At 47.6% G+C, this 576,716-nt stretch overlaps 1 protein-coding gene across 3 annotated transcripts; it reads right to left on the bottom strand.

Annotated features, from left to right (window-relative positions):
- Positions 1-102,286: 102,286 nt before the first annotated feature.
- GCNT4 (glucosaminyl (N-acetyl) transferase 4) lies at positions 102,287-509,165 on the bottom strand. Of its 3 annotated transcripts, XM_069627474.1 has the most exons (4): positions 508,997-509,165; positions 409,475-410,116; positions 213,171-213,309; positions 102,287-109,853 (listed from the first exon to the last, which is right to left on the bottom strand). In XM_069627474.1, the coding sequence occupies exon 4, from the start codon at positions 109,850-109,852 to the stop codon at positions 108,494-108,496; it is 1,359 nt and encodes a 452-aa protein (XP_069483575.1). In that variant the 5' UTR covers position 109,853; positions 213,171-213,309; positions 409,475-410,116; positions 508,997-509,165; the 3' UTR covers positions 102,287-108,493. The 3 variants fall into 3 exon arrangements, with proteins under 3 accessions (XP_069483575.1, XP_069483574.1, XP_069483576.1); XM_069627473.1 differs by lacking the exon at positions 409,475-410,116; XM_069627475.1 differs by lacking the exons at positions 213,171-213,309; positions 409,475-410,116.
- Between the last annotated feature and the right edge of the window lie 67,551 nt (positions 509,166-576,716).

Raw genomic sequence — 576,716 nt, 5'->3', positions numbered from 1 at the left:
AAGGTATCTGCCCAAAAATTTAAAAAACTGCTCTTTTCAGAGCCCACCTTAAAGGGGAAAAAGGGGAATAATACTTTAATGTACCGTCGTCATGCTCTGATCCTATACATGTCCGCGGACATGGCGGTAGTTTGCAGCGAGCGCATATCACCAATGGGAATTCCGGGGTGGAGACCTAGGGATTGGTCAATAAAGTTCAGTGGGTGTGTTCTGAACAGCGAGAGTTAGTAAGGCTGTCTTCTCCCTGACAGCAGACCACACAGCCATGGCTTTGTGTGCTCGCAAATAGATTATCTGGATTTTGGGAGATTTATGGATACATTGGTTGAAGGTGCATGCAGAAAGCTGCAGTTTATCTGCAGATCTCGGATTTCCTCATGTGGAAGTGCACTGGCATGGCGTGTGTGGCATGAGGTGGCTGGACTTGGTACCTCTCTGTGTTACTTTACTGACAGAGCGTCCTCCAGATATACTTATCATTCATTACAGAGGAAACAGTTTAGGCCATGTCTCTGGAATTTCTTTGCAATTTGCAATGAAGGAAGGACTTGCGAAGCTCATGGACATGTTTCCAAATTGTCAAATACTTTTTTCCCGTATTGCACAAAGATAAATATGGCTGCGTTCTTCTGCACAAATGGAGAAAGTGAGACGCAATGTGAATAAGGCTGTTTGTGCCTTTTTAAGAGATGTTGGCATGTCCTCATTTCACAATGAAAACATTTTGTTTCGCAGCTCTTTCATTTTCCGCAGAAATGGAGTCAATCTCACATATGCTGGCAATCAGATTTTTCTTCGCAATGTACGAAATGCATTGCGACCTCTTTTGGATTCACAATAACCTATGTGACAATCCGTTTTCTCCAATCCACAGTTTTTGACCCGCACAACACACCACCGAAAGGCTCTTTTCAGAGCCACCACTTACTCCCAGCGTACACTTTATTGTGTTTGCTCCCCTTGCACCCTCCTTTTTTTTCCCTATGACTGTCCGCAAACTTTTCCGCAACTTCGAGGGGGTCTACAATGGTCACTTCATAGTTCTATTGTTAAACTGAGAAAGGCAGCTCTGAAAAGAGCCTTGTGTAATTTTTGTTGTTTTCTCGTTTATTGGTTCTCAGCACACGACACACTAGGAGAGGAGGCCAAAGGAGGGTAAGGAAGGGACAGCAGCCACGGGGATAAGAAAGGGCAAGTGGAAAGAGAAAGATGTATGGTGAGCTTCACTTAGGTAAGGAGCAGATCTTCTGGTGCTCCGTGACCGTGGCCTCAAAAGCAGAGTACTACATCACAATACATACACACTATTATCACCTTTGAAAGGTAAGGGTCAACAGTATTGTGAATGGCTTGTGAGGCAGCTGGAGGGAGGCGCTCCCCCACAGGAGTGTCTCTTGTGGTGGGAGGATCAGACTCAGAGGATGCTGTGGAGGAACTCAAACGACTACGCTCTTCACATGGCACCACCTTGCGAATGTCCACAGTGTGGAACAAAGTGAGGTGTTGCTTCATGGTTGTCGTACCAAAGCTGTACGCACCAGGTCTCCCGCGACTCAGCACCACCTTGCACTGGTTACACCTCACCAGGTTTGCACATGCTTTTGGTACATTCCCATAAACGGAAAACAACCGCCACACCCACGACTCCCGGCGAGTGCTCCTAGTGCGGAGTTCCTCCACTTCATTCTCTTCCTCCTCTTCTTCCTCGCTCTCTACATCCTCACCCGTATATCTCTCTGCAGGCCCTTGGGCATGTGGTGGTGATGCCAGGTTTGGGGGTGGTGCAGAGGCTAATGAACCAACAGCAGCCATGGAAGCCATGCCGATTACTTTCTTTTTGGTCACTACAGCAGTAAAGGCAATACACCTCAATCTGCTATAGCTAGAAGGCCAATGAAGATGCGCTCGGGAGTGTGGCCATCTATAGGGGTGGAGGGGTGTGCCTCGTGACCGTCTTCATCCCTGCAAAGCGTTACGAAAATTTGACACAAGTCCACAGGTAAGCTATTGTCTGGGATATGTGAAATGATATTTCTAACTCTACAACATTTTGCCTTGTGTCTACATGTTCTTTTGTACTGCTGCGGAAGCACACAAACTGCGCAAATTAGTCCACATGCTCAGCGTGGCTGCGGTCACATGATGACGTCCTGAACACATCCGCGACAGAAATGGGAGTCCGCTGTACAGCAAATGCAGAGTAATAAACGTGCGCAAGCGTGCAAATGTCCTACGGACAGTGTTCGGGTTGTCAAACTAATTCGAGGTGCGACACAAGTGAGACGGACAGTTAGGGACAGGCGCGATGTTTGCTATACTTACGGTTGTACTGCGCATGTGCATACATGATATGCTCACTGTACGGACAGGTCGAGTGTCCTCAGGACAACTCCATTTTGTATGACTTAGAACTTGCCGGCCACAGCTCCTGTTCTACGGATGCCACCATTTTGGCTGCAGACGATACGGACATGTATACTGTCCTTAACACACTCCCATTTTGCTCATTTACAACCATCCCAGATAGCTGGTGTGTTCTACGAACATGTTTCAAGCGGCACAGCGAGGTATAATGTCCTTAGGATGCCCCTTTCTGTTTATGTGCGCACACTTTGAACAGATGTTGCGGCCAAACATCAACTCCATCTTACTTGACATTACTAAGGGTAGGTGTACTGCCTTTACAACACCCACATTCCATTCCTTGCGGATCGGTCAAACAGGCGCGCTGTTCGTGAACATTTTAAGTCTTTTTAAAAAAACAATTTTCCACAAAACTCTACAACTACAACTACTATACAAAAACATTCCAGACACACACACACACTTCAATCCAAAGAAATAGCGGGGGAAGCAGATACTGACACAAATATAGGGGAATTAGGATTCAACACGGGCTGGTTATGAGGAGAAGATTTCTGAGGGGAAGAAGGGATGGATATTTCGTCAAAACGTCTATTTTCTTCTTGAAGGTTTGGGGATGGTTCACTAGGGAATGGAGAAGCGGGGCAGGTACAGGTGGGACAACGGTAACATACTTTTCCTCTCACACAGTCCTCCACAAACTCCCTTAAACTTTTAAAATTGTCATTCAGTACATCCATTTTCTGCTCAATCCTTTTCATCCTGTCTTCTTCTGTCTCGTTTGTTGGCCTTTCTTCTTTTCTTTCCTGGTCTGTACAAAAAAATATACGTATATTAAATGCCTATAAAATACTGATCATTATTTTGCCTACGCAGAGCAGTGTGTACCATTATTGTTGCTGTCTTCAGACATTTCCCCAGGCGGAAAATTCTCCTCCAGCCACACCAAAGTACTAGCCATTTCTGTGTCAAAACAACAGAAAGAAATTATTATTTCTGCACCACATACTAAAATAATTACCTGGGTGTTAGCCTTAGCACGTAGATGGTGGGAGTTATGGTTGCTTAGCTTACCATAATTGGGGAATGTGCAGTGTTTTTTGGTTTCACTGTGAAGTATAACATCCCTTTAACAAAGTTTTTTTTACTGAATGTACATGTATATATGGCAGGAAACGAAAACAAAGGGGCTAACCATGTCATGTCGTCAGTGATGTCATCAATGACATTTGTGATGCCATCTTTCATGTTCTGGGTGTTAGTGTTAGCAGTGCACAGTGGTGATGGCAGGTATGGGGGCTTAGCCTACCATAACTGGCCAATTTCAGGGGTTTTTCGTTTTTAATTTGAACCATAATGGGGAGGTTGAACATTTTTTTTTTTTAGTGAAGTGCACAAGTTTTTGGTAGGGCAACTTAACCATAATGTCCCATCAACAAAGTTTTTTTGTAGTGAATATATATATATATAGGAGTGTATAGTATCTGGATGTTCCATTATACATTTTTAGCAAACTTGGATCCCGTGAATGAAAGGGCTGAAAGTGTGGCGCAGTTGAATAAAATAGCTGACGGTGAATGAAGATTCGAGAAGGATTGCCTGGGCCCAGTGTCAAGAGTCGGGGCCGCCAAGAGCCTGGTTATCTACTCAAGAAGATACAATAACGTGAGAAGCACGCTGAGCTCCCATTTGAGGTATAATGGAAAAACACTAGAAGTGCCAAGGTTTCTTCATTTAATCGTATTTAATACAGCAAAGGAGCTCAAAACGTGGTCTCTAGTCACATGGTCAGATGAAAATAGACTTTGGGGCGACCTACACCAAGACCAGAAGATAAGGGAAAGCCTTCACTCCCTTTTATTCTTAGGCACATTGAGCCTTCGCAAGGCCGATTTCAAATAAAGTAATTGAATGGCTGACCGCAGGATTGATGATGGATGCTGGGCTAATTGGGTGGGGAGGCATGACCAGGCCAACCCCCTAGTACCTGGGTACCAGCTTGCGTGCCGCTAGTGTGTGGAATATTCCAGAAGGGTACAAGCGTGCCAACCAATTCTAGAGGGCCACGTATTAAGGAGCCCTATAGTTTGAGAGGGCAATAGTATATTGTGTATTAGTCTAACACGGAAGATGACTTGCACTTGGGAGGGGCTTAGTTATCCACCTGATTTTAGAGACCCAATTACGACCCTTAAGCCTATCACATCCCCTAGTAGGTTTTCTTATTTTGCCACGTAGTAGGACGTCACGTATATGTTGAATTTTTATTATATAAATATGATTTTTATGAAATGTTTTTGAGAACTCGTTGAGCGAGCTGTGCAGAGTCCGTTGATGTCCGCTGTACTCCCTGTTTTAAGGACTTGTTATTAAAACAGTTCATATTTGCCAACTTTCTGAGTCAGTCTGATTATTGATGTATGAGTAAGAGTTGTATCCCCATCCATCTCAGATACTATTACCTCATCTTAAAGGACCATAATGGGTTCACTCATTTTACAACTATCCTACCTTGTCCATTTTAGACCCAATTATATACTCTTATATTCAATGGCTCAACTATGCCCCTCAGCCAGCTACTGTTCATGTTTCTAGAGTCTGTTGGCCATAAGCACCAGTTTTAATAGCTATCCTAGCATGTACATTGCATACCATTAATATTACTATTTCAAATATACTACCACCACTCCAACAATCTCAACACCCTCTGCTCTTGCTACCATTTATTATACATCCACCCTGCCTTCACTGCAAAGCTCTATGCCCTGTAATAAATCAGAAATAATTCACCCAAAAAACCTGGCCTGGAACTGTTCTCATGTGGCCAGTGAAAGGCAGACGCTTTCTGATCCTGACCCTGGGGTTGGTGTTCTATGGGAGGATCAAATAAGGGGGGAGCAGGTCAGGAAGAACGGGAAAACCCCTTGTATAATTTTCCAATAGACGCCAACCTTCGACAGGCCTATTCTAAAATAGAAGCGGTTAGAAAAGCACATTTTGACATAGAGGATGTCAAGTCCCATTATTCCCAAAGTACTAGTATCAAGAAGAGGACTGCAGAGGCATGAGACTGAAAGTTGCAGTCTATTAAGGATAGTGATCCACAGCGGAGGGAGACTGGGAGGCATAAAAGGTCCCCTCATTTGCAAGCCACAGAGAAGAGCAGAGCAAAAGGTGGAGTCATTTTGACACCTCCACGTGGCAGCAGAAGAAGGTAGATGCGAGTCGAGACGCCGGGACCACTGTGTTGTGTAAAATGGACGCCGGTCCTGAGAGTGCCTCTTATGCTCAAGACCGAAACTGCAGCAGTTGTGCAGCGGAAATCTCTGGGAGTGACAGCTCCCGCCCTGAGGAGCTCAGCTGCAGACGTCGCACAGCGGAAAGCGCATCATTTAACAGTTTTCCCCATTTTCAATCAAGCGCCAGTGGCAGGCGAGCACCGGAGAGCTGTGGGATCCAGGAGATCCCTGCTATTGACAGACACAGGCAGCAAGAAGCTGGAAGGAGACGTCACCAGGCTGTGCAGGAAAACAGAAGCAGAGGACCTGGAGGCAGGGAGGCGAACGAGCGCGCACCCCAGACCCAGTGAATTAACTGTTAGATTGTGACCCTAGTGCGCTCCGTAACCGCCCGCTGGTCAAGTCCAGGGGCCTTACCCTCAGAAATAATTTAAGTGGAGGAAAGTTGAATACCGAACTAATGTAAAGCAAGCTAATTATTCTGTTGCAAACCAAGCTGATTTAAAAAGGAGCAGAACTTATAATCAGACCAGAAGGGTTTTATAATAACATTGTGCGTAGTATTAAAAGTCAACAGCAAGACAGGGTAATAACTCGAAAAGAAAATACAAACAACTATTACCAAAGCCAAAAGAAAATTATACCAAGGTAATTTGGAAAGAACTAGTATTGCCCAAGCCAAAAGAAGGCAATTGAGATTGTTAGTGTTTGTAAAAACGATTTCCCATATGTAAAGGAAGTCATAAGAGGAAATGGCTTAAACCCACATTTCCAAAGCCAAAGAGGGGTGAATGTGAGAAAGAATCCTTGTCAGTATTTTGTTAATGACAAAGTATGGAAACAAGAGTGGCAGGAGGGCTGACCGTCTGACATAGGGTATTCAGAAGGAGTGGAGCATAACCTTTGTAGAGTGTGGCAATTACAAGTATGTAATAATAAAGAGCACCAATGTGGTGATTGTTTCCCCTGAAGACATTCTTAAACTTGATGTTATGGAACAAAAGACATTGCTAGCCTTTTTTTAGTTAACCCTTACCACAGACTTGCAGTTAGTAGTTTATTCTGGCCTGGCAGGAGAGTACACCAGGTCAGAGAGCTTTGTAGCATTTTGTTCTAATCTGCCAGGAGAGTACACCAGAGCAGAGAACATTGTAGTAGTAGGCCTGGCAGGTGAGTGGACCATGTGCAGGCCACTGAAGGCCATTGAAGTACTGTGATGTGGTTAACAACCTTGAAGAACCACTAAAGTGTGTTGTGGATTAATTCAGAATCATCCTGACAAATTAACTGCTGCAGAATTATTTAATTTGGTCATACAAGTGGTTCTGTGCAAAAACTAAGCTGACAGACATTTTGCTGAAGCTAATGAAGTACAGAAGCATTCTTTGTTGAAGAAAATACGTTGTTTCAAGATCCTTTTCGCAAGTGAAAAGAGGAAAGCATTGTTGAACACTTGTGAACAGTTGGTTGAATTCAAGTTGGAACAAAAATAGAACTGAAGTGGAACTTGTTATAAGACACGATTTCCTTATCCTTTTGGAACTATTGAACAAAATCCTGCTTGAAGCTGGGGAAAGGGAATTGACCAGATCATAAGGAGAAACAGTTATACTGATGTGAATGTATCTGTTATATTTGTTCCTTTTGAACTCTGACATATTCCCTTGTTGAGTTGGTGTTTGTACAAGTCTGAGGAACGTAAACGTTGGAGTGTTTCCTTTAATTAATGTTATGTAGTGAAATCCTAGTCAGGATAGAGATAGTGAGGCGTGTATCCAACCTTTTGAGTTAATAAAATGGCATCTTTTGAAAAACCTTCACAAAGTTGTCCGCCTCACATTTATGATCCCTAATAGCCCCCAAAGAAATGTGTTGAATGACGACACTACACTGTTGCATACCCAGTGAGGCAGTCCCAGAACCTGTTCCCCTTTACCTAAATCCCTCAGACAATCCCCATAGACAATGCAATTGAAATATACTGCACTTACACCTAACTATCTTTACCCTTATCTTCTCTAGGGATCCCAGCTATAAAATTCATAAGCTCCAACCCCTTGCCACCTCGCTCTCAACCAGCTCTTGCACCATTAGAGAGACAGTGCTCTATTATGTCCCTATAGGCACCTATTAGATATTGGGGTAATTCTCTTCCCTAGCTACATAGTAATATTACTTTTTTACATTGCACTTAACTGCATGCTCCCGTTTGAATGCTGTAATTGATGTAATCATTGCACACTTTTCTTGGTATTCAATTTATCAAGCTTGGAAGGATGAAGGGATGTGTGGGCCCTGCCTGAATCTGCACCCTGACCGCAGGTTGCACAACAATATTCAAGGCTAACATTTAACTTGCTGGGCTCTTTTATTCCACACTATGGCCACCTGACTCTACTGACCAGCCATGTCATTTATTGGTCACTTTGTGCAAGGCTTGTTTCAATAGTTCATGTGCATAATATGCAATCTGATTTCCGGGTTATGCTCCAGGTTACATCTATAAGACTCTAAACCTTGTTTGTGGCATGCATTCTTTTAAAGAATATCAAACAACCTATCCTTTTGCTTGCCTTGCTACTTAAATCTCAACACATAATTATGGTTGAAATTATGTGCCCTTATTCTCTTTGTTGCTCCCCTTAATCCGGACGATGCCAACGGAAATCGGTTCAACCCTAGAACAAGAGCCTGTACTGTGCCCCCTGGATTCCCTAACCCCCATAAAATCCTCACTGTACTCCTACCTGCCACCCAACCCTAGTCTCTCCCACTTTCTGATTCCTTCGACTCATTTACAGTTTTGTTTTTATCCATCATTTGTGCACTTCTCATCAGATACAAAAATAAAGAGAGCAATTTCCTTTGGAGAATAGCCTTCCACAATGTATTTCACTGACAATGTGGAGACCACTTCTCCACGTTCTACTTTATGGTGCAACTGTTTCCACTGTCAGCCCTATTTGTTGATCGCCCTCTGTTCTCCATTATCTACCCAATGCCCCTCTTCATCTCTTGTTTTCCCAAGTAGAGAACTCCTGTTGCCAAGACACTTGAAACACCATCCCCTAATCGACCACCCTATCAAACTGCATCCTTTGCCATACAGTCAATTGCTTCCTCTTCTCATTTCCATAGGCGTTATTCTTTGTCCCTATTTTTGGCACCCCCCTGGTCCGCAAATGCTTAGTTACATTGACCTGCTGTCATGCCATTTCTTTTTTTATATCCTCCTCCTCAACGTCTTTCAACCTCTATTTCTTCGTTCTGTCCTACAGTCTGTTGGTGGAAGAACTGTGCCCAGCACTCCCACACTTCCTTTCATTGAGCAAGGGCTGCTCCACTCTTCACTACTGATAATATCACAGCTCCTTTTAGCCCTTACTGATGTTTATAGGTGCTGGAAGCATTCCCGTCTCCTCCCACACTTCCTGGTGGACGACATCACTCCTTAAATGTTCCATGAGTTTTCATGGGCCATGGAAGGATGATGCCGTCCAACAGCAGGAAGTGTGGGTGGAGGCAGAGATGATTCCACCAACTAAAAAAGCATAAATACACCTGAACTCCTGAATATGTCAGTGGAGAAACCTTCCACACACCTTTCAGTGGGTGAAAGCTGCCAAAAGAGACAAATGAGGAACCAAGACTCAAAAACAAGAGCATGTCCTGTTGGATTCCCGGAACAAAAAAACAGATATAGGATTTTCTACTCTATGACCCAGTCACAAAGGTCAGAAGAAACTCACTTCTTCATAGCCACCACCTTTTGCCTGGATCCAAAGAGGTATCTCCTGCCCCATAAAAGTGCCCTGCTGATCGGCTACTCAGAAAAATTGCTTCTATTTGAAACTTTATTAGGTCCATCCAGTCCCCCTCTCCGCAGGAGGTGAGACGTCCTCTGCTTGCTTTACTGCAGAGGGTTTAACAGAAGACTTGGCCAAACAGTTAAGATGATCTTTTTTATATTAAGCCAGAACCAACACCAGATGTTTTAAACAAACATGGTTTGACACTTCTGTAGAACCCCAACCCTCAGTACTTTTCTTTTCCAATTCAATTGTCTTCCTTTGACTGGAAAGTAGTTGGTCACATTCACAGGTTTATGACCCATTCCTAGACACTTTGTTCTTGGCTTGCCTTGGGTCTTTGGTTTGGGCTAATGTGAGTTCTCTCGGGTAATGAAATTCACTTGCCCTCCTGGGCTACACGATTCATTGCTCCGCTTTAGCTCTTAGGTCCACCAGTCTTCTTTGGACATTGTATATCCTTTGGAGCAATGAGATGCACTTACCCTACTGGATGTAATCCACATGGAACTGATTCCTTGTTGGTCTGATCAGGTCCCTTGATTTGTGAGGCACGCCCATCCACGCTACTCAAGATGGTCATTCTCTGGGTTTTATGTTAGGTTGTGATTTCGGCTCCACTCATCCAATGGCAGTTCTAAATGCACATAAGACACCCACCTGTATTACATTCAGCGCACCTAACCCATTTGGTGTGTGTACCAATAGGCCTGGCTTTCTTTCTTTGCATTCTTCTCTTTCTGACTCGGTTCTCCCTTTCAGGGTACATCTCCACATTCTCACTAGACTTCATGCCCATTTGCCTAGCTGGGATTTCATCTCCATTACTTCTGATGTATACCATTATCTTCCTTTCTTCCCATTGACACTCTTAGCAGCCCTCTCCCCCATCTATAATCCCTTACCAACCCTCTTCCGCATCTAGACTATTCTTTATCTCCTTCCACATCCTGTGGGTGTTTTCTATTGTCCTGTTCTCATTCTGCTTCCTCTTTTTATTGCTCTCCTTATGCTAGCTAAAATCTTGTGTTGCTTCCCTTTGCTAGTCTTTTCCGGTTTCACTTCCCACTTTCAAGGGTGTGCTTCTACTCCCTGTCCTATTCCTCTAAAACTCTATTTTTCACTACTACTACATTTTCTCAACCCTACTCTGTGCCTCCTACTATCTGCACCATGTCCTAATACTCCTCTTTTCCTCCACCAATCTTTCCTTTTCACTCTTACAAAAATATTTTATTCATCATTGTTCCATGTTCACTTCGTTTTCCTTTCCTCTTTTTTACCTTCTCTTGCTACACCTCTTCCACTCTCTCAACACACTCCTCTTCCCCATACCCTCACTTTTCCCCCACCATTCTCCCCATATGCTGGCAGTCTGTCTCACCTGTCAGTTACTCCTCCATTCCCAGGTATTCACTCTTTAGGGGTTTACTACCCCCCTCACTGTGCCCCCGATTTCTTCCATCCAGCCTTTTCTCTGACCCCTTAAGCTTTTGCCTCTTCTCGCCACCTTTTTCTACCTAGCTACCCATCTCCCAGCTCATCCGCTTCTGGCTTCACTTCCCTCCTCTCTTTGTCTACCCATCTTGCTACCTTCCCAGCAGTCTGCCATCCTCCCCACACCACAACACCTTCTGCTTATTCCAGTTGTTGGGGCCTTTACAACATAATATCCACATCCAGAGGCTGGATTGAATAGCAGGTCTGCCTCCCTCCTCCCCACTGCTTGGAGGTCACTGGGTAACTCAACCTCCTTTCGGCTCACGGACCTCCAGACCCAACCCATAAAGAGATTTGCTGGCATTACAGAGTAAAGTGGTGGTAGTATGGCTGTTACCATGAACTCCTCCCAAGTCTTGCTCCATTTTTCCCAACCTTCTTGAGTTTGGACACTCTCTAGCCAACAACCCAGTAAGTGAAGTCCTGTGGTCGCATTTTACCACGGACAGTGTAGTTTACGTTTTTGTGTTTTTCTTGACCCACAGTGCCGTTCCACCATTGTTCCATCATACTCTTGAGTCGACATTTTGGGACAATCATGCCCCTGGGAGTCCAGTAGGGGCAGACAAGGCTAATTTGAGTCATTTTTATTTAATTTTTTTAAATGCTGCTCTAGCTTGAGAGCCGAGGAGCACTGTACAGAATATGGGTCATCAGGGTTTGGGCTGGCATCTTTTAACAGTGCTGTGAGTTGAGGTCTGTGCATCAGTATGTGCATCCATTGGGATTAGTCCATAGCCACGAGTTGTTTAAAAAGCTGTGTTTTGAGAGATTTGCGAAACTGGTGGGGGGAGTTCTGAGCAAATACCGGTTTCGATTTCCAGAAGGTGGGTGCATTACAAGTGAAGGATTGTTGACCGGTCCTCTCTTTGCAAACGAGTTGTGAGTCAAGCCGGTTGGTCGATTTGCTGCACAAAGAGCATGTGCCACCCGATATGTGGACCTTAGCCACCAGTTACACTGGTGTGCTACTCGTGACTGCTTTGTATATGATACATGCAGCTTTGAACAGTATCCTGGCCTGGAGAGGAAGCCAATGTAGGTTGTTTAGGACAGGGTGATTCAGTCAGATTTCGATGCACCCATAATAAGACATGCTACAGCATGGTGGGCTGCTTTTAGGGGGTCCAAGTGATCAGCTGTTAGCCACGTCAAGACTGCATTTGCCCCATGGATGTGCAAGACCGCAAGGGCCTGCACAACAGTCTGAAAGTTCAGCGGCAGGATGAACGGTTTGATTTTACAAAGGGTGGACATTTGGAGGCAGGCCATTTTGGCCTTCTTGGCTATGTTTTTCTGGAAGGACAAACTACTGTTAATGGCTGAATCCGAGAGTTGTGGATCAAACCCTTCTGGTTGAATATCCTTGACTCATTGTTAGACAAGTTGTGGTTTAGCGGGCGGGCCAATGAAGACAAATTTGGTCTTGGATAGGTTAAGTTTGAGGTAGGCAGATGACAAACAAGACTGCATGATGGCTAGGTAAGCGCAGAGACGACTAATATGTGTGCTTTTTACTCATGTACAACTGTGTATCATCCATGTATTGGTGGATGCCTGTATTGGGATATTTGAGCATGCAAAGGTTAAAAATGATTGATAAGAGAATGGAGCCTTGGGGGACCTTAAGGGGACTGGGAGTCCGTTAGAATGCAACAGGTTCATTAGGATGGCATGGTGTTTGGTAGGAGGCAAACCAATTCAGGACAATGCCAAACATTCCCATCTTGTCATCAAGGATGCTGTGGTGGTCGACAGTGTCGAATGCAACCAAGAAGTCAAGGAGGAAGGGTCACCCTTATCCATGATTTGGAGGGCGTCACCCACTACCTGGACGGTGGTTGCCTCAATACTACTCTTAGGGCGGACCCCTGACTGATAGTCATTAAGAGGTGAAGCTGTTTCATAATGGTTAATTGTGTAGCGACTTTTTGCAAGATTTTGCCAATAAACGGGAGATTAGTAACGGCCAGTAGTTGATGATGATGATATTTTCAGAGTAGGAAATAGGTTTGAAGGAGGCAATCATTTGTAGGAGAGCAGGAAGAGAGAATTTGGTACAGAATGGCAGTGTGCGTGCTGTCGTGCTGGGGGCGCTAACGCTGCAGGTGGTTGATTCTATGATCTCTCTGATTTTGTCTATTTTATTGACAAAAAGGTTGCTGATTCCATCAAATTTTTTTTTGGAGTGTTGCTGGTACCCCACGGCTGGTAAGGGTTTGGTACAATGCTTTACTACTTCAAAGAGGGCTTTGCTCCTGTTGGAGGCTACCGAGATGGTGGTGAAGTAGTATGCAGCTTTGGCCTCAGTAATCTGAATCTTACGGTTGGCAAGGAGAGATTTGTGATTGGTGATGTCCCCAGGGTTATAGTTTTTGCACAACTGTTTCTTTAGGGCTCTGATTAAGCATTTGTTGGATGCAAGCTTGGGTTTTTGGGGGGGCACGAGTGTTCACTAGTTTCATAGCAGAGTTGTTGAATAACTCTAGGAGGACTGAGGCATTCCCTGTGGTGGTGAAGTCTGCAAAGTTTCCTTCTAGCTCATTGACGGGGAAGGTTTGAATAAGTAGCACTGAGTGAGGGGTGCGTTTAGCCTGACCTTTGTGGCCCATAGTCAAGTGGGTGACCGATAGTGGGATGACGGTGGGGTCAGACCAGTCGATTGGGATAGGGTCTGCACAGGTGCTGAGGGGTGTTGATGTGAAGACTAAGTCTAGGGGGTTGCCTTTGTTGGTCATAGTGGAGAGCACACTTTGCTTAAGGTCCAGTGATCCGGTCAATGGGAAAATTGGAAGTGCCCTTGTCGAGTACCTAGTTCACCTTCATCAAGACCACCATTCACTAGCAGGCAATAAGGTCTCTCCCTACGTGGACCACAGTTTCCCCCTCCTGCAGCCCTGCAACTTCGTCATAACAAGAACCTGCCCATTAACACTTTTGGGTTAAAGAAAGCCTTTTAAATTTTGCAACCACTGTATTGGTATGCTCTTCCAAAGGTTCTTCCTACCTTTGTGTATTGCTAATAGATATGTATATGGTGACTAGGGGCAGGAGATGCCACCCACCCTGGCGGAGCTATATGAAGAATTGACTAGAGCTCGCCTAGACCTTTTTTGTAAAACAAACTGGGCCATGGAGAACAGTTACGGCCCAGTAACATGTCATAGGGTCTGCTCTAGGGCCAGACAGACACAGGCGCACAGGAGGAGCAGTTGTGGCTTTAGCCATAACCCAGGCGGGAAAGAAACCTGGGGGTTTCTCCATTCACTGTCTGGATTACATGTCCCCGAATTACTCGGTTGGCAGATATTTTAGGGCCTTCACGTAAACTGTGCCCAACTCATGCACATTGCTTTTGGTGAAGCATTGATTAACACTGGCGTCCAGGCTCCGGCAGGAATTTCCTCCAACAACAGTGCCAGCCTCCAACACACCAGCTTGACTGCAGCACACCAGTGTCACTTACAGAAATGCTATGCCACTCCATTTGACAGTACAGTAAAACTCTGCTTTTCTGCTGCACACGACCCACAACGGAGCACACAATCGCCCCACCACTGTCATTGGTACTTCATCTGATAGTCTGGCGGCCTCTGTAATATGCAATTACTGTACGTTGCATGTTTTCGAGTGCGCGAGCTGGAAGGTAACGTGACAATAGGTAGTACTTAGGCCTCTCGTTTACAGGTTAGGAGATAAATACCATGGTACCACAAGGGGATTTTCACCCTGAAAATCTGGCAATTTTTACCTCCACCAGATCAGTGGAAGTAAAAATTGCCTACTTAAAGTGCTTGCCTTCAATATAGGGAAGGCACTTTTGATGGGGACATGGGAAAGGGGTCATAAAGTGGCCATCTCCGCTGTCTACTCTCTCTCAGGGGTTCCCAGATCATGCATAAAAACGTCAGAATGGATCCTTTATGCATTAAAATAAACATCTACTATCCACGTCAACCATCAAATTCAAAGTGGAAAGGATACATTGATTGAGACTATGGCGTTAATCCCCCGCTCCAAGGGCTTGAACGGCCCGGCAGCCCAAGTTATCGGCCCGAGCGAAGCTAATGGCGGATAACGCGGCGGGCACCGGGGCGTTACCCCTGTTATAAGCTCTTGGAGCTGGGGATTAAGGCTATTAGTATCCTGGGTTGCCAAAGCGGTAACCCGGGGTGCTAAAAAAAGTATTTTCCCTTGTACAACTGGACGTGAGCAGCGTCCCATTGTAAGAATGAAAATGCTTTTTCCATGATGGCTGCCATGGAAAGGGAAGCAGGGCTCCATATGGAGCCTCTCTTCCCTTTCCATTCTGGCCTGATGGAAGGTGAGTGGGGGAAGGGAGGGGCAGAAAAACTACAAAACAAGGGAACTAGAGGGTGGAGGGAAGATGGCGGCGGGGGAGCCAGCCGTCAGGTGGCATGGAACGCAGGCTTTCACCAGAGATCCAAGCCCACGTTCCTAGCCAGCTGATTGGCTGGCTGCCCCCGCCAGGGTACTATTTGCTATTAGTATAGCATTGTTATGGTAGACGATATGAATGCAGAACTGTGATTTAGTGAGACTGAGTGTGAAGACAAAGGTTTTCTTGAGGGAATTTGTGTTATTCCTAAGGCAGATCAGCTCAATAAAAACTGAAATCTGGAGCAATGGCTTGTTTATTGCAGTAGAGCACATACATTGAGCATAACAGGATATTTATTTGGTCACCCAGAGCAGGATGTCAAGTTGATGTAATCTAACCTTGGACTGAGAAGGAAGCAGAGGACTTTGCATACCACTGAAGAGGAAGTTCGTTGGAAAAAGACACGGTGCTGGTAGCTGAAAAACAGGCTTTTGAGGCATGAACAAAACTTCATAAAACACAGGCTTTGACACCACTGAAGAGGAAGTTCGTTGGAAAAAGGTAAGGTGCTGAAACACACGCTCTGCAGGCATGGGCAACATTTTTCAGGAGACATGAGGGACACCTAACAGCTTGAAGCTGCGCTAGATATCGAGCCCTATGTATTTATGAAGCGAGAAGGAGGGCACATGCTATTGAGAGCAAAGCAATTACTATAAAAGGATGTATTGAAGAATTGAATATTGATCCTTCGAAAGACAGCTGGCACGCCCTGAGGATGACTTTTTAATCCGAAACACATCGGCAGTATTAGGAGTTGATGAGAGATACACTAACTTCTGTTGTCAAGTGGTTTTCTTTGGTTTATGAACATGCAGGCTTAATACCACTAGTGTGGTTAGGAAATCCTGGGGATAATGAAGTTCAGTGAATTGTAAAAAAATATTGCTTTAAAAAACATGATTGTTTTCTCTGTAAATATTGTGCAAAAAAACATTATATTTCTTTTCAAGTATGTAATGATACACACAATGGGCCTCCTTATAAGCATGCCGGTCCAGAAAGAGTACTGCCGGTAGCACCATACCGGCACCATTTTCTGGACCGGCACATCACGAGTCGTGATGGCAGAAACACTGTTACTGCAACCCAAAAGCCACGGCACTACCGCATCCGGTAGCACCGTGAACCTAAACAGTGGAATGTTCCGCCGGACGTGCCTGAAGCACAGGCACAGCGGTAATAAGGGCACATTCCGAGTACCGAGTACATGGAAACACTGACATAAAAATGGTGTCAGCACCGTGAAGACCATACCTGTAATACCGGCATCGCAGACCAGGCTTTAAACAGTGGCAGGTGTGCAGCAACAGGCCACAGGTGCCCAAAATCATCCCAGCTGCACACCATTGACAACTGGGAATGTAGTAAAGAACCACACCCACAACCAACCCCACTCCCAACACAACCATGCTGGCAGTTGTAGTAGCAGCAATTGGGCTGGGGGCCCTGTAAGGAAGGATACAAGAGGAAGCAGCAGAGAGGCAGAGGATGCAGTGGAAGCTCAAGAGGCGAATGAGGAACCATAGAGCCATGCAGAACATCAATAGACAACAGGTACCGCCCCGCAGGCAGCCACCAATACCCTATATCAGGGCAACGCCCTGGAACCTGACCCCAAGCCAAATACACAGCCTATACCGGCTTGACAGGGAGACCACAACCTTAATTGTCACCCTGATACATGACGACTTAGACAGCCTGATAAACATACGGACTGCAATCCCCCCACCTTGCTGAAGGTAGTGTCAGTACTGCATTTCCTGGCAAACGGCACCTACCAACATACCGTGAGTGAGCTGCACGGGCTGTCCCAACCCTGTTTTTCAAAGGTCCTGTTCTAGGACTGGAAGCACTCCAATACAATGGGGCAGACCACATTGTCCTACCCCGAACACCCCCAGGTGAATGACACCAAAGTCGCCTTCCATGCACTGGCATGCATGCCCAACGTCATAGGTGCGTTAGATTGCACCCATGTGGAGCTGTTGGCCAGACATGCCATTGAGGCAGTGTACCAGAAACTATACCACTCCCTAAATGTGCAGATGGTCTGTGATGCTGAACACCTCATCACCCATTGTTGTGCTTGTTTTCCGGGATCTACCCATGAATCAATGGTACTGAGGAACTCCACGTTGCCAGGGTACATGGCACTGTACACCAGAGAGTGCACCTGGCTGTTGGGTGAGTAGACTGACTAATGCGTGAGCTCTGTGTATTGGGGGGGGGGTACATTCGCACTCACCACAGTGAACCTGGCTGTTTGGTGACTAGACTGACCAATGCATGTGCTCTGTGTAGTGGGGGGACTTGCACAGGCACAGAGCATGCGTTTAATGCAACCTGCACAAGAAATGCTCATAGTTACCTTGCTTGCTGATCGACTGTGTGATGCTCCTATATCAAAGTCACTAAGATCTAATGGGGGAATAAGCTTTATTGGCCTCGTTTTAAAATAAAAAAAACTTTGGTGGAGCAAGCTTTGATGTGCACGCACCTGATCTCTGGAACAACCAACCACCAACCCCTCGTGCAATATGGAATGGTCTCAGTTTTATGAAGGCAATGAAAACCTTTTTTTAAACACTAATTATTGATTTGTTGCTGCATCTTCTTTGACCTGCTGGATTTGTGACTTCTTTCTCTCTTCCCTGACTATTCTCTTGCTCGTTTTTTGGCTGTTGTCCTTCATGCGAGAACTGGAGGCCTATGGGTGACCTGCGCATAATAAGAAATAAAATAATAATGATAATGCAGCGTTCTTTTTTATTAGGATTAATGGGTTTAGGTTAGGGAGAGTCCCATTGGTCACCAGTGCCAAACTACATCTTTATTCTGACGAATCTGGTCGCAAAGGTTTTGGGGTCATCCTGAGGGAGGAGTGGTGTGCCCAGCAGTGGCCCAGGCGACGCCACAAGAAAGGAAGGAAAGAAGAACAATATTATGGCATTATAACCGTTTCCCACTGTTGTAGCACTCATGCTCTGGCTTGGTAGGTTGTGCAACAGGAAGGTGTGTTTCTGGTCAGATAACAAGGCAGTGGTCCAAGCCATTAACTTGCGGTCTGTCTCTTGTCCAGTGGTTTTTGGTTTGCCGAGAAGAAGGGTTGAGATATGCCTAAATCAGAACACTGAATTCAGGCCACGCCATGTTCATGGGACTGCTAGTGTTGCAGCTGATGCTCTTGTTTTCAGTGGGACAGGTTTGAGAAGGGTTACCTCTAAGCACAGAGGACATGGCCTCTCTTCAGGACTGAGTGGTGGAAGCTGGTTGTGTGGACAAGACACTTTGTTAACAGGGAGAGCGTTTGCTCACAGCAATAGTAAAGTTTAAGTTACTTACCTGTAACTATTGTTCTCCTGCATGGGTCTGGCATGGATTCACATGCTCATGAATATTCCTCGTCGTCAGGCTGGGAATCCTCGGCAAAAGAAAAAACACTTTCACTTTAAAACTGTATTTCTTCTCTAGACTAATCACTGTCCTCTGGGTCATACTGCCCCCATCCAATTGCAGTGTTCTCCCTAAGCTCTGACCCTGGCAGCCATCTTCAGATTTGGTAACTATGTAAAGTGGCAGAATGACCAAGGAGAGACGCAGAGGGGCTGCAGGGAGGCTTCACATGTGAATCCATCCAGACCCATGATGGAGAACAATAGTTACAGGTGGCTTAAACCTTCTCCAGCATGTGGTATGGCATGGAGTCACATGCTCATGAATAATACAGAGCAGCACAACATTACACAACAATGGGAGGTGGCAAGGCTCAACAGAAGCAATTAACTCTTACCTCTGGACCAGACTCACCTCAAGCAAACAGGTTGTGTAGCACTGCTTGGCTGACTCTGGGCTCCTCCCTGGAATCCCTGTCAACGCAGTAGAACTTTGTGAACGTGTGTGCACACCTCCACATAGCAGCCCTGCAGATGTCCAGCAGGGGCACATCAGACAGGAACAGCATGGTCGCAGCTATCACTCTGGTGGAATGGGCTCCCAGACGGCCAGGCAGCAGTTGGTTCACCAACCAATGGCAGAGCATGATGCAGATGGAGAGCCATCTTGAAATGGAAGCCTTCGACAAGGCCTTTCCATGGTTCACAGGACCAAAGTTCACCAACAATTGTGAAGTTTTCCGAAAACTCTTTGTGCGCGTCACATAGAATTTCAGGGCACGAGCAATGTCCAGCGAGTGGAAGGCCCTCTCTGCCGGCGATGAAGGTTTCTGGAAAAAAACAGGCAACACCAAAGGCTTGTTGAGGTGGAATTCTGACGGAACCTTCGGCATGAAAGAGGGGTGCGTACACAATAGCACCTTTGATTAGTGGAAAGTCAGTTGGGGTTGCTTGCAGGATAGGGCCTGGATCTCACATACACACCTGGCAGAAGTGATGGCCACAAGGAAAGTCGTCTTCTACAAGGGAAATTTGAGTGGGGCCTGATGCAGATGCTCAAAGGGGCCCAAATGAGCCTTGTCAGAACCACGTTGAGGTCCCACGCCGGGGCAGGAGCCATCACCAGCGGGAAGGATCGGAAAAGGCCTTTGAGAAACTCCTTGACGAGTCTGTGGGAACAAAGCGAGGATCTCTCCGGGGTTCTGGTGTAGCGGGAGATGTTCACCACATGGACCTTGATGGATGCATGAGCCAGCCCAGCCTTTGCCAAGAACAGCAAGTATGGAAGGATCTGAGGAGCTGTGACCCTCAGAGGGGTAATCTTCTGCGACCGGCACCATGTAGCAAAATGCTTCCACTTATGGCCGTAGCAGTTGACAACCCCCTGGGCTTGGCGAGGACCTCCCTGCAGTCCGCTGGCAACTCAACCTACAAACTCAAAGGCTTCAGGAGCCAAACCTTCAGGTTCAGCGATCCTGGGTTGCGATTAAGGGAGGATTGAGCCTCCCTCTCTGGTGAGTAGATTCGAACCACCGGCAACTTGACTGGAGGCGCTGCTGACAGGCTAAGAAGGTCCGGATACCAAATCTGCCTCGGCCACGCCAGGGCGATGAGTATCATCTTGCATTGGCACTGTCTGAGTGTGTTGATGACTCGAAGTTGGAGAGGGAACGCGTACAAAAACAGTCCTTCCCACGGGAAGGAGAATGTGCCCCCCAAGCTCCTCGGTTGGGGGAACCTTCTGGCGAACTTCTAGCATTTGGATTTTGCCGTCATCACAAACAGATCAATCTGGGGTCTGCCCCATTCAACAAACAGGCGGTACACCTGATCCTGACGAAGCTTGCAGCAGAAGCAGAGTTCCCTGCTGAGAGAGTCTGCAATGGTGTTCTTGACTCCCACCAGGTGAAGAGGGATGAAGAACATCCCCTGTTCGATGGCCCAGTCCCACAAGTCCTGGGCCTCCTTGTAGAGCACTGGAGATTGAGTGTCGCCCCTGCTTCCTGATGTAGAACATGGTGGTGGTGTTGTCTGTGAAGATCCACACCACCTTGCCTTTCAGAGATGGTAGGAATAACTTGAGGGCCCAGAGCACTGCCCGTAGCTCCAGGATGTCGCAATACAGATCCTTCTCCTCTGGCAGCCACAGTCCTCTGGCATGCAGACGTCTGGTGTACGCTCCCCAACCTTCCAGGGAGGCATCCATGGTGACCATCTCCTGGTATGGGGTTTTTTGAAATCCTGTGCCTTGGGGGGTCCACTCCCATGTCGCCCACCAATCTATCATCCGTCAGAACTCTGTGTTGAGCGGTATCTTGTCAGTGAAACCTCCAGACACCTCTATCCAATGGGCATCCAGAAATTATTGTAGGGGTCGCATCGGCAACCTGCCGAGTCGGACGAGGTAGATGCAGGACAACATCATGCCCAGTAGTGACTTGATGGCCCGCACCTTTATGGCTGCAAGCCTCTCCTCCGAGGGCGACGCCAGGCACCGTGTTCAGTCTGGGGCAGAGGAACAGCACATTCTGCACCTGGCGTTAAGCAGGACTTCGGATAGTTGACAGACAATCCCAGATCTGTCAATAGTCGGCCAGCTCCTGCGAGCGGGCGTGTATCAGCCAGTCATCCAGGTACGGGTATAGGTGTATGCCCTGTAGATGGGCCGCCACGAGTGCCAGGCATTTTGTGAACACTCTTGGGGCCAACTTCAAGTCAAAATGGCCTTGAACTGATAGTGCTAGCCCTGTATTACGAAGCATAGAAATGTCTGATGTTTCTTGTGAATGCGGACATGGAAATAGGCATCCTCCAGGTCTAATGAGATCAAGAAATCCCCTTTCTCCAGTTAGCCGAGTACATGCTGCAACATGACCATCCTGACTTTTTGTGACTTGAAGCATTTGTTCAGAGGTCTTAAGTCCAGGTTGGGTCTCCGGCCCCCTGTCTTCTTTCTGACTAGAATGTATCTGGAATAGACTCCAGAGCCCCAGAGCCATTGGGGAGCTAGCTTGATCGCCCCTTTTCGTAGCATGGCTCGTAACGTGATGGCATGGTCTGATGCCACCTCTCCTTCCTGGAAGCGGGCGAGGGCTTCCATCTTCTTATCACCTGGGGGGAACTGCAGAATCGGTCCTAGCTTGTACCACAATTCCCTGTCGTACCTGGCTAGGATTGCTAGGGTGTTGGCCACCTTGATTGTGGATGCTGCCGTGTAAATCACTTAATTTCCCATGGCGTCCATCCTTTCCCCCTCGCTGTCTGGAGGGACTGACAGCGATGAAGATTGATTAGCTGACCGTTTACTTGCAGCAACCAACACCACCGAGTACAGTGATGGCTGCGACCTCAGGCACTTAGGTGCAGAGTCCAGCACCCTATACTTCTTCTCCAGCCTGTTCCGCTTGGCTGGAGCCATGCAAGGGTTCTTCATGAGGGCCAGGCCTTCTTCCCAAATATCGTCCAGAAAGGGTACCGCCATGATAGTCTTCCTTTTGGCCTCTCACCTTTGATACAAGAAGCCCTTCTTCTTGGTTTCCTCGGGTGCCAGTTGGAAGAGCACATATGCCCTGTCGATCAAGGAGTGGAATGATCCCACCTCACCCGGTGGGGAAACCCTATGAGGAGCTTCCAAATGTGGTGATTCATTGTCCGCAGGGACGGAGTCTTTGTCTTTATCCGTAGTCATGGCCGTATCTGTCCCCGCATCAGGGTCCATTAGGGGAGCTGGGGCCCGACGTGGTGGAGGAGGAGGTTGATATGGAGGAACCAGAGGACGCTTCCTCTTTTTCATCTGTGGTTGATTAAGGTCCTGGGGGTGCTGCAGGTACCGGTGCTGGGGACCTCCTCATCTGGATCAGCAACACCCAGGTGTGGAGGAGTTGATAGAATGTACAAGGAAATGTCCCTCAGCTGAGAAGGAAATCTAGGCCTGTCGCCAATGTGGAATATATGCATGGACTCTTGATCCTCGTCATCCGTGGACGAAACATCTATAGTCTGAGTGGCGATCTGGGAGGACTGTTTCGTGTCCTCCTCACCCCCCCCCTTTTTGTCACCGAGAGGACTAAACCAGGATCTGGGTTGGTGCCTCGCTGTGGGGGCAGGGGCACCTTCTGCACCATGGGAGCCACCCTTGTAGGTTCAGCGGCCACAGCTGCTGTGGCAGTGGTAGCCGTCGAGAGTCGCTAAGACTTTGACTGTGCCAGTTGAGCCTGCTTGGGATGCACAGCCATCTTCTCCACCGCCCCCCTTAACAGATCCCTCCCGTAGCTTTTCCGGGGTGGATGACTTCCTATTCGATGAGGATGATGGTAGGTTGGCTATGGAGGCAGAGGGTGATGTCGATCGCGCCCTGTGCAACTTGGGATCCTCATCAGCGGCGAACCCGGTGGACTCGGACTTGCCGATCTTGGCCTCATCTTGGACCCCCACGGATGGGACGCCTGCAAAAGACTTAGAAGACCGCTCTTCGGACCGGCTGGTACTGGACGAGCATGACCCTGCTCGGAGCACGGGTCAGAGGCCTTGTTGGAGTTAAGCCATGCAGTCAGCCTACTGTGGCTGTCTTTCATCGTCTTCTTAGAAAAACCTTGCCATATATAGCACTGTACCTCTTTGTGGTCCGGCTGTAGGCAAAAGAGGCATTTTATGTGCTTGTCTTCCACAAACAAATTATGTAGCCCGCATTTGGTGCAGGGCCTGAAGAGGAACCTTCCCTCTTTCTCCTCCGACATGGTCAGAGGGTGCGATGTAGGCCCTAGATGGCCTTCTAGAAACTTTGATGAATCTTGGGCCTTGAGGGATGCAGAACTTCACCGACAATGGGCCCCTGTTGCCGGTAGATGAGGAAAAGTGTGCACGGGCTCTTTGAACTTTTCTTGTTGAAAAACTTGTAAAAACGTACAAACTCGAGGACTCCCAAAACTGAAGCGTGCAGTTCAAATCTGAAGATGGCTGCCCGAGGCAGGGCTCAGGGAGATGACTGTCATTGAATGCAGGTGGTAGGACCCAGAGGACAGTGATTGGTTTAGAGGAGAAGAACAAGTTACTTTCTTACCTGGTAACGTTCTTTCGATGGGATGGTCCGACAACGTATTCCATATCTATGACAGGTAATGTCCACAGCTGTGCTGCTTCGGAAAAGCTTTGGCGTCTGCGTCCTGCATCGATGACATCGATGCACCATCCCCGAGGACCTCCTCCGACGGCCGACGTCACCCGATGTGATAAGTAGGACGCACAACGCCCATAGCCTCAGTTATAGTTTTTTCCCAGAACATGTGCCACCAGTTTTCTGCCAGTCAGACACACAAGGCCTTGCGGAACACAAGCTGCAATCGCAAAAGAAATTCTGCAGCGGGGAAGGCAGGGAGGGAGCGATATGGAATACGTTGTCGGACCATCCCATCGAAAGAACGTTACCAGGTAAGAAAGTAACTTGTTCTTCGAGGGGATTGGGTCCTCCGACGTATTCCATATCTATGACAGACTCCCAAAGCAGTACCAAGCAAGGAGGTGGGAAACAATTTAGAATACAAATTTAGCATGCCCAATCAAATTGCGGAATAGAGAACTGCCTTGTCAAAGGCCAGATCTTGCCCTCTGATGGAATCAAGGGAATAGTGACATACAAAAGTATGTACTGAAGCCCAGGTGGCTGCAACACAGATGTGACGAATAAGAACTCCCCTCTGCAGGGCAGTAGACGCAGCCACTGCTCTGGTAGAATGGGCCCGCAAACCAGCCGGAGGGTCCTTACCCACCAAGCGGTAACACTCAGAGACAGCTAAAATAATCCAACAAGACAAAGTCTGTTTCGTCACAGCTTGTCCCAAACGCTTTCCAGCATAAACAATGAAAAGTTGATCGTTCACTCTGACCCGGGACATGCGCGAGATATAAAAGCACAACGCTCTCCTAGGATGCAGCCTATGGAGGCTCTCCTCTTCCTTACCAGGATGTGGAGGAGGATAGAACACCGTAAGAACAACCTTCTGGCTCAAATGAAATTCCGAAACCACCTTCGGAAGAAAAGAAGGACGAACTCTAAGGACAACCCTGTCCTTATGAAACACAGTGAAGGGTGGCTTAACTGAAAGTGCCTGTAACTCACTCACTCTGCGAGCGGAAGTAACCGCAACCAAAAACACAGTTTTCAGAGTCAACAGCCTCAAAGGGCAAGAATGTAAAGGCTCAAACGGAGCACCCATAAGAAACTTAAGAACAAGGTTCAAATCCCAACCTGGCACCAAAAAAGTTGACAGAGGGAACACATTAGTGAGCCCTTTCAAAAACTGCGAAATTAAAGGAATCTTAAAATAGGAACATTCTTCAGTCGAGCGCTTAAATATGGACAGCGCCGCCAGGTAACCTTTAATGGTCCCCACTTGCAAGCCCCTGTGGGCCAAAGAAAGCAAAAAAGACAGAACCATGGGAATGTCACATTCAAAAGGATCCACATTCTGAACTCTGCACCAGTCGCAGAACTTTCTCCAACGGCACAGAGATTTTGTCGCCGGCCGCCTGGCCGAGAGCAACACCTCCATCACGTCTTTAGGGAGGTCCCAATCCTTAGACCTCAACCTTTCAGAAGCCAAGCGTGAAGATTGAGGGATCTGACCTCTGGATGGAGAACCTGACCCCCCCCTCCCGTGAGAGCAGATCGTCTCGGTAGGGAAGACGACGTGGAGGGCAGATGGCCAAGTCTAGAAGGTCCGGGTACCACGTCCTCCGGGCCCACGCCGGAGCAATGAGGTTCATCCAGGAACCGAACCTCTGTAACCTCTGCAACACTTGCGGGATGACGGGGACTGGAGGAAACGCATACAGCAGTGGGAATGACCACTCCACCACGAACGCGTCTCCTAAGGCCCCTTTTGGAGGAAATTCCCGCAAGCAAAACCTTTTGCACTTCCGGTTGACACTGGAGGCGAAGAGATCCACTTGAGGGGTCCCCCAAAGGGCGAAGATCTCCAGGAGAATCTCCTGAGCCAGCTCCCACTCATGAGAGATCATGCTCTGTCTGCTCAGAGCGTCCGCCGTCTCGTTGTCATCTCAGGCCAGATGAACTGCCGAGATCGAAACTTCCTGCTGGATGGCCCAGAACTCGAGCTGCATCGCCTCCCTGCACAGCGGAAGTGACCCTGCCCCCCCCCCTTTTTTTTGAGGTAGTGCATGACCACCGTGTTGTCTGTCAGAATCAGGACACTCTTCCCCCGCACAGTCGGCAGAAAAGCCTTCAGGGCTAGCCTGACGGCCCTCAGCTCCAACAGATTGATATGGAGCCTGGACACCAACGGAGACCAACGACCGCTGACTGTCAGCTCGTTGGCATGAGCTCCCCATCCCGTGAGGGATGCGTCCATCACGATCGTCACCTCCGGCCAGGGCAGCAAAAATGGGGCCCCCTTCATCAGATTGCCCTCGACGGCCCACCACAGAAGGTCCTGGGCTACCGAGGGCGGCACCTGAACAGGGTCCGACAGCCTGCCGGAGGACTGAGACCACTGGAGCTTGAGTGCCCACTGCGAAGATCTCATCCGCAGACGAGCCTCTGGCACCAGAAGAATGCAGGATGCCATGAGGCCGAGCAGTCTCAAGAACTCGGACGCTGGGAGAGTCTGGGCAAACTGAAACTTGTGCACCATCTGCTGAATGTGAATAGCCCTCATCTGAGGAGGAAAACACTGCCCCAGGGATGTGTCGAGCACTCCTCCGATGTACTGGAGCCGCTGCGTTGGTGTCAAATGGGACTTCTTTAAATTGAGGGAGAAGCCCAGCCTGTGAAGGGAGTGGCAGGTGACGGACAGATGATCCAGGACTTGCTCGGGAGAGCTCCCCCTGATCAACCAATCGTCCAGGTAGGGATAGACGTGAATCCCCCCCTTTCCTGAGATGCGCTGCCACCACCACCATGAGCTTGGTGAAAACCCTTGGGGCAGAAGTCAATCTGAAAGTGCGAGTCGCCAACTGCGAACCTCAGGTACTTCTTGTGCTTGGGATGGATCGGCACATGGAAGTAAGCATCCTTGAGGTCGAGAGACACCAACCAGTCCTGAAGTTGAAGGGCCTGGAGGACTTGAGAAAAAGTCACCATCTTGAACTTGTCCTTCCTGAGGAGTTTGTTCAAACCGTGCAAGTCCATGATGGGTCTCAATCCCCCGTCTTTCTTTGAAATCAAAAAATAAGGGGAATACCATCCCTTGTTCCTCTCCGCTACAGGCACCAGTTCTATTGTGCCTTTTTCCAGCAGGGCTTGAATTTCCTGCGCAAGGAGCAGATCCAGACTCTTCAAAGAGAGGTTCCCTGGTGGATTGTCGTGAGGCCTCTGCCGAAAAGGAAGACAGTAGCCGTGGGTTATGATCTCCAGAACCCACACATCCAAAGTAATCGCTTGCCACTCTACAAGATGCTGCGCCAGCCTTTCCCAACCGGCGAATCATGGGACCTGGCCTCATGACTGAGTGGTAGCGGCTGCGGCGTTGCCTGAGGGCAAAGAGGCAACTGCCCGAGCGGCCTTGGCACCTTGAGTACCTTTGTTTCCACCTCTGGCACTCTTACAATGGCCTCTGACTGCTAGCTCCTCTCGCTTTACTGAAGGACGAGTAATAGCGAAAGGAACCTCCCCTCCATTGCTGTCCCCTAGGACGAAAAGGCGGAGGTTGGTGAACTGCAGCGCCCAAGGACTTCGCTGCAGCTTTGGAGGTCTGCAACCTCTCAAGGCTCTTGTCAGCCTTGCTGCCAAAAAGGTGTTCACCGTCAAAGGGCATGTAGAGCAGCCGGGACTGCACATCAGGAGCGAACCCAGACTTCCTCAACCACGCAAACCTGCACATTACGGTGCTCGCCGCCATGGACCGGCTGACACAATCCGCCAAGTCCAAACCCAACTGAACGGCCTCACACGTGGCATCCTTGCCATCCTGAACCATAGCAAGGAAACCATCCCGTTCGTCCCCTTCGGGAATATGATCAGCCGCTAATGCAACACAGTTCCACAGAGTGTGTGTGAAACGAGACAAGGCACATATGGAGTTGGCCGCCTGAAGCGCCATACCCCCAGAAGAAAACACTTTCTTCGCCCAGCCGTCAAAACGTTTGTTGTCCCTATCCGGAGGGATGGTAGGATACGACGCCTGCTTTGCCGGGGCCGTAGCCGCATGCACCACCAAACTCTCCGGGGTGGGGCGCCTAGACAAGTAGCAGGGGTCGCTACTGGCTGGACGGTATTTCCGCGACAAAGACTTGCCAACTGCCGGGAGACTCTCCGGAGCAGTCCAAGCCGCCGCCACCCTTCCCTGCAAAGCCATATGAAAAGGCAAAACCGGGTCAGTGGGTGGACCGAGATCAAGGATGTCCGTGAGATCATCCTGAACGAACTCCCCTGGGGGAGCTGACCAACCCAAGTACTCGGTAACCCGAGACATAAGGCGCCGATATGACGAATCGGCATGAGTGCCAGGCTCCGGCCAACAAAACTCCACCTCCGGAGAGGTGTCCAGTCCACTGGCATCATGCAGTGACTGCCTCAGGTCATCAAACTGACTATGGCCCGAGATAAGGTCATCTGGAACCGTAACCGGAACCAGGCCGCCATCAGAGCCTTCATCACCCGCTGAAATGTACTCCAGGCGGGGAGAGGAAGACCTCTGCGGACCAAAGCAGTGCCGGACCTTAGCCATAGCCTTTTTAGGGGCAGACCCCGTGCCACGGGGCCCCTCCGACATCATCGCCTCGAAAGGCGTCGAGGGTGCCGAGCGAGTCGGCGCGGGCGTTAACAGAAGCGCGTCGACGCCGAGCGAATCAGCGTCGACGTCAGCTGCAACGCCTCCAGCATCTGCAGCGTCGACAGTCCTTGAAGCCGGAGCTCCGAGCATTCCTCTCGACAACCTGGGCGCCAACGGCATTGACGACCCCCTCGAAGACAGAACCTCGAGAGAAATCGTCGACGTCTTCTTCGAAGACGGCACAGGATCACACGGTCTCGAGCGTGTCGAGGACAGGGACCTGGAACGGGCATGGCGAGAACGGCTACCCTTGTCCGCGCGGGACCTCTGCCGCGAGCCGTGCCGACCACCCGAGCCCGAAGGCGTACGGGCGTTGTCTCTCGACCGGTGCCGACTGACCCCACTCGGAGGCGCAGATGGACTGGTGCCCTGCGATTCCAGAATCGCTAACATCTGCTTACCAAAGGAAGCCCATTCCTCCGGTGTCGCTTGCATGGAGGGATAAGCGACCCGCCGACGGGCGGAGTCCTCGGAAGAGGACGGGGAAGGCGACCTATGCTGGCGCTTCCTGGAATGCCTAGAAGAGGCAGAGGAGTGGTGAGACCGACTCCTGGAAGGAAACCCACCGGACTTCCGACGACGACGCGGAGAGTCACCCCTCGAGTCATTGGTCGAAAGCCCCGCAGACCTCGACTTCCGGGGCTTAGACACCCGGCCTACCGACAGTTTCTTCTTGCTTTCCCGCAAGGCCTTCGCAGTGAGCGACTGGCAGTCTACACAGTCGTCCGTATCGTGGGCCCCCCCGAGGCACCATAGGCAGGCGTCGTGCGAGTCCGTGACCGACATCTTGGACCCACAGTCCCCGCAGTTCTTGAAGCCCGGACGCGGGGTCGAAGATGAGAAAGATATCGCCACAAACAGGTCTTCACAACCAACCGAAAAGGTTCAACGAACCGAGATATAGAAAACAGCAACTCCAACGAGTCGAGGCGTACCGAGATTCACGAAGCGAACACGTTCGTGGAAAAAACGGAACTGAGGCTATGGGCTTCATGCGTCCTACTTATCACATCGGGTGACGCGGCCGTCGGAGGAGGTCCTCGGGGATGGCGCATCGACGTCATCGACGCAGACGCCAAAGATTTTCTGAAGCAGCACAGCTGTGGACATTACCTGTCATAGATATGGAATACGTCGGAGGACCCAATCCCCTCGAAATACAGTTTTAAAATGAAAGTGAAACTGTTTTTTCTTTTATCGAGTATTCCCAGCCTGACGACAGGGAAGATTCACGAGCATGTGAATCCATGCCAGAGCCCATGCTGGAAAAGGTCCACGTATCAGCAGAGCTACTGTACATTGAGGAGGGTGGCGGCTGAGAGGGGCTGAGGAGGGAGCTTGTTGGAGGAAAAGATACAGGAATGTGTGTAGTGGCCAAGGAGCGCAGGGAGAAGAAGAAGTTGGACAGCAGGTCACCTGGTGGCCATGACATTATACACCAAGCTGAGCACAAATGGGGACCCCCACCAGGCATTTCTTAATGTGGGTGGCGCTTGAGAGCTTGGCCAGGTTGAAAGGGCCAAGGAAGTACGATTGTCGTCCTGTAGATTTTGTAATTCTAACAAAATTCCTAATGTCGGAAGTATGCTACGATACATCTGAGGTGGAATTGTTTACGGTAGAGTTTTCCTTGGCCTTTTTCGGGGCACCGCGCTTCAGTGAGCTGGTGGCAAACAGTAGAATGGATGACACTGGGAGAGCACTTGGCGTGGGCGGCGTCTCTTTTAGCACTGAGGGTTTGGTTATCAAGGTGAAAACATCAAAAATTACTCAGCAAGGGAGAGGTAGATATATCATGCTGAAAATGTCGACAGACACTTAGTTGTCCCACCACGCTGCTTTCGCAGTCCTGGCCATCAAACTGGCCTGGGGGACATTTTGCTGGTATACAAAGAGGTTATCCTTGAACTGTTTTCCAATTTGTGAAGGACTTGCCACGGAAGCTGCAGAGAGCAGGTTCTCATGGGAAGGGATGGTTGTCACGATCCATTAAGATCGGGATAGCCAAAACGGCTTTTCAATCAGGGATGTCTGAGTAAGAAATATAAATAATAGGTAGATGGGTTCCGACAAAAATAAGCTTTATATATATATATTCACACAGGGACCCTGAAAAAAAGAGGGCCAGGGAGTAGGGTGCCATGCAATGGGCAGTGTGAGGTATCATGAGTAAGACTCAGACACAGGGGCATAGTGTTGATTGCAATAGACTTTTATTAAAACAAAAGGGTTGGAGGAAGGCCCATCTTTCCCTAACTCTAGGAGGAGTTTCCTGGCCTCAACAAAACTAACTACGGACTCCGTCAAGATGTCCAAAGTAAAAATCTTCCGTTCTTTGTCCAAAACCCTATACTGACCCTCACATGCTAAACCTCTCAAAGTGAAAAAGGGCTTAATGTTCCCTAGCTGCCACGTGCAGCTGTAGTTCACAAGTTAGACTTAAAGTTCCAAAAGGTTGTCAAAGAAATAAACAACCAAAGGTTCCAGCATCATTGGAAGCGGTTTCCCTTCCCCTAGGTTTCTTAGTTCTTTCACATTTCACAATCCCATAAGCGCCAAGAGGATGTTTGCCTCCTCTCAGCCTTTCCACCACTTTCAAATATATGGTAAGGATTTTGTACCAAGAGGTTGCCCTTTCTTCTCCTTACAATCTCTTCCTTCCAGGGGCCTTGTTTCCCTTCCTGGGGTTTCACACATTTACAAGTTTTCTTTACTTTCTCCTCTTGCTTGCTTTCAGCACAGTGGTTTACAAGTTTAACCCAAAAAGGTCAAGAAAGTATTTCTGTCCTCTTGGACTTTCAACTACTTTTAAATAATTGGAAATAGTTTGCCTTGTGGATAGAATACCTTCCTCTCTTGGTAGAAAGGGTTTCTCACTCTCCAAGTTCACAACAAAAGAAAAAGAGACCAAGAATGTGCTCCTTCCCTGCTTGGTCTTTTCAATCCTTCGCAAGACTTGCTTTCTTTCCTTGTTTGTATTCAACACAGTTCAGGGGCGAGTCTCCTGACTCAAACAAAAAGGAGCCTGGTGTACTCTGATGGCAGAACTTGGTTAAGACTGGACTACTTGTATTTTGCGTGGAGGTCCCAGACTCGCATTCAAATTGCCTGGCATACTCTCCTGTCAGGACTTTATCAGACTTCGTTATTTCCTATATTTAGGTGGGGGTGTGGGTCCCAGACTTGCATGCAAGGGCCTTGTATAATCTCCTGCCAGAACTTTGCCAATGTTCTAACACTCTCATATGTTCATTTTCTTTTCCATTTGAGTATTGGGCCTTTGCCTGCCTTTCATTCACAACTTCACGTGCTTGCCAGGTTCCCCCAGCTTCCCTGCTTGGGTTCTCCCAGGCTTTCCAATTACTTTCAATTGGTGTTCAGTGTACGCCTCGAAGTGCACAAGTGCACCAATCCCCCTAGGAGGGCTCACTGGTCTCTCCTGGCCGATTCAGCATTCTCCACGGTCTGCTTGTTGTCCAGCAGTAAGCTTCGTCTTCTAGCCAGTGTCGCGTAGGCTCCACACTCCTCAGACTGTTGCAGCCAGTAGAGCATCACTTGCTCCTTACTTCCTCGCAGCGAACCTCCAGTCTCAGAACCTCCTCTTCTGACACTGACACAATCTCAACTGCTCTGCAGTCTGCTAGACATCCCTCTGGTTTCCCAACCGTCCTTGGGTATGGTGTGTCTCCATCTTCCTGGCTTGTAGGGTGTTTTAATGCTCTCAGCATTGGTCAGCTGTTCGGAACAACTAGTCTGCACTGTGCATTTCTCGGCGGCCGTGATCTTCATTACTTAGTCCCTCTTCCTCATCCCAGTAGGCCCATAGGAACAGGTATGTGTTTGTCTACTTTTTTTAACAGGAAGTTCCATATTACAATGTCATACATGACTGGGAAGGCAATGACTGGTGACTATTATCCCTCAAAAGGAGGGATCCCTCAAAAGGGGGGGTTACGACAGGTCTTCTTCTAGTGAGCCATCTTCACCATACCAAGGTTGATCTCGCCACATGTGGTCCTCCCGCAGATGGCCACCTCCAGGATTGGAGTCAGGTAACCTCTGCCCTTCCCTGGCCACATGGGAGAAGACCGTCCACTGGGGTCTAGTGACGACTTTGCCAGATGTGTCACAGTAGCTGGTGGTAAGGGGTCAGCCATGATGAAGTCTTAAGATGGCAAGGGACCATCATGTAAAGCCTAACGAAAGGAAGGAGAAGCAGGGCTAAACTGAAAGGTTAATCACGTCACATTGTAATAATTAATTGTTTTATCACAGGTGTGCAGTCAAATAAAGTGGACTTGAGCAGCCTTTAACTGATTATCACTTGCTGCATGTGTAGACCTAAATTCCATGTTCCAGCATGCAGTGTTGTTTGCTCATTCTACCTCCCAAATGTATGTTTGAGAGAGAGAACAAGAGAGATTAATTGGGTGGGGGGATACCATGAAATGGCCATTGTCTGCAGAGGCCAGTGGGATAAGTGTAGGGAAGAGACCAAGCTACTTTGTTATGTTAGGCCTTAAAATTGCCCTGCGCATTCAACACAGGAGTGATGCCCTACAACAAAATTATGTTTCCAGGCTTCCATCTCCACGCTGAGGGAACCCACATGTAAGGTAACCCCTGCCAGGCTTTTATATCCATGAGGCATTTAAATTCAGCCGCTTCGAAAATGACAGCAGCAGATACAATCTGTGCCGCCATGTGCCTGCCCTCGCCGGCACTTGATTGGAGGTTTGTGCCTCAGAATTAGCGTATCAGGGGGAGCCAGCAGGCAATGTCAGCCCCCTGTAAAGGCCGACTTTTAAGGCCTCACAAACTACTTCCTGTCTGGCCCTATCTGGTAATGGCCGTAGGCATGCTGGCCAGCACTATTTCATTTGGCATCCTGCAACATGCATTACCCCACCAACATTCTGAACTTGCTCACACTTTGCTCTGAGACGCATTACCTGCAACATGACAATTACACTATGCCTGCTCTATTGCTCACGGTGGATGTATCCCCTGGCAACTCAGCGCAGCCTACCAGTCTGGATATGGGTAACAAAATGTATTTTTATAACTGCCTTAAAGTTATCATGACACCTCACTGTATTACGCCTATGATAAATGCATTGTACTGCTGGTCTAGCCTCTCCCACTACTGAGCGCAGCTACACCAGCACATGACAATATATTATCACTGCTCCCCTTTTAGCCATTCTTGCTCTTACCCACGTTTCCTTGCCCTATAACCTCACCAGCATGGCATGTACCACACTGGTACTATGTATCTCTCTCCCTACCTGGGAACTGTTATGCGTCCTCATAACTTATCACCTCACTTGTCTTATAACTATGTAATCTATGTCTCCTGTGAAGCCTTGTGTGGCAAACATAACCCAACTGTTATGACTTGTGCAGCCTCATGCTGCTAATGTAGCCTACCTTTTATGACCTGGCCCCTCCCACTCCATGGAGTAAGGACTGCCAGTCCGTGTACTCAAACCTATTCTGTCTTTGGTTTGTCTGCTCGTCTGAAGTAGCCCCCGCACCATGAGATGAGGCATTGCTAGTCTGTGTATCCACACCTATTTTGTCTTATGCTTATCTGGGGTTTTCCAGTCCATGAGCGCACGCCTTTTTTTATCTTAATTCGCCTGAAACCCACCTGATCTCACCTACAGCCTTGTGTGGTCTATGTAATCTTTCCTGTCTGTATCCTACCTGATTTTGTCTTCTGTATACCTGATGTAGCCCCCTGCACCATGATGTGTGGTTATGCCAGATTAAGTTTTTCAAGATCCACCTGCATTTTGTAACCCTTATGCGTGGTCTTGCACGTTGACCGAATGTCCCTTTACACTTACTGTAACTAGCGCCCTGATACCGGAGGGTTTGGTGTGCTGCTATAAATGCAAAAACAAATAAATCAAATGAATACAGTATGTAGAACATGATGAGCGGTATTTTCTTTTTCGCATGGGTAATGTTTTGAATAAAGATAACTAGTCCAGGTGTTAATGGATGTGGACGTTCACTTTTCCCCCCCCCCGATTACCTCCAGCAGATGAAAAGGTCTGGGTCATCCAGCATTTGTTTGCGACACAAGTGGAAAGGAGAACCCTTCGGTGGCATCGGAGTAGTGACGTTGGTTTCAGGAGAACAATGATGGTTTGGCTCCGTGTCTCTGGAATGCACCGGGCCACACTGCTGCCCACAGTTATTAGGCACCTGAGAACTAGTGTGGCGTCTGATGACTTCATTATTCACTTGGGTGGGAATTCTATATCATCACTGGGAAGGGGCTTGCTTTTGCGCCACATGCAGGAGAGCATAAGGAACTTGGCTGGAATGTTGGTCGAACTGAAACAGTTTTGTCCAAGGTAATACCAAGAGGGGAATGGCAAGTTGCCCAATTGTGGGGTATTGGGGTCAACAAGGGCCCTCCCCCAAAGCATGGCAGAGTTTCGGGGTGATCCTCGCTGAGGAGGAATCATGCCCCAGATGCTAACCACAAGCATTGCCAGCTGGGTGTGACGGGCACTTTAATCCTTAAGGACAGTTGGACTCCTCGACAACTGCACAGTGGCTTGGGGTTTGCTCCATACAGGGGTATGTGAATTAATAGTCTGTTCCTGGGAGTGAGGCTACAAGAGAAGGGTTTTGACCCAGAAGTACTTAACCAGAAGTGATGTGGGGTCACCCAGAAGGAATGTTAAACAGAAGTGAGGGTTCTCCGGTTGGAAGGCCATCTGGGGAATGTGCTTAGGACCAGGTTCTCTAAGGGCCTGGGAACTGCTAGGATTGCCCGTATATTGACTTGTTCATAAAGTGGCCTGTTTTTATTCCAAACCAACAAACACCTGTGTGTAAGTTAATTAACAAAGGGGAGGACCATAGCGGAGACAAGCCTCACTATGTTCCTGTTGTTGAAAACGATCCATGGTAGCTATACGAATATATGGAAGCTGTCTTTTTTTTTTTTTTAAACTCTTTATTTCACATTTTCAACAAATTACAATAAACAATAAACAACAGAATCAACATCCTAGGTCATTGAATTGCAAAATACATAGCTGTGGAAAACAAAATAAAATAGAAGTCCAAACCATAAATCTGTATTCCACCAGATGAAACTTAAGACTAATCTAAAACAGAACCAGATGCACCAAACAAATGACAAAAGACAAGTAGGTCCACTCAAAACAACCACATAGACAACACAAACCCCCTCCCCACATATTAATGTTAATAAACCAATGCACTCCACTCCAAAACCTAATCTAGCATCATCCATACAGGTCAACAAAGCTCCCCCACATTTCTTCATAAACAGTTTCCTTGCTTTGTTTGCAATACATTGTTTTCTCAAATCTGGATAAAATCCTAACATCTAAAATCCATTCCTCCACCATTGGCTTCTTCCGTGTCTTCCAGACCCACAACACCCATTTAGCCGCCACCAACAATATTTTGATTACCCCACACGAAATCACCCAACTCGCATCCCGTCCACCCATGTACAATAATAAGATGACCGCTAAGGGATTGTGTGGATAAACAATGTCCCAAATTTGATCAACCCTGTCAATAACCTTGTTCTTTCCCACAACACCAACACCGATCATCACCAACTAATCCCAATTTACACATATGTACTGGGGTCCAATATATTCTGCCCAATATCCTTTGATGTATATAGCGCAATTGAAAATCTACTTTGGCAGTCGTTGGCACTATCCAAATCTTTTCCCATTCTCTCGGCATAAGTTCTCTGCCCCACTCCTCTATCCATGACAACCTCAGCTTGTCCCACAAATCCAACCAATGCCCATCAGGTTGCATAAACTGCATAATGCTTTTTGGAGTCCAATTTCCAAAATATAAAAAATCTCCGGTTTCTTCAAAGATGGAGCGCCCAACATGTCTCTCCGTTCTGATAGTAAAGTTACCAAAATATTATACCTTCTTAATTCTCTGTTCCTCAACCCAAATTTCTCAACTAAACTTGCAAAAGGCACAACCCCTGCAGCACTCCACACATCACCATTAGTCAAAACACCCCTCTGAACCCAACTTTTCCAATTAAGCACCTTATTATTATTAAACTGTAGACCAGGATTATGCCAAAGGGAAGCCTCTACATAAAGATAAAGACCTTGTCCAGTTCCCACTATCCATGACGACTAAGCTTCTTTAGTGGCCAAAACCGACTTCAAACATTGCACCTTCTTAGGCAATTTCCCAAAAGAAAATAAACATTTAATATCATAAGGCAAAAACCGCTGTCTATCAATTTGTACCCACCACGGCACCTTGTTCGGGACTTCACCAGTGTAATCTGACACTTTCTTGAACAAAAAACCGCTACCAAAATGTTTTAACACCTGCTACCCAAAAACCCGATCTTTAACTTTCCGGACCATAATATACCTGGGAATCTTGGCCCTTTTCCCAAATCCCCACAAACAATCCTGAAATAGCCTGTCTATACGTGCAAACGCTCCCTTTGTAAAATGCACAGGCAGAGATTGAACAACATACAGAACCTTTGGTAGTAACATCATTTTGATAGCATTAACTTTACTCCAAAGAGTCAGATTGATACGTCCCCAAATCCTAATATCCCGTCTAAGCACCTCAATGATTTTATCCACATTATAATTACCAGCTTTCTAAAATCTTGAGTAATATAGATACCCAAATATTTCACACTTGAATATTCCCATTTACAATGCCACCCCAGCAGATTCTCACATCCATGCGAAGCCCTCACCGGAAACACCACCGTTTTATCCCAAGTGATCCGATACCCAGATATCTTACCCACTTCCTCAAAGACCTCCTTTAATACATAACCCACTACAACAAGATCATTCAAGATGACCACAACATCATCCGCATAAACCAGAGCTTTAATTTCCACATCTCCAACAGCAAACCCTCTGATACACCTCATCTGACGAATATAAGCTAACAAGGGCTCCAATACTAAATTAAATAACAGTGGCGACAAAGGGCAACCCTGGCGTGTGCCTCTAAACAACGGAAATGAGAGAACCCCTCATTCACCCACACCTTTGCCGATATGCCATTCTGAAGTGCTTGAATAGCTTCAATAAAGAGAGGACCAAAACCTAATTTCGACAGTGTATAATTCAGGAAGCCCCAATTCACCCTATCAAAGGCCTTCTCTGCGTCTAAAAAGATCAACAAAATATCCTTTATCTCTGAGTCTGCCAAACTCAAAATGTCCAACAGTGTTCGAATATTATCATATCCATATCTTCTCACCATGAATCCCGTCTGAGAGCGCTCCACTAACTCACCCATATATTTTTCGAGCCTCACTGTCAGTATTTTGGTAAAGATTTTGAGATCTACATTAAGCAAGGAGATAGTTAGAACTTTCGGGATCACTGTGATGATTGCCTCCTTCATAGAATCACACAACCTCCCTTCCTTCAAAAAACAGTTATATAATTCACATAAGACCGGTGACAACACTTCCACATATTTTTGATAAAATTCCACTGTCAAACCATCCATCCCCGGAGATTTACCTTTATTCATTCCCTCAATTACCAACAAAACCTCTAGAATGGTAATCGGGGCTTCCATACAACATCAACCTTCTTCAGAAAGTACAGGAAGGACAATTTTCCCAAAAAACTTATCAAAATCATCCATTTGCAGAGCAATGTCTTCCGTATACAAATTAGCATAAAATGAACGAAAACATTCACCAATTTTATCCTGTTTCCAGATGCATCAACAATTTTTTGAATATACACCCTCTCTGCATAACTCTTCCATCTATTTGCTAATAACTTCCCTGCCTTATCCCCTTGCTCCCAGTACTTTTGCTTCATGTAATACAAGCCCCTCACAACTTGTGAGTTCACCTCATTTTTCAGTAATTCCTTAACATCAAATATCCTAATATCCTAAGCCTAATATTCTCCTCTCTGGATAAAGCATATTTTCTTTTCAAATCTCCCAATTCTTTTTCAAGTTCTTCCAATCTGGCTTCACCCACCCTACACAGTCTCGCAGTCCAGTTCATCAGTTCCCCTCTAACCGAGGCCTTGAAAGCATCCCACACCACCATATTGTCTGCCGTTCCAACATTCACCTCAAAGAAATGTGGTATAAAACCCATTAATGCATCAGTAGCATCTTTATCATTTAACACACAAGATTTCAACCTCGATCTACTAGATCCCTACCTCTCAGCAGATAACCTCAGCTTAGCCATAACCATTTAGTGGTCTGAAATATGCCGCTCCTCCCATAGACACCTCTTATGAAAGTTGTCTTGAGGAGATGCTGGAGCTAAATAGACAACGGACCTGTTGAAGACATTGGGGTCATGACTATACAAAGTTTTAATTAAGATATTGTGTGCAATTTAATCGTTTTATTTTTATATGGCTTTAGTTCAAAATGTTTTTTAATAATAATGGAGAAACACTTATTTTTTATTAATTACTATTTTGCGAAAAAAGGGGGGACATAAAAATAATCAGTATTAATTTTGATGAGTAATGTTAATTTGAATTAATGTTTTCTTTATTATTCATTATTTTGATCAATGTTTTATTGAACTTGATGATTACTTCAAATCAATATTGATTTTAGGTTTTATTAATCTTTCATTGTGTTTTTAATCTTGGTTATTCATTTTCGTTGACATTTTTATTTTGTATTCATTTTATGATTAACAGTCATGTTTTTGGGACTGGAGTAAACAGTAAAACACATCACGAGGGAGGATACAATTTATTTTATTTTCCAGGCAGACATCCAATCAATCCAGATTTAATTTCCTGATAAGGGGCACCATTGAAATAAGCTGGAGCAAACAAGAAAGTATGAACCTCTGAGAAAGCCAGCTGTGCAGCGCCATCTGAGATCAACCGATCCAATTAAACCGAAGTAGCATACCGCAGCACTCACCATCTGGCATTCTGAGTACACCTTGTATTACAGGATCCAGTAATGAACAAAGTGCAGCAGATCCCAATTTGTCATCTGATTTGAATCTGGGAAAGAGTGGCAGTATTTACATGTGCTACAGTGCCTGGGAAAATCTTAGGTGTTGAGATGCAGTCTGAGGAGGAGAGGTAAGCATTGGAAAATATCAAAAAGGTCCAGCTGTGGTTATAGACAACGCAATTTCTTTAGATGATGGTGGAATTTGATTTTATAAAGTATTGGCTTCGAAGTGCTGTAGAAAGTTAAATAAACAGTAACACAATTATGACCAACAGATGCCAATCAACATGCACTGATAAAGAGAGGGCCAAGAGGCCACGCGAATGGTACAAGACCCCATAACATTAAAGTAAAAAACTAGGTTTTCAAAGAGCACAAAAGGGAAGCAAAAGCAGGTGCAGAAGATTGAGAGGCAAGGAATTCCATAATTAAGAAGAAAGAAGAGAAAAATGAATGGAAATTGGACTGGGCACAAGGAAGATGGGGTTTTGCCAGAAGAAAAAGAGGATGGGCAAAGTGAACAACTGGAGAATAGACAGAAACAAATGAAGAGATATGGAATGCAAGTCCATTAAAACGCTTAGGTAATACTTATAAACTTAAACTGGGAATAGGCAGGAAAGGAGAGTCAGTGAACAGCAACAAGAGATGGAGAGATATACGAATAAGGGGGACGGGGGTAAAGATAGACGATAAACAGACTTAAAAGGGGACAAGTACGTGCATAAAGCTGACCTGTGGTAGCAAGAAAGAAATTAAGAGATGGGTCAAAGATGACAGCTCGATTTAGAGCAGATGAAGAAACAGTATGATATGAATAAAAGAAGATCATGGCGGGAAGGATCAGTCTTGAAGAGACTCTCACCCCACCCCTGACCTCCAACTTCTGCGATGGTTTTCACTTCCTGGTTACCTGAAAGGCACTGAATAGGTTTCAAATACCGGTTTAGTTTGAAAGCTGTACACTGCGCCGCTTAAATTATTTCCCCATCTGAGTCCACACTTAATTTCTTGTATTTCGTATTTCCCGTTTTGTAAGTCTTTCTCCCTTTCAGCGAATACTATGTATTGACCCCACAACAAAACAAGCTTTGCAAAGGGCAACTGATCTAGCTTTCCAGCCGTAAACCTTGCCCTTCACATTTACAAAGCAAGACCCATTTGCTTTATCAATGCTCGTTTAAATTTGCCATGGTCCTGAGGTTTCCACTGTTTTCTTGCAGGGTCTGCGTCAATCAGGCTGCAACCTACTCTAGAATGACTATTGTCCCCAAAGTGGGAGGGGGCCTACAGCAGCAGGACAGAACAAGGGCATACAGCAGGGGTCAACAGACCAGCCCTCTGGCACAATGCCCTTTGTAAAGGAATATGACTGACAGTTACTTTGCACCTCACTCCACGGCAAGGCTGGCACTGCCAGTTCACTCGCTAACCTGCAGCTGCTGGCTGCCCTGGGATGCGGCGGGGGAGGGTAGGCTGCCTCAGTCCCTGCAGGCCCAGGAGAGTCAGGCACGTCGGCAACCTGAACTCACCGAGAGTTCAGCTGGAGAAGGCAGAGGCACTTGCTGAACTCTGCAACTATGTCCCTCTGTTGAGACGGGACTCAGTGAATGCACAGGCCACGCACGTGCAGGCGACGGCCAGCCCTGGCTCACGTTATGTTGTGCTTGATAGGCTGGCGCAACACCTGGCTAGTAGCGACACATGTGCGTGAACCTCACCCGGGCACTTGATTAATTGCATAGGCGCTGCCTGGGCCACTGCCATGCCACCCGCACACTATCTTGGACTGGGGCTCGCCTCAGAGACGGGCCGGTCCAGAGACGGACTACAGTGAGTGATATTACAGCATGATGTCACTCACTGTCAGTCTGTAATGCAAAGTGTGAGTCAATGATGTTTAGCTTTCAGTGAGTCCCTGAAAGATAAAAATCATTTACTGACACTTTGCACTACAGTGTGGTGGCGGCTGGCACTCTTTATTTGCGCCACCTGTGTGTGCCCACACCATCCGATCGCCCCTTGAGCCCCTCTTCCCTCTGCCGCTAGGCCAACATAATCAGTTTAATATTGCCAATGTACAAACCCACCCAACAATTCTGGGCACTAACAGACAAAGATTGCTCAAAACTCAAATTTTATTTGAAATAAATAACTCAATTCACACCAAGGAGGCCTCCAGCTTTCTACCAAGGAAATCACCACAATGTTAATAGATGCAAGAACAATTGGTCAGTAAAACGAATTTTACCTACTTACATGAATCTCACTACAGGTGCTCACACAATCAATTACTTCCATAACCAATTTTAGGTATATATTATGCTGTAAACGATAGTTGGAATTTTAAATGCAATCCTTCTATGGTTACTTCTATCTAAACAGCACAGTTTACTTCAATAAGAGCGTTGCCACCTTTTGGCCAGTTTGTATACATATTTAACCATTTTGAAATTCTTCAAAAACACTCGATTTTCCTCAGTATGAAGAATAGTATGGTGTCGGAGAAAAGCTGCTTGAACAACTGACATTTAGAAACATCTATTCATTCTACTTAACTCCTGTGTATAAGTATACGTGTGGGGTTGTAAATGTAGGCAAGTGCAAGCAGCATTTGGCTCCTACAGTTTTGGAGTAGGAAAATAAAACTCAGGGACTGTGCACTCTTCCTGAACACAGCTGGATGTAACTTTCAATCTATGTATGTGTGCAACTTTCAATCAACATCTGTGTGTAGTTTTCAATGTATTCCTATCCATTTGCCTTCACTGCTTGTTTAGGCTGGAGATGTAGCATTATCCAGTGAAATGTACAGTATTAAAGCACCCTTTCTTTGCCATATTGCAAATAGGTCTGCTGCCTGTGTGCTTCAAGATCAGGGATCGCAGGGGTTTAACAGTTGGCACGATTTTCTATATATAGAATTAATTCTCTTAATTTCTGTTTTCACAAACATATAATGTATGACTAGACTCACACATCATCACATATATTAGACAATAGTGTGTCATAACTACACTATGGTCTGTGTAATTCTATGTCAGCATAAGCCAAGGATTCTATTTACTAGTGCTTCATTTTACAAACGCACTTCTGCATTTAAGCTCCATCAAAATGTTGTCTGTTTTAACCTTCATCTCTCAATACAAAATGCATTGGCCTTTAAGTAAAGCACATCTTAATGTAAATGGGAGACCAAGGGAACCATATTTAACATTGCACCTGTATCTTTGTCAAATTAGTATGTATCCTGGACAGTCTATGGGCATAATTTGTAGTGGTCAGTAATCTACTTACATTTCAAATGTGGCTTCTCATTTCGTGGGAAATCAGCCTAGACCTGCTCATCTCTCTGAAAATGGCCCCTGAAACCCAATCTCCAGGTCTTAATTCCCCCCAGCCATCTCCAGTTCGTGTTATCCTGAAATATTCTTCAATATTAATCCTTTCTATTTTCTTACTCATCTCCCTCCCTGAGTGCCTCCTATAATCTTGAGACAGAGGTGTGGCTGCCACCAGTCCCATGAATGCAAAGGTCAGAGGGACTGTTTCTTTTCACGTTATGGAGAGATATTTTGTTTAATTACTATTTTTATTTTTTATTTTATTGTTTAAAGCGTAGACCTAGCTCGAGCGCAACAGAGTGCTCTAGAGGGTGCGGGTATCATAGTACTGCGAGCTGTGAACTTCGTGTCTATTGGAATTAGTCCTTGGTCAAGGGTTGATATAAATGCCACATTTTGAGAGCTTTGTGAAATTGATGAATTATGGGGGCATTCCGAGCCTATATCTGATTCGTGTTCCATAGGGTGCGTGCGTGAAAATAAAAAGATTGTTTGCTGATCCTCTCTTTGCGCATTAATTGCAGTTCAAGTCAGTTGGTCGTTTTGTTGTGCGAGAAGTGGGTGTCACTAGATATGTGGAGCCTAGCTGCCAGGTATACTGATGTGCTACTCTTGACTGCTTTGTAGATAATACATGCAGTCTTGATCAGTATACTTGACTGGAGAGCAAGCCAACGTAGTTCACTTAAGACGGGTGATTTGTTCAAATTTCAGCACACTTGTAATAAGACGTGCTACAGCATGGTGGACTGCTTTTAGGAGAGCCAAGTAAGTGGCTGGGAGCTCTGTCAGGAGGGCATTTCCCCCATCAAAGTATGAGATTGCAAGGGCCTGCACTGCGGTCCGTACTGCCTTCACTGCGGTCTGAAGGCCCTGCAGCAGGATGAAGGGTTTGATTTGGTTTAGGGTGGAGATTTGGAGCCAGGCTGTTTGAACCTAATTGGCTGTGTTGCAGATCAAATCATGGGCGCATATAATTGAGCCATTGTTAGAGAAGTTGTTTACTGTTGACACCGTGGAGGACGAATTTGGTCTTGGATGTGTCATGTTTTAGATAGGCTGTCGACATCCACGACTGAATGATGGCTAGACAATCACGGAAACAACGGATGTCATGTGGGCTTTTTTTGAGGAGTGTTCCCCCCGGGCCTCCATGGAAAGTTTAAAAAGGATTAGTGAGAGGATGGGGCCTTGGAGGACTCTACAGGAGATTAGGAGTCGGTTAGAATGCAACATGTTCAGCTGAACAGGCTGGTGTCTGCCCAAGAGGTAAGTGGTAACATAATCCAAGACAGTGCCAGAGTATTACTCCTGTCGGCGAGGGAGGAGAGGAGGATGTGGTGTTCAATGGTGTCCAATGCAGAGAAGCCCACAGTTCAAGAAGGGTGAGGTGGCATGAGTCACCCTTAACCATGATTTGGAGGCCATCATTCATCACCCTGATGGTGGATGTCTCAATGCTACACTTGGGACGAAACCCAAGGAAGTGTAGTCTATACACAGCCACTTGCAGGTATTAACCAATTACTTTTTCAAATATTTTGACAATAAATGGGAGGTTCATAATGGGCTGCTAGTTTACCATGTCAGAGGTGTATGAGACCGGTCTTGAGGGTTTCCGGGAATGCCCATTCTGGGGGGAGGCATTAATGATGCTGAGGTGGGCGTTGAGTGCCGTGCCCATCAATTATTTAATAATGGAGTCAGGGATGGTGTCAAGAGTAGGATGAAGGTTTGAGGGACGCATTTTATGAACATGTGCTAGTTTACAAAATCTGTATCAGCATTTTCTGTAGATCAGTGCACACAATCACATGTGTTTCCTGTCCCTAGGTGATTTATATTTCCAGAGATAATCAATTTTTATATTTATCTTCAGTTTTCCATTACACACACATCAAATTGTGTATATGTAACGCTCACCTGATTCCCACGGAGGCGCCGGTCTTGGCAGGATGGTGTCTGTGACTCGAAAAGTGAAGTGCAGGACTCGATTGGCTTCCGGGGCTGAGCCTCTTCGCACTGTGTGTCTAACTCGAAGAGTGAGATATCTGCAGGTGAAAGAATATGGGGTTAATGATCTGGGGTTGTCGGGTGTCTCTCTCCCTTTCCCTTCCTCGCTTTTCCGTGGAGCCCCAAGGTCAACGTGCTCACCTTAGATAGGTGAATGCTGGACTCTCCATCTGCGTCTGGTGCAGGGTGCCGTTGCCAGTTCCTTCACTGGGTGAAACGTAGGCCTCTTGACATCAGAGGATTGCTACCGTCGTTAACTGCACGAACGGTGAGTTTCCGGACACCTTTTAAGTCCTTACAGTCTTTAGGTGCGTGGGCACGTTAATGTGGAACTGGGCTCTGTATAATGCTTTTTCTATTTGTCTTGCAGGGCTCTTGAGTTAGAAGATGGCGTGAAGAAAGCCGAAGTTCGAGCCAGAGTCTTGGAATGAAGCGCTTGGAAATGCGTAAGTAGATGCCGGTTGCCTGCTTTTCAAAAGCTCTCTGTCTCTTTTCCCTTGCAGTTGTGAGTTCGGGTGTTGAAGAGACGCTGGAAACGCCGGAGTAATTGCAGGCGCCCTATTGTGGCGGACGCGATGGCGCGGAAGTAAAATACCTGTCTGATGTCTCTTCTTTTGTCTTTCAGGTGCAGGATTGCAGCGTTGAAGAAAACCGGAATTCGCGGAGTGCCGGTAAGTAATTCCACACAGGAATAACTATGCTTTTGTCTTCACAGGCGGAGGAGCAGCGTGAAGAGATGGTAGCTGCCGATGGATCAGGTGAGGAAAGCGCTGTGCGTGAAGGTTGCCGTGCTAACCTGTTGTTTCTCGTCTTTGCAGGTGCTACTGAAGGCTGGATACAGGAATGGTAAGCGTTTGTTCTTGCAGGTTCAGGATCGGAAAGAAGAAAACTGGAACAGACACGGTGAGCGTTCTGCTGCAGATGCAGAATAACGCGAAGCACGTTTCATCAATCGGGTGCGATTTAAATAGCCTTGGAGTGATCTGGCATCTTCCTCCACGGCCTCGCCTAGGTAAGAAAAGAGTTCCTGTTCCAGAAGAGTTCCAGTGTTGTATCCAGGGAGTGGAGCTTGCCCCACCCAGGTAAGAAAGTAGTCCCGGCTCACAGAGGATTCCTATGTGGCTGGTAAGTAAGCAGCATGGTCTGCTGCAGGTAAGTCCACCCAAGCATCTTCATACAAATTATGAGCCCGGCGCTTCCAGTGCCGGGACCAGTGACTTTGATGAGCCTGGTGCCACTGGCGCCAGGACAAGGTCCAAAAGGTCCCAGTGGGGACCGGCTGGTGCCTAGGATGAAGGTTAGGGGCCTGCTTCCAAGGACGTTGGGCTGGTCCTAGCTCCTTGGAAGCAGTGATCATGACAGCACCCCCCCTCAAGGCCCCTCCTAAGCGTGTCTTCTCCGGGCTTGTCGGGGTGATTCAGATGGAATTTCTTGACCAGACGAGGTGCGTGGACATGTTCTGAGGGTTCCCAAGACCTTTCCTGGGGGCCGTATCCTTTCCAATCAACCAGGTAATATAATTTAGATTTGGCGATTTTGGAGTCTAGGATGTTCTTTACTTCGAACTCAAGTTCTCCATCCACTAGAACAGGTTCTGGGAGTTCGGTCAATCGGGTTTCTGGTTGTACTGGTTTTAGTAAGGAGACATGGAATACTGGATGTATTTTCATATGCGAAGGCAATTCCAATTTGACAGCCACCGGATTAATTATGGCAGAGATGAGATAGGGTCCTAAGTATCTTGGGATGAAGGTGCGGGGTCCTTTTAGAGGCAGGTGCTTAGTGGATAACCAGACCTGATCTCCCACTGCGTAGTGAGGGGCCTCTTTACGGTGTTGATCCACTCCTTTCTTGTATAGAGCTTTAGCTCTTTGCAGATGGGCAGTAGCTTCTTTAAAAGTACGAGTGATCACCGAGTGCAAGTGATCCACAGCAGGTGTTTCGAATTCTTGGGAAGGATCCAGGTTAGAGGTCCTAGGATGGTTTCCGTATAATAGGAAGAAGGGAGTCTTCCCGGTTCCAGAATGGGTCGAATTGTTATAAGCGTATTCAGCGATCCAAAGGATATCCTTCCAAGGGTTTTCAGTTTGTTGGAGCATGCAACGTAAATATTGCTCCAGAGTTTGATTTGTCCTCTCGGTTTGTCCGTCAGTTTGGGGATGGTGACTGGTTGAAAGTCTCACATCAATTTGGGCTAAGCGACAGCAACTTCGCCAAAAGTGGGAGATGAATTGACTTCCCCTATCGGAGACCAAAACCGAGGGAAAACCGTGTAACCGAACGATGTTTTCTAAGAATTCTCGGGCTAATACTGAAGCTGAAGGTAGGCCCTTCAGGGGAATGAAGTGAGCCATCTTGGAGAATAGATCCACGACTACTAAAATGGTATTATACCCTGAGCATGGAGGTAAGTCCGTGATGAAATCCATGGACAGGGTATGCCATGGACAGGGAGGGATGTCCAGTGGGTGTAAGAGGCCGGCTGGTTTCTCCTTCTGACTTTTATTCTGAGCACACACACTGCAGGAGATTACAAAGTCTCTAATATCCTTCTTCCATGATGGCCACCAGAAATGTCTTTTGACCTTTTCCATGGTTTTGGTAATGCCAGGGTGACCCTCCATTAATGAGTCGTGATAACAGGAGATTACCTGTTTTTGTATTTTCTCACAGGGCAAGTACAATCGTCCTCGGAAATATGGTAGGTCTTGGTCCACTGAGAAATCCTTCCCCTTGAATTGCCAGTCCTGTAATTCTGCCGGAGTTAGGAGTGATTTGACTGTAGTCTCGATGTCTTCAAAGGATTGAGCGCTGACCAAGCCCAAAATCCTTTGTTCTGGGATTATGGGTATTGGTTCAGGATTGGTCAAGTGTTCATCTATTCCCATCCGGGAGAGGGCATCTGCTTTTCCGTTTTTACTGCCTGGTCGATAAGTAATTATAAAGTCAAACTCAGCCAAAAACAGAGCCCAGCGGAGCTGCCTGGAAGACTGAGCTTTGGCCGTCTTCAGATATTGTAAGTTGCGGTGATCTGTCATCACGGTGACTGTGTGTCTGGCTCCCAAAAGATAATGCCGCCAGGCTTTAAAGGCTGATCTGATAGCTAAAAGTTCCTTGTCTGTAATTGAATAGTTGATCTCGGGAGCCGAGAATTTGTGGGACCAAAAGGCTACAGGATGTAATTGGTGTGTGACCGGATCTCTTTGTGATAAAACTGCCCCCATAGCAAGACTAGAAGCATCTGTTTCTACGATGTAGGGGAGTTCTGGGCGAGGGTGTTTTAGAACAGGTGCAGAGATGAATTTAGCTTTTAAGTCCTGAAAAGCTTGTTCCGCCTCGGTAGACCACTCAAAACGTTTGTTTTTCTTTAATAGAGCGGTGATGGGCTGGACTATTCGAGAGAATTCAGGAATGAACCTGCGGTAAAAGTTAGCGAAGCCTAACATGGTTTGAACTCCTTTCACAGAGGTTGGTGAAGGCCACTTGATGATTGCATCGACTTTCTTTGAATCCATATGGACTCCGTTTGGTGACAATATGAATCCCAGGAACTCAACTTCAGTTACGTTGAAAACGCATTTTTCAAGCTTAGCAAAAAGGTTATGTTGACGTAATCTCTCGAGGACCTCTTTAACGTGTTTCTGATGTTCCTCTTCAGATGATGAATAGACGAGGATGTCATCAATGTAGACAACAACACACACATCTATGAGTTCTCTAAGGACATCATTCATAAAATACTGGAAGGCGGCAGGAGCGTTGCATAGTCCAAAGGGCATAACTTGATATTCAAACAGCCCATACTTGGTGCGGAAGGCCGTTTTCCATTCATCGCCCTCTTTTATTCGTACCAAGTGGTAGGCTCCTCTGAGATCCAACTTTGTATATATACATGCGTCTTTGACTTGGTCCAGGAGTTCAGGGATCAAAGGTAACGGGTATCTGTTTTTAACAGTGATTTGATTCAGGGCGCGGTAATCTATACAAGTCCTAAGGTCTCCTTCCTTTTTCGGAACGAAGAACAAAGCCGAGGAAGCTGGAGATTTTGAAGGACGGATAAATCCATTAGCTAGGTATTGGTCCAGATATTGTCTGAGGTGAAGATTCTCTGGCTCTGTGAGGGTCTAGATCCTACTGCAAGGAGGAGTTGTTCCGGGTATCAAATCTATTTGACAGTCGTAAGACCTATGAGGAGGCAGGGTGTTAGCTTGGTCCTTCCGAAAGACGTCTTGGAATTCCTGGTATTAGGGAGGTAGTTTGGGAACCTCAGAAGAGATTGCCGCCAGTGAAACATCAGGCCGAGGATAACAAGTGGAGATACATTCTGGAAACTGAACCGTCTTTGCTCGCCAATCGATCTGAGGATTGTGCTTCTCTAACTCTGAAACTGAGGGGCCTTGATCACCTCGAACACGATTTTCTCCCGGTGTCCCTTTTGGCTCACTAACGTCACTTCTTGGGTGGCGTGAGTTACTGGTCCGGAGGCTATCTCCGTGCCATCCACTGTAGTAATGACGTCTTTTACTGCCTTAGGGACAAGAGGTAGATTCATCCTTGATACCATTTCACGGTCCACATAATTACCGATTGCTCCGCTGTCGATGTAAGCTTCAATTGCATGCAAACGAACCGGACGTTCAGGGCTAATGAGGACCATAGGCACCACGAAATGCGAGGTCATGGAAAAGATTTTAACGCTCGGCAAGAGGACCTCTACACTTGTCGGGCTAAGTCATTTCCCTGCTCAGAATTTGTGGTACAGGTATCTGCGGCTCCTACAGCCTTCTTAGCTGGTTTCACTGGACAGTCTCGAAGAAAGTGCCCCGAGTTTCCGCAATAGAGGCATAATTGCAGCTGTCTTCTCCTTTCTCGCTCTTTTTGGGTTAAAGGTCCTTTCATGCCCCCTATTTGCATGGGTTCCACGGTGTCAGCTCCCCTAGTAGAGGTCTGCGGTTTAGAAAACACTCGGGTATCAAATTTGGAACGATCAGCCTTTCTGTTCTGTAATCTGTGGTCCAATTGAACAACTAAGTCAATATAGTCTGAGCATTCTTGTGGAGGATTCACAACTTGAGCTAACACATCCTTGAGCTCTCCACGCAGGCCTCTGTAGAAAAGTGTTATTCTTTTATCCTCAGGCCATTGAGTTTCCACTATAAGTCTGTTGAATGAGGCAATGTAAGTCAAGAGGTCTTGATTACCCTGTCGTAACGAAAGGAGTTCATTGTCCAAGGCCTGCCCTTGTGCATGTCTTGCGAACAGTTTCTCCATGCTGGACTGGAAGGCCTGGAAATCATGAAGAACCGGATCATCCTGAGTGACTAAAGGGATCGACCAATCTGCGGCACTGCCACTGAGATAAGAAAGCACAAAAGCCACCTTGGCCTGATCTGTTGGGAAGGCAGCTGGTTTACATAAGAAGTGTAGGCGGCACTGGTTAATGAACACTGCAAATCTCTTTGGGTCACCAGAAAAGCGTTCGGGCGGAGCCAAGGGCACATTACCGGGTAGATTGATTTGCACTGGATTTGAGGAGGATGCTGAAGGATAATTTCCTCCTGGAGCGGGCAAAGGTGTTTGTCCTGCCTGCGTTTGTAGCAATTGCCTAGCGAGGTCCTCTGTTCGCTCCTTGGATATTATCAGCTCTCTTCTTAGAGCGTTTGTTTCCCGACGAGCTGCATGTACTTCTGACCTTAGTTCCCCAAGCAACTGGGCCAATTGATCAGTATCCGAGGTTTCCATTGCGCCTGGGTAGGAGTTTTGCGGTGGGCTTCGCGTTCTGTAACGCTCACCTGATTCCCACGGAGGCGCCGGTCTTGGCAGGATGGTGTCTGTGACTCGAAAAGTGAAGTGCAGGACTCGATTGGCTTCCGGGGCTGAGCCTCTTCGCACTGTGTGTCTAACTCGAAGAGTGAGATATCTGCAGGTGAAAGAATATGGGGTTAATGATCTGGGGTTGTCGGGTGGCTCTCTGCCTTTCCCTTCCTCGCTTTTCCGTGGAGCCCCAAGGTCAACGTGCTCACCTTAGATAGGTGAATGCTGGACTCTCCATCTGCGTCTGGTGCAGGGTGCCGTTGCCAGTTCCTTCACTGGGTGAAACGTAGGCCTCTTGACATCAGAGGATTGCTACCGTCGTTAACTGCACGAACGGTGAGTTTCCGGACACCTTTTAAGTCCTTACAGTCTTTAGGTGCGTGGGCACGTTAATGTGGAACTGGGCTCTGTATAATGCCTTTTCTATTTGTCTTGCAGGGCTCTTGAGGTAGAAGATGGCGTGAAGAAAGCCGAAGTTCGAGCCAGAGTCTTGGAATGAAGCGCTTGGAAATGCGTAAGTAAATGCCGGTTGCCTGCTTTTCAAAAGCTCTCTGTCTCTTTTCCCTTGCAGTTGTGAGTTCGGGTGTTGAAGAGACGCTGGAAACGCCGGAGTAATTGCAGGCGCCCTATTGTGGCGGGCGCGATGGCGCGTAAGTAAAATACCTGTCTGATGTCTCTTCTTTTGTCTTTCAGGTGCAGGATTGCAGCGTTGAAGAAAACCGGAATTCGCGGAGTGCCGGTAAGTAATTCCACACAGGAATAACTATGCTTTTGTCTTCACAGGCGGAGGAGCAGCGTGAAGAGATGGTAGCTGCCGATGGATCAGGTGAGGAAAGCGCTGCGCGTGAAGGTTGCCGTGCTAACCTGTTGTTTCTTGTCTTTGCAGGTGCTACTGAAGGCTGGATACAGGAATGGTAAGCGTTTCTTCTTGCAGGTTCAGGATCGGAAAGAAGAAAACTGGAACAGACACGGTGAGCGTTCTGCTGCAGATGCAGAATAACGCGAAGCACGTTTCATCAATCGGGTGTGGTTTAAATAGCCTTGGAGTGATGAGGCGTCTTCCTCCACGGCCTCGCCTAGGTAAGAAAAGAGTTCCTGTTCCAGAAGAGTTCCAGTGTTGTATCCAGGGAGTGGAGCTTGCCCCACCCAGGTAAGAAAGTAGTCCCGGCTCACAGAGGATTCCTATGTGGCTGGTAAGTAAGCAGCATGGTCTGCTGCAGGTAAGTCCACCCAAGCATCTTCATACAAATTATGAGCCCGGTGCTTCCAGTGCCGGGACCAGTGACTTTGATGAGCCTGGTGCCACCGGCACCAGGACAAGGTCCAAAAGGTCCCAGTGGGGACCGGCTGGTGCCTAGGATGAAGGTTAGGGGCCTGCTTCCAAGGGCGTTGGGCTGGTCCTGGCTCCTTGGAAGCAGTGATCATGACAGCATGGGATGAAAGACATACAATCTACAATTGGTCCCACGTTGATCAGACCTTCCATTGTCGAGATATACATTTTCAAAATGATAGAAATTTGGGGGTATAATGTGCAACATGTATCTTTGCTATTCAATTTGTAAATGTAGAAATACTGACTTGCAGACAGTACTGGTAGTGCCTCACCTGTACATTCTCCTTCTTGATACGGATACATGTCAAGGCAAGGTTTCATTTACTTATGCACTGGGATCAGATGAGGTGTCACATGACCTCAGCTAATGGATTTTATGAAGGGCCTAGAGTTTGATATATGCGACAGGTCTCATTGAAGCTGTACTATAAGGCCAGCAGTGTCCACAATCTTAATGTGAAAAACTAGTTTCAGGATGATAAATCTCGCCATGTGTCTTGTGATGTTTCTGGCACTGTAAGAGGAGGTTAATTGTAGGTCAGCTCAATTCAACCCCAAGCTACAACCAGCAATATGTTTGGGCATGTTTCATTTCAAGTTAAATACTCCAGCGTTATTCAGAGTGAAGTGAAATGTATAGCGAAGTACAATGAAACTTCCAATAATACCTAATTTCTATAATACACTTCGCATTATTTTTGTTAAAAGGAAACATATTGCAAAATACACATATTGCAAATGATAGGTTATTGTAATACACAAGTGGATATTTCTTCTATGCTTGAGATACAGAAACAGAACACTGATGAAATCCTGCACTGTTTTGTTTGTGTTATGTCCTCCAAATAAATTTCTGCAGCTTATTGAATACTTTTTGATACGGCAAACATTCTTCCCCTGTACATAGTTCTGCCTTCCCTGTGCATTTTTCCACTGATCGGGCAATAGATTTAGATTTGTGTCGTAAAAGCATTAATTCAGGCTTTTTTCTATTTTTGAATGCAGACAGTTCCAGTTTGGTTTTCGTCATGTTCTTAGGATCGACAAGTCATTCGATTTAATTAAGTCCTTAGAAATTGTTGCAGTTTTTGAAAATGTACTTTTACTCTGATGAAAAATTTTCTCAGATGCACGCACGGTTTTTAGACCTCACATTTTACAGGGGCATGCCTTTCATCATGGCAGCAAAGCAAGAGGCAAAATCCGACAGGAGGCATAATATTGTGAATGGTGCTTCTCTCGCGCTTTCATATTTTTAAATGTATTTCCTTTATGAGATTCCAAAGAAACAAAAGTCAAATAATGTGGACTGTGGATGTGCAGATAACTTAACTATACCTCCCAGGGGGAATTCTCTGCATTTCCCAGTTCCAGAACCCATTGCCCTCTTCAACCTGTAAAATAAGCATGAGGTGGTGCAAATGTTGCCCCTCTTACCAGTCTTCTCCCAGTATCTTTGGGTCCCAGCTCCACCCACCACGCAATAGATCGGTGTGGTTTGACTCATCCAGTGAACCAGTTTTAACCCCTCCTTGTGTTATCGCTTGGCAGTTTGTTATCATTTGGCAACTGCCCCCAGACAATCGAGGCTGGTTGCTCTTCCTCAGGATCCACAATGCTTACCTCCTTTTCAGCTTGCACCCACCTACAGACAACCTTCAGCTATTGCTCAATTAATGAGCCCGTCTGGCATTTTTAGGAGATGACCATCCTCCTTTTTGCTATTCTGCATATCTTTGCGTTCCCTGCCCCAAGTAACAGCCCTAATAGACATATGCACCTTTTACATTCTAGAGAGCCATGCATAAATGCATTGGTTCTTGCTGTAATGTTACCCCACTAATCCTGGATCACTGGGTATCTAGGACAATTATGAGGAATAGCTGAGTTAATTATATGCAGCTTTGCCCGTGTCATAAACACCCTGTGGTGAAATGAACACGCTTAAATCTAACATTTCTTGATGCTTTATGTACCCAGGAGCAGGCCTGTGTTCATTCGCAGTCCTGAAATGGGGCCCTAAAATCATTCTGCCATTTTGCTTTCACCTTTAAAACTGAGGGGCTCCCCTTGTACTAGTTCCGTATACAATTTAGAGTTTATACCTCTTCCTGAGCCCGCAGATAAGTCATTCTTTCATACATATTTTTGTTGTTGTCAGTTTACTCTGGGAATACCATCTCTGCCACATTTCTTCAGACAAAAGTGACTAACGAAGTTCATCAGAAAGGGACGGACATGAGAAAAAGATTGGAGAATCATCAGCATAAAAATGGCAATTAAACCACAATGAGATAATAGATTAGAGAGAACTTGTGTATAACAGAACCTTATGATATGCCCAAGAGCAAACATAAATAAGAGGCGTCGCCGTGGCAAGAAACAGAAAACGAGTAGTAAGAGACCCCTGAGGAAAACCAGGAAAGACCTGAGCCAGATATACCAATAGATAGAGAAGAACAGAGAAAAGAATGATCCACCAAATTAAAAGTGTAAGATGAGCTGAGACGAATATGAAGGGAGGACGGTTTATAATGGTGATAAGAGGTGAGGAAATTTGTAACATTCAGAAGGAACAAGTTACTTACCTGTAACTGTTGTTCTCCAGCATGGGTCTGGCATGGATTCACATGCTCATGAATATTCCCCGTCGTCATGCCGGGAATCCTCGGTAAAGAAAAAAAACAGTATCAGTTTCGTTTCTGATCTGTCTTTCTTAGTAGTAACCAATCACTGATCTCTGGGTCATACTGCCCCAGCCAATGACTGCCCTCTACCCAAGCCCCTCCCCTGGCAGCCACCCTCAGATTTGGTAGCACGTAAAGTGGCAGTATGACCAAGTGAAGAGCCGCAGAGGGGAAGGAGAGAGGGTTCGCATGTGAATCCATGCCAGACCCATGCTGGAGAACAACAGTTACAGGTAAGTAACTTGTTCCTTCTCCAGCATGGGGTCTGGCATGGATTCACATGCTCATGAATATAAGAATACATAGCAGTATACACATGCACAACCACGGGAGGTGGCAACAGGCTCAACATTGAGCAATACAACAACTGAACATTAAGCATCTCTTACCCCCTCACCAGGCTCACCTTTAAGCGAACAGGTTGCACAGCACTGCTTGGCCGACCCTGGACTCCTCCCTGGAGTCCCGATCGACGCAGTAGAATCTCGTGAAGGTGTGCGTCGACCTCCACGTAGCAGCCCTGCAGATGTCCAGCAGGGGCACACCAGACAGGAACGCCGTGGTAGCAGCGATCGCTCTGGTCGAATGGGCTCTAGGACGGCCGGGCAGCGGTCGGTTTGCCAACTGGTGACAGTGCATGATGCAGCCGGAGAGCCATCTGGAAATGGAAGCCTTCGAGAGAGCCTACCCTTGATTCACAGGTCCAAAGTTCACAAACAGCTGTGACGTCTTCCGAAAACTCTTCGTGCGGTCCATGTAGAACTTCAGCGCTCTAGCCACATCCAGCGAGTGCAAAGTCCTCTCGGCCGGAGACGAAGGCGACGGGAAAAAAACTGGCAACACCAAGGGCTCGTTGAGGTGGAAGTCCGACGGCACCTTGGGCATAAAGGAGGGGTGCGTACTCAGCACCACCCTTGTGTCGTGAAAAGTCAAGTATGGAGGCTTGCAAGATAGGGCCTGGATCTCTCCCACTCGTAGTGCGCAGGTGATGGCCACAAGAAATGCTGTCTTCCATGACAGGAACTTCAACGGCCCCCATGAGCCTGGTCAGCACCACGTTGAGTTCCCACGCCGGGGCAGGGGCCTTCACCGGCAGGAACGATCGGAATAGTCCCTTCATAAATTCCTTCACCAGGCGATGAGACCACAAGGACGCCCGTCCTGTAGTTCTGGTGTATTGGGAAATGGCAGCCAGATGTATTTTGATGGAGGCGTGAGCCAGTCCAGCTTTGGCCAGCGACATTAGGTACGGCAATACTTGAGGGGCCATAATCCGCAGAGGGTTAATCTTCTGTGCACGGCACCAGACAGAGAACCTCTTCACACTTATGTCCATAACATTTGAGAGTTGAGGACGCCCTGGCTTTTGCAAGAACCTCTCTGCAGTCAGCCGGGAAATCGTATCCTCCCAACTCTAGTGCTGCAGGAGCCAAGCCTGCAAGTTCAGCGACACTGGGTCGTGATGGAGAATGGCGCCTCCTTCTCTGGAGAGAAGATCCGCGTATGTCGCCAGCTTGATAGGTGGGGACACTGACAAGTCCAGAAGGTCCGGGAACCAGATCTGTCTCGGCCACGCCGGTGCGACGAGGATCATCCTGCACCTGGACCTCTTGAGCTGGTTGATGAGACGGAGCAGCAACGGCAACGGGGGGGAACGCGTACAGGAACAGGTCATCCCAAGGGAACGAGAAAGCATCACCCATGCTCCTCGGCTGGGCGAACCTGCTGGCGAACCTCTGGCACTTGGAGTTCGTCGCCGTCGCGAACAGGTCTATCTGGGGTTTCCCCCATTGTTGAAAGAGCCGATCCACCTGGTCCTGGCGTAGTTCCCACTCGTGGCATGAGCGCAGCTCCCTGCTGAGTGAGTCGGCGATGGTGTTTTTTATTCCTGCCAGGTGGAAGGGAAGACGGCCCAGTGCCACAGATCCTGGGCCTCCTTGGATAGGGCTGGGGATCTGGTGCCTCCCTGCTTCCGGACGTAGAACATTGTGGTGCTGTTGTCGGTGAAGATCCTCACCACTTTGTCCTTGAGGGACGGAAGGAACGATTTGAGCGCCCAGAGCACGGCTTGTAGCTCCAGGATGTTGATGTGAAGAGACGGCTTGTAGCTCCAGGATGTTGATGTGAAGAGACCTCTCCTCCGGGAGCCAGAGGCCTCTTGCGTGGAGATCTCTGGTGTGGGCCCCCCATCCCTCCAGGGAGGCATCAGTCGTTACCGTCTCCTGATACGCTGGGGCCTGAAAGTCCATGCCTGTCATGATGCCCGCTCCCGGGGAGCCGGTTCAAGCCCTGCGTCCCCAAAAGTGGACATCCAGTCCCCAAGGAAGGACCCAGCAACCCCATATAGGGGCCCTTTGGACAGTGTCCTGGCGCCAGGCTCATTATGGAAGTGCTTGGGTGCACTTACCTGATGCAGACCATGCTGCAGGATCCCGGCCTCCTTGAGGCCTGAAAGGAACTACTTTACCTGTGGGACTAATTTACCATCCGGGCGTGGTCGGGGAAGGATACATACCTGATTGGAGGAAGGATACATACCTGGAACTTCTTCAAAGGCTATTTAAACCCCACCCGAACAGTCACACGTGCTTCGCGTTGTTCTGCATCTAGCAGCTGGACGCTCACCGTGTCTGCTCCTGCATCCTGACTTCTGCCACGCCTGCCAGCATCCTGGATCACCTGCAAAGGAAGAGAAGAAGAGAACAGAAGAAGGAAAAGTCCTTACCTGCTAAATCCGCATCCCGGAGACATCTCGCCGACAATCCTGAAAAGGAAGACTTTTATTTAAAAGCTCATCGCGTCGATCGCTGCAGCGCCGCATTCCACTCACCTTTACAGGGCACCTCCATGTTCAGCAGCGATCATCCGGATTCGCAGTCACGCCCCAGCGCCTAGGGAGAAAAAGACCAGAACAAAAGGTGAGAGAGAGAAGGGAATAAGGAAAGCTAAATCTCCATGTTAAGACTTACCTGTTGATTCATTCCCTCTTCATTTCGGGTCCGCGCCGCATCCTGGCATTTCCGGACCCCGGCCACTAAGGGGAAAAAGACACTAGCATTAGTACATTAATGCATGGACACAAGGGGAACCTCTTATCAAAAAACTTACCTGGAAGCCAAGCAAGTTTGGTTCTTACCAATCCAAAAATCCAGTGAAGTAACTGGATACCAACGCGCCCCTGCATCAGAAGCAGGATGGAGAGCTCGTCCTTCCAGACCCTAAGGTGAGACGCTACGAGGAATCACAGAAGGGTTTTGAGGAGGGTGAGAGGGGAAAGTGGGAGGCTGATTGCATTACCCCGCAGACAGTTAATCCCCTATTTTCGCCTACAGAAGGATACTTCTGCGAGCCAGCCAAACCAGATTTGGGGGCCCGGTCCAGTCTGTCTTCCGAACCCTGCGCATCACCTTAGAAGAGGTCACAGCAGCGCAAACCAGGCCAGCGCCTCCGTGGGAGTCAGGTGAGCGTTACAATGCCTGCCGAGAGGTGCGCACGGGCACCCCACCATAGAATCGCCTGACGGAACTCCTCGTCGAGCGGGATCCTGTCTTCGAAGCAGCCCGCCGCTTGAATCCAGCGGGTGTCGAGGAACTCTTGTAGCGGACGCATCCGAAGTCTGCAAAGGGGCACAAGGTAGATGCATGAGGACATCATCCCGAGGAGGGACTTGATGGACCTCACTCTGGCCACTTCCGTGGCTAACAGGCGCTGCACCCTGCCCAAAATGGCCTTCGTCCTTTCTTCCGACAGAGATGCCAATCGCCTCACTGTATCGAGCTTCGCTCCCAGAAACAGTGCCACCTGCGACGGGACCAGATGGGATTTGGGATAGTTGATGGCGAATCCCAGCTCCGAGAGCAGGCGGACGGTCCTCGCTGTGTGTTCAACGGCGAGTTCTCTTGACCTTACACGGATTAGCCAGTCGTCCAGGTAGGGGGTAGACGTGGATTCCTTGCAGGCGCAGCCGCGCCACCACCGATGCGAGGCACTTGGTGAACACCCGGGTGCCGACTTTAATCCGAACGGCAGGGCTCTGAATTGGTAGCAACGCCCCTGGACTACGAATCTGAGGAACCATCTGACATTTTAGAATGGGGATGTGGCAGTAAGCATCCTCCAGGTCCAGTGACGACAGGAAGTCCCCCTCCTCCAGCTGTCCCAGCACATGCTGGAGGGTGACCATCCTGAATTTCTGTGCCTTGATGTACTTGTTCAACCGACGGAGGTCCAGGATGGGATGCCAACCGCCTGTCTTCTTTCTGACGAGGAAGTATCTTGAGTATACTCCGGAGCCCCGGAGCCTCTTGGGGACGAGCTCGATGGTCCCCTTCCTGAGCATCACCCTTACCTCCAACAGCAGTTGAGGGACATGATTCTCCTTCCTGGCCACGGGAGGAATGCGAGAACACTTCTTTTGAAATTCCAGCGAGCGTCCGTGGGCCAGGGTGTCCAGCACCCAACGGTCGGTGGAGATGGACTCCCACACGCTGAAGAACTTCGTCAGCCGGCCTCCCACTGGGGTGCTTCGGTGGGGGCCCGACGCAACGGCCGGTTCAGTCCTGCTTGGAAGAGGCCTTGCCGCCTTGGCCTCCTTGCCGACGGCGGCAAGACCCTCCTTGCTTGCCGCGGCCCCTGTAGGCCTCCTGGGACGAGGAGCGGGCCGCCTGGCGGTAAGTAGAAGAGCCGCCGCTGGATCCTTTGGAGGCTCCCTGTCTGCCTCCAGAGCTCCGAAAGTGCCGCCGTTGCTGAAGGACTCCTAGGGCTCAGGCTGTTTCCATTTCTGTCTTGATGGCCTGGAGGGACTCATCCACCGTCTTTCCAAACAGGTTGTTGCCGTCAAACAGCATGTCCAAAACCCTGGTCTGGACGTCCTGGCGAAAGTCCGTCGTCTTGAGCCATCCTCGTCGTCGGAGGCAAACCCTGTTGCCCAGTTGGCGAAATACGGTATCGGCAATGTCCGTTGCCACCGTTATGGCGTGATCCGACGCCACCTCTCCTTCCTGCAGAATCTGTAGGGCCTCCGCCTTCTTGTCATCCGGTAGGAAGTCTAGCCGAGGAGCTATCTTGAACCAAAGCTCCCTGTTGTAACGGGCCACAATCGCTAAGGCATTGGCCGCCTTAATCGTCGTCGCCGCCGACGAGATGACTCGTCGTCCCATGGAGTCCAACTTCTTGCCCTCGCTGTCCGGCGGGGAAGTGGAAGTTGAAGCCTCCGCACCCGCTGCCGAGACGACAGAGTCCGGCGTGGGCTGGGCCCTGAGGCACAAGGGGGCGGCATCGGGGACCCGGTACTTCTTCTCATACCTGTCCCTCTTGGCGGGTGTCGTGGAAGGGTTCTTGAGGATAGCCAGCCCCTCGTCCAAGATGTCATCGAGCAACGGCACAGCGAGGACCGTCTTTCTCTTGGCCTCTCTTCGTTGGTAAAGAAACCCTTCCTTTTTCTGTTCCTCAGGGCAGAGCTGGAAGAGCTCGGATGCCCTGGTTATCACGGCGTGAAAAGAGCCAATTTCGTCGGGTGGAGAAGCCCGAGAGGGAGGGTGATGGCGAGATGTCCGTTGTGTCATCGCCGCCATCGTCGTCCATCCCCGTCGCTGTATCTGTCGCTGTATCCTCTCTAGGGGAATGAGGGGTCCACAGGCCTCGCGGGCACGAAGGGCGGAGCGGGGAGGCCTCTCCTCCGCTTGTTCGGAGGGCTTCCCGACGGGCCTGGTTCTGGATCCTCCGTCGGGGTCCGTGGTAACCTTGTCCTTATCTCAGTACATAAGGATTGGATCGCCAACAAAATGGCTACCGAGCTATCCTGGGGCTCGGGTAATGGCTGCGACGGACGGGATGGCTGCTCCACTGGGCCCTCGTCGTCGCTATCTTCGATCACATCAGCGGTAACCGTCCCCTGGGATCGAACCTTCTCGAACCTCTCGTTGAGGCCAATGAACCTCTCGTTGAGGCCTTTCACGGTTTCCACCGGATCCTCCTCGGAGGCTGAATCCGAGTCCATAATGGCCACCTGCCCCCCCTCTTTTTCCGCCGGGGTCTTCACGGGGGTCTTAACGATGGGCTGCAAAGAGGATTCCCTCCGTGGCGGCAGGGAAACTCTGGGCCCCGAAGCCGCCTCCACTGGCGTAGCCTCTGCCGGCTTCGCCAGGGCCGCTGCGACAACCTCGATAGAGGCCTTTGCCGGGTGGATCAAGGCCCTCACCACCTTGGGTGCGTCCTGGGCCTTCGCTTTGGGGGGAGGATCATCGCCTCGCTCCCCCTCGGCTCCCTTTGAGATCGACCGGGGCCTCTCCAGAAGCTTACCCGGGTTCTCGGACTTCCTCTTCCCCGAACCAGAGCGCTGGCTCGTGGTTGATCGTGCCAGGGAAGTCACGCCCTGCCTGGCAGCCGAGGAGCCCTCACAGGACTTAGAAGACCACTCAGACTTTTTCTTCGCCTTCTCACCTGCTGTGCCCTTCTCCAGCCAGGCGGCAAGGCGGGATCGACGATCTTGCTTGGTCCGTTCCGACAGGTTCTTGCAGAACGCACAGTCCTTCTCCACATGCGTCTTGTCCTCATGAAGGCAGTAGAGACATCTCGAATGCTCGTCCTCCTTGAAAACATTTTGCAATCCGCATCCTGGGCAGCTCCTGAACAGCTTGTATCCGGGCGTCGAGCTTCTCTTATCCTGGGCCATGTCCGTTGAGGTAGGCCACAGATCTTCTGGAATCCTCCAAGAAGCGTAACTCGACGAAAACTTCACCCTTGAGGGGCGTAGAAGAATTCCGAAACGGGTCCCCGTTATCGGGGTAGAAACGGTGGAGCCTGAGGCTCGATTAACCGAAAAAATGAGAAAAATCTCCTGAAAAAGCACGAAAACGCAGTAAAAGCTCGAGAGCTAAACACGAGGACTCCCAACACTTGAACGTGCTGTAAAAATCTGAGGATGGCTGCCAGGGGAGGGGCTTGGGTAGAGGGCAGTCATTGGCTGGGGCAGTATGACCCAGAGATCAGTGATTGGTTACTACTAAGAAAGACAGATCAGAAACTAAACTGATACTGATTTTTCCTTTACCGAGGATTCCCGGCCTGACAACGGGGAATATTCATGAGCATGTGAATCCACGCCAGACCCCATGCTGGAGAAGTGCAGTTTCAGTAGAGTAGGAAGGACAAAAACCTTATTGTAATAATGGTAAGAGGGACAAGACAAATTGTGGTGAAAGCGAAAAAAGACCACATTCAGACAATGATACGAGTGACCATATATGAACCTCTCCAGCACCTGCTAATAGGGAAATCCAAAAATGAATGATACATTCTAATGATGAGGATAATAAAGGTGCAGTTCTTAGCCCAGCACATGCGAGTGCAAATGAGACCACACAACAAAGAGCATCTTTGGTGCCCATCAATGCCATTGTTTGCCAAAGAAAAGGAAAGAAAAGCCACAAATAGGCAAATAGTATGAGTAGAACTGGAAGCACAGTGGAGCAATAGACAGGCGTGCAGTAACCCTGGGAGCCCGAGGTTCTTGTAGGCCCACTACTGACTCCCTCTGCCTCCCCCAACAAAATAGTCAGCTCTACCACTGATTTTGCCAATGTGAAAGAAGGCCACATCACCAGTCTGGGATTTTTCACTATTGATTAAAAAGAAAATAACCATATTGCAATATGCACACTCTGAACATCAAAGCAGCATTGCCACTGTTAGGAGCCAAATCAATTGAGTTAATAAATATTTAGCTGTTTTAGTTGCTAGTTATTCATTATTACTAATCATTGAAAGGGAGCAATGTCTCATCAGAAGGTATGTCAGTGCAACGGAATTAGGGCAAATAGAAGAACAAGTTACTTCTTACCTTGTAACGTTCTTTCGATGGGATGTTCCTCCGACGTATTCCTTATCTTAGATATCTCTTTCCAGCTTTGCTGGCCTCAGAAATGTTTTCTCTCTCTAGAGGGCACTGCGCGTCGACGTCCGCCGAGTCGATGTCCCTCGACAGCCGCCGTATCGTCGCCGACGTCATCCTGCCTATAAAGGCTGCGCGCAGCGTCCGTTGCTCAGTTCCGTTTTGTAGCCCACAATAATTCTTTCTGGACTAGACTAATCACCCTGAAGGAGCGTAAGCTGCAACAACAAGGGAAGTACTACTGCGGGGATGGATGGGAGGGTCGATAAGGAATACGTCGGAGGAACATCCCATCGAAAGAACGTTACAAGGTAAGAAGTAACTTGTTCTTCGAAGGGATTGTGTCCTCCGACGTATTCCTTATTTTAGATAGGCTCCCATAGCAGTATTCTGTTATTGGAGGTGGGAGTACTAACTTCATGCTTCCTCTTATTGATGAATAGAGTGCAATACTGCCCTTCCAAACCTAGTCTCTTGACTGGAGGAGGAATCCAAGTTGTAAAACCGTGTAAAGGTATGGACGGACGACCATGTGGCAGCCGCACATATGTCTCTAACCGGCACTCCTCTTGAGGGCCGATGAAGCTGCGATACCTCTGGTCGAATGAGCCCTAAGATTTTGAGGGGGCTCTTTTCCTGCCAGTTTATAACATTCCAAAATGGCTAAAATGATCCATCTGGAAATGGTCTGCTTAGTTATCGGTAACCCCAGCTTGTGACCTGCGTAGCCTACAAACAGCTGGTCTGCTTGTCTTATCCTAGCCAGTCTACTAATGTAAAAACTTAAAGCCCTTCTTGGGTCCAGCCTGTGTAACCTCTCTTCCTCTTTCCCCGGATGGGTAGGAGGATAGAAAGATGGAAGGGTAATTTCTGTGTGATATGAAATACAGAAACCACCTTTCGGAGGAAATTAGGCTTCACTTGCAGAACAACTTTGTCTTTGTGAAAGATTGTATGAGGGGGTTTACAAGAAAGAGCTTGTAACTCGCTCACCCTTCTAGCAGATGTAAGTGCTACTAATAAAACAGTCTTAAGGGTAAGAAATCTTAACGAACAAGAGTGGAGTGGTTCGAAAGGTGTGCCCATCAGGAAAGTTAGGACTAAATTTAAATCCCATAGGGGAACCTGGAATGGTCTTGGAGGATAAACGTTAGTTAACCCCTTTAGAAACTGTATTACCAAGGGTAACTTGAAATAGGATGGCAGTGCGCTTAAAGATGGATAGCGCTGCGAGATAGCCCTTGATGGTGCCAACTTGAAGGCCTGAATTCGCTAAATAAAGTAGGAAGGACAAAACCATTGGTGTACCACATGAAAAGGGATCGATATTCTTATCCCTACACCAGCTGCAAAATCTGTTCCAACGGCAGCGGTATAAAGATTTTGTTGCTGGCCTTCTTGCGGAAAGCAACACCTCCATAACATCATCAGGGAGGTCCCAATCCTTGTACCTCAGCCTTTCAGAAGCCAAGTGTGAAGGTTGAGGGTTTTGATGTCTGGATGGAGAACCTGACCTCCCTTCTGTGAGAGCAGATTCTCTCTGAGTGGAAGTCGAATTGGAGGGCAGATGGACAAGTCTAGAAGGTCCGGGTACCACGTTCTCCTGGCCCAATCCGGGGCAATTAGGATCATGGTTTTCCGGAATCTTCTCAACCTCCTGATCATTTGAGGAATGACAGGGACCGGTGGAAACACGTACAGGAGCGGAAACTCCCAGTCCACTATGAATGCGTCTCCTAGAGCTCCTCTCGGGGGAAATTCCCTTGAGCAGAACAGATCGTACTTCCTGTTGACACTGGTGGTGAACAGATCCACCTGAGGGGTTCCCCAAAGGGCGAAGATCTCTTGAAGGACTTCCTGAGCTAGTTCCCACTCGTGGGAGACTGTGCTCTGCCTGCTCAGAGCATTCGCTGTCAAGTTCTTCTCTCCGGCTAGGTGAACTGCCGATAGAGAGATTCCTTCTTGGATTGCCCAAAACCAGAGCTGCATCGCCTCTCTGCACAGAGGTAGTGATCCTATGCCTCCTCTTTTGTTGAGGTAATGCATGGCCACTGTGTTGTCCGCCATTATCAGGACATTCTTTCCTTGTACAGATGGCAGAAAAGCCTTCAGCGCAAGTCTGATGGCCCTCAGCTCTAACAGGTTGCTATGTAGTCTGGACTCCGATGGAGACCAACGGCCGCTGATGGTCAAGTCGTTGGCGTGGGCCTACCACCCCGTGAGTGAGACATCCGTGACTACTGTCATCTCTGGCTAGGGTTGCCAAAACTGCTCTCCTTTCAGAATGTTCTCCTGACAGGCCCACCACTGAAGGTCTCGAGCCACCCTGTCGGGAACCTGAAGAAGATCTGTCATTCTCCCTGAGAATTGTGACCACTGAGTTCTCAGTGCCCACTGGAGGGATCTCATTCTCAGGCGAGCCTCTGGCACTAGGATAATGCAGGATGCCATGAGGCCTAGCAACCTCAAAAAGTCGAAGGCTGGGAGACGTTGGGCATTTTGAAACTTGGCAACCATCTGTAGAATATCTTGAGCCCTCACCTCTGGTGGCGAGGCTTTTCCCAGGGAAGTGTCCAGGATCGCTCCGATGAACTGGAGTCTCTGCGATGGTATCATTTGTGACCTCTTTAAATTGAGGGAGAAGCCCAGTCTGTGAAGGGAGTGGCAAACATGATCTAGCTGGATCTGAGCTTGTTCCGAAGATACAGCTCTGATCAACCAACCGTCCAGGTAGGGGTAGACGTGAATCCCTTCCCTCCTTAGACTTGCAGCCACTACCGACATTAACTTGGTGAAGACCCTCGGGGCGGAGGTCAGCCCAAATGGCAGCACTCGAAATTGATAATGAGAGTTGCCAATTGCGAACCTCAGGTATTTCCTGTGTTTGAGATGGATTGGCACATGGAAATAAGCGTCCTGAAGGCCCAGAGATACCAACCAGTCCTGGAACGGAAGGGCCTGAAGGATCTGAGAAAGAGTTACCATCTTGAATTTGTCTTTCCTGAGGAATTTGTTCAATTCTCGCAAGTCCAAGATGGGTCTCCGTCCTCCGTCTTTCTTTGGAATGAGAAAGTAAGGGGAGTAACAGCCCTTGTTCCTCTCCGCTACAGGTACCGGTTCTATGGCACCTTTCTCTAGCAGGTCTAAACTTTCCTGCAAGAGGAGCGGATCTGGAGCTTTTTGAGAGCTGATCCCCTGTGGATGACTCTGAGGTATGCGTAGGAGAGGCAGGCAGTAACCTTGTGCAACTGACTCCAATGCCCAAGCATCTGACGTGATAGCCTGCCATTCCGCCAGATGTTGAGTTAACCTGCCTCCTACAGGTGTCTTGTGAGGGAAGTCCTCAGAGTGGTTTTGGGGCAGCTGATGCAGATGCCGATGGTAAAGAAGCACCTGCTGTTGCTGCGGCTTTTGAATATCTACCCCGTCCACCTCGGGTAGTTCTTCTTTGTCCCCTTTGAGCCGGTCGTCCTCTACCTCTTCCGAATGCGGAGTAGAAGCGAAAGGACTTGCCTCTCGCAGAGGTTCCTGTGGGACGAAAAGGTGTCTGATGGATTGCAGCGCCTAGGGATTTTGCTGCTGCCTTTGTTGTTTGCAGTTTTTCTAAACTGTCATCCGCCTTTTTCCCAAACAAAGAAGAGCCATCAAAAGGCATGTTCAAGAGCCTGGCTTGCACATCTGGGGCAAAACCAGACTTTCTCAACCAAGCAAATCACCTGGTTGTTGTATTTGCCGCCATTGCTCTGCTGATACTGTCAGCCGAATCAATGCCCGTCTGGAGAGATTCGCACATAGCGTCTTTACCGTCCTTTATGATATTTAGGAACGCCTCCCTTTCTTCTCCCTCCGGGATGCAGTCAGCCGCTGTAGAAGCACACTCCCAAAGTGTATGGCTAAATCTAGCAAGGGTGCAAGTAGCATTAATAGATTTTAACGCCATCCTACATGCCGAAAAGACTTTCTTAGCCATAGCATCATATTTTTTATCGTCCCTGTCCTGTGGGACGGTAGGGTAAGCAGTCTTGATGTCAGTAGAAGATGCTGCCTGTACCACCAGACTTTCTGGGGATGGGTGTTTGGACAAAAACTCCGGATCTGCAGAAGATACCCTGTATTTAGTAGACAGTTTTTTATTTACTGCCGGGACGACATCTGGGGTTTCCCAGTTCGTCATGATTTTCCTTTGAAGAGCTTTATGAAAAGGTACTACAGGATCCTCCTGTTGGAAAGCCTGTGAAGGTGTTGACCACCCCATAAATTCTGTGATCCTGGTCATTAAGGCTCTATAAGGTGTTTCAGCATGCTCCCCCGGGTCTGGCCTAGCGAACTCCACCTCTGGGGAAGTGTCTAAACCACTTGCCTCATGTAAGGAATCATGGAGTTCCTTCAATCTGCGTTCCTCTGAGGATAACTCCTCTTGAACTGGGGTTGCAGATCCCTGCAACTCAAATGTCTCTTCTTGGTCAGATAGTTCTCCCTCTTCCATAATTGAGGACATTGTTCTCAATTGGTCTGAACTCACAAAGGGTGTGAAACCCATCTCCAAGGCAGAGGGTGCCAAACTTGTAATCGGCCTCGAAAACGATGTCGTCGACGCCGACATCGAAGACTTCGAACGTGGCGTCGAAAACAAAGGCGGAGGCCTCGAGGTCCTCAATAGAATTGGAATTCTGCTTGAGGATGTCGACAATCTCGACGACATCGTCATCGAAGACCTGGGAATAGCCACTGGGTGCGCTGCAACCGTGACTTTCCTTGGCGTCGACGGCGGTGTTGAGGATGGCGTCGAGTCGACAGACCAGTGTGTCGAAGGTCCCTTCGACAACGGCGTCGAAGACACCGACCTCGGCGTCGACGGAACCTTCGAAGAAGGATTCGAGGTCTTTGCTTTTCTCGAGGGTTCGTGACGCGCTCGAGAAGCTTCCTTCGCCGGGTACTGCGACTCGCGGCGTTTTGGACCTTCGGCCCTTTCGACCAGAGCATCGCTCTCGGCAGTCTTCGAGGCCGCTTTCTCGAAGACGCTCATCATATTTTTTCATAATTCCTCCCATTCAGCCTGGGAACTATGTTTCGTGGGGCAAGGGATTCTCTTAAGTGAAACAGAGGAAGAGGAGGACGAAGAAGGGGATCTTCGGCGTCTCCTTTTCGAGTGCTTCGATCTCGATGAGTGATGGGACCCGCTTCGAGACCTGGAGCGCGAATGGTGACGAGGAGACGAATGTCTCGACTTCGTCGAGGAAGAAGAAGCTTTAGAAGTCTTACCTTTTTCCAGCTTCCCCCTACGCTCCTTCAGGGCCTTAGCTGTCATGGACATACAGTCCTCGCACTCCGAACAATGGTGTTCAGCTCCCAAACACCACAGACAGACTCTGTGAGGGTCAGTCAGCGACATCTTTTTTCCACAGTCTCAGCATTTTTTAAAGCCGGACCGAGGGGTCGTCGGTTCAGACGAGGAAGCCATCGAGTATGGATCGAATATCTCGAGGAAATAGGAATAATTCTCTACGAAACTGAGCAACGATATTCCGAGGCACTGAGTAAGCGCGGAAAAACGGAACTGAGCAACGGACGCTGCGCGCTGCCTTTATAGGCAGGATGACATCGACGTCGATACGGCGGCTGTCGAGGGACATCGACTCGGCAGACGTCGACGCGCAGCGCCCTCTAGAGAGAGAAAAAATTTCCGAGGCCAGCAAAGCTGGAAAGAGATATCTAAGATAAGGAATACGTCGGAGGACACAATCCCTTCGAAATAGGGAACTACGAACAGGAATAATAATGCAGTGCAAAAAGATCCCTGGCTGTTAGTTGGAACATTTTGTAGATTTAAAGTATAGAAGAACAAAAAATCCTACTAGTATTGTGACTGTAAGAACACACATGATCGCTTTACCCAAATACTACCAGTACCTGCCTCTGTAAGAATATAGATGTGATGGATTTGCCCAAACGTTGCTAGCATTTGGCCCAGTAAGGACACACCTATTATGGCTTTGCCCAAATATTACCCACATTTGCCCCCGTGAGGACACACCTTTAATGTCTTTACCCTAAAATACCATCTTGTGCTGCTTAGGGATACATCTGTGATAGCTATGTGCCAACGTGGCAGTATTTACCCATGTGAGATTATGCAATTTTCTCCAGCCGCCTCCACAACGAAACTAATAAATGCTGTTAAACCATGCTTAACAGCGAAAAACTGCCTCTCCTTAGCCAGAGCCAAATTGGACTATTGTAATGTCATATTTGCCAGCACATCACCCAAAAACCTGAACCGATCCAAGTCGTTCAAAATAATGTGCTCAGGGCCGCCCTCAGCATCCCTAAAAGAGAGCACATTACCAGCGCCAGACAAAAAGCACATTGGCTTCCAGTCAGAGAAAGGATACTCTTCAAGATTCTATCAACACACAAATGCCTCACGCTCACAGCCCCTCCCTGCCTTGCAGAATGAATTACCAGAGCTACCTCAACCAGACCCAATAAGTCTCTCCACGCCAACCAGCAAACAAAAAATTCCCACCTTTATAAGGGCCAAAGCCAGAGGGTCTTGCTTCACGTTCCTGGCCCCCAAGCACTGGAATGCCCTCCCTACGTCCCTGCACAACGAAACCTCCCATCTAGCCTTCCGCAAATTGCTGAAAACTGAACTCTTAAACTAGCACACCCACGACTCTTTTCGTCGACTCACTCTGCACCTAGGAATTACTTCTTGCCCCCTCCATCCCTTTGTCAGTAACTATACTCTACTAACTGTATCTTCACTGTACTGCTCACCTTTCAGGCAACGAGTTCAATGTAACCAGGAACCAAAAGTAGGTGACTTTGTCTTTCTCTTTTCACTGTGGAGCTCACCAGTCCTGCAACGGGTTCAATGTAACCAGGAACCACAAGCAGGTGATACGGTCTTTTGCTTCTCACTGTGCAACTAAGTAAGCCTTCTTGTAACAGCGCCACAATGCTGCAGGGCTGCTTTGTGTGCTTCATAAATTCAAATAAATAAATAAATAAAGCCGACGATAAGATGAAGACTTCCATTCACCCTGGTGACTATAACTATTTTTACCATGTACATACTTAATGTAATAGTGTGCAAACCCTAACTTGCACCCTATTTTCAATCAAGATTGTATTCATGGTTTACAAGGAGTGCTAACATGATAGCGATGAATACAACAAGCATATTACTGCAAATAACAAATATGAAGCATGTAGCCAAAGAAAGGAATGGATCGTGATGGGGAGACTAGGTGGGAAGGAGCAAAAATCAAATGCACGTCAACGTTGAAATTGTAGCAAACCTCTCTTATCCAAATAAAATAAATTAAGCCATGCCTCCATTAACATTAATGAAAAAATAACCTCTCTCCAGAGAAAATTCATAGGAAAAATACAGATTCATACGTTCAGACTCTATCGAATAAAACAAAATGATGTTGTCATTTCAATTGAGAAAATAATGAGTTGCAGGATATCGCATTCGGCAAATGTCCAATTCTAAGCAATAGCCGATACCAAAATCAAATAGGGAGGAATGGGCGAAAGGGGGTGGACGTATCCCAGCTACACGGGGGATCTTAATAATCCTGGGAACAGTAGGAAGGGGACATCTTTAAGGGGGTGTTCCTGTCAAATGTGATATTGATACATTAATGAGGGGAGCGCATTCCGTATACTAATGTATGCAAGAAGGCTGGACAGCGCATCTTTGCGATACTGTCCAGTCCCCCCATGAAATGTGCAGACCACCTTTGCAAATAAGGTGACCTAAACATTTCTAAAAGTAGCACAAATGAAATGAGCGCATTCTCCATGATCCTTTTATTTGCGATACTTTTTGATAATTTGCCCCATTATGTCTGCCTGCTAGCGTAATAGTGTACAAAGCACAGCTTTTTCCTTACATACCTCTAGGTGTATGTCTAGGGCACACAGCAACTGCTAAATCGTCTCCCCAGCCCTTACAGTCTCCTCATAAATGGGATCCCTCAGATCATAGGATTCACTGGTAGCTGTTACCATTGAGCCCAATTGCTAGGAGGTTTTTCACATCCGCAGGATGAAAGAGTTCAGATCACAACTTCACTGTTGCCACCCAAAAAGCTATGTGCTGTGGGATGCCATATGTATATATATATATGCGGCACATATTATGGCACTTAAGGGCTCTGTAGTCACTTGAAGATCAGTCATTAAGGGGAATTGGGGGATCATCAGGAAAAAAGTGAAAGCGGACCAACTGCTAGAACCTCTTCTGAAACGAACAGTGATTATGGTCAGGGAATATGACGATGGTGCAGGAGCTATTAGAACACACACGGTTCCGTGAGCATGGCATCAAGCCCCATATCCCCCGAACCACCTCTAGGTGGTACAGAGATGTAACATCTGCTTGTTGGCGGTCATTTAGCTTGATGAGTCAGGCACCCCTCTAGCCAGCTACCATTCACAATCAGTCTCTTCAACAAGCCAGCACCACGATTCCTTTCACCAAGCCTAAAAAGTACCAGAGAAACCATTCAATTTTTGCAATAAGACCCCGACCAAAATATTGTCAGTTCCATTCCTGCTTTATTCTTTTTTTTTTTTAACAAGATTTGTATTGCCATTTAGAATATAGGTACAAACGTCATGCAGTTAAATGCGGTCGAGATTAGGCATAAGTCCTGATATTCAGTTCGTGTTGTCTTACTACTGTTTCGGTAGAGGCCAAGGGGACACAGAGGGTGGGGGAGGGGAGTAGGAGTCCGCGCCTTGATTTAGAGGCCCCCCATCATTCCTGCTTTATTCTTTAGTGGCGACTGATGGAGTACAGGAATTTGTCAAAGCTATATACAAGATTCAAATTCTCAGCCACACATTTATCCACAGCTGTAGTGCCCTGCGCTACACTGAGCACTTTTAGTTTCAATTGGAAAAGCAGTTATGACGACTGTTAGGTCATGTATTTTAGCTGAACAGGGAAATACATTCATGAGATCTGAGCATTATTTACAATCTGTGAAGTCCTGTTACACATTAGTACTGTTAGAACACTTAAATAGAATAGAATAAATAGAATAGAAGCACTTAAATAGGTAGGCATGTATAGAAGCATTTTAGTAACATGACAGTTTAGCATTTAAATTGTATTATACAAGCGAAGGATTACGCAATCCTTTACTGAATTGCGAGAAGTCCCGGCTTCGAGACAGGTTATCAGTTATTTTGGTACACAGGGAGAATACTGTTGGGTCAGATTTTCATATCAATGTTAAATCTTCCTCACCTGTGTCAACCCAAGACCTTTTTGCCAGACTGTAGATTATTTTCCCTATACCTCAGTGAGTGGGAACCGTTTGCCACACTCACAGAGCATTTTACTCTTTTTATGGGTGTCATTTCTAAGACACCCATAGTCTATTTTTAATAGTGTCTTTTTAATGTTATCTTCTTTGACATATTTTGGCACATGCTGCCTATTGTTGCTGGGGGGCCCATAGGGCTCTCCCTTTTAATTTTCTCTGGCTAACCATGTGAGAACTACAGTTCCCAAGGATAGAAAGGATATTTTATCCTCTCTAAACTTTAAATTCAGACCAGCACACTCACCTTATGTGGGGCGGTGGGGAGATGCAATGTATCCCCTTTCTCATTTTAACTAACATTTCTGTTACAGGGATAAGCTTACATTTAATGGCTGGTCGCACTGAACCTTTTTACTAATTCGGTGGACCTTTACCGCAGGCTGTTTCCACAGCCCCGGAAAAGGCACCCATGGGTGCTCATTTTACCAAAATTGACCCGATCTTTTTTCGCCATTTCACTGTTCCTTGTCCTTTCCTGTTCCTTCCCCTGACCTCCCGGGTGGGAAAATCTGTTATGTCAATTTTATATGCGGGGGAGATCTTGGTCAAGCCCGCCCAGGCTCCAGAGTGTCTGTGAAGGCAGGAAGCGAAGGAGGAGTCCAAAACTAAGCAGCCCTTTGTCTTTCAGCCTGCCTGCGAGCATGCAGTTCAAACTGGGAGGCTAACTGTCCTGAAAGCACTCCCAACCCAGCCAAGTTTGCATGTTGCATGTCTGTTTGATTGGCTGGGTTCCTACATTAAAGTCTGATCCTGGAAGCTGAAGAGGTAGTCAACCACTGGAGCTGAAACCGAAGAGGAAGATAAAGGAACAGCTGTAACGATTTCCAGCGACGGGAGAGCGTGCTGGGTAACCGGATCCTGCCGTAACCCTTCCTTCCAATCGGCCTTGGGCTCCCGAAAAGGACAACCCTGACCCAGCACCTGGTGAAATCCACTAGACCCAAGACCACCTGTATTTTGAGCCACCCCACACCCTGCTGTGAGCTTTCAGGGATGCAATACCTCAATACCCTAGGCCCTTGAGCCATCATGAGGTGCATGGTTTTCTGAATTTTGAAACTTGCTGAAACTTTGTGGGCATCCTGCTGGACCTCTAGAGACGTGAATCAAGTCCATAAAGTCCCCTCATTAGAGTGCTGGACCTTACAAACAACGAGAATCCAATCAGCGATATTCAGTCTTCTGGCTCCTGAACAAGGTGCCAGAATCTACAGAGCCACATCCAGCTGCGAAGAAACTCTTGCCTGGAGCCTTTCCCATTAATCCCTGCTGCAGAAGCCCTTCCAGTGTCCTGTCTTCAGTCTTTATGACAAGGAATTAAGCGACTGGGCTTTTGGCTGCAGATCATGTAGTCTCCCCGGTTGCAACCTCTTCTTCTGTGCTGAGTAAACCATGTGAAGATCCTCTTGCCTAGAACCTGCCCAGTTATCCCTGCTGCAAAAGCCCTTCTAGTGTCCTGTCTTCTGTCATGATAAAGGAATGGAACGAATGGGTTTTTGGCTGCAGATTATGAAGTCTTTTTACTGCAACTCTTCTTCCGTGCTAAGGTAATGTGTTGGCTGGGGTATTTACTTACCTTACTTGATTTCTGTAAAGCTTTGGGGTGTTCTTGTGATTGGGAGTCCTCTCATCCAGTTCACCCAACCCCACTGCTGGAATCCTCCTAGGGTGTCTTCTCAGTAGTCCCTGGACCCTCACTCAACTAACTCTAAAGTGAAATACTTACTGGTTTGACCAGTCTTCCTTAGGAAGTCTGACTTTTGCTACTTCTGTGCATTCCTGAACTGTCTGCTGGATATAGTGCCCCCCTTCTGCCACTGAGCACACTCGTGCTCTAAGAATAAGGGAAATACTTTAAGGAGTGGGCCCGTTACCTAGAATAGAGACTAGTTTACTTACCTGTAAATGAATTGTTTGGTCACTAACTCTGAGGGTGCACAGTTACAAAAGTTCTTACTTACCTTGAATGTGTGTTGCACCATTCTGAAAAGTATATACTAGGTTATTTTACTCACCTATGAATTGGTTATGCCTCTTTCCCAAAAGTAATGGTATTGGCTTCACTAACTATTTCTTTCAGAGAATAGGTGTACAAGTTTCCCAATTGGGTCTTGCTTCCCCTGACTTAATGTTAGCCTGTCTAGAATAAGTCTGCCTTAGGTTATACATAACCTTAAGTTGCTGATAGCTCAGTTTAAAAGTATATAGGTTTTACTTACCGTGAGTAGCTGTGGGCCATCCTGAAATAAGTTAAAACGTTATTGCTTACCTTAGTCTGTGTCCCACTGACCTGAAAAACAACTATAGTATATTGCAACATTAGGTTTTCCCTGCCTAGAATAGCTGTGTGTCATTCTTAAAAGGTGTTCTTTAGGTGTAGCTGACCTTGGTCTGTCTGGTGCAATCTTAAATTAGTGTAAAGAGTACTTGCTTATCTTGCCACTCAGCTGAAAAGCAACTGTAATGAAATATTACCCCCCAAAAGATCTTACTCACCTAGTATAACTGTGTGTTATCATCAAAGTCGTTCGAGGTATATACTGTTCCTTGAATATGTGTTCCACTATTCAGAAAAGTATCCTGGTAACAGGGTTGGTTGATTTTGTCAGTCGCTTCTCCAAGCAATGAGTTGGTGGTAGATCTCTTTCTTCGGCTGGGGCCTCCCTCTGGAACAGCCTCCCTGCCTCTCTGAAAACTCAAGGAGGACCATCTCCAGTTCCGGAAGCACCTCAAGACGTTACTTTTTGCTTCTGCCTTCTATCTTCCTCTTCCCTGCTGATTTCCTGTCTGATGCTGCACTTGTCATCTGGCTACCCTCTGATTTCGAGCCCAGGTCTCTACCGGCCCAGTTTCACACCCGCACTGTCTCCCGGTAACCCTTGCACTTGGGTCTGTATCTGTAACCCTACAGTCCCCCTAACTGGACTTTTGGACACCTTCTGTCTGCACTGACCCTTGCACCTGCCACCTCCTGGCCGCACTTCTTGTTATTATTTTGATTTTCATGCTTTAGATCTCAACTGTCTGCTTTTTTGTCTCTTTTCAATGGTTACATGGGAAAAAAGATGTGGATGAAATTGCAATTTAAGAGATGTCACACTTGCAAGTTCCCAGGAAAGGAAATGGAGAAATGGCCTGTTCCACCACCCCCACACAGACCATTCCCGGTGGCACCACCATCGCATTGCATGGAAAGTGGAAATCGCTAGCCTCTTCAATGTCTCCCTCTGTCAGCAGCATAAGTTCATGTTTTTCTCTTTGTGTTCTAATGCAAGAGGTTTGCAGATGTCATCAAATACAAGAACCCAATTTACAAAACATGACAAAACTGCGGAGTCAAGACAGCAAACAAAACCACTGTCTATAACTAGATAGACAGCAGAGAAAACAGTTCAGCAGTAGCTTGAAGAAAATGTGCAGCTGACTACAAATGACAAGACTTGACTTTATAGGCAAAGCAAAATGGAGCAGTGGCCAACTCTCAGCAGACAGGCAATCAAATATCCCCTGTGGCCTGCGCCAGCATCAATTCAGGAAAATTGTCTGAGACAGAAGGACATGTCGGCCAGCCAAACATGTGGAAATCCCAACAACGCAGAAGACAAATCGGCACTTCTTTCCCCACACATATGCTGTTCCAAATGTTGCGGATTTACTTAACAGTCCTGATGGCTCTGCATCCGTCTGCACTGGGGAACGGCTAGTCAGGGAGAACAGACATTTACAGTAGGATTACTTAACCCACATGTGTGAGTTAATAATTCATTTGACAAAATTGGTAGCTATAAACATAGAACATGCACTTTTTAGGAAATGGTTGATTCGGCCATGGTAACTCATCACTTTGAAATCACTATAAACATCAGAGTACAGCAAAAGGCGGCTACCAACCAAATGTTGAGTATGCCTTCCGTGAGCAGGGCTTTTCAAGGACTCTCACATACTCTTCCTAAAGCTGTTGTGTACTGCATATTTGCCGTTATATTAATTTGTATATTTCATTTCTTTTTTCATGGTCACTGCACTTTAATGGATACTTCTTCAATTAATATACTCAGTGATTGAAGAAACAGAAAATGTAAAAAAAAATAACATCAGGGTAAATTTAAAAAGAAAAGGAAAACAACTGCCTTCCCTAACCTTTAAACAACAGTTTTATGTCACAACATAAACGGTTCTTTGGGATAAAATGGATGTAAAATCAGAAGCTTGACTATCAAGACATTCAACAACACAATTGAGGAAAGTAACAATGTGCTGCCTATCCCTAAGGAAGAACACCAAACCCTAATGGGGGTGCCTGTACCTAGATGGCGGATGGTGCAACGCCTCTCTAATAGGGATAAAGAAGAGACTGTGCCTATTTAGTACCAATTGTGTGGGTAAATCAAAAATTCATAAAACATCTTTTTGCATGACAGAACATTAAAATACAGTACACAACCAGTATATAGATTTGAACAACAAGACTTGTTATTAGATCTTGTGGCACTAGCTGTAAAGCTTGCATTGGAATAGTTGTGCCATGGGATTTCCAAAAGTCTTTTATTCACCCTTGGGCATCAATTGCATCACATGCTAATGGTTGTGTCTAAAAATTTCAATGCTTATGCCCAGGTTTATGGGACAACCTAAAAGGCTCACGTGATGTGAGTAATCTCTATTAGAACGTAGCCCTGTGGGTGTAGGGAATATCTAAAAGGTCATGGGGCACCCAAGACCAGGGTGGTCGACCGGTTTCGATGGTAGAATGGAGTTACACCATCTTCTCCAGGACCAATGCTTGAATTATGTAGTGCATTCGTCTTCCAGCATGTCTCATAATGAGGCAGCGTTAGCAGGCTGCTCCGTCCTGTGATTAGGGGCACTGGTCATGGTTGATGGGGATTGTCGTGAGCAGGTAGCAGATAGCTGCTGGATGGCAGACTACAGTTCAGGGTGAGTTGGGAGAGGCGCCGTCTAATGCGTCCGCCAGTTAGAAGGGTTGTGCACATGTGACAATGTTAAGGTAGTGCAAACAATTATTTTAATAACAAAAGAAAATATTAAAAGTTGTTACCTCACAGCAACACAAAAGTAAGAGCAAAAGGAGAAAAGCTATGCAGCCATAAACAAATAACCCTAAACAAAAATCAAAGAAAGCAAATTGTTTCAGCTTTGTCTCATAATGAGGCAGTGTTAGCAGGCTGCTGCCTCCCCTCTGATTAGGGGCACTGGTCATGGTTGATGGGGATTGTCGTGAGCAGGAAGCAGATAGCAGCTGGATCGCAGACTACAATTCGAATGGATCGTGTCCTCCAACATATTCCACATCTTTGACATGTAATGTCCACATCTGTGCTGCTTCAGAAATTTTTCGCCAGAGGGCGTCCTACGTCGATGGCATCGGGTCGATGTCCCTCGAAGGTATGCGTCAAGGGTGAAGTTATAAGTAGCATGCACCGCGCCCTTAGCCTCATTCCTGTTTTTTCCACAACCGTGTTTGCTTCGAGAACCCGGCGCGCCGCATGTTATCTACTTCGATAATGTCTTCTTCTTCTACCCCGTGGTCGGGCTTCAAAAAGTGCTAGGACTGTAAGTCCAAGATGTCCATCACGGACCTGCACCATATCTGTTTGTGGTGTCTGGGTGAGAAGCCACGACATTGTCGGCTGCTCGAAGTGCCAGTTGTTGACTGCCAGGGCCTTGCGAGAGTGTAAGGGTAAGTTGCAGGTAGGTTGGGTATCCGAACCCTGTAACTCCAAAAAGACTACTGGTCTTTCCACCGACAACTGGAGGGGTGACTCTCCCCGTTGGAGGGAGTCCAGGTGATCTCGGCCCCGGAGTGGTTCTCGCCACTCATCGTCCTCATCGAGGCACTCCCGGAAGCAGTGTCACTGGTCGCCTTCCCCGTCCTCGTCGGATGATAGCTCCACGAGGAAAGTGGTTTGCCCCACTAAATCCTCTACTCTGGAGGAGTGGGAGACATTCAGGGAGAAAATGCTGGAGATTTTTCAATCTCAGGGCACTGTTCCGTCCGCGACTTCGGTTGAAGCCGGCAGGGAACGGTCTCGGTCTGACGCTCGTGCACCTTCGGGTCTGGGAAGTTGGCGCGATGAACATCGGGAACAGTCGAGGTCCCGTTCGGACAAGGCTCCCGTAGATCACCAGAGGCGTACCAGATCCAGGTTGTGGTCTTCGTCCCAGACAAAACCGTCGAAGTCTGCAAAGGTGTTGAGGAAGGCGTTGACACCGTCAGCGCCGTGTCCATAGAGTGCGGCTGTTGTGGCCTTGCCCTTGGTCAGGCCTTCAGAGCCCTCAGCGCCCTTGTTGTCGTTGACGCCGAAGCCATCGGTGCCCCCGATGCCATCGGGGCCTACAGGTCTGAATTTGCCAGTGGAGGCCCTAGAGCTGGGGATCCTCAGAGAAAGGCTCTGTCTAAGACTGTGAGGTCTATTCTTGACTCCAGGTCTGCTCATGTACCTAGGAAGTTTTCTACAGAAGATAAATGAGGATGAGGAGAGGTCTGGTTTGGAGTTGGAGCCCTTTGATGCTCCTAGTGACACTTCTGAAGCTCTTGACATGGTCTTTTCTGAGGACAGTCAGATGGAGGATCTGTGCCAATCCTTACATGATGCCAGTGGCCTGGACACATCTCCTGAGATGGGAGTTTGGTAGGCCAGAGCCTGGGGCTCATGCTGAATCCTCCTATAGGAAGTTGATGTCAAGAGTTAGCTGGGGTGGCCTGGCCCTCTATTTGAATTCGATCAGGATGACCTGACGGACATTTTAGATCAGGGTCCGTCCACTGACCCAGTGTTGCCTTTTCACATGGCGTTACAGAAAAGGGTGACTGCTACTTGGAACACCCCGCAGTCTCTTCCGGCGATCAACAAGTCGGTGACTAAGAAATACCGCCCATCCAGTAACGGCCCCAGCTACCTATCCACACACCCCACTCCTGAGAGTTTGGTGGTTTAGGCGGCCATAGCCACCTCGAGGAAGGCAGCGTACCCTACCATCCCTCCAGATAGGGACGACAAGCGCTTTGATGGATGGGCATGCAAGGTATTTTCGGTTGGGAGTATGGCACTTAAATCGGCCAACTCCACCTGTGCCATAGCCAAATTTATGCACACTCTGTGGAATTGTCTCTCAGGCGGCTGAGCATATTCCCGAATGGGAAGAAAGGGATGGGTTCCTTGCTATTGTGCAGGATGGCAAGTATGCCATGTGTGAATCCCTTCAGTCTGGGTTGGACACGGCTGATAGTGTCAGCCGGTCTATGGCTGCGAGCACCGTGATACGCAGGTTTGCGTGGTTGCAGAAGTCTGGGTTTGCACCGGATGTGCAGGCCTGTCTTCTCAACATGCTCTTTGACAGTTCTCAACTGCTAGGTCTTTGGGCGCATCTGTGTGTCAACCTCCACCTTTTAGTCTTAGGGGACAGCAGTGGAGGGGTTCCTTTCGTTATTACTCCTCTTACTCCGCAAGAGGAGCGGCCATTGAAAGGGGCCACCGTAAAGGTCATCGTGGTGGACGGGGAAGAGGTGCCAAAGCCGCTCAAGCAGCTGCCTCTTTTCCTTCAGGCACTGCCGCAGCCGATCCGAAACGGCTATGAGGCCAGGTCTCATTGTTCGCCGGTTGGGGGCAGACAGTCTCAGCATCTCAAAGAGTGGTGAGCCATTACTTCAGATGCGTGGGTTCTGCAAAAAATAACCCACGGCTACTGCCTACCCTTCCTAAATCGGCCTCACGGCAATCCACCTGGCAAACTCTCTTTGAAGATTCTGGATCCGCTCCTTGTGCAGGAAATCTTGACCCTGCTGGCGTAAGGCGCTATAGAACTAGTGCCTGTGGTGGAGAGGAACAAGGGCTGGAATTCCCCACATTTTTTGATTCCCAAGAAAGACAGAGGACTAAGACCCATCGTGGACTTGCGTCGCTTGAACAAGTTCCTCAGGAAGGACAAGTTCAAGATGGTCACTCTTTCTCGGGTCCTTCAGGCCCTTCGACTTCAGGATTGTTTGGTGTCATTGGAACTACAGGATGCTTATTTTCATGTGCCGAACCATCCAAAGCACAGAAAATACCCGAGGTTTGCGGTTGGCAGTTCGCACTTTCAGTTTCGGGTCCTGCCATTCGGGTTGACCTCCGCCCGAGGGTCTTCACCAAGCTCATGGTGGTGGTGGCAGCATATCTGAGGAGAGGGGGGGCGGTTCACGTCTACCCCTACTTGGACTGGCTGATCTGAGCTCATTCTCCTGAACAGGCCTTGGATCATCTCGGCCTCACCTGCCACTCCTTTCACAAGCTGGGCTTCTCCCTAAATTTCAAGATGTCGCATATGACACATACAGCTCCAGTACATCAGGGCTGTGTTGAACACATCCTTGGGGAAGTGCTCGCCACCCAAGGTGAGGGCTCATCACATTGTCCAGATGGTCAACAAATTTCAACATGACCTGAGTTTCCCGGCTTTCGAATTCTTAAGGTTGTGCAGCCTCATGGCATCCTGCATTTTTCTGGTGCTAGAGGCCAGACTGAGGATGAGATCCCTTCAACGGGCTCTCAGGACGCAGTGGTCGCAATTCTCACGCAAAATGTCGGATATCCTTCAGATTCTGTGCACAGTCTCACAGGGTCTTCTGTGGTGGGCCAGTGAAGGGAATCTAATGAAGGGAGAGCCTTTTTGGCAACCATGGCCGGAGGTGACGGTAGTAACGGATGCTTCCCTCACAGGATGGGGTGCTCATGCCAATGAGCTGACCACAGCGGTCATTGGTCTCCGTCGGAGTCCAAACTCCACATACATCTTTTGGAGCTGTATGCCATCAGGCTGGCCCTGAAGGCTTTTCTGCCATTTGTGCGCGGGAAGAGGGTCCTGATCATCACAGACAACACAGTGGCCATGCATTACCTCAACAAATAGGGGGGTGTAGGATCACTCCCGCTGTGCAGGGAGGCGATGCAGCTCAGGTTCTGGGCAATACAGAAAGGAGTCTCACTCTCACTGGTTCATCTGGCCGGAGAGGAGAATGCGGCGGCGGATGCTCTGAGCAGGAAGAGCGCGCTCTCCCACGAGTGGGAGTTGGCTCAGGAAGTCCTTCCTGAGATTTTCGCCCTTTGGGGAACCCCTCAAGTAGATCTGTTTGCGACCGGTGCCAACCAGAAGTGCAAGAGATATTGCTCAAGGGAATTACATCCGAGAGGCGCTTTAGAGGGCGCGTTCTTCGTGGATTGGCCATTCCCACTTCTGTACGCGTTTCCACCGGTCCCTGTCATTCCTCAGGTTCTAAGGAGGTTGCGGAGGTTTGGGTCCCACATGGTCCTAATTGCTCCGGATTGGGCCAGGAGACCGTGGTATCTGGACCTTCTAGAAAGGTCCATCTGTCCTCCACACCATCTTCCCCCACAGAGAGGATCTGCTCTCACGCGAGGGGGGTTGGCGACGGGTGGGGGCGTGGGGGAATGGAGATTCAGGGTTTTCCATCCAGAGTTCAAAACTCTCAACCTTCACGCTTGGTTTCTGAAAGGTTGAGATGTAAGGATTGGGACCTCCCGGATGACGTGATGGAGGTGTTGCTTTCGGCCAGGCGTCCAACCACCAAATCCCTGTACTGTTGTTGTTGCCGTAAGTTTTGCGGCTGGTGGAGAGAACGCAATGTTGATCCTTTTCAGTGCTCCATTACGATGGTTCTTTCTTTCTTGCTTTCTTTGGCCCACAAAGGCCTTCAAGTGGGTACCATTAAGGGTGACCTGGCAGCGCTGTCTATTTTCCAGCGCTCGTCTGAAGAATGTTCTTATTTTAAAATTCCTTTTATTGCCCAGTTTCTAAAAGGGCTCATGAATGTGTTCCCGCCGTCCCCTTTTTCAGGTGCCGGTTTGGGATCTGAACTTAGTCTTGAAATTCTTGATGGGTCCGTTTGAGCCTTTGCACTCTTGTCCTTTGAGACTGTTGACCTTCAAGACGGTTTTGTTGATTGCAGTTACATCTGCTCGCAGAGTGAGCGAGTTGCAGGCACTGTCATCTAAGCCACCCTTTACTTTGTTCCACAAGGATAGGGTTGTACTGAGGGTACGTCCATCCTTCCTACCTAAGGTAGTGTCTGATTTTCATTTGAGCCAGAAGGTGGTACTTCCTGCTGTCTATCCTCCTCCTCATCCTGGTAAGGAAGAGGAGAGACTCCATAGGTTGGACCCTAGGAGAGCTTTGAGCTTTTATATTTCTAGGATGTCCAGGGTCAGAGTGGACGACCAACTTTTTGTGGGTTACACTGGACACCAATTGGGCAAGGCTGTTACCAAACAGACCTTGTCCAGGTGGATTATCCTCACCATTGCTGAATGTTACAGACTGGCTGGCAAGGACCCTCCGGAGGGTTTGCGAGCTCACTCCACCAGGGGCGTGGCTACATCCATAGCATGTGGTACAATTGATGCCCAAGGGTGAATACAAGACTTTTGGAAATCCCATGGCACAACTATTCCCATGCAAGCTTTACAGCTAGTGCCACAAGATCTAAGAACAAGTCTTGTTGTTCAAATCTCTATACTGGTTGTGTACTGTATTTTTCCGCTCTGTTGTGCAAAAAGATTTTTTATGAATTTTTGATTTACTCACACAAATGGTAGTAAATAGCGACAGTCTCTCCTTTATTTATCCCTACATCCATTTTCTCCCAAAGAACCGTTTATGTTGTGACATGAAACAGAAAATGTAACACCACAGAAATCGAACACCTGCCTTAAAAAGCTATAGAGGAAAATACTAAAATGCACCATTCCTACCACGTGGTGCTGGCTCCAGTGTCACACTGGACAAGCTGATCTAGTAAGCTGAACATCATGTGACAATGTTAAGGTAGTGCAAACAATTGTTTTAATAACAAAAGAAAATATTAAAAGTTGTTACCTCACAGCAACACAAAAGTGAGAGCAAAAGGAGAAAAGTAATGCAGCCATAAACAAATAACCCTAAACAAAAATCAAAGAAAGCAAATAGTTTCAGCTTTGTAGTTTATTGCAATTTACATTTCTAGGCATGAATGCTGTACAATCTTGGCCAAATTACTATAAGGCGTCGCCCTTTAGCTGGTCATGAAGTGGTCTGTATTTAGACCACAAAGTGTTGCTGGACAGGGCAGGTGCGACATGGGAAAGGGGCAACATCATTTGCATGCTGCCCTGGTGCAGTATCCAGTTATAGCGCAGGATCACATGACCAGTACAGCCTTTCCAGCGGTTGTTCGGGCAGCACAGATGCTGGAAGCGAAATTAAAGGGGAAACGTGTATGGATTGCATGTGGATCATTGAAATGTCATCGTGGGATTTTGTTGAGGCAAATGACCCGCCCTGCCACTTGCCTGCACTTGCCTGCCCTGCCTGCAGCAGGGAAGCAAGGCTCCTTACCTGCCCTGCCACTTGCCTGCCCTGCCTGCAGCAGGGAAGCAAGGCTCCTTACCTGCCCTGCCACTTGCCTGCCCTGCCTGCAGCAGGGAAGCAAGGCTCCTTACCTGCCATGTCACTTGCCTGCCCTGCCTGCAGCAGGGAAGCAAGGCTCCTTACCTGCCCTGCCACTTGCCTGCCCTGCCTGCAGCAGGGAAGCAAGGCTCCTTACCTGCCATGTCACTTGCCTGCCCTGCCTGCAGCAGGGAAGCAAGGCTAAGCACCGATGAAGTAAATACTTGTCCCAATTCTAAATTCTTGCAAGGAGTAGCCTGTTACCTGGACCAATGAGGCAGGGCAGGGGTGACATGGTAACCCTTTGGCCTTCACTGGCTGCCCAGACAGGCTACCCTGGGAGGGGGGAGGGGGGGTGCAGTTATAGAGCGGGCATGTGGTCCGCATATTCTATCCAGGTGTCTTGGGCAGCGTAGATTGGGTGGGAGCCGGGGGTAATGGGCATGAAGTGCCTGGGATCCAGGTGGTTTGGGGGATGTAAATGATGCAGTGTGCTTCAGGGAGTGGGGCTCCTTACTAAACGCGGTGCAAACGCTGGAGTATTTGTATTGCGGAGAGGAATGCGCGTCGGAAATGTAAATTACATTGCAACCCTCCTCTCCGGCATAACGGGCCCTAACAGGAATAAAATTAGTGAAAGTCTTATTTCCATTACGGCGGGGGACTAATGACCTACTTTGTAGGGTGCAATATTAAAGGCTATTATTTTCTGGTTGTAACTTGTAAGCCTTACTTGTATGAAACAAACTAAAAAAAGAACTGCAAAAACAGAGGTTTGTTAACTGTCCAAGGTTATGAATTTGTGTCTTCTATTTACCTCTGGCATACAACTTCAACAGTTAAACATTAAACAATGCTCCAAATCAGTTGTGTTCCATTGACCTTCCAGGTTTGCTCTCTGGGCAAGCGAAGCAATTCGTCTCCCCTTTCCCTTATTTTGCTTTGCCATATTTTCTTTACAAAAACAACCATTTGCCGACGCTGCATACAGCAGGAGGCTAGATGTTAGCTCTGGCCCCAGCATTTTCGCAAAAGGAGCCCGAGTGCTTGCACATGCACACGGTTAAGCTCCTTAGGGGGCGGAGGGAGTCCGAACAGTGCGCAGAGAACGATGCGTGAGTGCAAGCATAGGCAGTGAAGTCCTGGCAGACACATACAATGCCAGGCGCCAGGGCAAACACTGAGGCTGCCGTTGCGCTGTTGAGTACCATAGTGCTCCTGCTTTTAACTTAAACAGGAAAAGCTCAGCTAGCACAGTCTGCTGAAATCTCGCTAGTATGTGCGAATCAGATATGGGGTTCTGCTTATTACAGGAACTCCACGACAACATCACAAGAACAGGGCAGATGCAATGGAAACGGTGGACATAATGTTTACATGGTTTTCCCACGCTCCTGTCCTATTTGGAGTGAAGCCCTATGGAATAGGAAACGGTCGGTAATAGGGCGCAACTTAATATGTGGAGTTGCAGGACTTTGCCATCACAAACTTGGTACCGTTTACTGTGAAACTTCACGAAGTTGCGAAGTTTTTCGCTGGCATCATTAAATAGCTGCATATTGGGTTTTGCAGGTATGTCGGTAATTACCAATACGAGAGAAGGGTCTATTTTCTTAAATGCATGAACGCAAGTACCAGTGAAGACGATGGTGGGGTTCTCTTTGCTCAAGAGATTGGTAACCTCCCATATGAACTTCAGCCATGTACACCCCAGTCCTATGATATTGGGCCCTGTGTCTCCTTGGTTTATTAGGCCTCATGTTACCTCTTGGCTGAAGGCAACGATGGACATTAAACCCATGGCAGGAACAATGGATCACCACGCTCCATCATCTCCAGGGTTACATAGGTATTGATGTGAGCTCACGTCCAAAGGACCCTCTGCACTGTTCACAAGGCCTTCTGGGGTCTGGGACACAATACCTCCAACTCTCTCTTCAGAAAGATCTTCTTACTCGAGCTCTTCACTCCTCCTCCAACTCCCTCAGGGTCAGTCGCTTCTCCAAGCAGCGAGTTGGTGGCAGATCTCTTTCTTCGGCTGCCGCCTCCCTCTGGAACAACCTCTCTGCCTCTCTGAAACTTGAGTAGAACCATCTTTGATTCCGGAAGTACCACAAGACCTTCCTCTTTGCTTCCGTCTTCTCTCTTCCTCTCACCTGCTGATCTCCTGTCTGATACTGCACTGGTGACCTGGCTACCCTCTGAGTTCGGGCCCAGGTCCCTGCCCGCCCTGTTGCACAACCGCACTGCCTCCTGGCAACCCTTCCACTTGGGTCTGTATCTTCAACCCTACAGTCCCCTTACCTGCACTAATTTGACACCTGTGGTCTGCACTTTAACCCTTGCACTTGCTACCTGCTGGAGACCTTACTTGTTGTTGATCCCTTGTATGGCACTCTCCCATCCCCCACTTCCCCTGGCGCTTTTCCCCTCCCCTCTCCTCTGCACTGTGCGATCTCAATGTCAATAGGCCTAGTAAGATCTTTGTCCTCCGTATTTCCCATCCCTTGCCTTGTCGCGCCTTGAAACACTTGTGTATAGGTGCGTTATTAAATGTCATATCATATCCAACCAGCCTGAACTGGTACTAACAATCGTCTCTGTGATACCGGAAGCTGTCAGGAGGGCGGTGGACAGTAGTCCATCGACTAATGCGGAAGAACTTTTAGGGAAGTAATCACCTCCCCCACATAAATTACATACAACCCAATTGTATCACTATTGCGTCTCATTGGTCCATGAACAGTAACAGCAGGCACAAAAATGTATGAGTTATCCCATTGTTCTCGGGAAGGCCTAGGAGGTAGTTTTCCTCGAAAGTTCTAGGATCAGGTGACCATGAGAGTAGAAAGATACTGGGCGTGGAAGGCGTGGTAGGCCTGTAAAGGGGGTTTTGTTAGGGATGCTTCATTGTGTTCCTGGACTTGCAAGCCAATGAATAAATCACCTGTTTTCCATCTTCAGAGTAAATGAGTGAGACCAATTTCTTCTAGACTAATTATACTTATTATATTAATTTTTGATGATTTTTCTTTTACCACTTTTGTGGAAGGTATGGATGGTGGGAGTGGAGGAGGCTGGAGCCACAAACATTTCTATGTAATTTCAGCGTGTCTCCTTGTATGTTTTGTGACTACATCGTGCAAAGAGTAATAGTAGGTCAGCTGCTGGAACTTCTTAAGGAACACTCTTTATGATTGAGGAAGATGACGGTGGAGGTGAAGGAGTTCAATCAGTGAGCAGGCCATCAAGCCCCATGACTTTTGCGGTGGTCTCCTGGTGCACAGAGGTGTCACTCCAGCTAGTTAGTGGTCATCACACTCAGCCAGCAGACTTTCTTAATCACAGTCTCTTAAACAAGTCGGCATCAAAACTCCTTTAACCAGATCTACAAAGCAGCAAATAAAAAAATTCAATTTTCACAATCAGATAATCGACAAAAAGTTGTCCGTTTAACTCCTGCTCTACTCTTTGGTGGACACAGAAGGATGCCAGGAATTTGTCTATGCAGGATTTGATCTTTCGAGAACACCTCCAATCAGACGAGCACTGATGGAGTCCACCATGGCAATTAATATATGGACCACTGGACAGCAACCACTTACACGTGGCATCACTGCACATTGGCCATCTTTCAATGAGCTGCACACTGGCTACGCAACCACCATCTTTACCTCAAATGTCAGACCAAAAATAATTCTGAAGTAATTGCCATAAGTCGCAAAATTCATGCTCATTTCAGCCATTCTGTCAAGCCACAAAGGAGCATCCCACACTAAGCCTTATACAGATCTTTCCCACTCAATGAAATGTGAAACTTTATTTGCTTCATGAATTGAACTCATGGAACAGAAAACAATAAAACAGGAAGTATGCTATACAACGCAGGGGTGAAGCAACATCACACATGTCTTTAACTCCCAGGTGTTGAAATCTCATGAATTGGCTCATCCCTATTTGATTGCCTTTGGAATAGGCTACAAATAGCGCCAGCAGTCACACCATCATCAGTTATGTAATGCATCTGGGTTATGTGCTCAATAACAAGATCATGATGAGGGGACTGGAAATTAGAGAAGAGGGTGCTCACGTTTTTGATCTTGTCAATGACATACGCTAGTGAATATAGACAATTGCCAGCATCAGCACAGTTGTAGTTGACTAAAAGGCAGATTTAACTGTGCCTAAAATTGAAACCCAGGCTACAGATCTCAACTCTTTGATTTCTGTCTCTTATGGAAGATGATATGCAAAACTTTAAGCAGTCAATCCTGGACCGAACTGCAGCACACGAGGAAGAGATCTCAATTGCAGCTTCCCAGGAAACCTGCTGAATGACACCTCCACAGAGCATTGCTAGTGGCAACCCCACCATTAACACAACACACTTAGAGAAAATGACCTGCCTCTCTGATGTCTCGTCTATGACCAGGAGCACAGCAGCACACGTTCAATTCGGTCTTCTTGGCTTTGTAATACAGGCGCCTCCCAACTTCAATCAAAACCACAAAACCTAAAAGTGTATCCAAGCTTGGAGTCAAGAAACAACAGAGTAAAGGTCCATATCAAGGACAGCAGAAGAAATGGTGAAGCAGTATCTCAAAGAAAACATGCAGTGGACTATAGCCTGCAAGTGGCACAGTGAGTAGAGCTCGCTTTGACATCCGTGCAGAGCCTGTTAACGCAGGTTCGAATCCCGGCAGGGCCAAACTCAGCCTTTCATCCTTCCGAGGTCGATAAATGAGCACCACGCAGCGTGAGGGTTCGTAGCGCTATATAAATGCCAAATTATTATTATTATAGAGGACAAGCCTGCTCCCTTGGCAGAGCAAAACAGAGCAGTGGCCAACACTAAGCAGGCTGGCAATTAAAGATGTATATTGTGTACTGCCACCAGTGTCAATCAACACTAAACATATGTTTAGTACAGGCGGTGATTGTCAGAGACAGGACAAGTTGATCAGCCAAACATTTGAAAAATGTAATCATGCAGAAGATGAATGGGCGCTTCCTACCCCACATCTATAGGGTTGGAGATGAGCATTTGAAGCAGCACATCTGGGAGAGTTTCTGCTGCCGCTGACGCAGATGGCAAAGATGCAGTGGACGACCTCGCTGCTGGGACCTGCAGCATTCAGTACACGAGAAATCGGGATACAGATCGACATGGTGTGAACTTTTAAACACATACTAAACCCAGATCTGCACTTTATTTTCTCCCCAAAAATGAGGATGGTAACATGGCAGATTTACTTTTTAGGATATGGTTGTTTCGCCGACGAAAACACTTAGAGAATGACAACTTCGGAATGACTAAAAGACCACCTACATGAGGTTAAATGTAAGTCTTCCTTCACTAGGACTCGGAGGTAATCTTCGAACATTTAAAATATGCTTTACCTATGTTTTTAATGGACACTGCTCCTTTCTAATATTTCTTCAATGAAATAACTTGGTGAAATTGGGTGAGAGCAAACAATGTGACTGGCCAATTATCCACATTACCAGTCTAGCTATCGAAGAAGAGACCAACGCAGCATGCACAACTTTGACGCCCGCTGTGGTTTTGCCCTATGTTAACCTCCACTCACCTAGACTCTGACGCAGGTTAGGAGTCTTCAATGAGCCTCTGAACAGAACATGGCAAATGTTAAGAGGGAGATATTTGTTTTTTTATAACAGAAAAAAATAAAAGGGGTTACCTCTGGGCAGTAGAAAAGCAAAAGGATGAATGCACTAAATCATTGTCAGAGTTTCAAATGATTACAAGGAGTTGCCTAATGCCTGTTCGTGAAGAGGTCTGGATATGGGCCAGAGAGAGTCACAGGACAGGGAAGAGGCCAGCGTGCAGTTATTAGGCAGGCGCCAGGTTACATGATCGGTGCAGCCTCCAGGGAGGTGACTGGGCAGCACGGAAGCTGGGAACAAATGGAAGTGGGGGTCATGGATATAGAGTGCAAAGGAATCCAGGAAATGGCAGCCTGGGGATTTGCTGAGACAAAGGAGTACTAGGCTTGCACTGGCAGTGCTCGGCTAAAGGCAATACCATATGTTCACCTTGTAGGACGGCAATCCAGGATGGCGATTTATTCCTACGAATGGGCGAATTTTCTTTTTTCCCCCACCCAAGGGCAGAGCAGGTGAATTATGTACACATTTTACTTTTGCTTAATCTCTTGAAACCCTGCACTTTTCCAAAATGTTTATGAAGAAATTTAAAAGAAATGAGTAAGTATGTGATCATTTAATAAATTCATGATTTGCAAATCAGTGTGCTGAGAAAAAGAAAAAACGTTTGCTCCCCAACCCCTCTCCCGACTCCCCCGCTCGTTGATAGTATGATGGATAGGCAGATTCTCGGGCATTGGTGCCCATACATTCCCACCATCCATAAGTTACAAAATACTTGATGCTGCCCTGCAGCTTCTAAAAAATGTAAAGTAACTACGACACCAAAATAAGAGGAACATGGCTAGAGCGTTCAACCATCACAGAACAAGGCTTAGACTCCTTTTCCATGAAACAAAAAAAATGTCTAACTCACCCAATGCTTGATTCAAAGGCACTTACTGGTTGGAAGAGAAGCAGCTTGCCTACAGGTGGATCATAAATAAAGGCCAGTATATAAATCAGGACTCCCAGATGTGTGCCGACATTCAACTATGGGATGGTTAAGGCAGGACACGGATGAGCGGAGGGCAAATTGGAGACCTGCTCAGGCTGGTTGTTTGTGAGGTGGGAAGGAAGGGCAGCCAAACAGAAGCATTGGGGAAGAGCAATTAACTGAACATGTATAACCTACACATTGCCAAAAGCATGGCCTCTGGATGCAATAAGGCCCAGGTGGAAGATCACTGACTTTTTCTGAGGAAATGCAGGGCGTAAGGCATTGCAGAAGGTGCAGCGTTTTTAAAAGGTTTGCAGCCATTTTTAGAGGAAGTTCTGCAGCTAGACTACTGGCAAGCACAGGCCTCTGCTGCCAGCCTTTTTGTTTGTCAGGTGACTAGCTGGTTGGAATGAGCAAAATGGAGGGGTCTGCACAGGAAATATTTCTCGGAATTAGCCCCAAATAAGCAGGCACAGTACCGTAGAATGCTCAGTGTAGGATACGAAGTGGGAGATCAGAGGATATCCCTTACCTGTTTGGACCATACGTGTCAGACTTCCTACCATCAGCTCTGAAATAGCTAAAGGATAGGAAGGTGGATAGCCTCAATGCACATATTAGGCACACATGATGTGTGAGATCATGGACAGATGTAGGGAGAAGGGTCACGCATAAAGAAATACAATGTTATTGTTGTATAGCGCTCAAGTCCTGCGGATGCTTTAACAAATACAAGAGGCTGAGAAGCAAGGGATCAGGGAAAGAGCACCTCCAATTATCACACAAATGGGGGCAAGCACTTTGGATTAAAGGGCTATGTAAATTCAATAAAATACAAATACACATGCATACAAGCATCGCAGGCAAGTCGAGAAGGCAGCACAAAGACAAGGAAAGCAGAATCCAGACCTACTGGACCACTTAATTGCAACATGAGACAAAACTACTAACATATAGAAGGATCCTTTCTGACAGACATACTGTGTTCAGTTTCTGCTTGAGAGGAACTGTGGTGGTCGAAGAAGGCATCCACTGAAATTCTACAGGGCATTAGCATTTATGCATCTCTACCTGTAAACGGGAGAGGTATGCATGCAAAGCCACCCTGAGTTAAAGACAGCGAGTTCAAGCAGTGCCTCTGTTTTGGTGGGAATAAGAGAGTTGGTCATCAAGTATCGAATGGTGAACACAGGGGGGACACTGCAAAAGAGGTGGAGACAACATGAATGGTTAGCACAGAGTAGGGCACCTCCAAAGGCCAAGACCATTATTTTAACCGAGTTGAGTTTCAGGGAGTTGTTGTTCGCCCAGGAAGAGATATTGGCTATACAATCGTATAAACAGGTTGGCACGAGTGTCCACAGCACAGGTGGAGAAGGACAAGCCATGAGATTTAATGAGTGAAACAAGGGGTTCGCCATAGAGGTTGACAATAAAGGGAACAGGAAAGAGCCCTGGGTTCCTCCACATGTGAGGGGGGGAAGGAGGAAGTGAAGGGAGGGAAGCCAGCAAGAGACTGTTTTTCTGATGCCTGCAGAGAAGAAACCATTAACTAGAACTTATGATCAACCGTGTTAAAGGCCAGAGTGAGGTCTAAAACGACTAGGGCAATATGGGTCCCCCTTTTCAATGGCTGTGCCGAGATGGTCTACTGCTACAATGAGCATTTGCATGGTGCTCCAAAATGAGTGAAAGCATGCTTGAAGTGGGAGAAGGAGTTGGCACTCTTCAAGAACGAATTGAAGATGAACAAGTTACTTACCAAATGGTCACGTTCTTTCGACTGGATGTTCCTCCAGCGTATTCCACATCACCCTACCAGCCTGCCCCTCTGGAGAGTTTCCTATGCGATTGCAGCTTACGTTTCCGCAAGGCTATGTGCAGTCAAGCAGGCATGAGACTGGTGCCACACGTTCTGAGGGAAAAAAACTTAAAAACTGAGGCTACGGGCGCCGGTCGTCCTATTTATAACATCTGGTGATGTCGCCCTCGACTGAGGCTTTTGAGGGACATTGATCTGGCGTCATTGACGCAGGACGCCCTCTGCTGAAAAAGTTTCTGAAGTGCACAGCTGTGGACATTAGATGTCAAAGATGTGGAATACGTTGGAGGACAAAATCCATTCGAAACTTTGTTACACGATTCCCAGATCTTGGGAGGCGCAGACAAAAGAGTGATGGTGTGAAAGTTAGATGGTAAAGCGGGGTTGAGTGAAGGGCAAGCATTACAAGTTGAAGCAGATTTTGTCACAGAGCTGGGTAGGAAGGGAGCAGAGGGAGGTTGGAGCTAACCTCTGGTGCACTTGGTGGCAGGGCGTGGGGGAGATTCAGGAGGCGGAATAGTGGAAGGATAAAAATAATATGGGGGCTAGGCAGTACGTTGTTGATACTGTTGTAATGAGAGGTGTGCGAATAGTGGAGTAAAGCAAATGAGGGGAGGAAACATCTTTGAAACTTCCTTTTGTAGATTACAAGTAGAGTTTTCAATGCATTCAGAAAAGTAGGTGTTTCTGGGTTTGCGTATAGATGGTTTATAATGATTTAGCTGCATTTTGTAGGCGAGTTTAGTACTCTCAGTATGAAGCGCCTGCAACCTTCTGCAGCTTTGCTCTGTTTTTTCAATGACAAGGGCTGAGACAGACTTTTTGATTTCAGAACAAAGGCTTTAGGATTTCCTGGGAATGTGTGTGCCAAGCGCGGATGAGACCCAATTGTCAAAAAAGGTGAATGCAGAAGAGGGTGTTGAGATGTGAGCGACAGATTCTGAGGAGCAGGGATCAGAGTAAATGCTGCCAATAGTTCGTGTTTCTCCAGGGAGGGTTAATTTTTAAAGCTGCAGTATGGAATGCGGATTTGAAACTTTGGTAACGTTTTAAAAAGTAAGTTAGGCTGAAATAATAAACACATTTCAAAATTCACTTGCTCACACTTCGCGCCCTCTTTTGCTACTGTTGCAGACCTTTTTTCCACAGCCTCCTGTACCTGGTAACCCCGGCTAACATGCAGGACTGACCCAAGGCGCAATACATCCCAGCAATCACAGGCCTATTTTGGGGGTGCATATGCACACCAGTTGTCTCATCTTCATTTCCTAGACCACTTACTCCCATAGGCCTTTTCTACCTTGGAGAGGGCATGCGCTTCCATCCTGCTTAAGCATTGTGGCTATCCACTGTATCTTACCACTTAGTCTGTGAGTCAAGCAATCTTCACCTTACTAAACTCATAGGGACACTCAGCAAGAGAGAGGGAGAGCCAGGAAGATCTCTGGCTCTGGTGTGTTGTGTGCACACGTCGACCTCTGCTCAAGACAACATCATATACACGAAGCACGAATAAAAGGGTGTTACTACATACTTTGTTTCTGCCTAGTGTACTTTAGCCAGTAGTTAAGTTCGCAAATGAGGCTATGGCGTGTTTAATTTTCCACTCGATGTACTTTAGCTAGTAATACACTTAGATAATGGGATATGCTTCTAGGTTGTTGAGTGCAACTGTATTTTTGTGAACTACATCGCACACATACAGATGGGCAACGGTTGTTAGCAGCAATGAGATCTGTGCAGACAAAAGATGGGAAACTTCACAACTACGCTGTATTGTGAAACCATCAATTTCACAAAGGCACACCAGCAACAACAAAAGAAATGGAATGTATGGTAAATAGAACACACTAGAATTAGACTTCTAAAAAGTGTATTCAATGAAGCGCGTGAGTGAGAATGGCAGCTGCCAGATTTACATATTAAGGAATGGAACCACCAGAACCATACCCTAAAAAGAGGTCATTTATAGGGTAGGGGAGGGATCAAACCAGCTGTGTGCCAGGATCTTTTTAGCTCCTATTTGGACTTTAGAAAAACCTGGTTAAGTTGACAACTACCGTGGAGTATATTCTATGAAGTGATATTGTACAAGATTCCATTAACGTATATGACCTTATTCCTTTAATGTTGATTTGCGGAGGAGCGGGGTAAGGGTGGTGTTTGTTCTGTTATTTTGAAAAATCAATAAAAACATTTTTTTTAAATTTGATGACAGGTACAGTACAAGGAACTGCAATTGGTGTTATACAACTGTGTGACTTTAAGTCAGTCATAGGGCCTCATTACGACCCAGGCGGTAAGTTACCGCCTGGGTCGTACCTTTACCACCATGGCGTAAACTATGTTTACGCCATGGTGGTTGGCGGACTTACCGCCCCATTCCGAGGTTGGCGGGGCGGTAAGTCCCCAATCCCCATTTACCCTTCCCCATTCCCATTTTTGCCCCATAGGGCATAATGGGAGTGGGGAAGGCGTTAATTACGCCACCGTAAATTACGGTGGCGTAATTAACATCAAGGTCCCTTAGCGCCATGGATTTTAACAACTGCTAAAAGCAGGTGTTAAAACCTCCATGGCGCTAAGGGACCTCGGAATCAGGCGGTAAGGGTCGGCGCTGTTTACGCCGCCGTAAACCCCTTACCGCCCGAGTCGTAATGAGGCCCATAGTTTGCATCTCAGGTGACAGTCATGCTATGCAATAGGTCTTTGCTTCCATGAAGGAGCACCTGCTTACTGGGTGATGACATTCAGGAGCTGCTTTTATCAGCAGCTAATTACATTTTTACTATATTCCCTGCAATCACTTTATAGCTCTTTATTGTTTAACAGGTTACACATGCATGGGGATTTATTACCTCATTCATCCCATTTGTGTCCTTCATTAGATTTTTAAACATATTTGAAGTAAGGAACAAGTTACTTACCTGTAACTGTTGTTCTCCAGCATGGGTCTGGCATGGATTCACATGCTCATGAATATTCCCCGTCGTCAGGCTGGGAATCCTCGGTAAAGAAAAAATCAGTATCAGTTTTGTTTCTGATCTGTCTTTCTTAGTAGTAACCAATCACTGATCTCTGGGTCATACTGCCCCCAGCCAATGACTGCCCTCTCCCTAAGCCCCCGCCTCTGGCAGCCATCCTCAGATTTGGTAGCACGCCAAGTGGCACTATGACCAAGTGAAGAGCCGCAGAGGGGTAGGTGGGAGGGTTCGCATGTGAATCCATGCCAGACCCATGTTGGAGAGTGACAGTTACAGGTAAGTAACTTGTTCCTTCTCCAGCGTGGGGTCTGGCATGGATTCACATGCTCATGAATAAAAGAATACATAGCAGTATACACATGCACAACCACGGGAGGTGGCAACAGGCTCAACATCAAGCAATACAACAACTCAACATTAAGCATCCCTTACCTCCTCACCAGGCTCACCTTAAGCGAACAGGTTGCGCAGCACTGCTTGGCCGACCCTGGACTCCTCCCTGGAGTCCCGATCGACGCAGTAGAATCTTGTGAAGGTGTGCGTCGACCTCCACGTAGCAGCCCTGCAGATGTCCAGCAGGGGCACACCAAACAGGAACGCCGTAGTAGCAGCTATCGCTCTGCTGGAATGGGCTCTCGGACGGCCGGGCAGCGGTCGGTTTGCCAACCGGTGACAATGCATAATGCAGCCGGAGAGCCATCTGGAAATGGAAGTCTTCGAGAGAGCCTTCCCTTGATTCACAGACCCAAAGTTCACAAACAGTTGTGACGTCTTCCGAAAACTCTTCGTGCGGTCCACGTAGAACTTCAGCGCTTGTCATGATCTCTGCTTCCAAAAGGTCAGGGTTTTCCCAACTCCCTTGGAAGCAGATCCATAACCCAGGTTCCGAGTGCCAACCAGTCCCAATTGGGACCTTTTGGACCCAGTCCTGGCGCCAGTGGCACCAGGCTCATAAATATGCCCAGTCCCAGCGCTGGAAGCGCCGGGCTGATAATGCTTGGGTGGACTTACCTGCAGCATACCATGCTGCTTACTTGCCTGCCAGTTGAGCCTCTGATCCTCTTCTGTTTGGAACTACTTTTCCTGTTGGGTGGGGCAGGAGCCACTCCCTAGATTCAGAACACTGGAACTCTTCTGGAAAGCAGGAACTCTTTTCTTACCTAGGCGTGGCTGTGGAAGGAGACACCTAAGCACTACAGGAGGCTATTGAAACCACACCCGATGGATAAATCTTGCTTTGCGTTATTCTGCATCCTCTGCAGCAGAACGCTCATCGTGTCTTCTGCATCTGATCCTGGGCCTAAGGAAAAAGGCTTACCATCCTGAATCCAGTCTTCAGCAACACCTATAAAGACAAGAAAGAACAGGTTAGCATTACGGTCTTCAGTGACAGCTCTTCACTTACCTGGTCCATCGGCTGTCACCAACGCCTCGCGCTGCATTCCGGCATCTGAAAGACAAAGGCTTACCTACTCTTCGTGCGCTCCGGAGGTCTTCACACTGCATTCCGGCATCTGAAAGACAAAAGCTTACCAACTCTTCGCACGCTCCGGAGGCCTTCGGCGCTGCATCCCGCATCTGAAAGACAAAACAAGGTGCGTTTAAAGACATTGGGGAACTTTAATACTCACGTGCCATTACTCCTTTCCACATCTAACCCAGTGGGTATTCCGGCACCCTGCAGCCGCTCCGAACTTGTACCTGCAAAATAAAAAGATAGTTAGAGCGCATCGTGAAGCAGGCAACAAGCGCTTACTTACGTGCTTCCAGGCGCTTCTATTCATCACACGGGCTCCATCTTCAACTCACTTCAGCCCGTCATCCGCCATCGCCGGAACCCTGCAAAACAAGAAACATCATTACTAAAGACTTTAAAGACATTAGAATTACTCGAAACTTACCGTTCGTGCAGTAAACGACGGACAGCAGTCCTCTGAAGTCAAGAGGCCTGCTCCCCTTATCCAGTGAACAAACTGGTTACAGCACCCTGCCCCGAGGCAGATGGAGAGCACGGCGTTCACTTACCTAAGGTGAGAGCGTTAACCTTTGGGGTTCTACAGGAGAAGAGAAAGGGAAGAAGAGAGAGACATTCAATAACCCAGTTCCTTAATCCCATATTTTCTATCTGCAGACATCTTACCCTTCGAGTCAGACATACAGTGCACAGAGGTCCAGCCCAAAGAGCCAGCCGTGTGTTACACATCACCTTTGAAGATACGGTATACGCCCAGTCAAGACCGGCGCCTCTACGGGAATCAGGTGAGCGTTACAGCGCTCTAGCTACATCCAGCGAGTGCAAAGTCCTCTCGGCCGGCGTCGAAGGTGACGGAAAGAAAACTGGTAACACCAAGGGCTCGTTGAGGTGGAAGTCCGACGGCACCTTGGGCATGAATGAGGGGTGCGTCCTCAGCACCACCCTCGTGTCATGAAAAGTCAAGTATGGAGGCTTGCAAGATAGGGCCTAAATCTCTCCCACTCATCGTGCAGAGGTGATGGCCACGAGAAACGCTGTCTTCCATGACAGGAACTTCAAAGGCGTCGAATGCATAGGCTGGAATGGGGCCCCATGAGCCTGGTCAGCACCACATAAGTTCCCACGCCGGGGCAGGGGCCTTCACCGGTGGGAATGATCGGAATAGTCCCTTCATAAATTCCTTTACCAGGCGACGAGACCACAAGGACGCCCGTCCCATAGTCCTGGTATATCGTGAGATGGCAGCCAGATGTATTTTTATGGAGGCGTGAGCCAGTCCAGCCCTGGCCAACGACAGTAAGTACGGCAGCACTTGAGGGGCCGTAATCCGCATAGGGTTAATCTTCTGTGCACGGCACCAGACAGAGAACCTCTTCCATTTATGACCGTAACACTTGAGAGTTGAGGACGCCCTGGCCTTTACAAGAACCTCTCTGCAATCAGCCGGGATATCGTACCCTCCAAACTCTAGTGCTGCTTGAGCCAGGCCTACAAGTTCAGCGACTGTGGGTCGTGGTGTAGAATGGCGCCTCCTTCTCTGGAAAAAAGATCCGCGTCTGCCGGCAGCCTGACTGGCGGGGACGTTGACAAGTCCAGAAGGTCCAGGAACCAGATCTGCCTCGACCACACCGGTGCGACGAGGATCATCCTGCACCTGGACTTCTTGAGCTGGTTGATGAGGTGGAGCAACAACGGCAATGGAGGGAACGCGTATAGAAACCGGCCGTCCCAAGGGAACGAGAAGGCATCGCCCATGCTCCTCGGCTGGGGGAACCTGCTGGCAAACTCTGGCACTTGGAATTCGTCACTGTCGCAAACAGGTCGATCTGGGGTTTGCCCCATCGTTGGAAGAGTCGATCCACTTGATCCTGGCGCAGTTCCCATTCGTGGCACGAGCATAGCCCCCTGCTGAGTGGGTCGGCGATGGTGTTTTTTATTCCTGCCAGGTGGAAGGGAACCAGAAACATCCCCTGGGCGACGGCCCAGTGCCACAGATCCCGGACCTCCTTGGATAGGGCTGGGGATCTGGTGCCCCCCTGCTTCCGTATGTAAAACATCGTATTGGTGTTGTCGGTGAAGATCCTCACCACTTTGTCCTTGAGGGACGGGAGGAACGACTTGAGCGACCAGAACACTGCACGGAGCTCCAAGATGTTGATGTGAAGAGACCTCTCCTCCGGGAGCCAAAGGCCTCTTGCGTGGAGATCTCCGGTGTGGGCCCCCCAACCCTCCAGAGAGGCGTCCGTAGTCACCGTCTCCTGAAACGCCTGGGTTTGAAAGTCCGTGCCCATCGTGATGTGAACCCGGGTGCCCCACCATAGGATCGCCCGACGGAACTCCTCGTCGAGGGGGATCCTGTCCTCGAAGCAGCCCCCCGCCTGAAACCAGCAGGCGTCGAGGAACTCCTGTAGCGGACACATCCGAAGTCTGCAAAGGGGTACAAGGTAGATGCATGAGGACATCATCCCGAGAAGGGACTTGATGGACCTCACCCTGGCCACGTCCGTGGCTAACAGTCGCCGTACCTTGCCCAGGATGGTTTTGGTCCTCTCCTCTGAAGGGGAGGCCAATTGCTCTACTGTATCGAGCTTCGTCCCAAAAACAGTGCGACGGGACCAGGTGGGATTTGAGGTAGTTGATGGAGAACCCCAGCTCCGTGAGCAACCGGACAGTCCTCGCCGTATGATCGACGGCGAGTTCCCTTGACCTTGCCCGGATTAGCCAGTCATCCAGGTAGGGGTAGACGTGGATCCTCTGCAGGCGCACCCGCGCCGCCACTGGTGCCAGGCACTTGGTGAAAACCCTGGGTGCCGACTTTAATCCGAACGGTAGGGCTCTGAATTGGTAGTGGCGTCCTTGAACCATGAATCTGTGGAACTTACTGTGCCTTCTTAGAATGGGGATGTGGAAGTAAGCATCCTTCCGGTCCAGTGACGATAGGAAGTCGCCTTCCTCCAGCTGTCCTAGCACGTGCTGGAGTGTGACCATCCTGAATTTCTGCGCCTTGATGTACTTGTTTAAGCTGCGCAGGTCCAGGATGGGGCGCCAACCGCCTGTCTTCTTCCTGACGAGGAAGTACCTCGAGTACACTCTGGAGCCCCGTAGCCTTCTGGGGACAAGCTCGATGGCACCTTTCTTGAGCATCGCTCTTACCTCCAACAGCAGTTGAGGGACGTGATTTTCCTTCCTGGCCACGGGAGGAATGCGAGGGCACTCCAGCGAGTGCCCGCTGGCCAGGGTGTCCAACACCCAACAGTCGGTCGAGATGGACTTCCACACGCCGACGAACTTCGTCAGCCGGCCTCCGACCGGGGTGCTTCGGTGGGGGCCCGACAACACGGCCGGGTCAGCCTTGCTTGGAGGCGGCCTTGCCTCCTTGGCGACAACGGCGGGAACCCCCTTGTTTGCCGCGACCTCTGTAGGCCTCCTGGGAAGAGGAGCCACCGCTGGATCCTTTGGAGGCACCCTGTCTGCTTCCAGAGCTCCGAAAGGGCCGTCGCTGCTGAAGCACCCTAAGGGCCCAGGCCGTCTCCGAGTCGGTCTTGATGGCCTGTAGAGACTCATCCACTGCCTTACCAAAGAGGTTGTTGCTGTCGAACGTCATGTCCAACACTCTGGTCTGGACGTCCTGGCGAAAGTCTGTCGCCTTGAGCCATCCTCGTCGTCGGAGGCAAACTCCGTTGCCCAGTTGGCGAAATCCGGTATCGGCAATGTCCGTTGCCACCATAATGGCGTGATCCGAGGCCACCTCGCCCTCCTGCAGAATCTCTAGGGCCTCCGCCCTTTTGTCATCAGACAGGAAATCTAGCAGGGGAGCTATCTTGAACCAGAGCTCCCTGTCGTAGTGGGCCACGATCGCTAAGGCATTGGCTGCCTTAATCGTCGTCGCCGCCGACGAGATGACTCGTCGTCCCATAGAGTCCAACTTCTTACCCTCGCTGTCTGGCGGGGAGGTGGAAGTTGAAGCCGCCGTGTCCGCTGCCGCCTTTTTAGCCGCTGCCGAGACGACCGAGTCCGGCGTGGGCTGGGCCCTGAGGCACAAGGGGGCGGCATCGGGGACTCGGTACTTCTTCTCGTACCTGTCCCTCTTGGCGTGTGTCGTGGCAGGGTTCTTGAGGACAGCAAGCCCCTCGTCCCAGATGTCGTCGAGTAAAGGCACCGCGAGGACCGTCTTCCTCTTAGCCTCTCGTCGCTGGTACAGAAACCCCTCCTTTTTCTGTTCCTCAGGGCAGAGCTCGAAGAGCTCGGATGCCCTGGTTATCATGGCGTGGAAAGAGCCAACCTCGTCAGCTGGGGACGCCCGCAGGGGGGGTGACGACGGGATGTCCGCTGCGTCATCGCCGCCGTCGTCGTCCGTCCCTGTCGCCGTATCGGTCGCCGTATCCTCTCCCGGCGAGGGGGATGAGGGGTCCGCCGGTCTCGCAGGCACGAAGGGCGGAGCGGGGTGGACTCTCCTCCGCTTGTTCGGAGGGCTTCCCGATGGGCCTAGTTCTGTGTCCTCCGTCGGGGTGTGTGGTAATCTCGTCCTCATCTTGGTACATAAGGATTGGATTGCCAACAAAATGGCCGCCGAGCTATCCTGGGGCTCGGGCAATGGCTGCGACGGACGGGATGGCCGCCCCAGTGGGCCCTGTTCGTCGTCCTCATTGCTATCATCGATCACGTCAGCAGGGACCGTCCCCTGGGATCGAACCTTCTGGAACCTCTCGTTGAGGTGTATGAACCTCTCGTTGAGGCCTATGGACCTTTCGTTGAGGCCCCTCTCGGTCTCCACCAGTTCCTACTCAGAGGCTGATTCCGAGTCTGTAACGGCCACCGCCCCCCCTCTTTTTCAGCCGGGGGCTTCACGGGGGTCTTAGCGATGGGCTGGAAAGAGGATTCCCTCTGCGGCGGCAGGGATACTCTGGGCCCAGAGGCCGTTTCCATTGGCGTAGTCTCAGCCGGCTCCGCCAGGGTCGCAGAGACCACTTCGGTAGATGCCTTAGCCGGGTGGATCAAGGCCCTCACCACCTTAGGTGCGTCCTGGGCCTTCACCGTGGGGGGGAGGGTCAACGCCTCGCTCCCCCTTCGAGATCGACCAGGTCCGCTACAGCAGCCTACCCGGGTTCTCGGACTTCCTCTTCCCCGACCCAGAGCACTGGCTCGTGGTCGAACGTGCCGGGGAAGTAGCGCCCTGCTTGGCAACCGAAGAACCCGACCTTTCGGCGCTCCCGGAGCCTGCGGACTCGTGGTGCTTGGCCTTCTGTTGGGCCCCCGTCGCCGGGGCGCCCTCAAAGGACTTAGAAGCCTGCTCAGACTTCTTCTTCGCCTTCTCACTTGCTGTGCCCTTCTCCAGCCAGGTGGCGAGGCAGGAACGACGATCTTGTTTGGTCCGTTCCGAAAGGTTCTTGCAGAACGCACAGTCCTTCTCCACGTGCGTCTTGTCCCCATGGAGGCAGTAGAGACATCGCGAATGCTCATCCTCCTTGAAAACGTTATATAATCCACATCCAGGGCAGTTCCTGAACAGCTTGGATCCGGGCGTCGAGCTCCCTTTGTCCTGGGCCATGTCTTGAGGTAGGCTGCAGATCTTCCGGAATCCTCCAAGAAGTGTAAACTCGACGAAAACTTCACCCTTGAGAGGCGTAGAAGAATTCCAAAACCGATCCCCGTTATCGGAAGTAGAAAAGGTGGAGCTTGAGGATCGGTTAAACCGAAAAAATGAGAATTCTCCTGAAAAAACGTGAAAACGCAGTAAAAAACTCGAGAGCTAAACACGAGGACTCCCAACACTTGAGCGTGCGGTAAAAATCTGAGGATGGCTGCCAGAGGCGGGGCTTAGGGAGAGGGCAGTCATTGGCTGGGGGGAGTATGACCCAGAGATCAGTGGTTGGTTACTACTAAGAAAGACAGATCAGAAACGAAACTGATACTGATTTTTTCTTTACCGAGGATTCCCACCCTGACGACGAGGAATATTCATGAGCATGTGAATCCATGCCAGACCCCATGCTGGAGAAGAGGAGATGGGATTATTCCGATGGCCACAAAAGAAAGCACACATTTTATTTAATCAAACTCATTTATTATGTAAATCCCCACAATATTTTCTTACCAAAAACCATGAAAAAACGTTCCATGATGAATATGTAATTTTTGTTTGAAAACACACATTTTGGGATTTGAACTTAAATAAACAATTTGATAAATTACAATTCTTAGAAAACTTACATTAAAAAAATAAAACATACCCAAGAATAAAAATAAAATCCTATCTCTTCCATTCACCAAGGGTGAATAATGCATCAATTACCCCTATAAAACGTGATTTCTTCGAATTCGCAAAATAAACTAACAGGCAGTGAAACATTATACACGTGTCCTAGCAGTTGGGTTACCTTTTGCTGTCAGTGTTTCTGGTCCTACTTCATGTGACCAAAGATTGTGAATTAGCAAAATCCTACAGATTGTATGCAGATTTCACCCGGCCACTACCCCCTTTACTTATCGCTGAACTAAATTTCCTTTGAGACCAACTTTGGCACCGAAAATCATCCAAAACGTAAACGGGTGAAATTACGACAAAAAGTATGCCAATTTGACAAATGCACACTAGCAATATTTAGTAAATCTTAAAAATGATCCTATAACCCTTTCATCGCCATAGCGTTCCTTCGACTATATAATCTGAAAACATTTTTGAAAACATTTTTTTTTTGTAATTAAAACACATTTTGAAGTTTATACAAATGAAACTTGTTTGGTAGCCTCTTGGGCAAAAACAAATGAGATGTAAGTGCATACGTTTAGTAAAGAAGACATTTTAGAGAATGACTGACGGCACAGCCGTTAAATTCTTTTTCAGCATTATGCGGCATATAAAAACATTAGCTATTTGCAATGCCCTGAAAACTATATTTCCCCCTTCAAATTCTAGGACACAGGTTTTGACTACAAAGGCAAATATTTACCTTTAAGGCATTTTTGATTGGTCTCATTGGCGCATAAACATTTAATTAAACTAATGAGGTAGCAAATGTCCTATGACAAGTACACAATGGTACCTGTAAAACAAACAAAAACAAAGTGGGAAGTAATGCTACTGCAGGCAAGCCATGAGATGGGCAAGACTTGTTTGCACATAATCCCTTTATAATTCCAAATGTGATACTACTAATTTGTTAAAATGGACATCATGAAATGCAAGTAACACATCATAAAATTGTCTGTAACTTTTGTTCTATTTGAGTTTTTATCAAATTCATGTCGTTTTTATTTGACTCAAAAATATTGAGTCAGAATATGTGCAGAACTTTCCAAAGTGTATGAGGGGCCAACAAACATTACTTAAAGTACAACCACCAAAATCCCTGTTGTGCTTTTTATGGTCTAAAAGGTAAAAAAGCAGGTTTACAAAACGTGGGTAATTCCACGTCAGCGTAACAGCGCTGGCCGCGTCAGCTTTCAGTTTTAACTTTATTGAAACCAATTCACTTTCAAGCACTGTTCTCAAAACAAAGAAAAACCCCATCGACATCAAATCCTAAACAGCATAGAAAACGGGCTACCAGGGTGATGTAGTGTGGTTAATCTGATACATTAAGGGCAATGAGAAGGTCATTGTAGAATCCATGGGGAACACCACGGTAATGTTATAGATAAACCATGGTCAACATAGAGAAACCACAGACTCAGGGCTTGTCCCTACAATTTGCTAGGATTTAGGATAAACGGGTTAGTATTGCATCCGGGATCCGGCACAATATAAACAAACATTGAGTGACCCCAAAACTGTTGTTACACGTACCAACTTCTGTCTAACGTTGCATTATTTCTACTGAAAATCTGTGTGGGAGTTTTTTGCAAGTTACTTTTGCCAGTAATATCGTATGAGATACAGTGTGTTTTTGGCCTCTCGGTTCGATTTTTAGAACAATGTGCTTTCATTATTATTGTGTTTGTTATTACAAATCAATAAGAAAATATTGAAAACAAGAGAGAAACCACAGTAAATTGGGGTATACAAGTGATCATAAAAGCTGGAAGCCTATTTATATTCCCTCACAAGACCAGAATCAAGTTTTATTCTTCGTTTTCTTTAAAACATACATTGCGCAGCAAAGCAACAAAGTGTAACAAGAAATACATTTCAAAGAAAAACTGCAAACACTAATAGTTTCAAATAAATGTTCCAACTTCAATAGCAAGTGCAAACATAAAGTCATAGTCTATGGCTAAGGGAAATGTTAGTTGATCCTCCAATTTCTTTGCTTCTATTTATCAATTTATACACACCACTGATCATCATTTTGGTGCGGATTCTTTTTTCTAATTAAGGGCTTGGTTAGTAATACTGGCTTGAGCACTTATGTCCTTGTCATCTATAGCATAACACCTAGCATGCACCTGTGCACCCAACGTCCTTGCAAGCTCAAGTGCACGTCAACTGGTGCGAGCTCTCCATCTCATGTCATGCTATGACTCCATCACTCCCCTTCAGCATTTGTGGGTCTTTTAGGTGGTCCAGAAACTGAGCAGAGGAGTGATGATCTCGATGCACTTTCCTCAGCACACTTGTTGAACCACATCTATACGTAGGGCACTGCCAAGCTGATGCTAGGATTGTTCGAGCAAGGCACCTCCAGAGGCTGCACTAAAAGACTTTATCAGAGTCTTGTTGACATAAAGTGCAAGCAGGCATGCTGTTATTTTTCAAGACGGCTTCATTCTCAGGAACAGCACATGATGGTGACTAAGCTTGTTTCCTCTGTAGCTACAGATCATCCTAAAGTGGCCTGATAATCACTGCTGGGAGAAACGCCAAGCCTGGTTTTCATCTAACTTCAAGCTTATCCAATTTCTCAATTTAGGACTGGATTTGTCATGATTGAATAATATTAACAATGGGCCTCATGACGGGTCTGGCAGTAACCCTGCTGGTGCTACCGGGGGGTTGCCGCTCAACCTATAAACATTAACCGGCACCTGACTTCCCGGTGCCACCAGCTCATTACGAGTCTGACGGCCGGGAAGTCAGGCGCCAGTAAATTTGTTAATCCCCATTCCCATAGAGTCGATAGGATTCTATGGGAATAGGGACACGGAAGCACCGGTGCTCCCGTGATGCCTTTGCTTACCGTGACTGCTGTGCCCAGCTGGGACAGATCTGTCAGGCACCTCTGGGAGGCAAACACATAGTTTGCCGGTCTGGAAAAAAGGGTGCTGGCGAGCTTTCTGCACCGGAAAACTTGTCATGAAGTCCAATATGTGCTTCAATTCTCTTTGGGAGCTATCCTGGTCCATATGGTTAATGGGTTTGGCACTCATCTTCTCACTTAGTACCAAAGGTTTTAGGTCAGTTCAAGTCTGAGTTGACTCCACGGAAGGTTGGCAAACACATTCCAACCCTTGGGGAAACCTCTTCAGAGGGTTTGGGGAAGGGGGGGCAAAAGAACCCTATAAGGGGAACATGTTGGTCCTGATCAAACAAAATATTAGACCGCTGCAGTCTGCACACTAAAATAATGTACCTATTGCAATGTCCCAGGGACAGAGACATTTTCCAATTCATCTTTCCTAGTGGCCAAATCTTCTGTTAGATCTATTGGCCAGGACCCATCTTTTAATAGTGAATGGCTCACTTGTCCAGATGTCAGGGGTGATTTTGGAGCACGTTGGAGAGTACCAGGCCTTTCAGATGTCACTGTGGCACTCATTAAGAATTATTCTCAACAGTGCAGTTATACAACCTTCTGGGTGGTCTAAATGGCTGGTGTGTGCTTCTGGCTAATGACCCAGCTTCCATGTCTGTTGTGAATGCTGGCCCCTTTTTGGAGACCTTGTCTGCTCAGGAAAAAGAGTTGGACACCATTTCCTTTCCCAATGGGCTATTTCAACTGGTCATGAACTGAGAATGCACCTGTCTGAAATCATGTTCTTTTGAGTCGTCTGCTTAAAGTTGAAGGGTCCCAGTCAGACAAACTGTGCACAGGTTTTTGCTCGGCTGACCAGATAATGGGCATCTCCGTTTTAAATTCTTGTTTGGCAAATTAACTATGCTCATATGTTTGATCTCCTGCAAAATCATAATACACACGTCCAGTCTTGCCACAGAATGCATATTGCTGATGCAACACAGGAGTCTTTGTTATATTAAAGACAGAGACCAGCATTATGCCCTGTTAATCTTGTAAGTGTTATTATATTGACGATGTCATCTCTGGTGTTATTAGAGCACATAGCAGGATGGAAGTGCAGATTTATTTGCAGAGACTGAGGTGGGTGTCAGTTAAAACTTTACTTGTTCCGATTCCTCTCTTTTTCTTCTACGCATGGAGGCAAAGTCTTTATAAAGTGGTTCCAAAGGTTTGTTTGGTTTTAGCTGTTGTTTGAGAGGAGTCTTTGTTAGTGGTCTGGAGGATTTCTACATCTGGTTTGGAGTTCAATGTGCTGTGATGTGGTGATTCACATCAAAAGAAAGATGATAAACTGACAGGACAAGAGGTCTAAGACTATTGTCTCATGGACTGAACTACTGAAGCTAATACTAAGTATTTGAAACAAAGAAAGTGTCTCAGTTTTTTGGTGAAACTTAGTTACTACTGTGTTTTGTTCATTTTCTGCTGAAGATCGTGACTAGAGGAAGTAAAGCGCAATACTAGACTTTATCTTTAAAGATAATCAAGACTCCTATGTACTAAACATGTATGGAGAATGTGCATTCCCCATAATATTAGATGGCAGGTCCCAGTAAAGAGCAGGAGCCCCTGGAATTGTAAGATTATTTTTAAACCTCCAAAAGGGATGTAACAAGGTCTCTACTTTCAACCAATTTAAGAAAAAAAGATCTAATTTGCTTCATTGAAAGGAACAGAAATTGTATAATAAATATTATTCATAATGTAAAGTGAGGCTAATTTCCAACAACTATCTTGCTCTTAAACTGATCTACACTTTTTACAATTTACGACCCATTTAGTCAACATATCATATAAACATGGATTAAATAATATTTCTTCAAATTCACTGGAGCCAGGGCCACAACGTAAACCAGGAAATCTTGCTGTACTAGAGCTGACATTGGTTTTTGGTGATAAGATTTATGGAGCAAATTAAAGAAGGGCTTATTTGTGAGCTTTTTTTTTTTTTAAACCAACCATAATATTGATGGGTTTTCAGTAACAACAAAAGGAAATACAGCAAATTATCACTTTATGAAAATACATGTGAGGATAAACCTTTAGGCAACCCCACTGAGAAAGAGTCATTAGGTGCTTCCATAGTGATCGCAAAATATGTTTGGTCCATTCTCCAATATCGATGTAAGGTTAGTTTGAAGAATGAACAAGAAAATGTGTGAAATATGCCCTTGATATATTAAGGAGGAAGGCACATACCAAAACCTTCCCAAAGAAACCAACTACAAATTAGCCTTTAACTATAAAACCAGACAGATGAGACATTTTTTGCTTGTAACTAGTATTACTTGAAAATAAATTCTTTCTACAGGTGCAATTAGTAGTAGCACCACTAACAGCATTTGTATACCAAGAAACCCAACCTCAGAATGTTCTTCACAGTAAGCCAAAATGATATTTTCAGACCCTTCCAACCTCTTGCATTAAACACTTTGTGAAGCATGTGAAGGCAGGATGCACTGGCTCTTTCACAACAAAATAAGTGCACAATCATGTGCTGTGCTTCATTCTAAGAAGAGACGTTGACTCAACTTGGAGTAACATACAAAAGAGTAACCTATAAATCTGAAACGTAATTGTAGGCTAGGCGTGAGAGTAGGAAGTTATTTTAGTGTTACTCCCAAGGACTGAATCACAGGGGAATGAGTTTGCTTTTTAAGTAGGCATATACAATATCCATATTTTGGCACAGGAACACAAACAAAGCCGTTTTGCATACGAGTTCTACGCCCTGCATAAACAAATGTGTGAGCATGTGGGATCTCTATATTTAAGGATTTGTGTATTTTTTGTGCAAATGGGCGATAAGGTTATGCACTGTCACAGAGGCCATAATACCTTCTGCACAGTTGGCACATTTCTTAATTGAAACATTTCAATACAGAGCGAACCAAAAACCACATTAGTACCCTATTAAACGCCAAACATTGTACAATACAAATCCTTGATCACATGCAGACTATTTCTGCTTAATTATGAAAGAAACAATCAGTAATTTACAGTATCAAACGATCCTTTGGTCACTTCTTCAAAATTCTAATTAATTGTAAACTTCTATTGCGTCTGGATTTATTCACAGTGTAGGTGGGGTATTAATTATTTGTAAAAAAAAAGAATCTGAAGACAAATTACACCATTCCCTCTGTTGTTCTTCAAGTTTCTCCATCAAACATTTGATTAATATGGGATCAACCTTAGGATCAAACTTATTTGCAAACCAGTGTCCGTACTTCAAAAGCCATCTCAGTTCCCCAGCTCCGTAGATGCACACACTGCGAACGTGTTCCCCTGTACAAAGGGGATACAGATACTCTTCTAGGTAACTCCATTTAACCAGACGTGTTTTACTCTGAAGATCAGTGATATCAGCCTCAGACACTGGAAAGCCCCCAGGTACCCCTGGCATGCGGACAAGTGTTGCCCAAAAATGTTCATCTGGGGAAAAAGTGTCTTCAGACCAAACAAAAAAGTCTTTTACGACAGAACTTTTGAAAATATATTCAATGAATAGTCTACTTAAAATGAAATAGGCACTTCCGACAAACATCTCAATATTATGCGGTGGCGGATCTTTGGGAACACTCGTTTTTGAAGGCATCTGAATATAGTCGTAGCCTTCTGTCAATTCATGGTGGAAGGTATATCGCTCTTTTTTAACACTACTTGGTCTCACAGACTCCAACATGTTTGCACCTTCCAGTTTCTTCAACTCTGCAACAAGCTCAAAGTTTGACTTCAGGGGGAGATCTTGCCCACACAAGTTAATTACATATTTCCATGGAACAGAACTTGTCTTTAAGTCTGATAAACAATTCATATCTGCTTGGAGCCTGGAAATGTGTGCATAAGTCACGGTCTCAAGTTTAGATGCAATAAACACGTTAGGCAAGCAAAGTGCTAAGTTTTCCATGGCTTCTTTGAAAGTAGATGATGATTTTATGTCATAATGAATGCAATAAATATTTGATGAACTGTAGATTGTACGCAAGAGCCTTTCAACACTGATTGCATCTTTGTGAACAGCTAAAGAATAGGCCAAGGGAAAGTTTACTTCATTTAGTGACACAGGCTTTAGGTAGTGCTGTCTAACATTTCTATACACCTGGCAGTCACTTGTCAGAGCTAAAACGTCTTCATCCTCTAAATCAACTATCTTCTTTCTTCTTACTTCTAAACTTTTACCAATCTCAAATGGGTCTAATTCATAAATCTTTGAACAGTTGAGGCGACAGCTAGCAAGAGCATTGTAACTATTTTTAACTATGTCAGAGCAGCTCAGCTCAGGCTCGACTAAGTAGATTTCCCCTGAAGAGAAGAACACAGGGCTACTTTTTAGACACTGCAAAAGCAAGACCAGCCACACTGCGGACAGGACTAGGAAGATCTTGCGACGAATTGGGTGTTTTTGAAAAAAGCACTTCAGTTTCTTCATTCTGAAAAATAAAAGAGGAGAGTTATTTGTACTACACAAAATGCTTTCTGTAAATATAGCTACAAGAAATATGACCCTGAACTATATATTGCCAAAAATACTTTTTCTATTAAGTGCTAAGGATACAATCACAGTTGTCAATAACAATGGTGTCAATTTGAAAATATCGATGGCTACAAATACTGTAATAATTTAGGCTACAAATACTGTAATAATTTAACAAAAGTTTGATAAAGGCTTTTTGTGTCCTTTACCTTACAAGATATAAGTAACATGAGCTAAGGTGTGAACACATTCTTAAACTTTTTTCACTATTTAACTGAGCACTGTACAAACGTGGGTGAGGATGCTGGGTCGACCATGGAGGCCGGGTACCACCAACGATTCTGTGAAGTAGGGCTCCAAGAAGGTAGACAATGAATCCCCCCCCCCCCCAGATCATCACTAGCTTTAAGGGTATTATCTCAATAAGAAAACCTAGAGGATCCTTCGATAAGGCAAGACAGGACCAAACAGGGTGTGGAACCCCAGTGAGTAACAAGCAAAATTAGTGTGCAGGAGCCAAAACGCCAACCGAGGGTGACTATCTGGCAGTTGTACAACAAAAGCTAGATTGCTCAGTAAGGCAGAATCTGGAGGAAAGGAAAGGTTTAAGTTACTTACCTGTAACTAATGTTCTCCAGCATGGGTCTGGAATGGATTCACCTGCTCATGCATATTCCCCTTCATCACGCTGGGAATCCTCAGTAAAAGAATAAACTGTTTCAATTCACTTTAAAACTGTATTTCTCCTCTAAACCAATCACTTTCCTCTGTGTCATACTGCCCCCACCCACTGACAGTTCTCTCCCTAAACCCTGCCTCTGGCAGCCATCTTCAAATTTGGTAAGCACGTAAAGTGGCAGTATGACCAAGAAGAGCAGCAGAGGGGCCGGAGGGAGGGATTGAATGTGATTCCATGCCAGACCCATGCTGGAGAACAATAGTTACAGGTAAGCAACTTAAACCTTCTTCAGCATGGGGTCTGGCATCGATTCACATGCTCATATGTAACAAATACACAGCAGTACACATTACACAACAGCAGGAGGTGGCAAGGCTCAACAGAAGCAATTAACACTTACCCCAGACTCACCTCAAGCGAACAGGTTGTGCAGCACTGCCTGGCCGACTCTGGGCTCCTCCCTGGAATCCCTGTTGACGCAGTAGAACTTTGTGAAGTTATGCATGGACCTCCATATTGCAGCCCTACAGATGTTGAGCAAGGGCACACCAGAAAGGAAGGCCGTTGTCGCAGCGATCGCTCTAGTGAAGTGGGCGCTCGGACAGCCCGGTAGAGGCCGGTTAGCCGGCCTATTACAGTGCATGATGCAGCTGGAGAGCCATTTTGAGATGGAAGCCTTGGACAAAGCCTTCCCATGATTCACAGGTCCAAAGTTCATAAACAATTGAGAAGTTTTCCAAAAACATTTGGTGCATGCCACATAGAACATCAAGGCATGAGCAACATCCAGCAAATGCAAGGTCCTCTCTGCCAGTGACAAAGGGTTTGGGAAGAAAACAGGCAACACGAAAGGCTTGTTGTGGTGGAATTCCGACAAAACATTTGGCATGAAAGTGGGATGCATGTGCAGCACCACCCTCGATTCGTGGAAAGTCAGATACAGCAGCTTGCAGGTTAGGGCCTGGATCTTGTCTGGCTAGGAAGATGGCCTCAATGAATGCAGTCTTCCACAACAGAAACTGGAGTGGGGCTTGATGCATAGGTTCGAAAGGTGCCCCCATGAGTCTTGTCAGGACCACGTTGAGTTTCCATGCTGGGGCAGAGGACTTCACAGGTGGGAAAGATAGAAAAAGCCCCTTGAGAAACTCCTTGACGAGTCTGTGGGACCACAGTGAGGACCTTCCTGGGGTCTGGTGTAGCGTGAGATGGCCGCTAGTTGTACCTTGATGGATGCGTGAGCCAGCCCAGCTTTTTCCAAGGAAAGAAAGTATGGAAGAATCTGTGGGGCCATGACCCTCAGAGGGGTAATCTTCTGCACCCGGCACCACATAGCAAAACGCTTCCACTTATGACTGTAGCATTTTAGAGGCGAAGATGTCCTGGCTTTGGCGAGGCCCTCCCTGCAGTCCGCTGGCAGCTAAAAACCTCCAAACTCTAAGGCTGCAGGAGTCATGCCTTCAGGTTCAGGGATCCTAGGTTGTGATGAAGGATTAGCCTCTCTCTCTCTCTGGTGAGAAGATCCCGAAGTACCGGCAACTTGACAGAAGGCGACACTGACAGGTTGAGTAGGTCTGGATACCAAATCTGCCTCGGCCATGTCCGGGCGATGAGTATCATCCTTCATTGACACTGCGAGTGTGTTGATCACACATAGCAGGAGAGGAAATGGGGGAAAAGCATACAGAAACAGACCTTCCCACACAAAGGAGAACAAGTCCCCCATGCTCCTCTCTTGGTGGAATCTGCAGGCAAACTTCTGGCCTTTTGAGTTTGCCGCCGTGGCAAAAAGATCAATCAGAGGTCTGCCCCATTTGACAAACAGATGGTCCACCTGATCCTACTGAAGTTCCCACACATGGCAGGAGTGCAGCTCCCTGAGGGAGTTGGCGATGGTGTTCTTGACGCCTGCCAGGTGGAACGGGACGAGGATCATCCCCTATCCGATGGCCCAATGCCACAAGTCCCGAGCTTCCCTGCAGAGCGCTGGGGATCGAGTGCCCCCCTGCTTCCTGATGTACAACATGGTGGTGGTGTTGTCCGTGAAGATCCTCACCACCTTGCCTCTCAGAGACAGCAGGAAAGACTTGAGGGCCCAGAACACTGCCCGTAACTTCAGGATGTGGAGGTGCAGATCCTTCTCCTCCAGAAGTCACAGCACTCTGGTGTGTAGATGTCTGGTGTGAGCTCCCCAACCTTCCAAAGAGGCGTCCGTGGTCACCGTCTCCTGGTATGGCAGGGTTTGAAATCACGTCCCCCAACGATGTTGGAGCGTACCACCCACCACTCGCTCGCCTGCCGGAACTCCTCATTGAGGGGATCTTGTCAGCAAAATTCCTTGACACTTGTATCCAACGTGTACCCAAGAATTCCTGTAGGGGTTTCATCTGCAACCTGCAGAGACAGACAAGGTATATGCAACCGGGACCGTCTTCGCCAACGGCAGCCTGTGCGCTGTACCTTCCCTTCAATGGCTGATAGCCTCTCCTCCGACGGGGATGCCAGGCAAGCCACTGTGTTGAATATGGCACTGAGGAACAGTGCGTTCTGTGATGGCGTTAAGCAGGATTTTGTATAGTTTATGGAAAACCCCAGCTCTGTCAGTAGAAGGGCGGTCTCCGAGTGCTCCTCGGCTAGTTCCCGAGCGTGGGCTTGTATCAGCCAATCGTCCAGGTACAGGTATACGTGTACGCCCTGCAGACGCAGGAGGGCCGACACTGGGGCCAGGTATTTTGTGAACACCCTTGGGGCCGACTTTAAGTCAAAAGGTAGGGCCTTGAACTGGTAGTGTTGGCCTTGTACCACGAACCATAGGAACTTCTGATGTTTGCTGTGGATGGGGATATGGAAGTACGCATCCTCTAGGTCCAATAACGTCAAGAAATACCCTTCCTCCAGTTGGCCGAGCACATGTTGCAATGGGACCATCCTGAATTTTTGGGATTTCAAGTAGACGGCGTAGGCCCAGTATGGGTCTCCAACACCCCCATCTTCTTTCTGAACAGAAAGTATCTGGAATAGACTCGAGCCCCAGCGCCGTTGGGGAACGAGCTCTATCGGCCATTTCCGTAACATGGCTCGCACTTCTTCCAGGAGCTGAGGAATGTGCTGCTCCTGACAGGGAACCAGTGGAATACGAGGGTAACTGCGTTGGAACTCCAAGGTGTGTTCCTCGGCAAGAGCGTCCAGCACTCATCTGTCAGTAGTGATCTTCCACTCGCTGACAAACCTGGTCCACCATCCTCCCACCGGGGTGCAAGAGTGGGGGCCGATGTCTTGGCCTATTCAGACTTGCTTGTGCGCCAGCACCCTGCCCTGTGATTGATGCCGCCACTCGTTCCTGGGAGTAACCCCTTTAGGCTTCCTGCCTGGAGGATCGGGGAGGTTGCCTGTACGATGTAGAGTATCCCTTGGACGATTTTCCCCTTAAGGAGCAAAAAGACGAGCAATGCTACTGCAGAGTGTCAAGGGACCGTGCCGTCTGCGTGTCCGTTTTTATGGCTTGAAGGGATTCGTCGACTGTTAGGAAGACTTCTCATAAATGTGCCAATTCCTTCTACCTTAGAGCCCTCCAGCTCTTTTGCTAAACTTTGGGGCTTTTAACTTTTTAATTCTGTTTGTATTCTGTGTTTATTTATTTGCTTATGGAGTTTTAAACAACTCCATAGGCATCATCTTTTTTATTGGTGTCACGCAGCACCCTCAGTGCAGTGAAACAGGGAAGTCTTTTAGACTTCCAAAAGGTTTAAATACCTTCTCTGGGATAAACTACTGTTTCCCAGAGAATGCAAGGTTAAATTGACTACTAGTCTTTTTAAATTCCTAGACCCAGCACACATCTTCCTATAGAGTGCTGGAGGGGTTACCTATTATCCCCTGTGTCTAGAAACTCATGTAGCAGTCAAATGCTACCCTTTTCTATCGAAATGGCTGACGGCAGTGGTTTTACAACGAACTACCACGATTTTTCCCGACCACGAACACCGGTAGCTAAAAATCACGGGAGCCATGTTTTTCAAGATGCTGCCTTAAGCCCCTTTGTTTAAACAGGTCCCGGTCTTCTTTTTCCGCCATTTCTTTTTGGAAAGGTCCTTCTAGAGTTTGTCTCTACGTGCCAATCTAGGTTTGGTCCCTTTGTTTCTATGCCTTTGGCAGGCTTCAGGACTGAAGCCGCCTCTGGCATCTGAGTGTCTGGGTTGGGCAGGAAGTGAGGGAGGTGCCCAAAGCTCCCTGTGCTTGGTCTCCTTGGAGACCCAAATGCACTCTGGCGTGATTGGCCAGCTTACTGTCCGGCAAGGACAGCCACCCTGCTGGGTGAGTGGCAGCCAGGCTGGAATGAATGGGAGAAAACTGTTTAAAAGGCGAGTCTCTTGGACTGGAAAGCAGAGTCGACCACTGGAACGAAAGAACCGAAGAAGAGGTGGAAGAGGACGACTGCTGCAACTCCTGGACCGTTGGTTTGCCCGGTGAAGCCCTGCTGCAGGTCCAAAGTGCCAGGTTCACCTCGACAGAGAAGCCCCTTCAAGGACTACTTCTTCCTTTGAGTTGGTGGGACCAATCAACTCGTAAGGCACCTGGATACCATTCTCAGAGCTGGTTAGGATTAACCAGGGGGAAGGACACCAGATTGTGTGCTTCATGAACAACTACTCGAACTGAAGTGACTCCATTTTGTCAGCGTTTTCCGACAATCCCATGCAGTGCAAGAGTCCCCCGAAGTCCTCCCTTGTGTCCCCATGACTAAGGCTCAGAACAGTGAGATCTGCAGGAACTGCCAGGAACCAACGTCTTCAGCTGCATCTTTTGCTTCATACTAAGGTACTGTGCCAACCCTATTGAGAGAACGCTTCTTTTGCGGTGAATGTTCGTGGAACTTTCCCAACTTGCAGGCCTAATGATCCTGTGACCCAACATATGATTCATTTTTGTACAAACTACTTCTGAGAAATTTGGCAAAGACTTTACCGTTTACTTCAAGAACTACTCTTTCCTATCCAAGACATTAGTTCATTGACTTTGGCCTAGGCCTATTGAACTGAATCGAGTCCTCTAGTGAACTATAACTATTTGCACTGCCTAAGAAAGTATTTGTGATCTAGTCTGCTAACTTGTGCCTTTTTGCTCCCATTAAAACTGAAATGCCATTTTACTCCTATTTGAGGGGAGACTATTTTGTTCAGAAACTTATTGGTTTGCTATTGAAGTGTGTTTGTGTATAATATTAAGTTGCCTCCTTCTAGTGAATGTTTTCTAAATGATTGTGTAATAAATTAATAAGTGTTTTACCAAGAAACCTTCAGAGTGTCTACTTGAACTACTGTGATTGTAAGACCTCTGTGTTGTACTGCTCACATAGCCTCTTGAGATAAGCCTGGCTGCTCAGCTCGCTACCACAAAACTGATAGTACAGACTTATACCAAAGGTTGGTTTTGCTTACACCTGTAGTCCTAATTGTATGTGGTGGTCCCAGAGGGTACTGCATGCAATTCTGCCTAACATCGACCGCCTTCCCGAACAGATTTTTGCCATGGAAAGGCATGTCCAGCACCTAAAACTCCTGGCAAAAGTTAGTGGCCTTCAACCATCCCTGCCGACGAAAGCAAACTCAGTTTCCCATTTGTCGGAAGCCTGTGTCAGCGATGTCCACTGCCACCGTAATGGCATGGTCTAACTCCACCTCTCCTTCCTGGAAGAGGGCGAGAGCCTCAGTTTTCTTTTCGTCAGGGAGGAATTCCAGGATAAGGCCCAGCTTGTACCAAAGCTCCTGGTGATATCAGGGCAAGATAGACAGACCATTAGCCGCTTTGATTGTGGATGTTGCTGCGTAAAGGACTCTCTTTCCCATGGCATCAATCTTCCCCTTGCTGTCCAGGTGTACTCATTATGCGGAGGACGTGTTGGCTGAACGTTTTCTTGCAACAGTTGTGACCTCAAGCACTTGGGTGCTGAGTCCAGTACCCTGTAGTTCTTTTCCAACTAGTCCCGTTTGGTTGGAGCTGTACATGGGTTTTTAATGAGGGCTAGGCCTTCCTCCCAAATGTCATCCAAAAACAGAACAGCCATGATAGTCTTCCTCTTGGACTCCCATCACATTTATATAGGAAACCCTCCTTCTTGGTTTCCTTGGGTACCAGCTGGAACAGCTCAGAGGTGCTGGAGATCGAGTGGAATGATCCCACCTCATCTGGTGGAGAGCCTCTATGAGGGGCGTCCAGGTGAGACGATCCGTCGTCTGCCGGCACAAAGTCCGCATCTTCATCGGTTCCCGTGGCCGTCTCCGTACGTGTATCTGTGCACGCCGGTGGAGTCGGGACACGACGTGACGGAGGAGGCTGATGCGGCAGCGTCAGGTGATGCTTCCTCTTCTTACGTGGAGGCTGGTCAGGGGCCTGCGGTACAACAGGCGCTGGTTATGGAGGCAACCTTTGCTGAATCTCCATCACTAGGGTGTGGAGAGTTGACAGGATGCCCATGGATATGTCCCTCGTCTGTGGAGGGAATGATGGAGTGCTAGACGCTGCGCCGACATCATCCTTGTGGACTGTATGGACAGAGGCTTGGTCATCGTTGTCCGTGGAGGAGATGTTCTTTGGCTGAACGTAATCCTTGGAGGGCTGCTTTGGGGCCTCCTCTCCTCCAATTTTCCCTCCTGAGGGCCATCTACTTGGACATGAACCGGTGCCTTTCCCCCCTAGGGGTGCCTGCAGACTTCGCCGCTGCCTCGGCGGCCGTGTCGCGCCTGGTAGGCATGGATACATTCTGCGCTGTAGGGACCATTCTCATTGGGTCAGTACCCAAAGATGTTGACGAAGCGGTTGACGGCATCTTTGGCTGTGCCTAATGAGCCTGCTTCTCTTCCTACGGCCTTTGTTTCTCCGATTTTTCTCGTAACTTGGCCGGGGTGGATGTGGGATATATTGACCCACTGCGCTATGCTATGCGGCATCACCCTGCCAGTTGTGGGGAAAGAGACAGCAACAATAGTGGCAAAACCCTTGTGCATGCCAAAAACCTACAAAAACCGTGTGCCTCAGCACACAAAAAGAGGGATGCACGACCTGCCACCCATGGTTCATGTGCAGTGGAATAGAGCACATCCTGCAGAAATGTGCCAGTGGGCTCCATAACCAGCAAGCAGAGTGCAGAGAGAAAAGCAGCACTTTGCAAGTGAAACCCCAAAATGTGCCTACAATTGCCCTTTGCTTTGTTCCCAAAAAATCCAAAATGCCTAACACACAACACTTTTCAACATTCACAATCTTGCTAAAAGTCATGTATCTAATGAAGCATTGTAAACATACAAAGTCCCGATATGAAGAGCAAAACATTAATCAGAAAACTGGATTGTCTGAAAACTGACAGCCATGCCAAAATCTGGGTGCAGTACCCTGTGCCGCCTGAATGACCGCTGTCAGAGGAGAACTGAGGAAGCTTCAATTTGACCTAAAACTAAAAGTCTGCTGAATTAGCAAACCTACACAGGTTGCCAAAAAGGAATACATATTTTAGTTGTGTTGTTGATTCCACAGATTTTAAGGCCAAGAAAGAAATGTATTTGTATGTGATGCAACAAATGTGGGTTTTGCTAAGTTTAAAAAGTAATTGGCTTGGCTGAAGTTGCCAGGACTTGAAAAGCAGGTTTTTCTCCCAGAAAGAAGGCCTTACCTCAGCAGGAACTCACGGGGAGGTGTTAATTGCGGGGTTTGACCAGAATTTGGTCTACAAAGGGCAAAGGAACAATGACCATCATCCCACCCAGGATACTGAAGGTGTGAAAGGCCGTAAAACTGCTGCAGCACAGGAAACTCCTGGCTGACAGAAGCAAATTCCAAAGGAGGGGGCCACCACATGCTTCAACGAGTGACAAATGCTGACCATTTGGTGCTAACAGGATATGTAATGGACATTTTTAGAAGGTGTATAACTTATCAAAAGGGGTGCAAAATCAGAAAATGGCAGATAAATTAAACTAATTTTTAGCACTACCTTTGAAAACTTAGTACAACCGTGTAGCTTATTCTGAACAGGAATGGCAATAAATGTGGGTTTATGGGGTCTGTATTTCCGCCAGAACTGTGAAACTTTATACACTCATTCCCATGTTAAACTTGCACATTTGTGGAAAATAAATAAAAATTGAAAAGTGTGTTCATAGCGAAAAGGGCAAAATTCCGTAGAAAGGGGAAACAAGATCCCACAACTACGGGGTGTTGAGGAATAGCTGCTATGTAAAATATGCGATCTGTATATGTGATTTTTATAGAGGTTGCACATGTGTAAATATGTATTTTGTCAAAATTAGACTGTGTCCCAGTGGCTAGGGGTGGATTCTTAGCATCATAAAATTACACCATAAAGATGACACTCTGTTTCTCTCCTCCTATCAAGGCAGAGAGTAGATTCTGATCCAATCACCTTTCACAGGGGCAAGCTTAGCTAAGCCGACCCATACACCCATTTGTGATATCATTTTTAAGGCATAAATAGAGACAGCAGAGAGCAGAGAGGGACCCACTGATCAAGCCACCTTCTGATCCAGCTTCCTACATCCAGCTTTAAATATTCTTCCAGATCCAGATGCCAGATCTTTGCCAGCAATAGATACTATTGATTTCCAGCAAGGCCCCAATCCTCAAATTTATGCTCTCCACTCAGTAAAGCGCTGTGTGGTGTGAGAAGGCCTTTTGAACGAGTATCCAGACATTCTCTGGCTTGTCCCCACTAGGCTTGCCTGAGGAACTCGCCATCCAGCTAATCCAAATACCCACCGACTAGGAGCGCAGATCCTGTGCCAATCCAGCAACCGGCCTAGATGATCCAGTCCGGCGCCCGAATGCTGTCTTTATTAGACCAGACCCATCCATGACCAGAACAGACGGTCCTATTTAAAAACTTATCCAGTGAGTATAAATAGGAAGAACTGTGTCCAATAGCATATGTACTTTGCATAGTGTCACCCCTATCAGACCCATTCTATCTTTCATTCAGAACCAGTATTGTTAGTAGTATCTTTGCCTTGGATTATCCCTAGCTCCAACCCATCCTATCTTCCCTTCAGAACCAGTATTGTTAGAACTATCTTTGTCCTGACCCTTTGTTTTTCATCTGAAGAAGTCGGGTTTCCTTATCAGGTGGTCACCCTGATCCAGTGACTGTAATCCCTGTGTGGTATTCGCTTCTTCATAGTCATCCCCTAATGTAAGTAAACTCATTTGTCATTTTTAAAAACACATTTCTGTTTTTCGTTCTCGCGCCTATTTTCCAAAAACAACCTCCACTAAAAGCTCCATACCTCCCCCGGTTTTGGTGATAGAAACGAAATTTCAACTCCTACTTGTAGCTAACATCTGTGCTTGGTGCGATTCTCCCGTTATCGCGAATATCGCGCACTGAAAAGTTTTCCGCGAATTGCCATTATGAGAAATGTTTACGCGTGTAAAAAGTTTTTAACTGCTTTCGACTTGAACCTGAAGATTTCAATTGTTTTCTGTTGACCAAATCATTGCTTGTGCTTGTGAGCAACTATCCAAAGCGCCTCCCATACGAATTTGTAACAATTTAGACCATATTTGGTGTTTTTGCCCAGTCCATTCTAAAGACAATCTTCTGACAGCTGAAAGTCAATTCCGTTTTTCTCTTGTGTTGCTGGGGCAAAGTGGACTGATATTCTGTTTGATTTGTGCCATTCCGGAATACCTGCTCTCTCCTCCTATCTCTTTACATTGCCTATTGAAGGTTGAGGGGTGTTGCAGGGGGAACTGCTAACCACAGTGCCATCTGATCTGAACTGATCTGAACTGACACAAAAGTATTATTTTCTGTGCTGCATTTGTTTTGCTTATTACCTATTCCTAGTGTACTAAAGATATTATTCAGTGTTCCGACACCCCATTGGTGAGTGTTGTGTATCTATTAAAACATATTGTGATTACATTTTCAATACATAAATAAATATTTACCTTTGCACACCAGCCTGATTCCTGGTTCAGTGTGACCGGGGGGGGGTGCTGGGTTGGGATCCAGGAGAAGGGTGTGATATGAGTGGTATATCCTTCAGAATAATTAACTTTTAGACAAAAATAAATAAGGACGAGAGAATGGGCCCCCGATGAGAAGCCGATACCTTCTACTCGTCGAATTTTCCAACTAGTTGAACAACAATTGAGTGACAGAGGGTCTTGCAGGGCGCCTCTGCGTGATCTTAAGCCCTCAAATTTCATCGATCAAAATGGAGACAAGCCAGAATACAGCAGAGGTCCCCAAAGAAGCAAGTAGCCACCACAAGGATTAATTACTGACTTTTTTGAGGGTGCCAAGGCGCCTCCGACATTTGATCCTCCCTCTTTAAAGCTGGGGTCTTGGAACACCAGGGGCTTCAAACACCTGACTGTTGAGTCAGATGTCGACCTCACAAGTTTCGATGTGCTGTGTTTACAAGAAACTTGGCTGAGGGAGAAACCTATTTTGGACGGTTACCACCTGATCCACTCGCCGGCTCTTAAAGAAAATAAGGGCAGACCCAGATCAGGGCTTATTATCGCCATCAGATCGGGAAGTGCCCTTTACCTGAAAAAGGTACTCAAAACAACAGAGTTTATATTGGCAGTAATTATCACTTGGAACACTTCCCGTAATGGTGGTGACAAGGCCCCGCAGTTTGAGATACTACTGGTGAATACCTATTGGAACCCTAAACGGGTGACCTGTGACAACTATATCAATCGAATGGAGACGATCATTGATGATCATCTAACTTCGAGCACCGCCAATTACACCATCCTGGTGGGGGATTTGAACGTTGACTTAACTAAAGGATCAAACTCTCCGACGGGAAGAGCTCGGAGATGGACAAATCTAATAAAGGCAAGAGATATACATAATCTGCTACAAAGAGTAGCCCCTAATGCAGAGGTTATCCCAACTTGGGAGAGAAACAATCAAACCGCCATCATTGACTACATCCAGGTATCAAGGAGCTTTTTTAACAATAAAAGAATCCTTTGAAGTGACCAGGACTAAATATAGCGACCATAATATCGTGAGTTTTTCCTGGGCCTCACCAAGATCACAAAGACAAAGACAAAGAAGCCTGCTACACAGATGCAAACCTGGAAGTCAACCAAAGTGGCACACGGCTGAAGATGTCCGTATCCGCAATCGCCCAGTTGACACAGCTGTATAAGGAGGAGAAAAACGGGAATCTTACTGGGGCCAATATATCGACAGACTATGCCTCAGTTCTCTCGATATTCGCCTCTAATAAGGGAAAGAAGCAGCCAACTGCAACGCCATTTAATCACGTATTCAACCCACAACTAGTAGAACGCAGAAAATGGGTGAGAAAACTGAAGCGAGCAGCAGCTACTTCTGAATCTATACAGAAAAAAGAAGAAGCAATTTGGGTGGCGATTAATTATAAATCATGGTTAAGGACATCGAAATACCAGCGCGCTCAAGATGATGCTGAGCTCATGCTACGAACCATTTGTAGTAAGAACGCGCAAGACTTATGGTCCCTAATTAAGGGGGATTCGAAAGCCCTGAATCAAGCCCTTCAAAACTCAATAAGCGATTTAAGTTGGGTATCTCACTTTTCCGATCTCTATGGAGTCCCACCATCTAAAAACCTATTATCACCAGATCTGCGGACAAAAAAGATCGTTTGGGCTGTTCCAACTGATATCGAGACGATCGAAGGGAAAATCAATAAACTCAATGGCTCTAGAGCAGCCGGCCCTGATGGCATCACGAACTATGATCTGAAAAAAAATCTGAAAGCGTGGTCACTTTTCATCAAAGAGGTTTTTATGACGTGTGTTAAGCTCTCAGAGATTCCACTGTCATGGAAAAAGGCTTTAGTGGTGCCTATTTTCAAAAAGGGCTCAAAAGACATTCCCTCGAACTATCGCCCAATAGCGCTGCTAGACTCCATAGGCAAACTTTTTGGAGCCCTATAGTTAGACAATTTTCAATCCTGGATACCAACATCAGCCCTGTTTGATCCTCTGCAGGGAGGCTTTGTGAAAAACATTGGCACGACGGCAAACATATTGGCCTTGAGCACACTGAAAGCTAAGGTATCAGAGGGATGGCCTAAAATATACATGGCTTTTATTGATTTGGTCCAGGCCTTCGACCGCGTTGATTGAGGGCTATTATGGGAGAAACTACATCATCACGCTTGCCCCTTACAGATTCTGGATCCAATTAAAGCCCTGTACTCAGAAACCTCAATGTGTGTACGGTTAAATAATCAGGGTCGCCTTTCTTCCGAGATCAAGACCGAGAGAGGTGTCAAACAAGGTTGCCCACTGGCCCCGGCCTTGTACAACGCCTATATAGCGGATTACAAGGAACACGAGGAGAGAGTCCGTAGTTTCCCCCCCGACATTGGGAACAAGCAAAATATCACGCCTGCTATATGCAGATGACATCATCCTCATGGACCTCACACCTATAGGCCTGCAGAGACAGATTAACAATCTTAACGCCTATCTCAAAGAAAACCATCTTCAGATGAATTTCGATAAAACCAAAATAATGACGTTTGGAAAGTCGCCCCGTGATGCGGAGAAATTCGGCTGGGCAGTGGACAACAAACAGCTGGAAATTGTGACCAACTTCAAGTACCTTGGGATTATCTTAAATAAAAGCATAAAAGAAGTCCCAATGCAAGACAACATAATGACTAAAACTCGCCTACTCACAGCCCAGGCAAGAGCAGTAGCGACCAAATTCGGCCGTTTCACATTAGTGCCAGTCCTGACCTTCTACAGAGCGAAGGTAGTGCCTACCCTGACTTATGGAGTTGAAGCCTTACCTAATTTGCCATCGAACTTCTGGGAAAAAGTGGAGGGACTCTTTTGGAAAAAACTGCTCAATTTGCCACAGTCGCTTCCAATTGCATTAATAAGGAGAGAGCTGTCGCTTCAATCGTTGAGCTCCATTGTGGCTCGAAATGAAATCATGCTATACCGAAAAACGCTGCTACCCTCTCCGCCGCTGATACTAAAGGAAATATACCAGGAAATAATATCAGGGTCGTGCAAAATGCTGTCGGATTGGTCACTAAGAATGACAACTCTCCTAGTCTGGGCGAGTAGTTCCAGTGACAAACTCATTAACAATCCGGTAAAGGTGAAAGCGCGCATTATGGAAAAAGATTGGATTGACACATTGGAGAAGGCATCGACTTCGAAATTGATACCCGACCTGCCTTTGATCTGGCAGAAAGTCAATTTAACAAAACAGTACCTGTCGAAATGTCCTGACAAGACAGTACGAGATTCTTTCCTGAGAATTCGGCTGAACATTATTCACACTAAGGAAGTTCTTTCAAGAAGGAATAAGTCAGAAGATAAAGTGTGTAGATTCTGCGAAATTGGGGATGAGGTAGAAACTATCAAACATCTGCTAATGACTTGTCCGGCTGTGCTGGCTGCACGTACACTACATCTCGGTCCTCTTTTCAGAAATTTGCAGTTCTATGATGAAGAAGAATGGTGGTGTCGTTTAATCAGCGGAGAAAAGACGTCTTGGGTAATAGCAGTGGTGGGCTTTTTTCGTGATATTGGTCTAATAACTCAATAAGGAGTGGAAAGTAACTGTAAACCACGGCTTGAAATTTTCTCTCAACTGCTCTTGCGGGAGGTAAGGAGATCTTGTAAAAATTGTTTTAAACAATTAAATCAAGTAAACAAAAAAAAAAAAAATAAGGATTTTAGTTGTGCACTACATGCTGAGCTTTGACTTGGGTGTGTGCCGGACTGAAATCACTTACAGCTTGGGGGCTCGTCGGGATCCTGAATTAGACATACCACTTGTGACAGTGTAACACAGCGTGCTAAATGACGGGGTACATACACCTTGTTGGGTTACCATACTGTGCTACACTGTATAAGCACCTTTCAATAGAAATACTCAAAGGAGTTGGGCCTGTTTGCAAAAGTAAAATAACCCTGAGATAAGCCAGAAGGAAATTAATATTTCCGGAATGGCGACCCCAGTGGAAATCAATTTTGCAAGGGAACACCTACTGCACAAATTATTTGTCAGGGGTGAATGGCTGGAACAGGACGAACAGGTATGGCTGCAGGGAATAAAACAAGAAGTCACTGAAAGCAACCTTAACATCTGTCAGGACAAGGGCCCATTACATCAAGCACTCAGTGAGCTGTACATGACCTCTAAAATAAAAGAGGAGCAATGCAAAATTGCCAAAATAGCGGCCTACCTGTACCTCCACATAGCAAAGGCTCCAGAGTAGCCAAGAAGCAGAAACAGAGGCTTGGCAGTATGCCACAAACTGCAAGAAGAACTGACGCTCTTACTGCAAAAGAATGCAGAGCAAGATGCCCAGGTACTGAAACTGCAAAAAGAGTGTCAAGAAAGGTTGGCCTCTTTAAAACAGAGCCAACAAAAACTGGAGCAGCAGTTGAATTATAATAGAGTCTGTGCAGAACAGATAGTCACCCTACAAAACCGCCTAGAATCCTTAAGAGAGGAAAATAATACATTAATCATCAAAGATTTAGAATCCCAAGCAGAGTTTGATGAGGAGCGCCAGAAAGCTGGTGCATTCAAAAAACAAAAAGGGACAACCTGGCTGCACAGAGAGGCACTCAAACTCAGGAAAGGGACGCCTTAGGCCAGGAAGTCAGCCATTTAAAAACCAAGTTAGAAGAAAATCACCTGGCCCTTCAGTGACTTGGTGAACTCAAAATCGACTATTAAAAGCTGTTGGAGCACACCAGACAGGTGGAGGAGGCTCTGGCAAAGAATAATCAGGCCAATAAGGACCAAACTCAGGAGGTGAGTCTCCTGCAGCAAAAACTGGGCCAATACTCCCAATTCAGGCAGGAAGCAGAGAGAGACAATGAGGGTATTATGCGAGAAGGGATAGCTACCTTTCCCGTGATCAACCAAGGGTAGACCAGAGGACCCCGTACGAGCCAGAGCGGGTGTCCCAACTGGAGCGCCAGGTCCAGAACATGGCACAGGATCTGGGTCGCATGTTGAGGGTGCAGCAAAACCCTCCAATGAACATGGCGACTCAGAACTCCTCAAATCAAGGGTCTGGTGCTCCAGAACAATGACGGGGAAGAACCCCGACAACCCACCGGTTCCCAGGGAGGAGGCACAAGGGGAAGGGGTGTGTAGAGCCTTAGAGGAAGTGTCCTTCCCCCACTTGTGGAAAGCCCCTGGAAACCCAGGAACCGGAACCAAAATCTCCTGCCCCTGAAAATGTGCAACCCAGGGAACAGAGTGCAGGTAGGAGAAATAAAGAGACTAAACAGGCCCATTTTGTGGAGGAGGTGCAAATCTTCCAATTTGAAAGAGGGGGGTCTTCCGAGGATTCTGGGAAAAGGATCTTCTACTCCAGGGATGGGGGAACTCCTCCCAAAGAAAAATGGGTCCCAACAGATCCTGATCAGGACTGGGTGCATGTGGGGACCGAGTTAAAACTGCCCATCATCAAACCCCAGAATGACCAGCAAGAAAATCCCCTTGTTCAAACCAATTCTGGTGACTGCCTCCAAAAAGTGGGGGGAGGAGGGGGCAGCCCAGAATCAGAACCAGGCGAGCCCAAAACTTCCCCATATCCAATTGCCACCTTTTTCTTACAGGTTCCCAAGATCCCAAATAAAATCCTGCCCAAATCACCCATCTGTCAGAACCCAAAGCAAAGAAGTTAAACCACCAATTGGCCAAAAAAATGCATTATCTTTGCCCCCTTGAGGAAAAGGAGGGAATGTTTTATGCCCCGGTCCAAATACAGGGGCAATGTACAATTTTGGCACTGGTGGACACTGGATCCCAAGCCACCCTTCTGTCAAAAAGGGCCTTTGATCAGCTGAATTCGGGAAGGGGGAAAAATACCAAATCCCTCTCACCCCTCTTTCTGGACAACTTCAGAACTTCAATGGGAAGGAAATTCCTGTCGAGGGGACCGCAGATTTAGACATTAAAATTGGGCGACACAAGGTGAAGCACCCGGTCATAGTTGTGACTCCAGAGGGCACACTATGTTTACTAGGGAATGACATCCTGCGTAGATTGTCTCCCCTCATAGATTGTGTAAACAAGGTCCTCTGGACCCAGACTAACAGACCAATACAATTGAAACAGAGTGTCAACCATGTTGGTTTAAATGGTACATGCCACATGGTTGAACAAAAACCAGACCAAATTAAATTCCACTTCCAGAATAACCAAATCCCAGACGTGACAGTAATTGCAGTAGGACAACAAACTGGTGATGGGGAGTCCTCTCTATTTCTGAAAATCAACCTCCCTTCCAGTCTAAGGTGGCATTCCACACTGGAAGGGAATACTCTGAAATTCAATACAAATTCACAATCAGAAAATCCTACTCCTATAGTCCAAAATGATGAGAAATCAGCTCAAAGCTTGGCTGATATTCAGAAAATTGGAGAGCAGTTGTTCATCCCTATTCAGTTAAATGAAGGGAAGGACTCTGTTCTCGCCCGAGTGTGTGTGAACAAACGGTAAGAGCTTCATCAGCAAGGCCATGTTCCGCAAACTCCCAAAAGATCCAGCCATTCCCACATTTAGACAAATGGGAAATGAGCCTGGAAACACCCAATTCCAAACACCTCCTGCCTAGCAGGTGTATGCTCAAAATGTACATAGGTAACAAGAGCATAGTCCATAATTGTTGGGTCGTGCGAGAAGTCCCTGCTCCATTTTATTTAGGCTGTGACATTCTCAATCGCTTTGCCATTAGTTTGGACCTAATAAACTTCAAAGCCTGGTCCCGATTAGCGGGTAATCCCATGGACTTTGATGACCCAGTGAAAGCAATTCAGTCAGCTTAACTGCTGCCATATGCAGTTGAAATTCAGATTGGAGAGGAAGTCGCCCTCCCAGAACGGACCGGACAATTCTCACTGGAAGTAAAAATTAAAAGAGGACAGAAACTGAAAATTCCTGACGCCTATGTTCATCTTAATGCTCTTTTCCAACAGCAAGGGTTGGGGGTAAACCCAACACCACCAGTCAACATAGAACACAAGACCATTCCAATAAAGGTGGATAACATCGACCTAAAGAGTATCACTCTGGGCGCACGCACCATTATTGGAATAGCGGTTGATGACCAACATTTTTCCATAGATTTAGGTAACAAACTGTTAGGACCAATCTCCAAGAACTGTTTTGACAGTGATAGCGACGATGACAACACCAGACAGGATATTCACCCGGCATGGGGGGAATTTCCCGGTGTACTCTGCCTGCTCTTATGGTAAGGAAGTTGTGACCTGTGACTTCAGGAGGGATGAGGTGATCTTTCAAGTCCACAAGGACTGCCTTCCCCACCTAAAGCCATCATTCCAAATCAGTACTTTGACCAGGGACTTCTCCATCCAGCTGGAGGAGGCCGCTGAGATAGCCAAACCAGAAGTCTTTCCAGGCTTCAGGCAGATGGTTGAAGAGAGTCAACATAGCTGATGCCTGTGAGACTCTGGAGTAAAAGCAAAAATTGAAACACGTTTTCTTAGATTTTCAACATCTCTTTGCGGTGGACTCGTATGACTGTGGTCGCACCGACATCCACACAACAATTATTCCCATGGACCCTGGCATGACTCCAGTGTTTGTGAAGCAATATTGCTTGCCTCTCGCATCAATGGAGTCCCTTACTGAAATAATTAAGAACCTTGAGTCCCGTGGGATAATTCGTCCATTCCACAGCACCTTCAATAATCCGGTGCTGGGGATTTTGAAACCAAACGGCCAGTGGAGAGACTGTGCTGACCTAAGGGAGCTCAACAAACGGGTCCATACTTCCCGATGGCCTCTTCCCTACATTGACCAAGGGCTGGCACAGATACAGGGGTCAAAGGTATTCACTGCCATTGACCTGACCAATGGGTCCTGGACTGTACCTGTCATTAGGGAGGACCAATATAAGCTGGCCTTTACCTTCGGGGGGCAGCAGTACCTTGGACCCGGACTCCCTTCGAATACATCAACTCCGGCAATGAATTTAACATCTTTCTGCATAAGGCCATGCCCAACTAAGGTGAAAGGGGTAACCTGGCCTATGTAGATTATGTTCTAGTCAAAAGTTCCACTGCAGAGGAACACATAGCGGAGATCCGTTATGTTCTGACATGGTTGAGGGCTGCCGGAGCAAAATTCTCTTTTCAAAAGGCACAGTGGTGCAGGACCTGTGTCAATTTCTTGGGACATGAGATAACTCCTGAGGGTCTCTGTCCCCAGGAAAAGAAAGTAGAAGTACTCTAGAAAATAAAAGACCCCACAACTCTGCGGGAACTATGGAGCCTCCTTGGACTAACTAATTACAGCAGAAAGTTCATTGAGGATTACACAGAGATCACAAGACCCCCGATCCATCTGTTGAACGGGGGGTCAAGTAGGAGTGGGGTCCAGAACAAGCCGAGGCAGTAAGACAACTCAAAAGAAGCCTCTCACAAGCGCCTTGCCTAGCTTCTCACAAGCGCCTTGCCTAGCTTACCTTGTCAAAAACAAGGAGTTCTTCTTGGAGACAGGGTTCTCAAATACATGCTTGACTGCAGCATTATATCAAAAGCATGACAAGGTCAATAAAGTAATCTCCTATGCGATTAAGACTATCCTCTGTGGAGGAAAAATTCAACGATTGTGAGAAGGCACTCCTGGCAACGTGTGGGCATTTAAGAATTACCGCCCGTTTACCCAGGGGCAACACATCATAGTGGAGACCCCACACCAACCTTTGCAATATCTTCAAAGTGACAGAATCTGGGCCGGAAATGTGAGTAATTCCCGAATTACTTGAAGGATTCGGTCAATGCAAGGCTTTCCTGTGGAGGTCAGATATGGCCATAACAGGAAGAGTCCCCTCGCGCAAGGTCTGGCTGACTTGCATGATTGTGCCAGAGAAAACTGTCTCGAGGCCGAAAGTCTTAAAATCAAGGACAACATGGAGGCCTACCTTAATTCCCCACACAAAGTCTATGAAGAAGACCAGTGTGAGGGAATGCCCACTGTCTACGTGGATGGGTGTTTTCCGACCATGTTGACAACAACGGGGAAAAGGAACTTGTGGCCGGCGTAGGGAATGCATGGGTGAATGATGCCCCAGAACCCTTCGCTGGGTACAAAATCGGTCCCCGAAGTAGTCGTGGCAGAGCTGATGGCTGTGCATCAAACCATCCTCACTGCTGTCCAACACAAACTGCACGAACTGGTCATAATCACGGATTCAGATTATGTACGGAACGGGTTCGTGGAGCACCTGGTTAACTGGAAAACCAGAGGCATGGTATGTGCTAATAATAAACCTTTAAAACACAGAAAATTAATACAAAATATTGATGATCTGGTCACCTCAAATGGGATGACCATCTACTGGAAAAAGATTAAGGGTCATTCTAAAGTAGAGGACCAGACAAAACTGGAAATGACCTAGCTGAAAAGCTGGCCAAAACCGGAGCCATCCAAGGGGATCGACTTGAGATCGAGTCCCTGTTGGGGGAAATCCAGGTCACTGCTATCACTAGGTCCAAGACAAATGCTCACAATGAACTCTCAATTGCACAATGGAGTAAGGAGACCCCAGATGCTGATTTGATTACGGCTCAAAAAGGGGTCCAATAATTGGTAAGTTTTATCAACACATTGAGGACCCTGAGAACTTTCCCCTGACGGATACCGAATACATCGGAAAGAGGACCTCAGAGTGTTGATGAAATGTCCAAAAATGTTACAAATCCAAGACGGCTTGTTGGTGAGGAGATCCATAGCTGGCCATGACCAGTGGGTGGTCCCCATCTCATTCCGAAGCCTGATGCTAAATCACGCCCATGATGAGTCAACAGCCGGTCATCGGGGGTTTCATACGACATTAGAAATCTTGCGAGAGGTTCCATACTAGCCACACATGGGGCAGGACCTCGACCAATACTTGAATGGGTGTCTTGTGTGTTCACAATTTCAGCCAACATCACTCACACACCGTGCTCCCCTCCAAAAGAGGGGGATGACACTGCCTTGGTCAGATTTGAAAGTAGATTTTATCGGGCCCGTGATTCACTCCTGTAGGGGGAACAAGTACATGTGACCGTAACATGCTTGTTCACTAAATGGGTGGAATGTCTCCCGGCCCCAAATTGCAAGGCAGAAACAGCAGCTGTCCTGATGACCAATCACATCTTCTTCTCGTGTTTTGGATTGAGTCAGACCGAGGTAGCCACTTCACTAGCGAAGTGATGACAAAGATGTGGGAAATACTTGGGGTCAAAAGGAAACTACACATTGCCTACTGATGTCCTCTAGTGATGGGGTTGAGAGGTACAACAAAACTATTGTGATCATATTAAAAAAAAGTCTGTGGCAGATTCTGGGCCAAGTTGGGACATTCGATTACCCCTTGTCCTGATGGCCATCAGATCTACCCCTTCTTCTGCAACAAAAATGTCTCCATTTGAGCAGATGACTGGACGAAGGATGGTGCTACCTCTGCATCTGCTCTACCGAACCCAAGAACAGACCTTGATAAATGCCTCCACAACTCATGAGTATGTTGAGAATCTGAGAAAACACCTTCAACATGCTTTTGCGGACTCTAGAAAGATCTGCGAAAGTATGAAGACCCACTACGGTCTCAAGACAACTAAAAAAGAATGTCAAGTAGTAGACCAGGTCTACTTGTACAATTTCCAAAAGGAACCAAGCCAAACAGCGCAAATTCCTCCCAATTTGGCGGGGTCCTTTTGAAATTGTAGACAGAATCTCACCAGTCGCCTACAGAATCCGCATCTGCATCCCCTTCTGGGTAGTCCTTTGGATAATTCTTAGTCCAGATGCTAGAAGAAAAAACAGAGCATGGTTATTTCCCACTACTGTGTCCATGCGTCATTTGGGGATGTCAGCAGTGGGAAAGACACTTGCATGGGTTATAATTGGTACTATTCCCCCTCTGGGTTCCCGGTTGGTTCCTAAATTTGCCGCAAAGTATGCCTTTACCTAGGGGTGTGCTTAACCCCAACGTATGGTGGCCTGATGAAAGCCAATATCCCCACTCTCTTAAAGGACTCCAGGGAATCCCTACAAAGCTGGGCCTTCAAAGAGATATCATGGCTTGGGCGCATCAATGCAATTAAAATGTCCCTACTCCCGAGACTGTTGTATACATTTCACGCACTACCTATAATGATCCCGGAACGGGACCTTCTTGAGTTACAGAAGGAAATAGGTTGTTTCGTATGGCAGTGGAAAAAAACTTTAGACTCCTGCATAAGCTCCTCACGAGGGGGAAAAGACAGGGAGGTCTGGGACTCCCTTCAATCCCGCGATATTACTGAGCAGCCGAAGTAGCGGCAATGCTAGCCTGGACCGACCCAATAGAATCACCTAAATGGCATATCTAGCAATCTGCGTCCCATTTCCCTTTGAATTATCTGCCGTTCCTCCCAAGAACAGCACGTGACCGCCAAGGCCCTCTCTTGCCCACCACAGCAACAACGCTCTGATGTTGGGATAAGGCCTGCGCACAAAGAGGCTTCACATCAGGCCTTGGTCCACTATCTCCGGTTACACAGAACCCAGCCTTCACCCCAGGTCTAAACCCCAATTCCTACCGGCTCTGGTCAACCTTCCAACAATGCAAAGAAAAATTCAAGCTCCCAGAAACTGAGAGATTCAAATACATACAATTGCGCAACTGGATAACCAACCCGACTATAAGGTAGGCAGCCACTAGGCCACCCACAGGTATAGAGTTAACGGTATAGGAAGGTCAGCACTCTCACAAAATAGCCATCTGCTACCGTCTCTTGGAAAATGTCAGTTTGGAAGAGAAGCTTCCCTATATGTTAGCCTGGGAAAGAGAGTTGGGGGTGACGATTTCCCAGAAATCTTGGCAGAAGATATGGGATAGAGCCACAGGTCTCCACGCTGCACCACCGTAAGAGAAGGAGCACTAAAACTCTGTTTACGCTGGTACTTGTCCCCACATAGACTACACGCAATGAATTCAGATTACCCGGACACGTGCAGGCATGGTTGTAGGGAGAGGGGTGACCTGGGTCACCTGTGGTGGCACTGCCCCGTTATACAATCCTTTTGGCTAGAGATAAGATCCCAAATCTGGGAGCTTTCTGGCGCCTCACTCCCTATGGATCCACAAATCCTTTTGCTGGGTGATGCTCCTGATGATGGTTCCTACCCGATGTCGGGCCCCAGAGCGGACCTGATTTCCCAGTTACTTATGGCTGCTCGCCTCGCACGCGCCCGCTTTTGAAAAGATGTAGAGGGTCCTCATATAGCATACTGGTGGGTGAAAATATAGGAACTGCTGGGAACGAAAAACTTACAGCCGTGATCGAGGGGAAGGTGCCCACATTTTCGCGCATATGGGGGCCTTTCCTTGTATGTGGCCAAAAAGGAACACATGTTCTTCCAACCAAGAGTGATGAAATACCTTTTGAACCTGTGATATTGGATTTGTTGTATATGGCATAGATAGAATGTATACAAAGTGGTATCATGGTGTGTGTTGTTTTTGCCTTCCTTTCTCTTCTTTTCCTTCTCACTATTCTTTCCCTCTGTATTCTAAGTCTACACTGCTTGTTCCTAACCTGTTTGCATGAGAATGTTAGTGGTTTTATGAGGTACAGGTAAACAGTTATTTAGTTAAAAATGAAATTTCGATGCAATGACAACTGCTATTTGATGTTGCCTTATGTTTATCTTTCAATATGTGATGTATCTCATATAGATCAAAATTTCAATAAAAATAATATGTCAAAAAACAACAAACAAAAAAAAGCTAGTGCAAAGGAGGGGCAGCAGCATCATTAATCTCATTTTAGAATCAATTATATTTTTGGACATTCCAAAATAATAAAGTTAGACAGCTAATCTGAGATAGTAGCGATTTCTTTTTTGGATCAAACCCCAGTAACTATAAACATTGCCATCATAGTCATGGTAGCATAAGTAAAAATTAGCCTACCGTGAGGAAATGGCTCAATGGGCGCTTATAGAAACGTAGAGGCTGCTAAATAGCATACTCACTATTAAGTCGAAGACTGCCTTGCCTATGCCAAAACAGCAATTGGATGAGCAGGTAATACAGAAGATAAACTTTCGGCACATCGACTTAAAGAGCAATAACATGGAAGTGATAAAGTAGAGAGGGGGTAGATGTTGGGACCGGAAATGGAAGGTCACAATGCCAGTCCCCGGCCCCCAGCTTACCTACACCCATGACGGGTTCCTGTCACCGTGGGCCTTCCTTCATAGATATCGCCTACCTTGGCAGCTACGGGACACCGGTCGGCACTTCGGATTGTTCCTCGTTTCTGCATAGGTGGTGACGACCTACATGTGACCTATGTAAACCTCAAGGTCCTTTCCTCGAAAATCACATTCTAACGTAATTGTATAAAACACAAGGCAATTTACAAATGTGCCGTTGTCACAACAGTCGCATATCCTATGGACCTGAACTCAAGCATCAAGTGAATCAATTGCAGGTATTTAGAGATAGGTAATTATATCAGGACCTGGATCATTTTTGGAGTTCCTGGCTAGGAGCTCTTTCCCTTTAGGTAAGGATATTACACATATGTTGTTACAAACCTTGTATTCTCTGACTTACTAGTCTAGATCTTTCAACTTGGGTATCCTGTCTCTCCTGATTTCAACAGTTCTTTTTACCCGATGGTGTGTGTCATGTAGCACTCCTGCTTTGAATTGTATACCAATTGATGGGTCACATGTCTTTGGGTAGGTGTAGCACAGCCTCTAGATTTCCAAGGGATCCGAAATCAATGCTCCGTCTGTGTTAGGGAGAATTCTCATAAATGGTTAATTTCCCTTACCTACTGAGTCCCTCAGCAGCTTCGCTGGATTTCTAGGATTTTTTTTTTCACCTGGTAAGAGTGTGATTATTTTCTCACACTTTTACATGTCTTTTGCTATGTGTATTTCTACTTTTTGTGTGATCTTGGGCACTGGAGCCTCACCTACTCCAGGGCACCATATATTTCATGTGTGTTACACAGCACCTACAGTGCAGTGACAGAGGGTTGTCTTTTAGACTTCCCCCTGACTCCATTTTTCTGGGGCCGACTACTGACTAGTTGCCATTAACTTTATTTAGTCACTTTTACCACAGCCCCAGTACACCCCATCTTCCATGGAGTATTGGAAAGGGTTAATTCTTATCCCTTTTTGTCTGTGTCTCTTGGAGCATTGTTTCACTCCCTTTACAGTAAGACTTGGCTGGTGGCAGTGGTAACTACCCTAACTTTTCTACTGCTATTATCTTATATAAACGTGGTACTGTTTTAGGCTATTATATTAGCCTCAAACATAAACCCGCTTGACCATATATATTTTATTACGGTTCCGGCTGGGTTTATTCGCCATTTATTTTTGCAAATGTATTTCTCGTGTTTCACTCTGCGTGCCAAACCAGGTTTGGTCCCTTTGTTCATCGCTTTTTCGCAGGCTTCCACACAGAAGCCCTCCTTTAGGCGCCCGAGAGTCTGGGTAGGCAGGATGTGAGGGAGGGGTTTTAGGACCCCTACCATGGTTTCCCTTGGTAACCCAAGTCGCACTCCCGTCTGATTGGCTAAGGGGACTGGCCATGCCAGGCCAGCCACCCTGCTGTGTGATTGACAGACAGGCTGTATGAATTGGGGAAAACTGCATAAAAAGCAGGTCTCTGGGACTGGAAGAGCAGAGTCCCCACTGTAACGAAAGAACCAACGAGGATCTGGAAGAAGAGGACCCCTACGACTGAACTGCCCGGTGAAGCCCTGCTGCAGGTCCGAATCTCCAGAATCCGATGACAGAAGATCCTCCAGGAAACTTCTTCCCTTGAGCTGGTGGAACCAACCAGTTCACTCAAACTGCAAGCCAGGACCCCTCCTCTGGTCAAATTCACTGTACAGAGCTACAGTGGGCCGGATAGCCAGGAACGTCGGACCCTGCTTGGGTTTTAAGGAGCGCACCTTTTATTCGTTGTTTGGCTCTGCTGCTGGTTTCTTCCCTGGGTAGTGCAGGGTGCTCCAGTCTTCCTACTTCTGATCAGTCCGACAGTCGCTTCAGGAACCGTGAGCCTGCAGTAACTACCAGGAACATCTGCCTCAGCTACAGCTCCCTCTCCGTTTTAAGGTACTGTGCAAATCCGGTTGTGCCTTTCGTTCAGCTGCAGTGAAGTGTTTGAAATATTTCTCCAATCCGAGGGCTTGTCCTTCTCTTCTCTTTGAACTAACTTTTCTACCAACCAACCTCGTCCAGAAACTGTGCCACGAACTTTACCGCGAACTACCCTGAACTGTATTATCTTGAGCAAAAGACTTTTGAACCATTGGCTTTGGCCCTAAGCCTTTTCTATCTGATTTTATCATTGTAGTCTCTCTTGTTCGCTTGCCCCGAGTACTTACCTGTTGGTGTGGATTCATTTCTGTTAACTTTTGTCTTTCCCTCCCTTTTAAATTGCTGGAGTGCCATTTTGCTCCCACTTCATTTTGTGAGCTTAACTTGTCTGGAATTTAAGGGAAGTGCTGTGGTGTATTAAGAGAGTGATTTTTAAACTGCTTATAATAGTGTAATGTTATACAACTGAAGAGTGAAATAAATGTATATTCTTTTACTTGAAAACCTAGAGTCAGTGTTTGCCTGAATCATAGTAATTGCTGTCCTTTGTGTAACTATTGGATACTGCTCACTTACTCTTGAGAAAAGTCTGGCTGCTCTGCTACCACTCTAACTGTGTAGTACAGGCTTGTACCAAAGGTGAAATTGTACTGTCACTTGTAGTCTTAATTGTGTGTGGTGTTCCCAAAGGGTACTGCATATAATTATGCCTAACAGTCTGACATTCCTGTTAGATTGCAAGAACCTGATTTCCCTCCTGAATCATAGATTCTGTGAATTAGCGGGAGCAGTACTGAAGATGCAGGTAGAGATGACTACTTCTCGCCAGTAGAACTCTGTACTTTTCCAGTCTTATTCTGTATTAGAGACTTTGGTAGAACAGATGGCCCAAAAAAGCAGGGCCTGGGGTAACATGGTGGGTGCAACATCATCCCGTTCTGATGGTAAATCCATTATAGCCCCTGCCACTTTACCGACCTCTGCCATGGCTACTAATATTCCTTTGTCACCCATGCCCCTCAAATATAGAGGGGATCCTAGAGATTTTAGGTCCTTTATGACTCTATGTTGTATTCACTATATCAATAGACCACAATGATATGCGTCAGACCAGGCTAACGTGGCATTTATTCTGTTTTATTTGGAAAAAACAGCATTGGCATGGGTCACACCTTATGTAGACGATAATAGCCTTCTTTTAGGTGATTATGATCGCTTTTTCGAAGCATTTAGTAACATGTTTGATCGCCAATATACAGTCCAAACCACTAAAAATGAGTTGCTAGATCTGAGACAAGGAAACAAAGATCTTGTCTCCGATATATCTTTTTTCAAGAGTCTGGTTACACAGACGGGCTGGCCAAAAGATGCCCAAATCACCATATTTTGTAGAGGCCTAAGAGAAGGGAATAGTTTCTTACCTGTAACTCCATTTCTCCAGCATTGGCATCTTTCATGGATTCACATGCTTAGAATATTCCCCGTCGACAGACTGGGAACCCTCAGTAAGCTTATAAAGCCTTTTCCTGTAGGAAAACGTTCGACACTTTTGTGTCCTATCTACGTCATTTTGGGCCGCCCACGCACGCCCCACTAGGACGTAGTGGTATAAATGCCCCGCCCCCGCGGCTCCCTTCAGATTTCGACCCCTCCAAAGTGGAACGGGGTGAAACAAAAATTACAAGAGGATTGCATTTTGGGGAGGCCGGAGGGCGCATGTGAATCCATGAAAGATACCAATGCTGGAGAAATGGAGTTACAGGTAAGAAACTATTCCCTTCTCCAGCATTGGATCTTTCATGGATTCACATGCTTAGAATAGAATGCACAACAGTGAACTTGAAACAATGGAGGAGGTGTAAATGCAATCCAGCACCCACCCCATCCTGCAAAAGGCGAATCATAATCACATAAGATTCAAAACTAACAACATGCCACAGTACTGCACCGAGTAACATTTATATAAGCCAAAAAAGCATACATAAAACACACGCGTTTACCTCCATGCGTATATTCATACATATATCTATATAAATATATATTTTTATGCATATACAAATACATATCCAAACCAGCATAGACCCTTCTCGAATAGAAAGGGCTTACCTTATTGAAAAAGATGTTGCAAGACTGCTCGTCCCATTTGTATCTCGTCCGCATGCTGTCGTTCGAGGCAATAGTGGCGGGTGAATGTATGGGGCACTGACCATGCTGCCGCCCTGCAAATGTCTGTCAGTGGAACCCCCGCCCACAAAGCCGTCGACGAAGAAGTCGCCCTGGTCGAGTGAGCTCTCGGACGTCCTTGTAGCGGTTTTCCCGCTTTTGAGTGACAGAAGGCAATCGTCGACAAGACCCATCGGGCCAATCCTTATTTTGAAATTGCCTTCCCTTTTGCCGAAGGCCCATATGCAACGAAGAGTTGCTGCGTAGATCGAACTTGTTGAGTTCGATGAAGGTAAAATTTTAGAGCTCTCTTGACATCCAGGGTATGCAAGACCTTTTCCGCAGCTGAGGGAGTCGCGAAGAAGGTGGGCAGGACAATGGATGAATGTTTATGATAAGTCGTAGGAACTTTCGGGATGAAACGAGGACTTGTTGACAAGATCACTTTGTCTTTGAAAAATCTGAGATATGGAGGGTCTATGACCAATGCCTGTAACTCTGAGATCCGTCTAGCCGATGTTATGGCTATTAGAAAAGCCACTTTCCATGATAAAAACTTCATCGACGACGTGGCCATCGGCTCAAATGTTGGTTTCATTAACCCTGCAAGTACCATGTTAAGGCTCCATGTCGGTGGAAACCGTTTAAGCGGGGGAAACGTCCGGAATAAACCTCTCATGAAGTGTTTCACTAACCTGTCACTAAACAAGGGCGTTGATTTCCTCCCTCTTGTGAACCTAGAGATGGCCGCCAGGTGAACCTTTAGTGATGAAAAAGACAAACCACTCTTCGCCAAATGTAGTAGATACGGGAGAAGCTGTTCCGGAGTAACCCTCAGAGGTTCCACTCCTGCCTGTCCTTGGCACCACGTACAGAATCTCCTCCACTTACACCTGTAAGACTTGTTGGTGGACGGGGCCCGACAAGCCTGTAATATCTTCCGACACTCCGAGGGAATGTTCAAGGCACCAAATTCTGAAAAGTCAGGAGCCAAGCTGTGAGGTTGAGGCTGCTCGGGTTGTGGTGCCACACCGTTCCTTCGTCCCGGGACAAGAGGTTGGGCACCTTCGGGAACATTATCGGGCGATCCGCTGACAGATGAAGCAGGTCGGAAAACCATGGTTGCCTCGGCCAACACGGCGCTATCAAGATGACTCTGCACCTGTACCTGCGTATCCACTGCAGAGTTCTCCGTATCAGAGGGAATGGAGGGAAGGCGTAGAGGAACTTGCCCGTCCACAGGAAGGAAAATGCTTCTCCCACTGAATCTTCCTGTGGCCACCTGCTGGCGTACATCTCGCACTTCTTGTTCGCCTTCGTGGCGAAGAGATCCAGCTGAGGTCGCCCCCATTTTTCGAAGACCTTCGACAGTTGATCGGTGTCCATTTCCCACTCGTGAATCTGGTCCATATTTCTGCTGAGCGAGTCCGCCTGCTTGTTCCTCACTCCTGGCAGGTGATGAGCTACGATGGATATATCGTGTTTTAGAGCCCAGTGCCACACTTTCTGAGCCTCGATGGAGAGGGTTCTGGATCGCGTGCCGCCTTGCTTCCTTAAGTAAAACATTGCCGTGGTGTTGTCCGTCAGAACTCTCACTGTGGATCCCTTGATGTGAGGTAGGAACGCCCTCAGGGCCCAGCGGACCGCTCTCAATTCCAGAACGTTGATGTGCAGGAGAGAGTCCTTCTGAGACCAACGGCCTTGTGTCTGCAGGGTGCCCATGTGCCCTCGCCAGCCAGTTAGGGACGCGTCCGTCGCCACGGTGAATCGGAACTCCGGCTCCTGTAGGGGTACCCCTTTGGAAATATTTTGAACTCTCTTCCACCACCGAAGAGTTGATAGGAGCTTGTCGTCGTCGACGGTCAGCCTGTCTGACCAGAGGCCCTGAGCCTGCGTCCAACGGTCCGCCAAAAACTGTTGCACTGGCCTCATGAAAAGGCGGCAGTTGGGCAACAGAGGAATGCAGGACGCCATAGCTCCCAGGATTGATGTATATTTTCTCACCGACAGCCTGGAATTGATTTTCAACTGACTTGCCAATCGACTGAGCTGGTGATCCTTTCGAGGGATGGTCTGACTAACCCCAACTGGGTCTCGAACTGTGCACCCAGAAACACCAAGCTTTTGGACGGCGTGAGCGAGGATTTTTCGAAGTTTATCGCAAACCCCAATCGTTGCAAGAGGCTCATGGTGTCCTGTAGACTCCTGTGCGTCGACGCCGGGGAGGACCCCCTCACCAACCAGTCGTCGAGATACGGGTATACATGGTGGCCTTGCCTTCTCAGCCAGGCTGCCACCGGAGCCAGGCATTTCGTGAACGTTCTGGGGGAAGATTTCAGTCCAAAGGGAGGAACTGTGAACTGGTAATGAGTCCGTCCTACCACAAACCGTAGGTACTTCTTGTGTCGCCAACACATCGATATGTGGAAGTACGCGTCCTGCAGGTCCAGAGACGCCAGAAAATCCCCTTCTTGAAACTGACCTGATCAACTCCTGGAGCGTGAGCATCTTGAACTTTGCGTTTTTCAGCGACTTGTTCAGTTCGCGCAGGTCTAGGATGGGAGGCCACTTTCCATTTGGCTTTTTCACCACAAAGTATCGGGAATAAACCCCTTGACCCCTTTGTGACGACGGGACCAGTTATATAGCCCCTTTTTGTCGGATAAGTGCTACTTCCTGCAGCAACACGCTCAGATGGGATTGAGCTACACACGCCGGTGGAATATGCAGAGGGTTGCTCTTGAATTGCAGGGAATAACCGTATTTTACAGTGTCCAACACCCATTGATCTGTTGTTATTAGCTCCCATTCGTTGATGTAACATGATACTCTGCCCCCCAGAACGTTCCGATGCCCGTCATTGCTGGCCCTTACTCTGTTTATCCCTCGTCGATGACGAGTAACCTGCTCTCTTCTTGGGGGCTTGGTAGTCCCGGCGACGTTTAGCCGCTTGCGAAGCTCGCCTGTATCCCTGAGAGGAATATGCTGCCCTACTGAAGGGTCGGTCCCTCGATGCTGAAAATCGTGAATTCTCTGATGCTCCTCTGAAGGGACGAAAAGACCGGAAACACCGACCACTCTGGAGGGCCCCCAAGGAACGCGCCGTGTCCGAGTCCTCCTTCATGCCCTTCAGGGCTTCGTCGACCTTCTCGCCGAAGAGGAGGTCTCCTTCAAAAGGCATATCCAGTACCTTGTACTGCACCTCCGGTCGGAAGTTGGTGCATTTTAGCCATGCCTGTCGTCGGAGAACTACGCCGTTGTTCACCTGCTTAAACCCCGACTCCGCAAGGTCTACTGCAATGTTAATGTCGTGATTTGAAGCCTCCTCACCTTCCCTGACCAGCAACATAGCTGCTTTTTTTCGATGTTCATCCGGAAGGTGTTCGAGTATGGGCGCCAACCGATGCCACATCTCCCTGTCGTATCTAGCAACTATGGCGAGAGAATTGGCAGCCTTCACTGTGGTAGCACCTACCAACAGGACTTTTTTGCCGAACGCATCCTGGCGTCTAGCATCACTTTCCGGGGGGGTCGTACACTTGTGTTGAGCCCTTGCCTTTCTCGCCGCCGATACCACAGAGTCATGTGTTGGTTGTGAGGAAAGGCACTTGGGAGTAGAGTCCGGGGCTTTGAATTTTTTCTCTAGGCAACCTTCATCGCTGGCTCTGAGAAAAAGTGACGCATGGTCTGAAGACCTTCCTTCCACACATGATCCAGGATGGGCACTGAAAACACCGACCTCCTCCTTTTACCCATGTGGTCGAAAAGAAAAAAAACAGTCCTTTTCTTCTTCTTGGGCCAGGCCAAATTCCGTGCAAGCCCTGGCCATCATGTTGTGGAATGACCCGATATCGTCTGGGAGGGACGGCTGAGCCGGGCTCCTCAGGCTTTCCAATTCTGCATCGGACTCCCAGGTCGGATCCCTGGAAGGGGAAAGGGAGACCACCGACGACGCTCTGCTGCCTGTTTCCGAATCCAACAGTTCCCCTTCCTCGTGGCGTGGGGCCGGGAGATTTGCCTCCGGAGGCTCTGCCGCAGGGGTTGAAGGTGGAGGGCGGCGAGACGGGCCCGGGTCGTCGACGACCGACCTGGCCGGAGTTGTTCGTGGCAGTCTGTCATCCAGTGTCTTCAGCAGCGTTTGCAGCATGAACAAAACCTCCAATGAAAAACGATTGCGGATTGAGCAGGGGGGTAGAACCCGGAATGCTCCCGGGGAAAGGTGTGGTAATTTGTAACCCCAGGTCTGCAGGGGCAGCTATCCTTTCACCCTCGTCTCCCGAGGACACCGACAAGGCGTCCTGCTGTAGAAGAGTGTCCGGCAAAATTGGGTCGTAGACTTCTGGACGCCAGGCCTCTTGCGGGATATCCACCGACGAAGCAATAGTCGGCCCCGTCGTCGACATCGTCGTCGCCTGCAATCCAGGAACGGTTGATGCCAACTGCGTCAGCGGCAGAGAAGTAGTTGACGACTGCCCAACCGTCGACGATGGTGGTAGTCGCGCAGGCTTATGTGTTGCTCCCACCTTTTCTGAACTCGACCTGCGTTTCTCTGTCTCTCGACTCAAGGTCGATCTATGACGATCGCCCGAGGAGGATTTAGATTTATCTTTGTCTTTCCTCGCTGAAGATGAGGACGAAGAGGCATTCCTCGAAGAAGAGTCCCTGGAATGGCCTACCGATGATTCCTTGTCCACCGGTCGCGATTTCTTTACCGGGGGTTCCGATGACGATGAGCAGTGCGGGGCCCCTGAAGATTTTGACACCGAGGCCGCGCTGCGTGTGGAGCCCACTTCTGAAGGCGGGTATGCCCCCGCTCTGTCGTTCAACCATGCGACAAGTCTGCGACTCCGATCCTTAAGAGTCTTCTGGGAGAAGCCCTTACATATGTCGCACTTGTCAGCCGAGTGATGAGGGTGCAAACAGTAAATGCAGTCCATATGTCCGTCCCCCTCGTAGACCTTCTTTAGACCGCACGTAGTGCACGGGCGGAACAGTGCTTTCCCCGACATTAGGAGAGAAAAAACGGAACAGCACAACCTAACCAAGTAGAAAATACACAAGGTGTTCCCACTTTGGTGACGGTTGAAATCTGAAGGGAGCCGCGGGGGCGGGGCATTTATACCACTATGTCCTAGTGGGGCGTGCGTGCGTGGCCCAAAACGACGTAGATAGGACACAAAAGTGTCGAACGTTTTCCTACGGGAAAAGGCTTTATAAGCTTACCGAGGGTTCCCAGTCTGTCGACGGGGAATATTCTAAGCATGTGAATCCATGAAAGATCCAATGCTGGAGAAGATCTTAAACATGGCCTTTGTCAGGTAGCAGAACTCCCAATCACTCTGGCTGACTTTCTTTCTCTGGTGATCCAGATATGTCAAAGAGCCTCAGAGAGAAAGGGAGAGAAGAGAAGAACGGAATATAGGCAAACCCCTCCTAGATGGGAGACTAATAACCCTCTCTCTGAACCGGAACCCATGCAGTTGGGGAGCACTAGAGGTCTAGTTTCCCCCGATGAAAGAGAGGCACAGACGTTTTAACCTTTGTTTCTATTGTGACGACTCGAAACATTTGGTGTAAGACTATCCAGAAAGAATCCCTTCTCTACAGGAAAACTCCCAAACTAGTCCTCAGTAGGGAATCGGCGGATGCGTTCTATAAAACCCTATTCCCCCCACAAATTATGTCCGACGATGCCATCCCAATTCACTCATCTCTTTATACTGGTGGATCTGGAGTGTTGAGGCATATAAATGGGAAAATGTTTTGGCCCTCACAGACAGTGGCACAACTGGAAACTTTATAAATGTTGCCTTTGCCCATAAACAAGGAATCCCTTTAATGTCTAAAAAACAAAGTGAGCCTATACTATCTGTAGATGGATCCCCTCTCATATCCGGGCCCATTGCCATACATACTAAAACCATGACCATGACCTGTGCCTCTTATCAAAATGAATTAGTTTGATGCCATAGCGGCTCCCCATTTCCAGATTATTCATAATCCCTCTATTGATTGGAGAAATCAGAAACTCACCTTTCAAAGCTCTCCATGTTCTAGTTCCTGTTCTCAGCCCTCTTGTCTGTCCCAATCCCTCCCGGTCATAAATTAATTTTATACACCAGAGGCATTGGTCACGGTACAACAAATACCCTAAGAATATCATGGTTATCTCAATGTCTTTGATCCAAAGGAAGCCATTCCAAGATTCCGTATAGAAGGATGTATGCCTCATCAGAGAGCTAAAACCAAACCCTGAAGAACAATATAGACGACAATCTCCAAAAACAGTTCATAAGACATTCTACTTCCCCTGCCAGCGCAACCATCTTCTTTATTCACAAAAAAGACAATGATGGGTTTAGACCTTGTGTGGATTACCACCAATTAAACGCCATCACAATCAAAAACCCTTATCCTCTTCCCCTTATACAAGCACTTCTGGACCAGGTCAAGGACAGTCACATTTATACCAAACTCAATCTAAAAGGCACATATAATTTGGTACGCATAGCCGAGGACGTAGAATGGAAGACTGCCGTCCGCACCAGATTTGGGCATTTTGAATACGTAGTTATGCCCTTTGGGTTATGTAATGCACCTGCAGTTTTTCAATATTTTCTCAACAATGTTTTCCGTGACCTTTTGGACATATCGGTTGTGGTATATGTCTAGACACTGTTTTGTTCTTTTGGCCATCCTATGATATTCATATCTGTCATGTCAGGGAAGTGTTGCAAAGGTTACCAGACCATCACTTATATGTTAAACTGTCAAAATGTTGTTTTCATCAGACTAGGATTGCTTACTTGAGTTACTTCTTAACCCCTGAAGGCATCGAGATGGGCCCCAAAAAGATTTCCTCTGTTTTGGATTGACCTCCTCCTCGTTCAGTTAAAGAGTTACAGCGATTCTTGGGGTTTTCCAACTTTTACAGATGGTTTATTCAGAATTATTCCGAAATACTTCTACCTCTTACTCGACTACTGAAAAAATGTGTCCTGTACGATTGGAATACAGAATCAGAAAAAGCCTTTCGTACATTAAAGAACAGATTTACAACAGCCCCAGTACTCAAGTTACCTGACCCAACGTGCCCTACATCCTGGAAGCAGACACCTCTAATTTTGCTTTAGGGGCAGTACTTACACAGATTCTATTACCAAAGAAAATAATCCCATTTCCTATTTTTCTCATACCTTCGCTTCAGTGGAGAAAAACTACAGTAGATTTGAAAAAGAATTACTAGCCATTAAAGAATCTTACGTAACTTGGAGGCATCTTCTAGAAGGAGCCCGAAATACCATCACAGTCTTCACAGATCATCGGAATCTGTGCTTCCTCAAAACTGCGAGGACTATGAATCAACGGCAGAACCGTTGGATACATTTCTTTGCACGATTCAATTTTATAGTGACCTTTAAACCAGGCCATCTAAATAACAAAGCTGATGCCTTGTCTCTGGCATAGCGGACCGATGAAGAAGAAATGGAGGGTGTTACCTTTATTAGTACTGATAGGATTATAGGAGCATTACAGTCCTTCTTACTACCGTGTGAAGATACTCTCAAGTGCAGTTATAGTGCCTTAGAAATTCAACAATTCCTTCAGACAGACCACCGGAACACAGTAAAACAGAGTTTGCTGTTACACGACAACAAAATCACATTAACTACTCAAGAAAACCAAGACCTTATCATGGTCTCATGACCTACATGGAGCTGGGCATTTTGGAATGAGAAAAACCTTGGAAAAGTTACATCGCTTTGTTTGGTGGAAAACAATAAAAGAAGATTTGGCAGACTATGTCCAAGGATGTGTAATCTGTGCACGAGACAAACCCTCCCGCCAACGCCCTTCTGGGTTATTAAGATCCCTTCCCTTACCTATGGATCCTTGGCAGACTTGTTATCTTGATTTCATTAAGGATCTTCATCTTGACAATGGTCATACCACCATATCAACCATCATAGATTCGGGGGGTTGTGGCGAGCAGTGAGGACGTGAGCCCTTGAGAGCTCCTGTGGCCACCGGCAGATATCCTGAACTAACATCCTGATTATAAGGCAGAAGGTGGCGGAAATACACCTGCTCGGAAATGAGCATGCAGAGACTAGCTGGATGAAATATGAAGTGCTGAACCGGTCTCCAGACAGAGGAATCGGGGGAAAGAATTTAGTGCCGCCTCGGAGTGAATGATGCCTATCAAGATGGCTACCACCCAATAATCATTGCTGGGTGATCAGCTGTGACAGGAACCCAACCCGAGTCAGGATTATAACTGGAATGTGTACCCCGGCGCCCGGACTCACTCGCCTGCGCTGAGATTGCTCCCACTCTCCCCCTCCGCTTGGAACTTGGGCCACACGAATCGCACGCCACTTCCCTGATAAATGTGATCCGACCTGTCCGAGTTGCCGCGGGTGGCCGGTGACTCACTGCTGGTTGGCGGTGACCTGGGGAGAGCTGAAGGAACAAGTGGAGGAGGCTGTGAGGGACGAAGGCTGTGCGCGGCGTCAACTGAGCGGACTGAGGGAAAGAGACGTTGGTCCCGAGATCCCAAGCGTCAGTGAGTAGGACCGTCCAGTTCAGTTGGGGATATTTGCACGGAGAGAGGAGGCGCAGCTGACTGATGCCAGCACCGGATGAGAGCCCCATGACCACAGCTGTGTAAGAGGGGGGAAGACTACCATTGGTGCACGAGATACAGGTGAAAAGCTGACTGGGAAGCACTGTGAGGGAGGGGAAGTAGTGGGGTTCCTGCTGGTCCACTGGAGCCTGCAGTGTGCCCTCAGTGAGACTCACTATAACTCACAGAAGGATGTAGGGGAAGTAATGAAGGAACAGCAGAGGACATGACCAGAATGCCCAAGCCTCAAAGAATAGAATACACAGAACCTCACCCAGCATACCTATGCAACATGGATGCATACGTGATTAACACAGGAGCCAGCTGCCGGCACAGACCCGGATCAGAAACTTTCACGCAACATTACGGTCAGAACTGTATGCAATAAAAGCTGTGCCCTCCAATCGTTGGCACTATATTCTACCCTGCACCCGAGAAATACTCCAGAGATCCCCGGCAACACCCCTCTACATACCTAAACTCCATAAGTGAACAACACTTGCGGTGCTCCAGAGACCCCGGACTCCCCAATATCAATGGGAATTATCACTAGGCCTTGGGCTGCCCCTCGCTGAGACCGGACGCTCTGGAAGCACTACAAAAGTATTGGAACTCAGGGAGGGCCTATGTTTGAAGCCCCTGGTTGCCAGAGCTGTCTAACCCCTGGCCCTGCGACTTACAATATAAAAGCATACACCGACTCGGCGCTGTGGTGCTGCGAGTGGCGGATCCCCCTGGACCCTGCAGCACCGGATGGATCGGATTGCAAAACTGAACCAATACATCCTACGCAGGCATAACCTCCCCCTGATTGGGGCTCTCGGGTGGCCCAGATACACCTAATAAAGGCTTCTCGAATAGACATCGTTTAGGGCTGTACAAGCCAATGTGCCAAGCACACTCTCATACAAACAATATTGCCCAATAACATACTGAACCTTCTGCTGTGTTTTCGCCAAATCCTTGAATGCTGACATTCCGGTCCTGCTTAAGTGAACTGAGCAAAAGCTGCTCTTACAGACAGGCCCATCATTGTTAAAGATAAGCTCAAAAACCGTCCACCCAAAGCAAAATGGAGCAGTATGCAAAGCCTACAGCAACTGCGCCCGCTGGGCAAGCTACGCCAAGTGGAAATGGAGAAAACCATCTCCTTGAAAGATGCCAAGAACGCCATAGCCAATTCCTGCACTTCTATGGAAAAGAAAATGGACGGTATCAGTGAGGATGTGTCCCTTCTACGCCATGACCTCCAGAAACGGTCCTCTCGGACTGGGAAAGCGGAACGCTGCATATCGGAAGCCGGAGGATGACTCCACAACATGGAACAACAAATGTCAAGGGTGGTGGCGTGCCTGAAAACCATGGAAGAACGCGTGGAAGAAAGAGAGGATAGATCATGACGCAATCATTTTCGCATCCTGGGGCTACCAGAAAAGACGGAGGGACCAAACATGGTGCTATTTCTGGAACAATGGCTGACGGATATGTTAGCACCCAAAACCCTACCAAACTTCTTCTCCATTGAACGGGCTCACCGCATGCCAACCGAACAACCTACTCTGGGCGCGACGCCACATACAGTCATTGCTAAGCTGTTATATATACTATAGAGACCGCAACGCACTGCTCCAAATGGCTCGCTACAAAGCATCGATCAGATACAATGCGTCCCGAATTGCTTTCTTCCCGGACTACACTAGAGAGGAGCAACGCACGAGACAGTCCTTTGACCAACACTCCCTAAATGTTAAGTATGTTCTGCGCAATTGAAAATATACTATAAAGGCACCACAGTACATTTCACAGACCTGCGGGAGGCTTGGAAATGGGCGGAACAACACCTGGAAGGCGACTGGAGGCCGGATAGAAACAGCATGAATAATAGAGCTAGGGCTCCTCACAAACAGCCTCGACCGGACCAACTCCAGCAAGAACCGGACCACCCGCTCCCTATGGACAAGAATTGATGAAACAGAGCCACGAAGACTAGGATAATAATGTCACTGTCCGAGGATGTACCAACCGATGGGGAGAAATCTGTAAATTCGAAGATGAAGGTGCAGGTGAACTGCCGTGGTTTGAATAACTGCTGTGCGGTCCAGCGCACCCGTCCCCTAAGCTTGACCGGTTGCACCGCTAAGCTCACCTGTTTTGTTACGATAAGCAACACAGTTTGTAAATGTTCTTTTGGTCGCTGATAGCATACCGTTTCCACTATCAGCAAAGGTTTGGGCGACAGATGCTTCGGGTTGGGCCAGAGTATAGAAAGTGGGATGGGAGTTCAGTGGTTTTTGTTCATGTTTTCGAATTGACTTGTCTGACTCGACCGAATACTCACTTACCAGCACCACTGGGTACACATACAACACACTCTCCTCAAGTTGCTCGACAGTCAGATGCACACTCTGCGTATGGATTCGGAATGGCCAAGGATAGCGTTAAATCCTTAAAGCTCCTTACTTGGAATGCGAATGATTTGGGAATGGCGATCAAACGACATCTGGTCCCACAGCTATGATAGGATATGGTATTTATAATGCGCCTGTACACAAGTGTTTCAAGGCGCGACGAGGCAAGGGAGGGGGAACAAAGGGAGGACAAACAACGATCCAACTAGGCCAGGTGTCATTCAGATCGCACAAGTGCGTGGGAAGGGGGAAGGGACAGTGCAGCACATGGGAATACATAATAACAATACCTAAAAGTAACAGCCAGAAAGTGGCAAGTGCAAGGATAAGTGCAGACATCAGGTGTCAAGGGCTGGTAGGGGGACTGTAGGGATAGAGAAACAGTCCCCAAGTGCATGGGTTGCAAGGTGGTCAGTGCAGGTGTGTGAGACTGGCGGGAGGGGGGGGCCTGGGCCTGAGATCAGAGGGTGTCCAGGTAACCAGTGCAGTTCCGGTTACAGCCAGGAGGTCAGCAGGGGAGAGGAGGATAAAAAGCAGAAGCAAAGAGAAAGGTTTTGAGGTGCTTCCGGAACCAGAGATGGTTCTCCTCAAGTTTAAGGGAGACAGGGATGTTGTTCCAGAGGGAGGCCCCACCCGAAGAAACAACAGAGGGAGGCTCCGGCCTTAACAGACACTCCCCTGACATGGCTCTCCTCATTGAAACACACTTAGCCGGTACAACATGCAACCTTTTTTGGCGCTCGAAATATCGTACTGCAATACATGCAGGTTTCTCTAGGGGCTCCAGAGGGGTCATGATTCTGATTCACAAGAGGCTCTCTCGCAATATATGCCCCTCCCACACTTACCACAGAGCTGCTAGATGACATAATACCTATAATCACAGCCCATCAGTCAGACCTCTGGGTCCTCGGTGGGGATTTCAATGATGTCATGGATGTGACGTTAGACCCCAAGCATTTACGTGGCAGAAATCCCAGAACATTTACGAAACTGACTGCCTTTTCTTCGGCACTTGGCTTAAGTGATGCCTGGGGGGAACTGCACCCTCTGGAGCGCGGATACTCCTACCACTCTGGAGTCCATGCCTCCCTCTCGAGGCTGGGCTATTTGTTTCTCCCAACACCAGATGCATATAAAACGATTACAGCGAATCTGCCTCCCCGGGGAATATCTGACCAGTCGCTCCTGGTAATAGAACTGAAAACGAATAGACCTGCCCCTCCGTCGGGGCGATTAAATAACTAGTACCTCGGCTTTCCAGAGTTTCTTTACCATATCTGTGACACAACGACCACCTATATTGAAATCAATAATGGTATGGTAGATAGTCCAGGTATGATGTGGGAAGCATACAAAACAGTGCTCTGTGGCGAAATGCTCTCCTGGATATTGGCCAGTAGAAAAGCACACCAACAGAAAAAGGTGGAGGCGGAATAAGAGGTAGTGGAACGAGAAGCCGAACACATACTTGCAGCGTCAACCGAAACTAGGGGTGTACCGAATAGTGAAATTACTATTCGGCCGAATACCGAATAGTGAGCCGAATAGTTTTTTTTTTAATAACATTTTCCAGCACACGAGAAATACTGCTTCGCTAGACAGTAAAGAGCATGTGAATGCACGCATCATGGATGCACACATTCAGATGCCCTTTTCAACCCCATTTAAGCATTTGCACAAATAAGCGGGCATTTATACACATTTCAATTTGCATCCTAAATTCACAATGATGCGCACGTAAATGTGTAAAAACGGAAACGCATTCCCCTTCGTCTGTATGGACCATTTTTGTCGCTGTTGTGTATTATTTTTTTTTTTAAGTGTAAGAGCAGAGGTTTGAACTTATGCTGTCAAACTCAGGGGTGGACTGGGAACCAGGTCCTGGAAATAATGTTAAAAATGGCCCCATATTACACATTTTCAGCAAACCTAACCCTTTTCCTATGGGAAAATGCAGAAATAACACACAAAAGAGGCCCAGTGTGCCAAGGCCTACTGGGAAATCTTCAGAGTTCCCTCCAGGCCAGTCCGCCCCTGATGACACTGGCATTTGTATCCCATCTCTCAAACAGGGCTAGAAGTGCAACTAAGGGGTCTTCACTGTGAAATGCAAGCCGGTGTAGCAAGGAAAGCAAGCAGGTGTAGCAGCAAGGAAAGCATGCAGGTGTAGCAGCAAGGAAAGCAAGCAGGCGTAGTCAGTGGTGTCTTCTTGCACGCAATGATTCTGGCTTGGGCGACTGGGGTCTGTAATTGCACTGTTTTAATTTACTGGGAATAGCGTTTTACTGCAGTGCTTACTAGGCCTGAAGGGAGACCCAGTGCAGACTTGTGCTTGCTGACTGGCAACCCAATTACCCCCATGCACAACACCTGCAGCTGAGGCCCTCCACATTCACACTGCGGTCACGGGTGTAATGGGGAGGTACAATAACAAGCAAAGGCACAGGTGTTTTCTGCTTTGCTGACATTTTGGTTGTGTTCATCCTGCATGCAGTTCCAAATATTAAAAGGTTGTAATTGTTGGCTCGTGCTTGATGACTAAATAGACAGTTTCTTAGCTGCGCATTGTGTTTTGAGGCAGAGGAGGCCTTGTCTCCTTTTGGATACCTGTGCAAACGATAGCCCAGTGATGACACCCCAATTATGGTTTTGTTTTGTGGCCCTCCCACAAACGGACGATTTGACTCCAGTGCACATCGGAGCTGGATCAGTTTGGAAGGAGAGCGTTCCATTTCCCTAGTGCAGGAATGATGAACCGGCACCATGCCTTGTCATTTGAATGTGTTGAAAGACCTTGTGGTGCAGAGTGATCAATGCCTGCAGCAGCCGTGCCTGCGAAAGACGCTGAGACTGAGCAGATGCCCCCCATACTGAGCACACGCATATGTATACCTAGATCCCATGGCAAACAAGAAACATCTCCAGCCAGGGCCACGTGGCAGCCGCTTCAAAGGCACATTAAGTGAGACCGAACAAAAGAGGCAATGAAATGCAAACATGCGTCTATGCTGCAGCAAATCATTCTATTATGCAGATACAAGCCCCCAATCGACGATTTGAAGGTGGACACTTACCTGATGCCGCCTCGATGGCCGGCTTTCCTCGGGCATTATCTTCTGGTCGTCTTCTTCTGGTCTCGGTGCACAGTCCCAGTGCTTCAGGGAATTTTTCATTGTGCTGCTTGCAGCAGCCAGTAATCGTTTGGCTTACTGGCTACTGCTGCTTTTTCACTGTCCTACTTTCTAGGATTGGCTATTGTCTCTCACACAGAAAAGATTGCTAATCATAGAAAGAGGACTTTTTAACTTCGGCTTCGAGTAAGTATTCCAGGAACATTCGGCCGAAAGCCTAAAAACTAATTTTCAGCTGAAATTCGGCCGAATAGTTACTCGAAGCTGAAGTTTGGTACACCCCAACCCGGAACGCACCAATCCCTTCTAACAGCCAAAGAACGCCACCACTCTTCGCCTTAGATGACGCCAAACATGCACACATGGCAATGCATACACGAATGTATAAAACTGGGGAGAAAGCCGGTAAAATATTGGCCTGGCTGGAACGGAGAAACGAGCGACACCGCCATGTCAGGGAGATTAGAACTCGCAGCAAGAACTATTACAATCGGACGGCAAAATTGCTGAAGGCTTTGTTAACTATTACGCCGCGCTGTACAGGAGTCTGACTGCACCAATCAATCATACTATGCTGGACTGCATCGCTCTCCCCTGTCTGACTGAGGCACAAAGAATACAATTAGATAACGACATTACAGAATCCGAAATCGAAGCAGCCATTTCCCAATTGCACTCTGGCAAAAAAAAAAAAAAAAAAAACAGGTCCCAATGGCTTTCCCATTGAAACTGGGAAAAAACTGGGGGAGAACGAAGTGGCCACTCCTCTACTTAAAATGTTCCTTCACTGCAAATAACAGGTAACAGGGGACCCTTCCCCCTGACCTACGAAAAGACAATATAGTAGTTATTCCTAAGCAAGGGAAACCATCACAACTTTGCAGCTAATACAGACCAAATTCACCGATTAACAGTGAAACCAAAATCCTTGCGAAGGTACTCACAACCATACTGCAGACAGTGATCTCTTCGCTAATCCATCAGGATCAATGTGGCTTTATGCCACATAGATCAACGCGTATGAACATTCGCAGGTTGCACCCGATGCTAGAGAGGGCCCGGCTCTCCAAGAACCCCCTCGCATTACTAGCTATCGACTTCGAGAAGGCTTTTGATTCGGTGTCGTGGGAGGCCCTCTGGGAGATCATGCGATGAATGGGATTCAGGGAGACCTTTCTGGGTTGGGTTCGACTCCTGTACGAGTCTCTGGTGGTGGAGGTCAGGGTTAATGGATGGTCATCCAAGGCCTTCCAGTTGGGGAGAGGAACGTGACAAGGGTGGCCTCCATCCCCATTGCTATTTGGGATGGGTATTGAACCCTTTGCCATACTACTACGACACACAGACTCTTGGGCGGGATTCCGATGGCCCGAAGGTACAGAGGCCAAGGTCTCACTATAGGCCGATCTCTTGATATACTTAGGAGATCCAGCTCGCTCCTGCCCGCTGGTCACAAGAATACTAGAGCAATATGGGGCATTTAGTGGGTTACAAGTAAACTGGAGTAAATCTGTTTTTTTTACTGATTAAAGGAATGGCCCATGCACTTCCCCCACACTGTCCATGCTGCATAGAACAGGAACACTTCAGTTTTCTAGGGATCCAGATAACATCTGACTTTTTGGAATATGTGACCCATAACTTGCACCCAGTCAAGGAACGGCTCCTCACAGACACACATAACTGGACACTACTCCTGCTGACCCTGTTGGGCAGGGCTGCCCTTTTTAAAATGCTGCCACTACCATGCTTCTTATATGTCCTCCAGAATGCCCCTCTCTGAGTTCCTGATGTGGAGTTCCATAAAATAGAGGGTGTCCTTAGAGATAGCCTGTGGGAAGGGGACATCCCCGAATCGCACTGCAAACACTACAACGGTCCATCTGGGAGGGTGGGATCGGCGTAACACATTTCTAGTGATACTATTGGGCGAGCCAAATGATGGTTGTTAATGATATCCTGCATGGTGATCGGGAACTACCACACATCCAGGGCTACAGGATATGTCCCCACTCATGACTCTGTATCAAACCCCAAGCAGATTCCCCTTCCCTCAAACGATGGCAATTCACACAGCATTGATATGGCGAGAAGCCCATAAATGTATTGGCTAGGACAAAAAGTTGACTCCGGTGCAAACGCTGTGGAAGAATGGTAACCTGCCCGAAATAGACTGCTGGTGCGGCCTGAGTGGGTGTCGGCCGGGATTTTGACAATTGGTGACATATTCAAGGGAGGTAAACTATCCTCTTTTGAAGAGTTAAATTGTTTTTGTCTCCCTAACACTGAACACTATCATTACCTTCAGCTCGCCCATCCAATGCACACATGTCTCCCTACACTCTTGGATATGCCAGAATGTACACCACTGGAACAAAATATTCTCTTGGAGCACATACCTACTAAGGTCATTTCCACAGTGTATACTGTAATAAATGCCTTTGTAACACCAGAACTGCCCAACCTCAAAATGAAATGGGAAATGGATGTTGTGACCATAGAACAAGAGGATTGGATAATGGCACTAATGTATCCACGTGAGGTTGTGATTTCCTCGCAACTCTGTTTAATACAACTTAAAGGCTTGCATAGAGTATATTACCCCAGAGTTGCTTTGTATCGCTGGAATCGTGCCACTAGCCCCAATTGCCTTCGATGTCACCAGGGGAGGGTCCGTTCCTCCATATTTTACGGTGATGCCCCCAGATCCAACGATATTGGTGCCATTGCTGTAATAAATTAATTGAGGTGTTGGGGCATGAGGTGCCAATGGACCCCAAGATGATGTTGCTGGGAATCGGGGAGGAAGGGAATGCTACACATTACGAAAAGCTATTTCTCTCCACAACCATAGGATTGATTAAACGTAATATAGCTAAACTGTGGGGATCCTGCGAAATCCCCCTCTTTGCACAATGGCTAGCGGATGTAAATATGTGTAGGGCTACGGAGCAACGTATATACACGGCAGGAGGTTGCCCCGAAAAAGCAAAGAAGATATGGCACAAATGGGAGGAGGTGTGTTAGAAAAGGCTTTGACACATATACAGCAAACAGTGAGGTGGGAGGTGGTGATAACTGGAAGTGAGGAAACAGAATGTGGATTCGATGTTATCTAATGGTGAAGTGAATGTTTGTTGTATGTACTCATAAAATTAATGAAGTGTTATATTTAAAAAAAAAAATCAGATTCCTTTATCAAGAAGGCTCATTTAATTGCTGTAAAGAAGGTGCCTTCAGCGCCTGTCTTTTCACAGTATTTCATTCAGCACATTTTTCTTTTTCATGAACTCCCTCGAGTTCTGATCCCTGACAGAGGAACTCAATTCGTTTCTTCATTTTGGAAGAAGACATGTAAACGCCTAAACATCCGACACAGGTATTCGTCTGCTTACCATCCTTAAACGGATGGACAGAGTGAAAGGGCCAATCAAACCTTGGGCCAATACCTTCATTGTTATATTACAGACAAATAAGAGAAATTGACAAAATTGCAACCTCTAGCTGAGTATTCGTACAACGACTCTTACCACGTTTCTCTAAGTGATACTCGTTTTCATGCCTCATATGGTTTCCATTCTGTATCAATCCCTATGCAGTCTACCTTTGACCATAAAGTCCCTTCAGTAAAAGAACATGTCAGTTCTATCATGATAGGATTACAAACATGTAAAAAAGCATCTAGTGATGGCCCAAGAGAATTCCCGTCGTCATCTGACAAAAAGCGTAACCCTGCACTGTTATACAAACTTCATGATTTGGTATGGTTGTCCACAGAACACAAATCCCTGCTTGTACAAAAAGTTTAAACCAAGATATATCGGATCCTTTTCTATTTCACGTGTTATCAATTCTGCGGTTCTTGAATTAACACTGCCCTCACAGTACAAAATCCACCCTGTGTTCCATATTCTCTTCTCAAGCCTGCTCATGAATCCCAGAGATACCCCGTCCATTAACATTGGCTCTGCCTGCTGTAGGAACCCAGGAAGAATATGAGGTGCAGTACATCGTAGATTCATGCCTCAGGGGACGTTCCTTGCAGTATTTAGTACACTAGAAAGGCTATGGGGTGGAAGAACGCTCCTGGGTTCCTCATCGTCATGGCTCCTCGTCTCGGTAAGAAATTCCATTACTTGTTTCCTTTGAAACCTGGCCCGTATTCCTCTACCTCTATGACAGCAGGGAGGAGGATTGGGGGGGTATGCTGTTAGGACTGGAGACGGACGTGCACAATGCCAGTCCCTGGTCCCCAGCTTACCTACACCCACAACGGGTCCCTGCCACTGTGGGCAAGCTTCGAAGGCCTTCCTTCATAGATATTGCCTACCTTGGCAGCTGCAGGTTGCCGATCGGCACCTTTCATAGTTCCTTGTTTCCAAATAGGCGGTGACGACCCAGGTCACGTGACCTATATAAACCTCAAGGTCCTTTCCTCAAAAATCACATTCTAACATGATTGGATAAAATACAAGGCAATTTACAAAGGCGCCGTTCTTGCAACAGTCGCATATCCTATGGACCTGAACCCAAGCATCCAGTGAATCAACTATAGGTATTTAGAGCTAGGTAATTATATCAGGACCGGGATCATTCTTGGAGTTCCTGACTAGGAGCTCTTTCCCTTTAGGTAAGGATATTACAAATGTGTTGTTACAAACCTTGTATTCTCTCTAACTTACTATTGTAGATCTTTCAACTTGTGTGTCCCGTCTCCTCTGTACCTGAGGTTGTGTCTCACGTAGCACTCCTGCCTTGAGTTATAGGTCTCACTAATTGTTATACCAATTGGTGGGTCACATCTTTTGGATAGGGGTAGCACAGTATCTAGATTTCTGAGGGATCCGAAATCAACACTACGTCTGACATTCCTGACAGCAAGCTGGAAAGGACGAAGGAAGGGAGTTTGAAGATATTTTTGGGACACTACTCACCCAGCAAACAGGCTTCATCTTAACAGAGGAGTTAATTGATGGAGGCCACCATCCCTTGGTTATTGTACTAGAGCACAACTTTGGCTGCCCAGATTATTCGAGATGTTTTGTAAATGATGGAAAAGCTTCAGGTTAATCGAAGTACAGGCCTCAACTGTTTCACTATACTCTTCTAAAAGACATATGACCTCCATATATAGCCTGTAGTGGAACTTTTCAAACCTTCTTAAACTGAATTGCACATAACCAGTCCTATGGAGGAAATGCACAGCTCTCTACTACCGTACCCATGAAAAGTCAGGCCTACCACACAAATTAATCAAGATGCCAAAATATTGCCTGGAGGTGGTATTCCCATTCCTATTGGACTCAGTCGAGTGCATATTTGTCCTAAATAGGAATACAGTGGTTTATATCAATTTAATTATACATTTAAATGTGTGCTTCTAAAGCACTTCATGCCCGATTCCTCCTGCTTCTAAGCACTATGGCTAGAGTAGAAGTCAACAAAAGCTTCCCTGGGCCCATCATTCTCACCGAGGTCACTAAACAGGAGTCTTATGTGGCACAGGCCAGAAGATAAAAAGATGTATCGGCAATCTGCTGGTGTAATGGGGAGCACAAAAGAAGCTTGTTTTCAAACATCAATCTAGTTCGTGAATGATCCAGGCACCCTTCTTGTCCAACTTGTGGACACGTTAAAAGGTTTCAGGCCTTAAAATCAACATCATTTAATGTAAATACATATATATCAACACTTAACAATTTCCAATGCACACTGCTCTTTAAGATTTCCCAGACACCCAGTAGACACTCTCAATGCTTTCTGCAGAGCAAATTATTATAGATTATGAAATCAATCCAGCACTAATTTACGTAGATGTAAATGTCTTGATGTTTTCAGGATAGATCGAAAGAATAATGATCATCAAAATGATTGCCTCATTCAGTTTATAGTATTTCCAGGCACTACTGGTAATTCCCAAACAAGGGTTAGTACAACATTAGAGACTGATCTATGGGGAAAATGATTGGAGCAGGATGGCTGTGAGTGACAAAAAAGCTGAAGGAACCTGGAATATCATCTCACACCAAGCATACACGTTTTTACTATGTGTCCATGGTTTAGAAACAATACAAACTAGCATGCAAGTGGCACTACAGTCCTGACACATTGTATGATTTGTACTCCAAGTGATCAGATAGGTGTTGGAGGGGGTATTGACAGGAAATATGATTTATTTTATACTTGATAGAAATGCTCAGAAATTAGGGAGGTCGAGCTTCAAATGAGATAAGCAATACAAAAATATTGTTGTGCTGCTTTGATACATAATAGGAGATATCATGTTAGTATAAATAAGTATTTGTAGAACCATGGTTTCTCATTTGATATGTCAAGATATCTTCGCAAGTCGTTCTAGCACTTTAGTAGGACATATGGTTCCATAAGATGTGTCCACATTCTAAGGGTGACTGTTGAATTTGTACAGTTATGAAGCAGCTGGAGATTGCATGATGTGGGGTCTTACATTAAAGGAGTATTGAGTTAAAAAAAAAAGGTGAACAAATTAAGCAAATGTGGTCCAGATTCCTCTTTACAATTGTAACAGTTTGAAATCCAAGAACCCAAACTCACTACAGAAGTAAAAGTACACCCTTGGACAACTTCAACTACGGAATGGAGTGATCTCCAATTATCATTTTCTCTCCATAGATTTGATTGTGTGGGCGATTTAAATTCTACTTTAAAAGACTAACTGCGGATGCAAGATAATTTGGTTGTTTGGACGCCGTAATGCATTGGTGAGAAAGATGTGTTGACTGCATCTGCATTACAATTTCATACGCAATAAGAATGCGTTGATGGAAACTCGTGTGCAGTGACTCTTTCTTTGAGATAGCATTTAAGGGAGCACTTCTTGTTTTCACCTTCTCTAGTGAGGGTACATGTTGGAGCATTTGTAATTGGGGGTTTAAACCCTACGGAATCACACCAGGTACTGCAATGAGGATGAGAGTATGTTCTCTCTGACAATGACTAAGAAATCTTGCTTTAAGGAGTCCAATGCTCCAGATAGGATTTTGGCGTGAGAGTATTTTACTCTCAATGTTTAGAATTGGAGAGTAAATCCAATTTCAAGAGAGTAAAAATGAGTTTCCTCCTTAGCAAGAGAGTTCAATGTGCCTGACAACTATCCAATGTGTGCGTAAAATTAAAACAGTGTTCGAAAACATAAGTGACAAAGAACTTGTAGGTGCATACTACCCAGCTTCATCTTCATTATACGTGGACACCAAAACTCTGTTAAGAACTACTACAGATGGCAGCTAGTTAGATTGTAAATCAAGTCCCTCACTCTACCAGCATCAATTCTCTGCTCTTGGGCCTACTGTTGCTGCCTGGCACTAATTGCTTGATAGCCACCTCATGTTTTTGCTCCATCTCTCCTTCCTTTTGCCACTTGTTTTCCCCAGTGTCTAATTGTCTGATGCTCTGCCTCTCACCTTTAAGTTTTGCTCTGCCATATTTTGCAGTCTGTTGCTCCGTCACTCTTTCCCATCTCTGCATTCTATTATTGCTGTTTCCCTTCTACATTGTGCTGCATCGGTTGTGTACGGGAGGCATGGTATCACAAGTATGACACCAACACAATGGGTACAATTTGTAAAACCTTTATTGAAATGGTTGGGGTTGGAGAAACTCCTATTCTGCCCTATAACTAAGATGGGAGTAGTCTCGACCATCAAATAATAAATAACGCAGTCCAAGGGGAGTCTGTCAAATCAAAATGGCCTATGCTAACAAAACCTAATGCCTGCCCCATCTCTCTGGCCACATGAGAGCGACATCCCTGGGGAATAGAGGGTGAGACACCCTCTGGTTTCTCACATACCCTTCCCCTATGCGATGTAGCCGCATCTGTTTCACTGGGAAACCAGGAAATAAAATGGGTGTTCCCCTGTTCTTGACCTTTTCAGTGTTCCAGTGAAACAGTAGGGTTGCCGGTCTAAGGACTGTCACATGACTCGAGGGTTAGAGTCCTTTTGTAGGCTTATCCATACTAAAAACCAGGATTCCCGGACCCCCACATTTCTCTCCTGCTTGTGCATTATGTCATCTTGAGTGGAAATCGTTTAAAATAACCAGAGTCTGTTTTCACGTGCAAGAGTTCTCCCATTTTCCAAACCCTTGTACTCACTTCCCCTTCAATGAAATGCGTTGCTTAATTTGTACAATAAATATTTTTGAGCACACCTGGGACACTGCGGGGGGCAGTTCCCCACCACTACTGCCACCACCCATAGCTGCTCCCCACAGAGTAGACATATTTGGGGTTACACTACAGCTCACACCTGCTCATTGTAGTTGATGGATGCACAGACAATTACCACTTCATAATGAAAGTGAGTCTCAGACAATAAAAGCCAGGGCTCAAAAATAAGTGCCAGGGCTAAACACCCCCACAAATTAAGCAGTGGAAATAGGATACACGATTTTCAGTAAATGGCTGAACATTCCTGCTGGTCTTGTCAGTGTTTTCATGTATAAGAGCAGTACACACAATGCTTGCTAACAATGTGGGAACACACACGCTCCGGATCCTTCCAAGGCACAGCACTCCTGCACGGAACCATACGGGTAGCTCATTGCTGCACAGTAGAGACGCGAAGCCACCCATGCACTTCCAGCCATCCTCAAAGTGGCAGAGGGGCACTGTGAGACCTAGGTATTAATACTAATTAGATTTAATTACCAACAGGAACAGAACAATAGGCTGTGTTGAAAAAGCCTCAATAAGAAAGAGAAAACACATTTAAATGTGGAATACCAATTTCTGTTATGGCGTGCCCGGACCGAAGCCGCAGTGAAGTAGGTTCGTGGCTGGGCAGCTCTTGGGAGACACGGCACGAATGCTGAAGTGGGCAAGAGGTGTGTAACAGAGCCCAGGGAGCCTGTATGGCCCTGATATCATAAGCCTGAGTGCAACCAGATGCTAAGAAGTGGTTAGATGCTGAAGAGTTGCTGGGCCGGTCACTGTCTGACACAGTTGCTGGCTGTAGGGGCCCTGGATCAAAACACCGCTGTCCCTCCAAGCGTGGCACAAGATCAACCCAGCATATCTCTTCTAAGTGTGCTACACAGGCCAGCAGTTGCAGTGCAGTGCCTATGTTACAGTGCCCACGGTTAAGATGCAGTGTCCTTGTGGGGGTGCCGTAGAAGGGCACGACACAGTGAGCAGCGCACAGTGCGTGTGGATCTTGTGTGGTCCCATACTTGATCTGGACTCCTGGCTGCATCATGGCGAAGACTTCCAAGTCGGGGATGCAGAGTGACATATGCACAATGTTGCAGCCAGCCGATAAAAACAAACTCAGTGAGGTGGTGACGGCGTTCACAGCGCAGACCTGCTTCCGGCCCTGCTCACGCAGGTGTCCAACAAGACAGATTTATAGGAACTGTTGGCATAGATCCGAAAGTAAATTCATAAAAGTGCAGAGGAGCTCTCTCACAAGATCATGGCGTTTAAGAATATCGGAGACGTAGCAGAGAGTCTCAGAGGTGGATGATACACTGTGCAAGCAGTCATATGAGATGGGGGAATGCTCCAATAAAATAGAAGCTCTGGAGGCTTGTTGCCAAACATTGGAGGATAAACAAGAACATGTTGAAAATCGCCCCTTAGGAACAACCTCCAAATCCATGTTATCTCTTCAGCTGTACAGGATGATGAACTTCCGGACTTTGTGGTGGGCCTCTTCCAATCCATCATGGACCTTAGTGATGACTCGGCCATTGAATTGGATAGGACTCATGGGACGAGGGCCAAGACTTCCTTGCCCCTGGACAGGCCTCCAGATGTGTTGTCCCGGGTACACCTCTTTAAGCTGAAGGAACGCATAATGACTGCTGCTAGATAATCTCTGTCAATCACTTTCCGTAATATGTGTCTCTCCTTGTACCAGGACTTGGCAGGGCACATGTGTGTGTCAAAGGACTTATCTGGGAGCGCATATTCACTCTCATATCTCTGTATGCTCCAACCAAATGTGTGGCAGGATGTTTGCCTGGAGGGCTTTTTGGTCGCACGCGCTGGTCTTCGCAGAGTGTCACATTTTGATTGGGGGTGATATTAATTTAGTACCCAACCCTCTGTTGAACAAATTGTTGCCTGCTTCTAGACCAGACTTTAAATATGCAATATTCTTTGGGTCGCTAATACGGGAACTGGGGTTGGTGGAGGCATGGAGGCTGGAGATTTCTCCTTCCACTCACATGTTCATGGGGTCTTCTCCAGATTAGACCTAATGCTGATCCCTAGTGCGCCATACCCTACGTGCCCATGGAAGCTGTACGACTTAGTATTGAGAGACCCAGATATAGGAGAGGTGATAAATTACTTTCAGGAGAATAGAGATTCAGGCCCTCCCCGGGAACCATTTGGAATGCAATGAAGGCAGTGGTGCAGAAGGAATTAATTAGTAAAGCTGCAGCCTACACCAGAGAGCTGCAGCTGGTCTGGAAAGGCCTAGAGGTGGAAGTAAAGGCTGCCGAACAGGAGAAGTGCATTGCGCACAGCTTTGCGTAAACTGATAAGAGTGTGGAGCATCTATTTGTTCAGATTATGGGCATCTTTTTCACTCATGGCACACAGCCGATTTTGAACCATCATGGCTGGATTGTGCTGGCTACTTGATATGCAGATGTTGCCAGCAGCCCTTGTACCCTTGGCACTTGAAGTGCCAGAAAGCTACTGCATGGGCAGAATAGTATGAGAGTAAGGCCATGGCAGGGAGCCATCAAATTACTGCAGACAGCCAAGCAATAACAGCTTCCCATGGCAATTTCCAATGGTTAAGCTTCGGGAAGCACACTTATGGTTGCAGCTGGGGCTTGTGATCCACACGAGACAAGAGTGTCTACTGTAAAAGGGGTGATACTTGTGCCCACGGCAAACTCTTATCAGAATATGGTGGAGTGGTTTGCATTTGATGCTTCCCTAGACACAATTCTACATATCTAGTGCTCAGAAGGCGGGGCTGCAAAATAGGATGATTAATATGGAGTAAAGGCCACCTGAATCAGCCCGGCTCACCGAATTTAGAATAAAAGCATGTGGTGCAGAGGTTCTGTTCAGGGCCCAATGGAGTAACAGCAAATAATATAACTATACAACACAGTAACAAGAGGCTAACTGGATTACTTCCACTTTCCTAGCAACAGTAACACAAGGGTGGGAGATCAAAAGTCCCCATAATTGACATGCCAAGACACTGGAGGGAGTGGCACTCTACACTGGGCTCATCCCAGGGCAGAAGGCTCAATGTTAGCTTGGCATAGGGGATGGTCAGGGGAAAAAAAAACCTGAACAAACAAACTGGTGTTCCTCCCAATCCCAAAGCACTCACGGAAAACGGCAAGAGGGAAAATCCCACATGAAAGACGGGTACCACACCAGCAACAATTTCTAACTGCGTCATAGACAAGGCTGTAGATTCTCTGCCACTTACAAACAAGACCTGCAAATATGCATGGTAGACCATGAAGATTTAGGAAAGAAAATCAAAAGGAGGTACTGCATGCTACCTCTTAAAACAATGGTGGGGGAGCTTAAACATCAGCTGGTGCCTACGGCATCAAGAGTCGCAGCCAATGGTACAGTGATCCAGGAGCTACAGGAGGAACTTACTAAGTTGGTATCCCTCTTAAAAGAACATAAGGAAGCCAATGAGGTGGCTCTAAATCACATTGAGGAATCAGGAAATAAACACAGCCGGGAACACTTTTGCCTAATGTAGCTGGCTAAATGGACTGAGAATAGCAACATATTCGTGTACGTGCAACAGCTATTCCAATACCTGGATCCCAAAACATAAACCATAACAGGCGTATTTGTGAAGCGCACATTCACACCCTAGGGGGCATCTTGGCGCTAATAACAGATGTTTATTGTTACCCAACTTAATGGTACTAATTTGATCGACCTCAGAAGGATGAAGGGCTGAGTAGACCTGCCGGTATTCAAACCTGTGACCATGAGATCAAACACAGGTCCCTGAAGTGGATGCATTAGTCCACTGCACCACAGACCAGGCTATGCACTGGAACTGTGCAGGGCAGGGCACACAGGATAGGTGCCCTTAAGAATGACTCTGCAATGGGACCTAGAGACATCCTAATGAAATTCATCTCCTGCAGAATAAAAGAGTGCCTATTGGAAATGACCAGAGACACGAATGAGACCCCTTTCCTGACCCAAAGAATCCATGTATGTCAAGACTGTGAAGTGAATGTTATTCAATATAGTCACTGAAACATTGAGACCCGCAAGTAGTGTACTAATGGACCTTTTTGTGCGGCTTGGCTTTTACATGGAAAAATAAAAACAAAAGAGTGACCAACTTGGTTGAAGCATATGCTATCTTGAATATTTGGCATCTCGATGGAGGCCCTTCTTCAATGTGAAAGAAGAAAGACTCTAGAAAACTACGATGCCGAAGGACAAAGAGAAAGGGAACCTAAAATGGACATGAATAAAATGGGTTCCATGTGATTATTCTGCATTTTAAAGGCTGCACAACAAGAAAAACTAAGTTGTTCATAAGATTAAAATAAAAAGCATATAGATATAGACAGTAATAATAATTTAGGGGGCAGCCCTAATGCTGCCATTTAGTATCCAGGGTGGGAGCTACTGTTGAGGCCTTGTTTTAGTGGCGTTTGGCTCAGGGGATTTTACTGGGCTTCAGATAAGAAGCTTTCCGTCCCCTGGGCGGGCAGCATGCCAAAAGTACAGGTGGCTTGGGGGCTTGCTGTTAAGTGGTGTGGCAAGGCGGGGCGCGAGCTTGAAGCAACGCTGCTGCAGCAGGATGGTGGGGCAGGGAGCAATTATCAGCAGGACAACCAAGGCGGAGCTTGAAGGGGCGGTGGGGGAGGTCACGGGTGAGAAGGAGAATGTTGGGGGAGACTGCAGCAGAGAGCGGCAGCAGATGGGGCTCTGGCGGTAGTGGTGGCATGTACACCTGCTGCAGGTAGAGGAGAGGTTTGGGAGGCAGGGGGCAGGAGGAGCAGGAGGGAGATGCCCATGAGAGGGTCCAAAAGAGTAGGAGAGATAGGGGAGGGGTCAGGAAGGGGTCTTGGGGATAAAGACGTGGTGGAGGAAGTGGATTGTAGGAGGATGCAAAAATGTGTATGGCAGGTAGGGGGCGAGTAAGGGAGCGCCAGGGTGCTGAGAGGAGTGACAGGGCAGAGGGGTAAGGGAGGAAAATACCTGCAGAAGAGTGCAGGTGGGAGGATGAGAGTGTGGTCCCCTTCAAGTAGTGAGGAAAGGGAGAGGCGTGGAATGGCCTCCCTGGCTAGGAGGATTTCGGGCGGGGGCAAAGTACGGCCCCCGCTGTTCGAGTTGGGAGAGAGTTTAAGAACGGCCCCTCCACAGGAGTCACAAGCACAGATTAGAGGTTGTAGCACGGCCCCTAGCTCGGAAGACAGAAGGGTGGAGGTGAGGACCCCTCGCCTGAGAAGAGAGGACCATGAAGGGGTCTCCACGGCCCGCCGAGAAGATGCCGAAGGAGTGGCTGGGCGGACGCCTCAGGCTCACAAGAGGAGGATCTGCCCGGCCTGAGCATGTGCTCACAACAGCCATGGTATTACATGGGGGATGATGGAGGGGTGGAAGAATACGTGGGGCAGTGGGAGGATGAAGGGTACAGTGTTGTAGGGAGGAGGGATAGGGTCAGAAGGGGTTTAAGGTGGGAAGGGAAAGCCAGGAGCAAGGGGTTTGGGGGGCAAGAGGTCGGGGGGGAAACTGGCTGGCTGAGACTGTTGACATGTTTTGTCCCCGCAGCAGGAGCCCAGTAAGGAAGGATATGAGGAGCATTGGCGTGGAGGCCAGGCTGCAGATGGGCGATGGCAGGGCAGAAAGAGGTAAGCAGAAAGGGGAATGGTCAGCGGCATGGCATAGGGGGGACACGAGGTTGGGGCAAGAAGGGAAGGGGCAGGGGTGCAATGGGCGAGGAGAAGAGATTGGCTCGCAGGCTAATGGGGCCTTGGTTGTGGAGAAGGTTTCTTCTGTGGAGGTGCAGACAGACAGGGCGATTGAGCCCTTGACACCCAAGGTACAGGTTCCAAAAGAGAAGTATGCAGAGGGAAAGTGAAAGGAGAAGAAGTTGCCATACATGGGCATTAAAAAACCGTTGGGGGCACATTTGATGACATCAACAAAGGATAAGATATTGGCAGGGGAATTTGTGGACATGTTCAAGCTTCTACATAGGGAGGTGAGAGCCAAGGAGGGTTCTAAGGAGGAGGAGAGGGAGTTGGCCTTGCGTCCAAAGGTGCCGGTGACGATTGAGAATTGGACGTCGGCTTTTATTATCTATGCGAGTGTCTATTGTGAGAAATTCTCAGAGAGATGCGTGGCACTGTTGACGTACATGGATGTGATTAGAAAGGCACTCCTGAGTTTCGGGGGTTTTGCGTGAGTGCGTTATGACGAGGAATTCAGGGCGAGAACGGCAGAGGACAGCCAGGCAGTTTGGGGTAAGATAGACATGGATCTGTGACTACAGTGGATGGCGCTGACAAGGCCAGCTCCAACTTTACACACAACGCGTGGTTTGCCTGTGCCTTTCCGGCCCTTTCCTGGTCACCCTGCCCATGAGGGGGTGGGGGCAAGAGGCAGAGGTCAGCCCTCAGCGGCATGCTGGGCCTTTAACAAGGACGGCTGCACAAGGACGGTATGTAGGTTCAGACACGAATGTAGCAGGTGTGCAGGGAGGCACCCGATCACTCAATGTTTCCAGCAGGGGGTCAGGGACAGAGGGCGAGGAGCAGGTCGGGGGGTTGTGGGGAAAGGCTTTTACTCCAGTTAAGGTGGAGGTGCTGGAGAAGTGGCTTGAATTTTACCCGGACAGGGAGGGGGCCGAGATCTTGGGAGATGGTTTTCGTTATGGTTTTAGGTTGGGTTATCAGGGTCCAAGGACGCGTCATTGGGCAGAGAATTTGAAGTCAGCCAGGGAAAATGTCAAAGTGCTAAGGGAGAAATTGGGCAAGGAGATAGCAGCGGGTAGGGTGGTAGGGCCATTTGCTGATTTGTCAGGGGATTTAGTGGTATCCCCACTGGGGGTCGTGCCCAAGAAGGTTCCGGGAGGATTCAGGTTAATACACTATTTGTCATGGCCAGATGGCATGTCGGTAAATGATTTTATTGCCCCCGAGGAGCGTGGGGTTGCATACGCGAGTGTGGATCAGGCGGTGGGTTTGGCGAGGAAGGCGGGGCGCGGGCCTTCTTGGCCAAGTGTAACATTAAGGCAGCTTTCAGGTTGCTGCCGGTGCACCCAGATTATTTCTGGCTGTTCGGACTGCAATTCGAGGACCTCATTTACATAGACAAGGCCTTGACGATGGGTTGCGCAATTTCTTGTGCCTTGTTCGAGCGCTTTAGCTCTTTCGTGCAATGGGTCTTCACATATAGCTCGGGTTTCAAAGGGATACTGCCTTATTTGGAAGATTTTCTGTTCATCAGTGGGGCGGGCAAACAACAGAAGTGCAAAGAGATGCTAGGGGTCTTTCAGGCTCTTATGCACGAGTTGGGGGTGCCGTTGGCGGAAGCACGGAAGGTCCAGCAGTGATGTTAACCTTTTTAGGGATCAAATTGGACTCGATGGCCATGACCTCACGCTTGCTGCACGACAAGGTGAGAAGGCTGGTAGTTTTGCTTGAAAAGGTGGTAGGTGCCTGGAAAATGACATTACTGGAAATGCAGAGGCTAGTAGGGCATTTGAATTTCGTGTGCAAGGTAGTGGTCCCGGGGCGTACCTTTTGTAGGAACATGTTGCCGTTGGCGGAAGCACGGAAGGTCCAGCAGTGATGTTAACCTTTTTAGGGATCGAATTGGACTCGATGGCCATGACCTCACGCTTGCTGCACGACAAGGTGAGAAGGCTGGTAGTTTTGCTTGAAAAGGTGGTAGGTGCCTGGAAAATGACATTACTGGAAATGCAGAGGCTAGTAGGGCATTTGAATTTCACGTGCAAGGTAGTGGCCCCGGGGCATACCTTTTGTAGGAACATGTTGCGGTTGATGCAGGGAGCAAAGTGCCTACATCATCGGATAAGGGTGTCAGGGCGGTTCGGGAAGACTGTAGGATCTGGCTGCGTTTTCTGGAGGGTTTTAACAGGGTGTCATGGGAAGTGAAATTATTTTCAGATGCGGCAGGCGCGAGAGGTTTTGGTGTTTTCTGGGAGGGCAGATCGTGCGCGGAGAAGTGGCCGGCGGGATGGCAGAAGGAAGAAGCATAGCTTTCTGGAATTTTTTCCTTTACTACTGGCTATGGAATTGTGGGAAAAGCACCAGCTGCAGAGGAGAGCAGAGGGGGCAGCGGATTCCAGAGGAGATTGAGAGTTACCTCTAGTGGAGGGTTCGCTGGCCCCGACAGCGAGGGCGGCATACAGGAGGGCATGGGCGGAATTCACAGAGGGGGGGGGGGGGCGCAGAGCTGGTCGGGTTGGGAGGATCCTGAGAAACGGAGAAAGGGATGATGTGGTCAAATTTCTTTTAGGGTGCATGGATAAGGGTTGGTTGAAGGCAACAATGGCCGGTAAACTGACCGGTAAACTGACAGGCATTGCTTTTTATGGAAAGTGGTTCTGGGGTTTCAGCCAAGCGGGGGGGGAATGGCAAGCAGGATGTTAGAGGGCTGGGCGAGGGAGAATAGGAGGAAGGAGGATAGCAGGAGGCCAGTCTCTGCAGCGTTGCTGGTTAGATTATGCCGGGCTTTGGATGTGGTTTGCTGGTCAGCTTGCGATGGGGGTCATGTTTTCAGCATGTTTCACTTGGTTGTTTTTCTGGGCTTTTAGGGTGTCTGAACTGGTAGGGGGAAGAGGAGGGGCAGGTGGTTTGCAGTGGGAGGATATTTATTTCTTGGATTTGGGTATGGATATTAAGATCAGGTGGTCTAAGACATATCAAAAGGGAAAAGGCTGCTGGGTGCCATTGGGGTGGGGCAGTAAGGAGCTGTGCCCGGTTTGGACAGGTTTGGCCTGGAAGGATTTGTGTGGGGGGAAATTTAGGTGGGTTTTCAAGCATGAAGATGGGGCGGTAGTGTCGGTGGCCCAAGTGTTGGGTGTGTTGAGGAAGGCGTTGGTGGCAGTGGGGCAAAAAGCGGAGCAGTTTGGAACGCATTCATTCAGGATGGGGGCGCTGTGATTTCTGCATCTGCCTATACATGCAAACTCATCACAGCGTGTTGCCCTTTCCTCATCACAGCGAATTGCATTATCTTGGCCAGAACCTTAATGAAGGCTAAATTAGACTACTGCAATGCTCTCTACCTAGGGGCCAGTCAACGTAACCTCTGTAAAGTTCAGGTCACCCAAAATAATGCCGGCTGTAATACTGCCCAACTGAAATGGCATTAGCGCCAACCGGTCCGGCGCTATTAGCACTGGATCACGGGTTGGGCGTCAACTGTTAATCCCCATTGGGTTTATTGGCTATAGGGCCAGCCCTTAAATGCGGCGGTAATACAGTTACTGTCGCATTTAAGGGCTACCGCCCAACTCGTGATGAGGCCCATAGACTGAACCATGGAGGAGTCGACAGAGAATTTGGAAATTAGCCGTGGGGCACCTACAGGACAATGTTTTTTCTATCGAAACTAGAGAAAGTAAGTTCTGAATATTTGCTATTGTTAATTTCCCTTCCGGCCCTTGCACACTCACTGAATAGGATGCAATTGAGGACACAATTTGAGAATTCCTCATAAAAAGTATTTGCAGTATAGTACTGCACTATAACACGGCAGACTTAACTGCTCGTAGGTGCAGATAAAATCACAGGACAATCATAGGCAAGATTGACAATAAGCACAAATTAAAAAGTTGTGTTTTCAAAACTTTCCAGAAAGGTGTCATGGAAGTGATGCTTCTCAGTTGAGAGATCAGAGTTCCACAGACGTGGGCCACGGACCACAAACAGTCTGTCTCACCTTTTGTCTAACTGTGAGAAATGCAAACTGAAAGATGACATTGATTGGTGTATCAAAGGCCCCGTGCAGGTTGGTAAAGTTTATTCTCCTCTGGCAAATACGAGGGAGCAAGACCATGCAAACATTTAAAGAACAGACAAAGGATCTTAAAATGAATTCTTTGCTAACAGGGAGCTAATGAAGGGACTTCCTGAAAGGGAAGATAGAGGAAATTGTGGGCAGATCTAATATATGACAGATCGCCTCATTTTGGGCCAACAGAGCAAGTTGATTTTCTGGGATCCATGCCAAGAGTGCATTGGCGTAATCAAGTTTGGAATAAACAATGGCTCCTACAGGAGGATGATCAACTGAGATAAAAGCAAGGGCATGATGCAACAATCTTTGAAAAAAACAACTCGACAATTTCTCAAACAATTGACTTCACTAGCAAAAGAGTCAGGCATGTCAAAAAGACTAGGACCCTGCAGGTAGTGAGCAGGAATATTAAGTAAATATCGAGGTCCAAATAAGACCAACTCTATTCGAGGGATTAAGCTTGAGACAATTTTTCATCATCCAACCTCTGACTTCATTGAAGGAGGATGACACTTAGAAAGTCCTCAGGCGGGGGGGGGAGGGGGGGGGGCGCTGTTGCACGCAATGGTGCTGGCAGCCTAGGTGCCGAGTTCCGGACTGGGGCGCATCCTTTTTGTGAAAATAACCGGCTCACGATTGGAATTCTTTTCTTATTTTCCTACATCCCACGGACAGACCCCCATACCCTGCCAACCCACGGAGCCCGCGACCCTCAAACAGCGGAGATATTGCAGCATCAGTGGCGGGCGGATGAGCTCGCTGGCTCTCCCCGCACCGCAGCTCCAGGGGGCGCAGCCTCCCTGATTGCTGGGCACCGCGGCGGCCTGAGTGGAGGAGGGGTGACTTGGCCCTTGCTGCACGCCGGCAACCAGGCAGCCGACCCAGTGCTACGTGGGACTTCCGATCTTGTCTAAAGCGGACATCCCGACCCTGCGGTAGAGATGTTGGGACACTCGCTGAGCTCCGTATACATACAACTGGATCCTACACCCTTGCGGGAGGTCTGGCGAGCGGACACGGCGCTGTGCGGTTGAGCCGCTGAAGGAACGCCATCTCGCGTTGGGTCCCGCACTAGCCTCCTGCTCCTCGCCACCCCCCACTACCGGCAGCTGAGACCCACTGACTTGAAGACACGGTAGGGGACTGGGGGGGAGGGGAGAGGGGCTTGCTGAATTTTCTGGTACCTGCTGTGACAAACCCTTGCAGTGGGAGAGCTCATAACTGCTGCCTGATACACCAGACTGAGAGGCTATGGGCCTATGGAGAAATAATACCGGCAGCCATCACTAGCTCCCACGCACACCGCTAGAAGCAGCCCCACTACTCACCTTGCGGCCTCACCATTTGACAAGTGGAGGCTTTCCCCACCTGCCACACTTTTTTCACTGGCACCTGGACCGAAATTGCAGCCCACAGGAGTAACTGATGACATACTCTACTTTAAAGGACTTATCCGGCTCTCCTAGTGGTCGTACTAGGGAGGGCTTGAATATCCTGTTACACGCGGAGCGGAAAGATAATCTAAACAGTGCAAGCCACCTTCACCTGCCTCTTATTTCCAAAAACCCCTCCATTGACCCCATGACTAAGGGTGCAGGTACGGGGAAGAAACAGACCTCCCTGAACATGTTCACAAAGACCCCAGGTAAACCAACAGCTGAGGCACCGGCCGAGACATCGAGTGAGACCGCACGAACAATGGCCACATCGGCACAGATGACTCGCTGAAGATGCTGGAGTACATCCGGGAGGGATTCACCACGCTACACACCAAACTAGATGATATGAAATCGCACCATCTCATCCATAAAGGCACATATTGAGAAGACAAATGGTCGAGTGGCAGAGATCGAAACAAGGGTGGGGGCCACCGAAGATGAGGTGCTCTACGCGTCGCAGTCTTCTCACTCTCCACTCGGATGCTGGCGGTAGAAAAAAAGAACAATGACCTAGAATCTCATTGGAGACACAATCATCTGCGCATAGTCGGAGTACCCAAGGACAATATTAACAAACCCATGGAAGACTATGTGGAACGAATGCTACTGTCACTCTTAGACTCTCCGAAACTGTCCCCACAGTTCGCAGTGGAAAGAGCCCATCGTTCCTTAACTGCAAAACCTAAGCCTGGTGCACCTCCACGCCCCATTATAGCTAGAATCTTAAACTTTCGTGACCGAGATGCTCTCCTAAGAACGGAAGAATCAAAGGGGAGCTGCGACTGGGGGCAGCGAGGATCCATCTTTACCCTGATTTCTCTGTGGCGGTACAGCAGGAACGCAAAACCTTTGTGGCAGTGAAAAGAAGGCTCCGAGATCAAGGGGTTAAATATTCCATGCTATTTCCCGCCAAACTAAGAATTGAACACTCTAATCAGACTTTCTTTTTTACGATACCGGAAGAAGCCTCAAAATTCATAGATGAACATTTCCCTGACTGATTCTCCACAGCAGTGGTGATACCAATGTGGCCCGATCGCACCGCGCCGGGTCCTTGCCGGGTAACAGGTCTATCCACGCACGCACATACAGTTTGGACTATGTTCCACGGGATGACATTAACAGTTTCTTTTTGTTCCTTTTTTTCTGAGCTATTGATCCTCTGCTCACGCAACCTAGGCTAATTACATTGGTTAATTGCACAGTATTGAAAATCTTCTCATGCTCTCCCCAGTCCGGTGCACCATCGCCAGGCCAGCTTACAAGCCGCCAAGCGATGATGCCGAAGAGTTTGCTATTGTTATGGCTTAATTGGGTTATCATTCCTCTGTTTGGGGGAGGGATTTGGTTGGGGGGTGGAAGGGATTGGGCGTCATGTTAAAAAAGTCTTGACAACCACCAGAGATGCTCCACATGCCGCAGAATTATATCACAAGCACCTGGATGGGGCGACGTTCTCGCCCAAGCTGGGCTGGTGCTGGCGACCGCCACGCTGCAGACCTAAACTCAGTCAACACAATCAGTTTCTCAACTGAGGACTAAACTACACTAAAGGCAACAAGGCCAATATGTATCTGGTTTACAAGCTATGGTGGAAGAGAACAAGAAATCATTCAGAGAAATGCAAGGAATAGTGCAGGTATATTGCATTCAGATGAGAAGGCCAACTGAATATACTAGAAGGCTTCTTCTGAAAGCGTTATACTCGGGATATCCTAGATGATGGGCATCAAATTACCTTTCTGCACACAACTGGTCTCCCTTGTATCTCACAGTAATTTCATGCCACATTAGAACAGATGTTTTCTATGGAGGAGACCGAAGAGGCAATCAAAGGACACCCACTGAATTTAAGCTCTGGGTCCTGATAGATCATTTAAATCAGTTCTCATATAGCCACTCAAAACCCTCTTCAACTCTTCATTTCAGGCAAGATTTCTCACTCAATGGCAGAGTCTGTCCCCATCTTGATATTGAAGCCCTGTCAGGATGTGGCAAGTGCGAGTATATCATCTTGTATCCCTTATGAATAGCAATGCAATAATTTATTGCAAATATTCTTGGCTCCTCCTTGTCTGGGGGTTCTTCCTGGTCTCATTAACTCTGACCAGGCTGGATTTAACTTTAACCGGGTTAAGGGAACACATGAAAATATATCAAGGTCACTAATTGTGGGCTTGATGTGAGTAAAGTGCTTCATCAAGTCAACTGGGAATATCTCCACCTGGTGCTTATGGCTTGCATTTTCAGACAATTTCTTGAAATTAATATTCAGTCAATTTCCTCTCGCCCAGAACAAGATCAAAGAACAGAGGTACTGTTACTTCCAATTCAGCATTGAAGCAGTACTAGTCAGGGGTGTCCTATTACACTGCCAATATTTGCCCTTAGTATGAAATCAATGGCCCAGCAGTTGAGGCTTAAAGGGATCTCACTAGACTGGGAGCGGGCGGGTACACAAACTACCGAAAGCTGTGCTTAGATTTATAGGGTTGATAAGAAATCTGAGAATCTCCCACAGAATACCAATGAAACCTGGAGAACGGGATGCCAGATGTGCAAAGGTATTCTAGGGAGTCGCAAATGGCTCCCCTGGTAGACTGCTATGAATGTTCTAGAACAAGCCATTTCTTATCTAATCTGCAAACTGTCACAATGATCCTGTCGGTAGCATTTCGTTATTGCCAAATATGGACAGACAAAAGGATTGTTCACTGTTGTCTACTATAGCAGGTTTGTCTCATTGAGATAATTACAGTAATTGTGTAAAGATACTTGTACATAGGGAACTCATGACTGAAAAACTGGATAATTCAGAATTTTCACTAGATCTAGAAGAAAGTTCTTTCGATGAGTGTCATAAAGGCTTTTCTCAATGAGCTCGGCCAGCTGTACATGAACGGCGACCTACTGGACCTCAAGCAATGTAAAGCTGCCTTCCATGTAACCAAAAGAATGCAAGAGGCAATTGCTGTTCAGGCATGGGATACCTAACCCTGGTGTTAAACTAGCGGCTCACCACAAATTATCGCCCCTCGAACGCTTTCTAAAGTTGGGGTCATGAGAGTATCGAAACGCTATAGAATCTTACAGGTATAAACCCCTTGTGATAAATTACAGGAGCAAGGAGCTTTTAGAGGAGTCATGGCAGCGAATTAGGAGCAGGGCAAAACAAGGCATAACAAAGCCCTGTGAATAAAGAAAGCAGGATATAAAATTTGCACTCACCAGTAGCTGGTGATATTTAACTCTTGACAAGTAAGAAATGGTGTGCTGTGTGTATGTACAGAATTAAAGTGGCAAGTGCTTTTTTATGGCTGGCTAGTTACTTGCAACTTTAATTTTGGCCCCCTGAAAAAACAGCCTATAAATGATATAGTAGATGGTATTTAACACCTCAGAGATTAAGGAAAACGTTTGTGAAAAGTTCACCTCTGTCCAATGGTACTGGTCCAAAGTATTAATAGGGGTTAAAAAAAGATTACAGGTCTATCTCTTCCGATGGATCCTATGCTCATCCTTCTGGGGATGGGGACCAAGACACAGTGTATCCAATGTTCGGTCCACTGGCATACCTTTAAAGAACAAGTTACTTTCTTACCTGGTAACGTTCTTTCGATGGGATGGTCCGATGACGTATTCCATATCTATGACATGTAATCACCACAGCTGTGCTGCTTCGGAAACTTTTTTCGGCGTCTGCGTCCTGCGTCGATGACGTCGATGCGCCGTCGTCGAGGACCTCCTCCGACGTCCGACGTCATCCGATGTGATAAGTAGGACGCACGACGCCCGTAGCCTCAGTTGTAGTTTTTTCCCCCAGAACGTGTGACACTAGCCAACTGCCAGTCAGACACAAAGCCTTGCGGAACGTAAGCTGCAATAGCAAAGAAATTCTGCAGCGGGGAAGGCAGGGCGGGAGCGATATGGAATACGTCGGACCATCCCATCGAAAGAACGTTACCAGGTAAGAAAGTAACTTGTTCTTCGAGGGGATTGGGTCCTCCGACGTATTCCATTTCTATGACAGACTCCCAAAGCAGTACCAGAGCAAGGAGGAGGGAAAGAATTTAGAATCAAAATTTAGAATAGCCAATCAAATAGCAGAGCAAAGGACCGCCTTGCCAAAGGCCAGATCCTGTGCTCGGATGGAATCGAGGGAATAGTGACGTACAAATGTATGTACTGAAGCCCAGGTGGCTGCATCACAGATGTTGCGAATAGGAACACCCCTCTGCAGGGCAGTAGATGCAGCCATACCCCTGGTAGAATGGGCCTGCAAGCCAGCCGGTGGGTCCTTACCCGCCAAGCGGTAGCACTCCGAGATGGCCAAAATAATCCAGCGAGACAAAGTCTGTTTCGTCACAGCTTGCCCTAAACGCTTTCCAGCGTAACCAATAAAGAGTTGATCGTCCACTCTGACCCGGGACATGCGTGAAACATAAAAGCTTAAAGCTCTCCTAGGATCAAGCCTATGGAGCCTCTCCTCTTCCTTACCAGGATGCGGAGGAGGATAGAATGCCGGAAGAACAACCTTCTGGGCCAAATGAAATTCCGTCACTACCTTCGGAAGAAAAGAAGGACGAACTCTAAGGACAACCCTGTCCTTGTGAAATACAGTGAAGGGTGGCTTAACTGAAAGTGCCTGTAACTCGCTCACTCTGCGAGCGGAAGTAACCGCAACTAAAAACACAGTTTTCAGAGTTAACAGCCTCAAAGGGCAAGAATGTAAAGGCTCAAACGGAGCACCCATAAGAAACTTAAGAACAAGGTTTAAATCCCAACCGGGCACCAGGAAAGGTGACGGAGGGAACACATTAGTGAGCCCTTTCAGAAACTGTGAAATGGGATTTTAAAGTAAGAACACTCTTCTGACGAGCGCTTAAAGATGGACAGCGCCGCCAGGTAACCTTTAATGGTACCCACTTGCAAGCCCCTGTGGGCCAAAGAAAGTAAAAAGGACAGAACCATGGGGATGTCACATGCAAAAGGATCCACATTCTGAACTTGGCACCAGTCGCAGAACTTACGCCAACGGCAACGGTACAGAGACTTTGTTGCTGGCCTTCGGGCCGAAAGCAACACCTCCATCACGTCTTCAGGGAGGTCCCAATCCTTATACCTCAACCTTTCAGAAGCCAAGCGTGAAGGTTGAGGGATCTGACCTCTGGACGGAGAACCTGACCCCCCCTCCCGTGAGAGCAGCTCGTCTCGGTAGGGAAGACGACACGGAGGGCAGATGGACAAGTCGAGAAGGTCCGGGTACCACGTCCTCCGAGCCCACGCCGGAGCAATGAGGATCATCCGGGAACCGAACTTCCGTAACCTCCGCAGCACTTGCGGGATGACGGGGACTGGAGGAAACGCGTACAGCAGCGGGAACGACCACTCCACCACGAACGCGTCTCCTAAGGCTCCTTTTGGAGGAAATTCCCGCGAGCAAAACCTTTTGCACTTCCGGTTGACACTGGAGGCGAAGAGATCCACTTGAGGGGTCCCCCAAAGGGCGAAGATCTCCAGGAGAATCTCCGGAGCCAACTCCCACTCGTGAGAGATCGTGCTCTGCCTGCTCAGAGCGTCCGCCGTCACGTTTTCGTCTCCGGCCAGATGAACTGCCGAGATCGAAACTTCCTGCTGGATCGCCCAGAACTTGAGCTGCATCGCCTCCCTGCACAGAGGAAGTGACCCTGCCCCCCCCTTTTTGTTGAGGTAGTGCATGGCCACTGTGTTGTCCGTCAGGATCAGGACACTCTTTCCTCGCACAGTCGGCAGAAAAGCCTTCAGGGCTAGCCTGACGGCCCTCAGCTCCAACAGATTGATATGGAGTCTGGACTCCGACGGAGACCAACGACCGCTGACTGTCAGCCCGTTGGCATGAGCTCCCCAACCCGTGAGGGATGCATCCGTCACGATCGTCACCTCCGGCCAGGGAAGCCAAAATGGAGCCCCCTTCACCAAGTTGCCTTCGACGGCCCACCACAGAAGGTCCCGGGCGACCGAGGGCGGCACCTGAACCGGGTCCGACATCCTGCCGGAGGACTGCGACCATTGCGTCTTGAGCGCCCACTGCAAAGATCTCATCCGCAGGCGAGCCTCTGGCACCAGAAGAATGCAGGATGCCATGAGGCCGAGCAACCTCAAGAACTCGAACACTGGGAGCGTCTGGGCATGCTGAAACTTGTGCACCATCTGCTGAATGTGAAGAGCCCTCACCTGGGGAGGAAAACACTGCCCCAGGGAAGTGTCGAGCACTGCTCCGATGTACTGGAGCCGCTGTGTTGGCGTCAAATGGGACTTCTTTAAATTGAAGGAGAAGCCCAGCCTGTGAAGGGAGTGGCAGGTGACGGACAGATGATCCAGGACTTGCTCGGGAGAGCTCCCCCTGATCAACCAATCGTCCAGGTAGGGGTAGACGTGAATCCCCCCTTGCCTGAGATGCGCTGCCACCACCACCATGAGCTTGGTGAAAACCCTCGGGGCGGAGGTCAATCCGAACGGCAGGACCCGAAACTGAAAGTGCGAGTACTTCTTGTGCTTGGGATGGATCGGCACATAGAAGTAAGCATCCTTGAGGTCGAGTGACACCAACCAGTCCTGAAGCTGAAGGGCCTGGAGGATTTGAGAGTAACCATCTTGAACTTGTCCTTCCTGAGGAGTTTGTTCAAACCGCGCAAGTCCATGATGGGTCCCAATCCCCCGTCTTTCTTCAAAATCAAAAAATAAGGGGAATACCATCCCTTGTTCCTCTCCGCTACAGGCACCATTTCTATGGCGCCTTTCTCCAGCAGGGCTTGAATTTCCTGCGCAAGGAGCGGATCCGGACTCTGCAAAGAGAGGTTCCCCGGTGGATTGTCGCGAGGCCTGTGCCGAAAGCGAAGACAGTAGCCGTGGGTGAGCGTCTACTGGTGGAAACACTTTCAAGCCTGTGACCCGTGCAGCAGCAGCCTTTAGCCCTCATTTTTACTCGCAATACGAGCCGCCTGAGGCTCTTGCATCTACGGACTTCCTACACGCTTCCTGGAGGAGGCGTGCACTACACCACGTGACTGCATCACGTGACTTGGTGCAACTTGAAAGGCCGGAGGCTACCACCCTTGTGGCTGTAAGCCCGGTGGAAATAAGCCCACCGGCTGTTATACGGCTGTTGTTCGCTGGTGGCGTGTTAAGTGGGCGGGAGACTGCGGAGGCGTTGCCTCTTTGATCCCGGCCCGCGGCGAGTCCTGTCTGTACCGGGACCCGCACTGACGCTCCAGCGCCTCAGTGGACCAACTATAGTTCGGCTATCATCCACCCCCGATGACGCTAATAGCAGAAGGACCTCAGACTAGAAAGAAAACTCTCCAACATCGCCGAATGCTTAACCCATGGACAGGGATGAAATCAACAGCCAGCACAAAGGTAAGCAAAACTGCTGGCCGAGTCTTGCTTGCATCTCTCACCCTACCAGCAGCCTTATCCGAGGCCCACTTAGAACAGCCCTCTGATTGTCATCTACCTAATCCATGCCATGAAGCTTTGAGACACGAATGCATAAACGAAGATCGACCTCCCAGGCGCTCCTGTTCCAAAGATCACGTCTCGAATACCAATCTAGCCACTGTCACTGCAGTAAATTTACTTGCGAAGCAAATCCATCAGGGAAGGCATGGGCAATTAGAACACTCACTGAGTCAAGATCATCTTGACGCTACCAGTAATGATGTACCAGAGGCCCCCGTGCCGGCTACCTCCCCTCCTGTCCCTGTTGACACTCTGCTACCTCTTCAACCAACCAACAATAGGGGCGAAGATCCGGCAGTTGAGCCTGCCAGTCCTCCTCTTGTTGTGCCAGCGCATTTTATGCTGAGCACAGCTGCGGCCGCAGCACACTTAACCTCGGACACGCCTTGTGATCCCTCGAATCATCTAGCTCCTACAGCGCCTGACGCACCAGCTTCCCAACTCCGGCAGCACTTTATGGTGAGCGACAATGAACTCTTAAATCTGCCAAATGACGAGGCCGCGCTACGCTCTTCATCTTGCATGTATGCTGTGAATCCAACAGCTCTATTGGCACAGGAGAAATCTTTGACAACGGCTTCCACAAAAAACCTGTTTCAAACTTTACACTCCTCAAGACCTGTATCTAGCCATTTTATCTCTCTGCCCTCACCTCACTTTGCAGCGACGTCTGCTAAACGCTCAACAGAGCTCCCGGGGTCAAGGAAACTGTAGTAGCTATGCATGCCAAGCACCTGAAGATCCAGCAACGCTGAGACCTCCGAATGGATTCCACTCAACCTTGTCTTTACCAGTAACAATACACAAGCCATCTGGCTTGGAATCTAGTTCGCTTGCTAGAGCAAGACGCCTACAACGAATTGCAGAATTAAAGTCAAACCTTCAACAACCGTCACCACTACAAGATCAGCAAACTGCTCAAGCAAGCACTCCATTTTCTACAAACAAGTCTTCTCATGGCGAAATTTTACAATCTACTCTACCTCGAACTCTGTCTCCTATCAATTCTAAGTTTCATTTGGATTGCTCCATTTCATCTTCAAATGAACAAGATGCCACCTCAGCAAACATCTTGCACGCGAACATCCTATCTGAAGCTATCATGCAAATCCACAATAACGTCCTTGCGGCATCTGCAGTTGCGTTGGCGCCCTTTACCAAACTATATGAAACTTTACAAGGCCAAATATCTGAGCAAGGAGCGATGATTCAGACTCTGGTCAAACAAGTAGACAAATTCGATCGCTTTACAGTCTTTCTCCAAACGCAAATGGAGAAAAATGCTAACCAGACAATAAGATGGCAAGAGCGGCTCGGCGACTTGGCCGCCAGACACCACTGTCAAAATGACACACTTACAGAAGGCCTGTTAGACGCAGTGAAATGGATGAGGAAAAACGCCAACTCGAACTCCATATTGCATACAATACCATCGTGTTCAAAAAGTTCCTCTTCGGTCTTAAAGGATGTCGGACATCAGCCCGACGAGCCAATCCCTGTGACAACCAACGCGAACACCCTTTTAAAACCTGACATCTTTGCCGTTGCTCCAATCCAACTGACGCAACTTACTTACGAGCAACAGAGCGACCAACTAAGATACACTTGTAATGCAAACCCTCTAGGAAAAGACGCCTCTCTCCTGACGAGTCTTGCAACAAACGCTGAGGAATCACTTGCTCCAGTGAGTTTTCGACCTTCCTCATTTAATATTTTTAGCGCTCCTGCTAAAACGATTGCTACAACGAATCCAATCAAGAAAGGCTCAATCATCGCCAAAAAGAAATGTTCTGAAGGCGGTCAAAAAGAATCCCAACAAAAAAATACACGTCAGAATGTAAAAAAATTCATAAGAATTCTGACCACCCCAAAAAAAACTGGTTTGTTTGAACGCAAAATTGTTCATCAACAATCAACCTCTTTACAAACCCAAGCGCCCGCCCGGCAAAAAGATCAGAACAAAGTCATGCCTAAACAAACAGCAAAACGCTGACGCATAGACTCAAATATTGAGAGTCCGGACCGTTCGGCTAACGAATCTTCTGTAGATCTATGCGATCTCTCTACATATTTAACTGGAAGTGAAACAAACAACTCCTCCTCTTACGAAGCCACGCCAGCAAAGGTTGCTAACAACCTGGCAGTAAAACAAACTTCAGTGAATGAAAAACTGCACAATCGACGTTCCTGTGAAATTTTAAAAAAGGACTTTTCAAATGCTGAAAAGACTTTGCCTGCATCTGTCAGCTCAAGACTAAATCCAAAGCTAACAACAAACCAGAGAAAAATCGATTCACACTTTCGTTCTAGAGTTCATGGTGATACGTCAAAACCTGTAGCGACCTCATGGAAACTCCGACTTCAAAACATTTTATCTGACGAACACGAATTAAACTTAAATAGAGCTAACGTTCTAAAACTGTTCGCTTGTGTTCCTCAACTTCGGACTATAACGACAGACGATATCAAAATTGTTAGTACGCAACGGAAAAATCCACCGACCAAGTGCTGCTACATTTAACCTCCTGTGCTGCAAAAAACACCTTATTGCAAGCTGCTGAAGAGTTGCTAGTCTTTGGTTTTGACATTACCTTGGAACCAGATTTGATAAATCAAAACAGAAATCTGACCAGGAAGACCAACGTAAATAAACCGGAAAGAAATATCAGTCGAACGCCCCTACGGAAATTATTATCGCTTCCATTTAGATCTCGACAAGAGCTGGTTCTCAAAACAGGAAATGATGGAGGCAGACAAGAGGTCAGTAGAAGAAACGACCAAAACCACTGACAATGAGTGACACAGACAAAGCTCTGTCTGATCTCCTGGAACACCCGTGGCTTTATGCACTTGTTCAACGATTTTGTGGAACCCTTAGATGAGGTTTTCATGATCTGCCTCCAAGAAACATGGCTTCGCGAAGCACCAACTAAAGATGGATTCAGTATCTTCTTGAATCCCGCGGAAAAAAAACTCCAAAGGTCGTCCTTTTTCAGGCCTACTAACCCTGGTTAAAATCTTTAACTGGATGACCCCAATTGTTGCAGTTAATCCGAATCCTTTTGTGCAAGGAACGATTATCCGACGTGACACGAAAACTCCCAAGAGCTACAGTCATTTACTTGTAATTAACAGCTATTGGAATCCAGCAAAGATTTCCACCGCGAACTTTATTGCTTCAGTCACAACTCTAATTGACAATGCCTTCCTTAATTTTACTGACCTATCAGTGATTATATGTGGTGACCTGAACTGCAGTTGGTTTCAATTCAATCCTCACAATATGGAGAACAACCCTATACCTGAAGCCGAAGTATCTGAACGAGGCCAACTTTGGTCTCGTGCGCTTTCCTCACGAAATTGTCAGATGGTTAACGGCAACACAAAGGGCGACCAACCCTGCAAGACAACCTGGAAGCGACTCCAATGCAGGAAAACCCTGGACTATATTTGGGCCTCTCGAAATATATTCGAAAGGGTGGAATCACTCGAGGTAATCCCGAAGGCCGCTAGTGATCACGACATGTTATGTTTATCATTACATCATGAGACCTCCTTTCTGTCTGAGACTTATGGAATACCTCTGTCAATAAATGCTGCTGGAAATCGGCTCAAAACCAACGGCCCGAAAATCTTGAAACTAGTCTCTGACCTTGATGATTCTAATGACGTTGAATATGTTCCCCTGCTGGCCGCGTTCTTGCCAAAACACTCGAATTCAAGAGTTTATGGCAACACTACAAAACATCTCTTCAGCAATAAAATAGCTGCAGAAAAAAAATCATTAAGGAAAGACATACGGCTGATAAGAAAGTCCAAACACGATCAGAACGACATACAAAAGGAGATACAAGCACGTCGCCAGGCCTATAGAAACTGGCTTAAATCTCACTCGGTGATCATCGAACAAGACAGATCCGAAATTATGTTAAACTTAATAATCACCAAAAACTCCCGCGACATATGGGCTATACTAAATAAAGGAATTACAAAAACGAATCCAAACATGTCAAATGAAATTCCTAGCGCGAAGTGGGTCGACTACTTTACAAAAGCATATGAACAGCCGCTCCAAGACACCCAAGACTTTTCCTCTGCCTCCTCCAAAGCCTGGGAAATAACACCCTCACATGAAGATCTGGCACTAGCAATTGGAAACCTAAAAAACTCAAGTGCAGCCGGACCTGACCACATCTCCAACATTACATTAAAAAAACAAACATCATTGGGCCAAATTTATGGAAACTCTATTCCGACAAATTTCAAAGTCTAGAAAAACGCCTGCATCATGGGCCAAGGCTATAGTGGTACCAATCTATAAGAAAGGAAGTCGAGATGAGCCTTCGAATTATCGGCCCATTGCCCTGCTGGACACGATGGGGAAAATATTCGGATCGTTTCTTCGCTTGAAACTGACGGCATGGGCTGTCAAAGAAAAACAAACAGATTGTCGACAAACAGGTTTCGCTGAACAAGTTGGTGTTGATGTGAATCTCACCCTGTTATCCATTCTAAAACTAGAAGCCCTAAAAGCAAAGAAAAAAATCTTTTTTGCATTTGTCGACCTCAGACAAGCGTTTGATGCAATAAACTGCGGCAAACTTTGGTCTAAATTACGAGGATGGAACTGTCCAGCGCAACTTCTTGACCCCCTCATAGCGTTGCACACTAACACAACAATACAAGTGAAGGTGAACGCTCAAGGTACACTCACAGAGCCGATTCCCACGCATAAAGGGGTCAAGCAAGGTTGCCCTCTTGCTGCCGAATTATTCAAACTCTTAATTTCTGACTTACCGAACTGGCTTGAAACGGTCCATTGTTTCTCTCCAAAGATAAACGGATCCTCCATTAAATGTCTTGTATACGCCGACGACATTGTGTTGATCGACCTAACTCAGATTGGCCTACAACATCTACTACTTAGTTTGAACAAGTACTTAGAGGCCAACGACCTGCAACTAAATACAGACAAAACAAAGATTATGTGTATTGGAAAAAGCTTATCGAGAAAAGATAACAACTTTAAATGGGTAATTGAAAAAACAGAACTAAATATCGTATCATCTATTAGATACCTGGGCATTTTGGTCAACAATTCCATCTGCGAATCTGCATGGACAAGCGATCTTCTAGAAAAAGCAGACAAATTAGGCCGACAAGGAGCCAAAATCAATAAAGATTTTGGAAAATTCTCAATAGCCCCACTATTAACATTCTACCAGCAGAAGTTTATCCCCACCATAACTTTTGGTGGGGCGACAGGGTGGAACATCGAGCATTCTCTGTGGCAACAACTCGAAGGGAGGTTCTGGAGACGAGCTTTGAGTCTTCCAAAATACATTTCAACTGTAGCTCTGAGATATGAATTGACGCAGAACTCTCTATACATGACAATACTATGGCAATCCTTATCGTTTATGAGGAAAATGCTACTTGGTCCACAAATTCCAGCATATGAAATTTTTGCAAAGGAGTCCGAACACTCACAATCAACCATACTTCAAACATGGAAGTTAAAAATAAAAACCATCATGGAAGCCGCCAACATATCCATAGATGAGCTGATCAATCGACCTCAGCACGCAAAAAAAAAACTCGAAACCTGGGACTGGATATCAACTCACGAACTTCGTGTAACTCGTAAAACCACTCTCCCAGATTTGACGAGTATGCTGAAATTACATTCCCCCCCAAAGTATCTTACAACTTGTCCATCACGTTTCCACAGGAATCAATTCCTGAAATTCAGACTGAATGTTCTGAATAACAGAGAATCATTATGTCAACGTCGATCTAAAGTCACTCCCTCAGATAAATGCAGGTTTTGCAACTCAGGTGAAGTGGAATCATTAAAACATCTAATAACATCCTGTACAGAGCTTACCATTACCCGAGAATTACATCTGCATTCCTACAAACCCATTCTATATGATGCAGAGGAGTGGTGGGAAACAGTTGCGGCTGGGCAAAACATCAAACTCACATGCAGTATAATAAACTTCCTAGACGCAATCCTGAGCACAGATCAAACCTGAGGTTACGACACAAGATTTTATTATGTGTGAGGAAAAAGGAAAAAGAAATAAAGGGAGTGGAAACGACAACGTCAATTTAGCTTTGATTGGTGCATAACAGCTAAAGTGGGAAATTCTTGTAACAAAAGTTTGATACACGTATTAAACTGTAGTTTTACAATAAAAAAAAAAAAAAGTAGCCGTGGGCTATGATCTCCAGAACCCACACATCTGAAGTAATGGCTTGCCACTCTACAAGATGCTGCGCCAGCCTTCCCCCAACCGGCGAACCATGGGACATGGCATCATGACTGAGTGGGAGCGGCCGCGGCGTTACCTGAGGGCAAAGAGGCAACTGCCCAAGCGGCCTTGGCACCACAGGTACCCTGTCGTCCACCTCTGGTACCCCTGTGTTGGCCTCTTTGACTGCCAGCTCCTCTCGCTTTACTGAAGGACGAGTAATAGCGAAAGGAACCACCCCTCCACTACTGTCCCCTAGGACAAAAAGGCGGAGGTTGGCGAACTGCAGCGCCCAACGACTTTGCTGCAGCTTTCGAGGTCTGCAACCTCTCAAGGCTCTCGTCAGCCTTGCTGCCAAAAAGGTGTTCACCGTCAAAGGGCATGTTGAGGAGCCGAGACTGCACATCAGGCGCAAACCCCGACTTCCGCAACCACGCAAACCTGCGTATCACGGTGCTCGCCGCCATGGACCTACTGACGCATTCAGCTAAATCCAAACCCGACTGAACGGACTCACACATGGCATCCTTACCATCCTGGACCATAGCAAGGAAACCATCCCGTTCGTCCCCTTCGGGAATATGTTCAGCCGCTAACGCAACACAGTTCCACAGAGTGTGTGTGAAACGAGACAAGGCACAAATGGAGTTGGCCGCCTGAAGCGCCATACCACCAGAAGATAACACTTTCTTCGCCCAGCCATCAAAACGTTTGTCGTCCCTATCAGGAGGGATGGTAGGGTACGACGCCTGCTTTGCCGGGGCCGTGGCCGCCTGCACCACCAAACTCTCCAGAGTGGGGTGCCTGGTCAAGTAGCAGGGGTCGCTACTGGCTGGACGGTATTTTCGCGACAAGGATCTGCCCACCGCCGGGAGACTCTCCGGAGCAGTCCAAGCCGTCGCCACCCTTCTCTGCAAAGCCATATGGAACGGCAGTACCGGATCAGTTGGGGGACCAACATCAAGGATGTCCGTCAGATCATCCTGCACAAACTCCCCTGGGGGAGCAGACCATCCCAAGTACTCAGAAACCCTAGCCATAAGGCGCCGGTACGAGGAATCGGCATGAGAGCCAGGCTCAGGCCTACAAAACTCCACCTCCGGAGAGGTGTCCAGTCCACTGGCATCATGCAGTGACTGTCTCAAATCGTCAAACTGACTATGGCCCGAGACAATTTCATCTGGAACCTGACTAGGAACCAGGCCATCAGAATCCTCATCCGCCTCTGAAATATAGTCCAGGTGGCGAAAAGAAGGCACCCGAGAGTGCTTGCTCTTAACCAGAGCCTTCCTAGGGGGTTCTCCCGTGCCACGGGGTACCTCCGACACGAAAGGCGTCGATGGCGTCGAGCGAATCGGCGCCGGCGTCAAGAGAACCGGCATCGGCGCCGAGAGGATCGGCGTCAAGGAAATCGGCGTCGACGTCAGATGCAGCGCCTCCAGCATCGGCGGCGTCGACACAGCCCTCGAGGCCGGAGCCCCGAGCGTGTCCCTCGACGACCTGAGCGTCGACGGCTTCGACGACTTCCTCGGAGCCGGAGCCTCGAGAAAGCCTGTCGACGCCCTCGACGCCTCAGACGTCGATGTCTTCCTCGAAGACCTCACAGGTGCACACGGTCTCGAACGCGTCGAGGACCGGGACCTGGAACGGGTACGTCGAGAACGAGTCTCCTTGTCCGAACGGGACCTCTCCCGTGACTCGTGTCGACCACTCTTGCGAGCGGTGTCTCTCGACCTCTCACGACCGACCCCACTCGGGGGCGCGGACGGCTTAGTACCCTGCGACTCAAGAATCGCCAGCATTTTCTTCCCGAAGGAAGCCCATTCCTCCGGCGTCGCACGGCTGGTGGGGTAAGCGACGTGCCGGGCAGAGTCCTCCGAAGAGGACCTGGAAGACGACCGGTGTCGGCGCTTCCGAAAATGCCTCGAAGAGGCTGAGGAGTGGCGAGACCGACTCCTAGAAGGAGACCCACGAGACTTCCGACGATGACGCGGAGAGTCACCCCTCGAATCATCCGTCGAAAGCCCCGCAGACTTCGACTTCCTGGGCTTGGACACCCGACCTACCGACAACTTCTTCTTACGTTCGCGTAAGGCTTTGGACGTGAGCGACTGGCAGTCGATAAAGTCATCCGTGTCGTGGGCCTCCCCGAGGCACCAGAGGCAGGCGTCGTGCGAGTCCGTCACCGACATCTTGGACCCACAATCCCCGCACTTCTTGAAACCCGGACGCGGGGTCGAAGACGAAGTAGAAGACATCTTCACACGAAGGATTTTCACAAAACGAACAGGTTCGAAGAACCGAGAAGAACAGAACTCTAAAGAGTCAAGGCGTGAACCGAGAATCACAAAGCAACACGTTCGTGGAAAAAACGGAACTGAGGCTACGGGCGTCGTGCGTCCTACTTATCACATCGGATGACGTCGGACGTCGGAGGAGGTCCTCGACGACGGCGCATCGACGTCATCGACGCAGGACGCAGACGCCGAAAAAAGTTTCCGAAGCAGCACAGCTGTGGTGATTACATGTCATAGATATGGAATACGTCGGAGGACCCAATCCCCTCGAACACATGTTTTGTATGTTAACAGACTTCCATTAACGGGCAAGTGGAAAACAAAGAAGTTGCACACTTCCCTTAATGTGAGTAAAGGTTTGGGGAGCGGAGATGATGGTGAGGATTTCAGCCTCAATGAACAATAAGTTTGACACATTACGGAGACTGTGGCGATTCATGTGTATTTACACCCATACATTCTCGGGAACGTTTTCTTTTTAAACAGGTTGACGGTAAGAGGTTAATGACGAGGGATTTGATGAATGAGCTTTGGGGAAGAGCTGTAAAAAGGATTGGGATGTGGGAGATTAACTCTGTACACGATGACCGTGGATGCTACAATGCCCAAGCCCATTCTTTGGTCCAGGTCTATCCAATATCCACCTACTCTCTGCCGGATTGTCTTCTTTCTCTATTGTTTGTATCCTGAGTAATCAATGTTTGATTATATACGCACAGTTACAGAAATAAAATTGGGATAAAACTGAAATGTTCCCTTTGTCTAGGATGTGTGATAATAGTATTTTGCGCTCATGGAACTGTAAGTGGTCACCAGAAGGCGTCACTTATTTGGGAATTGCAATATTATTTGGACCAAGTAACCTTAAAGATATCATTACTGATCAGGAGATGGGAGAGATTGACATTGAATTTGTGGGCGAAAATTAATGCGATTAAAATGGTTCTTTTGCCTAAGCTCTTATATGTAATTCAGTCCATCCCTTTATTATTATTTAAAAAACAATTAATAAAAGTTGATAAACTCTTTCAATGCTTTTTATGGGGTCTTGGTAGAAAACCTCGAGTACCAAAGTACATATTACTACAAAGTGTTGAGGAAGGTGGTTTTGGGTATCCAGATTTGATGAAATATTACAGGGCCTTTTTGCTTAAAAAGAGTTTGTATTACTTTAGAGATAGGGACACTAAAGAACCGATTTGGTTGCGTATTGAAAAAGAAATTTGCGCTCCATATGACTTAAGTAGCATCTATAGTATGGGTAAACTACCAAGTACAAGGTTGAAACTGATCCCGGTGGTGGCAACCATTAAGGTGATACGGATGTGGTTTAGTGAAAATGAACAAGGTTATGGCTTTAGTCCTGATGCTTCAATAATGAAGCATTACAGATTGATAATAAATGTCTGAGATGGTCGAGTTGGATTAATAGGGGAATTCTGAGACTAGCGGATGTGATGGATGGTGATAGAGTGTTGTGCTTTGAGGAATTACAGCATAAATATAACTTGGGACGGAGGGAGATGAATAGGTATTTGGCTTTAGCTTCCATGATTAATCAAAGGTTGGATATGACTGGTGGCTCAGTTGGGAGGAAACCGGAGATTAGCAAATTGTTAGATGGACAAGGATACAATGTACGGACCTACATGCAATTCATGCCAGTAGAAACAAAACATCAATTAGCATGGACTAGATTGAAGGAAATATGGTCACATGATGTTAATAGGGTCCTTTCTGACTTAGATTGGAGAGGTGTTTTGAGGGTGCATTTGTACTTAGGAGTAGATATGGGTTTACGTTTGATTCGACAGAAAGTAATTGGAAGGCTGTATTGGACACCAGTTAAGATGTTTAAATTGGGGTTACAATCAAGTGAATTATGTTGGTGTTGTAACAATAATAGAGGTACTCTTACATTTACTCTGGGAATGCCCGAGAGTACAATTGTTTTGGAGAGAGGTTATTGATAGGATTGATTTGATCTTTGGTATACACTTGCAAAGATCCACTGTTAACATAATTTTACTCTCACATAAAAAAAAGGTGTGTGCGCACTAGAAAACATTCTTGGTGGATTGATAGGGTTATTATGGTAGCTATTAAGCTTATCCTCAGGATTTGGAAAACGAGGAAAAAGCCTAGTATTGAAGAGTGGTTGTCCGAGTTGCAGGTTTTATCACAGTATGATAAGATTTCTTTGAAAAATAGAGATAAAGAAGAGGATTACATGATGTTATGGGGTCCTTTTCTGGCTCTTTATGATTGAGGTGGTGATGGAAGTGTAAATATAACAGATATGACTGTGCCTTTTACGAAAATGTTGGTGAGGGAGGGTCCCCCCCTTTTTTTCTTTTTTCTCTTTCTTCTTTCTCTTTTTCACTTTTTTCCTCTTCCTGTTGTCTTTTGTACTTGTATATGTGTATTAGTTGTATGTTCCTTCAATTCATTGGATATAGTTATTATGCTAGAATGCGCAAAATATGATATTTACAATGTACTGTAATTTTGATTATTATTGCTTAGTATGAGACGTTGTGTACTTTTAATGAAAATGTTGTTGTTTATTGGAAACTTAATAAAATGTTTCTGGAAGAAAAAAAAAATCACATAGATGGCTTCAAGAGATTCATGAGTGTGCAGTGTTTTGGACCGGGAAAGGCATGTAGTGGGTGGAAATGGCCATTGGGACTAGCGTGGCCATGGGTGGTCAACAGGTGAGTAAAAAGACAAACATCCTCACTGGCTGCATGCCCTATGTCAAATCCCCATCTTGCTTTCTGGAAAAATCCAGGCGGGTGGCAATCGTAACACGGACATAGAGCAAAGCAAAGACTGGGATGGCTCTCATGGAAACCGTAGTTACTTGCATGACAATATCCCGGTTTCACCCATAAATGCCATCTAATCAGATGCATTTTAATATAAAGTCAGGTATATCGTAAACATGATCCAATTCACGGCCATTAATCAAACCCAGGTTATTGTAGGCTTAGAAATGTTTTATCTGACAGTAAATCTCACATACTAAATATCCCAGAATTGTCTCTTACACCCGCACTACGGCATTTTGCACCCAGGGTCCTTTTGTCCCATCACATGGAAAATCTTTACCACATGCCTCAGAACGCATCTTATGTTGGACCGAAGAAGTGGCACCTGACATGGTGTCACACAGCAGATAAGTTTCCTTTAAGTGGCAAAGGTGGTCCCAATGAGTACTTTATTTCTCTTTATGGGTGCTGGGAAGTGACAGCATTGATATAAATGAATAAGATACAGATGTATGCTGCTCAGATGTGGAATAAGGAATTCTCAACAAAATAGTGAAGTTATCTCTGCTCTCCCATGGCCAGGACTTGCCCGCTGGTGGCTCCAAGCACCCCTCTCTCTAATTTCTGCAAGCACACAACCAACATGTCTTGTGTCGCACCACTCATCGCACAACGAACTGGCAACGAATCCTCCTCCTGAGGAATCCCCTAGCAACACTCTGCATCCACAAGCTGCTGGACTGTTTTATCAACCTGGCCCTTTGCATTCACTCACTGTACAACATGTGGAGCCTTTGCAAAATAACTCCAATAGCCTGGTGTTTCACCCTATTCTATGAAAAAGGTGGAAAGCAGACTTCCTCATCTACCTGGTGGTATCAAATGGGGAGCATTTCACTTCAAGCAAACAAGAAAGACATTCCGATGAACTGCCTTGGCACTGGTGATCAGGAAGTGTGTCATCTGCCACTAATTTCAGTTGCATCCGGACCCACAATCTCTGGGTTTTCAAAGAAACCATTAGCTGCATTGAAAAACATTATCTTCCCACGTGAACACTGCATTGAAGAGTGTTAAGGCATCACGAAGCAAGACACAAACAACAGATTCACTTTCTTTACAAAAAGGACTTTATTTTATATGTCGGGACGGATTCATGCCTAATTTGCCCTATGCTAAGGTGGGATTTCCCTACCTAAACAAACTAAAGAATGTCTGTCAGTAAATTAAAAAGTCTGTCTGTGTCCAAAACCTATACTTGCCCTCACAAATAAAGATACACAATGTGTAGGGATGGCAGCACCAAAAGAAACAGTGTTCAAAATAAAGTTCTGAGCTTCTTCCAGCTCGGGCTGGTTTCAGCTTCCCCTTCCCCAAGTTCAAAATAGTTCCACAAAAAGGTCTCGGGGTTCCTTTCCCCAAATGTAACAGTTCCAGGATCTCTCAGGGTTCCTTTCCCCAAGTTCAACACAGTTTCACCCCGTTCAAGTCTTGAGATTTTCACCAAAATCGTCAGCTTCATTTATCCTCCTTTTGACTCGTATCAATTCAAACAGAGACTTTCTTTCACTTCAGCACTTATCTTTGGGCTTCTCTTGGCTCTTTCCCCAAGTCAGGCTACTCGGTCTAGGAGCAGTTGTCAGACCACACGATCCACCCATTACAGGTCACGCAAACAATAACCATTGGCACTTTGTGATGCACTTAGTTCTTCTTGATTAACACCGGGTTTCCACCTAGCACCAGTGTCATTACTTAACATGTGCTGTGATTTCTCTTTGGCAGTTCTTGGGGCTTGGCCACCGCTTGTTTATTGGCAGTATGTTGGCTTTGCCACAACTTGCATTCACCTACTTCAGTGGTGTATATTTTCTCCCACCACCTTGCTTTTACCTTGTCCCTCTTATTTGCAACAACTTGTCTTTTACACTTGCTTTTCATCTAGTTCATAACGGCAGTTTTCACTTTGTTTCTCAATGCTTCTTAGCAAGTTTCAGCCCTTTCACAATAGCATATCAACCGCTTTCTACTCGTGCTATAATTTCCTATGATTTCCATATCCTCTCTTTAGTTCGGTATTCCGTATATGCTGTTGCATTTTCCAAAGTACTTGACAACTTGTTCATGATTCATTATTTCTCTGTTCGGGTTCCAAACCCCATTCTCATAAGCTTAAAATGTCCAAGATCCGCCCCCAGAGCACCACGGTACGAGTATTCCCAGTCTCGCACTCGTCGGGGCTGCTCCGCTAAGCTTGAGTGTGTTCTTGCCATTCTCTGTCCTTCTCTCCACTTCCGGATAGGTGCCGGGAGCTCCAGGAAGCAGCGCTCACTGTCGGGAAACCTTTGCACAGCGTCCTGCGGTGGTTAGGAGGTTTCAGTGTTCCCCAGCTCCAGCTGGGAACACGTGGCTCAGGTAATTGCTGGGGCTCTGGTCCTCTCACGGCCCGCTCTGGTCACGGCACCTCTCTGCTCCCCTGGCAACACACAGCATCCTCTCTGCCAGTCCTGCTCCAGCCTGCTCCTCGCCAGACAGCTGCCACCTTCTCTCCAGGTAGGTTCTCCCTGTTTTGCTGCGTGCGCATCCTTTTAAGCACCTGTAGCCTTGCAATAGCTTGCAGCTGCGAGTAGTTTGCTTGACCCTCATTACACCAATTTGTTGGACATGCCTGATCCTCCAAAGGCATCTTCCTCGTCTCAGTACTATATATGTGAAACCGACTAGAAGTGTGCATTACTCCTAGTCAACTCTTCCACGTCCCAGTCTTAAAGGTAAATGACTTAGGGTGAGAGTGTGAGAGAGAGAGAGAGAGTGTGTGTGTGTGTGTGTGTGTGTGTGTGTGTGTGTGAGTGTGAGAGAGAGAGAGAGAGAGAGAGAGAGAGAGAGAGAGAGAGAGAGAGAGAGAGAGAGTGTGTGTGCGCGAGAGAGTGTGTGTGTGTGTGTGAGAGAGAGTGTGTGAGTGTGTGCATGTGTGTGAGTGTGTGTGAGTGTGTGTGCATGTGTGTGAGTGTGTGTGCATGTGTGTGAGAGTGTGTGTGAGTGTGTGTTTTGAGGTTAGGTTTAATTCTCATAGGCAAAAGGGGGATATAATGTCTCCCCTGCAGACATCATCTCCTCACACCCCCCTGCTCCCTGCTCCCTGAACCCAGGTGATCCTCCCTCGCCTATCCACCCCCAAGGTCAGGATCCAAAAGCCCTGGCCAAGCCCTGGCCTCCTTAGAGGAAGATACAAGGGGAGTAGATGGGAGGAGGCCCTCAGGTTCCTCACAAGAGACATCCATTCTACTCTGCAGAGTCACTTTGTGGCAAGTCGACACAGCAAGAAACTGCCCTCCACACAATTGCAGCCACCCGCAAGTTCGGGGGCCTTCCAAGACAAAGTAATTAAGCATCAATTAAGGGTTCACACAACAAAATTGTGGATGCCTGTCTTCATATTGGCCAAGTGAGTAGTACTTCCCTCACCTGGGGCAATACAATCGCTAAAGAGAAGATGAGCCAACAAACCCCTGTTGTGTGTGCTGTGAATGAACAAAAACACAGAGGACCTGCCAGATACGTGCACAATGTCTAGATGAATGACAGTTCGGCCTCTTACAAGGCAGAAAATCATACTCAATGACAGGTGCTTCAGGTATGGCAGTAGTGCACAACTCTTCAAACAAAAAATACCCATCACGGGTTGACAATGTTCTGCTTATGGCCGGATTAACCATTTCCCGTAGGTTTATGAACAAAGTATCACCAACAAAATGGATGGGGTCCCAACATTGCGAGTCCGGCTGCAAAAGAAGGGGTACCTTACAATGAAGATGAAATGTCAGATAGGCTGGGTGATGTGGTTCTGGCACTAGGGGGACCAGCAGAAAACAATGGACTGCCAAGGTGACCACTGCCAACAGAAGGATTTCCCTGTTGGCAAATTCACTTTACACCACTGTAGCCCTTCTTCCCCCTTTATCTGGTGTGCTTTGTGCCCACTGCATGGTATGACAATCCAACAGAAATCCCCAGCTGTATCCTAGCCATCATGCAATACAAGCAGTGACACACACTTGAGAATTCCTTTGTTGCTGTCAAAGGGCTTCCCGAACTCCGCTGAAAGCATCAGCGGTCTTCCACATTACGCTGCAACCTGGAACGGCCAAACAGGTAATCATGGTTGGTTAGTCAAAGGAGAATAGTTGAAACCTGTTGGGAGCTGCCAGGTGAACCACACTGCTACAAGGGAACAGCTGCCCCAGGATGGCCAGCATGAACTCTTGAATCACACTACACTTTACAAAGATATTCAAATTCTCAGAATTCCGCCACAAAATCATAACCAAGCTTGGAGCTGTGCTTGTGAAACATCAAATCTGAAGAGTGTCTTTCATTTTTTTTAAATTATGTTTGGTTGAAACAACCTTTTACAAAAACGAATCACAACTACATACTTCCATTAAACAGACAAAAGATTAAGAACAATTCAGAAAACAGCAATACCAGAGGGAAAAAAGGAAAAGAAATACAACATATTAACGCCATCAACACGTTGCAAACATATCACTAGTTAACACATATAAAACCAAACATTATAAAACACAATTTAAAATTGAACAACAATAAGCTTAAAAAAAAGGAAAAACCTTTCCTATAAAATTTCCCATTTGTTCTTATGACGTTACTCTAGCTCCGCAGGCAACAAACCTAAACAGTAATAACCGATTTTTATAGAACAAAAGAAAGAAGAAAAGATCTATGTAACACGTAGGCATACGGAGAGGGAAGTTAGTCAACAATGTTGCAGCTGGCGAGCACCTGTACAACTGCAACTGTTAGTGGATTATGGACGCCAGCTATTAAATGGTCCCAAAACATTTCTGGTATGAAATTAGCACTCAAAAAACCAAATCTAGTAAACAGTCGAGATCTAATTTCACCAGTTCCTTGGCAGTCCATTAAAAGATGTTTCAAGGTTTGGGCTTTCGAGTTTCGAACAGCTTTCACATAACTTTAAGGCCAGAGCCCCTTGGCTTCTTTGTGCCAGGACTCCACCAGTTCTTGCTACATTTAATTGGATTCTGAGAAAATTATTCCTTATTTTGCAGTCCGGAAATTTAACCAAATAGCTCAGAACGAAGCCCAGGTTCTTTTCTTCAACTATGAATTGATTGGATCTTGTTTTGCCCTGCATAGAGTCGATTGTGGTGATCCAATCCATTTCTGCCAGCTTTTTTTTTTTAGCCTTGCAGGGATTATGTAGCAGGGTATCCAAATCTGTGTTTGCCTTTGACAATTCCCCCATGACCCATTCTTCCAATTTTTTCAAGCTCTCCGAACCACCCCACTCAAAATGCTCTCTAATGTACCCATATAGAGAATTCTCCTGTGCAGCCAAAATGAGCTTAAAGAGTGACATCAGCTTCCATTCTGCGATGATTTTTAAGGAACTTAACCCTAGTTCAAATCTCAGGAGACTCATTGAGACACACATAGGAAGATTAAGAACTTTCTTCCACACCATACCCTCCCATTTCTGCCAGTCTGTATGCCACAGGAATGTTTTGGTTTTGAGCCCATAAAGTATGACTGGTATAACTTTCGCTTTGTATAATCGAATCAATGGCAGTATAGAGAATTTACAACATTTTGCAAGAATTTGTTTCATCGGTTTTGTTTCGTAGATCCTTTTCCACCTAACAAATGGCAGGAGACGCATCAATTTTGAAGCCCAGATATAGCAGCTCTTCAACTCTCTCGATTTGCTGACCTCCTATCTCCCATTTACTATAAGGAATTTTTTTGCGACTCTGTCTAAACACCATGATTTTTTATTTTTTTTTGGTTAAGGGCTAAGCCATTCTCCCTAGCATAGCTGTCCAGACCATAAAGTAATCTCTGGAGTCCCACAGGAGAGCAATCCAGGAGAACCACGTCATCCACGTATGCCAGCCAGTGAACCCTTGATCTACTGATCATTGGACTGGCTAACGCACATGGCTTCAAGCAGTCCCCCGCGTCTGCCAAATATAAATTGAAAAACATTGGGGTACCCAAACAGCCATGCCGTATCCCCTTTTCCACTTTGATAGACTTCGACAGATTTCCTTCCTCATCAAATCGAATTCTTATGGAGTTTTCTTTGTGGAACTCGTTCAGCATGGCAAGCAGCCCCTCAGGGATACCCCACGCTCTTAACTTTGCCCACAGTCTAACCTGTCCACCTGATCAAAAGCTCTAGAGAAGTCCATCCAGGCCCCATACAACAGATTTCCTCCAGGCTTACCCGACTTCTCTGACATAACATTAAGAGCGACCCCGTTTAAAGCTGTTGAGAGGCCCTTACGAAAGCCGGTCTGGTACTTAGAGAGGATCTTATGCTCTTTTACCCATTTCTCCACTTCGCCTAAGAGGATCTTCATAAAGAGCTTTCCCTCTATATCTAAAAGGGTGATTGGGCGATAATTGATTGGAGACATGCGATCCCCCCCCTTTGAAAAGTGGAATTATTATGGCTGACTTCCAAGTAAGGGGGAAGTGCCTTCTTTAGCAAGATTTCCCCATATAACCAAACTAACAATTTGGCCCATATAGTTGGATTCTTTTTTAGCACTGAATATGTAAGCCCATTCGGGCCTGCTGCTTTGGAGGTCGAGCTCTTCTTAATCATTTCCTCCAAACTCTGAGTGTCTAATGGGAGTGTACATTTCACACTCTCCGAAACTACAAACATAGGACTTTTACATGTGCCAAAAGAAAGAGCGAAATAATCCACCCAGACCTTTTCCAGAACCAGGTTACAAAGTGAGATTTTTGAGCAGCCCTCCAATGAGTTTATCCCCTTCCAGAAGTGCCCAGAATCTCTATTTGCCACCAACCTTAGCATGAGTTCACTATCTTGTTGGAGAAGCATGACCTTCCTTCCCATCAACCATTGTTTGTATGAATGACAAAGTGCTTTGGATTTTTTCTCTGGTCATTCAGACTCAATTTCGACTTTTTTAGACTCCTTATTTCTTGATTCAAACATTTCTTCATCAGCATCGTGACTTCACCAAAAGCGTGACAATGCACTTGTGTTTTCCCACCTCCTCCCACACTCGGCAGGCAGGTGGACCAGATAAATTTAGTAAAACTGGCCGGTGTGCAGTTACGCCTTAATATGAGGTCAGGAGTTTCACTAAGGCACTTTTTCAGACTCTCCCCATCCCTCTTATATTTTTGGAGACGAATTCTCCCTTTCCTACTTTCCACCTGCTGTCCATGCCTACATTGCTCTTCAAAGACAGTCTCTGAAAAGGTCAGGGCCAACCTAGAGTGGTCGCTCCCACCCCTTTTGTCTACGATCATTGAAACATTTTGGGAAAAAAGGTTGAGGGACAAAAAGAAGTAGTCTATAATTGAACTAGTTTTCCCTTGTGATCTTGTCGAATTAGCTGGGATGTCCCCCGGGAGAGAGAAGAGTGTCTTTCTGTTTGTAGAACATAAGAAAACCTACTCAAACATAAGAGGATCAGCAGTCGTGGAAAAGGTGAATGTCACAATTCCATGCCCAGATAGTATTTGCTTTGAAAGGCAATGACGGGAGGCATCAGAATGTGTGGCAAGTGCATCCTAAATCACATGATAAAAATCGACACGCACCCCATCCTCAAATTGGTGAAGTGGCGAGAATTGGTAATGCAGTGATATTTGCAACCCTTGACCAAAGGCCTGCTTACCACAAAAAGAAACTCACAGAAGCGTCCAAAGAACTGAATGCTTTCATTACACCTTTTGCATCCTATCGATTCCAAAGGATGACCTTTGAGGTAGCCTCAGCCGTTTCAGTATTCCCACAAATGACTGACGCGTTGCTCAAAGGCATCAAGGAAGCAGTTTACCTTCAAGACAAGCTCATTCATACAAACACGCATAATGAATTTCTGGATAACGTTCCGAAGATGAGCAACCGGGTTTTAACCTGGAATACCAGTAAACGCAAACTGTTCATCCTCATCCCGGAGGCAGAGTATCTGGGACACACTTTTTCTGAAATGGTGCCAAGCTAAAACTGGACCTCCTGCCCACCATGCCTTAGCTCCCACCCATAAGGGGGGGATGGGGGAGTCTACTTTTTGGGTTCAAACACATTTTACGCTCATCTTCCGAAAGCTTTTGCCAAAATCGTCAAACCTCTAAACAAATTGACAAAAAAGGGGATCCATTTCCTCTGGGACAAAGAAAAGAAACAGGCGTTCCAACAGGTGAAACCATTTGTTGTCCAAGTGCCCACCTTGCACCCCTTCTCCACTGAGAACCACAATGTTCTTACTGTGGGCACAGGCAACAAAGGCCTGGGAGCTGTTCTCTCATGCCCATGGTGTGAGGGAGAGAGAACATGGTAGTCTTCGCTTTCAGGGGTGGCAACCCTCTGAGAACAACTGCTCTGTAATTGATATGGAAGCCTGAACTTGTGACTGGGCAGTGCAACCTCCTCCAATACATATGGGGAGTCCCTATCATCATCCATCCTGATACCAGCAGATTATCTCCCAGGTTGCCCACACTATTGGCACGATAAGGAACAAGTTACTTACCTGTTACTGTTGTTCTCCAGCATGGGTCTGGCATGGATTCACATGCTCATGAATATTCCCCGTCGTCAGGCCGGGAATCCTCGGTATAGAAAAAATCAGTATCAGTTTCGTTTCTGATCTGTCTTTCTCAGTAGTAACCAATCACTGGTCTCTGGGTCATACTGCCCCCAGCCAATGACTGCCCTCTCCCTAAGCCCCGTCCCTGGCAGCCATCCTCAGATTTGGTAGCACGTGAAATGGCAGTATGACCAAGTGAAGAGCCGCAGAGGGGTAGGCGGGAGGGTTCGCATGTGAATCCATGCCAGACCCATGCTGGAGAACAACAGTTACAGGTAAGTAACTTGTTCCTTCTCCAGCATGGGGTCTGGCATGGATTCACATGCTCATGAATATAAGAATACATAGCAGTATACACATGCACAACCACGGGAGGTGGCACAAGGCTCAATATCAAGCAATACAACAACTCAATATTAAGCAACTCTTACCTCCTCACCAGGCTCACCTTAGGCGAACAGGTTGCGCAGCACTGCCTGGTCGACTCTGGACTCCTCCCTGGAATCCCGGTCGACGCAGTAGAATCTCGTGAAGGTGTGCATCGACCTCCACGTAGCAGCCCTGCAGATGTCGAGCACGGGCACACCAGACAGGAACGCCGTAGTAGCAGCGTTTGCTCTGGTCGAATGGGCTCTTGGACGGCCGGACAGCGGTCGGTTTGCCAACCGGTGACAGTGCATGATGCAGCCGGAGAGCCATCTGGAAATGGAAGACTTCGAGAGAGCCTTCCCTTGATTCACAGGTCCAAAGTTCACAAACAGCTGTGATGTCTGCCGGAAACTCTTCGTGCGCTCCACGTAGAACTTCAGCGCTCTAGCTACGTCTAGCGAGTGCAGAGTCCTCTCAGCCGGCGACGAAGGCGACGGGAAGAAAACTGGCAACACCAAGGGCTCGTTGAGGTGGAAGTCCGACGGCACCTTGGGCATGAAGGAGGGGTGCGTTCTCGGCACCACCCTCGTGTCGTGAAAAGTCAAGTATGGAGGCTTGCAAGACAGGGCCTGGATCTCTCCCACTCGTCGTGCAGAGGTGATGGCCACGAGGAATGCTGTCTTCCACGACAGAAACTTCAACGGCACTGAATGCATAGGTTCGAATGGGGCCCCCATGAGCCTAGTTAGTACCACGTTGAGCTCCCACGCCGGGGCAGGGGCCTTCACCGGCGAGAATGATCGGAACAGTCCTTTCATAAATTCCTTCACCAGACGATGAGACCACAAGGACGCCCGTCCTGTAGTTCTGGTGTAACGTGAGACGGCAGCCAGATGTACCTTGATGGAAGCGTGAGATAGGCCCGCCTTGGCCAAGGACATTAGGTACGGCAATACTTGAGGGGCCGTAATCCGCAGAGGGTTAATCTTCTGTGCCCGGCACCAGATAGAGAACCTCTTCCATTTGTGTCCGTAGCACTTGAGAGTTGAGGAAGCCCTGGCCTTTGCAAGAACCTCTCTGCAATCGGCCGGGATGTCGTATCCTCCAAACTCTAGTGCTGCAGGAGCCAGGCCTGCAAGTTCAGCGACTCTGGTTCGTGGTGAAGACTGGCGCCTCCTTCTCTGGAGAGAAGATCCGCATCCATCGGTAGCTTGACTGGTGTGGACGCTGACAAGTCCAGAAGGTCCGGGAACCAGATCTACCTCGGCCACGCCGGTGCGACGAGGATCATCCTGCACCGGGACCTCTTGAGCTGGTTGACGAGCCGGAGTAGCAACGGCAACGGCGGGAATGCATAAAGGAACAGGCCGTCCCAGGGGAACGAGAAAGCATCGCCCATGCTCCTCGGTTGGGGAAACCTGCTGGCGAACCTCCGGCACTTGGAGTTCGCCGCCGTCGCGAAGAGATCGATCTGGGGTTCGCCCCATCGTCGGAAGAGTCGGTCCACTTGATCCTGGCGAAGTTCCCACTCGTGGCACGAGCGCAGCTCCCTGCTGAGTGAGTCGGCGATGGTGTTTTTTATCCCTGCCAGGTGAAAGGGTACCAGAAACATCCCTTGTGCGATGGCCCAATGCCACAGATCCTGGGCTTCCTTGGATAGGGCAGGGGATCTGGTTCCGCCCTGCTTCTGAATGTAAAACATTGTGGTGGTGTTGTCGGTGAAGATCCTCACCACCTTGCCCTTGAGGGACGGAAGGAAGTACCTGAGGGCCCAGAACACTGCGCGGAGCTCCAAGATGTTGATGTGGAGAGTCTTCTCCTCCGAGCACCAAAGGCCTCTCGCGTGGAGGCTCCCGGTGTGCGCTCCCCAACCTTCCAGGGAGGCATCTGTCGTCACCGTCACCTGGTGGGCCGGGGCTAGGAAGCCTGTTCCCGCTGTCAGATGAGCGCAAACACCCCACCATCGTATTGCCTGGCGGGACGTTTCGTTGAGCGAGATCCTGTCCTCAAAGCTGCCCGTCGTCTGGATCCAGTGGGCGTCGAGGAATTCTTCTAAGGGCCGCATCCGAAGTCTGCAATGGGGCACCAGATAAATGCCGGAGGACATAATTCCGAGGAGGGACTTGATAGACCTCACTCTGGCCACGTCCGTGGCCAGTAGACGCTGCACCTTTCCTAGGATGGTCCTTATCCTTTCCTCCGACGGTGAGGCCCACCGCGCCACTGTGTCGAGCTGTGCTCCCAGAAACAGGGCGACTTGCGACGGGACCAGGTGGGATTTTGGAAAGTTGATGGAGAACCCCAGGTCCGTGAGCAGCTGGACGGTCTTCGCAGTGTGTTCCACGGCGAGCTCCCTTGTCCTTGCCCGTATCAGCCAGTCGTCCAGGTAGGGGTAGACGTGGATCCCCTGCAGGCGCAGCCACGCCGCCACCGGTGCTAGGCACTTGGTGAACACCCTGGGTACCGATTTTAATCCGAACGGGAGGGCCTTGAACTGGTAGTGCCGCCCTTGGACCACGAACCTGAGGAACTTTCAGTGTCTCTTTAGAATGGGGATGTGGAAGTACGCATCCTCCAAGTCCAACGACGACAGGAAGTCGCCCTCCTCAAGTTGTCCCAGCACGTGCTGGAGGGTGACCATCCGGAACTTCTGTGCCTTGATGTATTTGTTTAGTCGTCGCAGGTCCAGGATGGGACGCCAACCTCCTGTCTTTTTCCTTACGAGGAAGTAGGGATGTAACGGTATAACGGTATACTTTTAAAGATACTTAATTGAACAATAATAACCGTCACATTGTTTATACCGTTATACCATTCATACCGTTAAGTGTGCTTTTCAGTCTGATTTGGAAAGGCTGCAGTAAGCAATTGCTGCGCAGTCTTGGTTTTGCACTGTTGGATGTGCCGTCTGCCAAGTAGTTTCAGTTGGAGCAGTTTTTAATGCCATTCCATAAACCACACGTGCCTTACACAAAATCAATATGTTAGCAATAGGAAGAATAGATACAGTGCCAAGAAGGAAAAGGGGGTGGGGGCTTCGGTGGGGGCCCGACCCGACAGACGGTTCAATCCTGCTTCGAGGCCGCCTTGCCTCCTTGACCAGGTTGGCGCCGACGGCGGGATCCACCTGACTTGCCGCGTCCCCTATAGGCCTCCTGCGACGAAGACCTTGCCGCTTGACGGTAAGTAGAGGCGCTGCTGCCGGCTCCCTTGGAGGCACCCTGTCTGCCTCCGGAACTCCGAAAGGACGGCCGTCGTTGTTGGAGCACACCCAGTGCACAGGCCGTCTCCGTGTCCGTCTTGATCGCCTGAAGGGATTCATCAACCGCCTTGCCGAAAAGGTTGTTCCCATCGAAGCCACAAAACAAAAAAGTGTCCTGACAGGTTCACTAAATATATATATAAATTTAATTTATAATAAACTTCTCAATACTATGAAAACTTAGGTGGACACAGAAAACTGTAAAACACATACCTAGGAAATACTTTAGATAGCTTGTGCCATATTTCTGGTATTGAGAAGTTTATTATAAATTAAATTTATATATATATTTAGTGAACCTGTCAGGACACTTTTTTGTTTTGTGGTTTAGTGATTTCCCGGTCCTTGACAGAGTAGGGATATACCCTCTAGTGCATTATGTTCCCATCGAAGGGCATGTCCAAAACCTTGGTATGAACGTCTTGGCGGAAATCCGTCGCCCTGAGCCATCCTCGTCGTCTCAGGCAAACGCTGTTGCCCAACTGACGGAAACCGGTGTCGGCGATGTCCGTGGCCACCGTAATGGCGTGGTCTGAGGCAATCTCACCTTCCTGCAAGATTTCCAGGGCCTCGGCCCTCTTGGCATCCGGAAGGAAGTCCAACAGCGGGGCGATCTTGAACCACAACTCCCCGTCGTATCGGGCTACATGCCTGAAAAAAGCGCGAAAACGCAGCAAAAGCTCGAGAGCTAAGCACGAGGACTCCCAACGCTTGAACGTGCGGTAAAAATCTGAGGATGGCTGCCAGGGGTGGGGCTTAGGGAGAGGGCAGTCATTGGCTGGGGGCAGTATGACCCAGAGACCAGTGATTGGTTACTACTGAGAAAGACAGATCAGAAACGAAACTGATACGGATTTTTTCTATACTGAGGATTCCCGGCCTGACGACGGGGAATATTCATGAACATGTGAATCCATGCCAGACCCCATGCTGGAGAACAGGAGTACAAGTATAAAAATGTAATACAGAACTGGGAGGTGAAACATGGGCACTGCCTGTCTGGTTCTGCCTTTCTTTTAGTGTGACCAATGACGGGAATGTGGATCTTTTCATGGATGCCACTTGTGGTGAACCAGAAGGAGTCTGACAACTTATTGACATGTTCAAAAGGGTTTTATTTAAATTAAAAGAAAAGTCCTAACTTGCCCTATAGCTATGAGGGAGGTTCCCTACCTGACAAAAGAACACTGATGGTGCACGTTCACTTGACTGTTCGTAGTATTGGCGGCTATTCCAAGCCTTTCAGTACAATGTTCATATTGTTGGCTACCTATTTCAGTGGGGCCGTGCGCCCGTCACATTTGCTCTGGATTTCATACATGCGTCTGTTTCTGTGCTCCTGAAAACCTGCAGGCCGTCTCTCGCTTACCTCCACAGGTCCATAGAGTCTCTTTCATCTTCGACGTCTCTCGCAGCGTGAAAGACAATTGTCAGCGGGAGCTCATTATCCACTCTCCTCTTGGGACTCTGTGTTGGTTGCAAGGCACCAGGTCCACCACTGCTCTTCAGTTGTCACGCCACACAGGAAGACATTCGTCTTTCCGTTCTCTGTCTTGCCATGACCTGAGCCTCTTGCTCGGGTAAGGCACCCGCCGTCCAGCCTTCAGCTAACAAGTTGTTTGTTCTGCTCGTCGCTGCTTGCTCCGCACACCGTGGTAGCTCTGCCCCTCCAGGACGTAGGCGCATCAGGGGCTCGCCTCTACATAGCCCTTGATGCCCTCCCACCATGGGAGTGCTCTCTCCATTCACAAACGCTTGCTTCTTATGCACGTCATTCAAACAAATTAAGTGATATCAGTCTTCCATGACTATGGCCCTCAGGGGAGGTTCACCAATACCTTAAGCCAAAAGGGTTACAAAGATCCTTAAGATTTATAGTTGCAATCGTTTTTCCGACACCCAATAATGCAGAAATGGTAGTCGGTCTGGGAGTTCCATGCTGGAGGGTCTTAGCAGGTTCTTCACCATAGCCTCAAAGGGAGTAGCTCCCCTCTGGGGAGAAGGCATTAACTGTCCAGATTCAACACCACCATTGATGACCTTGAAATGCTTGCACAGAGGTGTATCATGAAAGAAGAGTAGCTTTGGATAGAAAACACTGAATCCGTTTTGCAAAATGCATCACAGTTTGTTTGCACAGGAGGGCCCTTGCCAAATTCATAGACGGATGTATTTCCCTTCCGCAAAGTAGAATAAAAATAGTCCATTCACATTGACATGCTGTGAATGGCAGATGAATCATAATTGTTAAATAGACATGTTTTAGCACGTTTTCTGAGAGTCAGATGGGAGCATTCATTTCTGATGTAAGGCAGTAGTGAATTCAGTAGAATGGGCGCTGTCACTAAAGCTAACGCCACCAGCTCTTTTACTTTTGTATCTCAGGGTGACCAAAGTCAGATTGGCCTACGAACGTAGAGAGATATGTTTGGTGATGGAGAGGTTGGCGTCTAGGTGGATTCCCAGAGTTTTAACGTGTTATGGGACTAGAATAGTTGCGTCATCCATAGGGAAGGACGAAAATGCAGAATCTAGGTTTTTTAGTCGGTAAGTGGAGCCCAGAAAAATGTTTTGTCGTCATTGAGGCACACGTTGTGGATGGTCATTCATTTTTGGATGATGCTATAGACCTTATGTATGGCGGTAGTGTCAGCTTGTTGGCTTCCTGAGATGGGTTGAGAATCTGGGTATTGTCTGCAAAGATGGTGTAGAGGATGTTGAGGAAGTCAAGGAGGTTGAACAGAGGATTGGTGTTGTAATAGGTCGGGGAAAAGAAAAGAGCCTTGGGGGGACTCTGAGGGGAGCAGCTCTGGGGTCTGAAGCTGAGTCTCCCGTGAAGAATCTGGAGGTACGATCACTTAGAAAAGATTTTATTCAAGTGACAGTCTCCGTGGAGAGATGGAAGTTAGAGGTGAGATGGTGGCAGAGTATCGTGGTCCACCAGATCAAAGGCGGCGGAGAGGTCAAGGCGGAGGATGATAGCCAAGTTACCCAAGTCTCGGATGTTATCAAGCTCGATTTTTGAGGTATAGCATAGCAGTTTTGGTTCTGTGTTTAGTCCTAAAGCCCGATTGTCTAACTACTAGCAGGTGATGGTTTTCAAGAAAAAGTTGGACTTGGGTGTAGGCAGTTCAGTCTAGGATTTTGAGAAGAAAGGGGATGGAGGTGATGAGGCGGTAGTTGGTGGAGTGTGTGGGGTCGATTGAGAGTTTCTTGAATAAAGGTGTGACCCACGCAGCTTTGAGGCTATTAGTGACTGAGTTGGTTTGAAAAGAGGTGTTGATGAAGTCTGAGATAATGGGGGTGAGAGTGGCAGCACAGTGCTTGATGAGCTGAGCAGGGCATGCATCTCCCTTGCAATTGAAAGGTTTGAGAGAAAGGATAGTTTCACGTACATGTGTATGAGATACCTTGAAGAAGCTGAACCAGGCGGGTGGCAGAATTTGAGGGTGGTATATTGGGGGGAGCTCAGGCATTCCCCAACGGGGGTTTCACATTGAGTTGTGCTTTTCTGGCAGCGATTTTGTCCCAGAATGTGTCGATTTTGTTCACGAGGGCAGTTTGGATGGTAGCGCACCAATCTTTGTCAGTTTGTGTTTGGGGCACAGGATTCTCTAGCTCTTTGAGGACAGAGAAGAGTTCTTTGGTGTTGGAGCTAGCATTTAGAGGAGATTATGGCCTTTGTGTATGTCTCAGAGGCAGTGGAGAGACGGACACTGTTAGGGGGTGGGGTGATTCCTCCATAGGTGTTCGAGGGCTCTTTTGTGATTACGAAGACTGACCAGCTCTTCTGAGAACCAGTATTAGCTCGCTTGTGCGTTTTCAGGATTTTGGGCTTGAGGGGGGCTTGCAAGTCCATCGTGAGGTGGATGCTCTGCGCATAGAGGTTGGCAAGGACTTCAGGGTCATTACTTGTGGGGGGGCAATGGGGTGAGGATAGTGAGGAGAGTAGGCGCAAGTAACTCTTCAGTGAGCTTGCGGATATTGTGAACCAAGGTGGAGACAGGAGAGGGTGTGGGGGTTGCAGGGGAGTGTGACAAGTTAAATCCAATCACAGAGTGGTCAGTCCAGGGTAGGGGGCCGATGCCTGGGACGGTAATGGGTGCACTCATGGTGAGGATCCAGTCAAGATTATGTCCTTTGGCTGAGTGGGAGTAGTGACATGCTGAGTGAAGTTCATGACTGCGAGAAAATTGGCGAGGGCTGAGGCTTTGGGTGTCGTTGGGGTCGCTAAAACCCAGGTTGAAATCCCCCAACAGAATTAATTTAGTGGTGGGTTTGAGGAGGGGTGTCAGCAACAGGGGGATGTCCGAGTTTAGGAGCTTGATGGGTTTGGATGCCGGTAGAGAAGTAGGAGGTTGTAGGTGATATGGGGCTTAATAGTGAGTTTGGTCAGAAGTATATCATAGCCTACTACCAGAGGGGTAGGGATCGGCCTGATCTGTAGTGAGGATTTGGTGATAAGTGTGACGCCACCTCCTGGTGCGTCAAGGCGATCTGCTCTGAAGACCGAGTATTTGGGGGGGGAATGGCTAGCGAGAGTAAAGGTCCAGAGGCACTATGGAGCCATGATTCGTTGGTGGCCAGGATGTCAACGTGGTGGTTGTTAATGATATCATGGATAGCAATAGAGTGGGCACTAAGAGAGCAGACATTTACTAGTGCGCAACTGATGGTTAAAGTCTGGTTAGTTGCAGGCATGAATAGGGTTTTGGGTTGTGGTTTGGCCGGGCAGTGGGGGTGGGGGAAGGTGGTGGGCAGGGTCGGATTGGCCCATCTGCCACTCAGCCCGTGGCGTGGCCGGGCCGAAATCATGTGTAGTCCCTGGGGGCCGGATTCTGCCCACGCCTGGGCCGGTTTGAAAAAATAAAATTAAAAATAAGTTTGACATTTTTTGTAAACAAACAAAAAGCACCCGCAACCGCATAATTCATCAAAGCAAGGTAAGCTGCAGCATGCGGCCAACTTTGCACCAGACCTGCAGATGAACTTAACTGGTATGCTGTTAAATCTCAGTTACCAGTTTAATGGTATACAGTACAGAGGAATTGCTCATTTTACTATAGCCGATATGATAGCTCAGTGGGTTGTGCGCTCGCTGCTGCGATGTGTGTGTGATCTGCGGGTTGCAGGTTCGAATCTCAGCAACGCCATCTCAGACTTTCATCCTTCTGAGGTTGATAAATGAGTACCAACACAGGTTGGGTGATAAAGTGTGCATATTCGTTCTATAAAAAAAGAGCTTACGCGTAAGTGCTATACAATAACATATGATCATTTGGCCTTGGACGTCTGCTTGCATTCACATTAATTTGACAATATGGATCTATACACACAGATATTAATGAAACATATGGTGATCCATTCTTGTATGAAATGTATATAACATTAGTGAAATCATAACCATATTTTTTGCAGTGTACTTCGGAACAATGCTATCTGATGCAACTTCCTGTTTTGTCAAGGCTGTGTTTCACGCTTCCCGGGGTGTCACTTTCAGGTGGAGTCAAATGACATCACTTCTTTTGAGGTGAGGGGTGGGACACTTTTTCTTGGGTGTCCGGGCCTATTTCTTGTCCCGGTCCGACCCTGGTGGTGGGAAGGAAGGGGCGGCACGTGGGAGGATTACTTCACGAGGAGAGCCTTGCACGCCTAAGCTCATCCACAATGGGTAAAGGGAAGTCTGGAGGCGGCAGAGCGGTTCCTGATGTTCAGGCTCGTAGTTTGGAGCGGCCCAGCACTTGGGCGGTCGTGTAAGGGCGTCAGATTTTGTAGCCAAGAGCTGGTGGTGTGATGTTGAGGTGATAGACTGGGGAGGAGGGACGTGGCTAGGGCATCAGGTAGGGCTGGGAGGTGAGTCTAGTGAGCTAGGTAGTAGTGGGGCAAAAGTGAAGTGAGGTGGGGTGGTACCACCCCACGTGGCAGGTCTAGTCTGATTAGCACAGAAAGTCCTTGAGACGCCCCCATTTTGTTGGTGGGGTGTAGTGATGGCGAGAGTGGGGTGGGCGGTGGGCTGGTGAGATGTCCTGGCGCTATATAAGTTGGGTGGGGTGGGGTTGGGTGGGTTGCCCCACTCTGGATATTAGGCCTGGCGGTGCTGCATTGCACTACGACCCCCGAGATGCACTGGGTGAAGAATGGCAGCTGCAATGGGGTGGGCAGATGGGTGGGGATGCCGACGGAGGCAGTGGCCTTGCATTGTCTTCTGGGGCGGAGGGTTGTTCTGCCCAATGTGTCTAGTCTGGGTAGGGTGGCGCAAAGATGCGCTACAGTGCCCAATGTGCACTGGGAGTGCAAAGGTGGCCGGAAAGGGGTGGATGGAAGCAGAATGAAGCATTTAATGAGTCCACCTCCTCCCCCCCCCCCCCGGCCGGAGAGAAGAGACGCAGTATGGATGGCCCTTTGTTCCATCCATACTGTGTCTCTCTCTGGCGGTCTCTCTCTAAACGATGTTTAGAAATTGTGGGACAGATGCAAAGCAAGAGGCTCTTGCGTTGCATCTGTCCCTCAATTTCTAAAAATCGTTTTGGGTTTGATGTATTTGTACATCTGTGCACCCCTGTTGCCAAGAGGGGTGCACAGATGTAGAGGTACACCCAACCCAGAAGGATTTTTAGAAATGGAGGTACAGATGCAAAGCGAGGGAGGGAGCAGGGGCAGGGAGAGGGCAAATGAGACTGTTTGCATGTCTCTGAGTGTGCACGTGGTGAGGGTGAATGCTATGGGCATTTGAAATGGGGCAATGCTGGTGCTCTTCAGTTAGCTGGCTATACTCTTGATGGGATAGTACTGCTGTAACAGGGCTTCTATAATTGTTGAATCTTCTCAGCGTTAATACTATGCTTTTGTTGAGGCAATGCTAGTTCATCTTAGTGGGGCTGCTATACTTTTGCTGGGACAACATCAGCACTTCTCAGTTGAGCTGCTACACTCTTATTGACAAGGCCCCAGCACTTCTCAACAGATGTATTTCTTTTTATTTTAATATGTTATTTATAATGCGTGTACTACCCAGAGGTTTCTAAGCGCGGACTGAGGGGGCGAACCTGTGTTGCGCGGACCGAGGGAGCGAACCTGTGTTGCGCGGACCGAGGGAACGAACCAGTGTTGCACTGACCGAGGGACAAGAACCTGTGTTGCTCTGTGTCGTCTTGCTTCCAAGGCGCGCATGTTGCCCCTGAGCTAACCTTCCGATACTCTAAAGATCTGAAGTACATTTAATGATACAGAACCAGAACTATTGAGCAAGTCTGTCATCATCAGAATAACTCAACACTGTTGTGGTTATACAAGAGCTCATATATTCAAAGGGTTGGAATTACTCAGAATGTAGCAGCACTATTCAATAACCCAAAGTGCTTAAGCATAGTTAATATGAAAATACTACACTTCTCACCGTTGGACCAGTAATGCCACTTCTCACAGAGGCTTCTACACCTTTAATGCGGCAGCACTGATCCAGCCTACTGCTCACATGCTCAGAATTGTCATTTCTCAGCAGGACTGCAACACTATACCATTGTGTTCTGTATGTTGAGTGTTTCTTCACCACCAATGTGGATTCATGGCTCTCTCCCAGTGTCTAAATAGTAGATCTGTCTACATTCAATTGGCAACAGGCATGTCCGGAGCTGCCTGCTGTCCATAAGCTGCCGCTCAGGATGTTGGGAGCCGTGATGGGGCAAGGGATAGAAGGCTCGAGCCTGTCGGATAGCAGAATCAGCAGGGTCTTAAAACCTGCTCACTCCTTCTGGAGGGGCCATGGGGCAAAATGAGCCTGATCCTACATACAGGGGGTTGTTACCCCTTTATCTCTCCTGAATGAAAGAATGAGCTCTCTCAGACACAAGTTATCACCCCTGCACACACATTGAATGAATATGGTATGGATCTATAGATGGAGAAAACTGGAGTGACAATTCAGAGTGTTTTAACAGAAATATAATTGTCTTTCCAGATGGGAGACTGACTCCATTAATATACATGGGGTCACTGAGATGACCAAGAGTGAAACTGTACATTCAGTTGCGAGATTACCAGCAACGGTTGATACTATGCTTCAAGGAGTGAGGTGCCCACTCAATATATCACACTGTTTATAGGTGTGAGACCCATTCTGAATGCTTGCCCAAAGAGCCTTTGCCAGAGTTTCACAATGAAGAAGTGAGCATGTGATCCGGGGTCAGCAGCCCACACACACACAGTGGATTCCCATGCTCCCACTTGCGGGATTTGCACCAAATTAGTGAGATTGTGCTCCAAGGTAGGAGGCACACGCACAGTCTTTGCTCTGACGTTTGACACACTCACAGGATGGGACGGCATTTCGTTCTCCCATCCTAGTTGTGTTGCTCTGCCTTTTTAGGGCTACTACAACCTGGATGATAATGGAGGGGTGGAGTTGGGGCAGTGATGGCCTACTGGAATGCAACTTGAAGGCTTAAATATCCTTCTTACTTGACTTCAGTATATGCAGTACATGCTAGCCAATGTTTCCACTGTTCTGCGCTGCGCGCGCCTCCACCCCCACACCAGCGCGCTGTTGCATCAAGTTGGCGACTACATGCAAATTTGCGGTCCTATAACTGTCAGTGATGTCACTTCGGGGCAGAGTGTTGTTCTGCTCAGGGTGTCTAGTCTGGGTAGGGTGGCACCATGGTGCGCTACAGTGCGCAAGGTGGGAGTGAGAGGAGGCAGGAATGGAGTGGGCAAAGGCGGCAGCTGCCTCAAATTGTCTTGCGGGGCAGAGGTAGTTATGTCCAGGCTGTCTAGCCTGGGTAGGATGGCACCATGATGAGCTCCAGAGTCCAAGGTGCGCTGGGAGTGCAGAGGAGGCAGGAATGGGGTGGGCGGATAGCTGGGGAGGTCTCTGGTGGCAAAGGCCTTGTAGTATCTTGCGGGCCGAGGGTCGTTGTCCGGGAGTCTGATTTGGGTAGGGAAGCGACTTAGTGCTGCACTGTGGACCCTTATGCACATATGATGGGCACAGTTGGCAGGAATGGAGTAGGGGGAGGATCCAGGTGGCATACAAGTGCATTAGTACGGAGGTCAACAAGGAGTAGACGACTTGGCCTGGAATGGTATACCGTACCTTTAGCGTTGGAATGGTGTCCCAACAAAGAAGACAAACAAATTAGGGACATCTGGTTCAGGTTCTTCCTTATCCCAGAGCAGATACAGCACCTGTTCCAAGTAGTCGATCACTGGCTGCACGGCTGACAATTATGACTCTCGTAAACTGGCGGCTCACTGCAAATGCATGTATAATAGCAGGAAAGCTTACATTCATTCACAAAGAGTGTGGCTTTAAAGTTTATGGCATGCCCTCAGAGAAAATGGTCCATGCTATACATGCTAACGCATGCTATATATACATGGTCGTTTTAACCACTTCTTGAACCTTGGATTCAAGTGAAGCTCCACACAGCTAAATGTGGTGAACAATAAAAAACAATGACGTTATGCATAACTCAAAGCACTGAACTGCTGATACCTAAAATCAACGAGCGAACATATATCCATGACAACCGGATGCGCATGATTACATTATGGGGGTGGGAGTGAGACGGGCCTTGTTAAAATATTTTCTTTTTTGGTGGATGTTTATATGTGATATTGCTCGTTTACTCAAAAAAATACTGAGGATACGCAATACAAAAAAGGAAAGATAGCCTAGAAACAGAGGCAACCAGTGTGAGACGAAGAAGGTGAAGGCCCGCCCCTTTACGCTCACACCAGAAAACAATACAACCCGCTAGGGAAAAAGGGCCAGGAAACTCTTGCAAGGATAACATGTTTATTTCCAGAAAAAGGAAAAACACCAACAAAGAATTCTGACTGGTTGGTGCAACCCTATACATGTTCGGCCTGCTCCATAGTGGATACCAGAGGTCATTGGTCCCAGCCCAGTCTGTCCGTCTACCATCAGGTGGGTTCTGCTGGGCTCATTGTCTCCAAGGAACCAAGGCCGAAGAAGCAAATAGCTACATTTGTGAACAACGCTACTCTATCATTATACTGTTCACTTGGCAGGCCCGAAGACTGGCACACAGGGAGTCTCGAGGTCACACCGACCCACACATACTTCACCCACTCACAATTGCGTCGTCTGTTCCCAAGGCTTCCACTCTCGCTTTTAAACTATAATATATGCCTCCCTGTTCCTCGCATTACAAACCATGTCATTATGAATTAAAGGTGGGACGTTTGGGCGTAACCAGATTTCCCCTTCAGGCTTGCGGCCTGTGTCTAACACTCTAAATACTGCACAGCCGTGCAGGCCCTGCGCTTTGACTATGGCTACTTATGGCTACAAAAATGGTGTTCGCTTGTTTACGTGCACTATGTCCAAATGTCTAAATCGCATAGGATGCCCCCCAGGTCCATTACAGTTCTCTCAATGGGGCTTGTCTCACCTTAAAGTGTCTAGGGGGCGGAATGGGCTTGCCCCGTTTCCAACAAAGGCAAAGTGATCAATTAAAGAGTAGGACCTTTGGGTTATCTTATTGTATAGGATTCCATTAAGAGAAGGCAGTGTGGAACCCATTGGAATAATGGGAGGCATAGGAAGAATGAATGACAGCACTGTGTAGATTATCAAGGTCTCACCTGGAGTACTAGTTTCAGTTCCGGAGGCCACATGTCCCAGGGAAAAGGATGGATTAGATGTGGTCCACAGGATAGCTAAAAAGATGGTTCAAGGTCCATGCCGGAATTTTATGTAGAGTGCCAAACACACTTGCAAAGTCTGAAAGAGATATGACAGGCACATATATAAATTCATCAGGGGTATACATCCAGTAAGGAAAGTAAGCATTCTCCAGCAGAAATATGGTAACAGGTTAATGGTTCACAAGGCAAGAATTGCTAGGAAGAGGCTCAAGTGAATGTTCTTCACAGCAGGGGGTTCTATACACATGGCAAATGACTGCAACTCTTTGCAGTGATTGCAAGTCACACGAAAAGTGTTAGTACATGGATATAGGACCACCATATGTAAGGTATAGTCCCGCAAGTTCAGATGCTGCCTTATGCCAATTGCAGAATTAAGTGTCCGATATAAGACTTTTAGGAAGAGTTGCAGGGGAAAAAGAATATTTGATCCTTCATTGGAGAAGATAGCATGTTCATCAGAAAGTTATTTGGGAAAAGAGTGAATGTATGTCAACTCATTCTGTTTCATGGATGAGGTGAGGCAATCGAACAATAGCTTTCTCCACTGTGGGGGTGAGCTTTGTTTCGCATGTGGCGAGTATGCATTTAAGGTAGTGTAAAATGTTCCATTGTATAGATGCAAGGCTTCTACCTCAGGAAGGTCATGGGAGAGTAACATGGATGAGAGTACCAGGTCAATCAGGTCCGCCGTATAGGTGGCAAGTGATGCAAAATGGAATTGAGATAGGGTGGGAAAGACGAGCTTGTGAATAGGATGGAGATGAGAGAGTGGAAGACAGTGATTAGTAAGTGCCAGCTGGCATGGTACAGGGAGACTAAGGAAAGCATGGCAAATATGCCATGAACTGACATGTACATGTTAATGTTAAATGTATTTGTACCGTGCACTGTCACCACTGGAGTGGTCCCCAGGCGCTCTGGCGGGTCTGTAAAGGGAAGAGGGTTGGAAGGTTAGTAGGATTGAGCGGGAGAAAGGCAAGAGGGGGTGATGTGCTGTTGGCAGTATCAGTTCGGTTTTCACCATTTGCTGAGCTTAGCAGTGCTTTTCGGTTGGGAGCGGCCATGTGCTGTTGCGTGAGGCTATGTGTAGTATATTTTGTTGTTGCAGTGTGGTAAAGTGAGTGCAGTATGTTGTGCATTAGATGTATGGTTGTGTTTAGTTAGAGTTTGAGATGTGTATGCAGAGGGGTGAGATTGTTTAGTGGAGTTGGTTAATGGCATCACTATTTAGAAGTGACGCAAGCTAATCTTTACCATCCTGTGCAGGTGTGATGCAAGCTGACACTCACAATTCTCTCTAAATGTGACACAATACTAATCTTCACAATTTTGTCTAGATGTGTCCAAGCTAGTATTACAATTCTGTCTAGATGTGACGCAATGCAAATCTTCACAATTCTGTCTGGATGTGACGCAATGCTAATGTTCACAATTGATATGATTTGATAGTTTATTTATATAGCGCCTATACACAATGTGTTTCAAAGCGCTTCAAGGCAAGGGAGGGAACAAGGGAAAATACAACTACATTCTTATAGGCCATGAACAGTAAGGATGTGAAACTAACTATTGTACTCAGCCTGACGACAAATGGAAACAGACAGGCGACTACCGTACTAGGCCTAATGACATTTCTGGTAGAACCGGAGGAAAACAAAAGGTGAGGGAGAGGGGTGCAGAAAGGGAGGGGAGGAACAAAGCAAGCGATTATCGTACTAGGCCTGACAACGTTTCAGATGCTGCTGGAGGGAGGGGGGGGACAGTAAGGGGATGGGGGAGCGACAGACGAGGTTGCTATCATACTAGGTCAATGGACAATTCTGATATAGTAAGTGCATAGAAGAAAGTAAGGGGAGGAGGGGAGGAGATACGAAAAGGGGAGGGGAGGAGAGAACAGAGAGTAAGCAATCAAAAAGAGTGGAGAAGCAAGAGGGGAGAGCGAATACAATTGCAGAAGTCAGTAGTAACACCTAATGTTGCAAGCCAGGATACAAGGTGAAGATGGGAACAGCATGTTTCAGGGCCACCATGAGTACAAGATGCAAAGGAAGTCCAGCATGATGAGAGTTGAGAAAGGGTGACGCACCGTGAATCAATGAAGTCCATAAAAGTAAAATCCAGCATTGGCCACAAGACGGCGATGATGAAACCAAAATGTATCAGGACAGACTCCTGTGTGCAGGAAGGGGGGGGGCACAAGGGAACAACACGGGGGGACCAGAGAGGGTGGGGATGGCCTGTGAGGACATAGGGTGTAAACACATTTTGGTGCATGCTTCCCTGCTGTCTTAGCAGGGGGTCTGACCCTGGATCCTCCTGGTCCGAACAGGTCCAAACAGGAATTGTCCTTTTCTGTGACTGCCCTTCACTTTGGACGCCCGGGCGAGAGACGCACTTGATCGAAGAGTTAAGAGCATGAAGGAAGAGGCAGGGCTAAGAAGGTGGGTGGTGCTTAGGCCAGGTGACCTAGATCCACTTACACCTGCTCCCCAGCTGCAAAGGAAAAGAGGCTGTAGGGCTCCTTAAGTAGCGAAAATAGCGGCAACTGGGAAGGCACCAGGTGGGCGGGGCTTAGGCCAGGTGACCTAGATCCACTTACACCTGCTCCCCGGCTGCAAAGGAAAAGAGGCTGGAGGGTTCCTTAAGTAGGGAAAAGAGCGGCAAGCAGTAAGGCACCAGGTGGGTGGGGCTTGCTAAGTGGTGAAAAAGATAGGCAACCGGGAAGGCACCAGGTGGGCGGGGCTTAGGCCAGGTGACCCAGATCCACTTACACCTGCTCGCCGGCTGCAAAGGAAAAGAGGCTGGAGGGCTCCTTAAGTAGGGAAAAGAGCGGCAAGCAGGAAGGCACCAGGTGGGCGGGGCTTAGGCCAGGTGACCTAGATCCACTTACACCTGCTCCCCTGCTGCAAAGCAAAAGAGGCTGGAGGGCATCTTAAGTAGGGAAAAGAGAGGCAAGCAGGAAGGCACCAGGCGGGCGGGGCTTAGGCCAGGTGACCTAGATCAACTTACACCTGCTCCCCTGCTGCAAAGGAAAAGAGGCTGGAGGGCATCTTAAGTAGGGAAAAGAGCGGCAAGCAGGAAGGCACCTGGTGGGCGGGGCTTAGGCCAGGTGACCTAGATCCACCTACACCTGCTCCCGAGCTGCAAAGCAAAAGAGGCTGGAGGGCTCGATAAGTAGGGAAAAGAGCGGCAAGCAGGAAGGCACCACTTTGGCAGGGCTTACTAAGTGGTGAAAAAGAGTGGCAACCGGGAAGGCAACAGGTGGGCGGGGTTTAGGCCAGGTGGCCTAGATACACATACACCTGCTCCCCAGTCTAGATGTGAAAAAAGCTAGTATTACAATTCTGTCTAGATGTGACACAATGATAATCTTCACAATTCTGTTTAGATGTGACTCAAGCTAGTATTACAATTCTGTTTAGATGTGGCACATGCTAATCTGCACAATTCTGTTTAGATGCGACACACGCTGACATTCATAATTCAGTCTAGATGCAACGCATGCTAATCTTTACAATCCTGTCTAGGTGTAGTGCAAGCAGACATTCACAATTCTGTCTAGATATGATGCCTGCTAGTGTTACAGTTCTGTCTAGACATGACACAATGCTAATCTTCACAATTCTGTCCAATTGTGACGCTGGCTCATAGATGCAATTTTATCTGGACTAGCTAGCACATAGTATAGTCTACCTAGTTCTGAGATATTGCTAACTTAAAGTTATCTTGATGTGAGACATGGCTGGGCAACACAGTTCACAACTCAGTGAGTCTTTGTGGGGCGACATTTGCAGAATGGAAGTGTGTACATGCACGTTATCTTCTATATAGTGGTGGGGATAATGGGATAGGAGAGAGGTGGGCCAGTTTTGTGGTTGAAGAGATAGCTGTGCACCTGTTACGCTATGTTAATTTATAGCACGCACTGATACCACCCAAGGGCAGTCTCCAGGCGCTGACGTGACTCTGCAAGAAAGAGGATGTTGTTGGTTAGTAAGGGAAGAATGATAGGATAGGTCCAGTACCAGGAGCAACTAGTGCCTGTGCGTGTTAGCTTGCAGGTGGCAGGTTGTGTGCACTGACTTGTATCCATACAGGGAAGGTCCAATGGCTTGGGCGTTTTCTGTGTGGCGGTTTGTCATGTTGGGGTGTGTATGTGTGTTATATGGCTAGATTGGAAGGTGTTTACGGTTGTGTGAACTGGCTTGCTGTGTCTTTGAGGGTAAGGTCCAGTTTCTGGGTTAGTTTGTTGTGTGTTGCTTGTGTTGGCTTTGTGTTAGGGTATAGGTTTGTTAGATCAGTGGGCTTGTATAGTGTTTGGGTGGTGTGTTTGAGGAGGTAGAAGTGAGTGGTTAGTGCTTTGGCTACTTGCTAAGTTTTTCTATGTGGCTAATCTACACAGTCCTATCTGATGTGACAAATGACTAATATCCATAATTCTTCAATCTAAGTGTGACACATGGCTAACCATGACAGAGTGTGAAGTCCTAAATTGGAGGCACAACAGTAAGTGCGAAACACCTAGATTTGAGCAATATGGATAGAGGGAGAACAGCCAAGTATGGGGCACAACAGTAAATAACACCACTGAAAGGTTGGTACGCAGCAGTGATAGGGATACTCTTTACTTGCTGGCTAATTTTGGTATGCTATGTTGCGTAGGTAATAAGAGAGCCAGGGCTTTTTGGAGTACAGTGATTGCTGTACTCCCCACCCAGACCACACTTATCTTGTCAGTCACTGTTGGTTGACAGATGGCTATTGGCTTCTCAGGTGAACACGAGCAAACACAGTCTGGAGCTGCTTCTTTGGGAGCTGCCCCTTGCCTTGGGGCCCCTAGCCGAAGGAGCTGCACGGGCAATAGGCTGGCCTTGGGGGTGTGGTTAAGAGCTTACCTCCTGGGGAGCACCGGATACAGGGAAGGGGTGGGGAAAGGTCACACAGGTGCAGCAGAAAAATTGAATACATTCAGGAAGGCAAGTGGAAATGGCTGCCAGAAACAGAGGCAGAGAGACACCTGACTGTTCCAACCAATTGCAAGGGGGAGGGCGGGACAGGCAGAAAGCCAGAAACAAAGGACTATGCCCCAGGGACTGCACCCTCTAGAGGCAGGCCAGCACAGAAAATGGGGTGGGTGGCCACAGAAAGCACAAGATAAACCTACCAGAATAGCACAAACCAGCCAAAATACTATTGAAAAAAAACACACACAAACCCCTCCACAGGAGCACATGAAACATGCCAAAAAGAAAAAGATTAAAATCAATGTACACCTACTCAATGAGCATCAACCAGCCCCTAAGACTGCTCCTAAAGTGGTTTCCCTAAAGGATGCTTCAAGATCACAGTAGGTAGGTCTCTACTAAATGTGGCTAGGCCCTAAAAAGGGCCACGCCACATGATATGCACTTGTTTTTTTGACCATATTGTTGACTGGCTGCCTTCCTGCCTTGCCCGGTCAGGAAATTCCATATAAAGGTCATGAACTTACCTGGGAATGCTGCTGCTTTCGCAGGTTAGTGCTGCCTGTACGTGTATCACGACCATCGCCCAAAACCCCCTCTGGCAAACCCATTGGCCAGGAGGAGTTAGGACTCGGCCTCTAGAGCCTGGCATCCTCTTCAAAAGCCCTCATGGGGCCAGTCCTGGCGCCTGTGGAGCCAGGCTCATACACCATGAAAAACAATGTACTTGGGAACTACTTTATTGTATTGTCAGCCAACATGGAGGCATCCACATAGCTTGGTTCCTAAGAACCAAGCTATGCGGTCTAGTGTTTTGGGTGTGGTAGCCTAGGGACTACTTTACCTGGACTATTTTGTTGGGGCTATTTAAACCACACCCGAGCAAGACAACACGCTTCGCGTTACTTTGCAGCTTGCAACGTGACGCTCACTGTGTCCAGCTATTCCCTTGAACCTCGGAGAAGCAGAACCTGCAAGGAGACAAAAGCAACATCATTAGCAGCAGCATCTTACCTGCAGTCTTCATCTTTAAACACTCGCAGCTACTGAGAACAGCTTCCTCGAATCTGCACGCCTCCCGGACAGAACGACCTGAAAGAGGAAGATAGAGGCAACATTAAAGAAAGCAGTAAAGACATTTGCAGATTACGAACTGCTCAAAAGGCTTACCTGGCTGATCACCTCTCGGCTGGCACCACTCCGGACATTCCACTCGCGCTGAAGAACACGGCGACCTACAAGGAAGGAAAACACAGTTTATCAAAGGCAAGACTTCACAGCGCTGCGCATAGCGCTTACTTACCGCATCATAGCGCTCTTAATGCGCCATCATTTACCAGCGGGGCTCAACCAAGCCAGTTCGCCGCGCTGAAGCTCTGCATACCTAAGAGAGAAAAAAGACATTTTAAACAAAAAAAGGCATGCAGGATAGCAACAAAACTAAAGAACAGCAATAAGACCTACCTGAACAATATCAAACGGGCCGGCGTCAGTGAAGTAACTGGACCGCACTCATCCATGAAAGACAACGTGCCCCTGCAAAGAAGGCAGGACGGAGAGCACGCCTAATTCTACCACAAGGTGAGGAGAGGGTGCCAGAGGGACTGAAATCATACGGGGGTGGAGGGAGGATACTTACCCCAGTCGGTCAGTCTTGAACACAGTCCTCCTGTATTTTCAGGCAGAACCTTCCCCGCAGACCACATCAGGGCAAAGCTGAGAAGCATACCAGTGAGTAACCCCGCTGGGTGGCGTCCCTGTGGATACCAGGTGAGCGTAACATGTGGCCCAGGAAGCAGGTGGGACTGTCTGGTCCTACTCCACATCTGTGGTGCCAGAGAGTCTGCATGAGTGGAGCAGGAATGAAACCAACATTGGTCCCACGAATGGACCACTGCTGGCTGTTTGAATGGTGCAGAGCCTTAACATTGGTGGACTCCTGCAACCATTTCTGCAGATCAGTGTTGGAGCCAAGAATCCTATGGGGAAAGAAAAGCGAACTGAAGATCTGAAGACTGCTGAAGAGGCCCAGTATCCCTTCCTGAGTCTGGTCTGGTGAAACCCTGTTGACTAACTGATCTGAGAAGGAGCTGTGCAGTACTTCAAGCATTCCACTGGTGGGACCAACCAGTCTCGACATGTTCTCGAGGATCTAGCCATCCTGAACCTTCGGAAGTGTCCCTGGACAACTCGGTAAACTGATTTGCTATTCAGTGGGCTACGTCGCTAGAACCGTCAACGTTCCCTGTTTGTTGTGGGAACTTCGGTTGTCGCCAGCTTGCGTTGTAGGTCGCCTTCCTGCCGAATTTCAGCCTCCCAGCTTCAAGGAATCCTTCTTCTGTAAGGTCTTCAACCGCAACTGGAAGGACACCTGCGGTTGTCTGTGTGTGGTGGCCATCGCTGGAACTCACATTCCCCGTCCTTTAAGTGTCCTGAAGAGGTCTGCATCGGTGCTTTCTGCATTCCGCCATCACCAAAAGTTGCACTCTACTCCTGGACCCAACTGGAAGAATCTTTGCACCTGCAGCTCCTGGATACCATAAACAACGGCGAAAAAAATCAAGCTCCAGCAATACCTCAAGTCGACCCATGTTTATGTTTTATTATTTATATAGTGCCAACTAGCCTGTGGGCATCAGGGCATTAACACATATAACAAAAAAATAGAATTAATAACAATAATACAAAAAAATAACAAATGATAATTCAGAAAATTAAATTGCGTCAGGCCTAAGCCTTCACTAAGTATCAGTACATGCCCAAAGAGTAATCACATAAAAGTGAACATAGTGGAGCGGGCCAACCTTTGAGGAGGAGGGCCCACGGGAGAATAAGGCGGGCGATCGCTCTGGCCTGGTGCAGGAGTCTTGGCAGTCGGGGGAGTTCCGAGCCTCGCTGATAAAAGACTGGAAGAGGGGGCAGCGGTGGAACCAGGAGCGAGCCGGCATTGGGCCGGGAAGGAAGGGGACGGGTGAAGAGAAGCAGCCAAGCAGGAAAGGCCCTAGTAACCGGCCGTTGCAAAGTCTAGGAGGGGCCTCAGCCACGTTGAGAGGGAGGACAGAGTGGAGGCGAGGCCGGGAAAGCCAACTCTCACTGTGTACATCGACACAGGCTCGCATTGAGAGGTAGCCCAGAGAGGAGGCGAGGGCGGGGGAGCCATTGTTCACTGTGTGCATTAGCATGGGCTTGGCAGGCCGGGGGCGTAAACGACTGACTGAAGGACGCCCTCTGCAGCAAGGGGAGGAGAGGAGCAGGGGGCCGCTTGCACTGCTGAGTAACCGGCAAGTGGTGCTGACCCAGGCGGGGTCCTGGGAGTGGCCGCAGCGGGCAAGGGAGTGGAGACTGTTGCTCAGAAGAGGAGGAGGAGGAAGAATGGCAACCGCGGTGAGGAGCGGAGATGTGGGTGAGTCTGGCAGCAGAAAGTGATTCCCAGTGCGGATGACACGGGGTGTAACCACCAGCAACCAGAAGAGGGCCAGGAGAGGTAGAGGAGGAGGGAGATGACAGAGCGGAGAAGAGAGAGGACAGGATGTCCTGGGTTTTAGCAGAGAAGTGTGAGGCCAGAGCCGTGCACAGGGCCTGGGAGGAAACAGGAGAGGTGGAGACTGCAGCAGGATTGGCCAGCTACTCGCAGATTTTGAAGAGTTTGGCCGTCTTGTTAGAGGCTGCAGAGACCAGGGCTTGGATGTAGGCTCTCTTTTTGAACAGTACAGAGAGTCTGTATTGCCTTTGGAGCAGGCGACAGGCCAGTTTGTCAGAGGAAGTGCCAGATGCCTTCCACTTCCACTCAGCCACACTACACTTGCGTTTTAGGGTGGCGAGGTTGGAGTCATACCAAGAGTTGCACTTGGAAGTAGGCTTCAGGCGGATTCTCATGACGGGGCAAGGCTGTACAGAGTGTTAGTGGTAGAAGGATGCAGGCTCGAAAGGGCTGTGTTTGAGTGTGAGTCAGCCGCAGGAGTAGGAGAAGGAGAGAAAGTAGCGGCAAAGGCCTCCACTGACACACACTTCATGGGCCGGTTGACCGAGAAGGTTGGTGCTGGGGTAGGCTTCACCTGAGGGACAGAGTGTCAGGTTGGAGGAGAGTAGAAAGTGGTCAGTCCAAGAGAGAAGAGTGGTGAGAGGAATAGAGAGGGGAATGTCAGAGGAGATAAGGACATCCAAGGTGTGCCTGGCAGAGTGTGTTGGACCAGACGGTAGACTAGAGAGAGAGATTGTCGCAGAGATTGCGGAAGAGTCCCGTGGAGGGCTTGGAAGCATCCAGATGGATGTTGAGGTCTCAAGTAGGAGAAGTTGAGAAGTAGAGGCAAGAAGAGAAGATGAGGTCAGCCCATTCAGAGAGGAAGAGGGCGACATTGCCAGGTGGCCTGTAGGTGGTGGCCACAGTTAGAGAGAGGCCAGGACAGAGAGCCCGCAGACCAGGCATTCAAAGGAGGAGTAGGCCTGCGTAGGGATGACAGAGGCAGGGACCCACTCAGGAAAGATTAGGGCTGTTCCACCACCCGGACAGTTGGTTCTGGGTTCGGAGAGGATCTTGTAGCCCTTAGGGAGGAGATTGTCAAGACTTGTGACAGAACTGAACCTGAACCATGCCTTGGTCAGAGCAAGGACATTTAGGTTGAGTTCTTCAAGGAGGTGACAGATGTCAGAGGAGTGTTTGACAACAGAACGAGAATTGAGAGAAGCGACATGGAGCAGGTGCCCACGTTTGAAAGACTTCCGTGGAGGGGTACAGGCTCGAGGTACGCCCTGCGGAGGTGATAGAGGGGCCCAAGGATGGGAAGAGGAGGATGCCAGAGAGGTGGCGGAAGGAGTAGCAAGAGAAGGGAGGAAGTTGATAAGACATGGGAAAAGCCTATTGCAAAGGAGGAGATTGGGCTGAGGGACTGTACTAAGACGGTGCCATTCAAATAGACATTAATGATGGGCCTGGAAGAGTGGAAGAAGGCTAAGAGGACCTCCCAACTAGTGCCGCTATTAATACGAGAGGAGGAAAAAGGAGAGAGAACAGAAACCATATGAGGGGTGCATAGGTCTGGAGTGGGAACAACAAAGAAGAAGATGTCTGTGAGAGTCTGTCTGGAGGAAGCACTGGTGTAGGTAACGGCGATAGGGAGGCCGGGGTTGGAGACCGGGATGTCCCTCTTGAACTCCCTCAAAGCAGTGCACGGGAGGACCGGCAGGTGAGCCTGGGGGATTCACTACGTGCACAGGAGCTCTGGAGAGCAGTGCTCAGGAAGCAGCAAGGAGGAGATCCCTGAGGGGCCTGAGTGTAGGACCGGGGAGGTCTGGCCTGAGGAGGAACAGGACCTGCTGGTTTTGAAGGGTGAGGAAGAGGCCGAGTGCTCGAGAGGCCACTCCACGCAGAAGGAAAAACCCTGAGATCCGTCCCTTCAGGAGGGAGGGGCTGCTGGACTAAGTGTACTGGAGCGCTGATTTCTGGGGACGAGCGAAGAAAGAGGAGAGTGGAGGTGAGCAAACAAGAAGCGGCCAAGTAAAGAGAAGAGGCTGGAAACAGTGACCTATTGCCTGGAGGGGAGCAGAGGCAGTGGCAGCCAAGGGCTGGTGAAGCTTCAAGCAGCGGGAAATTAGAGAAGAGCAGTACACCCCCTCCTGGTGGAGGCATAGGAAACAGGAGGCTGGTCCTGGAGGATATAGATGGGGTGGCGTCTGGAAAGCAGGGGCAGAAGAATCAACGGCAGGAGCAAACATAGTGCAAGCTCCACTTTGGCAAACCAACAGCATGCAGCGGCGAGGAGAGGGCGTTGACCAAGGAAGACCTTTTGGCTAAACCCAAGGGGGAGCTGACAAACAGTCAAGGGGGAAGGGGCTAGCATACGGGAGGACCTCTCGCAGGCAATCAAAGCGAACAGGAGAGATATTAATGGGCTGGGCGACAGAGTGGTGGCGGTGGAGGGGCGCTTCACGTCTGGTCGAGCAAGTGCCCGAACTGGTTCAGCATGCAAAAGGGGCAGAGGAACGGATGAAGATCTGGAAAATAGGTCACAGCGGGACAATATTCGAATCAAGGACCTTTACGTAGGGGGCGGATCTGGAGGGCTGTAACCGGGAGCTGTTTGTGAGCCTCGAGGAAGGAGAACAAAGTTGCATGGACATTGAGCACAGAGTGGGCAGTCGAACAGCAGACCCAGGGGCTGTGCTGGTGAAGATGCACAACTTTAAGGACAAATCACGGCTAATGGCTGCAGCCAGACTGAAAGGTATAATACAGCTGAGGGGGAGTGAAGTTCAAGTATTCGATTACCTATTACAGCTGACGCTGGCGAGGAGAAGGCAGGTCAAACCGCTCACGGAGGAACTCAACAAGAGGGGAATGAGCTATCAGTGGCTCTTTACAACAAGGCTGCCGTTCCGCATGAAGATAAGAACGTTGCCCAGGTGGAGGATGGACTGAGGGCACTGGGCATGCACCCAGGAAGGATAATATGGAGAAGCGCCAGGAAGGAGCATCAGGAACCGGAAAAAACAACTCCCAGTGGTGGAGCTCGAAAAATGGGAGGAAGACATGAACTGGACAATGGAACGCAGGTAAGAGACTGGGGACGGTGGCAGGCATCTTTTGCCATTAGGAAAGATATGTCAGGAACTGTTGGAAAATTCAAGAGATTTAGGGTGGGGTATAAACATCACATATGGTTTGAGATGGGGTTCACATCGAGAACCTGGATGAGGGATCCAGGGATTGTTACATGCTGGTCTGGGGGGGTAATCAAGGGCAACAGGGTATAAGAGACCTGGGTAAGGATGCTGTGGTGTCTGGGGGTACGCAGCCAATGGGGAATGTATAGGCTAGACTCATGGAACTAGCAACCGAGCAACAGAGGGATGGCGCTATGGGAAATGAAGAAAGGAGGAGCTCGGGTAATGTGCTTACAGGAGACGCACTTGGTGGAAGGAGACGTGCCCTGACTGTATAATAGTGAGTATCTACTTCAATACAATGCTACGGCGGGCAGCAAAAGTCCATGAAGGTCAAGGAAGCCAAGGTGAAAAGGGACTCGGGTGAGGGGGGGAGCGGGGTGGGGGATTGTGTATGTGCTGGTGAAGGGGAAAGTGGAAGGGCAATGTACATATGTTCCCAATCAAGGGCAGGAATGGTTCTTGGAGGGGTGCCTGGAGGATCTGGGCCTGTTTGGAGAAGGTGAGCTACTGGTGGCAAGAGATTTTAACATGGCGGTGGATCCGCTGATGGACCGTTCTGGTGGGGTGAGGGGATAAACAATGGGGGCAATGTCTAAGCAGATGTGAGACAAACATGAGGAATTGGGGCTCAAAGATACATGGCGGGTACACCACCCACGAGAAAAGGACTATTCATTTTACTCACACGTCCACAAAACATACTCGCAGATCGATTATATTATGGCAACACAAAGGGTAGTTCAGGCAACTGTGAGGGCCCACATCGGGGGCATGACGATCTCAGGTCATGCGCCGACCACATTGGAATGGAATGGAGTGAGGGTGCAGGGGGGCATAGCGGTTGGCTACTGGAAGAATATCTTCTTAGAGACCAGGGGATTAGGCGGGAAGTGGGGGCCGAGATTGACAGATTCATGGAGGAAGGTTGGTGGGTGGGGTGAGGATACACTGGGAGAGAAATGGGATGGATTTAAGAAGGAGACTAGAGGGGGGCACTGTTGCACAGTGGAGCGATGTAGACGTGAGCCTCCATAGCTCTGAGACAGCTGCAGATATCCTGCAACCAAAATCCTGTTTTCCCCTGCAACTTAACCACCAGAATCATCATTTCAAATACCGAAACACTGTGGCTACAGATCGCTGCATTTTCGAAGGAAAACGCACAAGGGAACCTCACGAAACGGCTGCCGACAGGAAAGCAGGATAACCAGCGCCATTTCTAGTAATCAGCTCGGCAGCATCATCAGTGTCGGAGACCGTGCGGAACGGCACTGCTGACCCAACACCGGAAGCTCTCCTTTCCCCATCACCAGGCGGGCTCCGCACAGCAGTACAACAGTGGAGCAGTGCCAGGGACTACACAGAAGGACGTTGGCAGACCCCGACACCAGGTGCCCTTCCCCCTTCAGGCGGGAGAATTACGACCGCAGCCAGTAGTGCTGAAGTGAGGCACAGCATCCCAACATAGGAGCCTGGCAGACCCAGGCGAGAGGCCCGGGTTTTGATACCGCACACCAGCACAGCAGAAGAGCAGCATTGGGGGACCGCCTAGAAGAAAATTGGTGGACATTGGTGATGACACAGGGCCTGCTGCTGAAAAAGAGGAAGTGGACAGCCCCCAGTGCTGCAGTAAGCGGCAGGGCACCCATACACCGCCACGACTAAAGCCTGTCTGCCCCAGCCATAAGCCACCCAAACCAAAGGGCTAACCAGAGAAACTCCCTGGCCATCAGAGCAGGAAGACAACAAATCAACAGGGCACAAGTCCTCCACATGGTGATCTCCGCCCGCCCCAGTGGACTTGGGTGACATCAGAACTACCGGGCCCTGAACGAAAGACGCTGTATTTGGTAACAGGGCATCCTTTCCCAACCAGAGCCACGGCCCGCCCACCCCAGCCAAGCACAAGAGGGAGCAAGTGGCTGCACTAAACCCCACCAGCCCGCCCCACGAGCCATCCAAACCTAAAGGGACAGAACCTGGGAATTCACCTGGTCATTGGCAGAGTAAGAACAATAAAGCCAACTGGGCATCAACATCTGTACTGGAAAGTGAGGGAGAGAGGCCAACCGTGCAGTGACATGGTCAAAGATAAAGCTAAGAAGACGGGTCTCCACTGTAAGATCGACCAGTACGCAGTCGGTGCTTCCCAAGCCCGCACCACGGAGACAGCAGGCACAGACGGAGAGCTGCATGACCCTCAAATCTACCTTTGTGGCATAATGGGAGCCATAGTGGAATATAGGTCCTCTAGGGAGGAGAAAATCGATGGTCTGTCAACCGAGTGGATTTTCTCCGGCAAGACATGCGAAATAGGACCTCGAGAGTCGGGGAAGCAGAGAGACGACGGTCACCCAGAAACTCACCCACCTGGAAATGAGGGCAGAAGACAGCGAAGGAAGGCCAAAGGCACAATAACATTTGCATCCTTGGGGTGCTGGAAAAGGAACAGGGGCCCAGCATGGAGCTCTTCCACGAACATTGGCTGACAAGCTCTTCGCCCCAAAGAAGCTCTCCAAATTGGTCTCTGTGGAAACAGCACACAGGGTGCCGTGGGGTCACCCCATCCCAGGGGCACCCCCACACCATAATAGCACAACTTCTGAACTACCGGGACGCTCTGTTGCAAATGGCCCGTGCAACCGGCCCAATCATGTACAATGGCTACCAGACTTGATTCTTTCCAGATTACACCAAGGAGGAGCAGAGAGCATGCCAATCCTTTGAATCGGTTAAACAGAAAGATGAAATCACTCGGCATGAAATACTGTCTCTTCAACCAAAGCAACTCAAAGTCTTCCATGAGGGAACAGTGCACCTTTTAAACAACCTCAAAGAGGCATGGTCATGGCTCGAAACCAATGTTCACGCATCACCTGGACCTCAACCATCGAAGGGACGACCCAAACGAGAACCAGAATTGGGTCCGACCCCCTCGGAGCAACAGGCAGCAGAGCAAACAGCGCCCTTATAGCCCAAGCTGGGAGCAGAGGGTAAAGGATGACTTGCTACCCCCAACGGCACCAACTTACACTCTTACAAAGAAACACAGGGGTAGAAACAACGTTAACGGCTACCGATCGGGAATGGAGGCTCGCACGAACGGCAACAGCAGACACCCTGCAAATGGTTGACTTGTTTTCATCACACCCGTTTGGTGCGGTATTAGGGCAACAGGTGCTTCAAGCTGGGGAGGAGAACAGGGTGGGATATGGCAAAAGTTGGCTGACCGTTGTTGGCCTGGTTTTGGTTGATTTTTTGTTCACAAGGCCTCCAAGTTGGGGGGGGGGACAGGGTGGGTATGAAAGTTTCCCCTTTCCCTATTATGTTTCCTGAAGACCCGGTTACCTACGGGCTGGAAAAACCTGGCTTGATTTTTGCAAGAAGCCCTGCGGAGGACACAGGCCTAACGGGGAAGGGAGGGCTTGGAGTTTGTTTCTCTTTCTTTGTGTTAATTTCCATTCAGTCATCACACACATCTATTTACATTGCTGTACACATAGACCTACTAATGGTCATGAACCTAACCACTGACAAGCACAATCTCCACACTGCACTGTGATAAGCAGGGGAACCGGATAAAATCCCTTAAACTCCTTACATGGAACGTCAACGGCCTGCATACCGGAATCAGACGACGACTTGTTGCACAATTCCTCAACAGGCACTCCCCCGACATTGCCCTTCTTACCGAAACATACCTTGTGGGCACCTCATGCACCCTTTTCCGCAGAACAAATTACCGGACAGCAGTACATGCAGGCTTCTCTATGGGATCTTGGGGGGCCCTAACATTAATACATAAACGCCTCCCCTTAGAATTAGTGCAGGTAAATCAAGATCCTAAAGGCAGATTTGGGATGCTGACTGGTAAGTTATGGGGCGAGACCATTGGGGTACTGGCAGTGTACGCTCCCCCTCCATTCCCAGCGGACTTACGCAACGACATTCTGGTCCTCGTAGCGAATTGTCGACCCGACTTATGGATCCTTGGCGGCAACTTCAACAACGTCATGGATGGAACACTACCCCGCACACACCTACGGGGCAGAAACCCAGAGGCCACAACAAAACTAGCGGTCTTCGCCTCGGCACTCGGCCTGAGCGATGTTTGGCAGGAGCTCCACCCTCTGGAAATGGATACTTCTTTCATTCCGGGGCCCATGCTTCACTTTCACGACTTGATTAATTCTTCCTCCCCAAACAAGACACATTTCGGTTAATTAAGGCGACCCTTCTTGCCAGACTGGTCTCTGACCACTCGCCACTAGAAATCGAGATCCGCACTAATAGGACCAAACCGACCCCCTGGTGGCACCTAAATAACAATTACCTATGCTTCCCAGACTTCATAGACCACATTCACAACTGCACTACAGACTACTTCACCCTCAACGAAGGCACAGTGGAAAACACTGATGAACTGTGGGAGGCTTACAAGGCGGTTCTCAGGGGAGAGATGCTCTCCTGGATCTTTGCAAAAAACAAGGCCCAACAATAGAATGAAACGGCGGTGGAGGAAGAAGCCAATAAACGAGAGTAGGAATACCTACTCATTGGTTTGCCCGAGAAATACCATGCCCTTTTGACATCGAAGGATAAACTCTGCAATATCTCGATGGACAAGGCCAAACAGGCCCACTAGGAGATACGCACTCGCATCTACGAAACAGGGGACAAGGCAGAGAAATATTGGCTTGGCTGGAGAGACGAGATGAGGGACATAGGTATGTCAAGGAAATAGGCAACGGGCTATACACACTGATGCAAACAGACAGCGAAATCACAGAGGCCTTTGCAGATTATTACGCCACACTCTATGAAAGCCCACCCCTGCTAGTACAGAAGTAAATAATAGAAAATATGATGCTCCCCAGCCTATCAGAAGCCCAACAAGCGCAACTAGACACCGACATAACGGAGGATGAAGTTGCAACCGCTATCGTCGAACTCCAATGGGGGAAAACACTGGGCCCCAATGGATTCCCGATCGAAACATGGAAGAAAATGGGAGGAAAGTTAACAGCCCCTATACACAAAATGTCTAACCACTGTAAGGAAAACTGCACCCCTGCCCTATGACCTGCGCAAAGCCAGTATTGTAGTTATTCCCAAACCAGGTAAACCCGCAAGCCAGTGTAAATCCTATAGACCTATCTCGTTACTCAACAGTGAAACCAAAATCCTAGCCAAAGTGCTTGCAAACAGACTGCAAGCAGTAATCCTATCACAGATCCACCCGGATTAATGCGGTTTCATGCCAAACAAAATCGACCCACATGAACAGCCGGAGACTACATCTGTTGATCGAATGTGCCCCTACCATCGGAGAACCCCTAGCACTATTGGCTATAGACTTCGAGAAGGCGTTCAACTCTGTGATTTGGGAGGCACTTGGGGAAATTATGAAGAAAATGGGATTTGGTGCAAGCTTCTTGGACTGGATCCGACTATTATATCATGCTCCACTTGCGGAAATCAGGGTAAATGGCTGATCTCCAGAAACTTTCCACTGGGCAGAGGGACCCGACAGGGATGTTCCCTATCCCCAATATTATTCGCAATTGCCATGGAGCCCCTTGCTGCGTGGCTTCGCCAGGTGGTGACGTCGATGGGCTTCCGCTGGCCAGAGGGTGGGGAAGATGAGATCTCCCTATACGCAGATGACCTATTAATACATACGGGTAAACCACCCCACTCCTGCCCAATTGTTACGCAAATGTTGAAGGAGTACGGAACCTTCAGCACTCTCCGAGTGAACTGGGATAAGTACATATCCTTCCCAATCCAGGGGATGACGCAAGCAATCCCTCTGGACTGCCCATTCTGGGTAGAAAGTGAACACTTTCGCAACGTGGGCATTAAAGTCGAATTGGACCTCTCTAAATACCTCACTCATAACCTACACCCAATTACGAAGCGCTCTGCTTTAGATGTCCGGCACTTGAAGACACTCACCCGCTTTCCCTACTGGGCAGGGCCGGCCTACTTTAAAATGCTTGCATTACCACGGTTCCTCAACGTTATACAAAACGCCGCCCTACGGATCCCAGATCCTGAATTTGAGAGAATCGAAAATATCCTTCTCTGGGGAGACGGACATCCAAGAATCGCCCTGGCCACACTGCAGCGTTCAATCTGGGAGGGCGGAATCGGACTACCACATGTCAAATCATATTATTGGGCGTCCCAGATCGCGGTCATTAATGATACACTACACGGGGACCCAGATCTGCCCCACATACGGGCAGAAATCATGGGGCTGCCCGGCAGGACCCCAATTACAAACCTGTACCAAATGATAGAAAGAACCCCTCCTCCCTACACTGGCACTCCATACCATACACATATGCAAAGACGCTGACAAACATATTGGCTAGGATGACAAATTGACTTTGGCACAGCCCTTGTGGAAGAATAGGAACCTGCCACATGTGAATAGATTGCTGATGTGGCCAGACTGGGTGAAAGCAGGAATCGGGAAAGTGGGGCATATGCTCACTAATGGGTCTGTTACCCCCTTCCTGGAACTGAGACGCAAATTTGGCTTACCAAGCACAGAGCATTATCACTTTTTGCAGATCACCCAGGCCTTAATCAAACGCCTCCCACATCCAGCAGATACCCCACAATGCTCCCCAGTTGAAAGGAATGTTCTCCTGGAACATATTTTCACCAAGGTCACATCCACACTTTATCAAGCAATCACAGCCTTTGCATCCTCAGAGTTATCTAGCCTCAAGATGAAATGAGAAAGGGATGTGGGGCCCATTGACCCTGAAGACTGGATTATGGCCATGATGCACCCACGTGAAATTGCAATCTCCTCCAGACCCCGCTTGATACAGCTTAAGATTTCTTTACAGAATATACTATCCTAGAGTTGCGCTGTTTCGTTTGAATTGAACGACCAGCCCCAACTGCCTACGTTTCGGACAGGGATAAGGCACATTCATTCACATGTTATGGGAATGTCCCCAGGTTCATACCTTCTGGCAGTCAGGCTGCAACAAGCTATCAGAAGCACAAGGGGTGGAAGTGCCTATAGACCCTAAATTACTATTGTTAGGTATCTGGGGGGATGTCAGCGTTGGACGACATGAGAAACTCTTCCTGTCCACTACAATAGGCCTGGTCAAATGTAACATCGTCCAAAAATGGGGAGCTGCGGACTGCCCCAGCTATGCACAATGGCTCTCTGACATAAATAGGTGCGTGTCCATGGAACTCTGTACTTATAATGCTCTGGGATGCCCGGCACAAACCGCTAAGATCTGGCACAAATGGGAAGAGGGGAATGGATGAACCACAACTTATCTAATCAAGTATTAATTATGGAATTTGAAATTCCTGAGAATATTGCGGGATAAACTTTCAGTACTGCTCCCCAATACTTTTGGGACTACGTTCCTATAACAGCAAAAGCAACTAAACGAACCAATGATGACAAACTGATGGAATGTTTTTGACTGATTGTATGACATGTTTTTAAAAAAAAACTTTATAAAATGTTAAATAAAAAACAAGGAAGGCATTAGAAACTGCCTAATAAAAGCATCTAAAAGGCTAAAACAGGAGAAACAGGTGGCGGAGCAGTACTTGGAAAAGGGGATTTGGGAGCTGGAAGCAGCCCATAAGGTGCAGGCCACGAACAGGGTGGCTAGACAATTAGCTCAAGCGAGAGGGCAACTTAAGCAACTGATCAGCAGATCAGTGGAAACCACCCTCTTGATAAACAGGCAGATGTTCTATGAGCATGGGACTAGGGTTGGGACGGTGTTGGCAAAGCAATTAAGGATTAGGGAACAGAGAGCATTTATAGCAAACATGGAGGATAAAAGGGGCAGGGGTGGACAAGCGCCGGGTGATCCAGGAATACTTTGCGGGTCTCTACGAGGAGGAGCCATGCGACAGGGAGGCACAACGGGCATATCTGGGGGTTGGTCGTGTGTGTCCTCGGAGCAAATAGAGCAGCTGGAGGAGCCAATAACAGAGGAAGTGGTACAGCAGACGAATGTTGAATTTATACAACATTCAAGCAGTCACTGTCTAAAGGTTTGGAAGAGATCTTTAACGACTTCCGAGAAAGGGGCAAGATTGCACCAGCCATGGAAATGCACACATTACCCTCCTACCGAAGCCGGGGAAGAATCTGCAGTTGAAATCCTCATACCGACCAATTGCACTCATCAATGTACATGCCAAACTGTACGAGAGTATTGGCGGCCCAGTTAGAAAAGGTGCTCCCGGGGTTGGTAGTTCAGGACCAGTCCGGATTCATTCAGGGGCGGAATGCGTTTGACAATGTGAGGAGGGTTATGCACATAATTGACAAGGCTGCGAGGGGGGAGGGAGCGCTACGGCCACCTGTTTATTAATGCAAGACGCCCAGAAAGCTTTTGACAGGGTAAACTGGGAACTCATGAGCCAAACGTTGAGTAGGGTGCGGGTGGGGCCACATTTCCTAAGAATGGTCCAGGCAAATGATCAGATGCCATTGGCTAGGGTTAAAGTAAATGGGGGGGACTGACAAACCTGGTTCCGATAAGGCAGGGAACTAAACAGGGGTGCCCACTATCACCCTACTCTTTGCGCTAGTGATAGAGCCCTTCTCAGATCGAATTAGGGAAAACAGGGAAATGCAAGGGGTCAAGTGGGCGAACTCCCATCGTAAGATTGGTTTATTTGCTGAAGATGTGGCTCTTATGGTCATCAAGCCGGACACATCGCTACCAGCAAGAATGGGGGAAATACAGGCCTTCTTTGGGGTATCAGGTTTGAAGGTGAACTACCCCAAGTGAGAGATCCTGAACCTTTCAGTGGGGGGAGAAGAACGGAAGACCTTGGAGAAGGACACTGTTTTGGTGGGTGGCAGGCCCGATTAGATAGCTAGGGGGTAAACTTGACCACAGGTATGTTGCAGATTGTTGGGGCGAATTACCCGCCACTACTGAAGCAAATCAAAGTGGACCTTGGAAGGTGGAGGGGATTGTATGTGTCATGGCTAGGTAGGATTGACATTGTGACAATGAGCCTCATCCCACGCCTGTTATATCTATTTAAAGCGATCCCATTGGCAATCCAGGGGAAGATGAGGAGGGAGGTTCAGGAGCACATAAAGAGCTTTGTATGGAAGAGGAAGAAACAGGGGAAGAAACTCTGGATTGGATGGAGGGTCCTATTTGGAGGCAAAGGGCAGGGGGTGTGGGGTGCCCCAACGTGATGAGGTACATTGTAAGCAGCACAACTGAGGGCTCTGGCAGAGTGGGGAAGGGCAGACAACCAGAAACACTGGGTGGCCATGGAACAGGCTGTGGTGTATACCCTCGATGAGAAGGGGGGACAGGCCGGTAGGGTTGCTGGAGAACCCAATCACACAAGCGACCCGAGGATCTGGGATAGATTGAACAAGAGGCTCAGCTTGGCCACATGGCCGTTGCCACGGACTCTGGTCTTTCTGAACATTACATTTCCACCAGGAATGGATAACAGTAGATTTAAACAGAGGATAGCGGGAGGGGTGAGGGAGATTAGGGCTCTCTACAAGGGAACCCAACTTAAAACATTTGAAAGTTGTCGGGTGCAATACGACTTGGGAAGCGAGGACCACTATACCTACCAGCAGCTAAAACATTGGGCGAGCGCTCCAGTGATGATGGAGGGGGCCACAAGGGAACTAACGGATTGGGAAAAGCTACTATCAGTCAGCAAGACTAATAGGGGACTGATCTCGACTATCTACAAGATCCTCTCAGGAAAGGAGGGGCAGGAGACGGGAACGGTGAGGAGTAAATGGCAGGCCTGGTTGGGGAGGACATTTTACGGATAAGGAATGGGGACAGGGGTCTCCAACCTTTACGTTAGCTAGAGCTACTTTTAGTGGATGCCAACAGTGGAGAGCTACTAGCGGACGATATCGGGGTGGGGATATTTATAAGCCTCAGAATTTTTACCAATATTTTTTTGGCTCGATTATTTCCCCTCTATAAACAGATGGAATAACCTATGCCTTCACGAATATATTAAGAACTTCAAAAACCTCTTTGTTGCATTATTATTTATTAGTAGCTGTCTCAAAAAGACAGATATTTGTTGGACTACCATACAAATATCCTGTAATTTTGTGCCCCTTCCTATGCGTTTTATGCAGGCTTTCTACATGCTAGGCACACTATTATTTTCCAAATAAAAAAAAGTAATTTCCAAATTGAAAAATGTTGCTTGCGTTCAAACGTTTTCTTTGAAATGTTTTTTTTTTCAGACACCACACATACTCTGTTATTTGCCAGAAAGATAGCTCAGCGGGTTGAGCGCTCGCTGCTGCTATCTGAGCGTGATCTGCAGGTCGCAGGTTAAAATCCCAGCAAGGCCAACTCAGCCTTTCATCCTTCTGAGGTCGATACACGTACCGATTTCAGTTGGGTGATATTGCATGTAAATATGTGCTCTGTAAAGCGCTTTGGATTAAGGCGCTATATAAATAACACATCATTATTATTTGTGTGCCCCTCTGTGTTTTAGCACAAGTTATATTTATAAAGATGTTATATGCTTGGCAAACTGGTTAATCACAAATGTTTCTGTTATGCTGACAGCAGTTTTTAGAAAATTAAACTGTGGGTTCATGGGTGCCAACTTTTGATTTTCACAGGGGCAGAAATATCCCCACCTCAGCCCTGAATTTAAGCAAGCAACCAGCCCAACCCATACCCTGGCCAAACACATTGTATAGCACTTTCTTTATAATGCATTGCAAAAGGTCATACGATTAACAACCTGTAGTTTTGAATATATAACATCTCAGCATCGGTCTGTCAACCTGCTGAACTACCCTGGTAGGCTTCTACTGTACAGCGTGTCTATGGATTGCTTAATGTACTAAAAATGGGTTTACTTGTGTCATGGAAGTGATTTAAAGTGGAAATGTACGGTGTGGAATTTGGAAAGAAATTGCACCATTTTTTAAAATATTATTTTGAACATTTCCAGGCGAGCAGCAGTGCTACTGTGATATTTTCATTGCGTGGTCACAATGATCCTGATCCTGATCCTGCCCCAGCCCCTCCAACATCTCTGGCAAACAAGAGCAGCTTGCTTAAGAAAGACTGTCGTGGGGGCGCACAAGGCCAACTGTGGTACTACAGGTGGCCTGCAGAAGCATAACGTGATATTGACATTTGTCAGTGGATTTTTAAGCAGTTCCAAGTGGCACAGTAGCCAAGCTCTCTGCCTGCAATTGGGCCGACTAGGGTTCTGATCCTGAACACGGAACATGGCTGCAAAAATCACCATTAAATAATATAACTTAGGAAAAATGTTTATTTTTCGGTATCTTCAGCGCGGGTGACTGAAAAGGCTCAGGCGAGCTACTAGTCGCCCGCGATCGATGTTAGGAAAGATTTCGTAATTGTAGGTAATTTTCCTTCCATGTGGCAACCCCTAAACTTTTTGCTGTTGTTTTTCACCTTGTTCTTGACTTTGCCAGAGAAGTGCAGCCTTCTGCCGCACTCCTCTGGGCTTTCGCTCCTTTTCTTACGGGGAAACGGACATGCCCTTAAGACAGTCAGTACCGGGGAACGCTGTTTCCCGTAGTTTCTTTTATCATGTTGCGGCTTTAGTGCAACATGACACAAGAGGGCACTGTAAGCTAAGTTACAGCTCTCTTGGGTCTCTAGCCTTCTACAGGCCCTAGATACTCTTTTAGGATGGTATTTGATCGGTGCAAGTCATTCAGGGACTCGAATGGTGTCAGCGATCGTTTTGTTTATTTTGAGCTCCTTTTGGCGTTCTGAGCACGTTTTTCGCACTGAACCCAAAATGGTGGCCTGGCTCCCAAAATGGCCAGACCACGAGGCTCCTTTGTCTTGTCCACTGACCGTCTTGCTCCCTTGACCTTCCCCAGATCGAGCGACCCGGGGCCTTCCTTATTTGGGCATGTACTTTCCCGCGAAACGTGGTTGCTTTCGCGGGCTTCTACATGTCGTTTGTGTGCCTCCAGGGTGTGGGCTGGGATGTCTGGTCCCAATACACATCCTGGGTGCCAGAGAGTCTAGGGTGGTGTGAATGCCTGGGACCACCGTGGTCCGTGATTGGTCCGCGTATGGTATGTGTGTTGATGAGCGGATCTCCCATTGGCTCCCCTCCGTTTTGGCGCGAAGGGAACCGTGGATAAGAGGGAGCTGGAAACACCACTACCATGTCGATCTCCTGAGTTCTCACGAACGAAGGAATACAGGAGCCAAGTATCCTGCAACCAGAGGCTGGACCGAGGAATCGCTGGTGACCCGCTGAAGGAATCCTCCTTTGCACTGCTGTCGTCCTGTGAAACCCTTTCCTCCTTGGATCGAACCAGAAGGCCTGTACTGGTGCTTCGACCTTTGGAATAGCAGGAACAGCTATTCCCGGCATCTTCAACCATCTCCTGCCAAGTAAGCCTTCGGAAGCGTCTCTGGGCCATCCAGTTGACTGACCAGCTTACAAAGGAGTTTGGCTCTGCAACCGCCGCCAGGTTGTGTTGTATTGCGAGTCCTTGTCCCTCTCCCACGCTTCGTACGCTTGGCGTCCCCAGGTCTGAAGGGAGGAGGGTTCATTTGGCTCGAATACACACGGCCGCTCCGTTGTCCTGTGCGGCAACAAAACTGTGCCGGTTTCGTCGATTGGGACGTCTTTTTGCTCTACACGACTACAAAGCGTTCCCTGCTCTTCTGAACCTGCCAGCTGCTGAAACTATCGTGGAGAAGCCTGGGTCTGCTTGCTTCGGGGACCGGTGAGTAGTATATCTAGGATCTGGTCGCCCTCCTGCAGTATCCCATTGCTTTTCCCTGCTGTGTAAAAACAGCACCCTTTTGCCGCGCTCGCGCTCTGCTTCTGCCCGCTGTGGAGGCTGCGCTTGAGTTGCGGAACCTGTTCTCCTTCTACTGTGCACTAACCCGAACTGCCTGACTTCCTCCGAAGAGCTTCCCCTTTTGCCCGTTGGCACCGGCGTGGCAGGTACTTTGAGCACAAGGCTCCACTCTTCGCAGGGCTCGGACTTCCATCTAGTTAGGTGCCTATGAAGGCGAACTGAGTCGAAAGCATTATCGCACTGCCTGTTTTCCTTCCCTGGCAGGTGGACTACATATTTCGTGCTTTAAACGCTTGCGACTGTGTATTTGTATATATATTGTGTTGATATGGTATGTGTTGGTTTAATATTGTGATATTGTGATTTTCTAGCTACGGTCATTATTTTAAAGGCCTTAAAATAAATGTGTATCTATTTTTGATATAACAACTGTTTGGAGTAGTTTGTTAGCGCTCTTGCTTTGTGTGCTCATTGCGGGCTTTCAGTCACCCTCACCCCTCTTGAGACCTAGTCTTGACCGCCGGGATCGCTACCTTGATTGGTCTGGCTCGTCCAGAGGTTACCCTGTCCCAAGTAATTAGGTTGGCCTTCTGAACTTCTGCGCCACCAGGACAGAGTTCAGAAATCCGTCTTAACAAATTCGACTGTTTGGCGACCTCTGGTATATCCATTACACCTCAGTGTAGCACCGGGATGTATGGCTCGCAATCCCTGTTGTGCTGGAGGAACTGCGGGTGCTGGGGTCTATGGAACATATATGGTGGGGTGCCCGCAGCTCAAGCATTTCTGGCAGGAGGTGAAGTCTAAGGTGGACGGGATTCTGGGAATTGACAGGGGGGGCTATGGCACTCTTGAAGATGTCGCCGTACTAAGACCTCAGTAGGAGGGCGGGCAAGAATACTGTGGGCCACCCTACTATTAAGCGCTAGACTATGAATAGTGAAACAATGGAGGCAGATGGACCGCCATCCATTTTACAATGGTATCATGCGATATGGGACGTTGTAGCGAAGGAAAAGATGACAGCGGTGGTACTGGGGACAATGAGGGGGGTCAGCAAAGTTTGGTCGCCCTTTCTATCTTATACACTCAAGGACTATACTTTCTTATACATCCCGAAGAGACTAAAAGGCAATTGATTTGCTATCAGAAGGAGGAGGAGAACTGAACCAGGGAGGGGAGGATACAGGGGAAGTAACACCTCTAGACTAGCTGGTGGGGAGGGGGAAGCGAAAGGGAAATGAAGCAGTTATTGTTGGTCACATTGGTTGTTGATTAGATTGTTTGGAGAACACTCTGTGCATAAAATGTGATGGAATGTATGTGTATTCTTGTGCTAATAAAGATTTGGTTGAACAAAAATCACTGGAAGCAAAGTGAGTGGGCACCACTACGGAGCGAATTCACTTATTTCTGGTCTTCAAAATTTGTAATTGGAAAAAATCCTTTAAAAAAATATTCGTGCATAAAACTTATAAAGGAGCAGGCTGTAAAAAGGTTTGGAGACACCCAAGCCAAGAAAACAAGTGAAGCAAAAGACAAGGTAAACTACCAAGTCATACAGCCGCTCTCTAGTGTACCCAACCTGGGTAGTGGTAACTTTCAAGGTTTGTGCTAGTTCAAATTGAATCTCTGTTTCAAATTTTCAAATCTCAAAAAAATTAGAAGAATCCGTTATTTTTTCAAAATCATATTTATCCGCAACAATGATAAACATCAAATAAATGAGTAGTCACTAATAATTTCTTAGTGAGGAAGAGTTTGCCACAATTGACTAATCAATCAGACCAAGTTATGCCAATGCATTTCGGAATAAAATCCTTCATCAGGGCAAGTCTAATCATGATTCATACCAAAACATGTATTAAGTTAGCAGTGCAGAATAATAACAATGCAGGAAAAACAATTCTGAGGAAACAATTGTAAGAAATTATAGTAGTAAAGTACATACAATGAAAAATAAAAATAAAAAACATACCAACAATTTGTGGTTGCAGTAGCAGAAGAGTGCACCAGAAGAAAACAAAAAGAGAAAGCGAAAATGACTCATCAATCGCTATAACCCAACAGTATGTGTGTATATAACCATAAGTATGGTGCCAAGAAGTGATAAATTACCTGGGCATGTGGATATCAGGTAACACGTGGCAAACTAAAGTGAGGCTTGTCAGATGGTGACCAAATGAACTGTCCGATATAAATCAGCGCAGTTTGTAAGCCTACAACGCAATAGCTGTAAGCAGGAAAAAAAACTATTAGTGTCAGTAAATGACATCCGTGGTTAAACAGAGCTAGGAGGAGTAAAATGGGCTCACCGCCTGGAAAGCGGGAGCAGAGCAGTTCTCTCAAGGTCTTTAAGCAACAGACTGCCGTCCTCGCACCGGCGCGTTGCCGAGGCAACGTGCATAAATATGACACGTGACGCGCTCGAAGGGCGCGCTAGAAACTAAGGCAGCATTCCGGCCCTAGGGCTTGGATTGAGAGCTAAAATTAAATTGTCAGGTCTCCTAGTGTGTCAACAGAAAAATAGGTGATGAAAATAACATTAAGTGTAAAATATCATAGGGAATAGAAAGAGAAGAAATACGGAATTGTGCACAGGCCAAAGGGCTTAAGCATGGCTAGATAAAATAATTATAGGGCCTCTCCAGGAAAAAAGAGGAAAGGTAAAGGTGATCCTGTGGCCAGGTGGAATTGAGGGTTGAAGGCTCCATGACCCAGGTGCAGTTGTTCAGTGGGTCAAGGTAATTTGTGAGGGAGGGGGGGGGGTTGTTGTTGATAGTTGCCTTGCCCTGCAGTGTGATGGGAACTCTGACATTGTAATGGTGGTATCCTATGTACATGTTGTGTTCTGCTGATCAATGCCTGTTCATGTGTTGTGTTTACCTTTCAGGTGCGAGGGGATAGTTGTGGTTTGACATGCTGGGGTGTACACATGGTGAATGTTCACATGTGATGTGTAGAGAACACTGATGGTCACTTGAGTGCACATGCATATGTTGAGTGCATGTCCTTGCAGACCCACACACTTGCACTCTGATGCACTACATGTACTCCCACCCTTGCATATCCACGTGTACACTGATTGCCTTCTGGTGGCCACTGTGTCCCTGCAGCACATGTTCTGTGACCAATTATGGATCCTGTACATGCCTAATTTGCTTTTTGATGTGGTCTGTCGCTTAGATGTGATGCTCAGGGTGTGCATCACACACAATGGCTGTTCACTGTACTGTGCGCTGAGCAGTGTGTTGCAGGGGTAGGACACAGCACACAGAAGCTGCAGTGTTGATTTTGCAATGCACAATGTGCATGTAGACAGGCATTCATTGTTATGTTACCTCTACAACTCTTGTAATGCATTTGGAAATGACTTATTTTGGGTGGGAGGTTGTTGGTCTGTCATTTCATCTGATTCCAGGTCAGGCATCATTGTCTGATGCCACTGTACATTTTGGACATGGCAATGTGTACCTTATTGTTACTGTGTTGGTGTATGGGTATTGCTTGCCATGTCATGTTGTGGTTTGGGAGGGTTTGAGTGAGATAACAGTGATGGCCATGGCCTGTTTTGCAGGTGTGTGTGATGCACACCTTGCATGTCAGGGTCATCCGCTTCTCAGAGCAACTAGCTGGGGGTAGATCTCTCTACGCGGCAGGGCCCTCCCTCTGGAACAGCCTTCCTGCCTCACTTGAACTTGAGGGGAACCATCTCCGGTTCGGGAAGCACCTCAAGACCTTCCTCTTTGCTTCTGCTTTCTCTCTGCCTCTCCCTTGCGGAATTCTTCACTGGAACTGCACTGGATCTGCAACTGGGCCACTCTCACCGACCTCGGTCCCTGGCCCAGCCACTCTCCACTTGCACTGCCTCCCTGGCAACCCCTGCACTGCGGTACTGTCTCTCTATCCCTACAGCCCCCCCTTCCCAGCACTTGTCTGCACTTACCTTTGCAGTTGCCACCAGCTGACCTATGTATTTGTTTTTTGGTCTACTTCCCCTGTACGGCACTCCCCCCCTCCCTTTCCCCTTGCACTTTTGCCTTCCCCCTACCCCTGCACTTGCACAATCCAAATGACACCTGGCCTAGTAGTACCGTTGTCTTTCTTCCATTGTTCCCCCCTCCCTGCCTCATTGCACCTTGAAATACTTGTGTATAGGCCATATCATGTCATATGTCATATGTGTGCCTTTTGGTCACACAGGATAGCTTGTGTTTAAGTAGCTAGGGATGCAGACAATGTGGCACTTCCATGGCAACTATCTCAGGGTGGTAGGGTTGTGACAGTTGACTGTCTCTTTGTCATCATCGATTGTCACCTGGTATGTGCCAGGCCTGTGTGCACTCCGCAGGGGTGTGAGTTTAGGTGAAAAATGTGGCCACAAGCTGGGTCCGGGCTTCCTCGCCACGTGCCCTGTCCCCTCCCATGGGCAGCGCCTGTGCCTGTGGTTGGGGATGTGGGGGCACCACCATGTCCACCGGGACGCCCTGCCCTGTTGCAACATTGTGCAGGACACATGCTGCCACAATGATCCTGCACACTACTGGTGGTGCATAGAGTAGTTGCCCGCCAGAGCGGTCAAGGGAGCGGAAACGTGACTTGAGCACTCCGAATGTGCGCTCCACTATGGCCCTGGTTGCAATATGGGCGGCGTTGTATCTTACCTGGGGTGGTGTGGTGGGGTTCCGGATTGGCGTCATCATGTGGTTGCTCAGAGGGTAGGCACTGTCCCCTGGGGAGGTGATAATAGTTGAGAATATTAGGGTTTGGGTATTTGTCTGTGTGTGACTTGCATGCATGTGCAAGGGCATTTGTAATCACCTAGGAGCCATGTGTCGCCATGCTGCCCAGCTTCCAGGGCCCAGCTCAGGGCAGACATTCTGTATATGAAACTGTCATGGGTGGAGCCAGGGTAGTTTGCATAGACAGAGGTGATGATTCCCTTTGCATCGCATACCACCTGTACATTGATGGAATGCCAGTGCTTGCGGTTTCGGTAGATGTGCTCAGTGGCCCTAGGTGGACGTAGGGCCACATGGGTGCAATCTATGGCACCGAGCACTTTGGGGAAGTGTGACACCCTGAAAAAATCCAGGACAACGGCCTGTCTTTCTGCGGGTGTTCTGGGCATGTAAATGTGCCTGCGGACTGAGGGGCGTGCTGTCATGATTGCCAGTACCTGGTGTAGGCAGCGTGACTGCGTGGCCTGTGAGACCCCCCCCACTATGGCAGTAGTCCGCTGAAATGACCCAGTGGCCAAAAAATGCAGGACATTGAGCACCTTCTCCAAGGGGCTCAATGCTTGGGAGCAAAGGGTGGGGGATGTAAGGTCATCTTCCCACTCCCTGACCAGGTCTAGGATGATGTGGGGTGTAAACCTATACCTGCCATAGACCTGGTCGTCAGGCATCCCAAAAAGGCTTGTCCGTGGTGCGAAAATGCGTGCCCTGGCTATTCTCCTCCTCCTGCGGTGTCCCACGATCAGTGATGCGACAAATGGGGCATTCATCGTAGCTGTATATACGTGTTTGTTGTTTGCGCGCACTTTTGTACTGTGCGCAGGGACGCTTCCGCCTGCCTTCGTGTGGCGGACGCGTTGACGCCTGTGTGCGTCTTTTGCCGTGCGGGGCTTTCCCTTTTTCGGATCCATGAATACGGGTTGTTCGCGTGCGTGTGGGCGTTCCGTGTAGTTCCCTGCAGTACTTCCCCAGTTATGCCTTCTTTTTCACGCGTTGTTCCCCATTCCGCCTGTTACGCCCACTGTTCCGCCTACTTTGGTTGTGTGCGCCGCGCTATGTGCGCTTTTGCTGTGCGCGTAGTGCACGCCGTGTATGCCTGCGTGCGCCATGGCTGGATTGGGCGCACGGACAGCGGGAAACACGCGCAGCGTCTTCCTTGAATTGCACGCGTGCGCTGCATTTCTCGCGCTTGCGCTCCCATGTGCCTGCTTGCGCATGGATTTTCGGCGCACGTTTGTTCCATGAATCGGCCCCTTAATTTTCATCATAAGCCTTACTGCGCAAATGGGAACGACAAAAGGTGGCATACACACCTGTATACCCTTTTTCCCCTGCACTTTTGTACTCCGAAGTGCAAAGTTAGTAAACGCATGCCAGGCAGCGTTTACTTTTTAATTGTCGGCGCCACTTGCCATGCTCGCATGCTCTTAATGTCTGAAAGTGTTTTGGGTTTTGATAAAGGGAAGGTTAAGATTTTGTATTCGTCCGCCTTTGGTTTTGGGGATTTTTTTTTTATTTTTTTAGAAAGGAGTTAATTTCTTCCTGACTAGCATGGCAAGAGTTTGAATAAAGATTACTGCAAACTTCAGGATATCTTGGTTTTTGGGGACTCATTTCCGTGATGAGTTTCTGATTGAGACAATGTGGGAGAAAGATTTCTTTCAAGTAACAGTTCAACAGCAACCAACCACTGTTATTTTATGCTAAGATTGAATTCGCCTCTTTGATCTGTACCCAGAGTTTGGCGTGTTTGCTTAGCAGTGAATTATATTTTTATTTTAGATTTTTAAGTTTTATACGAAGAGAGCTGTCCTTTCTGGATATCCGTTTGTTTTCCTGTTACTTGATAAGGTACTCCATTAATTCTATGTCGGTGTCTCATCAGTGTATTCTTATAAGTCATTATAGCAATTATATGACCCCTGATAAAGGGATTCGTCGCATCTCAAAGTTTGTCGACAATAATATCGTTCTTGTCATTTTCTATGAAGGGTGAGAATAGCAGCTGATGCTACGGAAATACATGTGTCCCAGGTTCAATAACTATTGTTAAATCGGGAGCAAAAACAGTTAATCCCCCAGGATTACATATGAAAGGAATTTGAATTTGTTCCCAGATTATATTACTAACAAAAGAAGCACTGACAAAGCCAATAGTTTTAGCTTTTGCAGATAGTCACCGAATTTTGCATTACATGAATGTGTTGGCTCCATGAAAGAATGAGCCTAGCATAGCTGAAGGGTCTGTTATCTTGTGACTATTATTACGTGAGAGGTTGCCCCTCAATGTCTGATTTAATACTTTTTCTATTCAAGCCAGCAGCTGCCCCACCCACCTGCTAATCATTGCTAATCTTTTGGCACTGTCTTCCCTGCCCTTTTCCTTCCCTTCCCTTCTGCCCTGCCCTTTTCCTTCTCTTCCCTTTTTAACCTTCGTTCCAGCCTCTTTTCTTTTGCAACTTGTCAGCTAGTGAAAGTGGATCTAGGTCACGTGATCTCTGCTCGAAACACTTGCTAACCTTCCTTACGCACTCTTTTTCTTTTCTCACTCTTGTATTTTCTTCTTAACTCTAAGACCCCAGAGCTTTTCTCACACAGAAAAGAGCAATTCCTGCTGGGGGCTGGATCCATGTTCCTTCCTCACACCTAATGTAAACCAGCAGCAGTGCATTACACCTCAATCATCCCTCCTCCCAGCCATGCATGCAAGCACCCACAAGCTTCCACACACCTTCAACCCAAATCTCATCAAAATGCATCACCACCCACACTCTGCCTCCAAAACACACACTAAGCAATGCTCACTCCACAGTCCCACATGCAGCAGATATTGCTGACCTATCACCACTCATAACCAACACTCTTATCACAGAGATATGACTCACCCCATCTCCACCCCCATCCTGGATGATGTCATCCCAGCAGGATGCATCAATCAACACAAGGGCCACAAAATGAAGAATGGCTGAGGGCTTGCTATTATCCACAAGTCCTCATTGATTTGGACCTGTAAGACATGCTAGTTGTAGGAAGGTTCAAATAACGCGAAGGCCAATTTCTGGCATATAAACATATGAGCACTAGGAGAAGGGACTACAACAAGAAATTACGACTGGGCCTAGGGATGAAGAAGAGGTACAGTGGAAGAGGGATGAGGAAAAAAGCGGGGGTCCAGGGCAAGGAAGAGAAAGAGGCATGAGAGAGGGAGAGGAATGAGAGAGCAAGACAACATGGGATGACAAAGAACGAGGTATGAGGGACAGAGGGAGAGAGAAAGAGGGCCCTATCCACCAGGAGGCCGTGAACTGAGGATACCTCGGATCACACTGCTATGGGTGGCCTTGATGGCACAGTAGAGCTTGGAGCACAACAGAAGCCAGGGGTAGGGGGCACTGGAGAGGAATTCTCACCACCCTCTGGCGATACATGCCTGCACACTGCTGGATTGCTTCAGATATTACTGCCTTCCCCTAGGTACCAGAGATCGCCTCCGGAGCAGACATGTACATGCATCAGAATATATGGAAGTGCAGCCATTTCACCAGATAGAAGAGGCTAGTAAAGCCAACATAATCGGCTGCTTAAACCGTTTGGTGACAATGACGAAGCATCGTAGAAAGGTGCCAATGTTGATCTGCAACCACACCCTGATTTGAATTGCACAACTTCATTGCTAGTATCGTGCAACAGGTCATGATACTCAGTGGTTGGGTAGAAGACAATGAAAATGGAATGCAGGGGATTCTACAAGAGTTGGAAAACACACAGACTGGCCTGAAGGTGACTAAACTAACCTTAGAACCAGTAATGGAGGGTCTTGAACATTTGGGAAATCGCCACAGGCAACAAAACTTATAAATGATGGTGCTAATTTAGGACACTGATGGGTCCGACCTGACCGGTTGCATTCAACTGCTGTTTTCTGCTGTGTTGCCAGACATCTATAAATGTGGCATTGTCTTGTAAATAACATACACAGAGGTGGCCGTCTAGAAGGATGGAAGGATTTTGGACACAATACACACAGTCAGCCTTCTACGGAGAGGATTTCCACTTACACACTGAGATGTGATGCTTACATTTCACTCCTATGCTACTAAAGCATGTTAAAAGCAGCTAAAGAGTAGAAGCCATTGCACACAAGGGCCAAAATATTTTGACCTACCACAATATTGATGCTGGAAGGAGGGCATTTCAGACAGTCAATGACAAACTCTGACTCTCAAACATGAAATTCTCAATGTCCTTTCCATTTGACCTCACTTTTGAGTGAGAGGGGAAAACTAGGAGATGTACAACCTTGCTCAAGGCAGTCCATTTCATTGGAGTGGATCTTCATGCAACTAAGGCAACACAACCGATAAGATCAGAGAAAAAGACCACCCACAGCGGTTGATAACACAGTATAGCAACTCCCAATGATGAGGATACCTGAAGAATCAGAGCTTGCAGAGCTTGGCTCCTCGATGTTAGGCAGAAACCTGTGCAGTTCCCTTAGGGAACACTGCAAAAGATTTAAGACTACAGGTGTTGGCAGTAAACCCACTTGGTAGCAGTCTGTACCACCCAGATTTACCTGGTAGCTGTGGCTGAGCAGTCAGACTTCCCTCAAGAAGAGTTAGGCAGTATGCAAAGTATACACAATAGGTATCCAGATACAATAATACAAGCAAACACTGACCAGAGCTTTGGTATCAAAGTATATAATTTTTTATTTAAAAACACAGTTTGAAAACACTCCAGCACTCTTGTTGAAAAATATTCTAAACACAGTTACTATTGTAATATATACACCCCTTTTTCCTTATCAGATAAGTCAGAGTAAAATACCACTTATTTTCATACAGAGGTGAGCGCTTAACTAGATTGCACTCCAATAAGTTTGTGAGAAAGGGAGGGAAAAAGACAGAATATGGAAAGGTACACCACTCTAAGATTCAGGAACACTATTAGCAAGGCAGAAGAGCAAAAGTCACTGGTGAGCCAAAGTCCAAAGGCTGGCCCCCCTCTTAGAGAGAGCAGAGCACAAATGCGCCCAAGATCACACAGTTACACTAGGTTTAGAAAGTCTTGCAGAGGGTTCAAAAAGAGTTTAGAGAGGCTTAGGAAAGTTTAGCCAGGGTGTCCCAGGCTAACCCAGGTTCGAAAGCCGGGGGCTAAATCTACCCCGTACAGTCGGTAGCAAGGGAAGCCAGGCGGGACACGGTACCTTAAGTGGGAAGGATCCTCCAGCGGTGGCAGTTCCTGGTAGTGGGTGCAAGTTGCGTCGTCCTCCAGGGGAAGAGAAGATCTCGACTTGGAGGAAAGATGAAGGTCGTTGCACTACCAGGGCAGAAACCAGCCGCAGAGTTTTCCGGTTAAAGGTGGTACCTTTGTTTCGCGGTCGTGGTAAAACATGGTATCCCGGTTGCCGGGGTGCTTGGCACGGGCAAGGCGGCCACGAGGTACGTCGGGAAGGCGAAAAGACGGTGAAACTGGTTATCCCCACCAGTCAAAGGAAGAAGACTCTCCGGCGGGAGATCTCCTCTGTCGTTGGGAAAAGTGGTGAGGCAGTCTAGCAGGGATCCACCGGTGGTGGTGGTGTCGTGGCAGGTCGGCTCAGCTTCTCCCTCGTCGGATTCTTAGGTCCTGTGGCGACTTCTGAAGTTCCAGTCCCCAAAGCCCTGCTTTTATGCAGCAAACCCCCATTCACTCAGCCTAGCTGTCACTCAAACATGCTAAGTGGTGAGCTGGCCGGCTCACCACTTGGGCCAATCAGGATGGCGTGCGACTTGAGTTGCCTAGGCAACTCAGTCCAGGGTGCCTAAATTTCCCTCCACCCCTCCTAAGTACCCCAGACAGAGTGGCACCACTTTGGAGGGCTTCTGTGGAGAAGCCAGCCAAAAAGTGGAACAAAGGGCTCGACTTGGGTTGGAGTCACAGAAGAGAACACAAACGCCATTTTAGAATCAAGTTTTGGCAAAAAATACCAACCGGAGAATTAATATTAATTAAATAAACCGGCGGTATGTTCGAGGCTACCGTAAATAATTAAATAAAGATAGTAGCCTAAAACAATGGGAAATCCCATAGGAAAATATTCGGGGTTGAATATAAAAAGTAGTATCCACTGCCACCAGCCAAAACTCGATCAGGGGGGACGGAGACGTGCCCCCTCGACTAACAGACCCTGGGGCAATTGAATTGCCCCAGCCAGTACGTCCACAATATGATGGTTTGTACTGGTTCTGTTCAGAATTTAAGACTAGTAAAGTCAATGGTGACTTTACATGCCCTGGGAGACAGTAGTCAGTCCCAGGGTATGGAGTCTATACTGGGGGGTCACTATGACACCCCTGTGTTACTGCACGGAGGGTGCTGTGTAACACACATTACAAAAACACATGAAGCCCTATGGAGTAAAAGACCCTATAGCCCATTAAACACATCTAGATTCAAAGAAACACACTCACAGCATGCCCAAGAGTGAGGGTAAAAGAGTCTCACTCTTGGCAGGAGAAAAAAATAAACCCCAAAAATCCAGCAAAGCTGCTGGGGGACTCACTAGGTTAGGAAATTTAGCCTAAACAGAGAATTCTCCCTAACACTTGATGAACAGCAGACCTGTAGACTTCGGTTGGGGGTCAAAAGAAGGTGATTTGAGATCTTTAGAGTCCTGCATCTGTAAATGCATTTTTGCGCAGTGGTTGCATTGTTCTGCACAGCACATTCCTGTTTAGCGATCATGGAAAAAGACTTGTGCTGATTCATTCAGGGAGAAGCAGGTAGGATCATGTATTGCTTGCTTGCAGCCTACTGCTAGGCTTCCTCAGGGTACCGTTTGCCCAGGTATGGGTTTTACACTGGCGGGAAGTTCCTAGCTGGGATGGGGGCATGGCAGAATTCAACTGGCACCCTGTGCTCATGATTGCTGGCTTCATCTTCATCCAGGGGATCGGTAGGTGCGCGCTGTGGCAGTAAACTCTGTGTGGCGGTGTGGAGGCAGTGGCAGGGCACCCGAGCCTCCATCGGGTATAGGGGCTTGGAACACTCTGCAGCATCTGGATATTATCCGGTGGGTTAGGGCTCTCAGATTCTGGTGGCTACCTGGCGATCGAGTGCCCCCAAACTGGGGGACGGTGAAAGCCAGAGTCGTTTACAGAGCTAGTAAACAGGGCAAGGCAACAATAAAAACACAGTAAAGATGTGCTTTATGCTCTGCCATTTCACTACACAGCATAGTGGGCAAAGTTTCTGGTTGCATAACTTCGTGAGGTGGAGGGGGTGGTACGATATTTGGCCAAAGCCCATCACAGCAGAGCCGAGATGGCTATTTTCCACTTTGGTATCCCGAGAAGTGAAAAATCTGCCAAATCATTTGGCATTTAGAAAGGCTTTAAAAACATAGTTGTTCTAAATGACTGATGCTGATGGGCAAGTGGATCACATACCTCCTTCTCTAGGGCCACAATACCCCAGGGTGACTGTGCGCTTTAAACATTTCTATAACATAACATACCATAACAAGCTCAGGATGTTTAGCAACTGTTTGCATTCCTTCAGCCCCTCCAAATCACTCGGGCATCTAGGAGTTGCTCAGAAGAGACTGTTGGTCCACCCCTGCTACTTAAGGCAAATCTGTCCCAATTTGATATCAACGCCTAGGATCTTTTGTACATTTAAAGACCAGAAAGTGATAGCAATATGGTGACTGATCCAGGGACGACTGCGAAACTTTAGAGTGGTGTGGGGATGGTTTTGAATTAAGGACTCCAACTGGCATTGCTCCCGGCAACCCACCAGCCCAGGGGTACTCACAAACATTTTCTAGGTGGGGGCGAACCTTTGGCTTGGTCTTTTCCCCAGAGGGGCTCATTGATTTCTGGATAACGCCCGCCAAAAAAAATGAATGACATGCATTACTTACCGTAAAAGCATTTCTGATGATTGTGTCTGCTTAGATTCACATGCTGTGCATATGGTCCGACATCCAGTGATAACCGCGGAGTATTGCATCTAGTCTTTCGAGAATCGAAAGGGGACATCGACATGGGCGTGCCTGTAACACTATCCCTACGTGACGTGTAGTGTACCCAAGATCCCTCACGCGTCGAAGTCTCTCGATTGTATTACCATGAGGGAGCCTTATGACTATCGTGAGTGAGAACAGAAGAGAGAGAAAGTAGTAAGGCGTCTATGTTCCTTCCATCCGAGCGGGGAGGAAGGTTGGGCGCATGTGAATCTAAGCAGATACAATCATCAGAAATGCTTTTACAGTACGTAATGCATGTCTTCTATTGCTTGTTAATCTACTTAGAATCACATACTGCGCATAGACTAGCGAGCAGTACCCAGAGTTGGAGGTGGGTTGTGAGAAGGAACAGTAGTGAAAAGATGTCTTAGTACTGCTTGTCCCACCTGAGAATCAGACCTAGAGTGAGTGTTTTGTAAAGGTGTGCACAGAACTCCAGGTTGCCGCTTTGCAAATGGACTCAAGGGGAACATTTGCAACGATTGCTATGGACGCCCCAGTGACTTGAGTAGAATGTGCTCTAGGCTCGAAGGGCAGTTCTCTCTTAGCAAGAGTGTACCAGAGTGTGATGCATTTCACAATCCACCCAGAGATAGTGGATTTAGAGACCGCATCTCCTTCTCTTCCTGCCGCCACTGAGTCTTTATTAGTGGCCGAGTTCTTTCCATGTAGAACATGACTGCTCTGCGTACATCCAGTGTGCGCAGGCTTTTTTATCCCATGCTTGAAGGGTTTTGAAAGAACGTTGGTAGTTCTATAGATTGGTTCACATGGAACTTAGAAATGAATTTGGGAGCAAAACTAGGGTGAGTGCATAGAACCACCTTATCTTTGTGAACTGTTACAAAGGGATCTAGGACTGAGAGCGCTTGTAGTTCACTTACTCTCCTAATGGAGGTAATAGCTATTCAAAAAGCAGTCTTATAGGTGACATTTTTAAGACTCGCTTTGTGCATGGGCTCGAAGGGAGGCCCCATAAGTCTAGTCAACACCACGTTTAGGTCCCATCCGGGGGCCAGGTTAGAAACGGGAGGGTGTATTCTTTTTACTCCTTCCACGAAAGCCTTAATGAATGATATCTTCCACCACAACACTTTCTGTTCTGATGAAGTGTAGGCTGAAAGCGTAGCTAAGTGAACTTTTAGAGAGTTAAAGACCAGGCCGGAGTCAAGTAAATGAGTTAGATACAAAACAATGTGTGTGGGAGAGCAGTTAATCGGGTTAATGCTCTTTGAGTTGCATCAGATGACAAACCGTTTCCACTTACTGGAATAGCAATATCAAGTGATTGGTTTTCTTGCCTCCCTGAGAATGTCCATACATCTCTGAGGGAGCTGCAGGTGCCGAAATTCTATGACCTCAGGAGCTAGGCCGCGAAGTTCAATGTCTGTGGGCATGGGTGAAGCTTCTCCCCTTTGTCGTGCGACAACATGTTGTATGGGCAAGGCAGTTTCACTGGAGGAGAAAGAGACATCTCCATCAGATGAGCGAACCAGGGTTGGCGGGCCCACATGGGGGCCACCAGTATCATCGTGACTGGTTCCTGGTGCATCTTGTGCATTATCTTGTTGAGAAAGGGGGTCGGGGGGAAGCAAACACATTTCCCTGACCATGTTATCTAGAGTCCGTTCCCCTTGGAACGGTTCTGGGGGTACCTGGAGGCATGATCTTGGCATTGAGCGTTCTCCAGAGTTACGAACAAATCGATCTCTGGGAAGCCCCATTCTGCAAAAACGTTGGAGACGATGTCTTCGTGTAATCACCATTCTTACTCCATGGACAACGGGAAATCTCTGCTGAGTACGTCTGCTAGAAGATTGAGTTCCCCTGGAACATGTGATAACAGGAACATGTTGAGAGGGCGCTAGAGGGCCAACCAAGATGGCCGCTCCCTAGTGAGCTCCCACACAGCCTCATATTAATCCGGCACAATCATCCGCAAATCCCGGTGAAGCCTGCCTAGACCGTAGATCACCAGCATCATCAGATGCTGCCTCACCATCCCATGCAGTTTGGGGTGAAAACGGATGCCCGGAGGCCCTAAACGCATCCCCCCACCCCCTCCCCGAGTTCGCGCCTGAAAGAAACGAACGGGCCCGTCGGGATCCCCTGATCCACCGAGGCTGCCTGGGCCGGTGCGATAGCCAAGGGAGGAGGACCCGCCCGCCCACCGCGCATGCCTTAGGAGACGGCAGCTGGGGGCACACTTGCGGGCCTCGGGCGGTGGTCGGTGAAAGTCTCCTCTGCCTGCCTCCTGCTCCCCCCGCCTTCCCATCGAGAAGCAGCAGCCTACACTGAGGCGCGTCCCCGGGGACCGCACTGACCTGCTGACGGCCAGGAGAGGGCCTGTACATCCGAGTGTGGGGGCTGTCAGACGAAAGGCGTCTCCACACCACCTTTCTGCTGCCCCTGCCCTCGTGCCGCCTTGGACCACCACGGCGAGAGGCGCCCGAACCCCGGAGCGGGCGGCGGCAGAGACTCAAGGTGATGAAGCCACAGACAACGTGAAGGGGCGCCCAGCAGCAGTAACGCCCTCAGCGGGTACGGAGAGCACTGGGGGGAAAAACCTGCTGAATAACCTGCAACCCCGCATAAGCCCCCCAGTGTGAACGAGCCTGCCCAGGACCAGCCATAAAGCCCAGGACGGGCTCCAGCGAGCCGCACCCACCCACCCCCGGGGCCCTCCCTCTGAAGCCAAAGACAAGCGGTTCATCAGCCCCGACTTGGCGGTGTCGCCCACACGGACCCGGAGACCTCAGACAGCTCCACAGAGCAGCTTCAGCCCCCGATCGCAGGCGGAGAGTGGCGAGGGACACAATAAACAATCTCCTGTCTACCCCTGCTACGCTCCCGGCCCAGCACAGCGCATCAAATTTTAGTGAACGCCTGCAAGCAACAGAGTGCCAAAAAGGGGCCAGTGTGACAGGCAGAGTGCGGATGCTTGCGCCCCCGCAGCCCACCCCAATCCGGGACGGCAGAGCAGATTGGAAGACACAAACTTAAATCCCTGCAGCCTGTCTGGGTAGCTGCCGGCATCCCACAGCTCCCCCTGCCCACCGGATACCGGCATCCACCAGCTGGAGCTCACTACCCAACCAGGCTCATCGAGCCAGAAGCATACCGCCACCAGTGAACACCCTCAATCCTTTGGCTCTGTCCCAGAGCTCCGGGGCAACTCTTTGCACCCCACCGCCGGGGAGGGGAGCCGCAAATCCACTCCTGCCCAGCCCATACTCAGCAGCAATCGAAGAATCCAGCGTGCATTAAAGAAAATAAAAGCCCCAGACACACCTCCTGGCCCGGTTCGCTCAACTACCCCTGTGAACCACCGCGACTACCTGATGGTCATATCACCTCGCCGGGAGCCAGTCAACAGAGTAACAGCCTCCCTCTTTCACTCCAACCTAGTCAACACCTTCCTCCGCACCACCTCGATGAGAAAAACGGACAGGTCCCAAAGGAAGCTCACCTTTGAATCAGGTACACGCCCCAAGACACCCAGGCTCCAAGAGGACCCAGAATCCTCGACCAGCAGCATGGCCCAGGCGGAGGATGGAACCTCCTCTTTAGACATAAAGAGCCTCTTACTGGAGCTTAAGGCCGGCATCGGGAGCCTCAATAATAAAATGGATGGGCTCTCCTCGAAGGTAGACCTTCTGCAGCACAGAATGAACACCCACACGGAACGCCTCAACGAGGTCGAGCAACGCGTCTCAAACCTGGATGACGGCGCAGCGACCCTAGCAGCTAAAGTCAGCCAACTAGAGTCCCAAATGAAGGCACCATCTCCAAATGCGAGGACTTGGAAGGTCACTCCAGGAGGAATAACATTAGAATTATTGGGGTGAGGGAACAGCAGCTGCCTTCCAAAATGGAAGACTTTGTGGAAAAGCTATGCACCACCCTTTTCAGCCGCGAGGCCCTATCCCACATGTTCGTGGTCGAGAGAGCTCACAGGATTCAATCCTCTAAACCCGTCCCTGGATCTCCCGCTAAACACATAATTGCCAGGTTGCTCAAATACAAAGACCGAGATGCCATTCTACAACTGGCCAGGGAAAAAGGAGAGCTTCAGTTTGAAGGAAACAGAATACATTTCTACCCTGATTTCTCCCGACAATACAACTTCAGCGAAGATCCTTCACCTCGGTCAGATAAAGACTCAGGGACAACCAAAACATCTACTCTATGCTCTGCCCGGCGCGTCTCAGAATACAGCACGAGGGAAGAACTCACTTCTTCCAGACACCGGAGGAGGCCAATGCCTTCTTAGACAGAGCCGGATACCCCGCACAGGCCCCTAACCAGGCTCGGGCACAACGAGAAAGAGCGCAGAGAAACCCACTGTAAACACTGCACGGTCGGCGACACTCACGCAGCGCTCCAACCGAGATACATCTAGGAGTTGAGCACTCAGAGGCCGTGCAAATTGGGAGGCCCCTGGTACCCTTTGCACGGCAAAGTTAACATAAACGGTTCACTGTTATTGGGGGGGAAATGGGAGACGAACATGCTCGGTTGCAGTTCGGTCTCTGAAGGATTAAACAGACGGGCCAGTTGGGGGGTGCCCGTGTAAGGAAGGAAGCCAGTGTTGGGTGTTACGCTCACCTGACTCCCACAGAGGCGCTGGCCTGGTTCACGCTGCTGTGACCTCTTCTAAGGAGATGTGCAGGGTTCGGAAGACGGACTGGACCGGGCCCCCCAAATCTGGCTTGTCTGGCTCGCAGAAGTATTCTTCTGTAGGTGAAAATAGGGGATTAACTGTCTGCGGGGTAATGCAATCGGCCTCCCACTTTCCCCTCTCACCCTCCTTGAAACCCTTCTGTGATTCCTCGTAGCGTCTCACCTTAGGGTCTGGAAGGACGAGCTCTCCATCCTGCTTCTGATGCAGGGGCGCGTTGGTATCCAGTTACTTCACTGGATTTTCGGATTGGTGAGAACCAAACTTGCTTGGCTTCCAGGTAATTTTTTTGATAAGAGGTTCCCCTTGTGTCCATGCATTAATGTACTAATGCTAGTGTCTTTTTCCCCATAGGGGCCGGGGTACGGAATGCCGGGGAACAGGCACCGACCCGAGATGAGAGGTGAAATCCTTGTAGAAATCAGGTAAATCTTTAATGAGCGTTTTTTGGTAATGTCTTTTCATTCGCTCAGTAACGCTGATGTCTCTTTTTCCCCTTAGGGGCCGGGGTCCGGAAATGCCAGGATGCGGCGCGGACCCGAAATGAAGAGGGAATGAATCAACAGGTAAGTCTTAACATGGAGATTTAGCTTTTCTTATTCCCTTCTCCCTCTCACCTTTTGTTCTGGTCTTTTTCTCCCTAGGCGCTGGGGCGTGACTGCGAATCTGGATGATCGCTGATGAACATGGAGGCGCCCTGTAAAGGTGAGTGGAATGCGGCGCTGCAGCGATCGACGCAATGAGCTTTTAAATAAAAGTTTTCCTTTTCAGGATTGTCGGCGAGATGTCTCCGGGATGCGGATTTAGCAGGTAAGGACTTTTCCTTCTTCTGTTCTCTTCTTCTCTTCCTTTGCAGGTGATCCAGGATGCTGGCAGGCGTGGCAGAAGTCAGGATGCAGGAGCAGACACAGTGAGCGTCCAGCTGCTAGATGCAGAACGACGCGAAGCACGTGTGGCTGTTCGGGTGGGGTTTAAATAGCCTTGGAAGAAGTTCCAGGTATGTATCCTTCCTCCAATCAGGTATGTATCCTTCCCCGACCACGCCCAGATGGTAAATTAGTCCCACAGGTAAAGTAGTTCCTTTCAGGCCTCAAGGAGGCCGGGATCCTGCAGCATGGTCTGCATCAGGTAAGTGCACCCAAGCACCCCCATAATGAGCCTGGCGCCTATGGCGCCAGGACACTGTCCAAAGGGCCCCTATATGGGGTTGCTGGGTCCTTCCTTGGGGACTGGATGTCCGCTCTCGGGGACGCAGGGCTTGAACCGGCTCCCCGGGAGCGGTCATCATGACATTGGGACTGGGAAAGTGCCATCGACCCGTTAACTGCCCCCACGCCCCGCGAACCACATGACAAATTTGATCCTGCCGCAAAAACACCACTAGAGCTGCCAACAATCAGCAACACAAGCCTTATACATAACCCGAAGTCCAATCAGACAAAGACAAAAACATCAACTTAACTGTCTATACTGGTCATACAATTCAAGGTCGCCACCTAGAATATTAGGGGAGATGACCTCCCCTCTAAAACAAGGATCCTTCAATTCCTAAAGAGGCACGAAGCAGACATTGCCTTTATTCAAGAGACCCATCTCATCCCGGAAAGGGAACACCAGTGGGCCAGAAGCTGGGGGTGTCACAGGTATTTTTCCTCCTTCTCGGCATACGCCAGAGGCGTGGCCATCCTGATCAACCACCGAAGCAACTTCAGGACTATTAGTGTGGAGAAGGACGCAGAGGGCAGATCACTCTTGGTAAGAGGGATTATTGCAGGCAAAGACATTATTCTTTTTAACTCCTATGGCCCGAATGTCGATAGAGCGAACAACTTTGATTGGGTTCTCAAGCACCTCTCTATCCAAACCACAGCAACGATAATCTGGGGAGGCGACCTCAACACCGTCCTAGACCCCACAAAAGACAGGTTGTGCACCACAACCCTGACAACCTCCAAAGCCAGCCTTCAGATACAAGAAATCTGCAAAGCCTACAACCTGGTGGACATCTGGAGACAAAGCAACTGGGAACAGCACGAGTACACCTTCCACACAACCTTCCACAATTCTGATTCCAGATTAGACTACCTTCTGGTGTCCAACAGTGGCTCCATCCACTGGTAGCAATGCCAAATTTTACCCAAAACTTTCTCAGAACACTCTCCAGTGACCCTTATATGTAAACCACCCAACACCAAATCCCGCTTGATGCAGTGGCGCTATAAGCCCAGTGATTTGCAAGACCAAGGGGCTCATTACGAGTCCGGAGGTAACTGCGGCGGTAAAACCGCCTGGTTATCACCAGACTCGTATTACCATTCCGCCTCTGTGACTCTCGGAATTACCAGGGCATTACAGCCCCAGTGTCCCGGGAGTCACGGAGGCGGAATGGTGTTAATCCCCATTCCCATTGAGTCACATAGGACTTAATGGGAATGGGGAAGTGGAAACACCGGCACCATCTCGTGATGGTGCCGGTGTTTCCACGTCCGCCTGCAGGCGGGAGGTGTTCAACCCGCCAGGTCAGACCTGGCGGGAAGATCACTTTCCGCCTGCAGGACTCGGGATCGGGCGGTCCGGAATTAAAAGTGGCGGCGGGTTTACCGCCACTGTTAATTCCGGACCACCCGATCCGTAATGAGGCTCCAAGTCTTTGCATCAGAACTCTTGAGACGAAATATCAACCTTTCTGGACATAAACCTGGGCACTGTGGCCTCTCCAAGCACAATCTAGGAAACGCTAAAGTGTTTCATAAGAGGAGTTTGCCTTGCCAAGGAGAACGGCATTAGTAAACTAATCCGACAGGAACTCACCACTAGTGAAAAAAGATTGAAGCAGCTGGAACTCGAGCTTTCTAACAAGAACGACCCACACACCCAAGCAGCACTTAAAGAAGAACTGCAAAATTTTAAGTCCACAGCAGAACGTGAGCTAAAATTCTTAGGCCGAAACAGCCAAATCTGCCAGTATGGCAGAGGCCAGAAACCTGGAGCCCTCCTGGCGAGGCTAATCAGAGCCGACAGGAAACCAGCAGTGGTCGAGGGGATACAACCCAGGCACGGCACAGCGGTGCACACGGATGAAGACATAGCCAGGGAATTCCAAACATTTTATCAAGACTTATACACCTCCAAATACTCCTCAGACGCCCTGAAGAGGTATCTCGAAAACACTGAACTCTACTGGGTGGAGGAAGAATTGCGTGAGCCCCTTAACAAAATTATCACACCAGACAAAATAAAGGAAGCCATCAAAACTCTCCCAAACACCAAAGCCCTGGGACGCGATGGCCTGCCCGGGGAATTTTACAAGGCCTTTGCAGAAACCATAGCCCCTCTACTCGCAGAGGTTTACTCCGAAGCGATGGAGACAGGCTCCCTGCCACGATCATTACGCAAGGCTAACATCATCCTTCTACACAAGGCAGGCAAGTCCCCTGATGATTGCGCATCCTATAGACCCATATCCCTCCTCAATCTGGATAATAAAATCCTTTCTAAAATTCTCAAAACCAGGCTATTGCCGCTGATGCCGGCCCTCGTGCTCGCAGACCAGGCAGGGTTTGTGCCCGGGCGATGCAAGACGTTTGGCATCAGGAGACTGTTCGCCATCGCCGAGGCCCTGGACCCCACTGGCCAAGCTGTGGCAGTTCTACTCGATGCCGAAAAGGCGTTCGATTCCGTAGAGTGGCCCTTCCAATTTGCCGTACTCACCCAGATGGGCCTGGGCGCCCGATTCATCAAACTCGTTTCCCTCCTATACAATGACCCCCAGGCCACAATATTAGTGGGATCAGCGAGATCCTCCCCCATCAGGTTACAACGCAGCACTCAACAAGGGTGCCCTCTCTCTGCACTAATCTTCGCTTTAATAATGGAACCATTAGTGTCCAATTTACGTTCCCAACAACTCCACCGAGGCCTCACAGTGGGCCCGCACAGGCTGATAATTTCGCTATATGCGGACGATGTGGCACTATTTATTCGAGATCCCGTAGAGAACCTTAACCCAGTCATGAGTGAAGTGATCAAGTTTGGAGCCGTATCGGGCTTAAAAATCAACCACACGAAATCAATTATTTTTCCACTCACTCCTAGTACTAAACCATTCACTGATGACTAAAATTTTGCTTGGGAGCCCTCAAAAGTCCGCTACCTGGGGATACTGATGTTGCTAAATTACCACAAGGTATTCCATGACAACTACGAAGCAGTAGCTAAAACACACCAAGAAAAAGTAAACCGCTGGAAATCACTCCCTCTGACACTGGGGGAAAGCCTCCCTGGTCAAGATGGTGATACTGCCAAAATTACTATACCTATTCGCTAATATTCCAATCCTAATCCTACAAACATTCTTGAAAAAAATTTAAAGCCTGGTTCTCGACCTGCTATGGGCCGGCCAGAGTTGCCTACTCGACTCTGATCCTCCCTGTGACCAGTGGCGGGCTAGCCCTTCCCGATTTAGAAAAATACTTCTGGGCATCCCAAGCGCAATTTCTCAGCTTCTGGTACGCAATACACTTGATCAGGCCACACGTCCAGATAGAAAGGGCATTGGCAACGCCTAATCTACTAAGGGCCGTGATCATCAGCCAGCTCCCAGTGCCCACTCACACCATGAACGTGATCCTAGCAAGATATGGAAAAAACTAGCAAGGAAATACAATATTCGGGTGAGATACTCGCCCCTCCTCCACATCAAATTCATCCCAGGGGTTCCGTTAACTTCTGAAAGAATCTTTCACCAGTGGCTGGGAAAGCTACAAATAACCTTGTTGGGAGACCTATTTAGCGAAGACAACTTTATCACACCCCAACAATCAACTGAAAGGTGGCAACACGCCCCTAGACAAGTTCATTTACTTCAGACTCGGATATACCCTGCAAGCGCTATTTCCCTCATTCCCACAACAACCACCAACATGGCAGTTGCTACACAACGTGATCAAGGCCTGGGGCGAGGGCAGACTAGTATCACAAATTTATAAATCCATCGTAACGGATACAGTCGCCATTGATACCCGCACAAAAACCAGATGGGAGAGGTCCCTCCACTTTACCATCCCAGACGAGGAATGGGTGTACATTTTAAGGCAAACCCAAAAAATAGCCCTCAACTCTCGCCTAAAGCGAATACACTTCAACTATGAGCACCAGACATACTTCACTCCCCAAAAAAAGAACAAACAACAAACAGACCAAACGGCAAAATGTGAGAGATGTGGATACCCATCTGCAGGCTTCGTCCATCTTGCCTGGGACTGCCCCAAACTAACCACATTCTGGACACAAATCTTCCAGACCACATCAGCAATCATAGGAGAAGAGGTGGGGGGGCGTGGCCTAAGTCCATGGACTGAAGACGTGCTTGCCCTGAGCTCCTGCCCCGATCCTGAAGTAGATCCTCCGGAAATACACTCAGCCTGACCTGCCGAGGCATACAACATACGCCCAGCTGCCCCAAGCGATCCTGCATTGCCCGCGGGTGATATCTGGACAAAACGGAAACCGGCAGCGCACTAACGCGACCTCCGCGCCCGAACCCCCGGAATCAAAGATGGCGGCCTCGTCGGGAGCCTCGAGGTGAGAGGCGGCTGAGAACTGAGGGAGGCGGCGCCCGCGTCCCCGGAGAAAGCGGAGCCTCTAGACACCTGGGGCCCCCCCACCCCACGCGCGGAGACCATCGAGCGGTGGGGGGGAGCGGGCCGGGACAGAGGACCTGGGCTGCGGTGTGCCCCTGGGGGCGTCGGGGGCCCTGCCTCCATCCTCGGCGGACATTTCGGTCCGCGGTGACCTGACTTGGGCGACCCGGACCGCCTCCGACCCCCGGCGGGCGCCGGGGGTGCCCCGCTGCTGAGTGGCGAGGGGGAGCGGGCGGGGACTGGGGGCCTGGGCTGCTGTGGGCCCCCGGAGCGGCACATCGAGCACTCCGGGGACATTGAGACCCTACCTGGAGTCCGGCGGCGGCGTACATCCTCGGCGGATGATTCGGTCCGCGGCGACCCGGTCCGGGCGACCTGAAACAAGCACACGACATCTCCCCACCTCCTGCCTGCGGGGGGGACAGACAGCACAGCACCATAAGTCCTGCAGCGCTGGGAGGGGGAGCTGACCCCCGACCTCGGACACAGCCCCCTGGAAGCACCGCATCAACACACCACGAGAACGGGGTGAGCAGCGCGAGGTCCCTGCTGCAGGCGGGAAGGCGACACCCGAAAAGCACTAACGCCCTACACCCCTCCACATAACACAGTTGGGGGCCCCGGGGGCGGACCAGCTCCCCGGGTCCGCGCAGCCGTCGGGAACGGCCTGAACAGCCCAAGGATAGGCGAGGACACCCTGCAATCCGGACTAATAGAGGTCCAGGAAAAGAGGCGCTGCGGAGCGTAAGGCACGGCGACAACTGAGCGCCCAGGAGTCGCCGCGACTGCACAACTACCAAACAGTAGGGGCCGCTGGAGGCCCGGCGCCAGCGGCGCAGGAGAATAAGACTGCCTGGAGGGGCTGCGCCGCCGTGGACTCCAACGAAGAAAGCCACTGACCCCACGGTCTGAGAACGAGCGAGCGAGTCCTGAGGAGGAGTGCAGGACCGGGTACCCGAGAGCGGGGGATGTCACCTCCCAAAGGAAAATCGAAAGCTGCAACAATGGACTCCTTTACAACAGTTATGCCCAAGCAGCAACGAGAAACAGGGGCAGCAGCAGCGCAAACGACCCAAGAGGGAGACCCAACAAACATGCAGCTACTACAGGCAATAACAGCGCTACGAACATCGCTCGAAACCAGAATCGACGAGGTCAAAACGGACATACAATTGATCAGACAAGATGCCCGCAACCTCACTGAAAGAGTGACCTCGGTGGAAGCCACACTGCAGGACAACGTAGACAACACAACGGAACTCAAATCCAGGGTACAGGACCTCGAGCTAAAGGTGGCAAGGCTGGAGGCAAGGTCGGAGGATGCGGAGGGGAGGGCCCGCCGCAACAACGTCCGAATCCTCGGAGTCCCGGAAGGCATGGAAGGCCCGGACCCAACCGAATTTATAGAGACGATGTTGCAACAGGAAATCGGCGCCGGCAATCTGTCCCAGGGATTCTCTATAGAGCAAGCTCACAGGTCCCTACAAAAAAGACCTCCGCCGGGCTCACATCCACGCCCAATGATTGCCAAAGTCCTAAACTTTAGAGACAGAGAGACTATACTAAGATTCTCCAGAGAAGGAGGGGAGATTAGGAGACAAGATGCCAAAATAGTGGTGTACCCGGACTACACCCCCACTGTACAACGCACGAGAAATTCCTTTATCCCGGTGAAGGCAAGACTACGGGAGCTCAACTTGAAGTATATGCTGATGTACCCATCGCGCCTTAAAGTGATACACAGAGGTAAAGCGGTCTTCCTGGACACCCCGGAGGCGGCAAACATGTGGCTTGAACACAACAACCTTGCAGACGGCAAGGAAGGAATGGCAAGAGGAACCGCAGGACGTTGAACGCCCGAAGAACCGGGTGGGAAGGACCGATGACAGCAAAACAGGTTGATGGACAAACTAAAGACTGGCACGACAAAATACAGCATCAAAGAAGCAACAAAGGGCAGGAGCGCACCAACCTACACGACAAGACGTCAACACACCCCCTCAAGGCACGTGTAGGCATACCGCCGACACAACACCCGCACCGGGAGGCCTGGAAAGGCCCAGAAGGCTCGGGAGCCCCTGAGCGCTGCAAGTTGGAAGCAACTGCTGGGGGCAGTTCAAAGTTCCACTGTTTACTGTTCACATTCACCAGAATGAACGTTACTACTGTTGGTAAGTCTCCAAGGGGAAAGAAGAGAGGGGGAGGAGGGGCCGACCGAAGGGAAAGGGAAACCAGTGCCTTGGCCCACACAGGGAGGGAACCTCCCACAACAGACCCGCAACCACGGGCATTTAAGAGGATGAAGCAGAATGATTACCATACCCACTTTAGACCACCATGACCACTACGGCAATTAAAATACTGACATGGAACGTGAGGGGCCTGGGGACATACCTCCGCAGAAACAGAGTCAAGACCTACCTGCACAGGAAGGGGGTGATGATAGCACTCTTACAGGAGACCCACTGCTCCGCGGAATCAATGGCCAAACTCCAAACACACTGGGGAGGGCAGGGATTTGGCACAGCTTATTCCAGATATGCTAGGGGAGTATATACCTGGATACACCCACAGCTCCCCTTCCGCTTGACCAAATCAGAAATAGACCCGGAAGGCAGATATGTAATGCTATGGGGACACATAGAGCAGACGGAGGTGTGCATCCTGAACTCCTACTTTCCTAATAGCAACATACCGGCCCACTTGAACTCGCTATACCCCAAAATTGCACAGCACAGAGACGGTCTGTTTATCTGGGGGGGCGACCTCAATTGTATATGCGACCCAAACCTAGATAGATCCATCCCCCTCCCGAAAGGTCCGTCAGCAGCAACAACCGCTCTGACTGCAATGATAGATAGACTGGACCTGGCAGACATATGGCGAGAAATGCACCCAGCCGTAAGAGGATACTCATACTATTCACCCCCGCACAACCTATACACGAGGTTAGATCACATCCTCATCGGCAGGGAACACTTACCTCAGGTGGAGGGAGCGCAGTACCTAGGAAGGACCATCTCTGACCACTCCCCGCTCCTAGTAACATGGAACCACAAAGGCCCCAGACCCCCAATTCCCATGTGGAAAATGCCGGCAGAGGCTCTTAAAGACCCTGCCTTCAGAGAAGAACTGCAAGAATCCATAGATAGTTACATAGAGATCAACGTGGGAAGCGTGGAACACAGTAGCACGGTATGGGATGCCCGAAAAACGGTGATAAGGGGGGAGACCATTGCAAAGGCTGGTGGAATCAGGAAACTGCTCAGGAAGGACTTAGACCAACTAGAAAGGGAGATCGGAGAACTGGAAGCGGCCCCCATAGACACCCGGGAAAGGGAACCAGAACTTCGAAGGCTGAGGGGGGAGAATGAAACAGTGTGGCGCAGACTAGAAAAGTTTGACCACACGGCCAAAACGAACAGATCACATACGGAAGCGGATAGACCGGGCAGGCTACTGGCCTGGCTATGCAGCAGGGAACACCCCAGACACCCCACCACATCACTGCGAGACGAAGCAGGGAACATACACCACACGCAGCAGGGTGTCAATGAAGTCTTCAAAGAATACTATACATGCCTATACTCACACGCGGAGGAGGTCCCCCAGGAACTGATCATGGGCACGCTGGATGAGATTGGACTCAATAGAATGTCAACTGAACAGGCCATGGCACTAGATACAGAAATCACACCCGAGGACATAACCGAAGCAATTAGGTCCCTAGCCACGTGTAAGGCACCTGGCACGGATGGGTTGCCCTCAGAGTTTTATAAAGCCTATGAATCCTCCCTCACACCCCTGCTACATAAAGTATACCAAGAGGCATATGAGAGGGGGATATTACCAGAAAGCATGAGAGAAACACTTGTGGTCCCAATCCTGAAGCCAAACAAACCGGCAGACCTGTGCGACTTATATCGCCCGCTGGCAATGCTAAATTATGATGTAAAAATTCTAACCACCATACTGGCCAAGCGCCTATCTAAAATAATAGGCGACATAATACATCCCGATCAGAATGGTTTTATACCAGGGCGCAATACGTCAATGAACCTGCGCAGGCTGCAACACATTATAGCGCAAACTAGTGAAGACGAGAGCCCCAGTGCATTACTATCCCTCGATGCCATAAAAGCTTTCGACTACATTTACTGGGAGTGGCTTGTGGCGGTACTCAAGGAATTTGGCTTCGGACCCGGATTTATCAGATGGGTCGAGATACTATACACCAAACCAAGCGCAAGAGTAAAGTCAGGGAAACATGTGTCAGACGCCTGGAACATACAAAGAGGGACTAGACAAGGCTGCCCATTATCCCCAATGTTGTACGTATTGGGGCTGGAACCCATAGCTATTTATTTCCGGAAACAGTTTTTTGATGCCGGCATAAGACTGGGAGGGGTGGACCACATCATTTCGCTTTATGCAGATGACGTTCTTATATATGTCAGGGACCCACACATCAACGTGCCAACCATACTAGAAGTCCTGGACAACTATTCCAGAGTCTCTGGGATCCAGTTTAGCAAGACAAAATCCTGCTTGTTCCTACTAGCGGCCCTAAAAAATGAGGACGTAGAAACACTCCCGGAGGTAGGGATAAGATGGCAGACCACCACATTCCGATACCTAGGAATCCAAATAATGCACACCCCAGCACTGATGCACGAACATAACACAAAAGCAGCGATCCCGGCCCTGCGCAGATCCATGAACTTTTGGTCGAGACTCCCCTTGTCTATGATGGGAAGGGCATCCATAATTAAGATGATTGTTTTACCGCGATTCCTATATGGGTTCCAGAATGTACACTACTATATTAATAAACCCCTCTTCCGGCTGCTCGAGACGCTAATAAGAGAGTTCATCTGGGGGGAAAACAGACATAAGATAGCACTGTCGACACTGACCCTGCCATACACACGAGGTGGCATCCAACTCCCAAACCTAGAAAAGTACTACTTAGCAGCACAGCTTAGCTTTGTACTCAAATGGTTATCCGATGAGCCCACAGATGAAACACCCCTGCTACAGTCCATGAGCCTCCCATTCACCCTGAAGGAACTGGTCTGGGTACCCACGAAACTGCTATGTACGGCACCCCACATAGTCACCTTGGGGAGGGAGATCTGGCGCAGAACAAGGACACTCACCCGCACACAGAACGCTTACGCACCTGAAATACCCCTACTCGCAGACCTGTACACAACGGTCACTGATCTAAAACAAATTAGATTGTGGGAAAGCGGAGGGGTTTACACCTGGGGAGATCTTTATGAAGAGGGCACCTTTAAAGAATTCGCCATATTACAAGAAAGGGAGGGCATCCACACGGGCCAGTTCCTCTGGTACCAGAAGGTCCGCTGCACAGCACGAAGCAAATGGGAAGCGTGGCCGGAGGAACCGGATCCGGAGCCACTACTCACGCTGTTATATAACATGGGGGAGGGCAGTAGACCAATATCTCAAATATATAGACACTTGAGCGACATACCCAACCCCCGGAGCGCGGAAATGAAAGGAAAATGGGAAACAGACGTAGGCAGAGAAATGACAGAGGGGGAATGGAATAGGGCACTTACATTCCCCAAGGAGGTGTCCAGGAATCATAGATTCAGACAAATACAAATTAATGTGCTGCACCGAACCTACCTAACCCCGAAACGAATAGCTAAGTTTAACAAACAACCGCAGTCACACTGCACCTGGTGCATGAGGGAGGAAGCGGATTTAATCCACATGATGTGGGAATGCCCCAAGTCCAGGACACTGTGGGATGGGGTAAAACAGACATGTGAGAAAGCAGGCATGACCAACTACAAATGGGCACCTGAGGAATGCCTACTCGGAACCTATCCTAGGCTAGCTAAACTGAAACACACAGTCAGACTCATGGACATAGCGTGCATCCTGGCCAAAAGAACCATAGCCATGTCCTGGAAACGACCCGCAGGTCCGCAATACAAAGCATGGCATAGTGAAGCAGAGCGATGGGTGTCGGCCGAGACCAAGGCCTGGGCTGAAAGTGTCACTAGATCTACGGATGAGTCCAGCAGAGCTCTCGAGGCATGGAAAGAACTCACTAGGCATATGTTCCTCCCCTCGGACGACAAGCCCCCATGAACCCATGACCCGAAACGAACCCGCCTACAAGACAAGAAAGGGCAAGCCCAGACGTGCGACTGGAAATGAGGATGGTCCTGGGAAGGTGTCCCCCCTGCACCCTCCCTGAGTATGCTACCCAACTTCCCTACATCCCCTCCTCCCTGAAACAAAAGAAGCGGAAACACACGGACATGGCAAGGAGACAGTTACTGTTACCTGTTATTTGTTGTTTGTTATATTGTTAAGGCTAAACCGAAAAGCACTGTAAAAGATTATGCACAAGACGCGTTTTGCAAAACTTGTAAGAGATATTACTAAAAATGCCAATAAACAAATTTTAAAATAAAATAGGAGAAGAGGTGCAACCCATCCCAACGGCAGATGACAAAACAGCTGTCACCCGGTATAAGGAAATTGGCAGGACTTCTACTGACCCTAGCCCAAAGGAGAGTGGCCATGTCTTGGGGCAGAGGACCGGGTCCTTTAGTGGCGCACTGGCATAAAGATATTCTGTTCAGGACGTTGAATCTGAATTTATCAAAACACTCCCCCAACATGCACGCCCCCCCCCCCCCCGACATATGGGGGCCGTAAGTGTCCTTTCTGATTAATGAAGCAGACGATTGCTCATCCACAACCTCGTCAGGGAGGCACAGCTCCTAAGGATATGTTCATGGATTCACCAGGGTACAGAAATCAGCGGCTACAGAACTTACTAGACGAATGCTACCATATCTCTGTTGGTCGGGGGGATGGGTAGAAGGGGGGGGCTTCAAATGATGGCACTGGGTTACGCACCCTCGTGAAGGGTGCAATGTTGTGTAATGTTTTTTCTGTTATGTAAAAATCTCCTGGAGAGTGAGTGCCCCCTTGTTTGTTCAGATAGTACATAGCCTTGGTGCTGTCTGAGGATCAAAACCGTCTTTCCCTGCAGTTGTGTCTGGAAAGCATTTAGTGCTTTCAACAGTTCCAACAGGTTTATGTGGTTGGATGCTATGTCTGATGACCAAACTCTGTGCGCTGTTTGTTGAAGCAGGTGAGCTCCCCACCCTGTGAGAGACGTGTCTGTAGTTAGAGTGGCTTCCACCTCTTGAAGGATTTCCCCTTCAAGAGGTTGTCCCTCAACCACCACTGCAGCAAGAGAACGAGGGCCGGCGAGACAACCACTAGATTGTCCCATTGTCGGCTGGCCTGACACCAATGGCTGTTGAGCCACTCCTGCATTGGGCGCATGCGCAAGCGCACTTGAGCAACCAAGTAAATACATGACGCCATCATCCCTAACAGGCGCATAGCCTTGCATACCGTCACCTCTCCACTGGCTACATACTGAGGGATTTGAAACAGCATGTTATGGACCCTCTCGTTGGAGGGGAAGATGAGGTTGTCCTTTGTTCGAATCAGAGCTCCTAGGAACTGATTAACCTGACTGGGGTCTAGGCTGGATTTTTTCTCGTTGATAGAGAATCCCAGACTGAATAAAAGATCTATCGTCTTTTTTGTATTTGACAGACAGGTTTCGTAAGGGTACCCTGTTATGAGCCTGTCGTCGAGGTAAGGATAGACCGGGATGGATTGCCTGTGCAGATGTGCTGCTGCCACCGCTAGCAACTTTGTAAATACCCTTGGTGCAGATGCTATGCCGAAGGGTAGTACCTTGAACTGATAATGCTTGTCTTGTATCATAAATCTGAGGTATTTTCTGTGCACTGGCAACATTTAAATATGAAAGTATGCATCTTTCATGTCCAGTGTTACCATGTAATCCCCCTGTAATAGCAGGGGAATTACTTCCTGCAGAGTGACCATGCAGAACTTTAGTGGCTTTACAAATTTGTTTGCTGGGAGCAGATCTACTACAGGGCGCATGGTTAGATCCTTTTTGGGTACAAGGAAGTGCACTGAATAAATACCTTCTTTTACCTGTGACGGAGGTATGGCTCCCTTTTCTTCTAATGCCTCGACTTCCTGAAGAAAGATGATTGAACCCTATACAGTACCCGTGGGCCACGGTCTTTAGCACCCACTGGTCTGTAGTTATTGTCATGATGCCTGCTCCCGGGGAGCCGGTTCAAGCCCTGCGTCCCCGAAAGCGGACATCCAGTCCCCAAGGAAGGACCCAGCATCCCCATATAGGGGCCCTTTGGACAGTGTCCTGGCGCCTATGGCGCCAGGCTCATTATGGAAGTGCTTGGGTGCACTTACCTGATGCAGACCATGCTGCAGGATCCCGGCCTCCTTGAGGCCTGAAAGGAACTACTTTACCTGTGGGACTAATTTACCATCCGGGCGTGGTCGAGGAAGGATACATACCTGGAACTTCTTCCAAGGCTATTTAAACCCCACCCGAACAGCCACACGTGCTTCGCGTTGTTCTGCATCTAGCAGCTGGACGCTCACCGTGTCTGCTCCTGCATCCTGACTTCTGCCACGCCTGCCAGCATCCTGGATCACCTGCAAAGGAAGAGAAGAAGAGAACAGAAGAAGGAAAAGTCCTTACCTGCTAAATCCGCATCCCAGAGACATCTCGCCAACAATCCTGAAAAGGAAGACTTATTTAAAAGCTCATCGCGTCGATTGCTGCAGCGCCGCATTCCACTCACCTTTACTGGGCGCCTCCATGTTCAGCAGCGATCATCCGGATTCGCAGTCACGCCCCAGCGCCTAGGGAGAAAATGACCAGAACAAAAGGTGAGAGAGAGAAGGGAATAAGGAAAGCTAAATCTCCATGTTAAGACTTACCTGTTGATTCATTCCCTCTTCATTTCGGGTCCGCGCCGCATCTTGGCATTTCCGGACCCCGGTCCCTAAGGGGAAAAAGAGACATCAGCGTTAATGAGCGAATGAAAAGACATTACCAAAAAACGCTCATTAAAGACTTACCTGATTTCTACAAGGATTTCACCTCTCATCTCGGGCCGGTGCCTGTTCCCCGGCATTCCGTACCCCGGCCCCTATGGGGAAAAAGACACTAGTATTAGTACATTAATGCATGGACACAAGGGGAATCTCTTATCAAAAAACTTACCTGGAAGCCAAGCAAGTTTGGTTCTCACCAATCCGAAAATCCAGTGAAGTAACTGGATACCAACGCGCCCCTGCATCAGAAGCAGGATGGAGAGCTCGTCCTTCCAGACCCTAAGGTGAGACGCTATGAGGAATCACAGAAGGGTTTCGAGGAGGGTGAGAGGGGAAAGTGGGAGGCTGATTGCATTACCCCGCAGACAGTTAATCCCCTATTTTCGCCTACAGAAGGATACTTCTGCGAGCCAGACAAGCCAGATTTGGGGGCCCGGTCCAGTCCGTCTTCCGAACCCTGCGCATCACCTTAGAAGAGGTCACAGCAGCGCGAACCAGGCCAGCGCCTCCGTGGGAGACAGGTGAGCGTTACAGTTATCCCCTGAAGGAACGATGTTAGCCGGCCCCTGACCGGGAGGCATGGGAGGTGACCCGAATCTTCGGGTCATTTTGAACCTGAGGCCGGGAGCCTCTGGGGGTAGAGTTCCGGCCCCTTCCTTTCCCACGACGCCGACCCATCTGGGGATACGGGGTGGTGTATCCGCTGGTTCTCTGTGGAGAGGTCCAATTGTTTCCCGAGGAGTACTGTTGTTGAGGGAAGCGTTGGCCACGAAAAAGCCGTCTGGACCCAGATCCTCGTCTTGTAGAGGGTTTTTGTGTAATCTAAAATACAAAACTGAATCGATACTAATTACATTTTAAGCAGCGCACCCCTAATGAGGAGTCGCCCTCCTTCTTTTTTGCAACTTTGTGTAATCTAGTCTAATGTTTTCAGGGTGTCATGCTCCTTTTTTGCGGTCGCGAGGGCCTCGTCGACCGCTTTCCCAAACAGGATGGATTCTTGTATGGGTTTATTTATCAGTGACGGTTGCCTGAGTTCCTTAGCCACGCATGTGTCTTTAGGAGTGTGCCCTGAGCCAGAGAGCGACCAGCTGTTTCGGCGGAATCCAAAGTGTTTTTAAGTATGCTTTGGTTTACTTGTCTGCCTTCAGTCACTGTGGCCAGGAGACGAGTTCGTAGTGGTTCGGGAACCTCCTGTAGGCCTTCTTGTAGCAAGGCCCACTGATCGTCCGCGTAGCGGGCCAATAAGGTGGTATTGTTGGCAATACGTGTTGAAAAAACTGCTGCGGCCGTGACTCTTAAGGCCGTAAAGTATTTTTCCTTCTTTATCAGGGGGTGCCTCGCCGGTTGACAGAGGGACCCCTGCCCTTTTTCTTGTAGTGGTCACCACCAGAGAGTCTGGGGTGGAGTGACCTCTGATATAAAGGGGGTCTAAGGGAGAAGGACGAAAGAGCTTTTCTATCCTCAGATTCACACCTCTTGTAAGAGCAGGTGTTGATAAGGAGGGAGCCAGACGTTTTTTAATTGAATTGAGGAGAGGAATAGCCTGGCTGGCCGGTGGCTTATCTTTGAGGATGTCCTCCACAAAGTCAGCTTCATCGTTAAACGTCAATTGATCGTCCACTGGCGAGGGTTGTCTAGTGGGAGTGTTCTGGGGGGAATCCAAACACAGGGCATCAGGATCTGGTGAAGGATCTGGGGATTACCATGGCTGAGGGTCACCCATATCCAGGTCTTCGCCCCACCAACTCTATGGGATCATGCATGTCTTCAGGATTGTTGAAATGATCTTCCTCCTAAGTGTCTGCAGGAGTCTCTTCCTCATTGAGGTCATAGTTGTATATATCCTCTTCCTGAGAGGGGTCAAAGAGTCTTGAAAATTTTGCTATAGGGTCCAAAGGGCTCTCTTCTCATGGTCTTTTGGGCGTGGTTTGCTCTGAAGGGGTAACAAACCTGTCCAGTCTATCCACACAATTTTCTCTCTAGTCCATACAAAAGACCTAGAATGGTCTAGAGGTGGAAAAGGGTCTTGAAAATGTTCTTCTGCCGTAGAACGTCAAGATTTTTGTCTTAACGTCAAAGACATCCATTCCTAGTCCTCCAAAAACTCTTCCTGGGAGAATCGACAGAGGTGGGGCGTCCCTGTGCCTTTCTTTCGGCTTAGGGGAGCGTTCTGGTACTCCTCTTAGGCTATCCTTGGATCTCGACGGATCCTTGGCCTTTTCCATAGGCCTCGACGAATCTCTAGACTGCCGTCTATCTGAATCGGCGGAAACAATTATCGCCAAGCTGTCGGCGATGTCCCCCGCAGACGGGAGGCGCGTAGCCTCAGCCTGCGATTGTGAAGGAGCCTTTTTCTGTCGTCAGCGGCTGCCTTCTTTGGCAGTGCCGGGGCCTTGTCTATGGCGAACGCCTTTTTCCGGCGGAGCCTGAACCCTATCATCGCCGGACACCTTCTTGTGATGCGTCTCGACAGAAACCGGGATATTAGGAATAGCGCCCTTTGTTCTTGATGGCCCAGTCGCTAGGCGGATATATGCCTGTAGGGAGGGCTGCCGATCCCGACGGTCGTCGGGTGGCGCCGGAACTTCTGGTGTACCCATTAGCGCTGAAGTCTTCTTCGACTTGGCCGAAGATTGACTTGGGGTTCTGTGCTTAGTGCTATGTAAATGTTCGTCTTTATCGCTGGGGTGTACATTCCCCATAGCAGTGCCTGAGCCGTGCCTTGCGAGGCCGGGAACAGACGATGCGGAGCGGGAACACTGCGTCGAAAGGTCAACGATCTCTGGTTCGGAGGCATTCTCAGATTGTACAGAAATGTCCACCCCGACCCCACTCTCCCTACTGTATAGGCCAGCGAAAGGCCCGGCCATGTGGTCGGCAGTGCCAACTGGATCACCGTCCGCCGAAGTTCTGAAGGTTTTTGTAAGAGATCTGGAACAGCCGTCGACATAATGGTCGGAAGGGGGATCTAAAGTATTTTAATAACTATTCGACCAAAGGTCGAAGGGACAATAGGCAATGTCTCTGACAAGCTCTGCATAAGGCGAACAGTATGCTTGGCAGAAAAAAACAATCTGAGGGACCTCGACGCATGAGGGATCTTGGGTACACTGCACGTCACGTAGGGATAGTGTTACATGCACGCCCATGTCGACGTCCCCTTTCAATTCTCGAAAGACAAGATGCAATACTCCGCGGTTACCACTGGATGTCGTACCATATGCACAGCATGTGATTCTAAGCAGATTAACAAGCATCAGAAACTTAAGTCTTAATGGCAGTGGGGTTTGCAAGTCCCACAAAATAATTTGTTATTCTTAAAATACTATAGAGGCAGTAACATTGATAGAACATGCAATTATTTATATATCACTTCATGGTCCTATTAGAGCCATAGATCATTTTTCTTGAGATTACCAAAAGTGGTAATCTAGCGTGGCCCCATCATTTCAGGTTTACCATCATGCTGGTAAGAGCAGGAGATTTAAATGCGGGTTGTCCTATTTCAGTAAATCGTCATCCACCCTGTACCAAGGATGGAAATGATGTATGTGCAATAGAGGAACATACCACTAATGTATGCACAAAGGGGGAAAATCTGATACTTTTATGGGTTACCTGGTGAAGGTGTGCATCAGAGATGCCCACTTTTTCACCACCTTAAAATGTCCTGATTTTTGGAAGTGATTTTCCCTAATTGAAGAGGAAGGTACAAACAGTTTAAATACAAAATAGTAGATTTTACAAGTTGTACATCCACATCTTGGTTAGAGGGAAACATTGGAGGTATTCCAAGACGCTAATGCGCCTTGGGATACAGTAGTCTTTACCAGCAACCGCATTCCAATGGAATAATGCCAAGGAAATTTAAGTCTCTGAGGCCTGTAATATGATGTGCGCTAAAAATTGCGATATTTCTGTTACCGCCACACCTGTAATGAGAACCCAGGAGGAAGGGTTTGGTGGTTCTACAACAAAGAACATTTGCTCAAAGTAGTGCCAAATGGTGCATTTTAAAGCACATTCAACGGTTATATGTGCTTTTACCAAAGTAAAATTCGGAGTGATTCGTTTTGCCCATGGGGAGGAAATACCGAAAAAAATTGGAAAACATTTTTTTTAAAGCACCCGTTTTCCTACCCTTTTAACCCCATCTCCAACCATTTTAACTCCTTACCCCACTACCATGTTTAGATATTTATTTAAAATGTTTGGTATTTTTTTGGTATTTTTTTACTTCGGTAAAGCTTACCACTGAATTTGTTTCGGTAAAGATACTGGATACCCATTCGACAAATGACATTAGTAAGACATAAAAAGGAAGCAAAGCAAAATGTAAATGGCGGTCTGGGAGTGCTTCTATATACCGTATCGAAGAAAAACTATGCCATATCAACATTTTAAAGCCTGTAACACTGACCACACATTATATGGGCTTTAAAAAATATATCCACAGGAGTTGGAGAACTTCACCACAACATTTTTATATTACCAGTTTAATATAATACATTATAAAGGACATTGTGCAAGTACCATGGATATGAAGGGTATCCCATCCACGCTCCCCACCTCAGTCCCACATTTTCTCACCCCTAACACCTCTCCCTCGAAAACCCACCGTCCCCCTGACAGCGCGATCCTTTGTGGAAATCACTTCAAAGTAATTTACTTCAAAGTGATTACTTTGAAATATATATAGGGTTGTGGGTTAAGGGGTCAAAGGGGGAGGAGTTTGGGGCATTAGTGAAAGTGAAGGCGGGTATGGGGCGGACCCAACCAAATTAAAAAAACAAAAAAAAGAATATAACATTTCAAAGTAATCACTTAGAAGTAAATTACCTCAAAAGTGATTCAAACTGACATGCAACCGATATGAAGTATTACCTCCTCAACGAGGGCCATGTAGGAGGACATGATCTGGAGGAGCTCCCGAGATCCTGTAATGACCCGAACAAAAAAGTGCGTGATGATGGGCCGACGACCGCTGAAAATACACATGTCGGTGTGTGAATGATTGGGCCACGCGTGGTGAACTTCTGGATGGTGCAGGAGGAACGGCGGCAGAGATCGGTGCGGAAAAGATAGGGAGCGCCGGAGACGAAAGACGACACAAAATGGCCGATCAATGTCCGGAACAAAGGAAGAAGCAGGCCGCACAGTGATCTAGCGAAAGGGGCGTACTGAGTGCACATTTGTCACTTGTGCAAAATACAGGTCCTCTGGGTCATGTCGAACAGAACAGTGAGGCCGAAGGCGAAACAGCCTACCTTAGACGACTTCGCCAAGACGTCCCCGGGTCAAGACAATACCAAGAGCAGGGACAAGCCGTCTGCAAGCGGCATGACGACTTCGGGCGCTAACCAAGAAGTCCTAGCTGCGATTGCGGACCTAAGGGCGGCCTGGGAATCTAAACTCGAACTAGCCGTCACTGAACTGAAAACGGCACTGGACCTCAAGGTCGGAGAGGTGCAGGAGGACGTTAATCTACACCGACAGGATGTCAGGGCCCTGGCAGAGCGCACGGAGTCCCTTGAGAAGGAAGTTAGCCCGAATACCGCGGATTGCGCCTCCCATAAGGCTGAATTGCATGCCCTGATACAAAGAGTGGGCAACTTGGAGAGCAGAGCGGAGGAGGCAGAAGGACGAGCCCGACGGAACAACATCCGTTTCATGGGCCTGCCGGAGGGATTGGAGGGCCACGATCCCACGGAATTCATTGAATCCATGCTTCTGCAAGAGATACCCGGAGGAGCCCTATCCCAAGGATTTGCAGTGGAAAGGGCACATAGAGCTCTAACAAGGAGGCCGCCGCCGGGGAACCTGCCTAGGCCGGTGATAGCCAAAATTCTTAACTACCGAGATCGGGAGAGGATATTGGAACACTTTCGTAAGGGAGGAACGATCACACGAGGAGCGGCAAACATCACGGCCTACCCGGACTACACCTTGTCTGTGCAGCGTAGCCGCATGAACTTTGGGACGGTAAAGCGGAGATTGAGAGTGGCGGGCCACAAATATATGTTACTGTATCCGGCAAAATTGAAAGTCATTCATAAACACAAAACTTTGTTTTTTGAGACCCCGGAGGATGCCATGGGATGGCTCGACGCGCAAGGATGTCCCCAGGAGTCAGAAGTTCGGACGGAGAAAGAGCACGGAAGAGACAAGTGATGCACGAAGAAGATGGCGCGGCACGTGGGACTTGAATATAGTCGCTTGCGCAACCTTCAGTAGAGAAGGTCATACTATTGCACTAGATATGTTATAAGCACTGTAGTTAATGTTGAATTAACGGGAGCCTTACAGAGCGGTTCTCTCTACCCCACAACAGTTTTAGTTAAGTGGCCATTAGGGCGACTTCACCCTACTGAGCTCTGTGCATTGTTTGGTGCTTGCAGGGCTAGATGTGGGGGTGCCTGAGTTCCGAGAATGGAGCTGGGCAGCAGTTGGGGTGTGTGATGTTGGGGAAGGGACGGGTGGGGGGAGGGAAGTTGGGGATTTGCCATGTACATAGTTATGGGGAGTTTGAGCTGGTACGAGAAGCTACAAGCAAAGATGGAGGGCTGTATCTGTATCACGTGGGCAAAGGGGAGTCGCTACGTGGGAGGCAAGAAGACACTCATGAGCCAAGGGGGACCTTAAGATTGTAACATGGAATGTCAGGGGACCTAACAGTTACTTAAAAAGAAACAAAGTCATGATGTACTTAAAAAGACAGAAGATTGATATTGCGTTGTTGCAGGAAACACATTTGACCCAGCAAAAATTGGAACTGGTGGTGAAGAAGTGGAGAGGTACTGTAATGGGCTCTCCGTACTCTGCCTACGCTAGGGGAGTGCTGGTCTGGGTGGCATCGCACGTTCCGCTCCAACTTACACAAGAGGTGGTGGACACGGAGGGGAGGTTGGTCATATTAAAGGATTTGGTAGAGAATAGAGAGGTGTGCATTATAAATACGTATGCCCCCAAACAAAACAGTGCGACATATTTTAGAACCCTATGTACTCATCTGGGCGCGTGTATGGGAGGAGCGGTTATCTGGGGAGGGGATTTCAACTGTCTGCTCAACCCAAAGGCTGACAGATCTGATAGAAAGATTGATAGGCCCACCCCAGCGGCCAGGGTTCTGCAGACATTACTAGATGACTTTGGGCTGGAGCATGTTTGGAGACTGAAACACCCTAATGAAACACAGTACTCGCACTACTCAGCTCCGCAGCACCTGCACACGAGGCTGGATTACTTTTTTGGCACACCAGATGTGATGATAGAGACCACCCAAATAGAATATAGAGCGAGAGTCCTGTCGGACCACTCGCCTCTGGTGCTGACCTGGCAGCACTGCCGCCCCAGGGCGCGGATACCGACATGGCGCCTCCGGGGAGAGGCGCTCCGAGACCCAGTCTTCAGGTAAGATATCAGGGATGCGATCTCACAGTACTTTGAGGTAAACACAGGCAGCGTAGATTCAGCGTGCACACTTTGGGAAGCCTTTAAGGTGGTATTGCGGGGTGCTGCTATTGCTAAGTCAAAAGGCCTAAAGGGTGGGGTCCTAACGGAACTAGAGGAAGCGGAAGAGAAACTGGAGCGCGAAAGCAACAGGGCGGGAGGGGACGTGGAACTTGTACTCGAGTTGCAGCAGAGGTGCGCAGAGCTTTGGGAAAGGCTCTGCATCCTTAACTACAAGAAGTATGTTGAGAGGCAACATGCAGGTGGGGATAAAACTGGCCGCTTGTTGGCGTGGTTATATAAGAGCGAAACCCTCAGGCCCCCGATCAGGACAATAACTAGAGAAGACAGGGAGGTGGTTGACACCCAGGAAGGAGTCAACGAGGCATTCTTGGACTATTATAGAACATTATATGAGGACAGAGGAGGGGGCAATCGGGAGGAGATTAGAGAAACACTAAATGACATGGAATTACCTAAGATTAGTGATGAAGAAAGGGAGGAGCTGGACGCACCGATTACCTTAGAGGAATTAGAGGAGGTGGCGAAGCAGCTGCCCACCTGCAAGACCCCGGGCACAGACGGATTCCCTGGTGAGTTTTACAAAATATATAAAGTGGAAGTACTCCCCCCTATGCTAGAGATGCTCAATGAGTCCTTTGAGAAGGGTCGGCTACCAGAATCGCTCAGAGAAGCGCTAATTGTGCCGCTCCCTAAGCCCAACAAGCCAGGGCATAGCTGTGGATCCTATAGGCCGTAGTCAATGTTGAACCAGGATAGCAAGATCTTGTCGGCAGTCCTGGCCAATAGGCTGCGAAGGGTCATCAGCAAACTGATACACCCGGATCAGACAGGTTATGTCCCCAACAGAAATATAACCCACAACCACAGGCGACTCCACCGGGTGATTGAAGAGGGAAACCAGAGCGATGGGGAAATGGCTGTGGCCCTAGATGCAGTCAAAGCTTTTGATTCAGTGAAGTGGCCATGGTTGCTGGCGGCCCTGGAAGAATACGGGATGGGGCCGGGTTATGTTAGGTGGGCAAAATTATTGTACAGTGAACCACTGGCCAGAGTACGCACAGGATCGGTGATATCTGAGAGGTGGCAACTCAGTAGAGGCACCAGACAAGGGTGCCCCTGGTCCCCGATGTTATACATTCTAGCCCTAGAGCCCCTGGCAGTGTACCTCAGACAACAATATGACATGGTCGGTATTTAACGCCGGGGGAGAGAAACACCTAATATCCTTGTATGCTGACGATTTACTACTGTATTTGAAATATCCGGAGGAAAATCTTCAGTATATTCTAGAGGTCATGGAAAAGTATGCAGAACTGTCCGGCATAGCGGTAAACCCCCAAAAATCGAGCATGTTCCCATTGGGGAGCTACATAGGAGCCCCTCTGGAACGGTTGCCAGTGTTGTCCATACCGTGGGTGGCTGATTCCTTCCGCTACCTCGGAATAGATGTATATCATACGGTGGAGAGGGAACACTTGCATAACACCGAGGTGGCTGTGAAAAAAATTCTAACAAATATGAAGTTTTGGGAGAAGCTGCCGCTGGCGATGATGGGACGGGGGCGATGCTCAAAATGGTGGTCCTGCCTAGGCTGCTACATTTCTTCAGTAATATACCATACTTGATACCCAAAAAGTTTTTTGTCAAACTGAACAGCATGTGCAGGGACTTCCTATGGCACGGCACTCGCAACAGAGTGGCGCTATGGAAGCTACAGAACTTCCATGATAGAGGGGGCATTAAGCTGCCGAATTTTGAGGCCTATTATGTAGCTAGTCAGTTGCAATATGTAACCAAATGGCTCTCTGATGAAGAAACTCCTGAATCTAGGCTGTTTGTGCAGGACTGCACCCCGTTTTACCTAAAAGGAGATTATCTGGGTGCCTAGACTCGAAATGAAAGAACGCCCGGGTATGCTGTTGCTTGGGTGGAAGATGTGGCACAGAGTATGCCAACTGATGGAGAACCCGTGCCCGTGTTCCCCACAGGTGCCACTAGTCGCCTTAGCTAGGGGAGACAACCAACTCAAGATGATAATCAGTACCTATTGGGAATCGGTTGGGCTGGTCACATTGGGAGACATATGGCAAGAAGGGATTATTAAAGATTTCGAAGAACTGGGAGAAGAGACAGGTTTGCATGGAGGCCAATATGTCACGTATCTTAGGTTAGTGCAGACTATTCGCAAAACCTGGCCAGAGACTGTACTGGCGGAAGAGCCAGACGTCCTAATGGGAACAATATATGATATATCAGAAGGAGGGCACGTGATCTCTAGACTGTATGAGATGGTGATGACCCGGGTGGGGAAGGATTTGACTCATTTGAGGCTGGACTGGGAAGCGGAGGTGGGGGCACAGGTGACCGATGGAATGTGGGAACGTGCTATAGGATACCACAAGAAGGTGTCCAGAAATGCTAGATTGCAGCAGATACAGTTATACATAACGCATAGAGCCTATATGACCCCGAAGAGAATATCTAAGTTTGCAAACGCAGGAAGACAAGCATGCCCAAAATGCGATGAAGAAGATGCTGATATGACACACATGTTCTGGTCTTGCCCAGTGATTGAAGCTTTTTGGTGGGAAGTGGCACGGAAACTAGCAGATAAAGGGGTGACGCTCAACATAGATACGGCCTGGGCCTGCCTGTTGGGAGGGTTTCCCAGACCACGGAATGCTAAAAACCTTGGGAAACAGAGGGACCTGGCATATGTGCTTGCTAAAAGAAGGATTGCCATGGGTTGGAAGCAATGCCACAAGCCACGGGTAGAGGTATGGTGGCGGGACTTGCAAAAATGGGCGGAGGCTGAAACGGTGGTGTGGCAGGAGGCATGTAGCAAGTGCGGGGAAGAAGATGTGGGTAACCTGATGGCTTGGAGAATGTTAATAACAGGACTGTTTGGCACAGTAGTGGATTCTACAGCTTCGGAAGGAAGCGATACCCAGCAACACGCAGCGGATACAGAACGAGAAATGCAAATAAGCTCTTGAGGGGTGGGGGGATTTGGGGAGCAGTAATGAGCGTTTATTGATGTTCACGAGTCTGTTGTAAATAATGCTGCAAGTTTGGTTTGTATTGTTTGTTTTCAAAATAAAAAAAATGAAGAAAAAAAAAAAAAGTATTACCTCCTCGTCACACACCTTAATCTGAGAAGCATTAACTGGTATTACTGGGGCATTGAGGCTGCCCTTAGCATATGATGTCAGCAACTCTATGTAGGGGATTGAACTTTTAATTTGGTGACAATACCAGGCATAGGCATCCTTACCTGGCATTGGATAGGATTACTCGGGTATACACAAAAATGGTTTGGTTCAATAGCCAACTCGTATGGCTTTATCAATGCTTATTTTCAATATTTATCTTTCTCTCTAATGGGCTCTTTTTTATATTCTTTTAGTTGCTCCCACTTATCACTGCACGACGGGGCAGTACAGATCCAGTATCAAAATCAAGATTTGACATCCAGGAGCCGCTTTTAGCTCCTGTTCATCTGGCATCACTCAATAAGCGGGAGGTGTCTACGGGGAACAAGGAGGTAGTAAATAGTAAGATATTCACATCCTTGCATGTTATGGAAATGATAACTTTGCACATTGTATATTGATCCATTATACTTTAATGGGTTTATAGATGCAGGGGTCGAAATTCGGATTCAAGAACCAGGAGCTGAAAGTATCTCCCAAGTGTCGAGGATTTTCTTCCGACCTAGGAGCTGATAAAGCCTCTAATGTTTTCCTAGGACAGTGAACATATAACGAATGAGTAGAAAGAATCAGCAAAAGATGATAAACTGCCCTACGAAATGGAAAAGGAGATGTGATCAAAAAAGAGGAAGAAAAACTGGAGATAATGGCCCGATTCCATGAAGAACTCCTACAGGAAGCAAACCTAAATGCGACTGACCAAAGATCCCATCTACTGGCTACTCATCTACCCCAAATCTCGGACAAGGACACAGAAATCCTGGGGAGACCATTCACAGCCCAAAAAATCAATGAAGCTATCTCTTCATTACCAAGGAACAAGACCCCGGGCCAGACGGCTTCGGAAATGCGTACTACAAAACATTTCAAACACAACTACTGGGCCCCCTCACCCGACTTTTCAACACAATAAGAGACACTGGTTCGATCTCCCCAGATATGGCAAGATCCTCAACAATCCTGGCGCTGAAACCAAACAAGGATCCCACCAAATGCTCAAGTTACCGCCCAATAGCACTCCTAAACACAGAGGCAAAACTACATGCAAAGATATTAGCGAATAGGCTATTGCAGGTCCTCTCAGACATCATTCACAAGGATGAAGAAGGTGTTGTCAGGGGAAGACACACCCACGATAACGTTAGAAGAGCCATAGATGTAATAGAATTGGGGAGACGCACAAATCAGAAATTTGTGATAGCGGCCCTAAAAGCTACACATGCTTTCGACAGCTTGGACTGAGAATACATGCGGATGGTCCTGGAGAAATATGGGTGCGAGACACGATTCAGCAAGCTGATCCTGGCAAACTTTCAACGTCCATCTAGATCATTTCGGATAAACGCCCACGACTCAAAACAAGTGGAAATACGGAGGGGTACGCGCCAGGACTGCCCCCTATCTCCACTAATATTTGCAATGGCTATGAAACCACTAGCAGCGCGGTACAGAGAAGACCCTGATATAAAAAGGTGTGCAAATCAAGGAGACCCCGCAGAAAATAGCATTATATGCTGACAATGTGATGCTCTATATGGGAGACACTACGAATACATTACCGAGACCCGTAGAGACACTGGAAAAATTTGCCACCATATCCGGGTTTACAATCAACTACAATAAATCAAAGGCACTAAACATAATGGAGGACACAAATACAATAAACAGCATGAAGCAGAGATTCCCCCTGAGATGGAAGAAAAACACTAGTTCACCTGGCAAGGAAATTCGAGAACAGACAGATTAAGCATCCCCCCTCTTTGGAAACAACTAAAAGCGGACCTGCTGAGATGGGATAACCAGGAACTATCGTGGTTTGCCAGAATAGCAGCGGTAAAGATGACCTTCTCCCCCGCCTATTATACGTGACCAGTTCAATACCCACCGAGATCCCGCCACAGGTAATCAGAGAACTTCAAAACGCAGTATATAGCTTCATATGGGTGAAAAAGAGACCCAGAATACAGAGACGCATACTGACCCGTCCCCCACTCCTGGGAGGCCTGGGTCCCAGATCTGGGCAGATACATCATGGCAGCGCACTTGGCCCCAATACTCCAGTGGGCTAAACCAGCCGACACCAAAGGATGGAGAGGCATAGAACAAGCATCCACACAGATCCCGATAACCGCGCTCCTAGCACTGAACCCCAAGGCCCGCGAAGCAGAAGGAAAATTACTAGGAGCCACTAAAACAGCCCTGAGTAACTGGGACAGAGCCATGCAAATGAAAAAGATAAAACGAGGGTTGAGCCCACTATACCCAATAGCACATAACATCGACTTCACCCCAGGCTTGAAGAAGAAATTCTTGGAGGGATGGAAAGGCGCAGACACCCTGACACTGCAGGATATGTACCAAAACGGTGACCAATCCCTTTCTTAGAATGCAAAAAGAAATTCGATCTGGGGAAAAACGAAATGTTCAGATACATGCAAGTACGACACCGGATCTCCCACCCGTCAGTGAAAAGGGCGGGAACAAGAGCCCCCAACAGGCATGGTACTAACAATGCAAGAGGGGGAACCAAGGAGGGGGATATCAAGAATCTACAGACTGCTTGATGGGGCGCAACCAACGGACAACCTAAGATATAAAGAAATGCTGCGTTAAGCCTAAAAGTTGGTGTACAATAATGGCTGCAGTTAGTGTTCGAGTAAGGTTTAGAGATTGGGAAATTGTTAGTGGGGGGAGGGCTAATGATCGCCTGGCTTTATTAGGTGTTTGGGCCATTGTTTAGAGTTACAGGACATCCTTGTACATTTGAGTGATAAAAGGAAGCTCTTTTGGCGACTTTATCACTGGCAACATTTTCACACTTTACATTGCTTATATAGAATGACTAAATTTTAGTAGCTACTTTTTGCTGGCTACCTTTTCACATGGCATTTTTAATGGAAACATTGTCACAGAGAACCAAAACAATGATATTAGACTTTCTAATAGGCTGTACAAGAAATATGAGTACAGACGCTGCTTTCCCGTCAGAAAAGGAGTGGAACTGGCTCAGCTTTCAAAAGCAGGGCTGAAGGAAACACTTTTTGAATTGTACGCACATTTTAGAAAGGCAAGTGTCACATTTTCCAAGTGCTGTTTCTACAATTTATGCAGTCTTTTGATGTGTGAAGTTTTTCAGGAAGGGTTCTTTCTGTTGGCATGTTTGCTCTGCGCAAGTTAGAAGTAACCTTTGTATTAGCTCATGGGTGAGGCTGACAGGAGTGATTAATACAGGTTCCCAGGATGCTAATTCAGCAGGCTCTGAAACCAGCCCTGCCATGGGCTTTCAGAGCGATTACCAGGAGCACACCTATCTCTCTAAGCCAGGAGCTAAAAGGCGCTCAGCAATTTTGGTCCCTGTATGTCTTCTAATGCTTTTTTATTTAAAAAACATAGCTCCTTGTAGATGTTGGTTCAAGATATTCAGGCACTTCAAGGCTACAAGTAGGAGCGAAATAGCTCCCATCAATTTTGAACCCTCACAAGTTATTTATGGCCTACTGCCTTTATCCTTAAGTCCAGTTGTTGGTAAAATTCCAACACTTCAAAGGTCTGGCAAGTGCTTACCTGTGGAGGCAACCCCCTTATTACCTCCCCCGCTACTGTGCCTGGCATGTCAGAGCCAGAGCAGAGATAGAGTGGCAACAGCAAATGGTCTGAGGGCTACAAGTAATGGTCTGAGGGCTCCTGCCATCTGTATAAAAAATATCTTTGCTCCAAACAGGCCCAGGGACTCAATGGTGTTAGGAAGTTCAGATTGTTAAAACGTCCTGAAATATAGCTTTAACTGGAGCATAGCTGGAGTTCCAGCAAAACATGTTAATCATGATGGGGTCAACCTTTCCCTCCCTAACCTGTATCCCCTTCCTGTAATCCCCAGTATCCTCTAAACACTTTTAACATTATTTTTACAACATGTTAAGGACAATGAACCTTTCCCATGGGCAGTGCATATTACATCCGTCAGATTGAGACTACCCATAAAATACCAACAAAGTTCCATTATGATCCAGTTGCAAATCCGCACATACTCATGTTCATGTTCATAACCATTAAGCGACTGTTGGAATAAATACCAGGTATGCCAGAGGTTGTCTGGAGATTTGTCCAACTCCCAAGGGCCCAACAGCCCTTTCCCCAGAATGAATGGAGGACTCAGCCAAGGGCAAGTTAGAACTGTGATTTATTACAATAAAACCAACAGGGATCATACAAGACAATCACGATTCTCCAGTACATCTCAATTTTCCATGGTGCGTTACCCAGTTTTAAAGCTACCTGTCATCACCTGGGCCCTTCCCCAAAAACCTATCCCCACTACTGATTGGGTGCTGGAAGTGGTAATAAATAGAGCTATCCACTATAGGTGTTTTTCTACTGGTCCTCGCTTGTGAGGGGGCTGACCTGCCCAGTCACCGTGCCTGTCCCAAAAAAATATCCATTACATTGTTGCAGAGTCGTAGACTTACCATTGGCCCTTGCCCTTTTCCATCCACTCTTGGGTTTCTGTTGCGTGATTGGCTGGATCTGGTATCCCCAGGCCTGGGACCCAGTTCGTTCTCAGCCCTCTGTGCACCTCTTCAAAGTGATGTAAAATGACTATGTGTCTGATTTGTATCTGGTAGTAGACCACCTTCTGCCTGTGAGAGTGTGCGTTTCCATGCTCCAACACTTGTTTCACTGTCGCTGAGAACGGCCCGTCTTCCCACTATGGGTGAGTGCCCATTGTCTGGTTAGGCTGCATCACGTGGTTGTGGACCACACAATTGAGCTCATGGGTCTACATTTATGAGGATTTATGAAGATTTATTCCATTTTCCTGTAGCTGGTCCCTTTTTCGTCTGGAGCTTGGAATGTGACTGTTTAACTCTGAGCTCGGTCTGCGCTTCGTGCCGCGTGAACCTGCTCCTCTTGTCTGGTGTTCTGTGGCTTCGGGCCTTCTGTAATCTTTCTTACACTTCTAATGTGATTTCTACATGCTCCTACAGTGCTATGTTACCTATAAATTAGTCCCACTTGGTCCTACCAGGCTCCATATACACTCCTGTAGTCCCATAGGGTTATTTGCCATAAGCATCTACAAGCTTGCTCAGATCTTTATTGCCTTGCGTTTCTGCGTTACTGCATTTGGCTAATGAGAAAAATAATGACAGCTTTGACAGTATGTATATGTATCCATCCTCTATCTATAGAACTGTGTAAGCATGTTCTTCGTGTATGCAAATGTGTGTTCGTGCAATGCAGTGCAGAGCTGCGAGTGTGCTTAGTGACTAACGCTGCTATGTCATGGTGTCACTAGTGACGTCAGTATAATGGCTTCTTGACGCTTAATCGATGCAGTCCATTATAGTGTTTTGGTCCACGGTCCTCATCGGATTCTCAGACTCTGTACTGGATAAGATTGAAATGGCTTTCTGAGGAGATACCTTTCTCCATATGTGGCAGCCGGTGGTGCACTTGGGCTCTGTCCGAAAAAGGATGAGTGACTGAGCGTTCCTGGCTCTTCGCCAGGTCATGTTAATGGGAGTATGGAGGGGCATTCCTGGGACCCTCTCTTCAGTCCCCCCTCTGGTCGACCTGCCGACCACTCCTGCATATCTTGTAACCTCTGTTCTTGGTAGCCATATTTTTATCACTGTCACCTGTCTCCCCCGTGTTCGGCCTTTCCCTCTATCCAGGTGACTCAAATTCTAAGTGCTGCTATGGCATTACCACTCAGTACAGCACCTGACCTCCCATCCCGGATGGAGATATCACATAAACAAAGACCTCTGGCTTCACAAACACCCCACGCCTCAAACCTTCATCCCAAACTGCCTTTACCCTCCCCAACTCATCACGCGCCCTCTACTCCCTGTCATCCATTGACAATGACCCCATACTCCCCGTCCATACACCCCACCCAATCTCAAACTCACAAGCCAGAGGAGCTCTCAAGTGCTCCAAACATCACAAGCCCCTCCCCCACCCCCCAAATACCGCGGCATCTCTGCTCCCACTCAGGAACTCCTCCCCCAGACCAACCCCCCCACCGCAGCACTCCCTGCCACTATCAATCCCACTCCGACACCCCCACTACCACACACCCACTCCCTCGAAAACCCTCAGTCCCCCTGACAGCGCAATCCTTCGAGGACATCTGCACCCCAGACACTCTGCACAGCCTGCCCCACATCTTCATCTGTGATACCCTCTCACTATAACTCCCACACCGCCCTCTCCCCCCTCAGCTCCTACTCGTCCCCTGCCCGCAGACACCCCCCTTCTAACCCTTTCCCTTCTCTGAAAGTAGCACATATCGTCCTTTCTAAAACTGTTTGATTCATTCCCCTCTCCCTCTGACACTCCTACCCTCTCTCACACTCCTCTGGCACCCAAACCCACAAAACGCAGAAAGAGAGACCGACCCTCTCCCTCGACTCTCCATACCTCAACACTCTTCATCGGTCCACCCTCCCATCCTTTCCCACCCCTACCATCGGACCCTCCACTCCCCTCTCTCCCAGTCTCCACCCCCTTGTTCTCGACTTCTCACCCAGTACACCTATTCCCCAAGCGCCCTCCAGACTCAAACCACAAACAACTCACCTAACCCCTCACACCACAAGTGCACCACTCACCCCCCTTGACCTTTCCGACCACGTCTCTCGCATAGCTACCATCGCCCACCTACTCTTCCTGCTCCCCATCAATCTAACCCACTCACCTGACCCTCAAAATGTACATGCATCCAGACCCTTCACTACCCCACTTCAGTCAATCTCAACTACCCAAACTGATCCTACCACACCTCCCATCTCACTGGGCACCCATGTCCACCAAGCACTCCCAGCGATGAGTGTCATGAAAACCACCTCCCCTCATGAAATCACATGCATCCTTTTCAATGCCCCCTCCACAGCAAGAAACACACAGCATCTTTGACCTCCTTTCCACAGACAATGCCGACCTCATTTTTGTCACTGAAACCTGGTTCTCTGACGTCCTTGCATCAGTCGCGCATGAGGCCTTCCCACCTGGCTACTCGCTTATCACCCACATCAGACCTTCAAGAGGTGGCAGAGTTGCAATGCTCTACAAACATCATTTCTCTGTTTCACTGGTCGAAACCCAGACCTGCAAAGCTACCTGTGAATCCCTTCTAGTAAAACTCTTGCTACCACCAACACTCACAGCTTCCTACTCACATACAGACCCCCTGGATATGACAGACATTTTGCCAACAATCTCTGTGACTCAATCGCTACCATTCAGGTAAATCACCCTACTCTCACACTATTGGGAGATTTCAATATCTGGTTCAATGTGACAAACAACCCCATGACCCAACCTCTGGTCGACAGTCTTGATGTACTCAACCTCTCCCGACATACCACTGGTCCAACTCACTCAGGTGGTCACACCCTTGATGCGATCTTCAGCTCCCATGACCTTGTCTCTACATCCAGTCCCAAACCGCGTATCTGGACTGACTACTCTGACATCCCTTTTTCTATCCACACACCAGCCCCCTCCTCCAACAGCACCCCCTGTCCCCACTTTTGATCAAAAATGATGGAACAAAGTCAAGGTACTACCCTACCTAGCCGAAGCCCTGCTACTTTGTCCCCCAGCGTTGCTACCCCTGTGGTAGACCCTTAACCATCAGGTCCTTTAACTCCTGGCTTAATGAATCACTGATCTCTCTCACCCCCTCACGTCCCGCAACCTCACGCAAAGGACCGTCCCCCAAATGGTACATGCCCCACCTGAAGACTTTCGAAAGTCAAAATAACTCTTGAGCGCAAATGGCAAGCATCTAAAACCGATCTCAGCAGATCTAGGTACGCCCTCCACCACTGTAATTACAAATCTGAAATCCGAAAAGCCAAAAAGGCCTATTACAATAAACAAATTCTGCACTGTGGCAGCAGCAGCAAAGAACTCCACAAGATCCATCTCCGAATTCGTGAAACCTACCTTGCACCTCTGCCCAAACCGACTCCCTCTCGCTACATTTCTACAACACTGCACTTGACAGGATAGCAACCCTTAACACCAAACTCTCCACCATCACCCCCTGCCCTACATCTACCCCTCCGATCCAGGTGCCCAGACGACCACAATGCCAACCTTCGACTCTTTCCAACCCATCCCGAGAGAAGAGTTCCCAGGTCTACTATCTGGCAGCAGACCCTCCGGATCCCCCCTCAACTCCTGCCCGCCTCTCTTTTGAAAGAAATATTCTCCTCTACTTGCGGAGGAGAACATGCAAGGTCCATACTAAACAACTGCCTCACCTCTGGCACCTTTCCAGAAGCTTTAGAAATAGCGCATGTCAAACCACTTCTAAAAAATGCATCTCTCGACCCCCTTGACCCTAAGAATTAGAGGCCAATCTCCAACACCATATCTCTCGCAAAACTCATTGACCGGGCTGCATACTCCCAGCTCAACTGCTTCGTAGAATCCAACAAACGACTCGACCCAGCACAATCAGGCTTCAGACCGCGCCATGGAACAGAAACCACTCTGATCTCGATCTGGGATGATCTCAAGGTCACTGCAGACTCTGAGGGTTGTGCAGCGCTGATTCTCCTTGATATGTCAACAGCCTTTGACACCTTTAACCACTCGATCCTCCTTGACCGCCTCCACTCCCAAGGAATCCGTGGCTCGGCACTCAAATGGATTGCCTCCTTCAGCAACAGGAAACAAATCGCCTTCCTTTCCCCTTTTGTCTCAACTGCTCATGCTGTGAACACCTATGATCTCAAGATCACTGCAGACTCTGAGGGTTACACTGGAGTACCCGAAGGCGCCTGCCTCTCTGCCCTCCCTTTCAAATCTGACCTCACTACCAGGAATCATCCGCGTGAGCAACCTCTACTATTACAACTATGCCGATGATACCCAAATCATCCTAAAAATTCCCAAAACAAGCGCCAACCCACGTCCCGACATTGAAGCTTGCCTCAGTGATATTGACCGATGGATGACCTTCTGAACCCTGACAAAACTGAAATCATGGTGTGCGGTAATACTGCCCTTCTCCTGCAACCACTCCCATCGCCCCCCTGCCTTGGCACGCTTCCCCCTCCCTCCGAAATAGTCAAAAACTTTGGCTGCACTATGGACTCGGGCCTAACCCTCTTCCCGTCAGATCAATGATGTATCAAAATCCTGTAACATACCACCTCAAACTCCTTAGACAAATGGTCCCTTACCTAACCTATCCCAACAGACTTGCCGCTGTTATGTCTATTGTTATGTCAAGACTGAACTTTGCCAACTCCTTATACCTGGGAGCACCGACATACCAACTTAAACTCCAAAGTACCCAAAACGCTTCTGCCAAACTCCTTCTCGCCCTGGGACACAGAGACCACATCTCGCCCGCTCTCCACACCCTCCACTGGCTACCTGTCGGACGAAGGGCCTCCTCAAAACCCTATGAATTACCCACCGAGCAGTACACAAGACCGGCCCAACGTACCTACAAGAGAAGATAAAACCCTACCTCCCCTCACGCACCCCAAGATCAAGCACTGCCCTCTTACTAGTGATTCCAACCTCCATTTCAGCCAGAATGGGAGGATCTGCCTTCTCAACCTTGGCTCTGACTCTGTGGAACTCACTCCCCCCCACACATTCGACACACCCAAGACTATGTGGCCTTCCGCAAAGCTTTAAAAACCTGTCTCTTTCCATAAACCTGATTAAGACCACCTATGGCCGCTGACACACTGCGGACAAATGTTCGAGGAGATACCGAGCAATTAAACCACTGAAAGCGACTAATAAGTCACCAAGACAGAATCAAGAACTGGTTACCATAGATGACAACCTTATCGTTCTGCAAGCGCTAGATATATGACTGCTGACTATCCGCTTCCTGAGTCTACTACACATGCCTAGCTGCCTCCTGTGCCATCTCCTCTGAGCACAGCTATTGCAAAGCGTGTAAATGTAATCCCGAACATTGGCCTCGTAAGTATAAAACATCCACTCCAGATCAAATTGATGACCTAAGGCATGCTGGCAAGCCAGCGCTCCTCCTACTACTCTACTTAGCAGCATTTGATCTCGTGGACCACAGCACCCTCTGCCACTGCTTGTCATACGCAGCCAACCTCTCCACTAATGCTACAGCAAGGATTGCCTCCTTCAGGGAAGAATTATTAAAGTTTTTTTGGAACAAGCATGTGCCAACCCAGATACTATCAAATGTCCCACAGGGCTCCTGCATTTCTCCGACCCTGTACAACCTTTTAATGAAGCCCCTATTCAAATACCTGGATGAGCTAGGCGTAACATACACCAATTATGCCGATGACACGCAGGTGCTCCTACCCCTCACAGGAGACTATGACAGTGACAATGAAAAACTAAGCTCCATATACACCAAAATTCAAACCCGGATGGTAGAAAACTGGCTATGACTGAATGGGGAGAAAACAGAGTAGATTCTCATTGTCTCCCGGGCTGCCTTAAAAAAACTCAACGAGAACTACAAGGCCTTCACCATTGATAACACACCTATTCCAGTTTCTCAGGCAGTAAAAACCTTAGGGGTCTTCCTAGACTCCAACCTCTCCATGGGCAGACAAGTAAATGCGATTTCATCGGCTGCGTCCTACCATTCAAAGTTGATCAACGCAGCCAGGCCCTTTTTGTCCAAACAGAACTGCCTCACCATTGCCAGGGTGATAATCGGCTCCCGATTCGACTACTGTAACGCCCTCCTAGTTGGCACTGCTGCAAAGAACATCAAAAAGCTTCAAACCATTAAGAACAATGCCCTCCGGGTGGCCACTGGCATCTCAAAGAAGGAACACATCTCTGCAACAAGAATACTAGTCCATTGGCTCCCCATTAAGGAGCGCATAACCTTCAAAACCCTCGCCATCACTCACAAGTAAACAGCGCAGCTCCAAGGTAGCTCTCCCAGAGATTGGTTAAATCCCATTCAGATAGACCTACAAGAGCTGCCTATTCCAACATGGTCATTGTTCCTAAAACCTTCAGGGCACGCGCAGGAGGTTCCAGCTTCCCGTTTATCGCTGTCTCACAATGGAACTCCCTATTAACCCACCTAAGAAATATTGATTCACACAATGCTTTCAGGAAAGCCATTAAAACATGGCTGTTTGTATAACCTGGCCCTTTGCCAACTGTTTGTCACCCCTTTTGTAAACCAGCACCTATGTAAATTGAAACCTGCTTCTGTTTGGTATAACTATGCGTAAATCATGCTCCTTGTAACCCACGAGCATGTCCACTTATTCCTGTAACTAAGACATTTTCTTGCAACAGTGCCTCAATGCCCTTGGGCTACAGTGCGCTTTACAAATACAAAAATAAAAAATAAAAAATAAATCTTACTGAAACACATGCTGATGTTTTTTTGAGGGGATGAGAGAGTAGAGGAAAGGGGAGGGTTGTCTTTGGAGGTAGGTTCCCGAGAAGTCTTGTATGTGTTTTGCTATTTGCTCAGTAAAGACATTTGATCTGCGTCAAGTGCATTCCTGTGGAAGGGAAACCACTATCAGCAGATAGGTTTACCCAACACAGGAAAATAGTTATGTTCAATGTGAGGGTATTGAACTCCCCCAATACACTGGTTCACTTATGTAAACTGAGAGATAGGGGAGAAGACATTGCATCTCTCCAGAAAGCACATTTACTGAAACAGGATACCTAAAGACTACAATCAAAACACTGTATGACAGTACTTCGCCTTTGCAAGCGAGAAGAAGAAAGGGTTGGGATCTTGATAGGACGAGGGGTTAACTTTGAGGTTGAAGATCATATGACTGTAAAGTAGGGTATAACACTTCTTCGTATTGGGGAATTTGGAAAGGAGGAACGTCACTTTGGCAACACTTTATACACCTAATCAGAGGCAGAAAGCGCTATTTGATCAACTTCGACAGAAAGTGGTAGCAATTGCATCTGGCTCATAACATTAGTGGTGGACTTCAACTTGGTCCTCAGTCCGGACCATGACAGATCTCAGGGATACCAAGGGAAAATAGGCGAGTTATCCAAAGATACACTGAGGTTATTTATAGACGCTGGATCCCATAATGTCTAGCGAACCATGAACACAACAGAGTGAGACTATACATGTTTTTTTCACATTCTCATAGCATTTATACATGTATAGACTATATTTTTTTGGGCACTCCGCTCTTTCAATGGCCAAGGCCTCCATCATATGGGGAATCACTCTTTCAGCTCTGCTCTGGACTTTTGCCACTTTCTATTCATAAAAGAAGTGAAGAGGCCTAAAATGTGGAAGCTTTGTTTGGTTTACAGGGAAGTAACTCGAAAAAGAACTTGAGGATACGTTACCCATTATTTTTGTACAATCCAATACCGACTCACAAAGTCTCCATACAGTGGCCTATCTTCAAAGCCACACTTCAAGGCCATGTTATCATACAGGAAACCCAAATGAAAATGATAGGAAATTGAAGATCTCACTACTGTGCTCTTAACCGTGGAGAAAAAATACAGAGAGATGGGGGTACACAAAGAATTAGTTTGGATGCAATGAAACATCATAGAGATGAAGAAAGCAAAATATGTTTTTAAAAAAGGTAAACAGAAATAGTATGTAAGGGGTTATATCAGGGCGGGCAGGCTGCTAGCACGTAAACCTAAAGCAAAAGTAGCAGTTAGCAACATACAGGAGGACTTACTCGAATGACTCGTATTGATGATAAGCTGAGACTTTTAGAGACTATTATTTATGCTTCATCAAGGCAAATAATACAAAGTAATAAGTGGTAGTGCAGTTGATGTGGGGGCATGATCTCCCCGCTATTTCTCCTGGACACAAAGCATCTAGAGCAACAAATAACCAAAGAGGAGATGCTGTTGGCAGAGTTTCACCAAGCCTAACAAAGCTTTTTGCCTGGGTAGCTTCTCTGTCCAGTTTTATAAGCAAGATAAAATGGAAATCACAAAAATCTGTTCAAAGGTTTTCTGAGGTGGACCTGCAAAAACAGTAGATTTCCTCCTTCCATTGGCCCCTACACCCAACCTTCGCTGAGAGGGAGTTCAGAGTGTTGTGGCCACCCTAAGTTTACAAGTCAAACATCTGCCAAGACGACTTAAAACACTAAGGCCCTCATTACAACACCGGCGGTAACCAATGGCGCCATTAGCACCATGGTTGCCTCTGGTATTGTAACAAGTCCGCCAATGGTAAATGGGGAAATACCGCCCCATTCCAAGGTTGGCGGGGCGTTAATTCCCCCATTTACCATTGACCCTTTCCCATTCCCATTTTTGTCCCGTAGGGCTCAATAGGACAGGGGAAGGCGGTAATTACGGTACCGCAAATTGCGGTACTGTAATTACCTCGGAAGTCCCTTTGCGAGTCCCTACTTTAAAGGCTGGTCCAGACCAGCCGTTAAGGTCGGGAGCCGCAAAGGGACCTCGTAATCAGGCGTTAAGGGTTTAACGGCGGCGACACTTTTTACGGGGCCGTTAAACCCTTAACGGCAGGGTCGTAATAACCCCCTAAATTGTATCTGCAGACAAGAATAAATAAAACAATAGATAAAAGAAACTATTGTTCTAAACAATTAAGCTGCACTCTTCAAATGACAAACATTGAAACTAGTTTGTATTTCTTTTCTTCATTCTTTCAAAACACCAATTTTACAAAAGGAATTTCTTTGAGTTGTTAGAATCACTCCTCCTGGCCAAAACTGTTTCTTGTTCCATCGCTTAAATATTGGGAGATATTGCATAACTTCAGAGTTGAAGACAGTTTCAGAACTGTTAAAGTTAAAAGAACAGACAAAATGTTCAGGAAAAGCCAATTCTCAATATTCAGGATTTATGGCAAGAAATCCAGCCCAGTAACAGGGAATTACTGAAGAGAGAATTTGAGAAACGCATGTGGTATTCAGCAAGGCAGAGGGTAACACATAGGGGATGAGTTCAACGTGTCCACATGGGTAGATGAGGCTAAGGATTTTCCAAGTGAAATGGAAAAATGAGAGGAGACCACATGAAAGAAGACTAACGGGGTAATTCATGAAATAAATGTGCGCCGAAAAGAGGAGCGCAAGTGTGAAAATCGCAACGCACGCAGCCGTTCATCGATTCATGGAATGCGCTGCGCTTGTAAAACCTACGATGTGCGCCAAATCTGTGGATGGCGCACGCGGGCGCACACGTCACTAAAAGGCGTGCGTGACGCGCACAAGGAAAGCGCACATCGTGTAGCGCACACAAGAAAAGTGGGCGGAACACGGGCCGTAACACGCGGAATGGGGAACAACGTGTCAAAATGTGAGCGTTACGGGGGAAGTACAGGAGGTAAATGCTCGCAACGCCCACACACGCGCTAACAACACGTATTCATGGAATCGAACAGGGGAAAGGCGTGCACCAAAAAAAGACGCGCTAATCCAGAAACACGTACGCCAGCAGGAAGCAGGCGTAAGCTGCCCCGCGTAGCATAAAAGTGCACGCAAACAACAAACAAGCTCATACGCTACGATGAATATACCGTTCCTCGCAGCAGTGGTCGTGGGACACTGCAGAAGGAAGAGGATAGCCAGGCCCTGCCTTTCTTTAGCCAGGACTAGCCTTTTTGGGATACCGGATGACCAGGTGTATGGGGGGTACAGGTTTCCACCACACATAATCCTAGAACTGGTCAGGGAGTGGGAGGATGACCTGACATCACTCACCCTGTGCTCCCAAGCACTGAGCCCCTTGGAAAAGGGGCTCAATGTACTGCACTTCTTGGCTACTGGGTCATTTCAGCAGACAAGTGCCATAGTCGGGGGTGTCTCACAGGCCACGCAGTCATGCTGCCTACACCAGGTGTTGGCCATCATGACTGCACGCCCCTCAGTCCGCAGGCACATATACATGCCCAGAACACCTGCAGAAAGGCAGGCTGTCGTCCATGACATTTACGGGGTGGCACACTTCCCCAAAGTGCTAGGTGCCATTGATTGCACTCACGTGGCTCTACGTCCTCCCAGGGCCACTGAGCACATCTATCAAAACCGCAAGCACTGGCATTCCATCAACGTGCAGGTTGTATGTGATGCCAAGGGAATCATCACCTCAGTATATGCCAACTATCTACGGTCCAGCCATGATAGTTTCATATTCAGAATGTCACCCCTAAACCGGGACCTGGAAGCTGGGCGGCATGGCGACACATGGCTAATTGGTGAGAATAAATGCCTCTGCACATGCATGCATGTCAGAGACTGAGAAATGTGAAAACCCCACTAATGACAACCATTATCACCTCCCCAGGGGACAATGCCTACCCTCTGAGCACCTACATGATGACGCCAATTAGGAACCCCACCACACCACCCGAGGTAAGATACAACACAGCCCATATTGCAACCCGGGGCTTAGTGGAGCGCACATTCGGAGTGCTCAAGTCACGCTTTCGCTCCCTTGACCGTTCAGGTGGACAGCTGCTATATGCGCCCTCAGTAGTGTGCAGGATCATAGTGGCAGCATGTGTCCTGCACAACGTTGCAACCCGGCGGAGCGTGCCGGTGGACATGGTGGTGCCCCCACATCCCCAACCACACGCACGGCCGCTACGCATGGGAGGTGAAAGGACACGTGGTGAGGCAGCCCGTACCCAGCTTGTGGCCAATTACTTCACCTAAACTCCCACCCCTGGGAGTGCACACAGGCCTAGCACATACCAGCTGACAATCAACGATGATGACAAAATGGACAGTCAACTGTCACAACCATACCAGCCTGCGATTGTTCACCTGGAAGTGCTACATTCTGTGCATCCCTAGCTACTTAAAGATACCCAATGCTGTGTCAGAAAAGGCCACACATTCATGCAGCATGAAGGACTACCCCCTTGCAAAATACCACATCAAAACAGTGGCATGTCACCCAACCCCTCCCCATCTAAGCTACCCAACACACCATGGCATGGCATGCAATGTGAAAGCAACCAAATGAATGCACAACACATGACACAAGTGTCACAAAGTGCACTGTCCCAAATGGAAACAGGCCACAGACAGTTTGCTCTCAGTAATGAATAAAAAACAACACACATGAACAAATACTTACCAGCAAGACAAAACCTCAGTACAGGATCAAACAGTGGCAATATATGACAGTAATAAAGTGCAAGTGTCACAACATGACTAAGGCAGCACATCGGCCCCTTCCAACTGCCGAGAGTTGCTGGTAGGCAAATGTGTCAGTGTACTGCATATAACATGAAATGCATCTGCAAAGGAGACAGGCTTGTTAAGACATGAAGAAGGTACATGTATATAAGGAAAAAGTCATGGATGTAGAACCATATGTAAATCACCATGCAGTGCAGAATTGAACAACAATCCCCACTAGGGATGTATACACAGTTTTGACTGCAGACTGCCCACACAACTTATGGGAGCCCAATGTCACTGTGCAAGTTACTGTCACTTGGTCACACCCTTTGCGAGCCCATGGAAAGGGGAAGCAGGAGGGGTGTGTGTGTGTCAGGAACCCATGTTTCTAACACAAAGACAGGACAAGCCTGCATGTGCCCAGCTGGAATATACAGCGGATGCCTACGGGAGCCACACAAAGCAACACACTGTAAAAAAATTAATTGGCCATGTGTGGACAAGGGGGTGGGGGGAGGCCACCCAGGAGGGACGAGGTAGAGGGTGCACCCCAACACCCACATGCGTGGATGTTGAGCAAAAAAAAAACCTCCATGGGCTCATGGCCTGCACGGCTACGCTACAGTGGGAGAACTGCCATCTCTGTCATCACTCTCTGGTGCTACATCAGAAGGTGGCCGTGATATGGGAGGCAGACCACGCAAAGCCCTGGCATGCTCCTCCATGGCAGCAAGCATGCGGGTGTGAAAGGGTTGGTTCTGCAGGATGATGGTACGGAGATCCCCCTGCAGCACCTCACGGGTAGCACGCATTTCTGCCTGCATGGCATCGCGTGATGCCCGGATCTCCCGACGAGTTGCCTGGAGCTCAGCTGAGAGTGTGCGTGTCAGCTGCTGTTCTGACCTTGTAATCCGGGACACCTCAGGATCACACAGAGTATCTCTGAGGGACCTGTGTTCTAACCTCAGGGCTTCCCTGTGAGCCTGTGACTCTGCAGATATGGCTGTGCACAGAGTCTCCAGTCCAGCCCGTCGGTCCCCGTCGGACGCCAACATGTCCTCCCTGTGTGAGTGGCAAATGGACTCTGTTGGCTGCTGCTGGAGCTCCACCTGCCTTTCAGGGGGGAGAATGGAAGTGCCACCATATCCATGGCCTGAGCCATCAATTCACACAATGTCCCCTGTTGTGCTGCTATAGTGTAGATGGAGTTTTCCCACACAGTATTGCCTGGTGGCGCACGGCCATTGCGTTGGCGGGCACCACACCTGTTTGGGGCAAGGTGATGTGCACTTTGCTGTGCTGGCACTGCCTGAGGCTGCAGGACTGCATTCCTCCTTTGATCTGCTGGCCCAGGAAGAGGAGCAAATATTGTAGTGTGTGACCCTGCATCCGTAACCGCCACAGGCAGACTTTCCAACACTGAATGCCCCATAGAGGGGTCTACCCCCGGTGCAGGTGGGTTGGACAGAAGAGCATCCCTGCCAGAAACACTCACCTGCGACGGGACATATGTCTCAATGTCCGATTCAGCACCTGATTCATAGAGGTCTCCGGAGGTGTACCCAGTGACACCCGTGGGTTTTCACCCACCACCACCCCACGTCCTCCACTGGTGCCCGGTTGTGGCTGTGAGTCCTCCTGGCTCTGCGCCATCTCCTCCTCCTCCTCCTCCTCAACAGCATCAAGTGCCTCATCACCTGCAACAACATAAAAGAAAAGTAATGAAAATAGGCATGAGCACCATAGCCCACACACATAGGCATGACGAGGCAGACATCCAGTACATACATGACACATGTCACACATGACAATAACTCTGGCATGCATGCATTGTCAATGAGTTAGAAGAGGAGGCAAAAAGTAGACACTGAGGACTCCAAGTGGAAAACCAACACATGTGCTGCAATGCTGGATAGCACTGGCATCACACATTAGCCTGTGAGTGGCATGGACAATCCACATACATGACACATGCCAGCACACAGATGGCACGTAGAATAGCATGGCAGATTTGACAAAGACACCCAGATGGTAGCAAATCAGTACTGCCACCCATCCATGTGAGATGGACATCATGAAATAAAACATGCAAAATAGTGTGACAAAACACGCATGTGCCACACGCTGCAACAAAGCCAGTGTTCACTGATGCAGTGATGGCAGGCACATGGATACATCAATGGTTGGTCACTTCAACATGACAGAAGACAATTGTTATGTTCAACATTCAAACAGGGCCCCAAAATGATTGTGTGCAGGCCATGTGTATGTGTACATTACTCAATCAGCCTGATTGGTGAAATCATTCCCATAATAAGGTAAAAAATGTGGGCCATTGTGGGGTGTAATCTATGACTGAAGTATGTTACATTTGGGGCAGTACGGCACAAAAATGTGTGGAAAAAATGCTGAGGGTTTCATCAATCAGGCAGAATGAACAGGAAAACAGTATGAACAATGTTGTGGCAAGATGACAGTTGAAGGGCAAGTGCAGTAATCAGGTGCAAATGGTCAACTGCTGTCAGAAGGGATACTGTGAACCCAAAACCCAAGGCCCGGGAATGGTTTGGAGGGACCACATGGGTGACCCATAGCAGTCATGACTACACAGCCTCACCTGGCACTCAATCAGAACACATCACCCAAGCAACATACACATGGATTGCACACACATGCATGGGCACTCACCGGACATTGCTTCAAGATCTGGTAGGTCTCCCACGCCTTGGATCTGATCCTCTGTGATGAAGGCTCCAGCGATAGACTCATGTTCAGTGAGTTGTTCCTCCTCTCGTGGAGACCCACCGCCAATCACAAGATTAGAGGCATGATTGGAAGCCAGCTTGTTCTTTGCTCTGCGTTTCAGGTCATTCCACCGCTTATAACAATCATCAGCTGTGCGCCTCACAAATCCAAGGGAACTAATGTGGTCCGCGATGGTCTGCCAGAGGGCCCTACGTTGAGCAGTCGTAGTCTTGCACCCTGCAGTCACCACCATTTCGCGACCATGGGCTGACACGTAGGCCACAAGTGCGTCTAGTTCTGCATCATTGAAACTAGGCTTCCTTGATGTGCCGTAGTGGGTAGCCGTGTCTGGGGTCCCAGCCTGTACTGCAAGAGCACCCTTCTTCCTCTTGGAAGGTGGTGCGGAGCCTGAGTGGCTTACGCCGCTCTGGTTGGTAGGGGCTGAAGCACAGGTGGACTGGGCACTGGAAGTAGCCAAAGGCACGATGACCAAAGGTCTCACTGCATGCATTGGCTGCTGGGTGATGTTGGCAGGACCAACCTCGGTGTGATGGAATTGGACGAACACTGTCCCAGCTGGGAGACTCGGAGCTGGGGTGGATTGAGCTGCAGCTGCCCCTGCAGCCTCCTCACCCTGGCTACTTGGGGCAGCAGATGACATTGCTGCCCCAGATCCACGTGGAATGGTGACAGCAACTTTCACTGCCAGACGTGGCTTTGACTTGGTGACACGGAAGTCAGCCTGGGAGTCATCCTGTGCCGGTTCGGTTGACAATATGGCGCTGGTTAACAAGGCCTGAGCTGGGATGGTGTCAGCTACATCTCTCTGACCCATTGGGGGTGACGGGAGCACAGGTGTCCCTGATTGCTCCTCCACACACTGGCCTCTTGGGCCACCCTGCACATCCTGGCCACGTCCCCTACCGCGCCCACCACTTTGAGGTCGGTCACCTTTGCATCCCTTACTGCTTGGTCGCCTCCCAACCATGGCACTGATGATGTTGTGCGAATGGGAGGTGCAGTAAACAATTGTCCTGGGCAATTGGGGTGAAAGGGGTAGGGTACTCGATGGAATACGTACCCGAGTGCTCTAGCAAGGCTGTCTGTGACCCTTGGGGGAAGATGACGGGTCATGCAACGCTCAGGCACCCCGAAAACAAAATTTAACGTGCACGCGACTCCTGGTAGACCACGTGCATGGAATAAAGAACCCGCACTACGCTGTGGCACCCAGAAACACAGAAATAAGCGTACGCGTGGTACACGCAGGCTACAATGACCTCTGAATGGGTACGCGACACACGGGGGCAACCACAGTTGAAAAATACGTGCGCGACTCACCGTCTACCTGGAAAAAGAACGTGAAAAAGACGCACGTGTACGCGTTGGCAACACCCCTGCCAAAAGTAGAATTGAACGCTGAGTATACAGGGAGTACGAACTGGAACCGTTGTGAAGTAATCGTGTGTGAACCGACAAGAGGTACAAGAATCACCCGCTCGCTCTCCACAAAAAGCACATACAAGAAAATGGCAACCTACGCGTACCTTTTAACCCAGCCCACACGTGCAACGTCACTTACGCGCGCTAAGGGCCTTTACTCCAATTACATACAGTGACACCTGGACGTGCAGTTTTTGCACGTGTACAATCAACATGCACCCGTGCTGAGGGAAACTCCCTTGCAGGTCACGTCACAGACGCGCTTACGCGCTAAGGGCCTTTCCTCAAATTACACGCTGACATGCAGTTTTTTCATGTGCCAAATCACTCCGTATCAAGCTAGACACACAACAACACACGGAAGACCACGCTCCTGCACAGAAGGCCATTTTCCTGCCCTCAGAGCCCCAAGCACGCTCCCACCTGCCATCTGCTGCTGCCTGCCTGCCTGTCTGCCTGCTGGCCACGTGCCCTGCTGTTTGGTGCCTGCACGTCAGCCATCTGCAGGGGTCCAGTTGCTATGACCACCCCTGCTGGAACAAAAGACTCCCAACTGGGATTCCATCACTCCACAGCCCAGCCCCAGGACCAAGTTGCCCACCCACACCTGCCTCGGGGGTTGCCATGTCAGACACAACACCATCTGGCACCAGTGGCAACCCCCCAGCAGAGAGGCAGTGGGCTACCACCTTCAGTGCCAATGAATTAGGTATCCTGGTGGAGCGAGTCCTGGGGCAGTATGATGACCTCTTTGGAGGTTTGTGCGCCGACAATGAAGGACGGAAGAGGATCTGGATGGACATTGTGGCTGCCATCAACGTGGAGGGGGTAGCAATCCGCAACATTCAACACGTCCGGAAGCGCTGGGAGGACTTCAGGTCCAGGACCCTCAACAAGGCCCGGCGCCTCTTGAAGGCAGCGGATGCTGAGGGGTGCCGGGTCCGCCTAACCAACAACCACATGAGGGTCCTGGAACGTATACACCCAGCGCTTCACCTCCAGGTCCTTGAGAGGCAGACCCGTCCGGAGTCGAGCGGTAAGTGTACATGCGTACTGATTGGACCCTGTGCATGTTGAGGTGTGCCAGGAGTGTGCAGGTTGCACATATGTCTTTGTAGGCCCATGTATGGATGTGTATGTACAGGGACATGAGCCTGCCGCAAGCGAGTCCTGACATGTGTGAGACACATCAATTGTGTATGTGTTGGAATGCATACTGGCCGAATGCATGTGTGGGTGCACACATGTTTAAATTTCTGTGTATGTACTGTGACATGGTTGTGGTGTCACACATGGATGCTGGTTCCACCTGCATGTATCTGCACTATGTACATGTGCATGTGTGTGTATGCAACTGTGATACACCATGGATGCATTAAACACTGACATGTAGAAGGCTGATTGGCAGATGTGACATGGATGGCGATGATATCACTGTGACATGTGGTGGAGATGTACAGATGCATGTATGTCTGGTGGCGTGTGTGCGTGTGTTCTACACTCCCCGTGTTGCATGTGATGTCAGGCTAACCTTCGGCTGCTCATGCTGTTGTTTGTGTATGGATGGTGCTGCCTGGTGCAACATTCCTGTTGATTTGCTCATGTGTGTGAGTTGAAATGATATGTGTGTTGGTGAGTGTGATGCCATGTGTGAAGTTTGACACTGCCACTCATGTGCAACTGTCATGTGTGTATCAGACCATTGGACAGTGCCCTGATGCCTGTGTTCTATCTCTCCCTGTCTGCAGCGTCAACTGATGAAGAGGGCGGAGACGGTGCTGTGGAGCAAAGCGGCAGAGATCGCACCATCAGCCAGAGACGCAAGGCCCGGCTCCCCTCCCATATTGTCACTTCGTCGGGGAGTGAGGAGACTAGTGCCGCGACCGTGGCTGCAGCTGCCGAGGGTAGGTCCAAGAGGCGGAGGTGGACTCCTCGGCAGCAGAAGGGGCAGCTGAGACCCCACAGGGTCCGATGGAAGAAGATGGCATGGAGTCATCCAGGTTGGTGGGGGGTTTGGTTGAGGAGGCCATAGAAGGGACACACACGGGGTCTGGAGGGGGGGCATTCCACTGGTGCTAGTGATGCAGTCCAGGGGCAGGGACAGGAGGCAGCACAGGCCGCCGCGGAGGTGCCTGTGTGTAATCCTGTCCCCCATCCTGTGACTGCATCATCCCACACCAGCAGGGATGCCTTCGTCCAGACCCGTTTTCAGGGAGGGGATGAGCGCACAACAACTGGCCTTCCTCTCCCTGTGGACGTGGCAATCCGGGACTGTGTTGAGCTTGTCCTGGCTGGGATGGCGTTGCGTCAACGGGGCATCGAGATGACCTGCAGGGTTTTCGTGAAGACTCTGCACGTTATCTGGGATGCCTCTTTGACCGCGTCGACCTACTAGGATGGATCACCAGTGCTGGATCCCTACGTGTGCTGGACCTTGTACCGACCCCCTCCTCAACTGAACCCCATATGGGCCAGTCGTCCTCCGTGCCATCTTCCGGCCCAAGTATCACCTGGGTACCCTGTGGAGCTGCCTCTGACCCAGCGGCCAGGATGGAGGACACATCCCTGCCACAGTCGGGAGTCGGAGGTCCAGCAGGGGTGGGCACCCCAACAACTGGGCCCCAGCAGGAGGAGGACGTGCAGGCATCAAGAGGCAGGGCACAGTCACGGCAGCAGCAGCAGGCTCACGGTGGGAGCGATGATGGCTCAGGGCCATCAGAGGGGCAGGCATCAGCCGGAGGGCAGGAGGACCCTGGGTTGGGAGTGTCTTCCGTGTGGCAGCGGTTGAGCCAGCAAATAGATTGTTACGCTCACCTGACTCCCACGGAGGCGCAGGTCTGGTTTGGAGTGTTGTTGCTTTTTCTATGGTGAAGCGCAGGACCCGGAAGATGGACTGGACCGGACCTTCGAATCTGGCTAGTCTGGCTCGCAGGAATATCTTTCTGTATGTGAAAAGGGAGTATTAACAATCTGGAGGAGAAAGTATAAGCCTCCCGCTGCCTTCTCACCCCTCTACGAAACCCTCCTGCGACCCCCACGTGAAGTCTCACCTTAGGGTTTGAAAGGTTGAGCTCTCCATCCTGCTTCTCATGCAGGGGCGCGTTGTATCCAGTTACTTCACTGGGATTTTGATTGTAGAGTGTTCAAGTTTTGTTTTCCCGGTATAGTACCGTAAGGATTCTGTTAATGAGTATGATTCCGCAATAATAATTGTTCGTTGTCTCTTTTTCAGGTGCGGAAACTATTCTGAGAAGAGCTGTGGAACCGAAGAATGAGACTCTGGTGAGCTTGATCAGTGTCCTTGTATCAATGCGCTCACTAACGCTGATGTCTCTTTTTCCCCATAGGGGCCGGGGTCCGGAAATGCCTGGATGCGGCACCGATCCGAAACGAAGCTCAATCCAGAAGAAATCAGGTAAGTCTTTAATGGGCGTTTGGGTAATGTCTTTTCATGCGCCCACTAACGCTGATGTCTTTTTTCCCCATAGGGGCCGGGGTCCGGAAATGCCTGGATGCGGCACCGACCCGAAACAAAGATCAATCCAGAAGAAATCAGGTAAGTCTTTAATGCGCGTTGGGTAATGTCTTTTCATGCGCCCACTAACGCTGATGTCTCTTTTTCCCCTTAGGGGCCGGGGTCCGGAAATGCCAGGATGCGGCACAGACCCGAAATGAAGTTGGAATAACCCAACAGGTAAGCTTTGTAATGGAAATTAAGGTTTCCTTGTTTTCTTTCCCCTCTCACCTTTATTCTTGTCTTTTTCACCCTAGGCGCGGTGATGTGGCTACGAGTCCAGATGTCGCCGTAGAACGTGGTGGTACCTTGTACAGGTGAGTGAGATGCGGCGCTGCAGCGATCGATGCGATGTGCTTTTAAATGGATGTCTTCCTTTTCAGGACCGTCGGCGAGATGTCTCCGGAATGCGGATTTAGCAGGTAAGGACTCTTCTTTACCATTTTCTATTCTCTTCTCTCATTGCAGGTGTTCCAGGATGCTGGCAGGAGTGGCAGAAGACAGAATGCAGGAGCAAACACGGTGAGCATCCAGCTGCTAGATGCAGAACAACGCGAAGCGTGAGTTGCTGCTTGGGCGTGGCTTAAATAGCCTTCAAAGTAGTTCCAGGTATGTATCCTTCCTCTCAGGTATGTATTCCTCACCTGACCACACCCGTGTGGTTAAGTAGTTCCAAAGATAAAGTAGTCCCATTCAGGCCTCAGAAGGCCTGGATGTTGCAGCATGGTCTGCATCAGGTAAATTAACACTAAGCACCTTTAACACAAAGTCCCCTTTTATGAGCCTGGCGCCTATGGCGCCAGGACTGTGGCCCGATATGAGCCTGGCGCCAAAGGCGCCAGGACTGAGTCCAAAGAGCCCCTACTTGAGGCTGTTGTGACTTCCCTTTAAGACATGATGTCTGCCTCTGGGGTAGCTGGGTCTTGTCTGGCACCTTGGAGGTAGGCATCATGACATAGATGCAGAGCGGCGGCGGGCGGAAGAGGCACGGCTCACTATGGTCAGGGTGGAGAACTCCATGCGCAGCGCGCTGAGGCGGGCAGAGTGCCTCGAGGCAATTTGCAGGGAGTTGGAGGTGGACATGCTTTATCCCTGCGAAACCTTGGGGCCATGGAGCAGGCCCACCACCAGGACGTAGAACGGGAGTTCGATGATGCCCTGGCCCAGGAAATCAACAAGTGAGCCGTAGGACTTGCCTGTCGCCATTGTATATAGTTAATTAGTGTTAAGTTTCCTTTCTGTTTTTCTTTCATTTGGGGCGCTTGGACAATGCCCCACCTTTTTGTATATAGTTATTTATTAGGTAGGGGTTTTTTTAGGCTTCCTTTGAATAGTTGGGCTCATGGACCCTGGATTTCTACTTTGTATATAGTTGAAGACTGAATTTCACTTCATTATTTTATTTATTTTACCATGGATCAATGGATTTTTCTTATTTGTTACCTTTGTATTTGGTTTGAGGGACGGACACTTTGGACCCATTTTCATTTGGATTTGTTTGGATTCTGCTTTCATACATTTTTTTTTCTATTATTTTGGACATGCAGCATTTTGTTCATTATTTCCATTATTGTGTGATTGTGTGATTTCATTTCATTCCCTTGCTTTTGTGTTTAATACATTTTTGTTTCATACTTCAATGTGTGGTATTCACTCATTGGTTTCATGCATGTCACGATGTGTGTTTTCTCATTCACTTGCACCCATTGTGTGTGATGGACATGTATTGATGTGTATACTTGCCATTTGGGATGTATCATGTAATGGGGATTTCAATGTGGGGTGCATGTAATGCTTGGTTGGGTGTTTGGACTGGGGTGGCGTGGGGTGGGATTTGGGTGGCCATAAGGGCCAGGAGTGTGTTTCGTGATGACGTGTTGGAGTGGGGACATGAGTCGGGGCCTGCTGACAGGTGCCTATCACTGCTGGGTGGGTGAGGGTGCAGGGGGACATGAGTCGGGGGCCTGCTGGCAGGTGCCCGTCACTGCTGGCTGGGTGAGTCAGTGGGGGAACATGATTCGGGGCCTGCGGGCAGGTGCCCGTCACTGCTGGGTGGGTGAGTGGGTGGGGGGACATGAGTCAGGGCCTGCTGGCAAGTGCCCGTCAATGGTGGGTGGGGGACATGTGTGAAGTCTCCCAGGTGCATGGTGCCATGCGGCCTGCCTGTGGGGCATGCCCAGGGGTGATGGGCTGCTGGCGGGCCATGGGTAGGGGGGTGAGGACACACCAGGGAGGGACCACACTGCCAAATCGCATGTGTAACTCCCTGTGCACCCCTCAGAATACACGTACCCCTCTCGCGCTAGCAAAAACGCATGTGAAACTTCCCGCGCATCCCCCAAATACACGTACCCCGCTCACACAAGGCCTATCGCGTGTGATACTTCCCGCGCACCCCCGAATACACGTACCCCACTCACACAAGGCCTATCGCGTGTGATACTTCCAGTGCATCCCCGAAATACACGTACCCCGCTCGCACAAGCCCCATCGCGTGTGATACTTCCCGCGCATCCCCGAAATACACTGTACCAGCCCTGTAAACTGGTGCAAGGTTAGCGCGCGGTCCTTTGCGCTGCATTGTGGATTTCAATGTCTTTTCCATGCGCAAGGGGTGTTCTTGGGGGCGTAACTGCCGCTGCGGGATGTTCTCTGCGCCGTCGCTCAAAATGGCTTTGAAATTCCATGAATACGCAGTGCGCCAGAATGCTGTTTAGCGCACACGGCTGGCGCACGCTCCCTTCTCTGCGCTGCTTGCGTGCGCTGCCTCTGCGCTGAAATCTATGAATTACCCAGTAAGTGTGCTCAACTAAACTACTAGAGGCAAGGATAGACATTTGGGTGCTCTAGTCCTCAACAGAATATTGAGCTGGGTCTCACTCTGGGTTAGTTAGGATGTGAAATTATACAGTTTTTTGGTCGATAGTAAGACATGATTCACCCTTCCTTCTCTCCCATTTGCCCCACCCTCTTCTTCATGCCAGTTCCAACTATACGAGGTGGTTTTACCTCACAACATAAATGAGGCAATAAAATGTTACTTTTCTTTTAGCTCGCCGTTGTGCCACATTGAGGGGCTCCGCCGCTATCTTGCGGCTGGCCATAAGAGGTAGGCAAATGTACAACTCCTTCTGTTTTCTTTCCTCTTACTGACAAGAAGAAGCTCCTCTTTGGTGCTGTTGGGAAAGAGAGAGGGTCTTCTCACCCCCCCAGGCGATACCGAAAGAGGAATAAATACTAAGAGCACCTCCAGGGAGCAGGGGGGTTCACATAGAGGAGGGAGCGCAATCACCTTAGTGCATGCATTACAAGCTATATGGCAGATGTGGGTGTGAACCCCATCTTGGCAAACGGCATCCATTTTAGAATTTAGCCTCAAGCGCGGCAAACAGCATGTGTGTTGATATAAGATCCCTTGCATGAGCAAGAACATCACCCCCACCCTGGCCAGGTTTCAGAGATCCACAAAACCCTCCATTGTCCCAGAAATTACAGGCCCTCGTACCCTGGGAAGAAAGCGCCCTGCAAGGTCATGAGAAGGGAGCAGAGCGCCTCTTGGCAGCACCATCACACGGGACAGATAGCAAGGCCCTCCTGCCTCCAATGACCCCCCCCCACAAGAAATACAGCTTTGCAATACTTTTTATCCTGAGACCCCTGCATGCCACAGGACCATCCAAACCCAGAACACTGACCATAAAACGTTTCCATCCCTCGATCGATCACTAAGATCAGAAGGCAAGGCTACTGTGCCTTCACAAATGAGTCCTGTAATTTGTGCAGCGAGGTGCAGGGTGGAAACAAATTATAGCCAAAAATTAAGGTGGAGGACCTTGGGAGTTGCTGATCTGTCTGGGAAATGCATGGAGAATGCGAGTTGGTGTGACCTCAGCCCTCCCCGAGCTCATCTCTGCATCTGCCAGGTGCACAGTTACTATGATAAAATAACATTGTGTTAGCAGACAATTGATTGTTAGACCAACTTCACCGCGGATGGTAAGCCCAGCAGTACCCACGTGGATGAAGGTGAACAGATGAAGATGGACCAATGGCCTGGCATCCCATATGGAGCAGGTCCTACGTGTATAGAGCTCTTCCAATTACGATTGTAGAATTGTACTATATGGAATTGCATCCGTGAGGTTGTTTGTGCTTATTATGTGCTGCACGGGCCTACGGAGCTCAGAACGTTCGGCATCAGCAGAGTTCTTTGCTGATGCACTTCTATTTTGTAGAAATAAATACTTGTGATCCTTGCAAGTGTGTCTTGGGCCTTTTTCCCAGAGCGGGCTGTATTTTTTTCTGGTGTAAGTGAGCAGGGCTGTGCCTACATTTGGTGACCCCAGGCGTGATCCCAGCATCCCCTCTACTGACAGAGGCTTCCAGGACGCTTCTCTGCAAGGACTGCACCCACCTGCAGCTACCAGTCCCCAGACATGTCATTCCCAGAGGTGTACAGGAACTGTTTTTACAGCAGTGCTGTCTGCTCTTAGAAGCGGGGCGCAGCTCAGAGGAGAGTGCAGGCCGGTGTTGGAACCCCGTGACCGAGGAGTTCAGGTGAACACGCCTATCGGAGTAACATGCTGCAAGTGATAACAGGTAGGGGGAGGGTATCTGGGGAAGAGTGTGGTTTGCGAGTCAGTGGAGGACGAGGTTAGTTGTATGGTTTGGGTGCGATTTGTTTTTATTATCATTGATTTCTTTAAGGAGGCTATTACGGAAAGGAAAACAGGAGTGTAGCAAAACTGAGTGAGGGGAGAAGGTGGTACCACTTATATTGTGTAAATGAGTAAAAGGAAATAAACAGGAGCACCACATAATTAGTGGGCTCGGATATAGTAGTGATTCTTATTTTAGCTAGTTATTTTAGCTTATTGTTTTAGGGTTTTGCAACTTTTTTGTGTATGTTAAGAGGCCCAAGGAGGGGCGTTGTTAAATTAGTGGCATGTTTTGAGTGGGTGGAGTGTGAAAGTGGGTGTGTGTGAAGGGGAGGGGAGGTAAAGTAATGTGGGCTGACAGGGAGGGGGGACAAATAGATTTTTTGGTTGTGACATTTTCAGCGTGCACACACATTGCTGAAATGGGAGGGGAGACTCCCCTTAGAGTACATGTACAAGGCCTTGCCCTTGTACCAGGAAAAAACAAACAAAAACAAACAAAAAAATAAAATCAAGAAATATAAGCAGTGGGTGACACAAACACGAGGGGGAATATCCTGCTCATGGCGAGAGCAGTGCACCCATAATATGGTAATTCTGGAGCACATGACTACATTTCTAGCGGCGAAATACAGGGGCAAACAGCTACAGAATAGAAAGGACATTTTAGACCTATGGAAGATGATGGAGGACGTGGAAGACTCCAATGAGGTAGAGGCACAGAGTACTCACGAAGGGGACAGACCAGTAGAAGGGGGTTGGACATGAACAGAGTACAAGTGAATATATCCATTGGCAGCCCAACCAGCAACAGGGTATACTAACCCAACCTATGTGTCCACCCCAGCCACGGCTTCTCCACCCCCATATATAGCCACTCCAGTAACTGTTCCGTTTCAGGAGTGCACAGGGCAGAGGGAATTAGAAGTGGCACTAGAATAAGCGCGAGTAGAGCTAGCTCGACTGCGAACAGCACAAAGCGAGGCAAAGAGGAGCAAACTAGATGAGTGGAAGGAGGGGGACATTTTGTTTAGATTGGATAGTACGGCAATAAAGGATTATATCGAGAAGAAAGAGGACAGGCGAGTAGGCAGTAAAGGGTAGGGGACTGTAAGTCCGATAGAAGTTTAGGTAGGGATCCGGGAGATGATGGGTGGGGTAACGTGGATGAGTTTGAGGATGACTGTGAGGAGGAAGCACAACAGGCACCGGAACTAGCACCTTGAGTGGAAAATCTGTGGGACGAGAGGGTAAGGAGACTTGGCCGGATGGCAGGAGCAAGGAAAAAGGGAAGTGATGAAAGAAAGGAAAGGAAGAGAGTGGATATACACATTTTCTTTTTTTAAAATCAGTTTTTTTTGGTTACACAATACCGATAACCTTTTGCCAATATTTTAAGAAAACTTAAAACAAACAATCTCCAGAAAAACGCTACGTGGCGCGGTGCAAGATGGCTGCAGGCTAAAGGAGCTCCAGTCATCAAAGAGACAAGCCCATAAAAATATGCTGCAAGCATCACCCGAAATACAATAAAAACCAAAAGGCATTTATAGTGCGCTGTTCCAGGATCCAGAGGAACCAACGCACTGGAAAATCCGACCCTTGAAGACCGCTCTAGCAGTACTTCAGCGGAGACATCCGAAAGGCCGCCAAAACTAACGCTCCCGGCTTGGCTAAGAAGGTACCCCGGGAGCTGAGCCAACACAGCAGCCCACACGTAGCCTGCGGCAGCAGCCGTGGCAGACCCCCGTCCCGCTTGCCGACCGCTGAGAGGCCCGCCAAAACGTAGCCTCGCCTCAAGCCCCCCCCTCCAACCACGCTGTACGGCTCTCCACACCAACGACCAGACAGCGGGAGCGGGCACACCAGCACTCGCCCCAAGAAGAGCGAACACCCCTGGTAGCGGCGCCCGGACCAGACCTGAGGAAGCAGTTAGCATCGGACTGCAGCCGGCGGAATCCCTCTGCTCACTCAATAACGCTGGAGCGCAAGGACCCAAGCTCATAGAGAGGAAAGCCTGGGAGGCCCGAGCCCCCTGGGCCCCTCCCCCGTGCTACCCCATGCGGGGAGCGGAGGAGCCGTACGGAGAGCCCCAGCAGTGCAACACCCCTAGTCTGCTCACCAACCCCCAGGCAGCAACAGACTCGCAGAACAGCCATCCAGGCTGGCAACGTCCGGAATCCACAACTAAGCATATGAAATAAGGGTAGGGGACAACACCATCCCAACCGTCGCATAACCACTGCCCGCCCCCCCCCCTTCAACAGATCTCTAAGGCATGGTGCCTCAACAGCAGCTACTGAGGGGTACCCATCTCAAGCAGGTAAAGAATCCTCTCACCCCCCCAGACGGATTGGATTCAACAATACCTTGCCCCATAAGGAAGGAAAGACCCCACTACAAGCAGCCTCCAACAGCCGCGGAACTGCGCAAACAGGGAATCCAGCCCCCCTTGGAGGGGGTATCTGGGTCTAACCGCAGGGAGGTCACTCACACGGATCACCGCCCGCCCACAGACTGTAGCCTTGATCTGGTGAACAACCATACCCAGAGGAACCGCGGAGTATCCCCAGCAAGCCTGCCGGCAGACCCCGCTCCCCTCCCCCATGCTCACAAGGGACCCTAAGCAGGCCCCCCCCTCCGCTGGAGACCTAGAAGAAGCCCGACCCCCTACAATCAAGTACACCCGTACTAAGCTAACCATAACCACGGGTCATCGGCCATTGCAACAGCAACCCAAGTGGACAGTAGCCGGCTCCCGCCCACAGGGCGCCAGCACACGACACTAGCACCCGCGTACACCCCCGAGCAGCCAGGGCTATCCGGACTCTAAACAAGAGTGCAGTCCGGCCGGAGAGCAGGTGAAACGCGAAATAAGCAGGCTATGGGCGCTACAAAGCGCCCCGGGCAAGCAATGTGACCATTACCGCAGAGACAGCAGCGTGTAAAGCCACAGCCACTGCGAGCCCAGGGCCATCCCAGCAAAATGAAAGGTACAAGCCCACTGCCGGTAGCGTGAGTAACACCTGCAAGAAAAACCCAGCAGCAACACCGCAGCACCCAAATAGGTCAGCATCGTGGGCGGCCGCCACCTGCAGGTGCCTCTGGAGCGCAACGCAGAGAAGCTGCTCAGGGGAAAACTGGGCCCGTTTGGGCTCTGGAGACCACCAAACTTCAATACACAGGATCTCTATCGGCAAGCCAACAGCCCAAAAGAACCAGTACCCCTAGGAGGAAAAAACCCCTCTCTTTCAGCATATAACTCGGGGAGAAGTAAGAGCACGCTGGGAGGAGGAGGCGGCTAATGAGAGTGGGGATCTCAGTCCTGACCACCGGCGAGACCTGAAGTGGCAGGGTCCCCAGAAAGGAGCAGGCGAGCGAACACGAAAAAAACTGAAACGAGGCAAACCGCGGGGTGATCCGCGGAGCGGACAAGCGAAAGGCGCTAAAACAGTGTGCTCCCACGGGGGTGCTTCAGTGAGGTTTCTGGGCCGGGCCCCTGTGGACAGCAAAGCACAATAACATGTGGAGGTCTTTAAGGCGGAGACTCCAGTAAGCAGCCGAACTGGGCATCCCCTGGCCCGGCGACCCGCCGTGTGCGCTGTGTGCAAGCGGTGCGTGGTGCTGTGGCCGGGGGAGGCCCTGTAGAACATGGTGCAGCATTAAGAAGTCCTGAGGTGCTTGGGGCGACAAAGAGCCCGGAGATATCCTTCTGTGTGGGCTCTGCCATCTCACACTCACGCATCCTTCTGCGCTCCGGACGGTGGCACAGCTGCCGCTATACCCATAGAACATTGGCGGCTGCTCAGGCACCCGGAAGTTCCACTCATCTCCCCCTGAATAGAAGAAGACACGGGGGGAGAGCAATCAACCCAAAATACTACAACATCTCCACAACACGACCGGCGTAAGCCTACGAAGGCGTGAGGACAGATTGAAAGAAGGTGGTGGGTGGAGCCCAGCCAAAAGACGGAGTGGCACACCTGAGAGGAGAAGATGCTTACATAGATAGTGAGGTTGCTGTCATGGGAAAACCCCAGAAGAGCGTTTTGCTGACCTCAGGGTGAAGCAGCATACGGCCCACAAAAGAAAGGTAGGGACTGCCAGAAGCCCCGGAATAGATACAAGCATCAGTGGGGCACTTACGGGTAAGAGCGGAAAGAAGGTGTGGAATAAGGCTAACGCGACAAATAACCTGGAACTCCAGACGGAAGACCTGAAAAACAGATCAAGAAGAGCTAACATTAGGGTCAAGGGCCTAGCGGAATCGGTGCTCCACAAGGATCTAAAGGATACGATGCAACACTGCTTTAGCAACTTACTAAACGATACCCAGCCTGAGGCGATCGGATTTGACAGAATACATCGGGTAGGCCCGAAACGGAATGAACCGGGGTTGAGACCCAGGGATGTCCTAATAGCGATGACATCATACTGTCTAAAAGAAGACATTTTGAGAGCAGCAAGAACACACAGGGATCGCACGAGCAATGGCTCTCGCATACAGCTGTATCAAGATCTACCGCTGGCCAACCTTCACAAAAGACGGCTAATGCAGACAGTCACAAAAGCCCTTCAATCACAACAAATCCAATACAGATGGACGTACCCGTTTGGCCTTTCATTTACATGGGAAGGAAAACAGAGGAGAATTGTCAACTGTGCGGAAGGCCTAGCACTACTGCACCTGGAAGATGACCAACCGGATATAGCCGTTCACCCACGGCCCAACATGACGGGCCCTTCTAGCAAGCCGTGGGAGAGGTCGACGAAAAGAAAGCAAAGACAGGGAAAGACTAGGAAACTTGGGAGCCCACAACAGAGCCAAAACTGATGGAGGAGAGAGAACGCTCACCGAACAAGGCCCCTAATTCTGACAATGGGCGAAGTGCCGACCGCACTGCGCCAGAACAGACTACACCGCATGAATGGAAACGTCTGCAAGGAGGTAGGAGGTCACATATCTTGGAAGCTGGGTCAGGTAAAAAGTCATGCCTGGCGGTTTGAGAACTGGGAAAACATCGAAGCCCAAACCCTGCATTTGCTGATCGGAATACCAGTCTTTGTTCTTGCTCATGGTATTGTTTCATTTCCGTTTTACTACGTTCGGAGAGATGGGGGAATGTGGCACCGGGGAGGTGGGAGCAAGGAGGGGGGATATACGCAGCAAGGAACGCATCTCAAGGGAGGAGGATCCTCAGAGCAAAGTTACCCCAACAACAGAAGCTCAGCCGGTTGGGGAGGGGGAGACCTAAAGATTTGCAGTCCAACAGGGGCAGGACAATTCCTCCAATCAACCTAATCACTAATGGCCCATCCGGATAGCGACCTATCAGTAACGACCTGGAATGTCCAGGGTCTAAACGCCTCCCATAAAAGGAAATCCGTGGAACACAGACTCGCCCAGCTGGCATCCGACATCGTCTGCTTACAGGAAATGCACCTCCTCGAGTCAGACGAAAAGCGCATCTCCTCTCAACGCTATCCAAGACGTTATTTTGCCTCTGCGGGTCAAAAGAAAAGAGGGGTAGCCATTCTACTAAGCCGAGACCTGCCGCTAACGCAAATCACTGTCAAAAGGGACCCAGAGGGGAGTTACATACTACTCAAAGGCCTCCTGGTTGAGCTCCCCATCACCCTAGCAGCTATATACTGCCCGAATGTTGCACAAAGCTTATTCCTTCACAACCTCCTTCCCATCCTTGTAACCTTCACTGAGGGCCGTTAAATAATGGTTGGCAATTTCAACCTAACACCAGACCCGAACCTGGACAAAACGCTCCCTCCAACGAAAAAGGACTTTAGCAAGGCCCTCGCCATGGCAGAATTTCTGAGGGAAACCGACACCATAGACGTATGGAGACTCTCCAATGCTGGGGTGAAAGATTACACTTTCTTCTTTCATGCCCACCTGGGACACTCAAGGATTGATCTGCTGCTCCTCTCTAGCGTTCTCATCCCCTGCGTCGACACCATACAAATAGGACACAGGGCCCTATCGGACCACGCACCGGTGACAATGAAGCTAAGGGTACAAGGTCTAGCCGACCCGCCCCACCGATAATGGAGGCTAAAAGACCACATTCTGACAGATATAGCCATCAGAACGGAAATGGCGGAAGCCCTCAAGAACTAGTTCAAGGAGAACACCATCAGGGACACGCCGGAACCTATCATCTGGGAAGCAATGAAGCCAGTCATTAGGGGTGTCGCAGGCGACTGCACAGCCCGGTTCCGACAGTTGAACAAGTTACAGCAAGACAAGCTAGAAGTGGAGGTTGCTGAGGCGGAACACATCCTCAAATAAGGCCACATCAAGAAAGCCAGCCGCATACTACAAAAAGCAAAAAGAACTCTAGAAATGCACTTAGCGGACAAGGCAGCCAGAGCACTAACCTACACCAAGCAATTTTACTATGTGAACAGTAATAAAGCAAACCGACTGCTGGTTCACAAACTTAAAAAGCTGCAGGCAAGAAACTATATCCAATCTCTCCTGGATGGCCAAGGATCCCTTTGCCACTCTAACGCAGGGAAGCTGAAAATTATGACAGCATACCACAAAGGAATCATGACAGGGCCCCCAACGACAAAATCCGCACAGTCTCAATATCTAGCAGGAGTCGAGCCGAACTCCCCGCACCCTCAACTGAATGCCCTAGAAGGTCCTATCTCTGCGGAAGAGGTGAGCAAGGTTATCTCATCATTAAAAAAACTCGACCCCAGAACCAGACGGACTCACGGCCCAATTCTACAAAAAGTTCTCCTATATTCTCGCACCATAGCTGGCAGCCCTGTTCAACTTGTTCTCATCATCGGGAACCACCACCCCCTCCATGCAGGAGTCTAACTCTGCTCATCGCTGAAGCCCCGCAGGGACCTAAGCCACTCTGCCTCTTACAGGCCCATACCCTATTGAACTAGGACTCTAAAATATTTGCGAAAATTCTAGCGAACAGGCTAGCGCCCCTTCTACCGGTCATTATCCACCCAGTCCAGACCAGATTCATCCCTGGCCGTAGCACCCACGACAATATTAGGAGAACAATAAACATCATCCAATCTGCCAACAGGAAGGACTTGGAAATGATGGTCCTATCTCTCGATGCACATAAAGCTTTTGACATGCTAGATTGGGGCTATATACAAGAGTAAGGCACTATGGATTCGGGCTTAACTTCACAAAATGAACACTAGCCAACTATCAACACCCATCCACCAGACTCAGAATGAATGGGACCAGATCCGACATAATTAGAATTACAAGAGGTCCAAGGCAGGGATGTCCCCTTTCCCCCCCTCATCTTCGCCCTCTCCGTGGAGCCATTCGCGACTAGAACTCGCCACAACACAGCAATCAAGGGCCTGGAAATTAAAGGCCAAGCCCATAAAGCAGCCCTATACGCCGACGACGGCCTCTTAACACTAGCCCAACCCAAAGATTCCATGAAAGCTCTGTGGACGGAACTGAAGGAATTCGGGGAGGTATCAGGATTCCAGGTCAATCTCTCCAAATCCACAGCATTGAGTATTAACCTCCCTCGGACGCTTACAATAGCGATTGAAAAGGACTACCTAATTCCTTGGGTGAAAAGGCAATTTCCCTATTTAGGGGTCCAGATACCAGTCACACACAATAAAATATATAAAGCAAACTTCCTGCCACTCCTCAAAGAACTCAAAAATGACCTAATTCGCTGGCAAAAACAGGAAATCTCCTGGTTTGGGAGAATCACGGCTCTAAAGATGAACTTAATCCCCAGATTGCTATATCACTGCTCAGCCTTGCCCACCACCATTCTGAAACAAGCGGTGCAGAAGTTGCATAGGAGCATCATGAAATATATATGGGAAGGAAAACAGCCACAAATTCCTAGGAAGATCATGCTCCAAGGGTGGACGGTGGGAGGCCTAGGAATTCCAGACGTTGAGAGATATATCCTGGCAGCGCAGCTCTCGCAGGCCTCCGCCTGGTCCGCCGATATCCCGAATCCCCGTTGGCTGGAGCTGTAGGAGGCCTGGAGCCCAGTCCCCGATAGTCTCACTGCCACATATGAAAAGACCCAGCAACCGAGCTGGCACGCAGCCCCTGTCAGCAACCGAAAACACAGTGACAAACTGGAGGAAAGCGGTGCGACGGTGGAATAGCCGAAGCAGAATAGGCCTACTCACACCAATCTGGATGAACCCGGAATTCTCTCTGGGCACTAACCCCAACAATTTTCAGAAATGGAGAGAAGGAGGACTAGAGAAGGTGCCAGACTTCTTTGAAGATGGAAAGCCTCTGGACTTCGAAGCCTGCAAGGTGAAATTCAAAGTTACAGAAGCAGAGAGGTTCAGATACTCACAGCTTAGACACTGGCTCTCGAGCAGTATTATAAAAAAGATTGGAAGCAGAGACCGGACATCCCTGGAGCGAACCCTCACAGCGATGCCACCTAAGGGTAGAATATCAACCCTCTACAAGATCCTTGACAGAACGGACCCAACCTACAAAGAACCATACATGCTCAAATTGTCATGAACCGTCGTCTGCGTCCTTTTTGGACCTCCTGGTCCCTGACTCGCAGGGCATTGCATGCAGTTATCCTTCCAACATGGCCGCCCGGAACAGAATGCTCCGGATCAGTCTATACATTCCACACTGCTCATCCTACAAAAGAGACACGCCCCCCTGCGGCTCTGCGCGTCTCAACGCTACCGCTACCTGTAGTCGGACGTGCTTAGCCAGAGTTCGATCGGGGCTCTCGCTTGATTCCTTGTTCCCAGTCCCTTGAATTCCCTCCTGTTCCCTTTCCTCCCCAATCTCCTGGAAAACCTTCCGCGCTCGATTCACAGTCCTCCGTGCCTCCGAGCGTACCTTAATGACTTCCTGGAATTTCCCCAGACTTTTGGAACGCTCCTGGAAACTGAACCGCTACTCTCACGCTGGACGCCGAAGATCAGCATTCAGGTCTACACAAATCCCGGACCGTAAAGAAGAAGAAATCCCAGAAGGTCGCAAGTATACAACAGAAACAGGTGAGAAGGGGAGAGACTTGTGACAGATTGAGATGCCTTAAAAACGATACATATTCAGAGATGGAAGCCGCTGTTTAAGACCTCATGCGAGGCATGCAGGAGGCATGCAGGAATTAAAAACGGAAGTACAGAACCTCAAGGCAGAGAACGCAGCTTTAAAGCAGCTAGTTCTATCACGCGATTCCGCAACCAAAGAAAATGTAATATTAGGTGGAATAGTGGACAAGTATGACGGTTCTTCCGAGACACTCCGTGCCTTCCTTGATTCGTGTTTAGTTTACTTCACTTTCAAGCCCTACTACTTCTCCACTCCTAGAGCAAAGGTGGGTTTTATGATCTCACACCTCAATGGAAATGCATTGACTTGGGCAACCCCCCTAGTCAATACAAGCGATACTCTCCTGGATGACTATGATGACTTTGTGAGAGCCCTTAAGGAAATGTTTGATCGCCCAGAGCAGGTGTATAGTGCTCAAGAGAGACTACTCGAGTTTCAACAAGGGTCCCAGGATATGCTCACCTTTGTTACTTGTTTCAAACAACTTGTGAAAGAAGCTGACTGGTCTCCAGAAGCTAGTTTTACACTCTTCCGAAGGGGGCTGAACGAAGAAATAAAAGATGAGCTTGCTAGGGTGGCCCGCCCAAGCTCCTTCCAACCTCTTATAGATCTATCCTTACAGATAGATTTCCGAATCCAAGAAAGAAGAGCAGAAAAGAGGAAGTCGGTGTCCGGACATTTCGTCGAAAGACATTTGGTCGAAAACCAAAATGGTCAAATTTTTTTTTAACATTTATATATATATTTTTTAGGTTTTAGTTTTGGGGAAAAAAAAGCGAAAATAAATTAACATTGTCTTTCGACCAAATGGTTTCGACCAAATGTCTTGTCGACCATTTTTTTTCGACCAAATGTCTGGTAACCGAGGAAGTCTAAAGCAAGTATCCAAAAGACCATCACGGAACATGGCCCTAGAGCAGAGTCTACTGTTCCTTCTACCCCGAACCCAGAACCTATGCAACGAGGAGCCTTTCGTGGACCCATTACCCCTCAGGAAAGGATGCGACGCATCCATACTGGTCTATGCATGTATTGCGCCTCCGATAAACATCTTGTGAGAGAATGTCCCATTGCTCTTCCACGGCGTTCGGGAAACGCCAGCTCCCGATCCTAGATGGAGCACAGTGTCGGGAGAGAGATGTTTGCTCCACATCAATTCCATCCTTGAACTCTCCTGGACAAAATAACCTTGTGGTTCTTCAGGCCCTACTATCGCCTTCCAAGACAGAATCCTATCCCATCCTGGCATTAGTTAACTGCTGAGCTATGGGCGTATTTCTAGATCAAGATTGGGTCACTGCTCATAACATTCCACATGAAAGCCGAGTTACTATGCAACCAGTAGAGGCAATTGATGGAAGGCCTCTTTCCTCAGGACCCATTACCCTTCAGACTAAAGAGATTCTACTTTCTATTAATCACCATCAAGAGAGAATCAAATTTGACCTAATTAAATCAGCCCATTATCCGATGGTTCTTGGAATGCCCTGGCCGCAGAGGCACAATCCTTACATCAACTGGGCAGCCGGCTCACTGTTTCTTGGATCTGAATATTCTATGGCTCACTGCCTATCCCTGGATACCTTACCAAAGCCTTCTAGAGACTTTCAAGAGAACCAACGAAGTCCAGTCATCGTTTCTAATATCATCCAGATTCCCAGGGCCTACCAAGCCTTTTTTGATGTTTTTTCGACCGCGATAGTCCAAGCTCTCTCTCCTCACAGGCCAGAGGATTGTGCCATCGATACCGAACCCACAGCTGTGATTCCTTTCGGCAGAATGTTTATATTATCTGAACCTGAAAAGAAGGCTCTCTGAGAATACCTGGATAGTAACCTGGAAAATGGCACCATACGCCCGTCCAAATCTCCAGCGGGTGCTTCATTGTTCTTCGTTCCAAAGAAAGATACCAAAGAACTCAGACCATGTCTGGACTACCGTGGTCTAAATCAGTGCACTCTCAAGGACCGTTTTCCTCTACCCCTCATCTCGGATATCCTGGAAGCAGTCAGAGGTGCAGTAATCTTCACAAAATTAGACCTAAGGGATGCTTACCATCTCATTCGTATAAAGGAAGGTGACAAATGGAAAACAGCCTTTAGAACTCCCTTTGGCCATTTTGAATATCTGGTCATGCCCTTTGGACTTGCTAATGCCCCAGCAGTTTTTCAACGTTTCATGGATAGGGTGTTCTCGGACATGCTGTTCCTCTTCGTTATCGTCTACCTGGATGACATCTTGATCTACTCCAAGGAGCTTCTAAGGCATGAAGAGCATGTTAAGGCAGTCTTACAACGATTACGTGAACACAAACTCCTAGCTAAACTCGAGAAATGCCTGTTTCACGTCACTTCTGTTTATTACCTAGGATTTGTCCTTAGTCCAGAAGGAATTGGAATGGATCCTTCAAAGGTAAAGGCCATACAATCTTGGCCGGCTCCCACATCCGTGAAACAGATTCAATCTTTCCTGGGACTTGCCAATTTTTACCGAAAGTTCATACCGTCCTTCTCTGAAATTGTTCAACCGATCGTTGCTCTCTTGAAGAAAGATGCTCAATTTCTCTGGTCTACAGATCAAGACAAGGCATTCCAACGATTAAAGACAGAGTTTACTCAAGCCCCCATCCTGGCTCAACCCGATATTAACCAGCCATTCCTAGTGGAGACGGATGCATCCAATTACGCCATAGGAGCAGTACTAAAACAGGAATTTGAGGACAAATTGAAGCACCCCATTGCTTACCTTTCACGAACCCTGACGCCCAGTGAGACTCGTTCCGTCTTGGAAAAGGAACTGCTAGGCATCCGCCAAGCCTTCACAGAATGGCGACATCTACTCCTGGGAGCTAGGCATCCAGTCCAGGTCCGTACGGAACATCGAAATCTTCAAGTCCTACAATCTTTGGAGTGTAGGAACAGTCGTCAGGCCCGTTGGGCCTTCTTCTTTGCCCAGTACCAGTTCCACATCCATCATGTCCCTGGATCACAGAACATAATTGCTGATGCCCTTTCCAGACGTCCCGACTATGAAAACTCTGAGGATTGGACCTTTCCAAAGATGTTTCCTCACACGATCTTTGTTGCCCAAGCACTCACCCTCCTGGAGAATATTCAAGGCCAAACTCGACTTTCGGACCTCTGGAAGGAGCACAAGAGAAATAACAGATGGAATCTCACAGCTAAGGACGGGTATCTATTCAAAGATAATCGCTTAGTCATTCCCACTCCTGGACTGAGACAAAGGATCACAAGTCTATGTCATGATACCTTACATTCGGGACATCGTGGGATAGCCAACACTCTCCATCTAGTACAAAGACAGTTTTGGTGGCCCAAGATGAAGGATGATATTATGATCCATGTCCAAACATACGCAGTCTGCAATCAGAACAAACACGATAAGAAGCCAGCCGGACTCCTACTCCAACCAGCAATACCAACAAGACCCTGGGAAGTCATCACCAATGATTTTATCGTGGAATTACCACCCTATAGAGGCTACACAACAATCATGGTCACTATTGATTGGTTTACTCATATGGCTCATTTTACACCCTTATCCAAACTACCTTCCTCATCAGACCTTGCCGGAATTTTCCTGGAACACATATTCCGACTTCATGGGTTGCCTTCCAAGATCATTTCAGACCGATGACCTCCGTACATATCTCAGTTTTGGAAGCAAGTATGTCGTATTCTGGGAATCCAACGTGCCTTATCCTCTGAATACCACCCACAAACCAATGGAGCCACGGAACGTGTGAACCAGACTCTCAAACAATATCTACGATGTTTCGCCACCAAAGTTCAGGACGATTGGTCACTCCTAATACCTATGGCTGAATTTGCCTATAACAATTCAGATCATTCAGCTATCAAGACCAGTGCCTTCTTCTGTAGCCAAAGATTCCATCCATCTGTCCTACCCTCCGTACTCCCACATTCTACTCCAGTACCTGCAGTAGACTCCTGGATCGAAAACCTCATCACAGTATATAAGGAGGTTAAGGAATACCTAGAACGGGCCCGAGAAGATGTCAAACGTTATGCTGACTCTAAAAGAAGACCTGGACCTTCCTATTCAGTAGGAGATATGATTTGGTTATCCTCGAAGCTCCTTCCTCGACACCTGCGCCCCAATAAACTGGCTCCCAGATACTACGGTCCCTTTTCCATGCAAGAAATCATCAACCCAGTGGCCTTTCGACTTCAGTTACCTGAATCTTGGAAAAGAATCCATCCAGTCTTTCACATTTCTCTGTTAAAACCATACATTCAGTCATCCCGAACAGTTCCTAGATCTACCCCTGTTATTGTAAATGATCAACTGGAATACAAGGTTTCCAGGATTTGTGACTCAAGATATCGACGTGGTCAACTACAATATCTGGTTGAGTGGAAAGGGTACCCTTCCAGTAAGCGTACCTGGGAACCCGTGTCAAACATGAATGCTCCCAGATTGGTTCGACGATTTCATCTGATCCATCTGGGCAAACCCGGAGGAGCTGGTTTCCAGAGGAGGCATACTGTCATGAACCGTCATCTACGTCCTTTCTGGACCTCCTGGTCCCTGACTCGCAGGGGATTGCATGCAGTTATCCTTCAAACATGGCCACCCGGAACAGAATGCTCCGGATCAGTCTATGCGTTCCACGCTGCTCATCCTACAAAAGAGACACGCCCCCGCGTCTCTGCGCGTCTCAACGCTACCGCTACCTGTAGTCGGACGTGCTTAGCCGGAGTTCGATCGGGGCTCTCACTTGATTCCTTGTTCCCAGTCCCTTGAATTCCCTCCTGTTCCCTTTCCTCCCCAATCTCCTGGAAAACCTTCTGCGCTCGATTCACGGTCCTCCGTGCCTCCGAGGGTACCTTAATTACTTCCTGGAATTTCCCCAGACTTTTGGAACGCTCCTGGAAACTGAACCGCTACTCTCACGCTGGACGCCAAAGATCGGCGTTCGGGTCTATACAAATCCCGGACCGTAAAGAAGAAGAAATCCCAGAAGGTCGCAAGCACACAACAGAAACAGGGGAGAAGGGGAGAGCCTTGTGACACAAATGGGAGAAAGACATAGGGAAGCCCATTGAACCGGAGGAATGGGACCACATCTGGACCAGAGCGCACAGAAGTTCCAAATGCATAACTAACAAGGAGGGGGCATTTAAAGTATGCTATAGGTGGTATCGAAACCCAGAGTCGCTCAATAAATTTAACTCCGCGATTCCCCCGCTGTGTTGGAGAGGGTGCCCGGACAACCTACTATGGACATGCCCCAAGGCTACCGAATTCTGGAAAGCAGTGTTAGACCAAGTCAACACGATCACGGGCCTCACAATCCCATGGGACCCTGGTATCGTCCTACTGGGAGTAAGCGGCGAGGGCCAATTCCCTCTGTCGGGCCACAGAGCAGAACTATGCGCCCACCTACTGACGGCAGCTAAAATCTCAATAGCCAGGCTCTGGAAGAACCCGGAGGGTCCGGCAGTACAGATTTGGTGGATAAAGTGTTGGGATATAATAGCAGCCGAGAAAATAACAGCCCTCCAGTTTGGGAACAGAGAAAAATTTTACCAAACCTGGGCCCCATTCCTGGACTACACACAGAAATACCCAGGCCTGGCCCGACAGCCTCCCTCCCTCTGATGGATGGACAAATATGATTAAAGAGAAGGCCGGAAGTACAGGACACAAGCCACAGATTGGGGAAGCCAGCAGTAAAGACATAACGGCCCGGAACTGCCTCCGCCCTCCTCCTCCCCCTCCCTCTCCCAACTCTCACGCTAGCTAAAGCACATACAAACTAAGGAAGACTTGGTACCATGAAGGTCCATCCCGCTCCCGATACACTCCTGCAATGCAAACAGCTTTCACTGGTTCTGTCTCCTGATATACAACCCATTGTCTCCTCTCCCTCCGCTCCCCCGTCATCCCCACTGAGACTTTACACTCTTGTTGTCTTTGTAATAACAAGCAACTGAGCGCTGTTTTCGGCGCATGTTATATAATGCCGTAAGGCCCGTTTGCTTGTAGAAAACCAATAAAAAGAAGTTTGGAAAAAATCTCCATTGCATTTATGGATTTTCAAATGGACTATTTCATGTTTTACTTTGCTAACTTTAAGTCCACAAAGAGTTTTAAAAGTAGCTTTACCAATGCCACAGTCAATGGCATATGCATATGGTTTCCTCCCAACAATTCGATCAACTACTCTTCCATCGTGCGAGAGCCATGTTTCATGGTAAATTCAGTAAATAAAATCAATCTAGTTATACTCATTTCTGGGCAGAATAATACAAGGTGTTTCAGGGTTTCATACAAATCCTCTTTCTTGCACAATCTACAGGTTGTTACACCTTCATTGCCCTTTCTTTGGCCGAGTATCTCTCGCGTTGGTAGGAAGTTCACCTGGAATCTCATGAACTGGTCCCTGAAGTACCAATTCGGAAACAGCCCAAGGTATTTAGGAAGAGTGTTGAGGTTTCTTGCTTCTTGAATGGGCCTTCCATTCAATTTGAATTGGTGGCGCTCTTGTTGGGTTGCTATCCAGTCATGGATGTACAATTTTCTTTTAACCTTGTCTGAGTTATCCAAAAAGGTAACTTCAGATTCACCCAGTTGTCGCATGATTGTCTGGCGCAACACATGCCATTCTGTCATTGTTGTGTCATCACTGGCCACAAGCGCTTTCCTTAGGACCGCAAAGCCTCCTGTTTTAGAATCGTCCATGCATTTCTTGTACAAGCATAACGATTTCCAAACAACTATTGGTTTATGGCTGTGAGTCCCAACTCCATCTGGTTTGCTTGGATCGGAGTGCTCTTGGGCAGACGGAGCACTCCCTTCCAGAATAAGTCTTCAATATTAGACTAGTTTTCTGATCCAAATGTAAAAGATGTTTCCGCCCCGTACATTAATATAGGGAGTGCCTTCATGCGATAGAAAGATATTAGTGAAGACATAGAAAAAATGCAGAATTTCTTCAGTAGTATTCTCCCCCGGCTTGCCAGGTTGAACGCTTTTGCTCTAAGAAGTTCCACTCTCGGCAGGTCCTTTTTGTCGTGTTCAGACACATTCCCAGGTATATTAATGATTTCACCTCCAGAATCTTTTATCCCTGCAGAAACCACACGTTAAGTCTCTTAGGCTGTCTCTCGTTGCCTGGCCGAAAATACATAACCTGAGACTTTGCTGGATTGATCTTAAGATCCTTGTTCTCCACGTACATCTATAGGGCATCAAGTGGTCTCTGTAGTCCCATTGGTGTCTGGTCCAGCAGAACTACATCGTCTGCATATAAAATTCGTCCCATCTTGGTTGTGCCGATTTTTGGTGGGAAACATCTAATGTCAGAGCAGGAGGCTTCAATATCTGAGATATACAGATTAAATAGTTTGGGCGCCAGTGGGCAACTCTATTTAAGGCCCTTGTTGGTAAAAATGTCCTTCGTCAGCGTACCCGATCTATCCAATCTCACTGGCAGGGATGTCTCAGAGTACAGGTCTTCACTTACTTCTTGACTGTTAACAGGACATCCCCAGCCCTTTAACTTTCCCCATAGTTTTGGCTGGCTAATGGTGTCAAATGCCTTCAAAAGATCAATAAATGCTACGAAGACATGCTTTTCTTTGCTTCTCTCAACTTGCGCTTTTAGGATATTTATAACAAATATGTTCAATGAGGGTCCCACACCTTTAACAAAACCAGCTTTCCATTCGTCCCGTCTGTTCGCTTCCATGGTCCATTTCACCAGTGTCTTCAGCGTGAGCGAAGCAAATACCTTCCCGGCCACGTCCAGCAGCGCGATCGGGCTGTAATTGTCTGCATTTGAACGAGATCCTTTTTTGTAAATAGGTTCTATCACAGCTTTTTTCCAAGAAAGTGGAATTTACTTGGTTTTCATTATGTGCTCAATTAGCATTATCAAGAACCTGGACCATTATTCAGGGTCTTCCTTGAGCAAGTCATTTGTCATCCTATCGGGTCCTAGAGCTCTCGAGTTTTTCAACTTAGCTATGATCTCTCTCACAGACTCCAAGTTGATGTGTAACTGGTCCCAGTGTCCATCGCCCCTTTCACTTGTCGACTGGACACCAATGGTTTCGTCAACATTTTTGAAGAAACGTTCCGTCCATTGTGCTGCAGAAACTGGATTAGCTGTTAGAGCTTGCTGAGGCACATCCATGCCGTTAATCATGGACTACATTTCGGCTGTGTTCTTATGTCTGATGTTCTGTAGCATATTCTCTGCATCTTGTAACATTACCTTTTTTTGTGCAATTTGCACTAATTTCTATGTTGTCGTTTTAATTTGTGGATCCTTGATTTAGTCTCCGACGTAGGTTGTTTCTTCAAATTACGGATCAAGCTGTTCATTCGCTTCTTTTTTCCATGACAGCTACGTCAAATACATGCCAGTGATGAATAATAGAATTGTTAGAGATTTTGTTTTAATTCATAAGCTTCAAAGAGCCGACAGTAGTTGACAGCGTTAGTGTCTTCTGCTACGGTTGCCTGCAATATTTTCAGTTTGAGACTTTCTATAAGGTGGTTATATTTCTTCCCCTTAATCCTTAAGTCTGTTCCTTCCGGATGTGACTTTCAGGTCAACTGGGTAGTTACGTTCGCCAGCCGAACTGTTCGCGTTCCAGGTCATCGTTAATAAGTTGTGGTCGCTATGATGTTTTTCTTCTACTCGTAGTGAACCAATATAAGCAGGTTACGAGACACGCAGATGTAGTCAATAGTGCAACCTCCCCTTTTCCTCTTCACGTTGCCTTCCCCGGGATGTCCCCTTCGGTCATGCCATTGAGGATGTGGATGTCTCTTGAATTCAAGACCGTGGACCAACATTGGCCTCTAATCTTGGATTCTGTTGTAGATAGAGGATCGACAAGTAATGCCTGTCCGTTATCATCAAGACATTGGTTAAAGTCTCCACATATCAAAAAATGTGGGTCACTCCATTTTCCTCTAAGGTCGTCGATTAGGTCAATTACCTGTTCAGGGAACCAGCCACTTTGGTTTCCAATATAAGTTAATGAGTACTAAGATCTTTTCTAGTCAAACTTGATTTGTGGGTAGCCTGCCCACCAGCACTTGTATATATGGACTTGGATTAAGGTGTTCTATCAGGGTAAATTGCAGCTGGTTGTTGACTGCTGTCAGCAGGCCTGACATCGGTCGACCATTTGCACCTTTGTTATCCGGGTTCAGATGCATCGTGTAGTCGTCCAGTGACGGGGGTCTCTCAACCATGTTTCTTGTAGATATATCCGGTCATATTTTTCCATAAACAGGTCTTCGTTAACAAACAAGTGGGCAAACCCCTGGGTGTTCCAACTTTCCACTTTCATCAACTCGCGCTCTCTGTACTTGTTTGGCTCTATGATTTTCCAATTTTTTTATGCCAGAAGGCTTGCTAGCCATTTCCAGTTCTCTTCTCCACCTTCCTTCCCTTTTGGTCTCTTTGGTCTGTTCTCACTTTCCCTATGTGCCCGTCCTGGTGTTGTTCGCCCTGTTTTTGATCCGCTTTCACTTTCTACAGTTTCAAAGGATCGTCTTGTCCAAGGCTCTTTAGGCCTTGCAACTCTAAGTTGCTCACCCTTTGGTCGAACTGTTATTTGTTGTGCTAACACTTCATCTGGATACTCCAAAATGTCGAATCCCATCGGTCTCAGTAGAGAGGCTTTTTCCATTAGCAATTGAGATATCCTTGAAGTTGCCAGGTGAATAAACACCCTGTCCATCCTCTCCTCTTCTGGGAATTTGATTGTTATCAAATCGTTTGTGGAGAAGGGTCTCCAACAGTACACATGATGGAGAAGCCTGATGACATTGGTCCTGTTCAAAAGAAGTCAGTTGTCCACCGGTATCATCCTCTTCAAAACCAGTTTTGAAGACAGATTGCCTCCTTTTTTGGTTCCAAATCTTAAATTTCTCCTGCTTGTTGCTATAGTTGTCCTCTTCTCTATTGATGATTTCCTCTGGTCTGGTCCTTGGTTTAAGGATTCTCAAAGGCGATATCCTGTATTGGACTTTAATACTCGCTGTATCACATTTAACTAGTTGCTACTGAACTTTCAGCTGCTGAAGTCTGTCTTCTATGTCGGCTATTAGTGTCTTATTTGTTTGTTTCTCACTTGGTTGGTCTGTTTGAAAACTTTTTTCTAAGTAATCTTTAGTCCTTCGTTCTCATGCATTAGCCAGTGTAGCAGAAGTGGGCCCGCTCTTTCATTCTGCTCTGTCAAGTTTCTCATGGTCAACATCACAGGTGCGTAGACGCGTAGTTCTACATTGTGTTTTAGTTACGCCAGAAACTGGACTATTTCCAGAGTGTCTTGGTCTCGCGCCTAAATCACCATAGGATTCTGTGTTTTTTTCTGTGCACTAGATGTTGACTTTGTTTGGTTTACGAGTTTTGGACCGAGCGGCTTCTTGGACCATCTTGGTTGTTCAGTTTGTCCTGTTGTACATCACTTTCTGATGATGCGGAGTCCTAAGTGGGTTCTTCCACTTCAGATGTTTCTCCCTCCCTCTCATTGTTTTCTGAAATGGTATAAGTTGAAAGGTCCATCAAGTCTACTGAGGCCGAATCATCGTTATCGTCAGGTATTTGCACTATATGCTTCGCAGTTAGCATTTGGAGTATTTGTAAAAGGTTTGTTGCTGATTGACAATGACTCATGGTGGACCTTTCGGGTGCAGTACAATTTAATTGTAATAGAGTGATGTTTTTTATAAACGTTCTGCTCCCATTTGCGATTAAGAGGTTGAGTCTTTGATTTTTTTTTTTACATGTTTTGTTTTGTCCTTCGAGCCGCCTTTGCTGATTGTTTTAGTTGCTATGGGTACCGTTTGGTTTTAAGACACTTTCCCATTTACTTTGTCAGCTTTTGTCCTTACAAAGATCTCTCACAGCTTTGATGGGTGGATAGTTTTCCCAGCATCTGACCTTTAGCCAACGTTTGAGGGGATAAGAATCTCGTTTTCAGATAATTTTGTTTTGTTTTTAGTGGGGGATGAAACAAGGTACCTCTGGGGAATTTTGTTTCCAGTTTGATGTTTTGAGTAAACTAACTTTACAACTTCTGTGTCAACTTCTGTGTCTGAGTCTCTGTTTGTTGTAGGAAGGATCTCACAACCATATGATGGTTCAGACACATTGTTGTCCGCTTCCACTTCCAGTTCTGCTGTTGTTGATTTTGGATCTTCCGAGGTGAAGGTACTAGCAGCGTTACCCGCCCTCTCAATCAATGACTTTATTGTCTGTATGTCACGTTCCTCTTGTCCCTCTCCCCATTCAAGCAACTATTGGAGGTAGTTTCTTTCTCTAATAGCCGTGCCTGCAAAGCATCTATGTATTGCGTGGTACTCGCCGCCATAGTTACTTTCACGTTAAGGGGCTAGGAGTGGGGCTGGGGAAATCTCTCAGTCCGCCCATGCAAAAAAGATAAATCATCCAAGAACTCCCTTTGGCTTGCAGTTTCAATTTCAGGGGAAGACACTATTTCCTGTGTGTTCAATGATGTTTCTCAGGCGACACTTTCACTTACACTTTCACTCAACGGAGGATCGGAGTTCACACGGCAAGCTACCTTTCCTGCCGGTACAATCATCCCTGTCTCTGTCCCTCAAAAGCAGGTGTGTGCCCAACCCACGTACCTCCGACTTGCGTACCTCCGTGCCGGATAAATCCCACACCTTTTCCCCAAACTCCAGAACGGTCCAGCGGAGTCTCACTCACACGGGACAGCTGCAGGGCTGCAAGGCTGTTGGTGACAGAGCTCTCTTTTCTGCTCACCGCTCACTCTCGCTAACACTCGCCAACACTCCACATTCCCTCTGCATTCGTGGAAGCAGTGTGTTTTATGTGGATTACGTTCAGCTCCTCCTCCTCAGCAACAAGGCACAGAGCCACTGCAGACAGACTGCAATTAGGTTGCCACACTCGCCAACACTCCACATTCCCTCTGCATTCGTGGAAGCAGTGTGTTTTATGTGGATTACGTTCAGCTCCTCCTCCTCAGCAACAAGGCACAGAGCCACTGCAGACAGACTGCAATTAGGTTGCCACACTCGACAACACTCCACATTCGCATTTGAAAAATAGATGGCAGGCATGCCCCCTTGCAGTGAGTGAAATGAAAAGTTGGTGGTGATTGTGGGAGACCAGGCTGGGGATGTGTGGATTAAAGCAGGATACCCCGGAGTAAGGTTAGACAATGATGTGCATGAAGGCGCACCGTTCAACAACATCGGAGCTCATGTGTGGGAGGCGCTTCGATGCACGTGCCCTGACACGCCAGACCTACAGTCAATTATGTAATATACTATGGGTGATGCCGAAGACCCTGCGCAGTACACTATTAAGGTTCAGGAGATGTGTAGGGTGGAGACAGGGGACCAGTGGGACCGATCAGTTCCCTTTTATTTCGTCATCAAGAGGGGCTTACCAAAGGAAGTGCAAAAGGTACTAGATACAATTGTGGGAATTGAAGTGAAAGGGTGGTCGGGAATTCAGACTATAATAATACACCACTGCAAACGAATAAAGGAACGGGAAAAGGAAACGGTACAGCAGCTGCAGGCAAACGAGGCAAAACTGTTACAGAGAAAGTTGGCCAAGTTAGCTGTAGAGGGGACGGTGCCCACACCTGCACATACGGAAACGACAGGGAGCCCGCAAGCGCCCAAAGACATCCGTATAGCAGCGTTTTGGCCAGAAGGAGGACAAGGGTAGTGGGGAGGTGGACCACAGTACCCCACCCAGGAGTGGCAGCAAGGAGGTCAGACGCAAGGGCATGGGGATTTGGAAACATGGGACCCAGAGGGACGGGTATCGGTTCCTCACGGTGTTGGAATGGCGGGAAGTGGGGACATTTTTTGACAGAGTGTATGAGCAGGCCAGGGCTCCGATATAACACGTACAATACCTATCACCCACCACCGCAGAACGCACAACAAATGCCAACACCGAGGATGACATCCATGCCCCATGAAATATACCAAGCATACATGCCGGGGGCGCAAGCACAACAGTAGCACCCACAACAGCAGTACCTACAACAAAACTATGACCCAGCACAGAAATGGTAACATGCACACACCCAACAAAGTGCCGAATGGTGAGCGTGATGGGAAATAACCCCTTCACGTTCCTCGGAACGAACACATACCCTGACTAGGACAGCCCACAAAGAGCACCTGTGTGCCCAGTTCCATCTATGACAGTCCACCCTGATGAGGAACCGTTGGGTGGGTGCAGAGATAGGAACAAACACTTCATTTTTATAGTTGACACAGGTGCCAAAAAATCATGCATCAGTGAGGGAGATTTCCTGTCATCTGGTCAAACTCTTGACACGTTAGGCTTCTCTGGGGCGGTCTCCACGGTTCCATACACTGAAGAGGTTGACATCAAAATAGGGGCTGGGGGAGGTGGTGCAAACCCCCTTCTATATTCTGAAAGTTCCCCAGTGAACTTGTTGGGCAGGTACCTGCTCAGCAAGCTCAATATGACAATCTTGTTTACAGACTGTGGTATAGTTTGCGCCGAGCCAGGGATGTGCGCCATGAGGGCAATGCTGATAATCCATGTAATGAGAGAAGTAATAGTTTGTGGGATTACCATGGATTGGTAAAGGGTGTTGGCGAGTGCCCACAGATTTCATTTTTTCAACTTGTAGTGTCCCCTGAATTGGCGGCAGGCATAATATTGTCTCTAAACTTGCAATGGTTGGTGATTTCTGCGAAAAGGATTGTTGTGATAGGAACAGACCAGGACGGGTGCGAGTGGTGCAGTGTACTCTGAACTGACCCCACGGTACCTCTCAAGGAGGTGACTGGCGCAGAATTGTTTGAGGACAAGCCTGATCATGGGGAAATGGTGTTAGCAATATGTATCCCCTGTGATATAATGGTGCAATACTGGAAGGTCCAGTGTCCCTTGATGGCCCTTGCGGCCCTATCCCAGTTTGCTGAGGAAGTTTTATAGCAGGTGTCCAAGAGACTGGACAACTAACTCTCATGGTGTAGGGCTCCTACAGGGAGTGACCCCAGTACACACCACTGAAACCAGGAGCAGTACTACCCAAGTAAACCAATATCCACTGTCCAGGGAGGCGGAGGAATGAATCAAGGATACCATCAGTACACTACTCAACCAAGGGATAATTGCACCATCTACCGCCCCACGAAACATGACTATATATCCTGTAAAAAAGGCCACAGGGGGCAATTGGATAATGATTCTGGATCTGCGCCCCCCTAAGTGATGTGGTGCAGCAAGAGTTTCCTGTGGCTTCTCACCCTGCCACGATGCTGTGTACCATCCCCAAAGAAGCCCCCCATTTCACGGTGGTTGACCTAAAAAAATCATTTTTCTCCATACCATTGCACCCAGAATCAAAGTACCTCACTGCTTTTACACATAGGTGGGATGAGGTTTGAATACACAAGATTACCTCAAGGGTATTGAGAGCCCCAGCATTTTCACCATAATACTCAACTTAGATTTAGGCAACATCCAATTGTCCAGCACGATCATCTCATACGTCGACGACCTGCTGGTGTACAGCAAAACTGAGCAACAATGCAGACAAGACTCGATTAAACTTTTACAGCTCCTAGCCCGCAAGGGGTACAAGGTTGACAAAGGCGAAACTATAGGACCGTCTACAAGAGGTTTTAAAACTTGGACAGTGAATATCAGCAAATGGTAAGAGAATAATACCAGACAGCGCTGGCTCTGTGCGCACCACGACAGTGAAGGAAATGCAAGGGTTGTGCAATTACTGCAGGGCATGTATCCTTGATTACACAGCATATACAGGGCCACTCTTACAGGACCTCAAAGAAGCACTAAAGACTGACAGTAAAGTAATATGGACTGAAGAAATGGTACAGAGTTTCAATGACCTCAAAGAAGTTATTTTAACTGCCCCAGTGCTAGCAACCCCAGATTATACACAGGAATTCAACTTATTCTCACACTCTTACAGTCAGCCCATGACTGATGTTGACACAGAAGAGCAGAATGGGCCACAAGCCATTGGCCTATTACAGTGGCAAGCTAGACTCAGTGATGCAAGGGCAGTTTGCTTGCGAACAGGCACTTGCGGCAGCATTGTTTGCAATTGAGAAAAGTTCAACCATTGTGATGGGTTGTTCTGTCACACTCTACGTGGAACATGCAGTTATTGCCATTTTAGAGGGATCGAAATTTACTCTGACTACCCGAAGAGCGTCTGCATATGAGCATACTCTCAAGCACAAATATCCATATTGTACGATGTAAAACAGTGAATCACGCAACGTTCATAACAGAAATGTGCGCTGATGAGGATTTGGCCAGACACGACTGTGTGACGTACGAAGGGGAGGAGGATGACATCCCCATGGCAAAGGACAGCCCACTCGAGGGGAGGGTCCCCTTTGTTGCTGGGTCAGTGACAATTGACCAGGACACGGGCCTCAGACATAGTGGCGCAGCAGTGATGCGCCTAGTAGACGATGAAAACAAAACATTGGACGTCATTCAAAGTCTATGCTATAAATCCTGCCGGAACTAACAGGCGATTGTGGTTTGCCGAGCATGCACATTCTGACATGCTGGAAACGGTGACAATGGCACCACGGAAACAATATGGAAAGTTGCAGAATCCGGTTGCACTGTCGACCAGAGTACTGGTGCCAAAATTTCCAACAGGACCATGCCGGATGCAGCGGCACCGGAAGCAGCAGCACCGCAAATACCGTGACGGGAAATAAAGTGATCGGCGGAACAGGAAACTGGCCAGCAGACATTTCTGAAAACACAATCCACAGGTTCCAGTAGCCATCCACTCCTCCAGACTCTGGAATCCCATCCATGCCAATGACATCTAGGATCCCTGAGAGGCTCCAGCGCAGGCCGCGCGTTTCAGAGGTGCAGCGTAACATACTCACAGACACCATTGTACTGCACGCTGGGGAGCTGTTTGCCACTGACCAGCACCGCAGAGCACAGCTGAGAAAGAAGTAGATCAGGAAGGAAGTGGCCCAACAGGTCTCACTGGTGGGAACCACTGCACGCACAGTCAAAGACTGCCACAAGCAGTGGGATGACCTCCGCCTGAGGGTGAGGAACCGCCTGTCTGCCCACCGCAAGCAATGCATGGCTACTGGTGGCGGACCCTCCTCACCAATCCGGCTCATGCCCTGGGAGGAGAAGTGCAGCAGCGTTCCGCACATGGAGGGCACAGAAGGAGTAGGTGCTGCAGACGCAAGAACTGGGAAATCCGTCGAGAGTAGCGAGTACATAAAGCCCCAATATAAACAACACACCTGACTGCCAGGCAACCATACCCCCCTTGACACTGTGGAGGGGGCGCCCAACACGCACCACATTCCCACTGCCTGCAACTGCATTGCCACCGGGACTGCACCAGCCCTCGTGGCCCGTGATGTCTGGCGCCGCAAAACCCAAGTTCACCCACCCGTGGAGGCACACAGGAAACAATGTTCCTGGGTACAAGCAAGCACTGCCACTGTCTGCAACCATCAGCACACCCATACCCAGTGCAGCAGCCCTGTACAGTGTCCCATGGCAATGCACAACACCACCCCTAACCCATGCACAAGTCCCACCCCCCTGCTGTTGCACCACGACCAGGTGCAATGTGCACTGATCAGCCACCCATTGGCATGGCCACCCCAAAGGTGAACTGAGGTACCATGCCACGCCAAGGGTGAACGCACACCTGCCATACACACATGGCCAAGTGCATTGCGTCCCTACCCAGTGCACAACACCACCCTCATCTTCGCTGAGACACATGGGCCAACACAATAGATCCATCAGCCCAACAGAAACCACCACCCTGACCAACCTACCATCTCCACCGTACCACTACAGCAGTGAAATGGCAATTGGGCAGTTCCCTATCACAACCAGCACATCAATCAGTGCCTCAAATACCTGATGAACACTGCACAGGCACCATGTACTGGCAAGTGAAAATGCATATCCCCCAGACACAGACACAGCACCCTGGCACTGCATGTGTGTCTGCCATGCCACAACTTCCATTACAACACAACAATGCCAGCCCTCACCTGCACCCACACATGGCCACCCTCTCAGGCAATGGGGACGGCATGGACCTTTCATGTCCCTGCAAGACCTACGACAAACCCCCCATTCATATAGTTGACCTGCAACTGGGTCAGCCATCAACATGTGCCTTGCCACTTCCGCCACCCCCCTCGAGAAATCCCCCTTCACATCCCAATACCCCACTCCCGGACAGACCTGCATGTCACCGTCCCCAGCAAATGCGACGTCACCACGCCAGTAGTCCCACTTGAGCTGTGTCGCAAGTGTCGACATCCCACAACTTGCAACTGAGGCCCTGCAAGACATGCACGAGTGTACCATGCCATGTACCATGGCATGTCACCTCAACATGACGCCACACGATCACCATATTGCATGTATCAGGGCATTTGGAAGCCACACTGGTGCCCAACTTCATGCCTTTCTTCCACCCTCAGGAAGACTATCTGACAGCGACTGAATCCGATCAGGCACCTCAATGGGCACCAGACGTGGAAGGCGGGTAACTTAACGCACCACCACCCAGGACCCGGCAGCACCACCTACGCAGGCCACTGGCCCAGGGCCGCCTGCCCAAGACACTAATCCTGCAGCATCCCTTGTGGCACAACCTGCAGCTCCAGTCACAGCTGCTCCCACCCCCAGCCAGGCACCAACCGCATTGCCCGTTACAGCTGCTTCCACCCCCAGCCGGGCACCAGCTGTAGTGCCCATAACAGCTGCTTCCAACCCCAGCCAGGCACCACCCGTAGCCACTGATATGACGCAATTGGCAACAAGGGTGTCAGCAGGACGACACCCATTTCCCCCTGCCCCCCCCCCACACCAACCTCCACCCTATGTGCGTCACTCTACTGACAATGATGCTGCACAGGATGCTGGTAACTCCATAGGGCACACCTCGGACCACACCCCATAATAGCAGCCATTATTTTTGTGTAAGTGCACTTTATTTCCTGTGCACAATCACATGTGGTGTATGGCCTAGGCCATATGCTTGTGTTCAGTGGCTAGAAGTAATTCCTGATGAGTTCATAGCAGGGCTTCATGTCTGTCAATGTCATCCCTGCGAGGGGGCAATGGCATCTCAGCCTCACTGTCACCACCGTCGTCCCCCTCTGCTGGAGACAGGTCCATGTCCAGGGGCAGGGGAATGTTACGCCTGATGTACATGTTATGTAACATGGCACAGGGCAGGACTTTCCCGGGACTGTACATCAATGCATCCCCCAATCTACTTAGCCAGTGGAACCTCCTTGCCTTCAGGAATCCAAAGGTCTGCTCCTCGTCCGGATGTGCGCATGCTTGTATGCATTCTGCTGCTGGTTCTGTGGGAGCCTGACCTGCCGAAGTAGTGGCAATGCAGCCATGTCTGTGTCACAAGGGATTCCCGCAAGACATAACGAATGGCACAGATACCCCTATATATTTTATTTTTCGACAGCGGGGAGGGGAGTGCCACCGTATTCCCCACCCCCTGTAACTCACACCTTGGCCATTACCCTTAAACCGACACATGCATCTCCATTATTTTCAATGGGTACCTTTTTTCATTGGGTTTGCATGATGTACATCAGTCATCTCTCACATTCGTACTTCTGTGGTCCTTCATTGTTCAGATTCCTGTAACACGCATATGGGCATGTGTGCTTGTGACAGGCAAATTACCTACCTTCGTGCTGTGACACACGCTGCTGTTTGGGAGGTTGCCCTGATTTGTCTGACATGGTAGTGACACAGGCAGTGGGGGTTGTGCACAGTGTGGACATGCTGAGGTAGGTGACATGAGAGTGATGCATTCTGGTACCTGTGGTGCATGTGATGTGCCTGTCCATCTGTGCCCAAACTGTGATGGTGTGTCCTTCCATGTCCACATGCCCCACATGCCAATCATGGCCTCTCGCTCATGCATGCAGTCTGTGTACCTACTGTTGCCTAATGCCTATGGACTGGTGACAGTGGACACCCCCCCTTCCACAGTGCACATGCTATGTGTGATGTGTGTAGGTACTTTCACTTACCCAACAGCCAGGTTCGCTCTCCGCTGTATCGTGCCATGTACCCTGGGAGCGGGTGTTAAACAGCACCATGGAGTCGTGCGTGGAACCAGGGAAATGTGCACAGCAGTGTGTAATTATGAGGTCTGCATCACACACAAACTGTACCTTCAGCAAGTGGAACAGTTTCTTGTTGCGGCACGTCTGGCCACCAGCTCAATGTGCGTGCCGTACAGCACACCTAGTACATTGGGCATGCCTGCCAGGGCATGGAATGGTATTTTGATGGCACTGACCTGGACCGGTGTTCTGGGGAGGGCAATGTGCTCAGACATGCGACACAGGAGGGAATCCAGGACCTGCACTAGCATAGCACCTTTGAGAAAGCTGGCTGAGAAATCCTGTGCAGCTCCCCCACAGTGCGTTGGTATGTGCGGGTGGCCAGGAAAAGCAGCAAAGATACAACCTTCAGCAAGGGTATATGGCGGTTCGGATGCCAATTAGGCTCCGGATGTCATCCTGGATTAGGTCAACTATGCTGGTGATGTCTCCCTGTCAAGGCGATACAGGGTGTGTATCTGTCAAGGTCCAGGGTGTGGCCCTTAGGCGGGGTATGGGTGGATGCCTGTTGGGTGCTACTTGCTGCCCATTGTTTCTCTGCATTGACACCATCCTTCTCTTTCTCCTCCTTCATGTCCTCCTCCTCCGCCGGTCAGCCTCTTCCAGCTCCTACTCACATATGTGGATCCATGCATGCAGGGACCCCAGCTCATTACTGCTGCGACTGCCAGCATGGTTGTGTTAGAAGGTGTGTGGGGTGTGGGTGTGGTCCTTTTCAACATTCACAGAGCACATGGTGTGCACCTGGGCTGATTATGGCCACCTATGGCATGTTGCTGCACACCTGAGACTTCTTAAGGACTGCTCCATGATGCTGGTGTTTCCGGCGTGGTTTCATGGGGGCACCAGCATTTTGTTGGCAGTATTTCCATGTTGACAGCAGTCAGAATACTGCCTTACTAACGCTGCATCAGTGTTTCCGGAACAGTCTACGGTGGTTGCCGGTGTTGGCGCTCACAGTGCTGGCAGCAACAGTAGCACTGTGGTCCATGTTAGCAGCGATGTAGTTTCTGGCATCACGGGTCGTACTGAGATGGTCCGGGAACCGGGCCGGTAATCAGTGTTACCGGCACAGTGTTTCTGGACCAGCACAGTTGTAATGAGGCCCATTGATTCTAATAAGACAACCAATATATTATTCAGCGCAGGCAACAGAGCTTATTGCACTTATTGAAGCGCTACAATCATTACAGGGGTGTCACGTGACCATTTATCCTGATTCGGCAAACGTCACTACAACAGTTCACGCCAGTCTTTCGCAATGGAAAAGCAGGGTACAGTATGCCGCATTATTAAACAGGCTAATTTTCGCACTCTCTCAGCCTTCTGTAGTGGCGGTTGTCAAATTCGCCGTCCACAGTAATAAAACTGACAAAGTGCCACTCGGAAACACTGCAGCAGGCACCACGGGCAAAATAGCAGCATATCTCGAAGTACCAACTGTAGCTGAATATGTTGTCACAACACCAGCCACTGACCAGCCACCAGTCTCATACAATGCCCTGCCCATAGCACAGGTTATTGAATTACAAGGAAGGGCCCCAGAAGAGGAATACAGTTGTGGGTCAAGAGAGGGTGCAAGCAGTCCCCTACAGATATATTGTGGCAACAGGAATGTACAGGGAAAGCAGTGATGCCACACCAACTTCTGCTAATAGCATTTGACCAGCTGCACTATCCCTCACACAGCTCTAAACACAACATCGCTGCTGACATCTAGGAGGATTGGTTTATTCCAAACCTCCAGGAACATTTCTGAAGCATGGTCATTCGATGCACTACATGCCAAAATGTCAGTACGGGAATGACACTGCGTACACTGAGAGGCACCCTCCCCGATCCCACTGGGCCATTCCGCGAGCTGCATATTGACTACGCAGACATGGGGAAGAGGTGCAATGGGTCCCGATACTTGATCGTTGTCATATGCCCCATCTCACACTGGGTGGAGGCGGGATCTTGTGCACATCCGGATGCCGGATGCCAAATGCGCAGCAAAATTTGTGTTCCGCGAAGTATTCCCCGGATGGGGCGTGTGTGATGTATTGAGGTCAGATAAGCCACACACTTTTTTAATGAGTTGTTTAAAGCGATTACTGCACTACATGCCATTAAACACTGGATGTGTACGATTTACCACTCCCAAGCAAACAGGATTTTGGAGAGAATCAACCCACTCCTCAAAAGTAAACTGTCTAAGCTTTGCACCACGCTAAAAAAGAATTGGGTGCATTGCTTCCCTTTGGCACTGTTTAGTTTGCGCACGCAGCCCAACAAGTACCACCATTTATCGCCCCATGAGTTGGTAACAGGTCGACGTATGCATACGCCCCTGTCCCCAGTTAGAAGAGCATCAGACGCCCACAGGGCTGCAGCTGTTGTAGGTGAGGAATGCACAGACTATTTGACCACCCTAACACGAGCAATAAATAGCGATTGCACCAGCCCAACAAGAGAACGCGCCAGACGCCACACCCGTCTCCACGACTGACTCACAACCAACCCAACCGATCCTGCCAAGAGAAATGGGCTACGTACAGTCCTTCGTACGTTGGTGGAACAGCCCTAGGTTTAATGGACCGTTTGAGGTAGTTGTCTCAACTCCTCTTGCGGTTAATGTAAAGCACCTCTGCCATTGGATTCACCTGTCTGATGTCCAAAAAAAGCATCACCGAACATTGCCCGGGCACTTTGAAAGACTGGTAGTGTATATCTACTTCATTTCCCTTTCCACTACCAGCCTACACCACTACCAGCATACAAACTGGATACCCACCTCCCCAACCCGTGCACACGCAGAGCTGCTAAAAAGTTACTATTTGCACAGGTGTGTGTCTCTCTCTCTCTATCTCTCTATCTCTCTCTCTATCTCTCTACCTCTCTCTCGCTCTCTCTCTCCGTTTTCATATTCTTAAATGTGTGCAATGCATTTTATAGCAGGGATACTCACTATTTCTCTGTTCATTTTAGAGATTTATTTAGAAGCTTCTTTTATATTAGAGGGACATATAAAAGAGGGGGGTAGAGGAAGAAAGGGATATCATATTTCTGGTGCTTGTACCTGCTTAGGTTCACATGCTCTGCAAAGTCTGACATCTAGTGGAAGTCCCAGAGTATTACAAGATTTGTATTTCGAAACTCGAAATTCTGCCAATTCTGTACATGATTAAAATGCACCCCCTCACACTAGATTGTTAGAATATATTGCTAGGTCGCTACTGCTTTCAAGGTTTTCTAATGCTTTTCATAACACAAACCATACTGAGGTAAATAATATTAGTAGTGTTATTAATGTATATATAGGTGCACCCAAACATACAGAAACAAAACACAAAGGGTGAAATAGGACGCCTACCACAGGCTTGGTCTTGATGCCATAGATGATGCGCATCACCCAGAACTGTCCAACACTTAGTATACAGACATGAGCTCGGTAGGGAGGAACAAGGTGAATGGCAGATGCTGTGTAAGTTAGTTGATACTCCATGCATCAGGGGCATCCAAGGACCTAGTGCCACAAGACGTACCAATTCTAGAGGCTCAATGCCTAGTACATCTTGCATTACGTACTTTCCAGGCACACAACGTGAGGCTCGAACTTGTTGATCCAGATAGCCTGCAATGCAACAAAAAAGATCCCAAAGGTAGTAAATGCCTAAAGAGACCCTACCTGCTGATACGACTGAAATACACAAACAACAAATGGCAAGAAACAACAGTTCGCTGTACGGCAGAGGGTCTAACAGGATACAAAGAAGGGGTTCTGGCCCGGGTGGAAGCAGCATGTGCACCATTCTGGATGAACACATCACAAAATTAACATGGATTGAAGCAATGGAGAAACTGGTGAAAGTGCACAGAAAAGAAATATATCAACTTTGCTTTTATAGTGCCTGAACGATATCTGTAGGGGCCAACGAACATTGCAATAAGACTCTGCTTATTCCTGCTCTCAAAAAAGAAACAGCAGCAGTGATGGATTACTATTGGGTGTGCGGCCAACAAGTGTACTTGCACCTCCCACCACCATGGAGGAGCTTCTGTTCGCTAGCCACGCTGCACTCAGCCCTGCTTGTGATCCCAGAAGTACATTTGCAAGGGGGAGGCAACAGAGACTTTTGCCCCTACCACATTTCCAACCTCTGAAGAACAAACAAGTAAGTTGCCAGCACCAGTGTTCCACACCCCCCTTGGAAAAGAGAAAGGTGAAATCCTGCGAAGAGAGAGAAGATTTAACTACCTTTCCAAAGACTTGTCAAACCTGCTCAATGAAATACTGGACGAATACAGACTCTTCAGCAAAGACTTTCTTCACCTCCATGTTACTACCCGGTGTGCAGGCTGTGGCCAACACTAAATGTATGGCTGTACATTTTCCATTGGGAACTGGTTCAGCTGGCTAACGACACCGAGCAAGGGTTCAACGTCATAAAAGTGGAGCTCTGCGCCTTGAGGCCGATGTCGACGATGCTGATTTGCTAAGTGCTGGATATGCGAACTGTCATAGAAGGAGGCATGTGCAAAAAGATCAGCGATTCCTGTTGCACATTCATGCCTCCTGAACACGCTGAGAATGGCTCTCTCTCACACATATTCGAAGCTGTACACAATCTGGGAGTGCACATGAAAAAGCAAGCTGGAATACAGAGTGAAGATTGATTCAATCTGACCTTCTCATGGGCTTCATCCTGGGTGGGAGCGATTGTGAAAATTCTGGTGCCCGCCATTGTCTTCATTTTAGCCATCTTTTGCACGTACCAAATGGGACTCCGATGCTGTGCCAAAGCAGTGCTCAATAGCGCAGTGAAGATGGTCTCAATTGGGCTAACACCCAAAGCATCTTGCGGTACCACAGAGAGCGGTACCCAGAGAGACAACCAAAACAAACCCTGTACAATAGAGATTTATCATCCCTTAGACCACTGTGGCACTATAACCCCACCCCCACTAAACCCCAAGAATTATACAGAGCACTAGGTTGATTTAGCTGGGGATGGACGGTGTATTTACATGACATGTAACCCAGAGGAATATGCCCAGTCTGGAGCAAGTTTGCAAGATGTTTGCAGAGCATGGGTTCCAAAGGACAGGTCGCCACCATACCTGGAAGCTGAAAGGTTGGAGAGGGTGCAGAGGGGAGAGGAGAATATATATTGAAACTGGGATTATCAAAAGGGGGAATGTTGGGATGGGGAGACTGTCTTCCCACCCACTAGGTGATACCGAATGAGGAATAAACGCTAGGAGAGCATCTCCAGGGACAGGAGGGAGGGAGGTGCACAAAGAGGAGGGTGCATGATCACCTTAGTACATGCAATACAAGCTATTTGGTAGATGTGGGTGTGAACGCCAGCTTGGGGAATGGCAGCCATCTTAGAATTCAGGCCCAAGCGCGGCGAACAGCATGTCTGTTAGTATTTGATCCCTTGCATGAGTGCGAACACCACTCCCACCCAGGCCAGCTTTCAGAGATCCATAAAACCCGCCAATGTCACAGAAGTTACAGGCCCTTGCGCCCTGGGAAGAATGAGCCCTGCAAGGTCATGAGAAGGGAGCAGAGAGCCTCATGGCAGTACCATCCGGTGGGACAGATAGCAAGGCCCTCCTGCCTCCAACGATCTCCCCCCCCACAAGAAATCCTGAGACCGCTGCATGCTACAGGACCATCCAATCCCAGACCAACAACCTTAAAACTTTTACACCCTTGATCAATCACCGAGATCAGAAGTCAAGGCTATCGCGCCTTCACAAAAGGGCCATGCGATTTGTGCAGCAAGGTGCAGAGTAGCAAAAAATTATAGCCAAAAACAAAGGTGGAGGACCTTGGGAGTTGCTGATCTATCTGGGAAATTAATGGAGAATGCGAGTTAGTGTGACCTCAGCCTTCCCCCGTGCTCATCTCTGTATCTGCCAGGTGTACAGTTACTACGATAAGATAACGTTGTTTGTGTTAGCCAATTAATTGTTAGGCCAACTTCACAGCGGATGACGAGCCCAGCAGCACCCACGTGGACGCAGGTGAACAGATTAAGATGGACCAATGGCCTGGCATTGCATATGGAGCAGGCCCTACATGTATAGAGCTCTTCTAATTAGGATTGTAGAATTGTGATATATGGTATTCCATCATCCTTGACGTTGTTTGTGCTTATAATGTGCTGCACATTCCTACGGAGCTCAGAACGTCTGGCGGCAGCACAGTTCTTTGTAGAAACAAATACTTGTTATCCTTGCAAGTGTGTCCTGTGATTTTTTTCCCTAGAGGGCTGTATTTTTTCTGGTGTGAGCGTGTAGGGGCGTACCTTCAATGCACTTTATGTTCGGATCATGAAGATGGTCCCAAACGGCTGGGCAGGAAGGAGTTTCAGCAGGGACATTGGGATTATTGAAGGTTCACTAGGGCACTGCCAGACTTGGCCTATGGTTGAGCAAGAATATGATAAAAAGGGACACAATGAAACAGAGAAAACCTTACTTCAGGAGGCACATGCTGAGGCGCTCAGCAAATAGGCGTCTGTTCGACAAATGCTTATGCTTGCATATTCCTGGCTCATGAACAACAGTGCCTCGCTGTAGGGTATACAAAGATTAGGATTAGGTTAATTCCAAAGGTTTATTTAAACCCAATCATGTAACAGGTAGGTTGCGGGAAAAAAGAAAACACACTGGAAAGGCGAACAATGATTCCTCTTCTCCTTATTTCCACATGCCATTTAACATGGCAATGGATACAGGGCATTCTGCTGTATACATTGGTGACTCGATAAGTGCACAAGAAGAAGAGAGAAATTTTACAAGAATTTGCCTCAACCAGGCCCAGAGAGGGCAAAACTATTCACACTGAGAAGATGTATGGCTTGTACATTAGAGTTCTTATGATCAGATCTTCAGGCTCTATAAAAAGCTGGGTAAGAGGGTGCAGAGTATTCCAACCTACTAGAAGCCATGCAGAAGCAAAATCAAGTTCTGTTATAACTAAGCCTTCAATGGGATCAGGGTATCAGGAAGAGATTCGGAAGCCACCATCTTGGTGAGATGGCATCTATAAATGTGTGAATGGCACACAGTTTTGACTCAACAGCCAATTGCATTGTACACCCGCTTCGACAGAATAACACTGCTTGGATGCCAGCCGAAGGATAAAATCCAAAAAGTGTTAAAAGAGAAGAAATATGCACAACCCTTTGAGGACAAACCACAAGCGTTGACACCATTAGGAAAAACAAATTTGAACGCCTTTGTCCCGTAAGAGAATGGTGAGAAGAGTCCAGAGGAAGTCTTTCCAAAAGCACAGAATCAACAGACTTCTGACAACAATATCTCACACACAAACACACCCCGTTCCAGGGCCCAGTAGCAGTACGTCTACTTATGCTTCAGACTCAGAGGGGCTCAATTACAGATCTCTAAGTGAGAAGGATTGTTCAAGAAGGATATCGACTAGAGTAATATCCTCTCTACAGTGAAGATGACTACCATGGCTCTTTGGGTATATTCGGTAGAGAAGAGGGCAGCACTATCTAAAGAAATTCAGGATGTATTTGAGAAAAGGGCCATCATTCCTGACCCAGCCAAAGAGAGGGGAAGGAGGATATGCTGGATTATACTCCTGGTCCAGAATCTCTAAGGGGGCTTTCAACTAGTGTTACATTTTAAAAACCTCAATGGTTTGATTTCGACAGTGCATTTCAAAATGAAGTCTGGGGAGGATTATACCACTGTAAAATATCAGTTTTAGAAGCTTTACACTGAACAGAGGAACAATTTCTTTACAATCCATCCAAGGAGTATGAAGTATCTGTTATTTGCAGTGGACTCAAAGCACTTTTAGTACAAGGCCATTGCCAATGGATTCAAATCTGACCTTTAAGTCTTCACAAAAGTCATTGCTCCAAATAAAACAGTCACTGTCATCTTTGTCTCCGGACAGTTGCCTTCAGCGAGTGTGCCAGATTCATACACTTCATCCTCACCTTACAGATGTATAGGAACTATGCCAGCACTTGACATTCATAGAGGCAAGTTCTGAACAAAATCATGCATGGAGTTTTTTCCAGAGGAATGGGCAGTCTGGCTCAGGGGCGTTTTGTCTTCTCTCCTGACACATAAAGCAGGTGCAGCAAGACAACTGTTGAAGGCACATGGTCACACGCCCACCTAGCTCTTTGTAGTCGCACTGGCCAAACTGTGTCTGTCCTCTGCTGGTGCTCCTGGACTCCCACTGGAAACCCTGCTCTCAGTATTTCAAAGCCCAAATGCAACCGCTGTAGAAGCATTACATTCGGCCCTACTTCATCAAAAGGTAATCACAACCGATACCAGCTCTTTGGGTTGGTGATTGACACAGTGCAAATCAGAAAAACTGGGGAAATGGGTTTCTGAAGAAAGGTTCTGAGGCACTTCAGGGATTTCTCTGCCTCATTCAGGAACAAGCAATTCTCGTCATTGCATTGAAAATGAAGTGACTCCATAAAATGTTAAACACCCTGGGGGTACCAGGTCATTGGCCCTGGCAAAGTTGTCATGGCAACCTGGGGACATGGGCAGAGTTTTTCCTTCATCTAAATCTAACTCGCTCTAGAGATACTAACGTCTTCCGAATATTTACCCATTGTTGCGAGGCCAATATATAGTTATTTAAAGCAGTATAAACATCTTAGATGGGAATTTATATAGCTTGGAGATGAACCCGGTTATTGAGCAAGCCCACTAGCAGGTTTTTTTCAAGAAGAGTAGCTTGCTTTTCACCCCCTACTTTTGTTGATCTGATGGAGTGTCCAGTGCCTAAATTGTAAGTATTGGAGTCTGTTATACTCGTTAATGCCCAATTCAAATTTACATTTGTGGACAAATTCAATGGTAACACTTAGGGAGTTCTCCATATTTATGCCACCCCCATTTTACAAACTGGTCACGGCTGTTCCATGAAAGCCACAGTTTCTCAGACGGTACCTGCATCCACTCTCCCATAATTCTGAGATGTGTAGTTTTGAAATATCCAAGTATTTTGGTTCATCCTAATCCTCCCTTCTCCTGTGTCTGAACAAAAGTGTTATTTATACTGTTTGAGATCTTTTTGAAGGCACATTAGGTCCTGAACAATAATCATCACAGAGTGTTTGGAATTGGTCGCATATTAGAATAGAACCCGTTCATTGTAGCTTTTTCTGTCCAGGTATGAAAGCATTAGGTTTAGCAGTTCCGATTAATTGTATTTTTTCTTGAATCATGAAGCTTCCGAAAAAGGTGCTCACTTTTCAGCAACGCAATCTATAAAAGAAGATTTGCTGGAAGGGATATACAAATACCAAATCAATCAATGTATTATATTACACCCAGACATGCAAGAGAAAAAAAGTGAATACAAATAAATATAAGTACAGAATTTTAGTATTTGTATTTCATACAGTGCAAAACTATCTCAAGACCAACAGAGCGCTGCACACGAGTGAAAGGAATAGCGGGGCAGATTACAAAAGGCTGAGAGCAGTGGTAGAACCACTGACAGAAGGGATCCCTGAAGAGCAGGGTTTTCAGGTCCTTCCTGAACTGCAGGACTGTTGGAGCGATCCTGACTGGCACCCGGATAGTTTTGCAGTATGCCAGCACATACCAGGAAAAGGACTGTTTTCTAGTCTTTTTCCTGCAGGCTGGTTTAATTTCCAACTCAACAATGGATGGCTCCTAGAGGAGCATGCACTGCGCGAGGTCTTACATTTTCCACAAGGTAGGTGGGCATTCAGATGGGGTGGTTGCCTTTGAGGTCATATGGGCAGGGTTCGAAATTGAGAGGAGCTGGGAGCCAATTAACTCCTGCTAGTAGTCTAGAAGAGCCTGGTTAGCTTGTCACTAACATGTACCAGGAGCTAAACTTGGCTCCCCAGATGAGCGGATGCCAAAGAAACATTTAACTCTGTGCATTCGCAACAATGTATAAATTAGTACACATTTCTAAGATATTTAAAGCATAAGGGATCATAAATAGGGTACCCAATATAACGTTTCCATTTTATATGGAAGTTCAATTTGCGAAACGTCATGTAGTAATTCCTCATTCCCCAGTGGTAGCTCCTGGTCACTGGGTAATGCAGGATACTGTGAGAAACCAGAGGGTGTCTCACTGACTAGTGCCTGAGGATCTGTCATCCAGATGGCCAGGACACTACCATAGCATTTGGATCCAGTTCCTGGGGGTGGACCAGTGCGGATCACCTGGGTGAGAGGTCCTCAGGGAGTGGGACACCCGATGGCGAGACGCGGTATCCCTTTAACCCTTCCTACCAGGTAGAATAACAGGGAATTTTAATTCCCCCCAACCCCTTCCCTATACGAACTCTGCTACACAGACAGCCCGCTCTGGGAGAAAACAGACTAGTACCCGAGCAATGTATCTGCCCTGTCCCACTACCATGGTCAGGCAGAGTCAGGCAATTACCTTTGACAAGCCACCCCTGACTTCAATTGAACTGCCCCACATGGATAAAAGGGGGAGCCCGAGAGCACACTCAGAGCGAGGCAAAGCACACAAAGGAGCAGTTCTTCCCAGGCAGCAGCTGAGCCGATGGAGAGAGACGGCAGCCCGAGAAAGGAGAACAAGGAAGGAGATACCCTGGACCTTTTCAACGAGTGATCGTTATACTGTCCGGCTGAGGGAGACCCAGGGTGAACAGTGCACCCGAGACTTTGTAAGCGCGAGACTCCTGAAGAGAAAAGAACTTTGATGTTGTGTTTAGCTAGCAGTGTTAGAAGAAGGAAGTGGAATGTGAGAAGGTTCATGAGCGAACAGATGTCTTAGAACCGCTTGTCCCACATCTCTATCTGTCTTGGAATGAGTGTCAATGCAGTAGTGCTGAGTGAAAGTATGTATTGAGCTCCATGTAGCTGCTTTGCAAATGCTGTCTAGAGGGACATTTGCGATGAAAGACAGGGTGGCACCTGTGCCTCTTGTGGAGTGAGGAATATCACAGTTGTATGCATCTGACTATCCACCTAGAGATGGCATTCTTTGAAATGCAGTCATCTTCTCTGCCTGGTGCTACGGAGACAAACAGTTGATCTGTTTTTCTAAGCGGTCTGGTCTTGTCTACATAGTAGAGGACCGCTCTCCTCACATCTAGTGTGGAGTTTTACCTCAGCTGAGCTGGTGGGTTCCTGGAAGAAAGCTGGTAGCTCAATAGACTGGCTTACATGAAATTTGGAGATGAACTAAGGGGAGAACCTAGGATGAGTACGTAAAACCAGCTTCTCCTTGTGTACAACAAAGAACGGGTCCTGCACTGACAATGCTTGTATTTCACTAACTCTTCTTATGGCAGTGATAGCCACTAAGAAGGCAGTTTTGTAAGTCAGGTGTTTGAAACTAGACTTATGCATAGGCTTGAAAGGGGTCGCATGAGCCTAGCGAGTACAACATTGAGATCCCATCCTGGCAGCGGGTTCAAGATTGGAGGTTGGAGTCTCTTTCTCCCTCCATGAATACTTTGATGACAGGTACCTTCCACCATGAGACTTTATTGTGGGAAGTGGTATATGCTGACAAAGCCGCCAGGTGGAGTTTTACGGAGTTGAATACTAACGCTGCATCTAACAAGTGGAGCATACAAGTAAGAATGTGGGAAGGGGTACATTCTATGGGGGTTAATTTGTTTCGACTGGCACCAAATTACAAATCTCCTCCACTTGTCAAAATAACAGTACCTAGTGTTAGGCTTTCCTGATTCCTTCAAGATATCCATAGATCTTTGAAGCAGATTAAGATGTCCAAACTCTATGAATTCAGGAGCCATGCTGCCAAGTTCATTGAGCGACAGAGGGTGCACGGTTAGTCCCCCATGCTGGGTGAGCAGATTGTACGGGCACGGGAGTTTGAGGGCTTGCACATCGCCAGTTTGCGCAGATGTGGATACCAGGGTTGTCTTGCCCACATAGGAGCAACTAGGATGAGCGTCATCTGTTCCTTGTGGAACTTGTTCACCACTTTCCTCATGAGAGGTGTTGGGGGGGGGGGGGGGGGAGCGTAAGCAAATTTCCCTGACCAGTTCATCCATAGGGCGTTCCCCTTGGAGCCTGGCTGGGGGAATCTGGACGCCAAGCCCGGCATTACTCGTTTGTTTTCGCTTGTAGCAAACAAGTCTATTTTGAGGAAACCCCATAGAGAGAAGAGGTGTTCTGCATCCTCTGCGTGAAGTTGCCACTCGTGTTCTTCTGGTAGGGGATCTCTGCTCAATGAGTCTGCGAAAGAGTCGAGTTCCCCTGGAACATGCTGTGACGGTAGGAATATTTTCCGTTTGAGTGCCCATTTCCAAATTTGCTGTGCACGTCTGGGCAGATTTGGAGAACGTGTGCCCCTGTTTGTTTATGTAAAACATTGCGGTAGTTCTGTCTGTCAGGACCTGCACAGATTGGTTCATTAAGTGGGATTCGAACGCCTGAAGGGTCTTGAATACTGCAAGAAGTTCTAGCAGATTGATGTGGTTCTGACCTGCCGTGCGAGACCAAAGACTCTGAGCTGTGTGGTAAAGGTAGTGTGCCACCCACCCAGCAAGAGAGGCATCCGTTGTGATAATTGCCTGTATCTCTGGATCATAGAAGGGTTTCCCCTTCAGTAGATTTTCTCTTGTCCACCAGTGAAGATTTTGTACCAGTGTTTGCGAAAAGACCACTAGATCGTCCCATGGACCGCTTGCCTGAGACCATTGTTTCGCCAAGCACTCCTGCATGGGTCGCATGCGGAGGCGCGTGTGCAACCAGGTAAATGCAAGATGCGATCAGGCCTAGAAAGTACATCGCTTTGCGCACCCTTATCTGGCAGCCAGCTTGATAATGTGGTATTTGCAACAACATATTTTGGACTCTTTCCTCTGACGGAAAGACCATCCCCCTCCTGTGTGTGTTTAAGACAGCTCTTAGGGACTGTTTGGTTGTGCTTGGCTCTAGGCTTGACTTTTTCTCGTTGATTGAGAAGCCCAATTGAAAGAGAAGGTTGATAGTCTTTTGTATGTTTTTCTCACAACCTCTTACCCAGTCTATGGGTCCTGGGCACCATGGCCCCCGCCTCAGTAACGTCCCAAGGCCAGAAACACCCACACTAGCCCGTTGCGGGTGCCTTGGATGCAATCCTGGCGCCGTTGGCACCAGGTTCACTTGGCAAGTATGGTTTCCAATGGACAATGGGTGAACATGGCTGCCCCCACAAGGATTATCGGGGGCATTATCCTGCTCTGTATCCTGGCCTACTCGGGGCAAACCTGGAAGAACATTGCTATCCTTACCTGCTCAGCTCCAGCTCTTCCATCCAGTAGGAGCCTTCGGGGACTTTTCCATCGGTCCCCAGCTACATATTCAGGACAAAAGAGGCAAGAACTAGAAGCTACTTACCATCTCACCTGGAAGGCCTCTGCCATCCCAAACATCACTTTTGGCGTTCTGTCCCCAATCCATCGTCGCTTCCAGGAATTCTCCACGGCCTGTGAAGAAACAAAGCACAGGTCAGTCAACTTGCAAGGACGCTTCCAGCGCCGCATCTAGCGCATCCTTACCTTCTTGAACTCAGTTGTCGGCCTCGGCTATCTCCATCAGCCTCTGCAAGACAAGAGAAGAAGGTTACTTGGACATTCATCAATATAGACTTTATTAAAAAAAACACTAAGGACTTACCTGAAAGGAGGAGTTGCAGCCGGTCTGACGCCAGCTAAGTAACTCGGCGGACCAAGCCATCAACGACGCGCCCCTGCCTAGTACGGCAGGACGGAGAGTGCGGCATTACGAAAATCATGGTGAGCGAAGTCCCAAGGGGAAACCACAAGGGAAAACTGGGAGGTGGGCTGCGGGAGAAAAGGAGAAGTCGCTAAACCCCCCTCCTATCTTCTAGAACTGATTCTGGGCAGAACGAAGTCCAGGGAAGGTGCAGAGAGCCTAGAGGTGTCCCAGACCAGTCCAGAGGCGTCACTGTGGATACAAGGTGAGCCTTACTGAACACAAAGCCGTACTTAATAAACCACCCGGACGCCCGGTATGGAAACTTCAGAGACGGATCAACTGGCCCAATTGTTGGGGCAGTTGCGCGCAGAGGTCCACTCGTCGCAGCAGGACACCAACACCTTGAGGAGAGAGCTATTTGTGACCAAGGAAAGGACGGACAACCTTAGTAGGCAACTTCTTCAATCACAAGCCGGGCAAGCCCCGTTGCCAGGGATCGGCCCTTCTACACCAACCCCAGTGAGCAATCCGGTCCAGATCAACCTACCTGGAACAGTACCATTAGCCCCTCCAGAGCGATTCTCGGGAGATCCCTAACGATATGCGACTTTTATGAACCAGTGTCGCCTCCATTTTCTGTGCAGGCCCAGGGCATTCCCAACCGACCAGTCGGGGGTGGCCTTCGTCCTTTCCTACCTCAGTGGGAGTGCTGCTGATTGGTCGGTGCCATTCATCAGTCGGTATGAACCCCTATTGCAGGATTTTGGAAGGTTTCTACAGGAGGTGGAAAAGCTTTTGGCCCGACGCCACCATGGACAGGCGTTAGATAAACTTTTGTCCCTTCGACAAGGGAACCAGGACTTGCTGACATATAATCGCCACTTCCAATAGAGTGGTGGTAGAGGCAGACTGGCCTGACAAGCGGACTACCCTGTTCCATCGGGGTCTGCGAGGAGAGCTGAAGGATGTGTTGGCTCAAGTGGTGGACCCACCCTGGGATTGTGCTGAATTCATAATCCTCGTAGTGCAACTAGATCAACGACTGCAAGACAGAAAAAGCTATTGTGGTAAGCCAGATGCCCGTCCAGTATTTGGACGACCCAAAGACCAAGCTCCTCGAGGGTCTGAAGGTGCCATCGAACCCATGCAAATCGGAGGAGTCAGACCTCCTTTAACCAAAGCCGAACGGGAAAGATGGAGAGAGTTGCAGTTGTGCTTGTATTGTGGCAAGGCTGGCCACTTCCTAAAAGAGTGTCCTGTCAAACCGCCAAGAAGAACCATCAGGGCTACAGACAAGGAGAATCCCTGTGAGGAGTCGGAAAACTGCCAAGCCTGGCAATTGTAGAGGTCCAATTGTCGAGCGAGGAGATTCATCTACAGAGCTCCCATTTTGCGCTGTTGTAATCTTAATCACTCACCAGCACTCATCTGTCATGCATTCAATAGAAGCTTATATCGACAGTGGGGAACTATATTGATCAGGACGCCGCGGCAAAGATGGTGCTACCACTCTGCCCTAAGTCAACCACCGAGACGGTCACAATCGTTGACAGCACCGAGATCGCCTCGGGACCTGTGTCTGAATGCACCACAGAACTCACTCTCTTGTGTGAGGACGGACATCGTGAAATCATCACCTTCGATTTGATCAAGGCACCACAGTTCCGGCTAATCCTGGGAATGCCGTGGCTAGTCGCACACAACCCACGAATCAACTGGCGTGCCCGTGAATTGGTTTTCGCCCACGCACACTTGCTACCCAAAAGGTGAGCGTCCTGGGGGGGGAGGGGGGGTCGCTACGCTGCCAGTACACTATCAAGACTTTCGGGACGTTTTTCAGAAAGAGCAAGCAAATACTCTCCCCCCTCACAGACCCTACAATTGCCAGTTCGATCAGCTGCCTGGAGCCCGGATTCCGTGTGGGCGTATCTGTGCACTCACAGAACCAGAAAACCAACACCTGAAAACCTATCTAAAGCAATACCTGGCCAACGGTTTCATCCACCCGTCCAAGTCATCGGCCGCGGCTCCATTATTCTTCGTACCGAAAAAAGAAGGGGACTTGAGAATGTGCATCGATTACCGTGCCCTGAACCAAATTACCATCAAAAACCGTTATCCTCTGCCGCTGATCCCGGAGTTACTAGACCAGGTCAAAGAAGCCCAGATCTATACTAAATTGGACCTTAGAGGGGCCTACCACCTAGTGCGCATTTAAGAAGGGGACGAGTGGAAAACAGCATTCCGCACCAAATACGGCCTATACGAATATCAAGTAATGCCGTTCGATTTGTGCAATGCCCCAGCTGCATTCCAATACTTAATGAGTTCTCTAAGCACATCATTCATGGACGTCTGCGCCCTAGTGTACATTGATGACATCCTGGTGTATTCAACATCGGAGCAAGAACATGTAGGGCATGTACGGGCAGTCCTGACCAAGCTTCGACAACACCACCTCTGCGCCAAGCTGGAGAAATGCTTGTTCCATGTTACGGAGGTGGAGTTTCTGGGTTTTGTCCTTTCGCCCAGGGGAATACGCATGGACGCTCATAAGGTTGACGCGGTCCTCAACTGGCCAGCGCCAAGTTCCATCAAGGGTGTCCAGAGTATGCTGGGTTTCGCAAACTTCTACCGCCGCTTCATTTTCCCAAATTGTGCACCCGATTACTTCACTCTTACGGAACTGTAACAAGACCTTTCGCTGGACAGAGGAGGCAGAGAAGGCTTTCCAAGAACTCGAAGCGAAGTTTACCACGGCCCGATCTTGCGGCATCCACGTCCAGACCTTCCCTATATTGTAGAAACAGACACATCTAGTATGGCGATGGGTGCAGTGCTGTCGCAGAAGGACCCGCACACAGGCCAACTGCATCCAGTGGCCTTTTGGTCACGGAGGTTCACGCCGCCGGAGCTCAACTATGCCATCACCGATAAGGAGCTGCTGGCCATTAAGCCCGCATTCAAGGCTTGGCGACATTACCTATTGGAGGCCAGACATACCATCACTGTTATAACAGATCACTGCAATCTCCAATATTTGAAGGATACGAAAGCTCAGTTATCTCGGCAGCTACATTGGGCCCTTTTATTTGCAGAGTACGATTTTGTAATCACGTATCGACCTGGAGTTAAGAATGGCAAAGCGGATGCCCTTTCGCGCATGGGCACCGAGGAAATGGCACCTGTGCCTCCTAATCCCGTGGTCATTATCCCTAATGACAGAATCCTAGGCATCACCACCACCATGACCCAGGATGAGCTCTTATACGAAGTTCGGCAAGTGCTAACTCAAGAGCAACTGCAAGAATGGGGTTCTAGAGGTGAGCACTTTTGTGTTAAGGACCAACTGCCGTACTACAGGAACCGGTTGTTCGTACCGGTGAAGGAACTGCAAGAACAAGTTATATCTGAGTACCATGATTCTCTCATAGAGGGACACCCAGGAATTGCAAAGACCTTGGCTAAGGTGAAGAGAAGTTACTGGTGGCCAATGTGGTGCAAAGATGTAATCGAATTTGTCATGTCTTGTTGAATCTGTGCCCAGAACAAGTCCTCCAAACAAAGACCTGCAGGACTCCTTCAACCTTTGGACATTGCGCCGGCTCCGTGGCACACACTGTCCCTAGACTTTATTACGGACCTCCCTTCTTGTCACGGCTATGACACAATCCTGGTAGTCGTGGACCTATTCTCCTAAATGGCTCACTTCTTTCCATTCAAGGGTTTGCCCAATGCCACCGGCCTTGCCCGGACCTTCCTCGAGCAGGTAGTGCACTTGCACGGATTCCCTTCGGCCCTAATATCGGATCGAGGAACTCAGTTCGTGTCCAACTTTGAGAAAATTCTGTCCTCTAGCCCAGATATACATCCGACTGTCCACTAATCACCACCCCCAAACAGACGGTCAAACCGAGAGAACGAATCAGACCCTCGAGCAGTACCTACGCTGCATGCTCCACCAAACTGAAGGTGATTGGAAGGACCTCTTATGGATCGCCCAATATGCCTACAATAACTCCTTGCACAGCAGCACTGGACAAACGCCTTTCTTTACGGTTTATGGAGGACACCCGCGCACATCTGAGCTAGACATCCCGATGACTCTGGAGATGCCAGCCGTCACCACCCTCCACAAGACCATCACACAGGCCTTCAAGAGAGCTCAAGAACATCTGCAACTAGCCAAGGCACGCCAGAAAAAATACGCAGATCAACATCGCACCAAGGCTCCGGACTACCAAGTAGGGGATCAGGTGTGGCTAGCCCCAAAACACATACCTATTAAGGGGAAGCAGACATTTCGACCGCGGTTACTGGGACCGTACCCAGTGGAATCCATCATTAACTCAGCTGCTGTAAGGTTCTCATTACCTGTCCATATGAAGATACACCCGGTGTTCCACGTAAAGCCAGTAAAGTTGGGAACTCGGCTTACTACTCCACCAGGGCCCGTAATCATTCATGGAGAACCGAAGTAAAGGACATCCTGGATTCTAAGTATGTGAGGACAAAACTCTATCTGGTGGACTGGAAAGGCTACGGTCCGCAGGACAGAACATGGGAGCCCAGTGAGTACATCCATGCTCCGTGCCTGCTTTAACGTTTCCATCAAGAGCACCCACACAAGCCAGGTCCGGGCAGGAGGGTCACCTTGAGAGGGGCCTTGGAGGGGCGGGGGGAGGAGTGATGTCACGACCTGGAACCCAGTCTATGGGTCCTGGGCACCATGGCCCCGGCCTCAGTACCGTCCCAAGGCCAGAAAGACCCACACTAGCCCGTTGCGGGTGCCTTGGACGCAATCCTGGTGCCGTTGGCACCAGGTTCACTTGACAAGTATGGTTTCCAATGGACAATGGGTGAACATGGCTGCCCCCACAAGGATTATCGGGGAACTGCAACAAGCAGGCTAGCTTCAGGGCGGGGTCTGCCCCTAAGGCACCTGGGATACCTGCTGGGTATTTAAACCACGCCCGACCGAGGCACACCCTTCGCGTTATTCTGCTTTTGCAGCGTGATGTTCACCGGGTCCTGCTCTGTATCCTGGCCTACTCGGGCGAACTTGGAAGAACATCGCTATCCTTACCTGCTCAGCTCCAGCTCTTCCATCCAGTAAGAGCCTTAAAGGACTTTTCCATCGGTCCCCAGCTACATATTCAGGACAAAAGATGCAAGAACTAGAAGCTACTTACCATCTCACCTGGAAGGTCTCCGCCATTCCGAACATCACCTTTGGCGTTGTCCCCAATCCATCGTTGCTTCCAGGAATTCTCCGCGACCTGTGAAGAAACAAAGCACAAGTCAGTCAACTTGCAAGGACGCTTCCAGCGCCGTATCTAGCGCATCCTTACCTTCTTGAACTCAGTTGTCGGCCTCTGCTATCTCCATCAGCCTCTGCAAGACAAGAGAAGAAGGTTACTTGGACATTCATCAATATAGACTTTATTCAAAAAAACACTAAGGACTTACCTGAAAAGAGGAGTCGCAGCCGGTCTGGACTCGAGGCAAACGCCAGTGAAGTAACTCGGCGGACCAAGCCATTAACGACGCGCCCCTGCCTAGTACGGCAGGACGGAGAGTGTGGCATTACGAAAATCAAGGTGAACGAAGTCCCAAGGGGAAACCGCAAGGGAAAACTGGGAGGTGGGCCGCGGGAGAAAAAGAGAAGTCGCTAAACCCCCCTCCTATCTTCTAGAACTGATTCCGGGCAGAACGAAGTCCAGGGAAGGTGCAGAGAGACCAGAGGTGTCCCAGACCAGTCCAGAGGCATTCCTGTGGATACAAGGTGAGCATTACAGTTTTGCGTGCAAATTAGGGGGGGGCTCCCATGTAATGAGCCAGTCGTCCAGGTAAGGGTATACTGGGATTGCCTCCCTACGCAGGTGTGCTGCCACCACTGCCAGTACCTTTGCGAATACCCTTGGAGCAGGTGCTATCCCGAAGAGTAGCACTTTGAATTGGTAGTGCTGGTTCGCCATCTTGAAACATAAGAATCTTCTGTGCGCTGGGAACACTGAAATATGAAAATAGGCATCTTTCAGATCTGTAACAATATGACTCGGGGAACTTTTTTGTATAGTCACTCTTAGACCTTCGCGACTTGATGAAACATAGTAGTATTACAGTGTTGCACTGAGGCGTGCAGAAAACAAAGACACAGAGTTCCCCTACTCCGTTTGTTATAGGTGAAAAAGGTGGTTTCTGCACTCATCTATTACTGCGCCACAGGGAGTTCAGTATCAACCAACACCAATTCCTCTTAGTTCATCATATATTTATTTATTTGATCGCCCATAAAGATGACACGTGTTTCGGCACCCTACATGTGCCTTTTTCAAATCTGGGCATAGATTGTGTAATAAACTGTGTAAAAGGTAGCAAAAAATTAATAAAAATAATTGTAAGACAATTTTTATGATATGTCAATAGAACAGATTCCCAGGAGTTCCCAAAAACCAATATTCATATCAATCATATTATCAAGCATATGACCCAAATGAATCAGCAATTTTTACAGAAAAACAAAAATCACAAGTTAGTTTCCCCACAATCACAATTTAAACAAATCGAGTGTAAACAGAATCACAGGTTTGTATCCACATAATAACACTTAAGACAAATCAAGTGTAAATCCATTATGAAATAAATTAAACATACCATCATGGCGCCCAGTTGGGGTGATCGGACATAAGAGAATATCGTGGAGGGAGGAGGAAGGGAAGGGAAACATTGTGATAAAAAAGGGAAAGAAAAGATATAGTAGACAAACTCAAGTTGGGTTAATTTTAATTTGCTAGTTTGACTTAAATCACATCCGCCTTAAGATAGGGCTTACCTATCGTCGGAGTACAAATAGCTCACTGATGTCGTGTCGTCAGAAAGAGTCCCATCAGACTCACAAGCGCTGCAAGCACTTAATCCATATAAAAGTAAACAATGGAAAAATATATTATTTTCCTGCATAATGCAGAATTTAAGTCATAAGTCTACCATGTCAGGGTTAGGGTTTCCACTATTTCTACGTTCATTGTGGAAAACAGTGATTAGTTTTTCCCTATACCCTGCAACCTATTGGTGTTCCATTTTTGTCGTTTAGCCCACATTTATAATATAAAGATAATCGTTATCGAAAAGCGATTGGCAATAACCGTCAAAAAAGTATTCCTTGAAACATACATATTTCGTATTGCACATGTATTTGTGTGTGCGTTCGTAAAATGATTGTCGTCACAAAACATAGCGGCAACTAGAAGCCTGCCTGTTTTCTGCGGACCTTCTTTCAATTGGGAGTGTAACAGGGTTGGCTTGCGCCGGCCCTCAGGGTTTACCTCAAAAATCTGGTTTATGCTTCAAGCGTTGGGTTCTGCTATGAGCCCTCTCGGGCAACAATGAAGTGTTTATATAGTGTTGTCTAGGCAACTAGAATGTCCTTCTGTTTCCGTCACGATACGGCTGTCGGACATATTTTGGGAATGATGACTCTTCAGGAGTCTATACTACGTTATGTCACAGGCTATCCTTTCAAGTCTAAGCGTGTTAGTTAACCAAAAATTATTCCTTGTCATTTTGAATTCAAAAAGAGAAAAACAACCCACGGGCGCAAGGGTGAAAAGTTCTTTTTTGAGATTACAAATATTGTCCCACTGGCAATGTTACGTGTAATTGGGGAGTCATGTTCCCAGATCTACATGGGAAATGTAGTTTTTCCCATGGGGGAATCCAATGTATCCCATTGCAATTCATATAGTGAGCTTTAAATAGGTTCTCTAAAACTACGAAGCGTTTCATAAATTATATAATTTCCAATTGCGGACGATTGTACATGTTTACATGTTTATTTGAATCAATTTACGTATGCTAGTGAGTTCGTCATTTCTAAAACCGCTGCTCACAGCTTCATGGGAGATGTAGTTCCTTGTATATTAATGGAAATAATATACCACATACAATAGATCAGTCATTCCCTAGTGTTACTCGTTATCATGATAGTAATGTCATGTCTTGTATATATAAATTCGTGCAGTTGAAGACCTTTGGGGCACTCGTGATTACAACTGTACATCGCAGTTGGTACAAATCAGTCTAGACATTTCGTTTTCTACAGAAAGTTGGACATTTCATTTCTGGTGTTGCCATGTAATCCCCTCTTTTTTAGTATAGGGATTACCTCTTGCAGCGTGGTCATGCAGAACGTCTGTGGCTTTACATATTTGTTTGCAGGGCGCAAATCTAATACTGGGCGCATGGTCAGATCTTTCTTTGTCACAAGGAAGTAGGTTGAATAAATACCCTTGTTTACCTGGTTGGCCGGGACGATTTCGATAGCGTCCGTTAGTAGAAGTGTGGCGACTTCCTCGAGGAGGATACGCTGATGTTCCTTTGCATGGATCTTCTGCCTTGGGGGATGTTTCTGGGGGGTTTCTGGGGTAGTTGGAGGAGCTCTATACAGTATCCGCCTGCTACGATGGACAGCACTCATCTGTCTGAGGTGATTCTCTCCCATGCGCGAGTGTAGTTGGAAATGCACCCTCCTAATGGAGAGGCATGGGAGGGCACCTTAACTGGATAGATGCTGCTTTTGTGAAGGGGTACCCCCTCGAGTGGAGTTGCCCTGCCACGAGCTTGGGATCTACGTGTCCTCTAGGATAGTTTTGGAAGGACTGACCTTGATTATTTCCCCAGGGAGCCCCTTGGCTTTGATTGTAATTGGACAACCGTTGTGAACTTTGGCCACAAAAATGGCAAAAATTGCCATTACCCGTCTGGCAGGATGGCTTGTTGGTGAGTTGCCGCAAAGATTTAAGTGCGTCATACTCTTCTTTGGCTGTTTTAAGGGCGTCTTCGACGGCCTTACCGAAGAGCGCATTGGGTTCAATAGGCATGTTAATCAGGGTGGCCGGAGTCTGCGGTTTAAAACCAGATTGCCTCAGCCATGCATGACATTTAATAACGGTACCCTGTGCAATAATCCTTCCGGTGTTGTCAGCAGCATCAAGGTTGGTTTTAAGTAAGCAGCTGGACACTGCTCTGCCGTCTGCAGCCACCTGAGCTGGCTGGGACTTCAATGGTTCCTTGGCAGACGACAGTAAGGCCAACACATCCTCCCATTTGTGGCAGTTGTAACTAGCCAAGAAGGCTGCGTTGTTTGCAATTCTGGTTTTTTAAGCCGCGGAAGAGGCGACCTTTCTTCCCATAGTTTAAAGCTTCTTGCTTTCCTTGTCGGGCGGAGTCTCAGAGGAAGCAAGGGGGGTGCCCTCTCTTTACCAAGTTGTAGTTACGACTAACAAGTCAGGGTTCAGCTCACTTCTAATGTACAGAGGGGGTTTAAATAGCTTCTCTATGCAGGGGTTTACAGCCTGTGTGCGGTTAGGGGTCTCTAATGATGGCTGCATCTTGCGCTGTATTGACTTGAGGAAAGGAATAAATTGTGCCACAGTCTTCTTGTCTCCAAGGATTTGTTCTACAAAATCCTTATCCTCTTGTACCTCCTGCGTCTCTATTTGAAAGTGCTCTGCCGCCTTGGCTAGCACCTCATTTAGAAGGGGCGGGTTGTCAATTGGGAATCAGTGATCGGGGGGATCCTGATCAATAGGTGAGTCCATAAGATACATATTGGCCTCTGGTTCAGCCTCCTAGTCTTCAACGTCCCCATAATAAGGGTCTGCTGCATCATCCCCGTACTGATGGTCTGCTGCCTCTACAATGGAGAGGTCTTTGTGTTCGGAGTCCGGGTCATAGAGTTCTATGACTGTGCTTCGCACTGGAATTTCGGTACGAGACCTCTTATTAGGGGGTTGAGAAGGTTGAGCAGAGATTTGTGACCCCTGAGGGAGCAGTAGTGGGGGGAGTGGATTGGAAACTCTCAAAATAGGCAGGGTCCTTTTCGTAGAAGTTGGCCATAAAGGACATCCTCCTCACGACACTGTCTATGTCTTCTGATGACCATTGTGCCGAACTTGGGAAGACCAAAGGTTGGGAAGGAAGACCCAAATTCTCATCTGTACCCCAGATTTTTTAGGCCTAGCCTCTAGAGGTTTATCCTTATGAGGGATGGACCTAGATTCTTGATTTATTTTCTTTATGCGAGATTTTTATCCTTATGAGGGCTCTTATCCCTATGATGGTCTTTGAGGACTTCTTTTTGTGCTCTTTGCCCCCCCCCCCCATGGCTCCCAGAGCCGTGTTTATCCGATTGTATGGTGCCCAATACCTGACGCAGAGCGTCGATCTTCGTCTGTGGGTAGGGACGAGGCCTCGTCTGTGGATGATAGGCCGTCAGTAGGAGTTTTACACGCGACACCCGCACCATCCTTCGACGGTCGGGCCCTGTCATGCATTGATCTTGAGCGAGAGTGGCCAGAGGACATGTAGTCAACGGACCTTTCCCTGGTTGTCGTCCGCTCGACCCATGTGTCGAGTCCCGACATGGGGTTATGTGTTTAGTGGTGGATGGAATTGTAGCGCTTCCGCCGTCGGGTGTTGTCCGCACAACAGGGCAGCCGGCCTGTCCTCCGGGGTCAGGGGCCTGCGCTTGGGTAGCGGAAGCTACCCATTCGCCCTCGCCGTACGAAAACGGCGGCGTTGCTGCCATCACTGAAAGCACCTTCTACTTCCATGGCCTCGAGTTGCCTGGCGTAGTGGGCCCAGCGTTTTGTCGATCGGTCCTTTAAAGTCTTGGGCTTGAAGAGCCTACACGAGCGACAAGAACCCTCGACGTGGTCTCTTGGGAGACACAAGTTACAGACTAAATGCTTATCGACCCACAGACATTTTCCATTGCACTTGGGACAGAATTTAAAGGGGATCTTGTCCATAACTACAAAATATGGCAGCTGGGCGAAAGTAGTGTAAGAAAAGGGGCATATACATCCTAAAATGACCTCCCCCCTATCTCCCTACTGTATGGGGCGAGGCCCGGGGCGGCCTTACAAGGCCAAACGGTCTTTTGCGGTAGTCTTTCGACAGGCAGTCTCTTTGTCTTCACTGGTGCGATATTTCGATGGTCGGTGAAATAAAAGGAAAGAAAGAATTAACTATCGGTAATTGAAATAAGTCAATTGCTTTACGCCGAAAGAGGAACTCCGCTACACACGCCCGTCTAGAATGGCAGAAAAAAACAATCTGAGGGACCTCGACACGTGAGGGATCATGGGTACAGTGGACATCACACTAGGGATAGTATTACTGGCACGCCCTGCCAACGTCTCTTTTCGATGTCGGCCTATGCACAGCATGTGATCTAAACAGATTCCACAAGCCTCCGAACTATATATACACACCACCATTTAAAGGGATCCAGCCATATGCATCAGTTAGGTACTGGCACCAATGGGAGCAGCCCTGCCCTAGTCACCCCGAGTGGGAAGGGTATGCCCAGATGCAAATCCCGTGCCTGCTGGGCCTAGAGACCCAAGCTACTCCACACTGATGAGTGTTAGGCAGAATTATATGCAGTACCCTTTGGGAACACCACACACAATTAAGACTTCAAGTGACAGTACAATTTCACCTTTGGTACAAGCCTGTACTACACAGTTGAAGTGGTAGCAGTAGCGGAGCAGCCAGACTTATCTCAAGAGTAAGTGAGCAGTATCAAATAGTTACACAAAGGACAGCAATTCCTATGATTCCGGCAAACACTGACTCAAGGTTTTCAAGTAAAAGAATATACATTTATTTCACTCTTCAGTTGTATAACAGTACACTATTATACGCAGTCTAAAAATCACGCTCTTAATACACCACACCACTTCCCTTAAATTCCAGACAAGTTAAGCCCACAAAATGAAGTGGGAGCAAAATGGCACTCCAGCAATTTAAAAGGGAGGGAAAGACAGTTAATAGAAATGAAATCACACCAACATGTAAGTACTCAGGGCAATTGAACAAGAGGAACTACAGAGATGGAATCAAGTAGAAGAGGCTTAGGGCCAAAGTCAATGGGTCAAAAGTCTTTTGCTCAAGATCACACAGTTCAGGGTAGTTTGCGGTAAAGTTTGTGGCATGGTTTCCGGACGAGGTTGGGTGATACAAAAGTTAGTTCAAAGAGAAGAGAAGGACAAGCCCTCGGATTGGAGAAAGATTGCAAACACTTTCCCCGCGGTTGAACGAAACGGACAACCGGATTTGCACAGTACCTTAACACAGAGAGGGAGCTGTAGCTGAGGCAGACGTTCCTGGTAGTTCCTGCAGGGTCACGGTTCCTGAAGCGACTGACAGACTGACAAGAAGTAGGAAGACTGGAGGGTCCTGCACTACCCAGGGAAGAAACCAGCAGCAGAGCAAAGCAACGAAAGCCAGGAACCCAGTCAGGGATCCGACCTTCCTGGCTAACCGGCCGACTGTAGCTCTGTACAGCAAATTCAACCAGAGGAGGGGTCCTGGCTTGCAGTTTGGGCAAACTGGTTGGTCCTACCAGCTCAAGGGAAGATGTTTCCTGGAGGATCTTCTCTGTCATCGGATTCTGAAGATTCAGACCTGCAGCAAGGCTTCACCGGGCGGTTCAGTCGTTGTAGGGGTCCTCTTCTGCCAGTTCCTCGCTGGCTCTTTCGTTCCAGTGGCGACTCTGCCTTTCAGGTCCCAGGAGTCCAAAGATCCCTCCCTCACATCCTGCCTACCTAGACTTTCAGGTGCCTTAAGGAGGGCTTCTGTGCAGAAGCCCGCGAAAAGACAGTGAACAAAGGAGTCATCCCCGGTTTGGCGTGCAGAGAAAAACACGAGATATACTTTAACAAAAAGAAATGGCGAATAAAGCCAGCCGGAGCCAAAATAAAATGTATTTGGTCAAGTGGGTTTATGTTCGAGGCTAATGTAATAGCCTAAAACATGACCACGTTTATATAAGATAATCGCGATAGAAAAGTTAGGGTAGATACCACTGCCACCAGTCAAGTCTTAATGTATAGGGAGCGAAACAATGCTCCAAGAGGCACAGACAAAAAGGGATAAGAGTTAACCCTTTCCAATACTCCATGTAAGATGGGGTGTACTGGGTCTGTGGTTTAAAGTGACTAAAGTAAAGTTAATGGCAACTTTACCCTTTTCTGGGGGACAGTAGTCAGCCGCAGAAAAATGGAGTTGGTGGGAAGTCTTAAAGTCAACCCTGTGTCACTGCACTGAAGGTGCGGTGTAACACACATGAAAATATGAGGCCATGGAGTAGGTGAGGCTCCAGTGCTCAAGATCATACAAAAAGTGAAAACACACTCAGCAAAACACATGTAAGAGTGGGGAAAAGGCTCACACTCTTACCAGGTGAGAAAAATAAATCCTAGAAATCCAGCAAAGCTGCTGAGGGACTCATTAGGTAAGGGAAATCAGCCATTTACGAGAATTCTCCCCAATAATGAGGCCCAACAAGGCTGAAACATGTTTGGGGATGCTTGTGGTCTCGTGCAGAAGAGATGTGACCTAGCACTTCGGGATGGACTTCCCCTTTGGGGGTGGGGCCAAGCCTGATATTCATATGGTTTTTCCCCTTTCTGTAAAAGCGTGGCAGACGAAGAACGATGCTCTGGAGGGTTGCCCAGAGCAATGCCAGAGGTTAAGATTAATTCTAAACCTTCCAGCCATCATCTCTTGTTTTGCTTTAGGCTCTGGGTGTAAGGCAAAAGTTTCATGCAACACATCGCTCACAGGAGGCAGATTTAGTGAACCGCACTGTGTGGGGCTTGCCTCACCCAAAGAAACTGTCTGATGTGCTCTATCCTATGCCGATTGACTATTGTAAGGAGCTTACTAAAGCATTGTCCATTATTCATAAACTGGTCAAGCACTGGCTGCCTCAGCCCTTGGAGGTGCCAGGACACTATTTTGCCAAGAAACTGGATTTTCATTAAGAACTCTCAACGTACCTCTGGTCTGCAACCAAGATGGAAATGGCCGGTGCAGGTGCTCCTGGCAACACAAACAGCAATCAAGTGTGACTGACATAAAAACTGGATTCATGCCAATCATGTGAAGAAAGCACCTCTGCCCCTCCTGCGACATGAACAGCCTAAGGATGGCTGTGTTGCTGCACCACTTGTCTTTTCTTCTGCAGAAACGTCAGCTGAAAATAAGGAACTTGGATTGCTTTCTCCAGCTACAGTGTGCCTCAAAGACATTGTAGGACCAACAGAGGGGCCACGCGATAATTGGAGACCAAGAAAACTTTAAGGTAATTGTCAATGACAAACTGATTATTTGGGAAAACTCTTGCAGCTACCTTGGTGGTGAAGACCGCCATCCTTTAAGGACTACCTAAGGAGGAGGTATTTTGGTCACTCCAAAAATATTTTTGCTGCCTCCAAGGAAACATTGACCATGCCTCTCCATTGCTTTTCTGAGTATTACGCACTGACAGAAAATAATATCGCTCGAGATTGTGCCTTCTTTTTTCTTGTTTTTGGATACGGCTTGCCGCTTTTGTATTATGCAATATGCATTTGCCCCTTTCGATAAAACCTACACATGCAACCTTTCCTAATGTTACTATGACACCTTTACCCCCTGACCAGCATTATCACAGAGAATGAATGAGTATGGGTTTGCTGTACTTATGCATCCTACACTCAAGATGATTCAGTGCGGCAATTGCTATGTCTGCTTACAGTTTCCCCCCTTTTTAGAGGAAGGGCTCCCGCTGCAACAGTTGCCGCTCCCATTCTTTGCTTCATGTCATGCTTTACACGTGGCTATATTTACATATAGACCCTATAACTATATTTAAAGAAATAGCTCAGGGAATAGCTTATAACTGCTATGCTTCCCATTCTTCCTCCTCCTCTTTTTATCCTCAATTACAACAGCAGGTGCTGCGCAAAGGAGCATGTGAATTTGTCATTCTCCCAAATGCTACTTTCCCTTTGTTAGATGCAATTACTCATTTTTCCCTCGGGCTGGCTGTGGCAGCCCTGGTTCCAACTACTACACAGCTATTGGATAATAACCATCATTCATTTTCCATCCCTTCACTGCATCTCAGTGACACCAACATAATAGGGGCTGTTGGTATGGAGAACAATGGTTCTAAGTTCCTGGGATATAGCACCAACTGCAACATGACATTCAACATTCGTGGAGATGACACTGATGTTCCCTTTTATGTTGGCGAGTCAGTGAATTTAATTTGTGGGTTTACATTTGGTAACCTGCACATTGGAGTGGCCGTTGCCATTTAGGATTCGTATTTACAGCCATATCCATTAGAACCCCTGTTGTTGACAATCCTACCATCGCAGAACTGTTATTCAGGACGATACTGGTGCACAGGTATTTGGCGATCTCATTAACGCAATCATCCCCTGGTATGGCCCTGCCATAAACTCTAGAGACATCTGTCAAATGGCTAAATTGTTAGAAGCAACAATTAATGATACCACTAAAATATTGAGTAAGATCACTGTAGAATTACAGGTGGTACCCCTTCTGCCTCTGCAAAATAGGTGGTTTTAAATATGAAACATGCAGAACAGAGAGGTGAAAGCAAAATCCTAGCGGAAGATTGCTGTGTCTATCTGTCCAACACTTCCACTTCTGTTAGCGAAGCAATAAAGAAGCTGCATGGTATTGCTGAACAATCCCACATGCCCACTGGCGCATGGGATCTTACCAGCTCCTGTTGGTCGATCATCAGCTCTTTTTGGCTAGTAAATTTGTGCCTTTCTAAAGATTGTCCCCTTATTTTTCTTAGGGGCTTGTTTTCTTCTACATTGTCTACCCGTTTGCTGCCAGGCACTATCCCAGTTGCTCAAACCTCCTGTTTAATGTATATCAGTTAGTAACGCATTGATTGCGCAAGCTGTAGCAATACAAGAAATAATGGCCATTGACATTAGTACCGAGTCTCCTTTCTCTTCCCAACCTGTATATCAGAACTCGCGCTTGTGAGATACCACATATAGTAGAACTGATGTTCAAAGGGCTGTTTGTGCCTATCCCGTTCTCCTCAGACAAGGTTTCTAGACAACAAAACAAGGGTACTGGTACATCAAGGGTTGGCTCATGTGAAATGTAAATGAATTAGAATCATTCACCCGGTCCAAACCCATATAACCACACGGGTTATGAATGTTACATGCAATTATGTATATTAAGACACTCCTTCAAAGAAAACAAAGGATTGTTGAAATTGAAAATCAAACTTTAGATCAAAAAGGTGGTGCATATGGTAAAATCCAACATGTAGGAACATATATAATCAATAACATAATTACCACATACAAAAATTGAATATAGAGTCCTTCAAATAATAAAAATGAAGAACAGTGCATGAAAGAAGAACTTAAACCAAATCTAAATATTAACAAAAACCAGTTATTTATCACGTTGGTACTCAATTTAAACCAAACACAAGGAATAGGGTTGAACTGAAAATCAATTACAATAATAATGACAGTGTTCTTGCTGAAAATTCAAAAGTTAAGCAAGTAATCAATGTTCTTTTGCAATTATGATAAATTCCCAAAAATCGAGATTATTGTGTGTTGGGATTGGGTCTGCCAACGCATCCGGGGGAACAGACAAAAAGGGAGTTGGAGGAGCTTCGGGATGAAGTATCCTAGCCCATCGGTGGGCGATGCCACACAAAGAAAGAAATCCTAACTGGTGAAATGTTCTGTGAAGGACTTTGTGTCCCCTCAGAGTAGTAATGCGTTTCGGCGGAACAAGGTCAGTGGAGAAATACTCTTCGCTTTAGAGGAAAGTACTCCGCCTTCATCAGGGCAGTAGATAGCAGGACCCTGTGTTTGTGAAAGGGGAGAAGTGGATAAATAAAGAGAAAAAGAGAATGAGTGATCAAAAGAGTGGAATGCTGTTTGCCCCAAGTTTCAGTGCTATGCGGATGACGCTCAACTGGTGGGCTGCCAATGATGCCCGAAAGACCGAGATTCTCCTCATCGGCACACCTGCTCCCTCTTTTTCTGTCACTCACTAGCCGGCCTCTCTCTTGGCCCTCTTCCTGCTCCCACCTGTGAGGCTAAAAACCTTGGGGTCATCTTCGACTCCACACTTTCCTTCTCTGCTCACATCTCTGACGTCTCCAAGAAGTCACACTACCAGCTGCACCTCCTCAGGGGTATTCTTCCTTTTCCTCTCCTTCCCCCAGAAGCTCACCGTCTCCAGAGCTCTGGTTCTCTCTAGGATGGACTACTGCAAAAGCCTCTTTCTAAATCTGCCTGCTCTACTCTCCACCCTCAACAACTCAACCAAAACAGGACTGCAAGACTTGTTATTGGCCTCAAGCCCAGGGATCATATCTCTCCAGGACTGAAATCTCTGCACTGGCTCCCAGTGGCAGCGAGGATTAAGTTCAAAACCCTCTGCATTGTCCACAAGGCCTTCTGGGGCTTGGGACCTCAATACCTTCAATTCTCTCTACCTAAATATCTTCCCTCTCGAGCTCTTCGCTCATTCGCCTCCACCTCCCTCAGGGTCAGTTGCTTCTCCAAACAGCGAGTTGGTGGTAGATCTCTTTCTTCTTCTGGAGCCTCCCTCTGGAACAGCCTCCCGCCTCTCTGAACCTTGAGGAGAACCATCTCCGGTTACGGAAGCACCCCAAGACCTTCCTCTTTGCTTCTGCTTTCTCTCCTCCTCCTCCTCCTCCTCCTGCTCCTCTCCCCTGCTAATCTCCTGGCTGAATTTGAAACTGCATTGGTTACCTGGCTACCCTCTGATCTCGGGCCCAGGTCCCCTCCCCACCAGTTGCACACCTGCACTGCCCCCTAGCAACTGTTTCTGTATCCCTACAGCCCCTACTAGCACTTGCTTGACCCCCGATGTCTGCTTTTACCCTTGCACTTGCCACCAGCTGGCTGCACTTTTATTTGTCTTTATTTATTTTACTGTTACACTATGTACTGGAATGCCCCCTCCCCTTTCCCCCACCCTTTTCCCCCTTCCCCCCTCCCCTGCACTTGCACAATCTCAATGTCACGTGGCCTAGTAAGATCGCTATCTGTCTTCCCTCTGTTTCCCCTCCCTTGCCTCATCGCGCCTTGAAACACTTGTGTAAAGGCGCGTTATAAATGCCATATCATATACATCAAATGAACACCAGTTCTCGTTCTCTGTTATAATGTCACACGACAGTTTTGCTGTGGTCTACAAACAGCAACCCAAATGACCTGTGTGTGTTTTAAGTTACAGGCACTGCTCTCAAGCTAGGGAATAGCTTATGGTTAAAATGGCACGCACAGGATTACGGTGGCTGTGGCCCCCTGCGTTGGAGGAACAGCATCGGTTCACCGCCGCCTCTCCCGGTCATTTGAAGGCGCGGTCTCATCTCTCAGCACATTGTGGCAGTGGAGTGGCCCTGCGGGACCTGGCGGCTCGCGGCTGGAGGCAGCTGCTTTCCTGGATCCTGGCGCTTACAGAAGCGAAGTGGAGGAGGTCAGGCGGCCAGGCTTCGGCGGACCAAGCGAGGTGATCGCACCTCAGGAGACTAGCCGCGAAGCGCTTTGGCTGGACTGTGTCCCCGCGCAGGCCTGGGGTGCTCGGACCTACTTGAAGCCTCGGGAGGGGCATCTGTGGCTGTCTCCCCGGCCTGGCCGGACCTACATCAGCGGACGTGCGGAGGAGGAGAGCGAGGACGTGGTCTGCGGAGGGCCCCCTCCTCCTCCTGTCTCAACTTCAACAGCAACATCATTTGGGCTTGGCTGCGCTTCCAGAGCGGGAGCCCGAGAGCCTGTCGGGCCCCCCCCTCGAGACCAGAACTCCAGGTACGCTCGCCATCTTGTTGGAGGGGGGGAGGGAGGGATGAAATTCCGCCCCTGGTAGAACTTTCACCTCTGAGGACGGAAACCTTTTTTTCTTTTTTTTTTCTCTTCACTGGGACCTGCCTGCTCCCCCTTCATTTGTCTTACTGCTGATCACCTGCAATCCTCTGTGATCCTCTTCCTTAAGCATCTCGGGACCCCCCACTATCTCCGTGGATGATTTACCTGGACCGGGGGACGACTTGACCTGGACTCTCTCGGGGTTGCCCTGCCTCCTGCCTAGCACCTTGGATGCCCCACCTAAATTTTCGCCTGGCAGCGTAATCCACTGACCTCCATTCATCCGGTCTGTGGTTGGCTCTGGGAGGTCCTACGCAGGGCTCAGTGCTAACTAGCGGACCAACCTCCCCCCCCCTTTTTTTTTTGAAAAGGCACCCATCATTTACATCTGGCACTCTGTGGATATCAGCATGTCCAAGAACCAGTCTAAGGACCCTCAGACGCCCCCGAGGAGGCCACAGGAGAATGCTCTTACCAAGCTCTGAGCTAAGGAGATGGAGGACTCTCAACTAGCATCCCCTAATGAGTGCCCCATAGGGGATACCTCAGCTAACGCGAACCTGCTGGAACAACCGGTCACCCAGGCATCGTTGAAGCTTCTTATGGCTGATTTAGTGGACAAGATCACCACCGCGGGGCAAAAACAAATGGAGGCCCTCAGAAGATTTGGCAGAGGGCCTCCAGGAGATTAAAAGGGACATTAACAAGATAGAGCAAAGGGTCGACACCAACGAGAGGCCGATCCAGGACATCGTAGAAGATGCACGGAAAACCGAGAACCTCCTGGACACGTTAGCGACTGACAATCATAACTTGGAGCTCCAGGTTGAGGACCTAGAAAACAGGTCTAGGTGCTGGAATATCCAGATAAAGTCCCTTCCAGAGTCCATCTTGGATCAAGATCTTACTCAAGCAGTGAAGGGTATTTTTGCGAACTTCCTGGAGGAGCCGGGGTCAGACGACATGGTTTTTGACACGATACATAAGAGTGGGTCCCAAGCGTGCAGACCCAGGTGCCAGGCCCCAGGATGTTCTGGTAGCTATGCGTAGCTTCACGGTGAAGGAGCAAATTCGGGCCACTGCGTGGAGGGCTGGACGAATCAATCACAATGGCATGGAGATCGCTCTATACCAGGACCTGTCACAAGTAACATTAAATAAACGACGGAAAATGGGCCCGGTCCTTACCCATCTTAGAGCGCAAGGGGTGCGATACAGATGGCTCCACCCCTTTGGCTTGGCCTTCGAATGGCGAGGCTCTGCCCAGAAGATTACCACATGTGACCAGGGTCTTGCTCTGTTGGGGCTTGAAGACGAGGCTCCTTCACCACCGCCCTTGATGTCATCCCAGAAAGCTATTCGGAAGGATTGGGAATGGTCCACGGCCCGCCCTAAGAAGTTGAAGAAAAATGTTGCCCAATCCCTTCCGAAGAATCAGGATCCGGGGGGTGGTCGGGCCTCATAGAGCTGACTTCACGCCGTTCGCTAATGCCTGATTTATGATGTCTGGGGTGGGCACGACAGTGGAGTAACTTCAGCTGTCTAGGCCGGTTTCATGTGCCTAAGTTACAGGGGTCTTGGAGGGAAGGGTGGCTGGGGGTTTCACTTCTTGGAATGGGATTGGGATATCCCGCGTTGGAACTGTTGGGGATTTTTCCAATGGGATGGCTCTCGAGGATTTAATTCGAGGGTGGCTGAGGTCAGTCGTCCCACCTTGCTACAGGGAAGGGGGGAGCTCTAGGTGCATCCTGGGTCTGGGGTGCTTCGAGGCCCCGGCAGAGCATTGGAAAACGCAAGCCCATCCGACGAGTCCTATCTGCTCTACTGAGAGGAGGGTGGCAGATTCTTTTTTGATTATGGTCCTGTCATGTCTACTCAGCGAACGTTGAGGATTACCTCTCTACGTCAATGGTCTCAACTCGCCAATAAAGCGTTCCAATTTCTTACGCTTAATCAGGCGAGAAAGGCCAGACATTGTCACCCTTCAAGAAACCCATATCAGGACGGCTGACAGGGGAAGGATCAGGTTCTGGGGCTATGCCAGGGTGCTACAGGCGACACAATCGGTAAAGAAAGTAGGAGTCCTGTTGGCTCTTAGGGATGGGCTGGAGCTACGCATAGCGGGGAAATCGTCAGATGACCAAAGGAGGTTTTTAGTGGTTTCTCTCGAGGGCGATGAATTCCCTGTTACGGTTGCAACGCTATATGCCCCCAATACTGCACAGGACGGTTTCCTGCAAGAGGCCCTGGGGAGGTTAGAGAAGTTTGCTAGGGTCCCCATTGTCCTTACTGGTGACTTCAATATTGCTTGGGACCCGGCGAAGGATCGATCCCCGGGAGGGGTGGGCTAGCAGGGGGGACCTTCTCAGGCTCTGAAGCAGAAACTCACTAGTCTGGCCCTGGTTGATGCTTGGCGGGAGATACGGGTAGAAGCTGCGGGGCATTTTTTCTCATGTCCACCGCTCCCATTCCAGAATAGATTACATTTGGCTATCACTTAACCTCCTGGGGAAGGTGCAAGATATTTTGTTGGGACTGTCAACCTTGTCGGATCATACTCCCCTCTCTATATCATTGAAGGCGGGCACCAGACCCGTGGGGCTGTCGAAATGGCGTTATCCTGACTCCCTTTTCAGGGATCCTGTGTTGGCCCACCAAATTGATGAGGAAATAGAGTGCTTCTTTGTTGAAAATCCCGAAGGGGACACATCACCACAAGTTAGGTGGGACGCTTTTAAGGCCACCCTGCGGGGCCTGATTTTAGGGATTAAGGCGGGGCGTGACAGGGAGCTGAGATTGGAGGAGGTGCGCCTGGAGGACGCTCTAGGGGGTTCATGGCCAAAATGGGTCCAAATCAATCTCAGGCCACCAAAAGGGAATATAGAGAAGTGTGTAGTCAGCTAGACCTGATTCAGACTCGGGCAGCAGGGCGGAGCTTGCTCTATCTTCGGCAGAAATACTACATCAAGGCCAATAAGGCTGACCAACTCCTCTCCAGAATGCTCTGTAAGGAGCAGGCATCCAAGGTCATAACCAAGATCAAGGTGAGAGGCGGGAGTGTCTCTACCAATACTGATGACATTGTAAAGGAATTTTCTCTTTTCTATTCCGCATTGTACGCGTCCGAAGCCCCGGAGGAGGTGGATCAGCTGACCTATCTAGATAACGTGCATTTACCCTTCATAACGCTGGAAGAGAGTGAAGCTCTGGAAAGGGAGATCTCAGAGGATGAGGTACGAGAGGCGATAAAAGATCTGCCCACTCTGAAATCCCTGGGCCTGGACGGCTACGTCGCGGAATTTTATAAACGGCATGAAGAGCTACTTATCCCTAGACTAACGAGCCTATTCAACCAAATGGGCAAGGACAGTGCACCCCCGAGATCCATGGAAGAAGCGAAGGTTGTTCTCTTTCATAAAAAGGGCAAGGATCCAACTGAATGCACTTCCTATCGCCCCATAGCCTTAATTAATGTGGACTCTAAAATCATGCTAAGATTTTAGCTAAGAGACTTGACCACCTGGTGCTGAGGCTGGTTCACCCGGACCAATCGGGATTTTGTTAGGGGCCGACAAACCAGCGACAATGTCAGGAGGCTGGTCCATTTGGAGGAGGAGGCTCACAAGCGAGGAATCCCTGCTCTGCTCATGGCAATAGACGCAGAGAAAGCGTTTGATCTGGTGGAGTGGGGATTCCTTTTTGCAGTCATGCTCCGGATGGGCTTCGGCCCCAGATTCATGGACAGGATCAGAGCTCACTATAGAAGCCTGACCCTCAGACTGGTGGTGAACGGTCAGCTGTCGGAATCGATGTGTTGAAAGGGGTACCAAGCAGGGCTGCCCGCTCTCGACGATTTTGTACGCCCTTCACCTGGAACCATTCCTCGAGGCGGTACGCTCCAACCACCTAATAACAGGAATTCCCTTTGCAGGAGAATCACATAAAATCTCAGCCTTTGCTGATGACGTAATTCTTTCTTACCTGCCTGTCTTCGGCCATACTGGCACTTGAGGTGGAATTGGCGCAATTTGGGAGGGTGGCGGGTTTGAGAGTCAACCCCGCAAAAACTGAAATACATCTCACCATATTGACCCCAGAATTAGCCAACTTGAACGCTGCCTCTCCTTATAGATGGGTTGAGCACTACATTACCTACATGGGAATAAAATTGACCGCAACACTGGAACATCTCTACCGTGTGAATTACCCCCCTTACTGGAGAAGCTTAAAAATAAACTAGTAGACTGGGGGCCTCTAGCGATCTCATGGTTAGGGCGTATCAACATCTTAAAAATGACAGTCCTTCCAAAGCTCCTGTATAACTTTGCCGTCTTGCCAGTGCACGTTCCTCCATCCTTTTTCAGGTCCCTGAACAGACTCACTAGCAACTTTGTGTGGGCTAACAAACCACCAAGAATAGCTCTCAAGGTAATGCAAACCCCTACTGACCGGGGGGGCTTGGGCCTACACAACTTTAGGGTGTATTATAGGGCCGCACAGTTGAGGGTCCTCCGAGACTGGCAAAAGGATGACCGAGGGAAAATATGGAGGGCTATGGACAGGGCCATATTGGGAGAGGACCTTGAGGGGGTTCTGTGGAAGCTGAAACAGGATTACTGCAGTGCGATCCTGTCCCAGGTGGGCCGTATCTGGGACGAGGGGGTGCAACAGGCCCTTCTAACAACGTATCCATCCCCCTACACACCTTTTTTCGACAACCCGCAATTTACCCTGTGGGTTAGCACATCTGCGTTTCATGCATAGCATCAGGGGGGATGTAGAGTGTTACGGGACATGTTTGGGAGTGGTCTGGTTAAGTCTTTTGATCAGAGTAAACTGGACTTCATTTTGGGAGAGGGGGAAAGATTTTGTTATTGCCAACTAAGGCACTGGCTTACTCATCCCTCGCTAAGGCAAGCAGCGACCCGACAACTCACTCCCTTTGAGAGGTTTCTCAGTAGGGAATCGGGGGACAAGCACCTTATTGCAGACCTGTATAAGCTTATGAAGGCCGGGGAGGTTCCTCCAGTCCGGGCATATATGAGGGCCTGGGAGTCCGCCACCAGGACTTCTTTGGAGGATGAGGAGTGGGAGTGGTTGTGGAGACAGATTCGCAGGCTGACTAGGTCCCTCCAAATAAGGGAGATGTGGCTGAAGCTTCTTACTCAATGGCACCGGACCCCTACTAAGCTACATAGAATTTACCCTGGGGCTTCCCCTTTATGTTGGAGAGAATGTGGTGCAGAGGGCTCTTGGGAGCACATATGGTGGGAATGTCCGTTGATTGTGAACTTCTGGGTGAGGATTCGAGATGCTCTCACCCAAGTGTTGGGACTGGGTCTTGTGAATAATATGGGCCTGGCAATGTTGGGGCTGGGGGGGGGTCCCTAGCTGCGATCAAGAGCAAGGCAGGCCGTAAGCTCTATGTTATTATGATGATGGCTGCAGCAATGGTGATAGCCTGTAGGTGGAAATCAAAGGACCCTCCCCACGATCACGAATGGGTGGCTAAGCTTTGGAATTTGTTGGCGCTTGAGTGGCTTACCTACTCAATCCAAGGACAACACCACAGATTTAGTGCTGATTGGGCAGACTTGTTGGAATACCTGTTGGATATCTAAGGCAGCGTTGGTGCCCTCAGACCATGAGGCTCTTGGGTATAGTAGTGGACCCACCTGGTGAGCCGATCTTTTGATGGACCTTATCTACTTGGGCTGGTTCTTTCCATGAGGACACGCCGGGAAGGGGAGGGGGGGGAGCAGGAAGGGGCTTTGCGGAGCAACCACTGGACCATCAGACTATTCTCAGACCTGGAGTTGGGGGGGCAGTGGGGGAGGGGGGGTTTTGGGGTCCATTGTTGTTTGTTTGATATGAAAATGGCAATAAAATTACAGTAAAAAAAAAAATTGCATGCACAAATACCAGCTGGTGGTGACCCTCCCCCTGACCTGAGGATAGAAAGGAACACATGTTGAGCCTCCTCTGCACGTCTATTTGTTCTTCACTATAATTACTCACTGAACTTTCTGTTCACCCCGTCAGTAATTTACCTTTCAAGGACCCTGTGTTATTTATGTGTCATGCTAACACAGCTGAAAAAAACATATTTAAAGAGCAAAAGAGTGTAAGTAAGTCAGAGAGCACTAGAGAAACATATGTTGTCACCTCTCTCCGCTCGAGGGCTTTGTTTGATGCAAATAAATGCATCTATGTGCCTATCTTATTCTGTGAAGGTGTCTCATTCCTGGTTTATATTCCAGGAGGGGAAAACCCTTTAGGAGGGGCACAGCTTTACTCCAGTTTGCACCTTTTTAGCAACTGCACCCTGTGGAACTATGCAGGTAACTGTGCAGTGGACAGAGCTGAAGGTTCCCATCTAGACACCATGTTGTCTTTCCAAGAGGTAGGAGAAGCAGTCAAACTGTTCCCATGAAGCCCTTTCTTGTGTGAAGAAGCTGTTCAGAGTCTGGTGGTCCATAATATCAGAGGTGGCGATAAGTAGAGGAGGCAGGAATCCCCTTTGTCCATAATCTGGAGGGCATCAATGATTTCCTGGATGGTGACCGGTCAGTGCTGCATTTAGAACGGAACCAGGATTGGTAGTCCCAGGGCAATGCTGACTGGTTGATTTGCTCGTTAAGTTGATTTGCCACCAGCTTCAATTTATTTTTCCATTTGGTTTATTGATTTATCAAGTAACGACCAACATTATTATAAAACAATGCGCAAGGTTATATGACCAGATATATGCAATTATAGTTGCTTGTATATCTTGTTACAGAAGGAAACAAGTAAAGACATTAAACCTTGAGTATTTGAAACTCCCCCACCTCACCTATTATCATCCCTCCCACTCATTGTCCCGATGTTGTAAAAATAAATGTTGCACACCTGACAATCTGTCGTGCTAGTTTTGCTCATACATTGGTGATCCATTCATGTATTTAAAGAAAACCACCCATGTGGGTGTTTGGTCGGTGGTTGGCGAGGTCTTCCGGGTGTAGAGTGGGTTTTTTAAGGAGTGGGTGGAACTGCCCAGTTTTCCAAGGAAAATGCGCTGGTTCAGGGAGGAATTAGCAAGCTGAAGGAGCGATAGGAGAGCATGAGCGAAGATCTTTACGACGGTAGGCGGTAGAATGTGATCGATGTAGTGGTAGGAGCATGTCAGTGAGAGTGGGGTGAAGTCAGTCCATAATAGGGGGGACCCGAAGGGGGTACACATGATTTGGAGGCATCAATGTGAAGTAAATGTTTTTTGGCAAGGAAGAAATCTTTGCATTTCTTGAAGGACTCTGTATTTCTGGGACTGGTAAGGGGTTCACCCAGCATTGGACTGCTGCGAAGAGGGCTTTACACCCATTAGAGGCTGCTGCAATTTGGGAGGAGGCTTGGGTTCCAATAATCAGGGCCCAGCATGTTCAAAGTAAGGCCTTAAGAGTGAGGAGGTCCTCAGGCTTGCACACTTTGCACCAATGTTTTCATGTGCTCTCAAGATTTTCCTGGAGTATACCATCGGGCGAATGAGTTCCTGTTGAAGTGGTGTCTTCGTAAAAGGGCACTTGCATCAACCAACTCCTTTGAGGTTTGGTTGAAGGTTCCTATTAGGGAATATGCATTGGTGGTCGCATTGGAGGTCACAGGTAGGATGGTCAGGCTGATTTCCAATTCTTCCACCAGGATGTTTGTGAAGGAGCGACGTGCAGACATGGCGCGTTTGCCCTGTACTTTGCATCACGGTCTGTCAAGCTGAGTGGGATTGGATGTGGGAGGGGTTGAAGCATTTGATGTGGAGAGATGAGGGAACAAAGTTTAGTTTATTTATTTGTAGAGCGCTCCAAGCCATGAGGCATCTGGACCCTTAGCTTGCAGGTTACAATGTTACATTTTACAAGATGATACAACAACATTACATATATACATTTATAGTTCGGTATGATAGGACGTGGGCAAGTTACATATATAAAGTAGCAAATATACATGAGTACTGAGATAGATTGGCGAGAAGCATATATATACACAAATTAACATTAGGTAGAGAGCAGGTGAATACAAGTACTAATTACAATAACAGCGACAGGTTACGCATGGAAGGCAGTGTTATGGAGTTGGCCGCTAACTTGTTCAAATAGCCAGAGCTTGATGTTTTTTCTGAATAAGTGGTATGAGGGTTCTGATCTTAGAGCAGTTGGAAGCGCGGTCCAGCTTTTGGCTGCAAGGACAGAGAAGCTGATCCCTCCTGCTCTTTGTCGGTTGAACCGGGGGATCTTGAGACAGTGAGATTGGGCAGTTCTGGTCATCGGGTTGGTAAATTACGGTTAAAGTTGTTGGACAGGTATTGGGTGTGCGGTTAGAGAGACACTTGTGCGTAAGAGACAGGGTTTTGAGAGCGATTGTTTGCTTAGCAGAAAGCCAGTTCAGCTTACCCCTGGTTTCAGATATATGTGATCTCAGGATATTCAGAGCTCACCGGGTGGCGTTATTTTGAATGACTTGCATCTTGTTAAGGTTTAGTTGGGAAGTTCCTAGATAGAGGGTGTTACAATAGTCCAATTTTGATAGGACTAGAGCTCTAGCTATAATGAAACAGTTTGCCGATGAGATGAAGGGTCTGCATGCAGTGATAAGTTTGTAAGTGTAGGCAGATGAGGATGCAACGGCATTGGTTTGTCTTTTAAGTGAGAGAGCGGAATCTAAGTAAATGCCTAAAGTTTTAACATATTTAGATAATTTGATTAAGTTACCATCAATATTGATGGAGTTAAATTGATCATCCAATTTCTTCAGTTTAGCAGGTGGCCCAAGAAGGAGCAACTCTGTTTCATTATCATTAAGACCGAGTCCATGCTTGGCCATCCAAGCTTGTATGATGGGGTAGATATTGTTGAGTGTTTCACCATCTGTGGCATCGTCACCTGTAATGGGGATGAGTATTTGGGTGTCATCCGCATAATTAGTGTAGGTGACACCCAAATAGTCAAGGTCAAACAGTGGCTTGATAAACACATTGTAAAGCAGGGTTGTCCAACATGCGGCCCGAGGGCCGCAATGCGGCCCTCCAAGCCATTTTATGTGGCCCTAAAAGCCCAAGAGCTCAGACAAAGCATTAAGGTTACTTTTGTACGTTTAGTATTTATCTTATACGCAGCGAGCGTTGTGGCTGCAGTTTCCACAGACATTACGATTTCCGTTGCCTGAGAAGCAGCCAATGGAAATACTGTTATCATGCAAGGCACGTTGTAGTAGTGGAAATAAATAAAATAAATAACTGCCTTGCATGGTAACAGTATTTCCATTGGCTGTTTCTCAGCCAATGGAAATCAATCACGTAATGTGTGTGGGTGGAGTGACGGGCACACAGCGCCACCTTCACACATCTGCGTTGCCAAGCCCAGGGCAGAGCCTGCATGAGCCCAGCCCAGCCCAGCCCAGCCCAGCCCAGCCCAGCCCAGCCCAGCCCAGCCCAGCCCAGCCCAGCCCAGCCCAGCCCAGCCCAGCCCAGCCCAGCCCAGCCCAGCCCAGCCCAGCCCAGCCCAGGTTCACAGTGCTACGCGCGGTGCACACCGAGGCCTAGTTCTCCTTGCCTCCAGCAGTGGGAAGTACTGCCTGCCATATTTTCCGACGTATGTTTGCGGCATGCGGTGCTTTGAGCCTCTGAGATACTGCAGGTCAGATATACTGAAACACAAGTACCTGGTCAGCAGTATCTCAGGGGCTCAAAAGCAGTGTAGGCTGCCTTAATGTTTGACATTCCACCTCGTGAGAGAGGGTACAATTAGCATCACTTTTTGAAAAAACCTCCCCCTTGGGTACTGTTCAAATTGCATCACAAAAGAATGAATTCCCACATGATTTTACCGCATGTGGGAATTAATTCCTTGCCAAAATGGCTCGGCAACACAATCACGCCATCCACACCCGGAAAAGCAGCACAGTGGGTAAAATGCCTGGGGCTCTATCCAGTTTTTGTTTTTGCAACTGACAAGTGCTAACCTAACAGCCCTTTGGAGGTGCCTGTGTCCCTGTCAGAGGAAGGCCAGCTCCGGGAGTGAATTTTCAGAGCACATAACACCGTAGCCCACCAGATCCAAGACACTGTGGGCTTTACAGCAGACACCATGAGGTCAATTACCTACCCGGTTCCGGCAACATAGACCTCAGCTCAGCTGGAGTGATCAGAGTACCGGCGCACCGGCCACCCCGGGCGCTGGGAGAGGAGGGCACCCGGCCATGTCTAGTTCTTCATACTTTAAGATTGTGCTCACATTGCGTTTCTTCAATTAGGTTCACCTTTGGGTGATTGCTTTTCCCCCATTTTATCTGTTGAATGGATTATGCTCATTTCATTAACACAGAAGTAATGAATGTGGATTACAGAGATAAGCTGGCATTTGCATTGGGCATACTGCACATGCTCAGGCAGCATCAATCATGCTTTGTAAAGGACAATGTTGGCCTAAATTAGGAACAGCCAGGATAGACATGTTGCTACAGAGGAATATTTTGGGCACAACCAGCATGACAACCTCAGTGACAGTGCTGTTTTACACTGTGGACACATAGATCATTAAAATGTGTTGTGTTGTAAAATATTCTTATCTGCTGTTGGTGACATGGAATTTTCATGTTCCCCTTTAGAACCGATTATAAACTTACGGCTTTTTGGTCAGTTTTTCTGCTCTAAAATGCATCATTTCAACCTCACATTTGAAGATTAATTCTTGGAGGGTGAACACCACAAACCCTCCCTAGATCCTTATAGCTCCCTCGAAAACGCTTGGTCGCCCCCACTATTTCAGGAAAATATTAACACATACACACTGAAAGAAATCACAAGCAACTGACCTCGGATCATTTGATGGAGGGGCTCCCTTAGATACTCATTGCCCCTGACACCAAACATCTTTGGGACTGCATGGCGCATCAATGCCTGTGATGCTACTGTGTTAAAGGTCACGCAATATCGCTTTGTAATATACTGCTTTGGGTGAGGTTGTTGACTTTTGGCTCACCGGCCCACTGGGTGACAAAAAATTCGGCCCCACATTCAAAAAGGTTGGACAAGCCTGTTGTAAAGTGTTGGTGACACAAGGGAGCCTTGGGGGACACCACATGTGACTGCAGTTGGTGCTGCAGAGGCTGAGTGTGCAACGACCCTTATAGATCTATTATTGAGGAAAGATTTGATCCAAGCGTTAGCTTCATCTGAGAAGTGCGCGGCAGAAGTAAGATGGTTGCAAAGGATTTTGTGGTTGACATGGTCGAACGCTGCCGACAAGTCAAGGAGGAGGAGCAGGGCCATTTTGCCTTTGTCTTTGAGGGATTGGATTGGAGGCTTGAGGTCGATCAGTGCTGTTTCAGTTCCATGTCTAGGTCGAAACCCTGATTGTCTGAGAGCCAAATGGGAGCAGGGCAAATATCTCCCTGGCAGTTCGACGGTTTACGTTTCAGAATGATGTTCTCAACCGCTTTGATCGAGAGAGGAGAGAAGCTGAATTGGTGGTGTACTTTTGTATCTGGTGAAGTAAGATTAGGATTGGGTGAGGTATTACATAGCTGGAGTTTTTTAAATTCAATTTTACTTTGAGGCCTGGTAATCTATCTTGTAGTGCATTCTGGATATTAGTGCACCAGGAGCTATCTTTGGTACAGGTGTCAGGGGGTGGGGCAGGAGAGTCTAACTCTTTCAGGATGTTAAATAGTTCCTTGGTACTCGATTTAGCGTTGGTAATACAGTCATTATAGTTAGCTTTTTTTGGCTTGGATAATGGCTACTTTGTAGTTTGTGGAGGCTAATAAGAAGTTGTCTTTGTGGACTAAGGATGGGGTACTTTTACATAGTGTTTCTGCATTTCATTTCAGTTTCCGTAAGGATCTAAGGTGAGGGGTGTACCTTGAATTAAGGTGTGCCCGTGGTTTAGATTTACACAGCTTTAACGGAGCTATTTTGTTGATGGCTGTGAGTAACGTATGGTTATAGAGATCAACTAATGCAGTGGGGTCTGTGACTGAAGAGATGGGGTTAATAATGGGCTGGAGCAGAGGCAGCTATTTCTCACGTGTTATATTGCGTTTATTTCGAGTATTCGTGGGTGGGGCCAGGATCTGGTTGTTGGATTAGATACCTTTTTTTATGATGAAGGAGATTATGGATGGTCCGACCAAGCGCAGGGTGTATGTATTGGATGTGATGTTGAGGTCACAATTGTGGTCCGCTAACCATTCGAGGGCTCTGCCTTTGTTATGTGTGGGTTCAAATATTCTATGTAGAAATCTTAATTCCAAGATAGTGTAGGCACTGGCACAAAGTCAAGGATGTTTCCCCTCATTGGGGTTTGCACGTGTTACGTTATATGAAGGAATTCTGATAGGCTAAGAAGAGCATCTGTGGTGTTTTCAATTGCCTGGGTTACAAATATGTTGAAATCCCAAAGAAAGAAGTTGGAGGAGTGAGTGACCAAAGCAGACAAAAGCAGGTCATGATTTCATCTATGAAAGTAGCAGACAGAAAACTGGGTGGAATCACACAGTTAGCCAGACGATCGCTTGCTGCTCTCCCCAAAAGAGCTGCTGGGTTAGTTCAGAATATATTATTGTTCCATGGATTCTCAAACGTTTGAAGTTTTGTAAATAAATAATTCTGTGAAGAAGTGTTTATCCGGATTCAAAAGTTGTTATGTAGCATGAAAAAGGTTTAATCATCAGGCTGAGCACTAGTATAATTAAGCATAACACAAATCCAACATCATAAAATGAATATGATCAACCAACAGATTCAGAACGTCAGAAATATACACAAAGCATGTCCATACATACCATAAGACAGTATGTGGGCATAGACGCGAAAACAGGAGGGGAGAAGAAAAAATGAAAATAAAAAGGTAAAAATAAAAAACCTGGGAGCGTGGCTTGGCGCGCCATCGGGTAAGATGGCTACCTAGGTGCCTCCGGCATCGTTAGAGCGGAGGAGGAGGAGGAGAAAGCACCACTCCATGGAACCTGCCCACTGACAGGGACGGTGGGTCATACTTTGAAATACCACCAGCAGCATTTGGAGGGGTCGGCGGGCCCCAGGGGTGCCGGTGTTAGTCTGCGGCAGACTGCCTAAGAAGAGCCGTGTGGCGGGCCAGTAATGGTGGCCGGACAGAGGGTCACGCAATAAGGAGGAGCCCCATGCGGCCCAGTCTACTGCCAGCTTGGAGCTGCAGGAGGCTGAGGATCCCCAGTGCCAGGCTGAGTGAAGGTGGTGCCGGCAAGGGAGGGAGCGGTGAGCGCTCAGCCTGGCGATTTGCGCTGAAGAGTCGGTGGCCGGGTCGGTGTCAGACTGCCAGGTACGGGGTCACCGGCTCGGAGAGAAGAGTCTGGTGGTTGAAGGAGAGAGGAGGCTGGCGTTCCAGTGTGCACAGTGAGGAGCGCTCCACAGGGAGTGTAGCAGGGGGATGCCCCCTCTGGGTTACGTGGTGGGCTGCTGTGAGGGGGACCCGTCTCCCCCTCCCCCATCTATCCGCTCAGAGGAGCGGCGAAGCGGGCAGGCTCGGCGGATCCGCCCAGAGCACGTAGAAGAGCAGCGGGGGACTGGGCAGCCCGTCAAGGTTTAAGAGGCACAATGGAGGAGTGTCCAGCATTGGAGAAGCAGGGGAGGGGGCGACGTCCCCCCCTTTTGGATAGTGGTCGCCGGCTACGGTGACAGAGGCAGCATAAAACAGCATAACGAGCAGCCCACCTACAGGGGTCTGGTAAATTTGCAGAAAAGATAGCTGGCTCGGGAGGTGCTGGGGGTTCGGGAGTCGCGGCCTCCCGACGAGTCCTACGCAATAGCAAAAACACAGAAAAGTGGCAAGCAGGGAGACATCACATCCATGCTGCAGACGATGGATAGGGGCAAACGCGCGGAGACATTGACAGCCCAGGTACACAATGCGGACCCTTTACCGGCCATGCTTACGCTGATCTCCACCAACGCTGACCTGCAGGACCTGCTGGGTGAAATTTGGAAAGAGATACACAAAAGCACAGAGGAACTCTCCCACAACATTCTGGCACTTGACACAAGAGTGGCTGAAGCGGAACACAGGGTGTCGGAAGTGGAGGACACACTCTGTGAGCAATCATATGCAGTAGAGTGCTCCAAACGCCTAGAGTTCCTAGAAACGCCTTGCAAGGTCATGGAAGACAAGCTAGAAGATGGGGAAAATCGTTCCCGCAGGATTAATATCCGCATTCGGGGTGTCTCTGCTGTGGTGAGGGAGGAGGATCTGGCAGCTTTCGTAGCAGACTTATTCGCTTCATCCTCAAGGGGCCGGCGGAACAGGATGTGGAGCTGGCCAGAACGCACTGCACTAGGTCCTGCCTTTCACCGACCCAGGACAGACCCAGGACGTTCTGACACTGGTCCATTTCTACCAGCTAAAGGAATGAATAATGTCAGCAGCTAGACCTACGCCAAATATTGCCTTTCGCAACATGTCGATTTCCTTGTACCAGGATCTGGCCGCAGCAACCTGATTGATAAGGGAAGCGTTGTGCCCAATGAACGAATGGCTGCGCACAAAAAACAGAAACCATATTGGTGGGGTTTCCCCACAGCTCTGCACTTCACTCATCAGGGGAGGCGATTGCTGGTACACACCTTATCGGAGGCGGAGGGGATGTTGAGCCCGGAGGTGGGGGGGGGGGGAATCGCGTGCGTGGTGAGGTGGAGCTGGGGTGCCTGCAGAGATGGTGCAAGGTGGGTAGAGTGAGGCGTATGAGAGGGCCACATAGGAAGACTCAAGTGAGTCTAGGCCACAGAAATCTGTTATTGGGACCTGTGTGGGGGCCTCAGGTTCTAGGATGTTTGGAGGGGAGAGGTGAGACCGCTATGGCTGGGGGCAGTGGTGTGCGGGGAGGGGTAATGGGGGAGCTGCAGGATGCTAGTGGAGGATGCATTCTTCTGTACTTCAAGTCGGGCCCTTGATAGTTACACTAAATGTACAAGAGATGCTCAGGTTGGAGCGGATATTGGGGTTTGTGGGGGAGGAGGTGGGGGAGCGGGATGTTTTGACCGTTGAAATGTTGTTTGGCAGGGAGACATCATCACCTGGTGGGAGAGAAAGATGTGACACATGGCCCGGGGGGACAAGATGATGGCACAGAACTATGGCCTATGGCAGTTGACATAGCTGGGGCAAATGGGGCGAAGGATACTATAGCCATAGGCACATGGAATTTCCAGGGTCTGAACTCCCCACAATAAGAGAAAATCTATCCTGGGCAAACTGAAGGATATGTCACTGTCTATTGTGTACCTGCAAGAGACTCACTTGTTGGCCCAGGACGAGGGGCGAATGAGTGAGTAGGTTATATTAGTTGCCAAATCCCAATCAAAAACATTAAGGTGCTCCAAGAGCCACAGGGGAGATATGTATGCCTTAAGGGCATAATGTGGGATGGTAAATTCACCCTGGTATCGCTGTACACCCCAAATATTGGGCAGGATGGCTTCATTCCCAAGGTACTACCGTTCGTGGAGGGACAGATTCTACTGGGGGGTGATTTCAACCTGCTTCCAAACCCCTTAGAGGACAAAACACTCCCACCCACCAAGTTAAACTTTAAGCACTCCACAGAGTTCTGCCGTTTTCTCTGCGAGCTGGGGCTGGTAGATGCTTGGAGGTTCACATATCGGGACGATAGGGATTTCTCTTTTTATTTGCATGTCCACTGTGGCTTCTCAAGACTGGACCCCATATTGATACCCAGCACACTGTACCCGTGTGTCCACGAGGCGACTATAGGTATACGCACATTGTCCGGCCATGCTCCAGTAATGTTAACGCTGGCTGTGGCGGACAGACCCGTGGGGCCCAGGCGCCCATGGAAACTATGACCCCCGTGATCAGGGATTCCATCTTTGCAGGGGAGATAAGGGTAGTGATTACTAACTATTTTAAGGAGAAGGAGGGGTCAGGCCCCTCACAGGACACAGTATGGGATGCCATGAAAGTGGTAGTTGGAAGGGAACAAATTAGTAGGATCGCAGCCTATATCAGGGCAAGGAGACAGATTTGTGAGGGGCTCGAGGGGGAGGTCGCCCAGGCGGAGCGTGAACACAAGAAAACAGGGTCACAGAGGGCATTACTAGCTCTGAGGGTGTCAAGGAAGCAGCTTGAAGCACATTTGGCATTAAGGACAGCGCAGGCAATATTGAAAACTAAACTAGACAAGATTACTATGCAAAGGGGAAACGGCTAATTGGATGCTAGTGGCCAAATTATGTAAACTGCAGACACGGATTTCGATAGAGGCCCTGCGGGATGGGGAAAGAAGGTTACAGTGGGAGGAGTCTACTAAACAGGGAATCCTGGAAGCTCACTTCTCTGTAGTATTTAAGGGGAGCTCCTGCTGGAGGAGGCCCAGGACCGGTACTTGGGGAAGCACACCATCCCCAGTTAACGCAGGAGGACTATCCAGGCCTCAAAGCACCTATAACTCCTGGGGAAGTAGAGTGGGCTAAAAAAACACTTAAAAATAAAGCCCCATGCCCAGATGGCTTTTCGGCTCCCTTCTATAAAAAATATTGGGGTATATTGGTTCCTCCACTGGTGAGGTTGCTTTTTCCGGACTTCCAGTAGGGTCGCGCCATTAATGGGTGTCTCTGCGACGGTCCTGTTGCCGAAACCAGGCAAAGGCCTGTCCTCGCGTGACTCATATAGGACCATTACACTTACCAATGTGGACTCGAAGATATTCTCCAAAATACTAGCACGCCGGATGATGGGAGTCCTGTCTAGGTTTATCGAGGGGGGACCAGGCAGGATTCATCTCGGGTCAAAGTGCGCAGGACAATGTGAGGCGCACCGTAGGGCTGCTGGAGATGGGTGTGAGAACGGACTTGGACTTGGGGATAATAGCCCTGGATGCCCACAAGGCTTTTGATAGGGTTGACCGAGGGTCTCTGAAGGTTTTATAACGCTTTGGGCTTGAGCCAAATTTCACCAAGTGGGTTATGGGGATATATCAGAAACAATCCACGCACCTATGAGTTAATGGGGGTACATCGGCCAGCCTAAATAATCACCAGAGGCACAAGGCAAGGTTGTCCGCTTTCTCCCCTGATCTTCGCTTTGTGCATGGAGCCATTTGCCAGTCGCATTCAGGCAGCAGGGGAAATTAAGGGGGGTGAAGGTCGGGGCCATGGAATTTAAGGTGTCCTTATATGTGGACGATGTCCTGTGACACGGTCGCCTCGTTGGAGGCGGTGTTGGGGGAGCTAGATGAGTTTGGTCGGGCTTCCGGGTTCAAGGTGAATTACAGCCAGTCGCATGGGCTAGATGTGTCCCTCCGGCCAGGAGACAGGGAAACTATAGGCTCTCTAGCTCCTATACAGTGGTCTCAGGACTCTACCCCGTACCTGGGGTCCGCATTCCAGGCAGGTTCTCAGAGGTGTATTGAGCCAACTTTCCTCTACTATTTGGGCAGTTGACTGAAGACGTAGGAAGCTGGGTACAACAGGAGATCTCTTGGTTTGGCCGCATAGCGGCGGTCAAGATGAACTTGATACCCCTCTTGCTCTACGTGAGCTCCACCTTGGCAGTCAGGGCCACAGACTCTGATCTCCGCACTCTGCAAGGGAAGATATTGGGTTTCATTTGGGGGAATAAAAGGGCCCAAATATCTAAGAGGGTATTACAGAAGTCTTTATAGGTTGGAGGACTGGGGGTCCCAGACGTGTTCCGCTATAATTTAGTTGCTCAGATTTTGCATGTTTTCACATGGCTGGTATGCAAATATTGGAAGTTCCTTTAATAGGTGTTCCACCCTGAGGTCACAAGTTAGGGTCCTCCAGTTCTTCTTGATAATGTTTTTTATCGTATTACTCTGAATGGAGAACTTGGATTCTTACACAAGAGTTGGTGCACTCATGGTTTTCTCCTTCTGCAGGAGCAGCATGTTCCTTTCAATTTGGTCAATTTTAGTGGTTGCTGCTTCTACTTAATATGTTTGATACCGGCGGGCAATAAACTTCTTCCCCCATTTCATTAATTCACATGCATAGTCCTCTGGGTCATTGACTATACGTTTGACCCGCAACATTTGGCTGAAGGGTAAATTCCTTATGAGGCTGGGTTGATGGAAACTGAGCATATGTAGAAGGTTGTTTCTATCTGTCTCTTTGCAATATAAGTTGGTGGTATACCCATGGGTTCCTACTTTGATGTTAACATCCAGGAAGTAAATCTCAGCCTTAGATATTGAATTGTATTCTTGGATCATTTTGCTTTAAGTAAATGAAAAAACTGTATAATTCATCTTCAGTTCAGGTCCATATCCCAAATCCATTGTCGATATATCTGATCCACACGTGGATGTATTCATGCCAGATAGTGTGTGCAAGCACATGGTGTGTTTCGTATTTGTGCATAAAGCAATTGGCGTATGGTGGCCCCCATTGACGTTCCTGAGACTTGTAGATAGTAGTGGTCTTTATATTGGAAATACAAATTCTCAGCTATGAATTGCAAAAGTAGCAGAATTAATTATTTCTGTGCTTTGATTTCAACCTCTTTTAGTAACATCCACTCAATAGCTTCTGTGCCAAGATCGTGGGGTATTGATGTTTATAAGCTCTTCACATCCACTGTGAAGAAGATGTTATTGGAGTCATATGTAGCTCCCTCCAGGTGTTGCAAGAAATGGGTTGTGTCTTTCACACAAGTGCTTGTTTTTTGTATCAGTGGTTGCAAAAAATAGTCTATATATTTCCCTAAAGGTTGCAGCACACTGTCCATTTCTGCTACAATTGGTCGGCCTGGTGCTCTCCTAGGGTCTTTGTGGATCTTGGGTAAAGTGTAAAAGTTAGGGATTCTTCGATGAGAGGTCATCAATAACTTATGTGTATTGTGATTGATCCATCCTAAGTCCTCTGCCTTTGCTAACATTTCCTCCAGACCCCACATTATGGCAACAGTGGGATCCCCTTCCAATTGTGCATACGTGTTGGTATCGCTCAGTTGTCTTTTGCACTCTGTGTCATAATCAAATTCATTCACAATCACAAAGGCCCCTCCCTTGTAAGCAGGCCAGATGGGGATGTTCTCATCACTAAACAGATTTCTAATCTGTGCCATTTCATGCGGTTTGAGATGTCTATGCTTTGGACGTTTAAAGTTGATTGTTTTTCTGTTAAACCTTTTTCTTGCTAGATAACTTTTGAATGCTGATAAACACTTCTTCACAGAATAATTTATTTACAAAACGTCATATGTTTGAGAATCCTTGGAACAATAATATACTGTGAACTAACCCAGCAGCTCTTTTGAGGAGAGCGGCAAGTGAGCGCCTCGCTACCCACTTTTCCGTCTGCTACGTTGTATTTTGGATCCCGGTGTCACAGAATCTCTTTACCAGACAGCTCCTTAGAAGCTTATTCACATCGATTACGTAAAAGTTTGAGAGACATTCAACTTTATTGGTTATCAAAGTCGTGCCCCCATTACTTCTCCACATTCATCTATGAAATTGCCACAGCTATGAAGGTGGTCGGTATACGAGCTGAAAAGTGGCAGACTCCTAATACGATAGAAATTGTCAGGTAAGGAAATCCATATATTATAATGCTGTTTGGTTGAGTACTTTTCAAGGACATTCAATCTAATGGATGACCGCCACACTTCCCCCTGATCTTCATTGAGCGGTCAGATGTTAGATGCTGTATCCCGGTAGGACAGGAAGTCGAAGACATGGAAGGAGGTGAGTTCCAGTGATTAAGATGGCATCTGATTTATGAGGGGTGATGAGATTGGCGGCTGTGTGCTAGAGCTTCTAGTCAGAGTTCATAAGCATCAGAGTATGCCAGAGGAGTGTGGGAGGTGGAGGCGTGGTGATGAGGGGAACTTGGATGAAGTTAGCGAGGTTGGGTGTTTGGTGCCTACAAGCTTAAGTGTAGCAACAAACCCTAGTAATCACAGGGATGGTTTGTGGTTGTAGGAGACAAGTCATGATGTCTTAGTGGATCCTCTCTTAGCAAGGGACCAAGGCACGAGTGACACAATTGAGACCTATTCTAACCCTCAATGAGAGAATTATTTACTAGATTATCTGAATCAGAGAGGACAAGCATTTTAAATTTGAGAATTAAAAATGTTAGAAACAGGATATAATTATACATGCATTTAGGCTAATACCAATACAGAAAAAAAGACCACCAAGACGAAATCCTCATTTGTGAAAATACGAGAGTAGCATTTATTAAAGTCACTAATGATTTACTAAGCACACTCCGTATACTCCCTCGAAAGAAAGTTTTTTTTTTTTTTTTTTTTTTACACACGTGCTGGTCTTTTTGGATTTTTTTTGCATTTTGCAAAAACTCGCATTTCTTTGTCCTTATTAAACACTGTATGAACTTTGAAGCACAATTAAAAATTCGCCAGTATGTCAGAGACTAAAAAAATAAATTAAAAAAATTCTGAGCACTTTGAAAATTACATGACTGTATGTTATGGGTAATGAGCGCTGATGTACCAAAAGGCATTAAACCACAGCCAGGGGTCAACATTTCAAATAACAAGTTACTAGTCATCCATAAAAAGTCACTTGCCACCTCAATTGTACACAAAAACGGAGCACACCATTTCGTACTTAGCAAGGGTCAATTATCACTAGCTAGTCACTATTGGAGACTGCACAATTTGCCCCCTGAACCAAACTATTGGTTATTGAACCAGGCGTAAGGGGAATAGCCTGTAGTTTTGTTCTCAATCTACAGAACTTCTTACATACAGAACTAAGTATATTCTAGGCCCCTAGTGCCTTAAACCATCAGTACAAATTCTCATTATAAATCTTTATTCTATGCCAGATTTATAACTGCTATCTGTAAATGTGCCCAGAAGAACCAGTATTGCACTGAGACTAATGTGGCATACACGACAATACAACAATCATAAGTATGGGGTTAATATCTTTACGTGGACAGGCCTTAAAAAGGCAAGGTGAGCTTGACATCAAGTCCAGGACCTCACCAATAGGTCCCCTGCTGTCAAGAGTAGGTGCCAATTATGACACTGAGCTTACCAATAAGCGCAAGAATTATGACAATCTAAATAGAGAACTCTTTTTTTTAAATTGGGAACCTCACTTAGATAATGACAATAACTACTATCTGCTCAAGGAAGCATTTAATAAAAAATGGTATATATGGGATTGGAATTGCAATTATGCATACCTATCAAAATTACATAACTACATATGTGTCTCTGCAGTAGTGCATACATTTAAGAGAGTACAATCCTATCTTACCCATTGCCCTAGACACGCCTTCTGCAAGTTAATTCTATTGCGTATTAATTAGCTCCCTGTTCTTACAGTGTGTGGCCTTCAGTTCAATATACCCACTGAGCAAAGAATGCGTCAGATTTGCAAGTTAGAACATAATTTAGAAACTGCTAAACATGTATTGATAGAATGCATTATGTTTGGACCTATATACATGTGTAATTTATAAAAGTTTTGTCAGTGATTACAATATAATTAAAAACACTGACTTCTGGACCTACTGTCTGAATTCCAGAAATACTTCCTGGCATATCACTTTATATCGTACTAGTGTCAAAGCCTGTGTACATGGGACAAAGTGCGTAAGTAAAGGATTTTTCAGACTGTTAATACATTTTGTGGTGCATTGGATTGTAATTGGTTGCAATTCATGTTAATGGAAACAAATATTTTTTAGGTTTTCATTACACAGTAGGACCACTATATGTTTTCTAAGGCCACAGCTCCCTCTAGCATTGGTAACCAGAGAAGCGGGCAGTCTCTACTGTGCATGACGGCTTCGGAAAAACATACATTTGGCCTTTTATTATATAGGATATGGCTGCATGTTAAAAAACCTTTGAAAATATGAAATGCATCAATCTGGGTGAAGACTGATCCTGATTTTGATTTTAGTTGACCTCAACGGAAATTAATGGAATTTAATAGACATAAATGGATGGATGTTAATTTGTTTGTATATTTGTACATATATTTTAAGTTTGCAAATGTTTTGTGAAAAGTTCATATAAACTCAGCACAATAAATATTAAAATATGTATGTTTCTGAGCAACTTTATCAATAGAATCGACTCTTTGGCAGCATTGCGTTTCAGTTAAATCAAAGATGTTTAATATGGTCTGTGACCAATCTGTGGCTGCTTGAAGTGAAACAAATTGACAGAAAGAGCAGGATGTACATTTTAATGGGTTATATGTGATCTTACCGACCACAAAAACAGAGTGGTACATAACTGAGTGGGCAGAAAATTGAAAAAAACGATTTTTTTTATTATTTTTTTATTTGGGGGTAGTCCTCCCCAAACCCCCCCTTTTTCCACTCTGTTGAAGCCGCTCCAACCAGACGCATTTTAACTCCTTACCCCACTACCCTTTACATATTTATTTAAACTTTTTCTGTGTTTTTCTGTATTTTTGTCCTCTTTGAAAATTACCACTCTGTTTTGTTTCCGATAAAATTACTGGATACCTTTTAATGCAGAAATATGAATTGTGAAATGATTGTATGAGATTTACTGTAATAATGCACAATTTGTGGTGTTGTAATTGGTATGTTTGATATTCTTTATTGTATTACTAATATTTACATTTTGGACCGTTTTAAATAACTATATTACACTACACTCAAGTAAAGAAAATGGTGTGATGCGTTTGATTTAGTCAAATAAACCGGTTACAAAAATGTCAGTATGCATAGGTGAATGATGCCATATCAAAATTAGAAACGGTTCAAACACTAAGTGAACAGCCCTCTTCAAATTATGAAATGCTAATGAAGATTGTCCAGGCTTACAGCTCAGGCAGTCTTGATACTATTAAAGACAAGGAGGCGAGCATTATGCTTTTCTTCTTTTATTACTGCTCCCACAGCAATTCAACTTAAACACAATTTCTTTTTAAACACGGTATCACATTGTGTTCCTTCCAGACTCTCTACAAGCTTACAACAAACAGAAAGGTAGCATAGTTTTGAAAATAACAGAAAAACAACTCTGAACTACCAATGTCCACAATCCTCTGGATCTATGTAGTCCTGAACCACAGCCGTAGTCCAATCAGGGTAGACCCCTGTCCATAAGAGGGACCCTAGCTGTCTCTCAACTCTTCTTTCTTTGGCTAGTCACCGATAAGTAAATCAACTCCAACAGTCAACTTTAATCAACATAAGCGAACTGCAACTGCTCCACTTCGCCGAACCCTGGCGTAGAGATGATGTCGCTGAACTCTCACCCACGGCCTTCCTGACCTATATTTACAACTCTGTTCTCATGTCTGTTTCTGATCTTCTCCTGAAAAGAATGAAAACGTGATCATAACGGCGGGTTCTTACTCAACACAATATCATAGTACGGTACATGTCATTGTCATGACCCATGAGGGTGGGATATAATGCTCGCCTCCTTGTCTTTAATAGAATCAAGACTGACTGAGCTATAAGCGTGGACAATCTTTATTCTATGACAAGACAGAGGTGAGCATTATGCTTATTCAAAGCTATTAATCACTCTATCAGCTGTTTGTGAGACAGGCTTGAAATAGAAAGTCATAAAGGTACGTTCATTAGACAAGTCGGCTGGTTTCATAAGGTCTTGCAAAGACACACCTGCTGAAAATTAACTGGATGCCATCGCCCCTCTCGCTGAATACGCACCAAACTGTGACAAGTCTACGCCAGCCCAATGCATAACTTCTCTAATCCATCTCGCTATGGTGGCTGTAGCTACTGCATGAAAAGGCTTTCTGCGCGCAATTAGTAACTGTGTCACTCCCCTAGGCTTCAAAGCTGCTGTAGTTCTTCTCATAATATTTGATGCACTGCGCTACGCATAATTTAGCATTATCTGGAAAGTATGGATATGAAATAATGGAAGCATCGGTTTTCGTTCTATTCGCCACATTGAAGGCTACTCGATCAGGGTAGAAGATCGTTCATCTCTAGAGCTTTCACATCTCAAACTCTACTGCACACTATAAGACATAAGAGCATGGCTAGCTTTCCCGTAGCTGGGAACGCGAAAGATCCTTGTTGTTTGGCCAGGACAAGAATAATCGGAAAACTTGTGTTCTGGTGGTTCCCTGATTTTTACCCCCTTCAGAAGTCTGATTACGGGTGGGTGCTCTCCTATCGGGTGCCCTTCGATCGTGTCATGACCTGCTGATATTGCAGACCTGTAAACTCCCAAAGGTCTGTAGGCACAGCCCTCTTCAAATCTCTGAGCCAGAAAATTCAGCACGTGGACTAAAGGGGCTGAAATGGGATAAGCACTGATGGTGGCACAGTACGACGACCATCGATCCCAAGCGGAACCACAGCTCCTAATGGTGGAAGGCGCCAATGAACTCCTAATACAATCTGCAGCAAGCTGCGAAATGCCTGGCAACTCCCTGAAACCCTGCACGCTAGCAACGTCAGTGTGCCTTCCGCTATGAGCGGGTGAAACTGACAATCGGGGCTCTGTAGGGTGTCCATTCTGTGAGGAATCACTCTCGGGAAATCCGTCGAAAGTTCCACCACTACTGGAAACCATGGCTGTGACTTCCACATCGGCACTACGAGCACTAGCTCTGCCTGCTCTTTCCTCACTTTCGCTAACACTCTCGTCAGCATGATAAATGGAGGGAACGCATAATGGACGCCTCCTGACCACTGTTGGAGGAAAGCGTCCGTCCCCTCTGCTTCCGGGTCTATCCTCCAGCTGTAGAACCTGGGTAATGAGTTTGGAGCCTGGTGGTGAATAAGTCTAGACTGAACGGACCCCACAGATGTTGAAGATGGACGGAAGTATCTTCCAATCGCTGGAGTCTACCAGATACCGAGAATTCCAGTCTGCTACAGTGTTCTGAGCTCCTGGCAAGTATTCTGCTCATACTGATATCTGCTGGTGCAAGCAATGATGCCAAAAGTGTTTTGCTAACTCAGCCAGCATCCTGGAGGAGGTGCCGCTCAGCTTGTTTATGTATCGGACCGATGAAATGTTGTCCATCTTGAGAAGGACGCAGCAGTTTGCTCAGTCCCTGGTAAATGCTCTTACTGCGAAGTAACCAGCTAAAAGCTCCAGACAGTTTATGTGCAGCTTGTGCTCCTCCTGCGACCATTTCCCCCCCCTGTCTGGAGATATCCGCACCAAGCCACCCAGCCTGCTCTGCTGGCGTCCGACTCTACCAAGTCCGGGGTATCTCCGAAAATCGCCCTGCTGTTCCAGGCTTCCATGTTCTGCAACCACCAATGTAGTTCTAAGATGGCTTCTTGGTCTAGGGACACAAGCTGGTGTTAACCGAGCCCCCCTCTGAGGTGTCTGATCTTCAGCCTCTGCAGGGCCCTGTAGTGCAGGGGACCTGGAAAGATCGCCTGAATCGAGGCTGCTAGAAGGCCCACATGCGAGCTAGATTGCGAAGCGAGATAACCTTCTTCGCTATCACAGACCTCAGCTCTTTCCGGATCGCTCACACTCTGTGCTGGCAATTCCAGTACCGCCTTCTTGGTGTCTATCACGAAGCCTAGGAATTCTATTCTCTGAGCTGGGTGGAGATCTGACTTCTCGCAATTGATGATGAAGCCAAGGGATGTTACTAGGGTGCATACCCAATCTGTTTGGTCCCGCAACTGCGCTGCGCTCTGACCCAGAATCAGTATATCGTCCAGGTATATTATAATCCTTATCCCTCTCTCGCGGATGGCAGCTGCCACAGGCTGCATGAGCTTGGTAAGGGCCCACGGGGCGGATGCTAGTCCGAACGGGAGACAAGTGAATTGCCACACTTCGCCCCCCCACCACAATCGAAGATCTTTCCGATGCTGCTCCGCAATAGGTATTGTTAGGTAGGCATCTTTGAGATCTAGACGGACGAGCCCGTCGCATGTCCTGAAAAGATCCCGAAGTAGAGGAATCCCCTCCATTTTGAAGTGTCTGTATACCACCCATTCGTTCAGACTCGTCAAATTTATCACGGGTCCGACCTTCTCCCTTCTGCGGACAAGAAACTTGTTGCTGATAAATCCTGGCTCCTCGTGTACATCCCTCTCTATTGCTCCTTTGGTAGCTAGGACGTGCAACTCGCTGAAGAGCTCTGCTCTCTTGCTATGGGATTTGAACATCGAGGTTGGCGCATGTACATGAGAGGGAGTCCCTACAAAGTCTAGGCGCATACCTGACACCGCTTGCAGCACCCATGCATCGTTTGATAATTTGTTCCATGCTTGCACAAACCAGACTGTCCTGGCCCTGCTCTGCAGGGGTTCGCAATAGTATTCACCGCCTGGTGCTCCCTGCTGTCTGTAGGCTCCTCTCCCTTTTCAATTCCTAGGGAAACGGCTTCTCGCCGGAAAGAAATTGTCTTGCTGGCGTGTTTCCCAGTATTGAGACCTGTGGCCTTCTACTGGAGACGAAGGGACCGGACGCTCGACCCCTCTGACGCCCGGTCCCGGGAAAAACACGCCCGGGAAAAATTCTCTTGATGGAACTTTGGGCCTTCTCCAGGGCAGAATACATCCCCACAAATTGGCTCTCCTCCTTGGCGAAGGCGTCACCAAATAGCATGCCCTTCGCTCCCTCGCCTGCTTCATATGAAGAGAGATCACTTAATTTGCTATCTATTTTTAACAAGACTCTGCGCCTCCTCTCTGAGGAGAGTGCACAGTTTGCGTTCCCCAGTACGCAGACCGCGCGTTGTGCCCAGTTGGCTAGTAATTAGGAATCCACTGGAGTCCCTGTGTCCATGGCCCGCTCGGCTAAATCCATGATTTTAGCGAGGGGTCCGGAAAGGCCCAATAGCTTATCCTGGCAACCTCGCCAAGCTCTGTCCACTCCTTTGCTCGTGCCCTTGGAGGATTTAGTTACGAAAATGACCATCTTAGGGTCGAGGTCTGGGGTGTCTTTGACTTTTCCTGGCAACTCGGGTCTGGGGCATTCCGCCCGCATCTTAGATTTTATCCCCCGGTCGAGGGGTTTCCTAATGTGGAGAGTCATGTACTGGGCGACGCTTGGTGAGGGCACCCAGTCTGTAGACCTAGGAGGCCTTATCGCTTCTTATCAAACATATCTCCCAGGGTTCCCTCTTCTGGGGGCTGATCCTGTGGCTTGGGTAGACGGGGAGGTATCTCTTCTTCTCCGCTCTCGTCATCTGGCGTGTACCCGGCATCCTCTTTATCCCCTGAATTGTACACCCCTGGGGCAGGGGGGGTGGGGGGGGCCGAGAGCGTGGCACTGTTGCCCGTTTCAAAAAATCTTCTTTTAGCCTGTTCACTGGGTCAACCATCTCTTGGGGTATCAAGCCTACCCCTTCTGGTTGGCTCGGGGGCGTAACAGAGTCTCTGCTCTGCTGAGCTTTTTTACTGGCCTTCTGATCAATCCCAGGATTGGGGTGTCTCGCTGAGGTCCCCTCGCCAGGGCTGAGCACCCTCCTCTTCCTGGACTGGTCTTGTTCGGCTCTTTGCTTGTTAAGCATGGCCTCCAGATGATCTAGCCTTTGAGAAAGAGGGAGAACCCCCTCAGAGACTGCTTGGGATAAATAATCTCCTAGGACCCTTTTGAAGCTTAAGCTGAGGTCTTGGTCCTCCTATATAGGCTACTCTGCCCACTCATCTGAAGTCCACTCTGGAGTTGTGGATCTGGATTTGGGCTCACTGTAATGTACCATGCTTATAATACAGCCAGAGGGATCTCAGCGTTGCCTATACTTTCCATATAGAACTTTCAAAATCCTTTTTTAATTTTTTAATACCCGGTATTTCTCACACGTATCAATATGCCCACACGACTTCCACTAAGGCCATGTGCTACTTTGCACTGAATCACAGAGCTTTTGCTCTAGACGAACCGTTCTCTCGCTTTCTTTTCATCCGAGAAGAAGTGGCTTGGCGCGGCACACAATGCCTGCTGGGGCGCGCCTGCCCGCAGTTTTGGATCCCGCTGGGTCATAAAGCCCAGCTGGGGAGGACGCTCACGGGGCACCCTCGATGCTGCCTGAGGAGGCGGGGCCGGGGGCCCTGTGAAAGCACTTTCGCTCGCGGCTCCAGCCCTGGCTCCTCTAAAGATAAACTAAAATATATTAAGAGGAAGAAAGGACGGCAAAGTCGTGGCAATGACAACGGAAGCGAAGGTGCTCCTCTAATGAGGTACGTCACAGAATGTGCGGAAATATACTGAAGTGTACGGCAAAACCTTTGAACTTATTAAACCTTAATAAAAACATGCATAGCCTGACAAAAACGTGCCACGCTTAACCCAAATATTCCTAAGAAACCACTAAGGAAACAACTTAACCACATTTACTTCTTTACATAATGAAGAGGTACTTAGCTCAGGGAGCAGCAACAAAGAAAGAGGAGTGGAGAGGCAGCTAGGGTCCCTCTTGTGGACAGGGGTCTACCCTGATTGGACTAGGGATGTGGTTCAGGACTACATAGACCCAGAGGATTGTGGACATTGGTAGTTCAGAGTTGTTTTTTCTGTTATTTTTAAAACTATGCTACCTTTAGGTTTGTTGTAAGCTTCCAGAGAGTCTTGAAGGAACAAAATGTAATACCAAGTTTTAAAAACAATTGAAAAATAATGTGTGTTTAAGTTGAATTGCTGTGGGAGCAGAAATAAAAGAAGAAAAGCATAATGCTTGCCTGCGTCTTGTCATAGAATTACATGCAAGATCAATTTTAGAGCATGTTTTAAATAAGACAGTTATGCTTACATTTTTACATCAGTCTTTATCTTCCTTGCACTTTATCTGGTGCACATTTCTTTTGAAAGAGGAAAAAACAAAGACTCCGGTTGAAAGAAGCTATGAACTAGACAAACAAAAGCCAGGAATAGGAGAACATATCGATTCCCTGTGGTCTTTCAGAATAGTGCTGCTGCATATATCAAGTTACAGTTTTCATCCCCCAACAGCCGCAAAACAAAAAAATGTGGAAAAGGTACATCATTCTAGTAGCCAAAGAGGTGCATGCAAATGCCATTTGTAGATGGTTTGGCCATCCTCAGAACACTGCGCTACCTTTATTTCTGTTAACACCATTCATGTATTGCAGGGTTCAAAATTGCAGGGATCAATTTAGCTCCTGCTTCTACCCTAGGAGAAAGTTACCAGGTGCTACTTTTGGCTCCTGTGAGTGACTGGAACCTTACAAATATGCATATGTGACAGTAACTGAGTGTTCGAGAATGAAGATAAAGATTAATTTAAATATACAGGATCATACAGAATGGGTAAAACGTTAAACTGTGAGTCACATGTGGAAGTTAGATTTACAGTGCTAGGTGTACTCGCTCCTCGACTGGGTGATGCCCAACACCCAGGAGCTGGTTTTAGCTCCTGCCCAACAAATCTTAATTTTGAATCCTGTATTGGTCCCCTGAATTTTAACATACAACAATAAGTGTACATCACAACACATAAGTTTTGCTTTAGTCTGAGAGTATGCAATCATTGAACTTCATTCTTTATTACTGTAACACCACGTATATAGTTATTACCAGAAAGAAAAGCAAATCCGTTACATAAGACTAAAAAATCAACAGCCAGGATAGTGAGAAACTATGTTGGAGACCATTTATTTTCAGTCATTGCTAGGCTGAGAACCTGGTTCTGAACTCATTACAAAATAAGTGCCATTCCGTGATGGAACAACACTTTTTTTATTTGCCCCATGTTCTATACATTAGAAATATAGGCACAAAATATTGCGCAAATAAGAAAATTGTTGTTTAACCACAAAATACATTTTCAGTTCAGAATCAGGTCCTGAATTGATTGTCAAAGATAATACGCCAATAATGGTGTTCAAGGTGGCTGTACTGTACGAACCTTAACAACGCGAGGCCAGTATTTAGGATGGGGGGAGGCGTTAACAGTCCATATGGCCAAACTCTGGGGCCGTTTTTGCCATTAGCGGCCATTTCAGGTGCGGTACAAGCAATGAAAATGAGTTTAAAGAAATAAAACGTAAAGGGGAGGTGCACGTGAGACACTGGTTCTGAGCTGCAGGCAGTGATGAGGTTAGGCCTGCGCCGAAGGAGGAATGGGAGGGGCAGGAAAATTGCAAAGTGTGGATGGACCCTTTTTCCTTTTTGGCTGCACAAGTTAAGTAGTGAAGCGTGGTCAGACGAGGAGGCTCCAGGGTTGAGGAAGAGAAGGGGGGAAAGCTCGCATGTGAGCGACAAAAGGACAAGACCATAACAGCAAACTAAAAATGCAGGCCCACATTCGAAGCAAGCTAATTAGTGGTGCTGGTCGCAGTTGGTACACATATGCGACGTGCAAGAAGACATGGTTATAGACAATATTTTATTTAAAATAAAGAAACCTAGTCTAATCTTTATTTCCCAAGAGTATTTCCCTAAGCTACAAAACAACCAATAAATAGGTGCTCGTAAGTACATCTTACAAAAGACAAACTCTGTCCTCTTTCTAACTCTATGCTAGAGGAACAAAGTGAGAAGGGAGTAGGGGAGGGAGTCTAAATTCTGGCTTAGTCGAAGGGTTACTCCCCCTTTTCTGCCTTGGTGGTGCCTGGTTTTCTGACACCCACCTCCACAATGATCTCAAAGTCTCTTCCAATAGTACAAACAAGGAGTGATGGCTGGACGGTTTAGAATGAATCTTAACCTCTGGCATTGTTCTGGGCAACCCTCCAGACCATCGTTCTTGGCCTGCCAAGCCATTACAGAAGGGGACAGACCATATGCAAATCAGGATTGGTGCTACCCCAAAAGGGGCAGTCCAGCCCGATCTGCTAGGTCACATCCCTTCTGCATGAGACCACACGCATCCCCAGACATGTTTCAGCCTTGTTGGGCCTCATCAGTGAGGAGGAGCTTGGTTGGGTCTCTAGGCCCAGCAGGCACAGGACCCACGTCTGGCCGTACCCGTCCCACTATGGTCTTTCCCCTTCTGGAACTGCCATCACCTCTTTGTTTTTGCTTTATCACCCAGAGTAGGACGGGTAGTCCAGCTAAGAATTCACAAAAGAACAAACCACTACTGAAAGATCCACGAGAGCGAAAAATGGAAATAGATTGCACCATGGTGTTCATTTGAGAGTTACAGCCCAGATGGGACTGCCAGTTGTTAGGCAGAGTGTGTATGCAGTACCCTTTGTGACCACTACACACAACTATGGCCACAGCTGTGAGCAAAACCAACCTTTGGTATTATACAGTTTTTGGTAGCGGAGCTGAGCAGCCAAGCTTATTTCAAGAGGGAATGTGAGCTGTAATTATGTTACACAGAGGTCTACAATCACAGGTGCTCAAATAAACTCTTACACTCAAGGTTTCTTGGTTAAACACTTATTAATGTATTCAACAGTCAGTTACAAAACATTCATTAGAAGGAGTCAGTTAAATATTATACACCAATACACTTCAGTACTATAGTCGTTAAGTTTCTGAGGCATTCAGACTACTTTGAAGGAGGAGCAAAAAGGAAAAGGTTCAGAACATAAAAGAATTACAATTATTCTTAGACAGCGAAGATACTTTGAGTTCACCAGAAGAGTCAATTCAATTCAATAGGATATGCCAAAGTCAATGGGCTAAAGTCTTGGATAGATAAAAACGGTTCTGGTAAGTAAACGGTAAAGTCTCTGTAAAAGTTCTCAGAAATAGTTAGTAAGAAGAAGAATTATATGTTGGGTCACAAGGTGATTAGGCCTGCTAGTTGCGAAAGTTTCAAGCACTCTCACAGTGAGAGGTAAGTACTCTCAGTCTCGTTTCACAGTACCTTACAAATGAATAAAAAGATGCAGCTGAAGACTTTTGTTCCTGGCATTTCCTGCAGATCTTACTGTTCCTGAGCCTCAGTAGTGGGGACAAGAGGGAGGACGTCGGGGGACTCCTTCCTGCACTGGGACTGGTCAAAAAGCTGGCAGTGGCAAATCTTCAATTCTGGTAGCTGAAGTAAAGCACACAAACTGGTGTCCCTCTCCCTGGTTATTCGGTTTCCTGCAGTATTCTTGAGGAAAATACAACTAGCTCAGAGAATGGTATCCAGGTTTTTAGTGTCGAGTTGATTGGTCCCACCAACTCAAAGGGAGAAGTCATCCTTGCAGGGCTTCTCTGCCGAGATGAACTTAGCGCTTTGGACATACAGCAGACAGCAGGGCTTCACTCAACGGTCCAAGAGTTGCAGCAGCCTTCCTCTTCAAGCAAGTCTCAGGTTCTTTCGTTCCAGTGGTCGACTCTGCCTTCCAAGCCAAGAGACTTGCCTTTTATCCAGTTTCCCCCCATGCATTCCAGCCTAGCTGCCACTCACGCAGAAGGGTGGCTATCCCTGCCGGACACAAAGAAAAGAGGATCCGTAAATGAACCCTCCTGTCGGCTGCACACCTTACAAACCCCTCAATAGGCGGTTAAATTGTTGGTAACTGAAAACTTTGCTAAAACGGTCTTTTTAAGTCTGTATGTTAAAAAAACAGCTATTCATATAACTGTGATAATGAGAAGTGTTTTAATAATCAAATAAACAAAACAAATAGGTCACAATGTATACAGTTCAACTTAAAAATGGCTGGCACGTTTCGAGAAAGGGTGTCCAGTCAACTGGTCGACGACAAACTGGTCGACTGCAATTTGGTCAACACCATTTGGTCGAATGCCAAATGGTTGAATTTTTTTTTTTTTTATATATATGTGCTTTGTGGGTTTTCGTGTGGGGAAAAAAAATAAAAAAGAAAAAAAGGGGGTTGGGGGGGACCCCCCCAAAAAAACCCAAAAAATGGGTAAAAAAAAAAAAAAAAAAATTCGACCAAATGGTGTCGACCAAATTGTCTGTCGACCAAATGTTTTCGACCATTTGACTGGTAACCTCGAGAAAGACATTCTCTTCTTCCAGAGACAGATTATTGTTCTGAACTGTAAATTAAAGATAGAGGAGAAAGGCAATAAGGTTCAAACCTGTATATGCGCAGACAGATGACTACTGGCTCGTAAATTAAAAAACATTATTTATTTCACATTTTTCATGTAGTACTGTGATAGATCTTATACAGTCTAAATCATTATCCTAAATCACTGGTGACCACGTGTACCAATTATCCCCAACGAGGGTACTGAGTAATTAGAATGAGGACTATCCCAAGTCGCAGCTCACAGAGCAATAGTATTTACAGGTTTTTGGTCTGTCACACTCAATCATGTTGGCATTATAGAGCATGAGGAAGATTCTGGGATATGTTATGGTAGGTATGGAGCAGGTACTCACCAATATATAGTGCGAAAGTGAACCCAAGCTCTTATTTGATCAAAGGTTCCTGTGGGTGGGGACCATGTATCTCGGTTAATGTAGCCATAGGAAGAGCCTGCAACAAATTAATGAGCACGGAAGATCCGTGAAATAACAGAGGTAAAAAAAGATATAAATAGTGGCTCACCCTAGTGCGGAGTCTTAAAGGCACATCTGGGTCAATCAGCGTTATTCCTGTAGCACAACAGGGCGCTGTTCCGTGTTAATGTCTTGCTTTCATGCTGCAGTTAAACAGCAAGGAGCTGTAAAGAGACGTGAAACCACGTTTGTCGGATGAAAAACTAAAGACGTGTATAAGGCGAGATAAGCAGTCTAATTCTATTGTTTAGAAAGCTTACCGAGCCGAATCGGGTCACTGACGCCAGTGAAATGAAGAAAATGATGCGCGGATGGTAATCCCTAGTGGATGCCTTCCATGCGGTGGGCTTCGAACAAGGTCGCTAATAGCAACACTTGTCAAGTAACAGACATGAGTAGAATGAAGCTTGTCCCTTGTCTGGGTTGTAAACTGGAACTCAGGGATGTAGACAGTGTAGAAGGACTCGGGAGTACGCTCAGCTCGGGAAAGCAAGCATACTAGCATGGCGGCCATGATAGACTGATGTTGGTAGTGTTTGGGGAACCTCCAATGATTAATAGCTGGTCAATCTAGAGCACGTGTATATTATGTTCCACAGAAGGAGAAACTAGGTTACAATAAATAAGGGGAATGGAGGGGAAGGAAGAATTGAATAATGCCACATGTTAATTTGGACCTGTTAGACAAGGACTTTGAATTTACATGTCATGGAGCGTCAACTACATTTACACATGGTGCACATCGGAGATACCTTACAGAATTGAATCACAAGTCAAATATTACTGAATCTTCAGAGGTCAACAGCAGAGTCCATACTGCTGAGATAAGGACTAGAGAGATTATTTCTTTTTCCTCTGTATTACGTGAATTAATTAGACCAACTGGTAAACATGGTTTTTAAAGAGCGAATCTAGTTGTGGGTGCATAATTCATGATGATCGCTCATGTCTGTGGTCATTCCTTAGGACTCCAGTCAAAAGGAGCCATGCAGTAGTTAAACAGGAGGTCATAAGTCAAACATGGCCATGTGTTGAGCGTATACAACTCCAGTTCAAATAAAGCATTTCAATGAGAATTTGTCATTGAGCCCTCTTGGGAGTGGGGTGTCAAGGTAATGAATCCAAAATGTTTTCCCTCCGACTTGGGCTAGTCCTTAGTCTAATTACTCAGTACCCTCGTTAGGGATGATTGGTACACGTGGTAACCAGTGACTTCGCATAATCATTTAGACTGTATAAGATCTATCACAGTACTACATGAAAAATGTGAAATAAGTCTGCACATACACAGGTTTGAACCTTATTGCCTCTCTCCTCTATCTTTAATTTACAGTTCAGAACAATCATCTGGCTCTGGAAGAAGAGAATGTCTTTCTCGAAACGCGTCAGCCATTTTTAAAGTTGAACTGTATACCTTGTGACCTATTTGATTTGTTTATCGGATTATTAAAACACTTCTCTTTATCACAGTTATATGAATAGCTGCTTTTTTTTTTACGTACAGACTTAAAAAGACCGTTTTAACAAAGTTTTCAGTTACTAACGATTTAACCGCCTATTGAGGGGATTGTAAGGTGTGCAGGCGACGGGAGGGTTCCATTTATGCATCCTCTTTTCTTTGTGCAGCTTTTCCTCCCCTGCACCTAAAATTACTAATACTTAGCTTTTACCATTCTTTGAAAAATACTAATTAATTGACTCAGGTATGCTCCACCTAATTCTTCGCTTGCAGCATTCTTGCCAGACAGTCAGCCAGCCAATCACTTCCTGCCCATCCCAGACAATCGGGCGCCAGAGGCGGTCATCAGTCCTGAAGCCTGCCAAAGGCCATGGAATAAAAAGGACCAACCCTGGTTTGGCGCGCAGAGACAAACTCTAGAAGGAGCTTTCCAAAAAGAAATGGCGAAAAAAGAAGACCGGGACTGGTTTAAACAGAGGGGGCTCAGACGGCATCTTGAAAAACATGGCTCCCGCGATTTAACGCTACCGGTGTTCACGGTCGGGAAAAATCATGGTACTTTGTTGTAAAACCACTGCCACCAGCCATTCCGAGAGGAAAGGGTAGCATTTGGCTGCTACATGACTATCTAGACATAGGGGATACTAAGTAACACCTCCAGCACTCTATTGTAAGATAGGGTGTGCTGGGTCTAAGAATTTAAAAAGACTAGTAAAGTCAATTTCACTTTACTTTCTCTGGGAAACAGTAGTTTACCCCAGAGAAGGTATTTAAACCTTCGGAAAGCCTGAAAGGCTTCCCTGTGCCACTGCACTGAGGGTGCTGGGTGAGACAAATGAAAAGATGATGCCTATAACCAAAAGAAACAAACACAGAAAACAAATAGAAATAAAAAGTTCAAAGTCCCAAAGTTTAGCAAAAGAGCTGGAGGGTTCGAAGGTGGGAGGAATTGGCACATTTATGAGAATTCTCCCCAACACCAGTTGCAGGCAAGATTCTTAACCTTGGAAGCAAAGATAAATGGTAAACCAAACAGTTGGGGCAGTGAGGGTACTGCCTCTGGTTCATTACGTTTTTTGGACCTAACAATACGATTTCCATTTTAGTAGGATTGATTTGCAATCTATTGTGTCATCCATTGTGCAATCTCAGCTGTACAGTCAAAGGTGTCATGTAATTGTGCCAGCATGCCTGTAAAACGCATGTATTGCTCAGTATAAAGATCATATCAAGGTTTTTGGCAAAGGGGGAAAAGGGTAGATGAGCCCTTCATTGTAACTGGACATAAAAAAAGTAGAGGAGCAATAGAAATAGCCTATTTTGCAAATCATCATACACGTTTTTGCCTCATAAATGTTATTCAAGATCATAAATAGATATAAACATTAAGCAGTACAAATTAGGTTGCACTAAGAAAATAAATCTGGTTAAGCGAAGAGTATTAATTATCAAGTTCATGGCAACACAAGTACATAATTCATCCCAAAGGGAAAAGTCTTGAGAATTACTGCTACATGGGTCGCAGCTGCATCTGTGGAAAAATCATGTGTAAAGACGCAACCGTATGAACCATCTGTGCAAAGCTCCAAATAACTGTGCAAGCGATTGAGTGTAAAGACAGCACGATAATTCAATAGTCCATTAGAATCAAGCTCAAAGAGCTAAGCAATATTAAGGCATCTCTTATACTGAGGTATTTCCAGGTAAACTCATTCCTACACACAAAAATCCATAAATGGTGACCACACCATAGTAAATGTACACGGGTCATTTTTATACAAAAGTAGTTTTTGAGCATTACTGATATTTTTTCTATAGCCAACCCCTGCCAAACTGTGTCCATACACGTTTCTTAGTATGGTTTCACTTTATTGCAAATAACAGGGACCAAAGCATCACTGGTCCTGGACAGCTCATCATACAGGTTAGTGAGCAACACATCACGGGACCCTTGCAAGTTGTACTGGATTTTAAATTACCAATGAAGAAAGCAGTAGAACCTCGCTTCAGAGGTCTGACCAGAACACAACAACTATCTGCAGTAGGTGTTTGAAGGTGGAGTAATTTTCAGTTCTTGACAATCTTGTCCGTGGTAGGTCATGAAATCATCCCACAGTTAAACATTTAAACACAGACATAATTCATTACAAGTTCCAGCTGGCCTGGGACCTTCTAACCCCAGGCGTGATGCACATGGTTTGCAAGGACACTTCCAACAATATGGGGAGGGGGAGAATAAAACAAGTTTCCTTTCAACTAGTGAGAACTCTCTCACCCGCCCAAACTTGCGGCATACATGTTTCACTATGATCTTAACGACTACCAATTCAACATGCATGGCCTCCGGACACAACCTAAAAAAAATAATCAAAACCCATAAAGTATTGGTCAACTCTGCCCTTAGGTGTCCCTTCAACCCAGGCTTATTGTTTGGTCAAAGCAGATGGCCGGGGTACCCTAAACAATGAGTAACAGACTCCCATGTACTTAAAAAGGTTGCATCTCCTTTCCACAGTAGCGGCACGTCATAAAAACCCAGCCTGGCTGTAATGAACCATCTGAAAATGTCGCTTTTACTCACTGCCTTCCCTCGACCGCCAACCCTGCAAAACCAGTTTTCCCAGTCACACAGAGTTCACCTTGCAAACCCTGGCTTTAGGACCTGGCCAAACTCTGAAAAAGCACAAAGCATGCAGATTTGCACGTTACCCATGGACCCCCAACTGTCCCAATATGACCCCGATTGTATGAATGTCGGTGCATATATGTTCAAAACTACTGCGTCGTCTTCACCATTGGTTTCTTCGCGACAAATCTCCTTTCTTGCATGTGCATTATGAAGCTCCACTTTGTCCAGTTTTTAGGTGCTTCGTGGCACATCATACCCATGTTGCTTTTATATTTCATCTGCGGTTTTGACATTTATCTTGCTGCGTGCGTGCGTGCAAATCTAAATGTATCAACTTAAGAACACGGTAACACTAAAAGTAACGCATATCCCATTCTCATTAACTACGCTAGATGCATGTAAAACCTCAACATTGCGAACACTCCGCCGTTCCCTCAGTCACCAATATGGCGCGTGCAACGTGAACCCCTCTTTCTCATTGGGAACTTTCCTGACCACCCCAACAGTAGCCACCATGGAAATATAGGCCTCCTGACAGTCACTGACTTAGGTAAGTTCCCTGAGCCATTCCGAAGGAGAGGAAGCAACCTTAGCAGTCCAATGTTTTAGAACGCATCTTTTAGCTATTAGACAGGCTAGGTTAGACCTGCAAATAATTCCAGAAGCATTCCCAATATCACCCAGGTGCAAAGTAGGGAGGAATATCAGTGATCTTGATATGGAAACCAACAACATAAAACCAGGAGAAAAATAGTTGAAGACGATTTCAAAGCATATGTAATCAATCAGCATCATCTCAAACATTCACTGGTATTCCTTTTGTCAAATTTCACAAGTATGACAGTTGTGTAGAGTAGTCTATTTAGAATTGGAGCAGTCTTAAGATGGAATTTAATGAGACCTTCTTCGTCAAAAGACAGCCACTGGTCGTTTTATATGGTAAATGTAAGATTCCTTGCCAAACTTAATCTGGCCCATGCTAACCGTGTAAAATGTATTTACAATATACAATGCAGACACCAGTTTTATGCTACCTTAGGAATGCACTATAAATTGCAAAAAAAAGTTGTGGCTGGGGTTCCCGTAGGAAGGAAGGCCACTTGCATGGTTATGCAACTGAGGAGTAGTCATCAAATCATATTTTAGCCTGGAAATCAATGAGAGAAACAATTGAACCCTTAAGAACATGTCATCCAGTGTAAATGTCCAAACCCAAAGCCCTCTAATATGTATAGCATGGCTCAAAATGTGCACTTGCCTATGGCTATTGATAATGGACTCTTGGCTGTAAGAAATGGTGTTCTGTGTATATGTGTAGAATTGAGGTGGCTAGTGGCTTCTATAGCTGGCAGTCTGAAATTGTGGCCCCTGTGCATAGTCTTGTCCAATGGTAGAAGAGAGGTCTAATGAGCCCTAATACACCCATCTCTGCTATACGATATAAACATGTTCAGCGATGGATTCCAAACCAGACATTAATAGAAGCCTGGATTGGGTCAAATGTGCATTAGATTTAACTTAATATTTAAACGCAGAAGTCAAAAGGGGCGTGCACCTTGTCGCTCAATGCGAACGTGTGGCATGTTAGAGATATGAGAGTACCAAAGAAAAGATAATTGAGCTTGGGTCATCAAATAATATAATTCAAAAAGGTAGGCCGACATAATGCCCAGGCTGTGTGGTTTAACCAGATCACACCAGTGGTTTCCATGTGTTAATATCCGTGCAAAAATATCGCCATACAAAAATATTGACATATTTTTGCAGCAATATTAAGGCATTGAACCTACGGGGGACACCCCCGCTACTAAAACCCCACAAAATGATCCCCTCCAAAAATATCACCTATGACCGTTCCAGACGACCCTATATACGCCGATATTTTTGGTGGGGATAATATGTAGTGATACACACCAGTGCAGTACAGCATAACCTGAATCCAAAACAAAAGTTAATAGTGGCACTACACAAGGAATCAAACAAAAAAAATGCTGACATTCCACATGGGAAAGTTTAAATTATATAATTTGGGTAGCATGTTAATTTTTAAAGAGGGATATTCGACCATATAGTGCCAATTGAAGCAAGCAACAAATCTTAATCTTGGCCAACAATATAGGAAAATATGTTGCGCCAGCACACCGGCAGGCTCTGTGGGAACACAGTGGTTCACTCTTTAAACTCTCTGGTATTTGCGGGGAAGAAAGCGGTGCTAGTTTGGTCTGAAAGACCACATATCCAGATACGTGAGGTGAGCCAATGGCAGGCAGGTAAACCGCAGACCCAGAAGCAATGGTTCGATTGGAATTGCTGATGCTGCATTTCAATACACTTAGTCCAACACTTACTTGTTCCATGTTCTCTGTTACCTGGCATTTGTGGTGCATTTTCTGTCTGGACCCCTGGCTTCGATTATTTAGAATGATTCCTGGATTACTCCTTTTGGCTTCATTACAGATACTATTATTAATTAATTAACTCCTTCTTGACACTTTTCTATGTTTTTGGAACTTGCGTACAGACAAGCCTTGTTGGTTTGGGCGCTTGTGGACAGTGCTTCCTGGTCCTTGCAGGTTACTGGAGGATTTCACTGAGTATCCAGTTTATTCTTCCTCTGTTTCATAGTGCATCATCCCCGGAATTTCCAATATCTGTTTAGATATGCTCCACCTTGTGCCTCCATTCCATTGGTTGCGGCCTCATGTTGTTGAGTCGGGCCTCTGTTGCGAAAGCTCTTCTGAATTGCCCCATTGCTCTTCCATCTGGCGGATATCTGGTCTAGGGACTCTACTGAATTCCTTTGGGAAAAGGTGGATCCTGCTGGACACATTCCGAAGTAGTTGGGTGTTGAAAAAAACAGCACTATCATGCGCTTCCGTTATCCAGCATCTTTGATGAGGCCTTCAAATTGTTTTTCTTCAGCTAGGGAGAAAGCCTGGCTAGCATTGCTCCCGCCCATTTGGCTGATCACCTTGTTCGAGGTATTTCCCACACCATCTCGGCTGGGGTGTCTGGAAGAAAGACATAATGTCATCTTAGTGACTGCTGTAGGAGGTGGAGGGGGAGGAGGGAGTCCTGGTCAAGTCAATAATGGCTCGCTTAATCTAGCAACCCCAACCTTGAACTATAAACAAGCAGTCAGTATACGAGACACACTGATCTATGAATAGAGAATACCATCAGAAACCCCCCTAAATTCATCCAGGTTTCTAGGCCCAACTGTTGACTCTGTGAGAGGGAATAGCTCTGATTACGACTAAGTTGCCTGAAACCAATCTAGGAAGAAGTCTGAACATCAGTCATGATAAGATGTAAACTGTGAGTAGGATTTCACATCCAGAAAAATCGGGTAGAATGATATAATTGCAGGATCCACAGATTTACCAGGTTACTCACCGTAGTGACCACCTTACTCCTAGTCCATATTCCCCTTTCCTCCATACTTATGAGACATCTCTCCGTCCTGTGGGACGGGACCGGAGCACTTTGTAAAAAGCATCCAAATATTTTTCAAAAATGTGTCGCTCCTCTCTTTCCTGCGCAGGGCCTGGCACGCGGCCGTAACCCCGCCCACCTTGGCTCTGCCCCGTGCATCGCCCATCAGTCCTTTTCTATCGCAGGGTCCAAGACCCATTAGCAATAACAGAGGAACCTTATTAGAGGGGACGGCGGGCGGGCATATGGAGGAAAGGGGACTATGGACTAGGAGTAGGGTGGTCACTACGGTGAGTAACCTGCTAATACTCCTACGTCCCGTCCCCTTTCCTCCATACTTATGGGAGATTCCCAAGCACTCCTTACAGGAACTATGGGTGGATGGAAATACCCCTTACTGAAACAGGTTCTTCAGCACAGCCTGGCCGAACTGAGCGTCGGCCCTAGAGCTCATATCGAGGCAGTAATGCTTACAGAAAGCAGATGGGGAGGCCCAGGTAGCCGCTCTAGCGATGGACTCCCAGGGAACATACTTCTGAAAAGCAACCGCAGCTGCCTTGCCTCGCACCCGATGCGCATGAATACCCTTAGGTGGTTTCAGCTTTTGGACGGTGAAAGATTACGTGATACAGGCAGCAATCAATCTGGAAATGGATGCCTTAGACACCGGCCTGTCCTGGGGTTTACCGAAGGTCACAAACAGTTGGGAAGAGCTCCGAAGCTCGGCAGTCCTGTCCAGGTAGAACTTAAGAGCTCTTCGGACATCCAGGCAGTGTAGAACCCTTTCCGCCTCCGAGGCAGGGTTCGGAAAAAAAAGACTGGAAGGGAAATCGACTGATTCAGATGGAATTCGGTCACTACCTTTGGTAGGAAAGCTGGGTTCGTCCGAAGGACTACCTTGTCCTTGTGAAAAACCAAGAAAGGATGCTCCACCGACAATGCCTGGAGCTCACTCACTCTCCTCGCTGACGTAACGGCGACCAGAAAGGACACTTTCCAGGACACGTACTTGAGGTCAACCGTAGCCATTGGCTCGAAAGGTTTATGGCACAGCGCTGTCAGGACTACGTTTAAGTCCCAGGGCGGGTGCAGAGTACGAAGCGGAGGGTAGATACATGTCAAACCAGCAAAATGTCTCTTCACCACCGGGTTAGTTAACGAATAAGAACACCGGTCTGTAGAGAGGTAGGCGGAAATCGCCAAGAGATAAGTCCTGCAGGACAAGACATGAACCCCTGACTCTGCTAGGGAGGAGACAAAGGACAGCACCGTGTCAATCGTCGCCACCCTCAGGTCCAATTCTTTCTTCAAACACCAATGACAGAACCTGAGCCATTTACTCTTGTATTGGGATCTGGTCGAGGGTTTCCTGGCTGCCTGGATAATGCGCATGTTATCCGGAGACAAACCCAAAGGCTCTAGCGCCGTGAACTCAGGCACCATGCCGCCAAGTTGAGCGATTGTGGGGAGGGGTGCCACATCTGCTGTTCCCCTTGGTGAAGAGATCGGGAGTTACTGGTAACCTGATCGGCAGACACGCCGACAGGTGTTGAAGTTCTGAGAACCAAAACCTGGCCGGCCACCACGGAGTTATCAGTAGAAGAGAACAGTTGACAGAACTTTTCAACTTCCAAATTGCTCGATGAACCAGAGGAAGAGGCGGGAAGGCATAAGCTCTCATGTTGTGCCATAGGATCTCGAGTGCATCCCCCAGAGAGGAGGCTCCCAGCCCCCCTTTGGAGGCGTACTGAGGAAGCTTCTTGTTCATCGCCGTGGCGAAGAGGTCCACCTCCGGTGTGCCCCAACGTGAGAAAATCCATGATAGGATCTCCGCCTTCAACTCCCACTCGGAGCTGACCACTGTCCGCCGGCTGAGGGCATCCGCGGTGACATTCAGCCGGCCCGGGATGTGCACTTCAAGCAGCCAGACCCCATGAAGCACGGCCCACTCCCAAATCTGAATGGCCAGATCCACGAGAGGGGGAGACTTCATTCCCTCCTGCTTGTTTATGTAGTACATTGACACCACATTGTCCGTTCTTATGTGGACCACCTTGTTGACAATGAGAGGTCTGAACGCCTTGAGCGCCAGAAAAATCGCCAGAAGCTCCAATTGATTTATGTGTAGGAGCTTGTCCTGAGGTGACCAGAGGTCCGAGACCTGAATAAGATCTAACGTCGCACCCCACCCGAAAAGGGTGGAGTCTGTCGTGATAGTCACCATGGGGATTGGGTCCTGGAACCCGACGCCCACTGACAGGTTGCTGAGAGAAGATCACCAGGAGTATCCACTCTGCGATTTTTGCGGTCGAGGAAGCCCCTAAAACCAGAGGAAGGTCGACCTTGAGACAACGGCCTTTGAGTCTTGAAGGGAGGTTTAACCAGAAACAGACAAAGATTTAGCCTTCTGAGTGCTGTCTTTGGTTTTGGTGAGCTCTACATAAGTAGAAGAGTGAAAAAGCTCCTTACCATCAAATGGAAGGCCAAGGACCTTGTCTTGCACCTCCTTCGAGAACTTAGTGGCATGCAGCCATGCTTGCCGCGAGGTATCAACACCTAACATCAGACCCCGAGCCGAGGTGTCTACGTGATGAGCCGCAGCCTCCAGGAGATCCTGGGCCAAGACCCTGGCATTGGAAAGGCCTCCTCTGAAATCCTCCAGCTTCTCGACCGGGATATGCTCCTCAAACTCCGACAGACCTCTCCACATCCGCATGTTAGCTCCCGCCAAAATCAATTCTGCATTGGCCTGCCTGAGCTGCAAGGCCGAATTGGCAAAGATTTTCCTCCCTAGGGAGTCCAGGAGCTTGTCCTCCTTCCCCAAGACCTGAGTCGCCGTCGCGGAGGAGGAAGCTGCAGGTCTGGATTGCAACGTGGCCGCAGCCACCACTGTGGAGGAGGGAGGCAGACAAGACGACAAGGCCACTTCTTCCAAGGAATGTAGCCTGTACCTTGTGTCAATCTTTTTATTGACAAAAAGTCCCAAGTGTGGCTTTTCCCAAACTCTTCGGACCTCGGCCAGAACGTCCTTCTGCAAGAACAGGCTGGTGCGCTCCAAAGGAGACAAGGTGAACGCCCCAGAAAGCACGCCCTCCTGCGGAGCAGGTGACTCGGGCACCGGAACATCCAAGAAGCTCTTCATGTCCAGTACCCGGTCATGGAAAGCTCTGGTAGAGTGGGGCAGGTCCTCGTTGTCCTGAGCGCCTTGAGGGTCATCTGACAGGTCCGGCTCCTGCTGAGCCGAGTCAGACACTGCCTTGTCCACTGGGGACAATGGCGGAAGCGCAGGGGGAGGCACCACGGGCAAGGGAGGTCCCGGCGGAACCACCGACGGGACGGTTGGAGCCGGAGGCGCGGGTGGACATATCTCCTTGAAAAGCCCCTTGAAATATTCCCTCATGGGGTCGGTGCGCATAAGCGCTTGAAACTTACCGAAAAAGGCGTCCTCAGGAGATTGTTTCTGAACCTGAGGAGGCCTCTCATGAGGTGGACAAAACCGGGGACACAACGGGGACGGGTGCCACACCGCCCCCTCCGCCGACGTATCCACATAAATCAAGGGAGCCGCCCCCGCGGGCAACGAAACATTGTGCGGAAGAGGCATCCGGGCGTTCCAATCAAAAACTGGCCGGTAAGGATGCGCACAAGGGACCTTAGGTTCACCCGAAGGACCGAACCCTACACCAGGGGCCGATGACGTAGTTGTAGGGGTAGTACCTAAAATGGCCACCGTTGTCGTGGCGGGAACGGGCGCCATTTTGTCCTCATCTGAGGGGAACTGTGGCACGTGAGGAAGTGAGGCAGGGGTCCCCGTCGATGGGTCACGGGTCTTAATTTTAGCCTTAACGTAAGGAACCTCGGCAGAGCCGGTACTATGAGGCCTGGAATGTTTCTGCGACATACCAACCGCCAACTGAGCCTTCGAAGGAAGAGCCTCGGCACTGCCGGTAAAAGAAGAAACCACCTTCTTTGCCCCCTCAACAGATCTGGTGTCACCACAAGAGCGGGAACGGTGCGCTGTCACCGACAGGGCCTTGCCCGGCCCCTCAGAACTGTTGGTAGCTTTAGCCTCTGTACGAGGAACCTCGGACCTACGCCCGGTAAAAGCCTTATCGGCACAGGTCTCGAACATGCGTTCGGTAACCTCAAGCCCAGCCAAGCCCTCAGGGCGTACCCCGGTTTTGTTTTTGAGGGAAGCCGAAAGAACGGCCTCAGAGCCAGCTCCGGTCCCTATGACTCAGTAGAACTGGGTCTTCACACAGCCCCCAGAGGAGGAGCCTCGGAGTGAACACAGGCCCCTTACCGAGACCCTCGGAGAAAACTCTGGTAGAATTATTAGGCCCGACAGGCACCTCCGGGCGAACCCCGGTAACAGAGCGATCAACGTCCCTCCCGGCTCCAGAGGAACCCGGGAAGGTATCCCCCGGCCGGGGTGCTCTGAAAATCAAAGAACTTACCGGGCGTTTTTTCGTCTCGTCGATGAATGCCTGAAAATGCGAAGGAGGAGTCCGACCGAACACCTCCTCCCACCGCTCCAACCGACATTGAAGAGCCCGGACCGAAAGGGATTCACAGTAAAAACAGGAGTCCCCACGGTGTTCCGGACCCAAACACTCTAAACAAAGAGGATGGGGCTACGCCCTCGCGAAGGTGACACGATGAACAGTCTGGATAATCTAGCTAAAAGACATAGACAGACTAGTAAACGAACGCCAGCGAGAGCCAGAGAGGGAAAAACAGAAGAAAAACTTCTGAGGATGCAAGTGCGTCCGGCCCCGATCGTGCTGAGAAAAGGACTGATGGGCGATGCGCGGGGCGGAGCCAAGGTGGGCGGGGTTACGGCCGCGTGCCAGGCCCCGCGCAGGAAAGAGAGGAGGGACACATTTTTGAAAAAAATGTGGATGCTTTTTACAAAGTGCTCCGGTCCCGTCCCACAGGATGGAGAGATGTCCCATAAGTATGGAGGAAAGGGGACGGGATGTAGGAGTAAGTTCTATCCCTCTGCGTTTATGATAAAACGAAAAAGTGTGGCAAGCAGCACGATAAAAACATCCCTCAGTATGGGAGAAAGCGGACATCCTTACGGGCACCCACCTCTGCCCAATAGTGTTGGGAAAGAAATAGAAACGTTTGTGGTAACACTGGCCACAAGGGATGCATACAGTAACTTAAACACAACTAAGTAAGTATAGGCCAAAGTTGAATCATCAGAGTGGGCAAAAGGAAAGTCCATGAAATAATTTTTCAGTGTCAAGAGTCAAAGCATGTGCTTATATACGAGAGTGAATCTATGCTATACTATCATACATGCACCTCAAGTTCAGAGCTGTAGATCTTTGGGGAGTGAAACCCGATTGACCCGGATGGGACATATAATGGAGCAGTCTAGTTGTTGGTATCCTAGCAAGATTTTGGCATCACATGTTATCAGTGACAGTAAGAGCCACACTGTGCAGGGGGTTGATGGGGCAACAATGTAATAATGAACCTTGCACAAGGATAATGGTCCAGCACTTCTTCCCATAACAACTCTTCATAGAATGAATTAACCAATCCATCACAACCCAGAACCTTTGCTGACTGTTAAGCATCAAAAGCTGCAAGAAAGTCTTTGGTGAAGAAAATTACCACCAAGACCACAGATTCTCCCAAGGCCCAAGAATTCAAGAGGATACCTTCCAAAAAAGAAGTCATATTATCAGATGTAACAGTATCACAATTGGCATAAAGAAAGGAACACAATTTATCATAGCAGGTTTTCACACCACTTGGACGGAATGAGAATGTATCAATCTCCTCATGAATGGAACGTATAGTGGTTCCTGACGCTTTTCTACCAATAAGCATGGCATGGGTGCAACACAGCCGCTCTGCCTCACTTTTTCTTTTGACTAAAACTGGCCACCAATATAAGCAAAATGTGTGTAGCTCCTAAATAAGACCAAGCAAAAGAGGCTCAGAAGGTGATGCAGCATACAGTATTTTCAGGGCTCAAAGGTCCACCTCACAGGAACTTACGAACAGACTTCAGAATCCCATAATGGGTAGACGGGTAGAGTGCACGAATGTAGGCATTAAAGGTGTGCATATGGTCTTTCCCCTTACAGCAGTGGTATTCAAACTCTTTTGGCCTGGCACACCCCCCCCCGACCAAAGTTTGGGAAGGCCGGGACCCCCCAAAAATGTCAAATGGACAGTATGTACAAATGGCTATGAAATAGTGCACGCCGTCACTGCACCCTACTCCCAATATAGTCCCTGGGCTCCCCCAAATGCTCCCATCACGGTCGCTGGGCTCCCTCATCCCACTCCTACCAAGTCCCTGGGCTCTTCCCACCCCGCTACCACCACTATCCCAGTGCTCCCGCCCATCCTGCTCCCACCACAGTCCCCGAGCTCCCCCCCTTCATTCCCAACACAGTCCGAGGGCCAGTGGGATCTGGGTTTTTTTTTTTTTTTTTTTTTTAAGTGGAGGGGCATAAATATTTCCCATAAAAAAGCCATAGCGACTGAGCGCAGCGAGGGAGTCTGAACCAATCAAGGGAGGTTCGGGGGGTTTCCCCTCGTGAATTTTTTTAAATAATGGTTTAAAATGTTGCATTTTAGAGCATAGTTTAAAAGAAATGGGTAAAAAGCCAAACAGTTTGCAATTGGCGCTGGGGGGCCACGGGGGAAAGCATGGTATTTTTGACTGGACATCTATGATAGATATCCAGTAAAATAAATATCATCCCTGTCCCCTGGGATCCACAGCGCCTTAGAAGGAGAGCTGATTTTGGCATGTGGGTAGGGGGATTGTGCAACAAAGGCATTTTTAAAAAACCTTTGTTGTACAACCCTCCTTCCCCACACTACCCCAATCCCCAAAAACCAGCTCTTCGGACCAAAACAAACACGCACAGTTTAGCCAACCCAGGAGCACTCCCTCAGCTGGAAAAAGCAGCTGAGGGAGTGCTCAGTGTTTCACTGGGCTGGCTCCTCGGATCCTTCATAATGGGTGAGGGGGGCCACTGGGTGGATACCCACTCGACCATTATGGATGAGCTGCTAGGCTCGGACTGGCCAATAGCGCAATAGGACAATGCCTGTACTAAAAATGCAAAATGCTAGTGTAGGCCAATCAAAATGGCCCACTTTTATGGCCAATGTGGGCCAGTTTGATGAGTTACTTCACTATGCAGCTAGTAGTTTTGACCATTGTTGCTGAATAAATATTCTTTAAATATCACCATTTGCTTACATTTTGACACAAAACACCCCCTTGGGTACTATTCAAATGGTCTGTTACTAAAGGAATGAATATCCATTTGCAACTGCGGGCCACTTTCACATTGGTGTCCGAGTCAGTTTTATGCTCCAGTCCGACCATGTGAGCCACCCTTGGCCATTTCCTCCAACCTAAAAAAAAATATATATATTTTTTTAAAATTTTATTTACATTTCATGCTGGGCTCTCGCCCCCCCCATCCCCCCCTGGGTTGGGGGCGCGCCCCACAGTTTGAAGACCTCTGCCTTACAGTAATGGCTTGGCAAGATAAGAACAACGGTCTGGAGGGTTGCCCAGAACAATACCAGAGGTTCAGATTAATTCAAAACCTTCCACCCATCACCTCTTTTGTTTTGCATAAGTGATATTGTAGTGAGGCCTGTGTGGTCAAGGCCAGTGTCAGGTACAATGTTGAAATCTCCACCCAGAATAACTACGACACAGCACAGAATTGAGAAACATCAGAGTAAAAGAGGTGCTCTTCCACATATGGGCCGTAAGTGCTAACAGCAATCGGTGCGCGTTTATTTTTTCTTGAATGGTATGTATTTAGTTAAATAAGTCAGATTTCTTTCTCCAATTGTTCTCTAATTTGTCTTGTAACAAGTATGTGGCAGGCTGACTTTTTATCTTGAGTGAATGGGTTTTTACTGTTTCAATGCTTGCACATGCTGGGCAATGGAAGCATGAAAACAATTGTTGGGGACTCGGCTAGCAGCATGAAAGTGGTGTAGAGACGAGCATACTGGTCTGCTGAGCACAGGCAGCATGAAAAGGTGTCTTTGAAATGGCCCCCCAATTTGTCCTTGGGTACATTTAAAGAAAATGCTGGTATATGTTTTTGGGCATTAGGCTGGCAGCATGAATGTGGCATTGCCCAGACATATTACCTGCTTTGGGCACACACTGCATGAAAATAGGTTTTACAGGGCGCACTGCCAGTGTGGAAATATGTTGCATAATACTCATCAAGTGTCATGTTGCTGAACTAGCATCTATTGAAGATTTTTATGAGTTCCCCTAAATTGTATGGCTTTTTTAACCCAAACTTTCTGAAATGGGTGCAGTAAAATGCACCATTTCAAGATATTAATTTAAAAAGAAAAACCTTGGTGGGGCGCTGTTGAGCAGCAAGAAGGAATGGCGGTCTAAGCGTTGCTCCGGCCCCGGCATTATCCTTAACACATAAAAATCCTTCTGTGTGCTGCTAATCAATGTTCCGAACGGAAGCTGGGACAGCGACTAGTGCAGAGACGGCAGTGGCCGAGAATTAAACTGCGTGATGCAACAAGGAGTGAAAACACAGCCGGAGAGACTAGCGCAGCAGGGAGGAGGCGGACCCCCAACTGAGGCTCCGATAAGCTTGGCGGCCTGTGCAGCGCCAGCCCGTGGCGTATGACGTCCCCATAGTAATAAGGGCCTTGCGATCATTGCACCTATTCTGGTCGGCTCTGATGTGCCGTTTTGTCTGCGGAGCACAGGTAACACCCAGCGCAAACGGAACACCGGCGATCGGGCATGCCAACTGAGATCTGGCAGATAAAGTGATCGCCTGAAAGCTGCGTGACGCGAGCTGTGAGGACGTGGTGAAGCAACGACGAGGATGAGACGGCACCAGCCTGACAGGCGTAGCCGCTGGGGAGGCCAGAGGGGACACGTCAAGAACTACAAAGCCCTGATCTTATACCAGACATGGACTCTGGCCCTCCTCCGGTTGCCGCCATAGGTGGGGTGCCGGCACAGTGCTCAACGTGTGGAAGCAACAACAGTGGCTATCGGCCACCCTCCGGTGACATAGAGGGAAACATAGACCTGTCACGTGACTGGTAAAAGCACACAGCGACCAGGAGCAGGTGCAGTAGTTGTCAGAGGCGGTGAGTACCTGAAGCCACCAGAAGAGAGGTAAACGGCACACGGGGAAGGAGGTATATCACCATTACAGGGAAGGTGCACAACGCTACCCCTCATATGGCGCCGCCGACTGGAGGAAAGGCACAGCACCTCTGGGGGGTAATCTTTAACAGTAATACCACGTGGGGAGAATATAGTAAAGGGTGCTTCAGCCCTAGTTAAAGTAGAGGAACCCGACTAGAGATCTAAACCTACCAGAGAAGTGCCAACGCAAATTCGGAAGCCAGTGGAAAATCATGGTCCCCAAGTGAGGGAGGGACAACGAAGAAGTGTGACCCAGCAGGGTAAACAAATGCTGGAAATAATCTGGAGGTGACAACGCCACGGTCCACAAGAGTGCGGACTCGTGCAGAAGAAGAACCCTGAGGTGTGAACACACGGACAGAACAGCCTGCGCAGCATTACGCATTTCCAGGTTTCAACTGTGCAGCATTAAACAAAGACAAGGAATAAATCCCAACGCTGTGCTGGAGAAGTGGGAATGCGACAGACAGAGCCCGAGCCAAGAAAGCAAATTAAGGTCAGCCAAATACTTCACACTCCATGGACACTCCTGACCAGTAGAAGGTCTGTCCTTTCAACTACAGGCCACAAAGCGCAGAGTGAACCCCGCTGCAATTACTGAACACTAGGGGGTGCAGTGTAACATAATATAAGTGGCTGGACAAAAGTATATAGCGAACACAATCTACTAATGTGCACATTACGCAGCAATAACACCAGAGACAAGAAAAGGAGCGAGCAGAAGCGCTGATACAATACCAAGGAAAACCAGAGACAACCAGCTGATGCTGGCAATACAGAACGGATTTATGTCAGTGAATGTTAAGTTAGAGGACATAGTGGCAAGAATAAGCTCCCTGAAGGCTATAGTCGAAAAACAGAGTGGTCATATAACCGAGGCTGAAACTAGAATCGGAGAAGTGGAAGACAGAATGGGCCAACATGACCGCGATAATGCGGAATTGAAAACTGAATTAGTCAAGACCCGTGACAAATGCGAGGACCTCGAATCACGATCGCGGCGTAACAACATCCGCATTGTGGGGATACCAGAGACAGCATGTAAGGGACCAATGGAATCGTTCAGAGAACCTTAAAACCCTGTTTGAAACAGCATTATTTTCAACACACTTCTTGGTGGAAAGTGCGTACCGCAACCTAGCTCCGATCCCCAGACCTGGCTCCCTGCCGCGAACCATTATTGCAAAACTACTCAATTTCAGGGGCAGAGACCTCATTCTAAAATTATCCAGAGAGATGGGGACACTGCAATACGAATATAGTACTGTTCAGTACCTGGACTTCTCAGCTGGGGTCCAGACACAACAGAGGACATATGACCAAGTGAAAAAGGCACTCTGAGCAAGACGCAGCCCAAACGCTTTGATGTTCCCGGCTAAATTTAGGATACAGCATGGAGGCCAAGCACAATTCTTTGAGAATCCAGCAGAGGCCATGGCATATCTGGAAGCGTCCATCTCCCTTAAGCCACGGGATCTCAGAAACAACCAAAACCCTGACAGAGAGATTGGGAATGAACATGACAATGAGGCAAGATGAGAGGAGATAAGAATCCCGATTCCGTACATACAGGTCAATGGAGAAGCAATATAAAGAAATATTGGCACCCAACACATATGTTAGAATTTTGAAGTCTGGGGAACATGAGCGCTGGACACGTTGAAGAATACTCCACAGTTATGCAAGGGGTACACCATCGAGTTAGGGTAGATGGTGTGGGTGGGGGGATACAAGGGAAATACAGTTGGGGTGGAGATGTTTGAAGTTAAAAAATGTAGGTTGTTGGGGAGGCAGAACGATACAAAGTAAAATTTGGAATTTTAAAAAGCACAATAAAGAAATGGATAAATGGTGGTATAACAAATGGGCAATAGATAGGTCTGATTTCATGGAATGTAAGAGGCATAAATAGCCCCATTAAAGCCAGGAGGATACTGGCATATATCGACCGCCATTTTCCAAAAATATTGATGTTACAGGAAACACACGCTGTGGAAACACTAAACAAGACCTTTGCCTCTAAATGGGGACGACAGAGATTGTTTACATTTTACTCATCCAAATCCAGAGGGGTGTTGATACTAGTGCACCGCAGTTTACCCTTTAATTCCCAAAAGGTACAAATAGACCCAGAAGGAAGGTACATAATAGTTTCAGGAGAATTGGCTGGGAAAAGGGTAATACTGGTGAATTCATATGGGCCCAATATAGACGAGCCAAGTTTCTATAATGGGATTGCCGAGAAGTTGACAAAGGAAGGCGAGGTCCCCATCACATGGGGTGGGGACTTCAACATGGTTCTAGACGTGGAAAGAGACAGCATGAGCACCACCCAATGGAAACTAACTAATGCTGCCCAAATGATCAAACAAATAATGGATCAACTAGGGTTTATCGATGTACGGAGGAACAAGAACCCAAAAACAGCCGAGTACACATAGTAATCCACTGTGCATGATGCAATGTCTCAAACTGATTTGTGGCTCATCTCCGCTGAATGGGCGTCCAGGCTACAGGTTAGCAAAATACTACCATGCACTCTCAGACCACTCACCAGTAGTGATGAATCCATTACTGATGGAGGTAACAAGACTTCACCCCATGTGGAGAATGTCGCCAGCGGTGTTAGGCAGAAACCTGTGCAGTTCCCTTAGGGACCACTGCAAAAGATTTAGGACTACAGGTGGTTGGCAGTAAACCCAATTGGTAGCAGTCTGTACCACCCAGATTTACCTGGTAGCTGTGGCTGAGCAGTCAGACTTCCCTCAAGATGAGTTAAGCAGTATATAGAGTATACACCATAGGTACAGAGATACAGTAGCACAAGCAAACACTGACCAGAGCTTTGGTGTAAAAGTATATAATTATTTAAAGACACACTTGTAAATTACACTAGCACAAAGAGTTAAGTAAATTCAGCACAGAGTCACTAATATATATATATATATATATATATATACACAACCCTGTTTACTTATTAGACAAGTCTTAATGAGAAACACCACGTATTTTCAGACAGAGGTGAGCGCTTAACATAAGATGGCACTCTAATACGTTATTAAAAAGGGGGGAAATAGGCAGAGTTATGGAAGCACACAAATTTCAATACTTTTCAAAGAACCACAGTGAGGCAGGTTAGGCAAAGTCTACTGGAGGGCAAGGAAGTCCAAATGCCAGGCCCACTCTTAGAGAGAGCAAGCGAAATGTGTCCAGGATCACACAGTGGGGTTATGCCCAAAGAGTCTTTGCAGAAAGTTCACAAAAGATTGAGATTAAGTCAGGAAAAGTTAGTTATGAGGTCCCAGGCTAACCCAGGTTAGAAAGTCGAGGCTTTACTGTCACCCTGAACGATCTGTCGCAAGGGAAGCCAGGCAGGACACAGTACCTGAAAGTGGGAAGAACGCTCCAGCGGGGGCAGTTGTTCCTGGCAGCGGGTGCAAGTCGGTGTTTCGTCCAGAGAAAGAGGAGGCCTCGACATGGAGGAAAGCTGAAGGTCGTTGCACTGCCAGGGAAGAAACCAGCCGCGGAGTTTCCCGGTTACAAGGTACCACCCTTTTCTTCGCAGTAGTGGTAAACCATCGTATTCCGGTTGCCGGGGTGCTTGGCACGGGCAAGGCGGCCACGAGATGGTCCATGAAGGCGAAAAGACAGGCAAAACTGGTTATCCCCACCAGTCAAAGGAAGAAGACTCTCCGGACTGGAGATCTCCTCCGTCGTCGGGAAAAGTGGTGAGACGGTTCAGCAGGGCTCCACCGGTGGTGTCGTCGTTGCAGGTCGGCTCGGCTTCTCCGTCCTCGGAATCTTTAGGTCCTGTGGCGACTTCCGAAGTTCCAGTCCCCAAAGCCCTGCTTTTATGCAGACAAACCCCATTCATTCAGCCTAGCTGTCACTCAAACATGCTAAGTGGTGAGCCGGGCGGCTCACAACTTGGGCCAATCACACAAGAGTGTGACTTGAGTTGCCGAGGCAACTCAGTCCAGGGTGCCTAAACCCCCTCCCGCACCCCCTGTGGTACCCAGACAGAGTGGCACCACTTTTGGTGGCTTCTGTGGAGAAGCCCGCCAAAAAGTGGAACAAAGGGCTCGACTTGGGTTGGAGTCACATAAGTGAACACAAACGCCATTTTGGAACCAGGTTTCGGCAACAAATAACAACCGGTGAATTTATATTAATTTAATAAACCGGCAGTATGTTCGAGGCTATTTTAAAAAGTGGTAGCCTCAAACAATGGGAAAATCCCATAGGAATATATTTGCGGTCGAATATAAAAAAGTAGTATCCACTGCCACCAGCCAAAACTCGGTCGGGGGGGACTGGACAGGGCCTTCTCGAACAACAGACCCCGTGGCAATCAAATTTCCCCAACCAGTACGTCCACAATACGATGGTTTGTACTGGTGCTGTTCACAATTTGAGACTAGTAAAGCCAATGGTGACTTTACATGCCCTGGGAGACAGTAGTCAGTCCCAGGGTATGGAGTCTATGTTTGGGGGTCGCTACGACACCCCTGGGTTATGGCACGGAGGGTGCTGTGTAACCCATATACCAAAAAACACATGAAGCCCTATGGGGTAAAGGAGCCCATAGCCCATAAAACACATACAAAGTGAAAGGAACACCTCAAATCATGTCTAAGAGTGGGAGAAAAAGAGTCTCACTCTTAGCAGGAGAAAAGAAAATAAACCCCAAAAATCCAGCAAAGCTGCTGGGGGACTCACTAGGTTTGGTAAATTAGCCTTTACAGAGAATTCTCCCTAACAAGCGGTACTACAAGACGACTCACTGGTCATATCCTTGCTGGAGAGGATAGAAGGGTTATTCGAGATAAATGAGGGAACATTACCAAAATATGCCATGAAATGGGAGATATTTAAAGTATGGTTACGGGGCACGATGATCTCTATCACCACTGGGGTATTGAAGGAAACGAGATGAGAAATATGGGAAATCGAGGGGGAACTACCAAACCAGCACAAGCCTGTAGATACGTGGAGGGAGATCGACCCAGGAAATTACTAGCAGAGTTTGTAAGGGGCGAGAGAGGCATACAAATTATCACTGGTTTTGAAAGGACCTCGGGCCATTTGTTAACGGCCGCAGAGGCAATAAACAACGAGTTCCGGAAATACTATATGGCATTTTATGGCAATGTGGACACAAGTACAGACAAAGAAATAGAACAATATTTAGCTGAAAGCTCCTCTATCAGTCTTCCAGACAAAAATGATGGAGGAAATTAACAGGCCGATTGAATTAGAGGAAATTGAAGAGTCAATAAACGCACTGCCCTCGGGCAAAGCCCCAGGCACAGACGGATTTGGCATTGCACTATATAAGGAAATCCTAGCCCCGAGACTCCTGAGAGTCTGGGAAGAGGCGATCGCGAACGGACAGCTCCCTCCATCGTTGTCGCAAGCTGTCATTACGTTGCTACCAAAACCGGGATGGCCACCAAGCGAGATGGCTTCCTACTGCCCTTTATCCCTAATTAATACAGATGCCAAGATCTTTGCCGAAGCACTAGCGAACAGACTCCTCCCGCATGTGCAACAACTGGTAGACCCAGATCAATCGGCATTCATCCCTTTACGGTCGACGGGCCTGAACCTGCGATGCCTATTTGGGACCTTTTCACAGTTTAATCCAGAGGCAAGGGCAGTAGCAGTGTTACTGGACGCTGAGAAAGCATTTGATTCGATGTCATGGAATTTTTGGTTCCGGGCAGTCAGACACTGCGGGGTGGGAGACCATTTCATTAGATATGTCCGACTGCTGTATACAAATCCAACCGCCAGAGTCCGCACTAATGGGACACTATCACAGGCATTTCCATTGGCCCAAGGTACCAAGCAAGGTTGTCTTTTCTCCCCCTTATTATTCACACTCACAATAGAACCCCTGGCCCGGAGAATGCGCAAACGATATGCACACAGAGGAATACATATAGAGGGGGCCCCCCAGATAATCTCCCTCTACACAGATGACGCACTGCTATATTTACGGAATCCAGAGGAAAACCCCAGACCAGTCATGGCAGAAGTAGCAGAATTCACGACACACTCAGGATTTAAAATTAATAACGCAAAGTCTGAATTATTCCTGCCAACCGAGAGCACAACAGAACCTGCCGATCTGTTGGGATTCCGGTGGGCCTCGACTAAATTCAAATACCTTGGTGTGATAGTCTCCCGCAAGCAGCATACGCTATATGAAGATAACCACAAAGCCTGCTTCAATATGTTAACAACAAAATTAGCAGCCAGACTTCCTATGTACCTATATAGCAAATTACCTCTATTGAAAATGATAGTGGTAGCCAAGTTACTTTATTATTTTACCACGATCCCAATATGGCCTGGTCGCAAATACTTTACTAGGCTTATGTCCATGCTGATACACTACGTATGGGGAAATTGTGTACCCGGGATGAGCTGGGAGAAACTGACAGAACCACATGAACTGGGAGGCCTGGCCGCCCCAGATTTTGAGCTCCATTACGTAGTAGCGCAGGCACAATATGCGGGACATTGGTATTCACAAGCACAGGCCCCGACAACTAGCACTGGAGTGATATGGCGCAGCCCCCGCGACCTAAGGGCCGTAATCCTTGAAGACAGATATGTGGACTCATGTGTATTCGATCCGGTCCGCACGATAGTTAATGCATGGAGGCAGATATACAAAAGCTTGAATACAGATACACCATACAATAGTAAAATAACACTGTGGAATTGCCCTGGGCTCCCCCCAACGTATGGTCCAGATATAAGGAAAGCCTGGGACCCCCAGGGGACCATGAGACTGGGCAGACACAACGGAACAAAGCAAAAAAATCAATGGGAAAGGGACTTAACAATAACCATTGACAAAACCAAATGGCAAAGATATTGTTTGTTGACCAGAGAGGTTTCTCTGAATGCTCGCTTAAGATTTATACAGTTTAACGTACCAAATCAACTGCATTATGCCCTCAGCGAGGATTTCGCGATTCTTTCCTGGTACATCAAATGAATGCATGAAATGCGGTAGTGAAGGGGCAGACTCAATACACATGTACTGGAATTGCCCAAATATTAAGCAGTTCTGGCGGGAGGTGTCAGAGATACTACATGATTTGACCGGGGTACCCCCCCTTACTTACACCATTGAAATATCTATTGGGAGACATAGATAAAGTATCCATTAAGATACGAAGACTGTTTAATATGGGAAGCATAATTGCTAAAAAAATTATAATGATGAAATGGAAATCCAGGAGGGCACCAACTTGCCAGGACTGGTTGAGAAATGACTTTTGTGAGTGAAATGGAGGAGAGATATACTTTGATCAGTCCATGTGACGAGTAGACCCAAGGACATATGGGGCCCATTTAAACACTACCTTATTGGAAGAGAAGCAGAAAATGTATAATAGGTAGAACGTAGAAAGTACTGTGCATAAGAAATGCAAATGTGACAAAACTGTGTGTACCTGGTGTCTGATGCAGCCTACTAACCTATAACTTAAATTTTAACAAATCTTGGTGGGAAGCCCCCTAGATCGTTTGAGTTTCAGATAAATTCGGTGAAAATATGGATGCCCCTGTGGTGGCCTAATGATCACTGGACACTGGCAGCTTTGTGTGGTGGGTTGTAACAGAAATATCAAACAATGCACTTGCAGTATGGAGCAGAGTCCAGAGGCAACCAACACATTTAAGTGCACTGCCTTGGGATTATGCCCGCTGGCGTGGTTTCTCACATCAAAGTTTCAGGAGCAACCAACAGCCCCGGGGAAGGGCTGTGGTATTATGCTGGCTTCATTTAGTCAGTGTTTACCAGCTTATGGCTGGTGTATGGAGGCAACAGGCCTCTCAGCAGGAGGAGCGTTGGGGCACATCATACTGCACTCTGGTCCGCTCCGACTCCGTGCATGATCTTGCGAGATGGATTCACCACATACCTCCTTTTGTTGGAGCAGCTTTTTCCTACTCCATTACAAGTCATTGCACTTGGCTGGCCTTCTCTTCTCTCGCTGGGGTTGAGTCTCACTGGATGCTGCTCTGGGCTCTGAGGTGTAGGCATCCTGTGCTTCTCCTGACCCTTGCGGTGCTAGAGCCTTTTCCTTGGGGTGCTCGCCGGCTGCAGGAGTGGAGCTCCTTGTGAGACTCTCATGCTGGCCCTCATGCCTCGTGTGCTCTGTTCCTATGGTCTCCGGATTGTCGTACGGATCCGACTGTGCATTTCTATCTACTGTTCCTGCAGGTTCTCTTCTCTTGCACATTCCTTTTGTACATTGGAACTGTCCCTAGATTCCACCTTTTGTCATCACTTGTGAAAATGCGGTTGGTGCCTTTCCGGGTAACTTCTATGGGCTGACTATACTTTGAGCCGGTTGTAAAGTCTTTATGGGACATTTGTATTTTCACCAAGTCCCCTTCATTGACATCTGTGCGCTGGACCGCTCTGCGTGCATCACTTTGTGCCTTCATTAAGTCTTGGCTTTTCTGTATGCTCCACACTATTACTCTCATGTCCATGGCTTCATCCTGCCTGACTGTGTAGCCAGGGGGTTTATTAGCGTGGATTAGGCCTTTCTCCCTTTTGCCATTTGGAAAAGGGACACTGCAGTGACGCGCTGGGGGTAAGTCGAACAGCCACAGCTTCTTCAACTGTCTTGTATGGGTTCATTCCTGCTGCACTGGTGAGTTGTGAGGCCCCTTTGACAAACCGGTTGGCTCTTTCTACCAGACCATTGGACTGTGGATGGTAGAGGCGTGCTCTTAACTGCCGAATATTGAGTTTCCTGAGTAAGCTTTCCATCTCTCTGGAGACTAACTGGACCCTGTTGTCTGTCACAGGATTCGAAATTGAGGGGAGCTAGGAGCTATTTAGCTCCTGCTTCTAGCATAGTAGAGTCTGGTTAGCTTGAAACCAACAGCTACATTTAGGTCCTAGGGCCAATTGGTGCTTTCCAAATGTGACATTAACTTATTTGAGAATGTTAATTAAGACGAATTACAACACATCTAATATACATTTAAACACAATGGTTCATACAAAATGGATACAAAGTTAAAGGAACATCTCTGGTAACTCCTGGTTCCACGCAGCAGCTCCTGCCTACTGGGTGATGCCTGACACTGAGCAGCTGGCTTTAGCTCCTGCTCATCGAATCTCAGTTTCAAACTCTGCTGTCACGATTTCCTTGGGAAGCCGTTCTCTTTGGAACACCAAATTTAGCACTTCAATGACAGTGGCGGTGGTGATGTCTGGTACAAATTCTACACCCACCCATTTGGACAGGTAATCCACCAGGACTACCCCGTAACTATGCTCGAGCGACATGGCATCCAGGGGGCCGAAGTTTAACCCCATTTTGTCCCTCACTCCCTCTGAAATTTCCATTGGGGGGGGGTCATGGGTGAAGGCCTTACTTTTAGTCTATTATCACTGTTGGCACATTCCTGACACTTCTCGATCATGGTTCTGACTTCCTGGTCCAAGCCTGCCTCCAGTATGCACCGTGCACTCTCAGTCGTGTCATGTTGCTGCCTAAATGTCTGGCATGGGCTCTGCACAATATGACTTTCAGCATGCTCCTGGGCGAAATTGCCTGATCGTCCCTCATGACCAGTCCATCCATCTGCACAATCTCCTCATTGACTTTCCAATATGGGCGTAGTCCTTCTGGAATTGCCCTTTCGCTGGGCCACCCATTCCTAGCCCAGCCTGACACTTTGCTCAGGGCTTCGTCTTGCTGAAGTTCCTCCTTCCAATGAGACTCACTAATTTCCATTAACTCAGGACTCCTTAGATCCTTGATGGACGCTACAATGCATTTGTCTTTGAGGAAGGTGGTGCCTGGGGTTCTGCGGACTAGTAGTCTGGACACGCAGTCTGCCTAAGCGTTCTTCCACCCTGCAACGTGCATGATCTCATAAGTGTACTCCTGTAGTTTAGCCACTAACCTTGCTAGTCTGGGAGTTGCTGTTTTCGTCGCTCCAGGGCTCAGCATATGTACCAACGGCTTGTGGACGGTGACCAGGCGAAACCTGGTGCCTCACACATATGTCCTGAAGTACTCCACAGCCCAGACACATGCAAGCATCTACGTCGACTGTAAAGTAATTTTTTCCGGCTTTGGAGAGCGCCTTGGATGCAAAGGCAACTATGTTTTCTGGGTCTTCCTTCCTTTGGGTGAGTGTGGCACTTAGTCCATAGGCGCTGGCGTCTGTCATCACGTATGTTTCCCATGTCGGGTAAAGGGTTTAAGACATGGGGCATTCACAATCCTTGACTTGACCTCATTGTATGCTGTCACTTTCTGTGTGTCGCATCCATACACAACCCCCTTACACAGTAGCTCCTTCAACAGGTATTTGTTACAGAGAATCTTACGTTGGGGAAATTGAAAAGCACAATTGAAGTGCACGGCAAGCCAGGAGCACAATGAAAACTTTAAGCACATTAAAACAAACAGAAGGGAACACACGCTTGCTGGCAATCTTTTCACACCATGGCAAGCCCGCAATCAACAGAAAAAGCAGAGAGGGACGCCAAACGGCATAAATGGACGCATCTGCCGAAAAAGAGTATGAATGGGCATACATAAAAAAAACTATTGGGAGGAAGATTTTACGCCAGTAACCAAGAAAACAAGGGATAAGAGCAAAGAAAATTAAGGGGGTCACAGGAACACCCCAGCTCAAACAAGGAAGGAATCAGACAGAGATGAAAAAGAATAGAAATGTAATAAGACTAAGAAAATGGGGAAAATGTTTAAGAAAATGCTGTTTGAACAACATGCAATGCAAGATTTTGAGTAAACACAAAAAGCGATTACAGAAATAAGCGCTACCAAGGGCTTCGAAAATAATAAGAAACAGGCGCAGATGAAGGAGGCAGCCAAGAGACGGAGAGAGCCCATTTAATACCATGGGGAGAATGGGACACTCCAGCACAAGGGTAAGCAATAACATACAAGGGCAGAACTCTAAGAACCAGACAACAGGAGGAGAGAGAGATCACAACCCACAACCACCGTAAATGCGCATGTAAACAACACGGGGGGGGCCCGCTCAGAGCACCCCACCAATGACATCATCCAGTATGGCATGCAAGGCACACCCATGGGGCCGGTACTCAATGGTACTATGGGCAAACAGATTGCAGGCAGTGGCTATAACCAATGACAACAATGACAACCAAAGGGCTATGAACACCCAGGGGAATAATGGGGCCTACATCACAATGTTTGGTAGACCCACAGCAAAGCAAGGACCACAAAGAAAATGTAATAGAACATTGGCCTGGCACATAGATATAAAGAAAAAGAGAACATCTGGAGGAAAGAATTATCAAAATATTTACGCTTTTAGAATTTAAACAGAGAGGTTTTGATGTAGTAACAGAATAAGAAGGAGGAAGAGAAGCCGGCAATTAAAAGAAAGCAAATGGATCAGACATTTTGAAATTGGTCAAGATCATTTATACTGGCCACTATCCTAATGGAAAAATTCTCAGAGGAAGGGGTAGAGCCAATGGCATACTTGGACTAAATTCAGGAGGTAAATGACACCCTTGGGGGAGAAGCATGGGTGAATTATGATAGGGAGTTTACGCTTTATATGGAGAAAACCCCAGAATTAGGTTGGGATGAAGTGGAGGCCAACCTGTACATACACAAGGTCTTAAGGGTAAGGCTGTTACCATATGCCGCACTCACAGGTCAATAAGCTGAAAGGCCCCCTCAGTCCCCCATGAGCAGGGGCAATGATAACTGCCAAAACCATAATAAAGGAGAGCAGCCCTTTCAGAAGAGGCAGCCCGGGGGGCCAGGTCATATACCCGTAAAAAAGGAAATAGATATGTTGGGAATTTGAAAAGGTTTACTGCTCGCGGGGAAAATAATGTTGATACAGGCATCAGTGCAGCAGATGCAGGGGAGCACAGGGTTAGTAAATGCACAAGGTATCCTCCCCAAAAAGGTCAAACATGAGGATCCCTAAAAAACACACAAGCACCAGCCAGTCATAATATTACCTACCCATAACATTACAGGCAATGGAGCCTTGGCTGGACAGGATCCAGACAGGAGAACCAGCAACTGCCTACGAGAAGGTTTTACCAGGGGTTTCACCATCCCTTTCAATGTTTGCGGCACAAGACACATCACTCAAAAGCTGAGATAGTCCAGAGAGTTGGAATTGGGGAGCATAAGCAGTACCTGGGACACACCACCATTCAGCAATTTCATATGCTTCCCACTGGGACTGGTTCCGAAAAAGGAGCAGGGGACATATCGCCCGCGGCCTCATACATCACCTCTCTCTCCACCAGGCAAGTGAGTGAATGACAGCATATCTGAACCAGATACAGTAATGTCCTACACCAGTTTTCAAGAAGCAATTAGATTGGTCAGGAAAGCAGGAAAGACAGCCCTTTTAGCCAAGGTGGAAATAGAAGCAGCATTTAGGCTTCTGCCAGTACCCGGGTCACAACCTTGGCTGCGTTTTCAAATTGAAAACAAGATATATGTAGGCAAATGTTTGCCAATGGGGTGTGCCATCTTCTGCGCATTTCTTGAGAAATGTAGTTCCTTCCTACAATGGGCTTTCCAAAAACCCAGGCACGAGGCATCCATGGTCCACTAGTTGGATGATTTTTTAATCATAGCACCCAGGGCATCAAACACCTGCAAACAGGTTGACTGAAACATGGGGCACTCTGTTGGCATATGAGAAAACAGCAGGACCAGCGTCTTCAATATTGTACCTAGGGATTGAGATGGACACAATAAGAGATGAGTGCAGAATACCCAAGGAAAAAATAGAAGTTTTACTGAAGGCAATCAGTATTCTGAAACAGAAGAACAAAGGAACAGTGAGAGACTTACAATCATTAGCAGGCCGTTTCAATTTAGCACCACGACTAATACCACAGGGAAGAGTTTTTTTCCAGAAGCCTGGAGCGAAAAACTAGAGGTTTCAAAAAACTACATTTGCACATCATATTGGGGGGGGGGGGTCAGAAAAGACTTGGAGACATGGTTTCTGATGAACTGGGGCAGTAATGTGGCGTACACCATTAAGTTCAGAAAATAGAGTGTTATTTACTGATGCCGCCGGCAGAAAAGGCTTTGGGGCAATTTTAGGAAAATATTTGGGCCGCAGGCCCCTTGCCTAATGCATGGCACACAAAAGAATGGACTGAGAACATAACACTGTTGGAAATCTTTCCCATATGGATTGCATTGAAATTATGGGGGGGGGGGACTTTTTTCCCATATGGATTGCATTAAAAAACTATGGGAGGGGGCGCTCGCGACCAAGATGGCAGCTTCCTGATGAGCTCTGCAAGGCATCTGCGAGAGGGGAAGGCCATATACCATATCCACCGCATGTCCCGTGAGTTGCTGTAGTGGAGCACAGTCAGACACGCTCCTAGATCTAGCAAGGCATGTTTGGGCCGTGGGAAAGGCTGTAGTGCACTCCAACAACTGTGCGGCCTCAGAACAGAGCGCATTGCTAGTGGCGGCCGGAGGAGAGCGGCAGAAAGGACTGGCATCACGACATCGAGAGAGGCTACCATGTGGTGCTGGTGCCCGCTGGATGAACCTGAAGCAGCTGGGATCCCGGTGCGGGCTGTGCTTCGGTACGGGGACTGTCTGCTTGGAGACAGTGGGGGAGGAGCGTAGGCCTCACGCTCTGCATCGTAATTCACAAGTGTGCTGTTGGGCTGGAGACTCTTGTTGTGGCGACAAGTTGCTGACATCTGAACTCGTACAAGGCTGCGTGAGGCCGCGAGAGGTCCTAGTCGGCAAGAAGGAGCGCTGCTGCTCACTAGGGGGAAAACACAAAGCGATTCGAAAAGTACATATTTACTGCGTTATGGACTTATTTGCTGTAGACTCTTTGGACTCTAGTTGTGTTATAACTTGTTTGTCTAACTCGTTACTTACCGCTGCTCTTTGTTTCAATTTCAGCTGCATTTTTATTTTATTTATTGACTCTGCCCCAAAACTCTCCCGGAAATCCTACTTAAGTCTCCCGTGCTCGCGCGCACCCCCATGTCTATTCACAAGTGGGCTGTTGGGCTATTAGGGTGTAAGGGGGTGAGGAGTACAGAGTAAAACTACTCTGAACGGACATTCCTGTACAGCGCAGCCAGGTCTGCGTGCTACTTTGCTGTGGAATCTGACTACAGTATTTATAAAGCTGTGTGATTAATATGCATGAATGCTAACCAGTTTGTAACGGGTGAATACCTGCTGCTGCTTTTCATCTGCGCATTTGTAATAGGAGTCCAGTGTGTCAAATAGTGATGCACAGTCTATTATTTTAAGTGAGGGAAGTTTGTGTACTTAAACAGGAATCGCCTATAGAGGGGAACTGTGATATGTTGTGTTGGTGTAACTCTATGGGAAGTTTGTTGCATTCAACTAGGCTGATATAAAAGAGTAAAGTACGTTTGAGACTGGAAGACCACCATGGTTAATGGGCTCAGAAGTGGTACAAAGTTATATGGGACTTCTGCTACTGCATTGACCATCTCAACCATGACGACAAATTCCAGAGCTTGGGGACTCAGGGCGGTTGAATTTCTCTGATGATGAAACGGAGGAAAGGGCGCTGTCGGGCTCAAAAGAGCAGACTGTATTGACCTGCTTCTGTCGGCCACTGTCCACGAGCTTGCCTCTGAGGTTCTGGGATGGCTCGTGGAGAGCGGAGCGAGGGTTGGGTCGAGGGCTGTTGCGTGGGCTGTCCTGGTACTCGGCGCAGGCCTGCTTATGAAATAAATTTGAGAAAATACTTAAGGCTTCGGTCTTGTCCGTTTCATCTGGCGACGAGGATCAGTGGATCGGATCCCAGCGGGCTTTCGGCGGACATCGCCTGCCCCTCTGCCAGCACTGTGAACCACACGGGGCACGGACAGAAGCAACAGAGGAGAGGCCTCTGCATCATGCTCACCCCACGAGGACAGTGTCAGCCCAATTGAAAATAAAAAAGAGGTAGTTCCCTGGAAAGCACCGCCCAACGTAACATGACGTCTGGGTTGCCGGGGAAACACGCTTGAAACATAACAGGCACACCAAAAAGGGCCTGTAAAGCTGCTACACCCATTAGGAAAGAAGGGAAGCTACCAGGAGAGCAAAAGTGCATATAAACACGCTCTCGCTCAATTGCAATGCTGACCAAGAGATAGTCTACTGGTAACAGACTTTGGGGAAGCAGATCCGGGCAACAAGAGTCAATTGGTTGAAAAATAGCTTCTTGGCCATTCCGAGTACCAGGCAGACCCAACTGTTCACTGCATGACGGCCGCCAGCATGTCTCCTCCCCCACAATTCCTACCAGATCCAGGCACCCCTAACATCAGATGGGACAGGTGGAAGAAATAGTTCGACACCTACCCGATTGCCATAGGGCGGGGGACAAGTTTGCGCCAAGCAGGAAGGAGGCTATACTCATGCACAACTTAGGCGCAGAAGGCAGAAGTGTATATGACAGACTACCGGAACAAGAAGATGAGAGACAAGGGGACATGGACCAGTATAGCATTGCAGAGAAGAAACTAGTGTCATTTTCAGCCAAGGAAGAACATTACTTTCGAGAGACAAGTTCTTCCAGAGAACCCAGGAAACTCATGAACCAGTTGAGAGTTTTGTTGGGACCTTGAGGACACTAAGCCACACGTGTGACTTTGGATCCCTAACAAACTCACTCATTAGGGATCAACTTGTACGCTGTACCAACAGCAGTTGTGTCGAAGAAAGGTTGTTTTCCAAAGATTTGCCTCTGGAACAGGCAGTAGAAGTTGCCAGGGGCATGGAGCAAACCTCCAAGTATATGCTGCACTTGAAAGCTGACAAGCAGGTTAATGAAGTGGCTGCTCTCAAGGGCAACAGGAGGCCTACCACAGGAAGGGAGGTTAAGTGTTTTACGTATGGAAGTAATCGTCACATCTCTACTAATCTGTTCTGTCCAGCGAGAAAAACGTCAATTGTTTAAAGTGCAAGAGGAAAGGACATTTTGCAAGGGTATGTCAAGAATCCTCCATGGTGGAAAATATTGAAGCAGGAGCTAGGTGTCCAGAGCAAGAGGAGAATCCTGTGGGGCCACATTCTGTTCAAGTAAAACACATATTAGAAGTGGGCGACATGTCGAGCAGTGGGAGGGGCCCCATGGATGTGTTCCTGGTGAATGGAATGGTTGTGACTATGAAGGTGGACAGCTGCTCACCCTGGACAATTATGAACAAGCTAACATTTGAGAAGTGTGTCAATGGGAAGATTGAAGAGTTGAAGGAACACAGTATTGAACCATACGCTTATGGTAATGTCAAGAATGACGTGTTGGGGAAGTACACTGCAACCATCAAATTTAAAAGAAGGAGCTGCAATGCTGACATATATGTGATCAGGGAAGGGTCGTCTCTCCTGGGATGGAGTGAGCAACGGAAGTTGGGCATCCGTATTGAAGCCAGCGCTAAGTTCCCCATCACCATCGCAGAGATGGGGGACAAGTGGGAGAAAGAATTTCCTGAGGTGTTTTCGGAGGATCTGGGTAGACTGGATGGATTTGAACACCATATCAAGATTAAGGAAAAGGCAGTTCCTAGCGTGCATAAAGTGAGGCCTGTACCACTACACCTCAGAGAGATTGAGTTGTTACTCCAGAAGGGGATTATTGAAAGAATTGAGGGGTCGGAGTGGTTGTCCCCTGTGGCGATTGCTGCGAAACTTAGCACGGAAATCAGGCTCTGTGTGGACTTGAGGGATCTGAACAGGATCATAGGGGAAGATCATCATCCTCTCCCAATTATTTACGGAAAATCGTCAACATTGAACGGCTCAAGGGTGTTTTCAGTGATTGACTTGCCACAGGCTTACCATCAAGTTCCGCTGGCTGAAGAGTGCAAGCATTTGACGGCATTTGTAACAGAAGGCACTTTCAAATATTGTTGAATGCTGTTTCGGTTGGCCTCAGCAGCAGCGGTCTTCCAGAGGGTCAAGGAGATCATTCTGGACAGAGTGCCTAATGTTGTCATTTTTCAGGACGATATTTTGATATTTGCAGAGTCGAATGAGAGGCACGAAGAGTTGCTGAGAATGGTGTTGTGCAGACAGATATGCAGGTTTGACTGTTAATAGAAGGAAGTGTAAGCTGGCGGTGGAGGAAGTAGAATATCTGGGGCATGTAGTGTCAAGTGAGGGGGTCAGACCAAAACTAGGTTTGGTGGATGCCGTTAAGGAAGCACCCTGCCCGTTGGACAAGGACCAACTGAGGTCTTTCCTTGGTCTAGCGGAATCCTATCATAAATTTGTGAAAGATTTTGCTGTGATCTCCACACCTCTAAGATTTCTGTTAAAGAAGGTGTAAGATTTGAATGGTCGTCGGGATGCGAGGAAGCATTTTGCAAGATCAAAGAAGGGATAGCAGAAGCGCCGTCAATAGGAAATTTTGATCCGGGTGACAGGAGTGTTTTGTCTGTAGATGCTAGTCTCCTGGGGTTGGGTGCCACGCTTATGCAGTATGACAATAACACTGAAAGGGTAATAGCCTTTGCCTCTAGGACCTTGAAGCGGGCTGAAGAAAACTATTTGGTCATTGAGCGGGAGGCTCTGGCAATGTATTGGGCCATTACCCACTTTGAATTTTTCTTGTGGGGCAGGAGATTCATTGTGAGATCTGATCATAAGCCATTGGTGCAACTATTTATCAGTGGGAAGTGGGCCCTAGGTTCCCCTAGAATCAGCAGGTGGGGTTTAGGTCTTCATGCGTATGACTTTGAGGTGTGCTACCTGCAAGGGGGAAAAGAACTTTGTGGCCGATTGTCTCTCTAGGATGCCTATTGAGGGTGGGGAGACTAGGAGTGAGGTAGGTGCTGAAGAGAGTGTGGTGGCAGAAGTTGAAGTGGTTTGTGTTGGGCGTGAAGAATGGGAACAGGGAGAATTAATGGATAAGGATCTACAGTGTATTAAGAAGTGGACGGTGGAAGGGTGGCCCAGCAAGGAGGTGCTGGAAAAGAAGTTGGAGGTCTGGTGGGAGGTCAAGGAGCAGTTGTGTATCATTGAAGGAATATTGAGAAGGGGTTTGTGCATTGTTCCACCTGACAGAGTTAGGGTTGCGTTGGCGGAGTTAGCTCATCAGGGACACCCCGAGAAAGGAGCCACGATGAGGAAGCTCAGGAACAGCTAGTGGTGGCCAGATATGGATAGGATGGAGAAGTTTGTCATGGGGTGTGTTCCTTGTCAGATGAGCAATACGAACAAGGTGGTGCAAGAGACCCCGTTAATATCCAATATCGTTCCTAGTCAACCATGGAAGAAGTTGGCAGTAGACATTATGGGGCCAGTCTCAGGTTTAGGCGATGGTTTCAAGTATATTTTTGTTCTTGTGGATTACCACTCCAAATGGGTGGAGTGGGAGGCTTCCAGTGAGGTGACAGCTAAGGAGTTGGGGGGTCATTACAAGGTAGGAGGAATGAGGAATTACCGGGCCATTCGGACCTTGGAGGACCCGGTAATTCCTCATTCAAGGAACCCATTCCCATTCAAGCCCCCATAGGACTCAATGGAAATGAGCAGGGTGCTAACTACGGGCCCGTTAATACCGGGCCGTTGTTAGCACCCTGGTCTGCTCGTGGGACCCGCTAAGGGCGCCTGTACCGGGTTCCCGCGAGCAGACTCGTAATGAGGCGGTAAGGGGTTGACGGCTCCGGCACCTTTAACGGTGCCGTTAACCCCTTACCGCCTCACTCGTAATGACCCCCTTGGTGTCGTTTTTGGAAAGAGTTTTTCTTAGAGACAGATTTCCATCGGAGATAGTATCTGATGATGGGATTCAGTTTGTTTCTACGTTCATGAAAACATTTCTAGAGAGTTATGGCATTGAACATACTTTAATGGCTTTATATCACCCTAGAGCCAATGGGTGTCATGATGCCTACCCCCAGGCATCCGGACCAAGCCCATCAGCCCTGGGAGCAGGCATCTAGACATGTAGTAAAACCTCAGCAGCCCTGGCTAGGGGCTATCGGGGTTCAGTCCTGGCGCCTTAGGCGCCAGGCTCATAGTAGAAATCAGTCCTGGCGCCTAAGGAGCCAGGCTCATAGTCATTACTTACCTCAGGCAGACCATGCTGCAAATGACTCCAATCCAACATGAAGCCTGAAAGGGACTATTTTTCTACAGGGACCATTTTTTACTCGGGTGTGGTTCTAGGGACTTCTTACCTGGGACTACTTTTGAGGCTATTTAAACGATGCCCGACCAGCAACACACGCTTCGCGTTATTCTGCATCCAGCAGCGTAACGCTCACTGTGCCTGCAGCCTGCATCCAGTCTTCTGCCACGCCCGCCTCGAATCCGGAGCTCCTAAAACAAAGAGGAAAGAAAGGGACAAGGTTAGAAAACAAACTTATTTCTATTCCACACCCGATTCTGGATCCATCTCGTCTCCGGACCTGTAAAGAACATCATTTCTGCACGTGCCGCACCTCCAGCTGCAGCGCCGCGCCATACTCACCAGTCTTCACAGCATCCTTCGGGTCGGGGCTGCCTCCATCATTTCTTCGCCGAACTTCGGCACCTAGGAGACAAAAGAAAACCACAAGGTGAGCCGAGGGAAGCCAACAAATATAATTCTTACCACCATAGACTTACCTGATTTACCACTGCAGGCATCCTTTTGTGACTCTCCATATTTTCACACGCCGCATCTGTAAAGAGAGACAAAACAACACGTTTTCCACGTGCAACATTTACCGGACAGCGCCGGGTAATACAGACTCTTACCTGAGCACCACCAGCTGCCACAAGAGCATCTTTTCACGAGCCAGCTGCAAGACAAGAAAGGAAGGGGGGAACAAGAGTGAACACCGGACATATTGAACCCTATGAACTTAATACTTACTGTTCCTCACAGGAACCTCAGAGTCAATACTCTCCGGAACGCTCCCGAGCCTTCAAACCAGTGAAGTAACTGGAATCGACGCGCCCCTGCAAATCCACGCAGGATGGAGAGCTCATCTTTCAAGAATATAAGGCGAAATTGCTGTGAGGGCATTTCGGAGGTGATTAGTTGGGGAGGACTGTGGGGGTGCCATCACTTGAATCCACAAGTGGCTAAATCCATCTCTCCACTTGCAGGAGAATATTTCTACGGGTTAAGCAGACAAGATTAGGAGGGCAGATCCAGTCAGTCATCGCTGCACTACTCATCACGTGGGTGGAGACCGTAGCTGTCCGGGTCCGACTGACGCCCCTGTGGGAGCTAGGTGAGCGTAACAATGGGCTTGGGGAGAGAGCTAACAGGTATATAAAAGGGGGGATCCAGGCCGCCAACCACGCTAAGCGCCCAACAGTAGAGCCACAAGGCAGGACAGTTCAGCCCGAGGGCCCCCCCACCCAGTGAACAAAACTAAAACAGCCCACGCAGGGGGGGGAGCGGCCCAGTTCCCCGCTAAAAATACAAGGCACAATGTCCAGGGACCCAAAAACACCTAAACACACCGACATAGCGACCCTGCTGGCTGCCACCACGGGGGAGAAGACGAAGAAAGGGGAGCATCATGACACTGCAGGAGCACCCCTTGACCCCAATACCAAGATGCAAACCCAAACTGTCACTAAAGCAGACCTCCAGGAGCTCCTATCTGCCATAACCAAGGAATACCAAAAAGGTACAGAAGAATTAAAAGGCAAAATTTCGTCCCTAGACAGGAGAGTAGGGGAAGTCGAAACCAGGACAGAAGAAATAGAAACAACCCTGTTCGAGCAAAACTTCGAGATTGGAGAGGGGGCGGACAGACACGCCACGCTGGAGGCCAGATGCAAAGCCCTGGAAAATAAGCAAGAAGAAGCGGAAAATAGGTCTAGGCGCAATAACATCCGACAGAGGAATCCCAAGTTCCGTCCCCGAAGAAGAACTCGACCACTATGTCAATGACTTATTCTGCTTCATACTAACGCTCCCAGACGGATCCCCCCTGGAACTGGACAGGGTTCACAGGGTTAGAGCCAGACAAAACACAACCTCCCCGCCAGATGTCCTAGCAAGAGTTCATTTTTACAAGGTTAAGGAAGAAATCATGAGGGAAGCTAGAAGCTCTGCCCGAATTGGCTTCAGAGATGCCGAAATATCCTTGTACCAGGACACTCGCCAAAAGAAAAGCCCTCAAACCACTCACTGAATGGCTACGGGACAGAAAAACAACCTACCGATGGGGGTTCCCCACAGCTCTAATCTTCAATTGGGAGGGCAAGCCACGGCTAATCCCCTCCCTCAGGGAAGCTGAGGGATTTATGAACCCAGATGCCGGGGGGGAGTGGTCCCCGAGGGGACTGCGGAAGCCTCGGGGAGACCCCACAAAGGCCCCTCCGGGTCATGGACCAGGGCGACGGGCCGCCGCAGACCCCGAGGTCCGCCAAGCAAAACAAAAAGGGATAAAAACCTTTAAGTAAGAAATTCCCACCAGCTGCAGCCTTCACACAGGGGGAGGGGGCTCCGCGCTCCCCCCCGGACTGATCACCGACCCGGAGGGTAGCGGAACTGAAAGGGTTTGAGCTTTTCCTCCGAAAGGACCAACTACCCTCCCGTGTCCCTCAAGTCTAATCTCCCAGGCGGCCCATCTGCCTACCTGGGCTGGGGCGAGTCATTCGTACAAGGCCGGAAACGGAGCTTAATCCCACCATTGAACAAATGCCGAATATCTTCAACCTGTAGTACTGGTCAACAGAAGAGGCATTGCATGCTGCCACCGAAGCCGTTACACCGGTCCGGCCAATTGCCCCGTTGGTCGAAGGCTGGTCCAGAAACCTATTTATTGTTTGGGGGTGGGGGGAGGGGACAAGGGTGGGGGAGTTCCTTAAAAAGGGGGGGACTGGCGTAAGAAGGCGCCGAGAAACTTGGATCATTCAACCTTTAGGGAAGACCATGAGCTGAACTGCCCTGGGCTTAAAGGATGGGTTCATTAAAGAAAATACTCACCATCACGACTTGGAACGTACAGGGTCTCAACGCGCCAAGAAAACAGAAGTCAGCGGAACACAGACTGGACCAACTAGCAGCCGATATTGTCTTCCTCTAGGAAACCCATCTGATAGCAGAAGACGAAAAGCGGATTAGTTTTCAACGCTAACCGAAATGCTACTTCACCTCAGCCACACAGAAAAAAGAGTTGTCGCAATCCTGCTGAGTCAAGACCTGCCATTAACTTGGATCACTGTTAAAAGAGACCCGGAAGGGAGATTCCTGCTCCTAAAAGGCCTCCTAATTGAACTTCCAATCACACTAGTAGCACTCTACGGTCCAAATAAAGACCAAGACCAATTTCTCTGCAACCTCCTCCCCACCATCACTGCCTTCTCAACCGGCTACTTACTAATCGGAGGAGACTTTAACCTCCCCCCAGATCAGAGTGTGGACAAGACTCTCCCAGCCTCTAGGGAAGACTTCAGCAGATCCCTAGCCATGGTCGAATTCCTCCGGGAAACCGAAACAATAGACATCTGGAGACTGTGCAACCAGGGAGAAAGGGACTATACCTTCTTCTCTCATGTCCATAGCGGATACTCGCGGATCGACCTCTTATTAGCCGCAAATGCCATTGCCCCTTGTGTGGAAGAAATCCAAATTGGGCACATAGCGATCTCAAACCATGCACCGGTCACGATGACGCTGCTCCTACATGGAGTCCCAGAACCTACCCAGCGGCAATAGAAATTGCAGGACCATATCTTGGCCGAAGTTGCGGCCAGCTCCGACCTCGCTGAGGCGATCCAAAACTACTTCACTGAGAACACAACCCCAGACTCCTCAACGGCAACAGTGTGGGACGCCATGAAACCGGTGATCCGAGGGGTGGCAATGGATACCACAGGCAGACTCGGGTGTCAAAATCTGCTGCAACGAAAACTGGAGGAGCGGCTAGAGGAACTGGAAAACAAGCTTAAACAACGCTACACGAAAACAACGAACCGTGAACTAAAAAAAGCAAAGAGAGCTGGAGATGCACCTAACAGACCGGGCTGCCAGAACATTAACCTATACTAAACAGTTTTACTACCTTAATAGCAACAAAGCAAACCGGCTCCTACCATACAAACTGAAAAAGCTTCAAACCAGGAAACATATCCAAGCCCTGCTTGTTAAAAACGGCTCTCTACACCACCTAGACCCAGAAAAGCTTGAGATAATGGTCCAACATCACAAGGAAATCATGGCGGGACCTCCAACTCCAGGCCCCGCCATCGCTCAATTCTTAGCCCCAATCTCAAAGACGCAACCATCCCCCCTAATGTCTTACCTGGAAGGCCCAATATCTGCGGAAGAAGTCAGTGAAACAATCCGCCATCTGAAGAATACTACGCCTGGGCCGGACGGGCTGACCACAAAATTCTATAAGAAGTTTGCTCACTTGTTGGCCCCCCCATCTGGCAAACCTATACAATTCGTTCCTCTCCACTGGCTCCACTACTGCATCCATGAACAAATCCATAACGGTGCTAATTCCAAAACCTTGGAAAGATCGAATACAATGCGCATCATACAGGCCCATAACTCTCCTAAACAACGATGCGAAGATATTCGCCAAAATTCTGGTGAACAGGCTTGCTCCGCTCCTCCCAGAGATCATCCACCCGGACCATGCAGGCGGGGAACCCAGGACAATATCCGTAGAACCATCAACATCATAGACTCGGCAAATAGGGTGGGCTCAAAGATGAAACTCCTCTCCCTGGATGCGCACAAGGCATTCGACATGCTGGACTGGGGGGTATGTGAAGGAAAGACATTTTGGCTTCGGTCAAAACTTCGTAAAGTGGGTCCTGGCCATCTACCAAAGCCCCCACACGAGATTGCGCCTAAACGGAGCCAAATCCGGTAAAATCAAAATAACCAGAGGCACGAGACAGGGATGCCCACTCTCCCCCCCTTATCTTTGCCCTATCAATGGAGCCATTCGCGGACAGGATCCGTCTGCACCCATCAATACACGGGCTCACGGTCAAAAGGGAAATCATATAAAATAGCACTATATGCTGACGACGTGCTGCTCACGCTTACTCGAACGACGGAATCCATAAGAGCCCTATGGCAAACCCTCGAGGAATTCCGAGCAGCCTCAGGGTTCACAGTAAATATCCACAAAACCGTGGCCATGGGCATCAACATCCCAAAGAAGCTTAAAACTACACTGGAAGCTGAGCTCGAGATCCCCTGGGCAAAAAGCAGTATCAGCTACCTAGGAGTCCAACTACCCAACAAAACTGAGAAGGTGTATAAGACAAACTTCCCGGCACTCTTCAGAGAATTCAAAAAAAGACATTGGACGCTGGAGAAACCAAGAAATCTCCTGGTTTGGCCGGATCACGGCGATAAAAATGAATCTAACCCCACGGCTGCTGTACTTTGCTCAGGTTCTCCCAGTGGCAATCTGGGAGAAGGCTCTACGTAAGCTGCAAGGGGAAATACTGAGCCTCGTCTGGGAAGGAAAGAAGTCAAGAATCCCGAAACACATCATGCTCCGAAGTGCTGCACTGGGAGGTCTAGAGGTCCCAGACATAGCGAGGTACTGTTTGGCAGCTCAGCTAGCCCCAGCATTTTCCTGGAAGCTTTGAGCCAACCGCCCCGGTGGCTGCAGATAGAAGATTGGAGCAAAACCCCGATCGAACGGTTGCCCCACAGCAAAGAACACAAGGGGCCCCAAAACAAGGGCCCACTACCATCAACAAGGAATGCAGTGGCCAGCCGGAGAAAGGCAGCCCGTTGATGGAAATGTAGGAGCACAATGGGACCTCTTACACCAATCTGGGACAACCCAGACTTCTCCCTGGGAGTCGCACCAAATCAGTTCGCGGAGTGGAGAGCCGGGGGCCTCGAGACTATGGCAAACTTCTTTGACAACGGCCGCCCACTAAACTTCGAGGAGTGCAAAACAAAATTCAAGATCCCGGAAACCGAAAGGTTTCGTTACACACAACTGAGGCATTGGATGTCGTACGAGCAGGTCAGGAAGCACGGTAGCAGAGAGCTATCGGCATTAGAGCATACTCTGTCAGCAAGCCCCCCACCCCCCCGAGAGGAAAAATCTCTAGCCTGTACAAAATACTGGACAGAGCTGACCCTTCTATAAAAGAGCCTTACATGCTTAAATGGGAGGACTCCATTGGAAGACGGATTGAACCAGAGGAATGGCAACACATCTGGTCCCGTGCACAAAAGAGCTCAAAATGCGTGACAAACAAAGTGTGTTTAAAGTTTGCTACAGATGGTACCGCACTCCCAAAATTCTAAACAAATGCAATGCAGCCATTCCCGCTCAGTGCTGGAGGGGATGTCCGGACCAAGGAACCCTGTTCCACCTCTTTTGGACCTGCCCGAAAGCCACCCAATCCTGGAAGAAGGTCCTGGACCAGATCAAAGGAATTACTGGGCTCACCATTCCCTGGGACCCAGGAATCGTGCTGCTGGGGGCGACCGAGACGGCCAATTCCCCTTAACGGGCGCTCTGGCAGACCTCTGCTCCCATCTCCTCACAGCCGCTAAAATTTCCATTGCCAGACTTTGGAAAAATCCGGAGGGCCCGTCTACGCAAATGTGGTGGTCCAAATGCTGGGACATTGTGGCAGCTGAGAAAGGCATTGCCATCAGACTAGGCAATAGGCCCAAATTTGAACACATCTGGGCCCCCTTCCTGGACTTTGGGCAGCAATTCCCTGGTTTGGCAAGACAGCCCCTGACGCTGCGCTGGATGGAAACCCAGGACTGAAAAGAACGAGACAGAATAAAGGGTTGAGATACGGAAAGACCCCTGTACACCTCCAAATCGCTAAAAACTAAACAGACCACAGACACTAACCTAGCAGAGCCTCTATAGAAGGAACCCATCCTACGCTCAGCTACAAAGGAACTCCGAAACCTTGACGCTTTGCCAACGCTGAAAAAAACAGTCTTCTATCTATAACTTCCAAATAATGCCTTGTCCCCCCAGCCCCCTAGTTGTAATTTTGGACTTTAATCTTGATGAAATCTCATGATTCACGATGACCCAGTTATGTTGTGCAGTGTTTTCTTTTTGTTGCTTTCTCTTTTCCTAAACGTTATAAAAAGTGGAAAAGTATGTAACATTTGAAACGTGTATAGCTTGTTATGCCAAAACAAAAACAATGTTGGAAAAAAAAGGGGGGTGATCCAGTTGGCATTGCACACAGGGCAGCCGTGGAGAGAGATGCTGGATCACATGACGTGGGGTTATTTAACAAGTTGGCATTCTGTCACTAGAGTATCTCCATTCGTATCCCTCAAGGGCAGGGAGCAGGCAACAAGGTTGTGCCCAGGATGGTTGGGTGTGGCAGGCTCGGTTAAGGTAGACAGGGAGACTATCATGAACTTTGTCAGGCAGGGTCAAGAGAGAAACAAGGATCATTTTGACAGGAGGGAGTGTGTGAATGATCGTGTGTGGAAAGTGGGAGAGTGGGTGCTTATCAAGAATCCCAGATCTACTCACAAGTGTGTTGAAAGCAAATTTATTGGCCCCAAAAGGATCTCAGTAGTGAGGGATGGGGTGGTCATTGTGGAAGGTGGGGGAAGTTTGGTTGAAGGGCAGGTTGGCAAAGCTTTTGAATGTGGATGGGGCTCCTGGCAGGGGTGGATTGCAGCCCAATGGGGAAGGTGCCCAGCCTGAGGATGGTGTGAGTTTGGGTGTCAGCAGTGGTGGTGTGTGTGGGGATCAAGATGTTGGATTGGGAGGCGAAACAGGTTCACACAGAAGGATGTCGCGCGAGCCTGGTTGGTTGAAGGATTATGTGTGATAGTTCAGTTTTGACTGTTCCGTGCTTATGTAACAGGTTTTGTTTTTCTTGGTTGACATTTATGCTTTGTCTTTATAGGTGTATTCATTTGGTGTTGTGGGGAGGGAGATATGTAGTGACCTGCTTCTGTCGGCCGCAGTCCAAGAGCTTGCCTCTGAGGTTCGGGGGTGGCTCGTGGAGAGCGGAGTGACGGTTGGGTCGAGGGCTGATGCGTGGGTTGTCCTGGTACTCCGCGCAGGCCTGCTTATGAAATAAATTTGAGAAAATACTTACGGCTCTGGTCTTGTCCGTTTCACAGACATCGCAACTTACCTCGCCTAAGCCTCCAGTCAATTCTACCAGTACATCATTTGCACACTCACAATTCAGCCCTTATTCCAGCAAAAACGTACACTTTGCACAAAGCAAATGATATGGATCATAATGCGTCTGCCACAGCCATTCTGGGCGATGGGGACTCAAGTTTGCAAAATACCTCCTCGAGAAGGAATGTTGACGAGCAATTTATTAACGACATCGCCGAATTCTCAATGCTAGCACCAGCTATTGAGGCAGAACTGGGTAAGCGCATTAGATTATCCCTGGGTTTTTCGACTCCCTTTACAAAAAGGAGGTCGGGAATTGAAAATGTTTTCATTTTCAATAACAAGGCTGGAAACCCTAATCCTTTACAAACATTGCCATGGGTAGGGCCTTTAAGTGGGGTGAATCTTATCCATGTCCCACTTGACCAAATGGTTTCAATAGGTACATATTTGCTTAACTCAAGCTCGCCAACATCTGACATAAGGCCTAAACATCTCTATAAGGAATCTGATGATCGTAAGGGTCTTCACGATCATGAGACTGGAACCCAGGCTCAAGAGTCTGGGACTGGCAAATATCTAGTTGGGGGCCTGGCTTCCCCGCCCCAGCTAGCTGATAGCAGTTTGAATGAGAACCTCTCTTTCCCAGTGATTACACGCATATTGAATCTGCTTGATAAGGATCACGAGCAAACACACTGGGAAATGAGAGCAATGAAGATGGTATTGGCTGAGATTGTCGGAAAATTGAATAAACTAGAGGGCCCATTATTTACATGTGATGCAATTTCGAGACTTGCATCGGGTATTACAATTTCTGGTTGTGGAGTAACAAAGTCCACCCAAACAACAGGTGACCTGATCGATAATAATAATAAATCCATGTCCTATGCTGAAGCCGTATCTACAAGAAACCCAGAGAGGGCAGGGCAGAGTGGGAAATCAGACTGTTCTTTATCTCAAGCAGTCGCCACCAATACTGAAAAAATTGAAAAGCTCTCGAAAGAGGTAAAGGGACTGACCGAGGCTCAAAAGCCCCAATTAAATAACCAAATAAATGAGGGTCAGATTAATTTGTCAAATCTACATGATGGTACAGAGGACCCCAATAGGCCATCAGCACGGACTGGTCTAATTGATTTAGCGGCGGAAATCGATAGGCCAAGGTTTCAAAATGAAAACATGAATGGGGAGACTGAAAACATTGAAACACCAGTGACTGTGCTAACATGTAAAGAAAAACATATGTCCCTCAGAGCACAAAAACGAAGAGCTCACCAAAAGAAATCTCAGATAAGCCTTGAGAAAAACACAACAATCAATCTTCTGGAAAATCTGACAGTCACAGTTCAAATACAAAAACATTTTGCAATATATCCAGTGATGACTTACTTGTAGATCTCCAACAATTAGATGAGGGGTCTAAATATGTACTGGACTTAGAGAAAGATGAACAAGGGACTGGAATTACAAAGGTGTCTAAAATATTACAAGAAAAAAACAAAAACATTGATAAAATTCCTACTCATTCAGAACCTACTGGAAGCTCTAGAAATAAATCTATTGTAGGAACTGATGCAGCTTCTTTTGGAGTTAGCTTGGATACAGATTTGGAGGTAGTTGACCAGGCTGGGGGTAAACTAGCTGAAAATACCTTAACAGAAGAAATGCAACATAAAGGCACAAAAGATAAAAAAAAGTTTTGGAAGGATAAGTAAAAATTGGGAAACATTCATAGTTAGAGATAAAGGAAATCCTTCCTTCCCCCAGCTCAAAATAAGGTATTATAAACGGATCCAAAGGGAACATACCATCTATTTTTTTTAAAAGAGCACAACACAATTCAGGTTCTCTAAAAACACCATCGAAGGGACCTGTAATCAACTTTGTAACGAATAGTAACAATACGATTGAACAAAAGGGATCTCCTTCCTTTTCGGAAGCACTACAGAATCAGACCAGGATTGCCCAGGATTATTCTGATAGTAATCCCGAAAATCAGCCCCAAATTGGCAGCATAGCGACATCCGTCGAACGCATCCAATTGCAAGAGGGAGCACAAAATTACCAGCAAATAGGCCCGGCCACCGTTTCAGAGGTGTTTCACGAGCAGATGAGGGCTACGCATCTGCTACCTGTAAAAAGTTGGGTGTGTTTAAATAAAGGTACTAGACACACTGCTACACTCTGGGGGGTGGGGGGGCCAAAACAAATAATAAAACCACCATAGATTATCCCTCCTTGGAGTCTCTCATCAGACGCACTATTGAACAAACACTAAATTAATATTCAATATTGACAGAAGTGCCCGTTATAGATCCGGATTGTTCTAAAATGGAGGATCTTATTACAAAGAGGGACAGAGTGTGCACAAGCAGATAGTCCATCTCTCCATCTCTCGGAAATGCACTATTGTCCGTAACGATGGAGTCTCAAAAACTGGGGCAGCAGGTAGTAAACCAACAATTAAGTCAAAAAGAAGCTCGAGACAAAAGATTAGATCAAATAACCGCTGGTGATCTCATTGAGAAATACATACAAAAACCTCCTCAAGGAGAATCAAAAATTATTCACTGGCGAAAGTCAATTTTTCCAGATAATCCAAGCATTTTTGTATTTTATCTGTTTGACTATGGGGGCCCTCCCTCTTTATATGGAGATGGTGTATTAGCATGATTTAATGACATACCCAATTACTTCTGCTGATATAAAGCTAGTAGATTTCCTACATCCTGAACGTTATGATTATGTTCGTATTGTTTTTCATTCGCATACTGTAGACGATTTGGTCCTCAAAGAAATCTCTGAGTTTAATAGACTGCGGTATGACGTTAAAAACTTTACCCTAGCACAGAAAACCCAAAATCAGGGAAAGGTAGCACCTGAGATTGAAAGGGAAGATTGGAATGGGAGAGGTGTAAATAACAATCAGTGGAACGCCCCTTAAAAACTAGGATGAATAATCTTGCGAGATGGCTGGCGTCATCACTGAGGGACTCAATTGCCTAGCTTAATCTCTAAAGCTAGATCTTTAAAAAGAAAAATGATATATTGTTAGTTTCCTGGAACTCCAGGGGTCTATAGTATCTATCTACTTCAAAAGTCCTCTGTTTAAAACTAACAAAAAACAATATTATATGCATTCAGGAAACTTAGATGACCAGAGAATATTAGCTTGATGGTTATGAATCCAGATTTCAATTTGCAAAAAGAGCATAGCGGGGCCGCCCCACTGGAGACGGTTCCATGCGTTAATATCCCCGCAAAAATATCGCCATATTTTTGCGGCAATATTGAGCCATGGGCCCTGCAGGGGACACCCCCGAAATATTTTTAAATGTGCTGGGCACACCCCTGCAACGCCCGCTCCCACAAATTATTCCCCCCCCCCCAACAATATCGCCTATGGCAAGACAAACTATCATATTTACGATTTGGTGGGGATAATATGTAGGGATACCCTGGAGGCCTCATTATTGCTGTAAGGTCTGGTGAGGGGTTTAAAATCTTAGAATCTGTTTCCACAGTTTGGGGATTGCTAGCCGTGTTAGTTGAATTTAAAATTGGGAGGTCATCACCTACATTTTAATTGCAAATATCTATTGGAACCCATTGGATGACTTGTTGTATATCATCAAAGAGATTAATAACTTATTTCTAGACATGATTATGAAATACAAAGGTCTTCACATTTTAGTAGTTAGAGACCTTAATGCTGACATGTACACAGGTGATAATCAAAATAGTAATATGGAATCTGACTTGGGTGTGCTTACAATGCTAAAGGGCGAGGGAAAACACAATATTGTGGGTGGGCTGAGTGGCTCAACAAGGAAATGCCTACAGGGGCACATTTGGTATACATTGTTTACGAATTGTGGCTTATCCCATGTAAACCCCACCCTAAAACCAGAATGTTATACATGGTCCAACGGGATAAAACGTTCCACTATTGATCACATTTTTATGTCGGAAAACTTATTTGAAGCATGCAATTGTTTTAAGCTTACAGACACAAAAGGAAGCGACCACAGATTCTTGGAGGTGGTAATAAAAGTAAGATGCAAAACTACCCATAGAGATCATATCCATGGAAATTTGAACCTGAACTCTTCCAAAAATAGAATAACATGGCATGAAGGAAACGTGTGAACGTTTAATGCGTTATTTGTGTCGGACAGCCAGAACAAGCAGTTGGAAGAGAGAAGATTGATATTTGCTTGTGAACGATTCTCAGGCTATGTTAAGAATATGATTTCGAGATCAATTAAAGTAAGGGGGATGGGAAACCCAGATGTAAGCACACTCATGTGTTTGATCCTCTAATCAACTCCCATAAAAATATATGTAATAAAGAGGTGCGAAGACTGATGAAATGTCCTTTGAAATGGGGGGAGAAATTGGTAAGAATCCGTAGGGAAAAACAGAGTTGAAGAATTGGATGAGGGCTCACAGGACAGCAATGGTACAAGCAGATAATGAAGCTATGTTGTCCGCCCTTAAAGATGGATCAGTTCGTCAATTTTGGAGACTGATAAATGAGATAGAGTTCTCTCAATTGGCAGTCCAGACAAACTGTGTTTCAGAGGAAGTATTGGCAGGCGATTTTGGGATCCTATATGCAGCTAAACATTCCATCCTGTTACAATCCTTGAGTTAAGAATGCAGGTAGGGGAATGTAATTTCACAGTAGCTGAAATAGTTTCTCAAATACAGAAATCGAATTCTTCTAGAGCCTCGGGCCCAAATGGTCTAGCCAATGTTATACTTAAATCAAAGCCAGAGATGTGGGCAAAGGCCTGCTATACAGTGACATTATTGTAAACTGACCCATTCCTTGTTATTGGAAAATCTCATACATAATACCAGTATATAAGAAAGGGGAGAGGGAGGATCCAGAAAATGATCGACCCATAGCTTTAATGGACGCCGATTCAAAGATTTTTGCGGGGATGTTCCTAAAGCTAATGGTCGACTGGTCAGAACAAAGCTGTATTCTTTCACATAAGCAATTTGGATTCAGGAAGTCAATGGGCACAGAAATAGGTGGCTTGTTGTTTTCTCTACTCCAAGAAAAGGAATGGAAAAAAGAGGCCTCTCCCATCTATGTGGCAGCAATGGATTTGTTGCAAGCATTTGACCTTGTTGGCCGTGTTTTGTTGTAGTCAAAGTTATTATCTTTGGGGATACCTCGGGACATTTTATCAATTGTAATTCACTTACATGAAGGTTCAATGTTGCAGGTACGATTGGATAATGAGGGTAAACTATCCATCCCAATCAAAACTATGAATGGTTTGGGTCAAGGGTGTATTTTTTGCCCCACCCTATTTAATCTATACGTATCTGATGCAGGAAAATGTTTAGATCCCGCCTCGTTTTATCATCCCTAAAATCGAGGGGGGGAAATTAAATTGGTGTACCTACGCAGATGATTTTTCATTGATAGATAATGGACCAATAGGTCAGCAGCGGCTAAATTAACGGATTTACAAAATATGTCACCTTGAATGGTTTTAGCATGAATGTAAAGAAGTCATTGGTCCTATGTTTAAGTAACCAGAAGAAGATTTCATCATTTGGCTGGCATTTGAATAACCATAAACTGCCAAGTAGGAATTCATTTAAGTATCTGGGTTACGCAGTATTTACATCTTTCAAAAAATGTGTTTATTTGAATTGCTTAGATGAACGTACGGGTAACTTGATCACACAAATTAAAAAGGTCTACATAAAGTTCTGTAGCTATTCAATGCAGCTGCTGATTCGGTTCTATAATATAAAGATAATACCAAAGTCAATTTACGGTCTAGAATTCTCTCCGGTTAGTACACAACATGAGTTTGATAGGACAGAGGCTAAAATTTGGAGGGAATTGATATATTGGCTTCCATAGTGCATTCCATTGTCAGCTCTCAGGTATGAGTTGGGCCTTCAGTCATTGGCAAGTATAGTCGAATGGAGAAAAATACCACTCTTTAGAAAGCTGATTCAGGTGAGGGGAAACAATTTATATACAATTCTAGGGCACAAATTGAGGATTGGCAACTCAAATTCTCAGCTATTGCTATCAATGCAAGAAGGTTGCAGAACGGTATTAGATAAAATAGGCATGAATATTGAACTCCTGGTCTTAAACCTGAAGCGAGTGAAATGCTTGTTGCAGTATTCAAACTGGGCTGATACAAAGCTGAAAGTATATAATACATCATTTTATGGGCATTTGATATCCAATTGGAAGTGCCTGGGAATGTTGGAACCATATATGATTAGATTTCCAGACAGAGAGTGGATACACAGCATTATGAGATTTCATTTCAACGTATTGCAAACAGGGGAAATTATTGAGATTCGAGATCCTACTGGGAAGTGGCACGTGCCATGTCGGTTTTGTACGAGTAAAACTGTCAAAGAAACAATTACACACTTGCTCTTGGAATGCGAGTCTCTGTCCGCAAAAAGACTTGAATATTTTGGAAAATTTGTGGCAAATACAGAAGCAGTATTCCCAGTGGTCATTTGGTGGAACATGCTTCATGGTAAATTGGGATCCCTAAAATTGGCGGTGGTGCGATTCTTGTCTACAGTATGTGGTCTAATAGACATTGGTTCCTTTAAAGTTACAGAAAATTCTGTAGCATGCGTTACAATGCGTTACAAGCAATAACTATGCACTATAAATTATTGATCTTAAATGAAATGATTGAAGGGTCTGAAATGAAAAATGTATCTTACTAAACGTTGGAGATATGATCGAGATATTTTTTAACTCTATGTAAAAATTTAGCATAGAGAAATGGAAGAAGATTATGTACATAGTTTTAATCTTCATATGTTTTAATTGATATGGTTATGAAAGGAAAAAAAAGAAATTTTACTAAAAAAACAAACCCTATTTTTGTTCATTTCTTTGTAAGAAACCAAAATAAATCTTGGTGTGGCTGGCTGTCCTGGGCCCGGGTTTGCAGGGCAGGGGAGCGCTTCTCTGGGTTTCCTTGCCCAGTGTTGTGCCTGATCCCTTTAGTAGCTGGATCGACCAGCGGTAGGCGGGTGCCTGGAGCAGCTGGTGCGGTACAAGTGGTGGGGGCTACCTCGGTGAGACACGAGGTACAGAGAGTAGCAGGCAGTGATTTTGGCCTGGGAGCGGTTGGTGCACCGGAGACACTGACCATCTCCTCGTGTTGGGTGGAGTGGGCTACCCGAAGCACCAGAAACTACCCGATTGCCCGATGGGTCCGTTCACTGTCAGTATGGACTTTATCTACGCCGGAGGGTGATACTGGAAACAGGAGAGGCCACCCCCTCGGTGGTTCGGAGCGGCGCTTCCATGGAAGGGATACTGTGACCAGTTCATATACGCATTTCTACCCCTTCCACTGGTGTGGCCCTGGAAAACGACATTGGAGCGCCCATCCTGAATTCCTAGAACGGACGCAGAGCTGGGCTGCAGACTGAATCAAGGTGCCTTGAAGGTACAGTTGAGCAACTATTGGAGGCTCCCTGGTTGTGGTGCTGCATGGCGAAGGTTAAGCAGCAGCAGCCCTGCTTACCATTCTCCCAGAAGGAGGGCCTGAGTGAACAGGGAGAAAAGATGCTGTCACCCTGAGACACCCCAGACAGGCCAGGACATACTGGCCTGGGAGAGACTGGGGCCAAGCCTGCTGATAACACTGCGGCATCGGAACTCAGTTTAGTGATGTCCGAAATTAGATCCGGATTCGCATCCATTAACTAGCTAGATGGAATGGCATACAAGGTTGATCGTATGCAGGAATGTTTCGAGAAGGAGAGTAGCCGGTTATCTGAGGCGGAAAACAGAGTGGGCGTCCTGGAGGACACTAGCGTTGAAGTGACACATGCGGTTCAGACCTTCCAGAGGGAGTTAAATCAAGGAGAAGAACGAGGACCTGGAGGAGAGATCCCATAGGAACAACATTGAGGTGGTGGGAATTCCAGAATCAGTGCCACAGCAGAACATGGAGATCTTTATGGAAAGGTTAATTTGGTAGATACTGCAAACACCCCCACTGTCATCACAATTTATGGTTGAAAGGGCGCACCGGGTGTCACAACTGGTTCCCAGACAAGGCCAGAGCGCCACTCGATCGAACATAGCTCGCTTGTTAAATTAGAGGGAGCGGGATGAGATTCTTCACAGAGCCCGCAAGCTTGGAAACTTGCAGTATGAGAATGTCCGGGTGTTGTTCTATCCAGACTTCACCCCATCAGTCCAGATGGCTCGCCTTTCTTTCCTCGTGGCTAAGCGCGCCCTTCGCGAGCGTGGTTTGCAGTATGCTATGCTGTACCCATCCAGACTACGGGTGCTTCATGGAGGCAAGTCTCATTTTTTTTACTGACCTGGTGCAGTATAGGACTTTCTAGAAGCGCTGCCGAAGGAGTGAGGGGATATCCAAGTCAAGGTCGTGCTGAGTTGTGTTATTATCCTTGGGGGTATGCATTGCGGATGATGGGTGCGGGATGTCCCGGCAGACCAAGACTGCTGTGTGCTTTGCCGGACTAATATTAACATGTGCCGGTATGTTTGGTGGGTCTATATTATGCTTGCCCATGTAATAAATTGGTCCTGTGGCCAAGTACTCTTGTTGACGCGCATGGGCCTCCCCCTGGTAGTAGGTGAAACAGGCAGGCCCTTTAGGTGGCGGAGTCTGGCGCCCCCAGGTTGTTGCCCATGTTGGCCTGTATGTGTGGGATGAGGAGGAGGGGGTGGGATATTTCACTGCTAGTTGGGAGAGGACAGTGTGGGTGAGAGAGGGTGCACTGGAAGGGGGGGGTCAGTTGGGGTTAGGTGGGAAGAGGGGGGTATTGAGGGTTGTATTTGAAAAATGATTCACATCTTTTGTGGTTAAGCCTATATTGTGGTTGGGTGCGGGAGTACAATGTTGGAAACAAGGCTTATGGAGGCCGGGCTGGGCTGCTTAGTGGAATTAGGTGATTATGACCAGTTGTAACATTGTGAGTTGGAATGTGCGAGGGCTAAACAATCCACGTAAAGTTCATAAGGTGGTTCATTATTGTGAGAGACATGGTGCCAACGTGATTCTTTTAGAGGAGACCCACTTGGTTGGTGGGGCGAGCGAGGGGTTTGGCAGATCCGGGGGGCAGTAGGTATTACACCCCTTATTCTACATACTGGGCAGGAGTCATGATATTAATACATGAGTCGCTTTGATTTCGTACAGCGGAGACTGTGGTCGACCCAGTGGGGAGATTTTTGATTGTGCCGGGTAGCTGAGCACACATGCCGATGAAGTTTCTTGGCCCCAATGTGGATGACTACTCTTTTGTTTTGTCGCTACTATCTAGGTGCCATCAATATTTGCATACTGATATGGTATGGGCAGGTGATCTTAATGTCATTTTAGATCCAATGAGGGATAGATCTACTAGTGGTGTTCGTCCCCTTTCTCGTGCAGCGTATATGGTGCGGTGGTGCAGGTCTGATCTGGAGCTGATGGATGTCTGGCGTGTGCTCCAACCTGAGAATAGAAAGTATTTGTTCCATTCGACGGTTCACAATACTTCCTCGCAATTGGACTATGTTTTGCAGGCCTGCCCCTGGTGCGCATGACGGCTGAATGCTCCCTTCTTCCGAGAATCTGGTCAGACCACTGACCTGTTCTCTGGATGTGGGTCGTGAAAGTGTCCCAAAACCCTTCTGGGGGTTTAAGGCTGCAGCTCTGTCTGACACATTGTTCTGTAGTGATCAGCCTTGTTAAGTTTTACTTTCAAGAAAACCTGGACTTGGTGTCCACAATGCTCCACGTGGGAAGCATTTAAGGTGGTCCTGCATGGGGGGTGCATGTCCTTGGAATTGGGGGTACTGAAGACGATTCAGAGGCAATTGACCAAAGTAGAACTGGAAATTAAGGGTTATGAGACCAAGGCTGGGGAGGCAGGGGATGCAGACTCTAGGGTCGGACTGCTAGATACACTAGACTGCTTCAATGATCTGGCTGATCCCGAGGTTAAATACCTGGCGCGCCCATCAATGGCTTGTCAGTATGGTGTGGAGGGCAGACCGGGCCGACATTTAGCAGCACTGCTTCACAGGGAAGGGGGCGCCACTGATATTTCAGCGATACGCATTGCGGATTATCGAGTGTGGTGGAGTCTGATGCCATACTGGATCATTTTTGGATATATTATGACCTATTATGACATCCAGGGGAAGTCTGGCTGTGGAAGTACTAAAAGGGTTTTTGAAGGGAGCATCCCTCACGACGTTAGGGCGGGAGGCGGTGGAGGCGTTGGCTGCACCACTTACAGAAAACGACATCTTAGCGACGATGCTCCCATCACTGATGTTATACCGGCAGAGTTTTATAAGGAACTGGGTCCAGAGGTAGTCAAATACTTGCTGCGTGTGTGGGAGGAGGCGATGGGGGTGGGGCAGCTCCCTCCTAAAATGCGCAAGATGGTTGTGACTTTGATTTTAAAGCCTGGGAAAGACCCCCAGGATTGTGCCTCAAACTGTCCAATTTCTTTGTTGAATCTAGACATCAAAATATTTGCTAAAGTATTGGCAGATCGGCTACTTCTGTTTTTTCAGCTCTCATCCATACAGATCAGTCTGGATTTATTCCAGGGAGGTCGACCTCATTGCATCTGCATAGGCTCTTTGCTATACTAGCTCAGATCGACCCTAAAGGTGCAGGCAGTGGCAGCGCTGCTTGACATGGAGAAAGCCTTCGACTCAGTTGAATGGAGCGATTTATCTGAGGTGTTGCAGCAGGTGGGTATCCCAGAATATTACTTGTACGCAGGAACGAACACTCTAATTGGTCTATGTGGTAAGCGGTCCAAAGCTTTTGACATTGGCCGTGTGACCAGACAGGGATGCCTGCTGTCAACGTTACTTTGTGTAACCACAATAGAGCCACTAGCGGCCCGGCTATGGAGGTTTCACCTTATGAGGGGCCTAGCGCTGGGTGGCGCCAGAGAACTAGTGTCCTTGTATGCAGATGACGCGATTTTGTATTTTAAGGACGGGTTTAAGGACCCGGCAGTCAATTTGCAGCCGTTGTCCTAGGAGGTAGCAGAGTTTGGTTGTTTCTCAGGACTTAGAATAAACTGGTTGAAGTTGATTTTGTTTCTGCTAAATGATTCAACTAATAAGCCCGTTGACATTGGCGGATATAGATGGGAGCAGACTGCAGTGATGTATTTGGGGGTGCAGGTAAGTGAGAGCGCTTGATCTCTGTTGGAGGATAATCATTTAAGTTACCTCCAAACTCTAAGGACGAGAGTAGAAGGTTGGTGCAAGCTCCCCCTATCGCTATTGGGCCGGGTTGCAGTTGCTAAAAATGGTAGTGGCTCCCAGGTTGGTATATATCTTCCAGAATGTCCCCATGTGGCCGGAAGCGAGTTTCTTTGCTGAGTTGAAGGCTTTATTAGTGAGTTTGGCATGGTATCCTAAGACCCCTCGGATTAGCTGGGACAGGTAGGTCCTTCCCTGGGACGGCAGTGGTATTGGCGCACCGGATATGGAGTTGTACTTTTTGGTGGCGCAGGTGCACTTTGCATCATTGTGGATGCCTGGAGCCCCCTTTTACCCTCATGTGTGTATAGAAAAATGTTTGGTGCGTCCCTTTGCATTACCGGGGAATCTTGTGTCAAGGAGAGTTTTGGACAAATGGAAATTTGACCCGGTAGCGTCTATGTTATATGCATGGAACAGGATTTTGAAGCGACTGCGGGTTGATATCCTAGGCTATGGAATATTGAGTGCCTACCACCGACATGTGATGATGCCTTGGTCCAAGACTGGAGAGGTGTGGGGATACAATACATGGCTGATTTATACCCAGACGGAGTATTTGTCTCCCAGGAGCAGTTCATTGCCAGGATGGGCAAAGGGTTCCGCCATAGATTACAGTATTTTCGAATCCGGGCCATCTTTAGAGAGCGGGCCCCACCATTTCCCAATATGCCCCCCACACTACTGTTGTTGCAATACCTACTCAAGTCTCCCTTCGCAAGGTGGGTGGTCTCCAGGGTGTTATTCAATGAGATTTCTCTTGGGGGGTGGGGGGGTCCTAAAGTATAGGCTAAGCAGTGGCCAATGCTCTGCGAGCTCACACATAGTGGAGCGTTTAATACAAGGTTACAGTTGAGTCAATGTAAGACCCTACATAGGGCATATCTTGCCCCAGCCCGCCACCACTTGTTCAACCGCACCAGGACGTACAGATGCTTGAGATGTAATGTTGAATACGTTGACTTCATTCACATGCTGTGGTGGTGTCCCAAGTTGCAGGAATTCTGAGAGAGGGTGGTGGAAGTTCTTTCATGTATGCTCGCCCGAGAATTACCCTGTGAATTGTTATGTTCCATGTTTGCCTGGCACCCAGGAGGACCGAAAGATTGTTGGAAATTGCTAACAACTAGTATGTGTGAAAAACCCAAGGGTATTCTCCCAAGTAGACCTCGAGAATCCTTTATTCAGGTGGCCAGGGATGGGCTGACGCTCTCAGATCCCTACCCTGGGGGTGGACGAGCGAGGGAGGATCACCTGGGTAGGGAAGCCCAGGGATATGCTTGGGGGAATATCCAAGGTGAGGCGTGGTATTATCCCGAAGAAAGGGACGAGGAAGGCAAAGCTTCTTGAAGCTTTTATAGGCTGCACCAACTCGATCTCCCTTCCACCTAAAGATTCTCCCATATTCAAATCCAACGAGCCCACCATATCTGGTAAATTCCCTAGGAACCCAAATCCTGGTACATTCGAAAACCACAATTCCCAGAATCCCTGTTTTCAGCCTGAATGCTACCAATCATTCTTTTGCACGTCATTTTGATCATTCTTTTCTGAACACCCAGTCTACTTTGAATAAACACTATCATTCCCACAACCTCCCCAGGTTCCAAACATGATAATAATTCTGGTCATTCCCGTCTGTCTCACAAACCCCATCAATCTCATCCCACCGAGTAGGAGGGTTGAAATTTCATGTAGCACCTTTTCCCCATCCTACCACGTAGGACAATCAGACACACTAACCCATCCCCTTTCTGAACCGAAAACACTGTCTTACCCCACGAAAGACAACGGACTAATAAAAAACTGTTCACCTGACATGTCCCAAGCCCAGGGTCAGGCAAAGTCAGGCAATAGACCAGAACCTCACACACCTAACAGCACTTTCATTTCCCCACAGGGATAAAAGGTGGAGCACGAGAGCACAATCCGAGCCAGGCAGACCGCCCGACGAGACAGCTAATCAGGCATGGCAGTTCAAGAGGAGGAGAAAGGCAACGAGTACCGAAAGGTAGACAAGGAGAGAAACAACCTTGTCCTTTCCAACCCAGACCGGCAAGACCTCCATGGAAGGAATGGAAAGCTCACGAAAAATAGCTCAAGTGTGTTGGAGCAGATGTCAACGGTACACGTAGCGTGCCTACGCTTATAAGCAGGACAGAGGGAGACGCCTGCTACCGTGGTATTGGCCTTGACCCCAGATACAGGGAAAGCCAAGCGGGTCATCACAGCCGGTAAATCAAGGGGAGAACCGATAAGAAACCGGATTATGTTGAATGAAAGTCACAAAGTGGCACATTGAGGTAAGTTCAAAGAACTGTAAATTGTTAGAACTGTAAATTGTTAAGGGAAGACCAGCTACAGAGGGGATCGGCACCACGTAGTTGATCGCTTGAGAGATTCTGGTTGATCCTGTGTTGATTCAAACTACTGATACCAGAAGGCTGAAGGAGAGCCGCCAAGAAAGGTCAAAGTGGTCATACAGGGTCTAGCAAAATCCCTGAACAGTCGAAGGTCTTTGACTGAAAAACCTTTGAAAATGCAAGGGATATTAATCCTACATCAAGAGAAAGCAAAAGGAAATGTAAAGTGGCAAGAGTAACCCGACAGAGGGATGCCAATAAAGAGGGGCGAAGTCTACAGTCTCAAGAAACAGTATGTTGGCAAAAGTGAACCCGGCAGAGGGAGGTTCACGGGGAACTGTTTAAAAAAGACATTATGATTTGTGAATGCCAAGGAAAAGATATCTTTGCAAAAGCCAGAATTAACCCGTAAGAGGGAGGCAAAAGTTTGAAAAGGATCTGAACCCAGGAGAGGGAGATCCTGAGGTGAGAAGCCATCACCCCAACAACACATGAATGCAATCGAGAAGTCATTTTGAATATAAGTCGGAGTGCACCCAACAGGAGGGAGGCTGATGTTCGAGAAGGGTCTTCGCACAGAAGAGGGGGACCCAGGGATGAAGAATCATCATCTAAAGTGTGAATCCAAAAGGAACATTTTGTTATAATTGAACCTATCAGGCCTTTGAAAGCAAGAAAGTCAAACACTGAAGCTCCTGATAGTGATAGGAACCATTTGTGGGTCTAAGCCCAGAAGAGGGAGATCTAAGGGTGAAAAGTCATCACCCAACCTACTTTTGAAAGGAACTCTTTTGTTTGTTATTTTTGGAGGCTATTTTTGTTGAAGACACTTAACCACCATAGGTCCTGATAACCAAAGCTGGAACTGTTGCCTCGTGCGGAGAAAGCTGGAGCGTGTGCTGTGCTCAGAAGACCCACCTTGCCGCGTGCTCAAAACGTGGGCCAGGGAGACCTCTGGCTACCTCATCCTGACTTATCATTTGTGAACACTTATTTCTTTCTTGTAAATCTTATCCCACGCCCTTTTGTACTAACTGTAAGAATTGGAAGTAGGTTTTTCTTAGTATAGGCCTTCTTTTACTGGATGCCTCTAGGACTGCCTTATTTTCAATTTGATGGTCGTAGCTTGCTCCCATCTTAGATTTAGATGTAGATTAGGCTGTGATCACTTGTGGCTGTCTATTCTTGATACCATGTCTTCCTTACATATGATAGTAGAACAGAAATGTATCCCTCTGAGGTGGACCAGCCCGACCCGCCCAGTCACACGGGCCTGGCTTGAGGACTTGATCTGGCTTAGTGACATAGACAAAAAATATGGCTCTCTATGTGGGCAGCTGAATAGACCCAAGAACATTTGGGGACCTTTGGTGGCTGCCTATTGACTCAACGATCTTGAGCCAGTGCCGGCAGAGACAGTGCCTGCGATGTACGTCGTTGGCTAGGATGTGTTTTATTTAGAACAGCTATTGTTGTACCTTCGATTTATGAATGAGTAAGGCTAAACTGCAATACTTCATGTACCTCCCCTTGGTTTTATTTTTCTCTGCTCATGTATTTTTGTTGTAATGCTGGTTGGTTTGAGACGTGAATCTCTTAATAAATACAGTTTTAAAAAAAGAAACTTGAGGCCACCAGGGGGTGCAGGCAAAATGGCTGCCTGAGTGAAGAGCTCAGACCCCCACTTTGGTACTTTCGATGAGATATAGTGATATGCTGCACCTCCATCCCTTAAAGATGGACCCACTGAAAGTGTAAAGCCTCAGAGACGTGCTGGATCCTTGCAGACTTGAGGAGCTTTCGCCTTGATCCTGCTTACCATGGCAGATTCTTGAGGTGACCGGTCTGCTGGCCATGTGAAATGGTGTGCAACTCCCCCAGGGGAGGAGGAGCCGGGCAAAGCCAACTTACACCGGGGCCGGAGGCGGGCTTGGGCCCGCGAGTGCTGCACCTCCAACGAAGAGGCAGGATCAGTCTGTACCCCACCTGGAAGACACGGCTGGTGGCGTGCCTGCGACCCGGCCAGCCTCCTGGGAGGTCGGACCAGGTGGTGTTGCGGGTGACGGATGGCCAAGTTCGGCTTCGTCGTACTGAACCGCAGGAGGGGCGGACCTTAGGGAGACCCGGAGGACTCCAGACCGGCGTTGACGACAGGGGCCGCGTGAGTGCGACCAAGAACTACGTTGAGGAGGTACCCACCCGGCAGGAGGATGCGGCGGGTGGTCTGCATCTGGGCCCTCTTTGTCCCAACCTGGAGGGCCCGTGACTGTGGGTCGGCTGGAGCCGGCGCTGGGGTTAGCTGTGACGTCACTGACCCTAGGAGAAGACAGCCCACTGTGTCGAGTCCTGCACACCAGTTCAAGTAATGTGGAGGACTTGATGAGTGCGTTCCCTACCAGCTCATTTAAAAGTCGGACATTAAAAGTCGTACACTTTCTCTCGACTCGTCATTCCTACTATATGGACGCATTCCTGAACACCAATATATAGATCCTGCTCAGATTGCCAAGAAGTTAATTTTAAGGAAGCGCCCACCAAACTACATGAGATCAAACAAGATGCCAAGGCTTATTTACAACCCCATGAGACGGCCACTCCCCTATAAGAGGAAGGAAGAGCTCCAGAAGACTGCAGGTCTGCTATTTTCTATTATCCAGAGGGGCGCATAACTTTTCTGTAGCCCAGGGCAAAGATCTTTCACAGGCCACCTCCGTTGTAGGGGCTTGGTGTGTTGGGCCCGCTGGGACTCTCCTGATCCGGGCTCTGAGAATGTGTGGAAGGTGAGGGAGGAGGAGGCCTCAACTAAATTGAAAGTTGCTGGGGAAGCCTGAGGCTCTCACCAGGAGTATTGTTAAACGCGGGTGCAATGCACTTCGTGCCCCCAAGGCGAAGACACAGAAACGACGAGAGAAGGTACGCAGGACCACCCAGGGGGAGGCAGGAGTGCACCCACCCCTAAGGGCCTCGCTGGCCTGGGGAGAAAACAAGGAAATGAAGGGTCCATGCAGTGGTGGAGAGAAGGGCCGAACTCTGGTGCTGTATCCCGTGGGACGCTTGCACAAGTGTGCATAAAATGCCCAAACCAGGGGTAAGGAAGGGACAGAGAGTGGCTCCTCCTGAGGGACAGGGCCGTGGTTCAGGGGAGAAAGGAGCCAGCCCACTTAAAGACCCTTTTTGGGAATCCGGCGCCTTCATCCGGAGGGGTGGGGTGACAGCTAGCCTATACTATACCGGCCCACTTTGGGCCCTGCTGGGGAGGCTTTCGTGTGTGAAGTGACCTAAAGCAGGAGTGAAGCCGGCGGCCCCCCGTTCGTCCCTTGGTGAGCGTAAGGGGCAAAGGTTCCTATGGGGTCCTATAGTTGTGTAGCCAATAAAACGTTGTATATTTAGTGACATTCATAGTGACATATTTTGGGGAAGGGCTTAGTTGCCCCACCTGATGTTAAGAAGCAAATCACATTATTCCACTGCCCTAAACGAGTATGGATCGTATACCTAAATGATCCTCTTAGTCCCTATCACACTTACCATTAAGTTTTTGTAGTTTGCCACGTATGATGATGTTAGTAATACGCAGGTGAACGTCATCAATGACGAATATATACTATAAAAATGTAATTTTTTATGAAATCTTTTGAGAAGTCTCGAGAGTCATTACGCTGAGACATCTGCTGATATGCTATGAACTCCCAGTTTTAGAAAATTGATTTTAAAACAGCTGTCCTTTTGCCAACTACCTGAGTTGTTGCAATAATTGATGTTGGAGTAATTTCTGCATCCCCATCCATCACAAGGGTATTGCTACCTCATCTTAAAGGGCTGGAAGCTCCAGTTCACGTAGTAGCAGAGATTTCATTGTTAGGTATGCATCGAGATAAGTAGGCTTTGGGGCCCCAGCAATATCGAACGACCTCTGCCAGGTTAGACGAGTCCCCTTGTTATCATGCAGAAACCCCTCCCGGTGTCTACAGGAAGCTGAATGAACAGAAAGTTGGAGAGGCCACTAAGGAGGCGTATGATCACGAGAGTCGGAAGTTGAAAAATTCAAATGGTCAGTAGAAAACTCAGCGAGGTGGCAAAAGTTTGAATGGGCAGTGGGTGAAGAAAGTGATAAGGGGAAAACGAGCAATGGAGGGAGGTGGTGTTAAATATGGAGTAAAATTGACTTCAGGAGAGGCCAAGCAATTAAGAAGTATCGTGAGGAGAGGCCGCGATAAACGAGTATGCCTAGATACCTGCGTTTTAAAGAATGTAACAGAAGGAACTGCACCTAAAATCCCGTAGCGTATGGCGTAGGAGACGGATTCACGAATCTAAAGAGGGCAGTTCAAACTCCATAGGAGTATATTTAGAGGCAGGCTTAGTCTTGAGAAGGAAGGCTAAGATACATGTGGCCGGCTGAGTGCATCTGGCTGTCTGTTTTATGCGATTGAGTAATGATGATGAAATAGTGAGACGAAATTGGTAAACGAGAAAAGGAGAAATGCAAGAGTTTTAGGAACAAGCGTGTATTTAATGAACTTGAATTGATGGTATTTTTAGCAGATTAAAGTAAAAAAAACGTAATGATAAAAGGTTTGGAGCCTGCAACGATTGGTGCATGCTCACACTATTGAATTATTATTATTAAAAACGTATTAAGTGAAAATTTGCAAAGAGTAAACGGTGAGTATTGACGGTAGAAGAGTGATGTGTCAAAATGGAGGATATTACTCTGCTTATACACTTTTGCAAACAACTGCCGAAACGCACACCTAAGCTTAGACAGTACAGTGCAGAATGGGTTAAAGGAACCGCAGATAAAATGTTCATGCCATGGCCACAGGGGGATCGCTATCAAAGGCAGTCCTGCAGCATAGGACGACATAGTGTTGGGCAGAATCCTGTGCAGTTCCCTTGGGGACCAGTGCAAGAAGATTAAGACTACAGGAGTAAGCAGTAAACCCAATTGGTAGCAGTCTGTACCACCCAGATTTATCTGGTAGCTGTGGCTGAGCAGTCAGACTTCTCTTAAGAAGAGTAGAGCAGTATACAGAGGATACACAATAGGGCCAAAAACACAGTAGAGCAAGCAAACACTGACCAGAGCTTGGTATCAAAAGTATATAATTATTTATTTAAACACACACTTTAGAAAATACACTAGCACTATTAATCAAAGCAAGTTCAAACACAATCAGAAAAGTATACACACCTGACAAGTCTAAGTCAAAACACCACTTTTTGTCAAAACAGATGTGAGCGTGTAACTTAGATGGCACTCCAATAATTAAGTTAAAGGGAGGGAAAAAGGCAGGTCATACAAATAAAACAGTTCCCAACACTTTTAAAAGACCAAAACAAGTTAGTGAAGGCAGAGTCTACTGTAGAACCAAAGTTCATAGGCCAGGCCCACTTTAAATGGAGCAAGGTGAAATGCGCCCAAGATCACACAGTTTAGAATTGCATTCAAGTCTTTTTAAAAATGTTCAAAAGAGGTTGGGTTGATTCGGAAGGTAAAGTTAGAAGGTCTGGGGGCCAACCCAGTTGGAAAGCCAAGGATTTAAGGGTCACCTTTAGCAAACCGTAGAAAGGGAGTCCAGGTGGAACACAGTACCTTTAAAGTTGAGGAAGCTCCAGCAGTGGCAGTTGTTCCTGGCAGCGGGTGTAGTTTGTGGTTTCGACCAGGGGAAGAGAGGATCTCGTCGAGGAGGAAACTTGGAGTCGTTGCCCTGCCCAGGGAAGAAACCAGCCGCGGAGTTCTTCGGTTAAAAAGGTGCGTTCCTGTTATTCGCGGCCACAGTGATGAAGCTTGGCTATCCGGCCGCCGGGGTGCTTGGCACGGGCGATTCTTTCAAGAGACGTCCTGGAAGGCGAAATGGCGAACTGGTTGATCCCACCAGCTCAGAGGAAGAAGACCCTTTCAGCAGAAGATCTTCTCTTGTCGTCGGGAAAGTGGTGAGGTCGTTGCAGCAGGGCTCCACCGGTGGTGTCGTCGTTGCAGATGGCTCTGCTTCTCCCCTCTTCGGATTTCTTAGGTCCTGTGGCAAATTCTGAAGTTCCAGTCCAAAAAGCCCTGCTTTTATGCAGAAAAACCCCCATTCAACAGACTAGCTGTCACTCATACATGCTAAGTGGTGAGCAGGGCGGCTCACCACTGGGCCAATCAGAACAGAGTGCGACTTGAGTTGCTAAGGCAGCGCAGTCCAGGGTGCCAATTCCCCCACCCACACATCCTGTGGAACCCAGACAGAGTGGCACCAGTTGGAGGGATTCTGTGGAGAAGCCCACCAAAAAGTGGAACAAAGGGACCGACCTTGGTTGGAGTTACAGAGACGGACACAAACGCCATTTTAGAAAAGACCCAACCGGTGATTTAATATTAAATAAATAAACCGGCAGTATCTTTAACATTGCACCAAAAAGTGGTGCGTTTAAAATCAATGGGAAAAGCCCATAGGAAATCTAATTAACCCCTTCCAGTACTTCCACAATATGATGGTTTGTACTGGTTCTGTTCACAATTGTGGACTTGTAAAGCCAATGGTGACTTTACATGCCCTGGGAGACAGTAGTCAGTCCCAGGGCATGGAGTCTACGTTTGGGGGTCACTATGCCCGTGTTACTGTACTGAGAGTGCTGTGTAACACATACATTAAAACATATGATACCGTATGGAGTAAAAAGATCCCATAGCCCATAAGCACACAAAAAGTCAAAGACATACCTCAAATCATGCCTAACAGTGGGAGAAAAAGAGTCTCACTCTTAGCATGAGAAAAAAACAAAACCCCAAAAATCCAGCAAAGCTGCTGGGGGACTGTATTGCTCTCCCAGAGTGCACGGACAGTCATAAATCACCAGTGCAATTACGGAGCCAATACTTTGAACGCAGGAAGACGCAATAACTTGCAACCACACACTCTTAGAAAATAATGAGCACTTATGCGGCTATTTATTCAAAGCTTAGAAGCAACCAGTGATAACATAGAAATAAATCACAGAAGAAACAGAGATTTCCAAAAGAAAATACCTCACCGTGAGCGCAACTGGATTCCTCATCTCACCAGAAGTGGCTGGAAGACCCCGATAACAGCCAGGCCGAGAGCACAACAGCCCACAGGTATGCCGGACAGAAGCATCCCACCTCCGGCTGAAGTCTCACCTGACCGCTCAGGGGTTCCGCATATGCACACTTCAAAAAATGGTGGCAATTTCTCAAACCTTCTGGCAACGCACTTGCGCATGGATGATCAGCCGTTGGTTGCCAGCTGGGTCAACCGACAGTAACCTCAAGGAGCAAAGTGCCTACCTCCTCTAAAAACAAGCACCATGGAAAACAGTCCCATAGCTCATAACAAGACATAACAAAGTTAGCTTTCCCGGCAGAAATGTCCTTGACTGCATACCAGGTTTGGCAAGCATGTTTTCTTCAGCATCGTGAATCTAGCTCTCAGCAAAATGAGTGCAGCTTTTCACTGCGGCATGAAGTAAATATCCATCATGGCTCCGAGCGCTACCAGAATGCACTGCACATCAGCGCCATGTTTTAGCTCAAGCAGAAGAGGGACTCACTAGGTTTGGGAAATTAGCCTTATAAGAGAATTCTCCCTAACAAATGGGTTAAAGGAACTGCAGATAAAATGTTCATGCCATGGCCACAGGGGGATCGCTATCGAAGGCAGTCCTGCAGCATATGACGACATATTTGCATGCTTCATATACGGGGAAAAAGTTAGACAAACGACTAGCGAGCTTAGAGCTCTGGAAAATGTACCAGGAGGAGAGAGAAGACCTGCCTCCTGTAGATTGGATACTTAATGTATGCAGAGGGGGGGGGTGAAGAGCCTTCCGCTCCACCCGCCACGCCCGAAGCAGACAGCAATAATAAGAAGAATGACAGGCTGTACCCGTTAAGGGAGCTCAAGGCAGCAACAGGGTATACTAAACCCGACATACGAGTCACCTGCGAAAAGCAGTGACGAGGGCCCGGAGAAAAATACTGAGAGAGATGACATCTCTAAGGTACCGAGGGAGAAGGAGAGACGCGATAAGGAAAAAAAGCGATCAACCAAGTACATCTCTAGATATAGGATTGTTTGTTTGTTTATTAATAACACGCACCAGAACCCAGGGTATTTAGGCGCTTGGAGGGTAAAGAGGATTGTTCAGCTTAGGTTACAATGCTGTGCATTACATTACAATACTTACAATACAATACAATACATTAATAGACAGTATTAAGAAATTATCATACAAGTGAACATGTGGAGGCAGGAGGCACCAGAAAGCAATTATATACAGAACTAGGGTCAGTAGTGAGGAGTTAGATGTCATGTTCCTTAATCCACTGGATTAGGTTGGATCTAAAGTGAAGGTAGGGCATGTCTTCCATTAAAGTAGGAGGGAGCGAGTTCCAGATTTGGGCAGCTTTAACCGGGAAACTGCTACCACCCCTCTTCATGCGTTTGAATCTAGGCACTCGCAGAAGGTTGGCAGCGGCTATTTTGGAGGGGCGATTGGTGGATTGTCTCACAAATCTAGAAGTGAGGTATTATGGGGCGGCCAGGTGTAGGCATTTATGTGTCAGGGAAGCTGACTTAAGGAAGATTTTATCTTTGGTGGAGAGCCAGTTGTTAGATCTTCTTAGGTCAGATATGTGGGCTTTCTTGGGAATGTTAAGAGCTGCTCTCAATGCATTATTTTGTAAGATCTGGATCTTATTAGTGATATATTTGTTACTCCCTACATATAGAGCATTTCAATAATCCAATTTGGAGAATACCAATGCTCTTGCTAGAGTGATACAGTTGTTGGGTGTAAGGAATGGCTTGGCTGCTCTACTTACCTTACAATTGTAGGCAGTCGCCGAGGCCATGGAGTTTACTTGTTTTTTGAAGGTGAGCCTGGAATCTAGATAGAAGCCAAGGATTTTAACTTCCTTGGCTACTGTGATGTTGTTGTTGTCTATAATGAAGTTGGAGTAGAGTTGGCCTAATTTGTTGAGATTTGCTGTGGTGCCGACGATGAGGAGTTCTGTTTTGTCATCATTCAGGCATAGATCGTGGGGGCCATCCATGCCTGGATGATGAAGTACACTCTGTTTATGAAGGCCAAATCCTTATTGTAGTCTCAGGTCAGCGGGATGAGGATCTGTGTATCATCTCCAAAGTTAGTGTAGGTGATACCCAGGCCATCCAGATCATCAAAAAGGGGCTTTGTGAAGATGTTGTACAGAGTGGGTGAAACGCAAAAGCCTTGGGGCACACCACAGGTAATAGGTATAGGGTCCGCAGCTATTGAGGGTATAAAGACCCGCATGGTTCTATTGTCTAGGAAAGATTGCATCCATCCTATAGCCTCTTGTGAGAAGTGGATGGCAGAGTCCAGGTGGTGACAGAGAATCTTGTGATCGATCAAGTCAAACACCGCTGAAAGATCGAGCAATAGTAGTAAAGCTGTATTGCCGTTGTCTCTCAGGGTGTCTATTTGTGCCTTGAGGTCCATCAGTGCAGTTTCTGTTCCGTGTAGAGGTCTAAAACCTGACTGCCATGCTCCAGGAAGGTGGTTGCATTCCAAATATTGTTGGATTTGGAGGTACGCCACCTTATCTAGGATTTTAAGCAGGAACGGTACTGTGGTAATGGGGCGGTAGTTTGTGGGAATGGATGGGTCAAGAGTTGTTATTTTTAGGAGTGGGAGGACCCATGACTGTTTCAAGTTGTTAGGGATAGTGCCAGTGGAGAATGAAGTATTTATAAGCTTAGTTACGAACGGGGAGAGGTCCCATCCGGCATCCTTTATGATTTGTACTGGGCAGGGGTCACCATGAAAGCTGGACGGTTTGAGAGTGAGGATAACTTTTTCAACTTCTAGGATGGATACTTTCTTAAAGTTGAAGAGGGGAGTCAGCCGTTCAGAGGGAGTGGGAGGTGAGGTGTTCGAGGGCGAGGGGCAGTGTTATTTTTAAGATTGGAAGCGAGGAGGAGGGATTCTTTTTTGTTGTTGATTTTCGCTTGTAGGGTTGTTATTTTATTAGCTAGTGCGCTCTGGATGCTAGTGCACCAGTTTTTATCCTTGAGGCAGGTGTCAGGGGCTTTGACAGGTGTTTCTATTTCTTTGAGAATAGTGAACAGTTCTTTAGTGTTGGAGTTGGCTTGGGAGATGCGCAGATTGTATGATTCTTGTTTAGCAAGGATTATTTTTTTTGTATAGGGCTGCTAATTTTGTGAGGTTGTTTTTCTTAGTATCTGACGGGTCACGTCTCCATGTTTGTTCGCAAATACGTTTCTCTAGTCTAATGGCTTTTAGGTGGGGGGACAACCAAGTGTTGACATGTTTTCTATGTTTGCTCTTTCTAGTTTTCAAAGGTGCTATAGTGTTGAGAGCAGAAAGCATTACTTTATTGTACTCTTCAACCATAGTAAGTGGGTCTGTGGAGGCAGGGAGAGAGTTCAAAGTGATCAGAGGAATTAGTTTATTGGCTGTTAGTATTCCTGGTGGGAACGGCGGGTGCCATGCAGGTGGGGAGGTGGGGAGCTGAGGCTTCTAGAGAGAAAGAAATCAAATGGTGGTCAGACCAGGATAGCAGTGACTGAGGTTTGGCAGTTGTGCTCCGCTATCCAGTCAAGAGTTCTACCTTTGGTGTGTGTAGAGCTCGTTACCTTTTGGGTGAATACTAGTTCCTCGATAGAGTCATTAATCTATGAAGGATTCATTAGGATCTGGAGGGTCTTTGTAACCAAGATTAAACTCTCCTAAGAGGAGGCTTGATCAGGTTCTCTGATAGGATATTGGCTGAGGATGTTGGCTGAGGATGAGAAATAAAGAGATGGAAACGAGAAAAGGATAAAACTGATGAGTTAGCGCTTATACAGAACGAATGGATGGGTGGTCAGATTTTGCTCAAACTCGATGGCAGGAGCATTGAGGACGTAAGGCAAAGGCAAGATCGAGATGAACAAGATAAGAAAGAGAACAAAGATTGAAAGATGATGGGACAAAAAGAAAAGACAGACAAAGACGGGAACAAGAGGAACAACTGAGAAAACAAGAAAGAGCAGAGGAGCAGAGAAAGCATGACAACAGACAGGAAAAACCAGAGAGGAGGAGGAGAGAAGACAAGGAACAGAAATTAAGGGATAAAAGAATGCAAAGATGCAGAGATGAAGAAATACGAAGGGCAAATGAGAGAGGGGACATGAAGAGAAAAAAGGAAGATAGGGCAAGAGAGGAAGCAAGAAAACGAAGACAGTTTGACGATAAATTAGAACAGAAGAGAAGACAGAGAGCATGCGCTGTTGATCGCAAGGAAAACGAGGTAATGGATCCTAATCCAGTAGTGGCGTGGAAAGATTTAGAAGAGTTCTTCACGACACATGAGCCAATAGCAGGTCCGTCCAGAGCAAATCTGGAGGATGAGTTTGATTCTAGAAGCATTGGGGATGCGATCCATAAAAGTTTATCATAACATGAAAACCAAGTAACTACTGCAGGGGAAGGGTAAAAATTATCGACTTGAAAGTACGCAACTGTATGACAAAGAGGGAACCTCATGTAGTTTTGAACCCAAAGAGATGTCTTTAGATAGAGTGACTCTGAACAGAGATGATGAAGAGAAGTCACACAAGCTGGGGACAGGATATGTCTCAGACGAAGATAGAGAACCCGCTCATGGGGAGGAAAGTTATACTTGTGGACCTGCAGGATGTTTTTCAATGTATAAGGAAGTAAGATGGTCGGATTTAGACCTCCCTATATCTTGGGTGTCAGAATCAGCAATGCGGCTAAATTGACCTAAAGAGAGGTCCCATGGTCAGAGGGGGACTCGCCACCATATGTGAGCAGGCTAAGCTTGCTGCCAGGTAGAAGGCGGAACGGAACCACTATCCCTATTATGGACAGACAAATGATGGGTGATGAATGCAAGTTTGGGGTTTCACATTTCCCCTTGTTGGAGAAGGGAGGGGCCAGACCACAATATAAACTGTGGCCGCAAAAGGATAAGGATATTTTAAAGGTGCAAACTTCTGAGTTTAACTTCTGGCGCTGGGAAGTGGATACATGAATTAGAGAAAATGACAGGAGGAAACACGCTAGCTATAGGGGACATTAAAGGGTCTCCTGATTGCTATTCTTGGGGAAAGAGCTGTTGATGTTTGGTCAAGAGCAGGATATTCTGGCGTTACCACATTAAACAATGCTCATGATGGAACACCGTTCAATAATTGCAGAGTGGCAGTTGGGAAAGCGCTTAGAGTGCTGTATCCGGACACATCAGATATGGAAGCTATAATAACGAAAAGGATGCAGGAAGGGGATGATCTGCTTGTTTACCTTCAGAATTTTCAAGAGCAATGAGCTTTGGAAACACGCGAGGCTTAGGGGAAATCTATACCTGCGTTTTATCATATACTATGCCAAGGGCTGCCGGGTCCGGTGCAGAAGCAGCTCAAGAAGTTAGTGGACATGGAAGCAAAACCATGGTCGGAGATTCAGCTGACCATTGCGCATTATTGCAGGCTTTTGCAAGAAAAGAATCGAAAGAAAGACAAATTCGGAAAGGCAAAGAGGCAAAGTTAGTGCACAAAAACCTCTCCAAGTACGCCATTGAAGGGGCAATGTTGACTAGTGGGGATAGATCAGGTTCACAGCAAGCAGCAAACGCGCCGCAGGTGAATAAGCCTGACCAAGGTAATAATGGATTTATACCACGGGGAAGTGGAGGTTTTCGAGGCAGTGTCTTCCAGAATAGCCAGGGAAACTTCCAGAACAATCAGAGTGCAAGGCATACATTAGTTTTCTAAAATTGATTAGCAGAGTTTGCTAATTAAAATGTTTTTGATTAGCAAACAGACCCATTTGATTAGCAATGTTGTACTAATATTGTTAATGCCACTGGATGTTATTTGTACCCAAGACATGAAATGAGAAACAATACAGCAGTGTTGCTTACCGCTGAAATACGACATTTGTGAGAGGAGTCAGTCAGGCCTTGCAAATCCTTTAACCTTCAGCTAGACCTGCATTTCGGGTAACTTAGTTTACCTATTTAACCTAAGAGAAATGCACTTGACCCATAGCAAACGAGGACAACGCATTTATAATGCAATATCTGTATAATGATGCATGTCACTACAAAACCACTTTATGTTTGGCACAATGCTGCCACCCAGAGTCCAGCCATGCACAGTGAAACTTTTATTTGACATTTACTGCAAACAAAGTAGATGTTAAATAAAGGTTCCAAACATCTCTTGTAAATGCTACCCGCCCTTCATAAAATCTACTCGATTGAGTGGGCGAAACAACTTTCCGAGCCATAAATGAGTGTAAAATGTAAAAGGTTAGTTGCATGAATGGACACAAATAAATAGATATGATAAAAAAAGGCTCTGAAAACCGTTTGGCCAGCTGTCTCCTGCAATATAATACAATCATAAAGCAAAGCGAGCTCTAGAGCTAACTACAGTGTTTGTTATTGCAGTAGACCTACAGACTGGATGGAACTATTGATCACTACTTTGCATAAGCAATTAGTTTGCTTTGTGTATTTATTATGTAAGAGGAAAGAGACTAAGCAGAGTGGATTGTGTAGTGGGCAGAGAACTGTCAAGGAGTATGGGTTCATGGGTTGAGCACCAGTTGCAAGAGGTCTACAACCTGCAGTTTGCGTATATAGGTTTATATTAATAGGACCTGATATATATATATATATGACAATGCATTACTTATCGTAAAAGCATTTCTGATGATTGTATCTGCTTAGATTCACATGCTGTGCATAGGTCCGACATCCAGTGGTCACTGCGGAGTATTGCATTTTGTTTTTCGTAGTCGAAAAGGGACATCGACCGGGCGTGTCTGAAATACTATCCCCATAGTGACGTGTGTTGTACCCACAATCCCTCACGCGTCGAGGTCCCTCTGTTTGTATTTTTCTGCCCTGAGGGAGCCTTCTAGACGTGAGTGAGTACAGAAAAGAGAGATATAAAAGGAAGTCTATGTTCCTTCCATCCGAGCGGGGAGGAAGGGTGGGCGCATGTGAATCTAAGCAGATACAATCATCAGAAATGCTTTTACGGTAAGTAATGCATTGTCTTCTGATGCTTGTTAATCTGCTTAGAATCACATGCTGTGCATAGACTAGCGAGCAGTCCCCGGAGTTGGCGGTGGGTTATGAGAAGGAACAGTAGAGAAAAGATGTCTTGGTACTGCCTGACCCACCTGGGAGTCAGATCTCGAGTGTGCATCTAGACAGTAGTGTTTTGTAAAGGTGTGCACAGAACTCCAGGTAGCCGCTTTGCAGATGGACTCAAGGGGAACATTTGCAATGAATGCTATGGACGCCCCCGTGCCTCGAGTGGAGTGTGCTCTAGGCTTAAAGGGCAGTTCTCTCTTAGCAAGAGTATAGCAGAGAGTGATGCATTGAACAATTCATCTAGAAATAGTGGACTTTGAAACTGCATCCCCTTCTCTTCCTGCTGCCACCGAGACGAAGAACTGATTAGTCTTCCTCAGTGGTCTGGTTCTTTCCATGTAGAACATGACCGCTCTGCGCACATCTAGTGTGTGCAGAGTTTTTTCTCCCAAGTTGGGAGGATTTTGAAAGAACGTTGGCAGTTCTATAGACTGGTTTACGTGGAATTTCGATCTGAACTTCGGAGCAAACCTTGGGTGCGTGCGTAGAACCACCTTATCTCTGTGAACTGTAACGAAGGGGTCTAGAACAGAAAGAGCCTGTGGTTCACTTACCCTCCTGATGGAGGTGATAGCTATTAAAAAAGCAGTCTTAAGAGTGAGGTCTTTAAGAGATGCTTGGTGCATGGGTTCGAAAGGTGAGCCCATGAGTCTGGTAAGTACCACGTTAAGGTCCCATCCGGGAGCTGGGTCAGCTATCGGGGGGTGTATTCTCTTTATTCCCTCCATGAAGGCCTTTATAACAGGGATCTTCCACCACGACACCTTGAGTTGGGAAGTGGTGTATGCAGAAAGTGCCGCCAGGTGGACTTTAATGGAATTGAACACTAGACCTGAATCCAACAAGTGGGTCAGGTATAGAACAATATGTGTGGGAGAGCAGTCAATTGGGTTGATGCCTTCCCCTCTGAACCAGATGACAAATCTCCTCCACTTGCTAGAGTAGCAGTGGCGAGTGTTAGGTTTTCTGGCTTCCCTGAGAATGTCCATACATCTCTGCGGGAGCGGTAGATGTCCGAATTCTATAATCTCAGGAGCCAAGCTGCTAAGTTCATGTTCTGGGGGCATGGATGCAGAGTCCTGCCCTTGTCTTGTGACAGCATGTTGTACGGGCAGGGGAGTTTCACTGGGGTAGATAGAGACATCTCCATCAAGTGAGCGAACCATGGCTGTCGGGCCCACATTGGGGCCACCAGTATCATGGTTACTTGTTCCTGGTGCATCTTGTGCACCACCTTGTTGAGAAGGAGAGTCGGGGGAAAAGCGTAAACAAATTTCCCTCACCATTGCATTGACAGACCGTTCCCCTTGGATTGGTTCTGGGGGTACCTGGAGGCGTAACTTGGGCATTGTGAGTTCTCCAGGGTTGCGAATAGGTCTATTTCTGGGAATCCCAATTGTGTGAAGACGTCGAAGACGATATCTTCGTGCAGTCGCCATTCGTACTCTTCGGGCAGGGGGAAATCTCTGCTGAGTTTGTCTGCCAGCAGATCGAGTTCCCCTGGTACATGTTCTGACAGTAGGAACATGTTTTGTTTGAGAGCCCACTTCCATATATTTTGGGCCAGTTTGGACAGTCCTGGAGAGTGGGTGACCCCCTGCTTGTTGATGTAGTACATGGCTGTGGTGCTGTCTGTAAGGACCAACACAGTTTTGCCTTGTAGGTGTTCCTGGAAGGCTTTTAGCGCCTTGAACACAGCTAGTAGCTCCAGTAGATTTATGTGTTTGGATGCTACGTTCGGAGTCTACACTCCGTGAGCAGTCTGATGGGATAGGTGAGCCCCCCATCCTGTTAGGGATGCGTCTGTGGTTAGAGTGGCTTCCGCCGCGGGTGTGGCAAAGGGTTTCCCTTTTTCCAGGTTTTCCTTTGTCCACCATCGTAGCGAGAGAACCAAGGCCTGCGAGACCATCACTGGATCGTCCCATAATCCGCTGGCCTGACACCACTGGCTGTTGAGCCACTCTTGCATAGGGCGCATGCGCAGGCGCGCGTGAGGTACCAAATAAATACACGACGCCATTATGCCTAGCAAGCGCATTGCTTTGCGTACCGTCACCTCTCGACCGGTCACATATTGAGGGATCTGAAACAGCATGTTTTGGACCCTCTCGTTGGAGGGGAAGACGAGGCCGTCCTTTGTTTGAATTAGAGCCCCTAGGAATTGTTTGATTTGGCTGGGGTCTAGGCTGGACTTCTTTTCGTTGATGGAGAAGCCCAACTGGAACAAAAAGGTCTACAGTCTTTTGGGTATTGGAGAAGCATGTTTCGTAAGAATCCCCTGTTATGAGCCAGTCGTCGAGGTAAGGGTAAACTGGGATGGACAACCTGCGCAGGTGGGCCGCTGCCACTGCCAGTACCTTCGTGAATACCCTTGGTGCTGATGCTATGCCGAAGGGTAGCACTCTGAACTGATAGTGTTTGCCCTCTATCATAAACCTGAGGTATCTTCTGTGCGCTGGCAACATTAAAATATGAAAGTATGCATCTTTCATGTCCAATGTTGTCATATAATCTCCCTGTGATAGCAGTGGGATCACTTCCTGTAAGGTCACCATACGAAACTTCTGGGGTTTGATAAACTTGTTCGCTGGGCGCAGATCTAATACAGGGCGCATGGTTAGATCCTTTTTGGGTACAAGGAAGTACACTGAATAAATACCTTCCGTTACCTGAGAAAGAGGCACGACCTCTATGGCTCCTTTTTCCAGCAGTTGTTGTACTTCTTGGAGAAGGATGGCAAGGTGTTCCGGTGTCATGCGTCGTCCCCTCGGGGTCTGTATGTTGGGGAACTGTTGAATTTGATGCAGTATCCGTGGGCTACGGTGAAAGTACCCAGAGGTCTGACGTTATTCCCTCCCATGCTGGAAGAAAGGATGTTATTCGGCCCCCGACCGGTGATGCATGGGAGGGGACGCGAATCTTCGCGTCACTTGGTGTTGTTGGGGGCTTGGGAGCCTGTGGGGGTGGACCCCCGCCCTCTCCCTTTGCCCCTCCGCTGTCCTCTTTGGCTGTACTGGCCACTATTGGTCTGGTAACTGGTGGCAGGGTACTGTTGCTGCTGATTCTGCTGTTGGCGTTGGCCACGAAAAAAGCGTTTGTTGCCATAGCCGCGTCTGGTAGTGGGCTTAGAGATCTGGTCAAGAGTTTTGATAGTATCGAACTCTTTTTTTAGCCATTTCTAGAGCCTCATCCACCGCCTTCCCGAAGAGGTTTGAGTCTTCAACAGGTTTATTTATTAAAGACGCCTGTGTCTCCGGTTTGAACCCTGAGTTGCGCAGCCATACATGGCGTTTTAGGAGTATTACCTGAACCAGGGAACGTCCCGCTGTCTCAGCAGCATCCAGAGAGTTCTTTACAATACTCTGGTTGACCTGGGTTCCTTCGCCAATAGTTGAAAGCGTGTACGTAGTGGTTCCGGCGCTTCTTCGGCGTCCTTGCGCAGTTTGGCCTACTGCGCGTCCGCGTAGCTAGCTAGCAAAGAATTGTTGTTCGCAATTCTTGCCGAAAAGGCAGCCGAGGATGTGACTCTTTTAGCAAGGGCATATAACCTCTTGCCCTCCTTGTCAGGTGGTGCCTCACTGGTGGACAGCGGCACCCCTGCCCTCTTCCTTGTATTAGTTACTACAAGGGAATCCGGAATGGAATGTCCCCTGATGTACAGCGGGTCTGAGGGTGAAGGAGTGAAAAGTTTTTCAATCCTTGGATTAACTCCTCTGATTAGTGCGTGTGTGGATAGCGAAGGGATGATTCTTCTCCTCACTGAAGCGAGGAGGGGAATGGTCTGGCTGACTGGGGGTTTCTCCTTAATTACTCTTTCCACAAAGTCTATTTCCGGAGAGATGTCCCCAGTGTCCAGTTTGAAATGTGCTGCTGCTCTGCGCAACAGGGCATTGAATGTGGGCTGATCGTCAATGGGAGACGTGTTTCTAACAGGTGAATTGTCAGGAGAATTTAGGTTCAGGACATCAGTGTCCGAATATACTGATGGGGATTGCCAGGGATGAGAAGGTCCTTCTTCTGGATTTTCTCCGAAGCCTTCTCCTACCATGTCTGGGCTGTCTTCCAGACCTTCCTCTTGGTTCTGTCCTTCTTCATTGTCCACAAAATCATCCTCCTCTTCTAAGTATTGTTCTTCACCAGTGAGGTCATACACATTATGGAAGTCTAAGGCTGTGTCCTGCCTCGGGTATTTGGCCCTGGGGTCCTCCTGAGGCCCTTCTCTTGTTCTCTTGGGAGTGGGAGGGTTCTGGGTGTTCATAAACCTCTCCATTCTCTCCATGCAGAGATGGAGCCTTTCCATGGTTTCATGGGGTACCCCTGAGCGGTCTAGCGGGGGAAAATTAGTGTATATATGAATGAGAGAGAGAGAGAGAGAGAGAGAGAGAGAGAGAGAGAGAGAGAGAGAGAGAGAGAGAGAGAGAGAGAGAGGTTTGCTAAAAAAGCATTTGATCATGTACATTTTCAAAAAGTTCACTAGTCAACATGATGCATCTTCCCCAACAAAGTGAAATATAGTTGCCACTATGAAATTCAGATACACTAACCTAAACTTTACTGTAAGGCGTGGATTGATGCAAGATTTTACAGTTTCAATACCGTAATTATGTATTATTAAACAACTTACATTTTAGGAATGGAATTGCATGACTGTCTTTTTCAAAGATATAAAGTTGACACATACTTGTTTTTTCCAAAAAAGCTCAATAAAAGTACCATCCCGATTACTTCTGGATTGCAATTAATGATTTAAAAAAAAAAAAAAATCTTTCACTCCTACACATGCATTTGGTACTTAAGAGTGGAGGAGAGGATTACTGCTGCACTTTCGCTCCATTAGCACTTGAGGTGAACAGAGAAAAGAGGGTGAACATAGCACCGACGGCAAGAGTAATGCAGGGCGAGCTGTGCTTTCATTGAAGAGAGCAACTTAAATAGCTAACTTTGCTACACAAGTGTTCATTTGATTAGCAAAACGACAGAATTGCATAGCAAATTGCTATGCGACACCGCTTATTTTATGCAGAGTGGGTTCCAGAACATACAGAATGATAATCAAGCTATGCAGGGAGGGCAAATTAGGAGATCTCCTGTGTGTGCAAGGGCACATTGTACATTTGTGTGGAAGCCAAGGGTTTGTGTAGAAGGGGCAGTTTTCGAGAGGGGGGGTGTCAAACCCCCCTGCATATTCGCAGCAGAATGGAGATGGGTTTGCTCAGAATCAGACAATGCAGCAGAAACAAACGCCATGAGTACAGCAAGACTTTCAAACACAGCAGTCAACAATGAATCTGCCACAAGGGCAGTCACAGTAGTCACCTCTGCAGATACAGCAAAACACCAGCACAGGACAGTTATTGACTCCTAGAATATGGGGTGTCACTGTTGATGGAGGGAATCCTTTCACACAGGTATGGGAATGCGACTGTACCAACAATAGCACAGCTCACTGGGAGACTTGATGTGTTCGATACTATCTGTGACACCCAATCCTCTAGAGGAACCAAGGGTTGACGTCAACATAGGAGGCAAATCTTTTTCGTTTTTAATAGACACGGGTGTAACGCGCTCATGTATACGAAAGGGGAAATTTTCGATGTCTGGAAATGCCACGAATACTCAAGGATTCACAGGAGTTACAAGTAGAGTTCCTTTTACTGGCGCACTGCCAGTCTCGCAGAGTGTGACATGTCTGTACCGTTATTATATTCGAGACAAACACCTGTCAATATATTGGGTCGAGACTGAATGACCAAATTGAACATGACGATTTCATTCTCTGATGAAGACCTAGTATGATCAACGTCAGTAATGCATTATTTAAACATGAGTGAATTTATTATGGCATTTGCAGGACAAGTGGCCATACGAGGAGTGCCCTTAGAACCAGAAGTTCTGTTAGCATGGCTGCCAGGCTTAGTGGGCAGACCTATGAGAATACCTGATGAATTTATGTTAGCATTTGCCCCCAGCATTTGCCCCCAGTCTGGCCATTTTGTACATGGGGAAGTACGAAGAACAACATGTATTCTCCCAACAGAACCAATGGAAAGAAAAGATAAACCATTGGTATAGATACATCGACGATGTGATCTTTATTTGGACAGGGCCATTGGACCAACTTTTACAATTCTGGGAATGGTTGAACTCGTGTAACAGCAACATACAGTTCACCATAGAACACAATAAATCCCAGATAACTTTCCTTGACCTCACGATCCAACACCACGTTGGCAGACTGATTTGCAATCTACACCGGAAAAGCACAGATAGGAATACTCTTCTCCACCACATGAGCAACCACCCGATGCACATTAAACAAAATTTGCACTACGGTCAATTCTTAAGGATACGCAGAAACTGCACACAGAAAGAAGACTTTCAAACGCATGCAGAGACCCTATCCGTGAGACTGAAAGGCAGGGAGTATCCTAAAAGACTTTTAAATCAATCCATGAAGAGAGCCTTGAACATGAATAGAGAACAGCTCATTCAAATAAGAGGAAGAACTCAACAAAGGAGAGGACCGGCTCACATGTGCCGTGACACATGGCAAACACACTGCAGCAATCAAAAGAATAGTGCAGAAACACTGGCACTTTGCCAAACTAAACCTCCCGGAGGAAGAACCTCCCAGATTTGTCTATAAGAGGGCTAAAAACCTGAAAGAACACCTTACACATTCACCATTTCAGGCCGAACCATCCCGCAAGGACAGAGAACACTACGACCCATGCAGGGACATTATCCATGTGATAACTGTGTGGCTTGTCGTTTTTAATGAAAATGAGATCTTTCAAGATTGGACAAAGGAACTGGATTATAAGGGACTTCACGAACTGCAAAAGTGCCCAAGTGATTTACTGTATTGAATGTCCATGTGGTCTTAAATATGTCGGACAGACAATGAGATCTGTCCATTTGAGAATCTCTGAGCACAGATCTAAGATCAGGTGCAAAACACTGACAGCACCGCTGGTCCCACACTTCTTAGAGGCTAGACATACGCCCAATGATATTAAGTGGTGGGTTCTAGAAAAAAATCAAAGGAGGACCGGATCTTACACATAGCCTACTGCACAAGGAATCGCGGTGGATACACCGTTTAAATACATACCACCAAGGACTCAATGAAATCTTCCATCCGGTCACTTAGCTAATAGCCACAGAGTACACAGGAAAATTTAGCTCCCACACACAAATTCTTGCACACAAAGGCACGAGTTACTTGCCCACCTACAATAGGAGAGGACACATATACCAGCCCCTCCCTTTCTCCCCGTAACTGTAGGTTCCACATTCAGTCTCTTTACAGCTAGTCAATAGAGCTCTAACGTGTCACGCTCACCGGTACACTTGCATCTACCGTTATTGCTTCCCTCAGGTAACCTGCTACCTCGGATAAGCAGGATGCGAGTCAACCACAACGTTTTGGCAACCACAATAATCAAAGCTACCACTTAGCTCCCAGGCAGCAATCACAGTGCCATAGGCTCTCACAATGCCCACCTGTGAGTTGCACACACCCGCAGCGCCCAGCAACAAGTGTTCACCGCCCTGGACTACAACTCCCAATGAGTACTGTAGTCCTTTCGCCACCAGGAACCGCGGGAACACGTGCCCCAATCAGACACGCGTTCCCAGTTCGCATGGCAACGAACGCCGTGTATGCGGCTTTCGTTTACATGACAACACAAGCCGCTCAGCAACACCATAGCTGACGGCCGTAGACAGAGACACGGAAAGGCTTTGTTCCCCTCGCGAACAAGTTACTGCCACGGACAAACAAGTAAGTGATATGCCTGCGGCAGTCTCTATGCGCACGAACACACAGAGGCAACATGCAACGAAGCACTCTCGTTGGACTAACACTTCCACGCTGAGTTCTGCGTTGTCCTTCTGCTGCAATAAGCGATACACACACTCACGGGGCAGATGTACGTGTCCTCCTGGTCACCTCGCCGTTTCACTATGCACGGTCACAACTTGTAATTAGCTGAAAACGCTCCGTAGTAGTATGCGCCAAGGAGACACACACTCCCGCATTTAAGCACTGCCGCCAGCTACTATATTATTTGCCAGATAACCACCGGCTGACAAACTTCTTTATATACATTCATATACATACATACCTTTCTCTCAGGCCTATGCAGATGCGAGTATCAATCCCGGGAAAATCAAGAACCCCCACACAAGACACATACACAGCGCCAGAGCCACTTGTCGGACCTTAACGGCCAGCATATCGGATCAACCCCCGAACAAGGGCATCATTGTTGACTTGGGAACAGGTATGTCCTTTATGTGCACAATGGATTCCAGTTACCTACACGCAGAAATCAGTGTTACACTAGGCGTTGACCAGCATTCCTCTTTCATTGTTCTTTTTCTTCTCTTTCTTGCTACCCCCTTGGTCCCCTACAGATCCACACCAATCTGAACCAGAACCAAGGAAGGGATTACGGACATCTCACTCCAGACCACTAGTGCCTACATTAGGCATAGCAGTAACTCCACAGGAAGACAAGGGGTGTCTCGCCTCTCCAGTCCACTCTACAACCCAGACCTTGGGATTAGCTCAAAGGCAGGTAAAACTACTGTCATTAGAGCAGAGAAATATTTGTTTAATTGTCAGTATTATTCTGACAGGTAATATGAGGGATTACCTCAACCTTATTTTTTGTTTTTTTCACACCTACACAGGGTCCCGAAATAATACGTCCTGATGAAGGCGGATGCATGCGTGAGCTGCAAGACCGCCGAAACGTGAATAGCTGGGACATTCCCACCCAGCACCACGTTGGCAAAGAATTCTTTTACCGCACAAAGACCCACAGGTTGGGCAAAACTGAAGCCCAAAGAAAATAAATGTAGCCAACCCTATGGACAAAGGATCAGTTTAGTCATACCTATCCATACAGGCAATCAAGGGAATCCAACTAGAGAAGAATTTCCCATACACCGAGGGGCAACTACCGTTTGAGTTTCCCCCTAGTTTTGTTGTGTGTTTTTCGTCCTCCCGTATTTTTCGTTGGATTATATTTAGACGCACACTTGTTGTAATTTTAACTGTTGTTTGTCAAGTTGTTCTAATGTTTTGAAACAATTTCATTATGTTTCTCTTATTTTTCTTGCACAATGAATCATGAAATTGAATGATCTCTGTTATGTGTATTCATGTACTATACTTTGAAGCAATCAATATAAAGTTTTTTAGAAAATGTACAAATGTGTTGAACTAAATTACTTCTCCGAATGAGTACTTTACTTATGATTTTGAATCCTTCAATGATTATAGGTCAAATACAGGATTGTGGTTTTCTCCCTCAAACCAGCTCAATCTCACTAAAACGAGGACAAATGCCAGCATTAGTGAATTGGGGCAATTTATAGCACTCTCGAAAAGAAATTGTCATTTGTTTGCTCCCCCAGAATTTACTTTAAATCAGATTGAACCAAGGGGGTACGGTACACTTATGGTTTATGAATTTGTGTTTAGGCCAAAGATACCTATGGAGGAAGAGGAAGGGCAAATCTTTCCTTTAGAGTTACAAGCAGCCATACTGCGAGGAGATATGGCTTTGCTTGATGTGAATGATAATGACGGCAGACAATGGTGTGCCTTAATTGCCATTGGGGAAAGTTACAGATTGACTGACGTCACGGATGAAGACTTGTTTAGAGATCATCCATCAGATGACGAAGTAATATTTGAAACAAGCATCACTTATTGGGTGAGAGCAATTAAACGTGAAGTTCCTCAGAAAATGATTTTAGCACAGAAACGCCTTGAGTATTACGATGAAGACACAGCAAAAATACCAGTTTCTTCATGGACAGAAGGCCCCTATGACACAGGCCTATTGAAGGGGGCAGGGGAAGTAAAGATTACATTGAAATCTGGAGCAATTTTACCTCGAGCACGACAGTATCCCGTGTCTCGAAAGGCAGATGAAAGTATTTTTAAGACAATATCTGCTATGATGGAACAGGGTATTTTAGTGACATCAGAGTCACAGTGTAATACTGCAATCTATCTGATCAAAAAAGGGAAAGGAGGGTTGTGGCGTTTAAGTCAAGATTCGAGACAGATTAACCAGATTGTAGAGGCCGAGTTCCCTCTAGTTCTTAATCTGGCGACAATTTTATGTAATATACCTGTTGAGGCATGATATTTTACTGTGATTGATTTGAAAAATGCGTTCTTCTCAATCCCATTGAATAAAGACTTGCAAGATCTGACGTCATTTACGTTCAGACAAACTCGCCTGAAAAGCACTCGTTTACCACAGGGGTACTGTCAGTCCCCATCGATTTTCCTCAAGCAATATCGATTTAGAAAGTATTGTATTGCTGTACGTGGATGACATATTGGTCCGTAGCCCCACAGAGGAAGAGTGCAGACGCGATTCAGTTCAGCTGATGATTATTCTTGCAGACAAAAGGATATAAAGTAGACAAGGAGAAGTTACAGTACTGTCAGGATGAAGTGCTGTACATAGGTCACTTAATCTTGCATGAAGGAAAGAAGGTTATTCCTGAGAGGGCTGAGGCTGTATTAAAAACAGTAAAACCAGTCACAATAAAAACACATGCAGAGATTTTTGGGATTGTGCAATTATGTGAGAGCATGGGTCTTTGACTACAGTGCATACATAAGGCCCTTGTTGCAAGCTCTGAAAAAAGCACAGATGAACCAGGAAACGATTGTTTGGAATGAGGCGATGGAAGAAGGGTTTGATTAATTGAAAAAAAGCAATTTGCACGGCTCCAGTTCTAGGAATTCCTAATTATGTTGAGGAATTCTTCCTGTTTTCGCACACGAATGGCACTGTTATGACAGCTGTACTCATGCCGAGAACCATGTTGGGGTACAAGCCCCTTGCGTATTAAGAGTGGGATTCTAGACCCAGTAATGAGTGGTCACTTCGCTTGCGAACAATCTTTGGCAGCCGCCGCCTTTGCCATTGAGAAGGTTGCCAGTATAGTAATGGGATGTTCTATGACGTTATTTGTCGAACATGCATTGTTTTCCATTTTGGAAAAACTAAAAAAGGTACGTTAACATCTCAAAGGGCTTCTGCCTATGAGGTGGTCATCTCGAATCCGGCAATTAAAATAGTCAGATGCAGAATAGTGAATCCTACCATGTTTGTAGCAGAACCACTGCAGAGGGTGAGCACACACATGATTGTTCAAACTATGAAGAGTTCTATGACAAACTCCCAAGGGTGAAGGAAAATACATTAGACTAAAACAAGAGGGTCCGCACTGCTGTGGGTTTAATTAATAATTAGTTTGAGTAACAAGTTATTTGTCAGTGTGTACCACAAGGGTATCACTCAAATTTTTAGGCTGTAGCAGACTCTGAAAGCAAACAGGGTAGTCTGATCATTGTTAAATAAATATGTTTTATGGTTTTTCAAAGAAATAGTTGTGCAAATAATACATAAACAACTAAACATAAAGCAATATAACACAATATAAATGCATTTGTTCGATGGTTGGAAGATGAATAGTCAAGAGACACCAAACACAAAAACCTAAATATAGGTTTTTCTTCAAACCTTTGAACAAAGTAGACAAAAGAGAATTCTAAAAGAAACTGGCCAACTGCCAACTGTATGGTGGCCTAGATCCCAGCCAATATTCTTATTTATGGCTTATATTGGGCCACTACACAAGTTGTTCTCAAAAGAGTTGGCAGGAGTAAAAGTGTTCTATGTCCTACGATTTGTTGACAGGTCTGCATTTAATGGCAATATGACTGTCCTTTAGAAAAAGACAGGGTTTATTACGAACAATTAAGCCTGCGGGGATGGTGCCTGCTCTGAGGTATTCACGGAGAAAATGTCCATGCAATTCTGTCCTGAAATGTTTCTTTTTGAGTTTCAACAGATCATCACAACATGTAGAGTGGGCCACAGACATTGGATCCCGATTGATCAAATATTGATGGGCCTCTAATGATTTCTGCGGTCTGTTCGAGTGAGTAGCTGAAGGTTTGTGCTTCTGCCATTCGTGTCTTATCCAGTAGACCCCTGCTAGGGAGGCAGCAGTCATGAGAAGACACCCAGAAATCACCCTCCATAGTCTAAAGCTGAAGGAAAGGTCCAACAGCTAAAAGGAACACAATGAAGGTGTATCCTTGGCAGCTGGGGAGATTCAATTTATTGACGGTTCTTCTAGAATCGATCAAAATGATCGACATAAATATAGAGGTGCCACTGTGGTGAAGCACACGGCCAATGGAGAGTTCAAAATACTAATATGTGCACGACTACATCACATTTTTTGGCACATGCTGCAGAATTAGTGGCGCTGATTGTCGCACTTGAGAATCATACAGACCAGGTAGTAACAGTGTATAGTGACTCTGCCCATGTAATGTCAATGGTGTTCGCAGGGCTTGCACGTTGGAAAAGGAGGGGCTACCTCCAAACAGCCTTATTGGACAGACTGATTAGAGCACTACAACTCCAAGTAGCAATCGCAGTCGTAAAGTGCGCAGCTCACACTAAAAGGGTCGATTTTATTTCACGTGGAAACCAAGCAGATGAGGAAGCTAAACACGTTACATGTACAGAAATGATCATGACATTTGATTCGCCTGATGTGAATGAAAGCATGGTGGTGACGATGAGTGTGCCAAACCGTTATAACAATCTGTCTAGAACTCAGTTGGGAGAACTTCAAGGGGAAGCACCCCAAGACGAAAAAGACTTGTGGACGCGGAGAGGGTGTTCTTTAAACCCCTCTGAGACATTGTGGCGACTAGACAGCACTGGTAAACCGGTGATACCTGTGGCCTTATTAAGGGTGGTGTTTGGACAGCTGCGCTACCCTGCGCACACAACTAGAGAGCCTTGCTGCAAAAATAGCAGAGGATTGGTTTGTTCCAAACATAGAAGAACACGTCGCATTTTATGTAGTAAATTGTATCGTATGTCAAACGTTTACTGCTGGGTACACATTGCACACAATTAGAGGAGTTATTCCGAGACCTAATGGTCTTTTCAGCATTTACACATCGACTATGCTGACATTCTGCAAGTATCTAATGGATACAGATATATGTTATGTTATGTTATTGAATCTGTATAGAGCAGCCAGGTACCTAAAGGTTTAAGGGCGCTGAGACATAAACAACCATTAACTTACAATACACAACATCAATGGGAAAAACAGAATATCAAAACAACAAAGTCCCAGAGGGTCAGATCGTATAAGGCGGGGTCCAAAGTTAGGAGAAAAGGGCAGCTTTATACATATGATACATACATATGTTTGTAGTAGTATGTCCCTTTTCAAGGTGGGTTGAAGCTGGACCGTGTACTCACCCAGACGCCCCCTGTGCAGCCACATTTTTAGTACGAGAAGTGTTTCCTAGATGGGGAATATGTGAAGTATTGAGATCAGATAATGGCCTTCATTTTGTTAATAAAGTATTTGTACAGATAAGCTTGTTTCTTAGTATAAAGTACAAGATTTCATCAGCGTATCACCCGCAAGCAAACAATGTCTGTGAGACTCAACGGCCTGCTTAAAGAGAGAATAGCCAAATAATAATTGACCCTGAAGAAAGGATGGTTGCATTGTCTACCACTGACATTCTATGCGTTGAGAAACCAGCCAAGGTCAGACCACCATCTTAACGCTCACAAGATAGTGACAGGGAGGCGAATGAGGACACCTCTGTCTAGAACTAGAAGTGATGCCCAGCCAACAGCAGAATTTTTAGGAAAGGAGCTACGCGATTACCTTACATGTATGACCTCAAGTATCTCTGTTATTTCAGATCAGTTCAAACGAAAGGGGTGTAGGGCAATGCAGAACACAGAAGGAGAGGCTACAACAACAGGAGCCAATCAGCTTTGTCTTCAAAAACATTTTCCCGGAGATGCGGTCCTAATCCGCAATTTTACTAGGAAGTGGCACGAACCTCATTTCATCGGCCCTTTCATTGTGGAAGAAGTCACACCATCTGCAGTTAAAGTGTTACGCAGAGGCGCTGCAATATTCCTCGGGGATGTAAAGATCTATACTAGAGAACCTGCATCACCCTCACCCCCACCTGAAGAGAGCATCAGGGAAGAACCAAAGCATGTGCAGAATAGGTCTATGACGAGGAAGAAGGACTCAGAAGCTGCTGCCAAGTAAAACTAAACAGTTTATTGGACTTGGCTTATTTCGGGACACTCTTTTCAGTTATTAAGAGAGTTAAGGGAAAATGAATTGTTCTTGAGACACAGGAGCTTGTTGACAATGGACTGAGACATGTTTAAAGTCTTGACCATAAAGAAGAGTTTGCCAAAATTGAAGATCCTTTGCAAACGTCGGGAAGAGGGAGCAGTTCTCCGATTCCTTTTTTATTTAACTTCTTTTCTAGGGTGCCTAAGGTGGTGCCCAACAACAACGTTTCCAAGATCGTTCTTACTGTCTTCCTGTTCATCTTGCACGCCTACCCTGCACCGGTAGGGAGAACTAGTAACGTTCATTTGTTCTTACAAGATCCTAAAAATGGCCCAATTGTGAGAAGATTGCTTGCAGCTATCATTTAACAGATGCTTCAGCTTCCTGAGTTCAGTGTGGAAAACACAAATGCCTCTGTCACAAGAGAATGCACATATATTTTTCTATCTAATCGTGGAATGCCCACATCTTGATGGGAGACAAACCAACGTCCAAACTTTCCCGAGAGATCCGAGAAACAATGCAGCACTCAATGAGATATTGAGAAACATCATAAACCAAGTGAATGTGTACTCTGAGAGGACCCTAAAAAGTGAATGAGACTTTCAAGAAACCGAGCTCACACCAAGAATCACGTGATCAGATATGAAAGTCCTGGAGCAAAAGGAGCTGGAATCAGATAGGAAGTAAACAAAAGACTTGAGAGTCCAGGGAAAATTGAAGAAACATCCGGCATTGGAAGAACAGAGGCCAGATGCAGATTTGGGGATCAGTACTTTCACCAGATGGCTGGGAAGAAGGAGTGGTTATTTGCAGAGCCTGGATGATATATGATCGCCCCGATTCAACTCTGTGGAATGCACAAGTAGGATGCAAACTATTGTGGCCAAGACTTGATAAACTATTGACCTGGGTCCAAGACAGAGGAGGATCCTTGCAGATAGTGCCTTTGGAAAGTTCAAAGCTGTGCTTCAGAAACAATGGCACGAGAAAGGTTGGCGAGAATCAGAACTGCAGTCGGATCTTTGATGTACCAAAGATGAATCTTGGAACAGCAGTGATCATGGATCACCATTGGGCTTGTGGATTTAAAGCTTATGCGATTACCTACAGCTGGGGAGGAATATGCACCCTGGTCAATGTTCATGTTCCTGCGTTGGTGATTCCTAAGATCGACTTGAATATTGACAGTTTCCTGAAAGCAGATGCTCACCTGAGGAAGAAGAGATCTGTGGAGCTGATTAATCAGATGAAGTGAAGAGGGAGAACTACTTCTCTGCCAAGTCAATAGAAGCCTTTGGCTCCATCCTGTATGAACACAGACTGTTCAGCCAGACTTCGTCAGTATACACGTTAATCTTTATGCCGAGAATCCAGGTTGGAGCATACCAAATGGCTGCAGATTACCAGATGGGAATTGCTGCAGACGATCAACACAGCCATAAACGGAGAGGAGCTGAGAGCCATAAGACTGATGACTCTTCAGAATAGATATGTCCTAGACATGATCACAGCTATGGATGGAGGTGTTTGTGCAAAAATAGGAGAATCATGTTGCATATTCATCTCACGATGCCAAAAATGGCAACTTGACAGAGGCTATAGAAATGTTAACGAAGTTACACATCTAGATGATAGAGGAAGTAGAAGACATTGCTGATGACAGCTGGTTTTGATCACTTTTTTCTTGGGTTCCACAATGGATGGCAGACATGTTCAAGTTCCTTGGAGCCCTGATCGTGTGCTGCTAGGATTCTGTGTAATCAAGACAATAATTACACAGTGACAGAAGACAGAAAAGAAAGCCATAGGGATGAAAATCATGATCAATGTTGAATCAGGATGGAAGGCCAGAGATCCGACAGATGAAGAAATCAGAGACGTTGTGAAGGCCAGTGTCCATGCACCAGAGGGAACGAAATTCCTGTATCCAAAAGAGCATAAGAAGTATGTGGGAAGATGGATCTATTGCAGTCTGATTGGACAGTGCATGCTCATGACTTGGAACAAGGATGAGCATGTGAAATCAGCTGGAGGCCTGAAGAGAGTTATAAAGATATGGGTCCCAAAGAAGCATTTCTTCAGACAAGGATATCTAGATGTGAAGAATGATGGGAGAGTGGTCGATAAATCGCCCACAGGGGGGAGTGTAGAGAAGGAGCTAAGCACCCCACCTCAATCACCTCGCCTATATTGCCTATAGGTCTGGAGCCAGAGCACGAGACAAGTACAGAGCCATTCAAACTACAGATACCAAGGAGAATCCTGGAAGTAAGGTTCCCATTGAGACAACCATACCTGCATAACAAGACAGTATGATGGCTGTTCGAATGAAATCCTGGAAGAAAACAGGACGGTTGAATGACGAAGGAGAATGATGACATCACACAGAGCAGAGCTGACCTACATAGAAAAGATGCAGAGACTAGATAGTGCAGGCAACTCTATAAGGCATCAAGAATGTATCGAAGAGAAGTGACATCTTGGGCTCAAGATGAAGAAACTTATGTTATGAAAAATGATGAAGATATCAAGCTGTTCTACATGTGTAATATGCAGAGAAATGCAAGCAGACAAAGTATTCTTGAGGCTAGCTTTATAGTGAATAGATTGTGGCATGCAGCAACATGTGCATATACATAAGTCAGTAAAGAACGGGTGTTCCCACAACATACAATAGCAGAGCTGAGCAAACAAAGAAAGGCCACTTTTTCCAGTATGTCGCAGTTAGAAAGCAAGTGAATTACAGGCAATCTCGTAAAGGCGAGGCTGGATGAGCCAAGAAGCCAAGGCCATATCAAACTAGGTTGAGCGGACATTGGATACTAATTGTGTGAAAGAATGAAGCTCCTGTTCAGGAGGCATGGACAAAAACAAGAAGACGTCAGAGGTCTATTAGAAGACAGTATTTTAATACACGAGAAACTCGATTTTGTGGCCTTCAGTCACGTGGAGAGAAGAAGTTGGACCAGCATGATGGTCCCCTGAATTCTCCAGAGCAAGCAACATTTCCAAGGCCGAGTTCAAAACCCTAATTAACAGCAGACCACCGAAGTGATGATGAATGAATATGCTAATTGGTGGGAAGCTATGGTTAAGACAAGCTCACCAGCACCTGGACTCTCAGCCTGCGTGCTGCTATACATAGGTGGGAAGGTACTGACAGAGGTTAGAATCTAACCAATAATAGAGGACCGCATGATCATGGGTCCTATAGTTGTGAAGCCAATAAAACGTTGTATATTTAGTGACGTTCATAGTGACATATTTTGGGGAAGGGCTTAGTTGCCCCATCTGATAAGAAGCAAATCACATTATTCCACTGCCCTAAACGAGTATGGATCGTATACCTAGATGATCCTCATAGACCCCATCACACTCACCATTAGGTTTTTGTAGTTTGTCACGTAGTATGACGTTAGTAATACGCAGGTGAACGTCATCAATGACGAATATATACTATAAAAATGTAATTTTTTTTTTACTTTTCTTTATTGGCATGAGGCAAGAGCAGGTACACCATACAGTATAATAGTAAAACAACAAAGAAGATATAACAGATTCACAAATGGTAGAACGTACAGGGGTTTTCTAATGAGGGCCAGCAGCAGCTTGCCTAGTTCAGCACGTTACAGGAGACAGTCGGGTCTGTGTGTCTACCGGGGGGGAGGAAAGCAGTTCAATATCGTCTTTACTGTTCAGGTAACTACAAAATTCTGTCAAAAAATTATTTGGGCGAGAGGTCGTGGGGAGGGTGTTGATATAGACCACTTCAACACATCCGAAACCAGGTGAGGGCGTTCAGCCACATCTCGAATGAGGGGGGGAGAGCGGTCTTCCAGTGCTGTAATATACATTTTATTGCCACCATGGTTGCGATATTCAAGAACTTGGACGCCTTTCTCACCTCAGCCCCATCCCAAAGCCCAAACAGGGCGGCCAGTGGGTCAGGAGCGATCTGGATCCCAATTATCTCGGAGAGGACTTCCATGATGGCTTTCTAGTATGGGCCCAGCGCCTCACAAGACCAGAACATGTGAATGTAGTCTGCCTGCAAGGATTTACACCTCGGGCAGGTGTGAGCCTGGCTGTGTGCAAATCTCCCCACCCTGTGCGGCGTGTAGTATAGCCGGTTCAAGAGCTTATATTGCATACACCCGAATCTGGCGTTAAGGGAGACCTTGCGTGTGTGTACGCACATCCTACCCCACATATCAGTTATAGTCAGGCCCAGTTCAGCGCTCCACGCTTTCCGTGGAATCTGAGGTGCATCCCCTAACTTTTCCAGCAGCATTTTATACAGGGAGGATGTTATGCCCTTAGCCCCGACTGAGTTAGTTATGAAGTGGATTTCTGGCGAGTCTGGTGGTTCGTCGGGATAGGAGAGCCACATGGCACGAGCCGCTTCCCTAAGCCTGAAATACTGCAGTAGCTCCAGCGCTGAGCCCGAGTGTCCAGGTCGGCAGGTCTGTGAGGTGATGAATTTCCCTTCGGGGTATAGGTCGGACAGTGCCCGATAGCCAAGGTCGTGCCAGTGTTGCATGAGGAGTCTGTCATGTGTAGGGCTGAGGCCCGGGAACCGCCAGATGGGCAGCCACTTGTAATATGGATGTTGGTCTGGATGGGACTGCAATAGTCGTCTCCATGCCATGGTTGTGGCGGCCACGGGGTCAGCCGGGGTGTCGGCGCGGTAAGAGTGATGAAGGATTAGAGACAGAGTGTTTACTTCTTCGCTTGCTAGCTTCTCAAGTTTGCTAGCTTCTCAAGTTTCACATGAGGGGGTGGGTCCGAGTGTGCATACCAGTGTGTGGTGTGTTGGGCTTATGCGGCTATCCAGTATCGAGCGAGGTCAGGGGCCGTGAAGCCCCCTTTCTCATATGGAAAGGGGGCCATGTGTTGCCACTTCTTGCTAACCGCACCGGAGTGCCATAGGAATTGGGCGCATGCGGAGTGTAGGTTCCTGAAGTATTGTTTCCAAGATCGGGACATTTACGAAGATGTAAAGAAGCTTAGGGACTATTATCATTTTGATTAGGGCAGCTTGCCCGATAGGGAGAGGAAGGTTGTGCCATTTCGACATCCGGGCTTCCACCGCCTGTGCCGTAGCCGTGTAGTTGTCGGCCAGTAGCGAAGATCTATAGAGGGATATCTGGAACCCAAGGTATCTGACTGCGTCTGGGGACCATCAGAGCGGGAATTCGCGAGTTGGTTGGGGGGGTTTCCTACAGTAAGTGGGTATATTTCAGATTTCGTGTAGTTAATAGTGAAGCCCGAGAATGTGCCAAATTTGGTTATGTCACGTATAATCGGGTCTAGATGGGCGGACGGGTCCCGGATATAGAGAAGAACATCATCGGCATACAATGAGATTATCTCTGGTGTGTCCCGCAGCCGTATACCCTTTCGGGTATGCCTGTGTCGGACATTGTCAGCCATGGGCTCGATGGCCAGTGCAAACAGTATGGGGGAGAATGGGGAGCCCTGGCGAGTGCCCCTGTGAAGCATGAAGGGTGATGACACCTGGGAGTTAACTAGGACTCTGGCCACAGGGTTTGTATACAGTAGTTTAATATATGATATCATACAAGGGCCAATTCCCATTTTATGCAGTACAGCCCACATATATTGCCAAGAAAGCATGTCAAAGGCCTTCTGGGTGTCAAGGGTGACCGCGACGGCCCTGGCTTTGGGGTCAATTCTTGACATAACATTGAACAGCCGGCGAATGTTGAGGGCCGTCGATCGACCGGGGACAAAGCCACTCTGATCTGGATGGACTAGGTGCGTCATTATATGGAGGAATCTGCCTGCAATTATCTTGGCAAAATGTTTTGTGTCAGTGTTTATAAGAAATAGGGGTCTGTAAGAACCGCATTCATCAAGGGGCTTGCCCGGCTTGGGGAGCACAGTTATGAGGGCTTTGCGCATGGATTGGGGCAAGGTGGCCAGACCAAGCGACTCATTCCAGGCCTCAAGGAGTCTGGGTGCGAGGATGGCGGCATGTTCTTGATGGAACTCTGAGGCGAGTCCATCCGGGCCGGGTGCCTTGCCCTTCGCGAATCCCGAGATAGCCTCAGTGATCTCATCAAGGGTGATCGGGGCATCCAGGTGCTCTCTAGTGGCACGGGAAAGAAGGGTCATGGGGATTTTGTCTAGAAGAAGATTTGTGCCGTGTATGCTGTGTTCTTGCTGGGGAGCATAAAGAGCAGCGTAGAATTCAGTGAAGGTCTCGAGGATGGTTTGGTCAGACCAGTGCTGGACTCCTTTCACATCTCTAATGCAGTCTATGCGGGTTCTACCCCCTCCGCACGGACCAGCCTGGCCAGGGTTCTCCCCGGTCTGTCTCCCTCGCCGTATTTCCACGCGGCCAGAGGCCAGGCGTAATATTGCACCTCCCTGTGGGCATGAGCTTCGAAGGCCTCCAATTCTGACCTTATCTGCGCCAGTATGGCGGGGGAAGGTGCAATGGTGTACTCCCTCTCAAGGTCTTTAAGCTTTATTTCGGAGCAATGAATGCTATTTTTAATGTCTTTAAGGACCCCGGCCTCCCTGGAGATACACATACCTCTCCTCTGATGATTGTATCTTTTGTTGCAATCGAAGAAAGTGTTACTGTCTGCTAGGATGTCAGCTTTAAAGACGATATCCCTCAGTGCCTCTGACTTGAAGTGCGAAGCAGAGCGGGCAGGTGCATCCCGTCCCAGTTTGATCCGCAGTGTTACAGCGGAATGGTCCGAGTGTGTGCGCGTAAGTATCTGTATGTCGGTGGCCCTACCTACCATCCCACCAGAAATGAGGAAAAGGTCAATTCTTGACAAACTATCGTTTACTGAGGAGTAAAAGGTAAAGTCTCTTCTGTGTGGATTGAGAGCCCTCCACACATCGCAGAGGCTCAATGAGGCCATATGTGCATGTAAGCAGACAGCTGCGCGTGGCGTTGCCCTGAGGGCCGTGCCAGATCTGTCCAGTTCATTATCAAGGATCAGGTTCATACCCCCCCCCCCCCATATGATTGGGATTCCAATGTATCTCGTGAGTATGGTGGTCACCTCATCGGGAAAAAAAAGGGGCATCAAAGTTCGGGGCGTATGTGTTCACGGGGAGGCATTTCGTGTTAGCTATTAGACAGTGAAGAATTACATTTCTACCCTCTGGGTCTATATGGCTGGCCCACAGTGAGAATTGTACCAATTTGTGGACTAGGGTGAGGACTCCCCTAGACTGGGTTGAATATTTTGTATAGTATCTATTAGGGCCCCAGGCAAGAGCCAGACATGAGGCCAAGCGCCCCAGGGCGTGTGTTTCTTGGAGGAGGAGTATATTGATCCCGTGCCTCATTAAGGAACATCCCAGCAGTGATATTTGTTGCCATTTAGTACCATGTGCCCAGCAAAAGTAAGGTTGTACCGCATTGTAACCGTGACCCCTGCTCTCATGCCGTTTTCATTAAACCGCCCCTGAAGTTTGCCACCCCCACACCCACTGCCCTCCCCCAACTAGCAGTGCAGTATTCCCCACCCAAATCACAGGTGCAGGAGTGCCGTATCCATCTTGGCAACCCCAGCCCACTTGCCCAACAGGGGCAGAACTGAAACCAAACCGTCAAAACAGGCATTGCAATTGCAGCGGGGGTCGCCACTGCCGTGCGGTCTACCCAATTCAGCAGATATGCACAAGGCACCCCTTGTCCATCAGCGACAATTTTTGGAGCAGTGTAACAAAAGAAGTATTGTGGTGGATGGTATCTGACAAGAAGAGATAACGATGACTTTAGTGTGGCATGACAGATTGCTGGGAGACATTTGAGGGGGTGGGGGCCAACGCTTAGAGGCACAGTCGATCCATATGGTGGCGGCAGCGATGGACAAAGTGTAGCCCTCCAGTAGCGAAGGCAGATGGAAACTAACGTCTGTTCCATGCAGTTGGTGAGACATGCTGTAGAGTTGAAGGAAGGAAGAACTCACGCCAGTGGCCGTAGGGATGCCCAGGAGGTCCCCCCTCTGAGTTGGGATTATTAAGCCATTTCAGACATCGTCCATTGGGTCGACTGCGGGATCTCTCAGTGGGATCTGAGATTCAATGAATTTCACTGCTTCATCCGGAACATTGTAGAAGTACAGTTTGTTGCGGTAAGTGAATTTCAAGCGTGCTGGGAATAGCATTTCATATTCGATTTTCCTTTCTCTGAGCATTTTCTTCACACCGGTGAATTGCCTGCGCTCTGCCTGAACCCCCACAGAGAAGTCTAGGAAGATTCTGATGACTTGCGACTCCATCTACAGTTCACCCTTCTTGCGTGAAAGGCATAGTATATGGTCCCTGTCTCTGCAGCTAAGAATTTTAGCTATTACTGACCTCGGGAAGTCGCCAGGTTTGGGGCGGGGGGGCCAACGCACGATGTGCCGCGCTCAACTGTGAAGAATGGGGAGAGCGGAGGGTCGCCGAGGAGGTCCGTGAGGAGGGACTCCACTGCCAGTTCCATCCAACCCTTGAGTGCTGACTCCGAACACCCACAATGCGGATATTATTCCTGCGCGACCTCGACTCCAAGTCGTCGCACTTGGCCTTGACATTCTTCATGTATCGCACCAGCTCTGTGACCGTGTTCTGGAGGGCGAGCACGCCATCTTCATTTGCCCCAATTCTGGTTTCAGCATCGGAAATTCTAGTGCCATGCTGGTCAAGCTTTGTCCTGAGTGAGGCCACATTTGCATTTATGTCATCTAGTTTCTCATGGAATGAGGCAAAGTTCTTTGCCATGGATTCCATCATTGCTGAGATCCGGCTGGGGGGGGCAGGGGGTCAGAAAGGGCTTCAATGTCGTCATGATTGGAGGGGGTGGCCCCCTGCTCCGTTCTGGATGTAGTCTTAGCGAACTTATCCATAGCCCCAGCCTTGGTGGCTCCATGAGACATATTTGACATCCTGCGGGTGGCTGAAGAGGCGTACAGCTGCAGGGAGGTGCCACTTATATTGTCAGGGTCGCAAGTCCTCTGGGCACAGGGATCAGTGTTGTGAGGAGGCAGTAGGAGCGAGTGCTGGATGGAGGGGCAAATGTTCTGATGCAGCAGTCCGATTACCCGCGCTGGGGCTAGGGGGGCTGGATGCAGGGAGCATCACTCAGGCACCCCAGGCCAGTAGGAGGCAGTAGGAAGTCTGCTCGCCCCAAGTCACATCCAGTAAGGCCACGAGGGCAAGTTGCATATGGAGGGCAGGCAGAGACAGCTCCAGACAAGGAGAAGTAGAGTAGGGGGGCCAAGCGGGGCAAAGCGATGTAGGCCCACAAAATCAGACCAAGCAGGGCAAGTATCAGATAAAATTGCATGTGGTAGAGCCCAACCCAGGCGACAATGCAGGCATCCAGTGGTGTACATCCGCAGGTTGGGACGGCGCCAGCACACGAGCTAGGGCGGACCCCCACCCGAAGTCAATGGTGGTTCCACCGCCAGGCAGGCCGCCGTGAGGAGCAGGAAGCCAGGGGAAGCAGCAGCCGTGGACACTGGCACTGATGTAGGCAGTTGGCAGATCTGCGTGCGGCTCACCATGAGGGACAGGCCGCCATGTTGGGGTCATCAGGGCGCCGGGCTCCGCAAGGCGGCCACCCAGCTGAGAGCAGTGACGCTGGCCCCCAGAATCGTTGGGTCAGCAAGAGGGAGAAGCAGGGGAACACAAAAGGTTGGCAACCGAGAACATGCGGCTGTGATCAGGCGGCCCCCCAGCTCCTCACCTGCTGTCTTGTGTGAAAGGTCCGGATGGTGCATGGGAGGGAGCCGCACTCTGCGCTGCAGGGCCCCGCGGCCTCACAAAGCCGGGCGGCAGGCCCAGGCCGCTCAGTGTAGGCGGGCCACAGTAGTAAGGCTCCCCAGCCGGAGGGGGGCCAGCCCGAGATGGACGGCGCCCGCAGGAGAGGTCCTACCCCCTCACAGCCCAGAGCAGGCAATCGGATGGGTGCAGGGAAAAAGTCTGCTGCGCGGATCACAGCAAGTGGTGTTGTCACAGATGGTAGGCAGCCGGTGCCGCCAGGCAGCCGCACTCAGGATAGCACGCAAGGTTCACACGCAGCGTGGCCGAGGGCAGGCCCCTCCTTGACCCACACGAGTCAGCGCACCAGTCGCCGCAGCAGGGCCGTGGGTGGCCGATTTTCCCCAGGAATGGATGGAAATGTAGCCTGGGGTCCCTGCTACACACGACGTAGGTTCTCACAGCAGGCTGAAGCATGTAGCCACCGATGGGATCGGATAAGCGTTGTCTGGGCACAGAGCACCACGGCTAAGCAGCCATCTTGCAGGCTGCTCAATAGCGCCCCCATAAAAATGTAATTTTTTATGAAATGCTTTGAGAAGTCTCGAGAGAGAGTCACTAAGCTAAAACGTCTGCTGATGTCCGCTGTACTCCCTGTTTTAGTTAATTGATATTGAAACAGCTATCCTTTTGACAACTACCAGAGTTGTTTTGATTATTGATGTTTGAATAATTTCTGCATCCCCATACATCAGTTCAAAAGGTATCCCACGTAGCAAAGTGCACATGCAACAGAGGGGAGGTACACCGTAGGGAAATTGAGGAGCGACCAACGATGGCTGAGGACGGGGTATGGTTGACGTTACAGTAGGTACGCTGAACGAAAAGGGATTGAACTCCCAAAATAAGAGATCTTTAACCAGAAACATGGTCCAAAAGCAGAAACTAGGGATCCTCTTTTTACAAGAGTCCCATTACAGACAAGGTGCGGAATCGCCAATAAAGGGTAAGGAGATAGGTAGGAAATTCTGGGCCTCCCACAAAGACTCTTAGAAGGAAGTGGTGGGCATTCTGCTAGGTAAATCCTTCCGATTGACGGGAGTCCAGGTTAAGAGAGGGTTTGGGCGAAGGTTTCCGAGTATAAAAGGGGTCCATGAGGGAACGCAGATTACACTACACTAGCCTCTCTCTATACACACAACACAGGGCAGGTGGGATTCCTTCGTCAGGTTTTTAAGATTATGGATGGTTGGGGGGAAGGGGCGACACTCTTGGGGGGGGAGATTTTAATCTGGTGGTCGATCCCACACTAGACTGGTTGTCAGCAAGAGGAACCGGTACTAAAGTAGCGACTAAGGAAATCTAGCCTTACAGAATATCCTAAGTGATCATTTCTGGGTGGACCTCTGGAGGAGGCAGCATTCTGGCCAGGGAGGCTATATGTTCTTTTCCCCCCCGCATCAGACTTACACGAAAATTGATCTCCTACTGGTCCCGAGGGAGCGGGAGGGCGAGGTGGGGGCATCTAGGGTGGAGGCGATCACGTGCTCAGACCACGAGTTGGTGGTAGCTAATTGGCAGCTCCCGCACCCCCCACGATGCTTCAGATGGAGGTGCAATGACAGCCTGTCCAGGGACTGGGTGTTCACTGACTTTCTGGTGGAGGAGATACAGGCCTACTTTGAAACTAAATGATAACGGGGAGACGGGCATGGCAATGGTCTGGGAAGCAGCTAAGTCCCCTTTTAGGGGACTACTTATCGCTGAGGAGTCTCGTAGAAAGAGAGAGAAGGGGTTAATAGAAAGAGGGCTCCAAGAGGAACTGAGGGGGTGAGGTCCCAACTGACCCGACCGGGTGCTGACAGGGAAAAGCTCCTGGGTGAAATAAGAGATAGGAGGTAGGAACTCCACACAATCTTGATAGGTGAGGTTGTAAAGAATATGAGATACACCCGGCAAAGAAATTACGAAAAAGGAGACACAGTGGGGACCCTCTTGCTGAATAGGGTAAGGGGCTGTAGAGTGGAGAGGATGTTAGAGGGGATACGGGATGATATGGGACACATGGTGAGTGGGGCTGGCGATATTGCAGCCAGCTTTGCAAGTTTCTACAGGGAATTATACGCTAAACCGGCGGAGGAATCGGTGGGGGAAATGCTACGGTATTTGGCCGAAATGAGCATCCCTAGGCTCACGACGGCAGAGAGCGAGACTCTAGATAAGGATATAACTCGGTTTGAGGTCCTGAGGGCCATTCAAAGATTAAACACAGGGAAGGCCTTGTGAGAGGACGGCTTCACCGCAGATTTTTATAAGCAGTATCAAAAGCAATTAGCGGCGCCTCTGGCAAAGCTATTTAACTCTATAATAGGGGTGGACACAATACCGCCTTCTTTTCTCCAGGCCTTAATAGCAGTAATCCCGAACTTTGCGAAGGATGAGGCCAACTGTGCCTTGTATAGGACCATCCCCCTCCTCAATGTGGACAGTCTTCGCATTGCGCCTGGAGCTATTCCTCCCCAGGTTGATCCATCCCGACCAGGTGAGTTTTGTGCTGCATAGGCAGGTAGCAGACAAAATCCTTGACTCGCCGGCAGCAGAGGAGGAGGGGATACTCTTGCTGGCCATAGACGCTGAGAAGGCATTCGACTGGGTCAGTTGGTCTTTCATGGGTGAGGTCATTGCGTCCATAGAGGTGGGTCCAAGATGGAGTGGGTGTATGATAGCCCTGTACTCACAGCCGTTGGCCAAGGTGGTGGCAAATAGAAAAGTTTCACAGGCCTTCCCGTTGCAACGGGGTACGCGTCAGCGGTGTCCACTTTCCCTGTTGATCTACGCATTGGTGATGGAACCATGAGCTGTGTCGGTTAGGGAAAACGAGGGGATAAGGGGCATCGCAATAAGGGAGATGGACTGCAAGAGGAGTCTTTTCGCAGATGACGCCTTGCTACATGTTACCAGACCGTCCCACTCGGTTCCCCTGGTGTTGGAAAGTCTGGAGGATTACGAGGGGTTATCGGATTCAAAATCGACTTGGGAAAGTCAGTGGCGTATGTGGTGGGGAGACCGCCGGAAGGGGAAAGGGAATATATTGTGGGTTTTTCTTTCAAGGTGCAGGATGAGACCTTCTGATACGTTGGGGTCCAGGTGACAACGTTTTGAGGACCTCTTCCCAAAAAATGTTCTCCCCCTCTGGTCAGCCATAAAAAGAGATATTGAGCGATGGACGGGCTCAGGACTCTCATGGATGGCCCGCTTGAATTGCATAAAGATGGTCCTGCTCCCCAAATTTCAGTTTTTATTCCAGATGCTGCCCATAGTAATACCTACCTCATTCTTTGCAGAAGTGAAGGTAGCCATGTTGAGATTTCTTTGGGCAGGGGCTATGCATAGGATCAGATACGACACATTGATCTTGCCAAAAGAGGAAGGAGGGGTGGGGTTCCCCGATCTAATGATGTACTATAAAGCGACCCAACTCCAGGTACGAGTGGATCGCTTTGACCCACATTCAAGGAAGCAATGGACAACATGGTATTGGCCCCGGTAACGCTGGATGAATAGCTGTAGGGTATTGGCCCCGGTAACGCCGGATGAATAGCTGTGGGTCTCTAAGGCGCGTATCCTGAGGAAAGTGTTGAATCACCCAGTCCTGGAGATTCTTTGGCCAAAAGAGGAAGGAGGGGTGGGGTTCCCCGATCTAATGATGTACTATAAAGCGACCCAACTCCAGGTACTAGTGGATCGCTTTGACCCACATTCAAGGAAGCAATGGACAACATGGTATTGGCCCCGGTAACGCTGGATGAATAGCTGTAGGGTATTGGCCCCGGTAACGCCGGATGAATAGCTGTGGGTCTCTAAGGCGCGTATCCTGAGGAAAGTGTTGAATCACCCAGTCCTGGAGATTCTTTGGTCTATATGGAGGGAAGGGGGAGATAATAGGTGGCTCACGACGTGGCCTTCACCTTTGGCATCGCTGAGTCACTGGCGTTCCAGTCCTGGTACAAGGCCAGATTAAGCAGAGCGGGTCAAATGTGAGAAGGGGACAACTTCGTCTCTTTGAGCAAGCCGGAGGAGGCCCTTGGCCTTCGTATCGTAACCTGTCGCCTTTCCGGTTCTTGCAACTGAAGGGGGTTCTCTCAGAGGACCAGTGGGGGGAAAATCTAAGGAGGGAACTGACGACTTTTGAAACATTCCTGATCACGCAGAGGGGATCCAGAGGGCAAATAGCCAGGCTGTACAAGAGGATCCTCACGGCGAATCCAAGAGAGCCCCCTCCATCTAGAGCCAGATGGGGGCTGGACCTGGGTAGAGACATCGGAGACCCCTATTGGGCCCAGATGTGTAGGAGGGCTAACCACTCAACGACTTCACTTTAAAATAGACACCAGGCCCTGAAGTTATTGCATAGATGGCACTACCCTTAAACGAGGATCGCACGAATGAGAGAGGGATACGACCCGAGGTGTTGGAAGTGCCATCAAGAAAAAGGGGATTATATCCATATGTGGTGGGGCTATACAAGGGTTAAGGCGTACTGGTGGGAGGTCCTCTCGTGGATAAAAGGGGTAGACAGGATTCAGAGGGAGCTTTCACCGTGGCTTCTCCTTTTTGGGGTTGACACGGGAGAGGAGCCGGAACCAGAAGGGGGGCACATGTTCCAGGTTATTTTGGTCTCGGCCAGATGTTGTCTGGCCCAGCTGTGGAAAAGCCCACGAATGCCGGTGGAAAAGGAGTGGGTATTAAACACTTGCGCCATATACGATATGGCGTACCTCATTCACCTCCTGGACGAGACCAGGTCTGACATTGAAGGTTTATAGTTCCTTTTCTTTTGAAAAGTATGGGCAGAGTTGTTGATGTAGGAAAGGGAGGGCGGGAGGTGAGGAAGGAGTGCTCAGCAAGAGGGGAGGTTGATACTGCGAGGGGACACCTTTGGACAATGTGCACTCTGGGAAGAGCTCTCCTGACTCACGGACAAGCGTACCTCTAAGACATTACGTCAGAAAACGGGTACCATCCTCTGTTCAAACTTGGTAGGGACAATTGAAGTCAGCTTTGTGGGGCCAGAGGGTAGGGTTTCCGTGTGTTGGTTGCAGGGAAACGCCACGTGGCTGATCTGTGTTGTTTTGAATAAAATGCCAATAAAGTTTCATTTTGAAAAAAAAAAAAGAAACTGGGTGACGGATTTAAGAAATTTAGAACTGGTAGTCTTGTCAGATAACTTGGCAGTGGTCAGCATTATCAATAGGAAAACAACATCATGCCAATGGGTGTTAAAAAGGTACTTAGAGCGATGACAGCAATTTCCTTACACAAGAACATGGAGTTAAAAGCAAGACGCATAGCAGGTGCTGAAAATAATGTGGCTGATGCCTTATCTTGCTTGCAGTGGGATGTTTTTCGGCGCCTCCGACCAGACGCAAACCAGAGAATGACGGAAGTGCCAAAGGAAGTGTGGGAGAGTCTGACAGAGAACACATAGAGACAGATGATGGGCACACAACAAATTGCAGGGGCCTGGTGAAAAAAAAAATCAGTGGGCAACAAACAGGCCGCAGGACAAGGTGTCAACTGAGGCCCACCCCCTGTCAGACACCCACAGGATCCCACAAGGGTCTTGACGGAGCCGACCACTAGGGCATTGGCGGATATGACCGCCTAACAATACACTAAGTGCCTGGCCACAGTAAAAGAAATTACAAATGTCACAAACACAGAGAATATAAATGAGCGAGAAGTCTAAATTTGTGGCACAGGTATTTAGCCAGGACTAAAAGAAATCATGCACTAGAATGCATCTAGCAGCGGTAGCATATTTTGTAAAAATAGCAGGGGGGAATAGACCCAACCAATAGCGCTTTAATAGATTATGCCTTTAAGGGATGAGGCAAACTGGAGGAGCCAGCAAAAGACATAAGACGGCCCCTGAATTTCTAAAGCTAAAAACATTAATGACAGTACTAAAGGATATATGTACAAACACATATGAGACCAAATTATTCAGGGCAGCATTCGCACTGGCCTACTTTGGGGCAATAAGGGTCTGCGAGCGAATAGCTTCTAATACAAGGGCAAATGATGGGTTAGCCATGTTAGAGGTACGCATGGAGATAAATTGCATGACACTACATATTAGGTTGACAAAAACTGGGAAAAGCAGGTTGGTAAACCTTTATTGCATAGAAGATGAGAGCAACTGTCTGATATGCATCACAAACGATTTCCTTACAACCCACCCCCACCTGGGAGGCCAGTTCCTGATTCATAGAGATGATAAGGCCCTCAGCCATTTTCAATTTCAAGCCATCCTGAAAAAAAAAACATCACCGGGCAGGGTGGGACAGCGCAAAGTATGGAACGCACACCTTTAGAATAGGAGCAGCCACATCAGCATGGGGTGGAGGCATGGGACTGCCAGGGGTTAAAAATTTAAAAAAAAAAAAAAAAAAAAGGGGGTTGGGCATCAAATAGCTTTAGAACTAATTTGACACTATCTCTCAACAGATGAAGGACCCCCTGCAAATCAGCATGGATCGTGGGTCATTCTTTCATGGGTAGAACAGGAAGGTGGACAGAGGAAACCAGGGAGAAACTACTTTTTAAAGAACACTATCACATCATGGTCGGGCACCAGTGGCATGAGATGGGACGAGATACATGAGAAGTTAGCTGACCTGGTGGGTTTCAGGGAAGCCCTGGAATACCTGGTAATACACCTGGGTGGTAATGACCTGGTAGACATAGGAAGGCAGCAGTAGCTAACTCAGGACATATGTGATTCCCTCACAGGGATAGCAAAAATTGGAGAGGCACAGAAAAAATTAATTAATGTCTGCGATATTACCCAGAAGAATATGGAGAGGGGCATCATCAAATAGGGCCATTGATATTGCAAGACGCAAGCTGAACGGAAAGGTAGAGAAATTCTGCATAAGCAGGGGCCTGAATTTTATCAGGCACAGGAGCACAGTTTTTTCTTCGGTAAAAGGGATGGAATTATTTCACACAGGGATCCTGAACATGTTAGCGGCAAGGAGATGCAAGTAGGACCTAGGAGTCTTTTAGGGAAAACTGAGTGGCCGTGGATCCACTCAGGTGTGGCGGCAATGGCCTAGAAGGATCTGGCAGCTTTCCAGTTCCTGGCCCAAGTGCCCAAAAATACAGACTATGATAACATTACGCACTGGTTTGTTGAGTATTACCCATAATACTCAAGTGTTTTATTTTCGTATTACGTTTAATAAAAAGCCACTACCTTTTTATTGCCAACAATAAAACAAGTGATTTGCGTATTATTATGAATGTATATGAGTGTGTAATGAAAATGACCCAGAAGGTTAGCGGTTTCACAGCTTATGACCAATGCTGCAGAATGAGGGGGACACCCCCTTGCAGCTAAGGGGCAGACTCTTACTCTTGGGAGCGGCCAAAAGGGGACCAGCAGAGAGGGCTGCCATAAGGCATGCCTCCTCTCTGGTGCTTCCCTCCACCACACCCCCTCCCCCTATCAGTCCTCCTGCTCACAAGTAGCACAAAAGCAAAGCATGACAGGGGGAGGGAGGGGAACCAGACAGCCAAAGGGTGCTAAATGTCAATGGCGCCAGTCTTTCACACGACAGTGCCCCCCTTCTTCAAAGGAGGGGAAACGTATACAAAAGAGACAGGAAGCAAAGCACCTGGGTGCAAAGTAGTGGTAAACAAAGGCTGGCCTTTTGAGGGACACAACAGCCAGGGGCATGACATAGCCCAAGGACTCATTTTGGCCTATATAGACAGGCCTGCTGGAGAAGCTCTGCAGAAAGAACACTCGACCCGAGTGTTAGCTGGACTCTGCGCTCGCTCGCAGACCCAGTTTCTCGTTTTCCCAGATCCCACCCACCCCTAGGAGAAGGTACATTTGGGGAAGCGGAAGACAGCCATTGTCAGGAAGTTGTGGAAAAGAAGAACAAGGAAGGCGGCATGGGCCTGTAAGTATCTGTCAGCTTCCTGACCCAAGTGCCCCGAAGTACAGACTATGATAACATTACAAACCTTTTTGTTCAGTATTACCCATAATACTCATGTTTTTATTTTCACATTAGGTCTAATAAAAAGCCACTGCATTTGTATTGCCAACACAAAAACAAGTGATTTGCGTGTTATTATGAATGTATATAAGTGTACTATGAAAATGACCCAGAAGGTTAGCGGTTCCACAGCTTATGCCTCCTGGCGTGATTTCACACATCAAAGTCTCAAGGGCAACCAACAGCCCTGGGGATAGGCAGTGGAATTATGCTGGCTTCGTTTAGTCGGTATTTACCATCTTATCGCTGGTGTATGGAAGCTGCAGGCCTCTTAGCAGGAGAAGCGCCGGGGACATTCCTTCTGTGCTACAGACAGCTCAGATTCCCTGTTGCTTCCCGCCGTGGAACGCGTGATCTTGTGGGATGGATTCCCACAGCGCCCACACCTTAACAATGTACAAGCCACTATTCTCCACATCCCTCTATTGCCAGTCGCAACCCTCATTGGGTGGCATTAACCATCAGCCAAAGTTAAAAACAAGACTTAATGAGCCTACTGCACAAATATACCCAGACTCGCTTTGTAGAGGAAAAGGTTGCTTTAATGTGACAGGCCACAGCTCACAAAGAAACGCTAACCTGGCTCCCTGTCCTTGCAGACTAACATATCTGTTTTTAACAGATTGCCAAACAATTTAACAGTTAAACAATTTTAATTCCCCCACAATTAAATAATTAAAGCATTTCAAATTCCCCCTTCCTATCACTTGCTCCCTTCCTTCTCCTTAACATCTTCAATACCCGTTACCCCTCTTTGTACCCCCGGGGTAGCCCGTTCCTGCAAACAGCACCACCCCCTTCCTTTCCCGCGCTAGTACCCCATTATGCTCCCCCCTCCAAAGGGCCATGTCCCCGGCATCAAGCAACTTTTTACCCCTGCAACTCTCCTCTACACCAAACTCCTCCTTCCTATGACCTGCAGCCATGCTGACCTGTCACATCAGCAACGAAGACCTTACATCATAATTCCCCAACTAATGCCCCCAGCCTCTCACACAAACTATTAGCCCCCCTGACCCTTTAAACCTCACAGTCAAAAAAACAGGCCTCAGACTTAGGGGGAAAAAACAAACATTCCCAATTAAGATCTCCTCCCCCCACACTTTTATCCCAAAGACAGAAACACAAAACGGGGTGGGTGGGGACAAACGCCTGTCCTCAACTGTCTGCTCCCAAACCTTTGCTGCTCTCCTTTATATCCCAGAGAGGCGTGCTATGCGCATATGCAGTGCCTAAAACCACCGGGGGGGCGGGGGGGGACGCTTAGCATTCCCCCTGGTACTCCACTTCTCACACCTGACAACTCTGGCACCAATAGTACACATGTAGACCAAATATATAATGCTATCAAACAACATCGTAATGTACAAAAAGATTAACACTCCAGCGTGAGAGCAGAACATATTAATGGCCAAGTACTTCCCCCTAGCTCCCCAGAGGGATTATTCTGCCTTCCCTTACATCCACTTCGGACTAATTGTTGTGAGAAAAAAAATAAAGCGCTCTTCGAGTATATTAATCATTGATAATTACATTAACATCGATGACAGTGTCGGCTTCGAACTGCATTGTCACTTCCTACTGGATTATTGCACATTTTTTTTCTCTTAAATATTCATTCCGCCTTAATGCGTGAAAGGAAAGTTAAAGTAAAGGTTCGTGTACCCGCCCTCCAACTCTGACAGGTCGAAGGCTAAGCTACGGAAACGTGCACGAACAGCCATAGCAATAGTGCACATGTTGCTGAAAAAGAACCCAGAGAGAGTTGGACGTTAAGATCGCGTGCATGTTTTACAGACACCTCATCTAAAGCATAAAGGAACAACTGCTCGTTCTACTACACCTTGCAGCAACCAAAAGCAATAACTGCCTCAGGGCTCGCGCACTTTCTACGTTTCTGCTTGGGTAAACACGGGTGGGATCTCAGCTTGTCGCCTTATCATTTCCTGACTTGCTGCCACGGCTCACGCAAAACAGTTTCCAACCAAAACCAGTAAATAACCCCCCCCTGCCTACCACGCAAACATGGAGGGAGCACAGTCTACATAACTCGCAGCGCCTCCTGGACCAACCCCTATATGTCAATTAACACTCCTTTATGAATTGTGTCTGTCAAAAAACGCAGGCGCGATGTCTAATCAGACAGTGACGCACTCGAGCCGGCATTTGAAAGAAACTCCCGCTGGAAGCCTTTCAATCTGAAACTCAATATAAAACTCAACTTTGATCTCTCGCCTTGTTAGTCCTGCGGTATAGCGCCGATCACCACGAGTCAAAGTTGCAATACACCAACCTCAAACAACTTCCATAAAAGGGAGTACTCACGAAAGACCAGCAGTGGGTGTATACCGCCCGCAGCCTGGCTGTATCAAAGACAAGAAGCAGCCAGCGAAGGCTCCTAGCCCAAACTCCTGGCATGTAGGGCTGCTGCCGCCGCTTGCTCCTCTTCCTCCACTGTGTGTACTTGAAACCCACCGGTGTCAATACAAGGCTGCGTGTGTGCTTCAGGGAGGGGCCGGACCAGGCCCGTGACATCAACGAAAGAGGCAGGGCATCTTCCGCGAGTGGGATGGGCGCATGCAAAAGTGGACACTGAACTCTACATTTTTGGGGAGTCGTTCTGAATTACTTTCGCGCTCAGTTTCAGGCGTGCAAAGCCTGGGGAACCTTGAATTTACTTCTTAGTCAAATGGCTTTGGGGGCTGAACGCTTGCAAATGCTGTCAGCCATTGTACTTTTTGTTACTGTTTTAACGCTGCTTTATATCACTGATGTTAATAGTCACACGGCAGCTAGCAGTGGAGCAGAAGTGTTACAGCGCGGAGTGGTGGATTGGTAGTTTCAGGTTTGCGGTTTAATCATTATTTCAGCTCGCTCACTCTGTAAAGTGGCCCAGCATTAAAACTCGCCACTGGGACGTGGCCCCTCGTGGGTTCCCTCTCACGCAGAGATTATTCTCTGCTTTCCTTGTGTGTATTCGCTGATCCGCCGAATGGGACCGTTTTAGGTGTTCTTAAATGTATGTTTGTTGCTTCTTTGAAAAGTACAAAATCCTTAACGGGCCTCCGTGTTTGTCCAGAAACGCACGCTTTGCTTGGAACACCGAATAGCTGCTACCCTGTAGCAATATATGCCCAGGTGGTCGGTTGGGCTGGTTGAGCTGAGCTGTATGATGCAGCCTGCACAGAGCTCCTGGCTGGCTGCAAAGTCAGCACTGAATTCTGTGGCCTCCATGGTTAGGCTGTCAGGAGTATAGAAGGCAAAAGAGTCGTATATGCATTCAACCTAGGTTGCCTTGGCGCTACAAGTGTGAATAAGCAGAAGATACAGCACTCTCGAATTTCCCAATTCCATGCATGAGACTCCAGGCATGATTTTCGCTGGAATTCGAAGACTTGTATTTTTCTTTGCAGAATTTCAAGGTAAAAAAGGATTGGAGGGCTTTCTCGCAAATGGAATGGGGAAACTTGAAAGTCCTAAAGTTAGGGTGGGGCGTTAGCGCCCTCCTGAGCTTGTGTGCATGCCCGGCTATCCCATACATGCCAACATTCTGTGACCAAAAATCTGTAGGAATCTTAAAGTTTCAAAAATAGTCCGGTGAGGAGGTAATGATAGGAATAGGGCGCGTCAGCAGCCCTTTGTCATTGAATGAGCCTGCCGCCGCGGGTGCATTCACTGACAATGAGGCGCCTGCCACGCCTTCTGCCACCACGCCAGCTCGGGGGAGCCCTTGAAAGACTCCCCCGAGTTGGAAGGGCTCCCCCGAGCTGGCATGGTGGGGGGCTTATGGCGCCTTTAGTCAAAGGCACCCATGGCAGAGGGGCACATTTAGCCCACTGCCGTGGGCGCCTTTTACATCAAAAGCCTGCATGCTGCGCCTTCTCCCGCTATGCCAGCTCGGGGAAGCCCTTGAAAGACTCCCCCGAGCTGGCGTGGGCAAAAAAAAAAAATGTTAAAAAAAATCGGTATTTGGTGCCAATAAATCAGTAGGCGGTAGGACTGCTTTAAAAGCAGTATCCTACCGCCTAAATCGGTAGGGTTGGCAAGTATGCTATCCCCATATCAACACAGGGCGAATGTACCTCGTGCGATCGAGCGCGCCTCTCTGATCTTCAATGCTTTAGCACCTCCGCCTGTTCTGTTGCGTGGTCAGGGAAGTACTCATGTGTGCCATTAATGCTGTATCTCTAGCACCCGCTATGCTCATGTCCGTATAAATGACAATAACCACACGCACTACTAAATAAACTTCACTTGAGAACTATATTACACCATCTTTTCTTTCTGTCATATTCTTCCCAATCCAATTCTTGTTATACATTGCTCCCGATTTAACATGTTGCTCTTGGTGGTGGACCTATTCTACAGTTATTTTTAAACCATAAGTATGCAGTGCATTTCTACATAGCCCCCTCTGGGGCCATCTATTTCAGCCAGGACACACACTATAGGAGCGAGGGCTTTTCTGAATTCAGGACCACTTGCTTCCTGAATCCAAGGAAGTCTTATTAACCTGGAAAGAAGATTCCAGCTACAGTACAGAACACTGTGCAGGAGTTAGTGGTAACCTGCGTAAGTATTTTGGCAGGTGCAGTGGTGTGGATTATACCATTTGAAGGATTTCGGCTGAATGGCCTTGAGGAAAAGAGAGGGAATAATGCTGCCTTCTGACCTCTGGTGGATGACTATCATGAGTAGGTGCCTGTTCAAAGGAAAATATGTGACCTAGCCACCCCCGAGCAAGGGGTGAAGGGTACTAAAATGAGAACTCAGTCATGTAATTGTTCAATTCTCTAAGCCACGAGAAAGCCTTAGGCCCTCGAGGGGCTCAGCTAGGCTGCTTCAAGGCTGACCTGTCTCTATCTTGCGAGCTATCAGACTTAAAGACTGCTTCCAGGTAATGCAGGAAAGCACAATTGGGGACCACTGTCTGCTCTAGCAGACAAGGTGTCCAGGTACTCCATAATGAGGATCTTACCTATTCCACACTTTCAGGAACTCTGCTTTCCTCGCACCAAACACTTACTACCCTCTCTCTGCCTTCTGCTTTGCTCTTATCCCCTCTCACGACCATTCACTTGCCTGGGCAATAACTCCAATTTTCTAGAACTCACCAGGCCTAACATCTTCTAATGTGGATGTGCCTCACTGTCTGTTGCTGGGAATAAATGTATTAATTGCTGAAACTTAAAGCAGGAGGCCACATGAAACACTGGCTGCATTTCAGATTTGCATGTTTAAACAGACCCAGATTTCTATTCCAAGTCGTAGCAAGCAGACTGAATGGTAGCAGCCCTCTATTACCATGTTCCGATACCAGTAGCTCCCAAAGAAGGGTTACATGTATCATCATCATCATCATTAATAACTTTATTCGGCCGTAAGGCCACTAAAGTACAACATAACACAATGAATCCCAATAATAACAAACGGTTTGTAGTCATTTGGTCGAAAACAAAAATGTCGAAAGTCATAATGTCGAAAGAAAAAAGTCGAATTTTTTTTCAATACGTTTTTTTTCGAAATAGGGTGTTCCCCCCAACCCCCTTTTTAAAAAATATTTTACCAATTTTTTATACTTACCAAACCCAAAAAATACATATAAATAAAAAAATAATATATTCAACTTTTTTTTTCGACATTTTTGTCATTCAACTTTTTTTTCGACATTATGACTGCACACCATAACAAACACCATCCATTATATAAATACATCATATGCTCACCACAATGCCCTACTTATGTCAGCAGGAAACTCACTTCCGTAGTGAAACCTGCATCAGCTGGAAGCAGGTTTTTGGCCCATTGGAGGTTTCTCCATGGCCTATTGCCCAGTGGGACAATGTTAGCACCAGAAACCGCAGGCCCACAGAGACTAGCTTAGCCTCCGATAATGCGCACTGATTTCTATCTTAGTCTTGGCCGGATTCTGGCATCTCCTATCGAAACCTAATATGCTATTTCCCAGACTTGCATCTCGGAAGTCAATCTGGACAGAATCGTAGGCACTTTTCCCCTGTTGGGGCAATCTGGTACACCTCAAGATCTTTTCGTGTGTCACAAGCAAGCAGCCCCACACTGCACAAAACCAATGAGTGCACTTGCTCACAAGGGCCTCCCTGAATTTATTAGAGTAGCAGAGCAGTTTGGCAGTTTGTGTGAGTATACTGACTTTCCCCAGCCAGGCTCTGGTCCCTTACCATGCGTGACAGTACAATTCGGTGGCACAAAACCCATTCTAGGAATAGACTTGTCCATGGTGGAATTTGGTCTGCAGCCATCATTTCCCCTCCCATTAATGCTCAATGTAAGTTGGGGTGAAGTGACACTCTGAGTGCTTGATGAAGAATCTAACGCTCTTTGGATTTTGGGAGCCAGGCACACATTGTCAAGCAGAGCACGTTTTACCTTTAGGTTGTAGGTGTGGGCCTTTGATCATCGTAACCAAAAGCAGGCCCACCCTTAAAGAATAAGTACACGCTTTGTCCATAAAGCACGTTTATTGTACAAACGGCCGGGAGGGTTTAGATGACATCAAAGAGTCGAACTAACCTGTCTCCCTGAACCACACAAAGATCACAGATGTTATACAATTTTCAACAGTTAAAACCCTCACAAAGGTTTTGTTACTGTCACAAGATATTATGCAGCCCAAGCAAATCAGGGACCTTCTTCCCCTGCAATGATGGCGATGCACAATAAAACGCTTTTTAATATTATACAGATTTCTTTTGAGGAGACCTTCACCCCGTCTTGCAGCCAACCTCCACCAGCACCCCTTTTCCCAATAGACCAGGAACCAGGCCGGTGTGTTGTCAATTCATAATTCATTAATTTATTATTCTAATATTCAATCAGAACAAAAATATGACAGCAGCCACTGATGTTGTAGCAACACAATACACAAGCTTCTAGAACATAACCAGGTTAAAAGATACTTCAATACCACACCAGTTTTGTGTTGTGAAAAGCAAAGCCAAATAATTTCCCTCAACTGATTGCAGGAAGGTTAAGCACCCTCCACCCCGCGACAATGGAAAATGGGTTTTCAATGATCTGAAACTACTGCTATGGACAGCTCACAAGGGTACTTCGGGCTGCTTACACTAGAGAACAGATAGGGCTTCAAAACAGACTAGCTAACACACTTAGGAAATCCGATTTTAACACAGGCAGCATATGAGAAATAAAAGTCAAAAATAAAAGGGGATATATTTCGAATCCGTGTCAGGATAGAATAGGAAAAACTATTTTTCAAAGGTGAAAAGAAATATTTAGAAAAATGAAATTGCAAATCTCAGTAAATTTTGCTGGAGCTGGAAATGACAGGCAAGCACAAAACCATGAAAAACGAAGGAAAGGCAATACCAAATCCGAGCTCAGGGCATGATAGAGGAAGGGGAATACTCTAGGACAATTCCCTTTTAAAGGAGGAAGAGAATGTTTTGGAAAAACGAAATTTTAAATCACACTGAATTTGGCTGGAGCTGGAAATGACACACACGCTTTCAACAATGAGAAATGCACATAGGAACCACGGTTTTCAGTGAAAATGACAGGGGCAAAGGGATTCTCACAGTGGGAACAACGGTTTGAGTTTAATATGACTGATGCAAATGGGGATTTGTTTTTAAACACACAATTTACGGACAAATTTGGTTGTAGCTCATAATAGGAATAATTCTTTTGAAGCAACACTTTAATGACTATAACAATTAATGAAACACTGGAAACAAGATGGTTGGTTTCAAATTGCAACTATCTTGATCCGTGAATTTCAATGGGGAATTAATTGATTTACTAAGCCAAATATACTAAGGACCTACACAGACACTGGGAGTTCGTAATTGGGAAGGTGCAAAAATACATGGACAGGCAAGGGATTCTTCCACAGGAAAATAACGTAACTATGCAAACAAAGAAAGGACTTTTCAGGGGAAAGAGAACTATAATCAACAGGTCAACAAGGAAGAATTTTGTTCCATAGGAAAACTGACTTAAATGCACAGATGAACACAGTATTTGTCAATGGGAGAGTTACCACAATGCACAGCCAAATAAAATACTTTTCGATAGAAAAATGATGACATTTCACAAACAGATATAATAGAGGATTTTTCCTTATGGGGACACTCTAGGGTAGTGCTTAAATATATAGGACTTGTTTAATCTATGGCTGTGGGTCTATACTTAGACAAAATGACTTTATGATCATCAAGGGCGCCAGGGCTTCACTACAGGGACCATCAAAGGGGTCAGTCAAGGCCTCACTCTGTCCTCCCAATCAGCTACTCCAGCTCCCTGCTTCACTTCCAAGACTAGCCCTAATTTTCTGCAAGGATAGCTCCAGATTTTTCAGTCAGCTGCACACCTCGGATTTTGTAGAGAGAATCCTCCGTTGAGGAGGAGTAACCTATTTATAAGCCAAATGACATTACTGCTGTGTCATCCTCCTCGCACAACTGATTGGGCAGTGGTTATGGGTGCCCTGCTGCTCTACAAGCCAGTAGGCTCAGAGAATATAGAAGTGATTTGAGCAGTCAGGGAAGGATACACCATCAATCATATTGTTAGTCTAGAAAAGTAGACACCCCTCGAACGGTAGGCAATGCAGGATAATTGATTGGCCTAAGACCAACCGCCTCATTTAAAGTATTAAGAATATATGCTCATTAGTTATTACGTGGCTATTAGCTCAACTAGAGTGCAGCCATTTTAAGATGACCAGAATCGCCATTTTGTTTTCGCTCTGCTCTCTCTAACGTTGCCACTTGGCCTCATGTAAAACTGCTTTGCTGTAGATATTATTTCGCTTCAATGGTCCAAGGCTAAGAAACATGTTGAAACAAGACACTGGAAAGCCAGACAGAAATGCCCGATTCCCTCCCTCACATATCCTTGAAGGCAGGGAGCAAGGCATTTTAATCAGTACACGAATGCCAGCGAGTCTCCTGAAAGAATAGCAATGTACGAAACTAACATTTAAAGTGTTGAATTATGTTCTTCTTTACGGCCCCCCTTTCTGAGCACAGTGAGGCTCCGGAGAGCAAGCTGACCTCTAGAGCGAGAATCGAAACTAAGAGATAGTGAGGCCTGGTATGTGCCAGTCTCCTACGCGCAGCTTGCCCATGAAAACAGAAGCGCTGTGTTCTCGCAAATAAAGAATGGTGTCTGTAAATTTGAGATTGCAACCTGTTACTAAATATGGTGGTCTAAAGTGTCATAATCGTCACCATGGTCAATCATCGCCTCCAATTCAAAGGGGATAAATTAGGGGCGGTATCAAATGTGTCATTACTGATTGTAGGATGCTCATTTTGTATATATGTAACTGATGTATAATTTTCGCTTGCTTGCGTCCCCCGAGGTCTCTTAGACACACGTTGCGGGGCGTGGGACCACTTGGCCAACTGGGACTATTTGTTTTGCAATAAACCCTAGATTTTGGGAATACAACCTCGTGTCTGGCGTATCCATTCGTGTGTGGTGATTGTGCCTTGTTTCCACATCCATGGGTCCCTCAGGGGCCCCTGCAAGATGGCGCCCGAATAGGGACCCTCCCCCACTTGTTCCATCGTGTACGTTGCAAACTTATGAAGGCAACAAGAACGGCGAGGACGGGGCGCCCTGCGAAAGTGATGAGACTCCTTTGCAGATCTGCACACAGCTGATCCCTGTTCAACGTCCCTGGCCAGCGAACAAGGAGGCGAGGGTCCTGAAACGAAGCCGCGCCGAAATACGCAGACACAACGTCATTGGTTGCGTCAGTATACGGACGAATTGTGTCTTGAAAAGACAAATTGACTAATCAGGTGAGTCGTGCCCCGATTCGTGAGTGATCCTGATATTGGTTGAGAGTTGATTTTGCAAAATCAAATACCCAGAGTAAGTTTGATTAGCCAAGGGTAAGGTTAAAACATGCCTGGCGTATTGTCCACCTTAGCGGGATTTTTCCGCTGCGGCGAACAATCTTTGGAAACTGGCCAGGTAGCGCCTCTGGGGGGAACGCCGGCTTATGATATGTATGTAAAGTATGATATGGGAGCAATATTGTTTTGTGAAACTTGGCATAAGCAAACCAGAAAGAAGAAAGACCTTCAGTGGCCGAGGAATGGGAGTTTTGAGATGGACCGGATAGATAACCTGGAAAAGGTTTTGATAAGTAAGATAGCATGCCCTGGGGCACTTGATAATCTCAGAGACTGGAGGAGGGAAGCAATGCTCCGATTTAGAAGTAGAGAGAAACGTGCGGGCAGGCATAAGTCAAAAGCGGAGAAAGCTGAGGAGAAGGAGGAGGAGGAGTGGAGTAATAGTTTGAGAAAGGCAAGGCGGCGCGATGAATTAAACATAGAAAAAATATATCCGCAAAGGGAGCTACATTCATCAGATGAATTAATGAACAAGATATTAACTGAAACAAAACAAGGCCCGAGGAGTGAGACAAAAAAGATTACGTCAGTAGCTCCAATACAGACACAAGCAACGTTAGTAATGGTACCGCCCTCTAGTCAGCCAGCCCCAAGTGTTTCACAACCATCACAGCCCCAGCAGACTTCTCCCGTGCCCCTTCCACGCCTTCCACTCAAGGGGGTATTTCTGTTCCGACTGCGCCCCCCATAAGCGAATTAGAACAAAGCGAGTGTATGAGAGTGACCCGCAGCGCGATCAGCAAGGAGAGAAAGCGTGAACTGCAAGAACAGGCAGAAATGTATATAGACGAGAATGATGGGGCGGCCAGTTTAGCGTCCATACATGACTTCAGGAGGAGCAATGAAAAACAGGTATTGTTGGAATGCATGGGGGAATATTTGTCGGCACAATGGAAAAAGTTAATTGGGAAGTTACCACCGCAACGATTGTTGGATTTGAATGCATTAGCCCGTTGTAGAGGGAGAGATGAGGAAATAAAAGAACACGTGAAGCGACTGTTTGAAATAAAGAATGAACTTGATGAAGAATATTCTGAAATACTTGCCACACCGGGGTACAGGAAGAAAGCGACAGGGTTTTATATGCAGAATTCCTTATCACCCCCGGGACAGATAGGTGATAGGCAAAGAATGCGAGTGTGTATGCGGGAAACAATGAGATGGATGTCAAGCCCGAGGATTTCTGTGGGTGAAATAAATGAGATTTGTAATGACTACCCTTTACAGATAAGAATAGAAGCCCTGCAAACAATAGTAGGAGTGTTACTCCAGCAAGTAGCGGGACATAACAGGGGAAGGGGAAATGCACAGGGCAGGGGCAATTTGAATATGCCTGGAGGGCCTCTGGGGTTAAAGCAATGTGCATATTATAGAGAGGAAGGACACTGGCGGGCACAATGCCGACACTTGCAAAATAGAGGCAGCTATGGTCAGAGAAGACAGCACAGAGGGCACCCGGGAACAAATGGTCACAACAGAAATCAGATGCCACAACACCAAAGTAATCAAGGGAATGGTGCACAAAATGAAGGTCAGGCTCCGAATCAGATTACTTCTGCTCAGAGTCAAAATCAGCAGGGTGCACAAACTGGAAATAGAGGAAGAGGTGGGAACATTTTTGATATTCAGACAGGTGCGTACTATAATAACAGTGGTGACTATACATCGGATGATGTGTTGTTATCCCAATAGGACAGCCCAGGACAGGGGTTGGAACCAGTATCCATTCCCATGAATCAGAAAGGACTCTATGTAGAAATGAAAGTTGGGAATGAAGAGCATAGATTCCTCGTAGACACAGGGGCACAGAAGTGCTTGATAGATCATCACTTGGTTCCAGATATACCTCTGTCAGGGCGACAAAATATCCTGAGTCCAAATCAGTAGCAATAGGGCCCTTTACTGAACATTGCCCATTTCTTTTAACAGAGCATTGTGGGGAAAATCGTTTAGGATTGAATTTATTGAAAAAGCTAAGTGCAGTTATCCACTGTACACCAGATGGGGTATTTTTAACTATTTCTCCCCCGAGTATTCCGACTTCTGAATTTGTGATGAAACCTTTAACAGGAGAATTGAGTGAGGTGCCAACTTGTATTTGGGCCGTGAATGACAATATGTGGGATGTTTGAAAATAGAGCCGTTAAAAATTGCTTTAAAAGAAGGAGTAACGTTACCGCGTATTCCACAGTCTAACATTTCAGCAGAAGGGGAAAGAGGATTGAAAAGTATTGTTTCTGATTTGGTGAAATTGGGAGTGATTGAAGAGATTACAGGTAGTGTATGTAACAGCCCCATTCTTCCAGTGTACAAGAAAGGGGGCAATGAGGTACCGTACTGTTTCATAATTGATCTCCGTGCACTAAATAAAGTAGTAGATCCCCAATTTCCGTTAGTGCCAGATGTCACTACAATATTGACAATGATCCCTGCATCGGCAGAATATTTTAGTGTTATCGATTTGAAGAACGCTTTCTTTAGCATTCCAGTACACAGAGAAAGCAGGTATTTATTTGCTTTCACTTTAGGAGGACGATCATTCACATTCACACGCATTCCACAAGGTTATACTGAAAGTCCGAGCATATACAGTAGGGCATTGAAAGAACATCTAGACATGTTAGAATTACCGGCAGACTGTGTGTTGCTACAATACATTGACGATTTACTAATCGCTGCTGACACTGAAGAGATATGTAAAAAAGGTACTGTTTTGTTATTGACTCATCTAGCTCCACATGGCCATAAAGCAAGCCTAAAGAAATTTCAGTACTGTCAAAAGGAAGTAGCTTATTTGGGTTACCTATTTTCAAAAGAAGGGAGAAGATTAATGCCAGAGAGGATAGAGAGCATTTCTGGTATGCCTATTCCAAAGACGCAGAAAGGAGTGAGAGCTATAATAGGCATGGCTTCATATTGCCGTCAATGGATTGTGAACTTAGCTTCGATTGTGAAACCAATGGTGGAATTGACAAAAATGGATGCTGTGATGCCTTTGCAGTGGAACAAAGAATGTCAGAAAGCATTTGATTCGCTAAAAATCATTTTAAGTTCTGCTCCAGTTTTGGGCACGCCAAATTATGAAAAGGTTTTTACACTGTTTGTGCATGAGAACGAAGGATGCGCGTTGTCTGTTCTAACACAGGAGCAAGGTGGAAGAAATAGCCTGTGCGGTTATTTTTCTTCCGCGCCGGACCCTGTAGCACGCGCACTACCACAATGTTTGCGAGCTGTTGCAGCAGCTGCTGCGTCAGTGAAACAAACAGAAGGGATGGTATTGGGGCACACTTTAATTTTAATGGTGCCACATGCCATAGATGTTCTACTCAATAAAACACAGATGCAACACCTCACCTCTGCTAGATTGACTAGACATGAAATTGTATTGTTCGCACCCCACATCCAAATTATGAGGTGTAGCGCTTTGAATCCAGCAGAACTAATGCCAATGCCCGGGGAAAATATTGGTGGGACTGAATTACCTCCCTATGATTGTTTAATGGTTACTGAGGAAGAAACAAAAGGGAGCATTGATCTGAGTGACACACCACTAAAAGAACCAGAAGGAGAACTGTTTTGTGACGGCTCCTGTTTTAAACCACCAGACGGCACATCAACCGCCGCATATGCTATCACTACATTAAAAAGTGTTGTGGAGAGTAAAAGAATCCCATACAACTCTGCCCAAGCAGCAGAGATAATTGCCTTAACAAGGGCTTGTGAAATTTCAGCGAACTTGAGCGTAAATATTTACACTGATAGCCAGTATGGCTTTGGCGTGGTTCATAACTTCGGCCGATTATGGGCCGAGAGAGGTTTCCTAACATCACATGGGCCTAGAATTCAACATGGCCCTTTGATTGTATGATTACTGTCTGCACTTATGTGCCCAAAGCACCTGGCGATAGTGAAATGCGAGGCGCATAAAAAAGTGACATGCAAAGTGGGAGAAGGAAACACATTTGCAGACAGAATTGCAAAACAAACTGCCACTGATTTAAATACAAAAATGTTAGTACAATCGGAGGAAGTGCCCTGCATGATAGAAAATGGAATTGTAACTGTTAGAGAGTTGCAGGCGGAAGCTACAGCCCACAAAATACAGGAATGGGCCAAGGGCTCTGCAGAACTGGACTTGGAGGGTTGTTGGGTGGACAAGAGGAGCGGGAATTGGATGTTGCCAAATGCTTATGTAAATGCAATGGTTACAATGGCTCACAGTCCCACACATATCTGTGCGAAGAAAATTGTCCAACATTTGGCCACTGTCTGGGAAAATCCTCTTATAAAAAAGAATGCCGAAAGGCTAGTACACAACTGCATAACGTGCCTTCAGCACAATGTGGGGGAAGGAACGGTGACTCCAACAGGAAGTTTCGGACCTCCCTCTATGCCATTTGAAGTGATTCACTTTGACTTCATAGAAATGGAGTGATGCCAAAACCTGAAGTATGTTCTGGTGATCATATGTGCATTCAGCAAATGGGTGGAAGCATATCCGTTGAAAGACCTCACAGCCATGAGCACAGCGAAAGTAATGCTAAAAGAGTATTTCTCTCGCTTCGGTCTGCCCAGTGTCATATGGTCGGACAATGGTCCGCATTTTGTAGGTGCAGTGATATTACAGATTTGTTCAGGTCTCCAGATCGATAAGCGATTCCATTGCTCCAGGCATACCATGAGTGCCAGACTTATTGAACGTCATAACGGCATCCTGAAATCCAAAATAAGTAAGATTTGTGCAGGCAACAAGCTAAGTTGGGTAGATGCATTGCCAATAGCGTTACTGTGTATGCATCAGTGCAAGCCAGAACTGGTCTCTCCCCATACGAAATCATAATGGGAAGACCAGCGAAATGTGTGGAGTGCACCCCAGCCGAAAAGAATGAGAGAGGTAGAATACCCTGTACTCAGCATTTATTGCAATTCGTTAATAAAAAAACTGCATTTGATTCATCAGCAGGTGCAGGAGGCATTACCGGTGAGGTACACTGGCCCAGGACATGCATTGGAGCCAGGAACCTGGGTGCTGATTAGAAATTATAAGCGGAAAACATCACTGGCACCCAGGTGGCGTGGGCCCTACCAAATACTTTTGACCACGCAGACAGCGATACGCGTGGATGGACGGAAGGCGTGGATCCATGCCACGCATGCCAACAAAGTCCCACCGCCATTTGACACGTCGACTGATCGGGACAAAGACCAGAAAGAGACAGCAGCGGTTCCAGACACGAAAAATGCCATTGCCAGCCCCTTGCCACAGAAACTGCCTGATCCTGCAACAAAGCCTGATGAGATTGCCATAAAAGAGGAAGGGCAAAGAGTGCCCCAACGTTGTCCAACAGATTCTGCATCACTGTTGGTCGATATCAAGCGTATAACTCTGTGGCGCCCACCATCTTCTGTTGCGCCACAGCCTGCATCGTCGCCTGGGCGCCCATCATCATCTGCCATTGCGCCCCAGGCTGACTCCGAGCTTGAGACCGAAAGTGCACCCGCACTATTTGTCGACCACACGATACCGGGAGCAAATCGGTATAACCTGCGAAGCAGAAAAAAGGAGTGATCGGATCTTCATCTTTTTGTGATTTTATTGCCTCTGTTTCCTATTCTCGGATGAAGTAGGAGAGTGGCGTGAGAGTTGTGCAAGCCAGACAGCTCAACAAACGCAACTCCTCGGTGCTAAATACATGTGCCCGGAACCCGAGCGGACAAGCGGGGCGCACATGGTACAAAGGCAGCTGCTCTGAAACTCTAGAGCAATGTGCAAATGCACGGGAATCTTACCAAACAAATAAGCAATCCAGGCTGAACGAGAACTGGCATGGAAGGACTGTAGACATTTATCGAACTCTCTGACATCCCAACAAGCGCATCGGCAGGAGATATTCACGACGAATACGATGAGAGCAGAACAACGAGGGAAGATGCCGGAGCCAGCCAATGTCTCCTTCTGCACCAACGCTGATAGCGAGTTAAACGCAGTACATAGAAAGGTGAAAAGGGGACATGGTCGAAAGAATTGTATGTTGGGTTTAACGATAATAATGTGTATAATGACTATATTAGCCCCAATATTGACCATATCAGTATTATGGTACCTAGAAGAAATGCACCCCCTCGAAGTACTCTTGCCTACTGTGAACATTTCCACGATGGAAAGTCCAGTCCATGTGATCTCCTATACCTTGTCCCCAATGGAAGAGAGACATAGGGAAGGATATGGGAACAACACATTACTATTGCTAATGAACATGACACACTCAATACTAAGAAAGAACAACTGTTGGGTCTGTGCCCACCTGCCGCAGCATGGTGGTCAGGAAATAGGATGGTATGTAAAGCCCCTGCCCTTAACATCTGCATGTTATGCTTCTCTAAGTGCCTTATATTATGGGAAATGGAACAAAAGTGAAACTGGTCGATTAGACAAAACAAACATGAATGAATTCGAGGAAGTGATTATGAAACCGGTGGCTTGCTCCATATTCCATAAAAGAAGGTTAATTACACCAGCAATAATACCACAGGATAGATTGTCTGTACCTTATAAATCTTCTGTGATCACGTTCCACATGAACCCACAGGGGAATAAGGATGCGTAACCCCCTTCATATACAGTGAATTATAACCCTCATTCTGTCCCATTCTGTTTAAAGAAAAATGGTTCTTTCCAGGTAGGAACATTTACCAGATGCAGGAACATAGCATTCCTTAATAAAGAAGTGGAACCAATATATGTGGGAGATCCTGTGTATTTCATATGTGGAGAAAAAGCATATCCTTGGTTACCTAGGAACTGGGGAGGCACGTGTTATTTGGGATTTCTGTTTCCTGGGGTGTTTCTTTTAAAAACATCAGATATAACCAGATTGACCAGATCACGACCTCGCCGGAAAATTGAAGACGGGTTGATTGTAGGGGACATAGCAAAATCATTCATACCATTTTGGGGCCAGTCGATAAACTCTTATAATATAAGACGACTGTCTAGAATATTGGAAGAAACAATAAATGGAACCACCGACATATTATATAATATGACTCTTGAGGAAAAAGGAATTAGATTGATGTCACTGCAAAACAGAATGGCCCTGGATATAATCTTAGTTGATCGCGGTGGTGTTTGCAAAATCGTGGGATCAGCGTGTTGCGTATTTATAAGTGACTCCTCCCCCACGATTTTCGAAGCGATAAGAAAATTTTATGTATTAAGCTCTGACCATCGCCCTCGTGAGAGTGGTTGGGAGTTAAATATAAGCTCCTGGTTCTGGGAAGTGTTACGGTCCTGGGGATGAAAGCTATTTGCAATATTAGTAGCAATCCTAGGAATATTCGTGACATGTTGTTGTTGCATACACTGTCTTCCCATAGTATGCACAGAAATTAGTGAGGAATGTGTTCAGATGGTAGAACGAAAACACATTACTAGACCAAATACCCACAATGATAATGAATTGAAAACAATTAAAGAATTTATAGCAATTAATATCGATGATGAAAAGGAGGAATCTGAGAGCGTGTCTGAGTCAGAGTGCGGGTCAGATTCCGAGCCTGATCTAAACACTTAGTCGGAAGAAGATGCAATGTATTTATGAGGCGTTTGGCATAAGGCCAAGAGGAGGGTTTGTCAGTCTAGAAAAGTAGACACTCCTCGAACGGAAGGTAATGCAGGATAAAAAAGAGCCAGATCAGGGGGCTCCAGCTTCCCGTACCTCGCTGCCGTACACTGGAACACACTCCCTAGCGCCCTGCGCTCTGAACCCTCACTGGCCGCCTTTCGGAAAGCCTTGAAAACCACCCTGTTCATCTAACAAACATATGGCCTAGCCCTCATGAATGTCATGTATGATGCATTACGTGGTATGACACCACCTATATCTGATCACAGGTCACTGCCTCACTGTAACCCAAGGCACAACCTGTACCCATTGTAACTAAGTTTTCCTTACAAGTAACAGTGCCACAATGCCCCTGGGCTGTCTGCGCGCTATATAAATGTAATAAATAAATAAATAAATAATTGATTGGCCGAAGACCAACAGCCTCATTTAAAGTGTTAAGAATATATGCTCATTAGTTATTACGTAGCTATTAGCTCAACTAGAGTGCGGCCATTTTAAGATGACCAGAATCCCCATTTTGTTTTCTCTCTGTTCTCTCTAACGTTGCCACTTTGCCTCATGTAAAACTGCTTTGCTGTAGATATTATTTCGCTTCAATGGGCCAAGGCTAAGAAACATGTTGAAACAAGACACTGGAAAGCCAGACAGAAATGCCCGATTCCCTCCCTCACATATCCTTGAAGGCAGGGAGCAAGGCATTTTAATCAGTACACGAATAGCCAGCGAGTCTCCTGAAAGAATAGCAATGTACGAAACTAACATTTAAAGAGTTGAATTATGTTCTTCTTTACGGCCCCCCTTTCTGAGAACTGTGAGGCCTCGGAGAGCAAGCTGACCTCTAGAGTGAGAATCGAAACTAAGAGATAGTGAGGCCTGGTATGTGCCAGTCTCCTACGCCCAGCTTGCCCATGAAAACAGAAGCGCTGTGTTCCCGCAAATAAAGAATGGTGTCTGTAAATTTGAGATTGCAACCTGTTACTAAATATGGTGGTCTAAAGTGTCATAATCGTCACCATGGTCAATCATCGCCTCCAATTCAAAAGGGATGAATTAGGGGCAGCATCAAATGTGTCATTACTGATTGTAGGATGCTCATTTTGTATATATGTAACTGATGTATAATTTTCGCTTGCTTGCGTCCCCCGAGGTCTGTTAGACACACGTCGCGGGGCGTGGGACCACTTGGCCAACTGGGACTATTTGTTTTGCAATAAACCCTAGATTTTGGGAATACAACCTTGTGTCTGGTGTATCCATTCGTGTGTGGTGATTGTGCCTTGTTTCTACATCCGAGGGTCCCTCAGGGGACCCTTCAATATTACACAGGAAGGGGTTTGGATCTGGCTTTTGTACCTGCAAATCTCACATTTTAATAAATACCTTTCTTATCATGGTATGTCACCTATGGCAGCATTTCTAAATACTATATTTTTCAGGCAGTCACCTCACTCTTGTTTGATGAGTGTAGGACCTATTGGTGCGAAGCTACAGTTTTCCCTCATTTCTGCCCCAAACTATATTGCTGAAAAATCAGGCTTTCGATGGGCAGAATACCTATCACCTGTAACACATCCTCTCAAACGTTTTTGATTGTCATATTTATGCAGAAATCACAATCAGTTTTTTTCTTATAACTTTTGTTAAGCTGGGGTCACCAAAATAATTTTCGTTTGACCATATGCAGCTTGCCGACAGCTTTCCAGAAACCCGCACATGAATATTCTGGGATGGATATTGCGATATTACACAAAGAATAATGTGCAATGGGACATCAACCCACTCTATAATCCTGCCTCCACCCTCTGGAATGTGGGGCTGCAATGTCACATGGGTTGCTGTTCCTGCTTCAAAGGGCTAACTGCAAGCTACGGCAGATTTTATGATGGGCTTAAGTGCTTTTGGTCGTAAAAATGGGAAAGCAGAGAATTCTTCAAGCCATCCCCTTGGCAACCAGGCTTGGACACAGCCAGTATTACACCTAAGTAGCCAACAACAGAAATGAAAGTGAAACTCTGGTACTACCCCCCAGCAAGCATTTTCTTAATCAACTATTAGAATGGCACAATTTCAATATGTAAAAACCTTCGCACAGTGGCTGCCTGCAATCACTGATTATAGAAAAGCATCACAATATATTTTACAAGACTTTAGCTGAACATGTGTACACTTCAAGTGTTGCTGTTTGAAAGCACAATTACAATTTTGCTGGAGAAAGTTCCAGCTGTGACCCTTCATTCTTTGGCAGTTTCACATTACTCCATGTGGATTCTGTGAATTATGTCTTTTCATGATGGGCTCATGATGCACAAACACACAGTTCCTTGATCATACTTTTGCCCCCATTTTCAGGAGCATATCTTTATTACAAAGGAATGGACTTTAAAGGCATTGCTTTTGGTCCTAGGGAAAAACTCCATTCTGCAGTGCAAGTTTAAACACAAATTTACACGCTGGATGCCGCCGTTTTTTCCCAGATGGTCTCAGCCTTTCTGGATCTTTCTCAAAAGTGTCATGTGGTCTTCCCCTCATGTGTGGCAAGGAACATTTTCAGGCCTCACTAGTCTTAGATGCCTAACTTTGCTCCTTCGTGTTTGGGCACAGGCCTCATTTAGCACGTTCCCATGTGCAGGCCTTTTGCTGAGTGGCATATCTCCCCAACTGACTCCGACCTGTAGTTATGGCATTTTAGGGCTATTTCACCCCACTAATCCCCCCTCCTAGCTCTGAAATAACTTTATTGAGAGAGAAGAACTAGGAGAGAGAGTGGGGTGTTCATTCACTGATGGCATGGGTTTGCCCCAGGGGTCTTCTTTAGAGTGCGCCTGCTTCTGGGTTCATTCAAGGACTCTGTTTCGGAGAGCATCTGCTCTATTCCTGGTCCTGATAGAGTGGTGCACTGGTTCACACCCACTCTCTTTGGACTTTGATGTTTCCATTAGGTTGGGGTTCCTGGACCTCTCCCCGTCCGGCGGCTCCCCTCTGGCCTGTAGAGGCAAGAAGTTAATAGATCTGCCAAGAAGAACAGCGAGATTAAGTATTTTACACAATACCATTTTCCCAGGTAGGGACGTGAAAATAGGTAATAAAACAGCTTAGCAAGCATACATATTCCTTATATAGACCTTACAAACATGCATTTTGAATTCTACATCCTTATTGCAAATACGTATTCCAAAAGAAGAAGAGTTGTTATACTCCCTGTTAATGTATGGGTGTTTTCATCCAGGTTCCAATTCCTTACCTTTACTCCTCGGAGGATTCCTGGGCTCTACCCTCACTGGGTTCTTCAATCAGTCACAAGTTCTGCCTGGGATGGCAGCACTTCAACTGATTGAAGTGCACCCGTTTCTCTTCCATTTGTTCTCCTTTAGGAATGCAGATCTTATAGGTGACAGGTGAGATTTTGTCTACAATTTCAAAGGGGCTGCCCAGGAGGGAAGAAATGTTTGCTCCTTGGTCTGGTTCCTCTGAAAATTGTATAAGTAGACCCTGTCTCCTACTTGATATTCTTTTTAGTATTCCTTAAATCGTAGTGCGCTTTCATCCCCTTTGCCAATTTTTCCAGATTCCGTTGAGTGTACGCATGCTGAAGGTGTTTTCTCAGATTTTCAATATATTCATGTGTCATGGGCGCGCTGATCAGGGTCTGCTCTTGCGTTCGGTAGAGCAGATGCTGTGGTAACACCATTTTTCATCCAGTCATTAGCTCGAAGGGAGATATTTTTGTCGCAGAAGATGGTGCAGACCTGATGGCCATCAGGACAAGCAGTAGTTGGATGTCACAACTAGGACCAGTGTCCGCCATAAACTTCTTTAGGATGCCCACAATCATTTTATTGTACCTCTCAACTCCCCCACCAGACGCTGGCCGGTAGGCAATATGGAGTTTTCTCTTTACCCCAAGAATCTCCAACATATTTGTCATCACCTCACTGGTGAAGTGACTTCCTCAGTCCAACTCAATACTTTGGGAAAGGCCGAAATGTCAGAAGATGTAGTTAATCATCAGGGCAGCAGCTGTTTCTGCCTTGCAATTTGGGGCTGGGAGACATTCCACCCATTTGGTAAACAAGCGCGTTACCGTTAGCATGTACTTGTTTGCTCTAGAGCAGCGCATCACAGGCCCGATTGTCATGATCCCTACCCCTAGCCCTCCGAGTCACCATGCTGGAGCCAGGCCATGATCCCCCACATGGATCTTAAAGGCCTCTCCGTCTTACCAGAGACCCACTTGGAGTCAGACCGGGCGCCTATGGCGCCGGGCTCATACATAACTCTGTGGACAACTTGGCATTGGACTTGTAATGCATTGTGGGCAAGATAGATGCCCCCCATAACCCAGTTCCATGAACTGAGTATGCCGTCTAGCCTTTTGGGTGTGGTTCGACCCAGGAATACCTGGGATACCTAAAAGCTATTTAAACCACGCCCGGGCAGAGAAACACGCTTTGCGTTTTCTACACCTGAAGCGTGACACTCACCGTGTTCGGATCGGTCTCCTGAAGGCCTTCGCCTTTCCTCCGCATCCCACGCACCTGCAAGAACAAGAAGAGCATTAATATTCTTACTTACCTTGAGGAGTATCCAGCTTCCATCCATCGCTCCTCCAGTCCTGTGGGCAGCTTACAGCGGTGTCACCTCCGTCTCGGCACGCCGCGTCCTGTGAAAATATAACGAACAAAAGGAAAGACATTAGCAAGCATTCTTCATATTCCCGCTTACCCGAAAACTACAAGAAGAGTCAAACGCTTACCTGAACCCGAACCTCTCAGGGTAACTTCAGCTCTGGAGCATCTCGTCGACCTGCAAAGGGAAAAGACAGTACAGGTTAGCACAGAAAGCATAAGAAGGCGCTGCACATCGCGCTTACTCACTGCATCTTATTCTCTCAGCTGGCAGCCATGCTGCGACATTGCAGCGCCTGTAAGGGACACAGAGAGAGACATTGGTCAATACAAGAAAGAGAGAACAGCGCAGTGCATAGCGCTTTCACCCACCGCTTAGTGCTCGGCTTCCATAAGCAGCACAACGCCATCTCCGACCCCTCCAACACCTAAGGGAGAAGAGACAAGTTATAAAGGGACAAGAGACAAGAAAGGAATAGTTCCTTAAGAATCATCCAATTTACCGGTCGGGCTGGAGTTACTACAAGCCCAGTCGGTTGGGCCCATGCCAGTGAAGCAACTAGGCTGCACAGAGCCCACATCAATCAATGCACCCCTGCACTGAAGGGCAGGACGGAGAACATGCCATACAAGAAAACAAGGCGAGGAGAGGACATAGGGGAAGGTTTGGTCCCCAAGGGAAGAGCAAGCAACCAGAGACAATAGAGTTAAACTCCGGAATCCTGTGTTTCAGGCCCAGTCTCCAGACAAACAGATTCCAGGGAAGGGTTTGAGGTCATAGGAGGTCCAGACAGGCTGAGTGGCGTCCCCGTGGATACCAGGTGAGCGTTACACCGATGAAATCTACTTGTAAATCTGACCAAGGCATTGTCATCCCCCTTTTCTGGAGGGGAGCTTGGTGTGGGAGTGAACTTGGATGGAATTGCGCACACACAAGACATCCCTTCAAATATTGGTTGAGGTCCTGACCCATGTGTGGCCAGTATGCAACCTCTCGCAAGATTTTCAAAGTACTATGAAACCCTGGATGACCCGCTGTGGCTGCGCCATGGGCGTGATTTAGCATCAGACTTCGGAATGATGTAGGTACCACCCACTGGTCACATCCAGAGATGGATCTCCGTACCATCAAACCGTCTTGGATTCAGAACATTTGGCAAACTTCATCCATACCCAGAGATCCTCTTTCCCGACATAATTGGCTTAGGTCAGAGGAAAATTCACAGGGTCTTCAATGTGTTGATAAAATACCTCAATCATCGGATCCCCTTTTTGTGCCGTGATCAAATCAGAATCTGGGGTTTCCTTACTCCACTGGGCAGTTGAGCGTTAATTTTGGGCAAGTGTTTGGGACCTGGTGACAGCAGCGACCTGGATTTCCCCCAAAAGGGACTTGATCTCAATGAGATCCCCATGGATGGCTCTGGTTTTGGCCAACTGGTCAGCCAGGTCATTTCTGGTTTTGTCTGGTCCCTCTATTCTGGAAGGACCCTTGATCTTCTTCCAATAGATGATCATCTCATTAGAGGTGACCAGATCATCAATGAATTGTGTTAGATTGCCATGCTTCAGTGGTTTATGATTTGCACACAGCATGCCTCTGGTTTTCCAATTTAGCAGGTGCGCCACAAACTATTCCGGGCATAATCTGAATCAGTGATTATGACCAGTGCGTCATCAACTCCGCTAACTGACTACTTCGGGGACCGATGTTGTACCCGGCTGAGGATTCTGGGGCATCATTCACCCAGGCATTCCCAACGCCGGCCACCAGTTCCTTTTCCCCATTGTTTTCACCATGGTTGGAGCACCCCTCCTCATAAACTGTGGACATCCCTTGGCACGTGTCTTCTTCATAGATTTTGTGCGGAGAAGTCAGGTACGCCTCCATGTTGTCTTGAGTTTTTAGTCTTTCGTCCTCGAGACAGTTTTCACGAGCACAATCATGCAAGTCAGCCAACCCTTGCGCGAAGGATCTCCTCTTGTTTCAGCCATATCTGACCTCCACAGGAAAGCCTTGCAAGGACAGAATTCAGGAAGTAATTCTGGAATTACTCACACTCCCCGCCCAGATTCTGTCACTTTGGAGATATTGCAACGGCTGGTGAGAAGTCTCTATGACGATGTGCTCCCCCTGGATTAACAGGCGGTTATTTTTCAATGCTCACACCATTGCCAGGAATGCCTTCTCACAATCGTGAAATTTTTCCTCCACAGAGGATAAAGTTTTGCTCGCATAGATGACTTTATTTACCTTGTCATGCTTCTGGTATAATACCGCTGTTAAGCACATATTCGAGAACCCCGTCTCCAAGAAGAACTCCTTGTTCTTGACGGGGGAAGCTAAACAAAGCGCTTGTGAGAGTCTTCTCTTCAGTTGTTTCACTGCCTCGGCTTGTTCTGGACACCACTCCCACTTGACCTCTTCCTTTAATAAATGGACCAAGGGTCTTGTGACCTCTGCGTAGTCTTCTAGGAACTTTTTACTGTAATTAGTCAGTCCAAGAAGGCTTCTTAGTTCGCGCAGAGTTGTGTGGTGTTTCAGTTTTAGTAATGCTTCACCTTTTTCACCTGGGGACAGAGACCCTGAGGAGTAATTTCATGCCCTAGGAAGTTCACGCGGGTCTTACACCACTGTGCCTTGTGGAAGGACAGTTTTGCTCCGGCTGCCTTCATCTGGGTCAGAACATAGCAGATTTCGGCTATATGATCCTCCATGGTTGAGCCTTTAATTAAGACATCATCCACATAGGCCAGGTTTCCCCTTTCACCCAAGTCGGGTATGACCTTGTGCAGAAAGATGTTAAATTCATTGCCAGAGTTTATATATCCAAAGGGAGTTTGGGCCAAGGTGTACTGCTGCCTGAACCTAAAGGCCAGCTTGTACTGGTCTTCCCTAGTCACAGGTACTGTCCAGTATACATTGGTCAGGTCAATGGCGGTATACACCTTTGACACTTGGATCTGGGCCAGTCCCTGGTCAATGTAGGGAAGAGGCCATCGGGACATGTGGACCCGTTTGTTCAACTCCCTAAGGTCTCTGCGTATAGTCTCCATTGGCTATTAGGTTTTAGTATCCCCAGTACCGGATTATTAAAGGTACTGTGGACTGGACAAATTATCCCACGGGAATCTAAGTTCCATATGATCTCCATGAGAGACACCCTAGACGCGAGAGGTCACCGATATTGCTTCACGAATACGGGAGGCATCCCAGGGTCAATGGGTATTGAGGTAGAATGTATCTTGGTGCGACCACAGTCATACAAGTCCACGGCAAAGATTTCTTGAAAATCCAGAAAACACTCTCACAGGCATCAGTGAGGTTGATCCATTCCTCAACCATCTGCCTGAAGCCTGAAAAGACCTTTGGTTTTGCGATCTCCGCGGTATCCTCCAGCTGTGTGGAGAGATCTCTGGTTATGGTGTTGGCTTGGACAGGGGGTTTCAGGTAGGAGAGGCAGTCACTGTTGACCTGAAATACCACCTCATCCTTCCTGATGTCGCAGGTCACCTCTTCCCCCCCGGTAAGGGCAGGAAGAGTACACCAAGAAATTCCCTCCTTGGCGGGTGAAAATCTTTTCTGGAGGTAAGTCGTCGTCACAGTCGTAGCAGTCATTGGGGATCTGTCGCATGATTTCATTCCCTAAGTCAATGGAGAAATGTTGGGCATCAACCGCCATTCCAATAAAGGTGTCCGCGCCCAGAGTAATTCTCCTAGGGTTGCTGTTATCCACCAATGTTGGAATAGTGTCTTGTTCTAAGTCAACTAATGGTGTTGGGTTCAAATACAACCCCTGCTGTTGGAGATGATGATTTAAATTTACATAAGCGTCCGGGTTTTGGAGTTTCTATCCTCTCTTAATAGTTAGGGGGATAATGAATTGTCGGGTCAGTCCTGGGATGGTGACCTCTTCTCCAGTTTGAACTTCCACTGCATACGGTTGCAATTGAGCTGACCGAAATGCCTTTTCAGGATTGTCAAAGCCCATGGGGTTACCCTCAGTCGGGACCAGACTAATGAGGTCCAAATTAATTATTGATTGAGAATGTCACTGCCTAAGTACAAGGGAGAGGGGACATCCCGCACAACCCAACAATTATGCTCTGTGCTTCTATCACCATTTTGAGCATGCACCTGCTAGGCAGGAGATGTCTGGAATTGGGAGTTTCCAGGCCCATTTCCCACTTACCAATCAATTTAAATTGTTTGATCCTTTGGAAGTTTCCTGAATAACGCATCACTGATGATGCTTTTTACATTATTCCGGCATACTCAGGCAAGAACAGGCTCCTCCCACATTTACCTGAATGGGGAGGAACAGCTGTTCACCCTTTTTCTGAATATCAGCTACGCTCTGAGGAAAACCCAAACCTCATGATAAAAAGTGATGAAAAACCAGCTCAAACTGTGGATCAGTATAACATTTCAGGGTATTTCCTTCCAGTGTGGAATGCCACTTAAAACTAGCAGGAAGGTTGATTCTCAAGAATGTAGAAGGGTTCCCATCACCAGTTTGTTCTTCTACAGCAATTACAGTTATGTTGGGGTCTTGATTGTTCCTAAAGTGGAACTCAATTTTATCAGACCACTGCTCATCCATATGGCACATATGTGCCATTTAGACTTACATAGTTGGTGCTCTGTTTTAATTTTATTTTCCGGTTAGTCTGTGTCCAGAGGACCTTGTTTACACAGTCTATTAGGGGTAACAACCTCCAAAGGAGGTAATTCCCTAAGAGACAGGGTGTTCCCTCTAGAGTAACTACTACAACCGGGTGTTTCACCTTGTGTTGCCCAATTTTGATCTCCAGATCGGCAGTCCCCTCAAAGGGAATGTAATTTCCGTCGAAGTTCTGGAGTTGTCCAGGAAGAGGTGTGAGGGGAATTTGGTGACTCTGCCCCCCGTACCTGAATTGATTTGCTCAAATGCCTTTTTGGACAGGAGTGTGGTTTTGGATCTTGTATCCACCCGCGCTGAAAATGCACACTGCCCTTGCACCCGGACGGGGGCATACAACCTACCTTCTTTCTCCTCCAGGGGGCAAAGTAAATGGCCATTTTGGGCCAGCTATGTGACCTTGGGCAATTTTCTGTGTCGTAGTTCAGGAATCTGTAAACAAAATTTGGCATCCTGATATTTCGGGGATTTGAGAATCCCCTTTTTCCCCTGGTTCTGTGCTGTCCCCGGATACAGTCAATTGAACCGGTTTAGGAGGAGAATCCTACATTTATTTCTGAGTCATTGGAGTGACAGTTTTGGGGTTCAGGGATTTGTGGTTCTGGGTCAGTCCCCATACTTACCCAGTCTAAGTTGGGGTCTTTTGGGTCATGGATGTCAGAGTCATCAGGGTGACATTTTTGGGGTTCAAGGATTTGTGGTTCTAGGTCAGTCCCCATACTTACCTAGTCTAAATTAGGGTCTTTTGGGTCATGGATTTCAGAGTCATCAGGGCGACATTTTTGGGGTTCATGGATGTGTGGTTCTAGATCAGTCCCCATACTTATTCAGTGCATGTTAGGGTCTTTTGGGTCATGGATTTCAGAGTCATCAGGGTGACATTTTTGGGGCCAAGGGATTTGTGGTTCTGGGTCAGTCCCCATACTTACTCAGTCTATTTTAGGGTCTTTTGGGACCCATTTTTCTTTGGGAGGAATCCCCCTGTCCTGGAATGACAAGATTTTCTTCCCAGAATCCTCCAGGGATTCTTCCCCTTCAAACTGGAGGACGCGGACTTCCTCCACAAAATGGGTCTTCTTGATCACTTGGTTTCTCCTACTTACCCTCTGTTCCCTACGTTGCAGTTTTTCGGGGGTAGGGGATTTGCATTCAGGTTCAGAAGTTTCTAGGGGCTTTTCAGGTGTGAGGAAGGAAGCTTTCTTTAGGGCTTTGCATCCCCCTTCCTCCCGAGCCTCCTCCTCTGTAACCTGTTGGTTGTCAGGGTTTTCTCCTTGTCATTGTTCTGGGGTGCCAGCCTCTTGGTTTGAGCTGTTCTGGCCAGCCATGTTCATTTGAGGGCTCTGCTGAGCCCTCAACGTGTGACTCATGTCTTGGGTCAAGCTCTGGACCTGGCGCTCCAGTTGTGACACCCTTGCTGGCTGATACGGGGGTCCTGGGTCAAATCTTTGCTGCTCTCGGGAAGGGTAACTGTCCCTTCTCTGAGGGCAGCTTGGGTATTGAGGGTTTCCTGGGTAGCCCTCCATCCTTGGTCTCCCATCTCCCTTATTTGGGGGTCTAGACTCCTGAAAGCAGGGAGAGAGAGAAGGATTGTTCTGAATGTTGGGGTTTGGAGGGTACCTGGGGAAGAAGTTTAAACTGGAGGGTGGAAGATTACTGCCCTTCTTAGGGAAGTTTGGAGGGAAGCTTGGAGGGAAGTTTGGAGGAAAGTTACCTGGGGCCGTACTTGCCTGATTGGATGCCCTCCGCCTGAGCTAGGGAGTCCATACATACCCCAAGATGGGTCTGTTCCTCTTATGCCTTGGGCTAATGTAGTCGGCAGAGTCTGGTGACACATTTGTGGGGTACCCTGCCTGGCTACCACCTGCTTGGGACTGGTCAGAGGGTCTTCTCTGCATCTGGTTTGTCCGTTAGCCGGAGTTGGTTTTTTTTGGTCCCCCTTCTCTAGGTGCAAAATGGAGGGGTATTCTTCACCTCTGCCACCTTGGTCGGTTTGGGATTTTTGGGGGAATTCTTATTTTCCACAGGTTTTTGGACGTCGTAGATCTGGGTAGCATGCTCTATTACCCAGTCCAGGGTCCTTTCATTGTGGAAGTCCCTAACCAGTTGTATCATTATGTACTTAAGGAAGGCATGGCGATAGGTGTTAATGAACTCCCTACTGTTTGTGCGCACCCGTCTAGCGGTTTGGGCAAATGTCCGCTTCAATTCTTGGACAAATTCTCTCAGTGCCTGATCCTCTCCGCACTGCAGGTTATAGGCTGCTTTGCAAGCCTCCTGGTGGTTCCAGTGCACAGAGAAGTGCTTTAAGATGGCCGCTTTGTAGGTAGACCACCTTGAATGATCCTCTATCCCCTCAAAGATGCTGGAGTATTCTGGGGAGAATGTGTCCACTTGGCAAGCTCCATAGAATTCTGGTCAGTTTTGATGCCAAATTCCATCATCATCTGGTCATACATCTGGTCATACAGCTCCAGATGCTCCCAGACGGAGTATTTGGCATTTTTGTGCTAAAGGGTCATGAAGTTTGTAATGGACCCTCAGACTCAGAGCTGCTGCTATTTGTGGTCCCATCCCTATCGTCTAGGCGCTCCCTGATTCTTTGAGACTGGTAGTCTCTCTCAGAATGACGGGCCTAGTCTCTTCTACCCTGTTGTATTGTGGGCTATCTGGGTCACTTCCCTTGAACTTCCTCTTTCGCACAGGGGAGTACTCATCTGACTACTCCCTTCTTCCGTGGTGGGTGGAGAACTCCCCCCACTTCCCGGAACAGGTGGAGGTTTTCAAGATGCTCTTTTGGAGCCTAAACTCAGACTCCTTTTTTTATCTGCAAAGTGGACCAGGTGGTCCCTTTGTAGCTGATGTCTCTGGAATTCGAACTCCCTGATCTTCTCTCTATAGGAGTCCTCCTGGTCAGATATATTTGCCAAAATATTTTTAAATGTAAGCAATGAGGCACGTCCATCAATCTCTGATGGGGGCTGTGCTTCCTGCTCTGTCATGCAAGGCCTGCTTGGGTCCAGCTGCCTCACATTTCCTGGTTCTTGTTGACTCATAGGTAAGAAGTTAGCCGTGCCTTGCGCATGCAAGCTGGTGAATCGGCTTGAGGCCCCTGGGACAGAGGAAATCACACAGTGATCAGGGGTTGCCTTTCCATCCCCTAACAGTTTCATCAATGCCTGATTAAACCTAGGCCGCTCCTTCTCTAATCTCTCTAATTTATCTTTCTCAGCCCTTATTTCTTGGTAGAATGCAGAGGCCTGAGCATTGTGCTCTGCTGTCAGGGCTCGACTGGTTTATATGACCTTACCTTGTGCTACTACTTGGCCCTGGAGTTCCTGTTCTCCTCACAAAGGGCCTGATTTTATTTCTGTGTGTTTTGTATTGTCTGGGAATACACAGACCATTTCTTTTGCAGGAGACTAATCTCTTCCCTCTGTGCATTTTTGATCTGGATTTTCTGTTCTAGGTCACATTCTATTTGTCTCACATGTCCCATTCATTTTTCATTCTCTACTTTTATTTCAGTCAGTTCCTGAAAACATGACTCGCCTTTCTGCAGGTCTGCCTTCAACTGGCACACTTCCTGGCATGGGGCATATTTTCCTGGTACAGTGTGCTATTCTGTTCACTAAGGTGATCTCTCTGCTGTTTCATAGCGCTCAACTTCGGCGCTCCTGGTCAAAAGCTGCTTGGGAATGGACCTCTTTAATCATCAACTGGTTATTCTCCTCTTTCAACTTTTTAATCTGATATTGAAGAGCACCCATGGCCTCCAAACAACGTATACTGTGCGTCACTCGTTTATTCAATTTTATCTGACTCTCTTTTAGGTTCTCAACCCCTTCTTGGCACTACTCTTTCAGTGCAGAGACTTGTGATTCTCGCTCTGAATTAATGTGTTGCTGTGCTGCCAACAACTCATCTTTTAACTGTTAAATGATGTCACCTATTATCAATATTGTGGCTCTGTAGCACTTTCTTCTCTACCTGCCTTGACTCATTCTGTGTTTGATCTAAAAGCTCAGATTGATTTTGCGCAGTGGCTACACTCTCCAACTACCTTTCTTCCATAACTATCATGTAGAAGTACATATAAACTGTGAGCTGGACCATTTTAATGTGCTCATCTTTGATGTTCTGCGTCATATAAAACTTTGTCAGGGCTTGATGTAAGAGGCCACTGTCCTGCCACACATCCATATTTACAGGGGTTACCTGTTCCATCATTCTAGATTGCCAGGCCTCTCCCTGCTCTGCCCATTCCCCTTTAATGAACAATTTGTACAGAAGGTGCTTCCTAGCCATGTTAATTTCCACAGTGCTCATTATGAAAAGTGCTCTGCACCTGGTGGGTTATCTATGCAAGGGCAAAATCTCTGCCCTGCTCCTTCCTAGTTTATGCTTATGCTATTTTGTTTGGCCACACAGCTCTGATACCTAGGGTACAGGTTAGGCTGGCGCCTTCACAGTGTGACACAACCTACCGTCCACTAAATGTAACAATACTTGAATGGGCTAGTATGCTGTGCTACCCTGGCATAGGTGGAAACACTCTGTCAATCCCGGACTCGAGCCCCCAAGTTGTCACAAGATATTATGCAGCCCAAGCAAGTCAGGGACCTTCTACCCCGGCAATGATGGTAGCGCACGATAAAAGGCTTTTTATTATTATACAGAATTCTTTTGAGGAGGCCTCCACCCTGTCTCTCACCCAACCTCCACCAGCACCCCTTTTCCCAATAGACCAGGAACCATGCCGGTGTGTTGTCAATGAATAATTGATTAATCTATTATTTTAATGTTCAATCGGAACAATAATCAGACAGCAGACACTGATATTGTGGCAACAGAATGCACAGGCTTCTAGAACATAACCAGGTTAAAAGATACTTCAATACCACACCAGTTTTGTTTTGCGAAAAGCAAAGCCAAATAATTTCCCTCAGCTGATTGCAGGAAGGTTAAGCGCTCCCCCCTGTGACAATGGATAAAATGGGATTCAATGATCTGATACTACTGCTATGGAGAGCTCACAAGGGTACTTCGGGCTGCTTACACTATGGAACAGATAGGGTTTCAAAACAGACTAGCTAGCACACATAGGAAATCCAATTTTAACACAGGCAGCACATGAGAAATAAAAGTCAAAAATAAAAGGGAATATAATTCGAATCCATGATCAGGGTATGATAGAGGAAGAAGGATAGAATAGAAAAAATGATTTTTCAAAGGTGAAAATAAATATTTAGAAAAATGAAATAACAAATCTCACTAAATTTTGCTGAAGCTCGAAATGATAGGCAAGTACAAAACCATGAAAATCAAAGGAAAGGCAATACCAAATACAAGCTAAGAGCATGATAGAGTAAGGGGAATACTCTAGGAAAATCCCTTTTTTAAAGGAGGAAGAGAATGTTTTGGAAAAACAAAATTGTTAATCACACTGAATTTGGCAAGAGCTGGAAATGACACACACGCTTTCAACAATGAGACATGCACATAGGAACCGCAGTTTTCAGTGAAAATGACAGGGGCAAAGGGATTCTCACAGTGAGAACAACGGTTTGGGTTTAATATGACAGATGCTAATGGGGATTTGTTTTTAAACACACAATTTACAGACAAATGTGGTTGTAGCTCATAATGGGAATAATTATTTTGAAGCAACACTTTAATGACTATAACTGGGAACAAGATGGTTGGTTTCGAATTGTGACGATCTTGATCCATGAATTTCAACGGGGAATTAATTGATTTACTAAGCCAAATATACTAAGGCCCTACACAGACACTGGGAGTTCTTATTTGGCAAGTGGCAAAAATACACGGACAGGCAAGGGATTCTTCCACAGGAAAATAACTTAACTGTGCAAACAAAGAAATGACTTTTCAGGGGAAAGAAAACTATAATCAACAGGTCAACAAGGGAGGATTTTGTTCCCTAGGAAAAATGACTTAAATGCACAGATGAACACAGTAGTTGTCAATGGGAGAGTTACCACAATGCACAGCCAAAAAAATACTTTTCAATTGAAAAATAACTACATTTCACAAACAGATAAAATAGAGGATTTATTCTTATGGGGATACTCTGGGGTATTGCTTAAATAGATAGGACTTGTTTAATCTATGTCTGGGGGTCTATACTTACAGAAGAAAATGACTTTATGCTCATCAAGGGCACCAGGACTTCACTGCAGGGACCATCAAAGGGGTCAGTCAAGGCCTCACTCTGTCCTCCCAATCACCTACTCCAGCTCCCTGCTTCACTTCCAAGACTAGGCCCAATTTTCTGCAAGGATAGCTCTAGATTTTTCAGTCAGCTGCACATCGCAGATTTTGTAGAGAGAATCCTCAGTTGAGGAGGAATAACCTATTTATAAGCCAAATGACATCACAGCTGTGTCATCCTCCTTGCACAATTGATTGGGCAGTGGTTAAGGGTTCCCCCGCTCTACAAGCCGGTAGGCTCAGAGAATATAGGAGTGACATGAGCAGTTAGGGGAGGATACCCCATCAATCATATGACACAGGCAGGGGGTTGGATCTGGCCTTTGTACCTGGAAATCTCACATTTTAATAAATACCTTTCCTCATCATGTTATGTCACCTATGCCAGCATTTCTAAATAGTATATTTTTCAGGCTGTTACCTCACTTTTGCTTGATGACTGTAGGACCTATTTGTGAAAAGCTACAGTTTTCCCTCGTTCCGCCCAAACTATATTACTGAAAAATCAAGCATTCGATGGGCAGAATACCTAGCACTGCTACACATTCTCTCAAATGTGTATGATCATCATATTTACGCAGAAATCACAATCAATTTCTTTCTTATAACTTTTGTTAAGTTGGGGTCACCAAAATCATTTTTGGTTGACCATATGCAGCTTGCGGACAGCTTTCCAGAAATCCGCACATGAATATCCTGGGATGGATGTTGTGGATATTACACAAAGTATTACAGTGTGTGCAATGGGACATCAACCCCCTCTATAATCCTGCCCCCATCCTCTGCCATGTGGGGCTGTGATGTTACGAGGGTTGCTATTCCTGCTTCAAAGGGTTAATTGAAAGCTACAGCAGATTTTATGATGGGCTTAAGTCTTTTGGTCGTGAAACTGGGAAAGCAGAGAATTCCTCAAGCCATCCACTTGGCAACTAGTCTTGGACACAGCCAGTATCACACCTAAGGAGCCCACAGCAGAAATGAAAGTGAAAATATGGTATTTCCCCACTGGAAGCATTTTCTTAATCAACTATTAGAATGGCACAGTTTCAATATGTAAAACCCTCACACAGTTTACAAGACTTTAGCTGAACATGTGTACACTTGAAGTGTTGGTGTTTGAAAGCACAATTACAATTTTGCTGCAGAAAGTTCCAGCTGTGACCCTTCATTCTTCGGCAGTTTCACATTATTCCATGTGGATTTTGCTAATTATTTCTTTTTCATGATGGGTCTCATGATGCGCAGTTCCTTGATTATACTTTTGCCCCCATTTTCAGGAGCATATCTTTAATACAAAAGAAGGAACTTTACAGGCATTGCTTTTGGTCCTGGGAAAACTCCATTGTGCAGTACAAGTTTGCACACAAATATACACGCTGGATGCCGCCCTTGAAGTCTTCCCCCCTCATTTTCAGGCCTTACTAGGCTTAGATGCCTAACTTTGCTCCTTTGTTTTTGGGCACGGGCCTAATTTTTCACGTACTCATGCGCAGACCTTTTGCCTTTTGCTGAGCGGCATATCTCCCCCACTGACTCCGGCCTGTAGCTATGGCATTTTAGGGCTATTTCACTCCCCAAATTCCCCCTCTTAGCTCTGAAATAACTATATTGAGAGACAAGAGCTAGGAGAGAGAGTGGAATGTTCATTCTGTGATGGCCTGGATTTGCCCCAGGGGTCTTCTTTAGAACGCGCCTGCTCCCGTGTTCATTCAAGGACTCTCTTTCAGAGTGCGTCTGCTCTATTCCTGGTACTGATGGAGTGGTGCACTTGTTCGCACCCACTCACTTCAGACTTTGATTTTTCCACTAGGTTGGGGTTCCTAGGCCTCTCCTTGTCCGGCGGCTCCCCTCGGTCCTGTTGAGCCAAGGAGTTAATAGATCTGCCAAGAAGAACTGAGAAATTAAGTGTTTTACACAATACCATTTTCCCAGGTAGGGACGTGAAAATAGCTGATAAAACCGCAGAAGAGATACATATAATGTACACATAGCAAGCATACATATTCCTTATATAGACCTTACAAATATGCCTTTTGAATTCTACATCCTTATTGCAAATATATATTCCAAAAGAAAAAGCGTTGTTATGCTACCTGTTAATGTATGATTTTCTTCATCCAGGTTCCACTTCCTTACCTTTACTCCTCGGAGGATTCCTCGGCTCTATCTATCCTCACTGGGTTCTTCTATCAGTCGCAAGTTCTGCCTAGGATGGCAGCACTTCAACTGATTGATGTGAACCCATTTCTTTTCCGTTTGTTCTCCTTTAGGAATGCAGATCTGATAGGTGACAGGTGAGATTTCATTTACAATTTCAAAGGGGCCGCACCAGGAGGGAAGACATTTCCGCTACTTGGTCTGGTTCCTCCGAAAATTGTATAAGTAGACCCTGTCTCCTACTTGATATTCTTTTTTAGTGGTCTTTAAATCGTAGTGGGCTTCCATCCCCTCTGCCGATTTCTCAGTATTCCGTTGAGCGTACGCAAAAGCATGCCGAAGGTTTTTTCTCAGATTCTCAATATATTCATGTGTCATGGACGTGTTGATCAGGGTCTGCTCTTGCGTTCGACAGAGCAGATGCTGTGGCAACACAATTTCTCATCCAGTCAATAGCTCGAAGGGGGACATTTTTGTCACAGAAGATGGTTAGACCTGAAGGACAACAAGACAAGCAGTAGTCAGATGTCCCAACTAGGCCCAGAGTCCGCCGTGACCTTCTTTAGCATGCCCACAATCATTTTATTGTACCTCTCAACTCTCCCAGTAGAGGCTGGGCGGTAGGCAATATGGAGTTTTCTCTTTACCCCAGGTATCTCCCACATCTTTGTCATCATTTTGCTGGTGAAGTGACTTCCTTGGTCCGACTCAATCCTTTGGGGAAGGCTGAAACTCAAGAAGATGTGGTTAATCATCAGGGCATCAGCTGTTTCTACCTTGCAATTTGGGGCCGGGAGACATTGCACCCATTTGGTAAACAAGCATGTTACCGTTAGCATGTACGTGTTTCCTCAAGAGGAGTGAATCACGGGTCCAATGAAATCTACTTGTAAATCAGACCAAGGCATTGTAATCCCCCTTTTCTGGAGGGGAGCTTGGTGTGTGAGTGAACTTGGCTGGAATTGCGCACACACAAGACATCCCTTCAAATATTGGTTGAGGTCCTGACCCATGTGTGGCCAGTAGGCGACCTCTCGCAAGATTTTCAAAGTACTATGAAATCCCAGATGACCAGCTGTGACTGCGTCATAGGCGTGACTCAGCATCAGGCTTTGGAATGAGGTAGGCACCATCCACTGGTGACATCCATAGATGGATCTCCATTCCATCAAACTGCCTTGGATTTGGAACATTTTGGGAAACTTCATCCACACCCGTAGAATCTCTTTCCCGACATAATAAGCTTAGGTCAGAGGAGAATTCATGGGGTCTTCAATATGTTAACATTTCCCAAATATGGGATCCTTTTTGTGCCGTGTTCAAATCAGCATCTGGGGTTTCCTTACTCCACTGGGCAATTGAGCGTTCATTTTGGGCAAGTGTTTGGGACCTGGTGACAGCAGCGACCTGGATTTCCCCCAACAGGAACTCAATCTCAATGAGATCCCCATGGATGGCTCTGGTTTTGGCCAATTGGTCAGCCAGGTCATTTCCGGTTTTGTCTGGTCCCTCTATTTGGAATGGCCCTTGATCTTCTTCCAATAGATGGTCATCTCATTAGAGGTGACCAGATCATCAATGGATTGTATTAGTTTGCCATGCTTGAGTAGTTTAGGATTTCCACATAGCATGCCTCTGGTTTTCCAATTTATCAGGTGCTCCCCGAACCTGTTCCGGACATAATCTGAATTAGTGACTAGACCAGTTTGTGGAGTCGTTGTTGTACGGCAGTGAGGATGGCCTGATGAACCAAAATCAACTCCGCCACCTGACTACTTTGGGGACCGATCTTGTACCCGGCGAAGGGCTCTGGGGCATTATTCACCCAGGCATTCCCAAAGCCGGCCACCAGTTCCTTTTCCCCATTGTTTTCAACATGATAGGAGCCCTCTTCCACATAAACTGTGGGCATCCCTTGGCATGTGTCTTCTTTATAGATTATGTGCGGAAAAGTCAGGTACACCTCCATGTTGTCTTGCGTTTTTAAACTTTCCTTCTCGAGACAGTTTTCTCGAGCACAAATATGCAAGTAAGCCAACCATTGTGCCAGGCGTCTCTTCTTGTTTTGGCCATATCTGACCTCCACAGGAAAGCCTTGCATGGACAGAATCCAGGAAGTAATTCTGGAATTACTCACATTCCCTGCCCATATTCTGTCACTTTGGAGATATTGCCATGGTTGGTGAGGAGTCTCTAAGATGATGTGCTCCTCCTGGATGAAGGGGCATTCATTTTTCAATGCTCACACCATTGCCAGAAATGCCTTCATACAATCAGTGAATTTTTCCTCCTCAGAGGATAAAGTCTTACTCGCATAGGAGATGACTTTATTTACCTTGTCATGCTTCTGGTATAATACCGCTGTTAAGCATGTATTTGAGAACCCACTGTCTCTAAGAGGAACTAAACAAGGCACTTGTGAGAGGCTTCTCTTCAGTTGTTTCACTTCCTCGGCTTGTTCTGGACACCACTCCCACTTGACCCCGGCCTTTAATAAAAGGACAAAGGGTCTCGTGACCTCTACTTAGTCTTCTATGAACTTTCTACTGTAATTAGTCAGTCCAAGAAGGCTTCTTAGTTCACGCAGAGTTGTGGGGTCTTTCAGTTTTAGTAATGCTTCACCTTTTTTGCCTGGGGACAGAGACCCTCAGGGGTGATTTCATGCCCTAGGAAGTTCACGCGGGTCTTACACCGCTGCACCTTGTGGAAGGACAGTTTCGCTCCGTCTTCCTTCAACTGGGTCAGAACATAGCGGATTTCCGCTATATGTTCCTCCACGATTGAGCTTTTAATTAAGACATCATCCACATAGGCCAGGTTTCCCCTTTCACTCAAGTCGGGCATGGCCTTGTGCGGAAAGATGTTAAATTCATTGCCAGAGTTTATATATCCAAAGGGAGTTTGGGCCCAGGTGTACCGCTGCCCCTGAAGGTAAAGGCCAGCTTGTACTGGTCTTCGCTACTCACGGGTACTGTCCAGTATCCATTGGTCAGGTCAATTGCGGTATACACCTTTGACCTTTGGATCTGGGCCTGGTCAATGTAGGGAAGAGGCCATTGGGACATGTGGACCCATTTGTTCAACTCCGTAAGGTCTGCGCATAGTATCCATTGGCTATTAGGTTTTAGTATCCCCAGTACCGAATTATTAAAGGTACTGTGGACTGGATGAATTATCCCACAGGACTCTAAGTTCTTTATGATCTCCAGAAGAGACACCATAGACGCGAGAGGCAACCGATATTGCTTCACAAATACGGGAGCCATCCCAGGGTTCTTGAGTATTGAGGTAGAATGTATCTCTGTGCGACCACAGTCATACGAGTCCACGGCAAAGATTTCTTGAAAATCCAGAAACATCTGTTTCAGCTTTTGCTTTTGCTCCTCGGTCTCACAAGCATCAGCGAGGTTGATCCATTCCTCAACCATCTGCCTGAAGCCTGGAAAGACCTCTGGTTTTGCGATCTCCGCGGTATCCTCCAGCTGTGTGGAGAGATCTCTGGTTATGGTGTTGGCCTGGACATGAGGTTTGAGGTAGGAGAGGCAGTCACCGTTGACCTGAAATACCACCTGATCCTTCCTGATGTCGCAGGTCACCTCTCCCCCCTGTAAGGGCACGAAGAGTACACCAAGAAATTCCCTCCTTTCCGGTGAAAATCTTTTCTGGAGGTGTTTGTCACAGTCATATCAGTCATTGGTGATCTGTCCCATGATTTCATTCCCTAAATCAAAGGAGAAATGTTGTACATCAACCACCTTTCAAATAAAGATGTCTGCGCCCAGAGTAATTCTCCTAGGGTTGCTGTTATCCACCAATATTGAAATGGTGTCATGTTCTAAGTCAACTAATGGTGTCAGCTACAAATACAACCCCTGCTGTTGGAGATGATGATTTAAATTTACATAAGCGTCCGGGTTTTGGAGTTTCTGTCCTCTCTTAATTCTTACGGGGATAATGAATTGTCGGGTCAGTCCTGGGATGGTGACCTCTTCTCCAGTTTGAACCTCTGCTGCATATGGTAGCAATTGAGCTGACCGAAATGCCTTTTTCGGGATTGTCAAAGCCCATGGGGTTACCCCCAGTCAGGACCAGACTTTATAATGAATAAGGTCCAAATTAATTGCAAATCGATTGAGAATGTCACTGCCTAAGTAGAAGGGAGAGGGGACATCTTACAAAAACCCAACAATTCTGCTCTATGCTTTTATCACCAATGGACATTTTCAGCATGCACCTGCTAGGAAGGACATTTCTGGAATTGGGTGTTTCCAGGCCCATTTCCCATTATCAATCAATTTAAATGTGGGAATTGTCTGATCCTTTGGGAGTTTCCTGAATAACGCTTCGCTGATGAAGCTTTTTTCCTTTATTCAGGCATTCTCTGGCGAGAACAGGCTACCGCTCCTCATTTACCTGAATGGAGAGGAACAGCTTTTCACCCTTTTTCTGAATATCAGCCAAGCTTAGAGCTGGTTTTTCATCACTTTTTATCATGAGGTTTGGGTTTTCCTCAAATTGTGGATCAGTATAAAATTTCAGGGTATTTCCTTCCAGTTTGGAATGCCACTTAAAACCGGGAAGGGGGGTTGATTTTCAAGAATGGAGAAGGGTTCCCATCACCAATTTGTTCTACTGCAGCAATTACAGTTATGTCGGGGACTTGATTGTTCCTAAAGTGGAACTCAGTTTTATCAGACCGCTGCTCAACCATATGGCATGTGCCATTTAGACTTTCATAGTTGGTGCTCTGTTTTAATTTTATTGGCCGGTTAGTCTGTGTCCAGAGGACCTTGTTTACACAGTCTATTAAGGTTAACAACCTCTGAAGGAAGTAATTCCCTAAGAGACAGGGTGTTCCCTCTGGAGTAACAACTATAACCGGGTGTTTCACCTTGTGTCGCCCAATTTTGATTTCCAGATCCGCAGTCCCCTCAACGGGAATGTCTTTTCCATGAAAGTTCTGGAGTTGTCCAGGAAGAGGTGTGAGGGGAATTCGGTGAATCTCCTCCCCTACCTGAATTGATTTGCTCAAATGCCTTTTTGGACAGGAGTGTGGCTTGGGATCCTGTATCCACTAGCGCTGAAAATGCACACTGCCCTTGCACCCGGACTGGGGCCTAACACCTACCTTCTATCTCCTCCAGGGGGCAAAGTAAATGGGCATTTTTGGGCCAGCTGGGCGGTTAACCTCTTTATTTTGGACTCCGACACTGTTTGACCTTGGGCAATTTTCTGTGTCGGAGATCGGGAATCTGTAAACAAAATTTGGCATCCTGAGATTTCGGGGATTTGGGTTTCCCCTTCTCCCCCTGATTCTGTGCTGTCCCCCTTTTCCCAGAGACAGTCACTTGAACCGGTTTAGGGGGAGGAACCCACATTTATTTTGGAGTCCTTGGGGTGACATTTTTGGGGTTCAGGGATTTGTGGTTCTGGGTCAGTCCCCATACTTACCCAGTCTAAGCTAGGGTCTTTTGGGTCATGGATTTCAGAGTCATCAGGGTGAAATTTTTGGGGCTCAGGGATTTGTGGTTCTTGGTCAGTCCCCATACTTACCCAGCCTATGTTAGGGTCTTTTGGGAACCATTGTTCTTTGGGAGGAATCCCCCCGTCCTGGAAAGAGAAGACTTTCTTCCCCAAATCCTCCAGGAATTCTTCCCCTTCAAACTGGAGGACGCGGACTTCCTCCACAAAATGGGTCTTATTGATCACTTGGTTTCTCCCACTTACCCGCTGTTCCCTATGTTGCAGTTTTTCAGGGGTAGGAGATTTGCGTTCAGGTTCAGAGGTTTCTAGCGGTTTTTTACAGGCGAGGAAGGAAGCTTTCTCTAGGGCTTTGCATCCCCCTTTCTCCCAAGCCTCCTCCTCTGGAACCTGTTGGTTGTCAGGGTTTTCTCCCCATCATTGTTCCGGGGTGCCAGACCCTTGGTTTGAGCTGTTCTGGGCAGCCATGTTCATTTGAGGGCTCTGCTGAGCCCTCAGCATGCGATTGATGTTTTGGGTCAAGCTCTGGACCTGGCGCTCCAGTTGTGACACCCTCTCTGGCTGATATGGGGGGTCCTGGGTCAAGTTTTTGCTGCTCTCGGGAAGGGTAACTGTCCCTTCTCTGAGTGTTACTTGTGTATTGAGGGTTTCCTGGGTAGCCCTCCATCCTTGGTCTCCCTTCTCCCTGATTTGGGGGTTTAGACTCCAGAAAGCGGGGAGAGAGAGAAGGATTGTTCTAAATGTTAGGGTTTGGAGGGTACTTGGGGAAGAAGCTTAAACTGGAGGGTGGAAGATTACTGCCCTCCTGAGGGAAGTTTGGCAGGAAGTTTGGAGGGAAGCTTGGAGGGAAATTTGGAGGAAAGTTTCCTGGGGCCGTACTTGCCTAATTGGATGCCCTCCGCCTGAGCTGGGGGAGTCCATACATACCCCAAGATGGGTCTGTTCCCCTTATGTCTTGGGCTAATGTAGTCGGCAGAGTCAGGTGACACATTTGTGGGGTACCCTGCCTGGCTACCACCTGCTTGGGACTGGTCAGAGGGTCTTCTCTGCATCTGGTTTGTCTGTTAGGCGGAGTTGTATTTTTTGGTCCCCCCTCTCTAGGTCCAAAATGGAGGGGTATTCTTCACCTCTGCCACCTTGGTTGGTTTAGGATTTTTGGGGGAATTCTTATTTTCCACAGGTTTTTGGACCTCATCGATCTGGGTTGCTTGCTTTATTACCCAGTCAAGGGTTCTTTCATCGTTGAAGTCCCTAACCAGTTGTGTCATTATGTACTTAGGGTGGGCATGAAAGTAGGTGTTAATGAACTCCCTACCGTTTGTGCGCACCCGTCTAGCGGTGTGGGCATATGCCTGCTTCAATTCTTGGACAAATTCTGTAGTGCCTGATCCTCTCAGCACTGCAGGTTGTAGGCCGCCTTGCGAGCCTGCTGGTGGATCCGGTGCACGAAATGCTTCAAGATGGCCGCCTTGTAGGTAGATCACCTTAAATGATTCTGATCCTCCAGCCCAGAAAAGAAGCTGGAGTATTCTGGGGAGATGTGTCCACTTGGCAAATGCCATAGAATTCTGGTCAGTTTTGATGCCAAATTACATCATCATCTGGCCATACAGCTCAAAATGCTCCCAGACGAAGTATTTGGCATTTTTGTGGTAAAGGGTCATGAAGTTTCTAATGGCTTATATTTGTCTAACAGGTCTTTTACCAGAGTTCTTTTTTGTTTGGCAGCCTTCTTTTTCCGCTTTTTGTCCACTGCACCTAAGTCACTCAGACTCAGAGCTGCTGCTATTTGTGGACCCATCCCTATCGTCTAGGCGCTCCCTGATTCTTTGAGACTGGGAGTCTCGCCCAGAATGATGGGTCTAGTCTCTTCTCCCCTATTGTATTGTGGGCTCTCTGGGTCACTTCCCTTGGACTCCCTCTTTCGCAGAGGGGAGTCCTAATCTGACTCCTCCCTTCTTCCGGGGTTAGTGCAGAACTCTCTCACCAACCAGAACGGGTAGAGGTTTTCAAGATGCTCTTTTGGGGCCTAAACTCAGACTATTTTTTTATCTGCAAAGTGGACCAGGTGGTCCCTTTGTAGCTGATGTCTCTGCAATTCAAACTCCCTGATCTTCTCTTTATAGGAGTCCTCCTGATCAGATATATTTGCCAAAATATTTTTAAATCTAAGCAATGAGGCACGTCCTTTTATCTCTGATGGGGGCTGGCCTTCCCGCTCAGTCATGCAAGGCCTGCTTGAGTCCAGCTGCCTCACATTTCCTGGTTCTTGTTGACTCATCGGTAAGAAGTTAGCCGCGCCTTGCTCATGCAAGGTGGTGAATCGGCTTGAGGCCTCTGGGACAGAGGAAATCATACCGTGATCCGGGGTTGCCCTTCCATCCCCTAACAGTTCGGGGTTCCTCAATGCCTGATTAAACCTAAGCCACTCCTTCTCTAATCTCTCTAATTTATCTTTCTCAGCCCCTATTTCTTGGTAGTATGCAGAGGCCTGAGCTTTGTGCTCTGCTGTCAGGGATTCACTGGCTTATATGACCTTACCTTGTGCTACTACTTGGCCCTGGAGTCCCTGTTCTCCTCACAAAGGGCCTGATTTTATTTCTGTGCATTTTGTATTGTTTGGGAATACTCAGACCATTTCTTTTGCAGGGGACTAATCTCCTCCCGCTGTGTATTTTTGATCTGGGTTTTCTGTTCTAGGTCACATTCTATTTGTCTCACATGTCCCATTAACTTTTCATTCTCTACTTTTATTTCAGTCAGTTCCTGAAAACATGACTCGCCTTTCTCCAGGTCTGCTTTTAACTGGCCTACTTCCTGGCATAGGGCATCTGTTCCTGGTACAATGTGCTATTCTGTTCACTAAGGTGATCTCTCTGCTGTTTCATAGCGCTCAACTTCTGGTGCTCCAGGTCAGAATCTGCTTGGGAGTTGACCTCTTGAACCATCAACTGGTTAGTCTCCTCTTTCAACTTTTTAATCTGATATTGAAGAGCGCCTATGTCCTCTAAACCGTGTCTATTGTGCGTCACCTGTTGATTCAATTTTATCTGACTCTCTTTTAGGTTCTCAACCCCTTCTTGGCACTTCTCTTTCAGTGCAGAGAATTGTGATCCTCGCTCTGAATTAATGTGTTGCTGTGCTGCCAACTCATCTTTTAGCTGTTTTAGGATGTCACCTAATATCAATATTTTGGCTCTGTAGCACTTTCTCCTCCACCTGCCTTAACTCATTCTGTGTTTGATCTAAAAGCTCAGATTGATTATGCGCAGCGGCTACACTCTCCTGGTACCTTTCTTCCATAACTATCATGTGGAAGTGAGCGGAACCATTTTAATGAGCTCATCTTTGATGTTCTGCGTCATATAAAACTCTGCCAGGACTTGATGTAACTGGCTACTGTCCTGCAACACATCCATATTTATAGGGGTTAACTGTTGCATCATTCTAGATTGCCAGGCCTCATATCCCTGCTCTGCCCATTCCCCTTTAATGAACAATTTGTACAGAAGGTGCTTCCTACCCATGTTAATTTCCATGGTGCTCATTATGAAAAGTGTTCTGCAACTGGTGGGTTATCTATGCAAGGGCAAAATCTCCGCTCTGCTCCTTCCCAGTTTATGCTTATGCTATTTTGTTTGGCCACACGGCTCTGATACCTAGTGTACAAGTTTGGCTGGTGCCTTCACAGTATAACACAACTTACCGTCCACTAAATGTAACAATACTTTAATGGGCTAGTATGCTACCCTGTCACGGGTGGAAACACTCTGTCAATCCCAAACACAAGCCCCCAAGTTGTCACAAGATATTATGCAGCCCAAGCAAGTCAGGGACCTTCTACCCCTGCAATGATGGTGGTGCACAATAAAACGCTTTTTATTATTATACAGAATTCTTTTGAGGAGGCCCCCATCTCGTCTCGCACTCAACCTCCACCAGCACCCCTTGTCCCAATAGACCAGGAACCAGGCCGGTGTGTTGTCAATGTATAATTGATTCATTTATTATTTTAATATTCAATCAGAACAAAAATATGACAGCAGCCACTGATGTTGTGGCAACACAATGCACAGTCAAATAATTTTCCTCAACTGATTGCAGGAAGGTTAAGCGCTCGCCCCTGTGACAATGGAAAAAATGGGGTTTCAATGATCTGATACTACTGCTATGGACTGCTCACAAGGGTACTTCCGGCTGCTTACACTAGAGAACAGATAGGGTTTCAAAACAGACTAGCTAGCACACATAGGAAATCCAATTTTAACACAGGCAGCACATGAGAAATAAAAGTCAAAAATAAAAGGGAATATAATTCAAATCCATGGTCAGGGTATGATAGAGGAAGAAGGATAGAATAGGAAAAACGGTTGTTCAAAGGTGAAAATAAATATTTAGAAAAACAAAATTGCAAATGTCACTAAATTTTGCTGGAGCTCGAAATGACAGGCAAGCACAAAACCATGAAAAACGAAGGAAAGGCAAGACCAAATCCGAGCTCAGAGCACGATAGAGGAAGGGGAATACTCTAGGAAAATCCCTTTTTTTTCTATTTTTTTTTTTTTTTTAACTTTCTAAGAATGTATTTTTAAAATCTACAACATCAAAAACAAGTCATCTGATGAAAAACAAAATAAAAGACTTTAAAAAAAATAATTTGAGCAATGTAAAATCCAAAAGGAAAAATTAGCATCTTGGGCCCTTGACAGCCACATCCCAGAGCTTAAGCTCCTAGCAAGGGAATATCCTGGGAATCCAAGACCTTCAGTATGGTACAGGGGAGGGAAGGGTTAACTCACCAAGCACAGAGTAAGCAACAAACACAAAAAAAGGACAGGCTCCCACAGACAGTGAGTGCACCCACAAGAGACTTGCTTACGCAGACTGCAGAGGTGATCCAAGTGTCCACAAACCAGGACAGGCTCCAATGGACAAAGGTGTTACGCCCATGCTGTTTGCTTTTACCACTAAGGACAGGGTCACATGTACCGCAAGAGTGAGTTGGGGGAAAATGGCCATAGACAAGGACAGCCATTCAACAGGGAGATGAGGAAATGCTTCCATAGATGCTGCCCTCCCCCAGACCCATCCTGCCACAGACTGATTTGGGCAAAGACATAACCCAGGACGAGGAAGGATATTACTAGCAGTAAAGAGGAAACCTGCACACAAAGAAATGCTTTCAAAGTAGAATTTACCAGCCCTGCCAACAGACCGGGAAACAGTCGCAAGGATTTTCGACACTGATCCAAGCAGCCTGCAAACAGTAGAGAACATACCAGCCCAGTTTCACAGCACCCAGTCCCAGCACAAGGAAGTTAGCACTAAACTATAAAGACTCCCATAGACAAAAATGTCAATTATTAGGTAAACATAATTGCCACAAAAACAGCAGGTCAGAGAAATGTTTTGAGCCTACTCTTGAACAGTAATCCCACAATTCCATACACAGACAACCAAGAAGAAAGGATGCCACAATTTCATACAAATGGTATACTGTTATTTAGGCAGAGTCCAGATGGGACTATGGCAGCATCTCTCAAAAATAGCCAACTCAACTGTAGAGCATAGGTGGTACAAAGACAGACAAGGTCAATTCAATTTACGGATTACCTGAACCAGAGAATACTAGGAGAAAATACTAAGAGGCTGAAAAATGTGTTCATGCCGAATATTGTAGAGCAAAGAACCTTCCGAGCGATGATCCTGGCACAGGGCACAAAGCCCATCACACTCTTAAACCCACCGCTCTCACACTGTCATGCTATCAGTGAACATTTAGCAAGGTCAGCAGAGACTGCCCCTCCCATCCAACACATCAGTGATCATGGCGTGAATTGTCACCAAGACCCACAAACATTTTGGTTAGAAAACCTCTGTACTTTCACATAGCCACTGCAACAAGCGGCCACCCTTCTATTCAGGCATTAATGCTAGTCATCCATGCAGTGCAGTTATAGTAGTAACTATGGCAATGGTGAGCATCCTCAGCAATAAGCGCATAAGGAAGGTAGCAGTCAGTTGAGAACTACCCTCGTCCCATTGTGTCTCACGGGCACAGAGCAATATTTAACCAATACTGTAAGGAAAATGTCCCAGATTTTTAAAATTACCTACCTAGAGAAGATATAAATTGTGTTAACGCTCCAAAGTGCAAGTTCTAGGCTCTAAGACGCTCAATGTCTGCTGGAGTTAATCTCAAGTTGGATGCAAAGTGATCAATGCTGAGGGAAGTGATCAATGCTGTGAGGGATGTGCGATACAAACAGATCACAATACTAACCAATTCATAATGGGCCTGCCATCAGTGTTTTGCATATCATCCACCAAAGCCAAGAAGCCCAGTCTTCTTGGGCACTTCATTAAATGCAGAGGGGGAAATGGGGGGGGGGGCTTGGAAAGGCATGCCACTGCGCTGCCCCTAGAATAACTGCAGGGAGACTTCATTAAGGGGTCACTTTATAAGTTCATTAGTAATGACAGTACAGCAGTACACTGCTTTCACTTTATAAGGAGAAGAAGCTGCAGCTCTCACTTAGTTTAACTGCCAAAGCTGCTTCACTAAAAATCAACCTATCTATTGTGGAGAGTTTGCTAGGGAGTAACTATTGAAGTGCAGAATTCCCCTTTCCAGAATGGAGCTCTCGGCTACAGTACGGCCTTGAAGGTACGCACTGGAAAGCTCAAGGTTCACGTAAAGGTGACAGCACAGAGTACACACAACCTACAAGAATTTCTGAAAATGGCACCGACTAAGAGTTTCTCCCCGAATTAACTAGGAAGGTCAATGAAACCATGGGAAATTCTATAGGACAGGGTTGGCACCTTTTAGGTCACTTGCACAAAGCACTCTCATTCTTAGTCTGAATGGCTCTGGCAGAACAAGCAAGGTCTCTGTGCAAGCTACAAGCAGTATGAGTAAGGATTCTTACCTTCTCATAATGCAAGAGGCACAGAGACTATTGCAGAACCTACACTTACTGACCAATCAAACTGTGCAGTCAAGCACTAGGACTGTGTGCAACAAACACGCTATTGTTGTATGGTCAATCCATAAGACGTACTCATTACAACCTGAGAGAAGGTTTGCGTGAAAGAAAGCCCACAACCCTGCAGTGGAGATTAGGGGCTTAAGACTTGCACATACCCTACAAGCTAAGGTGGAATCCTGCATTTTCTTTAAACACACTGCACCACCTGAAAACATGACATTAGAAAAACAGTGGGGAAAAGTTCAGGAGTGTGCCATTCCCACAGAAATATGTCCAAAGTACTTTAAGAGCAGAAACGAAAATCAACAAAACAAAGTTACAAGTAGTAGGTTTCTGGTTTCTTCTGATTCCTGGACAGTTTGCGTTGGATGCCCAAATAGGTGTAGTGTGTAGCCATTCTGGGGTCGGATTCCTAATACACCATATATAATGCATCATAAACAGGACTGTAAAAGTACAAAGAAAATCGACATGCAGCATGCACGCCTTGGTGCTTGTGCCAGTCAACCACTTCAGTTAAAAGACTAATACAAAACCTAGTGACCTAACCTACAGAATAACTATTCATTCCTCTGATGGGGCATTTCTGATTTTTAAACATTTCTGGTTAACTTAATCTTTGAGGTGCTTGAGAAAATCAAAACCCACATTTAAACTATACCAGTCTTTGGTCTGCATCAAAACTGGTTCCTTCCTTTCCGGCAGGGCCAATGCTAGGTGTAGGATTGCAACACTCCGTGTGGAACCTTCTTGTGTAGTCGGATGTAGGCAGAAGGAAAGACTGCTCTTCTCTTTGCAAAGGACATCAGAAAAAAGTGCAACTGACAACAACCAAAAGTCAGATGAGACAGCCAAGGAGTATCTACTAACATTCATCATAAAATCAAATGGCACCCAGTAAAACCTTACACATCACTCATGGCTGCAAGGAAATTATTTGTATACTGTGCAACACTGCTTGCGGAAAATCCCTTTTTAAAGGAGGAAGAGAATTTTTTGGAAAAACTAAATTGTAAATCACTCTGAATTTGGCTGGAGCTGGAAATGACACACACTCTTTCAACAATGAGAAATTCACATAGGAACCACGGTTTTCAGTGAAAATGACAGGGGCAAAGGTATTCTCACAGTGAGAACAATGGTTTGGGTTTAATATGACAGATGCAAATGGGCATTTGTTTTTAAACACACAATTTATGGATAAATTTGGTTGTAGCTCATAATGGGAATAATTCTTTTGTAGCAACACTTTAATGACTATAACAACTAATGAAAGCACTCGGAACAAGATGGTTGGTTTCGAATTGCAACGATCTTGATCCGTGAATTTGAAAGGGGAATTAATTGATTTAGTAAGCCAACTATACTAAGGACCTACACAGACACTGGGAGTTCTTATTGGGAAGTGGCAAAAATACACGGACAGGCAAGGGATTCTTTCACAGGAGAATAGCTTAACTATGCAAACAAAGAAAGGACTTTTCAGGGGAAAGAAAACTATAGTCAACAGGTCAACAAAGGAGGATTTTGTTCCATAGGAAAAATGACTTAAATGCACAGATGAACACAGTATTTGTCAATGGGTGAGTTACCACAATGCACAGCCAAATAAAATACTTTTCAATAGAAAATGACTAAATTTCACAAACAGATTAAATAGAGGATTTTTCCCTGTGGGGACACTCTAGGGTAGTGCTTAAATAGATATGACTTGTTTAATCTATGTCTGGGGGTCTATACTTACAGAAGAACATGACTTTATGATCATCAAGGGTGCTAGGGCTTCACTGCAGTGACCATCAAAGGGGTCAGTCAAGGCTTCACTCTGTCCTCCCAATCATCTACTCCAGCTCCCTGCTTCACTTCCAAGACAAGGCCCAATTTTCTGCAAGGATAGCTCCAGACTTTTCAGTCAGCTGCACACCTCTGATTTTGTAGAGAGAATCCTCAGTTGAGGAGGAATAACCTATTAATAAGCCAAATGACATCACTGATGTGTCATCCTCCTCGCACAACCGATTGGGCAGTGGTTAAGGGTTCCCTCCCCCTCTACAAGCCGGTAGGCTCAGAGAATATAGGAGTGATTTGAGCAGTCAGGGGAGGATACCCCATCAATCATATGACACAGGCAGGTGGTTGGATCTGGCTTTTGTACCTGGAAATCTCACTTTTTTTTCCTTTATTTGTTTTGGTTTAGAAAAACCTTTACAAAGGTTAATTTACATTACAAAATTTCGAACAGAAACAGAAATAGCATTTCATTACTATTCCAAACAAAAGATCGAACATCGTACACCAAGAGGAATAAAAATCCAATATTCTTTTGTACAAGTCATGACAAATCTTATGCCTTGTGCAATGATTAGTATAAATGCTCATTGAAACATATCATACCCGAACTGCATAAGATTACTGAAAGCAACAACCCAAATCATTCTCAAAGCTCTTACATAGTAAGAAAACCACATCAAAATTTGACAATCTAAAAAGTTCTCTATATATTTAAAACAGAGCGCAAACGTTTCTTAGAAATGTTGCAACCCTGATATTCAAGTTGCCTTTACAGTTGTGTAACATTTTATACCAAATTAGCTCTCTGTCCACTTCCGCAGTATTATTAACATATTGGGCAAAATATAGCAGTCTTTTTCCCTTCAAAGCCGGACAGACCAAAAGAATATGTTTCAGGTCCTCGACCTTGCCTTCTACCCAGCAAAACCTGCACCATGGCCATAGTAGTTGAGCATTAGATCTAATTGCTAATATTTGGTTTGTGGGCAGAACATTGAATCTAAAACGCATGAAGTCATTTCGGGTTGTTATATTAGGATACTTATTTAAGTAACATTCCATCATTGGTAGACATTTATTTAATGCACACACTTGTTGGTAAATTTTTGTATTCAACATCGAGTTTTTGGTATGGATCCAGTCAAATCCCAGGACACTTTCTTTCACCCTCGCCGGGTTATTTCTCAGAGAAGTGGCTGATATCCCCATTTTCATCAGACTATTTGTAATCTCATCATTCAATTCCACTATAAAAGGGTTAGCGGTATCTTGGCCTGCATAATAATACAAGGTATTTGTATCTGAAGAATTACATTTCCTCCATAACGACATCCTTCTCCAGGTCACCAAGGCCTGCAGCGAATGACCCAATTCATACTTGATTAAATTAAATGGGATACATTTCAGCAGGTGATACAGTACCGATTTCCAGATGCTACTTTCAATTGAGGCCCATTCACTCTCCCATGTTAAGGGGTGAAATTCAGCCCCATATATCAATCTAGGAATCACTTTTTTTATATAAAATTCGCTGATAGGGATCATTGAGAACTTCCCAAATTTTGCATCAAGGGCCCGCATTTGAGAGATAGCAATGTCAGCCTGAAGTTTCAATTGAGTGCGCAGTAGCGGTCTAGATAGTGTACCAGCTATCGAGAAACCCAAATATTTAAATTCCCCTTTGGCTTTAAGACTGATGTTACCCGATACCCATGTCAACCTATTTAAGGTCTTGTTCTTTCTCCCAAGTCGTACAATAACTGTTTTGTCAGGGTTAATCTTTAGTGCAATTGAGTCAATGTAACCCTCAAAAGCTCTGAGCATACGCTGAAGACCCACTTCAGTGGTGTCAATTAGGAGAAAGTCATCAGCGTAAGCTAGCCAGGCCATCCGTATACTCGAAATTCTAGGTGAAACTAACCCCCTATTTAGTAGAGCCAGAAATGCACCGCTAACATATAGGTTAAAAATTGTGGGAGCCAGTCTACAGCCTTGACGTAATCCATTATGAATTGTAAATAGGTCAGAAAGTGTGCCCGCTGAGTCTAATCTGACTCTCACCTCTGTCTGAGAATATATTGCCCTTACAATATCCAACAGGATTGCCGGCATGTTTAAAGTTCTTAGTTTAATCCACAATATATTCCTATCGACCATGTCGAATGCCAAGCTTAGGTCCATCAACGCAATAAAGACAGAGGTCCCCACTTTTTTGATAGCTTCCGCTCTCAAGCAATGCACAATGAGTCTCCCACATTCCGTCCCCATATTTCTCCTAAAGCCAAAGTGTCTCATATCCAAAACCTGCTTCTCGTCAATCAAGTGACGAGAAGAGTTTGGATTCCGGGTCCGCCAGGGCGATTGGTCTATAGCTATTCGGACATAACCTGGAACCCTTTTTAAATATGGGTATAATAATCGATACCCTCCACGACATAGGAAAAGTTTTGGTCACCAGTATATTTGTAAATAACGTGCCAAGTATTCTCGCCCATAGTTCTTGTCTCCCTAGCGCAACCGTCACATCCACCTTAGGACAATACAATTTTGCAAAGTGACCCTTCCACGTTACTTCATTAATGGGATTCACTAAGAACTCTTTCTGGGGTTTATCCCAATTATTAATTAGATGCCAGAAATTTCTTGTGTTAGTACCCCTTAGTGACGCCAACAGTTTTTCCCCATCACTCTGTCCTTTGATTATTCTTTGCTGTATGGACCAGTTTTTATATGTTTGTTTAGTTTTTTTGATACTATTAATCATATTAATAACAGACAATCCCGATTTCTTAATTATTCTTATATCTTTCCGCAAGATCCGCTTTTTGTCTCTAATTTCTAAGTCAAAGTTATGGGCACATCCTTTCCTAGGTTGAATTACCCTCTTGTTAGTTTTATCCAATTTTTCCAAGGAACTCCTTATATATTCTGTGAAATTCCTTGCTGCATAGGTCAATTCCCTCTGCTGTTCTGAAGAATTCTCAATATCAGCTATCATGGATGCAGTAAATTGTCTACTTTTTGATCCTGTCCAAGAAATTCGGTTCCCCGCTTGATTAGCATTAATATTATACTCAAAGCCCATATTAGACACAGGTGACACAATGATACTTATATCCACCGTCAGAATGCAGTGATCGCTTGCGGTGGTCTCAATGCACTGTAGATTACCTGAGCAATTGAACAGGTCCCCTGAACATATAATATAATCAAGGATTGAATTGCAGCCTCTGGCTATCCAGGTTGGCTGAATGTTTGTCAGGATTTCCAAACCCCACGTCTCTGTGAAGTGGGACCACATCCTCCCCCTGGCTATTAGGTTATCACCCCTGGGATTTAGTTCCCCCAATTTGCTAATCATCACTTCACCAGTGAACAGGTCCCCCTGTATAGTAGCATTGAGATCACCTGCGATCACCACCTTGCCTCCTGTATTGATTACCAACCAATTCTGCAGTAAAAAGCCTAAATTACATAGTTCCAGGCATAATTGCTTGTCCGACAAATCAGCCGGGTTCCAGTAAATGTTAACCAACAAAAAAGGTGTAACTCTGTTGTTATATAACAGTACGAAACCCACTGCCAAAAAATGATGAGCAAAGGCCCATTCTCCCATAATTTTAGGTTGTAAGAGGTTCTTTACTGCAATAAATAGGCCTCCTTTCGGACGGCCCCTGCCACCACCCTGAGCACAAAGTGAGCACACCGTAAATCCCTCCCAACATAGAGGGACTTTTGACCACGTTTCTTGGATAAACAGTATATCATATTGTGCCAAATCCTCCATTAGATTCACATTATTTAGGAGATTTGCCGACCCTCTCGAATTCCAAGTTAACAATTTCAAAGTACCATTTTTCTTTACTAGAGTGGCTTCCCTAGTTTTTTGAGATTATCAATGGACTCTCTCAGGGACAAGGCGAGCCATCTCCAATCCTGTAACTCCTCCTTTACCCTCTCCTCCTTCCTTTCTCCTTCGTAGTTATTCAAAGGATTATCCCTCTGTTCTCTGCCTGAATTTCTCGATGTCCCACTTGGATGAGGCTGGGTCTGTACATATTCAAAAATATCAAAGCCCCTACGATACAGTTCCTCTGCTTCCTTCATCAAAAGGTTTCTAACCAATGGGGATGGTATCACAATACGGACATAGTCCAGCCTCTGTCTATGTATATAGTCAACCAGATATATGTCTGAAGTTTCAATTAAGCTTAAGTTTGGGATCTGACCCAATAGAGACAGAATATATGGTCTATTTAAGGGGATATTGTACTGGTCCCGAAACAATGTAGTCAGAACTAGTGCCGGGAGGTTCGGACTCACCGGATCCTTCAGGTCCAGTACCTGAGATTGATGGAGCTGATCCTTCTCCTTCCTCTCCTTTTCCCTTCCATAAGCCTCTCCCCTCCCTCCATCAAATATTCTTCATAGGTCTCCTCCCCTATGACATTCTTTCGCAGTTCCCTCCCAATATTCGATACCTCCTGTAGTTGTTTATCTCTTAAGACCCTTAGTATATTTTGATAGAGTGATTCATCGTTTGCCTTCTCCTTTGTTTTGCCTGCAAGTGTCTGGTTCTCCTGGGGGGCGATGGATCCCCTCTGAACCCCCCCAATAGCTTCCCCGGTTAGTTCACCCGGATGCTTTATCCCTCTCTCCACTCCCAATTCATTGTTACCAAGGATGGGGACATCCAAGATCATGCTCGGCTGAATTTTAAGTACATTGTCAGGAGGAATCTTCCAGTCCCTACTCCCCAGTCCCTCCTTCACGGCAATGGGGATTATATTCCTTCCCAGGGCCTTCTCAGTCGGTATATCATTCAACTTTGTGTTATTTTTAGACCTGGGTCCCTCCTTACTAATACAACGATTAATGTCTTTATCTTTAACAGGCCACCCCATATTCGTTGTAATTTCCTGGGGGGGAAACCACATTAAAGATTTCATATATCACATCACTTTTGTTTTTATTTTTCATTACTTCACAGAGTTGTCGATCACCTTCTACATATGAACTTTGGGTGGCTTGATCCTTCATCTTATCAGAGGTCCTTCCCTCATCCATTAAACTCTTTTTATTCTGCTGTTGTATATTACCTCTCATTGGAGATTCCTCCAGATCCTCACCCTGACTAATATTTCTCATAAATTTTCTAGATGTTTTGGCCATTATACCGTTTTTATTTGCATTTTTTTTTTTTTGTTTAGCCATTTTTTTTGTCTGTCTTTTAGACAGTTCAAATTCAGTCAACGATACCACCTGCCCTTCTGTCCCCATTATAGCATCCGGACCTATTAGGTCAATTACCTCCAGTGAGGTATTTCCCCCCATCTCGACCACATCTCGGGATGTTTCCTGTGAGGCATCGACCATAATTATCTCTCCCCGGAGAGGCTCTTTAGCAACGTCCATCGGCCTTACAACCCCTTCCCCCTCTTTCCTGAGAGATTTTAGCAGTTTGTCTGATTTTCCATCTGGTAATATTTTTATTTCAGTGAATAAATTTACCAAACACTCCGTTTGCTTACGGAGTTCCGACAAAATTAAGCGATTAAAGATAGTCATCATAACCGTGAATTCTGACGGGGAGGAATTCGATCCAAACTCAGTTGTCCTCTCCTTATCAAAAGTAGTACCATTCGAAAAATCCAACAATTTATCATAATTCAACTTATCATAGACATCATTATTATTGCATTTAAGAGTATTTTCTTGCTCTTTGTTTCTGTTGGTTACATCCTTATCCTTACACTTAGAAATATTCTCTTGCTCTTTATTTCTGTTGTTTACCATCCCTATAGATTGGTCAGGGTTCCCTATATCGTCCTCCCCAAAGAGCGATTGAGAGGAATCAACCAGGTCCTCACTCATTTTCTCCAGAAGGGACCGTTCTTGGGCAATTTTTAAAAATGCAGCCTCTTGCGAGGGATCAATTGGGTCCTCAGCATGATTCTCTAACTGGGGACCTTGTTGTGCACATTGGAGTAGGTCTATCTCCTCCTTATTGGCCTCAGGCAGCGGTAAAGCAGCTGCTCTGGCCAAACTCGTCCTTCTAGTGCTTACTGCCACAAAGAAATCCGCCCTCGCATCTTTGCGGGGTGGAAGTTTAGCTTTCCCCATTTCACACACAAGGAGGTGCTTATAGCTGATTGTAACTTCACCTTGTCACCTCACACCCCCTAAGCAACACAACAGATCAATCCCGTCTCCTGTACAAAATCTTCATAACCCCCAATACCTCTTACCCCCTCCTCCCTCCGCCAGCCGAACAGCCTAACAGCCACTTCCCAATGCCACTTTGCAATGCGCGCTCGCAATGCGCGGCTTCACAGTAAATATACTAGCCCAATCCCAAGGAGAGGGATATAGGGGCGTGGCCAAAGTGCGCGCTGCAGGAAAAGGAAAAAGAAAGGGCTCTTGTGAAAACCAAGTCGGGAAGACACTCGCCGCAGTCAGCGGTGAAAAGCACAAAGTCACAAGGTAAACACAGCAGACAATAGGAAACAATAGGAAACAGTCCGTGACTTAGTCCATTACTTGTATTGTGGAACTTGGAGTGTTACGGTGCAAAACACTCTGAAGGGCTTCCTCTTGCCGACGGCAACGGCAGCGTTCTCAGTAGCAGCAGTCACAGGGAAAAGGTCAGGCAGCGTCCGTCCAGCCTAACAGCCACTTCCCAATGCCACTTCGCAATGCGCGCGCGCAATGCGCGGCTTCACAGTAAATATACTAGCCCAATCCCAAGGAGAGGGATATAGGGGCGTGGCCAAAGTGCACATTGTATTGTGGAACTTGGAGTCTTACGGTGCAAAACACTCTGAAGGGCTTCCTCTTGCAGACGTCAACGGCGGCGTTCTCAGTAGCAGCAGACACAGGGAAAAGGTCAGGCAGCGTCCGTCCAGCCTAACAGCCACTTCCCAATGCCACTTGCAATGCACGCTCACTTTTTAATAAATACCCTTTCTCATCATGTTATGTCACCTAGGACAGCATTTCTAAATACTATATTTTTCAGGCAGTCACCTCACTCTTGTTTAATGATTTAATGACTGTAGGACCTATTGGTGCAAAGCTATAGTTTTCCCTTGGTTCTGCCCAAACTATATTACTGAAAAATGAAGCATTTGATGGGCAGAATACCTATCACCTGTTACACATTCTCTCCAATTTTTATCATTGTCATATTTACGCAGAAATCACAATACATTTTTTTCTTATCACTTTTGTTAAGTTGGTTTCACCAAAATCATCTTCGGTTGACCATATGCAGCTTGCGGGCAGTTTTCCGGAAATCCGCAAATTAATATTCTGGGTTGGATATTGTGGATATTACACAAAGTATTACAGTGTGTGCAATGGGAAATCAACCCTCTCTATAATCCTGCCTCCACCCTCTGCCATGTAGGGCTGTGATGTTACGAGGGTTGCTGCTCCTGCTTGAAAGGGTTAATTGCAAGCTGCGGCAGATTTTATGATGGGCTTAAGTGCTTTTGGTTGTAAAACTGGGAAAGCAGATAATTCCTCAAGCCATCCCCTTGGCAACTAGGTTTGGATACAGCCAGTATCACACCTAAGGAGCCCACAGCAGAAAAGAAAGAGAAACTCTGGTATTTCCCCCGTGGAAGCATTTTCTTAATCAACTATTAGAATGGCACAATTTCAATATGTAAAACCCTCACACAGTGGTTGCCTGCAATCACTGATTATAGAAAGGCAGCACAATGTATTTTACAAGACTTTAGCTGAACATGTGTACACTTCAAGTGTTGGTGCCTGAAAGCACAATTACAATTTTGCTGCAGAAAGTTTCAGCTGTGACCCTTCATTCTGTGGCAGTTTCACCTTACTCCACGTGTATTCTGCGAATTATGTCTTTTCATGATGGGCTCATGATGCTAAGTTCCTTGATTATACTTTTGTCCCCATTTTCAGGAGCATATCTTTACTACAAAGGAATGGACTTTAAAGGCATTGCTTTTTGGTCCAGGGGGAAAACTCCATTCTGCAGTGCAAGTTTGCACACAAATGTACATGCTGGATGCCGCAGTTTCTTCCAAAATGGTCTCAGTCTTTCTGGATCTTTCTCAAAAGTGTCTTCCCCTCATGTATGGTAAGGAACATTTTCAGGCCTCACTAGGCTTAGATGCCTAACTTTGTTCCTTCGTGTTTGGGCACGGGCCTCATTTTGCACGTACTCATGCGCAGACCTTTTGCTGAGCGGCATATCTCCCCCACTGACTCTGGCCTGTAGTTATGGCATTTTAGGGCTATTTCACTCCACAAATCCCCCCTCCTAGCTCTAAAATAACTTTATTGAGAGAGAAGAGCTAGGAGAGAGAGTGGAGTGTTCATTCTGTGATGGCCTGGGTTTGCCCCGGGGTCTTCTTTAGAGCACGCCTGCTCCTGGGTTCATTCAAGGACTCTCTTTTGGAATGCGTCTACTCTATTCCTGGTCCTGATGGAGTGGTGCACTGGTTCGCACCCACTCTCTTCAGACTTTGATTTTTCCATTAGGTTGGGGTTCCTGGGCCTCTCCCCGTCTGGCGGCTCCCCTCTGGCCTGTAGAGGCAAGGAGTTAATAGATCTGCCAAGAAGAACGGAAAGGTATTAAGTGTTTTACACAATAACATTTTCCCAGGTAGGGACGTGAAAATCAGAGACGTTTTCATGGGAGGGCACTAGGGGCACTTGCCCAGGGCCCCCACCTTGGAGGGGGTGCCCCACAGGGCTTCCTGATCTGAAGAAGTTATATTCCATTATTCACCAGTCTTTTTTAACTTTGTTTATTTTTGAACAAGGCAGGATGACAATTACACAACCACTTGCAACATCGTTAAAGCATTTTAAGCATGTTAACCCCCAGACCCTTTCCTGTGCCCCTTCCCCCCTCCCCCTCTCCTTAGGTCCGGGCTCCCCCCTCCGGGGCCGTCTATCCCGTGCCCCGGCCACTATGTGTCCCTTTCGGGGTTTTCTTGGTCTTTCAGGGTCCAGCGAGCGTTAATGGGTTTATAGGTCAGGGCTGGGAATCGCCGGTCATATTCCAGAACTGGGGACCAGATGTTCTGAAACCTGTGTAGGGCACCCGCCTTTGCCGCCGTTACCTTTTCCGCCACCAGTATGTCCCAGAGTTTTGTCCACCACTGGGCCATCAGGGGGCCTTCTGGGGCCTTCCTGGCGCGGTCAGGGTTGTTTTCCTGGCTAGTAGGCACAGGGTTAGCAATTTTGCTCTATTGCCGGCCCGTGGGTAGATCGTTGGGATTGGAGCTCTCAGCAGGACGGGCTCCGGCTCCAGCGGGATCGCTGACCCAGTGATTTGCGCAATGGTCTCTAGGCATGTCTTCCAGAATTGCTGAATCCGTGCACATGTCCACCACATGTGGAAAAAAGAGCCTGGGAGGCCGCACCCTCTCCAGCAGAGGTAGTCCACTTGTGGATTCATGTGATGAAGTCTGAGGGGCGGGTAATACCACCGTAGCATGATTTTGTAGGCGCTTTCCCTGTTTGTGAGGCAGGTGGACGAGGTGTGCGTCCGGGTCCAGATGTCCACCCATGTCTGGTCTTCTTTCGGGTGACCCAGGTCCGCTTATCATTGGGCCATGCAGCGCGTTCTCGTGCTCAGGAAGTCCCCTAAGAATCGCCTGTATAGGGTAGATATCTTCCCGCGGGCCGGGAGGTCCCTGAGTGTCAGTTCCAGGGCGGTGGGGGGGCGCGTTGCTGCCTGCAGAGGTTGGGGGTGTGTGCACCAGTGACGCAGTTGAATATAAGTGTATCTGTCTCTTTCCTGGAGTTGGAATTTTTCTTTACATTGCTCGAATGTCAGGGGTGCCCCCTCCCCATATAGCTGGTCTATGGTTTCAAGGCCGCCATTTATCCAGTTTTGGAAGTTGCGGGGGCTCGTGCCAGGCTGGGCTGGGTTAAGGAAGACCGGGGATTGAGGGCTCAGGCCTCTCGGGACCCCCTTCCGTTTTAGCGCCCAATCCCAGGACTTTAGGGTGTGATTAGTTGCCAAGAGAAGGTCTCCCCAGTGTGTTCGGAGAGGGGGTGGGATGTGTGGCCAGAATCAAAGTGGTAGTGGTGTTCGTGACTGTTCCAGCTCCACCCATCTGGGGCGGTTTGTGATTGTCTGCCATGCGTGGATTTGCGCTAATTGGGCTGCCACCCTGTAAGCCTGTAGGTCCGGGACTCCCAGACCATCCAATTTGGAACCCCCTAATAGCGTTTTTAGGGGGATTCTCGCTTTCTTACCTCTCCAGATAAATTTCAACATCTTCCTCTGTAGGTTTCGAAGGGCTGGAGCGGGGATCGCCACTGGAAGGGAGGCGCAGGCGTAAAGGAATCTCAGGAGGAGGTTCATCGTGCACTCTGTTATGCGCCCTAGCAGCGAGATCTCCTGCGTCATCCATCGTTTCAGGTCACCTTCCAGTTCCCCGAACAGCCGGGGAAAGTTTGCCTTGTATGTGTCTTTCGGGTCCGCTGAGATATAGACCCCCAAATAAGGGATTGCCCTTTCTTCCCACGTGGTTGGGCACATTTTAGCCAGTGGTTCCCGTTCTCCCGGGGTGAGGCCGATGCTTAAGGTCGTAGACTTAGCGAAGTTTACCGAAAAGCCGGAAACCTCGCCATAGCTATCTATCTCTTCTAGCACGCATACAGAGCGATTTTATGTTGCAAGGGGCCGACCCTCGGGCCTTTGATCTGATTGTTGATTCTGATTCTTTGGGCAAAGGGCTCTATGGTCAGGGCAAACAGCAGTGGGGACAGCGGACAGCCCTGTCTAGTCCCGCAGGTCAGGGGGATTGGGGCCGAATGGTGTCCATTGATTCTTAAGAGCGTCTTCGGGCCAATATAGTTAGCTAGTACCATTGATTGGAATGTTGCCCCAAAGCCGAAGGCCCCCAAGGTGTTTTTCATAAACGTCCAATCCACCCTGTCGAAGGCCTTGGTCGCATCTAGGGCCATTAGGACCAACTTCTGGGAGTTCCGGGCAGTAAGGTCCACCAGGTTGAGAGTTCTCCGGATGTTGTCTCCTGCCGCCCGATGTATGATGAAACCTGCCTGGTCTGGCTGAATGATCCCTGGTAGGATGGGTCCCAGGCGGTTCGCCAAAAGTTTGGAGTATAGGTTCGCATCAATGTTCAATAGAGCAATCGGCCTGTATGAGGCTAAGTCTCGTGGGTCTTTCCCAGGTTTAGGGAGGAGGATGGTGGTCGACTCCTGCATCGAGGGCGTCACAGATCCTGTCTCCCTGAAGGAATTAAAAAGTGTGACCAGGAGGGGAACCAGTTGGGGCCTAAATAGTTTATAGAACCTTGCTGAGAATACATCTGGGCCCGGGGCTCGTGGTTTAAGTGACTTGATGGCCTCCTCAATCTCCTCCTCTGTGATGGGCACGTCCAGCTCCTCCCTTTCGGTGTCAGAAAGCCGCGGTAGCGCCGCTTTACGCAGGTATTCCATTTGTTGCGGTTGGTTTCGTGGATTGGCCGTCATGATCTTGGCGAAGTAGTCCATCGCTAGCTGTTGCTTTTTGGGTTCCGAGAATTGGGTAACTCCTTTGGGGTCACGTAGGCCCGTGATAAAGTTGGTCCGTCTTAGTTTGGCCAGTTTGGCCACCAAGATTTTATTTGCCTTATTGTTCTTCGCATAATACGATTGTTTAGCTCCGGCCATGAGTAGGCCGGTCTGTTCCGCATAATGGGCCTCTAATTTCTTTCTGGCTATGCGCAAGGCTTTCTGTGTCTTAGGGGACCAACCTTTCTTCTTGTGGGTCTCTTCTGCGGCCTTCAGTTCGTCTTCCAAGGCTGTCCGGGTTTGTTGCCTATTTCTATGGTAGGCTGCTCCCTGGGGGATCAGGGTACCTCCGATGACTGCTTTCATTGCATCCCAGGTGTTCCCCACCGAGGTGTCGGATGCTGGGTTTTCTTCAAATAAGCTCTTGATGGCTTTCGCGATCTTGTCCCTTGTAGCCACCTCATTGAGGATGGGGTCGTATAAAGTCCATCTGCGTGGGCTGTCAGATTTTGGGTTCTGCGCCCGGATTTCCCGGATCACTGGGGCATGGTCTGATAGGGCTCTCGTGCCGATGGCCACCTCCTTGACGAAAGCTTGAGTCTAGGGGGAGGTTAAGAGGAGGTCAATCCTCGAGAAGGTTCGATGGACGCCTGAATGAAAGGAGAAGTCTTTTTTGGTGGGGTGAAGGACCCGCCAAGTGTCTACTACCTCCAGTGAACGGAACATCTTGAGGAGGCTCAGTGCCTGGGTGAGGTCGCTCGAGGTCGGGGGGTGCGATTTGTCCTTTATGGGGTCAGGAACGCCGTTGAAGTCTCCTCCGATTATTGTCTGGCCTTCTATAAATGAGGAGAGGGAGGTATTTAGTGAGTCGTAAAAATGTGATTGCCCGGTGTTGGGGACGTAGACCGAAATGAAGGTGTATAGGTCTCCTAGCAGAAGGCATTTGACCGCTATGAAACGGCCTTCTGAACAGGCTTTTGTTTCCAAAATCTGTGGGTTCAGGTCCTTCCGGAAGAGGATCGCAGTGCCCCCTTTTTTAGTTCCCCCTGAGGCGAAGAATTGGAAGGGGAATGATCGGGAGCGGAGCCGGCCAGTGTCCGACTGTAGTAAGTGCGTCTCCTGGAGCATGGCTATTGCCGCCTCTTCATCCTGAAGTTTGAGCAGAATTGTTTTCCGTTTGGCAGGTGAGTTCAGCCCATTGACGTTTAAGGAGAGGAGTCTCAGGATTTGGTGATCTGCCAACCGGTGATGTTCCGTGAGTTGAGCTGACGGAGAGGGGGGGGAGCCGGGCGGAGGTGGGTCAACTGCCATTACTGTTGAGCTTTAGACGTGTGTCATCCTGCACTTGAGTTTTTAACATGCACCCCCAACGGGGGGGCGTAACCTTAATTAACGGGTGGGCCGACATTGTGTGTGCGGACGAACCCTTGGCCAACTGGGCCGATGGAGGAGTCAAGGTGTAAACTATCCCTGGGGTGGGTATGGACCATGGGTGTGTCCCGCCGCCACCGTCGAAGAGCTCTATTTATTCAGGGATGAGCTGGCGGTTCTGTAGGAGTGAGGGCGAACTGGCTGAGGGCCGAGGTCAGTGTGGCCCAGATTTCTGAGGTGCGCATCGCCTCTAGTTATGTGGTTTCGCTGAATCTTCGACCAAGAGGACCACCTGGGCTTTGGGGAGGGGGATGGTTCAGAGACCCCTGCCTTTTCCGGATTCGGTGAGGGTGTCTCTCTGGGTGAGGATGGCTGCATGATTGAATTTGCGTCCTCCAAATTAGTGATTTGTCGGACAGTGCCTCTGTATGAGAATTGTAGCGCCCTTGGGAACAACCACCTGTACTGCACCTGTTGGTCTTGGAGGAAGAGTGTTAAGGGGCAGAGCGCCCTCCGTTTTTGTAGAGTGAGCAGCGAAAGGTCCTGATAAATCTGAAGGGGGGAGCCCTGGAACGAGAGGGAGTCTCCCGTACGGCTAATCGCTGAGATGGCCTCCTTAGTTGTAAAGAAATGAACCCTGGTGATCACATCTGGGGGAGGGTCTGAGTCCACTCCCCGGCGCGGGCGCAGTCGGTGGGTCCGATCTAGCAGTAGTTGGGATTTGTCTAGATCTGGTAGCAGGGCTTGAAAGAAGTCCCCTATGTATTCCGTTAACTTGTTGTCGAGGACAGAGGATGGGACCCCTGGGATCCGGCGATTATTGCGACGCGCCCTATTTTCGAGGTCTTCCTGTTTAAACTCCAGAATCTCTTATTTATCTTGCAGGGCGTTGATGGATTGCTGGATTTCTCCAATGGAGGCGGTGTGGGCTTGTGACCGATCCTCAACCTCCCCCAGCCGTTGTTCAACCTCTGTTACCCTCTGGTCTGTCTGCTCTACTTTGGAGATGAGTTCCGCTAGGCAAGATCGAAATTCAGCCTTAATGTCCGCCATAAAGGCCACCAGATCCCCTCTAGTGGCAAGAGCGTCTTTTTCCTCCGGCTGTTTCTGTGGGGTCAGTTTGAGAGGGTCCTGTTTCTTGCCTTTGTCCGCCCCTGCAAACATAGTGGGGATGTCCGCGGCTTTGCCGGCTTTCGTTTGCCTGGACATGGTGGTTGTATGGAGGGGTCGCGTTGCGTTGGGGAGGTTCCGGCGGCCACCAGGGAGCCCCAAGAGTGTTAAGGAGGGCTCGTATGTGAACTCTCCTGGTGGGCACCCCCCAAGGATTAGGACTTGCGACTTCTTGAGTGTTGACGGGCTGGTTGATTAAGTGTGTCCAGTGGTGGCTGTCGTGAGGCGATTTGCGTGGGGAGGCACCAGAGGTCCGTTGCTTTGATGGGCGCTGGATGAGCGTGCTTGGGCGAGGATGTGGGCCGGGGCGCCCCAGGAAGAATGTGGGGGGTGAGGGTTTGTATCTAAATGGGGTTTAGCTGGAAGTGCTTCAGCTGGGCTAGTGTGAATTTTGTGCTCTCAGCGCCCTTCACCGGGAAGGGTCTGCGCTCTTTGCGTGGGGAGAGGAGGCTGTGTTCCGGAGGTTCTGGGCTGTGCCCCTGCGCTGCTTAAGGGGCCGAGTGCATTCCCCCTGTTGTTGCTAAATTCGGTCTGGGCCTGTGGCCGACGGATAATGCTGGGGAAGGTCTCCTCACCCCCGGCTTCGACAAAAGGGTTCCGGGGGTGAGAGGGCCCCTGGTGGCTGCGCAGGTATAGTTGTAGCCGCGGTTCTCACCAGGGTCGCGGCCAGCTCTGCCTCCTTCTGGGCCCCAGGTGGGTTCCGTAGGTGGGACCGCGGCTGTTTGCGCTGTCGGCTGTCAGTGTGCCCCTCCTCTTCGTCCTCTGCCAGCTTCTCTCATCTCAGCCCGTTCCGCTAGTTAGGGTTAGCGGGCGTCCGCCATCTTGTTTTGCTAGGGGGACGCTGGGTGCTGGGTTTAAGAGGCAAATTTAGGCATAACGCGTTAGCAGGTCATCCTCGACCTCGGCGTGCTTCAAAGGTTCCGGTCACCAAAGATGATACTGGCGATCACGGAGCTTCGCTGGAACCGCATGATAATCGCGGCAGCGGCGGGTCCTCCACGGGAGGCTTCAAGGGAGTGACTGCATCAGTGGCGCTCCAAGCCACGCCCCCCATTATTCACCAGTCTTAAATAGCACACGTCAGGATATTTTATGGGGTGCTGCTGAGGCTCCAAACCCATTGCCTTTCTGTTTTGACAAGTACATTCTGACTTGATCAATTCATCATGTATTGCTTTCTGTGTTCACTGTGGTATACATAGTGTGTGCGCTACTTATGGCACGACTCTGCAGCATTCTTCCCTACCTCTGGGAATTATGTTGATCATGTGCAATAGGTAACAGTGAAATGCATATTGATAAATTGAGTGCCACAATGGTTCAGAAGTTAACTCAGTATGTGAAGCACCCATTGCAGAGATATGTTTTCATATGCAAAATTAGAATATCACATTCCAGCAAGTGTGGCTGAGTCTTTCCTGTGTCTGAAGTTTATAAATCTGTCTGCATATGTACTTGGTTTTGCAGAACAACATCTGCTATTATCAGCAATGTACCTGCGCCAGATAGGGGTTGCTATAAAAACGAACATATCATCTGTATGGTGAAGGTCTAGAAATTGTTTTGTTCAGATGGGGTGTTGTAAAACCTAGGCAACCGCCTCCAACGATGGCATAAAATGTTAGTCCAAGAGGTGAATACGTATCCAAATTCAAGATTATGGAACAAAAGTGTGGATTTGCCAGCAGACGATACAGTGATCCTGGTCAAATCATCTAATATATCTTACATTATTACTGTGCTATCTTCTGTGAGGTTTGCCTTCTTGCATGCTGCTGGTATCATTTAGCCCATTACTTGATCTTTCTTCTTCTGCAGGCCATTTGGGTGGAAGGGTTGGTAGACAGAAGAGAGCGGACCAGATATTGCAGGCCTCTGGCAAGCATATTTTAAGGTCTGCTTGTTTGACACAAAAAACGGTTTGCTTTTTGGTAAAAGTCAAAGGTTTTTATTTACTTTTATAAATGAAAATGTTACAAGCTATTGTTTTGGAAGTATTTAAAGCTTTAAAATACAAAAGACAAACCCAGAATACATTTGTTAAATCACATCAATTGTTATGCTGGTACTTATATAGTTCCCTTGATGATGGAGAGAATTAATCTAGAATCATTCCCATTTTGCATAACACCCTTTCATAATATTTTGTTTAAAAATGGTCATGTTTGGTAATGTGATTTGTGTACTTTCCAAGTCCGTTTTAATAAAATGCAATGGTTTTAGTTCATGGTAAGAACTGGAAAAGAAATTGTACAAATGCAGAAATTGCATAGTTCGCACACATTCCAACTTCACCTCTTCACCCCTTAACCAATGTGTGATCCTGGGCATCTCATTTAATCTTGTATTGCCTAACCTCTCAATATTGGCAGTCCCTAAAACTTTCAAAATTGCCAGTCCTTCAGAGTGATTTCCTTTGCATTGTATTATCTTCATAAAAGCCCTATTCATGGTTTCACTGTGTTAATAGTGAGCATATTTATATTGCACACCACAGGCATTTGTTCCTTTGATAACTAATGGCAACACTATTTGAAAATCATATCCCACTTCTAATCTCAGTCTCTCTGGATAAAGACACCTTCCTGGTAGCTTCTAATCTGCCTCTGTCTATCCATGCTACAGTAGGTGTAGCATTCCCCTTCCTTCCAATTGTCTATCAATGCATGAGCACCTTTGCATTCTGCGAGGCAGCAAATGTGAGTTCTCTGTCTATTATGGGTTAGATGTACATTTTACATACAGTCCTGCATTAATACTACAGGCTGCATAACTTTCTGGATGCTATTGATAAAACGTATCCTGTATGTACTAGAAAATTAACCTCTTAGTAGACTGCTAATGTTGGTCTTCAAATGACACTTGTTTATCATTCTGATTAGACCAAGAATCAAGAGGGTAAGGAGACTTAAGGGAGTAAACATGCTTATTATGCTGTGAGACAGCATATCAACCTATAGGTTGTGAGCACGAGCGTGGCTACATGGCCACAGACTAGGACGTGATGCCTAAGAGCTCCTGCTGATCCAATGTTCATCGGATCAAAAAAACATACTTTGAGCCTGCAGAGTGCTGCCTTTTTGAAACTGCAAGCACGTGAATATGGGAAGCATGCGGAGGTCGTGGAGCCGGCGAGAATTGTGCACGGAGCGCTTCCTTACGAGTTAAATAAGTTAACGAGCTACAGGCAGCGAGCGCTACAAAATGGTGTTCATACGAGAACAAAGGGATGAGCCTCTGGACAGCCGCACCGAGATCGCGGAGCTGCGCTGCTTGCCAGCAAAGGCGAATCTAAAATACTGAATTGGGACCTGGATACAAGTGAGCGGCTGCAGCTGTGTTCACAGCTGATACGCTGCGGTAGTCTGGCAGAGATGCACACACAGCGGACTGAGTGTAACAAAGTATCGCTGCGAAGTGATATAGCCCACAGAGTCAGTCGTGAGCGAGCAAAGTAGCGCGGTGGGGAAACTGATCGATGGTAGATGACAAAAGACCATCAGATATTGGGAGTCCTTGCACCCGAGGCGCCGAGGTAAGAGGAAACAAAATGAATAGCCTGAAGGGGATGAATCACGCAATACTGGTATAGCCAGGTGGCGGATCCCCATATGTGCGCACAGATAAGCAGACGAATAAAGAATATGTTATGTGCATTGGCAAGCATAATATGGAATGGTGAGATACGTCGGGTCTCATCTGGACTCCAGCTGACCCTGCCAGAACCGAGCGTGCACGTGCTATAGTAATAGTGTACAAGATAATATGACAAGCCTGTAGCTAAGGGCGCATGAGCGGCGCGGGGCGAGCAAGCCCTAGAGGTGAAACGAAGTGCGAAACAGCAACCATAAGGTACCGAAAGCAGCAGAAGACGGCGACAATTCAATTAAGATGGTGGCCGCTCCCACACAAAGGACAGTGCCTACAGACTGAAAATGAACATAGCGTAGATCGCTGCATGTATGTCAATGACACGGTCACAGCTGGCGGAGAGCGCTGAATGTAGCTGAGGAGTAAATAAGAACGCATTGTACATAACCCCCACAGTCATATCAGTGCTGGAGGACATCGGAGGCGCAGAGGCCAGAATCCAGACGGCACAGCACGTAATGCAGTATTGACTTTGTGTCCCGGGCAAGGACCAGTTGCTGGTGACCCGTAGTTCATTATCCAAGAGTGGAATAATGTCGGTGAGAGGGGGCAAAGCGAAGGCTAAATAGCCAACGATAGACATATTACGGCAAGACGTGAGAGCGCTCGCAGAGAGGATGACTTGTCTCGAAAGTGCTGTGAAAACGAATACAGAAACTAGCGCCAGCAACGCTAAGGAGGTTCATGTACTGAAACAGCAAGTATCCAACCTAGAGAATCGAGCAGAGGAAGCCGAAGGGAGAGTGAGACGTAACAACATACGTGTGGTGGGCCTTCCGGAGGGAGAGGAAGGCCAAGATCCAACGGACTACGTGGAGAGCATGATTATACAGGAAATTGGAGCAGGAAAGCTCTCTCAAGGATTCGCAATTGAACGGGCACATAGAGCCCTGATGCGAAGGCCGCAGCAAGGGGCCCCGCCCCGAGCATAGCGAAAATCCTGAACTACAGGGACCGGGAGAAGATCCTGGAGTTCTTTAGGAAAGGAGGGACGATAAAAAGAGCGGCAGCGACCATAACAGCATACCCCAACTACACCATGCAAGTGCAGAGACAACGCTATGGATATGTAGCAGTGAAAAGGAGACTACGCACAGCTGGTCTTAAATACATGCTTCTGTATCCTGCAAGACTCAAGATAATGCACAAGAGCAAAATACATTTCTTCGACACCCCGGAAGAAGCGACAAATTGGCTGGACGCCCAGGGTTGCCTGGACGATGATGAGGAACAGAGGCGAGAGGCACAAGATAAGTGACATGAAGTAATGCTATGGGTAGCCGAGAAAGGGATACAGTGGGAGAGACACCTGATAGTAAATAATGGGGGCAACCTCACAGCATGACATTGATTGCTCATGATGAGTAATGTTGGACATACTGGACTGGAATATGGACGGCACAGTTAAATATGGATACTGATATTCCAATGTGATGGCTAATGCAGGAGGCATAAGAGGGACATGACCTACCCCCGGTAAATAGAGTGAGGAGAAAAGCCACTATGGCGGAATCACCCCGCTCAGCCCCGAGCGTGCAAATTGTCGGGTTAAGGGCTAGATGCGGGGGTGCCTGAGATCCAGGGATGGAACTGGGCAACAGTTGGGAGGATTGGGGAGCAGTAGAGGGGTAGATATTGAGTTGGGGCAAGTTGGGGAGGGGGATGGAAGAGTGGGAGAAGGGGAGGGTGGGGGAGGTGTTGGGGAGTTGATGTGTTATTTGTAGTTGGGGACCGAGCCTATATGAGTCTACAGGCGGAAATAAATGTTTTGGACAGAAACTGCACCGGTATGAGGGGGAGAGACAGATTGATAAATAATGGGAGATCTCAGGATTATTACGTGGAACATCACAGGGCTCAATAGCTACCTGAAGAGGAACAAGGTTATGATGTATCTGCGCAGACAAAAAATAGACATAGCATTGATACAAGAGACTCACCTCACGTGCAAAAAGTTAGAAGTGATACAAAAAAGTGGAGGGGGACTGTGGTAGGCGCTACATATTCGGCCTATGCTAGAGGAGTGATTACATGGGTGGCACCGCATGTCCCATTCCAGCTGCTACAATCCACGGTGGAAGCGGACAGGAGGATGGTAATGATAAGAGGCCTGGTAGAAAACAATGAAATAAGTATTTAAGTCAATACATATGCCCTGAAACAGGAAACAGCGGCGTATTTTAGGTCTCTGTATAGTAAAATGGACAGGTGCTTGGGAGGGGCGGTGGTCTGGGGGGGAGACTTTAATTGCACGCTGAACCTAAAAATCGATAGATCAGATAACAAAATAGATAGACCCACCTCAGTGGCCAGAGCGTTGCAGACACTGCTGACGGACCTTGGGTTTGAAGATGCATGGAGAGAGCAACATATGCCAGAGAGACAATACTCCCATTTCTCAGCCCCGCAAAATTTGCATACTAGGCTGGATTATATGTTTGTCACACAAGAGCTGATGTCGGAGATAACACTTACGGAATATAAAGCGAGGGTCCTATCGGACCACTCGCCGTTAGTACTGGGATGGCAATATCAACCCCCGAGAGCAAGGATACCGACTTGGCACCTCTGTGCTGAGGCGCTGAGGGATACTATATTTAGAGAAAGTCTGAGAGACGAAATAGTAAGCTATTTTGAAATGAATACTGGTAGTGTTGAGTCAGCTGGTATGCTGTGGGAAGCATTTAAAATGGTAGTAAGGGGGATAGCTATAGCGAAGTCTAAAGGATTGCAAGGAGGGATAGCGGTTGAACTACAAGAAGCTGAAAACGAACTGGAAAAAGCACTAGGAAGGGGTGGTACCACAGAGGAAGAGAACGAAGAGAT

The sequence above is a fragment of the Ambystoma mexicanum genome, chromosome 6p (assembly GCF_040938575.1).
Source record: "Ambystoma mexicanum isolate Mex_15411 chromosome 6p, UKY_AmexF1_1, whole genome shotgun sequence".
NCBI lineage: Eukaryota > Metazoa > Chordata > Amphibia > Caudata > Ambystomatidae > Ambystoma > Ambystoma mexicanum.
The sequence above is the reverse complement of the archived record's forward strand: the minus strand, read 5'-3'. Positions and strand labels throughout refer to the sequence as shown.

Bases quoted from the DNA above. Each gene is read 5' to 3' on its own strand.
- GCNT4 (XM_069627474.1), bottom strand. From the start codon at position 109,852: ATGAAGAAACTGAAGTGCTTTTTTCAAAAACACCCAATTCGTCGCAAG.